Here is a 576,716-nt window from a genome sequence, read left to right on the forward strand (position 1 = left end):
ACATAGCTTCCTACAGTTTTCTCACTTTCCTTTGTGCTTGCCAAACACTAACTTCACGAACTGCTACCACTTTGTCCCTTTCTAAGACTTCCACTTTAGTTTGTAGTTCCCTGTTATTCTGATTAAGTGCCTCTTCTGCAGCCCAGGTATACCGCTTTACTTCTCAGTTCAGTTGTAGTAGTCGTGTGTTATTCAATACGTCCTTCTCCAAACCTCACCTATGAGCACGAGTACCTATTACTACTCTCCCCCTTTAATTCTTTGCTGCTCCAAAGCTGCTTATACTAACTGCACTAAATGTATACATAACCTAAAAAATATCAATTTATTTTTCCTATGCCTTAATCCATACTGGTTCTTCATCACTGTTTATTTCATAGCTCCTTTTTTCCTCTTCTGATAGCTTTCGCCTCACTCTCCCTTTGTGGTTCACATTCCTATCCCTGGAATAACTTCCGTACTCCCTCGAAAAGCTCTCAGCCGCCCTACACGCACAATTATCGGTCTCCTCGACAACTGAATCTTGACATTTATTGGTGACGTAGTGTCTACCACTTGGTATGGCCCCTGATACTTTGCAAAAAGCTTCTTCATCTTTTCCTTAGGTGTATATGAAGTTGACAGCATTACCTGCTGACCAACCTTATACTGTGGCATTCTTGCTGTACAGCCCACTGCTTCTTCCTTTTTCTCTAGAGTTCATGTATTTGCCATTTCTACTGTATTCCAAGTTTCCGTTATCGCTCTGGCAAATTGCTTAACATACTCTCTAGGCTTCCCTTTCTTTGCTTTCAATATGTCAAATGGTGATGTCATTTTACGACCATATGCTATTTCATATAGCCATAATCCTGGATTTGCATGCTGCTTTAAGTCAGAGACAATGTACTTCAAATAGACATCCTGGTTGGTTTGATGTGGGTCACTGTAGTATCTAAGCATCTTCCTGATCGTCCTGTGCACTCTTTCACTTTTTCCATTGGCTTGTCGATGGAGAGAGCTCGTTCTTAACTTCTTCACATTCAGTAACTTACACAGGTTCCTGAATACATCTGTCATGGAGTTCGTTGCCTGGTTTGTTGTTATTGGCCGGCCACGGTGGCTGAGCGGTTCTAGGCGCTTCAGTCCGGAACCGCGCGCCTGCTACGGTCGCAGGTTCGAATCCTGCCTCGGGCATGGATGTATGTGATGTCCTTAGGTTTAAGTAGTTTCTAAGTCTAGGGGACTGATGACCTCAGATGTTGAGTCCCATAGTGCTTAGAGCCATTTGAACCATTTTGTTGTTACTGTTTCCCGCAATACAAAATTCAGTATCCTGTTATTCAAAAGACCTTCTGCCACTGTTTCTGCCCGCTATTTTGACACTGCGACCGTTTCTAAGTATCGTGAAAAATATCCAGCGACCTGTCTTTCCAACTATTACCCCTCTGCATACGATTTCGTAGCATCCAGTCTTACTGGGACGGACTGTAGGTGGGCCTGAAGCTATTTCTGCCTCATCCTCTACTTCTAAAACTGTTACTCACCGAGCGAGCGGCTCCCTTGTGACTCACGGCAGGCTGCCCAGTCTCGAGGTCGAACAGCGGACCCCATACTGCACTCTGGGATGTCGCTCTGGGTGTCACAGGCTCATGGTTTAGGCTGTGATACTGATACGAGAGTCACTTAGTATGTGAATCGGAATGGCTGAGAACTTAAACGCTTAAGGCACGGACTCTAGACTCTCCCATAGTTGCAATTGAGTAAAGGCTTCCATCATCCTCTAGCGTACTGCAAAGTCGATATCTACATCTACATCTAAATGGATAATCTGAAAATGACATTTAAGTGCCTGGTAGAGGGTTCTTCGAATCACCTTCACAATTCTCTATTATTCCAACCTCGTACTGGCGTGGAAAGAATAAACACATATATCTTTCCTTACGAGCTCTGATTTCCCTTAGTTTATCGTGGTGATCGTTCCGCCCTATGTAGGTTGGCGTCAACAAAATATTTTCACATTCAGAGGAGGAAGTTGGTGATTGGAATTTCGTCAGAAGATTCCGTCGCAACGAAAAACGCCTTTCTTTTAATAATTTCCAGTCCAAATCCTGTATCATTTCTGTGTCAGTCTCTCCCATATTTCGCGATAGTACAAAACGTGCTGCTTTTCTTTGAACTTTTTCGATGTACTCCGTCAGTCCTATCTGATAAGGATCCCACACCGCGCAGCAGTATTCTAAAAGAGGACGGACAAGCGTAGTGTAGGCAGTCTCCTTAGTAGGTCTGTGTCGAGCCAATAAAACGCAGCCTTTGGTTAGCCTTCCCCACAACATTTTCTATGCGTTCTTTCCAACTTAAGTTGTTCGTAATTGTAATACTTAGGTATTTAGTTGAATTTACGGCTTTTATATTAGACTGATTCATCGTGTAACCGAAGTTTAACGAGTTCCTTTTAGCACTCATGTGGATGACCTCACACTTTTCGTTATTTAGGGTCAACTGCCACTTTTTGCACCATTCAGATATTTTTTTCTAAATCGTTTTGCAGTTTGTTTTGATCTTCTGATGACTTTATTAGTCGATAAACGACAGTGTCATCTGCAAACAACCGAAGACGCCTGCTCAGATTGTCTCTCAAATCCTTTATATAGATAAGGAACAGCAAAGGGCCTATAACACTACCTTGGAGAATGCCTGAAATCATTTCTGTTTTATTCGATGACTTTCCGTTAATTGCTACGAACTGTGACCTCACTGACAGGAAATCGCAAATCCAGTCACATAACTGAGGCGATAGTCCATAAGCATGCAATTTCACTACGAGCCGCTTGTGTGGTACAGTGTCAAAACCCTTCCGGAAATCCAGAAATACGGAATCGATTTGAAATCCCTTGTCAATAGCACTCAACACTTCATGCAAATAAAGAGCTAGTTGTGTTTCACAAGAACGATGTTTTCCAAACCCATGTTGACTGTTTGTCAATAGACCGTTTTCTTCGAGGTAATTCATAATGTTCAAACACAACATATGTTCTAGAATCCTGCTGCATATCGATGATAATGATATGGGCCTGTAATTAAATGGATTTCTCCTATTACCTTTCTTGAATATTGGTGTGACCTCTGCAACTTTCCAGTCTTTGGGTACGGATCTTTCGTCGAGTGAATGTTTGTATATGATTATTAACTATGGAGACAATGTATAAGAATACTCTGAAAGAAACCTAATTGGTATACAGTCTGGACCAGAAGACTTGATTTTATTAAGTGATTTAAGTTGCTTCACTACTCCGAGGATATTTACTTCTACATTACTCATTTTGGAGCTATTCTTGTTTCGAATTCTGGAATATTTACTTCGTCTTCTTTTGTGAAGGCATTTCGGAAGGCTGTGTTTAGTAACTCTCTTTTTACAGCACTGTCTTCGATAGTAACTCCATTGCTATCGTGCAGAGAAGGCATTGATTGTGTCTTGCCGCTAAAATACTTCACATACGACCAGAATCTCTTTGGATTTTCTGCCAGGTTTCGAGACAAAGTTTCGTTGTCGAAACTGTTAGAAGTATCTCTCATTGAAGTCCGCGCCAAATTTCGAGCTTCTGGTAAAGATCGCCAACCTTGGGGATTTTGCGTCTGTTTAAATTCGGAATGTTTGTTTTGTTGTTTCTGCAGCAATGTTTTGACCCATTTTGTCTACCAAGGAGGATCAGCTCCGTCGTTTGTTAATTTATTTGGTGTATATCTCTCAATTGCTGCCGATACTATTTCTTATTTCTTTGAATTGAATCTACATCTGGTCTGCACTTATATTATTAATTTGAAAGGAGTGGAAGGCGTCAAGTGAATTTTTATCTGTTTTTTTGAGTAGGTATATTTTTCGTTTATTTTCGGAAGAATTCGGGGTTACAATTTTCAGTCTCACTACAACAGCCCTGTGTTCACCGATCCCTATATCCGTTTGATGCTCATTGTTAACTAAGTATTATTTGTTGTTAAGAGGTCAAGTGTGTTTTCAGAACCGACGGTTGCTATACGGCGCCCAGATGGCTCTGCTTCACAACGTCACTTGGCCGAGTTTTGCTTTACAATGCATTACGCTCCCACCTGCGACTGTCTCTGTCGCAGCTCTGACGTATTTTGTACCGAATACAGTCGATACGCTACAGGAAGTACATAGTTCACTTGTGGGAATTACACAGTAACTGAAGGTCAAGCTATTAATTTTAAAAAAATTACATACCGTTGTAGCAAAGCTAACATTTCTGTCATGTAAGCAACCTAGAAGTATTAACAAAAATTTTAGGCAGAGGATAGTAGCTGACATATCTGTTCCATAAATGAGTTCAGCACGATTGGCAGTTCTGTCTGAATTGTCCTGTTTAACTTTCAAGCTGGAGTCAATACATGGTTGACCAACGTCGTTGCTCACTGGAGTCCAGATTGAAACATAAATGACGAGGGTACAGTTTTATAAAGGAAAGTCAAAACTTATTCGGACTTTTGATGACACACTCCATTTACTTCAAAAATACAATTTGATTTACACATTACTTTTCAGTACGTGTAGTCTTCTTTCTTTGAAATGCATTTGGTCCAACCGTCCACAAGCTTGTGTATGTCTGCCAAACTGGTTTGCTGTGGTTGTGAAGCCACTGGTTTGCAGTTGGTTGTGAAGCCAGTGATGCACCACTTCTAGCACCTGCGTGTCTGAAGAAAATTGGTGACCTCGCAAAGATTCTTTCAGCGGCCCAAATGAATAGGTCTGATGGAGAATGATCTCGGCTACAGTGTATATTCCAGTGGTTCGAAACACAATTTCTGGATTGTGTCAAGGGTGAGGCGTGCCATGTGAGGATGAGCATTACTGTGTAACAGTAAAACTTACCATCACAAAATACCTCATCCTTTATTGCGAATTGCTGGTTTAACCCTACACTGCATGTTGTTGCCATTTTGCAACGCTAATTTTCGTTACGTTTTTCGGGCGTACTTCTTGTTGCTAGATGGCAACACTATGCATATTGTATACATTGGAGTCTATTCTAAGAATTTAGTTGATCGTTTCCTTCACAGATGGCAGCACAGTCTTGAATTGAGGAGAAATGAAACGAAGAGCGCTCCAGTGAATTTTACTCACTGTTGAGCATTAAATTACGTAAATTAATTATAAAGTGACACAACTTCTGTCAAGTAAAAAAAAAATTATCACGTTACAGAGATCCAATAAGAGTAGAAAACATGTTAAACACTAATTTTTTCCTTAAAAGTAAGTTTCTGTGTAAAGAAAGTTACGCGTTGCCGTTTGGCAACACTATGTATTCAGTCATAGCATTGTCGCGCACTTACTTAGAAAGCTTGCACGCAGCACTGACGCTGACGCTGCAATTTCAGTGAATTGATGCTCTTTCTTCTATACAATTAGGTACCATGAATTCTGAAAGAGTTTATTTTGTGGATGGCGATGGACGATTAAAGGAGTTGACAGAAGAAATTTGGTTTTTAATACCAGTTCCGAGTGAAAGTGAAGATGACAGTGGTGATAAATATGAAATATGTGACACCAGCAATAATTTCTTAAAACACACAGTGAAACTGTTAATCTTATTGAATCCAGTGTGACTTCAAATGATTCTGATTGTGCTGGGCAGTCAATCAATGCAGACACCTCGGTAATTGCAGCAGGGACTACAACTGCAAGTACGAGAGGCGGTTCTGCTGCAATATCTGCACAAGGTGAGAACATTACATCGTAGATAAAGAAAACACGAGATGTGTTGGGGAAGAAAGGAGAGATGAAGTATGTAGAGCAACCTTTTCTTGGAAAAGAAGCTTTACCAGATGAGCTCCATATGACTTCTTTTCGTAGTTTTTCAATTAAAATATTTTAGAGTTGATTTCACGCGAATCTACGCCTTATAGGACCCAGATGAATTTCTCGAAGCCCAGCAATGTTACTGTAGAATATATTAAAAAGTTTTTAGGTGTTTGTATCCTCTCTTCTGTTGTAACACTGAAGAATGTGAGCATGTATTGGAATAACGTTGTGGGCCCATCACTTGTACAGGACAACATTACTGTCAATAAATTTGAGCAAGTGGGGCGCTTCTTACACGTTCAAGACAATTTAGCAAATACTAATGGAGAAGACAAGCTCAGAAAGATAAGACCTATTTTTACGCACATGAATGAAAAATTTGGTTCAGTTCCAATGGAGGAGTCATTAACTGTAGACGAACAGATGTGTGTTACCAAAGCCAAGCATCACCTCAAAATGTACATGCCAGATAAACACCATAAATGTAGCTGTAAACTGTTTTTACTTTGTGGCGTATCTGGGTATGCTTACAAAATAGAGATTTATACAGGACATGAACATGAATGGGACAAGAATGATGCAGAGCCGGATTTTGGTGCCAACAGCAATGTGGTTGTTAGATTATGCCGGAATGTACCAGAGAATCTAAATGACAAAATTTACTGTGCTAATTGTTACACATCAATACCGCTAATGCTTTATTTAAAGGGAAGAAGCATTTTATTTCTAGGAACTGTTAGCAGAAATAGAGTTCACAATAAGAAACTCCCAGACGACAAATCCCTGATTAAAGAGAAAAGGGGTAAAATACTTGAGTTTATTGGAAATTATGAAGAAACACAGATATCAAATGTACTCTGGAAGTACAACAAGGCAGTCATGTTGTTATCCACGTTTGTAGGAAGTGACCCTGTAAGCAATGTAAAGACATATGATACAACTAGTAAGGAACATATTGTTGTATCTTGTCCAAAAATTGTGCAAATTTGTAACAAGTATATGGGGTGGAGTGGATCTTCTAGACAGCCTCATTGACAGATACAGAATCATAATGTGTAGTAAGAAGTGGTAGTCTCGAATATTTTACCATCTTGTTGATGTAGCCACAATCAACAGCATCCCATCTGCAACCGAGCTAAGGAGCTCCAATTAGCGAATTTTAGGACTGAACTGGCTGAAACTTTGTTCAAAATTAGTTTCAGGTCTACACCAAAGAGAGGAACGCCAACTTTTATAGAGAAACCACCAGCAAATAAGAAGACAGCTTCACACCATCCATCTAAAAATTTCAGATTCGATCAGGTTGGACACTGGACTGTTTATTTAGATAAAAAACAGATGTGCAAAAGTGAAAATTGCCAAGGTTACACAATTATTAAATGTGAAAAATGTAACGTGGAGCTATCTCCTAACAAGAAAGGTAACTGCTTCACTAAATATCACGTACTGTGATTTTAAAGTTTTCAGATTTACTTGACAGAACTATCCTGCTTTAAATTCCACTGAGATCAATAATATGAAATTCAAATTCAAAATCAAATTTCTTATAAGACATCACAGTCGCTGTTGACTGTACAAAATATTTATTGTTACTATTCCAATTTCGGCCTTATGGCCATTTTCAAGTAAACTGCAAAATTTACATTCTGTCAGAATATAAAACTATCTGACATGAGTACATGTCGCCGTCAAAATACATCTTTTTGATTGTGAGCGTCCCACAAGATCCTATGAGTACGACACTTATTACATCGTAATATGTTGTTAAATATATACTGAACTGTCGATGTAACCATCGTTCTAATAATCTATCACACATACAAGTTCAGGTGCACTGACAGCATGTGGAGCTAAGTCAGTTGGCGTGAAAATACATTTACATTAAACGCTCCACATGTTGTCACAGCACCTGAACTTGTACGTGTGATAGACTATTAGAACGATGGTTACATCGACAGTTCAGTATATATTTAACAACATATTACTATGTAATAAGTGTCGTACTCATAGGATCTTGTGGGACGCTCACATTCAAAAAGATGTATTTTGATGGCGACATGTACTCATGTCAGACAGTTTTATATTCTGACAGAATGTAACTTTTGCAGGTTACTTGAAAATGGCCATAAGGCAGAAATTGCAATAGTAACAATAAATAGTTTATACAGTCAACGGCGACTATGATGCCTTTTAAGAAATATTATATGACTGTGAATCCTAACCATAAGAAGTTAATCTTATAAAATCATTGTTCCATAAAATGTATTTGTTACTTAATTTTCCTGTTTGATTTGCTGTTGTAAGAGTTTTGGCAACTGGGGACTGCGTTATGTCTAAACACATGATGTTGCCAAATGGCAACGAGCAATAAATAATGACTTTCACATTGTTAAATGAGTTATAAAATTTTTTCAATAGTTTTCCGATTCATTGGTGAATATTTTCTACCATATATATATTTTTTGCGCTAAAATAAAAATTCATGTAGTGTACGGTTAAAATTGTTGATCAACAATGCACAGTAATAGACTGTGTCGAAGGTTTTTCCCCTTCCCCATGTAATATTCCTTTTGCATCTCAAAAAACGTTTTGCATTAATTTGCTGCTGATGTTGCAGACTAGAATTTTTTCTTCACTGGTGATTCTGGGTTCTTCCACTCCATACTCTAGCATTTTGATAGTGGCTCATAGTGATGAGCACACGTTTCATCATGCATAGCTGTTATTTCCAAAAATGGCTCGACCTCCTGCTATAAAGGTCGAGTAAGTATTGACTGACCTCAAGATGCCTAAGTTTGTGTTCTTCAGTGAGCTGTCACGGCGTCCATGACAAACAAACTTATGGAAGCCAAGTTCATCACGGATGATGGTAATGGCAGAACAATGACTGATATTCAGTGTAGACGCTATGCCATCGATAGTAATACGCCTGTTCGTCAAAACTGTCAATTGAGCTTGCTCCATTTTGTCGGCCCTTGTGGATCTTGACAGGCGTCCTTTTTCCTGTTTGTGAGCCATTTTTTTTCCAACTACATTCGAACTTCTCGACCCACTTGGAAGAACTTGACCAAGGCAATGTACTGGCCCTGTACTGTGTTAACAGTCTACCATGAATTACAGCCCCTTTCACTCCTTATGATCAAATAATCGTATATATTTACTAAGATGGTATCTGTTCTTTCGCACATGTCCGAAAGAACAGACACCATCGGTGACCAAGCAGCTCGTTAGATTGAAATTACAATGAAATGTACACCCTTAGCTGCTTACAGGCGTTGACATACGTCAACGGGGACAGATGAAAATGTGTGCCCCGACTGGCATTCGAACCCGGGATCTCCTGCTTACATGACAGACGCTCTATCCATCTGAGCCACCGAGGCCACAGAGGATAGCGCGACTGCAGGGATTTATCTCTGCCACGCCTCCCGCGAAACCCACATTCTCAACGTATTGTCCCGCACTACATTCGTAGTGCCCCCGCCCATTATACTCATTACTCGCAGCGTGTTGCCGATTCCCGTAAGAGTTCGGGCACTGTTTGTGCATTCGCACAGGAGAAGAAGATGGTCAAGTGGCCGGTGAGCCTTAATTATATATTTATATATACTATATGTGGGTTTCGCGGGATTCGTGCCACAGATAAATCCCTGCAGTCGCGCTATCCCCTGCGCCCTCGGTGGCTCAGATGGATAGAGCGTCTGTCATGTAAGCAGGCGATCCCGGGTTCGAATCCTGGTCGGGGCACACATTTTCATCTGTCCCCGTTGACGTATGTGAACGACTGTAAGCAGCTAAGGGTGTACATTTCATTGTAAATAATCGTATGTCTACTCCTTGCTCTTCGTTTGTGCATATTGCTAATGGAGGGGATATTTTTACGCTGCCACTGCCAGCTCACTTCAGTTGCGATAACGGTCAAGTGAATTGCATGCCACCATAGTAGTACCAATGGTAAGTACGATTTCACAGACTACAGCGAAAGTGTTATTTTTAGGAAGATTTGGATAATTTTGACTTACCGTCGTACATTGTGTCCTTTGCAGAACTGCAGTTCGCTTCGTTTGGAATTACTTGATTGAACTAAGTTTACTGGAAGATGATACAAGTGCCACTCGAAGATAAAAAACGGCCCCTCATTAAAATGTAAAAGTAGAAAAGTAATTTCTGATGCATGTTACTCATTTACGTTTTGTGTATAACTGTTGTTCCTGTTATTAAAATTCTCCCGTTATTGATGTTAATGAGGTAGTTGTAAATTTAACAAGGTTAAATTAATTAATTAATTAATTAATTGTGTTTCATTTTTAAGGGGTAAGATAATGCTTTGCACCACATAGGCTACTTACATAGGCCACTCATTTATTATTCATATAAATTTCTGCAAGGTGGAGCAGTGAAGTTGTACATCTGGTTACAGTTCATAGCACATGAGAGAGCTATCTGATGTAGTCGTTTCATGTAAAAATATTTTATCTGTGTACCTGAGTATCCCACTGCAGCGTTTCTTTAATTTAAGCTTGTTTTTATAGCGTCCGATCAATTCATTTTCAGCAGATATTGTTATAATTCAAATTGTTAAACATCAATTACCTTTTTACATTGCTACCAGTTACAGTTTTCTCTTCAGACAGAATTAAAGCTTCGTCTAAAATAATAATTTCTGGAGAACAAATATGTATCATTTGTGGAAGAGGCACGACAGTAGAAGGCTTTCAGCATTGTGATACCAACAATAAAACATTATATCCTTAGGAAAAACTCATCAAACCTCAGCATCAAATCTTGTCACCTGTGTTCGTGGGACTATACGAGCTTCCGCAACGTAAAGCATGCCATGTGCCTTGAGGGTAGAATAGAACTAATGTTTGTCACGAGGTCCACTGAGACATAATTACAGTCAAAGAATTATGTGTCAAAGGCAGTTGGGAGTTATCACTACAGTCTGTGATTATAGCACTAGCATAGGTTACATTTGGACGCTTCATAAGGTGGAGTTCCCCATCTCAAGAACATCAAGGTTGTGTCTTCTGCTCCGTAACAGAGACAAAACACGAAAACAACTGTTGCAGATGGCCTAAACCAGGTATGGACAAACCGCAGCTCTCACAATTGATATGATGGTGGCACACCGCTCACTGTTCATTCTAGTAAACTTTATTACCTACCTTTCACTCTTGCCAGGAAAGGAGTGGCTCAGCCCTTGTACAACTTTTGAGTCACGCCAATACAGCTGGCACTGCGGCAGAGGAATCCACATTCGATATAATAACTTATTTTACTGGAAATTATTTCTGAAGTGGCACACTTCCACAACAGAGCAGTTCCTGTGACAAGAGCTGCACGTGGGCCTGTGGGGGAACAGCGTTGTTTAGTTGTCAGTGGGTTGGGTATTATAGAGTACATGCTTTGCGTCAGTGAAATTCTTCACTTTATGTCATTAGCCCACTAAACATGTAATATAATAACAAAAGCATAAAAAATAATTGAAATGAATCTTTGTGAAACAAATGACATCGAATTTTCTTCCCTTGCTGCGATCCTCACATAGTCATAGTGAGGAGTTTGTGGCCTGTGGTACTAGCTAATCTGAAAACCCTTGGCGTAAGACATCTACCCTTTAGCAGAATCAAATTACAAAAGAAGGACTCACAAGTATGTGCAGGTAGGTATGGGGGGGCGTTCTCCCTACCCATTCTGTTTAGTTATTGAATAAATACTGGCCTCTGCTGTAACTTTGCAAGGTCTCAGTGCTGCCCTTTGGCTTTGATACACCAAAGCAGCACTTATGTAGCGGCATATGTACCTCACTACAACAATTGGGCACAGAAGCTGAAACTTAATGAGAAACGAAAGGATAAAAATTAACTGTAGGGAATCACTGTTTCCACTGACATCTAGAGTTGCTCATCATTCATACTTTCGAAAAGATGTATGAGACGTAGGTGAAGGGATCCTGTAAGTAACTTATAATTAAAGTGTAACTGAGTTTGGTCAGCCTCAGTTCACTTCACTTTGCAATAACAGAAATGTAAAACCGTATGTGCATAACAAAATGCTATGCTGGCCTTTACAATATCTGGCTTAGGTGATATGATATTCTGAAGTGAATTCTAAAGTGAGCTGCTGAAAAAGTACAATATCGCACCTGAAGATGACTGTCAGTTGTCCAGCTGAAATATCGTGCCATGAAGTTTACGAAGACCGGCTGCAACCCCGAAATCTTTTTGAACAGTTGATTCGCCGGAAAAATTTCAAATTTTACGAGTCTCTTGGTTTTGCACAATAAAATTTAGGTACGTCAGTATACACTTTGTAAAGAGATGTAATGAATTACATATTGTTTTGTTTGCATAAGCCACTTGGAACACCATGTGTTGAACACTAACCACCACAAGCTTAAACTCCATTTTCTTATCTGTGAGGATCATCATAGGTACGGCAGTATACACTCGTAAAGAGATGTAATGAATTACATAGGCGAATGCCTTTCCAAGGGTACTCACAGCTTTCATACGACGGGAAGCCTAATAATATTACAACACCTGTTCATAATTTCATTTTACCAAGTAACTCATAGAAAGATGGCCATTTTAGAAATTTGACTAACAACAATAAAAGCCACGAGAAATGAGCAATCATGTTTCTCTAAAACCTGTAAAGTTTAAACATTAAATTAGATAATAATTCCTCTGTTGTTGCCACATTTTTCAGCAGTTTTTACACAGGAACTGCTGAGTCGGGCGTTCCGAACATGTTCCCTTCTCAAACAGATATCAATTATTAAACAGAGGGGATCACACTCTTCAGTGATCTAAAACACACAGAAGAGCAAGTATGATTGAACATGCCTTGAAATAGAATAAGCAATTAAAGCCTTTTACACTCTAAAATAAAGGAACTCTTTAAACAAAACCCCCTTGGGAAAAGACGGTGAACCTTTTCCTGTAATATAATTTGAAATACAAGTAACGATGCTAGAATGGGAATTAAATCAGATAAAAATCTGACCTTTGACTATGGCTTAATTGAAGAAGATTTTAGCAATAGCTAGACGAAATACTGTAGATAAAAGAAATAAATAAAACTTTCGCCCAATAAGATTTAAGAAGCACCAAGTTTCAAATGAATCGCAGGCTACACAAAATATTTTTCTCTGAAAAGATCCAGTACACTAATCTTAACCAAGAGGAAAATTTTCAACAGAAAATGAAACTTTTATCACACTTTCTCGTAGCGATATCACTCTTCACTTGGTTGTTGGGAGTATTTCTTATGAACTCGGGTGATTTTCACAGGGGAGTTCTTTCATCACCTTTTATTTTCACTGCACTATAACTGGGGATCACCTTTTCACATTCTAGTGGAAAACACTGGGAATTTAACTTTTTGAAGGGGGAAGTGATATTTCTTGACTCGGCGATCCATTGGGTCGTGTCGGGAGTCAGGAAAGTTGATGACTGGTTCAATGACGAATGTGTCAGTTTGTTGGCTGCCTTAATCTCATTCCAATTCATGTTTCAGCACATGAAAATACAGAGAAAAAAATCTGTATTTGGTATTGCTCATTAACTAGTATCTTAATCTAAGGGAGTATGGAGTAAGAATTTGAGACAATAAAAATTACTATACAGACTATGCACATATATATTATATATTATTCATGGTTTATATCTAGGTTCCACATTCTTTCATCAGCAAGCCTGAGTAAAACACATTTCGTCTTGTACAGGTCTTTCCTAAGCAATGTATTTAGCAATATTGCCGTATCAATTTTCATAATTAGGGAAAAGTCATCATATGTGTCCTTTTCATGTAAATATAGTAAACTGGTGCGTAGTTTATTAACCGTTTTATTATTTTTATGTCCATTTTCATCTCAAATCTGGAGCATGCTCGCGACCGTTATGGAGAGGAGTGCTTATTGTTGAGCGCGGGCCGGCGAGCAGTCATTGAATGTTGCCACAGTGCTTCACAGTCACGTGGTTTAACAGCGTTGGCAGTCCGCGTCCTGCACGAGGCAGATAGTTCAGTGGCTACCAATCGTTTTATAACTTGTGCACTTTGTTAAAACGTGGGTACTGGAGCAGCTAGTCAAGGCGACGTGGTCAACCTGGACGGTAAATTGACGGCACCAGCGACGAAGAACAGTCGTCGATGAAAATGACTGCTTTTACCCATTGCAGTGAGTACAATAGCTTGTCTATCCTTTGTCTGATAACCACCGTATCGTCGTTGCAACGTGAGAATACTTATAATGCTACTTCACCCGCGGAATATCAGACGTGTCCATAAGTTTATCTCAGTTTTGATTCATGTCCATACATGTGTCAGATTACGATTTTACACGCACTAATTTATATATGCGTCCATCATTTTGTCATTAAGTGAGTCATACGCAGCAGTCCGTACGTATCCATATAGGTGTCTTTATACCACAGAGTAGCACAGATGATGTTAAAATTACTTATCATAAAAGGATCATTTACAAAATATACATAGCTTTTTTAACTACTGTCCAAGACCTAACGAAAGTAGTGTTTGCTATTATGAATGGTGCTTCTGAAGCACTTTAGATTTTATATGTATTTTAAATCTGATATTTTTCTTCTTATTATTCTGTATCAACCTTTTTTTAGTTTCTTTATTAATTAACTCCGTTACTTCAATAATCAGTAAAATATACCCTCTTTGGTGTGCCGAACAGTTCACGTTCAAAACTTCATCTAATAGAAATCGGGAAAATTATTCATATTTCCTAGGCTGCTTTTGCTCACAGTAAATCAGATTTACATCATGTTTCGGTAAGTAACTACAGATACGCATTAACCAATGAGCCACGACCGTCAGTACACCCAATATACACACATCAAGTGTATTGAACCAATTTTCAAATTTCTTCCCCTACCGGGTAAGGTAGAAAGGTAAGAATGCTAAAGAAGAAAACTACAATAGGATAATGCAAAGAAATGAAAGATACGAAGATAGATAATACGTGAATAATCAGTTTAGCAAATTCATTCTTTGGCTACACCGCTTTTAATGTCATCCACGCCGCATATCTTGACTTCAGTATTAAAATGTCGCACAAATCCGCTTCCAAAGCATCGTCAAATATATCTCAAAATCACGCCATGTTGTCATAGCAGTAGAATATAAGCAGATTATCTCGGCCCTCAACTAGGTATCTTAGTATCGAAGGTTTCTATATGATACTCGTGGCATAGGAATAGTCTGTCTAAGTTTCTCCAATACAGGACCTAATTATCATTATAAATGCACATTTCTTGACCTGGATGTCTCATAGTAGTAAATAAAATGAGGTATTTAAAGAAAACCTTTACGACTTGGTAGAAGGGAGATTTGCCATAACTTAAAACTAAAGCAGGAAGTGGCACTTCGGCACATCCCTTACTCAGTTCAACGAGTGCAACCCTCTATGGCTTAAGAAAAAATTAAGGGAAATCTTATTTTCCAAATACGTACAGTACCTTCTTCAACCACTTCATATCCTTCAAGCTCCATCATTACTTTGCGTCCACCTCACTCAAATGATTACGTCACCTGCATGATATATGTACATGATGTTGACTCACATACCTTCTAAGCAGATCACACTCTTGTTTCAAGTTGCAGCTTAACATAACAAATGATTTTTGAAATGTTTTTCATGGTAATTCTTTAGGTCTACATGGTGGTAAAGTCCTATTACTCGTCCGCTAAATGGATCTGACAACACATAACAACCAATATGTGGCTTCCTGACTATAACAAACGGTCTTTCGTGTAGGTGTTGCCACTTACGATTTTTACGTAAGATGAGAGATGGTTTGAAGTGTGCTTCAGAAGAACACGCTCGTTCAGGCGATACGACAGAACTTTATTGACATGCTTGTCAAATGCCTTTTTTCTTAAATTAGCATGAGTAGTGAGAGAGATCAGGGCTTGTCTTAACTTATTATCTAGATTTACTTCTGGACCTTGTTTCTTGGGGATAGGATCAGTCCATTCATTGCTTTCCTTTTGCCTGGAGATTGGTTCTGAAGGTGTGAAACCGGTCGAAGTGTGTGGAAGGTTATTTATAATCTCTTCAAATGGAGTAACGAAATCGACCCACAGTGTTTACTGGTTCGGTATACAGGTGCGAATAAATCGATTAAATTCTTTGAAGACTCGTACTTTGGGGTCTAAATCTTGAAATTAGAATCTGTCTAATATCATTACGAGCAAGAAACTATCTCCACTCTTTTCCAACGAAGTTTGAAACATTATCAGGCAACATGATTTCCGGCTTACCAAAACGAGGAAAATAACCCGTTTCTGTTCGTCTTATTAAAGATTTTGTACTGGAAGACTTCATCGCGTATAAACGCACGTGCTTAGTGAAGAGGTCTAGCAAAACAGCAAGGTACTTAGCACCTCCTCTTCCTCTCGGAAGTGGACCTGCGTAGTCGAGACTGACTATTTGTTTAGGACGCTCAGTGCAAATAGGATTCAAAGGTATGGCATTCGAAAGATTGAAGGTCTTTGCCTTCTGACAGGTTAAACAAGTGCTTAGCAGTTTATGAATTCTCTTATGCAGATTGGGAACGTAGCAATAGGCAGAAATCTTTCTTTTACACTTCTCAGGGCCATAATGTCCCCAGGATAGGTGTATGTACCATATGAGATATTCAACGCACTCCTCAGGAATACAAACGCATCATTGCTCCGTCAACATAGATGTACGATGAAATAAAACACCATTGTGTGATTTATAAAATTTCGACAAACGATGATTAGGGTTGTCTTGTAGAAGCTATTTGACTCTCTTCCATTTACGGTCGGTTTCTTGCAGAGTACCCATCTGTCGGCTAAGCCGTAGAAAATAACTACGATTCAAGGGATCAAGGAGTATCTTGTGATTGGAAATCTGTTCTACAAGTTCCGTAGGCTCCGGCATACCTTCCGGCATGCGTGTCAATGCATCTGAAACGATGTTCTTCTTGCCTTTCACGTAAACAATTTCGAAATTGTACCCTTGCAGAAACAGGCACAAGTGAGTAAGTCTCGGATGATAGAGCTCACACGAGAGGAGAAAACTAAGAGCTTGATGGTCGGACTATACTTTGATCGGATGACCATAAATGTAATAACTGAAACTTGACTGCCAGCGCACACAACACACCACCGGGCAGAGACGGCGCCACCCGCCGCCAGGAGGCGCCCCGCATCGGAGAAAGAAACACCACTCGGAGGCCCAACGATCGGGAATCGATCGGGAATACCGCCGCCACGGCACACTAAGGACATCACAAACATCCATGCCCGAAGCCGGATTCGAACCTGCAACCGTAGCTGTCGCGCGGTCCCAGACTGAAGAGTCTAGAACTACTCAGCCACTCCAGCCAGCCAAGAAGAAGGGATTATATGCGTTCAAATTGTGCATGAAAGAAACGGATTCAGTCTCTCAATCCTACTGAAACACATTACTGATGTGAACTTTTAGAGTGCTAGTAGCTGTCCAGCACACTATTGTTTAAAAAGTTGTGAAGGTTGTGTAATACAGCACAAAATCTTGAAATGAAAGTGAAAAACAGTTCCTTTTATAAGAGTTTTAGCAGTAATATACCTAAGTTTAAAGACACAAAGGCTGCTGATGAATGTTCATAATTTTCTGAGTTACAAGAACACATTCAATGAGCCAAAATAGGAGAGGATTTAGCATTAAAACGTAAGTTTACAAAGAACTGCTGGGGTCTTGCAACTTAAGACAATCAGAACAGGCAGAAGTACAGAAGAAGATAATTATGAACCACCAGATGACAAAGATGCCGCTTAATCCCATAAGGCAATGTTTTGCACACCATAATTTGTTATTTTCCAGCTGTTTCAGCAGTAGAACATGTTGTGTTCAGTGGATGATATATGAATAACGTGAACTATACTGCCTGGGTAGCAATGAAGTGTTAAATGTCTTTGAAATTTTGTTAAGGAAAGAGGTGCTCCTTTATTTCAGGCTATATTACAAGGAATTAATTTTCAATAAGGATGAATGTATCTGAAGTGGTTGCACCATGAATAACCCAAAGTATTTCACATGGATAAGTGAAACACTTCTGAAGTCTGTACAAGAAGACAAGTTTTTTCAGTCCAGTTGTTACAAATTATAATTTTTATTGACAAAATACATATTTTTAAATATATACTTTATTAATGCAAACTGTGCAGCAAGGGTAGCTGATCTTGACCATTTTTAAGCTGTATTCAGAAAAGCAGTTTCTGCTTTTTTTGGTTGCAGCAAGATGCAAATGATTACAAAGTATACATATATTGCATATGGTAATTACTTTCTTCATTTAACTAATTTATAATTATTTTAAAAATGGGATTGTCTCTTAGAGTTCTTGAGAACATTTCATGATTTCTTGAAAACTATACGTTTTATCCATTTCATAACGTACTTAATGTCCATGTTAGTTGTTCTCAAATCTAAGCATGTCCTCTTCTACTTTCCATGTCACCATGTCCGATAAACATACGCTATTATTTATGAAAAATAACGATGTATTTTATACCAGGAACGCCACATATGTTTGAAACATAGTTTAACACTTAATTTGTTTAATGTAGATTTTTAATTCCAATATAAAGTGATCTAATAGTTTTTTCGGTTTTCCTCTCTTTCAGTTAACAAGAATATGTTCAGGTTTGGGACTAACAGTGTCTCCATAGGAAAGACGGAAGAGAGATTAGGGCGAAAATTCACATGTACCATGAGATTGTTTCCCCTCACTTGTTATAGAGAGATATCAGGATGGGGAATGGATAGTACTGGTTTTATCTAGGCATGCAATTCACAGTGATGTCTAGAGGATACAGTCAGTTGTAGATGCCAGTAGTAACAAAATGATGCCAAATATATCTCTATTTTTGCACTCGGACTTGATTATATAATGTACTGGCAGTGTGCAAGTAAAGTGACTTTTAAGTAGAAACTCGAGATTTCGGACATTTCTTCATTGTCTTCTACCGACCATGAGGATGCTGAAAATCATTGAAAGTTCTAGTTTCTGCAGAAGGGTGATACATTTTGAACGCCAAGAGAATTTAACGAGACAGCGTTAAACTTCTGCAGACAGAATTGGTCATGCATGAATAAAGTGTGTTACCTATCTGCTTCATTGTGATCTATTTAGGCTTGTATGATACGTCTATTGTAATGCTATTGCGCCATGCTGATTTAGCTTATGGTGATTCTTTCTGATTTCCACAGGCAGGTAAAATCGTCATCACACAACTCAGAGCACTAAAGCATTATCTCTCTCCCCCTCCCTCCTTCTCTCTCTCTCTCTCTCTCTCTCTCTCTCTCTCTCTCTCTCTCTCTCTCTCTCCATTAATATCTTCTCACAAGATGTAAGAGTAATCCAGCTTTCAGTTATAAAATATTGTTACTGATTTTCTTTACTTCATCTGCTATGGGCATTGTTTGTGAATGCAGTGTGTCATTACTACCATACAATTAAATAAATTCCCGTAACAGCATTAAAAAATTAGGAAGTTATTTGTTCATTCGTGAAACCTTTGGACACTTTTAGAGCACTGTCCTCAATGACGATATCAAATACATAAAAGTTATCTCAGTGTTGACAACTCCCGCTATCATTTAGTGTTATGTATTAATGTAATGACAGTCATCTAGGCTTTTCTCACATAGTATGAACAGTTAGTCTCCAGCTGGAAAGCTCTGTAGTCCATATCCCTTCATAGTAAACTGTTCTGATTATTGGAACTAACAGTTTCTAGACTGCCAAGCACTTTCTTGATGATTATTTAATGATGGGCACAGATTTTTTCACGTTGCTTATTTAGTCCTGATAAGGGTAGACATAAAAAATACAAGGGTGTTGTTTACATTTCCGTGAAATGTTACACTTTCTTGCGTAAAACTATCTCATTAGATCTTTCCTCATCTCGTTGTTTGCAGCTTAGTATTGCAGTAAATCTCGCTTTTCACCAATAATGCAACATATGTTTTCAGTGCATAAACCATTTATCTCTCTGGTTTAAATTACTGGACTCATCCCTCCACCACTTTTTGTCTATTGAATTTTCTCTTTTTCTCCCACAACTTACGAGTTGTTATGGGTGTTGTTTTCCCTTTGTGGTATTACTCGAACAGAATAAATTTGCAGTACTTTCCAGAAAGAAAATAGTGTCTGAAATTATTTATTAAAATTTAGTGTAACTGTAACTGTATCTTCAGACAGATTTATTTATCCACCTCAAGGAGATGGTTGTACAATGATAACACACACACACACACACACACACACACACACACACACACACACACACACACACAATTGGCAATCCCCATTAAGGATGTGCTAAAACCGTAGCAACTGGACAGGCCTTTTCCAGTCATCTGTGGATACATCTGATAGCCTGTTTTGAGACTCCAGTCCATAGTGAACACGTCGGAGCCTGTGTAGTGAGGACTACACACAAACAAAGCTTCATATCTGAAGTATTGGTCGATCGTTGACAGCATTAAATTCCCTTTTGTTCTGCAGAATGACTGAGTCGGGATATCTGTGCATTTGGGAGTCGGATGTGTGCGATGGACAGTGGGTGACATCAGGCACTTGGCAGCTGGTGATAGACTTCTGACATTTCAGTGTGGCTATCAGGCTCTTGACACTTTACCACATCTGGCACTTGTCTTTCGGGTTCATGTGGCAGCCAAGTGGACACTCGAAGTCCTTGGAAAACTCGGGTTGGTTGCTGAATGGGCCCAGTATGCGAAAGCGGCTCGGTGGGTGAACGTCAGTCAAGATGCTCTGGCGCATCTGCTCAACACGGTACCTGTGAATGGAACGGAGCAGAAAGTCATTATTCTTTCTTGGTGCTTACTTGCTCAAACGAGGGCTAAAAACTAACACTCTTCAACTGAGAGAACTTAAATACTGGCAATAAAATTAAATAAAAAGGTATGACAGCAGTTTATAAAGTACCAGGAATTTATCTCTAACTTTTATTATAAAGAACATCACAGAATTAAATTTATTCATATACAAATACTTTTACAACATGGTGACTCATCATAACAACACAAATAATTAACTTGTCCACAAACTTGCACATGCTACACATGTGAAACACATACACAATGTGATCAAAAGTATACGGACACCCCCACAAACATACCTTTTTCATATTAGGTGCATTGTGCTGCCACCTACTGCCAGGTACTCCATATCAGCGACCTCAGTAGTCATTAGACATCGTGAGAGAGCAGAATGGGGCGCACCGCAGAGTTCATGGACTTTGCGGTGGTCTAGCGGTTCTAGGCGCTCAGTCCAGAACCGCGCGAGTGCTACGGTCGCAGGTTCGAATCCTGACTCGGGCATGGATGTGTGTGATGTCCTTAGGTTAGTTAGGTTTAAGTAGTTCTAAGTTCTAGGGGACTGATGACCACAGATGTTAAGTCCCATAGTGCTCAGAGCCATTTGAACCAAGTTCATGGACTTCAAAATAGTTCAAATGGCTCTGAGCACTACGGGACTGAACATTTGAGGTCATCAGTCCCCTAAAACGTAGAACTACATAAACCTAACTAACCTGAGAACATCACACACATCCATGCCCCAGGCGGAATTCGAACCTGCGACCATATCAGTCGCGCAGTTCCAGACTGAAGCACCTAGAACTGCTCAGCCACACCGGTCGACCTCATGGACTTCGAACGTTGTCAGGTGATTGGGTGTCACTTATGTCATACGTTGGTGTGCTAAATTTCCACACTCCTGAACATCCCTAGGTCTACTGTTTCCGATGTAATAGTGAGGTGCTGTGTGGCTGGTCCCGGCAGAGGTTCGAGTCCTCCCTCGGGCATGGGTGTGTGTGTTTGTCCTTAGGATAATTTAGGTTAAGTAGTGTGTAAGCTTAGGGACTAATGACCTTAGCAGTTAAGTCCCATAAGATTTTTAAAAAAGTAGTGAGGTGGAAACGTGAAGGGACACATACAGGACAAAAGCATACAGGCTGATCTAATCTGTGGACTGACAGAGACCGCTGATAGTTGAAGAGGGTCGTAATTTGTAACAGGAAAACACCTATCCATGCCATTACACAGGAATACCAAACTGCATCAGGACCCACTGCAAGTACTATAACGGTTAGGCTGGAGGTGAGAAAACTTGGATTTCGTGGCCGAGCAGCTGCTCATAAGCCACACATCACGCCGGTAAATGCCAAACGACGCCTCACTTGGTGTAAGGAGCGTAAACATTGGATGATTGAACAATGGAAAAACGTTGTGGAGTGACGAATCACGGTATACAATGTGGTGATCCGATAGCAGTGTTTGGATATGGTGAATGCCCAATGAACGTCATCTGCCAGGGTGTGTAGTGCCAACAGTAAAATTCTGAGGCGGTGGTGTTGTGGTGTGGTCGAGTTTTTCATGAAGGAGGCTTGCACCCCCTGTTGTGGCACTATCACAGCACAGGCCTACATTGATGTTTTAAGCACCTTCCCACTGTTGAAGAGCAATTCGGGGATGGCGACTGCATCATTCATCACGATTGGGCACCTGTTCATAATGTACGGCCTGTGGTGGATTAGTTACACGACAATAACATCTCTGTAATGGACTGGCCTGCACAGAGTCCTGACGTGAATCATATAGAACGCCTTTGGGATGTTTTGGAACGCCGAGTTCGTGCCAGGCCTCACCGACTGACAACTATACCTCTCCTAAGTGCACCACTCTGTGAATATTGGGCTGCCATTCTCCAAGAAACCTTCTAGTGCCTGATTGAACGTATGCCTGCGAGAGTGGAAGCTGTCATCAAGGCTAAGGGTGGGTCATCACCATATTGAATTCCAGCATTACCAATGGAAGGCGCCACAAACCTGTAAGTCATTTTCAGCCAGGTGTCTGGATACTCTTGACCACATAGTGTACATGCAACACACATGCGTTAATACCTACAGACCGACTGTACAAAAATACATCTGCACAAACACACATATACACTGCTAAACGTACGTGAATACATGCATACATACACACATTCACACACACACACACACACACACACACACACACACAAACACACAGTGCACAGATGCACTCACACTGTGTAAATGGATATACTCATACATATGAACTGCAACGCACATACATAGTGTAGAAACATATAAACCACACAATCATATATGTGTTTTTTTGTTCTTCAAATTAAAAACTGGTTGGATGCAGCTCTCTATCTCAGTCTGTCCAGAGCAAACCTTCTTCACCTCTGCATTAGTACTGCGGACTACATCCTCATGACCCTGCTTACTATTTTCGATCATTGGCCTCCTTGCTACATTTGGTTATTTGTAAGTACCTCAAGGACTTCACAACATGACAGTGGAAAATCTACAAGATGTACAAAAAAATGACCAACATTAATCGACAGAGCATCTCTTGAAGCGTCGATATGGAGGAGTTACACTTTGGAGGGAAGCTTGTCACAAGATGTAGATAAGCAGTCTGCTCAATATTGCTGCACTGAAGTAGTTCACACGTGGAGATAGGAAACCCACTGAACAAATTTTAGAAGCAGGCTACTGTTGTGCCGTTGTAGGCAGTTTGTGTCAGTGTATTCAGTGAATTTCAGGCATGTAATGATGTTCGCCATGACACGAATTGTCTCCATACTGAGAACCTGCAGTGTGACTTAAAAACTGGAGAGATGCCCTATCCATTGATGTGTCTCTGTTTTCTGTATGCCCTGCAGTTTTGAAACAGTGTTCTGAAATCCTGAAAGATATTAAGAAGAAACATCTGTTGTATATCTACACTCTTCAAACTATTATGAAGTGCGTGGCAGTGGATACACACTTATTGGACCTTGTATTATAGTTTCAGCCCATTCCATTCACGTATGGAGTATTGTTAAAATGACTGCTTAAATAATTTAATCTTGTCTTTTGTGTCCTTATACGAGTAATATGTAGGTTGTTGTAGTGTATTCCTAGATTCATCAGTTAAAATTGCTTCTTTACTTATTACTATTGTGACTTACTGTTACTTTAGTCATAGGATACTATGAACTCTTATTTTATGAGATTGTTTTCTAAACGTTTGAAGCAAGTGGTAAATCTTTGCATTGCTTTGATATCTTATCAAGACCTGACGAATATTTATGCAGTTTCTAGACAGTTCTACAGCTAAAGGTGTTATCTGTGAAAAGTGTGAGGTTATTACTAATAATGTCTGACATGTCATTGATATACAACATGAACGGCAAAGATTCCAACATAATTTTCTTGAGCATTCCCCAAGTTACTTCTACATCTGATGATTACGCCCCGTCCAGGATAATCTGTTCCTTCTTTACTACCTAGTGAAGCCACTTCAGCCATTTGCAGTGACTCCATTTTCAATTGCTATGAATTGCCAGTACTGTTTCACTACCACAGAAATAGAATGTACTGAGTGAGTGTCAGGGATGGGACCCCTCTACTGACTTGGAGCACCAGGCCTGTGCGACGGACACCCAGAACATCTGTCGTGGAGAGAGGCTGGGCAGCGCGGGCAGCCTCAGTTCTGGCTGGCCGGTGCGGCGCTCCAGGGCGAGGTAGGCGCGGTACGCCTCCTTGATGCCGCCATTGTCTGCGATGTTCTCCCCCTGTGTGATGAGCCCATTCAGCTGCAACGTGACACACCGCTATCAGTCACCATCACTCACCACCATCAGTTGCTTCTGCTTGTAGTCTTCTGCTGTTTACCTATGTACATGATTGCGAAAACAGAGTGAAATGAAGGAGAGTGCATGTTCCGTTGTATCCAATAACATATGTATTGAAGAACACGTTTTTACTGATCTTAATTGTACAGAATTACAGAATGTATAGTGGCCAAATTATGTGGGATTCGTAAAGTAAAATGCCTGAGATGTGAAGTACCCTCATCAGAATGGCGATCAGTCAAATGAGAAAACTGAAATGTCCCAGATAAGATGAATCTTCACAAGCATGTTTAGTATTCAAATGAATCAGAAAAAATTATCATGTGACATCCACTTTCACTGAAATGATTAGTCGAGTGGGGCAGTCAGATAAGATGCATCCTGACTGGCACGTCGATAAGTAAAGTATTAGGTATCGTGCACCTGAATTGGAATAGTAACTATTAAAATGGGGCAGTCAACTATTTCAAATCATACGCATCTGCATCTGCATGTTGACCTGTGAAGTAGGCCAAATAAGGTGTCTCTTCATCAGAGTGGTAATGAATGAAATGGGCCAGTTGATTGCAGCACGGAGTGACCGCGTGGTTTGAGGCGACGGATTGTGTCGTGCCCCTCCCCCCGCCACCTCCCCGCCCCCACCCCCACTGAAGGTTTGAGTCCTCTCTCGGGCATTGGTGTGTGTGTGTGTGTGTGTGTGTGTGTGTGTGTGTGTGTGTGTGTGTGTTGCTCTTAAAATAAGTTATCTTAGGTAATGTGTAAGTCTAGCGACCAGTGACCTCAGTAGTTTGGTCCCTTAGGAATTCACACACATCTGAACATTTTTTTGACCAGTCCACTATAGTATCTGAAATCCATCTTCACTGAAATAATTAGTGAAATGGGAGAGTTCAGTATGGGAGGTGCATTGCATCAGAATGGTAGTTAGCAAATTGGCCTACAGCTGTCACGTTAGATGTGCACCTTCAGAATGTGATAAGTCAAATTAGCTGTATGATGAGAATCTTCATCCAAATTGTGATTACGGAAACAGGAGAAACTAAGGCTTATTGTGTTCCAGAATTGGACCAGTATGGCTACTGTTTTCTTTAAAGAGGAGGGTGAGCAATATTTTCAGAGAAGGAGGCGCTAGGCCGGACCAGCAGGTTTACTCACGTGCATGCCTGTCTGCTTATCAGTGAGATTCCCGTACTGTGAGATGATGCAGCGTGCCTTCTTAAGAAACTTGTCACGAGTCACAGGGTCCCACCAGTCCACCACGTTACCATCCTTGTCATACCGACGACCCTGAAGATGGTTGAAACATTAAAGCTGTGTTAAAAATACTTATAATATAGCCATTTTTTCTAGATTCTTAGCCATCTACATTGTTTCGCCCTCCTTCCCAGTTCCATTCCTGAATGGTGCATGGGAGGAACAGTTGGTAAGCCTTCATATGAGTTGCAGTCTTGCAATTTTTCTTTCATGGTCTTACTGCCAGTTATGCATAGGATGAAGGGACATTTTGGTTGACCCTTATAGGAACATACTGACGTGGTAATTTTGCACAAATGCCACTGGTACTGGATGAGCATCTTTGTTATGTCTTCCTACTTCCTAAACAAATCTGTGACAAAATTCACTGCTCTTCTTTGTATCTTTTCCATTGCCTCTAACTATCTTGTCTGGTACAGGTTCTAGAATGTGAAGCAATGCTAAAGCATTGGTCAAACGAGGGTTTGAATAACTGTCTTTATGGATGGACTACATTTCCTGTGGCCTTCTTCCAATATCTCCCAGTGTCATCCACTGTGGAGTAGCACTAGGAGTAACTTCTTTGATTAATAGTCAAAATGTTTAGGATCCGATTTTGGGTTGCCCTCGTTCCCACACTGATTAAATTTTTAACAATAGTCATGTCGAATAACAGCTGAAGGCTGCCAACAGCTTTGCTAAGGGATGGACAGAGTCTCAAGCTACCCTCTTGCACTTCAGGTGGGAAACTGGTACCAAAACACAGAAGAATCTCTACTGTAAATCAATTCAAATTATATGAGAGACCAATACTAGAAAGACTGCTACCACTCACAGAATAAAAACTCATAGCTCAACAAGCAGGTTTCAGACATTGAAAGGACGACACAAGCCAGATTTTACACCTTAAAGAATGAATTGAGGAAGGATATCAATATAAATTAAACACAAGAGTTGCTCTGATGGTTCTGTCTGTTGATTACCATAGGATTTTGCTGGCCAAGCTGTTCTACAATTCCAAAAATCAGCATTTTACTCAAGCTATTTAGTCAGTTCTCAAGTTGATCAAGAGAAAGGTAGACATAGAAATCAATGTAGTTGTATGCCTTGGGAAGTGAGCTGAAACCAATTTTATTTAAATTGTACAAAAAATACCAACTAATTCCCAGTAATTAAAATTATTTCAATACAACAGTATAGGATGAAGTAAAAAAAATTTTTAATTCTCAGTAAGATTTAGCATTTCCTCCCTATGCACATGATCATGTTCTTCCTGCACAGGATAAAAATGTTTAGTCAGTTTCTGAGAAACTAACACGGACCTTCTCTCTCACATCAATTTGTTACAAACAAAATTCATTGAGACTAAATATTTTAAAAGTATGTGCCTTTTATTCAAGATCTAGATTGACAATATAGGTACTCAGGCAGTTGGAACACACAGACACTCCTAAATATGTAGCAGTATTAGTAGCAAAGCAATGAGGTTTCTCAGAGAAATAGTACATTGGACGTGAATATTGATCATGAACACATGTTATCCTCAATGACCTAAAAGCATGTAGCCATCATGCAGCCATGTTGGATATGTTCAAAATATCCAAATGATCCGAATTGTGTAAATGAAATAGCCAATAAGTATGTGGCCGCAGAGCTGCCATCTTGGCCTTACTAAAAGTATTCAGACGATCTGAATGGTGTAAATGAAACAAATGATCAGTATGTACCCTGGTGATATTTGCGCATGATTGTTTAAAACTCACAGTGCGAAGTGGACACGTGGTGAACAGGGGCATGCTTTGTCATTAGAACCACTGTTTTGTCAAGACACTAAATATTTAAAAAGTAAATGCATTTTATCTAACAAGGGGAGATCAAAACATTGGGTTCACAGATTTACTTTAAGTTTTGTGCGTCTGTAGCAGGCCATTAAAACAACATTGTGTGCAAATAGTAAGGAGCACTGCTCTAGATCGTATTATGTAACTGATGTATATGTGTCACCTGGTAGAGTTCATGGTGGTGAAGTGGTGCTGACACGGTAACTCAGTGTGTTCAGTCAGAGAGATGGCTGCCCTCTGTAATAAACAAAACTGAGTGAATGAGCTTCACCAGGTGTCATGGGACGTCCACAACAAACAAATGCAATAAACATGAAGAAACAAAATGAAATTAAAAAAAAGTGATTAGCATTTGAGCTCTATAAGATGAGCCAGTGTGAGGTGACAGTTCGACTCCTTCCCAAACTTAAATTTTAATTTAGATTTTTTCATCACTGGTCATATTATTTAACGTATATGTTATTTGAGAGGTAATATAATTTTAAAAAAGCCACGTGTATTTGCATGAAGTATTAGTGAATATAATGTTTTCTACTACTTACCATTTTAATTAAATTTAATTATTAGAAGAAACATATTTATAACTATCGACAAGTAAATGAAATGAATTGAGTTTTCCTGAAAATGTATGCCTGTTACGATTTGTGAAGTCCTATATACACTCAGTCTAGTAAGGTAACCAGAACATTGTTACTTCGAGCAGTGGACACGAAGCCAGGTCTCATTTGGCAGTTAACCTGCGTAGTGGTGAGACATTGCTAATGTAGCAACAACGAATAGCGAGACTGCAAATTTTTTGAATATCATGGAACTTAAACTGGAACTTCAAATATGAAGGTTTCAGTGGGAGTCAAACCGTCGCCTCATACACGTTCGTCTTACGAAGCTATGCATTAACCACTTGACCACCATTAACTCCAACAGCCAGCACCTACGCACAGGCACATGCATAATATAATACACCAATAAAACTTCTCTTTTGATTTTCTCTGAATTGCCAGAGTAGTGCACCTTACTATTTGCACGTTATGTTGTTTTACTGGGCGACTAGAGACATACTAAGTTTTAAGCAAATCTGTGATCTCAACGTCGTTGCCTCTCCTTGTAAGATCTAGACTGGCAATATAGATACTCATAATATACTGAAGAACCAAAGAAACGGATACACCTGCCTAATATCGTGTAGGGACCCTGCGAGCACGCAGAAGTGCTGCAACACGGCATGACGTGGACTCGACTAAAGTCTGAAGTAGTGATGGAGGGAATTGACACCATGAATCTTACAGGGTTGTCCATAAATCCTTAAGAATACAAAGGGGTGGAGATCTCTTCTAAACAGCACATTGCAAAGCATCCCAGATATACTCAATAAGGTCCTGGTCTGGAGGGTTTGGTGGCCAGCAGAAGTGTTTAAACTCAGAAGAGCGTTCCTGAACCCACTCTGTAGCAATTATGGATGTGTGGGGTGTCGCATTGTGTCGAATTGTCCGTGTCTGTTGGAATGCACAATGGACATGAATGAATGCAGGTAATCAGACAGGATGCTTATCTATGTGTCACCTGTCACAGTCATATCTAGACATATGAGGCTTGTCATATCACTCCAACTGCAAATGCCCCACACCATTGCAGATCCTCCATCAGCTTGAGCAGTTCCCAGCTGACATGCAGGATCCATGGATCCATGAGGTTGTCTCCCTACCCGTACATGTCCATCTGCTCGATACAATTGGAAACGAGTGTCATCTGACCAGACAAGATGTTTCCAGTCATCAACAATCCAGCGCCAGTGTTGACCAGCCCAGGTGAGGTGTAAAGCTTGTGTCATGCAGTCATCAAGGGTACACGAGTAGGCCTTCAGCTACTAAAGCCCATATCAATGATATTTCTTTGAATCGTTCGCATGCTGACACTTGTTGATGGTCCAGCATTGAAATCTGCAGCAACTTGCGGAAGGGCTGCACTTCTATTAAACTGAACAATTTTCTTCAGTCGTTGTTGGTCCTATTGTTGCAGAAATTATTTCTGGTCACAGTGAGGTCAGACAATTGATGTTTTACCGGATTCCTGATATTCACAGCACACAAGTGAAATGGTTGTGCAGGAAAATCCACACTTCATCATTACCTCGGTGAGCTGTGTCCCATTGCTCGTGTGCTGTATACAACATCACGTTCAAACTCACTTAGTCGTGATAAGCTGCCATTGTAGCAGAAGTAACCGATCTAACGACTGCTCCAGACACTTCTTGTCTTGTATAGGCGTTGTCGAGAGCAGTACGGTATTCTGCCTATTTGCATATCTCTGTATTTGAATTCATATGCCTATACCAGTTTCTTTGGCGCTTCATTGTATACTAGGAGGGCAGCTGGACACACAGACACTCATAAATATTTAGAAATATTAGTAGCAAGGTAATGGGGTTTCTGGGACAAATATGACATCATGCATGCATGTGCACACAAACATCCCCCACTATTGGCGATGATCAAAGTTCTATCTTTGTACCACACTTGGTGCAAGGCGTAATGGACTCTCAAGTTAAATATTTACAAATCTAATTTGACTGTATTGTTGTTCTATAATTGTACAAAAGACATGTTAGCTAAAATATTACTCTGAACAGGCAAGCTAGTGATAGTTGACAGTTCCTCTTACGACTAAATGAGGCTATGTGAGTGGCGGCACCAAAAAGGACTTTCACTACCTGACAAAGCACTATTTTGGGGAGAGGTGGGAAGATAAATCATCATGTTCTAAACCAGAAAAACATAAATGATGCTTTTGACTGGCTAATATAGCCTTTTTCTTATTATTTATATCTTGGGATTATCTGTTTTTATTTTCCATTGATGTAAAAAAAGTGAACTTTTGAGGAAGGCTGCAACATTAGTGATTGGAAATGTGGTGCCAATGGACTCTAAAAAAGTTTACATACTGGATCTCCACAAGTAATTATTAAATAATAGGATGTTTATTCATCGGTGTCTCATTTTCTGACACATTAGCGCAACAGGGTATATTAAAACTGGCTCGTTTTGACGAGATCTTCAATGTAGTGTATCTCTTAAACTGCACAATTTCCTAGTACAAAAGTATTACACCAAAATCCGCCAAATATCTTTATAAACACTGTTCTATTTGCTTCTGTCATATGCTGTCACACAGTGAAACCTACATGACACTTTGACGAAATAACATAATGAACAGTAGTTTTAACATCTGAATTTAATACACGTTCAATGACACAGGGAGTATTCAGTCCACAGACCTCACATGGTGAACCAAGTGAGTCTTAGGCCATTCAAACTTACAGAACATTAACATATGCATGCTCATATGATATAAGACATAACGAGTAATTGTGAAGTAGGCATGAACATCATGGCCCCCAACACACGTTTGTCAATGGAAACATCTCTCTTGTAATGGAAGTGTAATAAATTACACATTTACTGGAGTAAACATGGTCATAGTAAATAAGATTCAACAAGAATTATGCATCAGTCGAAATCGAACTAACTCTAATTTCATAGACATACAGAGTAATCTTCTTAAATAGGAAGACCCACAATAGCTACTTTACATTGAAAGTTGGACCCAGAAAATCACGGCTTTTATTCTGTTAACGCTATGGGTCCTTTGCAGGCAAACTATGCACTGAGATTATACTTGAAATTTCGAGAAGAAGTATAGGGTAGATTCTTGACTGCTCAGAACAAGGTACTATATCACTGACAAATAGACCTTAACTGCACATTATCAACGTTTCACGCAGATAACATGCATGAGGAATGTAAGTACCCCACCCCCCTTTATCCTAATTCAACAGTACAGGTTACCTACGAAAACGCATAGTCCAAGTAAACAACATGTGGTGTATCTGAGTACTACTGTGAAACATCTTATCCTAACATGAAGAAAACAAAACATCTGCTTCCTAACACAAATATGTTCACTACAGCTATGCTAAGCAACAAATCACATCAATGTGTATTAGAAAACTACACTCATTGGTGGTACATGACTCAAGTCACATGTGTTCATTTATCTGTAAAATCATATCATATAAACCTCATATTCTATCTGAATCAGGAAATACTGAGGATCTGGTCATAAATGAAATGCCTATTAGAAAGAACAAAGGAACCAAAAAGTCTTGAGCAGTTTCCCCACTGGAAAAATGGAAAATTGGTGATTACTTTAATTTTGTCCTGATCAGGCAAGGTGCCTTACTGATTACTGATATGGCCATATAACTTATACTAAACTTAAATTTCTGTAAGTTAGAAGTAACTTGTGGTTCCCTAAAAACCTGCAGTACTTTTTGGGCAAGAGTAACATGCCTATGCAGAGCTGTGCTGAATAAACCTGAGTTGACAGACAAACCAAACGGTAGTAATTTAAACTGGTAACTTTTACCAGCGAAAACGAAGACAGAGTATTTTCAGGAGTTCCTCTCCAAAGGAAATTGCCAGCAAGAGGCCCTTACATTGATGCATGAAATTTTAGTAATTGTTCTTCTGACATTTAAATTCTGGTTCAGAGTGGCATAAATATTACTTAATACCTCTAGCATCGAGTACAAATCGTATTTCTTCATGCAGTTTGGTTACTGCTAAAAGTGGACTGGTGTAAGGGCTGTTTGATGGCTCAATAATTTCCCAATGTAAATCCGCTTTGTTTCTCTGGAGGCAGGAGGTCTTTTTGTCCAAGGAATGGAACAGAATGACAGGCTGAAACATTCATGAGGCGCAAGACCAAATTTAAACTTGTAACAGTCAATTGAATCAGGATTTTCCCCAAAAACGTCGCTTAATTTTTAGAAAAACTTGCAGATTGGCTCACTGATGATCATCACTTGTATAACATAATGTGTGCTTGTCTGTACACTTCCATTCAACATCCTGGCAATTACATCGGTAGTTAGTGCACCAGCATTTTACATTTGCAATGATTTACCACATGCATACATTAACCTGTGATCTTGGAATGTTAATCACATTTTGCCTGGACAACTGTATTCCCAGAATTTTAATACTCTATGTTACTTCCTTTTTGGCATTTTGATTGTTTTCTGTCAGTATATTTATTAATTTATTATTCATAATTACAATGTCCAGTCTGACCAGCTAAAATACTCTATAAAACTGACGCTTTTGTGATAATAATAAATGCATGTATTTATTATTTATCCATGGTACTTATTAAAAATACTCAACTGTCTAATTGCACTACAAAACTACAACCAAATCCTTGACGAATCACCCAGGTACTGCTATTACTGGTATTACTGATACCATAGAATCTGCTTTGTACTTGTTCATTTCATAGAATATCTCTGAATTGTAGATAGTTGTTTCTGCTACTGGATCCACTATCATAATACCCCCCTCAACAGTCACTGTCTGGTGGGTTCCTTCAGGATAGGGAATTACGCCAGGAGCATTTCCACCATAAACAGCTATTCCACAATTATTGTAACATCTTAGAATCAACACTCACATCATCCCTTGCATCAACACAGTGTCAAGTCTAGAAAAACCATTTGATTCAGTTGTAAGAAAATGGAATGCCTACAGCTGTCCTTATGATCTCATTTATTGTGTAGCTACCAGTTTTGGTGCTCCAATGCGCCATCTTCCGGCTATCGTTGATGCTGGATGGGTATATATAAGATGCATCTGTGACCAACATAATTCGTTTATGCAGACTATTTGTAACTGTGATGTCATCACTCCAATCATCAACTGCCAAATTTACACTTGTAACAGTCAATCAAATCAGGAATTTCCCCAAAAATGTCGCTTTATCAGCCTTCAGTCAAAAGGACTGACAGACAAAAGATTGATTCAGTGGTTACTGACCAGTGGGCCTATTTCTAGAATTACTAAAACTGCATCATTTTGGGGTAGTGGAGCATGTGTCTGCTAATCTTAGTGGCACTCCTTGCGGAACTTTTCTGATTAATGAAGCTAGACAAACAGCAACCAGTTTGCCAAACACTTGTACCATCTCCTACAACTTATGCTAATATTGATTTCTGGTATGGTCTTATTGTTTTCATGAGCAATCGAAATGGTCTGTTTGCGACTGCTATAATTATGTTCAGCCCAAAACTACTAATTAATAAAAATATTATAGGCAACTCTTATGGAAACTGTAATTAATAAATTTAAAATATATATTGAGTAGCTTATCCTGACACCAACACGATGTTGGACTTACATAAATCTCCACACAGTTTACAGATAAATAATTAAAACTATAGGCAGACAAAATATATTTTACAATCATTTCTTGTTCTTTTACTTCTAGACCAATCACTGTGTGTGTGTTCTAATTTCCCTGTATACAACTAGCAGAACACTGCTAAATAGAAACAATAACTGTTTTGTAAGCTATATGATAGATTACATCACATGTAAGTCTTTGGCACAGAGTACCGTGAGACCTATTGTAAATACTATTTGTCAGCATTTACTACACTTAGGTAGTCTTCCTCAAGATCAAACACAAAATCCGTTCCATAGTTATGAATAAAAGCATCTAGTCTAATAAGACCAAGTTCTTTAGTCAAGTAAGACATAAAGATCTCCCATAGATGCATTTCATGGGACTTGAATTGATAAGATGGTGAGAAATATCTTTGTTCACTGATGGGCTTGTGATACGACTTAGTATATGTATTACTCATCTTTAGACTAAAAATGGAGTTGATCCATGTTAAACAGTCCATACCAACTGTCTTAGCATTGTTCACAATCATATTACTATTTCCTTTGTAGTTTTCTTGCACAGAGAAATTGCAGTTCGATGTTACATAGTCACTCATCACCATTTTGTTAAAATTCAAGCAAAATCTTGCATTATACACAGATCCACAAAGTAATTGTCATCTACACGAAGCTACTGCATATTCCAGGCCGTTAGCCCATTATAATATTCATTTTAGTGTCAGCCAGAACCAATTTATATGGTATAGCCACAGGATTTGTACATTTTCTCGAAAATCTTTCCTGTGCTTCCATGCCATATTTTCCATATGCCTCTTGCCGTCATATTATTTCTTTAATGTAGGAGAAATGGTACTTTCACCTTGACATCATGTCTCACAGAGGTGAAATTGAAGAATTTATGAGAAAGGCAATTATTAAATTTTTATTCTTTAACATAACAGGGCTGCTCTTATATAACTATTATCGGCAGTCCACCTGTTCACAGATTTTAGCCATTCCACTGTTGTCACAAAATTGTTCGATAATGGGTATTAGCAGGTTTAAACTTTTTTTCCTGAGGGGCATGCCATTTTCGGTGTAATTTATGTTACCAGCGTCAATAACAAGATTATACTGGTTCTCCAATAATAAGTACAAAGAGCGGTATTCATCAGTAGGTCTCATCTTCTTCCCCAGTAGCTGACAGATGTTTAATACTTGGAGTGAGGCACGTTGACACTTCCCACTACAGCAAAAGACTGATGATCTGTGGTTATCAAGACCTGTTATATACTCTGAACATATAAGATTTTCACACTTCTGGTCACATGATCATCTCGTCACTTCTAGTTATGCCCTTACATTTTGAAGGCTACTGTGTGCTCTTACCAAGTTAAACACAGTCAAATACTGGTGCATAATGTATGTGTATATGAAATGAATGGAAAAGGAATAATTCGTAGTTTAATAAATATTCACTCTAAATTTCGGCCAGACTATGTGTCTTTGGGTAAAGAGTAACAATATGCATGCAAAACATATGTAGGTTGCTTACTGTAATACGTAAGTTTATAGATTCATGAAATGAAAGAAAAACTTCAATCATGCAAAATAAAACCTCTTGGAATTATTTATCACAATGCATAAGATTTCGAGTATAAAACTCACAGCTGAAACTTAATTGCTCTATAGCAGTAAAAAATTATCTATAGGGAACATATTGACACTACTGGTATAAATTGCAGTTTCAGGGGCACCTGTCAGCTGGAATAGTATGATCTCTTTAGTAAAGTAAAGCAATGTTTTTCCCATGTTCAGGTTGTTTGTATTATTTTTGAGACACTTGTCTTACTTTGGCTAAAGCCTCTGTATTAGGATAAAAAATTATGTTTTACTAGTAATTTACACTATAGAGCAATGGGGACTACATGACACATTGTCTCATACATCACCTTTTTAGAGTAAAATTGTTACAAATTTCCCCATGCTCTGTTCCACTCCCCTCCCCCTGGGCGTTTTATTACTGATATTATTGGATTGCAATTTATTATGTACAAGTTGACTCTTCCAAATGTGCTTTAATAGGACTATGAATGTTTAAATAACGAAACAATAGATATACAAAAGTTCAAAATGTGTTAAACAAGCTGTCCTTGCTTGGATGTTTTCAAAATTACCGAGTGTTTTCACTGGCTTGTGTCCACCATCATATGATAGGTGTGGAGGTAACATCCTTTAGGGTGGATATATACCAGAATTTATGTGTCCACAGTTTAGGGCAGCTATGTGTGATTGAGATGTCACTGGGGCAGCCAGCTTGGATGTTATATTGGATGATAAACTATAATGACAAGAATCCAATGGAAACCCAAGTGAATCACAAATTATACCAATAAGTTTCTAAATAAACACTCTTGCTAACAACAGGCTGATGACCGATCCTAATTGCATAGTAAATTATAGCAATAACATCAACTGGATGATAAACTGGATCCTAAAGAAACACTCTAATCTGCCTCCTCCCGAAATAGGGTAACATACCAACTCAATTAGGGAGTAAAGTATAATAATAAGGATCATAAATTGGGTAATAAATTGGACCATAAATAAACACTCTTTTCAGCCCCCCCCCCCCCCCCCAACCTATAGGATAACAACTCACTCCTATTAAGGTCATAAATTAAGGTGATAAGGATCCCTAAATAAATACCATTATTCGTGCTGTAACTAACAGCATAACAATCCACCATTTCTACATAAGACAATTGGCCTAGACGGGGTGGAAGATAGGGAGATAAGGCTCATAGCCACACAGTCCTCATAGTTCCAACAGGATTAAAGTCTAGAAGGAGTTTGAAGAGCATGTGGCCACAGAACTTCTTGAATGGTACGCACTATAAGAACTTGAGCTAGCATGTGTTCAGCTGGAGCAGAAAATTTGGGGGACCCTCAACAGACTAGGAATAGATGTTGCGCCAGTTAAGACCAATCTACCAAGGTGGGGATTACAAGATGACGACGACATTGTCTATGATGGTGGTGTGGAGCAGGATATGGCCAACATGTGTGCAGTGGGAGCAGAAAAGTTGGGGGATCATCAACAGACTAGGGATAGATGTTGCGCCAGTTAAGACAAATCTACTAATGTGGGGATTACAAGCTGACAACGACATTTTCTATGATTGTGGTGTGGTGCAGGTTATGACATAGAAATTTCATTGCCCTATCAGTTCTTATAAGCGAATCCTCGAGTATCTATAGGTGAGAAACAACACTGCTATTGACTTTGTCCAATACTGTGCCGAAAATTTTGGAACAACTTCCTTGGACGTGATAAAGTAAAAGTAAAGTGTGGTTGCATTTTTATGGCAACTTTAAATGGTGTCATTTCATATTCTTGTAGTTTCAAGCTCGTATTGATGGAACCAGCTTATGTAACCTGCCAGAATACTCGTCTTTCGGTGACTGTTCTGCTCTCAACTTTGTGACGTCAGATCTTTAAACACTACACCAAATAGGCACAAAATATGGAAGAACATGAGCTTTGAACACGTTTGGGTATGGCAATACACCTAACAGCAGTTTTTTTTCGAATTTCATTTAAGTAGTAAGTGTTTCCTGTCGCTTACCGTGTCAAATCTTTCTTTATTGCCTGCCATGGAAGCAATTCGAGGACGATCACTACGAACGTCATCTTGGATGCCAGACAGCACCACCTGGCGCTCTTCGGTACTTACAGGCTCTGAATGTTAGCTCTACGACGTCAGTCTTCTATATCACTATGCAAAACTTCTCAAAAACACTCGGACAGGTAGACGTAGAGTATTTCTTACTGCTCTTGAGTACAAAATATTTCGACCATTTTTGACTGCCTCAGTGAGCAGCATGCAAGTCTGCAGTTGGAAAGTCAGTGCTTCGATACTTGCCAATTGGAACTTCCTCTTCTTCGCTCTTATTTCACTTGTATATAATTAGACTAAAATATTAATTAACAAATGACATTACAAAACTGTCAAAGTTGCGCAGAAGTTTGTTTTTATTGAAATGGCGACCAGCTTCTGAACAAGGTCCATTACCAAGCAATCCATGTAAGTGCTACCATACTGTATGTATGCTGGCCACATTGCATGTGTCAGCAGCTACGTGCAAGGTACTATTTGCATACGACAGTCCAGTACCGCTCGCACAGTAAGCAAGACCAGTGCACAGAGATTATGGTAACACTGTGAATGTTGCTGCCTCATGCAATCCAGCTTACTAAAGTGCGCGTCATTTATGACGGCGGCCGAGTTTAGGCTCGTTCTGCGCATCTGACGTCACAAAACACAGTCAGCCAATGAACAGAGAACGACGTTGCCAGAGCTCGATTGCAGTGCAGAGCACGGACGAGTGTCTTCAGTTTTAGAAACGTTCAGTCATAAATAAAGTAATTGAACAAAAGCAATGTCTTGATAGCAGACTTCCTTTTATAGAAAGTTTGGAAAAAACATTCTTTATACCAATTGCTCCATATTCTATTAATTAATTAAACTAAACAAGCAATAGGCCCCCTAATTCAGGCGATAGTAAGAAAGGTGTTTGTATCATTCTCACTAGCCGCTTTTTCGCAATAAAGATCAACGGTAATTGTTTATTTCCTATTGTACTTCGACGAAACGTGAGTAATTCATAATCATACCAACAGTGTTTGTCGGTATTTTGCGTGATGTTTTAAAGTCCTCTGGGGGATTCATTGAATGACGAGCTGTGTTAGCGTAATGGTTAAAGTGTATGGCTGCTAAGCGGTAGGTTATGAGTCCAAACCTTGATCAATGCTTAATATCTTCTTTATTTTAAAAATAATATTGAAGTGTCTTACTTCATGAATTTTATTCGTTTAAATGTAATTTTTTGAAATTTCTAGTGGCAACTAAAATCGACCATACGGAAAGTATACGCTATGGACTTATACCTCTGTGAACTCTTCAAAATTTCGTGCGATGGTTTACTACATCTAATGCTGCACAATAACTGCGTTGAACATCGAAACAAAATTAAGTCATTTATGGGGGGAAGGTATCAGTCAAGATGGTGTGTAAAAAAATTTTTTGGGCCAAATAGTTTTTGTGAAATCGAACGATAAAGTGTGTCAAAGCAGTCGAAACACCATGTGTCTGCACAGGCGAACAGTGCAATGATGACAAAATCGCGCACATCGCGGAATGCGGGGAGCGCGTCTCTGTAGCAGCGAAAGGGTTAATGCGGCCGTGGTGGCTTTACTTCATAAACTGCGCGCTCCCCCCTAAACGTAAGTTTGCGAACTATACTATGGCGCTGCTCCTCTTGGCGTGTACAACTGGCAACGCAGCAATCTCCCGCGTCTGGGCGGGCATGCGCGAACCGCCAAGATAAACGAATTGAACTATAGTGGTGGGTTGATTAACGAACACTGAATCTGAATGAAAAGTTAAATTTTTGACAACCAGTTGCATGAAAATGTAGACAAAATAAATTAAAATTAGATAGAAAATTGTGGGACATAAAATAGGAAGTACAGGCAATTTTTCTAGAAATTTAACAGTATTATTCACACAGGTATATTTTCCATTCAGTAATAAAGCATCTCGCAGTTTTGTGCCAAATATTAATTTATTATGAATATTATGCTTAAATTTGTTGTTAAACATTTTAGTTTGGTAATAAATGTAGAAGTCAACTGAAAGTAAAATTGCCTCTAGGGAGATCGATTCAGCGACTACATGTAAGGTCGCTGTCCTTCAAATCATGTAAGAAAAAAAAATGAAAAAAAAGAACAAGTCAAAGACTGCCAGTCGCTAAGGCCTCCTTATCGGATGAATTTTAGGTAAAGATTTTCTTCTGAAGTAATTAATTCAGCAACATCAGTGTGTTGCATTCCGATGTTGGCCATATTATATTAGTGCCATGTGGTGATATGATAGAAGTTAACATCACAGCATTCCAACACACCGTGTAAAGACAGTAGATAAAGGTACAGCAGTCAGTTTTATTACATAATTCGTTTCCTTCTTATTTATGAAACTTTTTCTATGGCCTAATTCTACATCTACATCCATACTCTGTAAATCACGGAAAAGTGCATGGGAGAGGGTACTCCGCACTGTACAATATATTTGTCTGTCTTCTGTTCCATTAACACATGGAGTGCAGAAGAATAACTGCTTAAACTCTTCTATCCATGCTGCAGTTATTCTAATCTCGCCTTGAGGATCCCTACAGGAGTGATGTCTACAGAGCTGTGCTAAGTTCGAAGATTGTTGGTTTAATGCTGTTTCTCTGAACTTTGTAAGTAGCGTGTCCCTCTTCAGATTTTTCAATATCTGTGTGAGTCAAACAAACCTGTGACCATTTGTGCCATCCTTCTTTGTATTCATCTGGTATCCGCTGTCAGTCCTATCTGGAACTGGTCTGTACACACCTGAATAATATTCTAGGATGGGTGGCGCAAGTGTCTTACAAGCATCTCCTTTGTAGACATATAGCATTTACCCATCATACTGCCACCGAACTTAAGTCTATCACCTGCTTTACTTACAGCTAAGCGTATATCATTCTGTTTTGTATCCCCATAGATGGTTATATCTAGGTATTTCTGTGAGTTAAATTATTTTATTTTTTATTGTAGTCATGAAGTACCATTTTCCTGTTTTCTGTAAAGTTCACTATTTCACATTTCAAGACATTTCCACAATTATATCCCACATAAGTGTGTAGTATTAAAAGTATGTAAAAAAAAAGTAGGTACCTTGTCATCGAAGCCATGTGTGATCTCGTGGCCAATGATAAAGCCGATGCCACCGTAGTTCATGTACTTGGGGCGGTCAGCACTGAAGAAGGCTCCTTGGAGGATGCCTGCTGGGAACACTGTGGAACCCACACACACACCTCCATCACTACATGTACAGCTGATCTGGGCAGAGTCTCCACCACCAGCATCAAGTAATTACTCACTAAGATTCAACAGCATGCCTATTTCTCTTGTTCAAATGACAAACCTAGATGGTACGAAAGGAACACTAAACATTTGATCAGGTGAAACCATATGAACTTTCTAGTGAGGGAGGTTAACAGAAACACATCCAAACTAGTGGACATGTAGTCACAGACGCTCCCAGTTGGCGTATGGAACCCATAGCTGGGACTTTAGAGAGTTACTGAAACAGACAGAACTTTGTTGATGCTATCACATCATACACCACACATCCACTGCTCGATAACGTCATCCTTCAGACTTCTCCACACATTCTGGTCACCAGCTGTTCACACCCATGACAATGCTTCTTTCCTCATGTCACATCCCACGCTCCCATCAGGCCATCAGCTCAGTCTTTCCCCATGTCTGAGAATCAAGCAGAGAACTCCCTTGCTCCGTTTGCCACGCATTCTGATAGCCACACTTCCTGCCCACATCCGTCAGTATGATCACCACGTCACACCTTCCTATCCAGAGTGTCCCCTGACCCGTCTGTTTGTCTCCCAAGATGTGTACCTTACACATATTTGTAATGAGATCTATGAAGTGATTGAGACGCAAATGAGCATATAGTCCCAGTTGATAGAGAATAAATGCATAAGATTTGAACAATATATTTAAGAAGAATACAATAAAACAATCAGTAATAGTAATATTAATAGTAATAGAATTGTACTTGCAGAAATCTTGCTTGTTAGTTATAAAACGTTTTGTGTGTTTCGTCCTACGAAAAATAAGCATCCTGTAGGGTTTCTGAAAGATTTTCGTAATGTGTTACCTAGATATTGATCAGATAAAGAAAAAGCGTCTTTTATAAAATGTCATCTGAATAGTGAAGAACATAGAAGGGCACCTGAAGTCGCGGTAATCTGCGATTTAATATCAGAATATGAGCCGGTGTTCTTGTCTGATTTTTGTTTAACGATAAGCAGCAACCTGTATTGAGGTATTTCTTGGAAGGGAAGAGCAGTATCCCACAGATAGAGAGCTTAAAAGTGAGTTACTAAGATAAAATATTGTTGTAACGAATTGGATGCTGAGGCAGTTATGGCTTGGTCCTGAGAATAAATTGCCTACACAGGTGTAGCAAATGGTGGTTGCCTAGAAACAGTTTTGAGAGATTTACTAATTTGATGGAAAGTGTTCACAGAGTTTAAAGCAAAGACACTACTGAAAATTTACGTGACTAGATGGGTGCAAACAACAGAAACGACAGGAGTAGAATGCCAAACACATGGAATGTCGATCTTGACTGGGAGCAGATATATTATACAGATGAGAATGTTGAACACCTAGACGGAAGTGACGGGTAAACTCATCTTGAGAGAGTGTGGCCAGGAAACATGGATTATCTCCTGTTGAGGCTGGATAGGAGCAACATTGTGAGCTGGGGGAGGGGGGGAGGGGGCAAGCCACAAGGCACCACACATTTGGAGGACCTAATGGAAGGAACAAAGAGATTGAAAGGAGAATAGAGATGAAGCGGCGAGTTCTTTTAGCTGCAGAAGGGGAGGACGAATAAGGGTTATTGGGAATGGAAATAATCAGACAGCTCAAAATATAGCTTTAAATGAAGGGAAAATCGCTCCTCTAGGGATGCAGGACTGGAATTGGGGTGTTCGATAGATGTATTGATCAAATTGAACAGCTTTCTGAAATTAGCATCAAGAGGGCGTATCACAGGGGTTTTAGAATTGATAGTAGTTGTGTAAAGCAGAACAGCATATATGAAGATATCTGTTGGCTCAAACTGTGGTCTAAATATGATGAAGTGGAAGGACATATGAGACTTGAAGGAAGATTAGAGTTTAAGAGCCTGTCAACAGTACACTTGTTAGAGACACATAGCATGTGCGCAGATTACAAAAGGTTGCAGAAGGGAACTGGCCATACCCTCTCAAAAGGAAATATACCAGCATTTGCACAAAAAGATTTAGAGAAGTGACAGAAAACCTAAATGTGGATGGCTGGATTTGAAATGGTGTTCTCAATGCAAGTCCAACGCACTAATGGATTTATTAATTTTATTGGGAGTATTCAAGGAGTTTAAACCATTGAAGAGCCAAGAAACTACAGCAGATTTAATACACCAGATAAGAGTGTACAATAGAAATGAGAGGCATAGTATGCTAAACACGTGGAGTGTCAGTATTGATAGAATAGCCTGTAGTGTGAGAAGGAAGAGGAGAGAATGAATGTCTGAATAGGAAGAAAAAGTGGAAAACGAGTATGAGTGGAAACGGAAACATAGTATGCAGTTATTTGTTTCTGTTGAAGATGGTGTGTAAGTTAGTTACTCCGAATATAATGGTGATGAGTCAGTCATGGATAAAGTAATACTGGCAAAATATCTGGAAGGGCGTTGCAGTCTGAAACTGTTGGACAGACTGGGAAATCTGTGGAGCATACATAAATGTGAAGAACGAGATTAGATGGATGTAGTCGACTGTGGTACGTGACTGCACGTTAGTGCAAGATCATTAGATGCAGAGTAGGTCCCTCATGGAGGAAGTGAAAGGGAACCACCTATTCACTCAGCTAAGTTGAAATAGGGGTGTTCCCATGAAAGCTTACCTAGACAATGCAAATGTTGTGTGTGGGATATCACAGACATGGTATGAGTCAATGGCTAAGCAGATGAAGTTGCTGACCACACCAGTAACAGCAGTGAATATTGTTGGGATGAAAGGTAAATTGGTGAAACCAATGAAGTGGAAAGTTCCATTGCACGTTTCAATATTAGAAAACAGAATTCAGGTATTACTCGCTCCTCTGCGAACGGTAAAGTTGTTTTTTGGGATAAATGTAAACGCCAAATGGCTTGTGACTCCCATCGGGTAGACCGTCCGCCTGGTGCAAGTCATTCGAAATGATGCCAGTTCGGCGACTTTCATGTCGATGGGGATGAAATGGTGACACAGCACTCAGTCACTGAATGGAGAAAGTCTTCGACCCAGCTGGGAATCGAACCCGGGCCGTTAGGTACGACATTCCATCGCACTAACCACTCAGCTACCAGGGGCGCACGCTTTTGCGGTAGATATCCTCAATAAAATAAAAGGAAAGATTGACTTTGAAACAGAGTGGTGTTTGCTGTCAGTTTAGGGGAGTGTGTTCAGGAATTCCATTTGTTGCCAAGGCTAATAAAAATGTGATAGAACTACACTGTCGTGATGAAGATGCTGCAGGAATATGGCCAAGACCGACAGTGGTGTTGGTTGACTAGGAGGAAATGGTCATAGAGAATGTGGCAAATGTTTAATAATCTGCAATTAAACAGCGGGAAGACGCGATATAGGTTTCTACCAGAAAAAATGCCGTTTCTGATAGGCCAGGACTGGTGAATGGGTTTGAATGTAAATTAGAAGAGAGAGAATATATTCCATCTTTTGTAAAGCTATATTCCAGGCTCGAAACCTACCTGTACCAGGGATAGTAGGATTATTTGGAGACAGGACTCTTAATAATAATTGGCAGGAACTACACCAATATGCTTCTTTCAATAGTTTTAATACTTCTATAGAAAGAAAGATATATCACAAGTCTAATGGAGTGCACAAGGATCAATGTCTATGCTTGATAATATACTAATTAATGATAAAACAAAGAATCTCAAGCAAGATGTAAGTTTTTACAGAGGAAGTGAAGTAGGTAGCGACCATTTCGTTTTAGGCAATACCATAAGGCTATGCTCAGGACAGAGGAAAAGACGATTGGCGATAGCAAGGCGAGTGCCATCTGTTGTGGATCAGAAGCACTTCAACAGAAAACTTTTGATAGTCTACGTGAGTGACATCTTTAAGTGAAAAACTTAAACCAGACTGGAGAGGTTTAAATGTGAAGCAGCATCGATGTGATTCTCAAGATATGATGATTCTTTTTCATTACATACGAATAATAGGATTATTATTTTTCCATGGTATGCTGGAGAAAGAGTTGTTATGGATTGTTGTGCAATAATAATAGCAAAATTTGTACACTGACAGATTTCGTTAAAAACGAAATGTTGTAAATGGAGGTGAAATGCGAGGAATTATGTTACTATACTGAAAGTAAATAGGAATATTTCTATTCTAGACCATTAATTCAGATTACAACTAGCTATTTTTTAGGAAAAGTTTCAACTAAGCTTTAGTGTGTAATATTTATAGGGATGAATGTTCCTATGGTAGAGGGAAACATTAATTTCAAATCTGGACCACATTGCTGTTAGATGGGGCATATCACAACTTTTCAGATAGCTCTGTAGCTTGGCATCTTGTATTCAAGACAGCCAAATTAAGACACCAATATCACCAGACTTGAACTATCCTGGGCAGTGGTAAACTTTACACAATGATTCTGGCCTCCCAGTTTGTAATATGTGGGAGATGCAAAACACAAAAATTGTTAGGGACATATTTTTTCTATCTCTTGATTGTAGCCTTTTCTATTATCTGGCTGCCACTGAAAATTTTTAAAGCAAAAAAGTACTTCTAGTGAAGCAGAGTTCCAGATTTTATTGCTAATTTCACCAATAAATGGCTAACTCACTTTCACTTTTGGATACAGGTTGTAAGCCCCATACTCTTATGAATGTTTCCTTTTAAATATTTAGCATAATAAAACACTCCATAGACATCATGAATGAAGTCTGATTCACGTTCCGTTTCCAATCCAACTATATGGAATCATAATTTCTATTGAAGATAATAACTTTTACTTTTAATTAATAATTGAATGAAAATGCTACTATTTTCAAGAAAATAAAATTGGGTACAAATTGTGAAACATCAAATCAAAGATTTCTAAAGACTGAACAGTGTTATAGATGGGGCAGTTATATTCATTGAACAACAAGACCATTTGTATCCCTCTAACAAATTTTAATTTATTTTCTAATAAACAGTAAAAACAAAGAATTTTTTTTTGCAAGCTCTTTCTTACACCCCAATTTATTTATTTTTAGACCTTCTCCATACCTGAAACTTAACAACTTCAATAAATCTACATGCCTGGCTTCAAGTCTTGTTTTGTCATATCCCAAGAATTCACTGCATATAATCAGATTTTTTTGTTATGTTTTAAATACTTTATTTATGATTTATAATTTTATAGTAATACACTAATAATAGTGTTACTATATAGTTAGTTATATAATAGTATAAATAAAAATATTGTATATTAATTTACTGTTTTAAATTATTTATTAAATTAATTTTATAGGTTGTTAATTTTTCTTAATCAATCATGATTAAAAGTTTATTAATTGTCATTAAATTTGATAAAAATATGTAATTGATACCAAAATAACAGAAAATCATTACAATAAGATTACAATGACTGCACTTAGAAATCATTTGTATGCTATCACACATTAGGTGGTGTGATTAACAGAGCTCAGAAACCTGATCTTCGATGGTGAATTTTCAAGGTCTTTTGAGAACTGTGTCGTACTGCTTCAAGAAACAGATCTCTGGGCACAGACCTTTGAGTCGTCTGTGTGTGGAGCAAAGTGGAAAAGGCCATCATCTAAGTTTTCCTTGGAAGTCATTTTTCAGGACTATGTTGGAATGCATGCAGGTGCGCACGCGTGCGCACGCGCACAATCACACACACAAACAAACACACACATACACACACACAAACACACACACACACACACACACACACACACACACACACACACATATGAACTGGATCTCCCACATCTCACTTCCATCTTCTATCTTGCTTGGTTTGTCTGGGAGAACAAAGAGATAATCAACGCCTTCCCCCTCTGCAATTACCCTCATCATTACAGAATGAGACAAACAAAAAACAAAATTGATGTAATGTGTCATATACTCTCAGCAGTAATAAAAGCAATGAATCTTAGAAGTGTAAACTATATGTCACACAAAAAGTGCCCTTTGGATTGTGCAAATCTTGTATGTTGCAAACAGCACTTTTCAGGTAGCACAGAAGCTACAGTACAGAGTACTCACATATGGAGTTCTCACTGGGGTCGTAGAAGGCGTTTACAGTAGCTGACGCTCCATGGGTGGTCCATGAAGTCTTGTTGATGGGCTGCCGCAGTTGACCAAAGGAGTAGTCCATCAGGAACTTGGTCACGTTGAGCAAGCTCTCCAGGTAGAGGGTTGAGTTGACGTCCAGCTACAATGGAACACTCATGGACCAAACACTCATTAAGACAATAGCAGAGTAGTAGCTTACAGGGAGAGAGGTATGCATGGCGACCAAGGGAAGACTATTGTTCTGTCCGCTTACTGGCTATCTACTGGAAAACCTCTGCATGTGGTACTGGAGGGATTTCTTGTGTGATAGATCAGCCTGGTAGGGTTCTCCACTCGTGTTTGGAAGGGTTATTGCATAGCATGAGACGTCATCAAACTACTGGCTTACAAAATTCTGCAGAGTAAATAGGACAACTGTGATGGCCTGACACTAACTGCCAAGTCATCTGCATTGGAATCCCTGTGCATGTAAGTTTTACAGACTGGTCACAGTTGAATATGGCAATGATCACCAATGGGAGTGGGTAGGCTACTAATAAGGGAGAGACTGGGGATGCGAACGAGTGTCCTGTCCAAACATTTTCTAGTGTGTCCTGGGTGACTATGACTCCCAGACAGAAGTTTTGAAATGTGTTTCACTAACTCAACTCATAAGTCTTTGGACTCAACTACACTAGTCTCAGAGACTGTTGCTGCACGTTGTAGCGAAGCAAGGGGTAGCAGATTTGTTACAAAAGTCAGTAAATTACTCAACGGACAATATTTTTCAGTACAGGTATTTCGTTCATTCCATGCAAGTATCGATTCGTGACGTCATCATCCAGACATGAGTTGACTGTAATCTTAATCCGTTTTAGACAACTAATAGTTACTCTCAGGCGATAAAATTTTATTGATTATGAAATATAAGTTCTTGAAGTTTATTCAGAATGGGAAATGATTAGTTAACAATTGAATGTCATAATTTATCTGTCTAATGTAAAGGTGTTTTGATTTTTGTATGCACAAAAAGAGTGTGAATTTATTTGCAGATTTTACTCTGAGACGAGTGCTAAAAGTGCGCGTGTACAGTCCGCTGACCTGTGCGGTGAATTATTTTGTGACTTTGACCCGAATGGAGACAAATCCAGTTTACTTTAGGCTTTGCGTGAATTAGACACATCACGTTACGACAAAAGAGTCGTTTAGCCCATTAGGGAAAACTGAAACCTGCGCGCTCGATTTGAAATACGTTACACGCTAGTGCGTGATCGAGCTGTCAAGTAAATTGCGTACAATAGTTGGAAACGCGCCTGGACTTAATGCCCAATGTTGGAAATTAATTTTGAGACAAGAGCTGATTTTGATAAAAATGAACCGAAAGTTCATTCAAAATATGAAGGTTCTGTTTTAATTGAGACACATATCACCTTATTGATTACATTGGCTAGCAGCATTGTAGTGTTGCTTCATTGATTCATTAGATTTGCGAAGTAGTCGGTCCCATTACACACACAAAATTTTACACGGAATTTGCTGATCGCACTAGAGTATGAAAGTGTCTTTCTTTCCAGAAATGCCAATAAACCGGCAGATTCAAAAGTTAAGGTACTAACTGTTGCTTAACTTCATTGGTATTACATTTTACTGACGAATACTATCCTTATTAAGAAATGAATATTAATTGCGAGTAGATTAACTGGACAGATTATTAGTCGGAAACGAATTCGCACACAACAGATTGTACCACGCCCTTACTGAACTTGTATCTTGTCCCTTCACAAGAGATCTCAAGAAGCCGCGATAGACAAGAATAAACAAGAAGAATAAAGAAGAGGCACAGGTATAACTTCCATATTAGAATATATGGCATTAACATTCAAGATGTGGGGATTATGAGTCTGTAATCATGGGCACCCAAAATGTTTGGTATTTCCAGCTTTTCTCAGTTACACTAGTCTCACAGTATTTCCACACAGCATACGGAAAACTTAGGAAGTGTGCTTGCTAGTTCTTCTTTGTCCATTGGTGTGTGCTATCCACTTGTTAGGTCAGCAGGAAAAGCCAAAAACTGCCATTGGAAAGAGTTTCGAGAGAGGAGTTTGTCAATAAAGGAGCGCAGATTTGGATTTTCAAGAGTAGCAGTGGTGGTTAGAATAACAAACTGGGAAAGCTGCAGAGATTTGAGCTCGGTGGCAGAATATGAGTTGTTAATGCTGACAGCTGACGTTTCAGTTGGATACTGAGGAATGCATATTGCCAGCCATAATATGGTGGTCACACTTCAAGGCCCTCGAACACCAGATCAGTCAAGACTTGTTGCTACTGAGTCGTGGCTTCAGACATTCTCATTTACATCTGGACCAACATTAAGATGCAAAGAGATGCAAAGTGTCTGTATGTGATGGAGAGGTGAAGTTACTAAAATATGGTATTGGAATTCCACCTCCTGAAAGCAACTACTATTTACATTGGTTTTGTTATGTTCCAAATAAGTTTTGTCTCAGTTTTGTCATCCTCAGAGGATACTGTCTGTTTAAGAATATGATCTTTTCCCCAGCGGTGGTTAGCATGTCCAAAAACAGGTATTACTATTAATATTCCGATGGTGATGGGACTGGAGAAACGATACCTGTTATGCTCTGTTGTTACTGTTGTAAACCTGTAGAGTTTTGGCTGTTTGGCTCTATGCCGATATGTGCCAAATCTAAAACATAAAAAACCACTCCGTTTTCAGGCCACGAGTGGCCGACGGGGGCCATCCGACCGCCATGTCATCCTCAGGGGAGGATGCGGATAGGAGGGGCGTGGGGTCAGCACACCGCTCTCCCGGTCGTTATGATGGTATTATTGACCGAAGCCGCTACTATTCGGTCGAGTAGCTCCTAAATTGGCATCACGAGGCCGAGTGCACCCCGAAAAATGGCAACAGTGCATGGCAGCTGGATGGTCACCCATCCAAGTCTGGGCCACGTTCAACAGCGCTTAACTTCAGTGATCTCACGGGAACCGGTGTATCCACTGCGGCAAGGCCGTTGCCAAATCTAAAACATGATGTTGGTTTATTAAGAGACTGTTATTACAACCATGTAATGCGGTACGTGGAAACTATGATCTTCTGGAATAAATTCAACGAGACGGCACTCATTACTTCGTGATGATGCCCTGAGTGTGTGGTCAGACGCATGAAACAGCTAAAAAATACGTTTTTTGTCTGCCTTGGCTGTCCAGAGTACACTCTTATAAAGAAGCGTTGCCATATATCTAGGCTCTGATTATATATCAGTCAGAACAGAAACTCCACTATGGCCTGACACGAAGGTGAGGCTATAGGAGAACGTGTGTGAGGAGAAAAACACATGTGGCAAGAGCGTGTTGTAAATTTTGCACACGTTATTTTACTGTAATTTTTTCCCATAGTCACTGAAGTGTAATTGTAGGTGGTGAATATTGCACAAGGGTAGTTCTCTTGATAAATAAAAAAATATGCTATTGCTAAGGATTTTTCAAATGTATATTGCCGGCAGCCAAGCAGCCTATTAAACTTGCAGCAATCATCACTGCAATGAACGAGACTGCTATCAATGGACCTACAACCATGTCACGTCTTCTGCGTAAGGGACGCGTCTACAGAAGAGGCAAGGTGAGTGGAAAGAACGCTGGCATGTGAGGCTGAAGTGTACACGTCCACCTACAACGCCTGCGTGAAACACAATGAGGTGACAGATGTAATGGGACAGTCATACGCAAATTTAAGGACTGCGGTAGTATCGCCCACACAAGGTATAAAAGAGGCAGTGAAGTGGCGGAGTTGTCACCTGTGCTCAGGTGGTTCATGCGACTACGTAATTATGGCCACGCGACGGCAATTAACAGACTCTGAACGCGGAATGGTAGTGGCAGCTACATGATTGGCGTATTACATTCGGACATCGTTAGGGAATTCAGGGTTAAAGAGATTCAAAATGTCAATAGCGTGGTGAGAATAGCAAATTTTAGGCATTATCTCTCACCACAGATAACACAGTAACTGATGACCTTCACTTAACAGGCGAGAGCAACTGCGTTAGAATAGAGTTATCAGTGTTAACAGACAAGCAACAGTGCATGAAGTAACAGCAGAAATCAGTGTGGGACGTATGACGGAACATAATCGTTGGGACGTTGGCACCGGCCGCGGTGGCCGAGCGGTTCTAGGTGCTTCAGTCCAGAACCGCGCGACTGCTATGGTCGCAGGTTCAAAGCCTGCCTCTGACATGGATGTGTGTGATGTCTTTAGGTTACTTAGGTTTAAGTAGTTCTAAGTTCTAGGGGACCTATGAAATCAGACGTTAAGTCCCATAGTGCTCAGAGTCATTTGAACCATTCTTTTGGCGTTGGCGAAATTTGGCGACCAACGCGAATACGTTTCGTAACATCTTGACATCAATTGCAGCTTGGCTCGTGACCATATTGCTTGGACTAGACTACTGGAAAACTGGCCTGCTCATATGAATCTTGGTTTTAGTCAGTAAGATCTCATGACAGGGTTGAGGTGTAGTGCAGACACCATGAAGCCATGCACCCAAGTTGTCTGCAAGTCAATGTGCAAGCTGGTGGTTCCACAGTGGTGTGGGCCGTCTTTCCACGGAATGAACTGGGTCCTTTGGTCCATTGGTTATGTATGGTTACTTGGAGACCACTTGGAGCCAATCGTGGACTTCATGTTCCCAAACAACGATGTCATGTGACTGCGCCACAATTGTTCACAAGTGGTTTGAAGAGCATTCTGAACAGTTCGAACGAATGGCTTGGCCACGCAGATCTCCCAGCACGAATCCCCTCGAACATTTATGAGACATAATCGAGAGACCTCTTCGTGCACAAAATACTGCATCTGAAACACTTCTGCAGTTGTGGACAGCTATAGAGGCAGGATGGCTCACTGTTTCTGCAAGGGACTTCCACCGATCTGTTGAGTCCACGCTACGTTGAACTGCTGCACTGCGCCAGGAAAAGGGAGGTCCGACAAGATGTTAGGAGGCACGCTTGACATTTGTCACTTCATTGTGTTTCGCTGCTACTATCAACCCACTTGATAACGTTTTCCGCACTCATGACGAACAGAAATCGGGTATGCTGTGATAACGAAACCCCATTTCGACTTAAAGATATCTGACGATTTTGATCCCCCACTGGAAGGTGGAAAGCTGCAATAGATTTGTAAGAACTGAGAACTGTATGAATAGAACTGCCCTGTCATACACATGTCCCCAAATGGTTAGCAATTAAGTTTCACTGCAGACACCTGTATACACAGACCAAAAATTCACCAAATCCGTGTGGTGTGTTTTGTACAAGACAACGCCATCTGTCCTTTGCAAGACTACTAATTGGCAGCTACTATTCTCATATGGTTAAGTGACCACCCCACAATCAGTGCCACACGAAATGTAACGGAAACATCACATAATCCATTTCTTAGTTTCAAAGTTTCAAATGGAAGACGATCATCCATGTCTTACACAGAGTAGTATATCCTGCACCTATCCTATGGCACTTTATCAACGTTCCAAACAGCTGCTTCTTTTAACGTTATTGATCAGAGCAGTTTTAATGATGAACTGATGGGTGCATAACTCATTAATGTTGAACCAGATGTTCTGATGTTCAGATGTGAGTGAAATCTTATGGGACTTAACTGCTAAGGTCATCAGTCCCTTAACTTACACAGTACTTAACCTAAATTATCCAGGGACAAACACACATACCCATGCCCAAGGGAGGACTCGAACGTTCGCCAGGACCAGCTGCGCAGTCCATGACTGCATCGCCTCAGACCACTCGGCTAATCCCGCGTGGCAAACTTGAACCCTGTTCCTTAAACCACGTTTGCCCAAATCGATCGAATAATTTTTTTTTTTTTTTTGTTAATGATGAGACCTTCACAGATAATGCAGCTGCCTGATATAAATGTATTTATTACTTCTTCTTCTTCTTCTTCTGCATGAATCCAGTAACTTTGGCCCATGTAGGACATTTACTTAGAAGAGTGGTCTTTTGTATGAAGGTCTTCTTCCTATCTTCCTGGTACTTTTTCAGTTACTCGTCCTAATTCTGTTACCACCTGCACAGACTTGCTAACTAATAAGTTTCACTGTGAAACACCGATGTTCCATATTACATTTACGTCTACACTAATCAGCCAGAACATTATGCCCACCGATCAACTATCGATATAAATCCACCCAGGTGATATCAGTGTCACATGGCAAGGATTGACTGCTACTCGCACACACATATGATGCATATAGTATCAGTGAGCTTGCTGTCAGTGAGTAGAATGGGGAAGGCATGCGATCTGTCTGAGTTTGACCAAGGCTAGGCATGAGTATTTTGGAAACTGCACGACTTGTCGGGTATTCGAGGAGTGCTGTGGTGAGTGACTTCAACAAGTGGCGAAAGCGAGGTGAAACCACGTCCAGACATCCCGGGACTGGGCCGCCACTCCTCATTACAGATGTCGGACGTCGCAGGCTGGGCAGACTGGTAAAACAGGACAGGCGGCGAACTGTGGCGGAACTAACATCAGACTTTAATTCTGTGTAGAGTGCAAGTGTGTCTGAACACACAGTGGGACTCCAGAGGCCATGAACCGTTTGCATGTAAATATTAACATTACGGCATCGGCAGCTACGACTGAAATGGGCACGTGACCATTCGCACTGGACGTTGGCACAGTGGCAGAGCACTGCACGGTGTAATCAACCCCTTCTTCATCATACCGATGGGAGGGCGCGAATCCGTCGTCTTCCAGGGGAACAGCTCCTTGTGACCTGCAATGCAGGATGGAGACAATCTGGTGGCGGCACCATTATGCTCTGGGGAGCATTCACATGGGTCCTGAATGAGATTTTCACTCTGCAGCGGAGTGTGCGCCGATATGAAACTTCCTGGCAGACTAAAGCTGTGTCCCGGAACGAGACTCGAACTCGGGACCTTTGCCTTTCGCCAGCAAGTGCTCTACCATCTGAGCTACTCAAGCACGACTCACGCCTCGTTCCCACAGATTTATTTCTGCCAGTACCTCGTCTCCTACCTTCCAAATCTCCTACCTTCCAAACTTTACAGAAGCTCTCCTGCGAACCATGCAGAACTAATGTGTGTGTGTCGTGCTTGGGTAGCTCTGTTGGTAGAGCACTTGCCCGCGAAAGGCAAAGGTCCCGAGTTTGAGTCTCGGTCCGACACACAATTTTAATCTGCCAGGAAGTTTCATTCACATGGGTATCCATAGGTTCGGTGGAGCTCATGCAAGGCGCTACGATGGCCAAGTAGTATCGTACACTGGTTGCAGGCTATGTACACCCTTTCACGACGATCATGTTTATCGACGTCAATGGCATTTTTCAACAAGACAATGCGAATGTCACAAGGCCAGGAGTGTGAAGGAATGGTTATAGAAACACAATGGTGAGGTCCAGTTGTAGTGCTAGCCCCCAAAGTCGCCTGATATGAACCCAGTTGAACGCATCTGTGATGCGGTTGAACATGGCGTCAGAGCTCTTCGCCCGCCTCCCCGGAATCTGCTGGAGTCAGGTGACTTGATTGTGCAGATGTGGTGCCCGCTCCCTCCAGCGACACACCAAGCCCTCACTGCTTCCATGCCACGACGCGTCACAGCTGTTATCTGTGTAAAGGTGGACGTACGGGCTATTAGGTGGGTAATAATAATGTTCTGGCTGATGAGTGTACATCTAGATGATCACACTTTAATTTAAAATTAAGTGCCTGGCAGAGGGTTCATTGAAGCTCCTTCAAGATATTTTTCTACTATTCCACTGTTGAACAGCATACGGGAGAAACAAACTCTCAAATCTTTCTGTGCGAGCTCTGATTCCTCCTTTCCTATTGTGATGATCACTTCTCTGTGTGTGTGAGTGCCAACAAAATATTTTCACATATCGAGCAGAGAGTTGGTGATCGGAATTTGATGAGAAGATCCTGCTCCAATGATAAACACCTTTGTTTTAATGATTGCCTCCCCAGTTCGCGTATCATGTTCATGGCACTTCCTCCCCTATTTCGCGACCTACTCTTCTTCGAACTTTTTCAGTGTCCTCCGTCAAACCTATCTGATGCGGATCCCACAACAGACAGTAATACTCCAGAAGAGGGTGGACAAGCATAAAGCAAGCAATCTCTTTAGTATACCTTTTACATTTCGTATGTGTTCTGCCAATTTAATCAGAAGTTGGTTGCGAGGAACGGTGTCAAAGCCTTCAGGAAATCTAAAAATATGGAATCAGTTTAACATTCCCTATCGACAACACTCATTACTTTGTGAGGATAAAGGTCTGGTTGTGTTTCAAAAGAGCGATATTTTCCAAATCTGCGCTGGCTGTTTGTCAATAAATCGTTTCATTCGAGGTGATTCATAATGCTTTAACGCAGTATATGTTCCAAAATTGTACTGCAAATCGACGTTAGTGATACAGGTTTGTAATTCAGCGGATTATTCCTATTTCCATCCTTGGGTACTGGTGTGACCTGTGCAATTTTCCGGTCTTTAAGTATGGATCTTCCGACGAGCGAGCAGTTAGACATGTTTGCTAAGTATGAAGCGATAATATCAGCATGCCTCGAAAGGAACCTGACTGGCATACAATCTGGACAAAAGGCCTTGCTTCTGTTGAGTAATTTCTGCTGCTTTATTAGAATATCTACTTCTACAACAATTCATACTGGCAACCCGGTTTTCCGTAAAAATATTACTTATACATTTGTTTTAAAAAATTGAATTTTATATTTGTAATGGTGTGTGCATGTCTGAAACCTACTGCAAGCAATCACCTTAACCATAGCCAAGTCTCAGAGTAGAAAAAATGTATCTTTGTATATATAGTTATTCTATGAGATATTAATTTTTTATGTCATGTACAGGTATTTCAGATTTTAACATTTGAAAGAAACACCAGAATAATGTGCAAAATCTTTGTTATTATAGTGTATATCGTATTTAGGTTTCGTCTGTAGCATGAAACAGAAGGGGTAAGCGATTATTTGTAGTATCTATTTCTTTATTCACATTTGTTCCATCATTACACTATAATTATGAAATGTGTGCGGTTGGAATCGGCATGTTCAAATAACAACAAAGTAATATGGTAAGTACCTGACGGTTGAGGCTTCAGGGAGTTGTTTCTAATAAAGTCTAGAATTGTGAGCAAAAGCGCATCTTTTTCCTTTACATTTTAAGAATGTGAAGTAGTCATGGCCTAACGGTAACTATTGTTGTTGCTGTTGTTGTTGTGGTCTTCAGTCCAGAAACTGATTTGATGCAGCTCTCCACGCTACTCTATCCTGTGGAAGCTTCTTCATCTCCCAGTACCTACTGCAACCTACATCCTTCTGAATCTGCTTAGTGTATTCATCTCTTGGTCTCCCTCTACGATTTTTACCCTCCACGCTGCCCTCCAATATTAAACTGGTGATCCCTTGATGCCTCAGAATATTCCCAACCAACCGATCCCTTCTTCTACTCAAGTTGTGCCACAAATTTGTCTTCTCTCCAATTCTATTCAATACCTCCTCATTAGTTATGTGATCTACCCATCTAATCTTCATCATTCTTTTGTAGCACAACATTTCGAGAGCTTCTATTCTCTTCTTGTCTAAATTATTTATCGTTCACGTTTGACTTCCATACATGGCTACACTCCATACAAATACTTTCAGAAAAGACTTCCTGACACTCAAATCTATACTCAAAGTTAACAAACTTCTCTTCTTCAGAAACGCTTTCCTTGCCATTGCCAGTCTATATTTTATATCCTGTCTACTTCGACCATCATGAGTTATTATGCTCCTCAAATAGCAAAACTCCTTTACTACTTTAAGTGTCTCATTTCCTAATCTAATTCTGTCAGCATCACCATTCTTAATTCGACTACATTGCATTATCCTAGTTCTGCTTTTGTTGATGTTCATCTTATATCCTCCTTTCAAGACACTTTACATTCCGTTCAACTGTTCTTCCAAGTCGTTTGCTGTCTGTGACAGAATTACAATGTCATCGGCGAACCTCAAAGTTTTTATTTCTTCTCCATGGATTTTAATTCCTACTCCGAATTTTTCTTTTGTTTCCTTTACTGCTTGCTTAATATATAGACTGAATAACATCGCTTTCCTTTCATGGCCCTCGACTCTTATGACTGCCATCTGGTTTCTGTACAAATTGTAAATAGCCTTTCGCTTCCTGTATTTTACCCCTGCCACCTTCAGAATTTGAAAGAGAATATTCTGGTCAACATTGTCAAAAGATTCTTCCAAATCCACAAACGCTAGATATGAACGTTTGCCTTTCCCAAATCTATTTTCTAAGATAAGTCGTAGGGTCAATATTGCCTTACATGTTCCAACATTTCTACGGAATCCAAACTGATCTTCCCCGAGGTCAGCTTCTGCCAGTTTCTCCATTCATCTGTAAAGAATTCGTGTTTGTATTTTGCAGCCATGGCTTATTAAACTAATAGTTCGGTAATTTTCACATCTGTAAACACCAGCTTTCTTTAGGATTGGAATTATTATATTCCTCTTGAAGTCTGAGGGTATTTCGCCTGTCTCATGCATCTTGCTCATTAGATGGTAGAGTTTCGTCAGGACTGGCTCTCCCATGGCTGTCAGTAGTTCTAATGGAATTTTGTCTACTCCTGTGGACTTGTTTCGACTTAGGTCTTTCAGTGCTCTGTCAAACTCTTCACACAGTATCACATCTCCTAATTCATCTTCATCTACCTTCTCTTGCATTTCTATAATGTCCTCAACAATATCCCCCTTATATAGACCTTCTATATACTCCTTCCACTTTTCTGCTTTCCCTTCGTTGTTTAGAACTGGGTTCCTATCTGAGCTCTTGATATTCATGCAATTTTTGTCCCTTTTCTCCAAAGGTCTTTTTAATTTTCCTCTAAGCAATATCTATCTCACCCCTAGTAATATGAGCCTCTAAATCCTTACATTTGTCCTCTAGGCATCCCTGATTAAAAATTTTGCACTTCCTGTAGATCTCATTTTTGAGACGTTTGTATTCCCTTTTGCCTGCTTCATTTACTGCATTTTTATATTTTCTCCTTTCATCAATTAAATTCAATATTTCTTCTGTCACCCAAGAATTTCTACTAGCCCTCGTATTTTTACCTACTTGATCCTCTGCTGCCTTCACTACTTCATCCTTCAAAGCTACCCATTCTTCTTCCACTGTATTTCTTTCCCCCATTCCTGTCAATTGTTCCCTTATGCTCTCCCTGAAACTCTGTACAACCTCTGGTTTAGTCAGTTCATCCAGGTCCCATCTCCTTAAATTCCCACCTTTTTGCAGTTTCTTTAGTTTTAATCTACAGCTCATAACCAATAAATTGTGGTCAGAGTCCACATGTCTTACAATTTAAAACCTGGATCCTAAATCTCTGTCTTACCATTATATAATCTATCTGAAACCTTTTCGTATCTCCAGGCTTCTTCCATGTATACAATCTTCTTTTATGATTCTTGAACCACGTGTTAGCTATGATTAACTTATGCTCTGCGCAAAATTCTACCAGGTGGCTTGCTCTTTCATTCCTTACTCCTGTTCGGTATTCACCTACTACGTTTCCTTCTCTTCCCTTTCCTACTATCTAGTTCCAGTCACCCATGACTACTAAATTTTCGTCTCCCTTCACTATCTGAATAATTTCTTTTATCTCATCATACATTTCATCAATCTCTTCTTCATCTGCGGAGCTAGTTGGCATATAAACTTGTACTACTGTGGTAGGCGTGGGCTTCGTATCTATCTTGGCCACAATTATGCGTTCACTATGCTGTTTGTAGTAGCTTACCCGCATTCCAATTTTCCTATTCATTACTAAACCTACTGCTGCATTACCCCAATTTGATGTTGTATTTATAACCCTGTATTCACCTGACCAGATGTCTTGTTCCTCCTGCCACCGAAGTTCACTAATTCCCACCATATCTAACTTTAACCTATCCATTTCCCTTTTTAAATTTTCTGACCTATCTGCCCGGTTAAGGGATCTGACATCCCACGCTCTGATCCGTATAACGCCAGTTTTCTTTCTCCTGATAACAACGTCCTCCTGAGTAGTCCCGCGCAGAGATTTGAATGGGGGACTATTTTACCTCCGGAATATTTTACCCAAGAGGACGCCATCATCATTTAACCATACAGTATAAGCTGCATGCCCTCGGGAAAAATTACAGCTGTAGTTTCCCCTTGCTTTCTGCCGTTCGCAGTACCAGCACAGCAAGGCCGTTTTGGTTAGTGTTACAAGGCCAGATCAGTCTTTCATCCAGACTGTTGCCCCTACAACTATTGAAAAGGCTACTGCCCCTCTTCTAACTATTATGCGCAAAATTAACTTAAAAACATCTTTCCAGACAAGATCTTTAGATTTGAATATACTCGCTTTTTTGAATAAAGGAGAAAAATGACTGGCACACAAAATTACCTCTCAGTAGACATTTTGTTCTTACTGGGAAGAAAAATGTTGCGAAGACCGGGATGTAGACAACATCACGCCATGAATCTGGTCTCCTGTGAGACAAATGTCACAGGAAACTTCAGAGAACAGTGGCAGAGTGGAAATATACAAGAGCTAGAATTGCACCTCAAAGCTGGCAACTGAACAACGTTTTGAAACACTGGAGCTGAAAGAATATCAGCATTGAGGCGAATAAAGAAAACAAATTAACTGTCACGCATTAAGCAGACATAAAATATAGCGAAAACACGATAAAATATTGAATGTGAGTTAATAACAAAAATATCATAGTGCAACATGAAAGAAATATAAAAAATATTTGTTAGTTATAACTGTAACTAGTGACAAAAGCAGTAGCTGTAGTAGTAAAAAATATTGCAGATGACTACAATTTTTTTCTCTTCACTAAGTTTGTGACAACTTTTACTTAATGTTGGAGAAGTGCAGACGTACACAGTACTCTACTATTCACATTAAACACTTCAAGAGTTTTCTAAGTGGGTTTATAATCTCATACGTAGAAATTTATGGAGGATAATGATCCAATTCAGTTTCACGAAGAAAACATATTCATTCATCATCTTCTTAACAAAGTAACTGGATCGCTTTTCTTTTCTTTGTGTGATTAGTTTGGATTACTCCCTGCCACAAGATGCTATGTAGTATATGATCTACTAACACTGCTGCAAAACGTCTCTGAAACTGTGTATTGAAAAGATTTTATGAAAAGTGTCACCTACGTCGACAGATATTTCCAGTATCACTAGAGTCAACGATCATGGATGTTTACAAAAGACAATACAGGAAAAGGTGACCATTTCGCTTTCTACTCTGTTCTTGTGACGGTTTCATCACGGAGATTTTGGTGCAACATAATTTTTTATATAAATGCAGAAACATATTGTTCTTTAGAGCTAATGAATAGACGAATATGGCCATGGAACGCTGATTACGATTTGTATCTAAACTTTCATCAATGAAAATATGAAATTCACAGATTCTGTTTAGTTACCCAATGTCACTGTGGCAAAGCATTACGTACTTACTGCATTAAGTATTTACGAACGGAATGAAGCGTCAGAATTAAAGTATGCATTGACTTACTCAGAAGAATCATGAACCCATACACATTACACAATGAATAAATATTGTTACTGTGTGACGGACTCACACTTCCATCTACGAGTTTGTTCGGGTGGCCATCGTCAGCAGCAAAAGACAAATAACTGTTTTCTGAACAAAAACAGCCTTTTCTTGCTGCACTGTATTTTATTTCTCTCGGACGCGTTTCGTCTTTTTCACTTAAAGGCACCATCAGTGAGATCTAGATTGATACACTTTTGTTTTGATATGTGTTATTTGTAGATTATGAAACATAAGAAACGAGACGTGAACCGCTGTATAATGTACAAATAACACGTATCAAAACAAATTTGTGTTATTCTATATCCCATGGATGATGCCTTAAAGTGAAAAAGGCGAAACGCTTCTGGGAGAAATAAAAACATACAGTGCAGCAAGAAAAGGTGGGTTTTATTTACAAAACAAAGACCTCCACGTGCTTCTACATGAGAGTACTCTGCAATTCACAATTGAGTCCATTGCAGTTGGTTCATCTAACCACCTTCAAACTATTTCGCTTCCATGCCATTCTTGAGGAACACAAGGGAAAAACTAACATTTAAATCATTCCGTGTGAGCTCTAAATACGCTTATATTATTGTGAGGGTCATTTCTCTTTATGTAGGTGGGCGGCAAGAAAATATTTTCCCATTCCTAGGTGAAATTTGGTGGTCTCGCCACAATGAAAGGTGCCTTTGTTTTAAAGAGTGCAGGCCAAACCTCTTGTTTCATAAACGTGACATCGTCTCTCTTATTTCGCGATAAAACAAAAGGGGTTTCCCTTATTTGAAATTTCTAATGTCTTCTATCAATCGTACCTCGTACCCTACAGAAATACGTAAGTATGTTTACTAGATCTACTGCATTTTCTAATTATTCTGTCTATAAAATGCAGTGTTTGGTTCGCTTTCCCGAAAACATTATCCATGTTATCATTCCGATTTAAGTTATTCGTAATTGTAAACCCTCGATATTTATCTGATTTCACAGTCTTTACATTTGTGTGATTTATCATGTAAGCATAATTTACTGGTCTTCTTATAGTACTTGTTTGGATGACCTCACACGTTATATTATTTGGCATCAGCAGTCTCTTTTCGCACCATACAGATATATTATCTAAATCATTTTGCAATTGCGATTGATCTTACGATGACTTTATGCGACAGTAAATTACAGTCTAGGCGTAGTACTTTTGTCTAGTAATCAAAACATCCTGGGTCCCAGGTAGGATCCTAGCCACTGCTTGAACTTAGAATGAAAATCATCAGCATTGGCAGCCAAAGACTCCCAGTATGAGAAGTCACATCTTGCCCTTGGGCAGGGAAACTGCCCCTAAAAGGCAAAAGAATCCGGAATGATCAACGGCATGAAGATGAAGAAGGTAGCGGAAATCACTGCGTGAAAGACACGCAATGTGTATCCACAAGACTTGAGAGGCCTGTAATTGGAACAGTGGGACGATGGTCTCTCCGTATGCAAAAGATTCCAGATTAGTCACCCCTTTGGATCTCTGGAAGAGGATTACCGAAGACGAGGTGACCATGGGGAAAAGATTGAAGAACCAATAACTGAGTTGAACGTCACAGGGGAGCTAGAAAATCCGAAGAGGGAAATTCCAAGGCTCAGTCCAGGTATTGTGGGTTTCGGTGAAGGGCAACAAAAAGGAGAGAAGGATTTGCCGTCAGATGAGTACAGGACAATATCATATCAACAGCAGCAGAAAATAGTCTAATGGGGGCTTCGTTATGAATAGGAAGGAAACAAAGTTTTTCGCGACGACACTTATATATAAAACATTGTCGGTATGACACAGGCAGACTGTGAATAGTTCGCTGATAGGGTTGTTCTCATCAGCATCGATAGCAATCCAACACTGACAACAATAGCTCAGGTGTACATGCCAACATCACAAGCAGAAGATGAAGAGATATAGAACCTGTATGAGTATATGGTAATTCGGTATGTAAGGGAAGAAGAAAATCTATTGGCCATGGGAGACTGGAATCCAGTTGAAGGCCCAGAAGCGAGGGAAGGAGTTAAGGTAAAATATGGGTTTGCAGTAGGAATGAGTGAGGGGAAGGATTAATTGAATTCTGCAAGAAATAGCTAGGAATAGCGAATAATCTGTTCAAGAATCACAAGAGGAGGAGATTCATATGGAAAAGGCTAGGAATATTGGAAGACTTCAGTTAGCTTGGATGATGATCAAGCAGACATTTCCAAATCAGATACTAGAATGTAAGGAGCAGATATAGACTCAGATCACAATTTAATACTGATTAAAAGTGGGCTAAAGTGTGAGTAGTCTAAAGTTTAAAGAGACTGCTCAGAAAGAATCAGTAAGCAAAGAGAGGTACTGAAGTACTAAAGAGTGAGGAGACAGGCTGGAAATTCTCTGAGGTGACAATAAATAGCCCTGTAGGCATTTTCGTTGAAGAGGAATGGACATTTCTAAAAAGGGCAATCACACAAGCTGAAAAGAAAAAATATAGATACAAGGAAGGTCACTGTGAACAAAGCATGGGTAACGGAAGAAATACCTCAGTTCATCGTCGAAAGGAGTGACAAAAATGTTCAGCGAAATGCAGGAATACAGAAATAGAACTCATGTAGGAAGTGAAGGGAAGCTAAGACGGAATGGCTACATGAAAAATATGAAGAAATCGAAAAATATATGATTGTCGGATGGCCTGACTTAGGATACAGAAAAATCAACAGAGCATAGAGTCATGTTAAAAGCAAGAACGGTAATGTTAAGGGTGCAGTGACAATTACACTTATAAATGTAGAGTTAAGAAAGGATAGGAGGAAAGAGTACGCTGAAAGCCTCTATGAGAGGGAAGACTTGTCTGACGACGTCATAGTAGATGAAACAGGAGTCGATAGGGAAGAGAAAGGTGTTCCAGCATTAGAATCAGATTCTAAAAGTCCTTTTTAGAACTTAAGAGCAAATAACGCAGAAGAAATAGATAAATTCGATCGGAATTTCTACAATCATCGTGTGAAATGGCACCAAAACGACTATTCGTGTTGGTGTGCTAAGACTGGCGATGTACCATCAGACATTAGGAAAAACATCATCCACAGAATTGCAAAGATAGCAAGGGCCGACAGGTGCGAGAATTATCGGACAGTTAGCTTGACAGCTCATGCATCCCAGTTACCGACAGGAGTAGTATACCGATGAAGGGGAAATGAAAATGAAAATCTGTTAAATGATGATCAATTGGCCTTTAGGAAAGAAAAATGCAACAGAGGGTCACTTCCGACGTTACGGCTGATAACGGAAGCAAAACTGAAGAAAAATCAAATTCATAGTATATGTCGACCTGGAAAAAGCGTTCTACAATATAAAATGGTGCAAGATATTCGAAATGCGGAGAGAAAGAGGGGTAAGCTATAGGGAGAGACTATATGTACAAGAACCAATAGGGAACAATAGGACTGGAATACTGGTGCTCAGAAAATTGATTCATGTAACGTATATTGAAAACACAAATTAGACACTACGGTGGAAGGGGGGGGGGGGGGAGTGGGGTGTTCGTTGTAGCTGACAGAAATGTTGTCTCTATTGAGGTAGAATTTGAATGTGACAGTGAAGTTACCTGGTGACGTATAACACGCCTAAGCGAAATCAGGTGAATTATTGGATGTTTTTACCAACCACCTGATTCCGCTGTGACAGCTCAAGAGTCATTTATAGAAATTCAACGGTTAATAGCGCGAAAATACCCAGATCATGCAATGGCAGTTGGAGGCGACTTTAGCCAACCGATTATAGAGTGGGGCGTCTACGGATTCACTGCAGAGGGTTACAGGAAGACATTCGTGCAAAAGTGCTTTTGAACAGGTTTTCCGAAAACTGTCTTGAGCAACTAGTTTGAGAGCCCACACACAATGGAGATACCTTGGACCCTGGTAGCCACAAAGAGACCTGACCGTAGACGGTGTCAGTACAGTGATCATGACCTCGTTATAGCAACTACCGTTACTAAGGTTAATAAGTCAACCGAGAAGGCTACAGGAGAGTATTTCTGCTAGACAGAGCGGACAAGAGGTCGCTAACGTCCCACTTAGGGAAAGAGCTGACATCATTTATTTCCAGTATGAGTAGACGAAGAGGATTTAAAAGCAAAGTTTAGGCGGATTGTAAATCGTGTTCTGGAGAAATATGTGCCTAGTTAGTGGATTAAAGATGGAAAAGACCTCTGTGGTCTGACAACGAAATTCAGGAAATTCTGAAAGAGTACTTGCACTCTAGATTCAAAAGAGAACACACAAATGATGACAGGCAAGAGTTATAAAGTCAATGCGCGAAGTATGCAACAACTACCAACTTCATGTCGTAGCAAACGATCTTGCCGAGAACTCGAGAAAATTGTGGCTCTCTGTAAAGTCGCTAAGCTGGTCTGATGCATCCTTCCTGTCTCTCGTTCACGAGTCTTCTGTGGCAGTTGAAGACAGCTAAAGGAATTCAGAAGTTTTAAACATAGCGTTTAAGAAGCCATTCACGCAGGAGAATCGTACAGACGTACCGTCGGTTGACCATCGGACTGCCGTAGGAAGGACATAGCAATACGCATCCCTGCCGCAGGGAAACAACTGAAACATTTGAAAGTAAATAAGATTCCAGGTCCGGATGGAATACCAGTTCGGTTATACCGTGAGTTCTCTACGGCAATGGCAAGTCATCGCCACGGCAAAGTTCCAAGCGACTGGTGAAAAGCGGAGGTTACTCCTGTATACAAGAAAGCTTAAGGAACGGATCCGTAAAATTACAGACCACTGTCCTTAACGTTAGTCTGCTGCACAATTCTTGAATATATTCTTAGTTCGAAAATAATAAATTTTATTGAGATGGGAAAGCTTCTCTCCACGAATCAATACGGTTTCAGAAAGCATCACTCGTGTAAAGCTCACTTTGCCCTTTTCTCGCATGAGGTCCTGAAAACCACTGAAGAGCAAGAGGGAAATTCCATGTTTCTAGGATACAAGATGACTTACGCAAAATTTCTAGTTGGTGCGATGAATGGCACCTAGCTCTAAACGTAGGAAAATGTAAGTTAGTGTGGATGAGTACAAAAAACAATCCCTTGATGTTCGGATACAGCATTAGTAGTGTCATGCTTGACACAGTCACACAGTCACATCTATTAAATATCTAGGCGCAACGTTGCTAAGCGATGTGAGGTGGAACAAGCTAGTAAGGATTGTAGTATGAAAGACAAATGCTCGACTTATTTTATTGGGAGAATTTTAGGAAGGCGTGGTTAATCTGTAAAATAACTCGCATACAGAGCAAGAGTGCGAGCCATTCTTGAGTACTGACAGAGCATTTAGGATCCGCAGCACATCGGCTTAAAGGAAGAAATCGAAGCAATTCAGAGGCGGGCTGTTAGATTTGTTACCAGTAAGTCCGAACAACATGCAAGTATAATGGAAATGCTTCGCGAACTCAAATGAGATCCTTGGAGGGAAGGAGACGTTCTTTTCCAGGAACACTTCTGAGAAAATTTGAAGGACTGGCATTGATAAAAGATAGACGACGGCATTTGAAGCTCACTGCAGACCGATCCCACTGCTAGTAACGTACATTCCGCATGAGGACCACGAAGATTTGAGAGATTAGAGCCAGTATGGAGGCGCATAGACAGTCGTTTCTTCCTCGCTCTGTTTACGATTTTTTGAAACAGCAAGTAAGTGACTAATAGTGCTAGAGGATACCCTCCATCACGCACTGAACCACTGCATGCGGACTATGTATGTAGATGTAGAAAATGTGTGTAAGAGAGGGATGTAGTCTTTCGTCTCTACAGTTCAATCTATGTATCGAAGGAACAATTACGGGATTAAAAGTAAGGCTCAAGGGTAGGATTAAAATTAAAAGTGAAACGATATCAGTGATAACATTCGCTAATAAGATTGCTGTCCTGAGTGGAAGTGAAGAAGAATTACAGGATATGTTGAGTGGAATAAACAGTCTAATTGGTATAGGATATGGACTGAGAGTAAACCGAAGAAAGATGAAAGTCATGAGTAGTAACATAAATGAGAACAGTGAGAAACGTAACATTAGAATTGTCGATTACGATGTAAATGAAGTTAAGGATTTCTGCTATCTAGGCAGCAAAATGAACAATGATTGACAGAGGACATAAAAAGCTGACTATCATTGAAACAAAGGGCATTCATCGGCAAGAATGGTCTACTAATATCAAACATAGGTCTTAATTTGAGGAAGAAATTTCTGAGAATGTACGTTTGGAGTACAGCAGTGTATGATAGTGAAAGATCGGTAGTGAAATATTGGCTGTGGAAAAACCGGAACAGAAGAGAACAAAAGCATTTGTGGTGTCGAAAATTAGGTAAATTGATAGGGTAATGAATGGGGAGGTTCTCCGCAGAATGGGTGGAATATATGCAAAACACCGACAGGAGGACAGGACAGGATGATGGAATATCTGGTACTAGAGGGAGATTCAGTGGGTAAACACTATAGAGGAAGACAGAGCTTGGAATACATGCAGCAAATAATTGAAAACGTAGCTTGGAAGTGCTACTCTGAGATGAAGAGCTTGGCACAAGAGATCGATTCGAGGCGAGCAGCATCAAATCAGTCAGAAGAATGATGTCTAAAAATTGTCTGCTTTGTTTGTCTCCTAATTCTTTTAGATGGATCAGGAACTGCAGACGGCGTATAGCACTGTCTTGGGGAACACCAGATACCATTTCAGTTTTACACGACACCATTCCATCCGTTACTGTGAACTGTGAGCTGTGTGACAGGAAATAACGATTCCAGCCATACAACTGAGACGGTACTTTATAGGCATGCAATCTGATAAAAAGTCCCTTTTGTGGAATGGTTTGAAAAGCTTTCCGGAAATGCAGAACACTGGAATAAACTTGAGATCCTGTGTCGATAGCACTCATTACGTCATGCTAATAAAGAGGTAGTTGTGTAGGACAAGAACGATCTTTTCTACGTTAATATTGACTATTTGCCAAGTCATCGTTTTCTCTGATGTAATTCATAATGTTCGAACACAGTATACGTTCCAAAATCATACTGCAAATAGATGTCAGTGGTATAAGTCTATAATTCAGCGGATTACTCCTATGTGCTTTCTTCAGTACTAGTGTAACCTGGGCCACTTTCCAGTTTTTAGGGACAGTTGTTTCGTTGAGTGGGTAGTTGTATGTGATTGCTAACTATGAGCTTTTGCATCAGTGTTCTTTGAAGGGAACCTAACTGACATCGTATCTGGACTAGAAGGCTTCTCTCTATTAAGTGACAAGCTGAGTAGCTGGCATTGCTCCAGTATGAATTTATACCACTCTTCGACCATCTCCTGCTTGCCCCTTTCTCTGTCCAGCTCCTCCTCTCCCCTCTTCCTGATCATCTCCTACACCCTCTCTTTCTGTCCATGCCCTCCTGCCCCTCTCTCTGCCAATCTCCTACCCCCTTTCTCTGTCCATTTCCTCTTATCTCCTCTATGTGTTCATCTGCTCCATACCCAGTTTCTGTCCATGTCGTCCTGCCCCTCTTTCTGTCCTACTTCCCCCTTTCTCTGTCCATCTCCTCCTCTCCTCTCTTTCTCCTACACCCCCACATTCTGTCCACGTCCTTCTGCCCCTCTCTCTGCCCATCTCCTGGTTCCCCCTTTCTCTGTCCATCTCCTGTATTCCCCTCTTTCTGTTCATCTCCTACACCTCCACTTTCTGTCCATGTCCTGCCCTTCTCTCTCTCTTTCTCTCTCTCTCTCTCTCTCTCTCTCTCTCTCTCCATCTGCTCATCCCCCTGACTATTCATCTCCTCCACCCCTTCTGTTCAGCTGATCCTTCCCCCTATGTCCATCTCCTACTCTCCCTCTAATTCATCTCCTCTTCCTCCCTCACACTGTCCATCTCCTCCTCGCCTCTTTCTCCTTTCATCTCGTCCTCTCACCTTCTCAGCCCATCTTGTACTCTTTGCTTTATGTCCCCCTATGTCCATCTCCTACTCTCCCTCTAATTCCTCTTCCTCCCTCACACTGTCCATCTCCTCCTCGCCTCTTTCTCCTTTCATCTCGTCCTCTCCCCTTCTCAGCCCATCTTGTACTCTTTGCTTTATGTCCATTTCCCTTTCTTCTCTTTCCATCTCCTTTTTCCCCTATCTGTGTCCATATCCTCTATCCCCCTCTCCTCCTCACCTTTCTCTTTCCATGTTATCATCCCCATACCAATAGGAGGTTGTGGTTTCTAAACTCCACAATAATCCTTTCCAGATAGTGATATGGGCATCAAATTCGCTTCAAACTGATGCAAGGGCTTAGAAGATGCTTTTCATCCTTGGTGTAGCCTGCATATGCGCATGTCACACATATTTGTACGCATATTTAAATGGTATATTTAGCGACATTCACCCTGCAGTTTCGTTCTCATGCAGATCAGTGTTTATGATGTCATATTTCCTAACTATGTGTTGTACAATGATATAAGTGTACATATATACATACATACTTATATACATACATGCATACACACACTCTTATAATATGTATGAGAGCCAGCTGCTTCGCTGCAATTTTCTCATATAGCAGCTATTCTTGATTCAAATTCTGGAATATTTACTTTGTCAGTGAATGAGTTGATAATCAAGCTTGGTAAACCCACTTTCGTGCACTAAAATGCAGGCCAGTGTTAACTACGCTAACATACAGGGCATCATCATACAGATGTGTAATGTGTGTCAGCGCTCCACTTGTGACAATATCAGAATTTGAGCCGTCACAGCCGCCCCTATCTGTGAATACGACTGTGGTGCCACCCTGGGGAGTTCTACAACTTTCTATGCCTGGTAGTATGCACAAAATAAGCAACATTGCGAGAACATGGCGCCAAATAAAGGTCTATGATTGGTTGGCAGCCGGCCCCAGTCACTTGACATCCTGAAGTTTCAGTCACATCCCCCATGTATACTCCATGGTCATGACACCCTTCGCATACGTCATAAACAGTTATCACTACACATTTACAGGTCAGCTGAAAAAGGTTAGTACAAACACATATCGCTGCTTGGGATATATCGGTAACAATTATAGAGAATGTGAAAGATATTTCAAAGTTTCGATCATTGCCCAAGTACAGTGAAAAAGTTGTTGTTGTAAGTAAACACTGTGGGTCATATACACAAGGCATTGAGTGTATTAGAGTTTTTTCAACTATCGATATGGTGACACAGTGCAGAGAAGATTTTGTCAGCACATCCAAATGCCAACAACATTCTCAGGCAGAATCGGCAGTTTGAAGGAACAAGATGTTTGAGCACAGCAGAAAGAACTAGACAGCCAGATGTATCAGCAAAAACCTTGGGAGGATTCGCCTTTCGTTCTAACCTAGTCCATGAAAATGATGCATGGAGCCGGTAAGGAGGAAGAAATGCCACACCAAGCACTTGGCGTATCCTCAAAACGAAGCTTAAAATGAATCTTCACATAATTAAAATAATTCAACGCTATTTCAGCTATGGCGAAAGAAAATCTTTCTGCACATCTACTTTTTAGTGATGAGGCAAACTTCCACAGAATCAAAAGGTTAACGTCTACAAGATTCGAATATGATTTGCAGAAAAGCCTTCATGCATGACTGAACATCAATACTGGGTGTCTATTGGTCGTGGAAAAGACAAGGAATTCGCCCCCTCCACTTATCCTTCCCCATCAGATCAAGATCACCCCAGCCCTCTTCCACCCCAAGGTCAGTTTTGGGACAATCACAGAATTTTCTCCATCTCCTCCTGTACCAAGGGCCGTATGGGACAAAGAATGGATCCTCCCCACTCATCCTCCCATCCCTATGACCATCGCAATGCAAGATGGCTCATTTGTGCTAAGCTGTCGGGAAATTCAAAAAACTCATAAATGACCCACCTGTGGATGTAGTACTATTGGGCACTATGCTTTATTATTATAAACAGTCACAGCGGCCAAGCAGGCATGCGTGTAATATTTTAAACATGAAGCAGGGAAGTTTTTAATTTATTGCTGTAGCAAGGATGTTTTATCTAAACAATTTTGTATTTAAACATCGTTGCTGTAAGACAATCGCGAGCTGGTACAGAGGGATCAGAATAAAACAAGCATTGCTGAACAAACAAGATGTGTAGACAATACTGAGGTTCCACTTACCGGCAATGCACATGTTTACATATTGATTTGTCATGACTTACCTCCTCATAGAAGTGGTCCAGCTTGCTGTCATCCAGCAACTCATCAGGATAGGCGATGTGGGCGACCATGGACTTGGCCTTCTCTAGTGCCTTCTTCCTAAACATTGAATCACACCACATTATATTACACACTGATCAGCAAGAACAGTATGACCACCGACCTACTATCAATATAAACCCGTCCTGGCGATAGCAGTGTCACCTGGCGAGGAATGACTGCGAGTCAGACACATTCATCGTGTATGTAGTATCAGTGAGCGTGTGGTATGTGTGTAGAATAGCAAAGGTGCACGATCTATCTGAGTGTGATGGCCCAGAGGCTTGAGATGAGAATTTCGGAAACTACATTACTTGTAAGGAGTTCGAGAAATGGTGTGGCGAGCGTCTTCAGCAGATGGCGAAACCAAGGTGAAGCCACTTCGCAGACACCTCTCATTACGGACGTTGGTCATCGTAGGAACTGTGGTGAGGAACTGTGGCAGAACTAACATCAGTCTTAGATGCTCGGAAAAGTACAAGTGCGCCTGAACACAGAGTGCACCCAGCAGCCGACGACCCCAGCATGTGTAAATTTGACATCACGACATTGGCAACTATGACTGAAATGGGCATGTGACCATCGGCACTGGACATTGACACAGTGGCAGAACATTACACGGACTGATGAATCCCTGTACCTTCTTCATTATGCGGGACCCATCATCTTCGAGGGGAACAACTCCTTGGCACCTGTACTGTGGCTGGCAGTGGCTCCATTATGTTCTGTTCTAGTCAATCAGTGAACACTGTCAGGATCTGTTAGAACCCTGTACGAGTAGGTGACATCAGAAGTGAAGAAATAAATCATTTGAGAAAGGGGGAAAATGGACCTTATCGACTTACCTTCATCTGCATACATACTAAGCAGTCTGTAATACGGTGCGTGGTGGAGGGTACCTTGTATGAGTTCTAGTCACCCCTTTCCTGTTTTCCTGTCAAGTAGAGTAAGAGGAAACTGAATGTTTCTGTACGAACCCTGATTTCTCTTAACTTATCCCTGTCGTTCCTATTAGAGATGTACACTCTGTGAGTAAAAAAAGAAAATGACGCACCATGAAGGATTTATCCAAACAGGATGGAATTGGTAGACGTTCTGTACATGTACAGACAAAGAAATGATTAAAGAAAAACGAGATAATTTATTCAAGAGAGTATCATAAACTGAGGAGTTCAATAATGACTCAGTCTAGCTCTGGCTTTTATGCAACCAGTTATTCGGATTAACATTGATTGATTGAGTTGTTGGATGTCCTCCTGAGGGATTTCGTGCGAAATTCTGTCCAATTGGTGCGTTAGATCGTCAAAACCTGGCTGGAGGAGCCTACACATAATGGTCCAAGTGTTATCAGTTGGGATAGATCCGGCGACTTTCCTGGCCAAGGTATGGTTTGGCATGCACGAAGATTGGCAGTAGAAACTCTCGTCATGAGCAAGAAACGCATTACATGGCTGAAATGTAAGCCCAGGATGGCTTGCCATGAAGGGGAACATTATGGGGGACAGAAATAGTCGACATACCGCTGAGCTGTAAGGGCGACGTGGATGATAATCAAAGCGGTCCTGCTACGAAAAGAAATGACACACCCGACCATCACTCCGTGTTGTCCGGCCAATTGGACAGAATTTCGCACAATATCCCTCAGGAGGGCATCCAACAACTCAACCCATCAGTGCTACACCGAATATCTGGTTGCATAAGAACCAGAAGTAGACAACGCATTATTGAATTGTTCAGCAATACTAAAAGTAGCAATAAATGACATCCACTTAAAAAAAAAATAATAAAAAAAAAAACAGAATTCAGCAAAAATATCTCCGAAATTGGCGGAAAACAAAACCCAAATTCGCAAAACATAAGACCAAATTTCGAAAAAAATTAAAACCAAATTTAATTGTTTAATTAAGAACTACATTGCTGAAACTGGAAAGGTTTGTGTGATGAATGCCTTGATCTAATGGTTCCAAATTGATACTTCTGCTATTTGCATACCAGCAGGATGTGTGGATCAAAATTTTATCCTTGTGCGAGCTTATTTTCAGTACGAGAGAGAGTTGTACCTCGCTGTACTTTTCATATTCGCCTCTAGAAGTTTAACATACTTTCTTATTTCATTTTTAATTCACGTCATTTACTTTTTATTTGCTGTAGGCCTTTTCTGAAATTACACTCGCTTCTGAAAGTGGCGGTCAGGTCGAAGCCAACGTGTCTATGTATGACCTGGTGCAATATTATGAGAAGCATCCACTTTCTAGACCCATACCACTCAAACTCCTGCAAGCATGGTGTGTTGAGCTCGTTGGATATATTGTATTGGTGCATGAGTTCATAGCGTTTTTCGATAAGTACTGCAGATACACGTAACAGAGACTTTAGCTATCGATAATTTATTCTCATTCACTATTTACACTCTGACGACGTTGCGTTATCGTTCGATTCCGCGACTGTAGAAATCACGTCTCAAGACGAACACATTGTCGAGCTATGTTTGGAGTTCATTTTCATCCAGAAAGAAAGTTCCTTGAAGATAGCTGGAAAGAGAGCGGAAAATGTGAAAATCTGAGGTCGCAAGATCAGGTGAATAAAGTGGGTGCTGAATGACTTCCCAGCCCAATTCCTTTATAGTGTTTTTTGTCAGTCTAGCAACTAGCCGGAGAGTGTTATCTTCGAATAGCCTCACTTCACGCACTCTTCCTGGTCATTGTTCTTGGACTGCATCTGCAAGGTGTCTCGGTTGCTGACAATAAAAATTGCAGCACTGAAGTTTACACCTTAGGGAAGCAATTCATAGTACGTCACACTGTCGCTGTTCTACTACATGCATAACACTATCTTTTACGGATGCGCACAGGCCTTTGTATATTGTTTGACCTCAGTCATTCCATTCTTTTGCTTATGTTACCAAAAAGACACAATTACATACCACCAGAAATGATACAGGACAGAAATGGTCAGTGTTGTCAGTAGAGGAGCAAGACAGATTCAGAGCCATCTTGTGGGTTGCCTACATCAGGGGTAGATATGCACACAGGAGCGAACCTATGTTCTCCATTGATTGACAGGTACGTAACATACTGTTCTGTTAAGTGCTTTTCCATATCACCACACTTAACCTATTGTTCCCCCAACCCCTCTGACTCGATTCCTCTCTCACAAAGGGAGTGATTGGCCATTTTGTTATCGCAGGTTGCCTACATCAGGGGTGAACCTACTGTTCTCCTTTGATTGACAGGTACTAAACCTATTGTTCTGTTAAGTGCTTTTCCATGTCACCCCCATATCCTTTTGATTGACAGCAACTTAACCTATTGCTCCCCCCACCCCACCCCACCATCTCCCCCACAACCCCGTTTCCCTCACAGCTACAGGTACACTTTCAGGTCTGAGTTATTAGAATAGGCCCTCTTTCACACTTATCAATTTGATTGAGTACTTGATAAAATTGTTCAATTAGTTAACCTCTCCAGTGGGAAAGGGCCGCACTCCCCCCCCCCCCCCCCCCGCCACGCCTCCCTGGCGGGAAGTTCAAATTCCATCAGGGCAACGCAACCTCTACTAACCTAATAGCATGGTGGTAAGAAAAGGCACCTCCTCTAACCTAAGTCACCTGACCGCCACCCCTTCCTAGGAATTGGCGGGAAAAAGACTCAGTTGATTTATCATTTGGAGGGTATTCGATTGTAGTGTATGGAATACTGGTCAAACAATTTAGACATTGTGTGGAAAATTGTTTATTTAAACAACTTAGCACATTCAAGGCATTGTATGGAATATATGGAAATTGGTGGAGAGGAAAGATCTCATAACAGGAAATTCAAGAGTATATTATTTATTTATAAAAGAAAGTCAATTCGTGGGGGTTGGATTTCCCTTGCTCGTCATTCCCTGCTGTCTGGAAACACGTAGGTCTTGTAAGAAGTAATTGCATGCAGCAAACATGATGCATAACCAAATGTTTGGCACTGTACTCTCGGTGTCTTAACCTAATGTTTGGGCCTTTGTCAGCGCTTAAACTATTGTGCTGTTAAGTGATTTTCCATGTCACACCCATTTCCTTAAAATATTCTACTGCCATTGATATAAAATTAAGTAATTAGTTATGTCCTCCCACCATTTCCTGGTACACTTGTCGAATTTCACATCTTTGCTACACACCCCTTCAAATATTATACGGCGTTTTACTTAAAAATATGCAAATTAACCTAATGTTCTGCACTTAACCTACTGTTGTGCTCCATGTTGCCCACTCATGCCCTCCCTCCCATTCACTACTGTACTGCTAACACCACATTGATATAAAAATTTACGCAAATTAATTAAATTGGTATTCTTCACATGTATGGGGTAGTTTTTCTTAATTCACAGCTTTATAAATCAAGGTACGACATTACCTCTGAATGATGTGGTTTTTTCTATTTGGACAAATGCCAAGACAGTGATCACTGGAGTGTATATTATGAGACCAGCTCTCCAGTTACTCGAAGCCCACAATGCAACCTCGTTCTAAGATCAGTGGATTTTGAAAGTGATTCGCCTAAGGGACATAGTATGTAAGCGGTATTTGCGATCCCCTCACCCCACCCCAACTAGATATTTCTATAGTACATTTAATGTATTGTGACTCGATTCCATATCAGGGCTCTGCGATATATCCACTGAGTTATAGGCGATGACTGATTGAGAAGGAATACAAGCAGTAGTAATAGATGATGTGCTGATTGAAGTCATAAGAAAATGTACACGAGCTTTTCAGATATCTAGTGTTACACTATCTGCTACAAATGATGTCCATTATTCGGAATCAAGTCTTTCCATTCACCCACACACCTGCGTCGGATCACACCAACAGGTGAACCATATATCTGGCACTCTCATATCTCAAAACGGGACGTTGTTCTCGAATATGTTTGCTACAGTAAAATTCCAACGTTGTTTTAGTCACCCCGTACGCATTTTGCAACTGTTCCCATTTCTACAGCTTGGTACATGTGATATTTCCAATTTAAGTCGGAACTGGGCAGAAGTCAGAGAAAGAAATATCCACCACCCTCTGCAACCCATGTAGAAACAGAACTACCTGAGTTAGTGCAACAGGACCATGTTTTAACCATTCGGTGGAAATGCATTCAATGTGGTACATCTTAAACTAGATACAGATACTACAGTTTGAAGCAAATCTGTGTCCATTCAAATCCATCAGCCCAACATACTATCATTATTATTCTGGACCATCCAACATAGAAAAATAACGAACTATAAAAGTTCCACTAACTTGATCAGATATAGAACTCACCTAGATGCCATTGCTCACACGATGACACTTGGCTGCGATGTGGATCTGGTGCAGAGAGAGAGTTGTCACAATGCTTCTCAGACTGGTATTCCTCCTAGCATTCCTAACGTGACATCCAGTCCATCGTCGAATTTACCTATCAAACTGCTACTGTTGCTTTTGCAGGACGATCCTATTAAATATGAAGATTTTGATCCATTGCTGTGGTCAGTTTAAGGTTTCATCACCCATAATGTAGGATTTTGACCTTATCCCACAGACTATACTGTAACTCACAAGAGGCGCACCCTGTGACCCTGTGTTTTTGTTTGAAACATTGTTTTCTAACACGTTTTGTACACTGCCTTGCATTTGTTTGTCTCCCACGACTATGAGGTATGTCTCAGCTCCTAAACGGACGACTTAAATTGGAACGATCAGATGTGCTAAGCTGTAGAAAAGGGAGCAATTGCAAGATGCATGGGGGGTGACTAAAACCATGTTGGAATTTTACTGTAGCTAACATACTCGAGAGTGTTGTCTTTGTTCGAGATATGAGAGTGCCAGAAATATGATTCACCTGTGGGTGTGATTTGACACAGGTATGTGGCTGAATGGAAAGACTTGATTCCAAATAATGGGCATCATTTCTAGCAGATAGTGTAACACTAGAGATCTGAAAAAAAGCTTGTATACATTTTCTTACGACGTCAATCAGTACATCATCTACAACTACTGATTTTATTCTTTCTCAATCAGTCATGGCCTATAATTCAGTTGATATATCCTAGAACCTCTGATACGGTATCGAGTCAGAATACATTACATGTACTATAGAAATATCTAGCTGGGATGGAGTGAGGGAGTCGCAAATACCACTTACATGCCACGTCCCTTAGGCGAATCACTTTCAAAATTCAGTGATTTTGTAATGAGATTGCATCACGGACTTCGAGTAACTGGAATGCTGATACTATACAGCCCAGACACCACCGTTTTGGCATTTGTCCAGTTAGAAAAACCACCTCATTCAGAGGTAATGTCGTACCTCGATTTATAAAGCCTGTGTGCACCTGTAGAATCATGACCACTTGTAACAGTAACATACAGTAGTTGTAGGGATCAAGCTTTTTTAATATGTGGCTGATTGCGTCTCTATTTCTAGGACATGGTGGTACCACTTAACCCATGGTTAATTTTCTCTCAGTATTATTTTGTATCGCCAGCGATCGGTTATTGACGAATCATTATACTAAGTAGTAAGGGGTGTGTGATATGTTTGCATTTGAGCATCAGGCTTATAAAGTATGTGTTTGTGTTCCAACATGTGTAAAGGAAATGACTGTGTTCAGTTGTAAGGAAGGTTTGGATTTGACGTGGAGTACTGTGATAGCATGGGAAGAGTATGTCGATTCATAAGAATGGAACTGATATTTCTATTTTCAGAGCCACAGCCATCAACAGAGTGTATTTCCGATACTTCGCTCACTGTCGAATGTTGTTCAAATGAGACCCACAATTGTAACATTTGGTTGTAAGTACAGAAATAAAATATATATGTGACCTATTTCTTAGGATAAACATTCAACCTTTATGTGCTCAGCTTGCACCGCTGGTGACCTGTGCGGGTGTGATTCACATTTCCTCTTAGCAGCAGGAGCTGTCAGACTGGTGATGCCTGTTGGAGTGTAGGGATGTAGAAGAATTAACTGTGTTCTCCCCTAGACGACCAAATAGCGAACTAATACTTTGTATATGTTGGATAGCTTTTCGTGATTGCGTGGAAATTTGAGAAGATTGAATATGGACGTGCATTTGTGCTGGATCGTTATTCCCGCCCATGTAATTTGTTCGGTTGACTGCTTCTGCACATTTAGCCCCTTTATTTGGTTCAGAGAAGATCGACTGTGGTGTGTGCATCTAGCATGTGGAAGACACATTTGCCGGTTCTCTAGATATAAGAAACACTTTAGCTGACCTTGTAAATTATGGGGATGATTTGGAATCTACTACATCACCGACATCAGTATTCGAGAGTGGAAATATCAGTTTTCTCTATTTGTTTCGAGTTGCTGAGGAAATGTCTTCATGGACATAACAAGTTTCTAGTTAGTCAGTGGTTTACAGCTCTCCCCACCTAGCTAAAGTTTTGGATTTGAGAGAACTAATTTCCAGTCTATACCTTGGGAATTATGTTGTGATAGCGATCATTAGGATGCTCCCTAGAGTTTCATATCGAAAAATACCGCGAAAATGGTATAATGTTATGGCAAACTATGCCAAAAATTACATGTGTTCCTGTAATTGCTGAGTCTGGAGATGTGTGTAGAAAAGCGAGCAGGCGAGGAAGCAGGTTCGAAGTAGAAACAGTAACGTATTTGTGCCCTGGGAAAACGATCCCGAATTTGTAGAACAGTTCTGAGGGCGACTTTGGTCCACTGTGGGAGCTCTGGTCGTGCGTTGGGGGTGGATGACTTGTGATCGTTGGCTGCAGTAAAATTCTAGTGGTGAGAGGATTATATATATCGTACTGCCCGTGTTTGCGGTATATGTACGAATAATGTAAAAGGGATGATTTTGTTTGGCGCAGGATACGAATTATATGTTTACTACATCAACAGGGCACGCGGTGACATATTGCAAGGTTGGAGATCGGTTTCGCCTGCTAATATTCAAGCTCCTGTCCTTGGTGGGAGAGCAGTGTATCCGAGCAAGAGTCTTTCCATATTTGATGTTACATAGGGTACGCAGTGATATGTTGATGAGTTGCAGGTCTGTTTCACGTTCTAATATTCAAGCTCCTGTCCTTGGTGGGAGAGCAGTGTAACCAAGTAAGAGTCTTCCTGTATTTGACGATATGTATGGTAGTTTTTAAGATTTAATTGCCAGTGCAATATTGCGATCTGCGTAAGAAAACCACTGAAAGTCTTGTCAGCAGCAAAAAGGAAAAGGCGGATGGTGTTTCGATACCGGCGGCATCAGTAATTCGGTGGGTAAATTCGATAAGAGCCAATCATAATGCTCGATTCATTCACATGCTTTGTGCTGGGATATAGGAGTGTCTACCTAGCGGAGGGAGCGTTTGTGTGTGTTGAAAGCAGGAAGGGTAACACGCGATGGACGGGGTACCACATTAGATCCATGAGGAAGACTGCATTCGATGTTATTCTCCGCTATTTTCGTAAACATGTTCTGTTAGGGCAAGAATTTCCGTGCTTACAAGCTGAGACTTCCATAAAGCGAGCGTTAACTGTTTCTGGGACACTATACAATTTCCACGAGGTCGACTCGATTCTCATTTTTACATAGTCATCTGACATCAGTATAAGATTGAGAACCTTGTTAGATGCGCTTGCGAGGGTTTGCAGCTACGGGCGTGGACTTCGTGGTGTTGCTCCAGTCACGCTGTGTAGTTAAGAACTGTTAGACACGTCTCTCATGTTGCGCGAGGAACAATGCACCCTGTGCTATTCTGGGAAGCATTGGAACATCTCTCTTGGTGCTCCACCACCCCACAGCTATGCGTCATCTCGAATGGCACCAGTGTGAGCGCGCCTAGGAGTTCTGTGACGTCAGTATAATACTGGAAGAATTCTAACTGTATACACAAAAATGAACCCCACTTTCACCTGCAGCGGTGAGGGCTCGTGGTGGCTTGCGTCCGGCGATGGCTCTCGGCAACGGCGGCGGTTGCGGTGGGGGCGGCGGCGGCGGCGTCGGGTGTCGAGTGCCAGGATGTGTGTTTTATTAGCAATCTTTTCTTTAAGCTATATTCCATCGGTTTCACGGACCAATAGGATGCTGCAAATTAAGAAATACTACCCCACACATGCGACGAATATCAATTCAATTAATTTCCATAAATTTTTTATATCCATGTGGTACTAGCTGTACAGTAGTGAATGGGAGGGAGAGCGTGAGTGAGAGACATGGAATAGAACTGCAGGTTAAGTGCCGAACACTAGGTTAATTTGCATAATTTTTTATGTAAAACGCAGTACAAAAGCTTAAGAGGGTGTGTGGCAAAGAAGAATACGCAAGAAATGGAGTTCGAAAATATGTGAAGTTCGAAAAGCATACCAGAAAATGGTGGGAGGACATAACTAATTACTAAATTTGGTACCAATGGCGGTAGAATATTTTAAGGAAATGAGTGTGACATGGAGAACCACTTAACAGAACAATGATTCTTCTTAAAAAGTGAAAACAGTTTCCTTGTCATGCTATGTCCAATAGCATTATGACCATACAAAGCGCATACTATATGTTCCTGGCTGCTGTCACCCCTCTGTTGAACTCAAACTTAACAATATGTCAGAACTGTTCCGATTTCTCCAGTTAGTTCTCTATTTTGTATGGTCCACAGCTCCACTCACTATTTCCAAATGATAAAATGACAATCTGTAAACTCAAATAGCAACAATGAACTACAAAAAAATGTCCATCGGTAAATAAACGCATACTATGATAAACCTCCCCATTTTTTCTTGGATCATCAGTCTTCTGACTGATTTGAAGTGGCTTGTCATGAATTTCTCTCCTGTGCCAAATTCTTCATCTCAAAGTAGCACTTGCAACTTACGTGCTTAGTTGTTTGCTGGATGTATTCCAATGTCAGACTTCCTCTACAGTTTATGCCATCTACGGCTCCTTCTAGTACCATGGAAGTCAGTCCCTGATGTCTTAACAGATGTCCTGTCATCCTGTCCTTTTCGTCAGTGTTTCTCACATAATCCTTTCCTCTCTGATTCCTCAGTCCTTACCGCATCGGTGCACCTAACTTTCAAAATTCGTCTGTATCACTACATCGTAAATTGCTTCAGTTCTTTCCTGTTCCTGTTTTCTCACAGTCCATGTTTCACTACCATGCAATGTTATGCTCCAAACGTACATTCTCAGAAATTTCTTCCGCAAATTAAGGCCTACGTTTGATACTATAGGCTTTTCTTGGCCAGGAGTGTCCCTTTGCCAGTGCTAGTCTGCTTTTGGTGTCCTCCTGACTCCATCTGTCATTGGTTGTTTTACTGCCTAGGTAGCAGAATTCCTTAACTTCATCTCCTTCGTGACCATTAATCCAGGGAAGTTTCTCGCTGTTCTCATTTTTTCTATTTCTCATCACTTTTTCCTTTCTTCGATTTAGTCTCAGTCCATATTCTGTACTTATTAGACTGTCTATTCCATTCAGCAGATCATATATTCTTCTTCACTTTCACTCAAGACAGCAATGTCATCAGCAAATCGTGTCATCCACACCCTTTCACCTTGAATTTTAATTCCACTCCAGCGCCCTTCTTTTAGTTCCATTATTGCTTCATCGATGTACAGGTTGAACAGTAGGGGCGAAAGACTACATCCCTGTCTTACACCCTTTTTAATCCAAGCGCTTCGTTCTTCGTCGTCCACTCTTATTATTCCCTCTTCGTTCTTCTACATATTGTATATTACCTGTCTCTCCCTACAGCTTACCATTTTTCTCAGAATTTCGAACATCTTGTACTGTTTCACATTGTCTAACGCGTTTTCTGGGTCGACAAATCCTATGAACGTGACTTGATTTGTCTTTAGTCTTGCTTCCACTATCAAGCGCAACGTCAGAATTCCTCTCTGGTGACTTTACCTTTCCTGAAGCTAAACTGATCGTCATCCAACACATCCTCAATTTTCTATTCCATTCTTCTGTATATTAGTGTTACGAGAAAATTTGGATGCATGAGCTGTTAAGCTGATTGTGCGATAGTTCGCGAACTCGTCAGCTCTTGCAGTCTTCAGAACTGTGTGGATGATATTTTTCGAAACTCAGACGGTATATTGCCAGCCTCATACCTTCTACACATCAACGTGAATAGTCGTTTTGTTGCCACTTCTCTCAGTGATTTTAGAAATTGTGATGGAATGTTATCGATCCCTTCCACCATATTTGATCTTAAGTCCTCCAAAACTCTCTTAAATTGTGATTCTAATACTGGATCCCCTATCACTTCTAAATCGACTTCTGTTTCTTCTTCTGTCACATCAGACAAATCTTTCCCACATAAAGGCCTTAAATGTACTCTTTCCATCTACCCGCTTTCTCCTCTGCATTTAACAATGGAATTCCAGTTGCACTCTTAATGTTACCTCACTTGTTTTTGGTTTCACCGATGGCTGTTTTGACTTTCCTACATGCTGAGTCAGTCCTTCCGACTATCATTTCTTTTTCGATATCTTCACATTTCTCATGCAGCTATTTCGCCTTAGACACCCTGCACTTCCTGTTTATTTCATTCCTGAGCGACTTGTATTTCTTTTATTCCTGAATATCCCTGAACATTTTTCTACTTCCTTCTTTCATCGATCTGCTGAAGTACTACTTCTGTTACCCATGGTTTCTTTGCAGTTACCTTCTTTGTACCTATGTTTTTCTTTCCAGCTTTTGTGATCGCCCTTTTTAGAGAGGTGCATTCCTCTTCAACTGTACTCCTACTAGTCTATTCTTTATTGTTGTATCCACAGCCTTAGAAAACTTCAAGCATATCTTGTCATTCCTTAGTACTTCCGTATCCCACTTCTTTGCGTACTGGTTCTTCCTGACTAATGTCTTAAACGTCAGCCTACTCTCCATCAGTAATGTGTTGGGATCTGAGTCTATATCTGCCCCTGGGTACGCCTTACCATCTGGTATCTGATTTCAGAATCTCTGTCTGAGCAAGATATAATCCAACTGAAATCTTCCCCTATCACCCTGCCTTTTCCAAGTATGCCTTCTCCTCTTGTGGTTATTGAACAGATTAATCGCAATTACTAGCTGAATTTTATTACAAAACTCATTAGTCTTTCTCCTCTCTCTTTCCTTGACCCAAGTCCATATTCTCCTGTAACCTTGCTTCTACTCCTTGCCCTACAACTGCATTCCACTCTCTCATGAGTATTAGATTTTGATGTTCCTTTGCGTATTGCATTACCCTTTCAATACCCCCATATACTTTCTGTGTCTCTTCATCTTCAGCTTGCGACGTCGGCACTTATACCTGAACTTTGTTGCCGATATTGATTTGCTGTCGATTGTGATAAGAACAACCGTATCACTGAACTGTTCACAGTAACGCACTCTCTGCCCTACCTTCCAATTCATAACGTACCCTGCTCCTGTGATACCATTTTCTGCTGCTGTTCATATTCCCCTATACTTATTTGACCAGGAATCCTTGTCTTCTTTCCATTTCACTTCACTGATCTATTAAAGACTGAGGCTTTGCATTTCCCTTTTCAGATTTTCTTGTTTCCATACCACATTCAAGCTTCTGACATTCTATGCCCCGAGTCATAGAACTTTATCCTTTCATTTATTGTTCAATATTTTCCTCATGCTCACCTCCCCCTTGGCAGTTCGCTCCTTGAGATACGAATGGGGGACTATTCCGGAATCTTTTGCCAATGGAGAGATCATCATGACACTTTTTCAATCACAGGCCACATGTCCTGTGGATACACGTTATGTCTACTTAATGCAGTGGTTTCTATTGCCTTCTACACTCTCATGCAGTTGATCATTGCTGATTCTTTCGCCTTTAGGGGCAGTTTCTCATTCCACTGGCAAGAGAGTGCCCTGAACCTCTGCCCGCTCCTCAGCACACTGAACATGAACATGAACAGGAAAAATAAGCACACTACGAACTTATGATCCAACGTAATAAAAACAAGACTGATTTGGAAATAGCTAAAGGGAGGCTGAATATTCAGCAATATGTAGCAAGAATGGTAAGTCCTAATATAATACCTTTAATGACCAGGATTCCAAATGGCATACACCAGCAGGAAAATGCCACAATCCACTCAGCAAGTTACTTCACAGCTATCTTGAAGAAAGTGTGGATCCTTCATCGACCTGTCTGGCCCCATGACTAATCACCCGTAGAGCATATCTGGGATGCGGTGAGAAGACATATATCTTCACACCAGTCTCCAGCCAGCTACCTTCATGAACTGACAGAGCATATATATTTTCAGCAGGACATTAAATTCCTCTAGATAATATTGTGAGGCTGTTTCCTTCCATGCCAATGTGAATGAAAGAGAGTACTTATGATTGTGGGGGTTACACATCATAGCAATACTGATGAGGGAATGGAATGGAAGCTGAATCATTTAATACCTATTATGTGATGAACATCTTCACGATGTTTGATAAATATGAGAGTGGTGTTTCATGGAGTAACACTACCCATTTTAATTTTCTTATGGGATATTAATGAAAATAGTTAGGGCTCTTTGCAGACACTAAGGGTGAGACATACTTGGTGCCCTCGTCCATCCAGTCCACCTCTTGCAGCATGTGGAGGAACTCCTGGCGGATGTCGTCCACCATCTCGAGCGCCGCGTTCTTGGCCTCCTTGTCGAAGAACCTGCGCACATAGATGGAGCCCACAGCCAGCGGCATGCTGGAACATGAGAAATGTCGCTCATATTAACCGCTCCACATGTCACACACAAACATGACCCGGGAAGAATTCAAGGAAACAACAGTGGAACATACACATAGGTGTGGATTTTATTACAAATGTATGCCCAGAATACAGCTGTATTAAAATTCCCAGAATTTTGTATAGGAATCAGATTCCTGTTCTAGGACTTGAAGGATGTGAAAGACAAGCAGTAATTAAGAGGGAGTGAGTCAGGGTTTTAGCTTCTCCATGATGTTATTCAGTCTGTACATTGACCAACTGATAGAGGTAGCAAAGGAGAAACTTGGAAATTGAAGCTCAAGAAGAAACAAAAATTTCTTGGTTGAACACTGATGCAGTAATTCTATGAGAGATGGAAAAATACTTACAAGACCATGTGAAAGGAATGTATGGTGGTTATACACTGATCAGCCGGAACATTATGATGACCAGCCTACAATGGATATAAGCCTGTCCAGGCGACACCAGTGTCACCTGGGGAGGAATGGCTGCTAGTGAGACAAACACACGACGCATGTACTATCAGTGAGCGTGTTGTCCATGTGTAGAATGCGTGGGGAAAGCATTCAATCTATCTGAATTTGACGACGGGCAGATTTTAATGGCCCAGGGGCTCGGCACAAGCATTTTGGAATTTTCGCGCCTTGTCGGATCTTCACAGAGCACTGTGGTGAATACCTTCAATATATGGCGAAACCAAGGTGAAAGCACATGCAGACATCGTAGGGTTGTGCAGCCACACTTCCCTATATAGATGTTGGACATCATAGGCTAAGTATACCAGTAAAACAAGACAGGCAGCGAACTGTGCCCCAACCAAGGTCAGACTTTAATGCTGGGCAGAGTACAACTGTGTCTGAACACAGAGTGCACCGAACACTCGTAACAATGGGCCTCCACAGTCAACAACAAGTGCTTTGAGCAAATGCTAAGATCATGACACTAATAACTACGAATGAAATGGGCTTATGACCGTTGACACTGAACGTTGGCGCAGTGTCAGAGCATTGTATGGACTGATGAATCTCGATACCTTTCTCATCAAGATGATTGAAGGGTGCGAATCCGTCGGCTCCCAGTGGACAGCTCCTTGACACTTGTACTAATGGGCGGAAACAAGTTAGTGGTAGCTCTATTATACTATGGGGAACATTCACGTGGGCATCCATGGGTCCAGTGGGGCTCGTTCAAGGCACTGTGACAACCAAAGGGCATCGTACACTGGCCAGACCACATGTAGCCCTTCGTCGCGATCATGGTTCCCAACGGCAGTGGCATTTTTCAACAAGATAAAGCACAAGGTCACAAGGCAAGGACTGTGATAGAGTGGATCGAGGAAAACAGTAGCAATTCTCAACTGATGTGCTGCTTCCCAACACACCAAATTTGAATCCGATCGAACACATCTGGGATGTCACTGAATTTGGCGTCAGAGGCCATCGTCCGCCTAACCAGCATTTACGGGAATTAGGTGACTTGTGCAGAATTTGGTGCTAACTTCCTTCAGTGACCTATCAAGACCTCATTTCTTCCATACCATGATGCACTGCTGCTGTTACCCATGCCAAAGGTGGACATACCAGCTATTAAGTAGGTGGTCAAAATGTTCTGACTGATCAGTGTAAGATAAATATTAATAAAAGTAAAACAGGTTCATGGAGAGTACTCAAACCATCAAATGCTCAGAGAATTATATAGAAAATGTGACAAAGCTGTAGACGAGTTTTGCCACTTAGGGAGGAAAGTAACTGATAATTGCTGAAGTAGAGAGAGTGTAAAGTGCAGACTGGCAATAGCATGAATAGCATTTTGGAAAACAGAAATATAAGTTCAAGAGGTAGAAAATCTTTTCTGAAGATTTCTGCCTAGAGTGTAGCCTTCTACATAAAGGAAACATGGATAATGTGCAGTTGAGACTGTAAGAAATTAGAACCTTTTGGAATGTGTTGCTACAGAAAAATGTTGAGAATCAGGGGATTCATCAAATAATTAATGAGGAAGTACTGTATAAAACTGAGGAAAAAAGGAAATTTTTGGCACAAACTGACTAAAGGTGGTACACAGATGGGAGAATACTTCCTGATGCATCAAGGAATCATCAGTTTGGTAATGGAAGGAAATGTGAGGGAAAGTAAATATTGGAAAGGCAGACGAAGGCTCAGATAAAGTAAGCAGGCTCAGAAGGGGCTGAAAAAGTTTTGCATAGATGATCAGTATAGTATGGGTAGCACAGTGTGGAGCATCAAAGCTGTCTCTGAACTATAGACCACTATCACAACAATAACAAAAACCACAATAACAATAACAACATGTTATGTACTGAAGGTGGAGGAGTAGAAAGGAAAGGAAAGGAAAGGAAAGGAAAGGAGCTGTTGATATCAGCCACGTAAGGACTTTATGCAGAATCAGCGGTAACGAGGGAAAATGTACGTCAGACCGAAACACAAGGCGCCACGCATTCATATATGATTGATTCGCCTCGATGGGTAGTGAATCCACCACCTTCAGTGTGGATGCATAATTACATTCAGTCTCTGGCGGGAATCTCAAAGTAGCGAGCATGGAAGTTGTGGACAGGGACTGTGGGCAAGTGGTGATGGCTGGGAATGTGAGTAGGCAAATTGGTGTTCCGAGACAGTCAACACAATTGTGATAGGCACAATGTCCATATGGCACTGTGGTTAATGCAACTGCCACGTAAGCAGCAGATCCCAGGTTCTAATTCCGGTTGGTCGCACATTTTCTCTTGTCACCGCTGATTCAGCATAAAGTCTCGATGCAGCTGACATAAATAGTCCCTCCCCTTTGCTATCCTTTCTCCCCTCCCCCCCCCCCCCCTTCATGGTTCACCTTCAATTTACATAACATGTATCACATATGCGGATTCCACGTGGCGTCTGTACTTTTGGACATGTCTAAAAGGACGGATACCAAGTATTCATAAACAACAACAAAAACAAGAAATAAAACCATGGAGCTGCAACTCTGGTACGAAACAGTATCGACGAAGGTAAATAAAACCAATGTAGCTGTGAATTTGGTGATCTACTGACAGGGGCTTTATCATGTGCCATAAAATAAGCACAGCTGTACCTGCGTGTGTTGATGCAGTTGTATCAAACTCACCCAGTAGCGACGATTTCGACGCACTCCCTCGAGCGAGGTTGCCGCTCTTTCTTGCCGGTCAGGGCGTAGTTGTAGTCGAGCTGGCGCTCGCGCATCTCCTCCGTCATGAACCTCACCCGGGCCTCAGCCGCCCGCCACATGACGTAGTTGGCGATCACCCTGTGGGACAGAAACGTCTGTAGTGACGTGCATGCACTCTGTGCGGGCTGCTCCTGTCAGCCTACAACCACAGCCCCACTTACACTGATGAGACGAAACATCATGACCTCCTACTTAATAGCTTGTTTGTCCATCTTTGGAACGAACTACATCACCGATTCTGCTTTTAAGGGTCTGAAAGTTCGTTGGTAGGTTTGTGGAGGTATGTGGCATTAGATCTCTGCGCTTAGATCATGTAATTCCAGGTGATGGCACCCGATAGTGAGTCAGACGGGTTTCATGGTATTTACATCAGGCGAATTTGGTCGCCGAAACATCAACGTGAGTTCACTGTAATGCTCATCAAACGACTGTAGCACGGTTCTGGCTCCAAGACACGGACAATTATACTGCAGGAAGATGAGATCGCCGCTGGGGAAGACATCGTGTATGAAGGGTGCAGGCGGTCCACAGTGTGTCTTCGATTACTACCACAAGTCCCACGGAAGCATAATACTGCTCCCACCAGCCTGCATCCATATCGTGCTGCGCGTTGCCAGCCACCGTTCACATCGAACGTGTGGAGACGACCAGCGACCTAGTGTAGCAAAAATGTGTTTCACCCAAAGAGCCGACACGTTTCCACTGATCGACCGTCGAATCCTGGTAGTCTCATGCCCACTGCAATCGTAACTGACGATGTTGTCAGGTCAACATGTGAAAACCTGTAGTTATCTGGTGTTGAGCTCCATGTTCAACAACATATGATGAACAAGTGCTCTAAAACATTTACATGTGCACCAGCATTGTGCTCTTTAGGCAGAGGCGCCGCAAACCCAACTCCCCCCCCCCCCCCCCTCCCACTCTGTACAAAGTCGTGGACGTCCAGCCAATCAGCGACTAGTCGCAGTTTCACTGTCCTTCTACCTTTTCTTGTAGATGCTCACGACAACAGCATGTGAACATTCAACGAGCTTCGCCGTTTTGGGATACTCGTTTACATGCTCAGTGTAATAATAATCTGCTGTCTCAATTGATTTCTGCATCTGCAACCCATACCTTCGCTAGGGTGATCCCCCATTTGTGTCTCCTCTGTTCACACCGTTTTATTACCATGTCACGTGGCTGCAACAAGACCAGACGGCGTCGAACGTCACGGTAGGCAGTGGTCATAATGTTTTGAGTGAGCTGTGTACACTATGTGATCAAAAGTATCCGGACATACGTTTTCCATATTATGTGCATCGTGCTGCCACCTACTGCCAGGTACTCCATATCAGCGACCTCATTAATCATCAGACCATGAGAGAGCAGATTAAGCCGCCCTGCAGAACTCACGGACTTCCAACGTGGTCAGCTGATTGGGTGTCACTTGCGTCGTATGGCTGTAGGCAAGATTTACACACCCCTAAGTGTCCCTATGTCCACTGTTTCCGACGTGGAAACGTCAAGGGACAGGCACAGCACAAAAGCGTACAGGAGGACCTCGTCTGTTGACTGACAGAGACTACAGACACTTGAAGAGAGTCGTAATGTGTAATAGGCATACATCTATCCAGACAATCACACAGGAATTCCAAACTACATCAGGATCCACTGCAGGTACTATGAAAGTTAGGCAGGAGGTGAGAAAGCTCGGATTTGGTGGTCGAGTGGCTGCTTATAAGCCACAAATCGTGCCGGTAAATACCAAATGGCGCCTCGTTTGGTGAAAGGAGCGTAAAACTTTGACGATAGAACAATGGAAAAAAGTTGTGTGGAGTGACGAACCACGGTACGCAATGTGGCGATCCGATGGCAGGATGTGGGTCTGGCGAATGCCCAGTGCGTAGTGCCAGGCGGTGATGTTATGGTGTGGTCGTGTTTTTCATGGAGGGGACTTCCACCCCTCGTTGTTTTGCGTAGCACTATCACAGCACAGGCCTACATTGATGTTTTAAGCTCCTTCTTGCTTCCCACTGTCGAAGAGCAGTTCGGGGATGGCGATTGCATCTTTCAACACGATCGAGCACCTGTTCATAATGCACGGCCTGTGGCGGAGTGGTTACACGACAATAACATCCCTGTAACGGACGGACCTGCACAGGGTCCTGACCTGAAGCCTATAAAACACCTGTGGAATGTTTTGGAACGCCGACTTTGGTGCAGGCCTCACCGACCGGCATCTATACTTCTCCTCAGTGCAGCATTCCGGGAAGAATGGGCTGCCATTCGCCAAGAAACGTTCCAGCACCTGATTGAACGTTTGCCTGAGACAGTGGAAACTGCCATTAAGGCTAAGGGTAGGGCAACACCATATTGAATTCCAGCATTAGCGGTGGTGGGCGTCACGAGCTTGTAAGTCATTTTCAGCTAGGTGTCCGGATATTTTAGATCACATAATGTATGTCCTCATAGTTTTTCATGGTGACATACCTGAAAAAAAGTCTTCTCGATTTTCAAGCCGTGACAATTCAAATGCAACACTATAGCTTTCGACAACTGTGTCAGCCGTCGTCATCAGGAGGGAAAAAAATATTTTGCTTGTATGGAGGTGGGAGCGTCTGTTACATTCCTTGTGCCGCCTGACGTAACTTGGTTCGTCCTTGGGTCTGGATTTGCAACGAGTTTCTCAATTCCCTTCCACACAGGTACATCATGACGGCCCTCTCTCGAAGTTTCCAGAGGCTGCTATCGCGCCGAAACGAAACACTGCCAGCTCTGGCAGTCAGTGGCCTTTTTCTTATTACTGATAACGATTCCAGAGACAGGTGTCGATGCCCGAACATTTTATTTGCAGTGACATGACTTGAACAAACGCACTGCAACATATACAGTCGTCGCACTGCTGTGAAATGTGTTATCACTTGACAATTTATATCGACATATTACAGATATACAAGAAATGTAATCCCACTTGCGAATATGGAGAACCATCAGCTGTTTAATGGACTCACGACAATGAAATGTTATGCCGCACCGGGACTTGATCCTGGATTTCCCGCCTATCGCGGGCCAATACAGCACCACTCACGGAGAGACGCAAACTTCCACGTGACATCCGCTATATATCTTCCAGTGCAGGGAAAATATTTTACTTGAAGGTCACTTGCCCTGTGTCTGCGCATAAATACGATGTTCCATTGCCTGTGTTGTTCCGAATTACGATACAATGTTCCTTCGGACGTGCATACGCATTGCGCGTTGGTTCTTCTTATAGAAATATGGAAACCATTAAGTCAGCGTATTATGGTTACTTTCATGCAATTATGGCATTTGGAATTATATTTTGGGGAAATCAGCCACTGGCTAAAAAAGTACTGTGTGTACAAAAAAGAGCCATATGGATCATGTGCAGAGTCCATCCTAGAGACACATGCAGGAATCTTTTTAAGAACCTTGAAGTACTCACATCCACTGCGCAATATATATTCTCTTTGATGTGCTTCATAAGGAAAGAATAATCCATCTTTAAGCTGAATAGTGCACATCACAGTCACAATACTAGAAGGAAACACGATATCCACTATGAACAGCCAAATCTAAATACGGTGCAGGAAGGAGTCCATTTCAGTGGCTGTAAGATTTTTAATGCCCTCCCTTCAAGAATTAAGTGTTTGGTAGATGATGATCTCTTGTTTAAAAAAACCTTAAGGCAGATCCTATTGCAAGGATCATTTTATACAATAGAAGAGTTCCTGAACTACAGTGTTTAACATTTCTTGTATTGTAAATTGCAAATGTATGCCCAAATTTGTATTTGTAATACCGAATATTTTTATTGTAAACATATATTTTACAATATTTATTTCTCTGTAACACTTATTATTTTGTAATCTTTATCTATCTCTAAAATGTATTTTTTTGTAGTGGGATATAAGTTACTGATTTTGTTTTGTAATCTCTATCTCTAAAATGTATTTTTTGTAGTGGGACCTAAGTTACTGTCTACTGTTTTTGTTTTGTTTTATGTATTACCATAAATTCTGGCCAAAAGCTTGTAAAATTGACACGTTTCATATCCTGTGATAGTGTCACAACATCGATCACCGGAACAAGAGATAAATAAATAGATAAATAAATACATGCTGGGCAAGCAAATTTCAAGTACAGCGTCTGACCTGTACGAGAACTTACGTGAGGGATGTAAGAGGCGCAGGGCTGACGACAGGTGGAGGTCTGGGTCTGGCCAGGAGTCGTGCACGCACAGCGAAACTGTGAGGCGGCCGACGGCGATAAGCGGGAAATCCGGGTTCGAGGCCCAGTCCGTCGATTACACAGCTGATGGTTGTCCAGATTCCCAACCGCGAATACATTTCTTGTATTTCATAACGTCTGCAGTCGCGGCAGTGGCCGTGGCCTCAGACACGCATGCATGTCCAAAGGAACTTTGCACCGTAATTAGGAACAACACACGCACTGCAGAATCGTGTGACGGATTTCCTCTGTTTCTCTTTGTTTCAATACCACTATACAAAAATAATTGTTTGACAATAAATGTGTTACATGTGAGGAAGAAAAGACACATGTACTGGGTGATCAAAAAGTCAGTATAAATTTGAAAACTGAATAAATCACGGAATAATGTAGATGGAGACGTACAAATTGACACACATGCTTGGAATGACATGGGGTTTTGTTAGAACCAAAAAAATACAAAAGTTCAAAAAATGTCCGACAGATGGCGCTTCATCTGATCAGAATAGCAATAATTATTATAACAAAGTAAGACAAAGCAAAGATGATGTTCTTTACAGGGAATGCTCAATATGTCCACCATCATTCCTTAATAATAGCTGTAGTCGAGGAATAATGTTGTGAACAGCACAGTAAAGCATGTCTGGAGTTATGATAAGGCATTGGCGTCGGATGTTGTCTTTCAGCATCCCTAGAGATGTCGGTCGATCACGATACACTTGCGACTTCAGGTAACCCCAAAGCCAATAATCGCAAGGACTGAGGTCTGGGGACCTGGGAGGCCAAGCATGACGAAAGTGGCGGCTGAGCACACGATCATCACCAAACGACGAGCGCAAGAGATCTTTCACGCGTCTAGCAATATGGGGTGGAGCGCCATCCTGCATAAACATCGTACGTTCTAGCAGGTGTTTATCAGCCAGGCTGGGGATGATGCGATTCTGTAACATATCGGCGTACCTCTCACCCGTCACGGTAGTAGTTACAAAACCAGAATCACGCATTTCCTCGAAGAAAAAAGGCCGCATAACGGTAGATGTGGTAAATCCAACCCATACCGTGACTTTCTCGTCGTGCAATGCAGTTTCCATGACAGTTCTAGGATTTTCGGTAGCCCTAATTCTGCAGTTGTGGGCGTTGACAGACCCGCGGAGCGTGAAATGAGCTTCGTCGGTTCACAACACGTTACTAAACCAATCGTCATCTTCCGCCATCTTTTGAAACGCCCAAACCGCAAATGTTCTCCACTTCAATGATTCTCTCTCTCATTACAGCTCATTTGTACACGATTGTCATGTGCAGTCACTGACGTTTTGCTGTCCAGCGCCATCTGTCGGACATTTTGTCAACTTTTTTTTTTTGTTCCTTACAAGATAATAAATGACAGAATCATCTCCAAACAATCTAACAAGGCTGCTCAGATGATCTTCCACGAGTATGTCATTTATGTAGTTTAGGAGCTGCAGAGGGCCTCTAAGACTTGCTTGAGGAACGATTGATATTACTTCCGTTTTACTTAATGACATTCCGTCAGGTACTACAAACTGTGAGTTTTCTGACAGGAAGTCACGAGCACAACTGACGCGATACTCAATACGCAAGGAGTCTGATTGGAAGTTGCTTGTGAGGGACGGTGCCAAAAACGTTCTGGAAATCGGAAAATATGGAATCGATTTGACATCCTCTATCGATAGCTTTCATTACTCCATGAGAATTTCTGAATCCATGCTGCCTATTTTTCTATAAGTCTTCTTCGAAGCGATTAATAATATTCAAACACAATATATGTTCCAAAATTCTACTGCAAATTGACGTTAATGATATGGGCCTCCTTTCTCGGGTATCTACGTGAGTTGTGCCACTTCCCAGTCTCTGGGTATGGATCTTTCAGCAAGCGAGTGGTTGGATATGATTCCTAGGTAGGAACTATTCTATCAGCGTACTCATAAATAAACATGACTGGTATACAATCTGGACTGGTGGACTTGCCTTTAATAAGCAATTTAAGCTGCTTCACTACACCGAGGATATCTACTTCTAAGTTATTCGTATTGGCAGTTTTTCTACATTCGAATTCTCTCATATTTACATTGCCCTCTTTGGTGATGGAGTTTCAGAAAACTGTGTTTAGTAACTCTGCTTTAGTGGCACTGCCATCAGTAACACAAGACTAGTTCCTTCTACATCTTCAACATGAGTATTCTGTGATCACTCCCATCTACTAAGGTGAGAACAGCTATGTTCACAGGGCCGCACTCATACTTTGTCCCTCACATACTCGATCGCATCTCACCTGGTCCAAGAAATCGTCCTATTCCACAGAAAACGCCAGAAATTTTCTGTAACAGTGGGAGAAACGTAAGCACTAACATTCCCGCAGTTTGGCAGTTCTACAAGTTGTAACTGCCAATGAGAGGCTCCACTTGGTTATGGCACACGTGGAAGAAACTTGTGGACTCCCTTCCTCACCAAATTCACGCCATTGTGAAGGCTAGAGGCGCTGTTTGATGGTGTTGGCGCCGTGTTCCCTGGAGGGTTGTGAGGAGCCTCTGTTCCTTTTGACTGACACATTAAGGCAAGGAGGGTTCTGTATTGCAGAATCTGAAGAGTGTGGGCATAGCAGTATGTGAGGGTAAGGCACCGTCCGATGTTGAGCGCAAGATGTTCACCACCGAATCTGGGACCACGGTGCTGGTTCATCTGAAGAACTGCTGTATATATCAGCCACCAAGTTCTCGACTATCTATCCCACCAAACTACACCTTCTCAACAGCAGTAATATGTACATGGTATATCATGGAAGAGAAAATAACACAGATGCACTCGATTTTCAAAATATTGATAGGTAATTGTTTGCGAAAATAAAATTGACAGTTATAATTCACAAAATATTAGACAGTGGGAGAACAAGATATGTTAATATTAGATTTCTAAAAAAAAAAAAAAAAAAAAAAAAAAAAAAAAAAAAAAAAAAAAAACACTATTGTCATTCCTTGTTTTATTTGCAAGAATTTTTAGCTCAGCTAGTCATCGATGATCGGAGAGCCTTTACAAAAGAGAATGACAGAATAATACAGTCGTTTCAGAGAGAGTTCTTTGTAGGTTCGAAAAACTATGCTCCTTTTGAAGTGTACGTTAGGTACAAATGTATTTATTACACAGAACTATTTCTGCTGCAGTGTAAAAACCATTAAAAATATATTATTCATAATGTACACAGTTAGCCTACAAAATATTACTCAGTCCCGTTCCAATTTATTTAATGCACATACAGCATCGAAATCTAGATTGTCTAATAGTGAAGTTTTAAATGTCTACTAAAAATTGAAATGGACTCTTGTTTGTAATAGACAATGCTGTAAAAATAGTGGAGGATGAGAAAACGTGATTTAGATTCGTATATTTTCCCAGTATAAATTTTGAAAGTTCCCTATGAAAATTTTTATACGATAACATTAATATTTCTACATATTGCTAATTTCTGCTTTTATTCCTCAGTAATATACTGAAATAATAAGGTAATTTTCAAATACTTGTTTGTAAAAGAAGAAATGATTACTTTGTGTGAGAGACAACACAGGTCTGTATAGTACCACTTTTGTGAAAAATACAGAGATGTGTGCGCATATACATGATGCGTAACTTTGACCTTGTAGTCATTAAAATTATTCCAGAGTTATGCTTATGTACACAAGTGTCCTTGACTTTCTCAGAAATTATATTTGATTTCGCAGAGATCTATAATTATACTGTACTTGCATGGTGCAACAGCGTTTAGCATTTACAGTTTGCCATTTACCGCTTAGCATTTAGCATTTACCGTTTATCAATTGGCATTTACTGTTTATGATGTCTCACAGGCAAACTGCAAAACTGTTTGACACTGCAGATAGAGTGTATTACAAATGGCTAAAATATTTTATAAGTGAGTCAATCTGTGACACGGTTCCAACCGGTGAGACCTATTTCCTATCGATTTCTTTTCTCTGCATAGTTAAGTAATTGTTGTAAACATGATAACAGTTTTTATGCACTATTTTCAACCAAAAACCTACGAATTCAATTACGAACAACTTAAATTGGAAGGAACGCATAGAAAAAGTTGTAGGCAAGGCAAACCAAAGACAACGTTTCATTGCCAGGACACTTAGACAATGCAACAGGTCTACTAAGTAGCCTGCCTACACAACGCTTATCCGTCCCCTTTTGGAGTACCGCTGCACAGTGCCGGGTCCTTACCAGGTAGGATTAACGGAGTACTTCGAGAAAGTTCAGAGAAGAGCAGCACGTTTTGTATTATAGCGAAATCGGGAAGAGAGTGTCTGTAACATGATACAGGATTTGGAGTGGACAGCATTAAAACAGAGGCGTTATTCATTGCAGCAGAATCTTCCCACGAAATTTCAGTCGCCAACTTTCTCCTCTGACTGTGAAAATATTTTGTTGACACCGGCCTACATAGGGAAAAACGATCATCATAAAAAAAGTAGGGAAATCAGAGTTCGCACGGAAAGATGTAGCTGCTCGTATCTTCTGGAATAACAGAGAATTATTGTGAAAGTGGTTCGATGAACCCTCAGCTAGGCACTTAAATGAGATCTGCAAATTTCCCATGTAGATGCAGATATAGACCTGAACTCTAAAATTATACGATCTGTTACGACTGATACACGTGCTTCGAAATGTAAAGTCTGTCAACCTAGTCCAGCCTATGGGACACACACACACACACACACACACACACACACACACACATATATATATATATATATATATATATATATATATATATATATATATATATAGGGTGGTCCATTGATCATGAACGTGCCAAATATCTCACGAAATAAGCGTCAAACGAAAAAACTACAAAGAACGAAACTCGTCTATCTTGAAGGGGCAAACCAGATGGCGTTATGGTTGGCCCGCCGCTAGATGGCGCTGCCATACGTCAAATGCATTTTTTAAATAGAAACCCCCATTATTATTACATATTCGTGTAGTACGTAAAGAAATATGAATGGACCACTTTTTCGCTTTGTGATAGATGGCGCTGTAATAGTCACAAAAAATATGGCTCACAATTTGAGACGAACAGTTCGTAACAAGTAGGTTTTTAAATTAAAATACAGAACGTACGTACGTTTGAACATTTTATTTCGGTTGTTCCAATGTTATACATGTACCTTCGTGAATATCATTTCTGAGAACGCATGCTGTTACAGCGTGATAACCTGTAAATACCACATTAATGCAATAAATGCTCAAAATTATGTCCGTCAAGTTCAATGCATTTGGCAACACGTGTAACGACATTCCTCTCAACAGCGAGTAGTTCGCCTTCCATAATGTTCGCACATGCATTGACAATGTGCTGACGCATGTTGTCAGGCGTTGTCGGTGCATCACAATAGCAAGTATCCTTCAACTTTCACCACAGAAAGAAATCCGGGGACGTCAGATCCGGTGAACGTGCGGGCCATGGCATGGTGCTTCGACGACCAATCCACCTATCATGAAATATAGTATTCAATACCGCTTGAACCGGCCGCGAGCTATGTGCCGGACATCCATCATGTTGGAAGTACATCGTCATTCTGCCATCCAGTGAAACATCTTGTAGTAACATCGGTAGAGCATTACGTAGGAAATCAGCACACACTATACCATTTAGATTGCCATCGATAAGATGGGGGCCAGTTATCCTTCCTCCAGCCGGCCGCGGTGGCCGTGCGGTTCTCGGCGCTTCAGTCCGGAACCGCGTGACTGCTACGGTCGCAGGTTTGAATCCTGTCTCGGGCATGGATGTGTGTGATGTGCTTAGGTTAGTTAGGTTTAACTAGTTCTAAGTTCTAGGGGACTGATGACCTAAGTTGTTAAGTCCCATAGCGCTCAGAGCCATTTGAACCATTTTTATCCTTCCTCCCATAATGCCGCACCATACATTAACCCGCCAAGGTCGCTGATGTTCCACTTGTCGCAGCCATCGTGGATTTTCCGTTGCCCAATAGTGCATATCATGCGGTTTACGTTACCGCTGTTGGTGAATGACGGTTCGTCGCTAAATAGAACGCGTGCAAAAAATCTGTCATCGTCCCGTAATTTCTCTTGTGCCCAGTGGCAGAACTGTACACGACGTTCAAAGACGTCGCCATGCAATTCCTGGTGCATAGAAATATGATACGAGTTCAATCGATGTTGATGTAGCATTATCAACAGTGACGTTTTTGAGATTCCCGATTCTCGCGCAGTTTGCTGCTACTGATGTGCGAATTATCCGCGACAGCAGCTGAAACACCTACTTGCGCATCATCATTTGTTGCAGGTCGTGGTTGACGTTTGACATGTGGCTGAACACTTCCTGATTCCTTAAATTACGTAACTATCCGGCGAACGGTCCGGACACTTGGATGATGTCGTCCAGGATACCGAGCAGCATACATAACACACGCCTGTTGGGCATTTTGATCACAACAGCCATACATCAACACGATATCGACCTTTTCCGCAATTGTTAAACCTGAACGGTCCATTTTAACACGGGTAATGTTGTTGTTGTTGTTGTTGTTGTCTTCAGTCCTGAGACTGGCTTGATGCAGCTCTCCATGCTACTCTATCCTGTGCAAGCTTCTTCATCTCCCAGTACCTACTGCAACCTACATCCTTCTGAATCTGCTTAGTGTATTCATCTCTTGGTCTCCCCCTACGATTTTTACCCTCCACGCTGCCCTCCAATACTAAATTGGTGATCCCTTGATGCCTCAGAACATGTCCTACCAACCGATCCCTTCTTCTGGTCAAGTTGTGCCACAAACTCCTCTCCTCCCCAATCCTATTCAGTACCTCCTCATTAGTTATGTGATCTACCCATCTAATCTTCAGCATTCTTCTGTAGCACCACATTTCGAAAGCTTCTATTCTCTTCTTGTCCAAACTATTTACCGTCCATGTTTCACTTCCATACATGGCTACACTCCATACAGTTTCAGAAATGACTTCCTGACACTTAAATCTATACTCGATGTTAACAAATTTCTCTTCTTCAGAAACGCTTTCCTTGCCATTGCCAGTCTACATTTTATATCCTCTCTACTTCGACCATCATCAGTTATTTTGCTCCCCAAATAGCAAAATTCCTTTACTACTTTAAGTGTCTCATTTCCTAATCTAATACCCTCAACATCACCCGACTTAATTCGACTACATTCCATTGTCCTCGTTTCGCTTTTGTTGATGTTCATCTTATATCCTCCCTTCAAGACACCATCCATTCCGTTCAACTGCTCTTCCAAGTCCTTTGCTGTCTCTGACAGAATTACAATGTCATCGGCGAACCTCATACGGGTAATGTATCACGAAGTAAATACCGTCCGCACTGGAGGAATGTTACGTAACACCAGGTACTTATACGTTTGTGACTGTTACAGGGCCATGTATCACGAAGTGAAAAGAGTGGTGCAACTAAAACACTCATATTTCTTTACGTACTACAAGAATACGGTATGTAATAAAAAATCGGGGTTCCTATTTAAAAAAGACGCAGTTGATATCCGTCTGAGGTATGGCAGAGCCATCTAGCGGGCCAACCATAGCGCCATCTGGTTTCCCCCTTCAAGCTAGACATGTTCCATTGTTTGTAGTTGTTTTCGTTTGACGCTTATATATAACAAATAAATCTCGTTTGCTAAACCCTAGTCACTCGTTTTTTTTATTTCTATGTCAGTCCTGTGAACCAGTAATTGTTCGCAGCTTTGTGTTCCATCAGTATTACACTTGTCTTTTCTACAAGAAGAGAAGCACTTGCAGATTAAAACTGCTGAGACGTGGCCGCCCACACTCAACTACCGCCAGTGGAGCAGCAGTGCGGCGTGGCGTGACTCGCGGCGCGCGGCCAGCAGCCGACTCGCTAGCGCCGGCCGGCTGAGGAGCCGGTGCAGCTGCTGTTTGTGCACGCGGCGAGGGAGGAAAGGGGCTCGGCAAGGGTGGCGCCAAGCGGCACCGCAAGGTGTTGCGCGGCAACATCCAGGGCATCACGAAGCCCGCCATCCGCCGCCTGGCTCGCAGGGGCGGCGTGAAGCGCATCTCTGGTCTGATCTACGAGGAGACGCGCGGAGTGCTGAAGGTGTTCCCGGAGAACGCGGTGACGTGCACTGAGCACGCCAAGCGCAACACTGTGACGGCCACGGACGTGGTGTACGCCCTGAAGAGGCAGGGGCGCACCCTGTACGGTTTCGGCGGTTAGGCGCACAGCAGGCCGGTGTGCTGTGTTGGCCTTCCCGCGGCCGTGCTTGTGGGAGAGACGCTTACAACCTGCCCACTCTTGCCTGTCAGCCAAGCAGGCAAGCTGTCGCACATTACCAGCAGAGCGGGCACACTACTTAACTCCCAGCCATGTCAGGCTACGCCCAACACAAGCAGGCTACAGTAGTCATGCTTGTCTGCCCGTCTTCTCGCTATGCTACACTACGTAGCACTTTATTCTGTACGCTTTCACTGTATTGTTACGAGTGGGGTTAGGAAGTTGATGAAAAGCCTTTGTCACCCGCGTATCACAAGACGAGGTTCAATGAAATTCATTTTGGGTCCTTGTAGGCTAGGAAATAGTGGATTTTATTTGCCCCTTTTTTCCTTTTCGGCGTATTTCATTTTCATTTATTTCGATAGGGTCTGGTTTATTTGCAACTTCTCTTTCTCGACTAGTACTGGCTATTCTCAATTAGAACCACCATCAGGTCAACTGTAATATGTGTTTTCTGTAGTAACAGAACCATCTCCGAAAGTCCAGATCCCTTGGACTTACGAACATGAAGATGTCTATTATACTGCAGACCCAACTAAAGTAAGGTTTGGAACTCTAGTTTCTATAACCACGGTTATAACAATTCAATGACTTTTCGAGATGTGTGTTATGGGTTCGTAGAATTCCTCTAAATGACCAAAATAGTTCATTGTAAAGTCCACACATATTAAGTTAATCTAAAATGTACATGTGTGCAAGAAAAAGCTTTTCTTTCAAACTAAACTTTCTTCGCATTACGTTACATGCAACTAGCATGGGGTTTTCAACATCCAATGAACCATATTTTTTGCCTATTTCAATCAGCGTTTGCCCTAAATCAGGAAAGTCTATATGCTGCCGAATTGACTGAATTCGTTAGCACGTATTTCCACACACTTGTCAGCCACTAAGTCTTTGTCCTCTTTCAAAATATTTATGGAATGAGGAAACCGCAGGTCAGATTTACAGACATGTCGTAACACGCCCAAACGTCCGGAATGAGTGTTCTATAACATGGTACTCAATTTGCATTGCGAGCCAACTACCGATTTATTTGAAGCTGCCTCATAAACACACGAAACCTTCTGCCATGCTGGCCTTGGGCTTTGTTTGCTGACTGGTATAATTCCCAAACTTTTAATTTCTCCTCAGTCTTCTTTTTGTTGGTTTGTGCATTTTGCTGCTCCAACCTTTATGAAATGAGCTGCAGTGAAACTACCTATGCAAACGTATGCCTGGCTAGTCACGTTGGATTGACAGCGCCACCTGTTGTGAGGTGCAACAGGCTGAAAGTGTCCCGTGAAGCTTGCCAGGCTTCCGGAAACCCGTGTCAGTCCGCTTTTACCACAGTAATTCAGTACACATGTACTCTTATCTGCGTTGCGGCAGGTTGAGCTGCTTTAATGGTTGCGGCAGAGATAGGGGCAGGCAGGCTGGAAGGAGAATTTGTACGCCTCTGCCAGCAGCATACTGACACACGGCGGCCTGCAAGCGGCTGTCGCCACTTGTCCACACCGCGCCCCAGTCAGCTGACGGCTGGACTTGGTGCGTTTTGCTGTGTGGGGAAGTTGTGGGGCAGCGGCCTGCACAGGTGCTCCTACCGTGGAAGGGCGCTCTCCCTCCACATTCAGTTCAAAGAAAGACATGAACATTCCTCTCCTGTTCCTACTGTAAATGTTTAAACAATACTCGGATTTAAACTTAGGGCCATATGACTGACTATAGATGGTTGCTTGACAATTCACATAGTACACCAGATGTTTAAATACAGGTGTTAAAATTACGAAAACAGAAAAGTGAGTGAGAAATCCAGTAGTCCGTTGTAGCTGCATTTATTTCTTTAAGTCTATTAGAGAGCCACACAACTGGTTTCTAATCGAAATAACTAAATACAGCTACAGTGGATTCCCGGACTTTTCATTCAGTTTTATATTTTTAACAGTTTTAACACCTGAACTTAAACAGTTGTTGTACTGCACGCACTGTCGACCAGTGATGTATAACCGTGTCAGCTGTGGCTGTGAGCACCCAGATCACCCTACGTGAATCCCGTCGAACGCTTATGGGAAGTGATCGAGAGAATAGTCCGTACTCAACATTCTGCACTGGCAGCGGTTTCGCAACTACGGACGGCTATAGAGGCAGCATGGCTCAATATTTCTGCAGCGGACTTCCAACCATTTCTTGAGTCCATACCACGCCCAGCTGCTGCACTATGCCGGGTGAAAGCCGCCCCTACACGATATTGGGAGGTACCCCGTGACTTGTGTCACCCCAGTGTATTTTGTTGCAGTAAGTATTCTCGCCATGACACCCTTTACATTCTTTGTGTGCGCCATATTTTGGCAGCAGGGAAATCCGCTGCGGGTTCAGAGACTCTCGCCCCTTGCTGCGCCAAAGTAACTCCGACACAGACATTAGACCTTCTTTCGTAGCTTGTAGGTGTGGTCGGGAAGAATACAGTCAGTAGGACGTTAAAGGGAGAATAAGGACTTAGAACTAGGAGTGAGAGAGGTGAAACGCTGACTCAGTCCTGCAATAAATTTTAGCTACTAACAGCTAATATTCAGGAACCCTAGAACAACTTATGAGCGACCCAGTATAAGATTGCATGCTCACAGTGCTGTTGTGCAGGTGGAAGTGCCATCACTGGTCGGTCTTGAGGAATTTCAGTAAGACTCTGACACAACTCTCATTTGGTGTAAAGAGTGGCAGTTCTCTTTAAACGCTGATAAATGCAATGCCCTCTAGTGTTCCACATTTATGCAGACGATTTAGGACGTAATCTGAGCAGCCGTCTTAGGTTCTACGCAGATGGTGCTGTCGTTTATCGCCTAGTAAAGTCATCAAAACAAATTGCAAAACGATTTATAGCTGATACCTGTATTGTGCGGAAATTGGCAGTTGATATTAAATAATGGAAAATTTGTGAACATCCACATGAGCAATCCATTATACTTCGGTTACACAATAAATCAGTCACATCTAAAAGCTGTAAATTCAAGTAAATGTCTAGCAACTACAATTACGAACAACTTTAATTTGGAAGAACACATGGAAAATATTGGGAAAAGGTAAACCAAAGACTACTAAAGAGAGTGCCTGCACTACACTCGTCCGTCCTCTTTTGGAGTACTTCAGCGCAATGTGGGATCCTTTCCAGATAACACTAGCGGAGTTCATCGACAAAGTTCAGAGAAGATGATGATGATGTTTGGTTTGTGGGGCGCTCAACTGCGTGGTTATCAGCGCCTGTACAAAGTCTCAACCTTTGCTCAGTCCAACCTCGCCACTTTCATGAATGATGATCAAATCGTGAGGACAACACAAACACCCAGTCATCTCGAGGCAGGTGAAAATCCCTGACCCCACTAAGAATCGAACCCGGGACCCCGTGCTCGGGAAGCGAGAACGCGACCGCGACACCACGGCCTGCGGACTTCAAAGAAGAGCAGCGCGGTTTTAGGGCAGAGAGTGTCACTGACATGATATAGGATTTGAGGTGGACATCATTAAAATAAAGGCGTTTGTTGCGGCAGGATCTTGTCACGAAATTTCAATCACCATCTTTCTCCTCAGAGTGCGAAAATATGTTGTTGACGCCTACCTACATAGGGAAAAACTATTATTGTAATAAAATAAGGCAAATCAGAGCTCGAACAGAGTGATATATGTGTACGTTTTTTTACGCGCGCAGGTCGAGATTGGAATAATAGAGCAGTTTTGTGAAGCTGGTTCGATGAATCCCCTGCCAGGCATTTAAGTGTAATTTCCAGTGTCCACGTAAGCGTAGTTGTAGACGTACGACAGAAAGGAAACCCCGACAATAGCCGGTTAAAGGATTTACAATGCTGGTCACACTTAGCAAATGTGGCAATCACGTAAAATCAATGTTGGGAAAGGCGAGTGTAACACTTGGATTTCTTGGAATGCAAAGCGTCTGTGCTAGAAATCGCATACAAGAAAGACCACAGCGCGACAAGTTCTAGAATATTGTTTCACTTTTAGAGTCCTTATCGAGTGGGCACGATAACAAACATGGAGCAATAACTACTTAGAATAGCGCATGCGAATGAGTGACATAACTTCCTGGAGATTTTAAGAGGGAGTCTTCAGAGGCCAGACAATGCAGTACTCATGAGCTGCTGTTGGGTAAATTTAGAAAACCCGGATTGGACAAAGGCTGTCATGCTCCCACCATCATATATCTCATGTAGGTTTCATGAGAGTAAGCCAAGAGAGACCAGGGTGCATACAGATTCATTAAGACAGCCATTCTTCTATCGCCCAGTACACAAATGGATTAGAAAACTGGTAATACACATATTGTTTGCCCTCCGCGATGCACTCTACAGTGGCTTGCCGAGCACCTACTTAGATGTAGAGGTGGAACTCAGGCAGTGCACTGACATCCTGGCTGTGACGTACCTCTTGGGGGTGTGGCCGAGCAGCTGTAAGAGGCGCTCGATGTACGACGGCGCCAGAACGACGACCGCCTCGCTGCTGGAGACGGTGACCTGTGGCGGCAGCAGCGCCTGCAGGAACTCCAGCCACGGCACCGACGGGTACGCCCGCTGCAGCTTCTCCACGGTGGGCGGTTCGTACGGCTGCGTCACGTTGCCCCTCTTCTCTCTTGTCAGCGAGATCTGTAAACCGATGGCGGCCGCGTCACGATCACTGCGCTCGTGTCCAGTCTCCTCTATCAGACTTTAGGAAGTTGCAATACATCCAACAAGAAATTGTTTACGAACTGTGGACTGATATGGAAAAAATTGCCGCAAGATAGGAAATGAAGAGGATGGCACCTACATAATTTAAGACAACCACTGATTGTGGAGAATGGCTAAGGGAGCATTAAACAAGAGAGGGGAACAACGGAAGGTGAACTGGTAACTTTAAAAAATGTAACAGTGAAATCAGCAGAGGATCAAAGAGACAAAAACGCAGGGCCCAGTAGAGGTATTGAACCTAATTGATAAAACGAGAAAATACAAAAAAAAAAATGCAGCAAACGCAGCACGCGAAAGAGAATATAGGGGCCTATAAAAGTGACCGACATAATGAGCAAAATGACTGATCGTGAGTGGCTAGAGGACAGAAACAAAACTGTAGAAGCGTGCATAAGTAGGGACAGGTAGATGTCACCTAGAGGAAAATCAAAAGATCCTTGGAGAAAAGGGAAGCAAATGTATGAATATGTAGAACTCAGATGGCAAGGCAGTATGAAGCAAAGAAAGGAAAAATGGACAGATTGAAGGGATGTATAAACGTAATGAATTCGAAGAAAATATTATAGAGAGGGAAGCGAGTGTAGATGAAGGTGATTTGGGAAATATAGCTTAGATGGCAACTCAGTACAAAGCAAAGAAAGGAAAGTTCAAAGGTTGAAGAAATATCTAGAACGGCAATACAATGGAAATGGAAACAGTGTCATAGAAGGGAAAAAGGACACAGATGAATGTGAATGGGAGATGTGATATTCGAGAAATATTCGACAGATCACTTAGACATAAGTCTGAACGAGGGCCCTGAAGTAGACGAGATTTCTTCAGAACACTAAATCATTAAGAGAATCAGTCATCACAAAACAATTCCATCTCATTGAGAAGATATTTATGAGTACATCAGGGTAGATACCTTCAGACTTCATGCCGAATTTAAGAATCAAAATTCCAAAAATGGCATATGCTCACAGCTATGAGTATCACTAAACCAATAATCAGCCATGGCTGCAACAATGAATTACTTAGAGTGAAAGGAATACTGCCAGAAGTCAACCTGTTACAGCTCAGTTTGGCTTTCGGATCAATTTAGGAAAGCAGGAGGCGGTAATGAGCCAATGGTTCATCTTGAAAGCTATTTAGAAGAAAAAAAAGAAGAAAAAACTTTATTTATGGGATTTCTAGTTTTAGGGAAAGCTTTTGACATTATTGACTGGAATATACTCGTTGAAACTGTGAGGACAGTCGCACATGGAAACCAAATAGTCATTATAAGAGTCTAAGGGTGTGGAAGGGAAGCAATGGTTTAAAAGAGAGCGAAACAATTTCGTAGTCAGCCAGAGATGGCTAATGTTTTGTAAGATCACTTGAACTGAATCAATAATATGGACAAAATATTAGTCGCGCCCATAAAAAAGCACACTGTCCACTTTTACATGCTATAGACAGTGTAAAACTGGTGCCATGCAGTCATGTGACCCTCCACTGAAGACTTCATTCATTGTAGTGACGCAAGAAGATCCTAACCAACAGTGATCTGAGACAACGCCACCTAGGAACAAGGCCTCACAGCGCGACTCGTGACGTCACGACTAGGGGTCCGAAATACCGAGCGTCTTGTTAGGCTCTACGCCACGCATATGAAAACATTAAACAGTTTCCTGGTAGACTACTCACTGTTTTATACACAAATCTGTAAACAAACGCTAATCACTCTCACAGGAGAATTACATTGTTCAAATTTCGTAAACTACAGCTCCAAAGGTGAAAATACTTTTTAATTTCCGTCACTCGCGTTTTGAAAATGCGAATTTCTAATTCTATAACTCTGACAGCACTATTTTCACCGTGTAAGTCACCTTGCATAATTTAATTGAAAATGAGGTACCGCAATTGGAAAGACTGACAATCAATCGAAGCAGGTACTCTGGGACTTGTATCTATGTCAAATTCTAGTTTCGTATGACAGATACCTCATTTGGCAGTCATCTACAGTTTTATACTTACGAAAACATTACCGTACAGAAACTTGTGTAAACTTCACTGAACCTTTTACATACTACTTAGTTTAAGAGATTTGCCAGTAGAAGACTAGGTAGTGTTAAGTTATTAGGTATTATAAATTGACATGGGAATCACACATTAGAATCATTACAAACTCTGACAAACTTGCCCACTGTAAGCCATTGTTTATCAGCTTGAAAATATTGATTGTTATAAATTTGCACATTTTCACTGTTCTACTGTATACAAAGACTAACTTAACAGAATACCAGCTTAGGCAGGATTTACACTCTCATGGAACTGAGGTTTAACTGAAGAATGGGACACCACCCATCAGCTTCATGTAATGACATATCTTAAGATCCTGTTATTACTTTTTACTGTACAAACTGATCCATTTATATTCACCCATCCACATACTGATCCCCATCTTTTAATTAAAATACTTGTCATTTGATACACTGATCATTGGCAATGGGTATTACAGCATTGTAAAAATTTAAAATGTCATCTATAGTGCCATTTGTGAAAGCAGATGAGTGGTATCCCAATCTTCAGTAATGCCAGAACTAGAAATAGTGTGCATCTTCACATACCTTACTGCAGATTATCTAAATCATAGAACAGCAATGTAGTGAGTATGAAGCTGTTTAACAGACTGCCTCTAGAATGGGTAGAAGCTTTATTTGATTTATTCAAGCACAAGTAGTACATTTGGTTATCAGTAAATCCTCCCTACTCACTTGAATGTATGAGTGTAAATATCACAGTGATAACTGCTCGGTGAGTGTACCATAATTTCCTTAATGATTTCAATTTAAGATGCACTACACAAATCGTTTTAGCTTGAATATTTTACTTTATGGAAAATCTGTTGTAACATTGTTTTTTAATTTGTGTAAAGTAATTTTTGTATACATGCTGTATACTTTTTAAACATTTGTAATTTGACTGTCTATTGCTGCAATAGCTAAATGGCAATTAAATTCTTTTACTATTCACTATTTAATGTTGTCCCAGAGGAAAAAAAGCACTGCTATTCCAAACTCCAAAAACATTATCAATTTCTCTCAAATGAAGAATGGCTTAAGTTATGTATTGTCCTCCCCCCTCCCCGAAATATCGGTTGTATTGACAGACTGGACCTGTTCTGCAGATTAATATTTACTTATGATGATGGCAGACTAGCATGCTAATACTAGCAATGAATTGTTCTCCTTGTGAGAATAATTAATTTACTGACTGGACAAAAATATATACAAAAACTTGTCAACCACAGAGCAGGAGCAGCATTAATTATATATTTACTGATGAACAGAAAAGACTATTCCCCTAATTCTATGAGATTGGGGTTTCACAGAGAATTTGTTGTAACAAATTAATCTGTAGCAAAGCCTCATGTTAACGGCTGCACCATTTCGAAGAGAGCAGAAGGGGTCCAATACATAACATTTACCAACAAGATGTATGGGATACTGTGCATGAAATAAAAACAGAAAATAGAAATAAACATTTATTTCACATCATCTTCCCAAGCCCCAAACAGTATAATTTAACATTTTTTCAATCTTTTGTACACAGTTACATTTTTAACAGTAGTTACATCATTTCTCCTCTTGGTGTAATTGTTTAGCAAAATATTTGCAAAGCAAAACAGTATGCAATTCATGACTGAATCAATTGAGTGTTTATTTTTAAAGTGAAACCCATAAAAAAGATTGCTGGGAATGTTGTGGGATGCTACCTTCACAAGTACATTTCTCTGATTTGCCTGTTCTAAAAATAAAATTTCCTGGTCTTTCAGAATTTTCTGCAGAGTTAAATAGACATATGTCACACACACTACTACATCATCTGCAGGATATGCCAACCCTCCTCTGTCTTTTACCATAATCAAATCATCACCACCCTGCTTCATTTCATCTGTAGTAAGGAATACCTTACAGTATTCACAATGGTTTTTCTTAATAGCTTGGTGTGAGCAGTAACCTGCTATGTAATGCAACAGTGGCCAAGTATTCTCATCTATTCCATCAACATCATTTTCATCTACCGCTACATTTAAAAATTCTGGTATTGATGTTTCTTTTAATCCCTGAATTTGAGTATGAGTAGAAAAAATATCAGTGGTCTTAATAACAACATCCCCAACTACTTTCGACCGAAGCACAAGGGAAAACATAGATTGTGTACCTTAGTTTTTGTTCAGTTTCAAAAACTTGTCTTAGAGAAACATGATAATTTCCCCCACATAGCTGGCGGTATTTGCCGAACCTGTCTTCTAAACTATCTGTCTGTACTTTTCCTAACAGCAAATATGATCTGTTTTTCTCAGAAAGCCAGTAGTCACTGAAGTCTATCAAAGCAGCAGTTGTGTGTTTCAAAGCGCTATGTGTCTGTCGAGTAAGTTTTCTTTCATCACTACACTCTTCCCAAGAACATAATCATGAGATGAAGCACTGTAAGAATTCTTGTATGTGATGGGATTTACTAGTCACAGGTTCTTGGAAAATATTTCTTAACCTCTGTCCCTTGAGTAGTGTTTTTACATTTACAATATCCCACCAACGATTTATTATTTTTATGAATGTTGCAGTACTTTCCCAGTTGCTAATTGCTTTCTTTGAACCAAATGTGCCCAAAGCAACAACTGTCGTATCACTGAAAATACGCAACACTAACTTGACATTTTGGCGCTCAATTGAGTTAGGAAATAGAGACTTCAAAGTTAAGGAACTGCCATATTGCAATAGTTCATCTTTTTCTATCAAGTGCAATTCTTTCAGTGCTCCAACAGAAGACAAACCTCCCTTCAAACTGTCACTGAAGTCAGGAAAACACAAGATCTGCTCCTTTTGGTTAAACCAGTTATTGCGGATACACTTCAAAATATGGACAGTGTCCACAAAATAATACAATGGGCGATTTGGAGAAGACTGTACAGGGTGATCATACTTTATTTTCACATCTGGAGGAGTAGAAAACTTAGACATTGCTTTCTTATTAATTGCATTATTGTCTGCTACTATACCAACCACCTCAAATCCAACTGCTTCTAATTTAACAATGACTGCTTTAATGTAAGAGAACAGAACATCACCCTGAATAGTATGAACTGGCAGAATAGATACCACATCCTTGTAAGGTGATTCCATGCTCTGAACCATAAAAACATAGGCGCTGGTTGCACACAAAAATTTTTCAGTGTTAAAGGCACATCCTACAACATTTCCAGCTTTGTAATCAAGCTGAGACTTCAGATGAATTTCATCCATCAACAGGAGCACAGTTTTATCATCTGAGGATAAAGTACCTACTTTATTTGTGATGTAGCTCATAAACTGATGACCCTGTTGCTCAATGACAGGATTTGTTGAGAGTTTACTACAAAGCCTTGAAAGGGTGTTAGGACTAGGCATAGAAAAACTGTCAGTGTTCCTCAAAAATTTGTAAGCATGTGGGCTTATAGAATGTACTAATGACCACATTATCATAGAGTTAGTATCATACCTAAATTGAGTTGAACTTCTGCACTTCAAAAATGAAATCTGTTCCTTCAAAAATGTAATTTTAGTTTCGTTTCCTGGCAACTTTTCTAATAAATTTTGCAATAACTGGTCAATTAAAGACAAAATGTTATCTACAGGAGCCTCAGAACTATTATACAGAAGATAAATGTTCTTAAGAACATCACTTACCACCTGTATGTTGTTTACTTTCATGGGAAATTTCGTGTTTCCAATACATTTCACTTCAATATCATTATTGAAGACACTGAGTAATAAACCATTGCTTATAACTACGTGGCAAAAAATTCTTGGGTAAGGACTATGCTTTAGTAACACTAGTCTCACACTGTCAGATTTGTTTATCACTACCCAGTCACTGTGCTTTTCACATTCACTCAACTTTGTTTTCATTTGTTCTAAACTATCGAACGATATCGCATCAATCATTTTCGCATGTGTGTCCACACTTTCTTGGATAGCAATTTGAAGAGCACGATTTTCTAAACGCCCCCTACGAATTTCTGGGTCCTCTCGTACTGCAGTTTGATGACTCGACAAGTAAGATGGGCATCCAGGCAACTTCGATGGGATAGCATCTGAAAAAATTAATAATAAAGTATGAAACCGATCTCACAGCATATAAGTGAAATAAAGATAGTTCTTATGCCACTGTACTTTACTAAGAGCGTGTTTCGTAACTCACCTTTTCTCAAGCGTCGACGATCCAACGGTGCTGTCAAGAGTATACCAGTTTTCGGGTCATACATGCTGGTACTGCTTAAAATGTCGTCCTTGTTGAAATGCAGTTCACATATCTAAAAACAAGCATACAGTTCTCTTTAAATCATATAACGAAAATTAATGAGGTATGAGATTATAAATATGTTCTTCTGTTTACTGTATTTTGTTCAGCTGTACTACATTTCAAGTAACTACGACACACTAACCAAACAAATACACTGATACTTACAACAGAGTGCTTACTCGGTGTCCAGTCCTGTCTGTGAACAGCCGATAACCATTTTCGTCTTAAATTCTCGTCAGATGGAAAATAAAATACACTGACTTTAGGTCCATTATCGTAATTGCCCCTGCAATTCGGCATACAACACCTTCGGGGCATCGTAACTGAGTATAGAGCAAATAACCACTCACGAACAGCACAAAGTACAACATGGAAACGCTACGAATCACGTGTGTCGGTAGTCGGTTCCTAGCTTCTCAGACCCCTACCCGTGACGTCACAGGCTCCTTAGACTCACGATGTGAGGCCTTGTTCCTAGGTGGCGTTGTCTGAGACGGGTCTTGCGCCTTTTCAATGAAAACTCGTTGACAACATGAACTGCTGTTAACGGACTCAGGACCATCTAAATTAGTTTCCAAGTGGAGTCTGGAAGACTTCTTTAATGTTATGAGCATTTAAACTACTGGTAAACGTAAACAGTTAAGACTGTAATGATTTATGTGCATATAGGAGTAACTTACACATTATCTGTGACAAATTGAAACATGGAAGTAGTTTGTAAGAAATTACTGGTAGTCTTCCCCGGTTTTCTGCCGAATCCTAAAGTTAAGGGGACCCAGACGCGAGCGAAATTCCTATGGTCGACCACACTAATGTTGGTGCACTTTTCTCAAAGACTATTTGTTCAAATCCAACCCAATTTGAAACTTACATACTAATGATGGTACTCTATTATCAAAAACTATTTGTTCAAATCAAACCAAATTTGAAACTTGGATAAGTTGTCAAATTTTCTTCAGGTTGTATTGCTTATATGACAGTAACATTGTTATCAGAGTTGAAATTGCAAAGCATACGTCCTAAACAATTAACATTTACTCGTAACGTCCCAGATGCGGTCTCTCAGACCGCTAGCGTTTATTGTTACTCCGTTCCTAATGCATAGTCGTGGGGTACGAGATTACAGCAGCGTCCAGTTGTTGTTTCCCGAAGCTGTCGTGGTTTCCTTTGTCAGTAGCCACTTGAATGCGACGTGGACTACACTATTACTGCTTCTTTCGTGCTAGCGGTCTCTGAGACTGCACCTTTGCGTTATGGGTTCAGTAGCCATATCTTCGTCTACTGTTCGTGTTTAACGGATCCTGACTTTGAAGATACTGTTTTAAAATGGTTTGAGGACAGTTTAGCAAGTAATGTTGAACCAGACAGCGACAATGAGTTTGCAAGTGAACGGAACAGAGTATAGCAACAATGGGAAAGTGAAGACGAATTTGTTTTGCCTCCTGTGAATTCCTTTAATAACACAAATGATCGAAGTACGAAGACAGAAGTGTGGAGACTGAATCTTTAGCTAGAGGTTCTGCTATAAATACATTAGGTAGAAAAAAATATCGTTACTCGTCGAAGCCTCTTCTAACGATGGCAAACGGCATTATTTTTCCGCATGCTTGACGTTAGTGGGCTGAATGCGTTTACCCTTCACAATTCCTATAAAGAAAATACTCAGATGAACAGCTTTAATTTTTGAAACAGTTCTTAAACTGTATGGTGACACCAAAGATAAAAAGCGAGTTGACGAGTATCACATACCCCGTCAATTTCGTGCATCCTTTAGGGTGTAGCAGAGAGGAGAAGTTGTTGTAGAATGATTTGCAGAAAACGCAAAACGTACTCCACCAGCGACCCAAGAAAGACGAGACAGACACCTTATGTTTGCAGTTGCTGCAAGAAGCTACAAACTTTTCCAGCGAGTGCAAAGAAAGTCTATGAGAGGAATACTAAACACCTAAAAGGAACTAATGCAATTTGTATTTTTTGAATCATTTGTAGGAGTTCCTTATGTTTTTGTTTCTACATCTACAATAAGCAATGAAAATATAGCAATACGTAAAATCGAGTGCCGGGTATCTGAATTTTTATGGCATTAATATCAAGTAATATTATGTTCATTTTGTACAGTTTTCTGTTTAAACGTGTTTCTTTTGTAAAAATTAACTTAAATATTTTTTTGAATATATTTTGGTTAATACAGCCTTTAACATAAAACCAGAATTGTTCCACTGAAACAGTCCTATCGGGGGAACATGTGCAACTGAGCATTATAGCAAAGCTTTAAAATATCGCTTCAGTTGAAAGGTTCTTTTTATTTAGAACACGACCGGTTTCGAGCTCTTATGCGCTCATCATCAGGTGTTATAACCTTTTGCTGCGACCCCAATCGCTGCGGTGGACGTGTACAGGACGCGGTGTCTCATCTTGCTCTGCGCTCGTTGGTGATACGCCGCATCCTGTACACGTCCACCGCTGCGCTCGGGGGTCACATCCCAAAGTTATAACACCTGATGATGGGCATGTAAGAGCACGAAACCGCCTGTGTTCTAAATAAAAAGAACCTTACAGCTGAAACTGTATTTTCAAGCTCTGTTCCACTGAATTAGGAGGATGAAATTTTTATGGTTATTTAAATATAGCGGTCGTCAGACCGCACCTGGGACAATGTGTGACAAAAAAAAGAACTGGGAAGCTAAGAGCTTAAAAAAAAATAAGACACTTGCCAAACCTTTTACATGATTGCTATAATTCTAGTATAATTTCATGAAAAAGATGTAATTAATCTCTGTAACAAGTTTCATTAACACAGATATAGTAGTTTCGCAGAAAGTTGTACCTAAAGTTACAAATTTCATGCTTTCAGGAAAAAGCATTTATGTAATCTTTTCAACCTACATTCAAAGTTAAAACTTGCCAGGTTCATAGCTGTCAGCGTTGTGCGTTTGTGTATCCTGCAGCTTACGTTTGGAATCCATCTTTCGAATTTTGGCCTCTTCTCTTACCTGTACTATACCTTCCTCAGCTGGTCAGTTGACAGTAGCGCATTCATCACGTTCACCCCAGGTTCTGTACCTACATCACTGAAAAGTTTCAGCCTGCTGGCTAATCCATCACTGGAACACAACGCTATATTCATGAAGCCAGTTTTTATGGGTTTTACGCCCACAGAAATTTTTTTGGGCAAACGTTTGCATTCACAGTTATTGAAGCTTTCGTTGGGATTCTGACTTCTTGCATGTATGTGTCTAGCAAGCAAGTATTTATTGGCTAAGTCTTAGCTAAGTCTAGAGATAGATTTTATAACGTCTGCGACTGACAGTGGAAGGGGATGGTTATCTCTATACAGGGCGAACATCAATAAAACTGACAAACTGCAAGGTAGATTCCTGACTGGACGCACAGGAAAAAAGGTCCTATGAACATGTGTCCAGAAAAGCATCGTTCCCGTGGTAGGTGACAACTACAAACACAATAACCTTGTTTCCTAAAATCAAGCGCTGTTTCAAATCACTACGGCGTGTGAAACGAAAGCACTACGCTGAAATGATATTCAGCTGGCTGTCGCTTACATACGCTTAGCAGCAGGTTCACCAACTTGAAAAGCAGTGGTCAAGTAATAAATGGGGTGAAAACAAAGAAAGGCCGCTGCAGCCTGAATAAACGCAGAACAATTCACACCAGGTAGAAGGGGTTTTGTAGTTGCTAAGAGAATGCTCTTTCTTCTTATGCATCAGATGTATGAACACCACACGTAATCTGGTTTTGAAAGGACTGGGGTGTAAACAAAGTTAAAAGAATTCTTTATTTCGATGCATCTTCGCTTCCGGGTTCCTTTAACGTGACTAGATATTTTGGTGATCCACTCGTCGTCCTTCTCAGGACAGTCGATGCTGCAGCTGAGTCCCACTGAAAACTGATGCAAACGTTGGAGACTGTCTTCCCATAGACTCTCAAGCACCTCAGGTCTACACGGCACGTGCGACACCCACCACAGACGCTGCCACTTGGAACTGGGCATAACAGAAAACCACCACCAGTGACTGCCCTCAAACACCAGGTCTGGCCACACTGAGGAACAATATGTTTTGGATGCAATAACGGCGCGGTTACGTTTGGTTGTCATACGGAAAGCGTCCATTCATCCTGTGGTGAATTTCTTCTTCTGCAATCTGGTCCACAGGCCTTACCTGTTGAAAACGAATGATGTTCCTCTACTGGAAGAAGCTGTAGTAGAACCAGTAGCTTTATACAAATCCAATGGGTGCAACATATGTTCTCCCATATCAAGTTATCTGAGCGATTAATTGAACGGTAGTTCAATTCGGTGTATCTGGAATTGTTTGATATGCAAACACCGTCAAGCCCATACTGCTCTTCAGTTCTATTTTCAACATTCGCATGTAATCCCAGCTTATGGCATCGCACTAAATCTAATGCGAAAAAGAATAACAAAACGGATTATCTGTGACAGAGAGATTGCTCACATACTACACAATTTGACCGCTACCAACGTTCAACTTGTGGTTACGGCTTGTATATCCTGCCACGCCGATTTTGATTATTCAAAAGTCATAGTTTACAAATTAAAACCGGAATTTCACGTATTCTTTTTTCTCACATGTTCGCATACACTTAGCGGAACTCCACGGTCAAACGTTAATCATTATTCTGCAGAGTTCTCACATTTATTCAGAGCTCCTTACATCCGCATCCGAACATGATGGTGGCTAAGCTTCAAACTGCACTCTTTAGGCTTCACGAAGCAACTCTTTAGTCCATGCATTATGGGTGAACGTACTGTCCTCTTACTGGCTGATATACATCATTAGCCATCCCGATATTATTATTAATCAGCACAATCCCAGGTCTGTTACCTTTCATCAGTCATAATTTAAAAGCTTTAATGAACGATTTCCTAATCGGTCAAATTTAGAAAATTCACATTTATGAAAATAAGTCCCACGTTAAATAACAGAATTATCATAAAATGTTGACTTTCTCGTGATTATGACTCACCTACTCAGTACACTGTTCTCATGCTAAAGTGTACTCAGTTAATAGACATAACATGTTTATTAATATGAATGACGGAACGAAAGTAAGATAATAAATGATTATTATCTTACTTTCCATTCGCACCGTCATTCATATTAATAAGAAAATAAAATTCTCAATAATTAATGAAAGTCTCAATAGTCACAATAGCTCAGTTCTGTTTTCATAATATCTTTTAACTACGTATTATCTTATACAGAGGGTTCCAGAGTAATGTAGACACTCTATAATAGTTAATATCTTTGGAAGAAAATGACATATCGTTGCACTTTTGCATAGGCCATATGTAACATTGACAGCGCATGTTCCTTCTTCTTCCGTGTTAACGCTTGAAACCAACATCTAAGTCACGTGACTAGGGGCAGAAACCCGAGTTCCTTTCATTACGCGGTCCGTGAATTGGGGCTGACAGTTACAGTTTCTCCGATTTATAGGTGAGATAAAGCATTGATTTTGACAGTTGATGGAACTGTAATACTACTCTCACACTTGTAGTAGTCCAGTAAACATAGCTTCTCCGAAATTTCTGACAATAAAGCAGTGGTTAGCATTTTTAAATGTGGTCAAGTTGAAACATATTGACAATTCTTCTAACAAGCGGCAGAATGACTGTTCTTTAGTGAGTACTTGTTCTTTTTTTTCACTGTGAATTGTTGTAGTTTGCAGCTTCAACAGAAGACAAAATAAAAATTTAGAGTGCAGCATTAGTTTTATAACGATCCTGCAACAATATGTGTGAAATGGTTTAGTAAGCGTTTGTGAGAAAGGAAATTCTTTGAAGTGCATAATGTGAGGTATTACACAAGTAGCGGGCAAGGCGAACTCTACATTGCGGTTTATTGGTAAAATCCTGAATCGATGCAGTCCTTCAACAAAGGAAACTGCTTACAATACGTTAGTTCGTCCAGTCTTAGAGTATTGTTCGTCTGTATGGGACGCTTACCAGTTGGATCAGACTGAGAAGGTCCAAAGAAGAGCGGCAAGATTTGTGACTGGTACATTTAGCCATCGCGAGAGTGTTACAAATCTCACAGAAAGTTTGAAGTGGGACACACTTGCAGATAGACGACGCGCTAAACGGAAGGGGCTGCTCACTAAATTATGTAGAGCATATATTGTTACCACCAACTTTCAAATGGCGCAATGATCACCATTCAATGATAAGGGAAATTAGAGCTCTTACTGAGGCGTTCTGACAGTCGTTTTTCCCTCGCGCGATCCGCGAGTGGTACAGAGGGGGGAAAATATGACTTGGGCGCGAACTGTGCATTCCGCCACACACCGCTTGGTGGCTATCGGAGTATATATGTAGATGTAGATGTAGTTATGCAAAATAAGCACGTATGTTTTCTGAATTTTGCTTAACTTGCATAACTGAGATTTTCGTCACTTTACCTAATCTGTAGGATATTAAACAACTATCTAACCTGAGCATTTGTGAAGGTCTTCACTTCTGCACCTAGTAAAAAGCACAGCATTTGATCTGTAACAAAAATATGGTAAATTGTGCACCATAAATGCTTAATGACTTGCTCGGCTTCGTGCCCCGAGTCACGTGACTGACAATTTTGTATCAGTAAAATGACATCATGCACAGTCTATGGTATCTGTGGTCTATGCACTTGTGCGTGGTAGCGTGAGCCATTGTTTTCTCAACAGGTCTTGTCGCTCGTTATCCAGCAAATGACAGTGCAGCCATGAATGAAGTAAGGCATGAATGCGTGGTGTTTGTTCTTTAGAACGTGTCCGAAAGAACACACACCACGCATTCATATGAGAAGCCTAGCTGGGCAATGGATCCAACTTCTGCAGTGCAGATGCACAAATACGTCAGACCTCCTGTGGGAATCCCCGACTAACGAACGGGACTGTAGTGGAGAGGGAGGGACTGCCGATAGGTGGCGCTCGGGGGGAGTGTGGGTGGGCCGTGAGGCGAACGGAGACAGTCCGTGCAGGTGCGAGCGGTAACGCTGTCTCCCGGACGGCGCAGTGGTTACCGCACCTGCCTAGTAGGCAGGAGATCCTGGGATCGAATCCCGTACACATTTTCGCTCGTCGCCGCTGACTCCGCTTAATGTCCCGCTGCAGCTGACAGCGAGTGATCGCCCCTTCTTTTGTCTTCTTATGGTTCAAATGGCTCTGAGCACTATGGGACTCAACTGCTGAGGTTATTAGTCCCATAGAACTTAGAACTAGTTAAACCTAACTAACCTAAGGACAGCACAAACATCCATGCCCGAGGCAGGATTCGAACCTGCGACCGTAGCGGTCTTGCGGTTCCAGACTGCAGCGCCTTTAACCGCATATCCGTGTGATGCGCAACGGAAGGGATCAGGGCACGTTTGATAAACTGCAAGAAAATTGGCTATAGTTAATTTATACGGGACAGACTATAGCCATAAGGTCACGAACGAAAAGTATCTCAGGAATTGTGTGCGTGAGAAAAAGTAGCGCTCAGTATTAAATTCTATTACATGCCGAATAAACGATAATAGGATCTGTTGACTATACGAAAGGACGTTAAACTGAATGTAAGAACGGAATTTGGCACTTAGCTTTGAGAAAGTAAAAGCGAACAAAGTTTGAATGACTGTATCGAAGTGTAGTAATGGACCATAGTCCTTGCTGTAATTCGTTTGAGTGACGAACTATAAAAAGCAGGGACATTTCAGTTGCCGTAATTGCTGAGAGCAGTTCTAGGATCAAACCTCCTTTTCCCTGCACACAAAACGCATTCATCATGATCATTTAATTAATATAAGTGTTGTTAATAAAAAACTGAAGTGATTCCCTCAGTAGCGTGTGTACTAGTCAATGATAATCATAGCCAAGCTGCAAATTGTATCTCTGGATGACGGAAGGGTCGATTCTAAAATATGACGAAGCGTAAATTGTGACTTAAAAGCTGTTTTATATTTCATCTCCAATCGGACAGAAATAACACAGAATGAAAAGCAGTGACGGTAAGCAGTAACGGCGGAAATAGGAAGTTAAAATAATAACTGATATCCAAAGACGTTATTAACTACCTTGTATCCAGTAACGCAGTAACAAATGAAGTGTGATCGACTGTGCAACATGTCAACATTAATTTTTATTATTAAAACCTGAAATTTAGTCGCCGTTACAGTGAAGATGTTTGTGGCTGTCAATCTGACACGTGGTATAACGAAAAGTTGGGCATATACAGCAGATAACAAGATCAACACCTTACTTCAGAGAAGTCGACGACAGCAGATCGACGGAGTGCGGCTACAACGTACAACGGCGATGACGTAAAAGTCACACCCAAACCTCCAGGTGACAGCCACATCGGTACCAAACGTTGTATGTCGATGGAGTATCAACCAGTACTTCGATGTGGATGTACTTCATAGTACGTGCTGTCCTCCAGCACAACATGCGTGAACGATAATTAAAAGTGACACCAGGACGACGGAGGACAGAAAAAGCGCTTCTGTGAATAATTGCTTTGTAGATCTCGCGCGGGAGAGTGCGTAGAGGGTGAGGTCCTGCATTCAAACCCCACTGATGACAATTTTCTTTACTGTTTAAGCTTGAAATTGTTGTGTGGGAGACCATTTTCCTGAAATGTAAAAGGACTTTTCGGAGTTTGTAGCAATGTTCTTTTGGCAGTCTGCTTTCGCTTCATTGACTGAACGTAGGAAACCTGTAGAGCACATTTGTGATGTGATGTGATGTTCCGTCGGACATGTGCGACAGAAGCGACACCACTGGTGATGAAGCAGCTCGTGCATTTGTAGTTTCACAGAAGAAACATAAATAATCGGAACATGAGGGTAAAGAAACAATTTCACCACACGTGCGGAACTATTAATAGTCCCGTATAACACTTTGAAGCAGAATGCAATAAAAAATAATTGTTGTCATCTTTTGGGTATGAATCCAGGAATCTTGGTACGAGGATCTAACGCTCTACCAACTTCCCCACAAAAGATACACACATTAGTCACTCACAGTTATGCTTTCCTGTGCTCTGGTAGTTCTGGTGTCACTTTTAATTAACGTTTACGCCCGTTCTACTGGACGACAGCACACAGTACGGAGTTCTGGTTGATACTCTGTAGACATACAACGTTTGGTATCGATCACAGTGTCTGAAATCTGGAGGTTTAGGTCTCAGCCACAAACACATACAACAGTATATCGTATTCGGGATAAATTTGAAGCTGACGGTACTGTTCAGGAAAGGTCTCGTCGACCAACAACATCCACAAGTCCAGCCTCCAGCGCTGCTGTGATGCAACACACTACTAGATCACCTCAGAAACCTGTGAAGCAGGGCGTACACGGAAGAGGCGTAAGCCGATCAAGCGTACGACCAATTCTGAAGGCTGCAAAGTGGAAAGTGTACTTCCAAGATCGCTGCACGCTATGAATGGGGACGACCAGGATTGAAGGATGGTGTAGTGAGAGTGGTTTGAAGGCATGACCCGCGAGGATGACCGATTTGCAGGGATGGCTATGTAACCTGACGAGCTGTAATTTGAGCTGAATGGTACTGTAAACCACCACAGCTGCGTGTGCTGGGCTCCTGAAAATCCTCATGTTCACTTGGACAAACATGTACATCTACTGTGTGTTACTGTGTGGTGTAGTCTCTCATCATATTGCCTGATTGACCCATTCTTCTTCGAAGTTACCGTAACTGGTGGATCTCCATATGCTGCAAACATCCGTTTTACCTATAACCCGCGACATGTTTGGAAATGAAAGATTTTACCCACAACAAGATAGCGCTCGTCTCACTACCACAGAGATGTAAGAGCCTACTTTGATGAAAATCTTCCTGGACGATGCAGAGGTCGAATAGGAGCTGCTGACTGCCCACCACGGTCTCCAGACCTCACACCTCGTGACTTCCACTTATGGAGGACCTTGAAAAATAAAGTTTATCAACACCAAGTCAGCTACACTGAACGAGCTACGAGAAACCACCGAGGTACCCTTTGTGGGCACTGACAGCCGTAGTTCGGCCAACAGTTCAACGGCATCGGCGATGTTTGGCTGCTGCTGGAGTCACTTTGGACACGCAAAACGACTTTCCCCCTGTGGAAGAATTTTAACGGTATGTCACTTTGTTCCGTTAATAATGACTGCCAAAGAGTGTGTACATTTTTCTTGATCCCTCTACAGTCAATAAGATGCTGGCAGCTTTTGGCCACAGTAGTAACTACTTGCAGACAGCCACTGGATCAGACTGCATCTGTCTGGCCATAACCATGACTCTTTGTATCTACCTGTTCAGTTCCGTCTGTTACTTACGTAGGCGCTAAGCAAGGTGCTACCCTCGATGCCAGAAAGAACGCCCTTCTAAGAGGAAAACCCTTGTCTCTATTAAACAAGTTGCCTGCCAAACAAGGAGCAATTTCTCTCCTATAAAGACTGTTCTAGAAATCAGACATATCAGCGACTATCAGGGTCTCGTTAAATTTAACCACATGCTCCTTGGTGGTCCGAGGATAGTCTCCGACTGCAGTACATCGTTGGCACCAGTCTTCTACCAGGGACGGCGTCACAGGCCCAGACGCAGGGGCGTCGTATATGGTATGATGCCTACATAGGGCAATAGTTACTAACCTTGCCGTCAGTTTTCAGTGTGACTCGGTAACAACAGCGTCTTTCCTGGCGGATAGTAGGAGAGCCAAAACATCGGATCATGTCGATTTTAAGATCTGGTAGCATACTCAAGGAGGCTGGCAAGGAGTTAGTGTGTTTAAGTGAAAGTGCAGTGTGATGGACCACTAATCAGAAAGTCTGATGTTCGGAGCATAGTTCTGAAACAGACGCTGCAGAAGTCGATTTGATCATAGGAAGATGGGAGGTCACCATAGTGGGTCGACTGGGGCATGGAGATAGGCAAGGCTTCAGCAGAGTGCTGACCGGCTTAAGCGGCAAAAGAGGGCCATACACACCAGCTGTGCACAGACTTCGGCTAGCCTGGCGGCCAAACCACGAGTTATTAAGGCTGTTAATCTTTGTTGCTACATTAATTTGAGGGGTCTTTGCCTCAGAGATGATGGTGTTACTTTGCATAGAGCAAGTGTTCCACCACCATCTTAGCAAATGCGCGAGTAAACTGAAAGGTGATTTGGAGGACTACTAAAAGAAGAGTCGGGATGGTTCATAGGTCGATTTCTATAACTTGAGATGTTTAATAAACATATTTACATTCGCTAAAATGGTATGGAACAATAATTACTGAAACATTTTCCAGTGTTATTGCTAGGTTTACAAATTCCATGTCCTTGCGAACTTTCCTATGAAAAATATTGTGCATAAGCACTTCAGAACAGTTAGGGAACAAATTGTGGCCAGCACGCAACTCTCAATTCCTAGAAGATGCCGACAAGAATGCGGATTTGACTTATCTGTAGGACTGTGACTATTTACAACAGTACAAGTCAACATTACCAATTTTTACATAACTAAACTTAAATTATGTAAAATACTACTGGGTGACTGTATACAGCCCATTTTCTTTGGAGTGGATGTTAGTTACAAACCACAGTAGTCCATGGTTGCTATATTGTGTTCCTATGTTAACTGGGCTCATCTCGTTCTTAGAAGTTGAGTCACCTTCCTATATCGTTAGCATCGTCACACTCTGTGAACAGGCTAACCTTCATTACGGCTGTGAACCTAAAATACTATGAGTAGTAATGCTATGCTAATTCCACAACACTTTCTTTACATTGTGACATTTTGGCATGTTACATTGGGACAGTCTGCCATATTTCGTTAACAACATGTGACCAAAGTCAATGACTTACTGATGTCATCAGTGATATCATCATCCCGATCAGTGGGAAGCCAGTTCTCTCCCTTTCTCCCCCTTTTAGCAGCAACCAATCATAGGGCAGTACTGAAAATAAACAATCAATCAAGATTCCAAGATGGAGGAAATAGGATAACTGTGTAAGTGGGAAATTAAACACCCTCTCCCCTCCCCCATCTCCAACCAATCACAGTGCAGTAATTATTGTCTTCAACCAGTCATTGACCAGTATGAGAAATTAAAGCACCAATCAATAATTGAAGTTCATGTAACTAAGCCAATGGTGTTAACAGAAATCAAAAACCCTCTCCTCCTCCCCCTCTGTTCCTTATCAGCAGCCATTCATAGCACAGAATTATAACGAATAACCACTGAAAAAATACAAGGTCGTGGAATTTATCCAACTGTGCTGAGGAATAACTAAAACTCCTTCCCTTAGTCCTCAGCCTTGTATCCTATCAATTAGACCATAGCATTAAAATGATGTGCCAGATAGGCAGAAAAAATTACATAACCTCAACTTGAAGGTCAAAGATAGTTATGTACTCACACAAACTCTGTATTTCAAACACAATATATTAAAATGGCACCTAAAAATCGTTCCACATTCAAAGATGTATATTATTTATAGAAAATAGTGCACACACACGCTGAATAATGTAACTACCTCCCTCCCTTCACCATTTATCATAGCCTAGCATTGATACCATTAAAATTAAAGAGCCAGTTGTCCACCTCTGGGTTATGCTCAAAAGCTTCCCAATTATTTGAATTATTTACAAGAAACAACATAACTCTCTCTCTTTTCTTCTCCTATACGAGTCAATTACAACTTAGCCTCATATCACCTGTGCTCAAAAGCATCCAAATGACATCAATTATTCATCAAAAAACAGATCACAGACCTACCTCTCCTCTCCTCCTATCAGAGTCTAGTATTTTAGTCATTATTAAAATGAAAGAGCCAATTATAATCTGTCTCTATATGGCCAAAAGTTTTCCAAATACTTATCAAAAAATATGTCAAAGTATCTGAACTGTGTAACATGAGAAACTACATTTGCATTGCTGACTTAAAAAAACAGTTTAGGGATTGGTTCACGAGTAACATCACTAAATTTCATTCCAAGCTATATATCACACATTTTGGAATACTGGAAAGAGTATTTAACATACACTCTAAAAATAATTAAGAATCAAAAATTACAAAATGTAATTAACCAATTAGTAATGCATAGTTATCGAAAATGAGTTTTCTTTAAATGACATTCTGAAAACCCTCAAAACGCAAAATAAAAGCAACTGCTGTTTCATGTCACAGTTGCTTACTGTCACCAACAGGTGACACCATTAGTAAAAACGTTAATTGTTTGATCTTTGTGCCATGAGAAACTTACTATCACCAGGAGATGTCGGAACTGGTAAAAATTTCAAGGTTCGATCTATGCTACACATGTGGTATATGACACAAAAGGGCATCAAATTCATTATTATCCTCATCTATGGTACTTGTCAAATGCCACAAGATTCCTAAATGTCTGCAAAAATACGTATGCAGTGCAAAAAATTTCAATGTTTGTGTCGAATGTTGTAATTTTAATTTCCACATCACACACAGTCAGGATATTAGGAACTATCTATGATTGTGAACTGTTAAGTAAGCAGCCCGCATCTCGTGGTCGTGCGGTAGCGTTCTCGCTTCCCACGCCCGGGTTCCCGGGTTCGATTCCCGGCGGGGTCAGGGATTTTCTCTGCCTCGTGATGGTTGGGTGTTGTGTGCTGTCCTTAGGTTAGTTAGGTTTAAGTAGTTCTAAGTTCTAGGGGACTAATAACCACAGCAGTTGAGTCCCATAGTGCTCAGAGCCATTTGCACCATTTGTTAAGTAAGCACTCCAACGCAATTTCCATGCCTAAACAATTTCAAATAAGAGCTGAGCATTTTCTGCAACTATGACAGTTGTCGAGTATCAAAATACTCTTTCCAAGTCCAAACTGTCTGCAAAAGTACGTCTACAATTGAAATCGTTCCCATGTTCACATCAAGTATCATACCGTTATTTTCCACATACACACATAGCTATCAAATGAGTGCCTAAAACATGATTGTCTATAATGTTATTTCTGTTCTAGAATAATTACAAAAAACAGTTGACTTTTTAGAGACGGCCAAAATGAGGTCGGTATTGTAAAACTAACCTAACCAGGCTTATAACTGCAAAAAAATACGTGTTAGCTAAAATACATCGCTAAGCGCTCAAGCATACGAAGAAACAGACAGTCTGAATGTAATTAGCTCGCCTATTTTTGACGTAAGCCTCAGTACACCCTTAGATTAAATAGTTTCACTTCTAAATTGTTCTCAAGCACCGGTTAAAGATGAATAAATACAGCACATCTTAAGCATAATGTAATCAATCACTATTATCACTTTTATTACAAGTAAATCAGGTCTACTAGAGGTTATATACAAAACAACTTCTGACAAAGATTGCAATATTTAGAAATCAGAAATATGGTGCTAAGTTCTCTAAAAGGTTTCCTTTAATCAAAAATTAAATAACACCTTCTTGCAATAAAGGATGTGACTCACGCAACATACTGTAAAGACGAACGGAAAGAATGTTAGGAAGAAGGAGTCTGGTTTTTGGAAGGAAGACCTTACATCCCGTCGATTTGAGAAGGGAAGAAGGTGTTTTATTATGACATATCACTTGAACTGCAGACCGACATATATATATATATATATATATATATATACACACACACTCATGAGATAAGCAGATACAGTCACTGAGAGATGTGACATCTTCAGAGACGAAGACAGGGTCGATAACCCGAAAATAAAATTTTTTAATAGAAATTGTCTATTATTTATGGTGTTATATCTGAAATTCCTCACGTTTCTCAAGCAAAATGAAGCTTCAAATTAAACACTGCAGCACGTAATCGTCTGTATTACTTATTAAAGTGCACACACCTTGCGTGCTTATCGTAATATGCAAGAGCTCTACGAAAATTCGAGCATAATTAATTTGTATTTTATGTAAGAGTTCTCACCCTTTGCCAGCACAGTGTAGCTTCGAAGTAAATATTCCAACATTTAAACTCTCTGCATAGAGCTTGCGTGTTGGCGGTACTGACAGAAATTATTAGGTTAAGCAGCACCCGTTTTCGACGAAAGTTCGACAGGCTCAGCGCATTTCTAAATTTGTAATAGTTGGTTCCATATTAGCACTACTGCATAACTATCTTGCTGCTTAAAATGCATCAATATTGTTCTCACGTCTATATGCACATTAAATACACACTACCACACTTTGTACGCAAAGATGTCGTCTAGTAACTAGATGCGACGGTGTGTATGTGACGTATTACGACAGAGAAAGGAGCCTGTGACCAATGGAGATGCCGCCACTGATTACCCCACAGTCTTAACACAACACACTCATGCCATATTAATACACGCCTTATCACTGAGGTTCCAACCATGGAAACGCATTGTGGAAATAAAAAAATTGGTAACAGTAAACTTGTTGTTTATTCCTAGTTTCCTTCCTTGTGCCAATAAGTGTCTGTCCAATTTCTGACGGATGTCCATTTCTCTTTAGTTGAACTAGTTACTGTAATATTCATTATCACAGTATCTGCAGCATCAAAAAACTTAAAACATACATCGTCGTTTGTCCACTTCAGTCTACTCTTCCTCGTTATTAAATTTTGAACTGAATCTGCGTCTCCTCCTGGGTACGCCATGCACTGCTATATCTAGTTTAGGAGTTTCTCTCTCACCATGACGTAACCCAGCTGTTATCTTTCCGTGTCTCCAGGTAATTCCATATATATCTCCCCCACTTGTGAATCCTGAACAAGTCATTTGCTATTACTATCAGAAATACAGGAGTAGGAACATAACGACTATTCACGTTGGCGTGTACAATATATGAGACTGGCGAAATACCACCAGACTTTCGGAAAAACATCTGCCACACAATTAAGAAGATATTAACACCCACCAAGTGCGAGAATTACCGCACAGTCCCCGTAACACATCATGTTTCCAAGTTGCTGACGAGAATAGTATAGAGAAGAATGGAAAAGAAAATTTAAGATCTGTTAGATGATTATCAGTTGGGCTTTATGAGAGGTAAAGGCACGAGAGAGGCAGTTTTGACGTCGTGTTTGATAATGGAAGCAAGAACGAAAAAAAAAAAAAAATCAAGACACGTTCGTAGAATATGTTGACCTGAAAAAGGCCTTCAGCAATGCAAAATGGTGCAAGATGTTCGAAATTCTGAGAAAAAGGGAAGAAAACTATGGAGAACGATGAGTAGTATGCAGTATGTATAAGAACCTAGAGGGAACCGTAACAGTGGGAGACAAGGAAGGTAGTGCTCGCATTAAAAATAGTGTAAGACGTTGGTGACCCCGACCTCCCCATGAACGATAGATCTTGCCCTTGTTGGTTGGTTTGCGTGCATCAGCGATAAAGATAGATGTACTGTAGGCGCAACCACATTGAAGGGGTAACTGTTGAGAGGTCAGGCAAACATGTGGTTCCTGAAGAGAGGCAGCAGCTTTTTCAGTGATTGCAGGGGCAACAGCCAGCATGAGTGACTACCCTGGCCTTATAACATGAACCAAAATGGCCTTGCTATGCTGGTACTGCAAACGGCTGAAGCAAGAGAACACTACAAACATAATATTTCCCGAGCACATCAGCTCTCCTGTATGGTTAGATGATGACGGCATTACCTTTAGTACAATATTTTGGAGGTAAATTAGTCTCCTCATTCGGAACACCAGGACTACACAGGAGGACGTTGTCACAAAGAGAACCAAAACTGGCATTGTACAGATCGAAGTGTGGAATATTGGATCGTTTAATTTTGTACGTAGATTATAAAATTTAGCCAGGGAAATGGGTCAGTTGACGGTAGATTTAGTGGGCATTAGTGAAGTTTGGTGGCAAGAGGAACAGGACGTCTGGTCAGGCGAATACAGAGCTATAAATACAAAATCAAATAGGGGTGGTGCAGCAATGCCCTTAATAATGAATGAAAAATAAGAATGCTGGTAAGCTACTATGAACTGCATAGTGAACGCATTATTGTAGCCAAAAAAGACACAAAGCTCACAACTGCCATGATAGTGCTAGCTTATATTCCAACTAGCTCCGTAAGTGATGAAGAGATTGAAGAAATGTACCATCAGACAAAATAAATTATTCAAATAGTTAAGGGAGATGAAAATTTAACTGTGATGAAGGATTGAAATTCGATAGAAGCGAAAGGAAGAGAAGGAAAAGTAATAGGATGGTGGAAAGAGGAAACCACCTTCTAGAATTTTGCACAGAACATAATTTAATCATCGCTAACACTTGGTTTAAGATTAATGGAAGAAAGCTGTATGTGTGGAAGAGACCTGAGACACTGGAAGGTTTCAGACTCAATTGTGATGCTAAGACAGATATTTCACAACTGGATTTTAAATTGTAAGATATTTCCGGGGGCAGATGTGGACTGTGACCACAATATGGGCCTATTGGTCATGAACTCTAAATTAAAACTAAAGAAATTGAAAAAAGATAGAAAATTAACGATATGGGACCTGGATAAGTTTAAAGAACCAAAGGTTGTTCGGAGTTTTAGAGGGAGCTTTAGGGAACGATTGAGTGGAAGAGGGGAAAGGAATACAATGGAAGGCGAATAGGCAGTTTTGAGGGGCGAAATAGTAATTAATTAATGAAAGGAGAAAATACAAAAATGCAGCAAATGAAGGTGGCGAAAGGAAATACAAACGTCTAAAAGATAAGATTGAAAGGAAGTGCAAAATGGCTAAGCAGGAACGGCTAGAGGAGAAAACTAAGGATTTATAAGCACATATCATTAGCGGAAAGAGAGATACTGTCTACAAGAAAATTAAAGAGGCCTTTGAAGAAAAGAGAAGCAGTGGTATGAATATCAAGATCTCAGATGGAAAACCAGTCCTAAGCAAAGAAGGGTAAGCTGAAAGGTGGAATGAGTATATAGAGGGTATACACATGCGGGATGAACTTGCAGGCAATTTTGTGGAAACGTAAGAGGACGTAAATAAAGGTGAGATGGAAGTTATGATATTGCGAAAAGAATTTGACGGAGCACTGAAAGTCGTAAGTCGAAACAAGGCTCCAGCAGTAGACGACATTCCGTCAGACCTACTGACAGCCTTAGGAAACCCAACCATGTAGTGTGCAAGTTTCATTGAGACAGGCGCAATACTCTCACACTTCTAAAAAAGAATGTATTATTCCAATTCCAACAAAGCTCTTGCTAATAGGTGTGAATAGTATAGAACTATTAGTTTAATATGTCATGGTTGCAAAATACTAACACGACTTCTTTATAGAAGGATGCCAAAACTGGTAGAAACAAAAAAGACCGCATTGAGATCATTTGAGATACTAAAGAAATGTAGGAACACGCGAGGCAATACTTACCCTTCGACCTACCTTAGAAGATAGGTTACTGAAAGGAAAATGTACGTTTATATCATTTGTAGACGTAGAGAAAGCTTTTGACAATGTTGACTTGAACACTATCTTTGAAATTCTGTAGGCAGCAGAGGTACAATCCAGGGAGCGATGGGCTGTTTAGAACTTTTACAGAAACCACACAGCAGGTACGTCGAGGGCATGAAAGTGAAGCAGTGATTGAGAAGGGAGTGAGACAGGGAGACCTCTTCTGAACAGCACGTTACAAAGCATCCCAGATACACTCAATAATTTTCATGTCTGTGGAGTTTGGTGGCCAGCGGAAGTGTTTAAACTCATAAAAGTGTTCATGGAGCCATTCTGTAGCAATTCTGGACGTGTGGAGTGCCGCATTGTCCTGCTGGAATTGCCCACGTCCATCGGAATGCACAATGGACATGAATGGATGCAGGTGATCAGACAGGATGCTATCGTACTGTCACCTGTCAGAGTCGTAACTGGAGTCCTATATCACTCCAACTACACACGCCCTACACCATGCTGACATGCAGGGTCCACAGATTCATGAGGTTGTCGCCATACCCGTTAACGTCCATCCGCTCAATACAATTTGAAACGAGACTCGTCCACCCAGGCAACATTTTTCCATTCTTCAACAGCCCATTATCGGTGTTCACGGGCCAGGCGAGGCGTAAAGCTTTGTGTTGTGCAGTCATCAAGGGCACATGAGTGGGCCTTCGGCTCCAAAAGTCCATATCGATGATGTTTCGTCGAATGGTGCGCACGGAGACACTTGTTGATGGCCCAGCATTGAAATCTGTAGTATTTTGCGCTAAGATTGCACTTCTGTCTTCAGTCGTCATTGGTCCCGTTCTTGCAGAATCTTTTTCTGGCCTCAGAAATGTCGGAGATTTGATGTTTTGCCGGGTTCCTGATATTCACAGTACACTCGTGAAATGGTCGTACGGGAAAATACCCAGTTCATTGCTACCTCAGAGATGCTGGGACCCATTGGTCACACACCGACTATAAGACCACGTTCAAACTCAATTAAATCTTGTTAAGGGGCTCCGGAAAGGCTCAAAATCATGAAAAGTTCAATTTTTACTTTTTTGCGTTTTCTGAATCTGCAGACTATTACCTTTTAATAGATATACAATTTATTCAATTCCGAAGACTACAATTATTTTTAATTTTTTTTGGAAATGTGTTCAACATGGGCGTGACCCACTGTGGCGCTGTTAAACTGCTGTCAAATGGTGTTATTATTAACGTCCGTGTTCATCAGGTACATTTTAGTGATGTGAGATAAAGTATGTGTTGTGGCTAACCTGTGATGGTTCAATATATATCGCTGGTGTGATTGTCGATTGTTTCATGTTTATTTACTCTGTCGTTATCTCGAAAATATTCGTAATTAATTCAGTTTCTTGAGTCTCTGTTTTGTTGAAGTATAATAATGAGTAAAAGTAAAGTTATTAGAAATCCTCTGAAGGCTTTTAAGAAAAGGAGAAATGTTGGAAAGTCAAAGGTATGTGTTATTACTGTAAACAATAAAGACGATAACCAAGTGAGTGAACCTAACCTCTCAAGTACACCTGCCCATAGCAGTCAAAGTGGGAAAGAAATACTTCACAGAAGAAGCTTGGTTCAATGAGTGAAAACTATGAATGTTTTATGGGCGAATCGGATGTGAATGAAATATTTGATATGTCGGTTCTCAAAGGAATTTTTTCAAACTGTGTAAGATGTATTCATTGTAGTGAAGTTGGTCTGAAACTCTCCATAATAAAGCATGTAGGAATTGCTAGTGAAATACAACTGAAATGTGATAAGTGTTCATACATGACCACCTTTTGGAACAGTGTTGCAGTAACTGCAACTGAAGAAAATGGTAGCAAAATCTACGAACACAACATTAGATTTGTTTATTCCTTGCGTTCAATTGGTAAGGGTGCTACTGCAGGTGCAATTTTCTGTGGCATCATGAATCTTCCAAATCCCCCAACCAAGTTTACGACCTATAATAAATTAATAGGGTCTAAAGTAGAAGATGTCTGTATAGAATCTATGAAGAACGCTGTGGAAGAGGCAGTAATGGAAAATAATGGTAACAGAGATTTGATTGCAGCATTCGATGGTACCTGGCATAAACGGGGACACACATCTCTTCATGGTGTAGTATCTGCCACCAGTATGTATACAGGGAAAGTTTTAGATGTAGCAGTAATGTCAAAGTATTGTAGATGTTCACAAAAATATAAAGGTACACATGAAAATAATTGTGGAGGAATGGAAGTGGCTGGTGTTGCCAGTATATTCCAGCGTTCTGAGGCGTGTGATAAAGTGCGATATGTTAATTACCTTGGTGACGGTGATTCTAAAAGTTTCAAATATGTTCAAGGACTGAAGCCCTATGGTGATGATGTTGTAGTGCAGAAATTTGAGTGTATTGGACACGTACAGAAGCGAATGGGAACAAGACTTCGGCGACTGAAAGCTTCGTACAAAAAACAAAAACTCAGTGATGGTAAAGGGTTGGATGGGAAGGGAAGGTTAACCGACAGTGTAATTGACAAGATACAGAACTATTATGGAATGGCTGTTAGGCAAAATACACAAAGTGTCGACGAAATGAAGAAGGCTGTTTGGGCTCTTTTTTTTCATACTTCTTCAACCAATGAAAATTCCCAACATAGCTTGTGTCCCAAAGAAGAAGACAGTTGGTGTAAATATAACAAAGAATTGCTAACTGGTGAAGTTTACACTCATAAGCATAGTCTGCCTCATGTAATAATGTAAGTGATAAAACCTATTTTCAGAGACTTAGCAGCACCTGAACTGTTGAAAAAGTGTATTCGCGGAAAAACTCAAAACCCCAATGAAAGTGTAAATAGTGTTATATGGTCGAGAATCCCCAAGACTGTATTTGTTGGAATAGAAACACTTCACTTTGGTGTGTATGATGCTGTTGCGACTTTCAATGATGGCAACATTGTAAGGTGCAAGGTATTTAGAAATATGGGAATGAAGATAGGTTCTAACATGGTACGAGCGATGCTTGCTTTAGACAAGGAACACCTTCGGGCTGCAGATAGGGCTGTAAAGAGTCTAGAAATACAAGCAAGAGTAAACAGGAGGAGGAACAAGAGGAAGCTGGAGGAGTAGTTTGCAGAGGATGAAGATAATCCATCCTATGGACCTGGAATGCACTAGAAAGTTAATCCAATCTTTGTCGCTCGATTCCCAAAACTTTTGTTTTCTCATACTAATTACATGTTTTCTAAGGATTTTCCAAACATATTTGTTTCAAACTTTCAGTAAATGTTACACAGTACCTTCTGCATAATTTAACACAGCCTTTTTCCAAAAAACTGTATATTTTTGAATATATAAATAAAAAATTGCAAAAAAATGTTGTGAATTTTCATTACAATTGAAAAAAAATCATCTTTAATAACTGAACTAAAATTTTGTAAAATCCCTGTGGTAAGTTGTAGCCCATATTCCAATAAATAATCTGTAAAAAGTTCAACTTCCTACCTCAAATACTTTGTGAGCAAAGATGTAATTTATAAGCGTTATTTTAACATTGCAAGTATAGGGCATTCCGGAGCCCCTTAACATGCCATTGTAACAGCATTAGCCGATCTAACAACTGCATCAGATACTTGTTGTCTTATATAGGCGTTGCCAACTGCAGCGACGTATTCTGCCTGTTTACTTTGTATTTGAATACACATGCCTATACCAGTTCCTTTAGTGCTTCGGTTTCTATACGGCGCTCAAATTCAGTATCTACGTTTCTACAACAAAGAATGACATGGCTGGAGGTTCACATGTAAGGACTCAACTTACGATGTTACTATATTTTTCAAACATATTATATTCCAACTTTGAAGTTTATGACAACTCTTAGAACCATTGTTATATCGAGGATTAAGCGAGAGTTGGCACGACAGTGATGGAAACTGTACTCTCCTCACTCACCGTACCATATACTCACTATGGCCAGATGTCTCTCGAACTCGAGGGACTGCCTGAGCTCACGCTGTGCGCGCACTCTGTCACCACCCAGCAGAACTGCTAGGTCCACCTGGTACTTGTAATACGCATCCACCTGTTTGTTTGGGGGAGGCCTCAGAAGGAACTCGTGACTTAGTCCTGGCGATGCCCGGTCCAGCTGCAGAAAAGTAAGGGAAGTATTAGCTCCTGTCACAGATACAGAAAGAAGGGGAATAGTGGGAGAGAGAAGGTGACAGAGATCGAGAAGGAGTGAACGAAAGATCCAGAGAGAGAAAGAGTGACAGACGCTGACAGAAAACTATAAAGCAAGTGTACAGTGAGAAAGGTACAAAATGTGAGAGGGACAGAGAGGGTGATCAAGCAAGGGACAGAGAGGCCATGTGAGAGAAAGTAAAGAGCAGTATTAAACTGAGAGAGACGAGACAGGCTGAGTCAGAGCAAGAAACAAAGAAGGGGGACGAGAGGGAGAGAGTGAGAGAGAGGGAAGGTGAAAGACTGTGAAAACAAGCAGGAGAGTAGCAGACAGTGAGAGACAAAAAGAGATGGTGAGTGAAAGAGAGACAGAGAAAAAATAAAAAGAAAGAGAGAAACTGAGAATAAGAAAATACAAGATAGTGAGAGGGAGGGAGAGATCTAAAGATTTGAGTAAAGAAAGTAACATAGGAAGAGCAATAGACAAAAGACAGAGAGGAAAAGGATGAATTAGACATAGTGAGCAAGATGACGAGGGAGGAGGAAACGCAGACCGTGACGAAAAGAAGGAGGCAAAGGGAAAATGAGAGAGGGGAAGAGACTGAGAGGGCGAGTGAAAGATACATAGGGTTATAAAGTGAGGGTGGGGGGGGGGGGGGTTAATGTACAAATTCTGGGTCAGACACAGAGTGTGCTAAAAAAAGAGAAGAGGGATGTTTAGAGAAAGGAAATCAGAGAGATGGAAAGACAGAAGAAAAATTAGATAGAGAGTGAGGAGGTGAGGATGAGAGGCATAAGCTGAGAGAAGACGTCACACACACACACACACACACACACACACACACATACACACACGCACACACAGTGACATGAAAGAAAGAGGAGTGAAAAACATACTGTGTGAGAGAGAGCAAAGACCGAGAGGGAAAGAGTGAGGTTGACAGACAGTGAAGAAAGGGAAAAGAGGAAGGTGAAGCCAGAAAATGGCAGAAAGAGCTAGATAGAAAGACGAGAATTGTGAGATAAGGAAAGAGATAAAGTATAGCTCCGAGAATCAATGAATGAATAATAGAGTCAGAGGGAGAGTTAGGGGAAGGAAGATAAGGAAAGATGGGATATGTAAAGAGACACTGAAGTAGGTGAGAAACACAAGGGTGGGCTGCAATGAAACACACACACACAAATACACACGCGTGAGAGAGAGAGAGAGAGAGAGAGAGAGAGAGAGAGAGAGAGAATAAGGGGGAGGGGGAGTAATGCAAAGAAAAAGAAATACAGAGAGGAAGAATGGCACTGATGGAATGTCCTGAACTATTTCTATTTGGTTTCAGTTCCTTATTTAATTTACCTCAGTACTGAATTTGTCTTTTCTCTTAATTAAGGTTTTTTGCTTTGTTCCTTATAACTACTGATTCTGTATTATTTATAGAAAAATTATTATGTGTGCACCATTAAAAGTAATTTTTTACTCAAAGAAACCTTTTTCCCTTATAGTTGTGTTGAATTATCAGATTTGCAATGTGTAGCAGCATGGGCAGTTTGAAATTTTTAATGCTTGAAAATTCATCCTTTCAGTTTTACTGTCTGAGTGTTTATGTTGGATTTTTTTCTAATTAAGCTGAAGAGTTTATAATTTATTTCACAATCACAGTCCAATAGTATTTCCTTCAACTACAGCAACTAACTGTAGGCATGCATTCACCACTATTACGCAAATTGCAAGACAATTCATGTACTGTATATTTATATTGAATGTATCTGAAAAACTGAAGCAGCCATTACACTCAGTTTAAGTTAAGAAAGTATGTAACACCACAACACACACACACACACACACACACACACACACACACATATATACACTCCTGGAAATTGAAATAAGAACACCGTGAATTCATTGTCCCAGGAAGGGGAAACTTTATTGACACATTCCTGGGGTCAGATACATCACATGATCACACTGACAGAACCACAGGCACATAGACACAGGCAACAGAGCATGCACAATGTCGGCACTAGTACAGTGTATATCCACCTTTCGCAGCAATGCAGGCTGCTATTCTCCCATGGAGACGATCGTAGAGATGCTGGATGTAGTCCTGTGAAACGGCTTGCCATGCCATTTCCACCTGGCGCCTCAGTTGGACCAGCGTTCGTGCTGGACGTGCAGACCGCGTGAGACGACGCTTCATCCAGTCCCAAACATGCTCAATGGGGGACAGATCCGGAGATCTTGCTGGCCAGGGTAGTTGACTTACACCTTCTAGAGCACGTTGGGTGGCACAGGATACATGCGGACGTGCATTGTCCTGTTGGAACAGCATGTTCCCTTGCCGGTCTAGGAATGGTAGAACGATGGGTTCGATGACGGTTTGGATGTACCGTGCACTATTCAGTGTGCCCTCGACGATCACCAGTGGTGTACGGCCAGTGTAGGAGATCGCTCCCCACACCATGATGCCGGGTGTTGGCCCTGTGTGCCTCGGTCGTATGCAGTCCTGATTGTGGCGCTCACCTGCACGGCGCCAAACACGCATACGACCATCATTGGCACCAAGGCAGAAGCGACTCTCATCGCTGAAGACGACACGTCTCCATTCGTCCCTCCATTCACGCCTGTCGCGACACCACTGGAGGCGGGCTGCACGATGTTGGGGCGTGAGCGGAAGACGGCCTAACGGTGTGCGGGACCGTAGCCCAGGTTCATGGAGACGGTTGCGAATGGTCCTCGCCGATACCCCAGGAGCAACAGTGTCCCTAATTTGCTGGGAAGTGGCGGTGCGGTCCCCTACGGCCATGCGCAGGATCCTACGGTCTTGGCGTGCATCCGTGCGTCGCTGCGGTCCGGTCCCAGGTCGACGGGCACGTGCACCTTCCGCCGACCACTGGCGACAACATCGATGTACTGTGGAGACCTCACGCCGCACGTGTTGAGCAATTCGGCGGTACGTCCACCCGGCCTCCCGCATGCCCACTATACGCCCTCGCTCAAAGTCCGTCAACTGCACATACGGTTCACGTCCACGCTGTCGCGGCATGCTACCAGTGTTAAAGACTGCGATGGAGCTCCGTATGCCACGGCAAACTGGCTGACACTGACGGCGGCGGTGCACAAATGCTGCGCAGCTAGCGCCATTCGACGGCCAACACCGCGGTTCCTGGTGTGTCCGCTGTGCCGTGCGTGTGATCATTGCTTGTACAGCCCTCTCGCAGTGTCCGGAGCAAGTATGGTGGGTCTGACACACCGGTGTCAATGTGTTCTTTTTTCCATTTCCAGGAGTATATATATATATATATATATATATATATATATATATATATATATATATATATATATATATAGTTGGTTTTATTAATGTTCACGCTAAATCCAACAAACTGTAGGGACGTATTCCTGACGAAAAGGAGGAAAAAAGTCCTATTCAAAAAACCAATGTGGATGATGCACTTTCGTTTCTTGATTTACATATATCAGGATGATCAAAGCGTCCTTCCTGACCTAAAAGGTATTGGCAGTAGCTTCGATTCAGTGCATAAGCCTTGCCCATATAACTCACATGATTAGAATCGTGAATCTTATAGTTGGTTTCGTCTCCTACAAGAAAGACAGTTTATTATCTACTAGACAGGTTGTCAGGCATCCTATTTCTGTGTAACCATCTCTAGACACCGACAGATGACCTGCTAGGCAGGTTGTCGGGCAACACAATTCTATGTACCCATCTCTAGACACTGATTCTCAGGACTTCAGTACTCACGTAAATGCAGCGCTGCGTTGAGTTGCGGTGGTCGGTCTCCACCGAGAACTTGATGAAGTAGTCGGTGCTGAATCCGGCCCTGCGGAAGCGGTAGACGCTCTGCCGCCAGTCGAAGCCCGCCTCTTGCCAGGAGTCGCCCTCCACGGCGGGCCAGCCGCCCAGCTCCTGCAGCACCCTCTGGAGCGGCCCCACGCCGCGGGACTCGATCTGTGCTGAGGGCCCCCACAGGGGGATCTTCAGCTAACCGGATTCCCAGTGCTTGGACGCACTCCTGCCCCGGATCACACATCGGAACTTAGCTACTGGGCACCATCCGGGCAATTTCACTTCCATGAGGGAACATTGGACGACTAGGACGAGGATATGGTAGGCTGATACCAGAGACTGTAATTACCGAGTAACATCAATGACTGTGTCAGGAAACGGGCAATATTCATACAAGAGCTCATTTTACTCTTACTCTGCAGCACCACACGCAGTAAATTGCCATGGCAAGAAGGTGTTTGTAGTATACCTCTAAAGACAGTTTCCAAAGTATCTGGAAGAAGTGTTCCACTGTATCTAGGAAAGATATTCCAAGTTGCTGCAAAGGAAGGCTGTCATGGTATCCATATGTAGCATTCCAAATGCACCCATGTAAACACCCTCCCCCCCCCCCAAAAAAAAGAGAGTTGTTGCCATATGTAGCTTTCTTGGTATATGGAGGTCCTGATATTTTTAACGCTTTAAAATTCATCCTTTCGATTTTACTGTCTGAGTGTTTATATTGTCAGCTCAAGGACATGTTATCTGGAGCTGGTGTTCTGATTGATCACATAAGGAAAGCTCTCATGATATCTAAAAAAAGTGTTGAAAGTAACTTCAGCGAGATTGCTGACATGTTTAATTGAAGTGCTGAAGTGTGCTTTGACAAAAGTTTCGGTAGTATACACAGGAGGTCTTCCAAGTTTCACTCATGCATGACTGGAATGATATCTGGAACAGGTGTTCCAAGTGGCCCCCAAGCTTTCCATGCATCTACATTTCAGCCTCAGGGTGTATGTGAGGGTAGCCAGCAGTCTCCTGGAGGACCATTAATACAGAGAACAGACAGAGAATATCTCACGGTAGGAGATATTATGTCATAGTAAGTAACATACTGAGTGTGCGAGTCTTTTTTTAGTACATCTAGAGCTAGAGGCTGTGGGGACACAACAGATTTTTAGGAAGCATCCTGAAGTGCGAAGCAATATATGCAAAACACTTTGTGGTGTTCTCCTTTCGCGTGTGTTTGTATGGCGTGTGGCGACTTGGTGGAAACACTTCGCGGTGGATCTGTCAGTATAATGTGGTCCAAGTTACCTTTTACTATTCTCCATCAAACACAGTCGCCTGTTTATTTCGTCCTCGTGGTCCGGCTACGCCGTATCACGGCTGTGGGCGAACTTATTCTTCTCGACTTAATCTCCAGACAGGGTGATGCTGTAAGACAGTGTCTCACAAACTGCAGCTACTCAATGACGAGCACGTCTTCAGCGACAATGAGCTGCATTGTTTCAACTATTCACATCAATTGTGAACATAGATCCAGTTGTCGGCAACTCACAGCTTCAATTACGTCATGACCACACCGAACTGAACCTAAGTTCTAAGATTTAGTCTTCATTTGTCTTGAGCATTTGCACTGTAATACGTCTGTTTTCTCTAGGGTCTCCATCGGTAACACTGGAATTCAGTAAGGTGTTGGCCCACCCTTAGCTTTGATGACAGCTTCCGCTCTCGCAGACATACGTTCATTCAGGTGCTGGAAAGTTTCTTGGGGAATGGCAGCCTATTCTTCATGGAGTGCTGCACTGAGGAGAGGTATCGATGTCCGTCGGTGAGGCCAGGCTCGGCGTTGCAAAACATCCCAAAGGTGTTTTATAGAATTCAGGTCAGGACTCTGTACAGGCCAGTCCATTACAAGGACGTTATTGTCGTGTAATCACTCCGTCACAGGCCATGCATTATGAACAGGTGCTCGATCGTGTTGAAAGATGCAGTCGCAATCCCCAAATTGCTCGTCAACAATGGGAAGCAAAAAGGTGCTTAAAAGATCAAGACAGGTCTGCGCTGCATAGTGCCACGCAAAACAACAAGGGGTGCAAGACCCCTCCATAAAAAACACGACCACACCATAACACTACCACCACCCAACTTTCCGAACTTTACTGTTGGCACTACACACGCTGGCAATGACGTTCGCCAGGCATTCGCCATACCCACCCCCTGCCATCGGATCGCCACATTCGTGATTCGTCATTCCACAAAACGTTTTTCCAATGTACAATCGTCCAATGTTTGCTCTCCTTTCACCAAGCGAGGCGTCGTTTGGTATTTTTCGGCGTGATGTGTCGCGTATGAGCAGCCGCTCAACCATGAAATCTCGCCTACAGACGTATGACACAAGAGACACCCAATCACCTGACCACGTTCGAAGCTCAGTTCCACAGAGCTTCCCATTCTGCTCTCTCACGATGTCTAATGACTACTGAGGTCGCTGACATGGAGTACCTGGCAGTAGGTGGCAGCACAATGCACTTAATACGAAAAACGTGTGTTTGGGGTACTTTTCCACCTAGTGTAGGTTATGCTTACGAATAACCCATGTTACACTACACTGATCTTTAACTGTCGTCACGGTTGGTACAGTTAACTGACAGGTAAAAAGGTACGTAGCTTGTAGGTACAGTGCGGCGAATGACCCAAGATTCCAGTCACCAGTAACGAAGCGACCTGACGGGTCCTTGTAAGGCCAACACACAGATCTGTGGGTTGTAAGCCTCGCATTTTGAAAAGCAGCTGCACATTTCGTGCCGCATATTCACGCATGTGACAACAGTCACTTTTCTGTCTCAAAACATCTGCAGTTAGCTGTCTGTCTGCTGGTGTAGTACATCACTGCGGGGAAACTGCACGGTTTGTCTTGACGGGTTGTTTGAGCCTTTACTGGAGCCTGCCAACAGCTGGACGGTATAATTCGTTGCACGAGGCCTCGAGCCGCCAGACAGGGACACACTCGTCTTCCCGCCACCGCGATGACTGCCGTGCTGATGAGCGTCGTGCGATGAGAGGAGAAAAGACTGCCCGGCCGCAACACTTTACAGTCCAAGTACAGAGTATTGTGCATGCCCGAGTTCACAAGTGTCACTGTTCAGAACTGTAGAGGCCTTTGGAGCTTCAGCTTGGTGTTTACATCGTCAAACAGAAGCAATATTACAGTTTGGCTACAGTATACGTCGAGACTCATAGCAGTTTAACTCGTCATATCATTTCTTTGGAAAATCATTATTCACGCACGTAGACATGGTTGAAATATAAGAACCCCATGTCGGTAGGATTACTACAACGGCGAGTGTTTCACGCCTTTTCATTGGCTTAGTGGATAGACGGCACCATAGCTCAGCGCGTTCGGTCACAGGTTTAGCTGCCCTGCCTAGTAATAATTAAAAAAAAAAAAAACAGAAAAACAAAGAAACGGAGTGCATGGATAAACGATGAACTTGAACGGGTGTCTTGTGACGTCCGCCCCACACAAATGCAAAGAACAGTAACGAACAAAATGAGATCAAGTAAATAAATAAATGAATGAAAAGTGAATAGGTTAACAGTTTACGAACATAAAAGACGAGCGCTCCAACCTTACTGTAGTCAGTTGTCTTTTCCCTTATTTTAAATCTTAATTCGCTGCAAATTGTGCAGTTGTAGGCTTTTCTAAGATCCAAATTGTTTCAGAAGATTCAGATGGCTCTAAGCACTATGGGACTTAACATCTGTGGTCATCAGTCCCCTAGAACTCAGAACTACTTAAACCTAACTAACCTAAGGACATCACACACATCCATGCCCGAGGCAGGATTCGAACCTGCGACCGTAGCAGTAGCGCGGTTCCGGACTGCGCGCCTAGAACCGCTAGACCACCGCGGCCGGCTCAGACGATTCCATTTCATAGTAGGCTAATTTGTAAATAGACCAATGTTCATAGTAAAAATATTGAAAATGGATGTACTTATTTCTATTTTCTTCGACCACCACCTGGTGTCTATGTAGTTTTCAGCTAAGAGAAACATATCAGCCGATTGGCGTACGTTATAGGTCTGCTTCAAAATGGCTGATTTGGATGTTCGCGAGCGAAAAATTGCTCTCTTTGAAAACGATGTTGGTTCATCTGGGGTAGGACGTCGTTATCGTGTTTGATGCTTCCACAGCAGGGAAATGGATTATATTTAGAGATAACGGTGCGGCAGCGAGACGCCCAATACCCAGAAGGTCACGAGTCTCTACATGGAGACAGGATGAAGAATTGGTCAGGGCGGCCCACATTGCTGCTTTGTCAGTCAACTGGGAACTAGGGAGAGGCTCACATTTCCTGGCCCTATCGAGAACTGCTCTCATAAGATTAAAGGATCGTGCAAACAGGTCCTGCAGTATTTGTATCAAAGAACCTTTGTCCGGCGAACAGGTAGTGGATAGACTACAGTTCGTAGGAAGATGTCGATTGGGGGAAAGTCATTTTTTCTGATGAGTGCACAACTGATCCTCTAGCAGAGGTCCCTCTATTGATCACTGCACAGATGGGCAACCACGTGAAACGCGCTTCAAGGCCGCACGCGCTAGAAGTGGACGCGTAAGTGTGAAATGTGGGGTCTGCACGTCTTGTATGGGTGCACCACGAGAGAGCTGCTGCTGTCGTAAGAAATCGCACCCCAGACCATAGCAGCTAGTGTAGGTCCAGTGTGTCTGGCGAGCAGACAGACTGGTTGCAGGCCCTAAGTAGCGCACGGGACCATCGGCACCGAGGGAAAGCAGCATAAAACACAGCATACCTCCAGTCCACCCTCCAACGAGTCCAATGAATTTGCAGATGGCCGTGGTGTGGGGTCAGTGGAATGCCCCCAACAGGGCGTCGGGCTCGGAGTTGTCCTCGAAGAACTCAATTTGTAGCAGTTCGTTATCTCACTGTGGTGTAAAACGCTGTTCGAATGCCGTTGCTGTAGGATGCTCCAGAGCCATACGCTAAACACTACGGTCCTCCCTGTCGGTAGTGCCACGTGGCCCTCCAGAGGCCAGTCTGTGCACTCTCGCCACTACTGCTGCCAGCAATCGTCTACAGTGGCCACATTTCTGCCGGGTCTTTCTGCAGTAGCGTAGAAGTAACATCAAGATTCTGGTAGCCCCACTACACGACGCCGTTCAAGTTCGGTTACCTGTTGATCATGGCTTATTCATCGTCTCAAAGGCATTCTTGACTGACATTTAATCACGACTGTTACAGCGAGTATAAAAAGAAAACCTGATTTGTGTCCCCGCAGTGGCGCTACTAACGCCACTCTTACTCGGCTGGCGCGAAATCTCGATAGGCGTCACCTCTGAGATGTAGAGACACGCCTGTAAACTTTCGTTTGTCTCGTACAACTCTTCCTTGGTATGGGGATTTTCCTTTCTGTCGTTGTAGTATATGTACATTGACTTGTGATAGTGAAATGGACTCACTCATCTGACCTCGTTCTGTAACATCGTGAGATCGCTGCCGCCTTTGAACAGTTACGCTGTATCTACGTGACAGGACATTACGTGGCTTTTCTAATAATTGGCAATTATGTTTCTGTCTGTGATACATTTTGCAGTGGCGACTACCGTGAGGAATCTTGGGTGTTTGTTTTCGCTTTGAGTATGCTGATCAGTATCTAATCGTTCTTCAGTCACCCAAGTTTTAGCTTACCTCATTGTTCTTTCACTCGTAAAACCATGTTTGAGGCATCAGTTCTAATATGTGGCTATTTGCTTTTGTCCATTGTCTCCCACGGTAATGCAGAGGCGTATGGTCTATTGAATTGTATTTACACATGAAATATGTTATCTCGCGCCACAACATTGGTGATTATATTGCGTTTCAGCATAACTGTGATTTTTATAAGCGGGTTTTAACCCTACTCCTGGTTTTTGTTTAAATTAACCTTCTATTATTTTCACACTTGCACGTGTGTTCACTCGAGACCCACATTCTGCAAACAACCTCATTCATTTAAATTGTATTTAAAGATGTAATGAGGTAGCCACCCCTCAGAGAAGATTCCAGATTTATTAAATAAAATTTTTAGCTATACAGATGGCTGTGTCAGTGTTGAATTTCGAGATATGTACTAGCGTGTGAGGAAGAAAGCGTAGGAGAGCGAATGAGTTCGGTACTTCCTTATCACCCGGCCAAGCTCAAGCTGAATCACTTAACTTGCGCATGACCATTCAGACAAAGCATTATGCAACTGTCTAAAACATAATGAAATAGTTTAATAATGACACAATGCTTTGTCACATGATGTAAACCCATAATTATGTCATACATTTTGACTTTTAACATGATATGTTGATTACTTTCCACAGATATCCACTATCTACGAATTTTCAAAAGCCGACTGTATGAAAAGATCACGATTGACCGTCGTCAGTCGTCTGCGGTGTATCTGGCTGAGCTTCATGATGCGCCGCAACTGTCCGCAGCTGTGTTCGCTAAGCCTCGAGTGGTGATGAAGACGACAGACTTGAGTGTTTATCCATCGAATTACACCGCAGAGCCAAATAAACTGGTACACCTGTCAGGTATAGTGTAGGGTCCGCGAGCGCACGCAGAAGTGCCACTACACGACGTGGCATGGACTCGACTAATGTGTGAAGTAGTGCTGGAGGGAACTGACACGATTCATCTTGCAAGGCTGTCCATAAATTCGCAAGAGTACGAGGGGATGAAGATCTCTTCGGAACAGCACGTTGCATCTGACATATGCTCAACAATGTTCAGGTCTGGGGAGATTGGTGGCCAGCAGAAGAATTTAAACTCAGAACAGAGTTCATGGAGCCACTCTGTAGCAATCCTGGACGTGCGGGGTGTCGCATTGTCCTATTGGAATTGACCAAGTCCGTCTGAATGCACAATGGACACGAATGGATGCAGATGATCAGACAGGACGCTTACCTACGTGTCACATGTCAGAGTCAGGTACAGACGTATCAGGGGTCCCATATCACTACGAGAACGCACGCCTCACACCATTACAAAGCCTCTACCGCCTTGAACAGTCCACTGCTGACATACAGGGACCATGGATTCATGAGGGTGTCTTCACACCCGTACATGTCCTTACGCTCGGTACAATTTGAAACGAGACTCGTTATACCAGGCAACACGTCTCCAGTCATCAACCATCCAATTTCGGTGTTCACGAGCCCAGGTGAGGAGTAAAGCTTTGTGTCGTGCAGTCATCAAGGGTACACGAGTGGACCTTCGGCTCCAAAAGCCAATATCGATGATGTTTCGGTAAATGGTTCGTACGCTGACATTTGTTGATAGGGCAGAACTGAATGATTCTCTTCAGGCGTTGTTGGTCTTGTTCCTGCAGGATCTTTCCCGGCCCTGGTGATGTCGGAGATCTGATGTTTTGCATCATTCCTGTTATTCACGGTACACTCATCGCTACCACGGAGATGCTGTTTCCCACCGCTCGTGCGCTGACTGTAACACCTCCTTCAACCTCACTCAAATCTTTATAATCTGCTACTATAGCAGCAGTAACCGGTCTTACAACTGCGCCAGGGGGCGAGGAACCTAGCGTGGACACAAATTCGAGTACCCCAGCGGGTGGACGAGTGCGTCGGCGCTGCCAACAGAAACTGAGTCACATTCCTTTCGGAAGTCGAGAAATACTGTATCCACCTGCCTGCCTTTATTCTAAGCTTTCAGTATATCATATGAGAAAAACGCAGGTTGAGTTTCACATGATCGATATCTTCGGAATCTAGGCTCGGTTACACGAGTACGTCATTCTATTCGAGATGTCTCATTATATTTGAGCTCAGAATATGTTCTGAGATTCTACAACAAATCGACATCAAGGATACTGGACGGTAGTTTTGTGGATCACTTCTACTGACCTTCTTGTAGACTGGTGTGACCTGTGCTTTTCTCCCAGAACTGGGCACGGTGTTTTGTTGAAGGAATCTATGATAGTTTGTTGTCAAAACAGGGTGTAACTCAGCCGCAAATTCAATATAGAATCTGACAGCCATTGCGTCGGGCTCTGGAGCTGTGTTCAGTTTTAACGATTTCCGCTGTACTATCATCATCATCGTTTGTGGTGGTCAGACACAGAGCACTGACAGCTTGTGGTCTTCCAGTATCTGCCAATTCAGAAGTGAGGAGTCCTCCAAGCAAATGATTTACATGCAGTAAGCTTGGTGAACATATTTTAACTTGTTGTTTTTTGAGTGTTGATATGGAGTGCAGGTGAAGCAAGTGTTGCTCGGAACAGAAGTGATGCAAAAGAAGCATGTTATGTAGCAAGTGTCTACCCTCAGCATGGATAGTAACTTTTTTTATGATAACGGGTTTTAGATAGCAATCACGATGCACTGAGGACTGCTTCCTGCTTCATAAAGAAAGTTTGTTAGAAATGAAGAGTATCAACTATTTGACTCGTCGATTTATGGTTCCATAAAATACTTAGAGGTACTCTATATCATTTACCTTCCGTCATTTTAAAAGTAAAAGTGTTCAAACCAAATTATTTTTCATTCTGAAGTTTCATTAGGCGCTTGTGGAAATGTGAGAGCTGGGGAACTGGCAGATCGAAGGGTAGAGAGTGGGACAATACCTAATATCTGACTGCGCTTATGGGTAATCGTCTCAGGAATGTTGGAGCCACTGATGTAGGTAATGAATCAGCTCAGCGTATCTTTGAATTTGGATTTGTAAAGTTCGAATTGATGTAGTGGTACTGTAACACTTTTCTAGTGTTATCTGATGTCTTGTGACGTGATCTGATGAAGCAAGGAATCTGGTGTGTTTCCCAGCATTTATTAACATTGAATATACTGTGGGAAGAAATTTTCATCTGTGATTTCTAATTTGTGGAGATAATTTTTTCCATTTTTTTGTTTTTGTTTGTTTATTTGCTGGACAGCTACGATAGGACAAGATTTAATTTGCGTGGAACCTCATTGTAAATTCTGAATTGCTTCTGGACAAGTTCAGTGGTTTTGACGCTTTACAACTAAGTGAATTAATTCATTTTATTTCGTATTGTCAGTGATGTGTGATTACTCACATTGGCTATTCTGGCTTTCTTTTAGGATTACCTTGCCAGGGGCCTGATTAACAATATCATTTGACATACATGAATTTCTTTGACATACAATCCATTTTAAATTCTACTTTGATCTGTTGTGTCAAGTGACGGATGGCTGAAATGTTTCTTGGTAGTGCTGCTGTGACTTGAATATTAGATGGTCGCACTTTAATGTTTCAGTATATGTCTTGACTCCTCTATGAATATGCAATATACACTCCTGGAAATTGAAATAAGAACACCGTGAATTCATTGTCCCAGGAAGGGGAAACTTTATTGACACATTCCTGGGGTCAGATACATCACACGATCACACTGACAGAACCACAGGCACATAGACACAGGCAACAGAGCATGCACAATGTCGGCACTAGTACAGTGTTTATCCACCTTTCGCAGCAATGCAGGCTGCTATTCTCCCATGGAGACGTTCGTAGAGATGCTGGATGTAGTCCTGTGGAACTGCTTGCCATGCCATTTCCACCTGGCGCCTCAGTTGGATCAGCGTTCGTGCTGGACGTGCAGACCGCGTGAGACGACGCTTCATCCAGTCCCAAACGTGCTCAATGGGCGACAGATCCGGAGATCTTGCTGGCCAGGGTAGTTGACTTACACCTTCTAGAGCACGTTGGGTGGCACGGGATACATGCGGACGTGCATTGTCCTGTTAGAACAGCAAGTTCCCTTGCCGGTCTAGGAATGGTAGAACGATGGATTCGATGACGGTTTGGATGTACCGTGCACTATTCAGTGTCCCCTCGACGATCACCAGTGGTGTACGGCCAGTGTAGGAGATCGCTCCCCACACCATGATGCCGGGTGTTGGCCCTGTGTGCCTCGGTCGTATGCAGTCCTGATTGTGGCGCTCACCTGCACGGCGCCAAACACGCATACGACCATCATTGGCACCAAGGCAGAAGCGACTCTCATCGCTGAAGACGACACGTCTCCATTCGTCCCTCCATTCACGCCTGTCGCGACACCACTGGAGGCGGGCTGCACGATGTTGGGGCGTGAGCGGAAGACGGCCTAACGGTGTGCGGGACCGTAGCCCAGCTTCATGGAGACGGTTGCGAATGGTCCTCGCCGATACCCCAGGAGCAACAGTGTCCCTAATTTGTTGGGAAGTGGCGGTGCGGTCCCCTACAGCACTGCGTAGGATCCTACGGTCTTGGCGTGCATCCGTGCGTCGCTGCGGTCCGGTCCCAGGTCGACGGGAACGTGCACCTTCCGCCGACCACTGGCGACAACATCGATGTACTGTGGAGACCTCACGCCCCACGTGTTGAGCAATTCGGCGGTACGTCCACCCGGCCTCCCGCATGCCCACTATACGCCCTCGCTCAAAGTCCGTCAACTGCACATACGGTTCACGTCCACGCTGTCGCGGCATGCTACCAGTGTTAAAGACTGCGATGGAGCTCCGTATGCCACGGCAAACTGGCTGACACTGACGGCGGCGGTGCACAAATGCTGCGCAGCTAGCGCCATTCGACGGCCAACACCGCGGTTCCTGGTGTGTCCGCTGTGCCGTGCGTGTGATCATTGCTTGTACAGCCCTCTCGCAGTGTCCGGAGCAAGTATGGTGGGTCTGACACACCGGTGTCAATGTGTTCTTTTTTCCATTTCCAGGAGTGTATGTACTCTAGCACATCTGCAACATTCAGTTGCAGCTCCGGTATTAGGAGTTATATTGGAATTACATCACAGAAAGTTCTTGTACTTTTGAAAAGAGTGTGTGTCAACTAGTTGACAGTTATCATCATCTGTTTGACTACTATAAAATAGCACAAGTGAATTACAAGTTCAGTCAGTTAGTTCAGTAGGTAAAAATTTTTGTTTAGTGGCTAGGGGGAGTATGAAGACATGGTATTACACTTTTTTAATGAGCTGACGTTTAGTGGTAATATTTGAATAAAGTAAGATTTTTGTGTGTATTCACGTTCTCTCGACTGGATGTGTTAAAAAAGAGGCGTTTTCACATATGTTTGCTATAGTGTGGATCCTGTCTGGTATTGTCTGCAATCTGAAAGTTGAATTTGCATATATCTTCTATGTGGACGTTGACCTACAATTGAAGCGAGACTGCATGGCAGATGTTTGGGAATACCCTATGCATTGACCTGAAGACCAAGCAGTACGCATTAAGCAAGAGGTGAGAAATGAACATGAGTCAGGGTTCTTTATAGTAAGAAAACAAATTAATGTAAGAAAGGCAGACTAAACTAAAGGAGGTAGTTTTAGGTGATTAGTCAGTTCGACTAAATTTAAAAGAGTGAGAGAATGTAAGGAAAGTCATGAGCAATTCATATGTACTATAAAAATCTGAGTATCTATGTAGGATCCACATCTCCTCCTTAACCACTGACCAGATTTCGGCCTATCTTATATCTGGAAAGATCCTTTATGGCGACAAAAATCACCTACCTATGAAATGTGTGAATATCAGACTATATTCATTCAGTACTTGAGAATGGCTAAGAGGAGCCTACTAGCACCAAAAACAGGTCTTACGGTGCGGACAAAATTAGTGAGAGTGTACCTTCGCAGCAAAGCATTATGTGGTAGTGGAACAAGGACTGTGGGAAAGCCAAAAAAGAAGAGCATCAAAGCATTTGAGATGTGGTGTTACGTTGAAAATTAGGTGGGCTGATAGGATAAGGAATGAGGAGGTTCTCCAGAGAATCAGCGAGAGAAGGAATATACGGAAAACGCCAACAAGAAGGGACAGGGTGGTAGGACATCTGTTAAGACATCAGGGAAGAAGTAGCACGGTACTGGAGGGAGACTTGTAGTAGTTAAAAACTGTAGAGAAAAACAGAGATTAGAATACACCCAGCAAATAATTGAGGACATAAATTTCAATTGCTACTGTTGGCACAGGAGAGGAATTCGAGACGGGTCACATTAAACCACTGAGAAGACTGATGACTCAGAAGAAAAGAAAACTTGAGAATAAGAACACTTAGGTATTTCGATCAAATTTTTCTCAGAATTTCAAACTATTGGGCTACGTTATCTCACTCACAACCCCACAAGACGTTGAAAGGGAAAAGAAATTGCATCCTTTACCACAGTTCCACTGTTCATACAGTAAAACCGCGGCATCAAGCATTACGTTGTGATTTATTACTTCTTTACCATAAACTGTATTCACGAAACATTTTTCAGGCAATATTTACTTACGCCGTTGAATGTGCTTACGAAATTATGCTATTGTGACAAAGATAGTTCGGAGATACAACGTAAGAAATATTGAGGTGGATGAAAATGAAACCGCAGGCTGAAACTCACTAGTAAAACTGTGTGTGAAATTTGCTGATTGTATGTGAAATATGAGCGACATGAGCGTACGCTGCCAAAGCTGCGGGTAGGAAGCTCCTCCTAAATCCCTGGACCAATTCCAACCGAACATGGACACACATTACTTACTATGTGGAGAGAAATAGTTTACAGGTAAGAACGAACTACCTCCTTTTGAGGGAGGGACAATAACGTTGAGGCAGAAGGGGGAGAAGAAGAGATGGACATACAGGGAGAGGAAAGGAGATGATGGACACAGAAAAGGGAGAGGAGGAGCTGGGCAGAGTGAGGATGTGTGGGAAATGAGTGATAGGTAGGAGGAAGAGGTGGACAGAGAGAGGTGAGAGCAGACGATGGGCAGAGAAAGGAAAGAGGAGGAGATGGACTTAGAAGGTCGTGAGGGGCAGATGAAGAAAGAGATTCGCTTACAGGGTTAGAGGAGGAGATGGACAGAGGATAAAGAGCAGATGGACAGAGGTGGTATGAGCATATGGACCGTGAGAAGGAGAGGATGAGGTAGATGGGCAGAGGGACAAGATAGTGGACAGAGAGTGCCGAAGGATTACATACTTACCTGGAAAACTCCGAGCACTCAGCTAATCGTTAAAGAAAATTTCTCTTGATGTTTGTGTTTGATGATGACATTTCACTGTAAATTACACTCTTCTCAAACAGAAACCAGTGCTTTTGGAAATATATATACTGACAGAAAAAAATCGCAGCACCCAATAACGATTAATATAGATTAACGGGAGTGCGGGATTTCACTCGTTCACTTGCTAAGGTTACATTGCAAGATGACAGGTTACCGTGCTCGGACCTGTCCACAAAAAACTCCTTTGTAACAGTTTTTTGTGTCATTGTGGTAGCAACTGCTGCTGAAATTGTTAGTGTAGATGCAGTACGATGCGCCAGAGATATACTCTGAACACGAAGTTCTTCTTCCTTGGTAGTGCCACATGGCAATCCGGAGCACGGTTTTCTTGCGAATGTACATTCTCGTGACCATCGCTACCAGAAGTCATGTACACTGGCGACATTCCTGCCAAGTCTTCCTGCAATGTCACAGAAGGAACATCCAGCTCCTCGTAGCCCTCTTGCACGACCTCATTTTAACTCAGTGATGTGTTGATCATGGCGTCTTTGTCATCTTAAAAACTTTTTTGACTAACATCAACTGACCTCGTCCAGTCTCAAAGGTAAGTAACTCTCACGGCCGTGAGAGGATGCAAACTGTTTTGCATCCTGCTAGTGATACTACTAGACCCACTGTCATGCGACTATTGCGAAATTTGAACAGATGCATTTTTCAGATGTAGAAACACGACTATCAACTCCTTCCTGGTGCTGCGATATTTTTCCAGCAGTGTATTTCAGCCGTGGTTAACTTATATGCAAGGGACGACCAGAAACTGAGTTGAAAAAGCCTTATATCTCGTACAGCCAATGATGCCAACTCATAGTAAATACGGCAGCTTGTTTTTCGACATTATCTCCATCCACATCGGTTTAGGGGATTGTCATTTCATGGGATGACTTTTCATCCTCCTAGGTGCTCCTTCAAATACGGAAAAAGGCGAAAGTTGCTTGACGCGAGCTGTGTCAAAATTGGTAGAAGCCGTGCTTGGGTCGCCTACAGCGGTCCTCGCCGGTGACATTTCCTCTACTGGCCGCAGACTTCCGAGATCTTTCCACTGACGAGAAATAACAATCTTTCCGTAAACCCCTACCCGCTGCCACTGGATCTCAGACGCGTAAAATGTTTCGGCCACAGTTATCGAATAACTGAGCGGATTCTTCACCCGGCCAGTTTTCCAAACGAGTTGCCATTCGTGTTTACCTAAAACTTGCGCTGTATGTGGCAGGTGGCTGAAACTCTGCACAGTTGTCAACAGCACGTATCAGAATTACCTTGCACTACTAATTTCTCTACAGGTACATCGACCTCGTAACCTCAGTGTGAGTAGCCAGTGTAGCAAATAGTAGAGGGTGACTCAAAAAACGGCAAATTTTGGAATGGAGGGTAATGCATCAACACAGTTCACAATTAGTTTAGACATATTTATTTATGTCGATTTACAGTGCAGAGAATTCCATGCAACTTGTAGCATTGGAACTTTAAATTCACTTTCAGTGTGTACTGAACAGTCGAAGGATACAACTGTTGACAGACTGTGTGACGTCGAAGAGAGCACTTTGGGCTTCTTGCGAAAGCATTTCGCACAGCCTCAATATTGTCTCCCATATGTATTTGGAGTACCCCTGCAGATTGCTTCTTCAATGTAGAATCCGTGGCTTCAGAATACGGACACAGGTGCTGACTTCATGCCCCAAAAAAACACGATTACGCTGACAGGTGTTAAAATGACGCCTCCATACATACATTCGTGTAATAGGATTTTGCCATAATAGCGTGCTGCACCTAGTTCCACTGTTCCATTTCTACTCTTTACTGTGAGCAGCATTCTACACCGACCAGCCAGAACATTGTGACCAGCTACCTGACAGCCGGTATGTCCGCCTATGGCGCGGGTAACAGCTGAGATGCGTCGTGGCATGGAAGCTATGACGCCTAGGTGGATCGCTGAAGGGAGTTTGTAACACATCAGCACACACTAGTCACATAATTCCCGTAAGTTCCGGGGAGGTGACGATGAACTCTGACGCCACGTTCAGTCACCTCCCACATGTGTTCAATGGGGTTCATAGCTGGCGAGTTGGAGACCAGCACATCAACTGGATCTCGTAACCGTGTTCGCTAAACTACTCCAATACACATCTTGCTTTGTGACGTGGCACATTGTCTTGTTGAAAAATGCCATTGTTGTCGGGAAACATGATTGTCATAAAGGGATGTACATGGGCTGCAACCAGTGTACTTGGTGCCTTACCAGAGCTCCACTGGACACATGGATGCCCACATGAATGCTACAGAAGCATAATGAGGACGCTGCCAGATTCTCTCCATCACGAAGTACGGGTGTCAAGGAGCTGTTGGCCTGGAAGACGACGGAATCGTCCCATCCCATCGGCATGATAAAGAACGTATGTGAACTCATCAGACCGTACAGTGCTCTGCCACTGCGCCAACGTCCAGTGCTGATGGTGACGCGCCCATTTGTGTCTTAGTTGCCGATGTCGTGGTGTTATCACTGGTACATGCACAGGTCTTCGGCTGCAGAGGCCCATTGTTAGGAGCGTTCGGTGCACTGTGTGTTAAGACACAGCTGTACTATGGTCATAATGTTCTGGCTGATCAATGTATGCGTCATTCGGCGGCCACCTACCTTGCAGCACTGCCGCAACACATTCGAAAATTTGCCATTCTTTTGAGTAACACTGTATGTGGGAGACATAACAGTGCTCGAGGCTAGCATTAGATAGCATTTTGTAGGGTCTGGGGACGAGTGCTCACACTCATTCAGACTTGTAACCTTGAAAGACGACCGCCATACCTGAGTAGCAAGTACTACTTGCGGAATGTACACAACTTGCAGTCTGGTGGTAAGTAACTTCCGCGAGGGGCTGGGAGACCAGTGCTAGCTCATGTTCAAACCTAAAAGGTCACCCTCGTAGGAGAGTAGTGTAGTGTAACGTGGGTTATTAGTGAGAATGACCAACGTTCCACTGCAGACGCTCACGCTGGCGGAGAATGGACGTGTCTTTTATCAACAATTTATGGACTGGCAAAAACTCACTGTGCATCTATCCCGATGTGCAGTCCATGCAGATGCGGCCCCTGCAGTGGCGTAACACAGCAGGGCAAGGCGCGCTAGCACCTGCTGGAGATGCACGTTTATGCCTTGGTGACGTCACTTGAAGTTGTCATGAACACCTTAGAGTAGACAGACATACTGCAATATAAACACTCAAGACAAATAAAGAATGTAAATCTTAGATCACAAGTTGAATTCGGTGTATTTGTATGCTGCATGATGTATTTGAAACTCTGAGTTATTTATTGGATCTGTCTTCACAACTGATATAAATAGTTGAAGCAATACAGCAGATTGTCGTTGAAGACCTGTTCATCATTTAGTAGCTAGAAATAGCGAGACGCTCTCTTACAGGATCACCCAGCCAGGAGAAGAAGTCGAGAAGAATAACTTTACACTTGGCCGTGGTATAGAGTAGCCAGACCGCTAGAACAAAACAGACAGGCGACTGTATTTGAAGAACAGCAGTGGAAGGTAACTTGGACCACATCAGACTGACAGATCCGCTACGCAGTGTTCGCTGATCATGGTGTTACAGGCAAGTAGCCGTACTCACACGCGAAATGGAAACATTGCAGCAGCAAGCGCAGGTTACTGACCCTCAGCGCTCTCGCTCAGGTAGCAGGTGTCTCCTGCCAGAGTCTGGAGCACGAGTACTCACGCTTGTTCATGCAGGCCCTGTAGAAGTCGCGCGCCAGCTGCAGGCTCCGTGGGACGACAGCTTCGGTCAGCTCCTCTTCTATGGCGTTGCGCAGCTTCTCCAGCAGGTGGTCGGTGAGAGCTGAGATGGTGTCCACCGACGACTTGTCATCCGGGATGTTGGTGGTGCGCACGTAGTTGCCACACGCGTACTGGTAGAAGTCATCACAGGGGTCCGCCGACGGGTCCAGTTTGCTCAGCACCTCAGACGCTGTCCGGGCAAACACCACACCAGAAATCACTCACTGACCTTGCAGGCAGAACTCCTGGCTGGAGCAGTAATAGTTCTAAAGATGGCCATTTCCCTGAGGGGAAACATACCACATGTAAATATTACACTATTTAATAATTAGTGAAGTGTCTTTATGCCTGTTCTACATTGTATCAAAATACTCACTGGTACTTTATATGTCTATATCGTAACAACAGGTAAGGCCTTAATTTTCACTGCTAGTCCTGTTCATGGAAGATTATCATTTGACAGCTGGCTTTGTCTGTGGAGATTGCTTGGACACACACCAAAAAAGTTTCTGTGGCATGTACGAGGGAGTGATGAAAGGTAATGCCTTGAATTTCTTACATGAAAACCGTTAAAGCCTTTTAAATTAAACAAACGTTACTGACATTCTACATCTCTGTCCTTCATGTCTGCATATTTGAAGCCCTCTGTCGCTAGAGGTCTCCAAGCCGTAGCGTGCGACATGGCGGTGTGTGATATAACTACGCAGGTGCGTGAGAAACAGGGTGCAGCAATCGATTTCCGAATTCTAGCAGCTCGTTCACACGTGCAACGCTCTCTCCTTCAGGTCGTCCACACGTGCAGCACCCTCTCCTTCAGATAGTCAGTGTCAGACCACATACGAGCACTGCGACACCTTGGATCGACTGTCATTGGTCGTTCTCCATACAATCCTGTCTTGGCTCAATCTGATTTTCATATGCTTCCAAAATGTAAAGTGAATGTCCTAGGATTTTATTTTGATAGTTATGAAGTGATGCAAGCAGACGTGAGGTTGTGGCTCTGTCAACAAAATCAAACATTCTACAGTGACAGAATCAACAGACTGGTCTCTCATTGGGAGAGATGTGTTCATCGGGAGGGTGACTATGCTGAGAGATAAATATGTAGCAGTAAAGAATAAAGGGGCTGAATGCTAATAACGTTTGCCTTTTAGGGTTTTCACACGAGAAATTCAAAGCATTGCTTCCAACACGCACTTGTAATTCTGTATATAATTTTGTGATGTAATGCTGTCTTTCTGTATCTGTCACACACACACACACACACACACACACACACACACACAGAGCTTCCTGTCCTTGACACAAACACAAGCTTTCTCTGCCTCTGTCTGTCACCCCCGCCCCCTGCACACACACACACACACATCAAATTTCCCTTCGTTCTGTCACAATGTCACTCTCACATGCTCTTTCTCCTCACAAACGTTGCATCTACTATGTGATGAGGTCACTTTTGTCGCCAGGTACTTTCCTGTTTTTTTTTTTTCTGGGCACATTTACATCTGTAGGTAGATGCTGAAGAGAGCACAAGTACTAACCTGCTTGGATGCATCCCTGTGTCAGGCAGAGGTCCTCCTGGCTCTGATTGGTGGATTGGGATACTGGCACCTGACTGGCTCCTGCAAACATGTTCCTTCTGTACTGAAACCCAAGTGCCATCAGCAGCTACTAACGACAACAGGCTAGCTAGTGCAAGCGTTAGCAAAGCTTAATGCCGCAAGCTGTAAACCACAAGCTGGGTACAGGCAGCGATGCACAGGCTGCTGGCAGTCTCTGGTCCGACCACAAGACTGTAACGTCAGCTCTCAGAAGCAGGCAGATGCAACAGCTGCAAGGGACTGCAAACGTGGAAGTGCCGCGTAATCACACACAGGCTCAGTCCCTAAGTAGGAAGCAAGGTTAGGTTTTACTGGAGAATCGAATTGTGGTGTAAAGAACAGTTTTGGGATGACATTGAGTAGCTCCAAGCAAATGGAACACGGTGTTTTATTCTTAATGGAGATATCTTCAGATGTGAAAGTAGCTTTGGGCATACTGAAAGGGAGTGCTTTGGGACCATTATTGTTCACACTACATGTAAATAACCTAGTGAATACCGTTGGAGAGTCCATGGTGCTCTCTGCAGATGATGAGACTGCAGATAGAGAAATTTTAGCTGTCTAAAATTGGAAAGGAACTGAGGAAGGCCTGCAGAGGATCGATGGTTGGAGCAGAGATTGGCACTTGACACTGAACATCAACAGATATAATTTATTGCATATAAATACGATGAAAATCCGTTGTTGTATGGCTACACGATTGCTGAACAATCACTAGAAGCAGTTCCATCCATTAAGCATGCAGGAATGTGTGTATGGTGTAATTTAAAGTGCAACGACCCTCCCAGTCTAATCAGGTAGAGATTGGAGATGAAGCTTGAATTTGGGAGCCATGGGGAAGGAGGTCAGCCACGCCCTTTCTCAGGAGGCATCCTGGTATTGAGCTTAAACGATTTTGTGACACTGTAGAAAACCTAATTGTAGAGGGGAGGAAGAGAATCTGAACCAGCATGCGATTCATGGCTTAGCTCAGTTTCCAGTTCACAGAAATGTGGTGGTGTGGGATTTTACAAAGCTACTAACATGGCAGCTGCTCATAACGGCTTCATCTCAGGAATTCACCAGTCAGTGCATCCTCATTCCACAATAGCAGAGAGTGCAAGGAAACCTTGGTAACACAGCCATACAGTAAATTGTAAATAAGGCAGCAACTTCCCTGTCAAACAGCACAGAGAGCCAATACTGCAAACCATTGGTAACACAGGGATCGCAGCCAATTGCAAGCATGCCAGAAATTCCAGTGTCCGTGCATAGCCATTCCACAGCACCACACTGAAGCAAAATTGCAAACATTTGTGCACACAGTGATTGTAGTTGATAGCTTGTAACCCAGCGATTCTGTTCACAGTGCATATTCATTTCACAGCAGCATGAAGAGACAATTACTTTTGAATACATTACGGGAGTGGCAGTGATCAATGTCTTACAAATATCTACTATTAAAAACAGTCTTGATCACAATTTATTTGTCAAAGTGACTAGTTTCGACCACTACTGTGGTCATCTTCAGACCTACAAGTTCTATACAAACCTTTAATTAGAGGGCTACATACATTAAAGAAAATACATAAAGTTATAAAGCTATAAACCGATGAATTACCATTGAGTAGGAAACTCTTTCTGTTGGAGAATCACTACTGGAGAAACCAGTGCACGTCTTTCTATACATAATGGAGTCTCTGCCTACTTCTGACGGCATGATGTCATTACTAACCAATGAGTTATAAGTCAAATAACAATTTAAAATTTCTTAGTTAAAAGAACATTGTCAAGAATTAAAAATAAATACACACAAAACTTAGCTTATTAAACAGCTATTGTCAATTAAGAAGAGTTAAAAATATTTGAATATGTAGGATAAATGAACTTCGGTTTGGCAGTACATGGGTTGCCCTCTCAATGCCTGTTAGTGAACTATTTGGAACCACTGGTTGCCATGGTGAAGTTGGACGCCGTTCCAAAGATGAGGCAGCAGGCTTCTTTCCACTGAAGTTTTTGCAAAGTCGATAGGCGAACTAGTGGTTGCCATGGAGAGGACAAACGCCAGTGCAAAGATGTGTCAGCAGGCTTCTTTCTAACGAAGTTGTAGCGAAAGTGGAATGGCGAAGACTGTCACGTCAGACGATGTATTATTGAGCAGCAACATGTCTTTATTGAAACGATTTTCAATGAGTAGGCTGTAATAATCTTTAGCTTAAATGTATACTACATGCTGCACAAATACGATACTAAGTAGTTGTCCATATATATGAAACATTGTCTATGAAGTTCGACTTTACAACAACTTCAGTGTAAAGAAGCCTGCTGCCTCATCTTTGGAACGGCGCCCAACTTCACCATGGCAACCAGTGGTTCAAAATAGTTCACTAACAGGCCTTGAGAGGGCAACCCATGTACTGCCAAACCGAAGTTCATTTATCCTACATATTCAAATATTTTTAACGCTTCTTAATTGACAATAGCTGTTTAATAAGCTAAGTTTTGTGTGTATTTATTTTTAATTCTTGACAATGTTCTTTTAACTAAGAAATTTTAAATTGTTATTCGACTCATAACTCATTGGTTAGTAATGACATCATGCCGTCAGAAGTGGGCGGAGCCTCCATTATATATAGTAAGACGTGCACTGGTTTCTCCAGTAGTGATTCTCCAACAGAAAGAGGTTCCTACTCAATGGTAATTCATCGTTTTATAGCTTTATAACTTTATGTATTTTCTTTAATGTATGTAGCTCTCTAATTAAAGCTTTGTATACAACTTGTAGGTCTGAAGATGACCACAGTAGTGGTCGAAACCGGTCACTTTGATAAATAAATCATGATCAAGACTGTTTTTAATAGTAAATGAAGAGACAATGTTGCAAATATTTCTGGACACAGGGATTATCAGCCAACTGCAAACAAATCAGCAAATCCGTTGTTGGTGCATATCCATTTCACAATACCACACATGCATTAGTGCACACTCCTCCTAGTACGCACACTAATTTCACAGCAGCAAAGAGAGGCAATATTGCAGACACTTGCATGCAGCTGCAAGTCAGTCACTGCATCAGAAGTACACAAAGCAGACACAGAAGCAATATTGCTGTGTGTTGTTAACGCGTCGGTTGCATGCAGTCATATAGGTGCTTGAATATTTGTTTGTCAGTGTGCAGTCAATTCAGACAGACTTTGTGGTGTAGCTGTAGGAAACGTGTGTTGTTGCAGTAGCTGCAAGATGTTGCACGTCTTTTCAGACGCCAACGTGGAGACAGATGCAGACAGTGTAGCAAATTATTGCGCACATTCATAACCGCACAACCTTCCCAGCTTCTAACAGGGTTTTCATTCATCAAGAAGTGTCAACAAGAAAAGGTGACCATTTTGCAGTAGTTGTGTTCAGAGCTTTCCAGAAGAGTAAAAACTGAACTGATTCTATACAGAATCGGATAACCTATTGAACCGATTATGTAAAGAGTTAGTGATTGTAGTAAATCTAAGAAGCATAGGAAGCAAATGTGTTAAACAAGTATGATGATGTCCAGCCAAATTAGAACTTTCATAGGTTAGGGATAAACTTTTACTCTCAATGTTCTGCCTCAGAGACGCCCTCCCAGATAACAAACAAAGCATCTGCCGATGGTAGGAGAATGGAGTAGATAAATGGACTCAAAATTTTTAAGGAAAACTGGTCATTGAGAATTTGCAGAGTACTTGAATTATATTGCCAGATGCGGATTCTGACCCTAATTTTTCCAAATAGTAGTTCCACATGTTAGCCACTAAGGCGACTAGTCGGCTTTAACCCATGATGCAATGACATTCTGGTCAATGACGTTGTCCACATGTGCCATCATCCACACTCTGTAAAGCAAAGGGAAGTTCCTGGAGGAGGGTCCTTCCAATAGCGTTTCTTGCTCTTGCATACACATGCAGAGCCTGGTGTTACAGCACAGGGGTAGGAAATTAAAATTTTTTATTACAACTCATAAAAATTACCACAGGAAAATTAAGTCATACCACAGGCAGAGGCGGAATCAGGAAGTACGCCAGTATGTCCCAAATGGGTTAGGTAGTCAACATGTTATCACACCATATGCTCAGTGGGAATACGCATACAGCAGGAAAGAAGACTACGAAAGAAAACTAAATGCAGTAAGACGAGCATATTCGCTAGGTCGTGATTCCATGATTATGATACTGTAGTGGATCTGTGTCCTATAAACTACAGCACAGTCTATGAATTAGCCGACAATGCACTTGAGACGATGGTGTCCAGCTGGTGTACCTCTGGCTGCCCGCCACCTTCCGTCTACTGATGGAGAAACTGGCTGTCTCCTCACAACACCACACCACAGGTCCTCTTTGGATCCACATACCTCTTCAACACAGAGGCATCTAAGGCTGTTCAAACGTACCAGGTGTTAGGGAGGGGATCAACCGATCACACGACTACTGACGGGGGTACATCGCGGATTGGTCATCAAGAATCATCGTAGAATTCAGAGTGTGATGGAGAATACTTCAGCAGCCGAAGCAAGGTCACTTCACGCTGGGCGACGACTTTCCCTATTCGCCATCAACCTGCCGTGGCGCCAGGCTCTCTAATACCTTCTCCTGAGCGAGCAACCACTTCGCTAACTGGACAGACGTCAGTTAGAATCCACGACGGAGCTGAATGAGGGGCAGCCGAGGCTAGCGCAGAGAAACAACTACTTGTAAAAACTGGGAACTCTAATAATATTTTATTAGCATAGAAGGTGCACCACAGATTTCCAACAGCTGACCTGACTTCACACACAAGTGCCTGTGCTCGGCCTCTGTGCAGTGGGAAGAATTACTGATAAACACCTCTGTGCACGCTGTGTGTGCTTCATTAGTCTAATCTTTTCTTTGGGCTCCCTATGTGTATGATAAATAAAGCTGGTTCTGGCCACTGTCAGTGCACTTTTGTTGGGTAGTTGGCGTCGATCTTCGAGTGTCTGCAGTAAAGGTGATTCAACATGTCATTGTCTGTCTTACTTTGATTAAAGATACCCGTGACCGTTTTTGCGACTCTTTTTTGTATATGTTCGATAGCCCCATTATGCGATCTTTGCTGTGGTAATTATTAAGAAAGATCACACAAGAGTTTGATAGTTTTCTACTATAGTTTTTCTGAAAACGAAGGAAGATTAAAGTTCATCATACCACTGACACCATGGTGATTACAGATAGTGCTCAAGGTAGGATTGTTTCAAAGAGCGGAAACAACAACAGTCATGTTCGTTCAAAGGAACCAACGTGGCATTTACTTGGAGCGATTTAGGTACATGACGGAAAACATAAACCAGGATGGCTGGACTTCAACTGCCATCCTACCGAATGCGAGACCATTGTGTTAACAACTGTGCCACCTTGTTAGTGGCATTTTTTCTAGGATGTTGGTTGTGGTGTAGAAGAGTTGTAGGGGAGCCTCCTGTCAGGGTTAAGTTTGAAAGACCCAGTTTCGCAGTGACTTTGCACGTGCAACAAATTTGATTGTGTGATGCTGTTGTGGTTTGCAGTCTGAAGAGTTGTTCAGTGCAACTTTGCACGATATCTCATCCCGAGAGTCTCCTCATTTTAACTCCTACATTTCTCACCATTACCAGACTGTATATTCTTTGGTGACAACCAACTTTTCCCTTCTTCCAGTCATGTCATGCCATTAATTTCTTTTCCCCACATTTCAATTCAATACCTTCTAATTAGCTACTCGATTTACCTAACTAATTTTCGACATTCTTTCACAGCATCGTATCTTTCTGAGTGATCTCTTTATCACCACATTTCTCTTCCATATATTGGTAATATCCCGATAAATACATTCCTAAAATATTTCCTCACATTTAAATTTGTGTCACTTGTTAACAAATATATCTTTTTCTAAAAGCGCTTTTCTAGCTATAGCCTGTCTATATTTTACATCCTCTCTACTCTCTACTTTGGCTATTATCAGTTATTTTATGGTCATAGTAGCGAAACTCCTCTGCTACTTTTTGTAACTCATTTTCTGCTCTTATTTCTTCGGCATGCCTTATTCAGTTCGACTTCATTTCGAATTAGGGTACTTCATCTACATCTGCAGCTGTACCTGCATTTAGGTGTAGATTTTTAGTTATGGCATATTTTTTATACATACTAAATTTTTCCCGGTGAATCATTTATGCTGTTTTGATGACTTCAAAAGTTAAAGTAAGTTGGTGGTATCATAGGTTTGATTTTTCCAAATTGACAATACGTGTATGGAGATGTGATATTTTAATGAAATTTTTTATGGTTCTTATACAGTTTAAGGGTATTTGCCAGAAGATTTATAGATTGTGAAGTTCTGGACAACAGATATGAGAACCAAAGTGGGGAATGGGTCCTCATAACTCTAGCCAGAGGATGTCGTGACAGAGAATTCGCTATCGTACTCCTGTGTTAAGACCACCACCAGCAGCAGCAGCAGCAGCAGCTAAGGCACACGCAGAGGTTTATTTAGGTTTGTTTTAGTTTTGTGGCCATACTGGGCTGGTGCTGCCACTTGGCAAAGAGGACGCCCAGCGAGACGGCGAGAGCGATGGCTGCCAGCAGCGTGGTCGCAGCCACCAGCGTCAGCCTGCGCTCCATGGGGGTGCAGTCGCGGCAGCACGTGGGCCCCCTGCAACAGGCAGAGGAACTCAGTCAGCACCGTGGCGCAACACGACCGCCTGCCTTAGTTTACCACCGAAATGGAAGATGGCTGTGGAATATCCTTCTTGGATGTTTTGGTCACGTGTAGGGTTGTAACAGTAAAGACTAAACTGTTTTGAGGGAATTGCCCAAAACTGGAACCCCATTTTGTTTATGACATAAAGATATTAATAATTTTTTTTAAAGTGTGTAATACTAACTTTACTATGTTACGCACCATTTACATTTATCCCATAGAAAATATAATTAAAATTTACTATGAAAATTATTTTCAAGAACCTTAGAACGTTTGCAAAAAATGAGCAAATTAACACTAAACAAAATCAGAAATATGTATTAAAGGACAGGAAATGTAATCTAGTTTCACAGTATGTGGTATAACAATTACAGCGTTTAGTTTTAAAAATGATACAGAATGTATTAAGAAAAGGTATAGAAATTGCATATGAGCACTGAGTCGTTTAGCGACAAAAAATGCAGATGTGTACGTCCTTTTCAGCTCCATCACAGTCCACATAGTTTGACAGCGAGCACTTAACGCACATGACCGAAATTTAACCCTTAGGTTCCTACGAAAATTTCCTGTCCAAAAACGTACGATAACCATTTTCTTTGGAGGAAGATACAAGTGGGAGAGGATTGAGTTCAGATGTCCCAGAGGACATGTTGTTTTCATTTCCAGTGTTCGAATTTTTTGTATTTTTCCAGAAACTTGGACGCTTTTTTATGGACTTGTCTTGAAAGTACTTCTGCTGATCCGTCTCTGGCCATGAGTACCTTAGCGTGCTTGCTGTTCAACTGCCTTGGCTTGTTTAGCTATTCTTAGCTCCCACCAAGTTGACTTAATAAGGTAGTAAGGTAGTTGCGATGACTATGGAGCCGCAAGGCTTTGCTCTCGTATTCAGGATACTTTTTTTGATTTTTGGAATGGGAATGCTGTTAAGTTGGGTTATCTTACAAGATTTGGAACCCAGAGGATCTTTTAGGTATGTGGTTTGGTAGGTGAGTAGGCATCATTTCAATCTGCTCATTTTTATCTTAATACTTATTGTCCTCTACATAACAAGGACCTGTAAACGACTGAGGTAGGTAATCTGAAAATAGTCGTAAATGAGTTACGTGTAGTTGGCATCTCACATGTCCACGTTTCCAGCTCCCTATAGCTGAAAGAACCTCTTGCCTGAGACTGTGAGATCATTTGGAACTGGCTACTGAAATCATTTAACTGAGGTTTCAAGAAGGAACTCATATATTCTAGTCTCCTTTGCATCACACTAACGTAGTGCTAATATTTCAGTAGAAATGTCTCCTTTCTTCAGCTTCTATCATAATTTAGAATCAGAATTATGTTTACAATTATATAAATTCTATCGGTTCGGCTAATGCAAATTAATGTAGCTCGCCTAAAATTGGGAAGTTTAGTGTTCCACCCACCATGTGGTTTTTGAATATGGGCAGCACATTACAATTTGCTAAACCAGAATGGACGAGGCAAATAATCGTCTAATGTTCACATGGAATTTCAGTTTTATGCAATGTGAACGAAGTGTGGTCACAGTTTCCTCTTGTGATAACTTCAAGTTTCTCCACACATCATGCGGCCACAACCAACAGACACCAACATGCTGCCTGACTGCAACACACAGCTCTTCTATGCACTGCTGTGTCTGCTTGTATACGTCCCCCAGTGCAAATGGCGAATGAAACACCCATTATAGTTCAGTAACACTTCACCACCAATCACGTCCATTTCTGCTTGTTGCATGCACAAAAATAATCAGCTCTTAAAATAACATCAATTGCCAGCTTCAGCACAATTAGAAAATTCACAGAAAATCTCTCACCCTGAGACAAAAATTCGATACACACCTGTGTCTCAGCTTCAAAACTGCTTCCAAAGATAGCCCGCTTCACCTTAGTCCACTGTAAGCCATGAAGCTACACTTTCACACTTCTAAAATGCACCTCACTGAACACAAATCCAGAGCCATACATATCAAGAACAGACGAAAAAATAAGTCCATTAACATCTACTTTAAACACTGGACTCACCAAAGAATTTACATGTTCCTGTCTCTCTCCAAGCAAATGCAACATCTTCAAAATTCCACACACTCAATTGTTCATAGCTAGTATCCATTATATTTTCAGTATACAATCAGTTGCTGACTGAAATTGTCAGTCATATGTCGGTGGGCTCTGTGTACATGCATTGTTCCTTGGATCAACTGATTGCACCTCCATAATCTGCAATCCTGAATCTCTGTCATACCTATAAACGTCTCTGTTATTACCTCTGCTACGTATGTAGTTACCAAAATGTCTACCATTCCAGTTGTTTCTGTCTTTTCCATAATCACTATTCACACTGCAGTCCCGTATTTCATCCCAATGTCTTCATCTGCCTTTGCCTTACCTGTCATGCTGGGAATCAGATAACTCATGATCGTAATTTCTACTCCATTGTGACCAAGGCTATAGATAAATAAACTGATTGTTGTTCCTACCACACTTTATCGTCACTGTCACACTCCAACTCCTGTAACACACTTTGGAAGCCCTCCAAGTCATCATCCACAAGACCAGGAAGAATAATTTGTCATAAATGTTAAAGGAGTTTCAGAAGACAAATTCGAATCAATTCAGCAGGACCATAAGGATAGTATGAGGTATGCCTGGAAAATGATTTGGAAGAAAACTCATAAAAAGACTTTTTCCAACCAAAATTTATTTTGAGAAGAAAGAGCTTTTCTTAAACTATTTTTCTACATAGCTGCCACATTTCTTCAGACATCTATCATAGCGGGAAACTAACTTTTCTATCCCTTCCTCATAGAAAGATACTGCCAGTGAAGAAGGTGATCCAGCTGCTCCCACCAGAACTGTTGAATAATTTCGTAAATGAGACCAGCAGAATAGAGGCGTGCGCTGTCATGAGGTAACACAATTCATTGACTGTGCTTTACATGCCTTTTGTTTTTAATTGCATGCCAAAGTTTTCTCCATGTTCCACGGTATCTTATCCATTAACAGAGGAATGATTTGGAAAACTAAATGCTGCGCCTGACCTGTCAAGTGTGCAAAGAACTAAATGGTCCAATCAAAGTAAAACATTCAGATATGTAATACGTGGGGCAAATGTTCCAAAAGCGAATAGCAGTCCTTGTGGTAAAGATCGGCAAAAGAGCAGAAGCTTAATGTATTCAAGGGTGAAGAACAAGTGAAAACAGTAGATGATTACAATAGCACAGAAAGTGTGAAAAAGGTAATAACAAGAATAGGAGGAGAACAGTATTACAAGAGAAATAAAGAATCATACAGAAGTACGTCAATGTTGCTAAAGAAGGGGCATGGCAGAGCTTCTTGTGACAGTAGAATGCATCAAATGGACAAGTTTAGGAATGTGGTCAAGTGTATAACAGTTTCAGAGAGTAGGGGAAAGAGAAGGACAAAAGACTAAACAAAGGAGGAACAGATCTGATAATAGTTCTACCTAGTGCAAATAAAACAAAATATTAGGGGAGATGTAGGGTGTGTAACAGAGGAGCATGGTGATGGAGAAATAATTATAGTCTCAGACAATGAAAACTGCAAATAAAGATGAAACTTTTGAAGATAATAATCATAGTTCTGAAATGATTCAGGTGTAAAGCCACGACAATTACAGTATTTATCAGGTTAAAGCTGGATTGTACAGCAAATTGTGCAATGTGCAGACACAAAAAGTGACGACCCTGTACACACTACTAATGAAACAGTAATCTCCACAAGTATGAATAAACGAAGCAAAGAATTTCAGAAACTATCAGATGTAGAGAACAAACAGATTACCAAATCAGAAACAGGTGAAGATATGACAATTCAGCATAAGCAGAAAGCAAGTAAGGAGGCAAAATGTAGACAAGACCTCCAGATAAGATAAAACGGCAGTTAAATATCTTGGAGTTAACTGGCAGTAGAAAAGCATTTTTTTAGAGAAGATAATGAGAATAAGTCTTTAGTAAGCCTAACACGGACAACAATAAAAAGGCAGTTAAATATCTTGGAGTTAACTGGCAGTAGAAAAGCATTTTTTTAGAGAAGATAATGAGAATAAGTCTTTAGTAAGCCTAACACAGACAACAATATCATTAAATGACTACAAGAATAATTTACAAGTTTTTCTTGACCCAGGTATGCAAATTAGCCTGATGTCAAATGCATGTTTTGAAACAATAAGGAACTAAGCAGGAATAGTAGCGATACCTGTTGTAGGTATTAACTAGTTGGCGCAACTGGAAAAGTAGGGGAAACTATCAAGAAACAGTTTATAACAGATTCTGAAATACATTGTAAATGGCTTAGCGATGAATTCTTAGTTATACCAGAGTTAAGTACTGAATCAAAACTGGTGTTTTGCAGACGATACTTGTATCATAATACATCCCATAAGATAAAAACCAACAGATGATTTGGTAAATAAAATTCTGAAAATTCTGATAATGGACTCTCCCTAAATTCAAAAGCAAGGACACCACATTTAAGTTCTGTGCAAGAAATACAGTCATAACAATAACTTATGTGGTGCATGATCAGGAGTCAGTAAGTGGGATAGAAAGCTCCAAATTTTTGAGTGTACATGTTGATGAAAACTTGAACTGGAAGAAAATGTTACTGAGCTTCTCAAACAATTACGTTCAGCTACTTTTGCTCTTCATGTAATTTTTAATCTTAGAAACAAACCCATCAACCTTCTGACATATTTTGCATATTTCCCCCCTCCCCAATAATGTACAGAATAATTTTCTGGGGTAATTCATACTTAGAAAGAAAGTATTGATTGCACAAAAGCGAACAGTAAACAATAGAGGGAAATAAGACATTTATTGACCACTGTTAAAGCTGTCAGTGGCTCTGAAAGGACTTCAATATGCACCAATAAAATCTTTTGATCATTTTCCCAGGAACATAAAATGTCTGAAAGGCAGCAAAGCAGATTTTAAATCTAATTTAAAATCAGTTCTCCTGAACTACTCATTCTATTCCACTGACCAATTTCTAACTAAAAACTGGTAGCTGCAAGAAAATTAAGTTCTTCAGTAGAGCTGATAACAATAATAATGATAATATATTCCTAAATGTCAACACTAATCATGCGTATTCTAAGCTGACTCAGTCTACATTACTTTGATAAAAGAATCGTTCAAATGGTCCATAAAGCATGTAACTAACAAACGAAGTGATTTTTGGGGTAGAGTGGTTAGTGAAGCATAATAAAAAAGCAATAAAATGTGTAGTGAATGACAAGTTACTCCAAATAGCTTTTGAGGAGCTAAGTGGAAGATACTTAAATCAGAGTTATTCATTACGAATAAAGTACACTAGGACAAAAGACCGCTTAGGTCATGGTTCACAGCAGTACAATGAAAGAGTCATTGATGATCATGAAAACAAAATAAATGAGCAAACGAAAATAGTGGAGGAGATTAATGATTTGGTAGTAACACAAAAGCAAGATTTACATCAGGTGTTAATGGCAATGAACGAGCATTTTCTGATACATATAGATTAGTAAAAGGATTTGAACACAAGGTAGATGCCAAAGAATACGAACCAGTTTTCATTCATCCGTTTCCAATTTCTATTTCGAAGAAGAAAGAAGTACAAAAATAAAGTGATAAGATGATGGAATGAGGCACAGTAGAGCAAAGCTGTGGTCTGTAGAATAATCCCTTGAGAACAGTGAGTAAGAAATATGGAGTAGTTCAGGTTTTAATAGACGCTCATACATTGAACAAAATAGTAAAATGTGAAACTGACCGTCCAATGAATTTAAACAACTGTTACAAAAATTTTATGATTTATGGTGTACAGCTAGGTCGGACTGAATGACAGAATATTGGCAGATGTCATCAGTACCTGAATCACAAAAGTATTTGCATTTTTATTTGTAGGAAAATGCTAGCAGTACAGCATTAGAATTAAACACATAACTACCAGTATTTATCACAACAGCTGATAAAATAGTGGGTGCAGAAGTAAGTTCGTAAATTATAATGTGTGTAGACAATGTGTTAATAGCCCATAAGAAAGGATATTATGTCTGTAGGGCATGACTGAAAGAATTCACATAAAATAGATGCAATAAAATATTGTCCAATAGCGAAGTCCAAAAAACAATTGAAAGCTCATCTCCTCATAATGAGATTTTATTTTAAAGATGTGAAAGGGCAAGCACTTAACGATTCTCATATGAATAACTTATTGAAATCGAATAGAGCATTTGTCAGGACGTCAAAATGACAATCTGAATTCAAAAAGATAAGAGAAGGTCTTGCCAAATAAATAATATTATATCTTACCGATTTGAATAAACCTTTTCATAGGGGAATTGAAAGTCCAGATTTAGGTCTAAGAATTACATTCTCAGGTGGAAGGAAGAAGATGACCATGTGAAATATTCCCTTAGAAAAATTATAAATGACTGTGCTTACACTGACACAATATTTTTAGCGCAACACAATCTGACTTTCAATTATCCCTACAAAAGAATGGCCCTGACTAACAATAACCTATACCTTTCATGAATCACTTACCTTACAAAAATCTTCATTACTCGAACTACTGCAATACAGCGAGCGCCACTACTGCCAGCTAAATAAAAGATTCAAACTTCTGAAGGAACTAACTACTGATAGGCATAGTTAGCAAATGAAAGATTTTGAAACAGAATAAACAATGTATTTACCTTAATAGTGTTCAAAAGTCATAATATATATATCAGTTCATGATATCCAGTATTACAAATTTACTCTGATGGACACACGTCCAGATCATCCGCTCTCAAAACTCCGCCATCTCTCTCCCCACATCCACCACTGCTGGCAGCTCACCTCCAACTGCGCAATTCTACGCGCTGTTAACAGTCAACTGCCCAACACTACAATAGCAAATTCCAACAATGCAAACCAGCCACAGACTGCACACAGCACAGCCAGTGATTTTCATACAGAGCGCTAGGTGAGGTTACCAACATAAAAACCTAAACAGCCTACTTACACATGTTGTCCATAAAGCATTTGCTTTCGTAAATCGGATGTAAGGTAAATATGAAAGTCATTATACCATTTCCGAAAAAGAAGAGTCAACAATAGTTAAGAGATGTAAACACTTCTGGAATTATTTGTGAGGGCACAAAACCGTACTTCACATACACAACAGAACTTTAACGTTTCTCAAAAATTATTTGCTGTTCCATCGACTAATCCAATAGGGGCTACACTCACAGCAATTTGAGATGGAAATAAAATATTGAAGAACAAATGCATTCCTGAGGGCATACGTTATCCTTTTGAGATATTCGAAGAAAATAAGGGATATGTACAATGGAAAAGCATTGCTTTTACATTTAAGGAGTTTTATATACACATCTAATATTATTTATTGATGGTTACTTGCAGATGAATATGAGGAAAGAGACCTAAAAGTAGACTATGACTTATAGTTGAAAATTTTATTTCAGTGCTATACACTTCCGTACATTAGTGTAGTCTGGTTTCTTCCAGAGAAACCAATAACTTATTGTAAATAAAGGTGTAGGGTTCATCTGACGAAAGTAGGAAGCCATTAGGGCTGTGAACAATCAAGCTTTTCCCCTTGCCGTTCCGTTCCTGGAACGCCATTTTTACAGGAAGGCCTTGTCACTTCCGTTTATGGAGCTCCCAGTCTTTGGAACGAGGTGTACAGCAGATGGGTTGAAGTAAAGGACATAGCCAGCTAACAGTGGTTCACTGAGACCGTTTTCTTTTCATGATTTTTATATTTTCTGCTAACATGCAGTTCATGGAGAAGACGACAGTAATTAGCACATCTGTAGTAATAAATCTTGTCATGAAAACAGCAGCCGTGCATGCAAGATATTTCCAGAGAAATTTATGGTGTTGCGAAACTTGCATCATCTTGCTTGTAGAATGGTTTCAGAAGTTAGACATTATGGCGTGTATGATCTAGTTGAATAACATGTGACACTGAGGATGCTGTGGAAGCAATTATACACCATGTTCACACCTGCACTGCTTGTGAAAGGGCAAGCTACTGATAATTCGTAAAGCAAAATCAGACTCGAGTTAAACATAAAGTATGGTGGTAGTGTCTTTGAATTAACACAGCAACAGTTGAGCCTCGAGAAGGGTTTCCTTGTGATGTCAGCTACATCCTGTTTAGTCTGCCTAAATTCTGTCATAAGAATTATTATTTGTCAAATGGGAAAATAACTGCATATTAGGTAATATTTTACGTAAGTGATTTCTCAATAATTACGTAAATTCAGTATGACAACAGTATCGAACTTCATTTTTGCATGCAAAACTTCGTAAAATGACTGTCGACAAGGATGTCTTGTAAGTTCTGTTCTGGTACTAAAAGCAAACGATATACACACCACAAAAAAAGTTTTGCATCACCCCAGTTCCCAGAACTCCTGAAGATAGACTGTGGATATTGTATCACAGACACAGTCCCTTTGACTGTTCAGAGATGTCACTAAACCCGCCCAAAGATATAAACAACCATGCATGAGCAGCGCCTATTAGACGGGGGGGGGGGGGGTCAGACAGTCGATCAGTTCCAGTCATACCACCAGGAAAGAGGTACATGGCTCGTGTTGTCTGTAGTTCAAACATGTCTAGACGGTCAATAGCGCGGTTCGATCGAATCTGCATTGTTACTTTGTCAGGAAGGACTCTCAACAAGGGAAGTGTCCAGGCGTCTCGGAGTGAACCAAAGCGATGTTGTTCGGACATGGAGGAGATACAGAGAGACAGGAACTGTCGACGACATGCCTCACTCAGGCCGCCCAAGGACTACTACTGCAGTGGATGACCGCTACCTACGGATTATGGCTCGGAGGAACCCTGACAGCAGCGCCACCGTGTTAAATAATGCTTTTCGTGCAGCCACAGGACCTCGTGTTACGATTCAAGCTATGTGCAATAGGCTGCATGATGCGCAACTTCACTCCCAACGTCCATGGCGAGGTCCATGTTTGCACCATACAGCGCAGTACAGGTGGGGCCAACAACATGCTGAATGGACCGCTCAGGATTGGCATCACGTTCCCTTTACCGATGAGTGTCGCATATGCCTTCAACCAGGCAATCGCCGGAGACGTGTTTGGAGGCAACCTGGTCAGGCTAAACGCCTTAGACACACTGTCCAGCGAATGCAGCATGGTGGAGGTTCCCTGCTGTTTTGGGGTGGCATTATGTCGGGCCGACGTACGCCGCTGGTGGTCAAGCAAGGTGCCGTAACGGCTGTACTATACGTGAGTGCCATCCTCCGACCGATAGTGCGACAATATCGGCAGCATATTGGCGAGGCATTCGTCTGGACGGACGACAGTTCGCGCCCTCGTCGTGCACATCTTCTGAGTGAGTTCCTTCAGGATAACGACATCGCTCGACTAGTGGCCAGCATGTTCTCCTGACATGAACCCTATCGGACACGCCTGGGATAGACTGAAAAGGACTGTTTGTGGACGACGTGACCCACCAACCACTCTGAGGGATCAACGCCGAATCGCCATTGAAGAGTGGGATAATCTGGACCAACTGTGCCTTGATGAACTTGTGGATAGTATGCCACGACGAATACAGGCATGCATCAGTGCAAGACGACGTGCTACTGGGTATTAGAGGTACCGGTGTGTACAGCAATCTGGACCTCCACCGCCGAAGATCTCGCTGTATTGTGATACGACATGCTATGTGTGGTTTTCATGAGCAATAAAAAGGGCGGAAATGATGTTTCTGTTGATCTATATTCCAATTTTCTGTACAGGCTTCGGAACACTCGGAAACGAGGTGATGCTAAACTGTTTTTGGTGGGTGTACATGTTTCAGTTCAATAGAGTGAAGTACAGTGACGTGTGGTAGAAGAATGCTGCATGGAGAGGCATGGCATTGCACTTTGGCACACTTAAGACCAATCTTGCATTTCCCCCATGATATATGTTTCATATATTGAACTCTTAGAAAGATATGCGCCACAAACTTAACATATTTTTGAAAAATCGGTTTCGTTTAAATTTTTGACGTCCTATCTCAAACCCGGAAAAGGGAGAAAAGGGGGGGCGCCACTATTGAGCTTTTGCCCCAGTCCGAAAAAGATCGTGGGTCTGGGGTTGGCATTTGGACAACGCTAAGCACGCAGTGAAGTGCGGTTCACTGTGCTTTGCAGACTACAGACGTGTTTATAGTTGTACGACGGGACTTTGAGGGTTAAGTTTACATTATAATGGCAGGCCAAGTAACTTCCACTGAATTCTGCGCTATACTTAAAAGTTATACAAACGCTTGACACCATTTCTGAACGCAATCGCCAAGTCTGTGTAGACAGCGGTCGGTGCGCTCTACGCATCGTTCAGTTGCTCGATGGCAAAGACCCGCCCCTTGCTGAGCCGCACACTGAGGCCGTGCGGTGCGTCCCCAGCCGGCGCGCCACTCCACCCACAGCTGTCCCAGCAGCGGCAGAGACGGGTCTGCAGGGGGACCGCCCGCTACACGTGTCCTCGCTCGCCCCTGACAGCGCGCCACACCTGTTGCGCAGTGGTCCCAGCAGGGGGCCGCCCAGCAAGCGGATTTCCGTGATCTTCGTATCCGTAGTGCAAGAAGTGCAGAACTGAAACATCAGTCTTCCCGTGCTGTTCGATGCAATTCTCAAAAATTCGCAAGAAAATCGGTTTTGAATCTCTCCAAGCTACAGTAACTCTCTAAAATTAAGGCTCTTTTCGCAGTGGACCGCCTGCCTGATTCGGTAGCGTTTAACAATGACAATCGCGTCTTCAGTGGATCGCTGCTTCGAATCTTGCTATGGAACTATTTTTCCATTTCATTTTTTGTTCCATTTGAATCCCTAAATCTTTTAAATATAAAATGCATCAAATATACGCTAATTAACACCTATTTAACCATCCTTTTTCATAAAAAAGATGCGCATATTCTTCTTTCTTATTACATACCAGACACAAAACTGTAGATTTCACTGGAAATATAAATCATTAATCATAGATCCTTTATAAAAGATTATTAATAATTTTGTAACGCGTTTTAAAATTTAAACCATCTTTATTAACAATGTGATGAAATATCGATAATTAGGAATTACGATTAGATAACTTAAACAGCATATGTTTGATAAATTTTACACGTAAATGATGTGGATATTCCAATTCAACGAAGAAAAAGGAACGAAAAGAAAAAGGACCGTGGCGATATTCGATCACTCAATTTCTGTTTTCAATGGCACTGAGTGATCAACACGGGGTACCGCTAAAACCCCCTAATTTTAGTGAAATACAGGGCGTTTCAAAAAGAAAGAGCAGATTTCAAACATTTATTTCTCAAAAACTACAAATGATAGAAACACAATTCCAACGGTCCTTCACTCAATATGAGTACCAAATGTTACACAACAAATATCAAAACTGTACCTCAATATGAGCACCATTTGTTACACGACAAATATCAAACCGGTATCTCATTTCTTGCCACACACGACGCAACTGGTCTTTAGTTACCGAATTCACGGCCGCAACAATTCGATGTCGTACCTCTTGAAGAGTAGCGGGCATAGGTGGGACATAAACACAGTCCTTTATGTACCCCCACAAATAAAAATCGCAGGGAGTAAGGTCTGGTGACCTGGGAGGCCACAGACGATGACATTGATCTTGTGCTCCTGCTCTTCCAATCCACCGTCCTGGAATGGTGTTATTTAGGTACCGTCGTACAGGTTCAGAGAAGTGTGGTGGGGCGCCATCTTGCATGAAGATGAAGTGATTTGAATCTTCCTGAAGTTGAGGAAATAGCCAGTTTTCTAACATGTCCAGGTAAATGGTTCCTGTGATAGTTTTCTCCATGAAAAAGAAAGGTCCATAAACTTTGTTTACCGAAATTGCACAAAAGACGTTAACCTTTGGTGAGTCTCTTTCATGTTGAATAACGTCCCTCGGAGTTTCACTCGCCCAAATTCGTACGTTATGCCGATTAACTTTACCAGAAATGTGAAACGTTGATTCATCTGAAAAAATTAATCGTTCGGCAAAATTGTCCTCTTCCATGTCCTGTAGAATTGCAGTTGAAAATTCGAACCTTTTGTTGTGGTCGTCAGGACGCAATGCTTGCAATAACTGCAGTTTGTACGGCTTCATGTGCAGACGGTTACTCAGAACGCGCCATACCGTTGTTTTAGACATGTTTAGTTCGTGACTTGCCCGTGCCGTGGATTTTCTAGGGCTCCTTTCGTAAGCTGCACGGACACGCTCGACATTTTCATCCGATGTGCGTGGACGACCCGTGCTTTTTCGCTTGCAGATGCAACCATCTTCTACGAATCTGTGATGCCACTCATAAATTTGCTTATGACGAGGCGGCTGTTTGTTGAATTGACGGCGGAATGCACGTTGCACACCAACAATGGACTCTAACTTTGCAAATTGCAGCACACAAAATGATCGTTCCTGTGGTGTCGTCGCCATTTTCCTACAAACAAACGCCAGCGCCACTGCGGATTTGCATGGAACTTCTGCGCGGACCATTGAAAAATTTTGAACCTTTCTCTGACAAGAAACGTTTGAATTGTGTTTCTATCATTTGTAGTTTTTGAGAAATAAATGTTTGAAATCTGCTCTTTCTTTTTGAAACGCCCTGTACTACTCCTCGAAAAATTTCAAAATCGATTTTCTCGAGCGTTTTTACAATTGTATTGAACCGCTTTCGCACATGGATATTTGAGTTCTTAACTTCACATATGACGAATACAAAAAATTAGAAAATTCCGATTACCAGGTAGTATCTTTGTTAGTGTGGGTCGACATGCGTAACCTACTTCCTGAGGTCCCTCTCGTATCTTAGTATCTAAATGTACTCGCATGGTAGCAGAAACAGAAATGGCGCTAGAGATCCAGATGTTAAGTACTCTAAAGTTGAATCACTATATTTAGGAATTTTTTATATATAACCACTACAGTCTGCTAAAAAATGTTGTTATTCTGCGGCTACTTCGACATTACCGTCACTATCTGGCAGAGTTCTTTTTCTTTTTAGATTTTTCCATTTTGTTGTCTGAGCAGAGCTCATACACCTATCATCACACGTATCAGATATAACACACCATCACAAACGTAAAATCGCAGTAGAGTCATAGTACAAGTTGACCTCCTCTTCTAGCAAAAACATATATAAAAGGTGATGTCCTCTCAAGTCTCTCTGCAAACAGGAACCGATGGCGACCAGATAGTGTAGGAGGCGGCTCGTGGCGTTGTAGCAGATGTGACAGGCATCCTGTCCTACACCGGTTTCGCACAATGTACGAATGTGGTTTGAAAAGTTCTCAGAACGGAATACAAAAAAAGTACTTACATCACTGAAACTTTTTTTTATTTTTCAATGTAGTGGCCTTGTAGATTAATGAACTTGGTCCAACGATGTTCCTGTGCCATGATCCCACCTCGAAAATGACTTTCTTCCAGACATGCAAAATGGTTGTCAATTCCAGCTATCAAGTCTTCGTTTGAAGTGAATCTATGTCCACCAAGAAAAATTTTAGGTTTTGGGAAGTCTGACGGAGTCATATGATGTGAATTAGGCGGGTGTGGCAGCAGTTCATACTTACTTTGAGTAATTTTGCCATGGCGGCGACATATGTGTGTGGGCGCTCATTGTCTTCATGGAAGATTGCGAGGTGCCTGGGCTACCAGCGTATTTAACACTAAATTCTTCTAACGCGAACTGACTGTAATCGACCCTGCAAGTGGAGTAGAAAAGAGTTTGGCACCTGCAATAATTTCATTTGATAGACATTAATTAAATAAAGGAAAGTTTCAGTAACGTACTGAGAAATGAAAGGGTTGCTCTACCGATTAACAGAATGAAAGTTCTGTCGAAAATAACAATTTGATTTATTATGACTAAACTCAAAATCATAAACAAAACACATGAAACATTTACAATACGTCATAATGGATCAAATTGGATATTCAAATAAATGCTGTGAAGGTGAAGTTGTCCACAAACTAGATTGTGACATTTATGACGAAGTGGTATGTGAAGCCAATCCCTTGCAACTCAAATCTTAAGAGAAACACACAACCAACCCAACATTAATTGATGCTACAGTAGTTAGAACTCAGACAATGAACACCCAAGACAGAACAAAGAAAAAGATGAACAGGCGCGCTCTGCTGAGCTCTGATTATCACAGTGCAAATTCCCCAATCTGCCGGTGCTGCGGACATACATTACCAAGCTGTCTTCTTAACTGCAAGGACACGATCTGGCGTACCCGAAGCGACGGCTGGTTGCTTCGACGTCCCGTCGTGATGGTGATAATGTCGCGAGTATAGCCCAAAACAAATTGTCCTGGTCTGGTTGCTCCAGACTAAAGACTGCCTATCAATACAAATGCGCCTCTGAGGGAGACGAAGAAGGCTCGCTACACAATCACTGACGGTACGGTGATTGATTTTAACAAGCAAAGTCACGCAGTAACTCCGATACAGTCAACTTTGGGCAAAACTGCCCAAGACAGACAACAGAGGCCGCTTGTACGCGGAACGCTCAATTGCCAACTGTACTCGGAAAGTTACGTTGAAGTCGAAACTTCAGCAACTTTGTTAAACAGTTACAATCAAATAAGAGTAGGCTGTCCAGAGCAGTGAGAGCTCAGTCTTGTAACCTACTCTGACCAAAGGCGAGAGCCGACCCCCACAAGAGCACCCGTACAAACCGAAAACAGAACATTCCCGCCCCCACGACAGTGGCCGTGGTTAAATGTTCCAATCAGCAACTCGAAAACCGGCGGAAAATTCCACTCTATTGCCGAAGCACTACGATTCCACCAATGGAGATTCTTGGCGCCAATTTCTGCGCCGAGTTTGCTACATCACGGAGCTATGCCCTGAGCAAGCCAATCACAGTTACGATTTTGCAGAAAACGCGGGAATTTGCCCGCCAAGACTGCTTGGGAACACAAGTCATTCCCACGCCTCACTGGTAGCCCGCCAGAAAGTGTTTTCGCTAAGTTTCTGCGAAGTAACGGAATCTCTAGCCCAGCCGCTCCTTCAGGCCCCTGTGGGCGTGTCTCCACCGTTATTATGACAATGTCAGCGTCTGGAAAGCATTCACTCGACTCCCTCACACCCATCGGCTTAACCCTTTCAAGGTCAGCAGAGCCTGCCTGTCACTGAACCACCCAGGTGACGAGAGACGCTATGTGGGAAGTCTGCATGTGAAGGAATAGCAACATTTCACCGCATGCAATTAGAGAGGAAAATCGAATTACTCGAAGTAAGATAGAAATATGAGAGGGTGCTTCTGCCACCTCTCAAGACGACTTTCTTCCTTTCTAGACCTGGCGTTTTTTCGCCCATTTTTTGTTGCAATTTGTCCAGGAGATAAGCATAGGAGGTCAGTATTCTTCAGGAATTGTTTGCCCAGTGGCGAGATAATCTACACCCATGCTCATAAATTAAGGACAATGCTGATACATGGTGAAACAACCCTCTGGTGGGCGGTTTGCGGGTTTAAATCACCTCGGGGTATGACCGTGCCATGCATCTGACCTGCGGTCGTCGCACGGTGGCGCTGGCAGCAGTCCACATATGCAGAGGTGTGTTGGTGCATGTTAGAGTACAGTGCAGCGAGCAAGTGTGCAGACGTTTTCAGACATGATAATGGTGACTGTGTGTTGAAAATGGCTCAAAGAACAGATATTGATGACGTAATGAGGGGCAGAATACTAGGGCGATTGGAGGCTGATCAAACAAAGCAGATTGTAGCACGGGCTTTCCGTGTGCCACAAAGAGTGACCTCAAGATTATGGCAACGATTCCAGCAGACAGGAAACGTGTCCAGGGCTACAGTGCGGGACGTCCACTGTGTACAAAACTGCAAGAAGACTGATGTCTCTTCATCACTGCCCACAGATGGCCATGGAGTACTGCAGATAGCCTTGCTCGGAACCTTACCGCAGCCAGTGGAACAGTTGTCTCCAGACACACAGTCTACAGACGACTGAACAGACACGGTTTATTCGGCTGGAAACCTGCAAGGTACATTCCACTGACCCATGGTCACAGGAGACCCGTAAAGCCCAGTCAAGAACACAATACATGGTCATTGGAACAGTGGTCTCAGCTTATGTTCACAGATGAGTCCAGGTATAGTCTGAACAGTGATTTCCGCTAGGTTTTCATCTAGCGTGAACCAGGAACCAGAAACCAACCCCTTAATGTCCTTGAAAGGGACCAGTATGGAGGGCGTCGTTTGATGGTGTGGGGTGGGATTTTGAATGGTGCACGTACATACCTGCATGTCTTTGACAGAGGAACTGTAACAAGTCCTGTGTATCGGGACGTCATTTTGCACCAGTATGTCCGTCTTTTCAAGGGTGCCGTGGGTCCCACCTTCTTCCTGATAGATGATACCGCACGGCCCTACTGAGCTGCCTGAGTTGCCATCGTGGAGGAATACCTTGAAACAGAAGATATCGGGCGAATGGAGTGGCCTGCCTGTTCTCCAGACCTAAACGCCATCGAGCACGTCTCGGATTCTCTCGGTCGACGTATCGCTGCTCGTCTTCAAACCCCTACGACACTTCAGGAGCTGCGACAGGCACTGTTGCAAGAATGGGAGGCTATACCCCAGCAGCTACTCGACCACCTGATGCAGAGTATGCCAAACCATCGTGCGACCTGTGTACGTGTGCCTGGTGATCATATCCCATACTAATGTTGGGGTACATGCGCAGGAAACCATGGCGTTTTGTAGCACATGTGTTTCGGGACGGTTTTCTCAACCTATCACCAATACCGTGGGCTTACAGATCTGTGTCGTGTGTGTTCCCTATGTGACTCAGCTATTAGCGACAGTTTTGTGTAGTGCCACGTTGTGTGGCACCACATTCTCCTATTATCCTTAATTTATGAGCATGAGTGTACAAACAGAATCCCCTTCGCATACCAGAACACTGATGCCATGACCTTTCCCGCCGAACGAATTGTCTTTGCCTTCTTTGGTAGCGGAAAATCAGCATGTTTCCATTGCTTTGACTGTTGTTTTGTCTCTGAAGTATAGCAATGCACCCAAGTTTCATCTAAGGTCACAAATCGGCGCAAAAAATCTTGTTCATTTCTCCTAAAATGGGCCAAACATTAATTCGACATGTCAATTCTCATGCGTTTTTGGTATAGTATCAAGAGTCGCGGCATCTAATTTGCAGATAGTTTTTTCATTAGTAATTCTTCAGTTAAAATGTGATATACCCTTTAAGATGACATCTCAAGCGTGAGAAATTTTACACACTTTCAATAGGCGATCCTCCGTGACCATTTTGTGCACTTTTGCAATGATTTCTGGAGTAGTGACACATCTTGGCCGACCACTGCGCGGATCATCATCTAAGCTCTCCCGACCAAATTTGAATTCATTTGTCCACTTGGCGACAGTTGAATGTGAAGGAGCATTGTCCCTCAGTGTAATATGGAAATCAGCACGATTGTCCTTTCCTTTCATACCTTTCTTTACGAAGTACTTAATCACTGATCGAATCTCGATTCTTTTCCATCTTCGCAAATCAGTACGCGGTAAAAACAACAGAGTCACGTCATTGGCACAGCTCTCTTCCAAGAGCATTGACGAGGCACGTGTTTACAGGCAATAGTCCAACGAATATCACGTCAACAATTCGTTGCGACAGCGCTCACTTCTCGTGATAATTCCGAGAACTTTTAAAACCACCCTCGTAGAAGCTTTCTTAACAGCGATGGTTCAATATTAACTTTCTGGAGCTGCGATGTCTCTCATGCTGGAAGTTCGGAATCAACACCGAGTTCTTTACTAGCATAATTGTTAACTTCGTAATTGGAGGTTTCATGCCGTTTTGTGCTCAGTTTTCCTGATCGTTGATTTACTAACGTTTAAAGAAAGTGTAGCTGGTAATTCCACACGACTGCCCATTCAGTCAGAGACGGCTGCCTTGGGTGTCTTCTCTTTCAGCGGCAAGTACGTCTCAGTGCTAATACCAGCACATGGTAACTTCCTGCTTACTAGTTGTGATCTGCAGTATCAGATTCATGGCGCCATTTGCTATGGGGCAGTTGAATCTTCCGCTTTTGAGGTTTCTTAATAGTTCCAGCGCTCGTCTTGAATCAGAAAGGATGAAGAACTCGAAACGCCGCTCGGGGTAGCCGAGAGCTCTAAGGCGTCTTGTCACGGTCTGCGCGGCTCCTCCCGTCGGAGGTTCCAGTCCTCCCTCGGGCATGGGTGTGTGTGTCGTCTTTAGCCTAAGTTAGTTTAAGTTAGATTGTGCGTAAGCTTAGGGACCCATGACTTCAGTAGTTTGGTTCCATAAGACCTTACCACAAAAAACTCGAAACCCAAGAGCTTCCAAAAGGATAGCCAGAAGCTAGTCTCTCATAATCGCGAGTTCTTTAGGCAGCTTGAATTTCATTCCAGTATGACAACTGCTCTCGCAACAAGTACGACCATATAAATCTTCATTCTTCGAACAATATCTATAAGATGAGTCTGGCACTGTTGTGTTCGGACAGGTACTTCGTCAAAATGAAATTATTCGAATAATCACAGCCAAAGTGTATACCACATGGCTACTATATTAATGCGTATTCAATAACTGTTTACACGTGTGAATGTAGAAGGTCCCGCTCAGAACACAATAATTCTAAATAATAATGTTTTAAATTTGTTGACCCGTTATACGCACAATACAAAAATTCAAAGTCTGGCAAACAGTGTCTTTAATTTCTAAACGAAACGCAAACCAAAATGTCTTTCATAAAAGCTATGCAGCATAACATAAAGACGATTATATTCATCCATGCTTCATGAGGGCGGACTCTATCGACATCTACGTAAATAATCCGCAAGCCGCAGTAAGGTGGACGGTGGAGAATACCATGTACCAATACTAGTCATTATTTTCCTGTTCCACTCGCAAACAGACGAAGGAGAAAACGTCTGTCTACGTGCCTCCGTACGAGCCCGGATTTCTCGTCTCTTGTCTTCGTGGTCCTGAGGCAGAATGTACGCTGGCGGTGGCAGAATCGCTCTGCAGACAGCTTCAAATGTCGGTCCCCTAAATGTTCTCAGTAGTGTTCCTCCAGAAGAACTTCGCCTTTCCATATCATCTGACTAATACTTGTATGTCGTTTGAAACTACTGGTAACAACTCTACCAGCCCGTCTCTGAATTGCTTCGATGTCTTCCTTTGATCCAACGTGGTGCAGATCCGAAAACTCGAGCAGTGCTCCAGAATAGGTCGCAGTAGTGTCGTATAAGCAGCCGCTTTTGCAGATAAAGCACACTTTCCTTAAAATCTCCCAATAAACCAAGGTCGACGATTCGGCTTCTCTTCCACAATCCTCGCGTCGTCAGTTCCATTTCACGTAGCTCTGCGAAGTTTCGTCTTGATATTTAATCGACCTGAGTGTGTCAATGAGCGCCGTACTAATACTGTATTCGAACGTTGTGGGTTTGTTTCTCCTACACGTCTGCGTTAACTTAACATTTTTCTACATTTACAGCTATCTGTCATTCATTACGACAGCTGGAACTGTCTGTAAGTCATCTTGTATTCCCCTAGAGTGACTCAATGACGGCACGTCACCGCATACTACAGCATCATCAGCAAACAGGCGAGTGTTGGTGCCCACCCTGTCCTCCAGGCCACTTACGTGTATAAAGAACAACAGCGGTCGTGTCGCACTTCCCTCGGCCACTCCTGACGACACCCACGTCTCTGATGAACACTCGCCGTAGAGGACAACGTACTCATATAGTTAGTTAAGAAATCTTCCAGTCACTCAGATACCCTGGACCTTATCCCGTATGCCCGTACCTTCGTTAACAGTCTGCAATATGGAACGGTGTCAAATGATTTTCGGAAATCTAGGAATGTAGAGTCTGACTGTCTCCCTTCCCCCATGATTCGGAGGATATTATGTCAGAAGATGGGAAGCTAAGTTTCTCATGAGCGATGGTTTCTAAACTGCTGCTGATTCGTGGACATAAGCTTCTCGTCCTCAAGGAAATTAATTGTGTAAGAACTGAGAAAATGTTCAATAATTCTGAAGCAGACTGATATTACAGATATTGTTCCGTAATTTTGTGGGTCTACTCTTTTACCCATCTTGTAGGGAGTGAACATTAATAAGATGGACAAACTGCAGGGACGAATTCCTGACTGGAAACGAGGGGAAAAAAATCCTATGAACATATGTCTGGAAACGCATCGTTGGCACAGTAGATGGCGCTGACGAGTGAAAGTGCCCCTCACCACGTACCGTGTCTTCGTTGTGCGTTGCAGGCTGTGTGATTGACGCAGCGTAATGTAAGCAGCAGAATGGTCCAGTATTCATGTCGGGAAGAGGCCAAGATAGTGTTTCTGTACGGCCAACGAGGCGGTAACGGCCGAGAGGCAGCACGGCTATCCCAAAACAAGTACCTCCACAGACACCAACCATCTCTCACGACATTCCAAGTGCTTTTTGGGCGCTTATGAGGTCCAGAGTCCTTACAGATAGATGAACGTGCAGAGAGGCGGCGGGCTGTGCGTACACCAGATCTGGTGGACCAGGTTCTACGGGATATTGAGACGAACCCCAGTACAGGCTCCAGGCAAGTGGCCCACCAACGTGGTGTAAGCCAGAGTACGATTATGTGCATCCTGCGTGAAAACCGCTACTATCTCTGTCACCTGCAAGCGTATGGAGGCCACTTTGAACATGTGTTGTGACGTGGATGCGATGCAGCTCTGATCTGTGTTCTGGGCAGTTTGTTGTCCTTGAAAGTGCACTGACCATTTCCAGACACATGTTCATACGATCTTTTTCCTTCCATTTCAGGTCAGAAATGCGTCTCTGCAGCTTTTCTGTTTCACTACTGTTCATCCTGTATATAGGAGCCACTCGCGGCTCTCGCAGGTCCTTCCTTGGGACTTTTGGCACTGGGCGAGAGACTCGCGATGAATGCGAGGAGAGTAGCGCCCAACGCTGCAGGGTCCTTTTTGTAATACCGAACTGAGGTTCCATCCGAAAAAGCAACTCTTTTGGTGTCAAATCCTTCCGTTATTTCTCTACACCAGGGATGCTTATTAATATGTCCTCCGTACATAGGTGATTGCGATGGTCAAACGACGACATGTTTGTACGATTCTCATGCGTGAACTATTCATTAAATGCGAAATTTAAAACTTCAGCTTTCCTTTTGCTATCTTCTAGACTTTTGTTGTTGTTGTTGTTGTTATTGTTGTTTCCGTGGTCTGCACTCCAAAGACTGGAATGATGCAGCTCTTCACTATATCCCACAAAGGACTCTTCATCTGAGAATAACTGCTGTAGCCTATATCCATTTGAAACTGCTTACGATATTCATTGTTTGTCTCAATGTTTGCTGCTCACACTACACCCCTCCCTCATTGAGAGACAGTTATTCATGTGTCATCATGTGGCCTGCCCTGTTCAAATGATTCCACTCGAATGCTCCCTCATTACTTACTCGATCTATCCGAATAATTATTTATTATTCCATGAACCGGTTTTCGAACCTTTTCAGGTTCATCTTCAGATGGTTTCCGGAAGTCACATCACTATTTCTAGCATAATTCTGGGTGCTGGCTCTCTGACAAGAAGATGGAACACGCTTTATTGTATTGCCATGACTGTTGTTTATCTGGCGCTATGGATGTAAATTCAGTTTTTTACGTACTGCGACAATATGGGCGGCGTTTTTCGTTAGTGTCCATGTGTGTGCCTCAGTTTTGATGCCAGTTGGAATATCACTTCCCACACTTTTACACAATTTATATTGATTTGCACTGTGACAGCGAAACTTTGCCAGCATCCAGCGTGTTCTATACGACTGTTGCATGCAACAAAGATCTTGACAAAAAGATATGGCACAGGCCTACTTTGCTCAGAGATGTAATTTGTGCTCGTTTTCTTGTATTAAAATCGATACAAGGGCAAATATTTTAATCTGACTGACAAAATAAAATATATAATGAAATGAATTACTACAAGAACAAACTTCAAGTGATATGATGTCGTATTTATATTCGTATATTGACGTATAATACAGTCAGTTTAGGAGCAAGTATTTTAATCAAGATTGGCATTGACATGTTAATGCCAATCTTGATTAAAATATTTCCTCATCAACTGACTGTATTATACGTTAATATACGAATAGAAGTACGACATCAGATCACTTAAACTTTGACATTGGCATGTCTGTTAACACGTCAGTTCTGGTAACAATGGTGTTGGAACAACAGAAAGCGTTTTTGTTGTACGTTCTGCGCAGTGCGGGTCAGTAATAACTGTTCAGCCTGGCTTCCGGACTAATTATGGTGTAGATCCTGTAATATTAGTAATTCTCGCCTCACAAACATTAATATACGCTCAATAGTAAATGCCTGATGGCCTAAAGTTATCGAACAATTGTAAAGTAAAAGAAATGAACCATCGCATAGCAGCGACAGAGTCTATTATTCTTTATCTTTGCCGTTCTTGCGCGGTGCCTGTAAATCTCTATGTACATGTATCGATTAATGGTATAAAAAAGAATTCTGTTGTTTCAAGACAAATGAGGCTTTTGGTGCCTCACCTTTTACTGTTTGTATTCTATGAAAGGCGGACGCGGACTTGCTGCGTTCCGCAACTGTATTTTATATTCTATGTGAAAATATTGAGTGAATATGCTAAATGTTATTTTTTTTTCAATCAGAAAACATGTAGTTTCTTGTAACTGATTACGAACAGACAGCATCAAGAGCACATTTTTACTGTTATGTATAAAGTATTTAACCACAATGGTCATCTATTGTAATTTAATATGAAAAGGTACGTAGCATTAAACAAAAGGTGTGTTACAGATAAGTGTGCTTATTTTAGTAAGTTAACCTTGATGATTTCCATCTCCTCATTTACTTGAATTATAATTATTTTGTGTTACTTCATCACCAGAAATTACGATCACGCTGATGGGCCGAACGCAGCATGAGGCAGAAGGAACATTATCGTTTTCCTATTATTTCTGAACCAACTTTTTTGTGTAGTGTTGCAGTTCTTTTAAAGTTTATAAATCTTCTGGTCCCTTAGTGTTGATCCGGGTATGACTACATCGCGACTATAAAAATGCACAGAAATGTTAATGTTTCTTCCGAACGATCTCAAATATATATATCAATATGCTGCTCTTATTCAGGTATTTAATGCTCAACGTATGTTATTATAATAGTGTAATCAATCCCTGATTCTGTTGCCAAGTGGCCCACCAAAATATTCACTTTTCCGACATTTTAAAAATATATATATATATATATAAAATAACAATTCTTTTTCTTTTCGTCCCCAAAGAGCAACGCCACACTTGGCGCCCGAACAGGGACTTGATCAAAAATCATTTCATGTAGGTGTTTAAAAATTTTTCAGTGCTTGTTCTAATAATAGTTTCATTTTTTTATGTGGATGTAATTCAACCAAGGAAGAGAAGTGGGAAAACCTTTTAATTAATTCAGAAGAACAATTGATGAAATTACCAAATAACGCGAGTGTGCAGCCGTATCACCATCAAGACAGCCATAGTAAGTCAAATTTTTATACGCAGTAGCCAAGCTTTCGTAGTGACGTAGCATCTCTCGAGCTGACCAGAACGTAAACCTGTCTTTCCTTGCCTTGAAACAGCTTTATTTCAATTTGCCCATAGTCCATTCTTATGTAGTTAAATTCAATGAAAGTGTACCATTGTTGTCAGTGTATAAAAAAAAATTACGATATGGCGGATAACTACGCTCAAAACTGGTAAAACGTGTGATATTTCATTTGTTTGTAATTAGTAGGAACCATCTTGTCTTCTTGGCGTACATGAACGTCAGTTGTTACCCAGAGTTAAAATTTCATCTTAGGTCCCAGTAAGCCATAGCACTACGTGACAGACAAACGACTGACGGCAGTGACAAACAATATCTGTAGCATTTTGACATTCATGAACATGGCTGACGGTAAACAGCGGACACAAACAAAAGCAGACGACAGCGGTGATGCGAATGGACCTCACTATCCATTACGATCGCGCGCGATAGGTACACGAGCGGAGGCAGGACAGCCTCGACCGAAGTTTTAGAAGCCGGTCCTAGTGTGCAAACTATTCCCGCTTTTGAAAAAAATGACGTGGCCGCAATGATCGAAGCACTAATGAAACGCAAGTTCGAAAGTCAAAGACAGAGAGAAGCGCAAAGACAGGAGCGTGAAAAGCAGGAAAAATTAGATGAAAAGGCCAGCGAAGAAAAAGAGAAGGCCGAAAGACGGCATAATAAAAATCAGGTCCTTACAAATTTGTGCAATTCAGTAAAAGCAGACATAAATTCAGTAAAAACGGATCTGCAAACGGAGATGAATGACCTAAATACACGGTTAAATTCGGTAAAGGCCGAACTAAAGGCAGACATAACAGCTGATTTAAATACCCTGTTGGGTAATGTCCAAAGCCAAATCAGTAGTCAGATCACGACCATGAGGCTAGAAATTGACACACAAGTAGAGTAAAAAATAGAGCATATTTCAAAACGGTTAGATGAAAAAATCAAAGCAGCCAAGGGAGAGATAAATTCAAAAGTCATGGAATATCAAAAACAAGCTGCGACCTTAAAAGAAGATTATACTGCAATCTCTGATGAGGTCAAGGGAGTTAAAACCGCAGTAGACACGATCGAGAATGTTGTTGATGATCTTTCCAAACAGACTGAGACTCTTAATGTAGAGGATCAAATAAAGAATACTGTTAAGGCACATGCTGAAGCATTGTCCGACCACTACCAAGAGTGGACTAAAAACAAAGACGGATTCATAGAAAACAAGGTCAAGAACAAACTCAGGGAAACTGTCAAAAACGTGACCTTTGAAATATTGGCAGCCCCTGGAAAGCAGGAGACACAGTGATGTCAGAATTAGGCCAGATAAGACGAACGTTAGCTCAAGATTTACCTGAATGGCGTCAACAGATAGTTGATGAAGTTCGTACACTAATATGTCAAGTTGAAAATTCCCCACCTCCCGTGTCAGGAGAGTGGAATAATTCACCACGATGTAATGAACAACAGCAGGTACATTACCGTTCACCATTCAATAACGCTCAAACTCATAGTTCTATAGAAGCGCAATTTAACCAGAGTACCAGCCTACGGCTGAAAGCAAGGGGAAACTACAGCCGTAATTTTTCCCGAGGACATACAGCTTTACTGTATGATTAAATGATGATGGCGTCCTCTTGGGTAAAATATTCCGGAGGTAAAATAGTCCCCCATTCGGATCTCCGGGCGGGGACTACTCAAGAGGACGTCGTTATCAGGAGAAAGAAAACTGGCGTTCTACGGATCGGAGCGTGGAATGTCAGATCCCTTAATCGGGCAGGTAGGTTAGAAAATTTAAAAAGGGAAATGGAGAGGTTAAAGTTAGATATAGTGGGATTTAGTGAAGTTCGGTGGCAGGAGGAACAAGACTTTTGGTCTGGTGATTACAGGGTTATAAATACAAAATCAAATAGGGGTAATGCAGGAGTAGGTTTAATAATGAATAAAAAAATTGGAGTGCGGGTTAGCTACTACAAACAACATAGTGAACGCATTATTGTGGCCAAGATAGACACAAAGCCCATGCATACTACAGTAGTACAAGTTTATATGCCAACTAGCTCTGCAGATGATGAAGAAATAGATGAAATGTATGACGAGATAAAAGAAATTATTCAGATGGTGAAGGGAGACGAAAATTTAACAGTCATGGGTGACTGGAATTCGTCAGTAGGAAAAGAGAGAGAAGGAAACATAGTAGGTGAATATGGATTGGGGGAAGAAATGAAAGAGGAAGCCGCCTTGTAGAATTTTGCACAGAGCATAACTTAATCATAGCTAACACTTGGTTCAAGTATCATAAAAGAAGGTTGTATACCTGGAAGAATCCTGGAGATACTAAAAGGTATCAGATAGATTATATAATGGTAAGACAGAGATTTAGGAACCAGGTTTTAAATTGTAAGACATTTCCAGGGGCAGAAGAGGATTCTGACCACAATCTATTGGTTATGAACTGCAGATTGAAACTGAAGAAACTGCAAAAAGGTGGGAATTTAAGGAGAAGGGACCTGGATAAACTGAAGGAACCAGAGGTTGTAGAGAGTTTCAGGGAGAGCATAAGGGAACAATTGACAGGAATGGGGAAAAGAAATACAGTAGAAGAAGAATGGGTAGCTCTGAGGGATGAAGTAGTGAAGGCAGCAGACGATCAAGTAGGTAAAAGGACGAGGGCTAGTAGAAATCCTTGGGTAACAGAAGAAATATTGAATTTAATTGATGAAAGGAGAAAATATAAAAATGCAGTAAATTAAGCAGGCAAAAAGGAATACATACGTCTCAAAAATGAGATCGACAGGAAGTGCAAAATGGCTAAGCAGGGATGGCTAGAGGACAAATGTAAGGATGTAGAGGCTTGTCTCATTAGGGGTAAGATGGATACTGCCTACCGGAAAATTAAAGAGACCTTTGGAGAGAAGAGAACCACTTGTATGAACATCAAGAGCTCAGATGGCAACCCAGTTCTAAGCAAAGAAGGGAAGGCAGAAAGGTGGAAGGAGTATATAGAGGGTTAGCACAAGGGCGATGTGCTTGAGGACAATATTATGGAAATGGAAGAGGATGTAGATGAAGATGAAATGGGAGATAAGATACTGCGTGAAGAGTTTGACAGAGCACTGAAAGACCTGAGTCGAAACAAAGCCCCGGGAGTAGACAACATTCCATTAGAACTACTGATGGCCTTGGGAGAGCCAGTCATAACAAAACTCTACCATCTGGTGAGCAAGATGTATGAGACAGGCGAAATACCCTCAGACTTCAAGAAGAACATAATAATTCCAATCCCAAAGAAAGCAGGTGTTGACAGATGTGAAAATTACCGAACTATCAGTTTAATAAGTCACAGCTGCAAAATACTAACGCGAATTCTTTACAGACGAATAGAAAAACTGGTAGAAGTGGACCTCGGGGAAGAGCAGTTTGGATTCCGTAGAAATGTTGGAACACGTGAGGCAATACTAACCTTACGACTTATCTTAGAAGAAAGATTAAGAAAAGGCAAATGTACATTTCTAGCATTTGTAGACTTAGAGAAAGCTTTTGACAATGTTAACTGGAATACTCTCTTTCAAATTCTGAAGGTGGCAGGGGTAAAATACATGGAGCGAAAGGCTATTATAATTTGTACAGAAACCAGATGGCAGTTATAAGAGTCGAGGGCATGAAAGGGAAGCAGTGGTTGGGAAAGGAGTGAGACAGGGTTGTAGCCTCTCCCCGATGTTATTCAATTATTGAGCAAGCAGTAAAGGAAACAAAAGAAAAGTTCGGAGTAGGTATTAAAATTCATGGAGAAGAAGTAAAAACTTTGAGGTTCGCCGATGGCATTGTAATTCTGTCAGAGACAGCAAAGGACTTGGAAGAGCAGTTGAACAGAATGGACAGTGTCTTGAAAGGAGGATATAAGATGAACATCAACAAAAGCAAAACGAGGATAATGGAATGTAGTCTAATTAAATTGGGTGATGCTGACGGAATTAGATTAGGAAATGAGACACTTAAAGTAGTAAAGGAGTTTTGCTATTTAGGGAGTAAAATAACTGATGATGGTCGAAGTAGAGAGGATATAAAATGTAGACTGGCAATGGGAAGGAAATCGTTTCTGAAGAAGAGAAATTTGTTAACATCGAGTATAGATTTAAGTGTCAGGAAGTCGTTTCTGAAGGTATTTGTATGGAGTGTAGCCATGTATGGAAGTGAAACATGGACGATAACTAGTTTGGACAAGAAGAGAATAGAAGCTTTCGAAATGTGGTGCTACAGAAGACTGCTGAAGATAAGGTGGGTAGATTACGTAACTAATGAGGAGGTATTGAGTAGGATTGGGGAGAAGAGAAGTTTGTGGCACAACTTGACTAGAAGAAGGGATCGGTTGGTAGGACATGTTCTGAGGCATCAAGGAATCACAAATTTAGCATTGGAGGGCAGCGTGGAGGGTAAAAATCGTAGAGGGAGACCAAGAGATGAATACACTAAGCAGATTCAGAAGAATGTAGGTTGCTGTAAGTACTGGGAGATGAAGAAGCTTGCACAGGATAGGGTAGCATGGAGAGCTGCATCAAACCAGTCTCAGGACTGAAGACCACAACAACAACAACCAGCCCACCCACTTTTGTCAGTTTGATGCAGGAGGAAAACGTGATCAAACATCGTATTTTTCCGACCTTTCACCCACAGAAAAGAGAAATTCATCCTATAGTGTTCCTCCGAAATTTTTCACGAATTTTCCCGAATAGCTGGAGTGACCGCCAGCGAATTCAATTCGTTAGTGGATTTATCGTAGGCGATGCTGCCTTATGGGGAACCGGAATGGTCGACTCTTGTAAAAGTTACAAAGAGTTTGAACAGATGTTTTTAGCTAAATTCTGGAGTTCTGGTGTGCAGCAGCGACTGAGAAAAGAGGTTTACAACGCCGAAGTGTTTAACAGTAAGCGCGGTAGTTTGAGAAGATATTTTGAAAAGTATTTAGCGAAAATCAAGTTCTGGGATTCGCCGATCACTGCCAAAGACGTTATTATGATTCTAAAAACTAAGCTACCGATTGCGATCAGAGAAAAGTTAGTAAACGTGTCTGAGGACGATACGGACACTTTCCTATCTGTGTTAGACTCGTTAGATCTGATTTACGAGGACGTTAGAGTTGATGTTGGCAACCCCCATTTCAGTGCAGGCGGCCAGCACAATACAGAATACGCAGGCAACAATGGTGGCCGAGCGAAAGCGCGTCACAGCGACGGCCAGTACCAACCCCACAACGGTTTCAAAAATAAACACCCTACGTACTCAAACAGTAAATACAAAAATAAGTACAATAACGGCCAGAGATACAATCCAGTATATAATTCGCCACCACCTCAGTACGGAAATGCACATTATAATACACAGCCCCAGAAATATGGAAACACGCAACCGATCAACGGTAATTATCAAAACGATCAGTCTTACGATTCAAATCATCAGTGGAAAGGAAACAAATGGCATAATCAAGGTGGAGACCAACGTACACCTTTCAGTAACGGTTACAATCAACACAAGCGACAGCAAAATTCCTTTCAGCCACAAAATATACACTTCACGCAACAAGCGAACGGACCTTCGGGAAGTCTGAAGCCTAAACGCCAGCATAATATGCAAATTTATTATGCACAAGCGAATACAAAAGGACAACAAGATCCATTTCCAACCGAGTTCGTACCACAAAACCAACACCAGTTCCAGACGGAAGAAACTTTAAGAAATATAAATCAGCAGGAAAGTAAGCGTCGAGCGGAAAATTAAAAGCAGTACCTTTGAGCCACCTAGAGGATGCTGCAGGTTTGAATGGGGGCACCCTGTCCCTTAGTCCACACGAAATTAAAGCAATTAGGTATGACAAAGAGACAAACTTACGGGATGATCTAGTAGCAGACACTGAGACGAAAGACAATGATGACGTATGGGACGAACAAATTCAAGCTTCCATAAGAGTATCAATTGCCAACATACCAGTAACAGCCATTGTAGATACAGGAGCTAATATAAATGTCTTATCTTTATTTAAGCAAATATCCTCTGTATGCAAAGTTTTATCACTTCCAATTCAAGGTTGCACCGTTTCGGGAGCAATTGGTCCACTAACACAACGTGTAAATCTTCAGACTCAGCTTCAAATCCAGATAGAGTCTATTTCAGTAACGTGCATTTTTCTTATTGTTAAAAACCTGAGTATGGAATTCTTGAGGCAGACGAAAGCTAAAATTGACATCTGTACTCTAGTAGCGAGCCAGCAACAAGTAACTGTAAATTTGTTAAGGAGTAAGGTGAAGACAAACTTTGGGGTGCTTCAAATAGCAGTACGGCCATGGACTAAAAGACAACAGTACAGTCAGACAGAAGACATGACAGATCTTGAAAGTGTTAATGACGATGAGTATAAAGACCTAATTCCCGGTCAGAATTAATTATACGGTAAAGCTAGTGAGTCCACTGAATTATCCAAACAACAGAAGAATTTTACAATTTGTTAACAGATTACGTTCAAGTATTTTCTGAGAAACCTGGACTAATAAAAGGCTTTGAATATCGAATGGATGTCCTGCCCGATTCAACCTACTGTAGAACAAGCTATTCCATTCCATATGCGAGACGCGAAGCTGTCAAGTGCGAGATCAGGAAAATGCTACGCTGGAATGTGATAGAAGTGTCTCATTCACCTTATTCGAGTCCTTTATTGTCTGTACTAAAATCAGACGGTAGCGTAAGGCTAGTCCTAGATGCAAGATTAATCAATAAAATTATAGTACCCGTAAGAACGAGACCAGAGGCTCTTGAAGAGCATCTGCAGAAGTTTCATGGAATTAAGTATTTGAGCACCCTTGATTTGAAAAGCAGTTGCTGGCAAGTAAAACTTGCGCAGGAGTCTAGGAAGTACACTGCGTTTATATTTGCAGGTAGATCTTACCATTTAAAAGTTGTACCGTTTGGACTAAATGTGAGTTCCGGAATTTTTATTTCTGCCCTTGACTATGTACTAGGTCCTGAACTTTTAGATGAGGTAACAGTCTATGTGGATGACGTTCTTGTAGCATCGAAAAATTGGGAAGATCATGTGGCCCTTCTGCAAAAGGTATTTCAACGATTCAGAGTATGGTGTTACAGCAAATCCTAAGAAATCCAAGTTTGGAAAAAGTGAAATTGAATTTTTAGGACACATCATCACCCCTGAAGGAATTAAACCTGACCCGGAAAAATTGACTGCTATAAAAAACTTTCCAACCCCTGTTACAAAAAGGCAACTGAAAGGATTTATCGGTCTTACGTCATTTTTCAGGCGTTTTGTTCCCAATCAGGTATTGAACAATCCCGCTCTTCACATTGGAATTGGACGCCTGAATGCCAAGACGGATTTCAGAAAATTAAAGACAGTCTGGTTAACAGTAACATTCTCCATCATCCTCAGATGGAGAAGGAATTCTGCATTACTGCAGACGCTTCCTTTGTGGGTATCGGCGCTTGTCTTTTCCAGATTCAATTAGTAAATGGACACGTGCAAATCCAAGTGACCAGCTTTGCGAGTCGAGTGTTATCCGAGTGTGAAAAGCCTTATCCGGTTACGGAGTTGGAGGCACTCGCCGTAGTATGGGCTTTTAGGCGATTTAACTATTATATCTATGGAAGAAAAATTAAAGTCTATTCAGACCATCAAGCCTTATCATTCCTCCTTTCATGCAAGTTGCAACATCCCCATCTTACTCGATGGTGCTTATTCCTGTAGGAATATGACTTTGACATTATATATATAAAAGGTAAAGATAATGTTATAGCAGACGCACTTTCTCGCTCACCTGAGGGCTTACCAGAAACCAGCGAACTGGTGGAGCAAATGTCTAATTATAAAATTTTGTTAATGAAAGATCCAATTCTCAGAAAGTATTTTCTTCAGTTATGTAGGCAGATTCAGACTCTTCAAAATACAGATCCAAAATGGAAAAAGGTTAGACAAATTCTTCACGAATATCCAGCCCGCAAGTTGTCCAAGTTTTATAAAGTTCATAACCAAGTGCTATTTCATAAGACGTCTGAGTCATCTGAGAGATGGTGTGTTTGCATCCCTCGAAATTTCATTGAACATCTTCTGTGGTACACTCACATTTCATGGGGTCACTACGGACCAGAAAAATGTAACAGGAAAATCTCGACTTACTGTTATGTTCCGAATCTACATCAGAGAATCCATAAATTATTGAGAAACTGTGTCATCTGTCAAAAGGCAAAATCCTTAAACATTTCCACTTCAATCCCACTAAATCCAATAATTGCTGAAAGACCAAACCAGCTTCTTAGTGTTGATCTGGCAGGTCCACTACCCACCGGTAGGGGAGGCACTAAATACTTAGTAGCAATCCTGGACAATTTTTCTAAGCACATAAGACTGTACGCAGTGAAATCTTCTTGTGCAAGTCCGATAATTCGTCGCATTGAAAATGATTATTTCCCACGATTCGGGGTTCCAGAATCAATCTTGTCCGATAATGCTTCAAATGTCACATCACGCCCGTGGCGTGCATTTCTTGATCGCCATGGAATCAAACAAATTTTGATATCCCTGTTTCGACCGCAATCGAATCCGACAGAAAGAATCTTTAAAGAATTTAACAGATTTATAAGGACGTACATTCCGAATAAGCAATCTAAGTGGGTAGACTTCGTAACACCTTTCGAACAGATTATAACCACCTTCCTTATCTGTCGACCGGATTCACGCCCCATGAGTTAATGTCAAGATCAAAAGAAAGGAATGAATGGATAGACCCCCTTCCAAAGTTACAAGACAACGAATTGGACCTAGACGCAAAAATCAGGCAAGCCCTCATGTCATTGACAACGTATGCTAACCTCCGAAAAAAGGCATTTGATAAGTAGGTAAACAGAGTTATAGATTTCAAAGAAGGAGAAAAGGTATTAGTCAGGACTCACTTTAAGCCATCCCTGTTGTTAAAGAAGAATCGTATGTGGCAACACATTTATGAAGGTCCCTTTGTGATAATGAGGAAACCACACATTGGTAGCTATTTGTTATCTGACTCTGCCACGAATAAAATCCACCATCACGATTTAAGAAAATTTTATAACGCCAGGAATTAAGTTAATTGAAGCTGTAAGAAAATTCTAAGGTATTGGAGATCAGGATTAACCAATGAGTAACAAGAACTGAACTGAACTGACTACAGACGTTAACCGGTGCTAAAAGGAAACCTTATGTATTAAAACAACATGTCTGGAAAATAAAATACAGAATAAGTTGTAGACAAGTATTTACATGAGTAATCTTCATGTAAACAGGAGGACATGTCCTAGAGGCGATTTTCAATTTTAGTTATAAGTTATTATGTAAGAAAAATGATGTACTCGAGAGGTATTAATTAGCCCTGAGGTACTAAAATGAGGAAAGAGGAAGGAGCGAATAATGCACTTCTCTCACTAAATAGTAATTTGAGAATGAGCAGGAAGGAGCGAATAATGCACTTCTCTCGCTAAATAGTAATATGAAAATGATGATTATATGTGCTTAGTATTAGTAACTGAAATTTAATTGAGGACAAATTAATGACCTGTTTTAAAAGGAAATACTTAAACGTCCAGACAAAAGAGGAAAGTTGTGTGAAAAGATTCGATTCCATGAAGTTACTCCCTATTTTCAAATGTGACGTAAATAAGGCACCACCTGTTAGCGCAAAACAGTCGGTAGATTTAACTCGTAAGTTCCAGCACAGTGCTGTGCCAGCGATAAAATAAAATCTCTTTGAAGTAAACAGGTACCTAGGATTAAGCATGAACAGATTGATAACACAGTGCAATTGTTCTAAAAAGGCCTGACGTTAACCTTAAGTAAAAGCGTGATGGAGTAAAAATGAAGTTTATTATATAACGCAAAGTAAGGTGAGTCCAGTCTATAAATAAGCTGAGTAAAAGAACATATGAGTAACATGGTTTATTATGGCAACAACACAGTACTATTGAGCATTAGCGATACTGCAAATTCACAAGCTAGCAGCAAATAGAATAAGAATCTCGCCCAAGCTTCACAGGTCGCGACAGCAGCGAAAAACAACACTCTAGTCAGAGGCTTATATATACAAATGATAATTAATACCCAAATGGGTAATGCATAAACTTGACTTAGTCTAAGAAATGAACAAAGAGTGGTAAGCAATCTGCAGCAAGATACATATTAGATATACATACTTGAAGCGATAGATTTTATTTTAAGTGCGTACTGCAATATTTATTGTTGTCTCTGTGATTATGTGATTATTGAACCCCTTTCCTTAGTGCAAATCCTTTAAGATCCTTGATCCTATCCACTCCCCAGGATCAACTTGTAAAGATGCACCTGTGCTTGGGAAGTGAGGCACTACGTATAAAAATTGAGTAGGTTCCCGACGCGCATATTGCTTTTGTAAAGCGCAATGTAAATTAAATTTTCGACCTCGTTGAGGAGTAATTTAAATTCTGTCGACGATCCGCGAGTAGGCCCGCTTTTCCCACCTTTTTTTTCGACTGTTTGTATTTCTACACGAAATCCATAGGCGGATTTGCTATTTTCAAATCTGTCCTCGAACTTTCTTTAAAGACAAACACATACGAGAGAAACATTGACATAAATGAAGCTCCCCTCACAAGTCACTAAATAAGATGAGCATTAAAGAAAATGTATTGAGCCTACAAAATGAATAAGCAAGCGTGATAAAAATTACTATGAATGAAATTAATTTGTAAAGGAGATTGGAATGAATTTGGTCAAAGAAAATGGACTTATAATAGCTTACCTGTGACCGTAGGCATAAATTAAAAAGAAGATTAATTAAGAAAAAATTGTTCTGATTCAAAGTGGTCAATTAGATTATTTCTCGATTTAAATGAACTCTTGTAAATATTAGTATGTAAATCAACTTGTAAACACCGTGTGATGTTATGAAGCGAGAATTTCTTTTAATACACCGTTCACGCAGACGCTCACAACAGTGCAAGTGAAGTTTTAAAGTTCTACTGCACCATATGTGTAAAAAAATTCATTGGTGTGTGCAGTGTGTAATAATCAGTGTCATTCCACACATGCAGTTGTAGCGGTAGCTACCACTCACCTGTGAATCCGTAACTGGATAGTGGACAGGAAGTGATGTGAGGCAGTTTCGGTGGCAGAAGCTCCCTCCAGCAATCTAAACAGCACAAAGCCACGATCCGCCGAACAAAAGCGACGCACGGCACCTCAAGCGCGAAATCAACGCTCTGCAAGAAAGCTCCGGTCACGTGCGCGCGCACAGACTGAATTTCAAGATTGCTCGCAACAGTGGAGGCGGACCGCCACCATGTGACGAAATAATGTAAACGTTCAACCGCCAACAGCAGTTGCTGTGCGCTATATTCTGTAGCAAAAACATTCACATCCAGTAATGAATACATTTTTGTGTGTATCATAAACCTTCTGAGAGACTCTAAGATAGAGAAGTTAGCGTAATTAGTATAATGACTGATTGTACACAGAGATAAGTCACAAGTTCACCTCTGAACACTGTTGAAAAGTAAATTTTAACGAGAGGTCACGATACGAATGAAAATAAGCACACGAAAATACGTCAAAAGATCCGATCCTTCCTATATCCCATCCAACATGTATATAAAATTAGTTTTATAAGCTATTCTAATATAAGATATTTTTTCTGTTTCATATGTGAAATTACTCAGAGAGCCACACTCGAGCCCTGAAAGTGAAAGATATGGAATTCCTTGTCGAAGCCATCACCAGTGGCCGCTCTACAATCCAAGTCTATCATAAATAGTGTATGTGCGACGAAAATAAATGTATAATTAAGTGCGGCAACGGACAAGGCAATCAATCGACAAGACGATGACAATATAATGAATACAGTCAAAACAGAATGTTGTGTACCAGTTGTGATCGTCAAATTACTTTTGCAACGATGAAAAATGAAGTGTGACTCTATTTCCTTATAAATTTTGTAAATATGTGTACTTATAGCCTTAATTTTAAGAATCATCAAGAAAGACTGAATCCATGCAAACACTGATAGAAACACAGAACAAATTCACAATGATCCACCGTCAGTAATTACAAATTGAAACGTTTATTCTTTTATTATGGAATGAATGTGAAATGAAACTTTTAATAACCTGTATGTTACACCCGAAAATTACAAATATTCCAATGGGCATGAGGATGAAAATAATACCTTCGCTATTTCTTCCCTCCTCATGGGAGGCAGTGTAATATTAGTAATTTTCGCCTCACAAACATTAATATACGCTCAATAGTAAATGCCTGATGGCCTAAACTTATCGAACAATTGTAAAGTAAAAGAAATGAACCATCGCATAGCAGCGACAGTCTATTATTCTTTATCTTTGCCGTTCTTGCGCGGTGCCTGTAAATCTCTATGTACATGTATCGATTAATGGTATAAAAAAGAATTCTGTTGTTTCAAGACAAATTAGGTTTTTGGCGCCTCACCTTTTACTGTTTGTATTCTATGAAAGGCGGACGCGGACTTGCTGCGTTCCGCAACTGTATTTTATATTCTATGTGAAAATATTGAGTGAATATGCTAAATGTTACTTTTTTTCAATCAGAAAACATGTAGTTTCTTATAACTGATTACGAACAGACAGCATCAAGAGCACATTTTTACTGTTATGTATAAAGTATTTAACCACAATAGTCATCTATTGTAATTTAATATGAAAAGGTACGTAGCATTAAAAAAAAGGTGTGTTACAGATAACTGTGCTTATTTTAGTAAATTAACCTTGATGATTTCCATCTCCTCATTTACTTGAATTATAATTATTTTGTGTTACTTCATCACCAGAAATTACGATCACGCTGATGGGCCGAACGCAGCATGAGGCAGAAGGAAAATTATCGTTTTCCTATTATTTCTGAACCACCTTTTTTGTGTAGTGTTGCATTTCTTTTAAAGTCTATAAATCTTCTGGTCCCTTAGTGTTGATCCAGGTATGACTACATCGCGACTATAAAAATGCACAGAAATGTTAATGTTTCTTCCGAACGATCTCAAATATATATATATATCAATATGCTGCTCTTATTCAGTTATTTAATGCTCAACGTATGTTATTATAATTGTGTGATCAATCCCTGATTCTGTTGCCAAGTGGCCCACCAAAATATTCACTTTTTCGACATTTTTCAAAAAAAAAAAAAGTAACAATTCTTTTTCTTTTCGTCCCCAAAGAGCAACACTACAATCCTCCTACAGTACAGAGCATTAGGTGATGGCCTGAATAATTCCGAGAAACAGGTTGTATGTGTAAAGGCAAATCACTAGGCCGTCGCCGAGTGTCTGATACAGACGTCGAACGCATACGGCATAGTTTCACAAGGAGTCCGCAAAAACTTTCTTTTCCCACGATTTCATTTACCAACAGCATGAGGACCGTCACACTGGCATCTGGAAGCGCAGGAACTTTTAAATCAAAGGATTACTCAACGATGGATCGGTCGCACTGGACCAGATGATTCAGCTTTAGATTCCTGGCCTCTAAAGTCGTGTTACTGTTTCTTGTGGTAGTTCGTAGAAGACTCTGTTTATGTGCCTCCGCTGTCAACAACAATGAATGAGCTGAGACATCGCATAACAGCAGCTGTGGAAGCTGTAACTCAAGACATGCTCGCTGCAGTGTGGGAACAATTTGAATTCCGCATTGACATGTGCCGTGCATCTCAAAGGGGGGCATAGTGAACACCTATAAAAGGTATGGAAAAAAGTTTTCGAGTTTCGTGTTCATCAAAAAAAATTCATTGTAGGCGTTTATTAGTTCCAGAAATATAAATGTGCCAAATCGGATGATTCTTTTTGATACACCCTGTACACTTCCTAACGACTGGAAAGCTAACGTTCACGAATCAGCACGGTTTCAGAAATAATTGCTTTTGTGGAACACAGCTTGCCCTTTCATCAAATGACACACTGGGAACTGTGGATGAAGGGCAACAGGCACATTCCAAGTTCCTAGATTTCTGAAAAGCATTTAACACGCTACCCCTCTAGAGGCTGTTATCGAAGATAGGAAAATACAGAATTTAATGAACAAAGTAAGAGCGTATGGACTATCAGACCAATTGTGTGATTGGATTGAAGAGTTCCTAGATAACAGAATGCAGCATGTCATTCTCAATGGAGAGAAGTCTTCCGAAGTAAGATTGATTTCAGGTGTGCCACAGGGGAATGTCGTAGGACCGTTACTATTCACAATATACATAACTGACCTTGTGGATAACATCGGAAGTTCACTGAGGCTTTTTGCGGATGATGCTGTAGTATATCGAGAGGTTGTAACAATCGAAAGTTATACTGAAATGCAGGAGGATCTGCAGCGAATTGACGCATGGTGCAGGGAATGGCAACTGAATCTCAATGTAGACAAATGTAATCTGCTGCGAATACATAGAATGAAAGATCGTTTATCATTTAGCTACAATATAGCAGGTGAGCAACTGGAAGCAGTTAATTCCATAAATTATCTGGGAGTAGGCATTAGGAGTGATTCAAAATGGAATGATCATATAAAGTTGATCGTCGGTAAAGCAGATGCCAGACTGAGATTCATTCGAAGAATCCTAAGGAAATGCAATCCGAAAACAAAGGAAGTAGGTTACAGTACACTTATTCGCCAACTGCTTGAATACTGCTGAATCGTGTGGGACCCATACCAGATAGGGTTGATGGAAGAGATAGATAAGATCCAACGGAGAGCAGCACGCTTCGTTACAGGATCATTTAGTAATCGCGAAAGCGTTACGGAGATGTCAGATAAATTCCAGTGGAAGACTCTGCAGGAGTGACGCTCAGTAGCTCGGTACTGGCTTTTGTTGAAGTTTCGAGAACATACCTTCACCGAGGAGTCAAGCAGTATATTGCTCCCTTCTACGGATATCTCGCGAAGAGATCATCAGGCTAAGATCAGAGAGATTAGAGCCCACACAGAGGCGTACCGACAATCTTTCTTTCCACGAACAATACGATACTGGAATAGTACGGAGAACCGATATAGGTACTCAAAGTACCCTCCGCCACACACCTTCAGGTGTCTTGCGGGGTATGGATGTAGATGTAGATGTAGATAGGTTAGCATATATGTGAGTGACTCGTAGACTTCTTAAATAATAACGTAACATATTGTCCTCGACAGCGAGTGTTCAGCAGAGACATGGGTATCGTCAGGAGTGCCCGAGGGCAGTGTGACAGGACCGAAAATATTCTCTGTATACGTAAACGATCTGGCGGGCAGAGTGGACAGCAGTCTGTGGCTGTTTGCTGATGACGCTGTGGCATACGAGAAGCTGTCGTTGTTGAGTCATGTACCACAGTGAGCCTGGCCGGCTCCAACCTCAGCGTTCAGCTAGAGTCTGCCGACTGTGTTTCAGGACGCTGGTTTGTAACCTCTCCCCCTACTAATCGGTTTTAATGCGATAGTACACTGCTGGAAAAAAATAGTACGCTTGTGAAGACAACGTCGATTTTGATCCAATGACGGCATATCACTCCTGTGGGATAGCAGATGTACTGATAACGGTTTCAACGTATTCCGCCAACAGCTAGCACCATCCGTGTCTCTACCCTTCAATAGGGAATGCTCACAGCCAGAAGGCTCAGTGTGGCGCAAACACGTGAAGCAAGCAGGAAATCGTGGCACAGAGATGCACTCGTGCTTCCTACAGCCAACTGAGCCACTCTGAAAGTGGTCAAACTGTGGCCTTTCCAGTGGCGGGACGGTCGTCTCACAAGATTGCCGCTGAAGTTGGGCGTGGTGCGTCAGTTGTGCAGAGACGATGGTATCAGTCCCGGTCAAGTGAACATTCGCACACTGGTAGACGGGGTTATGGACGTCCAGGCAGCACAGATGCCCGCCAAGGTCGCCGTAGTGTAAGGGCGGCAGTGTCAGATGGCACAGCTGTAACAGCCAAGGTAAGAGGACTTGTGAGCCCGGACATGTCAACACGAACTGTTGAGAACTGGTTACCGGCAGTGTGACTATGGGCTCAGACACCTCTAACCTGTCTCTTACTCACATGACAGCACCAGTGTGCGCGGCTCGACCAGTACCGTCAGAGGATCACCTGGAACGTGGAATGGCGCGCTGTGGTCTTCAGCGATGAAAGCAGACTCTGCTCCACGTAAGTATTGGTCGTTTGCACACACGACGAAGAGCTGGCGAGCGCTGTCTCGTGAGTGCTTTAGTCTTTGACACACTGACCCTACCCCTCACCTTATATATGATGTTGTTAGACCCGTACTTTTGCTGTTACTGCAACACGAAGGTGATTTGTTGTTCCAGCAGGATAACGTTCACCCACACACTGCTCGTGAAACTCAACGAGCTCTGCAAGACGTGCAGCCACTTCCCTGGCCAACCCAATCTCCAGACTTGTTTCCAGTCGAGCACGTGTGGGATACGATGGGACGAGAAGTGACTCGCGCAACTCGTCAGCCCACAACTGTTATGGAACAAAGTGAAGAGCTGGAACAGGCATGGCATGACGTATCCTATGACAGTATTTCCCATCTGTACAGTCAACGTGATGCCAGAGTAACTTTCATACAGTTTTATGCACAGTGTGTTATTTTTCGAGCTCCTGCATTGCCGCCCGTTGAGGCTACACCACGTACTCATACGGGTGTTGCAGTACGGGTCGCTCCCTGGTACCTCAGAACAGCTTGTGCTATTGATCTGCAAACGTAATCATTTCATGTGCTGCATATTGTAACGGGACATTCTCCTCCAATGTTGCTTTTCCTCAACAGTGGTTGTCGATGCCAGCGCTGTTTTTCCAATTTTGGACAGATCAATGCTGTCTCGGTTGCTTTCCTCGAAAACTTTCATACAGTTTTACGCACAGTATGTTATATCTCGAGCTAAAATTTATGAAAAGCAGTTATTTTATAAAATATTTTAGCTTCGACGTTATAATCGATAAGTATTAGTTCTGAATGTACGGTTAAAATTGCCTTTTTTTTAGAATCATTTGAAACTACGAATTATTGGCACTCTTAAGATTTCTATTATTAGTTACGCATTCCTGTACTGTTTGCTATGTTCGTTTCTGGCTTCAGTTATTGAATAATAATCTAAATTAATAATGTAACGGAAACTAGCAGAAATTCATTTGTTAAGAAAAATTGTGAACCCTTTCGAATATCATTATTTCCGCAGTGTGATTGTCGTAAGCTTACCCCTGATGTGATCGGACGGTCTTTTGTGTGAAAAATGTAATTTAGCCTCAGTTAATGTGAAAAAACAAAATACTATACGCTATAGTAAAATGTGAGAAAATATATTTACGTATAAAAAGCTGCAAAACATTCTTCAAATTTATTTTAGTTCAAACCAAACATGAGGACATGATGTGAGATTTTCAGCTCCAAGAATCAGACCCCTAGACAAGAACAACTGGAGCTATTTCAACATCACAAGATAAGTAAACTTGAAAGTTAATTGTAATCTTCACTTCTCTTAAATCTTCATAAAATACTTTGCTTATTAATAAGTTAGACTGGACATTGTTTAATGTGTACAACAGATGCAATTAGGAAGGAGGGAGGAGATTACAATATGCACTCTTGCAAGGGAATGGGAACCTCTAAAACAATGTATTAAGTTTCTATCGGCTGTGTACGACCGTCATTGTGCATGCCAAATGAATCTGAATTTGGACAAGGCTCTCGTCTGCGAAGAAAATTTGACCGCATAATGGAGAGATGTGTGCCACAGGTTATTCTAACGAGCCATTTTCTACTTATTTGCAGTTGGCTGAATATTTAAACAACGCATATCTGACATGTACGAGGGCAGCTCAATAAGTAATGCAACACTTTTTTTTCTGAAACAGGGGTTGTTTTATTCAGCATTGAAATACACCAGGTTATTCCCCAATCTTTTAGCTACACATCACTATTTTTCAACGTAATCTCCATTCAATGCTACGGCCTTACACCACCTTGAAATGAGGGCCTGTATGCCTGCACGGTACCATTCCACTGGTCGATGTCGGAGCCAACATCGTACTGCATCAATAACTTCATCATCCGCGTAGTGCCTCCCACGGATTGCGTCCTTCATTGGGCCAAACATATGGAAATCCGATGGTGCGAGATCGGGGCTGTAGGGTGCATGAGGAAGAACAGTCCACTGAAGTTTTGTGAGCTCCTCTCGGGTGCGAAGACTTGTGTGAGGTCTTGCGTTGTCATGAAGAAGGAGAAGTTCGTTCAGATTTTTGTGCCTACGAACACGCTGAAGTCGTTTCTTCAATTTCTGAAGAGTAGCACAATACACTTCAGAGTTGATCGTTTGACCATGGGGAAGGACATCGAACAGAATAACCCCTTCAGCGTCCCAGAAGACTGTAACCATGACTTTACCGGCTGAGGGTATGGCTTTAAACTTTTTCTTGGTAGGGGAGTGGGTGTGGCGCCACTCCATTGATTGCCGTTTTGTTTCAGGTTCGAAGTGATGAACCCATGTTTCATCGACTGTAACAATCTTTGACAAGAAATTGTCACCCTCAGCCACATGACGAGCAAGCAATTCCGCACAGATGGTTCTCCTTTGCTCTTTATGGTGTTCGGTTAGACAACGAGGGACCCAGCAGGAACAAACCTTTGAATATCCCAACTGGTGAACAATTGTGACAGCACTACCAACAGAGATGTCAAGTTGAGCACTGAGTTGTATGATGGTGATCCGTCGATCATCTCGAACGAGTGTGTTCGCACGCCGCGCCATTGCAGGAGTCACAGCTATGCACGGCCGGCCCGCACGCGGGAGATCAGACAGTCTTGCTTGACCTTGCGGAGATGATGACACACGCTTTGCCCAGCGACTCACCGTGCATTTGTCCACTGCCAGATCACCGTAGACATTCTGCAAGCGCCTATGAATATCTGAGATGCCCTGTTTTTCCGCCAAAAGAAACTCGATCACTGCCCGTTGTTTGCAACGCACATCCGTTACAGACGCCATTTTAATAGCTCCGTACAGCGCTGCCACCTGTCGGAAGTCAATGAAACTATACGAGACGAAGCGGGAATGTTTGAAAATATTCCACAAGAAATTTCCGGTTTTTTCAACCAAAATTGGCCGAGAAAAAAAATGTGTTGCATTACTTATTGAACTGCCCTCGTAAAATACGAAGCAAAAAGATGCTCTACATGACTCAAAGAGTCCACAACAAATCTATTGAAGCAATGCACAACTTAATTAATACAGTTGAGAGCCCAGTTGGACACTGTCTCTCCTATATCTAATCAATAATTCGGACAGCAATGAATACGTAACCGTTTATGTGTATGTGTAGCAATAGAAGGTTAGCACACGTTCCTGACAACACACCATGTTACGAAATAATAATAAATCAGGAAAGCAATTGTCTTATCCAGTTAATACTCAGATGTGTTATTTGGAAAGGGTATTTAAACTCGTCAATGAAAAGTAAATGAATGAGTGGAGGTAGCTCTTTTGTTAGGACAGTAATTTACGTAATCTAAGATTAACGTTTATTTGCGAGCACTCGGTTCCTGGACATGGCAAGCTGCGTACTTTGAATAGATTGTAATTACTATGAAATTTTACTGGCTCAAATAAGCAACTGTTGGTATCCAACACATTGAGAACGCCGAAATACGAATCAAGACAGAACACAATAGTATTGTTGCTACAGACCCGGAAATGAAATACGTGAACTAAATCTACTCTTTTCTTTGAACTAACACTGCCAGAAGTACTTTAATTTTAAGTAACATTTACTTTGTCTCCATTCAAGTAGCAAGAACGTCAGTGCCTCTGAATATTATTGAGCAACACTGTAAACTTATTGAAGGTTCATTATAAATGTTTGTTAGTTATAGTCTAAGCATAGAAAAAAAAACTGGAAATGATAGTCTTTTGTTACTTATGTTTTGACAATGTAAATAACGACACTCGGGTATTCAGTCATTGGAAACGGATGGGACAATGACTAAGGACAATGATAAGATCAGGTACCTACAATTATTATGTACAGCAGTTATTTATTAAAACAAAATTCATTGAGAATGTCACTTGGTAATACCTCAGAAAGTTTATCCTACACCTTGTTTAAACTCTAGGATGCCATCTTTTAGGTAACAACTCAATACGAATTTTCTTACATGTTTTTAGCTCCAGTAATGATACAGGGATATACTAATTCATACTCACTCCACAGTTAACGTAACACTGGAATCTGCTTCACCTCTATAAAGCGTTTCGTAACTATTAACTCGATAAAAGGAAAAAAAGAAAAAAAGAAGTTAACTCTCAAAAACTCGCCCACAAGTCGGCTAACGATTTCCAAGGTTCCTGCCTTTCCCTCTTCACAGGTATTGCCCTTCGTCTCCACCCTCTCCCATCCTTGTCCTGGCCGCGTTCGACAAGTCACAAATGTTTTGCACTGATGTTGTTATGGCACGTGTCTAGGTAAATATTTATTTAAAAAGCCAAAAAAATTATCGACAGGGGTGGTGAGCAGACTGGTCTTTTTTTTTCTTTTTGCCCACACCCAAAGTCTTCGAGGGGCGTTTAGTAAGTAACAGAAAACATTTTTTCCCTCTGACAGTTTCGGTTGAAAAACTAGGAGATTTAAGTTTCTTTCATTTACGTCTATGGTCACAAATTTTCTGTTAACAGATTACCGGTTTCGGTCTATAATGACCATCATCAGATCTGAAGCAAAAAATGGGAAAAACATAAATACACTCGCAAATTGTCTACAGATTAAAAACAATAAATAGAAAATAATGAAAAGTACTACTGACATATATGCATTTGTACGCTTTAAGTATGAAGAGGCATACCTGTTTTATAAAAACAATGTCCTAATGTACTGCAGTCATAGTGGCATCGACAAATGTTAAATGCAGCATCAGCACCAGCATCATTGTAACATCGTAAGCACGAATCATGTTGTCAGTAGCACTACTGTTCAAAACAAGCTGCCGTACAGTAGCCACAAGATGTTTGTGCTGTAAGTTCACCAGATGTCGTTAATGTCGGCATACACTTGTTTTCTATAATTAATTGAACAGCGAAAATAAAGGGAGATACAATACTTGAAGTTTTTAATGAGCTTATAACGTATAAAAGGCATTAAAGTAGTTAAAAGCAATGAAATAGAAAACGACAAAATTAAGATTGTTAAAAAGAGGAAGAGTTAAGAAACAGTGGTTGACAATGCTGCAGTGCCAATATTGTAGATAATGACATAAGTAATAAACACCTTTGATAGTGCACAGGATAATATTAAAAACCAGAAAACAAATCGCTAAAGAAGCCACAATGACGGAAAACATAGTGCTGCACATAATCAGCGCCCTCTGTTATGGCTAACGCCAGAATTCCGCAAAGGCGGGAAGTGGTTGAAGAAAAGTGACCGCCAGAGGGCCCCTCCTACCCTGCAGCTCTCCGTTGCAAGAAAAGAGTGATAAAATTCCGTAACTGGGAAATTTGTTATGGGACGTCGTGGAATATTTTCATCCCACTCCCTGTAGTTTCACGATGTTCTGCTACGTAGCAGGGCTCGCTTCCCGTAGCCTACAAGTTGCCTTCCGTAACGGAGGTGTGGCCAAACAGAAAGCTCTCATTAACCTCCTTTTGGCTGAAAACCAGAGCATCGCAGATGTTGACAGGTTGTGGGACGGCGGGTTGAACAGTAATACTAATAATTGGTCATAGGATGAAATTGGAATTGTTGTAAATATTGTTCGCCGTCTTTTACGAGAGCCTGGCAACTATTTCTCTGGCTAGCCAGAAAGTGATGGAGAACATACTAACCATAGTTCCCAGTCTGCAAGTCCACATTCGTGTCCAGCCCATTGAAAGAATTGTTTACATCCTCTATTTGCTCAGCGGTATCACGACAATGACTATATATATGAAGACTTTGAGCTCTAATTGATACATGTATGTGGTAAAGTTTCACACGCACAACATTGTTACATTCATTATGTTCATACTGACAGTACGTCTCTCTATCCTAAATAGCACTATGAGCAGTACAGAGGCGACCTCTACGGTAACTTCCTACTAAATTGGCTTTCGCCCTAACTACTGATAATCAAAATAAATGGTCGCCACAAAAGTGGAAAATAATTCTTGTTACCACTTGCCACGCAGATCTGTTAACATTACACTAATAGTGACTTCCAGTAAGTCTAAGCGATCCAGGACAGTTTACAGTCCTGGCGAATTTACTTTCTATTACTATTGAAAATAAGCGTTTTGTAGCAGCCCGTCTCTGACGTCATCCAAGGCAGCTCGCACTCCGGCGTTTGATTGGCGCAGATCTTATGGTGGCTGGATGCGAAGTGAAACCTAGATTCCGGCTGTAACTATATACGTGGCGCAGCGGACGGCCAAGGGAACACTTACTGTTATCCGCTCTATTCATACAGTAGCAGTCTTTAAACGGCCGCTTTCTCGGATACATATTATTTAATAACAATGTTATGAATCAATTTAGAATCTTCATAGTTTTTGCATGCATGTGGGTAAGTTGATCAAAATCGCAGAAAAAGTTTTAGCTCGCTTGGATTAAAACTTTGCCCTCTAGAATTTTTTGAACAGACCTGACAATAGAACATGACCTCTAAACTACGGCTTTAAGAGACCTTGCATTGGTTGTTATTAACATCAAGGTCCTAAGATTTTTTATAGCTCTATTATTTAATAGGTTTCATCACATTCTGTAACCAAAACTTTCTAGTATTAATATAACAGATACTTAATCTACTACAAACAAAGACGTTTTTCTTCCAAATTTAGTTTTCAGTAAATTAGTTGAAAACTATTAGAGGTAGCTTAATGGGGTTGCGTAGTTATTATTTAATGTTGGACTGAAGCGTCATAAAAATTTTCACATTTCTAAGTCTAATATTTAGCGCCTTCAGTTTTCCTTAAAACGATGTATTTAGGTAAAATATTGACCTAATCATTCTTAGGTATGGCGCAATACTTCGCACAGACGCGTTATGGTGATGTGGCGCTGCTAGCAGTGAACTATGGTGGGTCCCGGTACACTCGCTCGCCTGTGTATATCTCAAATATTGCGCCGCTTGTTTCGCCTCGGAGAATGCCTGCGGAGACCTGGCATCGAACAAAGGCAAGGTGAGTCGCTGGGCGAGGCATCTGTCGTCATCGCAACCGAGGTCGCGCATACCTGCCCGACATCCCACGTGCTGACCAGACGCAAACAGCTGTGACCCCACCAAACTGAAGAAACGACTCGAGTGTGTTCGTCGCCACAAAAGTGCAAACCAACTTCCCCTCCTCTATGACAATGCAAGGCTCCACAGAAGACTGCGCACCCGGGACGAGATACGCAACTTTTCGGACTGTTGTTCCGCATAGACGCTAAAGTCCGTGTGCCAAAATTTGTGATGTCCATCTGTTTGGCCCAATGAAGGACGCACTCTTCGGGAAGTAGGACGTGGATGATGGGGAATTTATTGAGGCAACAAGACGTCGGCTCTGACACCGACCAGTCGAAATGCACCATGCTAACCATATAGGCTCTCCCAGTGAGATGGTATAAGGCCGTTTCACTGCACGGAGATTATGTTGAGAAGTACGCTTTTGTAGGCAGAAGTGTGCGAAATAATACGGTATACTGGTTACTTGAATAAAATCGGCCTGTTCCCAGAAAAAAATTATTGCATTACTTATTGAAGGTATTGCGTATGATTCGTCTTTAACGTCGATGTTGCAATGTTTCATACGTAAGCATCGATACTGAAACATCGATGTTAATTTCTAAATACCTATAATTATTGAGCATCCCTCGTAGTGACACAGAACCACTACCTCGACTACAAAAACTAAACTGGCCTAGTTCTTCCTAGTATTATCAAGTACCCCTCCCCCCCCCCCCCCCCCAATATTTGATTTAGACTTCAGACTCTCCCTACGACCTCGTGCTGGGATGGCAGCAGGTGAAGGAAGGTCTGAGCCTTTACCTCAAGGTAAACCTGTTACGTCCGCTGTATAAGAAGCATACAGCACTAGCAACAGCACGGACTGGATGCTGTGGCCTAATGGAAGAGAGTGTTTCTCGTTTTATGCTCGTTAGAGACGAGCTTCTCATTCAGACTGAAGAAGGGAGTGGGGCGTCGTTTTCGAGTTTCCAAGGTCTGGTTTTAATGCTACTGTGACGCAACAGCCACACACTGCCAGGAGCATCTTGAGCGGGAACATGGTACCATACAATTCCCGCCACCGTTGCTATAAGAAGGCACGCGGCGTCATTTTCTCCAATAAACAATCGTGGAGCGCTGAGCCAAAGTTCATGGCCGGCCTCAATTGCGGCGAGGTGAAGGATAACTTTGAACACAGGCATCTGCGGGTTCCGAGTCTAAACAAACACCTGCTGGCCTGGCGGAGCGTTTGTCCCGTCGATGTGACAGTCGTTACAGACCCATCGGTGGCTCACTTTGGCAGAGTTTGGCTGAAATGCATTAGACTTCACTGAAGAACAACCAGTATTGTATTGACAGTCGTCGTCGTCGTCGTAATCATCAACACCGCTGCCACCATCGCCACCGTAATAAAAATGTTCTCCGTCACCATAGTCATCTCTAGAACACTACTACCAGTACTACTACTACTACTACTACTAATAATAATAATAATAATAATAATAATAATAATAATCAGGTGCAGGATTAAAATTCAGGATGAAAGGATATCGATCATAAGTTTCGCTGATGACATTGCTATCCTGAGTGAAAGTGAAGAAGAATTACAGGCTCTGCTGAACGCGATGAACAGTCTAATGGGTACAGAATACGTTCTGAGAGAAAACCGAAGTAAGGCGAAAGTACAATGTACAAGAAGTTAGGGAATAATCCACGACGGACAGAGCAAGGGAATCACAAAAAGGAGACTAGCAGCCTAAGAAAAAAGGCATTCCTAGGAAAGATAAGTCTACTACTATCAAACATTGGCCTTAATTTGAGGAACAGATTTCTGAGAATGTACGCTTGGAGCACAGTATTGTATGGCAGTGAAACATGGACTGTGGCGATACAGGAACAAAAGAGAATCGAACATTTGAGATGTGTTGCTACAGACGAATGTTGAAAATTAGGTGGACTGATGAGGTAAGCAATGAGGAGGTTCTGCTCTTAATCGGAGAGGAAAGGAATATGTGGACAACACTCAGAAGAAGAAGGGACAGGATGATAGGATACCTTTGAAGACACAAAGGAATACATTCCATGGTACTAGAGGATCAGAACCGCAGGGGAATACAGAGATTGGAACACATCCAGTTAATAAATGGCTCCTAAATGGCTCTGAGCACTATGGGACTTAACATCTGAGGTCATCAGTCCCCTAGAACTAGTCGGTTGGAAACTTTCCACATGTCAGCACGTTGTAGGTGTCGCCACCGGCACCAACCTTGTGTGAATGCTCTGAAAAGCTAATCATTTGCATATCACAGCATCTTCTTCCCGTTGGTTAAATTTGGCGTCTGTAGCACGTCATCTTCGTGGTGTAGCAATTTTAATGGCCAGTACTGTATGTTTACAAGAACCACAGGGAGTAATAAAGAGTCGACGACCAAGTAGGGTGTAAGACAAGGATGCAGTTTTTCCCCCTGGCGTTCAATCTGTACATCGAGGAAGCAATGATCTGAATAATAGAAGGACTCAGGAATGGGATTAAAATTTAAGGTGAAAAGATATCAATGTCACTGTAAGCTGATGACATTGCTTTCCTGAGTTAAAGTGAAGAAGAATTACAGGATATGCTGAATGGAATGAACAGACTAAGGAGTACAGAACAATTCTTTTAAGACATCATGGAATGACTGCCATGGTGTTAAAGGGAGCTGTAGAGTGCGAAAGCTGTAGACAAAGACAGAGATTGGAATAGATGCAGCAAATAATTGAGGACGTAAGCTAAAAGTGCTACACTGAGAGGAAGAGATTGGCAATGAAGAGGAATTCATGGCGGGCCGCATGAAACTAATAAGAAGACTGATGACGCAAAATAAATTATATATATATATATATATATATATATATATATATATATATATATGTGTGTGTGTGTGTGTGTGTGTGTGTGTGTGTGTGTGTATGTGTCACTGGAGAGGAAGAAGACTGATGACCCAAAACAATTACATATACATGTATATATATTTGTGCGATAGTGTAATATGTAGGAACATATATCTGTTTCAAATCTAGTTCTTACGGATACTTCAGTGACGGGTGATAAGTCGACTTGTGCCTGCGCTTTGAAATTTCATTTCTTCAAGAGGTCATATTAGTTCGCCTGAACGCTTCTGCAACAAGTGTTGCAAACCTGTTATGAAAAAGCACCAGTCGACACTTTTAGATTTACATGGACAAGCATCAGCTGTGCAAAAGAGTAACGACAATGAAAATCTGGCCTTACCCGGACTCGAACCCGGATTTCCCACTTTTCGCGGGTCGTCGCCTTACCATTCGGTATCACAGCACGCTGTACACACAGACCCAAACTTGCGTATGTCGTCAACGATGTGTCTCCAGCCACATACGGAAGATTGCGTCTTGTACTCCTGAGTACTGCTCGAGAGTGAGGCGTTCACAACCAGTTCATATTTAAGGAAGACATCGAACCAAATCACAGGCTTGCTGTTAGATTTGTCACCGATAGGTTCGATCAACAGACAAGTGTTACAGAGTTGCTTCGGCAACGCGTCTTGGAGTGTGCTCGGATAGCCTAATTGTGCCGGCACGGTAGCTCAGCGTGTTCGGTTAGAGGGTTTGCTACCCTCTGTAGCAAAAAAGTGACTAAAAGTAAACGAAGAACCTAAACGACTCTCAGCGGTCGGCCACCCCCAACAAATTCAGCGAACAATATAGAAAGAAGAAAAAAACAAAGAACATGGTAAAACGACCCCTCGCGCAATGTGGGAAATCCGGGTTCGACTCCAGGTAACCACATTAATTTTCATTGTCGTCAGTTCATTGTAAAGCTAATGGTTGTTAGTATTCGTAACTGCAAATACATTTCACGTATTTCATAACGACTGCTGTCACCGCAGTACCTGTTCCTTCGAACATGCTTGCATGTCCGAAGGAACATTACATCATAATTCCGAAGAACAAAGGGGCTCCAGTATCGCATCGTTTCAGACTTTGTCCGAGAAATGTACTTTGTATTCTTCGACGTGAAGGATGGGGATCAGGAGAAGTCAACGACCCAGCAGCTAATCTGTTCAAGTCGTGAGGATGCACTCCGTATGCAGTCCAACCAAACAAATACATACACACGTTTACACATATACCCCGCAGGTGACCTCATGGAGTTTGGCGTGGGGTATCTTGTACTACCAGTGGTCATTCTCTTTCCTGATCCGCCCGCAAAAGGAGCAAGGGAAAAACGACTGTCTATACGCCCCCATTCGAGCCCTAATTTCTCTCATCTTAGTGGTCCTTACGCCAAATGTTCGCCAGCAGCAGTAGATTCGTTCTGCAGACTGCTTCAAGTGTCGCTTGTCTAAACGTTCTCATTAGTGCCTCGCGGATAGACCGTAGCCTTCCCTGCAGGGATTCCTATTAGAGTTCCCGAAGCCTCTCTGTAACACTTGTCTGTTGATTGAACCTATCGGTGACAAATCTAGCAAGACGCCTGTGTGAACTGGTTGGGGACGCCACACTCTCGGGTAGTAACTCAAGAGCCGGTTGCACTTGTGTTCCAATTGCTGTCTCCTTTCCAGATCAACCACACTCCCCTAAAATTGTCCCAATAGACCGAGTTCGAACATCCGTCTGCCCTACTACAATACCCACATGCTCGTTGCATTTCATATCGCTCTGCAACGTTACGCTCAGATACTTAAACCACTAGTAATACTGTATCCGAGCATTACAGGTTGCTCTTCATCCCCATTAACTTACATTTTTCCACATTTAACGCTAACCGCAATTCATCACACAACTGGAAATTTTGCCCAAGTCGTCTTGTATCTTCCTCCAGTCAGTCAGCCTCGACACCTTACGGTACACCACGGAATCATCAGCGAACTACCACAGATTGCTGCCCACCCTGTCAGACAAATGATTTATGTATATAAATAATAACAGCGGTCCTATCGCACTTCCCTGGGGCACACATGACAATAGCCATGCCTGTGATGAAGACTCGCTGTCGGGGACAACTTAACGTGTTCTGTTAGTTAAAAAGTCTTCGAGCCACTCACATATCTGTGGACTTACTCCATTAGCTCGTGCCGTCGTTAACAGCCTGCAGTGGGCCACAATGGAAAAAGCTTTTTGGAGATTACAAACAGAGAATCTGCCTGTTGCAGTTCATCCGTAGTCCGTAGTATATCACGTGAGAAAACGACAAACTGCGTTTGCACAAGCGATGCTTTCTAAAACCATGCTGATGTGTGGACGTAAGCTGTTCCTTCTCAAGGAGATTCAGTGTTTTTGTACTGAGAATATGTTCAAGGATTCTGCAGCAAACCGATACTAAGGATATTGTAATTTTTCGGGTCCATTATTTTACCTTTCTTATACACAACAGTCAGCAGCGCATTTTTCCAGGTGCTTCGGTCTTTGCAATGGCCGAGAGATACCCGTTACCCCCAAGGTCAGTTAATGGCCAATGGCGTAGAGTTCCGAGGTTCATCCTTGGGCTGGCGACTTATTTGCTTTCAACTCTGCCAGTTGTTTCTCTCCGCCAGGGATGCCTATTACTATGCCCTTTTTACGAAGGCGTGTGCGATGGTCAAACGACGATATCTTTGTACTAATCCTGTTTGAATGATTTCATCAATGCCAAATCTAAAACTTCCGTTTTTCCTTCGCTATTGCCGCACCACACTCGTTGGAGGGTGACTGGATAGAACCATTCGGCCCCCTAAGCAGTGTAGGCCATAATGTTCTCGGGCTCTCGGCGAGATCTTTCGTTGAAGTACGACGGTGGAAGCTGTTGTACGCTTCGCGCATCGCTATTCTTACAGACGCAAGAATTCCTTATAACTTTGGCCCGTCGTCATCTGCGAATTCTTTTTTTTTTTTTAACCAAGACTGCAACAACAATGTGAAATCTGACCGTTTTGGGATTCCAGTGGCATGGAGTGAGTCTTGAAATTACAGTGATTACTATTAATTCTGCTCTTGGAACATATGAGGACACAACTTTAAACGGAAAACTGAATCTTTTACTCTGTACGTCTGCCATGTGTAGACACGACGGCGCATGAGGCGCATGACGGACCTGATGAAGATTATAAATTCCATGACTGCCGCGTGCCGCAGGTGTTTTCACAACTTGAACGGTATAATTTGGTCACAGGTCTGTCATTTGTATAAACCACTACGCTACAGGAAAAGAAATTGTTGGCCTTTTGAACTTTTCTTCTTCTTCGTTCAGAAATTAAAAAAAAAATCCTTCCTAACATTTCTGATTAGGATGACCTTTTGTACATCTCCAATGTTCCTGGTTTGACGCATAGGTTTGGAATTTGGAATTCAGCACGAAGCTGGAGACTCTTCATTAAATCTTCAAAAAGAATTCTCAAGGCTGATCTCTGCACTAAAAGCTTCCATACCAGTTGGATATTCAATATATTTGAAAGAGAAACACGATATTGTAGGCTTGAAGCCGGAGAAGCTTAATAACAAAGGATTTTAGTGCATCATTTCTGGGAATCCGAAAGTATTCTCCTTGACCATTGGTGAAAGGGTGGCCATAGTCCGTACCCCTACTTCCTATGCGAAAGGGACAGCAGTGCAAAACACAGATACTGGTCTCAGCAAGCCTTACCAACTACAATGCATACGCTGGATGCAAAACTGTAATATTCCATTCTTTGGAGGACTGAAAGAAAAGTTCACCTCTATTTTACATAAAACTTGGTTTTATGAAATTATTAAAGTCCTAGAGTCTTATCGTAGATGGGGTCGGCTACAACTGACGTATGAACCACAATACGATGGCTATGGTATGAGTGGCACATTACACCACCCTGTTGTTCAATGGGCATGACTGATCGGAGCTTCTCAGGGGTCACGGTCAGACTGGCCTGCGTAAGGCGTGCCGTTAATTCAGCCGCCTTCGCAGTCAGCGCACTGAACACAACACCTTCCAGATAACCCCTCGGCCAGAAGCCACGCGGAATGAGACCAGGTGATCTGGATGGCCAGGCTGTAGGGGAATGACGGCTGGTAATTCTGCGAGCACTCCCGGAATGCCTCTGCAGCAGCCGCTACACAGGCTGTGCGATGTGCAGAGCAGCGCCATCTTGCATAACAGTGATCCCACCCACACATCCACGCTGTTGGAGGTTTGGAACGACGTTGGCGCGCGAAAGACGCTCACAGCGTTTACCAGTGACGGTACAGGTAACGGGACCCGCTGGACTCGAAAAAAATATGACCCTACGATAAACGGTGCCGCCAACCCGCACCACACAGTCACCTTTGCAGAATCAAAGGTTGATTTGCATGAGGATTTTCCGTTGCCCATATTCTGCAGTTCTGGGTATGGACACGTCTGTGGAGATGGAAGTGGGCTTCGTCTGTCCGCAGAATGTTCCGAGGCCAGTCGTTGTCCACTTGCATGTGAGCTGGAAATTCCATAGCGAACGTTTGTCATGCTGGTGGGTCATCAGAAAGCAACTCCTCAACACGGGTAATGTTGTGTGGGCAGCAGTCCAGGATGTCTCGTAGGAATTTATGCACCGTGGTCGCGGGCATATCCAAAGTTTGGGCAATCCCCTCGCACTGTATGTTCGTGCACCACCGTTCGATCCCTCCTGCAAAGTTGTCGCCACATTTTTGACAGACATCGGATCATCTGGCTTCCTCGCTTCGGACGCTGTACTTAAAAAAAAAACCTGTCTTTTTGAATTTTGTAATCGTTTTCCCCAGAACCTTTGTAACGTCTATGCAACAAATATGTGACGTTCCTACAACAAATATTACCTATGTTCGTCTGTGAAAATAGACTCGATAAGCAACCTGAGCTATCAGTAAACCGAATCTGACCTGCGTCACACTGTGTGAGTGTTGTTTGAGTGTCTGTTTCACTGTCATTTAAGCCCTCAACAGAATCGCTACACACGAAAAACTTAAAACCAACATTTGTATAAGCTATCTTACTGCGGTTTTGAATATGAAAAATTACAGGAGCAAATGAACCTTTAACAATGAATACCTACGCTGTCAGACTGGAGTTTTTGTACAAGAATTTACAAGTCATACAGAATCTGGCTTGTGCAACGGAATTTACTGGATTACAGTACATGACACTTTGAGGCGTGTAAGTGTCTCTGTTTTGGCCCTAAGTTTTGCACTCACCCATTTAGATGACTGCCTTTTTCCATGTGGTTTACAGCAATTGACAGCAGCATGCAGCAGCAGCGACTAAAGCTTATCGTTACTAAGAATGAATTTAATAAAAAGGAGTTTGTTTGGGTCCTGTTAACTGGTAAATAACCTGTGAGAAGGAATTTAATAAATTAAGTATGTTTAAAACTTCAGAAATAATGGACAATGCCATAGGTATCAATCACGGCTGAGTGTCAGATTAACAAATTATTTCAATTTCAAAGTTACATTAACATTGAATAACCACAGCATATTATTTAGATGTGGAGAATAATTATAATTATTTGGAGCATACGGAGGCTTCTTTAACTGACAAGCAAAACATTGTACTAATGCAAACTCCGACTGACAATCGCAGGCCAAACCCTGCAATTGCTTTTGCACTATGCTTGCGAATTTTACCTTGAATTCCATCCTCAGGCGTAGTTAAGCCATCTAGATCTCTCCTGGCCATATAAATGAAATCACACCTTGTGTGTGGCAAAATCTGCCATCACCGGCGTGAGGGCAGCGTGACACGTCTTCTGTTTCCGAGCTCTCGACGGACGCTACTGAAAGTTTACTCTCGCAGACAGACTTGGAATCGCGCTCCCATTTTTCGCCCTCAGATTGTTACTATCGATGTGTGAGTACTTAGACAGTACAAAGAATAGCGTTAAGTTGGTTATATTGTTTTCAGTGTAATGGAGAGTTCTGACACACTTCTTACACCTTAGCAGACAACAGAGCAATACCTCTACTTGTACTTCCGTGTCTGGAACTTCTGCGGGCCTGTTCGCGCGCTGCCACCGTTCTTATAGAAGAGCTTCATCGCCATCTTGCGATCCTTCATGGAGACAGTCACGCAGGGCGTCTCGGACACGAATTGAGGAACAGCCGTGCGCCGCGCATCCGTTGGCATGTGTTCTCTTGACGCTTATAGCTTCGTCTACTCGCCAAACTTTTATTTCTTTTTTTTTTCTTTTTTTTCCCACAATGTTTCCCCTGCGTGAATAATATGCTGTTCAAATTTGACGCCATTCTGAGCAGTGATTCTCTTTCTGCAGCTTTTTCATACTGGAACATTAATTATGAGCACCCTACACATAGCACTCCGTCTTCAGTCCACAAGTGGCCCATCGGGACATCCGACCGCCGTGTAATCCTCAGTTGAGGATGCAGATAGGAGGAGCGTGTGGTCAGCACACCGCTCTCCCGGTTATTATGACGCTTTTCATTGACCGGAGCCGCTACTACTCTGTCGAGTAGCCCCTCACTGGGCATCACGAGGCTGAGTGCTCCCCGACAAATGGTGACAGCGCATGGCGGCTGGATGGTCACCCATCCATGTGCCGGCCACGGTGCTTAACTTTGGTGATCTCACTGGAACCGGTGTATCCACTGCTGCAAGGCCGTTGCCTCCCTTACACATAGGGTTACTATATTTTAAAGTTCAAACACTGGGGGAATTCAGATAATGTGGTTTATTTCACATATTTTCATTTCTTTAGCCCTTTTTTTTTAAAAAAAAAAAGTAAATCTGTCCATCAGATAACTTCGTCACAGTACTTAACACATGTTACATTTTCCATGTTGTACAGTCCAGTCAGCAACAACTTTACATTTACAACAGTGACTTACTCTGCTTACCTCAACAATTCAATACATTCATTCAGCAAGTTCCGCAGTTCATCATACAGAACTCCAGTGTTCCTAAAGCACATAGTGCATCAAATAGTTCAGAGTCATTAAATAACAATAATAACACTTCTGAAAAATAAGAGCTTTTTTCCACTGCTTTCCACTTTGATTCTCTTTCCAGAGTTAACCAATGAAATACATACCACTGTACTGGGGTATCCGGTTAGCACAAAGATGTAGTTTATATTCTAATAGTTGTACATTCAACTGCCAGCTACCTTAAGTGAATTTCTGTGATCAGATTCAGTAACAATATGCTTCACTTTTAAAAGGACAAAACGTTTTCTGCCCTTTTATGGGAACTGGAGGCAGTGCTCTGTGTAACAGAGTAGAGTTCTACAGCAGTTTTGTTCTCATCTTGTACTGTGTGCAAACAGTAACTAGCCTTCTGGCAGTGGAGTTTCCAGAAAAGAACCTAGTAGTTACAAGACAGTTTCGTTTAGATAGGAAACAGCTTTTTAGAGCAGTATTTCTCTGCAGTATCCTCTCAATTGCAGATGCAAATGACAACCGGCTGGCGACTGTTGTCATCAGTGTTTTCTGCTGCTGATAAAAGTGGGACCCGAGTTCGTACTGACTGACTCAAAGCATCTCCATTGTACTGCCGTCCTCTTTCACTTTCTCGAGTGTATCGTGCAGGACGCGATTCGGCGCTCGCGTTCCTAACAGCGCAACATCTTGCCCGACACCATCAGGCACATGTCGTCTGGGGAAATCAACACCTCGGTGTGGACTACCGCATGAAATTCAAGTTTACGGTTCGCTATTGATGTACACACTTGATGCAGAATGACTTCAGCAATACTGTCCTCGCATTTTTCCCACAAACGAACCGGACCCGATGGAAAACGCGTTGAAATGATGGTGGTAGAAAGTGTTTGAATTTGTTGCGTGGTGGACAAAATAACAGCATCAGCGACTGTGTGAACCCTGTGAATGTCATCCTCGAGCAACCGTGAACACTGACAGTCGTCTCGATACGCTGCGCACTACTCACCATTGAGAGTTAATAAAGATTCAAATGAAGTCGATCCACCAACATTCAAATGGTTCAAATGGCTCTAAGCAGTATGGGACTTAACATCGGAGGTCACCAGTCCTCTAGACTTAGAACTACTTAAACCTAACTAACCTAAGGACAGCACACACATCCATGTCCGAGGCAGGATTCGAACCTGCAACCGCAGCAGCCTCGTGGTTCCGGACTGAACGCCTAGAACAGCTCGGCCACAGCGGTCCACCATCATTAAACATTAAAAAACCGTAGGTAAATATATTCGTCATTGCTCGGAACAACTGTGTAAATGCGTTCCAATGCATCAGTTGAGTATACACTGATGAACCAATGCATTATGACCATCTGTTTTATAGCTTGTTTGTCCATCTTGGGCACGAAGTACATCACTTATTCTGCGTATCAGGGAGCCGACACTTTGTTGGTACGTTTGTGGAGACACGTGGCGTTAGATTTCTACGCACAGTTCACGTAATTCGAGTAAATAACGGGACGGCGATCTGTACACGCCGTGATGGCGCCCTACAGCGACCAACATGGGTTCTATAGGACTCACATCAGGCGAATTTGGCCGCCGAGACATCAACGTGAGTTCATTTCAATGCTCCTCAAGGCAGTGTACCACGGTTCTGGCTTCCAGACACGGACAGTTACACTGAAGCGCCAAAGAAACCAGGCATTGGTATTCAAATAGAGAGATAGGTAAACAGCCAGGTTACGGCGTTGCAGTCGGCAACGCTTATATAAGACAACAAGTGTCTGGCGCTGCTGTTAGATCGGTTACTGCTGCTACAATGGCAGGTTACCTAGATAAGGGAGATAAACTTGGTGTTAACTCGGGGCACAAGCGATGCGACACAGACTCTCTGAGGTAGCGATGAAGCGGGGATTTTCCCGTACGACCATTTCAAGAGTGTATCGTGAATATCAGGAATCTGGTAAGACTTCAGATCTCCAACATCACTGCGCCCGGAAAAAGGTCCTGCAAGAACGGAACCAACGACGGCTGAAGAGAGTCGTTCAACGTGACAGAAGTGCAAACCTTCCGCAAATTGCTGCAGATTTCAGTGCTGCGCCATCAACAACTGTCAGCGTAGTAACCATTCAACGACACACGCCCCAGTTACCTGCCCTGGAAGTTGGCGCACTTTTCCGGCAGTGTACCTTCCATGTCGTGTTGATGCTGTCCGACACGGCGCGTAGTTCGACAGCCTCTTGTATTGTACTGTGCATGTATTTTGGTATGTCTACCTTCGTTCAAGTGTTTCCTTCGGCCTTGGGTGTTTTCTGAAGACGTAGTGCTGTCTGTCTCTTCACCCTTGCCTGAAACTATTCCATCGTTGTACCGGTGATCGGCGCATTGGTTAGTCGGTCGGTCGGCGCTTAAGCTGCCCCTAGCTTGAGATGTCATCGTGCTACGTGAGTACAAGTCTTGGCTGCCTGTCTCACCTTACCTTATGTTACCTTCCCAGGCCGACCCTTGGAACACTTGCGGAGAACCGCTTGTCCTGATTCATTAGATTGTGATGTTTGTTTTCAGGATATTTGTAATTTTCTAATTATTGTTGGTGTGGCCTTCAGCCGAGCAATAATGTCGCTTCTTTCGTCATAAGGCCTTCAGCTGATTTCCAGTAAGTTTTTTTTTTTTTTTTTAAGCAAACTTGTTCTAAAGGCAAGCTATTTATTTTAAAGGTGCTATTTGGAATTGTTTTTCTGACTTCCAGTTCAGGCGTTCAGCCATTTGTGATTTGAGGTTGTGTGTGACCATCAGCCGAACAATAGTTTCACTTCTTTCGTAGTAGCCGTGCTACAATAACTTTTTTTAAAGCAAAGTATTTTTAAAGCAAACTTGTTTTAAAAGAAAAGAATTTATTGAAATTTGTGATATTTGGAATTGTTCTTCTGACTTCTGATTCAGGCCTTCAGCTGTTTGTGTTTTGAAGTTGTTTGTGGCTTTCAGCCGAGTAATAATTTCACTTCTTTTATAATAAGGCTTTCATTAGTGTTACAGTTTGTCGTAAAACGAAGTATTTATCTTAATACGAGCTATTTGGAATTGTTCTCCTGACTCCTAATTCAGGCCTTTCAGCCGTCATACAGTCAACTGTGTGTTCTTTTAAAGAGAGTGTTTTAAAATTTTAATTTCTTTAAATAAAGTTTACTATTTGTTGTGCAACCGAGAGTAACTGATTACGGCACCGTCCACAATCGTAACCTTGTCCTGCCCCACCCTGAGATCCCAGTTCTCGTCATCAACATGGGCTTTTGCAGCTGAAGGCCCACTCATGTACCGTTGATGACTGTACGACACAAACATTTACGCCTCGCCTGGGCCCGTCAACACCACATTGGACTGTTGATGACTGGAAACTTGTTGCCTGGTCGGACGTGTTTCGTTTCAAATTGTATCGAGCAGAACGAAGTGTACGGGTGTGGAGACAATCTGATGGATGGATATGGACAGCCCTGCCGGATTCATGCTGTCAGTTCCCCCCAGCAGTACTTCAGACATTAGTCGAGTCCATGCCACATCGTGTGCTGCACTTCTGCGTGCCCGCGAGGCATCTAGATGATTTTAGGCAGGTGTACTAGTTTTCTTGGCTCTTCATTGTATATTGCTGAAAGATGACATCGCCGCTGGGGATGACTTAAAGCATGATGGGATGCAGGTTGTTCGCAGTTGTCAGCGTGTCTTCGATTGTTACCACAGGTCCCATCCAAGCTGAGGAGAGTGTTTTCCACAGCATAATATTGCTCCCACTAGGCTGCGTCCGTGGCGCGCTGCACGTTTCGACGTTTCGAGACGCCGTTCACCTCGATAACGGCGTTTGTGGAGACGAACATCGACTTAGTGTAGCAGAAATGTTATTTACGTTTCCGTTGGTCAACGGTCGAATGCCGACGGTTCCATGCCCACAGCAGTCGTAATTGATGATGTCGTCAGGTCAACATGTGAACGTGTAGGGGCAGTCTGCTGCGGAGCTCCATGTTCGACAACGTACTATGAACGGTGCGCTCCGAAAAACTTGTGCGTGCACCAGTACAGTGCTCTTTCGGCAGAGATGCCACAGATCACCTTCTGCCCTACTTTACAGAGCGGACAAGCCTCCGAACCCCGCGTTCGTTGAAGAGTCGTGGTCGTCCAACCGTTTGGCGCCTAGCCGTAGTCTCACTGTCCCTCTACGTTTTTCTGTAGGAGCTCACGACAGTAGCACGTGAACATTCCACCAACTTTGCCGCTTTCGAGTTAGTCGTTCACAGGCTCTGCCTAATAATACTCTGCCCTTTGTTCAAGTCGCTTACCCCAGTGGATTACCCCATTTGCAGCCCACCATACCTTCACTAGGGTGATCCCTCGTCCGTGTCTCCTCCGCTTACTTACATCTACATCTACATCTATACTCCGCGAGCCACCTTACGGTGTGTGGCGGAGGGTACTTATTGTACCACTATCTGATCCCCCCTTCCCTGTGCCATTCACGAATTGTGCGTGGGAAGAACGACTGCTTGTAAGTCTCCGTATTTGCTCTAATTTCTCGGATCTTTTCGTTGTGATCATTACGCGAGATATATGTGGGCGGTAGTAATATGTTGCCCATCTCTTCCCGGAATGTGCTCTCTCGTAATTTCGATAATAAACCTCTCCGTATTGCGTAACGCCTTTCTTGAAGTGTCCGCCACTGGAGCTTGTTCAGCATCTCCGTAACGCTCTCGCGCTGACTAAATGTCCCCATGACGAATCGCGCTGCTTTTCGCTGGATCATGTCTATCTCTTCTATTAATCCAACCTGGTAAGGGTCCCATACTGATGAGCAATACTCAAGAATCGGACGAACAAGCGTTTTGTAAGCTACTTCTTTCGTCGATGAGTCACATTTTCTTAGAATTCTTCCTATGAATCTCAACCTGGCGCCTGCTTTTCCCACTATTTGTTTTATGTGATCATTCCACTTCAGATCGCTCCGGATAGTAACTCCCAAGTATTTTACGGTCGTTACCGCTTCCAATGATTTACCACCTATGGCATAATCGTACTGGAATGGATTTCTGCCCCTATGTATGCGCATTATATTACATTTATCTACGTTTAGGGAAAGCTGCCAGCTGTCGCACCATGCATTAATCCTCTGCAGGTCCTCCTGGAGTACGTACGAGTCTTCTGATGTTGCTACTTTCTTGTAGACAACCGTGTCATCTGCAAATAGCCTCACGGAGCTACCGATGTTGTCAACTAAGTCATTTATGTATATTGTAAACAATAAAGGTCCTATCACGCTTCCCTGCGGTACTCCCGAAATTACCTCTACATCTGCAGATTTTGAACCGTTAAGAATGACATGTTGTGTTCTTTCTTCTAGGAAATCCTGAATCCAATCACAAACCTGGTCCGATATTCCGTAAGCTCGTATTTTTTTCACTAAACGTAAGTGCGGAACCGTATCAAATGCCTTCCTAAAGTCCAGGAATACGGCATCAGTCTGCTCGCCAGTGTCTACGGCACTGTGAATTTCTTGGGCAAATAGGGCGAGCTGAGTTTCACATGATCTCTGTTTGCGGAATCCATGTTGGTTATGATGAAGGAGATTTGTATTATCTAAGAACGTCATAATACGAGAACACAAAACATGTTCCATTATTCTACAACAGATTGACGTAAGCGAAATAGGCCTATAATTATTCGCATCTGATTTATGACCCTTCTTGAAAATGGGAACGACCTGCGCTTTCTTCCAGTCGCTAGGTACTTTACGTTCTTCCAGCGATCTACGATAAATTGCTGATAGAAAGGAGGCAAGTTCTTTAGCATAATCACTGTAGAATCTTAAGGGTATCTCGTTTGGTCCGGATGCTTTTCCGCTACTAAGTGATAGCAGTTGTTTTTCAATTCCGATATCGTTTATTTCAATATTTTCCATTTTGGCGTCCGTGCGACGGCTGAAGTCAGGGACCGTGTTACGATTTTCCGCAGTGAAACAGTTTCGGAACACTGAATTCAGTATTTCTGCCTTTCTTCGGTCGTCCTCTGTTTCGGTGCCATCGTGGTCAACGAGTGACTGAATAGGGGATTTAGATCCGCTTACCGATTTTACATATGACCAAAACTTTTTAGGGCTCTTGTTTAGATTGTTTGCCAATGTTTTATGTTCGAATTCGTTGAATGCTTCTCTCATTGCTCTCTTTACGCTCTTTTTCGCTTCGTTCAGCTTTTCCTTATCAGCTATGATTCGACTACTCTTAAACCTATGATGAAGCTTTCTTTGTTTCCGTAGTACCTTTCGTACATGATTGTTATACCACGGTGGATCTTTCCCCTCGCTTTGGACCTTAGTCGGTACGAACTTATCTAAGGCGTACTGGACGATGTTTCTGAATTTTTTCCATTTTTGTTCCACATCCTCTTCCTCAGAAATGAACGTTTGATGGTGGTCACTCAGATATTCTGCGATTTGTGCCCTATCACTCTTGTTAAGCAAATATATTTTCCTTCCTTTCTTGGCATTTCTTATTACACTTGTAGTCATTGATGCAACCACTGACTTATGATCACTGATACCCTCTTCTACATTCACGGAGTCGAAAAGTTCCGGTCTATTTGTTGCTATGAGGTCTAAAACGTTAGCTTCACGAGTTGGTTCTCTAACTATCTGCTCAAAGTAATTCTCGGACAAGGCAGTCAGGATAATGTCACAAGAGTCTCTGTCCCTGGCTCCAGTTCTGATTGTGTGACTATCCCATTCTATACCTGGTAGATTGAAGTCTCCCCCTATTACAATAGTATGATCACGAAACTTCTTCACGACGTTCTGCAGGTTCTCTCTGAGGCGCTCAACTACTACGGTTGCTGATGCAGGTGGTCTATAGAAGCATCCGACTATCATATCTGACCCACCTTTGATACTTAACTTAACCCAGATTATTTCACATTCGCATTCGCTAATAACTTCACTGGATATTATTGAATTCTTTACTGCTATAAATACTCCTCCACCATTGGCGTTTATCCTATCCTTGCGGTATATATTCCATTCTGTGTCTAGGATTTCGTTACTGTTCACTTCCGGTTTTAACCAACTTTCCGTTCCTAATACTATATGCGCACTATTTCCTTCAATAAGAGATAGTAATTCAGGAACCTTGCCCTGGATACTCCTGCAGTTTACCAATATTACGTTAACTTTTCCTGTTTTTGGTCTCTGAGGACGGACGTTCTTTATCAACGATGATAATGTCCTCTCTGGTAAGCCGTCAGGTATTTTATCGTTTCGCCCAAGGGGGGGTCCCTCTAACCTAAAAAACCCCCGTGTGCACGCCACACGTACTCTGCTACCCTCGTAGCTGCTTCCGGTGTGTAGTGCACGCCTGACCTGTCTAGGGGGGCACTACAGTTCTCCACCCAATAACGGAGGTCGATGAATTTGCAACCATTATAGTCGCAGAGTCGTCTGAGCCTCTGGTTTAGACCCTCCACACGGCTCCAAACCAGAGGACCGCGATCGACTCTGGGCACTATGCTGCAGATATTAAGCTCAGCTTGCACTCCGCGTGCGATGCTGGTTGTCTTCACCAAATCAGCCAGCCGCCGGAAGGAACCGAGGATGGCCTCAGAACCCAAGCGGCAGGCGTCATTCGTTCCGACATGTGCTACTATTTGCAGCCGGTCACACCCAGTGCGTTCAATAGCTGCCGGGAGGGCCTCCTCCACATTACGGACGAGACCCCCCGGCAAGCACACCGAGTGCACACTGGCATTCTTCCCCGACCTACCCGCTATTTTCCTGAGGGGCTCCATAACCCGCCTAACGTTGGAGCTCCCTATAACTAATAGGCCCGCCCTCTGTGACTGTCGGGACCTTGCCGGAGAATCGGCCACTGGCCCAACAGGCGAGGCATCCTGTGGTGGCTCGGAAACGATGTCATCACCACTAGGAAGCACCCCGTACCTGTTGGAAAGGGGTAAGGCAGCTGCCACGCGGCCAGATCCCACCTTTGCCTTTCGGCCAGGCACGCGCGAGCCCACCACTGTCCGCCATTCACCCTGGAGTGATGGCTGACCGGTAAGATGCTCACTGCCGGAAGACGCAGCGACATCAGGGGTTCCATGTGATTCCAAGGCCACCGAAGTAGGCATAGGTCTCACCACAGTTGCCCCAACGCCACTACGAGCCGACGCCTGCGCCTCGAGCTCGATGAGCCTAACAGACAAAGCCTCCACCTGCCCCCGAAGAGTGGCCAATTCTCCTTGCGTCCGCTCACAACAACCACAGTCCCTACACATGACTATGTTTACCCTACTCTATACGGTGACAAATTCCCAAGATAATCTTCTGATGAGCTACTCTGATAATCAAGAAACACTCACTGAAATACGAGACGCGAAAACTACGCTAGGTTTTCCCAGAAAAACTATTTAAAAGCTAAGCGCAGCAAATAAGTACTGTCGATACCACGTCACGTGCCTGCAGCGCTACCAGGCGGCATCCAGAGTCGCGGTGGGCAGTGGGTGTAATGTTTTGGCTTCTCAGTTTACATTCACCTATCCAGGAACAGGCTTTCCGTGTGTCATACGTTCAACTTCTGTCTTTATGATAATGCGCTCCACTTGAAATACCTCGGCATTCCGTGTAAAGCGAAGTTCTCGCTTATGGATCACGTGCGCATGCCAAGGGGAAGCTGATCAAAGTTGTCGCTGGTGGTCTTTCAGCTCTCTGCGCTGCGTTTGCTTCCGTCAAATAGACTCGTTGCCCATTCTCCAGGTGCACAACAAAATGGACCACGTGGGATGATTTTCGCAAATGGAGATTGAAAGATCCTCCACCCCGTCTCATTGCTGCTGACACATCTTCCTATCCGGTATTGCGAAACTTAATCGTTGGCATCAGAAGCCGATATACCAAATACAGCGATGACGCTTCCTCCCGTAACGTAGTTGCAAACGTACTTGATACACCCGATACTACTCAACATTCCAGTGCGCTTTGGATGTTTTGGGAAGCAGCGAAGAATACGGAATAGTCCAGCGGTTGCCCAGTACAACGTCTTGGTTTTTTGTCTTTCGACGTTATCGATACGCCGTCATCCTGTGTGGAGCGACGACGGTACAGGAGGTGGCCGCCACTGCCTGTGGGTTTGTGAGACCCAGACAAGCATGCGGATAAAGTTTACGGCATTTGTTTTGTACCAAACTCCTGGTCGTGATCGCCACACGGTCCATGAGCCATATTCGTCGCCACCACTTCGTACGACTCTGGACCTGTTTCGGGATCAGGAATTTCTGCGCAGACGACGGCTCCAGCACGCGCGACTAGTCTTCCCGGCAAGGCAGTGGAGCGGACGCGAAATACTTATCATCTGACTTTAAGAAAACTATTTGGTGAAAAAATATGGTTATTTCGCATCTTACAGCTTGATATCTTCGCTCGATATAGATCTCAATTAATTTTCGTTATTCGTCATCGTTACTGTGCTGAAATTCAGTACATGGGTGCGCGAAATGTTTAAGAATTTGCAGAGGTAAAATCACATTGCGTAGATTTTCCATATATTTCATTTAAGGCCATACATTATTATGTATGAAATGTAACCAATATATCTAAATTGTACTTAAAGTTGAGGCCGGAATATGTATTTTCATTCTTGACATATTGGTTGTTACATCCGCGGACGGGTCGCTCGCAGCGCGTCCGAACTTTTCCTGCGCTTCGGGAATCAAGTGGTCGTAAAAATCGTCGTGAAGTGTCAAAAATTTCATCTGTTCAAGGCCTAGCTGTTTTGCACATAACAGGAAACATTGGTGCGGTATTTAAATGTCAATACGGCTTCCTTCGAATCATGTACGTTAGGAAGGCAAACGAGGAGTCACTAAGATCATGCTTCCTGACAAGATATCGAAACGACGATTTTTGGAAGTGACAGCACGCAGAAAGGACTATTTTATCGTATGATTGACACTCGATTTGCTTCCGTAAACGCATCAGCAGAGCGAAAACAAGATCCCCTATAAATTGCACCATGAGGTTTTGTCCTAATTTTCATAGCTAAACAAAGAGAGAGAAACAGGAAAACGTGGGGCCTAGTTTTGCATGAAAGTATTTAACTGCTTGAAAGTAATCAGGGTAATCAACGAAAACTTAATTAATGAGTTGAGAAAAAATTGAAATGTTTCACGACAAGTTGCTGCCAAACTAAGTAAATGAAGTGTCAAAAATTTCATCTGTTCAAGGCCTAGCTGTTTTGCACATAACAGGAAACATTGGTGCGGTATTTAAATGTCAATACGGCTTCCTTCGAATCATGTACGTTAGGAAGGCAAACGAGGAGTCACTAAGATCATGCTTCCTGACAAGCTCGAAAATAAAAAAATGAAAGAAGTCGGTCAAATATTTTATGAAATGATTTTTGAAAAAGAAATAAGCAGATCAGAGAAACGTTCTATGTGCCTTGGAAATATGCTCGAAATATTGAACAGAAAATGAGGTGCACCAAACGTTTCCCTAATATTTTTTATTTCATACTTATAGACAAATCATTACACAAAACGTCCGAGTTTCTTTACGAAAATTTAGTATGCTCTACTTTTACAGGCTACTTAGAATAATTGAAACGCTTGGCGTTAGCACTGACTGCTGATGAATTACGTTCGCAACATCAAATATCTGTAAAATTTCATGGTTCATTGTAATTTATTAGGAAACTCATGTGTGCGATATACTGGGACAGGTGTGTTTACACTTAAAGATTAAGTTATTTGGCAAAACCTCGAATATATACTCAGCGATGCAGTGTAAATAGTATACATAAAACTCAGTATACAGAACTATAACTGAGTCAGTTAAAATGTACAAAGAACCCACTATCGAACGGAGGACCTTCTCGACACACGTAACCACAAATTCTAACACTACCACTACACCACGGCTGGATATGCAGGTTATCGGTCTGTGTGTTTATGTGTGTATTTAGGTTAGTTAGTCATGTAGTCAGTCATTCTTCCTCATTTATTGGCTGTTAAAGTTCTTGATCATGTAAAAAAACATTTGCATTTAATTTATTGATGAGATAGTCGAATGCTCCTCTGCTCATTCACGTGTATTCGAAGAATTTGTCTGGTGATCTTCGTAGTTGATGATATTTATGAAATTCTCCATTGAGATTCCTCCCTTTATAAATTTCATGCACAGCATTCCTTTTCGCTTTATTTTCTTAACTGAATATAAGCCTGTAGCCTTAACCTCCAGCTACAGTACTCTACAGTTTAGGGGCGACGTTTTACAGAGACAGCTGGCTGGCTCTCAGAAGCCATCTTGTCCGCTCGCACGCAGGACAGCCGGCCTCTTCCCCGATGCTGCTGCCGGCCAGACTGTGGCCGAGCGGGTCTAGGCGCTACAGTCTGGAGCCGCGCGACCGCTACGGTCGCAGGTTCGAATCCTGCCTCGGGCATGGATGTGTGTGATGTCCTTAGGTTAGTTAGGTTTAAGTAGTTCTAAGTTCTAGGGGACAGATGACCTCAGCAGTTAAGTCCCATAGTGCTCAGAGCCATTTGAACCCGATGCTGCTGCCTGTCGCTGGAGTGTCGCGCATCCACAAGTCGCTCGCTGCCGGTCGCTTCTGTCGCTCACGTAGAACACGGCCCAAGTCGAAAATCGTCGATGTGAAGCGTCACGAGGATAATCAAGCTTTCTTATTTGTGTGGGTACGTTTTCCATCAAATACCGCATCACTTGAGAATTTAAAACTGCAGGCCGAAGTCCAGAATCATCTTTAGAAATACATGGTATCGATCTTGGAACCCATGGAGACTGTGGTCTTGGCGGTGGCGTTTATACGCTTACACAAGTGGAAGACAGGGTTTCAATGGCGTCGACTTGCAAGTTATCATTTCAGTCACTTGCCGGGAAATCTGCAATATTATAAAAATAAATTTTGTCTTTTGTTTTCAAGTAATTCAGTGCTCTGAAATTTCGAGGACGAGAAAATCGTGGGGTAGTACTAGGTGGCACAAAATATACTGGTACAATTTACAAAAAAGTACTGAAGTTCTTACCTGAAATTTAATACAGCGATATGAATTAATTGTTCGATGTATAATTAGTGAGTATTTTAAGGAAGACAAAGATAATGAAGAGTGGCGACCGCACTCATACAGGTATGCTATTTTTTTTTTTTAGTACGGTGGGCAACTCAACAGGCCTACTGCCGTCTCTGCATATTGGCTAGTTTTCACTAAGTGGGACCTCTCAGGATGTGGGTGCTGCGATGTTTGCGTACGTCTGGTTACAGTTATCCATTAATACGCGCTCATCTGGAGATAGATTGGGACGAAAGTTGAATGAAGGGTAGCGGTTTGAAGGGCAGAGGAAAAATGTGCCAAGGCAAGAGCCAAGGGAAAAAATCCTCTGCAGTAGTTGGGTGGGGTTGTAAGAGGAGTAGCGGATTTCATGCTGCCTGCGACAGGTCATGCAAGGGCAGGCTTTGTTAGTAGTGGGTATCATGCAGGCGCGTACCTCTGACGTCGTGGAGCCATGTCATTCGCCGGCTGCAGCTGGGTGGCGATGTTGGCTTCTCGGTCAGCACCAGCATACCTGTAACGTATGGACTCATTACGGTTTAGTGTCCGATAGATCATGTATCATATCCACAGTGTAGGGCAGTGTTTGCGATTTGTTTGTGCGTTAGGCTAAGCGCAAACTGAGACGTGTACAGCGCGTATGCCGTGACACGACACTACAGCGAGACACGCGCGTGCCGCACGTGTCGTGCTGGTGCTTCTCATATTGAGACGCGTACACAGACTTTCCACGTACCGGTTAGCGACGCCCTGTACTCACAGAATAGAAGCGCGCGCACACAGTAATCTTCCTTTTGCAGAAATTATTCGGTAAAAATATTTGATTTTTGCATTACTTGTGGCACTATGTGTGACCTTCCTGGCAAAGTGCCGATGTCTCGCTAATGGTCATACTTTTTGTGATGTACACATTTTAGTAAGACACTAACCAAAATTCGAAAAGTTGAAAAATAGAGGTCGCTATAATTTTGCATTTTGTCCCGTATTTCACCACATGTGTGCGAAATTTAGCCAACACACTGAATTTTTCTTTAGACTTGGGAGGAGCTGTCTATCTCTCTCCAATTTCGAGAAAATGGATCGAATGTAGCGCGTTCACTCCCGATCTCACGCCTGCGAGAATAAAATATTCACAACATCCCTCATATCTCCTAAGCCGCTCGAGACATGGAGACGAGATTTTGGCAAATGATAGCACATAACGAGATGAGTATTTTGCCAATTGGTAAACAAACAGAACTTTCTTATCTATGGAGATATGTCGGAAGTTATACTTCCTATTTTATGTTTTCTTTCTTAACAGTTATCGACAGCTGGAGAAACAACAGTTTTCTAATATGCAAATAAACACGAAATTTCTTCTCTTATGTCAGTGTAAACCGACACGATGAGGTTTTTCGTAAGCCACTGATCTTTCTGGTCGCAAATTACTTGTTTAATGGGACACTCTGTTTCAGAATTCTGACGCAATAGCTGCTGCAGGATGAGTTACTGCAAATTGTAGTGTGTTTTGGGACAAGAAGTACAATTACACCTGTTAACAAGAGAAATGTGAGCGTTACTCATAAATGATGATGCTTCTTCGAATGAGAGAAGGTTAACAATTCACACAAAAATAAATCACCAGTTCTGTTGGAAGTTTGGTTGAATCCCCATAACCCATCGTATTTTTAACACTGCACGACCGGACTAGAAACCTACCAAAGGATTTTATTACTTCTGTTCATCTGAGCGGTGTTAAAATAATGGCGAGCGCACCCTTCAGGCAGAATGACAGCACATGCCAGATGTCGGTTACTCACCTACGGCTTGCCAAACTGACAACGCGTGATTCGAGAGTAAAATAGTTGTTATTGACAAAAGTAAGCAATGGATCCGTCGCACAATACAATGGTCAGTGTATCGTCAGCAGCTGAGAATACAGCTTGCGACAGAAATGCGGAGGCTAGCCAGGTGTGTCTTATGAGCGGGAGTCCACATCGTTCGAAAAACATTGTCATTAAAGTAGATCTACCTTTGTCAGCAATACATTTCAACACATTAAATATATTAAAATACCACACTGTTTCAGGATACTCATTTTTTCGGAATAATTTCGACCACCTCTTCATTTGTGTAGCCTGTTGTATAATTAGTTTATTAATACTGATAGTGTGATGTCGATATGTATGTAGTAAAATGTCTGTTATCACATCCGAGTCCAAGTAATGACAGTGGAACTTATGTTCTTCAGATCTTGGACGTCTTTTACCAGGAGCACAAAGGGATCATACCTGAGGAAATTACGCCTTTTCGACATTTTGTAACAGATCATAGACATATCAGCATAGCAGGGAGCAAGTAGATAACCTTGTTTTATTTTCCTGCCTTGCTTCTAGATCACATGATTTTATAATATTCCTTAGTTCCTTACTCGCTACCATTACGATTAATCATCTGTCCCTTCTTACGATCTGAAAACATTGTGGAGGCAGAAGATATAGTCCCAGTGGCTAATGGCACATCAGTTACTGAACTGTGCATCGTTCATAACAATTAATAGACAACACGAAAAAATTGACAGATATATGCAACTGAAAATTATTATGTACTAACGAAAAGAGATGGAGCGCTTAAACGGCGAAAAACGAAACACTACTCAGTGACAATAAAATTCAATATACTGCAACGCTGTACTTTTTGGATGGGCAATACTTCCACTGCCCATATACGCCACGCCGAAGTGAGCACATGGCAGGAGTGCCAGCCCACGCCCCGCCACACCCCTCCCTCAACGCTCGCGTGGCGCGCGGCGCGAGAAACTCTGCCGCGACCACAACGCCGCGCGACCTGGGCCAGACGCGCGTCGCGTCCCAGTCGCGTCGCGTCCCAGTTTTCGCGCTCCCATCTGAACCTGTGTAGCCACAAAAATGCTCGCCGCGCCACACGCGCTGTACGCGTCTCAATTAGCGCCTAGCGTGTGCAAGCTTGTCGGCTTCCCTGCTGTAGCCTGTTGGTCGGCTTTGAAAGAAGCTGGCGTATTCAGTCAATGTTTTGGCTGGGGCTTTCCAACGTTGCCGCTCTTGAGTGTATGTTAGCTCGTCATCGAAGAGCTCACTGTTCGTAGACGTTTCACCAAAAGAAGAACTAGCTCCTGCCGCAAACGTACAATACCCTGTGTGGAGGTCCCTCAATCGCCTTAGAGTGGGCGTCCCCCGATGCAAGACCAACCTGAAGAAGTAGGGAATCCTTCCAGCGACCACTGACACCTTTTGCGACTACGGGGCTGAAGAAGATAGCAGCCATCTATTTGTATGCCCCCTCCTGGATAACCCGCGACCAATACAAGATGTTTACGAAGGAAATGACATAGCTATCGCTACTGCTATTTTTTGGAAATGCTGACTGGACACGGAAATGAAATGAGTGATAGGTGGTTATACCCTAGCTAGGAGTGTCTTTGGCGGCTTATACTTCCTCCTATGGTTGTGATCTTAGTTTCCAGAGCAAGGATGAAAGGATTGTTCGAGTGTCCAGAGCTCCTGTATAGTCGTGTGGCGACTCATTGAACATCTCCTTGAGGGTTCCAAGGCGGTATTCAGTACGAATATCCACGGTGCGCGTGTAGGGTGGAGCGTTGCTAATGATGCATAGCAGCTTGTTCTGTATGATCTGCGGGCGTGTAGGAGCTGCGTATCTCCAGACTGGAGCTGCGTACGTCACCAGAGGCCTGATCAGTGTCAGTATCGACCTCGACACATATGCGAGGCCGACCAGGGCTCATGTAGTGGCAAAGCGGCTCGACTGGGATTTGAGGGACCCGGGTTCAGTCCCTGGACCAGCCACCACGTTTGGGTTTTCCGTGGTGTCCTCTAACTTTTTACGCAGATGGCGGAATGAGTCATAGAAACGGCTGCCCACGCACCCTTGCCTTCAAGCAAACTAATAATTTTGGCTGTCGACCGGACATGAAAGTTCCTTTCTTCACTTTCTGTTGTTCGATTTGCGTGCACTGGACAGCGCTTATTTATTATACTCCATTATCACTTTTAACAGTCGGCATTTGAGCTGGGTGGTAACGTACTCGCCTCCCATGCAAGCGAGCCCAGGTTCGATTCCCGGGCGGGTAAGATATTTTCTCTGTTCATGCTGTCTTCCTCATCCTTTTATCCTCATTACCGGCGCACAAGTAGCCCAGTGTAGCGTCGACTGAAATAAGACTTTGCACTTGGCTGCCGAACTTCCCCAGATGGGGCCTACCGGCCAACGATGCCATACGCTCATTTCCATTTATCACTTTTAACAACTGCAAGAAATTACGTCCGAGCACTAATAAGACCATGTTTCACTCTCTAAAATGGCGTTGTACGCTGAAGTGGGGCGGGTAGGATTTTTGTTCGGAACATAAATCGTTATACAAGTTCTAAGGGCATTTTAATGAACATCTTACAATAGGTGATACATATCTTAAACAGCATTGGTGTAAATTTTAATGGCTCTAGGCTTTCAAATTCAAAATATAAAAAATAATAAGTTAATAAATGTAAAGTATAAAAATCAGTCCCTGTTTACGTACCATTTTCTCAAAAAGTGCAGAAGTTATTTTGATGAAACTCTGCATGTGGTTTTTTATGGTAACTTCTGAGAAGTGTGGAAAGAAATGTGTGTTTAGCTCTTTATTTCATCTGCTATGATGTATGTTATTTGATAAAGAAATTATTTGAAAATTTTATACTGTCCTCTTCTCAGAAACGTATGAATTTCGTTATTAGGCATTATAACACTCAGTGCAGCGAATACGCTAACTTCTAAGCTATAAAGTGTACTGCTAACTCTTTTAATTCAGTTAAAAGCTTTTAGGCAGAAGGCTTTTGTCGCTTTGGAGATTACGTTATGAATTTGAATAATTTTAAGAACGCCCTCATACACAAAGAGAACTGTGGTTTAAGGCTTCAATCGTAGAGTACACAAACGTAAACAACAACAAGAAACAGATATATCCATAGCAAGTATTATATGCACGTGCAAAATTGGCAGAGTTAGTCACGGGAGATGCAAGTGGCAGAGGTACAATAGCCAACCCTCTTGGCGGAGGCGGGGGAGGGGGAGAGGGAGGTGCAAGGGAGAACGTAGAAGCACAAATGATTGGGAATTTCTTGCTCAGCACTGCCAACTCCAGCTGACAGGCGAGCGTTACGCATGAACTGCTACGGTATAAACTTGTCGGGAACATGTAGTTGTAAATGTTCATTGCAGGGCCAAACACCTTCAAGTATGGTTCTCTTTTGTAGTGGGGAATGTGAAATTGAAAAATGGCTGCTAGTGATCGCGGATGCCGGTAACTATCAGAAACAGAAGGTAGGTGACCTCAAGTGCTCCAAATGGGACTGACATGCAGAGCCGGTTGGCAGGGGATTTCGCAACCCCGCGCGATGATTTCAGTCGCCCCTTCTCCTCACACGCGAAGACACAACTTTACAGTATTTTAATCTCATTGTCATTCCTGAAATGTATCTTACTTTAACATATGGATGGTAGGCAACTAAAATGTCGGAACTCCACCCGTCAGTGAAAACTCGTATTTCCAGTAATCAGTAACTCTATAATCAAAGAGAGATTTGCAGCTGCACGGATTTCTTTCATCTGTCAACAGCTATACTTTCACTACACACTCACTTACACTAAAGAGCCAGAGAAACTGATACACCTGCCTAATATCGTGAAGGGTTCCAGAGAGCACGCATAAGTGCCGCAACATGACGTCTTACGGGCTAGACTAATGTCTGAAGTAGTGCTGAAGGGAACTGACACCATGACTCCTGCAGGACTGTCCATAAATCCGTAAGGGTACGATGGGATGGTGATCTCTTCTGAACAGCAAGTCGCAAGGCATCCCAGATACGCTCAGTAATGTTCGTGTCTGCTGAATTTGGTGGCCGGCGGAAGTGTTTAAACGCGGAAGGGTATTTCTGGAGCCGCTCTTGAGCAATTCCGGACGTGTAAGGTGTCGCATTGTCCTATTGGAATTGACCAACTCCGTCGGAATGCACAATAGACATGAATGGATGCAGGTGATCAGACAGGATGTTTACGTATGTATCATCTCACAGAGTCGTATCTAGACGTATCAGGGGTCTCATATCACTCCAACTGCACACGTCCCACACCATTACTGAGCCTCCACCAGCTTGAACAGTTCCCTGCTGACGTGCAGGGCCCATGAATTGATGAGGTTGTATGTACAACTGTATACGTCCATCCGCTCGATACAATTTGAAAGGAGACTCGTCCGAGCAGGCTGCATGTTTCCAGTCATCAACAGTCCAATGTCGGTGTCGATGGACCCAGTCGAGGCGTAAAACTTTGTGTCGCGCAGTCACCAAGGGTACACGAGTGGGCCTTCGGCTACGGAACCCATATCGATGATGTTTCGTTGAATGGTTCGCACGCTGACGTTGTTGATGGCCCGTCATTGAAATCTGAAGCAATTTTTGGAAGGATTGCACTTTGGTCACGCTGAACGATTCTCTTCAGACATCATTCGTCCCGTTCTTGCAGGTTCTTTTTCCGGCCGCAGGGCTGTCGAAGATTTAATGTTTTACCGGACTCGTGAAATGGTCGTACGGGAAAATCACTATTTCATCCCTATCTCGAAGATGCTGTGTCCCATCGCTCGTGTGCCGGCCATAACACCACGTTCAAACTCACTTGATAGTGTACCATTGTAGCAGCAGTAAGCGATCTGACAACTGTGCCATACACTTGTTGTCTTATATAGGCGTTGCCGACTGCAACGCCGTATTCTGTCTGTTTACATAGATATGTATTTCAGTACGCGTGCCTGTACCAGTTTCTTTGCCCCTTCAGTGTATGCAGAAACTTTGTGGATCACTTCATATTATTTTTTAAGGTACGGTTTTTGCTTCACCAGTAAAATATAACAAAAAAAAGATTCAAATGGCTCTGAGCACTATGGGACTTAACATCTGAGGTCATCAGTCCCCTACAACTTAGAACTACTTAAACCTAACTAATCTAAGGACATCACACACATCCATGCTCGAGGCAGGATTCGAACCGCTCGGCCACACCAGTCGGCTTAACAAATTGGAGTTAAGAGGTTTTCACTGACCGTCGTATCTCATGGCGTTACTCTGACAACTTTTATGAATACGTTCCAGTACATGAAACGGAAGTGAAACATTTTTAGTATAACGCGTTTCGAGTTATCCAAAATTATACATACAGGTAAAGGGATCTCTCCTGAGAAAAAGTGAAACGAGGCACTGATGAACCGAAACATTAAGAGCACCTGCTTAATAGCGTGTTTGTCCGTCTCTGGAACGAAATACATGACTTATTCTGCCTATCAGGGATCTGACAGTTTGTTGGTAGGTTTATGGAGGTAGGCCTATGTGGCATTACACGTCTACGCACAGGTCACGTAATTCGCGTAAATAACGGGCCGCCCATCTGCGAACGCGGCGATCCCGCCCTATAGCGACCTATATGGGTGTCATAGGATTCACATCAGCCGAATGTGGTCGCTGAGACATCAACGCAGTTTCACTATAACGCTCCTCAAACCACTGTACCACGGTTCTGGCTCCGAGACACGGACAATTATATTGCTGAAAGACGACATCGCCGTCAGGGAGGACATCAGGCACGAAGGGATGCTGGTGGTTCGCAGCTGTCAGCGTGTCTTCGACTACTGCCTCAGGCCCTCCCACGTCTCCCGCGACATAGCACTGCTCCCCACCAGCCTGCTTCCCTGGCGCGCTGCACGTTTCGGGCCGCCGATGACGGCGTTTGTGGAGACGACCAGCGACCTGGTGTAGGAAAAATGTGATTCACCCGGAGAACCGACACGCTGCCATTGACCGAGGGTCGAATCCCGACGGTTCCGTGCCCACTGCAATCGTAATGGACGATGCCGTTGAGTCAACATATTAACATGTAGGGGTGGCATGTTGCGCAGCTCCACCCTCCACAATGTACGATGAACGGTGTGCTCTGAAACACTTGTGCGTGCACCAGCACTGTGACCTATCGACAGAGATGCCACACATCAGCGTCTGTCCTGCTGTGCAGAGCAGACAAGCCTCCGGACTGCACAGTGTGTGAAGAGTCGTGGACGTTCAATCGTTTAGCGCCTGATGATAATTTCGTTGTCCTTCTACCTCAGGACTGCGGCACGAGAACATTCGACTAGCTTCGCCGTTTTCGAGATACTCGTTCACAGGCTCCTCCTAATAATAATATGCCCTTTGCTGAATGAACAATGTGCTTCATGACGATTACTCATTACGTGTGAAATCCACGAGTGCGTTTCCTTCCAGTTAGTGCGATACACACGTGACATTTTTAATTCTCTTTCTTGGTGAGTTTTCTTGTACAGTATACTCACCAGCAACACTCACCTGTAACTCTTTGGAAAATATTTCACTACCTAACTGGTACACGTTGCCGCCCAGAACACAAGTACAACCACTGACCGACAGTGAAAGCGGAACACCTCGGCTCGCATCGAGAAGTATCTGGCCGACGCAGCGCCGAACGGAAATCATGCGTGGGTGGTGGTAAGTTCCTATGGGAAATGCTGACGTCATCGGTCCCTAGGCTTACACACTACTTAATCTAACTTAAACTGAGTTACACTAAGGACAACACACACACACCCAAGCCCGAGGGAGGACTCGAACCTCCGATGGGAGGATGCGCGCGAACCGTGTCAAAGCGCCCTCGACCACGCTGCTACCCCGCGCGGAAATCATGATCGCTACGTTTACATGTGACACATCTTTCGAAAGACGAAAACCGAATTTCGGAAGCCGTTTTTCGCTACCGTGTTTACATGTTAAGTTCCGAAGCGGTTGTGCTAGCCCAGTTAAATATGGCGCCTGAAAAACAGCTGTTACAGTCTGATATAGTAAACACAATCGCTATTTCTCATCACTTAGACGAGGTGTAAACAGTTTCGTACTAATATTTCTACATATCCTTCACTGTACATTAAGCCACTCCATCCATATTAGCCGAAAGTTTTTAATAACGAGACGAAACCCGACAGTCCAAGCACGTTAAAAACCGGTTGTGTTTACATGGGAGGGTAAATCGATTGCGGAATTGGAAAACTCGCAACTAGAAGCGGATTTCCAGATTCGATCTTCGAAGTGTTTACACGATCACCCAGAAGGATATTTGGAAATCGGTTTACGAAATCCGGTTTTGGGGGCCTCATGTAAAGAGGGCGCTTGCTGAGCCTAAATTCATCAAGCGGAGGGTGGGAGGAAAAAAAAGGAAATAAAATGACCAAGAGCATCAAAGCAATAATTATCTCATTTAAAAGATTCCGGAAATACGGGATACATAGTGTAAAACACGTGAGCCAGGATTTTCGTCCAATTTAAATGAATATACGGGATTTCCCGGAATATACGGGATAGTTGGCAGTTCTAGTTCGTACGGTCCACTTGTAGCATTCAGTGAATGTATTAGTACCTTCTGGGCAGAGTCTGACAACATTTTGAACACACCTTTTGCGAAATGACCACGATGGGACAATCCGAAAAATTAGTGTTAATGCGGATATTTACCAACAATGGAACAGGGGAGGGGGAGCAGTGAGTGGTACGAGAAATAGCCTCCGTCACATACGGAAAGGTGGATTCCGTAGCATCCGATCTGCCATGTCGATTTTCAAGAAATTTCGGCCATAAGTGTGAACGAAGTTGAGTTGCGAATCTGATAAATGTACTCAGCATCTGTACTATCGATATAATTACAGTCTTTGTTAAGTCTGCGTTTTGAGACCAAAGATGTTAGAGTAAGTCAGAGAGTAGCACTGAGCAGTGTGTGTGTGTGTGTGTGTGTGTGTGTGTGTGTGTGTGTGTGTGTTGGACAGTCTGGCACTGAACTCTGTTTGAAAAGGACGGAAGCTGCCCTGGATTATTTAAGAAGGGTTTTGTAATAATGCGTTTTGAGGAATACCGAAGATTTTGAGCTAATATTAATGAAACAATAACAGGAACTTTTAAGGTAATCCAGTTTTGTTTTATATTTGTAACTGTGTAGTTTCTTATTGTTAGAACGTTGCGTGTGGTTGTGGTATGCTGTAGGAATTTTGTAATTAAGCACATGGCCTCGTCTTATAACTGAAACAAGTGCCAAGGAAAGTAATTTTACACTGGGACATTGTTAAAATAGGCCTATGCTTTGATAACTCGTATAGTTGTGAGTGCTTTATGAAAAGGCGTATTGTTATGGCTTAATGAAGCGTTTATCAGTCGTTAAGTTTAATTCCTTATTTCTCATTCTTTACCTTTATCAATGTGTTTGCATTCTCGCACTGCACATCGCGAGTTGCGTGTTGCAGAAGCATGTTTATAAAAAGTGGTAAGATACCGCCTTGCATTGCACATCGCAAGTACGGTAAATGAAATTTGGTTTTTGACAGTCACATCATGATTATTTATGGCGAAAGGGTGCAGAGCAGACAAACGTTCCGTGCGTAAAGGTAGGCCAACAAATTTAATTATCATTACAGTTCATCCACTGTAAGGTAGAGTGATTGTCGGAATGTGTGTGTGAAAATATCAGTATCAGGTCAGTGGTTTGATATTAATAAAAGATTTGAGGAGAGTGCAATCTTGTGGGTTTTCAAGCAGTTTTATCAGAAAGACAGATGCGTTAAATTTTATGTCCATTTGCTGTTTAATTAGAATAATAGTTCTGAAGATAAAGATTAACAACATTCAGGGTCAACATTTTAATCTGAGACATTTGTTTTGCAGTCAAATAGCACATGTAAGTTTCATTGAAAACGGATTGCTGTTTCGCAGGCGAATCGTTTGATGTACTAGCCAGTTGGGATTTCGCATCGTATAGCGTGAGATTCATATATTTCCTTCAAAATTTAATTTTAACACAGTTCTGTTACCCTGCATGGAGCTTTTCACCTTACGATGTCAGAAGAAGTTTTATACAGGATGAAGAGACATTCGCGCACTCGGAATTCGCAGCGCGATTCCTCACATACTGCCAATACAAAAATGTCTCTCAAAAAATTACGCACTGCGCATATTTCGTGCAGTAAATGTGCGTTATAGGTCGGCAATCTGACAACACTGTAATCGCGTGAACCGTAACTATCTCTGTCAGCAAATGGCAGTATTGCTGTGAAGTTGGTCCACTGGATAGAGTTCTGGGTAGAGCATGCAGAAGGTCAAGGGTTCGATTCTGTGTTGTGGACCTTTTTTTTTTTTTTTTTTTGAGTTGCTGAAAGCAGTCTGCTTGGTACGGTATCTGGCGTCTTAATCGTCATACAGCGATTACAGTGTGTCTTCTACAAAATATTTGCAGTTACGTATTACGAACGCATAGGTGGAAATACAATCGTTTTCATTCGCCAACTTATAAAGAAATCTTTTGCTTATCGTAGACGCGAATTGCTTCGCACGGCTGCATCAACTAGATTCCAAACCCGTTTTCTGTGTACCATCCCCCAATGGTCCATCGATTAATACCAGATATTATACGTGCCGCACTCAAGTCCATTACAATCCGTTAGAGCCTTACGCCACCAGAAGGGCTAGGAACGTGGTTTTCAAATAATTTCGATGGGACCATTAGGGGAGAGTACAAAGAAAACAAGTTTGGAATGTGGCAATTGCAGTGGTGTGAAAGAATTCGCGTCCACGACGTGCAACAGACTTCTCAGACTTCTTTAAAAGCTGGCCAATGAAAGTCATTGTACTTCCATCTCTGTGTTCGCACTACATAACCTCAATATTTTTTTTTTTTTTTTTTTTTTTTTTTTTTTTTTTTTTTTTTTTTTTTTTGTACAAGACCCACAGTGATCGCTGTGTGACGATTAAGGCGTCAGATATAGTGCCACGCAGACTACTTTTAGCAAATAAAAACAAATATGCGTCGACGCAGAGTCGAACCCTCGCCCTCCTGTATGTCATCCAAAAACGGGCCACTGCTCCAACTGCGTAGCAGTGCTCTCTGTATTCTGACACAGGCAGGCAGTTACGGTACATGTGATTATAGAGTTGCCAGTCTTTAACGTCCATTTACTGCTCGAAATAAAAACAGGACGAAATTTTTGTGAGAGACATTTTCGTATTGCGAGTATGTGAGGAATCGCGCTGCGAAGTCCGAGCCTGCGAATTTTTCTTCACCCTGTATATTCGTCAGTTCAGAAGTTCCACATTAAACTTTCACACGTACGCACGTGTTGTGGCAGAGCACGCGTTCGCTGCGCCTCGGCTCTGCCTTCACTCGTGTGGGAGGCCAGGGACAGGGCTTCCCGCGGCCGCGGCAGCCGGTGTTTTCGCCGCCTCTGCAGAGGTCAGCCGCTGACCTCTGACCCCGGACACGTTCAGCCGTGTGTCGTCATCCTCCATTCCCTCCTGTCTTTTCGCTTCTCCGCGCCGTATCATCAGACACGCTGGAGTCGAGATTTTACGTCTAGACGAGACACCTAAGCATTGCGGCTGCACACGGTATATCCAGGAGAGCTAAACTGAAACTTAAAAGAGACCTACATTGGTAGGCATGCGTATTCAAGTACGTTAACTCCTAAGGGACCAGACTGCTGTGGTCGTCGGCCCCTAGACTTACACATTACTTAAACTTACTTATCCGAAGAACAACACAGACAATCATGCCCGAGGGAGGACTCGAACCTCCGGCGGTAGGGGCCGCGAAATCCGTGACATATCTCCTCAAACCGCGCGGCCCTGCGTATTCAAATACAGAGATATGTAAACAGGCAGAAAACGGCGCTGAAGTCGGCAACGCCCGTATAAGACAACAAGTGTCTGGCACAGTTGTTACATCGGTTACTGCTGTTACAATGGCAGGTTACCAAGATTTAAGTGAGTTTGAACGTCGTGTTACAGACGGCGCACGAGCGGTGCGACACAGTATGTCCGAGGTACCGATAAAGTGGGGATTTCCCAGTACGACCATTTCACGAGTGTACTGTGACTTTCAGGAATCCGGTAAATCATCAAATTTCCGACATCGCTGCGGCTGGAAGAAGATCCTGCGAGAACGGAACCAACGACTGAAGACTAGTAACGTGTCAGAATTGCAATCATTCCTCAAATTACCGCACATTTCAGTGCTGGGCCGTCAACAAGTGTCAGCGTGCGGACCATTCAACGAAATCTCATCGATATGAGCTTTCGGAGTCGAAGGCCCACTCGTGTGCCCTTGATGACTGCACGACACAAAGTTTTACACCTCGCGTGGTCCTATCAACACCGACATTTGACTGTTGATGACTGGAAACATATTGCTTGGTCGGACGAGTCTCGTTTCAAAGGTATATCGAGCGGATTGACGAGTACAGATATGGAGACCGCCCAAAAAAATCCATGGATCCTGCCTGTCGACAGGGGACTGTGCAACCTGGTGGCGGCTCTGTGATGGTGTGAGGTGTCTGCAGTTCGAGTGATATGGGGGACCTGATGCGTTTAGATACGACTCTGACAGGTGACACACACGTAAGCATCCTTTCTGATCACCTGCATGCATTCATGTCCATTGTGCATTCCGACGGTCTTGGGCAATTCCAGCAGCACAATGGGACACCCCGCACGTCCGGAATTGCTACAGAGTGGCTCCACGAACACTCTTCCGAGTTTAAACACTTCCGCCGGCCACCAAACTCCCCAGACATGAACATTATTGAGCATATCTGGGATGCCTTGCGACGAGCTGTTCAGAAGAGATCTCCACCCCTTCGTACTCTACGGATTTATGGACAGCCCTGCAGGATTCACGGTGTCAATTACCTCCAGCACTACTTCAGACAGTTGTCAAGTCCACGCCACGTCGTGTTGCAGCACTTCTGCGTGCTCGCTGGTGCCCTACACGATATTAGGCAGGTGTACCAGTTTCTTTGGCTCTGCAGTGTTTTTAGTCAGTCACATTTTCCATGGAGCATTTGGACTATTGTCTTACCGAAATGATGTGGAACGACTCACTTTACACGTTATGTATGTGGCTGTGCGCAGCAGCAGTCTGAGCAGCAGTTGGCACCACAGTGACACAACGATGTGTTACAAATCAGGGTGGACGCCTGTAGTGTTGTCTGATGAAAGCTGGTTGGTACTTCCTCATAGTCAGTGGTGACCGAGTTGGCTACAAGGAGACCAGCTGCGGTCCTACAAATGGTTCTAAATGGTTCAAATGGCTCTGAGCACTATGGGACTTAACATCTGAGGTCATCAGTCCTCTAGAACTTAGAACTCCTTAAACCTAACTAACCTAAGGACATCACACACATCCGTACCCGAGGCAGGATTCGAACCTGCGACCGTAGCGGTCGCGCGGTTCCAGACTGTAGCGCCTAGAACCGCTCGGCCACAACGGCCGGCTGAGGTCCTGCAACCAACCTGTCTGCGTGCTAGACACAATGGACCCACACCTGGAGTTGACCTGTGACCCTGCTGTGTTAATCACTTAAATATGTTCCGTACAAAAATATATTCCAGAAATTGCATCACTCTACATTAACTATTTTTTGGTGTCGCGATATTATTTATCTATCAGTGTAATAAAGTATTACCTAGAAGGTCCTTAGGAAAGTGCGACGCATGCTAAAGGAGATCGCTTACAGGAAGGCATTCCGATCAGTTCTAGAGCACTGCTCCAGTGACTGGAGTGCTTATCAGGTGGGAGGTTTCCCAAACTTCGTTCTGTATAACACCGGCGAAAAGCGAATCTACATCTACATTTATACTCCGCAAGCTACCCAACGGTGTGTGGCGGAGGGCACTTTACGTGACACTGTCATTACCTCCCTTTCCTGTTCCAGTCGCGTATGGTTCGCGAGAAGAACGACTGCCAGAAAGCCTCCGTGCGCGCTCGAATCTCTCTAATTTTACATTCGTGATCTCCTCGGGAGGTATAAGTAGGGGAAAGCAATATATTCGATACCTCATCCAGAAACGCACCCTCTCGAAACCTGGACAGCAAGCTACACCGAGATGCAGAGCGCCTCTCTTGCAGAGTCTGCCACTCGAGTTTGCTAAACATCTCCGTAACGCTATCACGGTTACCAAATAACCCTGTGACGAAACGTGCCTCTCTTCTTTGGATGTTCTCTATCTCCTCTGTCAACCCGACCTGGTACGGATCCCACACTGATGAGCAATACTCAAGTATAGGTCGAAGGAGTGTTTTGTAAGCCACCTCCTTTGTTGATGCACTACATTTTCTAAGGACTCTCCCAATGAATCTCAACCTGGTACCCGCCTTACCAACAATTAATTTTATATGATCATTTCACTTCAAATCGTTCTGCAAGCATACTCTCAGATATTTCACAGAAGTAACTGCTACCAGTGTTTGTTCCGCTATCATATAATCATACAATATAGGATCCTTCTTTCTATGTATTCGCAAGACATTACATTTGTCTATGTTAAGGGTCAGTAGCCACTCCCTGCACCAAGTGCCTATCCGCTGCAGATCTTCCTGCATTTCGCTGCAATTTTCTAATGCTGCAACTTCTCTGTATACTACAGCATCATCCGCGAAAAGCCGCATGGAACTTTCGACACTATCTCCTAGGTCATTTATATAAATTGTGAAAAGCAATGGTCCCATAACACTCCCCTGTGGGACGCAAGAGGTTACTTTAACGTCTGTAGACGTCTCTCCATTGAGAACAACATGCTGTGTTCTGTTTGCTAAAAACTCTTCAATCCAGCCACACAGCTGGTCTGATATTGCTTAGGCTCTTACTTTGTTTATCAGGCGACAGTGCGGAACTGTATCGAACGCCTTCCGGTAGTCAAGGAAACTGGCATCTACCTGGGAGCCTGTATCTAATATTTTCTGGGTCTCATTAACAAATAAAGCGAGTTGGGTCTCACACGATCGGTTTTTCCGGATTCCATGTCGATTCCTACAGAGTAGATTCTGGGTTTCCAGAAACGACATGACACGCGAGCGAAAAACATGTTCTAAAATTCTACAACAGATCGACGTGAGAGATATAGGTCTATAGTTTTGCGCATCTGCTCGACGACTCTTCTTGAAGACTGGGACTACCTGTGTTCTTTTCCAATCATTTGGAACCTCTCGTTCCTCTAGAGACTTGCGGTACACGGCTGTTAGCGGGGGGGCAAGTTCTTTCGCGTACTCTGTGTAGAATCGAATTGGTATCCCGTCAGGTCCAGTGGACTTTCCTCTGTTGAGTGATTCCAGTTGCTTTTCTGTTCCTTGGACACTTATTTCGATGTCAGCCATTTTTTTCGTTCGTGCGAGGATTTATAGAAGGAACTGCAGTGCGGTCTTCCTCTGTGAAACATCTTTGGAAAAAGGTGTTTAGTATTTCAGCTTTACGTCTGTCATCCACTGTTTCAATGCCATCATCATCCCGGAGTGTCTGGATATGCTGTTTCGAGCCACTTACTGATTTAACGTAAGACTAGAACTTCCTAGGATTTTCTGTCAAGTCGGTACAAAGAATTTTACTTTCGAATTCACTGAACGCTTCACGCATAGCCCTCCTTACGCTAACTTTGACATTGTTTAGCTTCTGTTTGTCTGAGAGGTTTTGGCAGCGTTAAAACTTGCAGTGAAGCTCTCTTTGCTTTCGCAGTAGTTTCCGAACTCTGTTGTTGAAGCACGGTGGGTTTTTCCCGTTCCTCACAGTTTTACTCGGCACGTACCTGTCTAAAACGCATTTTACGATGGCCTTGAATTTTTTCCATAAACACTCAACATTGTCAGTGTCGGAACAGAAATTTTAGTTTTGATCTGTTGGGTAGTCGGAAATCTGCCTCCTATTACTCGTTCTCTGCCAAAAAAACTATTAGCAGCACGGCGGTTTTTTCGACATTTTGTCGAAAATAATTATTTTTTAAAATTTTATTATGGTTTCTCTGTTACTAGTTATGATTTAAAATTGAAGTAATCACTGAATAATATAACTTTTTCTCATTTTTTCAAAATACTAACCTTCAAAATAAACAGTGTCTTCCATCAAAGTACCCAGATTCTCGAAGTGTTTTGACCTGAAGTACTAAGAATAAATAACAACACAGAACTGTCATTCTCCTGGCTGAACAGAAGTTCATTTTCATTGATTCTACTAAATAAATCTGCGGACATAACGTAGAGAAGGACAGTCGAATATAGAACAACTCTAAGGGTTCCGCGCCTCACTCTCTAGAAACGGAAATCTTAAAGTATCAGTTTGTTGTCCGTTTCTCTTTTTGTTCAGCTGTTAAGAACCCTTTTTCTTCGGGAACAAGTACAAGTATCAAGTTCAGATTAAAGTCACAGGTTAAGGTGTACGGTCTGTTGGCTGTCTAAAAATTGAAACCTACTAAGTTAATACAATCCAAAGATACGGCCATTTATGTGACATAGAATGACGAGCCAAAACGTTACGACCAGCTGCTTAACAGCTTGTTTTTCCGCCTTTGGAACGAAATACTCGTACATCACCGATTCAGCGTACCAGGAATCCGAAAGTTTGTTGGTAGGTTTGTCGAGGTGTGTGGCATTAGATGTCTACGCACAGGTCACGTAATTCGCGTAAATAACGGGCCGCTGATCTGTGTGTGCGGCGATGGCGCCAGGTAACCACCGAGACGGCTTCCATACGATTTACAGCAGGCGAGTTTGGTCGCCGAGACATCAACATGAGTTCACCGTAATGCTCCTCAAACCACTGTACGACGTCTGTAGCTCCGAGACATGGACAGTCTGCTGAAAGATGATATCGCCGTCACGAAAACATCAAGCTTGAAGGGTTTGCAGTTGTCAGCTTGTCTTCCATTATTAGCGCAGGTACTATGGAAGCGGAGAGTAATGTCACCCACAGCATTATACTGTTCCCACCAGTCTTAGTCCGTAGCGCGCTGCACCTTTTGAGCCGCCGTTCACCTCGACGACGGTGTTTGTGGAGACGACCATCGACTTTGAAAGGTCTCTGTTGGATTCCTTTCATGTTTAATTTCTTAAATCTATTGTCATTTACGGCATAAATTCCTCTTCTAAATTTACTGTGGCGTTTCTGACTTTCTGGGAGGAGACTGAGTAGTGGAACGTGTTACTTTTACACGTAAACAAGAACGATCTGTCACACTACTACACTTTAAAACACAGTTTATATGTAATTCATGTCACACAGTCTCATACGGAACCTACATCCGCTTTCTTTTATACACTGTGTATGATAAGATACTGTCATCCCCCTTCCCTTCTGTGTGAGAGGATGAATGAGCAAATGTATTTGTAGTTACATGCTTGAGGGTAGCAGACAAGCCTGTCTGCTAGAGAACAGTAGGACCAACGTTGGAACAGGTAGCTACGCTTTCTAAAAGCAAAGAGGTTTCTATCCTTAGTATGGTCCTGTCCGTCCGTTGTCATGTTGGTATAGGAAGCTGCCCCTCTGGCCACTTCCGTTTTGTATTTGGGAAGCACGCTCGGTAGGAGGGCAGTGCAGTCTGTCCGTGACGAGCGTCTGAAGTGGTGAGATCTCCGGCTAAGCGCGTGTCTCCCAAGTCCGTAGGACAATGGATTTCTTAAGGTCAGCCTAACTGAAAATTTAATCACCTTTATTTCAGGTTTAGCTCTAAAATATCTAATGTTATCTTAAATTGCAGCGCAGTGTAATTCTCGTGTGAAGCAGTTAATTCTATAAATTATCTGGGAGTACGCATTAGGAGTGATTTAAAATGGAATGATCATATAAAGTTGATCGTCGGTACAGCGGATGCCAGACTGAGATTCATGGGAAGAATCCTAAGGAAATGCAATCCGAAAACAAAGGAAATAGGTTACAGTACGCTTGTTCGCCCACTGCTTGAATGCTGCTCAGCAGTGTGGGATCCGTACCAGATAAGGAGGAGGAGGATGTTAGCGTTTAACGTACCGTCGACAGCGAGGTCATTAGAGACGGAGCGCAAGCTCGGGTTAGGGAAGGATAGGGAAGGAAATCGGCCGTGCCCTTCCAAAGGAACCATCCCGGCATTTGCATGAAACGATTTAGGGAAATCACGGGAAACCTAAATCAGGATGGCTGGAGATGGGATTGAACCGTCGTCCTCCCGAATGCGAGTCCAGTGTGCTAACCACTGCGCCACCTCACTCGGTCGTACCAGATAGGATTGATAGAAGAGAGAGAGAAGATCCAACGGAGAGCAGCGCGCTTCGTCACAGGATCATTTCGTAATTGCGAAAGCGTTACGTAGATGATAGATAAACTCCAGTGGAAGACTCTGCAGGAGAGACGCTCAGTAGCTCGGTACGGGCTTTTGTTGCAGTTTCGAGATCATACCTTCACCGAGGAGTTAAGCAGTATATTGCTCTCTCCTACGTATATCTCGCGAAGAGACGGTGAGGATAAAATCAGAGAGATTAGAGCCCACCGAGAATCCTTCTTTCCACGACCAATACGAGAATGAAATAGAAGGGAGAACCGATAGAGGTACTCAAGGTACCCTCATCCACACACCGTCAGGTGGCTATCGGAGTATGGATGTCGATGTATATATTTAGCTTAGCGAGTGACTTCTGCCGGCTTAGTATGTATTTTATTGTTGCTATATTTCAAGTAAAATCAGTTGCTCATTGCTTAAAGGAAATTGAATTCAATCTTTCAACAATCAAAAGTAAATTGCTTGCCCTATTCTAAATTTTGTATTACTTTACACTGAGGTTACCGAAAGTATTTTTTTTTTTACATAACGAAGTTTTAGTAACATTTATTTAGGCAGTAACTCCATTCAACCCTTTAAGTGCTATGGACGTGTCAACGCGCGCGCCTTTGTACCTGTCCCTGTGTGCTCTGAAGGACTGTTGGCGCGCGTAAACACGTTCAGAGCACACAGGGACAGGTACAAAGGCGCGCGCGTTGACACGTCCATAGCACTTAAAGGGTTAATATTACTTTCAAAATTTAGTATTTCAAAACAAGTACTGGAAACTCAGAGGTTTCTGGTTCACGTATTTTCTCGTCAACTGTTGAGGTGTGGAAAAGTGTGAAAAACTTTTGTTGCCATGCCAGTGATTATTTGCTTGATTTTCTTTGCCATTACATTCCTTAAGATTCTGGAGATTCAGTCCCCAAACGGGCTGGCGAACATTTAAGTATTCCCTTTTCAGCTAATCAGTGTTTTCTTTGTATTATCAATAATTTTTGTAGTACTGTAAATATTATGTTCCACCCTTTTCCCCCATGTATGGTTCGTGAGTGATTCCAGTATATTCCACCCATTTCAAAGGTATCATCAGTATTTAGATTAGGTTTAGAATAGATTCTTCCTTCAGAAGGGCCTGTTGTGCACTTTCTCTCCAACTTTTATTTTCCTTTGGCATCGATAGCCTTACTGTAAAATGTCATTAGGCATACGTGATCACGGTCAGTTATATCACAATCCAGTAGGCCGATTACGAAGTGTGAGGTTACACACTTCACAAGGTGGGGACTGTACCCACTATCACAGCAACACAGAGCGAGGCAGCAGACCGGCCCAGATGTATCCAGAATGAACAAATATATCGAGGTATGGTTTTCGCCAAGTTATAACGGAGAGCGTACCGAATTTCTTGACGTTTTTAAGTAATTTTCTCGTTCACAGTCGCCGAATTACGCCACCGACTTTGTTTATTTCCGATGGAATTATATATTAAATACTTTTTCTCTGTCATTTAACAGAAGCTTCTAAGAGAACTTCAACGACTTAACAAGTATGGGCCTTTATCAAATAGTATAAGTTAACAGTACCTCAAAGTACTGGCTACCAGGAGAAGAGGTTCCACGAACGTCTGCTCTATTAAAGCAAACATAAGCAAAATTGTAACTTAGCCACGATTCACTTGTTTATTATCACGGCCCTCATACCAAGTGCTGAAAATGTTGACCTAGACCATTGTTACACAATGTAAAGCGATAACGGAGAAACAATACTGCACGTCGAATTTCATCTGGAGCTAGCGGCAGCCACATGTGCGCGTTATAATGCATTTGTTGCCTTTAGGAGTAGTCTTTGTTTGCTAATAGACACTTTGTTTTAATTTTCGTCAAAGGTAAAAGTACAGAGGTGTCAAGTCTTGTGAGTGTACGGACCATTTTGCGTTGCCTGTACGCCTGTTCCGAAGCTCTCCAGGTCATTACATGTGTGGGATGGGAGGAACTGCCTTATGTCTGGTGCAGTGTGATGTCTTCCAGTAGCTGAGGCAGCAGCGTATCTGAGGAGCTCGAGATACTTGAGTGTACTTCAAAAGTTCATTATTCACAGTATTGTGAATGGCTATGATGTCGGGTCTGGGCGGGGTACGGTCAAATGGGGGGGGGGTGCCCCAGGGGTCAGTGTTTGTTCCCTATTTATGTAAATGATATGACCTCTAGTATTATGGGTAACACTGAAATATTTCTGTTTGCTGATGACACTAGTTTGTTAGTAAACGATGTTGTGTGCAACATTGGCTCGGTTTCAAATAGTGCAGTTCATGACATAACTTCATGGTTTTAGAAAATAAACTAAAGCTAAATCGCAGTAAGACTCAGTTTTTATAGTTTCTAACACACAATTCAACGAAACCTGACGTTTTAATTTCACAGAATGGGAATATTAATTGAATAGTTCAAATTTCTAGGTGTTCAGATAGGTAGTAAACTGTTGTGGAAAGCCCACGTTCAAGATCTTGTTCAAAGACTTGAATGCTGCCATTTTTACTATTCGAACGGTATCTGAAGTAAGTGATCGTTCGACATAGAAATTTGTCTACTTTGCTTATTTTCATTCGCTTATGTCGTAAGGTATTATATTTTTGGGTACCTCTTTCCATCCTAAAAGGACATTTTCGGCGGTTTGTGCAAGAAGTTGTGTAAGTTCACGAACCTCTTGTCGACGCCTGTTCACGAGTCTGTGTATTTTGGCATTGCCTTCTCAATATATGTATTCCTTACTGTCATATCTCGTTAACAGTATCAGCATAGTCCCCAGAACAAGCAGTTTTTAGTCAGTTAATACGCGGCAGAAATCAAACCTGCATTTGGATCGGACTTCCTTAACTCTTGTGCAGAAAGGTGTACAGTATACTGCTGCATCCATTTTCAGTAGCTACCACAAGGATTCAAAAATCTTAGCAGTAATCTACGCGCTTTCAAATCGAAACTGAAGAGTTTCCACATCGGTCACTCCTTCTGTCGATAATGTCCTTGAAAAATTAAGCTGATTCTTGTTGTATTGTTGATTGTGTTTACTTAAACTTACGGCTTCACTTTCTTCTGGTTCATAAACATTTTATTTTTATCTCTTATTACTGTTATGTTGTAATTTCCTGTATTGATAAGTCCCATTACTTTGGAAATTTGCTCCTCAATTTGGCCCTGCGGAACTTGTGTAAATAAAAATAAAACAGGGACCAGTGATTCGAGTCTTGACAAGACACGCACCAATCGTTAATAGGCCAAGAGCGTTGTTTTCATCCACTCTACATCTACATTTATACTCCGCAAGCCACCAAACGGTGTGTGGCGGAGGGCACTTTACGTGCCGCTGTCATTACCTCCCTTTCCTGTTCCAGTCGCGTATGGTTCACGGGAAGAACGACTGCCGGAAAGCCTCCGTGCGCGCTCGAATCTCTCTAATTCTACATTCGTGATCTCCTTGGGAGGTATAAGTAGGGGGAAGCAATATATTCGATACCTCATCCAGAAACGCACCCTTCACGAAACCTGGACAGCAAGCTACACCGCAATGCAGAGCGCCTCTCTTGCAGAGTCTGCCACTTGAGTTTGCTAAATATCTCCGTAACGCTATCACGCTTACCAAATAACCCTCTGACGAAACGTGCCGCTCTTCTTTGGATCTTCTCTATCTCCTCCGTCAACCCGACCCGGTACGCATCCCACACTGATGTGCAATACTCGAGTATAGGTCGAGCGAGTGTTTTGTAAGCCATCTCCTTTGTTGATGGACTACATTTTCTAAGGACTCTCCCAATGAATCTCAACCTGGTACCCGCCTTACCAACAATTAATGTTATATGAATTACTTTTGAATGCATTACGGGAACAGCAGTGATCAATGTCTTATAAATAATTACTATTAAAAACAGTCTTGATCACGATTTATTTAACAAGGTGACCGGTTTCGACCACTACTGTGGTCATCTTCAGACCATTGAGTAGGAACCTCTTTCTTCAACAGAAAGAGGTTCCTACTCAATAGTCTGAAGATGACCACAGTAGTGGTCGAAACCGGTCTCCTTGTTAAATAAATCGTGATCAAGACTGTTTTTAATAGTAATTAATGTTATATGATCATTCCACTTCAAATCGTTCCGTACACATACTCCCAGACATTTCACAGAAGTAACTGCTACAAGTGTTTGTTCCGCTATCATATAATCATACAATAAAGGATCCTTCTTTCTATGTATTCGCAATACATTACATTTGTCTATGTTAAGGGTCAGTTGCCACTCCCTGCACCAAGTGCCTATCCGCTGCAGATCTTCCTGCATTTCGCTGCAATTTTCTAATGCTGCAACTTCTCTGTATACTACAGCATCATCCGCGAAAAGCCACATAGAACTTCCGACACTATCTACTAGGTCATTTATATATATTGTGAAAAGCAATGGTCCCGTAACGCTCCCCTGTGGCACGCCAGAGGTTACTATAACGTCTGTAGACGTCTCTCCATTGAGAAAAACATGCTGTGTTCTGTTTGCTAAGAACTGTTCAATCCAGCCACATAGCTGGTCTGATATTGCGTAGGCTCTTACTTTGTTTATCAGGCGACAGTGCGGAACTGTATCGAACGCCTTCCGGAAGTCAAGGAAAATGGCATCTACCTGGGAGCCTGTATCTAATATTTTTTGGGTCTCATGAACAAATAAAGCGAGTTGGGTCTCTCACGACCGCTGTTTCCGGAATCCATGTTGATTCCTACAGAGTAGATTCTGGGTTTCCATAAATGACATGATACGCGACTCTTTGGGTCGTCGTGGATTTTCAGGTAACGATTAGTTCATAATGCGAAGATTGACATGGTTTGTAAACAATGTTTCATTCTTAAACAAAGTTTTGCACGGATATATCGCACCACTTCGCACATTCCGTAGATGACTTTCGGACAGCTGTAACAAATTTTGGAAGTCATTGCCGTAAATGTGGAGACGCAGCGGAGGGTGAAGAGGAATGAAATGCGACGGAATGTGGTGTTCCCAGAACACTCGTTTGGTTGATCGCCTCTTAGTGACATTTGCATCGTGTATGTTACTGCTCTAAAATGGTGGTCTTATTTCTTTCATGAGTTGATCTTCTTTTACCCATGGTGTATTTCACTGTCCACACTCCGTTTCTAGAACTTTTTTCAATGTTTCCAAAGACAGACTGCAGATGCTTGTCACGATATGGGTACCCTTCATCATAGGACCGCACCGCTGCTCTATTTAGCTTTACGACATTCGCCATGAATGGAATTCGCTTTTTCGACTGTCGTATACATATTTAATGTCTCAGTAGCTTTACGAACAAGTTATGTAACTGCTACTGCAGCAGAACACAAACTGGTGTCGGTCAGCCTCAGTTGCCGGTTCTCTAAATTTTCTCAACCGCGTTGCTCGAAAAGAACGTCTCCTGTCCTCCAAGAATTCACAATTGAGTTCCCAAAACATCTCCGTCAACAATACCATGTTGTTCGAAACCAGCGATAACAAATCTGGCAGCCCGCCTCTGAATTGCTTCGACGTCTTCCTCGAGTCCGGCCTGGTACGGATCCCAAACACTCGAGCAGTACTCAAGAATAGGTGTCACCAGCGTCCTATACGCGGTCTTCTTCACAGGTGAACCACTCTTCCTAAAACTCTGCCAATAAACGGACGTCGGCCACTCGCCTTCCTTACCACGGTTCTCACATGCTCATTCTATTGCACATCGCTTTGCTACCGTAAGCCCAGATATTTAAACGAGTTGACTGTCTCAATTAGATAAATGGTAATACTGTATCCGAACATTACAGGTTTGTTCTTCCTACTCATTCGCATTATTTTACATTTTTCCACATTTAGAGCCAGCAGCAATTCATGGCACCAACTGTAAATTTTCTCTAAGTCGCCTTGTACCTTCCTACAGTGACGCAACTTCGACATCTTACCGTGCACCACGGCATCGTGACCAAACAACCGTAGATTGCTGCCCACCCTGTCCGCCAAATCATTTGTGTACACAGAGAACGACAGTGGTCCGGCACACTTTCCTGAGGCACTCCTGACGATATCCTTTTGTCTGAGGAGCGCTAGCCGTCAAGGACAACATACCTGGCAATATAACATAAGAAGTCTGCGAGCCACAGACACACACACACTCTCTCATATCTTCTTCAACAGCCTGCAGCGGAACACTGTGGCAAATGCTTTGTGTAAGTCTAGACATATGGAGTCTGCCTGTTGCCCTTCATCCACAGTTCTCAGTATACCCTGCATATCATGTGGAAAAAGGGCAAGGTGAGCTTCGCACGAACGATGCTTTCTAAAACCGTGCTGATTCGTGGACATTAATTTCTCTGTCCCGAGAAAGTCTGATAATGTCGAACTGAGAACATGGTCAAAGGATCCTGCGGCAGACGGAAGTTAAGGAATTTTGCGGGTCTGTTCTTTTACCCTTCTTATCTACTGGAGTCACCTGCGCTTTTTTCCAGACACTGGGGACTTTGTGCTGGGGGGAGAGATTCACGATAAATGCAAGCTAGGTAAGGATCTAATGCCGTAGAGTACTCTTCGTGAAACTGAACTGCCATTCCATCCGGACCTGGTGATTTATTTGCTTTCAGATCTTTCAGTTGTTTCTCTACGGTAGGGATGCACATTGCTATGTTGTCCACGCGGGAGTCTGTTCGATAGTCAAATGACGGTATGTTTGCACGATTCTCCTGTTTCAACGATTCTTAAACGCAAAATTTAAACCTTCGGCTTTCGTTTGCATATCTTCAACTGCCGCACCAGACTGGTCAACAAAGGACTGAATGGAAGCCATAGACCAGCTCTCCCTCTGTTTCCACAATTAGAAACAACTATAACATCATACGTTGCAAGTTTGCAACTACAGACAATGGAAATGTTGCCTTGGCATAATGTTTGCAGATAAGGGCATTCTTAGAGTTAGTTGGATTTTGAGTTTTGCTCTGAACAGATTTCTTTATTACATCAGGATTTGCTAGGACACTAGATGTGAATTTGACAGCATTCATTACACATTCGAGAATGCATTTCTTTGTCGCTATAGGAGTTGTTATTCCACAGGCAGCTGTGAGTGGGGGCGTGACCGGGGAACATCGAACAACACAGATCGGTTCTACATTAACACATCAGCATATCTACCAAGTAGTACTTGTGTTAGTAACTACACATTAAATACAACCACCCGATATGTAGTACACTCTATGCCAATTTTTCCGCCTGCTTAGCTAGATGGTTTCGGGCCTGGGTTCGATTCCCGGCCGGGTTGAACATTATCTCCGTTCGGGGACTGGGTGTCGTGTTGTCCTCATCATCATTCCATCCTCATCACCGGCGCACAAGTTACCCAATGTGGCGTCGACTGAGATAAGCTTTCCTCTTCGCGGCCGAACTTCCCCGAGTGAGGCCTCCCGGCCAACGATGCCATACGCTCATTTACATTTTCTTTTATGCCAGTTTAATGTCTGTTGCCTTTTTAGTGACCAGCCATGTTATTAGGGAGAGACGAAGGCCATGCAACAAGACTGCAATAGCTGCGAAACATCACAAGATGAATTGACTCCGTATCGTGGAAAAGAAAAAAAAAAAAAAAAAAAAAAAAAAGAAGCTAATTACGTAAGGACGGCTTGTGGGATGAGGTTTGGTTTAAAGTGTTTATTTTTTTTCCTAATTTATTGTCCAACCACGCAACAAGGGTATGCAAACTACTGAGATAAATCCGAGAATGGTCGTAGACCTGTAATCGGCTATATGATGCTCTGCTGTGATTGTGGGGATGCTACAAAAAACGAAAATGGAATAACCTGAGCTGTTATTACAGATGGTTTCGTTCGTTTTCGTAAATGTGTAAGCCATTTGTCATAGCATTAAAGAAGAGAAAATAACTAAGATAAGTTAGGGACTGACGTCATTCTTCGAGTAAGACGAGGGTGATTACGAATGGTCGAAGTTCTGAGTTGCCTTGGCAGGCGCTTTAGAAGGCCGGCGACCACGCGACCTTCCTCAGATCAGACGTACCGCGGCTCCGTTGCTGAAATACAACCTTTTCATTACTTTGGCTCTGGGTTACAAGGACCATACAGCCAACTATTTTTATAAAGTGCCAAAGAAAAACAGCAAAAAAGCAGAATAGCACAAAATGGCGAAGTTAGCATATGAATACACTCTTAAAGTAAAATAAAAGCGATATTAGACGAAAACCAGACAACCAGCGGCAGTGATGACAATGACATCTGAACAGAATTACAAATAGAACTACATAATAACGTTATGACAAACACACATTTGCTCTTATAGAAAAAACAAAACATTGAAGGACAAACACCGTACATCACATAATAAGCAGTAGAATAGCTGAAGAACAGAGTTGCAAATAACATCATATAACACAATACGAGAATTACAGCATACAGATAGACATAATTAAAATAAAAGAAAAATTCAGAAAGACAAACACAATACAACCAACGGTATGTACAGAAGTGGCAGTAGAACAGTGACATAAAATGCGCAAGAGGGGTGCAATGAAAATGTAATGTACAAATAAAGGTTTTGACGCAAATTAAAATTACGCACCCGATTACGAACCGCGCCGATGCCATTTGAAAATGAAGGTCTCGGCACCTCATAAATTAAATTGGGATGCTGGTAGTTTTCAGACAGGCTGTGAGCAAGCTATACTTCTGTTTACCGAAACTGCGGAGTAGAACAGGAACACTGGTAGGGAGGAGGCAACCTCTTGCAAACAGTTTCTTATGCAGGGTGCGGCGCGGAAACTTCCTTACTTGGCACGCGCGGCACAGAGCAGCTATTAGGCATTGTTGCGTGGGTTTCAGTGCAACCAACAGTGCGACACTTAACGATTTTTTTAAGGTTCGTTTAGTAGCGACCATGCTGTGTGCAAGAGAGGTACGCGCGTTGGCCGTTGCGGCCTACTTTTCGAATGGACGTTCGATCATCAGAACTCAGAGTGTATTAATGCATCAACATATCTACCAAATTTCGCTGCCATACGATACTTACAGCCCACATCGACCTCCATAAGTATCTGCTCTTTAATTATTTACATTTTAGCACATGCACATAGCATGTAGGAGTGATGCCCTCTATGTTCTGTATATAAGGGATGATCATGCTGTGAGTTTGACATTCAGATATCGCATTTGAATTTTGTTACTTTGTGAGAATATCGCGTCTGTACCTCATACAAGGAGAAGAAACCTCTGCCAGCACATGTCAGAATTGGACAGTGTCAGCATAGAGGCCTGCTGGAGACCACCGTCTATCGTTCCACCACACTGTCGGTCACGTTGGTCGGGATTACGTGACTGTCATATGAAGAGTCTCTGCACCATCACCTAACAACTCAGTAGCTGCACTCGACTAGCGCCAGAGAGGGCGCTGAAGTGTTCGTTCAGCCATGCAGGGTCGTCCCATCTAACTGAATAAAACAATTAAAAATATAAATTTCTTTAAAATTTTACTAGTCACGCCCAAATATTGTACGTGTTGAAAGATTATGATTACTTTTATTTACTTATAACAATGAAATCTTACATAAAGCTGGAATCCAATCTTGCTGTACCTTTTCTCGTAAACTGTTATCAAGAAAATCTTCTTTCGTATGAAATGCTAATGAGACAAAACATTTTAATATAACATAATTTATGTTAATAAATGTCTTTGATAAAGTAAGTCCGCTCCAAGCCAAAGTTCTCTGTGATTTCGGCTTGTGAGATTTGTATAAGGTCACTGAAAAAAATTTACTGTGCTGCCTATCAGGAAAATCATCGAACTTCTTTAACGCAATGTCGAAAATTGTGGATTTCTTTCTCAGATATGCAGTGTGGTTAAATGTTAGTGAAGCCGATTCAAAACTATACCGTAAGAACGTCGTTTGTAACGTATTCCACTCGTCTGACAGTATTTTTGAAATTAAGTTGTGCCTGAGATTGCGTAACTAGTATACACAAGTTAGAATAGCACTTTACTGTCCAATTATATTCTCAATATACATTTAAATTAATTCAGGAATGAGCAGCAATCAGAATGAATTTAGCAAAGGCATATGATGCGAATAAAAGAGTTTACTTTGTTTCGTCACTTACAAATCAGTTCTGAAAAACTTGTGATGTAGTTTGTAGTACGTCTCTACAATTTAGTTTCTCCTAGCTCTTAAATAATGTTAGCCACCGCGCTTCAACATACACCATTATTAGTTATACGTAACCAAGAAACCATAAAAACCACTTAAAAACTCTTAAATTTAAGCAAAGTGCCGTCATAGCTGTCACGTCACACACCTTGAGCCGAGCACAAATGTCTTTTTCTTAATTTTTTATTTTGTTTTTATCAACCGATTTTGGCTCACCTTCACGAAATACAGCGCTGATATAGGCAGTAACATGATGAAACTGTTGTAAACAGTCTTTCGCGAAGATGACTAATTTAGGGATGATCGACGATCATCGCTATTAAAAAAAAAATCTGTGGTGGGAGCTTTAACATCAGTGTTTCACTATCGACACTGAATCTTGAAAAAGTCGTAACGTTGATGTCAAAGTCAAATTATCGACATTCAGGGTTGGAAAAAAAAAATAAAATAAAAGGACAAATCTTTTTTTCTGAACATATCTCCTAACGACATAGAAACAGCGATTAGCACGACCAAGTGGTAAGCTAAGAGAAGAACTACACTTCAGATTACAAGGGGCGATCGCAAACTTCCCGACTGAGCGCATTGCTGCGCCCTGTATCCAACGCTGCGCGACTCCGATGCGGGGATCGACGGCGATTCAGCTCCCCTAACTATATCGTTTTATGCAACCCGCAATGTTATGTCTGGCCTTCAAAACTCACGAGCGAGATTTTCATATCCTCTCGCTCGCTTCGCACGTAACTATTAGTCCTACAGAAAAAAAATGAATTGAATCTTTTTTGAAGAAGATGTAATATAGATAAATTTTGTACTGGGATACGTTTTCGCTGGAGGTTTTCGAGCTACTGAACAAAAACTTACAAATTTGACATTCAAACGTACCTCCATCCCCACTCTCATCCCTCACCAGTCGGAATTTCTAGTGTGTTGTTCGTAGCACTACCTCCAATCAATGTAGAAAAATTTATACCACACGAAGTATTCTCGACACTCGATCTATTTTGGTCTCTGTTGATCAGGTTATTACTCCACCTGCATAGTCGGAGACGTAGTGAACATTATTAATCTAAGCGTACCCGTGAGAGTTATGAAATGAAACGGCTTTTCTAAATGTTACGATAAACTAATTACATTGACAACTCGACCCAAACATAAGCATTACAAGTACAGTAACTTCGCAGTCAGAAAGCCTGGCGAGTATAATAGTATAGTTATTTATTTGATGATGTTAAAATTCACAAGGGCCCGCCGCGGTGGCCGAGCGGTTCTAGGCGCTTCACTCCGGAACCCCGCTGCTGCTACGGTCGCAGGTTCAAATCCTGCCTCTGGTATCGATGTGTGTGATGTCCTTAGGTTAGTTAGGTTTAAGTAGTTCTAAGTTCTAGGGGACTGATGACCTCAGACGTTAAATCCCATAGTGCTCAGAGCCATTTGAACCATCTGAAAGTTCACAGAATTTTTTGGTACAATTTATACAATCTATAAGTTCTCGGCTAAGCCGATGGAGTATTAAGACCAGTCACTAAACGCCAAAGAAATCTAACGTGGGATATAGTTTATGCAGTCACAAATATTTGTACAGTTCTCGGAAGGAGTGTCATTAACAGCGTACTAGAAATCCTGACGGACTGAATGTTGGAGTGGGGGTGACTTTGAAAGTGAATTTTGTACGTTTTTCTTCAATATTTCGAGAACTACGGCCTCTAGCGAGAAAGCATACCGGCAGAAAATTTAACCGACACTGTCCCTTTTGAATGATAAATTCCAATGCGCTTATGTCACCATTTGGAAGATCATTTGAAACCTCTTTCTAATATAATACAATTCGCCCATATGTGTCATTAAACAAAGCTAGAAATTGAATCTTCACTCATGTTGCAGTCTGCTGATGGATTCAGCCACAAAGCAAAATGTAAATGTCTTGTGACTAGGGCCTCCGACGCCACTTCGGCGACTTGCGCGTCGAAACCACAAGGTAGCATTTTTTTAAGCTCTTAAAGTGTACTGTAACAGGGATGTACCTTCTTATCTGCTTCTCGTATTATTTTGTATTCCAGTGAGGCTTCCATAAAGATTGACAAGGTTTAGAGGCGTGCAAGTCATTTTTTTGCTTGTAAGTCTCTATGACTCCGATCTAATGTTTGCCTGTATTTAGGGCGTGTTGTAGAAGGTGAAGTAGTATTTTTAACCACTTTGGAACCCTCAACATTTCTAGTTTCTCGGCACTTGATTTGACTGGAATACTTTAATTCTACAGCACCAAAATATTTTGTCAGTAGGTGTGTCTTACGTCTTTTACTGCATTCCCTCAACTCTACGAACGACTTTGATGGCTACCAATTCGATTCTTAGAACACGTACTGTTATTGGTACTTTGCAGCCACTTACGGTTATTTTTTAAGAAAGTACTCTCAGGCTTATGTGACGCAAGCCATCGTTTCTTTAATTCTGACTTTTTATATAACACAGTTTGTGTTTAAAACCTTTTATTCCTTCCTCACGGAAGGTACGATCTCATACTACATAATTTTTCATAAAGCCCAATCTTTTTACAAACTCTTTAGCAGAACATCTCTTTTCCTGTCATAATTTGGCTTCCGAAGGGCCTAGAATAAAAACCAATACGATTTCAGAACTCATTCTGGAGACGACTTTTCTGTAGGTGACTACATGTATACTCTGCAAATCACATTTTACTGCCTGGCACTACTTTCTCCATTATTCCATCGTCGAGCAGCGAGCGGAAAAAACAAACACAGTATGAACTCTGATTTCCTTTATTTTATAACGATGATCGTGTCTCCCTATGTCGGTCGGTACCAACAAAGTATTTTCGCATTCGGAGGACAAAGTTGGTGACTGAAATTTCGTGATAAGATCCCGCCGTAACGAGAAGCGCCTCTGTTTTAACGATGTACACCCCAAATCCTGTATCACATCAGTGCCACTCTCTCGCCTATTTCTCGATAATACAAAAGTGCTCCCCTTCTTTGAACTTTCTCTATGTATTCCGTTAATCGCGTCTGGTAAGGATTCAACACCTCGCAGCGCTACTCCAAAAGAAAACGAACAGTCGAAGTTCAGACAGCTCCTTTAGTAGATCTGTTGCATCTTCAATCGCATAAAATCAAACTGCGGTATTCAGCGGCTATTTTAAAAAAAAACTTCCACCAGAGAAATGACTTTTCTATCACTCTATACTAAAAAATATTCAGGAAAAAAAGCTGATCTATTACAAAAAAAAGATTACTATAAAAGTACTAAATAGTATGAATGAAAATAATTATAAATGACAATACATATCTGGATGTTCGAAATCCATATGCTTTTCACCACATTTCAAGTAAAAATACACTTTAGCACATTCAGAAACGCAGAGTGAATTCAAGGCAGTAGAGGAGCTTCAGACGTACTGCAAGCGCGACGTAAGTACAGACTGGCTGTATCGCGTATCAGTACAGAATGAGCAAGCAACACACCGCCTCAGCAGTGCCGCTTCTATCACACAACAGCAGGAAGCCACGCATTCTGGGAATTACTCACATTTCAAAAGCGGACTTCTGACCAGCTTTTAGGGCAAAATACCCCCTCGTGCGTCGGTGCCATACGGGACCAAGCAGTTCCGGCTTTGCCCGGCGCCGTCGTCAGCTGGTGTTCAAGTCGCCGCTAGAACCGATTACGACTAAAAGACGGATTGTTTTCCTTCGAAAAATTGCCTCTAAAATTCAGGTGCTTCTTATACTATAAATTATTCCAGCGTTTGGTTTAAAATTCCCGGCAGTCTTAAAACTAGCCATATATTCGACGCCCCGGGAAACTTATCTCTACCTTTAACACTGGGTCAACTGCCATCAGCAGTACACACCATGCGACGAACACGAGTTGCCGGGGTTCACCAGCTTGTTAACTCTGTCTGCCTCCCGCCCCGCCATCACAAACCCAGAACACACTGTCTAGCCTATGGTGCGTCATTGCAGTCTACGCTGACAGTGAACTTGAACTGAAAGTGAATTGTGTTCTCAGTAACAGTACAATGTTTTTATTAGTAGGTAGTTTCGCTCATGGCAGGAAATAAACGATATTCTTATGATGTGCGCTATAGACTTAAAGTAACAGCGTATGCAGAAGAACATGGAAACACAGCAGCTGAGCAGCATTTCGGCCCTCCACCATCCACCAACAGAAAAAACTATTCGCGATTGGCGGTCTAGTAAGGAAGAATAGCAAAAAAAGGAGGAAGACTAAATGTGCAAATAGAGAACTGAATGCAAAATGGCCAAAACTAGAAGAGGACATACTGAAATCGACTCAAGGACACCGTCAAAATGGCACTGTAATTAATACGAAAATCATTCAAATACACGCTCGTAAGTTAGTGCTATAGTGGAACTTAACTGACTTTAAAGGCGGAGTAACACAGGTTTATGAAGCGCCATGAACCTCGCTTGCGAGCCAAAACCAAACAATCTCAAACAACGCCACAACAGTATGAAGAGAAAATATTATCTTTCCATGTCGTTTTTATTCCATATCGAAATAAGACCCGTGTGCAACTAAGCCGAATAGCAAATATGGGTGAAACGCCTGTGACATTTGATGTGCCGAGTAACAGAACTGTTACCATGAAAGGAGCTAAAACTGTAACCATAAAAACAAGTGGACATTTAAAAAATGCACTGCACTGTTGTCCTTTCACGCTGCGCTGACGGTACTAAAATTAGTCCAATGATCATTTTCTAGCGCAAAATAATGCCAAAACCTTCTGAAATGCGGTCAGGTATTGTTGCTCACGTACATGACAAGGACTGGATGGACAAGGCTGCTATGAAATAATGGATTATCAGAGTGTAGAAGAATGGTTCAAATGGCTCTGAGCACTATGGGACTCAACTTCTGAGGTCATTAGTCCCCTAGAACTTAGAACTAGTTAAACCTAAGGACATCACAAACATCCATGCCCGAGGCAGGATTCGAACCTGCGACCGTAGCGGTCTTGCGGTTCCAGACTGCAGCGCCTTTAACCGCACGGCCACTTCGGCCGGCTAGTGTAGAAGAAAGGTGCTTTATTGAAGTAGAGTTCTCTTCTTGTGCTAGATCAGTTTAGTAGTCATATGAAACAATATTTGAAAGAGAAATTGAAACAGTGAGATACACAGCTTGCTGTTATTCCGGGAGAACTTACTTCGCAATTGCAGCTCTTGCTGTGTCGATAAATGAACTATTTAAAGTTTGTATGAGAGAGGAATGGAACAGATGGATAATGGATGAAATCCAACTGAATTCACGCAGAAGGGAGCTTTAAAACGACCTACAATCAAAGAAGTGCGTCAGTGGATAAAACAGTCATGGTCTAGAGTGAGAGAAGACATTTTTGTTAAACATTTCAAGAAGAGCGGCTCTCGATGGCAGTGAGGGCCGACTTATACAAGGTGATTCACGAAGATATGCAAATATTTTAATATGTTATTCTACAAGTAAATCTAAAGAAAAAAAGTTCATATAAACATAGGCCTGCAAATGTTTCATTACGGAGTTACGGCTAATAAAAGGTTTTGCCTGCAGTTTAGCAACTTCGCTATTATGAAGCCATCGCAAAACTTTGCGAGGTTAAAGTAAAGCACAATTTCCATTTATTTTGTTGTTATTGATCTGGTGAATCTAATACAAAGTGTCCCATACGTGTATCTGCAGTAGTTTTCCAGAACATGCAGAGATTATTTACTTTCCATTAACAATGTAGAAGCGTTTATGTCATTGTTGGCGAACGCTAGTCAGTTGTTTCAGTCGTTTCCTAACCTTGAAACGAGTTAGTTTGCTGCATTGTTCAGTGAAAGAATATAATAACAACAGTGTGTTTCAGTGAAACCACACAGTAACTGTTGTAATTTGTATATTATTTATGAAATTAGGATGTCTTTCAAATTTGCGACATAGGAATACGTCGATATGATGTATATTTATGGCAAATGCGATGGTAATGCTACGGCTGTAGTTTGAAGATTACCCAACTCGGAAGATTCGGAATGCACGAACCATTAGCGCATTAGTGGAGTATTACGAACGCGAGACAGGTGCTCTACCTAGCGTCCATAATCACTACGAGCACTCGATACGTGAAGACGATGATGAGGATATTGTGGATACTATTCAACGTAACCCGAGTACCAGTAGACGATGTATCTCTCAACGATTAGGCATTTCACAATCTCAGGTATGGCCCTACGACTTATCTTAGAAGCTATATCAAGGAAAGGCAAACCTACGTTTCTAGCATTTGTAGACTTAGAGAAAGCTTTTGACAATGATGACTGGAATACTCTCTTTCAAATTCTGAAGGTGGCAGGGGTAAAATACAGGGAGCGAAAGGCTATTTACAATTTGTACAGAAACCAGATGGCAGTTATAAGAGTCGAGGGGCATGAAAGGGTAGCAGTGGTGGGGAAGGGAGTGAGACAGGGCTGTAGCCTCTCCCCGATGTTATTCAATCTGTATATTGAACAAGCAGTAAAGGAAACAAAAGAAAAATTTGGAGTAGGAATCAAAATCCATGGAGAAGAAATAAAAACTTTGAGGTTCGCCGATGACATTGTAATTCCGTCAGAGACAGCAATGGACTTGGAAGAGCAGTTGAACGGAATGGACAATGTCTTGAAGGGAGGATATAAGATGAACATCAACAAAAGCAAAACGAAGATAATGGAATGTAGTCGAATTAAGTCGGGTGATGCTGAGGGGATTAGATTAGGAAAGAGACACTTAAAGTAGGAAAGGAGTTTTGCTGTTTGGGGAGAAAAATAACTGATGATGGTCGAGGTAGAGAGGATATAAAATGTAGACTGGCTATGGCAAGGAAATCGTTTCTGAAGAAGAGAAATTTGTTAACATCGAGTATAGATTGAAGTGTCAGGAAGTCGTTCCTGAAAGTATTTGTATGGAGCGTAGCCATGTATATAAGTGAAACATGGACGATAACTAGTTTGGACAAGAAGAGAATAGAAGCTTTCGAAATGTGGTGCTACAGAAGAATGCTGAAGATTAGATGGGTAGATCACGTAACTACCGAGGAGGTATTGAATAGAATAGGTGAAGAGTTTGTGGCACAACATTGACTAGAAGAAGGGATCGGTTGGTAGGACATGTTCTGAGGCATCAAGGGATCACCAATTTAGTAATGGAGGGCAGCGTGGAGGGTAAAAATCGTAGAGGGAGACCAAGAGACGAATACACTAAACAGATTCAGAAGGATGTAGGTTGCAGTAGGTACTGGGAGATGAAGAAGCTTGCACAGGATAGAGTAGCATGGAGAGCTGCATAAAACCAGTCTCAGGACTGAAGACCACAACAACATGGTATGGCGTACAGTGAGGTACAATAATCTGTATCCTTACCATGAACAAAAAGTGTATCATTTAATCAACACACACTTTATTGAACCATTCATTTTCCGAGGAAAGGCGAGACGTACTTACAGTTCCTTCAAGAATAAATGCCCCACTTGCTCGAAGATGTTCCACTTGCTACGCGATTGCAAATGTATTTTCAACACGACGGCGCAGCTCCACACTTCACCGTTACTATACATTTAAATGAACATTTCCCCCAGAAATGGATTGTTCGTGGTGCTACATGTCTATGGCCACCCAGATCGCTCGATTTGACACCAGTGGTTTTTTGTGTATGGGGATGGATGGAAGACAGTTTATGAGAACAGAGTCAGTACGCGTGAGGCATTACTTGCTCGAATTATGAATGCAGTTGACGAAATTAAGAACAACCTCGTGAAACGGAAACGAGCAACAAAATCTGTTCATACACGTGCAGCTAAATGCATTGAACTCGGTGGAGACATTTTTGAATATTTATTGTGAGTGTATTGTGAATTTGTATGTACACTGTGCAACTTCCTTGACACTGAGCTTTGTTTTTTACGGTTTAACAGGAATTCATGTGCCTATGGCATTAATAAAAGCAGATTATCTGACACATTCATACCGTTTCAGTTAATGTTATTTCCATCATTTTTCCAAAATTAAGTTCTCTGCAACTTCTGTTGAAAAGTTTGTGCAATTGTCTGGAATTTAAAAATCGAATTGGGCCAAGTAGTTAATCAATCAAAAATTTTACGAAATTACTTATTTGCTTCTCTGGATGTTCTGGAAAATTACTGCAGATACACGACTGGGACATGTTTTATTAAATTCATCAGGTCAATAACAACCAAATAAATGGAAATCATGCTTTACTTTAACCTTGCAAAGTTTAGCGATGGCTTCATATTAGCGAAGTTGCTAAATTTCCGGCAAAATCTTTTTTTTTTTTTTTTTTTGCTGTAACTCCGTAACTAAACATTTACGGACCTATCTTTATATGAACCCTTTTGCTTAGTTTTACTTGTAGAATAACACATTAAAATATTTGCATATCTTCGTGAATCACCCAGTATATGAAGAGGCCAACGATGACGATGACCTGGCCGGCGTGGCCATGCGGTTCTAAGCGCTTCAGTTTGGAACCGCTACGGTCGCAGGTTCGAATCCTGCCTCGGGCATGGATGTGTGTGATGTCCTTAGGTTAGTTAGGTTTAAGTAGTTCTAAGTTCTAGAGGACTGATGACCTCAGCTGTGAAGTCCCATTAGTGCTCAGAGCCATTTGAATTTGAACCTTGACTTCAACAGAAACAATTTCCCTCAATGGAAACGTCACGTACACATTTGCGACTGTTCAATCTTTACATAATGCACAAGTGCCGCCACTTGTCCTGTATCGCTATAAAAGCATCAACAAGTGCATGTGCTACTGATCGTAACCGCCAGAATACATCGAAGCTGATTCTTAATTGTATTCCACTGTGTAATTGAAGAATATTATTGTTCTTTTGCATGGGAATTATTGAATGATTAATTTATGTATTGCAAAATTAATTAATTTTGTCCACGTAATGAAGCTGGGTGTATAAAGTATATTATGATAAAGGATACATATATTTATAAACAGCTTGCTTCTATAATGATTAAAAAATTATTTATGAGCATTAGAAAATAAATAAAAAATATCCTGCCTGGTGAAGAAAATTCAGGTCCGAAAGGGAGAAATAGAAACAGACACAAGTGTTTAAGGCATTATTATACGGTTGGAGGCTGTTGAATATAATGTAGGGCCAGCAGTATATAGAAACCAAATAGCGGATTCATGGCACTTATGTTGCACACTAAGAAATATGGTAAAATAACAGATAAAAATAACAGGAGAGGAGATAAGTCACTACAAAAAAAGAGGGTACTCACTTTACAACGGTCTGCGTCGTGTTGTTGGACATCGTGGGCGGAGAAAACTAAATTAAGATCGATGCTCTACTCCGAGCTCTGGCCAGTTAATAATTTCGCAACATGTGCCACTTTCCACGTTGTGTCACAGTTTGTCGGCTTTTCGGGTCAGAAGGTCGGAGCGTCAGTTAATACAACGCACGAAGCAACAACGAACGATTCGTACTATCGCCGTCAAAGCTCTTCAATACGTGTGTCAGAGACGTGTCTGCGCGACACGGCAGCAAAGATGATGCCAATCACTGCAGGCAGCCACCTGTTGCTTCCGACGGCGACTGCCGGGCGCAGAGATGGGAAGGCGCAGACCAGCAATGTTCGTAACGGGCGGCGACAGACAGCCAATGGCGTTGTGCCGAGAGCGGGCCGTGAAATGAGGGAATCGACGTAGCGGCGAAGGAATGGGCAGCGGGAGGGGAAGTGTAGCCAGTTTATCTCCTTCCCGGCTATGTCTGCGGTATTTCATTGGCGTGTTCGTAGTTAAAGATAATTAATCCATACTGGAGGGATTTCTAACTTCTTAGTTTCTCGTGGGAGGTATATCACGTTGTATGTAAAGCCCTCTAGTGGTTAAGTTCTTAAGATCGATGCACGCCTAAATAACATCCTGGCGCCCGACCCAACAGAGGGCGCTGATCATTGATCTGTCCTTTTTTCAGCTGTCATATAGACATTTTATCTTTCGTAGACAATTTATAGGTTGCTACAGGCAATGTAATACGTATATTAATTGTTGACCCTAAATTCACCATAAAAAGGATCGGTCTTATTCTATTCATATATTTCCTTCTAATAATTTTATACAGGTAACTGTATTCGTCTTTTAATGTATCACAATTTAGTTTCTATGATCAGTTATCAATTTTAAAAGTCTGCTACATGTATTTTACATAATGTGTTTTTATCCGATTATGTTTTTTGCATAAATGATGACTACATCTAAACTGACAGTAGTGACATCTACGGATGATGTAGACAAACAGATTTCTGGTAGCTACTGTACTTCAGTAGCCAGTTGCAATAATGACTGTGTGGACGATGCGGCCTGTTCTACACCTTATTTTAGATCTATATGACGATGCTATGCTGATTGTATTTATATGTTTTGACGATGCCATTATGGTCTTATCACTTTAGGACATGGTGTAAAAAAGGTACGCTTTACCGTATTTTCTGTACATCTCCCTGGGTGTGTGATAGTATATTGTGATACGTAGCTGGCTGGGGTGGCAAAAGCGGTTCTAGGCGCTACAGTCTGGAACCGCGTGACCGCTACGGTCGCAGGTTCGAATCCTGCCTCGGGCATGGATGTGTGTGATGTCCTTAGGTTAGTTAGGTTTAAGTAGTTCTAGCCTTTTGAACCAACACACAAATTAACTGGCCCGTGCCCATATACATTACTTAACTGAATGTATGAAGTTTGTGAAGCAACGGCGAAGATTGGTGGCAGGCGACATGGGGGCTAACTGTACGAACTGAACGCCTCTTGATTTACGAATGCCCTATAAAATCTCGTCTTGGCGTCGAATTTTCAACGTATTAGAGCCATTCCATTATGCCACGAATACCAAATAATAGCCAGATCCACATCCGAGGCAAATCCCTTATAATGCAGCTTCCAACTGCCTCTCTTAGCACCGTCGAAGTGTACCGTGCTAAGGCTAGCCACGTACTGCGTATCGTTCACACAAAGGAGCCGCCCAGTTCGACCGCCAAGCCCACCTTTTACATCGCGCCATGCCACTTTCGTTGCGGAGGGACTTCCCTACAGCGTTTACTTGTTACAGATACAATTTCCTTAAGTATGAACCAGCTTTTAACAAATATTTTCTTTTCATGAACATATCCATATTATAATAATTTATCATTTCAACATATTCTTTTGCTTTTTTCATATACACATTACAAAACCCTAATTTTGTCACAATAGAGGAAGGAGTTTAAACAACACAGAATACAGATTTCATAAATTGCAAATACACAGTTACATAAAATAAATCTACTCCTAATCGATGTAAGTGTTACAAGCTGCTGTTACAGCCTGAGGCAGACAGTTGTTTACTGACTTCGTTACTACTGTTACTACTATATGTTAATTTTCACTGCTGGCAACATCATCGAAGTAGCAGTTGTCGCATGCTAGCTGTACTGTACGCATGTTTTACTGCAAATGAACCATGTAAACATGAAAGCCCCCAGAATGCGATTTCACGAAATGTCGCTTTCGTGTGTCATTTCTACCACTGTACCTGATCGGTGCGCAGGGCGGAGGGTGGTATTCTTGAGTTTTCGATGTTTAGATAGTGGAGATTTTAACGCGTGACAGAGAATGTAACATCAGTGTTACGAATGCGAAAGCTTCTGCTTCCATTTTCCACTCTTAACAGCTAAAGACACAGATTATTTTTTCTTTGTGGCTTTGTGTACATCTATGGCAAAGTACCTTTCGAATTATATGAAGATCGTTGGCCTCCTTGTACAATTACTATTAAAAAGTAGTACTTCAGTTTTCGAGTTCACGTGTTAATTATAGAAGAGATCCTACCAGGCTTTGTCTTTTATCCTCTCTTATCCTCACTATTTCATCTTTTAAAGCTACCCATTCACGTTCTGCTGTATTCCTTTTCCCTGTTCTAGTCAATCGTTGACTGACGCTCCCTTGAACCTCTCAACAGCCTCTGGTTCGTTTAACTTATCCAGGTCCCATCTCCTTAAATTTCTACCTTTTTCCAATTTCTTCAGTTTTAATCTATAGTTCATAACCAATCAATTGTGGTCAGAGTCCACATCTGCCCCTTGAAATGTCTTAAAATTTAAAATCTGGTTGTTAAATATCTGTCTTACCTTTATATAATCAATCCTAAACCATCCGGTGTCTCCAGGTGTCTTCCATGTGTACAATCTTCTTTTATGATTCTTAAACCAAGTGTTAGCTATAATTAAATTATGCTCTGTGCAAAACTCTACCAGGCGGCTTCCTTTTTAATTCCTTGCCCCCAGTACATATTCATCTACTATTTTTCATTCTCTTCCTTTTCCCACTACGGTACCGAATTCCAGTCCGCCATCACAATTAAAATTTCGTCTCCTTTAACTACCTGAATAATTTCTTTTACCTCATCATACATTTCTTCAGTTTCATCATCTACAGAGCTAGTCTGTGATAAGCTGTGGCTCCGTACCTATATTGGCTACAATAATGTTCTCACTATGCTTTCCATAGTAGCTTACCCACATTCATATTTTCTTATTCATTATAGACCAACTCCTGCATTATCTCTATTTGAGTTTGTATTTATAACCCTGTATTCAGCTGACTAGAAGTCCTGTTTCTCACACCACTGAATTTCACGAAAGCCCAGTATATCTAACTTTAAACTATCAATTTACCCTTCTAAATTTTCTGACCTACCTGCCCAATTAAGGGACTAGCATTCCACACTCTGATCCATGGAATACCACTTTTGTTTAAGTAGTCACCAAGCCAGAGATCTGAATGGAGGACTATTTTACCTTCGGAATATTTTATCCAAGAGGGCGCCATCATCATTTAACCATCCAGTAGAGCTGCATGCACTCAGGAAAAATTACGGCTATGGTTCCCCCTTGCTTCCAGCCATTTGCAAGGCGGTTGATGTTACAAGGCCACGTCAGTCAATGGTCCAGACTACTGAAAAGCCCGCGCTGCCCCTCTTCAGGAACCACAAGGTGGCCTCTCAATATATACCCCTCCGTTGTGGCTGTACCTACGATAGAGCTATCTGTATCACTGAGGCACAGAATCCACATCAGCAACGGAAAGGCACATGGTTCATTAAAAACTAAAAAACAAAAACTAAATTTGTTAATTCTTACTGAACTATGTTAACAACATACTCTTTGAAGAGCTACTGATGTGTAAGTATGGTGTAGAAGCGGGAAACGCCTTTTAGCCCACTCTTAGCAAAATAAACGCACTTTCAATAATGTGTGCGACCGACTTCATGACCCCCCACAAAAAGTTTAAAAATGCAAATTTAGCTCATTGCTTCTTTTTAAAGAAATGTTGATGCGTTAAGTCATATCCCGATCGTGGAAATATTGAATACAACAGTCAGTGGGAAAAGTGACATCTGTAAAGAGACTATAATTTTGGGTTCAATTTTGAAGTATATATGGAATTTTTATAGAAGAATTCATTAAAACGGTAAATAATAATTTTACAAATTATAAAATATAAAATATAAAATATCTGACTAGACTACAATATTCTCAAGATGTTGGTATAAAATAAGCCCCGCACTCATCTTGGTAGGAGCAAGTGCAACAGAAATTGTATGGACACAAGTGAAGAACTGAGTGGCTGTCGAGAACGTTACTTTTAAGCTCGGGGATGTATGGAAGACGGCTGAGGAAAGATTTTCCTCTGTGAGTGAGCTAAAATGGCAAGCAGTTTGAAGTCATATGTAAGATGTCGGAAAGAAAAGTAAAATGCAAATGAACGTATGGCTTCAGTGGCCGAGAGTTCCCAGGTAGGAAGTTCGGCTGCCAAGTGCAAGTCTTACTGAGTACGACGCCACATGGGGCGACTTGCGCGTCGACAATGGGGATGAAATGATGTTGAGGGCAGCACAACACCCAGTCCCTGTGGGGAGAAAATCTCCCACCCCAGCCGGGAATCGAACCCGCGCAGCCTGTGTGTGGTATTCGAACGCGCTGACAATTCAGCCATTGGGGCGGACCGGAAAGAAAGGTACTGAGCATGAATAATTAACAGACGAAATAGGAGAAATTGTTGTTGACTTTTACGCTAGCGATTCCAGCGACACCAATGACGAGAATCGATTTCGATCCTTATTTTTTGACGGCAGCGATTCAATGAAAGCCAGTAAATAATGCTGTACACGTTTTTCATGTAATCAGTGTCGCTTGTGCGAGGTTAAAACTACATTTTCTCCCTTTCTTAGTCTGATGAGAGTTCCTTCTTGCCGGGTGTGCTTGGAGTGTTATTTTCGTTTTATTGATCCGTTGTTTAGGTGATGATGTTTTAGTTTCAGTCTCTAGTCAGACATTACAGACTTTGAAAATTTGTACACTCACGTTCAGAAAAAACGGAGCACCCTCAACGACTAGAGACAGAACGCCCACACTCACGGAACATGTACATTAATATGTTCTGCAGAAACGATTAGCATTTCAGTGACTTCGGTTCAGCATGTTTCCTGTTGCCTATTAGGCACAAGGTCCACCATAGACTCTGATAACTTGTTCCATGTGTTATGGCATCAATGCGTGTAAGGCGCCAATGGCGTAGTGTGGTACAGCCACCCACGCTGCATTCACCTCATCCAATAGTTCACCTGTTGTGGTCGGCACTGGGTCACAGCACTGCCCCACATCCCTCACATTTTACATTGGTGACAAGTCTGGTTGGCTGCCGTGCCAGGGTAAAAGCCTGACATCCAGTCACACCGATAAGGCATGTGTTCATGTAGCAACATGTGGTCATGCATTGTACTGCTGAGAAATGGCGTCCGAGGTGTTGTGCGGAAAGGGTATGGCTACAGGTCGCAGGATGTCATTCTCGTGGGTCACAATGGTCACAGTGCCCTGGACAGGCACCAACTGTGATCTGTGGTTGTAGCCAACAGCACGCAACAGCACACAACAGCACCCAACAGCATAAAGCCTCGAACTGGTGCTGTACGTCTTGTGCAAATGCAGTCACTGTGATGCCGCTCCTCCAGTCTGCGACAAACTAAAAAGTTACCTTTATTTTCAAAGACACAGAACCTGGATTCCCCCAAAAACACTATCTCATACGATCCCTGTCCCTAGTGACGTCGTTCCATACACCATTGCCGTATGACATGTTTCTGCACAATCGTCAAAGGTAGGTTGACAACTGGACGACGAGCACGTAATCCATGCCGTAATAAACGGCGACGGACTGCCACCCCTGATAGTGTACGATGCGTTCCACAGTTGCGCCAGACCCGAGGAGGACGCAGATCTGTCCTACAATGCCATTCGGATGAAATGTCGATCTTCTCGAGAGGTTGGTGTGGGTGGTGCGTCCTGACCCATCTCGTCGTGATCATCGGCCTTCCGTGGACCACTCTGCACCCACCCGCTACACTGCCGAAACGCTTCGTCCCACGGGAGCAGCAATTTCCGGGATGGATGCATCACATTGTCTCAAGACAGTAATGCGCCCTCTTTGAAGCTCATTGATTTGACAGTACGGTTCACGCATACATCTCAGAGGAATCCTGCACGTTTGCTCAGGTCACTCTGATCCATTACCTTCGGTTTATAACAACAAAGAGAGCCGCAGGTGCGTTTTACTGGTAGGTGATGTTGTGCCGCTGTACCGATGTTGACCCGCGGGCCGACATGGTGCAAATGCTAATTATTTCTGCAGAAAATACGAATGTGAATGTCCTGTGAATACGAACGTTCTATCTCCAGTCGTTCAAGGTGTTCTGTCTTTTCTGAACCGAGTGTATACTTGGCGAAATTGCTCGTATGGACATAAGGTGTTAGTATGATCATCTGCAGACTCGGTTGCTGTAGCTTAGGAGTTGAGCAAGGTTACTATGTGAGGACTTGAGCTGTAGAACTTACCTCGGCTATCGCGCTTTGCTCGTCCGCAAGGCAGCCACTACCATTACCTTCGTACCCTCTCATTCCACGCCGTCTGCAGAGATAGGAGCCAAGTAATTCCGTACGCACTTCAGAGCTGACGGGCCACTGATTTACGTACGCGGTGATGGCGCCCGATAGTGATCAAAATGGTTGCTATAGGATCTACATCAGGCGAATTTAGTCGCCTAGACATCAACATGAGTTCACTACAATGCTCCTCAAACCACTGTAGCACGCTTATGGCTCTGAGACATGGACAGTTACACTGCTGAAAGATGACATCGCAGTCGGGGAAGACATTGAGCGTGAAGGGATGCAGGTGGTTCGCAGCTGTCAGCGAGTCTTCGATTACTACCACTGGCCCCATGCATGCGCAGGAGAATGTCTCTCACGGTATATTGCTGCTCCCACCAGCCTGCACGTTTCGAGGCGCCGTTCGCTTCGATGACGGCGTTTCTGGACACGACGAGCGACCCAGTGTAGCAAAAACGTGATTCGCTCACAGCAGTTTCCACTGATCGACGAGCGAATCCAGATGGCCCCATGCCTACTGCGACCGTACTTGACGATGACGTTGGGTAAAAATGTGTGGTGTGCTGCAGAATTTCAGGTTCGACAATGTCGGATGAACGGTGTGCTCCGAAACACTTGTCCGTGCACCAGCTCCGTGCTCTATCGGTAGAGATGCCAAAGATCACCATCTGTCCTACTTCACAGAACAGAGAAGCCTCCGAACCCCACACTGTGTGAAGAGTCGTGGTCGTCCAACAATTTACCGCCTAGTGGTAGTTTCACTGTCCTTCTGCCTTTCCTCACGACAGTAGCATGTGAATATTCGAGCAGCTTCGCCGCTTTCGAGATACTTGTTCACAATCTCTGAGCCGCTTATCTCAATGGATTTCTCCATTTGCAGCCCATGTCTTCGCTAGGGTGATACCCTGTCCATTTCTGCTCTGCTTACATACTCTTGTTATCGCGTAACGTGCCCGCAAGGCCACAAGGCGGCCTCCAACATCACAGTGGGCAGCGGTCATAGTGTTTTGGCCCATCACCATACAGAGATATTAAGCAGAACAGTGATAGCGGTAGTGCTACGAGGGTGGCCAAAGCTAGTTTCATAGACAGTTTTAAGAAGTACAAGCAATTGAAACATTTGTGAGATGACAATTTGAACATAATATATGTAAAAGTGACCAATACACGTTTACAGATCTGTTTTTTGAAGTCAATAAAGGAAGGGAATGATTCACTGTCAACGTTACGAGGAGGTAATTGGCCCGGTGTGATTCGTGACGGAACTAGGAAAGCCATTTCGGCTCCACCCAGGTGAGCCCTACGTATCCCTGGCCGAAATACTTGGCTGGCCTACTGGTAATAAATTATATACTGAAACCCTCTTCATGAATCTGTCTATCAGAGAGAACAATATTATTTCTGCGGCAGTTCCTGAGATTAGTCTTGACGTACAAACAGAAAAAAAATGTGATTGTCGACTTTGAATACATAATCTGAAGCGTTAGCCTGATTTTGTACTAGATGTATTTCTGTATCTGATTTCACATAAGAACAGAGTATTCACACTATTCTATTATTCTTTTGTGCGAGAGAATTAGTCAGTTTTCAGTGTAAAAAGTTATTTTTCATTATATAAAATAATGTTTTGACTGCTCATTATGGGGAATCAGGCGATCATTTCCTTGAACATAAGTTTCTGAATAATAGGTTATGATTCAAATGGTTCAAATGGCTCTGAGCACTATGGTACTCAACCCTAGAACTTAGAACTAGTTAAACCTAACTAACCTAAGGACATCACAAACATCCATGCCCGAGGCAGGATTCGAACCTGCGACCGTAGCGGTCTTGCGGTTCCAGACTGCAGCGCCTTTAACCGCACGGCCACTTCGGCCGGCATAATAGGTTATGCTTTCACGGTATTCTGTAAGTAACTTTACTGTTACTGAACTCAGAAACTGGAACTCCTGTGTTAGCTTTATACAGGGTCTTTCGAAATTATTCATTCTAATTAATACAGGCGACAGAAAACATCAAAACAATCACACTGACAGAAAAACTTACAACATCCAAAGATAATAAATTTAAATTAATGAAATTTCGTCTAGTTAACATATTTATGTGGATGAGATTGAAAAACCACTGCAAATGAGAAATGTTGGTACACTAATAACCTCCAGAATGCTAAATGCAACGTGCAGACGTGCTGGCATTGTGTAGTACAGGTGCCAGATGCCAATTTGCGGGAAGGAGTTCCATGCCTGCTGCACTTGGGCGGTCAACAGAGGGGCGGTCAGTGCTGTTTCTGGATGACACTGGAGCTGTCGTCCGATCATGCCCCACATGTGTTCCATTGCAGGTAGATCTGATGATCGAGCTGGGCCAGGGGCAAGTCGACACTCTGTGCAGCATGCTGGGCTAAAACAGCGACATGTGGACTAGCGTTATCCTGTTGGAAAACACCCCCTAAAATGGTGTCGAATCGCCAGGTTGGCGCTAATGACCATAGAAGTTTTGCGACCTCAAACCAAAACAAAAAAAAAAAGAATCGCCAGGTCAATGTACAGATTTGCTATCGGGTTGCGTGGGATAACCACGAGAGTGCTCTTACGAGATCACACACCAGACCATAAATCCACGTGTAGGCCGAGTGAGTCTAGCACGCAGACAAGTTCGTTGCAGGCCCTGACCTGCTCTTCCAGCTAACATGCGGCCATCACTGGTATAGAGACAGAACCAGCTTTCATCACAGAGCACAACAGACCTCCATCCTGTGCTAAAAGCAGCTTTCACTTGACACCGCTGTAGCCACTTACGGCGGTGGTTTGGAGTCAGTGGATTGTACGCTACAGGACCTCTGGCTCGGAGCACTCCTTGAAGTAACCGATTTGTACCAGTTCGCTGTGTCCCTGTGGTGCCAGCTGCTGCTAAAATTGCTGCTGTTGTTGCAGTACGATGTGCCAGAGCCATACGCTTAACGCGATGCTCTTCCCTCTCAGTGGTGCCATGACGCCATCTGGAGCTTGGTCTTCTAGCGACCCTACATTCTTGTCACCACCGCTGCTAGCAATCATCTGCAGTGGCTACATTCCTGCTAAATCTTTCTGCAGTATCACAGAAGGAGCATCCAGCTTCTTCCAGCCGTGTTATGCGACCTCGTTCATACTCAGTGAGGGGTTGATAATGATTTCGTTATCGTCTTAAAGGCATTCTTGACTGGAATCAGCTCACCACGTCCAGTATCAAAGGTCACTAATGCTCTCAAAACTTACAGCGAGTATGTAAAGCAAAACTGACATGCATGCTCATAGTAGTGCCACTAGGGCCCCTCTTACGCGACTGGCGTGAAATTTGAATATACCTCATCTTTCAGACGTAGAAACACGTCCAACAACTTTCGTTTATGTGGCACAACTCCTTCTCGATGTTATCTTTTTTTTACGTCAGCGTATATTTCGATAAGGAACGTATTGTATCTGAAGTTATCTTGCACTGTTACCGAACGTTTTGTTAGTTGTGGTGACGTAATCTGTTGTGTCAATGTCGCTGAATGGGAAAGTCAAAGTTGTTTCATTAACCACAATTACAATCTTTGGCACATGTGGATTCACTAGGTAGTTGACTAAGAGCTCATCAACAGCTATGTGGTGTTATGTGTTGACCTGCGTTCTTGGTGATAGGTTGAACGAACCATACATTCTCACATTTCACCTCATCGGACGGAGATATCCCATTTTCGTGAAAAAAATGTGGCCAGAATTGCTTGGAGGATGTACCTCTGAATGTTAGGTGAAAGATGTGTCAGCCCATTTCCGCATCCCTGTGAGGAATCGTCTGGGAGCCACCTTCGAGAATCCGTGGATTGACTCAGGAGGTCCTGTGGCCTGGCCTCCCAGGTCACCTGACCTCACGAGTCTCGATTCCTTCCTGTGTGGACACAGGAAGCACCTGGTGTTGCAAAACCTCGTCACTAGGACTGCTGTCACTGCAGATACCGTTGTGGATGTGCCAGGCACCTTCATATGGAGACGACAGTCTGTGATGTGATGTTGTACTGTGCCCTTACAGGCCAACGATTGAGCATTCGAGCAGTTCCTGTCAGTGTCACTGCTGTAAATAGCTTGCTAAACTGTCGTCTGTGTAAATCATCCCTAGCATGTGAAACTGCCATCAGGGATGATCTGTACCATAACTAAATGTATTTGTTTTGATGTTCTCTTCCTATTGTTATAATATGAACTTTACAATAAAGTTACCGTTGTTTGTATTTAGCTCCAAAGAATAATCACTTGTGCTGAAATTCTCATTGTTCTACACGTCTCTTCAAAAATATAGTAGGATTGTGTAGGGTGAAAGTGGAGGGGAAAAAAAAGAACGGGACTATATGTGGAATCATTGGAGATGAGTGAAAATGGGTGCCAGAGTAGGATTAGAACCTGAAATCTCCTGCATACGAGGCATTTGCGTTAACCACTGCGTCTTCCACACATAGTGTTCATCGAACTTGTTCGGATTATCCCGAAACCCCTCCTGGCCAGCCCACATTCCCAGCCACCGCCACCGATCGGCAGTCACCGTCCATACTCGCTACGGTGGGATTTCGGTGGGAGGTCGAATGAAATTGTGCGTGTGCACTGAAGGTGGTGGGTTCAAGACACATCGAGACGAATCAATTTTGTGAACACGTGGTGTTCATTCTTTTGAACATGTCCGAAAGAACAGACATCACACGATCATATAATACACCAGAATGTTTTCCACACTAGACTGCAATACCCTCTGCTATTTCCCTCCAGAGCACATTGCAAATTTCATTCAGCTGAGGACGAGAAGGTGATGACAGATGCATGTTAAATGGCACTTTCAGTTTAGCCAAAGTTTTGTTTTCCTCAAGCCACGAAATAGTCTTTGCAAATTTCTCGTGAACACATTCTGTGACCAGAATAGGTAGCTGGTGTTTAAAGTCTTTGAGTAACCTCTCTGTGAAGCACTGTTCTGGTGGCATGTTTCACCTCTGACGAGTTTAACACGCTTTCGGTCAATCAGAGTAGTGGGCAGTTAAGTTGCGTCGTGCAGCTGAGAGAGTTTAAAATCATACTCTGCTCTGGGCGGCAAGGCAGGATATTGAAGCAATTTACTTTACTAAGGTTTTGTTATTACATTCAGAGGGAATCATCCCTCTGCACTGTCTGTGGCTACAAGTTGATCACGTCTGCACTCTGAAATTTGAAAAGTTTTTTGTGAGTGATTTACACACTGTTTGACGTTCAGTCGTAACACCTGTGCCCGCCATTTACCAGATGTATGTTCTGTTGTAACTGCGTTGTACTGTGATTACTTCTTTTTCTTAATTCAGAAGTCTGATTATGGTTCAAATGGCTCTGAGCAATATGGGACTTAACATCTGAGGTCATCAGACCCCTAGAACTTAGAACTACTTAACCCTAACTAACCTAAGGACATCACACACATCCATGCCTGAGGCAGAATTCGAACCTGCGGTCGTAGCGGTCGCGCGGTTCCAGACTGAAGCGCCTAGAACCGCTCGGCCACACGGGCCGGCAAGTCTGATTACGTTACAAAATTGGTTATTGGGGCATGAACATTTATATACTAAATCATAGTATGAACAAATCAGGTTCTAGTTTACTTTGTACGTTAGTAGTCCAGTTCTTAACTCAGTAGGCAAATTACGAAATAGTGGGGTCTGATAAGTTGTGGGGAAACGAAATGCAACGACCGCAAAGTCCCAGTTGTACGTAAAGCAGGTCGGTGGCAGACATGTTTCATGTAAATGACAGTTAAGTGCTAACAGTCTACAATGAATGCACCGGTACGATACATCATAGAATATTGATAAAGTGTGTGGGGCCCTATAGAATACGACTGACGGAAGACAGTGAACGGATAGAAAGAAAGGGTGCACGAATCGCGGCGTGTTTGTTCGATGCATGCGAGAGAGTCACGAAGGTGGTGAAAGAACTGCACTGGGAGGCGCTTCAAGAAAGATGCATGCTACACCATGGAAACGCATTTAGTAAATTTCTGGAACTAATTTTAAGTGATGGACCTAGGAGTATATTCCAGCAGTCTATCGAACGGGAAAAGCCCTATTAACTGATAGAAAAGGACCGACCCTCCGCCGTGCACTTTGCACTGGTTTGCAGGGTAATGATGTGGAGGCAGATGTGGTCAGCAACCCTGTCTCACTCGCTTCACAACCACTGCCCCTCGAACCCTGTAACTGCCGCCTGACTTTTGTACAAGTTGTAAACGGCCTCTCCGCCTCCTTATTTCACCCCTGCTGTACGCAGCACTTTACAGCGTATTGCAGGTCAATACTGTCAAAAACTTTCGAGAGGTCCCCAACGCTGGAGTCGATTTTTTGGAGTCATCAATGACGACAAGCGAAGGTCAGTAGAGATTCGTGCGTTTGTGGAAAGATCTATTTGCGAAGCATACAACAACTACCAACGTCATACATGATCTGGCAGAGAACCCGACTAAATTCTGCACGTATATGAAATTACTAAGCGTGTATAAGGCTTTCATTTAGTCCGTTGTTGACCACACTCGCGTCGCAACTGCAGGTAGCAGAAAGAAAGCCGAAGTTTTAAATTTCATCTTCCAGAAATAGTTCACACAGGAGAATCACACAAGCGTACCATCATTTGACTATCGAACAGGCTCGCATATGGGCGACATAGTAATAAGCTTAGCTGGCGTAGAGAAACAACTGAAAGACATGAAAGCAAATAAATCACAAGGTCCGGATGGAACCGCATTTCGGCTTTACAAAGACTACTCTACGGATGGGTCCCTTACCTAGCTTGCATTTATCCTGAATGTCTAGCCCAGCAATAAGTAGCAAGCGACTGGAGTAAACAGCAGGTAACTCTCTCTACATCTACATCTACTTCCATACTCTGCAAGCCACCTAAGGTGTGTGGCGGAGGGTACCCTGAGTACCTCTATCGGTTCTCCCTTCTATTCCATTCTCGTATTGTTCGTGGAAAGAAGGATTGTCCGTATGCTTCTGTGTGGGCTCTAATCTCTCTGATTTTATCCTCATGGTCTCTTCGCGAGATATACGTAGGAGGGAGCAATATACCGCTTGACTCTTCGGTGAAGGTATGTTCTCGAAACTTTAACAAAAGCCCGTACCGAGCTATTGAGCGTCTCTCCTGCAGTCTTCCACTGGAGTTTATCTATCATCTCCGTAACGCTTTCGCGATTACTAAATGATCCTGTAACGAAGCGCGCTGCTCTCCGTTGGATCCTCTCTATCTCTTCTATCAACCCTATCTGGTACGGATCCCACACTGCTGAGCAGTATTCAAGCAGTGGGCGAACAAGCGTACTGTAACTCTGGTGTGTAAGGGTAAAAGAACGGACTAGCAAAACTACAGACTAATATCCCTAACTTCTCTTCGCTGTAGAATCCTTGAGTATATTCACAGTAAGAATATAATAAACTATCTTGAGACTGAGCAGCTTATGTTCAAGAATCAGCATGGTTTTAGGAAGCATCACTCTTACGAATCTCAGCTTGCCCTTTTCTTACATGTTACACTGAGAACTATGGATGAAGGGTAACAGGTGCGTTCGATATTTCCAGATTTCCGGAAAGCATTTGACATGCTGCCCCATTGCAGGCTGTTAATGAAGGTGCGAGCATGTGGAATAAGTTTATAAATAAGTGGGGGCTCGAAGACTTCTTAAGTAATAGAGCCCAGTGTGATGTTCTCGACGGTGAGTGTTCATCGGATACACGCGTGTCCAGGGGAAGTGTGATAGGACCGCTGTTGCTCTCTGTATACGTAAGTCATATGGATGACAGCGTGGGCAGCAGTCTGTGGTCGTTTGCTGAAGATGCCGTGGTATGCGATAAGACGTGTAAGTTGAGTCACTGTAGGAAGGTACAAGAGGACTTAGCCAAAATTTCCAGCAGGTGTGAGGAATGGCAGCTACACCTAAATATGAAATAGTGGAATTTAATTCGGGTGGGTAGGAAGCTCAAACCTGTAATGTTCGGATACAGTATTGCTAGTGTCCTGCTTGACACAGTCAAGTCGTTTATATATCTGCGTGTAACGTTGTAAAGCAATGAGGGGGAAGGAGCATGTGAGAACTATGACAGGGAAGGCGAATGGTCGACTTCGGTTTATTGGATTAGGAGAATTTTAGGAAAGAGTGGTTCACTTATAAAGGAAACCACATATAGGATGCTGGTGCGACCATATAGGATGCTGGTGCGACATATCCTTGACACTGAAGGAAGACAAGGAAGCAATTCAGAGGCGGGCTGCTAGATCAGTTACTGGTAGGTTCGAGCAACACATATGTGTCACTGAGACGCTTCGGCAACTCAAATGGGAATCCCTGAAGGGAATGCGACTTTCTTTTCGAGAAACACTATTGAGAAAATTTAGTGGACCGGCATTTGAAGCTGACTACCGAACGATTCTACTGCTGGCAACATAAATTGTGCGTAAGGACCACTAAGATAAGATACGAGAAATTAGTGCTCATAGGGAGTATATAGACAGTCGTTTTCCCCTCGCACTCTTTGCGAGTGGAACAGGAAAGGAAATGACAAGTAGTGGTGTAGAGTACCCTCCACCACGCGCCGTACTGTAGCTTGCGGAATATCTATGTAGATGTAGACGAAGATCAATACGGTGATGTAAGTTAAGATCCCACATATCAATCTCTGCCGCCATTCATCCTGACGGACTCTCGTTCGCGAGTAATCGAAGATAGAAGTTCGGAATTTCCCGTGAAAGTCTTTAACTTTTGAAAAAAAGGTACACGTAATACACTGGTTTAGCAGCGTAACAGTTAAGGTACAGGCCTTGTGTGCAGAAGGCTGTGGTGTTGAATGTTGTTGGACAATGTGAAATTTTCATTCTTCGTTCTTTATCGAAATGATTTTAATCATTTTTGTTGAACTGACTGGGTTAAATGTATTTCTTTGTTTCGATTCCTTTGTCACAGCATTTGAATCAACACGTCAACTTTTTAAAATCGTCTCATTGTTTCATGCTTTTTCCACATGAGATCTTTGTGCCTGTGAATTCAATTATTTTTATTTATGTATCATAATATTTAAACATTTTAAAACTGACGATGTATTCGGTAAAACACACAGACCAAATACTCTGTTTACTTTGATTGTGCAAGTGCGTGAGAAACGTATTTTTCGTTATAAGATGTACATTTTTTGTCAATGGCCGTGCCGCAGTGGCAGCAGCCGTTGCCTTCAAATCACCGACCTTAAGTGCTGTCGGGCTGGGCTAGAACTAGGATGGGTGACCATCCGTTCTGCCGAGCGCTGTTCGCCAGTGGGGCGCACTCAGCCCTTGTGAGCCAAACTAAGCAGTTACTTGATCGAGAAGTAGCGGCTCCCGTTCCGTAAACTGACATACGGCCGGGAGAGCGGTGTGCTGACCACATGCCCCTCCATATCCGCATCCAGTGACGCTTGTGGGCTGAGGATGACACGGCGGCCTGTCGGAACCTTTGGGTATTCATGGCCAGCTCGGGCGGAGTTTAGTTTCTTGTATATTTTTTGTATGGTTAACGTCATAAAACATACAAAACAGTAATTATTGCACGATGGACAAAATACAGCACATGAAATTGTAAATAAAACGAAATTTTAGCAAAATGAGGAACAGGAATAATGAATGCAATAGCATGGACAAAAATATAGGATGCTAAAATGGAAGAAATTTATTCGAAGTTACTACATATCAATAATTAAAACCACATGAACATAGATTTCAAGTGGAGAAAGCATAGGAAGAAAAAAAAATGAGAGACATTTGAAAAAATGTATATTGACTAAAATAATGTGACAAGGGAACAGACACAAAAAATGCATTCAACCTAAGCGCCTGTCAAGACATGAATGAAGGAGCTCTTGCACATGAGTCCTGTACCGTGACAGTTACGCTGCGCAATCAGTCTACTACAAGTACCTCTGTATATGGACTACGTTCTGCAGCAGCCTCAAGATCCAAAGTTTTCTAGGCTAGGCACTCTGCGGGCATGTATCAGGAGGAATGTGAGTGTAGACAAGTCTACATAGGAAAAACTGGCAGGCTAGTAACAATCCACATACGCGAGTAGGAGCCCACATCCGACTTTGGTAGCTTAACAGTCTGCAGTGGCCCAGAATCAGACAGACTTCGGTAAGGAAACAAAACTTAGCGAAAACTCTGTACTGGCCAAGCATCTGGGGATGGTGAAACGAGAGATGAGGGAAGCGGCGGAAATGTTGAAACACTACCCTACCGGCTGCTGCTTCTCTCGCGTGGAGTTTATGGTCCGCACAGTTATTTTTTTGTATTTTTGTCCTTTAATCGAATATTTGTGTTGTTCGAAGATTACAACAGTTTCTAAGTTTTTCTCGCCAATTGAGGCCATAGAAGCATGATTTTTCCAAATGTACATCTTACCAAAAAGAGATTCCGGTAGCTGGAATCCAAGGTTTTTTTAAATCATGCCTTTTGGGTTCTTGTGGCGTGTTTCCACAGAAACTTTCATTGCCTGACACATATTTTTTTGTATCTACCTGAGAAGTTAAATATCAATTTTCATAGATCTAGCCGTAAAATTTTTTTAATATAACAAAATACTTTCATAAAGTTTTCATCCCTCATTTCACTCCCTTTGGGGCTTAATTTCCAAAAACAGTGAAACAACTGTTTTTTAATTTCTAACAGAGAAGCCAAATACAAATTTTTACAGATTAAGTTTTGAAAATTTTTCACAATAAAAGACTTTATACGCTATTTCACACATGAGTTAAATTTCCTAGAATACATTGAAAGACGTGGCTAACGATTCAAATACCTGTTTTCAATGATGTGGCTTTCAATATCGCTCAGTTAATAATTTTTTTGTGTTTTATTTCCACTTGAGCCTCTACGGACTGCGTGGTAACATGCAATTTCATTTTTGTTCCTTGATAATTTTTTTGTGTTTTATTTCCACTTGAGCCTCTACGGACTGCGTGGTAACATGCAATTTCATTTTAGTGTCTAGGTCTTGTTCTTGTTCCATCTTTGACTTCCTACCAGTTTCTTCTGAGCACACCAATAAGTGCCTGTTTATGCTCTTCTCACAGAAGTCTTCTCCGTCTTTGGACGTTGATGCCATTTTAAAACCTTGGTAGTTGTTCACCAACCTTCTAAATTTGTTCCTGTCAGGAATTTCTCTCTCTGAGATACCAATCTGCCTAAGATCTTTTTTATTTATTATTTTATTTTATTTATTATTTTATATATTATATTATTTATTTATTTAAAAAAATTTCACACGATATTTTATCTCCTTAGTAGTTGAATTTCCAAAAATTCTGAAACATAATTTTTTTTATTTGTAACTGAGAAACCAAATGCTTATTTTCGTAGATCTATCTTCAAAATTGCATTAATAGGTACATATTTTCAGAAAGTCTTTCATCCTCTACTTCATCCCTCAAGAGTGGAATTTCGAACAATCCCTTCTTAAAAGGTGCTACAGTATCGGATTCACACCCTCTCCTAAATTTCAGGTTTCTACCCTTAGTGGTTTGGACTGGCCGACGAAGAGTCAGTGAGTCAGTGAGTCAGTCAGTTTGAACATTGCCCATCATATACAGAGATTCTGACAACGCGAATAGAGAGGATGGCAGCCGTCAGAGGTGTACGCAACAGCAGAAACCCACTCCCTCCACTGCAGTAACCTGCTACAAGGTCGTTGGCACTCCTTCCGCCTCAAGAGGCGAGTTGTATCGACAGTTCGTAAAATTGTGACGTAATGCCATTGTCAGTGAGCACTCATAACAAACCGCAACTGACTCTGCAGTGATAGTTTTCTACAACATGACATACCACAGTACCCGGAAAACTTAATGCCAGACGACTCTGCCCATGGAAGCCTACGCAGTAATATCCCGTTATTTGTTTGCTGTCACACTTAATTACCGTGACACTACCAATATCCTGGCAAAGACAATGCCCTGATGTAAACATTTACTACTACTAAGTTAGTTTTTCTGTTTTACGACAAGGAACCACCGCTGTACCGCCTCATTTTCAACGTTCAAAATGGGTCTCGATAATAACACAGGCATAATTGGTTAAAGAAAAAAAGAGGTATATTATCAACAATAAAAAAATCTTCGTTACTGAAACAGTGCTTTTACATAAGTTGCAATTCATACCAGTTGGCTTACAAATACCACTGCATACAAGCAGCTCTGAACTCCTGTCATTCGTGGAAGACAGATATCTACATGAATACACATGCGACCTGTCTCGCATCCAATGCTGTGTGTCACATTTCTGATGGCATCTGTGTGGTTCAGCGTTTGGCCAGAGACTGGACATAATGCCATACCAACAAAAATCTGCCAATATTCAGTGTAGTGTCTGACAGTTCTGCGAAATTTTATTTACCAAAGCAAAATAGCATTAGCTGTTCCCCAAATTCAGTGGATCATGTGTTAAACTCTTTTGATATGATGAAATATGGATAGACCACATGATTCAAACGTTGTGGTTTCAAACCAGTAAACTTATCGACCACACTGTCGCTGTTTCGCGGGAAGACTCATGTGAAGTTTTAAACTAGGATCAGTAACACTGTGCAGAAAACTGAAATCTGTGCAGTTAGCAATTACGTCGTATTAGAGGTCAGGTGACACATCATGCTTACACTGGAACACTTTAAATGCGTCACATAATCAGTGCTGTCTACAAGTAGCGAAGGAATTGATGATATCGCTTGATATCTGCGTGTCTCATTAACCAACATCCCCAGAAAGCATAACGATATTTTCACTCCATTCACGCAGTGTCAATTTTCGCTGTGGTCAAAGTATTTCCAAAGCTTCGTGAATGGACACAAGACGTCGTTGGGGTGTCCAGCATTACCATTGTAATCCATGCAAGGTAACGCCCTTGGACTTACCTCGATATTACCGGACCTAATTTTTAGCAAAAAACTTCATGAACCACTCTTACCATTGAAATATTTAGTGCTAAAACTATAACGTGATATGAAATGGAACGATGCCACCACTAGGGACTTCAAATGGACGACTTGGATTTGTTGTGAGGGTGTTTGTTGGTAAAGGAAATCAGACACTATTGCGACCAATTCTGGAGTAATCTTCAATTTTTGGACTCCTTATTAAGGAGGCATGACAACAGACATCAAGAGAAATCAGGAGACATAATAGAAAGTCAGTAAAGCCCATACTAAAGTGGAACAGAATACTCGAAGAACTTAGTTGGAAATCTACTGTAATCCGAAAAATATGTTGGGTAAATTGGACGATCTGGCATTGGAAAAAGCATGAGCAGCAGTTATACTGCCCCCATTGTCTATGTCATTTAGGCTCCATAAGAAGAAGGCAGGAGAGATTTAGGTGTATACTAAGGTGTGCCAGCAGACTATTCAGTGTCACTGCGTATGTAAAGGAATCAGGATGGGAGGTGTCCACTGCTAGTGCTAGCTACCTCCGGCCATACAGCTGACTGTGACGGCTGGACGACGTACAAAGCTGTAGAAACCTGCAAACAGCACACTTCTACCTTTGATGATGCTTGTCCCAGACAGCAAAGAAGCAGGAAAGCAAAACAAGAGAACAGCCTCCATGCAACTCACGCTGAAAGTGATTGGCAGTCTATAAACTGCTATAACCAATAAGCAGAACAGTCTATTATGTAGCAAATGGAAAAGTCGTAATGATAGTGGAGTTTTCAACTTGCAGATTAATTCTTGATAATATGCAAAAAAGCCTCAAAGCACCTGCCGTTAAAGGAGCCCATCACATTAACTAGGGAAGTAATTATCGACAATGTGGTATTTTTTTTTTTTACTGGTATGGTCATTGAGGAAAATGGTGTATAAGAAGCTCAAGGTTTCATGAATGAAGCTCTATCCATTTAATTATTTTTAATGGTGTTATGGGTATATATTTGGTTGTATGGCACTAATGGTGCAACTAGTTCCGGAGCAATACCCAAAGAAGATGAAAATAATTCTCTTGGAGTTATAAAATGATCACACTGTGGAGAAACTCAAGCTTTCAGAGATTTGCGTCATCCTCACTGTCAGAAGACCGTGGTGAAGAAATTGAAGAAATATGTGAAGGCTCAAATTTCTACTTAAAAATCACTTTACTTCTAGACTGTCAGCGTTTGATATAGTTAAGTATGATAGCAAAAATAGAGACAGAACTGGCATCATTTCGTTACTGCTGATTTCTACAGCTGTGTACTGTATTCCTCTAAACGCCACTGTGGAATGTATGACTGAGAATAGCGCCAGCACTAGTCGCGAGGGAAAGTACTCTCGTGGTACGCCTTACTGTGCCCTTTATTCTGATTTCAGAAGCATAACTTCTTTTGACGTATGGAATCATGCCTTCTGGATAAGGAGGCCAAAGACTGGAGCGGTACTCCAGAAATAGTCGCTATGGCATCTTATTTTCTCTACTTTACCAACTCACAACACACTCCTACAACCGTCTCAGAAAATCGGAGTTTTCTGTTTAACCTTCACACTGCTGATATCCAGTGTTCGTCCCACTTCATATTACTAATCTTTTCAAACCCTTATATACAATTCACTACAGCCGTAGTGACAAGCGACACTTTATGAATGGCGTGTACTCTTGGTTACGCCTTCTGTGGATGGTCCTTAATGAGTGTGGCAGACATGAAATGATGTCATAAATTCCTTCAATACTTACCTACAGCGCTGATTATACAGGGTGGTCCATTGATCGTGACCGGGCCAAATATCTCACGAAATAAGCATCAAACGAAAAAACTACAAAGAACGAAACTTGTCTAACTTGCAGGGGGAAACCAGATGGCGCTATGTTTGGCCCGCTAGATGGCGCTGCCATAGGTCAAACGGTTATCAACTGCGTTTTTTTTAATACAAACCCCATTTTTATTACATATTCGTGTAGTACGTAAAGAAATACGAATGTTTTAGTTGGACCACTTTTTTCGCTTTGTGATATATGGTGCTGTAATAGTCACGAACATATGGCTCACTATTTTAGACGGACAGTTAGTAACAGGTAGGTTTTTTAAAATTAAAATACAGAACGGAGGTACGTTTGAACATTTTATTTCGGTTGTTACAATGTGATACCTTTGTGAACTTATCATTTCTGAGAACGCATGCTGTTACAGCGTGTTTACCTGTAAATGCCACATTGATGCAATAAATGCTCAAAATGATGTCCGTCAACCTCAGTGCGTTTGGCAATACGTGTAACGACATTCCTTTTAACAGCAAGTAGTTCGCCTTCCGTAATGTTCGTACATCCATTGACAATGCGCTGACGCATGTCGTCAGGCGTTGTCAGTGGATCACGATAGCAAATGTCCTTCAACTTTCCCCACAGAAAGAAATCAGGGGACGTCAAATCCGGTGAACGTGCGGGCCATGGTATGGTGCTTCGACGACCAACCCACCTGTCATGAAATATGCTATTCAATACCGCTTCAGCCGGCCGTGGTGGCCGAGCGATTCTAGACGCTACAGTCTGAACCGCGCGACCGCTATGGTCGCAGGTTCGAATACTGCCTCGGGCATGGATGTGTGTGATGTCCTTAGGTTAGTTAGGTTTAAATAGTTCTAAGTTATAGGGGACTGATGACCTCAGAAGTTAAGTCCCATAGTGCTCAGAACCAACCAATACCGCTTCAACCGCACGCGAGCTATGTTCCGGACATCCGTCATGTTGGAAGTACATCGCCATTCTGTCACGCAGTGAAACATCTTGTAGTAATATCAGTAGAATATTACGGAGGAAATCAGCATGCATTGCACCATTTAGATTGCCATCTATAAAATGGAGGCCAATTATCTTTCCTTCCATAATGCCGCACCATACATTAACCCGCCAAGGTCGGTGATGTTCCACTTGACGCAGCCATCGTGGATTTTCCGTTGCCCAGTAGTGCATTTTATGGCGGTTTACGTTACCGCTGTTGGTGAATAACGCTTCGTCGCTAAATAGAACGAGTGCAAAAAATCTGTCATCGTCCCGTAGTTTCTCTTGTGCCCAGTGGCAGAACTGTAGACGACGTTCAACGTTGTCCCCATGCAATTCCTGGTGCATAGAAATATGGTACGGGTGCAATCGATGTTGATGTAGAATTCTCAACACCGACGTTTTTGAGATTCCCGATTCTCGCGCAGTTTGTCTGCTGCTGATGTGCGGATTAGCCGCGACAGCATCTAAAACACCTACTTGGGCATCATCATTTGCTGCAGGTCGCGGTTGACGTTTCACATGCGGCTGAACACTTCCTGTTTCCTTAAATAATGTAACTATCCGGCGAACGGTCCGGACACTTGGATGATGTCGTCCAGGACACAGAGCAGCATACATAGCACACGCCCGTTGGGTATTTTGATCACAATAGCCGTACATCAACACGATATCGGCCTTTTCCGCAATTGGTAAAAGGTCCATTTTAACACTGGTAATGTATCATGAAGCAAATATCGTCCGCACTGGCGGAATGTTACGTGATACCACGTACTTATACGTTAGTGACTATTACAGCGCCATCTGTCACAAAGCAAAAAAAGTGAGTCAATTTTCGATGCCTGTTTGTCTTCTTCGCATCTTTGGCGGATGGCTATTTAACTGCAGCGCGCTCGCTCTGCTGGGGCTTGAGCTGGGTATCAGCTGTGTGAGGGACAGCGACGTGTGGTGCTGGCGAGTGGCCGAGTCGGTACGACGAAGGAGCGTGGGCAGCGGCTGCGGCGTGTTTCGCCGTATGGATGCAGATCCGCTGCCGATGGTGATTGGGATTTCCTGGAGATTTTAAGGACAGATTTCCTTCGCGTCTGTTACATGTTGCTGGTGTCATCGAATTGTTTCTTGGTGGGTTCTGTTCACGTTAATTGAATACCCGAGTGTAGTGAAAACTATCTTGGTAGTTTCAGTTATTTTTCACTGTACTTGGTCTGGGCGCCTGATATGTTGATGGTATTTAAGGAATATGAAGCCATGCTTAATGCATAGCTAGAGGTCATGCCAAATAGTATGGAAGTCTGTGCCTGATGTTCAACAGCGGGCCGAAATAATTTTCCTAGTTCTTGTTCCTATGTTATTATTTTATTTCTTTGTTCTAGAGAATTAGCTAATCAAATTTTAAGAGCCGTTACTGGGAAAGTGCTCATCTAGGTTAGTCAGACTTGGGTTTATTACTGCCGTGTATAATTAAGGGTTTATTTATAACCAACTGGGCAGATATGTTTGTCTATCCGATGCGCCAGAATGTTTTCTGCCTCTGATGTGTTTATGTTTCAGATAATTGGCAGTGGGCAATGTAAGCAAACTCCGTGTAGCCTGAGCTTGAGATAGCTCCATTTTACCTTCTCGTCCATGAATATCCTCTATCTGGTGGCACCTTTCGGTCTGCTCACGTCCAACACTAATTTTCAATGTGAAAATTGTAATGCCTCCATGCTAAGACTATTTAATATCCTATTATTATATTCTGGCCATGAAATGTATGTGAACCTCGTACCTGTGAGTAATACTAAAGAGGAGCTTAGTCAAGTGCATTAGTCTGATAATACCTTTCATTTGTTAACTGCTTACAATCAATCATTGGAAGCAAGTTTAGAATTTGATATGGGTTGTGTGAAAGCCAGTTCCTATGTAAGTCATGAAGCATTCAGTCTTGTCAGTTAATGGTGGTTTGATGAAGATTCTTTCAATTAGTGAAAATTGCTGTCACCTCCATGCTAAGACTATTTAATATGTTATTATTATATGTTGGCCATGAAATGTGTGTGAACCTAGTACCTGTGAGTAATACTAAAGAGAAGCCTAGTTGAGTGCATTAATCTGATAATACTTTTAATTTGTTACAATTGATTAAAATCAGTCCATGGAAGCAGCCTTAGAATTTGATATGGAAGCCAGTTCCTATGTAAGTCATGAAGCATTGAGTTATGTAAGTTAAATTTTATTAATAGGATTTTATGAGCATTGCTTTAATTAGTGAAAATTGTTTGAGTAAATTTTGAGAAATCTGGGTCTGTGACATTTAAATGCATTAATGTTCCCATCTGAGTATTGCTGCCGGTCCTGTAGGCCAGGAGTCTTTTATTATAATCATGCTTCTCTTGGTTTCATTAACAGCATGTGTTTGTAATAAAGAAGTCTTTGGAAACTAAAAACTGGTTATGTGTTTAATTTTGATGAGTCGAAAGGAACGATGCATCAGTGATGCCATTCGTGGAACACATTTTGAGGACGATGAGGAGGTGATTCACACATTGAAGCCCTGGCTCCACCACCAGGACAAGGATTCGTCCCAAAAGGGCATAAACGCCCTTGTTTCGCGCTGGAGGAACGCCATGGAACGGGATGGAGATTACGTGAAAAAATAGGGTGTGTAATAAGACATCATTTTTTCGTGTGTGTAATTCTCATTATGTTCAATAAAGAATTGTGGAAGAAAAAAAATGTGCTACATTATTTTCTGGCCAACCCTCATACTTGTTGTCATTTTCATATCAAGTAAATCATGCATGGCTAAAACTCAGAACTGATTGTAAATGAATGTATTTATAAGCCAACTGTTGTGTGTCACACCAAACGTGTAGCACAGCACATCATTAGTGGTGTAATTTTTTCCATAGTGGCGTTACTTCATCAAATGAATGTGCAGTGTTCGTATCATAGAAAACGGTAGTTAAAATAATTGAATAACACTTATTGATTCACTCAAAACAAGGCCAGGATACCAGCATGTAAATTAGCAGACATATGCAGTTCGAAAGTAGATTGAGAATATGATGAAACCATAGCATCTGGACGGTCTCCTTCCAATGCTCTGCAGAAACGTCTGACGGTCTGTTTCAAGAATACAGACTCGCAGTTGACGACTTAGGGCCATCAGAGTGAAGGCTGCACAGAAACAGAGTCACCGAGTGCATGAGGTGGCCTTTTTCTCTGGAGTTAGGCGTGTGTGGCTGGAAGACGCAGCGAGCAGTCCGCATTGGGCTTCCAACAGTTCGGCGTCCCTGCTGGATTATCTACCACACCTCGCACTTCTACATCGGGTTTATGCAGGAGCCGAGAGGACAGGCGGGGTCTTTGGCGAACTCGGGCCTGTTGCTGAGTGGGCCGAGCACACGGAAGCGGTCCAGCGTGTGACCTCCAGAAGTAATCAACTGGCGCATGTGCTCTGTGCGGTACCTGTGAGCGGAACAAAGAGGAAACTGTCACTTAATTTCATTGCCTATTGTTTGCATCCTTCAAGTTAGGGCTACAGACTACCACTCATCAACTCAGAGAAGTGACTCCTGAAGTACTGGAAAAAAACTTATTAAAAATACGGATTGAATAATAACTTGTATTAGAAATATATTTACAGAATGAAATGATTACCTCTGAATGAGGAGGAAATTTGTAGATGTGCTGTACATGTAAAGCCAAAGAAATGGTAACAACTTTAGAAAAATTTGGTGTCTTATTCAAAGAAAAGAGCTTCACAAATTGAGCAAGTCCATAGTGCGTTTATCTACTTTTGGCCCTTATAAGAGCAGTTATTCGATTTCCTGTTGATTGGCAGAGTCATTGGATGGCTTCTGAAGGATATCGTGGCAAAGTCTGTCCAATTAGAGCGTTAGATCATCAAAATGCCCAGATGGTTATACGGCCCTGTCAGTAATGCTCAAAACTCTGGCGATTGAGCATATATCTGACGACCTTGCTGGCCAAGAAAGCGTTTAGCAAGCATGAAGTCAAGCAGTAGAAACTCTCGCCGTGTGTCTTCCTGAAATGTAAGCCTAGGATGGCTTGCCATGAAGAACAACCAAATGGGGTGTAAAATATCATCGACTTGCCACTGCGCTGTATGCGTGTGGCAGATGACAAGCAAAGGGGTCCTGGTAGGAAAAGAAATGGCACCTCAGACTGTCATAACCGGATGTCAGGCTGTATGGTTGATGACATTCAGAGTGGCATCAAACCTCTGTGCAGGGTGTCTCCAGACACGTCTTCAGCTTGCAATCTCATTGACTGCAGTGGAAATGTCTTTAGTCATGAGTTTCGCATCGAAATGAGTCCCAATGACCAGTGGGTTGTGTCTGGAGATGCCTCAGACAGCAGTGGGATACCAACATGAATGTCATCAATCATACAGCCTGACAATGAGGTCTGGGGTGCCATTTCTTTCAATAGCAGGATACCGTCGGATACAATCCATCGACGTTTACAGCACCGCGGTATGTCGACGACATTACATGCCCCATTTTCTGACCCTTCCTTGTAAGTGATCTTTGGCTTACACTTCATCAAGATAACGCCCGCCCACACACGGCGAATGTTTCTGCTTTTTGTCTTTTTGCTTGCCAACCCTAACGTGGCCAGCGAGGCCTCTCCCCAACTGAGAACGTTTGGAACATTATGGGTAGGGCCCTTCAACCATTATGGCATTTTGACAATGTAACGCACTAGCCGGACAGAATTTGGCACGATACTCTTCAGGATGACATGCAACAACTCTGTCCATCAATTTCATACTGAATAACATCCTTTATAAGGGCCAGCAGTGGACGAATGCATTATTGACTTGTTCAATATGTGAAGCTCTTTCTCTTGAACCTATCATCCAATTTCTCTGAAATTGCAATAATTTTTTTTCTATGCAAGAACATCACATCTTCCGATGACCGTCTCATTCGGATAATTCCTTCATAGTGCTTCGGTTTTATTTTTTTCTCTTAGAATTTACAATTTTTTTTAAACCCATTTACTCTGCATAGTAAGACAGCTAGTTCACTTGTCTACGAACTTGCAGATGGCATACATACATAACACAAGCATAAATTAACACTGCTCATTCCTATGCATTCGCAGAGAGAAAATTGCATATTTCACAAACATACATACACTCTGATAAACTTACATAAACACCACGCAAGCGTACATACCCACAGCACACACACACATGTTGTATGGGTGTTCAGTCTCAGGACAGATTTGCTGCAGCTCGCCACGGCACTCTGTCCTGTGAAGCCTCTCCTCGCCTGCATAACTGCTGCAGCCTACACCTACCTGAAGCAGCTAACTATAGTCGATCCATGGTCTCCCTCTTACCACCCGCACTGCTACAACATTTGGAGTTATTCATAAGTACCTCTAAGAGATTACTGTAGGAAAACTGCAAGACAGACAGGAAAATGACACATATCTGTGGATAGAGCAGCTTTTCGAAATTTTGATTGGTAGGAGGCACCATGGCGTGGTTGCACTAGAGAACAGAACATGTACACCAATGGTCCACTTCTTGCTGTGGTACTGAATTATTCAGAACCTGCGGACAGACAACACGACAAAGAGATTTCCAAAACAGGGTGCTGTCGCCCTTCCCATGAAATTCGTCTCAGCCACTTCTCTGAATTTCAGGCTGATACTGATATTTTCTGCATTCTAAATCATGCCCTTACTGAGCACCTGCAGTGCGTAAGCACACTGTAAATGACACGTATCTATTTCCAGTACATCTTGTGGTATTCGTGCTGAAGTTTTGTAAAATGCAGGAGGAACATACAAGGGGTACTCGGAAAGTAAGATCCAATCAGCCGCGAAATGGTAACAACTGTGAACATAAAAAATGTTTTACTTGTAATAGTTATCTACAAGTTCCAGCTACTTATGTACGTAGTCGCCCTCCGACTTCAGCATGGCTGTGGCGTTGTACCAGATTTTCAGTAGAAGGCAACCACCAGCAACTTCTGCCAATTGTCTGCGGTGGTCTATAGCTTACTGTCTGTGGCAAAATGTTGTCATCATAGCCAGCAGTTCATGTGAGCGAAGATGAAACTCAGAGGGAGCCAATTACGGGCTGTATTGTGAACGATCAAACACTTCCTACTCACTCTTTCCCGTTTCATTTACATATGAAATGTGGGAAGAATGGCAGCTTAAATGGTTGTGTGCACACTGCAATTAATGTAATCCTGTCTCCCATGCACTTATGGGAGTGACACATTGGGGGTTTGAAATACACTGCCGGAGAAAAAAGTACACCTGGAAAGACGACATCAAATTTCTTTTGATGACAGCATATGCCATACAGCCTATAGTAGAAGCACTGATAAAGTTTTCAACGTCGTCTGCCGACAGATGGAGTAGTAGCATAGCTACACAACTCGTCTGTGGCTACCCCGTAATAGGAAATGCTCACAGGCAGAAGACTCACTGTAGTGCAGATGTGTGACGCAAATAGGCAGCCATGCCAGGCATATGCAAGCGTGCTCCCCACAGCCAGCTGAGCGAGTTTGAAAGGGGTAATGGTGGCCTTCCGATTAGTGGATGGTTCTATCAAAGAATTGCCACACAAGCTGGACGTGCTGCGTCAGTTGTGCAGCGGTGCTGGTATCAGTGGTCACGTGAACATTCTCACACCCATAGGCGAGGTTCTGGATATCCGCACAGCAAAGACACTGCATTATAAGGGCAGCAGCGGAAGATCTTACAGCTACCACAACACAGATTAGAGGACTTGTAAGCCCCGACGCACGAGCACAAACATTTGGCAAACCAGTTATTAGCAGTGGGACTACACACAGGCACATGTCTAGCCTGTCTTCCACTCATGCCACAGCACTGACATGCATGCTTCCACTGGTGCCGTCAGAGAATCACTTGGGAGATGGGATGGCGCGCCGCGGTCTTCAACGGTGAAAAGAGATTCTGCCAGCATGCAAGTGATGATTGTTCGCATGTACAATGTAAACGTGATGAGTACTATCTCACAGTGTGCTTTCTTCCAAAATGGACATCTGCATTACCATTAGTCTTACTCAGCCTACATAACATCTGCAAGCCTGACCTAGATGCTTCACCAGCTGAGATAATATGTAGAGAAGTTCTATGGTTACCTGGTGATTTCATCGACCCACGTGCAAGTCACTATTGATATCTCAAATGAATCACATTTCATTACTCACTTAACGAGAACAAATATCACAAACCCATCCTCGTCAGGCATCGCGCCATGGAGCTCCACAAATCTTTGTGCATTGAGATTTGCAATTCTGTGCACATACAATGTTGAACAGAGATGGGGTGAAACCTTCACCGACGCCTCTTATACTGGAAGAATATTGGACATTCTCATTAATGGCCAGTCTAACACTGTCTAATTCGATAGAGTGAAACCAGCTTTCGTTTAGCAAGGAATATCACAACTAAATGCTCAAGGCGACCAGCTGCAGCCTACACCTGAAATTCAGTAACTTCCAGCAGAACTACCACTAGCTCAACCACAATTTGTTATGTACAGGATGTTTGTGATTGTTCTATATAAAACACTGTCTCGGGATACAGCATTATGTTTCACATCTCTTCTCATTCTACAAGAACTCAGCATATGTATTAAGTTCATGTCTCGAAACAGACTGTGACACATTTGTCATTTGTTAGTTTTTTGGCCTTCTGATAATTTTATTTAAGATCTGCTTGTATCTTTTAAAATAAACATCAGATTCTGGAGTTGTTTTGGTTTGCTTGGCTATGTAATAGAGAGCTCCCATATCCATTTAATTACATTGTAAATAAAAGTATTTGTGTTATCTTTACGTTGAAGTTCTGAACAGTAGTTATCAATGATTCAATATAATTTTTGGTCATATTATTTATGCAACATGATTTCCAAATCCTGTTATGAACCCTTTTGTGCTATTTTTGTGTAGTAAAGTGCTGAGAAGTGAAGCGACATACCAAAACATAGATATTTATTTGTTAATGAAAACATACACATACAAAAACATCAATCAGTATTTATAATGGAATAAATAGAGTCTGTTTATCGCATCCACTATGTTTTTCCTTCACACAATTCATAATGTCATAAGCAACCGAATTTTCTCTGTCACTAGAGCTGTGTATTTCATTTAAAATGTTATTTAATGAAAATTGCTTCATCAACTTATGTAGATGTCAGCTTTATTCTGTTATTATAAAACCTAAATAATTTTTCGCTTCCAGATGTCTCTTCCCACTGTGGAAGAAAACTCGATGGAAAAAATACTCAAGTCGCCATAGAACAGTTATAGTTTGTATGTTGGTAGAGCTATAGACTGTGTCAATATCGCTGACAGCGCTCTGCAGCCTCAGCAAGAGAGTCTGTGGTTGGACACACTAGCAGTTAGTGAGTGGACAGAGAAGTGTACGGACATGTTTTTCTTAGTGGAGACTGTGTTGGTACGACATGCATTGTAAAATGGGGATGGATGTTCGTAATGTTTGGATAGTGGACTTATTGACAACTATATAATTTTCGGAACTGGATGTCAGATAAATAAGGTAAAATTTTCTAAACACATTGTTTGGTCTACAACAAAATCTTTTTTTTTTTTTTTGCTAACCCTGGGACTCCTAGTAGTTAGAGTCTGTCGTAGTTACAATCTTTTTATTTAGCTGACTGTAGTTGCTGCTTACTGTAATTGCTGTAGTTCATGTTATGAAGATCTTCTGTGAGGCAAGTGACTTGCATAAAAAAGGGTTTGTGATTGAAATGAGTTTAGGCTACTAACAGAGTTGGAGGTAATTTCATATTTCTTTCATTTCATACTTTTTGGAATTTTGTTATTGTTAGGGTTTCTTGCAATTCAGGGCCCTTCTTTTTTGTTAATTATTGGAAGTCATGTTGTCACTGTATAGCAGTCAGATTGCGTTGGGCTTGTATATTGTGGGTGATAAACGAGTAGGTTAAGCTTGAGTTGTCTTTGTCAGGGAGAATTCTGTAGGTCAATGTTTAAATAATAAACGTAATTAAAGACGTTGTTTCAAGTCTACCAAGATAACAAAGCACAATAATAAAATTAAGTTGAAGATGGGACAAAGCACAAAATCCATGAATACTGAAAAACTGAGTGTTGTGAAAATAGGTTAACTTCCAATGTTAGCACCCACCCCGCTGTCAAAATTGTATCCTCAGGAAATCACGACGTGACGTGAAATGACGTGACGGTTCGTTAATGGCCTGTGTGAATGCTGCTGTCTGAGATGCATTGTAGACATGACATGATGGCCAGTACGAACATCAAGACCGTTCCAACAGCCAAACATGGAAAGTGATGTATTTCGCAGAAGTTAGCACATCCAGTATGTATTATCTTGAAACAGATTTTTGGAGCTTTGCAACATGTGTTTGTTATTGCTTTCATCAAGACTTCAGCATGCTGCACTGAACTGCAGTAACAACTCTGGAAAAGACTTCAGGCTATTCTCATATCCAAGAGACAAAAACCGGTAAGAAAATTGATTGCAAGATTGAGAGAGAAATGGAAATCTACTACTGTCAGGGTAAATAAGTTGTTTGGTTAAAATGATTGTAGCTATAATATGCTATTCTTCTATAGAATATAAATGTATATGCTTTATTTATGCTTCATTCTGAGGAGTCTGCCGGCTGGGGTGGCCGAGCAGTTCTAGGCGCTACAGTCTGGAACCATGCGAACGCTAGGGTCGCAGGTTCGAATCCTGCCTCAGGCATGGATGTGTGTGATGTGCTTAGGTTAGTTAGTTTCACGTAGTTCTAAGTTCTAGGGACTGATGACCTCAGAAGTTAACTCCCATATTGCTCAAAGCCACTTGAACCATTTTTTTAGGAGTCTTCATTAGTAATGGATAGAGATGACAGATGTTGGGCCATTGGAATGTCCAATACCACTCATCTATTTTGACCTGTGACATAATGATGTTGTTTTATGTGACCTCTTGTTACGACCACACCCATAGTATAAGGAATTGTTAATTTGTTATGACACCTAATTAATATTTTGTACAAGGCTGTAGGTAAAATCTCAAAAGTACAATTATTCCAACAACTGTGTGACATGAAAGGGTACACAGTTGTGCTGCATGCAAATTAATAATATCATGAAGAATGTTGGAAGGTTTCTTCAAATCTATCAGCTTAAAACTTTGAGTTGTTAGGTAATGGAGTTCTTCAACGTTATTTTCGGCCACTGAAGAGTTCAATTATGGAACTTACAAAATATGAGAACAGACGTGCTACAGAATTGGAGACGCTATTGTAAATTTGCAACTGCAAAACAAGAAGCTGAAATAGAAGGTAAGGATGTACATTAATGTCACTGTTGACATTAAGAAAAGTAATAGATCAAACCTGTTTCTACTAAACTCGCTCTTTATTATTAACCATAAATATCATTAGGGCTTAAATGTATTGGAAAGTAAGTATAAGAATCTGTGCCATGAAAAGGCTTCTGTAAAGTGTTCATTTATCAAATTTATACAATATTATTACATAATACTTTTGCAGAATGTTTTAGACCACACCTTAGCTACATTCCTTAAAAGATTACGCTGTAGGCAAGATTGAATGAGAGTATACTAACAGTCTTCTTTGTGGGTCGATACATTGAGAAAGATTTCCAAGTGCAATCAGTCAGTACTGTCCTCTTTGGCCAACTTATTCACTTGTTGATACCACCTCAGCTCTATCTGTACGCTCCTTGTTTGCACAGAAATGTCACTGCATGTAAATTACTCATCAGCAAAAGCTTTGATCTGTGCTGTTGATCTGTGTCCAGTCTGTGCAAAGTCTGGCAGGGTTTGGAGTCATGCAGATGGCACACAGACAAGTCTCAGCAGGTAAACGGTATCTCAGATCAGTTATTGCTTTGGCGAGGGTGGTGTCAATTTTGGGCCAGTATTGTAATGAGCAGCATTCAGTATGAGTGATCTCTCTGAAAAATGGCAGATTTGCTCCCAAGAATTTGTAACAGAGTTTATAGAACTTTACATGTCGTTACCATCTGTTTGTAAAATTGAAAGTTGGGAGCATACTGAGAGAAACAAAAAACGTGCAGTATATCAGGGATTGGTTACAAAACTAAGGGAAGTTGAGCCAAACGTTACTTGTGATATGGTTGTAAAGAAAATTAATAATGTGCATAAAAAAGTGCAGCAGACATGTTGTTCAGTTAGCCATCAACGTCAAACATTGACTCATCAGAATAAACAGTAAGTGAAATAATGTTGTGGACATTATAAACATACTCATTTTAATCAATGTGACGTATTTGCATACATATAAAACGTTATACAGATAAGTCCAATAAAAACGCACATCAGTATGTAAAATACACCATATTTCAAAGATATTATCAGCATTTGAATAATGATTCAATGGGTTTGGCTGCAAAATATCCAACAAATTTTTTCAAATGGACTTAAGCTCTAACAAATAGTTTCTGTTGTTCCCTATCTGTAACCCTACTAGCCGATTTTTATCCTGGGATATAGACTCTTCCAGATACTCTGGTGTAATGTGAATAGAAGCACACTCAAGCCACAAGAAATTGTGCAGAATACATCACATAATCACAATATCATTCATGTGGCCTGGTTTCAAAACGATTTATATGCGCAATATCCTAAATCTTTCAGACAGAATCCCAAATGCATTTTCCACAGCTCTGCGAGCCCCTGATAAATAGTAGTTGAAAACCCGTCTGTCTTCTGGAAAATTCTTCTGGCTGATTGGTTTCATAAAATTCGTTTGTGATGAAAACAAGCTGAAGATCATCACTACTTTCAGGTTTTGAAATTTTCAGCATATTATTTTGTAGCCTTCTGTAGAATTCTGCATACTTTCGGGACACATCCGTCAGAAATAGATCATCAACTCCAAAATCAACCATTATTAACTGGTAGTTAGCATTGACTATACCAAACATAACTAATATATTATGTCCTTTGTTCTTTTAAAAGAATGATCTGTTGTTTGGTGGAGAAATAATCCATACATGCTTTCCACCTATTGTCCCCAGACCATATAGAAGATTCCGTATTCTTCAAATTTCCTCAGAGTTTGGAAATTAAAAATGAAAACATAAACATATTTCAGTTGACAATCAAAAATCGTAATAGAATGTATCTCCTACTACTGAACTTATTCCTTAAACTGTACATAATTTTAAAATATTAGTGCTGAATAAGTCTTGTACTTCACATCGTTTCACTTGTTGCAGGACATGGAAGATACTCAACAACCAACTAACAAAACAGTTAACAAACACGATGAACCAGAGTTTTTGTTAAAAGATAGTGTTTTAGATGGGGACAATCTTCAGTGTCAACCATAAACACACCTACACCAAAATGTACATGTAGAAGAGAAAAAAGAAGACCCTCTATCAATAGTGTGCAACAAATTAAATACACTGGATAATGTAGATGCTACAGGTGCTATGGGGACAGTGTATGCTGATAAGCTTAGACAACTGGATCAAATGCAAAGAATTTTCACCGAAGGGCCTATCAGTGAAGTTTTCTATGAGGCACAATAGCAAAATCTTAATGGAAATAGTATACTACTGACGAAAGGTACAAATCCTGTGCATGAGAGTTCTGTAACATATATTTTTAGGCCTTCAATCGGAAGGAGATACATAAAACTTTTTTCCTTGTATAAATTTGTAAATAAACTTGACTGTGCTACTTTCATTGCACAATATTAAGACACTTAATCACACCAAAAATTTTAAAAAATAATAAGGATATGTGATTAACTTCTGTTTTCGCCTTCAAATATTGCTGCATTAATAGTGCGTATATAGCATGACATGTTTCTGGAATTATGTGAGTTAATAATGGTGATGACACTGCAGCAGAAAATTTAAGATCACCATAGCTTCTGGCAGTAGCTAGAAATCTCAGTGTTGCTAAAAGTCTCTCTTGATTTTCTTATTATGCTGTAATGTTTATACGTATGGTGCAACATGTTACAAAAAATTAAAACGTTTCGTCATCCATTCTTAAATAGTTGGGCCAGACATCTCTTTAAAATTTAGCTTCTTGAAAAGATTAACATACGAGTGTGACACATGGTTTAGAAGCCAGTGCTTTGTTCACTTTTTACACTGTGATTTCTGTCTTTTTCAATTTCCGAAATAATAGCTATAGGCAGCAAAATTGCTTTATAAGCAGAGTTACTCAATTTGGCCGTAACCTCTGCACTGTTGCCTGATAAATTCAACACTGAGCACAACTGTACCTACAGTCGGAAGGTGTAAATGCAATGCAAAAGGTGCAGACAGTGATTGCGAATCTAGTCTGCACACACAAATTGGAAGGTACAATCCAGCAATGTCACATTTGATGGTTGGCCTTTCTTTGTGCCCAAATTTGATTCATCCTTTCAGAATGAAGTCTCTCTCTTTTATCAGACCACAGTGTTCCAATCCGTTTCCTAATTTCCCTCTGACCAACTTTCCAATCAAGCGTCTTTTGTCTTAATGTTTTCCTATCCAAAAAGTCTGCCTGAGCTGTACCAGCTGCTTTAAGATCCTCCTTAATAGCAGCAGTCCATTTGATTGGCTCAGTTTTGGCCTTACTTCTGTTTTCGTAGAATTCTTCCATTTTTTTTCAACCTAGTGGTTACCATTCTTTTAATGTGCCCATAAAATTTAAGTCTCCGTTTTCTCATGTCATCATGTATGTCTGTGTATTCTTCTATTTCCTTATTACTTCTCAGTCTGTAAGTTTCTCCATCAGTAATTTTGGGACCTAATATTTTCCTTTCTTTTTTTCTTTCTTTTGAATTTCTTCAATGTCCCTCTTCCTATTTAAAATAAAAGTTTGTGCTCCATAAAGACATTCAGTTTTCATTACAGTGTTCTAATGTCTAAGTTTACTGAATTTAGAAAGTGATTTTTTATTATAAATGTTTTGTGTTAATCTGAATGCAGTTGCCATCTTTTGACAGTGAGCGTCATTTGCAGCTTTTCCCACGCCGTTTTCTTGCATGATTTCCCCCAAGTATTTAAACTGAGATACCCTTTTTATTTTTCCATATTTCGTGTTCAAAAACTTTGGTGCTTGTTTGTTGCATGTCATGTATGCTACTTTTTCCTGAGACTACTTTAAGAATTTAAATTTGTTTTCGACCTGCGGTAAAATCCCTAGTTAAAATTACCAGATCATCTGCAAAGGCGAGTAATTTACTCTAGTATCACTTACATCTAACTTGATTGATTGGTTTATATTTGAATCGACTTTTGCTCTCGCCATTCTGTAATCACCTGTTCCAAAACACAGTTAAACAGTAATTGGGAGAGTCCATCTCCCTGCCTAACACCAGTTTTTATTTCAAATGGTTCAAAAATCTCTCCCATGAACTTAACATTAGATCTAGTGTCGGTTACCGTTTTCTTAATCAGTGTTAGAGTTTTATTGTCTAGCCCTTGTTCCTTTAAAATTTGGGAGAGAGATTCACATTCAACTGTTTTAAAATCCACAACTGTACATACAATATTGTTACTAGAAATCTTTTGGTGTCTGAGGATTAGTTTTAAAGCAATAATTTGTTCCAGACAGGCTCTGTTTGATCTAAAACCTGCGTGGTATTCACCAATTTTAGATTCTAGCTATTCTTGGGCATGATCGTGTAAACACTGCGAGATAATTTTGTATGTGACTCGGAGAAGAGAGATTTCTCAGTAATTACTCGTATTAACATCGGTTCTATCCCCTTTTTTATGCAATGGATGAATTAGGGCAGTTTTCCACTTCTCAGGTATTATCTCAGTTTGCCAGATGTCATATTAGTTGAGTGGTCTCTTTCACAGTGTAAGGGCCACCTGATTTTTGCAATTCTGCGATTATACCATCTTCTCCAGATGCTTTATTGTTTTTAAGTCTCTTAATTTGTTTAGTTATTTCGATTTTGTCAGATGCTTTAGAGTTATGGTTGATGTTATTAGTTTGCTGTGGTTGGAATTTATTCGCTGGTTCTGGACAGTTCAATAGTTTTTCAAAATAATTAGCAAGTACCTTACAATTTTCCTGGTTACTAAGAGCCAAACTGCTGTTTTCATTTTTGAAGCAAAGACTCTGATATTGGTAACCTGTTACTTTTCTTTTGAATGCTTCATGAAAGTTTCTTGAATTATTATTTAGGAAATCTTTTACGATTTCCAAAAGTTGCACATTTTCGTAGTTTCTTTTAGTCTGTTGGATTAATTTACGTTTCTTTTCTCACAGTTAGAAAGGTGTTGCGTTTTTTTCGGTTTTGTTACTATTACAATTTTTTAATGCCTCATGCCTATACTTAACTGCTGCTTCACAATCTGCATTCCACCAAGGGTGTTATTGTTTCTTTCGAAGGAAGTGGAATTAAATTTTGTGCTGTTTTGATGAACTTTTCTTTTAGACTTTTCCAATTGTTGGATCGTTTTTTGTCAAGTTCACTTGTTAGACTTGGGTTATTTTAGCGGCTTCAAATTTTGGGATAACATTTTTTGCTTTGGAGAGTTTCTGAGGCTGCAGTTTTACTTTTATTCACATTAAATGATGGTCAGAATCAATATTAGCCCCTTTCCTAACTTTGACATTAAATATTTCTTTGTAGTTAGGGTAGAAATTGCTACATGATCTATTTGAAATTCCCCAATAAATGTATTAGGTGCCCACAAGGTTTTTGTTTAGAAGGGTTCTTTTTAATATGTGTTGACATGATTTTAAGGTTAAAAGGTTTGCATGTTTCAACAAGTCTCGGGTCATTTTGGTTTGCCCATTTATGCACAGGAAATCCACCCACCATCTTCTTATATTTTTTCTCTTTACCCAACTGAGCATTAAAATCGTCCATTAAAATTTTAGCGTAGTTTGAGGGAGTTTTCGAGATGATGCTTTCTAATGTTTCCCAAACTTCATCAGGTTTTTTACAGCCATCCTCATTGACTGGCATGTGGGCATTAATTAAAGTGATGTTTTATTTGCACATTTAAGAGAAATTGTCATTAGTGTATTATTAATGGGTTTCATCTCCGTTGTTGAGTTTAAAATATTTTTGGAGACTGCAAAAGCAACTCCCAGCTGTGTTGCATTATTAAGTATTCTTTTATCAGTTTTAGTTTTAAAAAGACGATAATTGCCGAAATCCATGGTGTTATTGTGCATCGTGTTTCTTGAAGTGTCAAAAATTGAACCTTCTGTTCTTTTAATGTATCTCCCAACTTATGAAGTCTACCTGGCTGTAAAAGTGTTTGTATGTTACATGTTTCAATAAATGTATTTGTTTTCGTTTTAAGTTGGCCAGAAGACTCAGACTTCCTCTGCTGAATCACACTGCATTTTAACCTGGCTGCCCCAGAATCCCAGAGACCATTTGCACCAGCAATACTGGCGGTGGATTGCCCACCTGGGCTGATACTTTGATTATCAAAATGCCCCATGATGATTGTACTTGGAATCAGGTGGGGTTAAGTAGACTCATTGAGTGAACTCAGAATGTTAAGACTAGAAGGGTTAGTTCCAGAATACGAATTTCTGCTGCACCACTGGTGAACAGACGCTGGCCATTTCACCGCTTTCTACAAGACAAATGCATAGTGGATTTAGTTTTGTTTTGTTTTGCCTTGGTTTGGGACTGCTTATTTTGTATTCGCAGCTGTCCACCATATCTGATGGAATATTCACTTCCACCACCTGTCCAATATCGTAGGCAAGTATGGACTCTTAGACTTTTAGTTACAAATTCTTGAAGCCTGGAAATTATATTTTGCCGATATCACACGAGACTTTGATTTAAGTTCGGCAGCAGTGGTACCAAGTATAGAATGAATGGACATCATTATGAAAATATGGAATCATGTAAACTTTACACAACCGCAAAATAAAGTTGTAAGTTTGTCTTTAGTGTTTGAAGTGTAGTTTTGTTCTACTCAGATTTTGTGCTGCAAATGGTTAAAGTTCCTGTGAAGTCGGAGCATCGCTTGGGTGATGGCTAATATTTATGAAGCTCTTCAACGAGTGTAACGAAATGAAATATGTAATTTTTTCCCGTGGTTACTCAACATGCCAAATACTTTTTCATGATTTATTTTCAGGTGTGAAGTTGGATAGCCAAGCTGTACAGTTTCTCTTTGAGTCTGAAGGTTTATCAAGCAATTTCATGTGTGATGCCATTGTAACACAAAAAAATGCATGCAGAGGCTGTTGCACTCATGGTTCAAAAGGGAATGCACAAATAATGACAAGCAAAGATTAGTAGAGATTTGTGTGTCGGTGAAAACGTCTATACATGAGGCTATATAACAGCTACCACCATCATACGTTAGAAAAAGATGTGGCAGAGAATCTGAGGAAATTGTGGTCGTATGTAAAATCGCTAAGCAAGTGTAAGGCCTCCATTTAGTCCCTTGTTGACCAGTCTGGTGCAGCTATTGAAGGTAGCAAAACAAGAGCCAAAGTTTTAAACGTCACACTCAAGAAATCGTTCACACAGAAGTATCATATAAATATTCTGTCATTTGACCAAGAGATTGACTCCCATATGGGCTAACATAATAATAAGCATCCCTGGTGTAGAGAAACAGCCTCTTTTTACAATTTCTTAGGAATTCCTGTTCACTAGTGATCTTATAATAACATTATCTACTGTTATTTAGCATGTGCTGTCACAAGCTGTCTTCAATTCACTTTTAAGCTATTAGGAGTTTGAGAGTTTAATGCTTCCTCGTCTAGAGGCAGATGTGATGTAAGTTCCTGGGCTTCCTTTCCTCTTTGCCACTATCCAGAATTCTGCTCCTACCTAGTTTCTATCATCCTCCTTATTACTGTCCTCCTCATTATGAACCTTATCTGTACATTCAGCCTTATTTTCTCTTTGTGTGGCTGTAGTGGTTATTGTTCTACCCTTCACATTGGTTGGTCTTTTGGCCTTTCTGCAACTAATTTTCGTTTTTATGGACTTTTCATTTCTTACAAAGATATTGAGTATTTGTATTATCTGTCTGATCAAGGAGATTATGATTTACAATTTCATTCCCAAGTGGTGTTTCATCTTCAACTGTTGATCCAGTATCCATTCCAGTTATCATTATTCTCTGTTTCTATATGAAATTTAGTAACTGATTACTCAGTGGTTTAGAATCCATGTTTTGTTCTTCGAATCTCCCCCTCCAAGAATATCTGATGTACCTTTCAGTCTTTATGCTGTCAGCTGCACAGTTTCTTTCTGTTTACACACAGTCTGTAGTTTCACTCACTTGCTGTTTTTGCAAATCTCGTTCAGAAGGCCTGTTTCTCCACAGAGGGGCAAACAGCAAACTAGAATGTGTCTCTAATAAAATTTTGCATTGCACACACAGTTCTGACATTCTGTAACTGTAAATCACAGTGATTGATTGAAAACTAACATGCACCCTCTTTTTTTGTAACTAACTGTTCACTGAATTTATCATTTACACCAGCAGGTGATGCACTGTCTGCTTTCCTCTTGGACCTGTTTTAAATCTAGTTTTTCTATCATCCAGCCATTTATAATACATTGACTAATTCCTTCCACATTCTGACAGAATTACTGTAAAGTCTTCTATTACTCCTACAGGCCTCCATTTCCTTGGGTTCTAATTTTTCTTTTTTTTTTTTTTTTTTTTTTTTTTTTTTTTTTTTTTTTTTTTTTTTTTTTTTTCCTGCCATATGTTGTGACAGCTTGTTACTTTCCTCTCTTAATTCTGTTTCAATTAAGAACACATTGTTGGACATCTTCATTTCCTTAGTTCATCCTTTTATTTCTTTCTATGGTTTAGCTCCGTGACATGAGTCTATTAGCCTTTGCATCCATATTATCCCTAATTAATACCTCACTATCAAGAGTTACATGTGCACTTTCAACTTTTAATTTAAGTGGTTACATTACTGGTGAATAGTTGTGCCATCTCCTTTCTGTTATCCTCCCTAACTCTTGCAAGCAATATTACCCAGTGGATATATATGCATTTGAAGTCTAATGTTTTTGTCCTGGTAATCCTTGTGGTAACCTGCAGTTTGTCATCAAAGATTTTAATTAATGATTCAAGTTTTCTAGATGCATGATTAATTCCAAGAGCTCAGAAATTTCTTTTTATTTTTACTGAGAGGTTGCACCTCCTCTCTCTCTCTCTCTCTCTCTCTCTCTCTCTCTCTCTCTCTCTCTCTCTGTCTGTCTCGGTCTCTGTCTCCATTTGGATAACTTTCTTTGTCAGTCATATTTCATATTGTATGAATGAAACAGGAAAGATATTTGCAGTAGCCACCAGAAAGATCGCGGGGGGCGCACATCAGCACGGCGCGTCATGGACAGTAGTTGCTGCAAGTAGAGTCCCGTCCACCAGAGGACACGCGAGTATTCGGACGCGACCTCTGCTGGCGTAACAACAACAACAACAACAACTCAGGCAGCATGGGCTGTCCCCAGGGAGTTAACATCGAGCATGCGTAGGGAACAGTCCAGGTCCCGGTCTACGCCAAGTGAAGTGCGACGTAAACGTGAACAGTGTTAGCACACAATTGGCGACGAGTAGGGTCGTTATTTCGAGTGTTACGTCGTTGTTCCGGTTTCGCAGCTTCTCCACGGCATGGAGGATTTAGTGCGGGTTTTGGTTGAGCAGCAGACGGAGCTCATGGCCACCATGAAACAAGTGCTTCCGGCGATGCTCTCCACGCAGTCTGCTCCAGCGCTGTTCCCTTCTCCCTTTCCCCCGTATGACGAGACGGCGGAGGATTGGGACGCATATGAACATCGCCTTCAGCAGCATTTCCAGGCGTTTCATGTTGCCGATGCCTAGGTATGTCGTGCTCTCTTCTTGTCTTGGATATCTCCCTCGTTGTATCAAGTTTTGCGGCAGCTAGCGCCGTTGCAGGAACCCTCGTCCCTGTCTTTTGACGCACTGTGTTCATTGCTGTCTTCATATTATCGCCGCCGCACCCATGTTGTGGCGGCTAGAATCGAGATCAATGCAAGAAACAGCCCCATCAGTCTTACCGGGCGTGGGCCGCTACCCTGCACGGCCTTAGTCGCAAGTGTCATTTTGTCAAGGCGCAGTCGCGAGAGTCGTATGCCCACGTTACGGTACGCGACGTCATTGTTCGTTCGGCCCCTGATAGGGAGGTCTGGCAACGGGCACTGCAGTTAGAAGACCCTTCCCTCGAGGAAGTCCTGTCCACTGTTCAATCGTATGAAGTCTCTCACGCCGCAGGTCAACAGCTGGAAGCGTGGTGCGACGTCACGGCGGTTCAGGGCGGCGCGGCCGCGTCCACTATGTCAGGGCTGGACGACGTGCGAGCGGTACAATCCGGCCGTTACGGCCGCTCCTGCATGCCACGTAAACAGAATTCTGGCCGCCGGCCCATGTTGCCGTCCTGTGCGTCGTACTATATACATCATGATAGGTCAGAGTGCCCCCAGCGTTGGGCCCTTTGTCGCAAATGTAATAAAAAAGGTCACATTGCGAAAGTTTGCCGCTCAGCCTCAAAAGAATCGAAGGAGACACGTACAGAGGACATGGACGTTGACATTCAGGAAGTTTCATCGGGCCAGGCTCCCGACGCATCGGCACGCAAACTCTTTATCGAGGTGTCGGTTCTGTCGCGCCGGTTACAACTGCAAGTAGATACGGGCGCGGCAGTTTCGTTGTTGAATGCACAAACTTATTCCGACCTTGGATCGCCCCCGTTGGCGCCAGTTTACCGGCGTCTACGCGGTTATGGTAAACAGTTCATTCCCCTACTGGGTCAATTCACTACCGACGTGCCTTACAAATCAGTCACTCGGCCTATTACTTTTATTGTTGTCAGTGACGCGAGCTCCGCTAACCTTTTTGGCCTGGATGCCTTTCAAGCTTTCGGGTTTTCTATCGCTGACACCATACAGTTGGTCTCCAAAGACGTTCCCTATCAATCATTGGAATCTTTGATCTCAGACTTTCCAGATATCTTTGAGGAGGGCCTGGGGCGTGTTTCAGATTTTGAAGCTCACGTAATGTTGAAGGCGTCGGCTTGCCTGCGTTTTCTCCGTGCAAGGCAGATCCCCTTGGCTCTCCGCCCTCAGGTAAAGGAAGAGCTAGACCAGCTGACAGCCCTAGGGGTCGTTCTTCCCATTTCTTCTAGTGAGTGGGCTTCGCCCCTCGTTATGGTAAGGAAGCCCTCGGGAAAATTACGTCTTTGTGGCGATTTCAAGGCCACCATTAATTCCCAATTGGTGGTGGACACCTATCCTTTGCCTCGTGCTGATGAATTGTTCTCCGACGTGGCAGGAGGCCAATATTTTTCGAAAATCGATCTTTCGGAGGCTTATCATCAGATACCACTTGATGAGGACTCCAAACGGCTGGCGGTCGTCAACACCCCATTTGGCCTTTACCAATATCAGTGGTTGGCCTTCGGAATATCCAGTGCCCCGGCGATATTCCAGCGTTATCTTGAGCACATCACGTCGACAATCCCTCATTGTATTAATTACCTGGATGACATAATTGTCACAGGATGCAGCACGAAGGAACACTTGCACAACCTTCGCACCCTCTTTCCTAAATTCAGGTCTGTGGGCTTGCGTTGCAACCTGCATAAGTCAAACTTCTTCCAACCATCCATTGAGTATGTGGGCTACACCATCTCTCAGCACGGCGTCCGGCCACTAGGAAGTTTGGGCCAAGGTATCGTCGACCTTCCTCGGCCCGCTTCGCTGAAAGAGTTACAAGCTTTTTTAGGCAAGATAGCCTATTACCACTGGTTCATTCCCAGGGCTTCCACCATAGCCCGCCCCCTGTACTGCCTTCTGCGCAAGGATGTTCCTTTTGATTGGTCGCCTGCATGCGAGTGAGCGTTCACCTCGTTGAAGGGCCTCCTCACGTCAGCGCCTTGTTTGGCTACTTTTGACCCCCATAAGCCGTTGGTCCTGGCTACAGATGCTTCGCAGTATGGGGTGGGGGCGGTCCTGGCCCATCGCAACACAGATGGTTCCGAGCAACAACTTGCGTTTGTGTCTAAAACTCTTAGTCCCACGCAGGCCCATTACTCCCAGGTGGAAAAGGAGGCTTTGGCCATTGTCTACGCTGTTACCAAGTTTCACCCTTTCTTGTCTGGCACGAAGTTTCAGTGAATCACTGACCATAAGCCATTAATATCGTTATTTGGCCCCGCCTCTCAGATTCCGGATAGGGTGGCCCACAGACTACAGCACTGGGCCTTGTTCCTCTCTAAGTACCATTATGACATTCATTTTCGCCCTACCGGACAGCATGCCAATGCCGACGCTCTTTCCTGTCTTTCGGTGGGCCCGGTTCCTAAGTTCGATCGAGAAGAGATTATGTGTTTTCATTTGGATGTGGCTTCCCGCCAAGCGGTTGATGGCTTCCCGATCACTAGTTCTAGAGTCGCCAGGGAAACGGCAGCTGACCCGGTTCTCTGGCAAGTAGTTTGCCTCATTCAGCAGGGGTGGTCATCCCACCCTCCAGGCCGGGCCTCGGACCCTCTTCGTAATTATTTTATTCTACGAGACCGCCTCTTGGTCTTGGAAGGAGTTCTCCTTCTCGCTACCGATGATACAGCTCCTTGCGTGGTTGTTCCTGCCAGTATACGAAGAGAGGTCCTCACGTTATTACATGCGGGGCACTGGGGTGTTTCCTGTACTAAAACCTTGGCTCGCAGACATGTGTACTGGCCCGGTATTGACAGAGAAATTGAGCACTTGGTGGCCGCCTGTTCCCAGTGTGTGAGCCAACAGGCATCTCCCAGGGCAGCGTTCTCTTCTTCCTGGCTGCCGGCAACCCAAGCATGGGAACATGTTCACATTGATTTTGCGGGCCCGTTTCTCAATGGCTTTTGGCTCATTGTCATTGATGCTTATTCCCGTTTCCCATATGTGGTTCGCTGCTCCTCAACCACTTCAGAAGTTGCAATCCAGGCACTAGCAAAAATCTTTTCTGTGGAAGGTCTGCCAATCACCCTGGTCTCGGACAATGGATCGCAGTTTATTTCCCAGACCTTCCAGGATTTTTGTAAGCGCTTCGGTATTCGGCATGTTTGCTCTCCCCCCTTCCATCCACAATCAAATGGGGAAACCGAGTGCATGGTGCGCACATTTAAGATGCAGATGAAAAGGTATGTGCACGAATTTCCTGCAGAGGAGGCATTGACGTTTTTCCTGACGGTATACCGGACTACCCCAATGGGCGAGCGCAGCCCCGCAGAGCTCCTCCATGGGTGCCAACCTAGGACTCTGCTGCACCTCCTCTGGCCTGGTCCTCGCCAGTCTTCGCAAAATGGAGTACCTGGCTTTCCACTGGGGTCGGTCTGGGCACGTGGGTTTGGTCGCAATCCATGTTGGATACCGGTGGTGGTCCTGCGCCGAAATGGCCGCCGGCTCTATACCTTGCAGGCAGGGGCCGGGTGGTACATCGTCACCAAAATCAGCTATGTCCACGTTTGGGCACCCACCCTCCGACCTCTCGGACACCGGCTTCCCCATTGCCGGCACCCGTGTTGGTTTCTCAGGGGACGTTACCGCCTCTCCCCGTTGTGACTCTGCCGCACTGCGATGGTTCTCAGCCTTGGCAGCCTCCAGTAGCTCCAGCACCAGCATCGCCATCGTTCGAGATGCCCCAGTGAGAGCCGGCCCCCCTCGCAGGCCTGGTTTCTCAGGAGGCTGGTTCACCTGTGGTCGTCCCTTCCCCATAGTCCCCGCCACTAGGTCTTGCCCCTCCCAAGGTGGCACAGGATCCGGAGCTCGACAGCTTGTCGCCCGTTCTGTCCCAGGCTCCGGTGATGGGACGACGGGGGCCTCTTCGTGTGGGTCACTTCCAGCTGTATTCGAAGGTTCCGGCTCGGGGATTGGCAGATCCCCTCGACTCCGGCCTTCCAATGGATGTGGAGGTCGTCGCTCCTGCCCGACGCTCCACCTTCCGATGCAGTGGATCATGGTGGCTTCACCCGCCGAAGGAGGAGGAGTGCAGTAGCCACCAGAAAGATCGCGGGAGGCGCACATCAGCACGGCACGTCATGGACAGTAGTTGCCGCAAGTAGAGTCCCGTCCGCCAGAGGGCACTCGAGTATTCGGACGCAACCTCTGCCGGCGTAACAACAACAACAACAACTCAGGCAGCACGGGCAGTGCCCAGGGAGTTAACATCGAGCATGCGTAGGGAACAGTCCAGGTCCCGGTCTACGCCAAGTGAAATGCAACGTAAATGTGAACAGTGTTAGTACAATATTGACTGGTTTTGTTTACCTGGGTGTGGAGTTACACTCAGTTTCCATACTTGCATGTATGCATATGCACCTTCACCACAACATGCTTGCTCAGAGAGAGGAGTTTGGTAGTTTGGTGTTTCTTTGAGTCGTGGAGTTGTCTGTAATTAAGAGAATATGGAAGGAGAAGATTAGAACGGAAAAAAGAAGGAAATACTGTGTGGGATAAGTAATGAGGGAGGGGCATAGTTTCTCTGACTTGGCTACACAGGAAAACTACTGTTCATATTGAAATTACAAAAATTTAAAAAGCAAATGAGACCTATTATATCTTATGGAACTGCAGCCTGCCTTTGAATGGTTGCCTTTCTCATTCACATCATTCAATGCCACTGTAAAATAAATAAATAAATACATAATCTGTGATATAAAGTTAATAGACACTACAGTGGATAAATAAAACAAAGGAGTAATTAGGACTTTAAATCTGTCGACATTCTGGGATGGGAATCATGGATCAATAAGACACCTACAGTTCAGTAAGAAGAGAGTATTTCATAGTTAATTTTTATGTAAAAAGTTATATTTATCATATGTAAAATACCATTATATTCCCCACAAATGGAAAAAAAGCATTAGAAAAATTATTAATAATTATTATTTTATACCTTGGGCCACAGAGAGAAGAAACTAATCATACAAGCCAGCACTGCACAGCACATAAAATACTATGGCCAAGGTCTCTATGCTCATTAAATCATTCAATATATTCAGATGAACTATCATCACTGCCAACATTCATTGCTTTCGATATTATATGTTTTGGGATAGGTTCTCCCTTTAGCAGTGCTGCATATATATCATTTACAGCCTGATTTTCTGTTGAGGTATGAATAAACTTTGCATCTTTCTTTTTGACAGTTTTGTCATCTTTTGTCTTCTGTTGATGAACATATTGCAGAACTTCCCCACTGAAAAGTAAGAAAATGAATATAACAATAGTTATGTGCCGGACAAAAACTTTTGTAACATAATAATATATATTGCTTCATGTTTGTTTTAAGCAGTATTTCAAAGATAAAGCTTAAAAAATTAAATAAAATTAAATTAAAGTTCCGTAAAATACAATACTTTATGTGAACAATTTTTTTGTGATCCTTATTGACCATACCTCCCAAATAACAGAGGAAAGATTCAGTAGGACACAAAAATCACAAAACGCATTGTAAATGTGAAGGAACCTGGAAAGCTATTTTATTAACAGTAAGTACTTGACAGGTTTGTACTTTTTCTCAATGGACTATTCTAAAATAACTATAGATTAAGAAACTCCATGTTAGCTCAATTCATTTTTCAATACATCACCAGTCCTGTTCTGCTAAGTGCAGTCTTTCCTACAGTGTTAGAAATATATACAGCTGTTGATGTAAGGCTGAATCTCTACTGGAACTTTGTTACTCTGTAGCATAGTAAAATATGATGAATATGTCAGGTGTGAATGGAAAGTTTTAACAATGGGCTTATAATTGTACAATGGTGGTACTTACATGCTACTGTGATGCATCTCCTTCAAAGCCCCCTTTTGACTGAACAAACCGACTCCAATGGTGTTTCCAATTTTGGAAACATTCCTGGAAATTTCTTTCCTGAAGTCTGTTAAAGATGCTCTCCATATTTTCCTGGATGTCTTCAATTGAGTCAAATCCCTTCCATTTTAGTGAAATTTTCAGTTTAGGAAACAGGTAGAAGTCTGCAGGAGCCAAATCATGGTAATTTGGCAGTTGTGGAAGCATAGGAATTTTGAATTTGGTCAAAAATTCAATGATGGAGAAGGCACGATGAGCTGGAGCGTTGTCATGGTGTAGCACCCAACTCCTGGCTTTCCACAATGCAGGTCTTTTCTTCTGCACCTTCTTGTACAAATGGTCAAGGACACATTTGTAGTATTCCTGGTTAATTGTCTGTCCTCCAGGGGTGGATTCATGATGCATAATACCGGCAGAACTGGAAAACATCACCAACATTGTCTTCACCCTTGAAACTCTTTGCCTTTACATATGTCTGCTTGTGTCTGTATATGTGCGGATGGATACATATGTGTGTGTGTGTGTGTGTGTGTGTGTGTGTGTGTCCCTTTTTCCGCATAAGGTAAGTATTTCCACTTCCGGGATTAGAATGACTCCGTACCCTCTCCCTTAAAACCCACTTCTTTTCGTCTTTCCCTCTTTCCTGATGAAGCAACTGTGGGTTGTGAAAGCTTGAAATTTGTGTGTGTGTTTGTGTGTTCTTTATTGTGTCTGTCTACCAGTGCCTTCTCATTTGGTAAGTCACAGCATCTTTGTTTTTTACTGTAGATTTTTTTATGCATAACATAATGCAGACAAAATGATTAAGTGAACAGTTGTGTATGTAGGAATTTGTAACACCACACTGTTTTTCTTTGCATTCATGAATGATATACACAAGTTGGACAAAAAATAGTAACAACTGTTTGATATTGTGAAGGACTACCTTTAGAATACAGTGCGGCCTGTCACCCTAAACTGCAATTTGTGTAAGACTTGTCATTGACTTTCATTTCATTCCCCCAAAGAAACTTTTCCAGATCACTGAGAGATGCTGAAGTATTGCAACACCATTTGCTGTTTTGCAAATACAGATCACAGGATAATGGAATGTAGTCAAATTAAATCGGGTGATGCTGAGGGAATTAGATTATGAAATGAGACACTTAAAGTAGTAAAGGAGTTTTGCTATTTAGGGAGTAAAATAACTGATGATGGTCGAAGTAGAGAGGATATAAAATGTAGACTGGCAATGGCAAGGAAAGCGTTTCTGAAGAAGAGAAATTTGTTAACATCGAGTATAGATTTAAGTGTCAGGAAGTCGTTTCTGAAAGTATTTGTATGGAGTGTAGCCATGTATGGAAGTGAAACATGGAGGATAACTAGTTTGGACAAGAAGAGAATAGAAGCTTTCAAAATGTGGTGCTACAGAAAAATGCTGAAGATAAGGTGGTGTAAAGGATGAGCCAGACAATAAGGGATTTTACTTTATTATATGAGCACCCAAACGGTAACTTCATTTTTTCATTGCGGCCAAGCCACGGCCGGCAGTGTTAGCTGCCTGTAAATTCTTTCGTCCCACGGTCTAGTAACAGGAAGTCAGCACCGACGAAGGGCACCTTGTTCACGCGCCTCTCTCATGTGCTGACGAGGTAACGCCACCCCAGGCGTCGCTTAGCAGGCAACGCTCTGGAAAGTTCCATGCCGCCCGCACGGTTTTCTCGGTTCTGACCAATCAGGGCGGAGGAAGCCGCGTGGTGCGTCGAATATACCCGGCCGCCCGTCGCCGGGCTCGCTCTCTTGTATTCTTGCTCACCCGCGAGTCGGATGCGCGTCCTGTAGCACTGCACATCTCCCGCTTCTCCCGGTGCTACGGCACTGTGGACTTAGTTTTGGCAGACGACCACTTTCGGTAGCTTCGCGAACAATATTCGCCAAATTGTAAGCTCTGGCTCACCCTCACCTCCCTAGGCTTATGTAGCCCCTTTCATCATGCTTTAGCCAATAAATGGCCTTTCTCTAAAATTTACACTATTATCCCATAACGCCCACCGCCTGCCCATACCCGCCATCCTGTACAGTGGGTAGATCGCGTAACTAATGAGGAGGTATTGAATAGGATTGGGGAGAAAAGAAGTTTGTGGCACAACTTGACTAGAAGAAGGGATCTGTTGGTAGGACATGTTTTGAGGCATCAAGGGATCACAAATTTAGCATTGGAGGGCAGCATGGAGGGTAAAAATCGTAGAGGGAGACCAAGAGATGAATACACTAAGCAGATTCAGAAGGATGTAGGTAGCAGTAGGTACTGGGAGATGAAGAAGCTTGCACAGGATACAGTAGTATGGAGAGCTGCATCAAACCAGTCTCAGGACTGAAGACCACCACAACAACATGTGGATGATATTTTGACTAGAGCAGTGAGCCATGTGACGAAATGTAGGACAGGGACGCAAGCCAGAGATTGAGGTATTTAGTGCATTGGGAGCTGCACAGATAATGTGGGCTAGAATGGTCAGGGGCCACACACATTTTAATTCCATGGTAGAATCATGCCTATACGATTGTTCAGAAGCTAATCTTCAGTTTATAAGTTTTTGAGCTGTCAACATAGTGCAATTTATGGTGACTGTGATGTAGTGAACTGTTCACTGCCCACAACTACTATGCTAAAACTATTTTAGACTTGACTGGACCATTGTGTGTAGGACCATCATTCATAGAAAAGAAATTTTCCATGAATAAAGCAACAATATAATTCTAACATGTGCTAAATATGCATATCCCAAATTTCTGATTTCATTGCTTATTTTACTCTTATATATTGGTATTTCACTGACGGACCTCACAGGTCACATTAATAATCATTAATCGCTTACGTAAGGACATAAAGCAACCATGTGGTGCAATGAAACCGCTTTGTAGACGAGTCATTTAACGGGTTGTATATTCACCCTCTACTGGACTGCTAGTACCAGTAGTTACTGCTAACCAAAGGAATCATTGCAATTAGGTAGGCTCATCAGGGAATGGACTGTTTCCTTTCCACTTAACAAGTATTTTGCGATTGAGTGTCCAGGAAGTGTATAGGCCTGAGAACAGTTAGTGTGGGGGCCCAGACCTACACACAGTGCACATCAGTAACAGTTTGGCACTGCAATCATTGAGCATATGTGAACATTAATACACCAGCATGCAGCACCATAAGAGACTCTGCAGTCTGTGCCTACTTTGTGCCACAACTTTTTGTGGGACAGTCTGTTTCACCCTTTTGAGATACTGCTGGTCCATGTGAATTTCGCAGAGCTGCTGTGTTTGTGCTACCACCAGTCCACATGGCAGTTGTGGCGAGACACCACTGACCATACCAGCACTGCTAAGTGTTTCTGTTCTCGCTTGCTGTGCCACACACAGATGTGCTGTGACTGTCTCCACACCGTTGCCCTGCCATCCCTATGACGCTTGAGTTCACATGTCACAGTAATAGTCAATGTTGTAGCAGCTACAATTTAAGTATAAGCATCAGTAGCATTATACATCTTGTGTTGCTAGTCGTCAGCTGTGACTGATGAGATGCAGAAACTTTCAAGTGATTGTGGACCAGAGGGTATCAGGAGTGATAGTAGTAGCCTTAGTTTTCCAAAGGAGAGTGCTTGGGTGCGAGGACAAGAACTCACTAAGTTACTGAATGCAGTGAGTGAGAAATTAGATGAAAGTTTAGATTCAGAATTGGAAAATATAAAATCTGAACAAGATGCAAGTATAAAATCTGAAGTTGGAGGTTTAAAAACTGAACTTGGAGATACCGTAAGTAATATACCAGCTGGGCAGGCAGTTATGATGATAGGGCGTCCCATAGAGGTTGGTAGTATTATAGAGCCACTCAGGGGTGAAAACAGTACCACACAATAGATTTCTTGCCTACGTGCAAAGATAGCTTTATAAAAGTGATGAGTGAGGAGGTAAAAGTGCAGTTTGTAAAGGGAAAGCTGGAGGGACCAGCTCAGACTTGGGCTAACCAACAAGCTGAGGAATTTGTAGACTTTAAGGAATTTGAAGCAATGTTCTTGCATAAACATTGGGGGTAGGCCAAGCAATTAAGGCTGGACAATTACTTCTTAAATGGCCCAAATTACAGAAATGGTAGAGATACTATGAGAGAACTCTATGTGAAGGAACCAATGGTGGATACATAAAAACCTAAGGAGGGGGCACTTAAGGTATCTTGATCTACCTTTACCTTTACCGTAGTAAAAAATTAATCAAGTCACATGCAAAGTTTAAGAAAGTTTTATTTAAACTAATTATACACATATACAATATGATGCCATCTTATGCTATAAAAAAGTTACAATTATGGTTCTCTTCCTTAAATGATGATGAAATCTATGTGTCTACTCTTCCTGGCAAATTGGTTAATTCCATTGCCAATAGGACAACCAAAGTCAGGGTGAATGTTCAACAGAGCTAAGCTATTAAGCTGATCGTCCTTCACTGTCAACTTCAGCCATGTCTTTGTACGTCGCAATGTTGAAAAACTTCTTTCTACTGTAGCAACAGATGCACATAGCCAAGCAAATATTTTGCACAGCATGTGCAAAGTAGGATAGTCAGAGTTAGGACAGACAGACAATGCTTGCATAACAGAGGCATGATCATTAAGGGAATTTATGCTCATTTGCTTGTATTGAAGAACCTCTCTCATTATTCTCTTTTTCTTCACAAAGAGTGACTCTTCTTCAAAGAATGGTAGTTCAGTGAAGCACTGATTCAGTTTACGTGCCAGATCATTACCATTATGTTTCAGTAGTCGTGAGGGCAAAGGTATACTGAATTTTAAATGATAATTATTTTCTTCAGCAAAACGTTCTCTCATGTCAGACATAACACGGTTCAATGTTGGCATAAAAACAGTTCTCTTCCAATATGTCATAGCATCATTATGATTGCAGTTTTCCCTGTGTCTTTGTCTGGCTGTAAGATGAGGAACACTCATCTCTACATCTAACTCTTCCATAACTGCCTTCACCTCTTCAACAATACAAGCAAAGTGGCTATTAGCATTAGCGCTCATGCCCCCCCCCCCCCCCAAAAAAAAACCTACTCCCTCCCTGTATGTATCCATCACTGGAGGGAACTCTGCAAACTAATACATTTAGATAGTGTTAGGGGCACTAACAGAAATATCAACACTAAAAGGAAGGCTGCCAGAAAACTTGCAATGAGATCTAACACTCAGTCCTACTGATTCAGTGCAATAGTTTTTGAATTTTGTGGAGAACATGCTCAGGCCACTGTGTTCTAAACCCAAACTGGTAGAACACAAGGAAGGTAGAAATCAGAATAAGGGTAACAATTATGGAAATAATTTCAATGGCAATGTGAACAGATGGTCAAGTACTAGGAATGAGCATAGTGACAATGACAAGTAATGGAGAAACAGGCAGGAGGGAGCAGAAAGAACCTATTTGTTCTCTGAAATATGAATGAGTTGAGGCTGTATGCTGACAGGTGATATAGTAGTGATAAATGGAGACACTAGTGTTCCAGTATATTAGTTGTATATGTGAAACTGGTTAAGTATATTGAAGATTGTGTAAACTAACCTATTGTTGTGTGTATACTTGTAAGAGATTTTGTAGAATTTAAGGTCTATGTTGAGTAAATGTAGGGTTAGTTAGTGAGCAATAATATTGGGATGTAGGAAGAAAGCTCATGGGGACAATAGGTTGTGTCTGAATATGGCAAGAAAAGTTGCGTCTGGAGCTTGCAGCAGGTGCATGGGAGTGATGCCAGTTGTGAGCTGGCAAAGAAAGGTCTCGGCAAGGGAAAATATCTGTAATTTGAAAAAATACTAGTGATATAATTGTAATTATATATCATATGCAATGAACTGTTACTTCATGTCTGCTGGGTGGAATAGTATATAACATACCTGTTTAAGAAAAATGTTTATGAATTATAAAGTCTATGATTGTGATCAGGTTCTGAGATTGATCCATAAGGAATCTGCATTCATTTGATATTTGTATGTGCATCAAGTTCTTTCACTTGTGATCCGATACAGTAAACACATGGTAAACCAGGGAGGGTTTCAATAACTTGATCACTGGGAAGCCATAGGGTTAAGTTACGGGCAACTTTTGATTTTGGTCATTTGTTTGATGCTTGTCAGCACAATGGCTTCACTGAAGAGGAGTACATTGCATTGGTGGCTGTACTTTAATGTGAGAGAGGTGGTCTGCTGACGCGAGATGGAGCTGGGACTCAAGGAGGAGGTCCTTACTGTGGCACCAACTGGAAGACTGCAATGAGGGCATGACCAGTGAAGTGGTGTATAATGACATGAAGAACTGAAGATAGACAATTCCATTTAAACTGATTTGATTGATATCCATAGAGACTAAAGATAACTTACAGTTTAGATGTATATTGCTTACACATCTCTTATTTCAATGCCAAATTTTTCACCACATGAAGTACCTAGTCAGGTTTTGGATCAGTTTTATTTGTACTCACATTTGTTTCTTATTTATATATACAGTTGCAGTACAGGGTGGAAGTCTTGGTGCTACTTCATGTAGCCATCACTGAGGTAATGAATTTGTGAAGTGGGAGTATGTAACGTAACAGGTGAAACTGTCCACCTAAAGCAGTCATCCTCAAGCACACAAAGTTATTAGCCTTTGCATGGGTAATTTGTACTGACATTTCATTTTCTATGTTTATTTAACAATACATTTATGTATTAATAATTTTAGAAGGGTTTGAATAACATGATGCAAAATGGGCAAGAAAGAATGAAGTAGTCATTTTGACAAATGACTGCCGTTCTGGTTAATGAAATATATTAAAATAAAAATAACTGCAATGAGAAAATATAATGGTATGTGGTAGAATAAGTGTGAACAAAACTGTGTAATGTATTTCATTTAAGTATTTGCATAGGGTGAAAAATGTTTCTAAATGAATGATGGTAAAATATATGGATGTTAATTTGAATAGAGCAGTGGGCCATGTGACAAAATGCAGGACAGAGATGCAAGGAGAGATCATGGTATTTGGTGTGTCGAGAAGCACACAGTTAATGTGGGCTGGAATGGCTAAAGGCCATACACATTTTAATACCACGGTATGCATGCACAGAAGATATATAAATCACTATTGGATCACAGCGGTTTCTTATGGTCTCATATCTCCAATACCTATGTGGCCAACTATGCTGGTAAAGTTTGAGAATTTGTGCACAGCTTTCCAGAAGAACATATTATGTTGGGCAAAACAGTGATGGAAAAATTCATTGTACTTTTGCAGTTCAACAAAATTAATAAAATGTAATTTCCTTTTACACAAGAATAAGGATTTTCAGCTGGCTCAGGCATCTGAAATGGAAGGCTAAATGGGAGACAATCAAGAAAAAATGCCTGTGTTTCAGTTAGTATCTACAGATTAAACATTCTACCTTAATGTTGTTTAATGAAAGATCAATGTTATTTGTTAACCTGTATCATGTACCTTGTATGAATGATTAATATGGTAAAAGTGGTATTTGTGTTGATTGGCAATTACCCTGCAGTTCCAAAGAGACTGGTACACCTGCCTAATGTCATGTAGGGCCCCTGTGAGCATGCAGAAGTGATGCAAAATGACATGGCATGAACTCAACTATTATCTGAAGTAGTGCTGGAGGGTGCTGACACCATGAATCCTGCAGGGCTGTCCATAAATCCGTAAGAGTACGAGCAGGTGGAGATCTCTTCTGAACAGCATGTTTCAAGGCATCCAAGATATGCTCAATTATATTCATATCTGGGGAGTTTGATGGCTAGCGGAAGTGTTTAAACTCAGAACAGTGTTCCTGATTCCACTCTGTAGCAATTGCCCAAGTCTGTTGGACTGCACAATGAACATGAATGGATGCAGATGATCAGACAGGATTCTTACATATGTGTCACCTGTCAGAGTTGTATTTAGACATATAAGTGGTCCCACATCACTCTTAACTGCACATGCCCCACACCATTACAGAGCCACCAGCTTGAAGAGTCCCCTGCTGACATGCAGGGTCCATGGATTGATTCATGAGGTTATCTCCATATCTGTAAACATCCTTCCATTTGATACTATTCGAAAAGAGACTTGTGGGACCAGATAACATGTTTCCAGTCATCAATGGTCCAATGCCTGTGTTGACAGGCCTAGGTGAAGCATTAAGCTTTGTGTCGTACAATCATCAAGGAGTACATGAGTGGGCATTTGTCTCTGAACACCCATACTGATGATGACTCATTGAAACGTTCACACGCTGACACTTACTCATGCCCCAGCATTGAAATCTGCAGCAATTTGCAGAATGGTTGCACTTCTGTCATGCTGAACAATTCTCTTCAGTCATCATTGGTCCCGTTCTTGCAGAATCTTTTTCCAGCCACAGTGACTTTGGAGATTTGATGTTTTACCAGATTCCTGACATTCACGGTACACTCATGAAATGGTCATGTGGGGAAAATCCCCACTTCATCATTACTTTGGACATGCTGTGTCCCATCGTTTGTGTGCCAACTATAACACCATGCTCAAATTCACTTACATCTTAATAACCTGCCATTGTAGCTGCAATAAATTATCTAACAACTGCCCCAGACACTTGCTGTCTTATATAGGCATTGCCAACTGCAGTGCTGTATTCTGCCTGTTTACATCTCTCTATATTTGTATATGCATGTCTATACCAGTTTCTTTGGAGCTGCAGTGTATTTTAAATGGTAAAAATCCATAACTTATAGACAATAAAGTCAACTGTGCAACATTCTGCTAATCTGGCCTGTCTCATCCTGTCTGTAGCTGTATTGTTATACCTCACTTTTAGCTTGGCCAGTTCCAACAATGGTTGAGAGAAACACAGCATATGGCCAGAAAAAACACTATGGTTATCGCTTAGCAAACTCCAATCTATGGTACTGCTGTGACACCAGTGACATCAAGCGGCACTGACCAACAACAGCGTATTAGCCATGGCTGCTTGTTTGTTAAATGTCTAAGTATATTGGATTTCATATATCTTATAGGCATCTTTCCTTCCATGTGACAGCAGAATGTTTTGGAAAACATATGAACATCCAAATTATTACAGATGTTCTACAATGTTTCACAATGGCAAGAAGTCTGGATTTTAAACTTCTGGGGCTTGAAATGTCAACAGGATCTACTGCAGAGAACAATGAAAATGTATACTTATGGAGCACGTGTTTTCATTTCCTGGGAGCCCAGCACTGCTGAAGCTGCTTCTTTGGATTCATCTATTTTGGTAATGGAGAGCTATCATGAAGGTACAGTTTATACAGTTGCTATCATACTGTTTTCATTCAAACTACTTTTCTAGATGACTGTTATGCTCAGGAGTCACTTTCACAGCAGTGATTGCCATATGAGAAGTGAAAAACCACTGCTTCAGTTAGGAAATTTAGTAAGTGTTCCTCTACTAGGTCGCCTGCCTCCATAGCAGGGTGGTCAGCATGGCTGACTGTTGACAAACTGCCTATTGGCTTCTGTCTTGGGTTCTTCGGCCAATGTTCAACCTAATGATTTTACAGATGTTTTGCCAGCACGAGTGGCTGGCATTGTCAAAGCTTCACCCTCCATTGCTGGTGGAGTCCACCACTGGCAATGGAGGGTGAAGCTTTGACAATGCCAGCCACTCATGCTGGAGAGATGTCAGTAAAATCATTAGATGAACATTGGCCGAAGAACCTGAGACAGAAGCCAATAGGCAGTTTGTCAACAAGTGGCCACAAAAGCCTTAACAATTTTGTATGGCTGACCGTGATTCAGTGGAACCTCAGTTCAATTCCCTGTACTGCCAGGGATTTTCCTTGGTGGGAGGGCTGGTATGGGGTGCACTCAGCCTCCTGAGACCAACTGAGGAGCTACTCAACTGATTAGTAGTGGTTCCAAGCTCAAGACGCCCATCAATGACCAAGTTAGCAGTGTGCTGACCACATGTTTCTCTGTACCGCATCAAATGCCATTGGCAGAGGATGACATGGCAGTTGGTTGGGCCCAGTTGTCTCATCAAGGCCAGGAGGAGGAACTTTACATTTACCACTGCCAGGTTCAGCAAGCAAAATTCTCTCATGAGCTGTGCATATATACACAACATTTGATATAGTAGCTCTATATGTTTCTGTGATCTTTAGTGTGAAGTCCTGTTTGATGCAACTTTTCATGCTAGTCTATCCTGTGCAGGTCTTTTCTTCACTAACTTAACTGCAGCACCCTGAATCAACTTGAAGCAGCTTACTGTATTCAACCCTTAGTCTCCTTGTTCTGTTGTTAACTCCACCCCCCCCCCCCCCCCCAGGAAGACCAAAACTGAAAAATTAATTATTCCTTGATGCATCAGGGGGTGTCCTATAAACCCATCCCTTCTGTTATCCAAGTTCTAGCAAAAATGTTTCTCACCATCCAGTTCACCAGCTTTTCATTAGTTATCTGATCCATCTATATAATCTTCTGTAGCAACTCATATCAAAAGCACTTATTTCCTTCTTACCTCAACTGTTTATTGTTAATGTGTCACTTCTGTACAAAGTTGCACTTGACAGAAGTACTCCAGAAATGGCTTCTTAACACTTAAATGTAATTCAATAGTAACAAATTTGCCTTTTTTTGAAACAACTTTCATGCTACTGCCAAAATGCATTTATTTTCTCTACTCTAGCTATTGTCAGTTATTTTGCTTCCCAAATAGCAAAACTCATCTATTACTGTCTCACTTCCTAAACTAATACCATCACCATCGTCTGATTTAATTTGTCTATGTAGCATTACCCTTGTTTTGCTTTTGATGGTACTCATCCCAGTAGTCCTTTCAAAGACAGTGTTCATTCCCTTCCACAGCTCCTCAGAGCCCTTTGTTGTCTCTGGCTGAATTACAAAGTCATAAAGTGAACTTCAAAGTTCTTATTTCTTCTCGACATTCTTTACTGCTTGTCACTGTACCAAATGAATCAAGTTAAGGAAGGGTTCAACTCTGTGTCACTCATTCTCAACTACTGTTTGTAAGTGAACTCTGGTTTCTGTAAAGTCTATAAGTAAGGTTTCTTGTCCCTGTATTTTGTCCCTGCTACTTGCAGAATTTCAAAGGCTTTATTCCAGTATAGAATGCCAAAAGCTGCTTCTAAATCTACAAATGCTGTAAATGTAGGTTTGCTTTTCTTTAGTGTGTCTTCAATGATAAGTTTTGGGTTCACCATAGTCTTGCTTGTTCCTGCATTTCAAAACTCAAACTAATCTTACCCGAATATGATTTCTATTACTCTTTCCATGTTTCTGTCAATAAATCATAACATATTAAACTAAATATTCACTTCTGTCAGCAACCACCTCTTTGGAAATGGTATATTCTTCTTGCATACTGATGGTTATTTCACCTGCCTCTTTATGTCTTGCATATCAGGCAAAATAGTTTTGTCATGGTATGGCTTTGCCATTTTGAAGTCTCTGTCAATTTCATGTCCATATTCCAGGTTGCCTGATTCACTAGGTGATATATTGCCACATCTTGCACATTAAATTCCATGCCCCATGTGTTTTCTAAGGGCCTTATCTTTTTGGATATTTGGTACTCTGCTGCCTTCAGCATACCACCTCTCCATCACATTTGAAACTCTCAACAACTACTAGTTATTTCAATTTATCCTAGTCCTGTCTTTCTGTAGTTTTTTCAGTTTTAATATACAGTTCATAGAGAATAAAGTATGATCAGATTGTACAGCTGTCCCTGGAAATGTTTTGCAAAACAAACTATATATATATTTAAAAACAAAGATGATGTGACTTGCAATACGAAAGCGCTGGCAGGTCGATAGAAACACAAACAGACACATACATACACACAAAATTCAAGCTTTTGCAACAAACTGTTGCCTCATCAGGAAAGAGGGAAGGAGAGGGAAAGACGAAAGGAAGTGGGTTATAAGGGAGAGGGTAAGGAGTCATTCCAATCCCAGGAGTGGAAAGACTTACCTTAGGGGGAAAAAAGGACGGGTATACACTCGCACACACACACATATCCATCCACACATACGTGCCTTTACAAATGTCTGCTTGCGTCTGTGTATGTGCGGATGGATATGAGTGTGTGTGCGAGTGTATACCTGTCCTTTTTTCCCCCTAAGGTAAGTCTTTCCACTCCCGGGATTGGAATGACTCCTTACCCTCTCCCTTGAAACCCACATCCTTTCGTCTTTCCCTCTCATTCCCTCTTTTCTGATGAGGCAACAGTTTGTTGCGAAAGCTTGAATTTTGTGTGTATGTTTTTGTTTGTTCGTGTGTCTATCGACGTGCCAGCGCTTTCGTTTGGTAAGTCACATCATCTTTGTTTTTAGGTATATTTTTCCCATGTGGAATGTTTCCCTCTATTAATTCATATCATTAATTTGAACCCAACAATTACGTTTGTTATTGTCACTGTTGCATTTCGAAATCTTTTCTGTCGTCTTATTTTCTGTTTTTGTTTTTGCCAGTAGTTTCACTTTGTATTGACCTTCTCCTTTTTACCGTAATCTACTATACAATTTTATACCGCCTATATATACTCAATAATATGTCACCCACTTCCAAACCATAACCAAAAATTTTTTTTCCGCTTTCAACACTACCGCTGCCATTAAATCCACCGTTTCTAGTCCACAAACAGTTCCTTTCACCTATTAAACAACCATTTCGTCTAGTTCTGATAACTTTCGCTTTATTTCCATTTCCGTTTTTCCTACATCACTGATAATTTTTAGCCGCTTCCCACAGGTTTTAACGTCATTATTTCTTCGCCAGACAATTGTTAGCCTCATTTTCATAATCTGCCACCACAAAACCACTCTTTTTAATACATTTACACGCCGTTTTTTCGAAATTTTCCCGAATCTCTCCATCCTTTAACGTGTTTTGGCGGCAACACAACCACCTAACCTTTGTGCACATCGTTGTCTACCAACCCAAGTTCACCACAGGATCAACATAGCCCAGCTTTATCCAACACTTTTTCGCCTTTTTTCACAACGGATCTCCAGGTACTTTCTCCAGTTATTTTCATTTCCATTTCAACTTCATGTTACACTTTCCACCTTCTAATACCATGTCACCCTCACAACACCCCCACAACGACACCATTAAGTTTTATTTACATTCCCTCCGCAAACACGCCTTCACCCTAGCCAGATTACGCTCGCATATTTTATTTTCTCAGGCTTGTCTGACATTTGGCATTACCCCCAAAGGCCTCACACTTAAAGTTCCCATCTCTGGCTGCAACCCTTCTTTCCATCAGTCCCTATACCAGTTCCAAACTGAACAATCCATTGCCCTCACCCACCTAATCCTTCACCTACACATCAACTCAGCCAATGAACACACCCGTCAACTCCTATTCTTAACAAAAGTCCTCAATCTTTCCTCTCCTGCATCCACACTGGCTGTTCAGAGCATCCTCCTACAGGCCTACCGCAAATTAGAACAGCATGCCACCCTTCACCTCAAAAAACTATCCAATCTCCTGGTTTCCCACCTCCGGAAAGGCAACTCACTCACCCTTCACAACCTTTCCAGCAAACCTCAACCTCCTCTCATTGCACACAAACCCAGTCTCTCCCATCTACTCAACCTCCCACTTCCAGCTCCACTCCCTCCAAAACCTCAAAATAAAAGCCCAAACTCTTTGCCTTTACAAATGTCTGCTTGTGTCTGTGTATGTGCGGATGGATATGAGTGTGTGTGCGAGTGTATACCTGTCCTTTTTTCCCCCTAAGGTAAGTCTTTCCGCTCCCGGGATTGGAATGACTCCTTACCCTCTCCCTTAAAACCCACATCCTTTCGACTTTCCCTCTCCTTCCCTCTTTCCTGATGAGGCAACAGTTTGTTGCGAAAGCTTGAATTTTGTGTGTATGTTTTTGTTTGTTTGTGTGTCTATCGACGTGCCAGCGCTTTCGTTTGGTAAGTCACATCATCTTTGTTTTTAGGTATATTTTTCCCATGTGGAATGTTTCCCTCTATTTTTTATATATATATATATATATATATATATATATATATATATATATATATATATATATATATATATATATATATATATATATATATATATATTAATAGAGGGAAACATTCCACATGGGAAAAATATACCTATATAAAATCAACCTGAAATCTTCTTTTGTCTTTAGGCATCTCCATCAAGTGAAACCTCTTTCATCAATCTTAAACGAAGTGATTGATTAAACTGTAGTCTGCGAAAAATTCTGCCAGGTGGCTTTCTATTTCATTCTTTTCCCCCAGTCCACATTCACTTCCTTTCTTTCTCTGGTACCCCGGCTGCTAGATGGAAGTGCCTTAATCTATAATTGCTGCTGACACCACTATAACACTGGCTGCAGAGACCCACCCTTTCTGCCAGCCTATCAGCACCCGTGGTTGCCACTTGTGATTTCACGGCACTACTGGGCTGATCTCACTACACATCACTGTGGTGTTCTGGATTCACTACATCTTAGGCTTTCGATCTTAGTTTACTCGCTGCACTGTTATTCCACTGTGCCTCCTCCATTGTTTGTCTTTTTGATGTTGTTGTCCACCACCTTACTCTCTGGTGGCTCACAGCCTCCACAGGTTCTCGAGTCATTCCAGGTCTTGCCTGATTCCAGTCACTATAATAGGCAATGAGGTCAAAGGTTAGTGGTGTCCCATGAATGCAAAGCTTATACAGCTCGTAGAACAGCAATAGCTCTTACTACTGCAGCAGTTACAACAGCAGTTTTAGCAACAAAAGCAAACTGATTTACTCCATCAGGGAATTTAGGATTAACTACAGATTCAGGGTTCCCACCCCATCCAGGCTGCTGTCACTTGTCAGGCATAGAGCCACCCACCTGCATTTCCACCGTTCAACAAAGCCAAAGAGGACCGTGACATATGCTTGCAGCAGCTGAGAAAAAACCTTTTCCACTTTTTGGGTTTTGCATGATACTCTTCATGTCTTGGGATTCTCCAGAGACTTTTATCTTATTAAAGAAGTTGGCTTGACTCTTGAAACCTGTCACACTCTTGTTTGAGGAGATGTGCTTGTTGCCATTAAAGTATTATTCACAGTGATTCAACATGCTTGTGTAACGTCCTGAGTTCCATCAATACCACAAACGAGCTGCTCAGTTGCACCGATCATGAGTGACGGATATGCAAGGACCGAGTTGACAGTCTGATTTCACTTGTACAAACCTGGCTTGCCAAACTTCATATGAAGAGGCTTTTATTCAAGCTATAGTGGTCCAATTCGCTCTAAATCCCGAAGTATGCACTGCAGCCCTGTAACTAGACAAATCTTTCCTGGACAGTATTTTGAAAATCACGCACTATTTTGAGAGCGCACATGAAGAAAATGAATGCTTCATGGCTCAACCTCAGATAGCAGTGGTCTAGTCACTGCCTCAGGGGTGGAATTCTCATAAGTCTTTCTCCTGAAGGTGGTGCCATGATTCATTGATATCAGACTCGTCAAGGACCTCTGAACAGACTGTCATGTCTCACTGGTGTAAGCAGCAGGATCTCCCATCATGGTTGCTTCATAGAAAACCCATGAGTGGACTGTCTGGGTCTCTGGGCACACTGTGCCCATTGTAGGAAAGATGGGCATCTTCGAACTGTTTGCCCCCACATGCATCAAGGGATGGTGCCTGAACTTTGGACAGTTGTTTCTCAGAGCAATCCTCCTGCCACAAAGGTGTTTCTCAATCTCACAGTTGCAAACCAGGATGTCTGTTTCCAGGTTGACAAAGGAGTTACAATCACTTTGATTAACCCTCAAATGTATGATGCTACTGACTTTCTACCTTGTCCCCAAAGCTTACAGGAGCTGCAGCCCTTTTTTGGAAGGTGTATTATTATTATTATTATTATTATTATTATTATATTATTATTAAGTTCCTTCCACAAGTGGCCCACATTATGCATCCCCTCCTCCAAATGCAAAGGAGGGGTGTCCAGTTCAGGTGAACAGCTGATTATTGCACACTTTCACACAGCTAAAGCATATGTTGCATTCTGTGCCTTCCCTTATGTCCTATTCTCCCTCAAGTCCATTTGTTTTTGCTGTTGATGCTTTTCCCTATGTCATTAACGGATTGCTGGTGCATAGGAATGACAGTACTGAGCAACCACTTGCCTATGCAACCAAGATTCTGACACCCAATCAAGAGAACTACTCCAAATCTAAAATGAAGCTTTGGCGATCATCTCGGACATTGAGAAATGCCATGTTTACCAATTCAGAACCAAGTTTGCCCTCATCATGGATAAAAAACTCTTTGGGCCCTGCTGTTGGCTCCTGGAAAGGACAGCACAATAGCTCCAGCATGGCACTACACACAAATGGCAGTGCTCTCTCTCCTCTCCCCTTGTGGAGCTGTGAGGAAGCAAGCTGGGATATTTTTAATTCCCCTCTTTTTTGCCATCTGCCACTTAAATTCATTTTTTTTCATTTTTGAACTAATTACCATTAACATACGTGAATATTATCTGCATTTCCATAGAAGAGAAAGGTTGGCCATCAGTTTCACAGAATATAACACCAGATCAAATTTTATGCTTAGTTTTATGTATGTAATTCATTTTATAATTTATTTCAACTATTCCCAGTTAGTATCTTTCAATATAAGGCAAAATGAGTAATTGTTTCGTAACTTAAATTCTATTGTTGACATATAAACAATTATGAATTCTATACTAGTTATAAACATTTGGAAGATGAAACACTAGTAATCTTGAAGTATCTGTTTGGCTATGTTTGAAAACATGTTAGCAAAGCCAGCCCTTAATTAATTCCAAAGTAATTAACAGTTTTGTCCAAAGTATTGTTCACATAACTATATGTGTTAATTTCATGATTTAAACAAATAATTTGGCCTAACTCTTGCAGTAGAAGAAACTGTTAAAAAGGTGGAATTTTTCAATGTATTCAGTTAATTTAATGAGTTAAGTTTTAATTATAATTTCTGTAAATGTAACTTAAAACAATGTGTAGTTTCAGCACTTATTATTGTGATGATATATAAGGACCCAATTTTTGGTCATGAGACAGTCAGTCCACGGCTGAGTTTCAGATGAGGAACCTGTGTTGGTTAGAATGACAACAATGCCTCAACTTAAGAGTGAAATAAGTTTTACACCAATAGGCCGTGTGTTAAACCAATGACAGTTTCTGCTCCATATGTACCTTTCTCCTCTTCAAGAACTATGAACTTTGTGGTTAGGTTTTATACTGCTCATAGATGTTCAACAGTAAACTATTGTAGCAGTATGTGGATGTTTTCCTGCTAACTGTTAATGAGGCTTATCAAAAGTTATAACTATAGTGCACTGGAAATATAACTGTGTGTTATTAGGGGATTGTGAAAAGTGAAATCAAAGTATTATGAAATGAAAATGTGCACCTGTTGGCTACATTATTTACAGTAGTCAGTGTCCAGCTTACAAACCCTAGTTTTCAGCCAGTGTAGCAATGTAGTATGTTGACACCGAGGACAGCAAACAAAGAAATAAAAAACAGGTGGAACCGCTACAAAGCGTGAGGGGGCTAGGTCAGATGTGTCAGGTGTAACAGTTGTGGATGCTCTCCCCTACTGCTGAAAATTGTGGAGCTCCACTGAATCACCTACTGATGACCTCACCAGCCGTGCCCAGCAACTAATTGTACTTTTGTCAACAGCAGATGCTCCATAGACTTTGCACAAGCATTGGGGAAAATTCCCCACAGTTTCCCTCTCTGCAGTGAGAAATTCAATGACGGCACCAAATTTGTTTTTCTGGTGAAAACATCCTCCTAAGTACAGTATTTACCACTCAGAGATTCAAATGGGAACTGCTTTATCTGTGGAGTACTTTACATTTGAAGATGAAATCATCATTAGAACTGCATCTCCTTAGGAAGTATAACAGTTATATTTTTACGTTGTTCCAGCCATTAGCAGTACCATCATGGCAAGGTCATACACCAAAAAACTAAAAAATCCAGACTGTGGCCATTTTAATTACTGAGAACGGTCTTTGTCAATAAAATGGTTTTCAGTGGATGGGAGCAAGATTTTACATATTTTTAGGTATTTGCTAATACGGGAATACATGTTTCCTGCTGAATTTCCAGTATCGTTAGGTGATGATTGTTTTAGTAAAATTATGCAATGCTTTAATGCTGTCTGGACTTATGGAAATTCTGGGATGGTACAGAGGCTGACATTTTTTTTTATTATCACCATCTTTACGTCACGGAGTTGGCTTTACAACCTGTTCCAGAAATTATCCTGTCCTTGGGCATCTACATCCAAGGCTGGTTCCTACCAGTTATGCATTTTTCCCCTGGCTTTGTTTCCAATGCTGTGCAGGGACAGTTTAGTGACACCACTGCCACCTCAGTGCCTCGGAGTTCCCACGATTTTCATTCTAGGTTTACTCCCCAAGGCTCTTTCACTTTCTCCACAGTGGGGGCTATTACCTGCCACCGTTGAGACCTTTTTTCATAGTATCTAATCCTTCAGGAAATTCTTCATTATAAAACAAAAAAAAACAAAAGAAAAATAAAAGCTTGAAACTTCAATGGCACTGATTCTGGATGTCTGAGCAATGTCCACAATTTTTTTTATTGTGCTAAATACTTCTGTTATCAATAAATATTGCACGTGTATGCTGCACAACTGTGATTCACATTCCCTCCTCATTTCTACTGGAAGTTATAGACCAAATACAGCCTTACATTCATGCTCTCATGGAGGTGAACCTCACAGTTTGTTCAACCAAAATTACAAGTCCCACTCTCACTGTAAACCACTACCCTTAACAGAATAATTAGATAGGTTTATTTTTAATCCACCTTTGCACATAATCAGCTATACATCATATAGAAGTTGTGATCACATTATACCTGCTAGCACAATTATCAGTCTGCAGTAAAGAAATCTGTTATCTGGAATGTGGAGTGCGATGGGGAAGTCTCAGGTGTCTTGAAACAACTCCCAGGAAGTAATTGTGCATGTGGTGTTTCTTCTCCAATGTTATAACTACCACCACCACTTGAATCTATAAAAACAGTTCACACCTGGAAATGAAAAAAACAATAATATTATAATGATATTTATACTAACTTGAAGCTAGTTATTTCATAAAATGTGTCTTTCACTCTAACAGTAAAAAGTAAATGACTGAAAACAACAGATTGGAAAAATCGAGGTTTTTGACATGAACTTACATTTCTCAGACAGTAATACCTCAAAAAAATTTTATTGTGTCGATCTTTTGAATAGAGGAGATCATTTTTGGAGGTTCTTGTAAATTGACACACTGTTTTAAATTAATTTTATGAGAACAAATTAAGCAAATATTGTAAGCAATAACATTAAAATGCACTGAAGAAGAAAAGTCTGAGAAATTTGAATGAGAATACTGTGAAAGGACTGTTGAACTGTAGTGTACCTAATGTATTTAATAAACTCTGCTTCAATTTAGAAATTGCCGAAGACATTATAAACATGTGAATAAATTACTGCTGCTTTTATCTTCTGTGCTAGAATCTTCACAAATCCAATTGTTGCAATGCAATTATACAAAAGCTAAATGCAAAGCATTAATATACATAGCAAAGAGTTTGCCTTTACATATGTCTGCTTGTGTCTGTATATGTGCAGATAGATATGTGTGTGTGTGTGTGTGTGTGTGTGTGTGTGTGTGTGTGTGTGTGTGTGTGTGTGTGTGTGTGTGTGTGTGTGTGTGCGCACGCGTCAGTGTATACCTGTCCCTTTTTCCCCCTAAGCTAAGTCTTTCTGCTCTCCGCTCCTGGGACTGGAATGACTCGTTACCCTCTCCCTTAAAACCCACATCATTTCGTCTTTCCGTCTCCTTCCCTCTTTCCTGATGAAGCAACCGTGGGTTGCGAAAGCTTGAAATTTGTGTGTGTGTGTGTGTGTGTGTGTTTGTTATTGTCTTTGTCTCTATCAACATGCCAACACTTCCGTTCGGTAAGATACAGCATCTTTGTTTTTAGATATATTTTCCCATGTGGAATGTTGCCCTCTATGATGATGTGACTTACCATACGAAAGCGCTGGCAGGTCGATAGAAACACAGACAGACGCATACATACACACAAAATTCAAGCTTTCGCAACAAGCTGTTGCCTCATCAGGAAAGAGGGAAGGAGAGGGAAAGACGAAAGGAAGTGGGTTTTAAGGGAGAGGGTAAGGAGTCATTCCAATCCCGGGAGCAGAAAGACTTACCTTAAGGGGAAAAAAGCCCAAACTCTTTGTCTTTAAATATGTCTGCTTGTGTCTGTATATGTGTGGATGGATATGTGTGTGTGTGTGTGCGAGTGTATACCCGTCCTTTTTTCCCCCTAAGGTAAGTCTTTCCGCTCCCGGGATTGGAATGACTCCTTACCCTCTCCCTTAAAACCCAGTTCCTTTCGTCTTTCCCTCTCCTTCCCTCTTTCCTGATGAGGCAACAGTTTGTTGCGAAAGCTTGAATTTTGTGTGTATGTATGTGTCTGTTTGTGTTTCTATCGACCTGCCAACGCTTTCGTATGGTAAGTAACATCATCTTTGTTTTAAATATATTTTTCCCGCCTGGAATGTTTCCCTCTTAAACATTCCACGTGGGAAAAATATATCTAAAAACAAAGATGATGTGACTTACCAAACGAAGCGCTGGCAGGTCGATAGACACACAAACTAACACACACAAACACACAAAATTCAAGCTTTCACAACAAACTGTTGCCTCATCAGGAAAGAGGGAAGGAGAGGGAAAGACGAAAGGAAGTGGGTTTTAAGGGAGAGGGTAAGGAGTCATTCCAATCCCGGGAGCGGGAAGACTTACCTTAGGGGGAAAAAAGGACGGGTATACACTCGCGCACACACACACATATCCATCCACACATATACAGACTAGCTATATCCTTTCTTTCAGGAGTGCTAGTTCTGCAAAGTTTGCAGGAGAGCTTCTGTAAAGTTTGGAAGGTAGGAGATGAGATACTGGCAAAAGTAAAGCTGTGAGTACCGGGCGTGAGTCGTGCTTCGGTAGCTCAGATGGTAGAGCACTTGCCCGCGAAAGGCAAAGGTCACGAGTTCGAGTCTGGGTCGGGCACACAGTTTTAATCTGCCAGGAAGTTTCATATCAGCGCACACTCCACTGTAGAGTGAAAATCTCATTCTGAATTATTACATTACCTCCATACCCATCCCAATTCATCCCATAGCCTAACACTTCTCATTTTGAGCTTAGAACTCCAGTAAGTGTATGCACTGGTGGAAGATATCCACAGAACCTCATTGTGGTGCTACCAGAACCAGCTCCAGTCACAATTATCTCATTAGCCACAGTTGCAGTCGTAATTTTTTACTATAAAATCTGATAGTGTAGCAGATTAATTATCTGTGCTTTGGAAATGCAACACAACTCAGGAATTTCATGACATTTTCAGCTGAGGAATTCATAAAGGTGTACAAATTTTTATAGCCCTATCTTCTATCTGTAATATTTTAGATTACATTGAGTATTGATCATGCTCTGTTGGGAGGTGACGGGCCTTAATTCAGAACCTATTATCTTTTATATCAGAAATATTTATTGAAACACAGGGATGGTACTTACGCCTTACGCATCTTTACAGCAATATTACTCTGTATTACAATTAAAATACCTACACTCCTAAATGAATGGCAATTTTTTTTTTTTTTTTTTTTTTTTTGAACATGCATTTTGCCTCTTTGATTTATGAAGCCTCTCCACTGGCCATAATATATGTTTCTTTTTAAACATAAAATAAATGTACTATTTAGTAGTTACAAATGTTACTTATGTCTTATTTTTCAGATTAGTAAAACCTTTTGTAGCACCAAATTTTTAATATTAAATTATCGTTTGGTGTTATGATTTCCAGCATTGTTAGTCCACATATGTAGTTCATAAATAAAAGAAGGAAACCGTGTATGGCACAAAAACAAAGTGACACTCATTTACTGTAGTTGCATAGATAGACCATAATACCATGAATTTTGAAGCAACTAAGGGACTATGGAAATTGGAGAAAATGGCGATAAAATCCACTGCTTTAGTCTTATCCAAATTGAGAAAGTTCTAAGATATTACAAGAAGAACTAGACAGATATTATAGTCACTAGTCAAATTGTTGATGAGCTTCTGACTGGTGTTGCTTATGCCATCTGCTTGGCGGTACATGACTAGAAACACTGTGAGAAGACATACGGTCTCCACTATGCAGGCAAAACAGATAATCTGAAGGAGAACCAACACATGTTCGATAACTCAGTTATTAAAAATTCATGTTATAAATAGACTTAAAAAATTTCTGGAGAATAAACCAAGCTGTACCATGGTAACAATTGTTGTCTTGTGTTCTAAAGACTGTCTTAATAGACACTTTGTATGTTACAATAAGGAAGCAGCAAGATAATTATAAATAGTTGCTTCTTGGTTATCAGGAATTTTGCATGTTTTTACTATGTGCTGCCTGTATTACACACTGTGCGGTATGTGGGAAGTGAAATGACAAATGAGAGAACGTGGCTTCCAAAAACTTCTGACTAGATCTGCTGTGCTACGGAACTATCATAAACTTTCAATTCAATGAGGTTCAGAGTTATAGCCAATTCTCCATGTAAAACATACATCACTACTAATTACTGAACAATGGACAATAATATTTATGAAAAGGATATGTTGCTACTCACCACAAAGACAAGAAGCTGACTTGCAGACAGGCACAATGAAGTTAAGCTTTCAGACAAGTGCTTCTTCTGAAACAGAACACACACACACACACAACACATGCACACATGCTTTCATGCAAGCACATCTCACACACACGTTGCACTGTCTCTCACTGCTGGGGTCCAGCTCCAAACTCTTCCTGCATCTGACAAATGCAGCACTCTTGGGAGGATTGTGGGGGAAAGGAGGAGACATGGGGTGGGGAGTGGGAGGGATATCAGGATAGCAGTGGGAATAAGATGATGATGTGCTTGTGAGAACATGCAGGGTCATGGTGGGGACAGGATGGGCTGCTAGGTGAAGAGTCAAGAGGTTGTGTTGGAGGGGAGGGGGAAACGGAGAGGATAGAGGAGACAGAGAGAAAAGGAAAAAGACTATATATGCACTGGTGGTATGTGTAGTGCTGGAATAGGAGCAGCAAAGGGAATAGGCAAGGGCAGGACAACGACAAGCAAAGGTTGAGGACAGTGAGGTTACAAGAATAATGAATATGATGTAGAGAGATTTCCTACAAACCCAGTTCTGAAAAGCTGGTGTTGGTGGGAAGGATCCAGATGGCACAGGCTGTGAAGCTGTCACTGATGAGTAGATCTGATGTGAACAGAGGTACTGATGTAACCAGTCTTAAGTTGGAGGTCAACATTGAGGAAGGCGGTTAGTTGGGATGAGGGTGACCACGTGAAGTGAATGGGGAAGAATGTGTTGATCTTCTGGAGGAACATGAATAAAGTGTACTCATCCCCCATCCAGATTACAAAGATGTCATCAGTCAAATTGAACTACATGAGGAGTCAGGGATTCTGGGTGATTATGAAGGATTTCTCTAGATGGCCCATGAACAGTTTGGTACAGGATGGTGTTATGTAGGTGCCACTGCTCTACCATAGATTTAATTATATATGATGCCTTCAAATAAGAAACAATTGTGGGTGAGGATACAGTTGGTCATAGTGACCATGAAGGAGGCTGCAGAACTCTTATCTATTACAGATGAGTAACGTTGTGTCTGTAGTGAATAAAGGTTTCTTGAAATTACTGCAACAGTCACCTTTTGTTTTGTTCTTCAGTTTCTTTATTACTCCATTACCGGTTTAGAACTGCCTAGCGAGTCATCAACAGATGGTAGATATATTAATTTTCTGCAGCAGGATGGACATTATATAGGGCAATTAGTATCTGTTGGGTGGATGTAGGTGTTTTGTAAAGCATGTGGAATGTGTTACTTATGCTAAGTGTGTAAAGTGCAGTACAATTATTGTCGCTGTAAAACATTCTGTATGTTTTCAAGAATACTGTGTACATCAACATCCAACAAATTGATGATAATCATTTTACATGACTCCCACACTACTGCAGACAGTTAATACATGTGCTACCTGATGATGAATCATTAGGCGGTTCAAAACTGGTAATGGCATAATTAAAAAAAAATTAAAGAACAAAACAAAAGGCAACTGGCTGCAGTAATTTCAAGATTCCTTTAAGGAGGTTGTAGGTTGGGAGTCACTCGGGCATTGGGAAAGGTAGTATTCAAAAGCAGTAAGGCCTCCCCTCTGCCGATCCCCAGTTTCCCCAGCACAGCCTTTCGAGTCTGCACCCAGCAGCCCATCCTGTTCCCACCACACCCCTGCATGCTCTCACGAGCAGCACAACACCCTCCCCCTCTCCTGCTCCGTTATCTCTCCCACCACCATCTGCATGCATGCCTCCTTTTACCCTCACAACACACCCCAGACTGCTGCATACAAGACACAGGGTCATTTTACAGTCAGGTCCCAGAAGATGGAAACAGTAGCCAAGTGTGAGCGAGTTGTGTAGCGACATGCCTGTGCCATCAGCTATTCCACACACTTTGAATTCCCAACTGAATATTATCACATCTTTTACTTCCTCAATGCTTTCATCTGTGGTTGTAGTCTCAGAGGTCTTGTGTCTGTATCATCTCTGAGGAAAGAGTAATCATGCTGATTTCATGTATGATGATACTGTGTATCATAACCCTATCTGATAGACAAAGGAATAATGCATTGCACTTTTATGTCCAAGTACTCACATGTTTGAAAAAGAATTTTGAAACAACATTCTCCTTATGCCCTTTTTTTGATTCTCGATTGTATTACACAATGTGGACAAAAACCCGGCAATAAAACTAGAGGAACCATAATTTTCACAAAGAGCATATGTTTGTAACTCACCCTGTATCATCTGGTGAATTATCGAGGAGCAATAACCTAGAGTGGGGTAGAGAAGGAGTAGAAGGGTATGGCTGCAAGAATAGGAATTTGTGCTGCTCGATGGAGTGTGCAGGGACTAAAGGTGGAAGGCATGGCTGACAGATGCAGCATTGGGAGGCTGTGGGGTGAGAGAAAGGAGGGAGTGATGGGGAGTGGAAAGGAGTGAAGCAGAGAAGGGGAAAAGATTGATGGATGCACCAGCACAGAACAGTGCAGAGTGAGGGTGAGGGGGTCGAATTCTGAAGTGGTGACAGGACAGAGGGGATGGAGCAGTTGGGTGGAGGGTGTGGCCACAGTAGTTTTCTGTAGGCTGAGGTCACGGTGTCTTCGGGAATGGGGAATGTGCTGTAAGGGTAACTTCCATCAGAGCAGTTCAGAAAAGCCTGTGGTGGAGGGGTGGATTCAGGTGTCCAGGGTTGTGAAGCAGTCATTGAAATGAACTATGTTAGGCACAGTTACATGTTGTGATAAGAGGATGGTCTACTTTGCTTTTGGCCACAGTTTTGCGGTGCCGATCATCCTGGTGTACGGATGGTTGGTAGTCATACCAGTGTAAAAAGCTGTGCGATGATAGAAGCAGACCTGGTAGATGACATGCCTGCTTTCACAGTTGGCTCAGCCTCTGATGGAGTGGGACTGGAATAGGAATTGCTGTGTTGAAGGACCGTGCAGGTCTTGCATCTGGACCATCCACAGGGATATCATCCCAGTGGCAAGGGGTTGGGATTGGGCATAGCATTGGTAAACTAGGACATTGTGAGGGTTGGATGAGTGATGGATCACCACTTAGGAGGGGCTAGAAGCATATTGAGTAGGATGTCCCTCATTTAGGAGCACAATGATAGATAATCAAAGCTTTTACAAAGGATGTGGTTCACTTGTTTCCGTCTGGGGTAGTATTGGGTGACAAAGAGCATCACTTTGTAGCTGGTTCTTGTGGATGGCGGGAGGATTGGGGTCTGTGGGGTTATGGCATTGGAAAATATGTTTGCAGACTAGGTCTGGGGGAAAGTGGTTGTCTGTGATGGCCTTTGAGAGACCTTCAACATACTGGGCATGGGAGCTCCCATCACTGCAGGTACACCATCCCTCAAGTGGCCAGGCTGTAAGGGAGGGATTTTTAGGTGTGGAAGTAATGACAGCTATCAAAATGCAGGTATTGCTGGTGGTTGGGGCGATTAATGTGGATAGAGGTGTGGATGTCGCCATCAGTGAGGAGGGGATCAATGTCCAGGAAGGTAGCACACTCGGTTGAGTAGGACCAAGTGAAGTGGATAGGAGAGGTGTTGAGGTTGTAGAGCAATGAGGATATGGTGTCTTGCCCCTGACTCCAGATTGTGAAGACATCATCCATTAACCTCTAACAGACCAGGGGTTTGGGGTTTCATATTCTCTATTCTTGAAATCATCCCAGCCTAAACCTACGGTAAGCTATTGCCCTCACACACTATCCAAATCTCCCCTCACCTTCACTATGGGCTGCTCTCTGAGGTGAACCCATTGGTCTTTTCTGCTTCTATGCTCATCTTTTCTCCTTCCTGCTTAACAATACTGCCCCCCCCCCCCCCCACCACCACCCTCCCCCACAGACTACTAATGCTGTGCCTGGCAGTCCTGTTCTGCACCTGTTGTTTCTGGATGCTCCACCAAGCAGAGCTGATTCCTCTTCCTCAAGAGTACCCTCCTATTTGTTCCCCGCCCAGCTTCAGATTGTTGCTCCCATTCAATGTGTTTCAGTTCCATTCTGGCTGAAGTGGTTGGAGATAGCAGTCAAGTGTGTGAGAGGTGGATTTGCTTGTGTGAATGTGTGTAAATTTTTGTTTTTCTTTTCTGAAGATAACTTTGGCCGAAAGCTTATTTGTAGCAATCTTTAATTGTGCTTGTTTGCAACGCATCATGTCATCCTTATGGTGGGTACTAATCTATCTTTTTTACAACATTGTTGATATTCCAACCTCGACCTTCTAATGTTTAGTTATGCAACATCGTTTGAAGTACATCATGAGAGGCAGGTAAGTTTGTATTTGTTTAAATCAAAAGAACTCTCACTCATCATACAGTTAATTTGCTTCTTATGTTCATGTTTAAAATACTGCACCAACAACCATTTCTGCAAGGCAACTAATCAGTATGATTAGTGAAATGTAATTTCATGTATTACCTGTTGCAAAATCAAACCAATGTCACAAGCTACAGAGCAGAATGAAATTACTTATTACTACTATTCTGAGTGCCTCTACAGGAAGTTTATGGAAGACATTCAGACTGTACAAACAGCAGTACCATCAGCCTCATTGCTTTTGAATAAAATCTTCAAATACAGGGATTGCACACAAATATGGAAATACTACATGAAATGCAAGCCTGAACATAAATTTCGATGGTAGCCAAGCCTGCAGTTTGACCACAAACTGCTCTTTGCAAAGCTCCACTCTTGGTCAGAACAGTGTTCTGTGTAGTTGTACTTGCATTATGCATGAGCTCAGTGCATTCGAACATGGCAAATTAGTGGTGCTCATATGGTGGGTGCTTCTGTAACCAAGATAGCCAAAGAGTTTGGTGTTTCAGGATGCACTGTATTGAAGATTCACACCACAAACCAGGAAAGTAGGAAAACATCATCTGCTGTCACAATGCTGATGAAAAGTGTGTGTTGAGGGATCACGATGGACCATCATCAAAGGGGGTTGTGATGAAAAATAGGATAATGACAGCTGCAAAATGCCATTCCTGAGTTGAATGTCACACTTGGAACAACATAAAGGAAGCTCCATAGGCTGGGAACCGAAGGGCAAGCTGGTAATCCAAAACCAGAAATCAGTAATACAGATCAGTTTACAATCCAAGAGTGAAACATGGCAGAAGTTCCATGATAATCTGGCAGCCATATTGTGGTTTCCACAGGCCCCACAGTTACTCTGCAAGGTCACATTAATGCCAAGGATTGTGAGATCATATTGGCTGATCAGGTCCATGCCATGATTCTGGGATTTGTTCCCTAATGGTGGTGATGTGTTCCAAGACAATAGGGCCTTCTGTTCACAAAGCTAGTGTCAGCTAGGACTGATTTTGTGAGCATGAGGAGAAATTGCAGCTTCTCAACTACCCGCCACAATCACCAGATCTCAATATGAGCCTTTCTAGTGTACTTCAGTGAAAAGGGTGTGTGATCACTACCAACCTCAATCATTGTTACCTCAACTTGCCATTATTTTGCTGGTAGAATGGTATAAAATTCCCTTGAAAGCCATACAGGACCTGCATTTATCCATACTGAGACAATTGGAAGCTATTTTGAATGCCAATGATTTTTCTACACTGTATTAGGCATGGTAGTATTTTGTGTTTTTGGTGTTCCTGTATGCCTGAAAGAGACTGACAATCATTTCTTTCCTGATTTAATGCATGATTCCAGTTCAAGTTAAACACTTTACATAACTCACTCAGCTCGAACGAAAGTCTTTTATAAATCTTTACAAGTTAGGGGGCAGCACCAGCATAAAACACTCTGGAGATTGCACATGTATTTTTGCTGTCCCACCCAAAGCCTGGCTTGAGCACTGAATGGGTCATACATTAAATTTTGTGTCATTGGTCATGTGCCACACAATGGAAATAACTGTTGGTTCCATATAATAAACCAGAACTACAACTACATATAAACATCAAAAAACAACTGCACTAAAAGAGTATGTCACACTGTGCAAAATATATGTGCTAGTGTTTAAGAAACGAAGCCTGAAAGGGAATCTGTAGAACATATGTGATGTACCAACTGATATGAAAACATTTTAGTACCCAATACACAGTTTTCTTTTTACTAAAATTAGCCTCAGTCTTCGAGCATCTCAGAGTACCTGTCTGGGTGATTTAAGGTAAACCACCACATAAATCTTGTCACAGGGAGGGCAGAGAGCAGAATTCATGTGTATTATAAGAATGCTAAAGATGTTTAATTCACCTATGAATGAGATCACTTACAAAATCCTTGCCAATCGATTCATGAATACTGTTTGTCAAATACAGCACTTTAAAAATTGTTTTAGTGGTACACGTAGAAAAGATTTGAAACAGAGCTGCACACTTCATCACACATATGCTTAGCTGGTGTGAGTTCATTGCAAAAATGCTGCAAAAACTGGAGTGGGAGATGGCACAAGACAGACTATGTGCAGCAGAGAGCATTTTTTCTTACAAAATTCTGAGAGGTCCTATTTCTGGAGGAGTCCAGATAAATACTATTTCCTCCAACATACATCTCACATAATGACTACAATGCAACAACTACAGAAATCTTTCTTCCATGTACAATGGAGGGATAGAGTGGTGGAGGGGATGGGGTGGGGTATGGTATGGTACTGGTACACTACAAACTCTCTGCCAAACTTAATACAGAGGAAGAACAGATGTAGACGTACATATGGAGGTAGATGTAGATGGTTAAATTAACACATTGAGGGACAGGGGTTACTGCAGTACATTCATTAGGTTTAACTGAAAGAGCACAACATTGCAGTTTGCTAGTAAGGAAAACAGAAAGACAGAAAACAGGAAATTGTACAAAACAGTTGTACAATCTAGGACACAAACTTCCATCTTCTGTCCTGTATCAATAAAGTTTCAAAATTGTGAAAAGTAGTCTGAAAGTGCATCAAAATCAATATTTAAAAGGTATTCCACAGTCAATTTCTCCTCGATCAGTAGAGGCTACCTTGCAAAAAGGTAACTGATGATCAATTCTATGACAAGTGCAGGTAGTTGTTTTGTAAGTATGAGGCCCTCAGAGCTTTCTGTGTGATGGCCAATAAGCATAAATACATCATCATCATGAACATCTTCTAACAAGACATCAAATTGTTTATCTTAGATTATACAACTGATCCAAATTAGAGCCTTAAGATCAAATTATACATCTCCAAATGTTTCGTACACAAAAATTTACTAAGACCATCACATATTTTTACTGTAAACAATATCTGTATATAACGCTGACTATAATGAGCCAGGTCACAGAAGAAGAGATCACCCTTCACCTTGTATCATATGTGATGAAATCTGGCACAGCAAGTAACAGAAATCAACCAAACTATCTGATACAATGGTTGTATGGAAGCGTATAAGTGCAAGACGAAGGAAGGAAAGAATTTAACATCCCATTGACATTAAGGTCAATACGGATAGGTCAGAATCTCTGACTCCTTCAAGGATGGGGAATGAAATAGGCCACGCTCTTTCAAGGAAGTATCTCACCATTTGCCTTGAGTGAATTATGAAATCACAGGAGATCTAAACCTGCATGGCCCCTGTACCAACTTGCTCCTCAGCATAAATAAATGAAAGAGAGAATAATCCACCTGACTGCCTACAAAAATGAAGTTGTATTGTAGGCATAGATGTTCATAAAGGTGGACATACAAATAAATACTAACATAAGTAAGAGTGCTTTGAACCACAGACTTGGAGAAATTAGACACAGCAAGATGACAGGTGGGTGAAGATGTACTTAAAAACAAAAGGAAAAATCACTATTTGAGTGTATTACTGAAATGAATGTTTTTTAAGGGAATGGATTACAATGGTCTCAATAAAACTCATATGATAAATCTAAAACATTTATTATGAAAGCATGCAGACACCAAGTTCTTAAACATAACACCCTGCTATTTTCATCAAATACATCCAAATTTTTTTGTTATTTTGTGATAGTGTTTTGTCTATTTTGGCCAGTTTCTTCCTCTGCTTCAGGGTATGTGGGGGTCTTCTGAGAAAATCTGCAATATTGATTAAACAATAATGTCACTTAAAAAGGAAAGGCTCGATTATGAGAAACAGCCACAAAAGCTGTAAACAGCAGACAAATATATTATAAAAAGGATAAACAAAGAGGACATCAATGCCTGTCATCAACTGTCCCATTTCTTATTAAAACAAATTCATTATATCTTTCCTGTCAATAATTTCTAGACTGTCATAATACTTTAAATAATTTATTCTACTCTAACAGGTGAACAAGGAAAATCATAGCTAATAAAATTAAGCAGTTTTTGTTACTGAATGAGATTAGATGATGAAGATGTAAAAGTAGAATGGAATCTATAGTATGAAGGGACAGAAGAATGCAAGAAGGATCTTTGTACTGGTACAAACAGGAGCAGCATTAAACTTATTCCTTACCACATTGTAGACACCATCAATAAATGTAAAAAAAAATCTGCCAAATATGCTTTATGGAGGAATTCCAATAATATTACTATATTTCCTCCACCTTCAGTACCACTCCCATCCAGCACCCCAAACAGTTTTCAGACTCGGAACACAAATATGGGCACAATTCTTTGGCAGATCATCTAGCTGGACTCTAGTAGTAGTAGATAATGTGAACCAATGAGAGCAGTTGCACTACCAGGAGAAAGAAGCTACTGTCACAGTGGCACCACTAACCAAATGTTCCTAGGTAAAACCTGACTTCATAGACAATACTGACCCAGCATCCTCATCATAACTGATAAGGCTACATACTATGGGTGGCACCTATAACAGAAATGAGATTCCATACAAGGAAGTTTCTGAGGAGATCCCACTGGGCTGCCTTCTTGCAGGACCTGAATGTTTGTGGTCTAATTACCCTGACGACATTTCGGTGGATACAAACATCCAGGATCAGCATGATGTTGAAACTACAGAAACCATGCACTCATCAAAGCAGTCAACACCAGGATGTTTCCAGCCAGCGACCTCCATAGCGTGGAGAGGTTTGGTATTCAGCAATACTATTGATTGCTACTCTGAATCAGAGATGCTGTTGAACTGGAGATGGCTATCAACATAAGCACATGAATGTACACCAACTTCCGGTAGACAGCTTTATGTGACCTGCTACACCTCACACATGTGAAGCTGTCACCAAGTAATAGCCTTTGTAAATCCTAATACTTTGAAATCTGCCACTCTGCTCTTCTTCTTGTCAGTCCATGTAAACCACGATTTTCACCTGATGTCTTCTATGGACTATATTGTGCTTGCCACTTTCATATTTTGGCTGTCTACATGAACTTTCTTCAATACCTAGTTGGCTGATATGACAATCTGTAAAAATGCATGTGAATTAATAAACTTCAGATTAAAGAGAGAGAGACAGAGAGAGAGAGAGAGAGAGAGAGAGAGAGAGAGAGAGAGAGAGAGAGAGAGAGAGAGTGAGTGAGGTGGGGGGGGGGGGATTACTATAAAATATTATATAAAAACATATCTAAACGTGAGTCAGATGTCAATAAATAGGGTGGTAGAGAAAGAGAGAAGATTGTAAGTTACTGAGAACCATGGCAGTGACAGAATTTGGGTATGAAAAGCCACAAGGAAAAGCCAGTATCATATTTTCTGGGCCTCGTACTCGAAATTAATATAATAATGTCCAATGTTTGATTTAAAATTCCTGCTGTCTTAAGAATGACCATATATTCAATGCTGTAGGAAACCTCCCTCTATCTGGCAGGATTGGATTCAACTGACAGCAACAGTGCACCAATGCAAAGAACATGAGTTTTAGGGTCAAGTGTGGGCACAAAGTACCCTGCAACAACTGCAGGTGAGGTACCAAGATCTTGTCATGATACCTGACAGCAGTTAATCCTTGCCAATTAACCCATACAATTTCATGAAGAGGGGTTTGAATGGTAAACATAATCCCTGCCCACTCCATTAGGGATTCTCCTCAATATTGGTCTCTTTCTACAATGTTTGGGTGCGAAAATCATGTTCCATGTTCCCTCCAGACTGGAATTCGACAGTAGGGAAAGGAAGAGAAGGAAACATAGTAGGTGAATATGGAATGGGGGTAAGGAATGAAAGAGGAAGCCGCCTCATAGAATTGTGCACAAAGCTTAACTTAATCATAGCTAACATTTGGTTCATGAATCATAAAAGAAGGTTGTATACATGGAAGAATCCTGGAGATACTAGAAGGTATCAGATAGATTATATAATGGTAAGGCAGAGCTTTAGGAACCAGGTTTTAAATTGTAAGACATTTCCAGGGGCAGATGTGGACACTGACCACAATCTATTTGTTATGAACTGTAGATTAAAACTGAAGAACTGTAAAAAGGTGGGAATTTAAGGAGATGGGACCTGGATAAACTGACTAAACCAGAGGTTGTACAGAGTTTCAGGGAGAGCATAAGGGAACAATTGACAGGAATGGGGGAAAGAAATACAGTAGAAGAAGAATGGGTAGCGCTGAGGGATGAAGTAATGAAGGCAACAGAGGATAAAGTAGGTAAAAAGATGAGGGCTAGTAGAAATCCTTGGGTAACAGAAGAAATATTGAATTTAATTGCTGAAAGGACAAAATATAGAAACACAGTAAATAAAGCCGGCAAAAAGGAATACAAATGTCTCAAAAATGAGATTGACACGAAGTGCAAAATGGCTAAGCAGGGATGGCTAGAGGACAAATGTAAGGATGTAGAGGCTTATCTCACTAGGGGTAAGATAGATACTGCCTACAGCAAAATTGAGAGACCTTTGGAGAAAAGAGAACCACTTGTATGAACATCAAGAGCTCAGATGGAAACCCAGTTCTAAGCAAAAAATGGGAAAGCAGAAAGGTGGAAGGAGAATATAGAGGGTCTATACAAGGGTGATGTACTTGAGGACAATATTATGGAAATGGAAGACAATTTAGATGAAGATGAAATGGGAGATATGATACTGCGTGAAGAGTTTGACAGAGCCCTGAAAGACCTGAGTCGAAACAAGGCCCTGGGAGTAGACAACATTTCATTAGACCTACTGAAGGCCTTGGGAGAGCCAGTCCTGATAAAACTCTACAATCTGCTGAGCAAGATGTATGAGGCAGGTGAAATAACCTCAGACTTCAAGAAGAATATAATAATTCCAATCCCAAAGAAAGCAGGTGTTGACAGATGTGAAAATTACCGAACTATCAGTTTAATAAGTCACAGCTGTGTATTGAGCAAGCAGTAAAGGAAACAAAAGAAAAATTCGGAGTAGGTATTAAAGTCCATGGAGAAAAAATAAAAACATTGAGGTTTGCCGATGACATTGTAATTCTGTCAAACACAGCAAAGGACTTGGAAGAGCAGTTGAATGGAATGGACAGTGTCTTGAAAGGAGGATGTAAGATGAACATCAACAAAAGCAAAATGACGATAATGGAATGTAGTCGAACTAAGTCGGGTGATGCTGAGGGAATTAGACTAGGAAATGAGACACGTAAATTAGTAAAGGAGTTTTGCTATTTGGGGAACAAAATAACTGATGATGGTCAGAGTAGAGAGGATATAAAATGTAGACTGGAAATGGCAAGGAAAGCGTTTCTGAAGAAGAGAAATTTGTTAACATCGAGTATTGACTTAAGTTTCCGGAAGTCGTTTCTGAAAGTATTTGTATGGAGCGTAGCCATGTATATAAGTGAAACATGGACAATAAATAGTTTGAACAAGAAGAGAATAGAAGCTTTCGAAATGTGGTGCTACAGAAGAATGCTGAAGATTAAATAGGGTAGATCACATAACTAATGAGGAGGCATTGAATAGAATTGGGGAGAAGAGGAGCTTGTGGTACAACTTGACTAGAAGAAGGGATCGCTTGGTAGGACATGTTCTGAGGTATCAAGGGAGCACAAATTTAGCGTTGGAGGGCAGTGTGGAGGGTAAAAATCGTAGGGGGAGACCGAGAGAGTAATACACTAAGCAGATTCAGAAGGATGTAGTTGCAGTAAGTACTGGGAGATGAAGAAGCTTGCACAGGATTGAGTAGCATGGAGAGCTGCATCAAACCAGTCTCAGGACTGAAGACAACAACAACAACAACAACAACAACAGCATACTAAGGCGCTACTATTGTGCTCTCGCAGCCAAATCACAGTCCTCTCTCCTGAAGTCACATATGGTCAGCCCTGCCCTGGTCTTTGGGATACAGTTTTGGTTTCTATAAACTGTCAGCAAATCTGAGAAATGACAGAACGATTCACATTACACTATTGGTCCAAATCAGTTAGCTGCTGTCCTGTTTCTGTTCTTTCCATGGCCCACCACTGCAGAGTGTCTGGTAAACATCTTCTCTGCACCATCTGTGACTGTGTACAAAGCGATTGTGGCTGTTGGGCTACCTGGCAGACACTACCTTTTCTCATAGGTGCCCTGACATCACCGTTGGCATGTTTGTCAGTTGATCAGAATGCCATCTTATATGCAGAACACGATCGTACCGACATCTGTTTGACAGTTTGTATGATTATATTGTGAACTGGACACAGGTTGGAGAAATAACAGTTTGTTGCTTTAACTTTTGACACCAGTGTATGTCTTACATTCTTTAAGTTGGGATACTGAAACAATAATCTTACCAGTAAATTCATTGCTCATATCACTTGTTTTCATATTTTCAGTTTTCTTGGTGGTGCAATTACTATTTTCATCATTGGTGGATTCTTTACTAATTTTGCCTAGTACTGGGACTGCAGTATTTGGCTTTAATTTTCCATAACTTATTTTATTACTCGATTGGATACTACGAGAAACTTCATTCTTATCAACAACATCATTCTTGTTCTTATACATTATGTCATTAGAAGACAGTTATTGCCATCTAAAGAATCACTATGCACATCTTTGTCTGAGCCAGGTACAGATGGCTGTCATTCTTTTTTAGTTTTCTTTACATTTCTGTCAACTAATTCTTTCTTTTGTTTTGAGTTGACTGCATTTCTTATCCTTTTTGGTGGTACTACCTCTGGATTGTTCAACATCTCACATTTTTTCTTGTCACCTACACTTTGTACTCTGTTGCTTTTCATAGCCTGTAAAAATAATTAAATAATTAAAAAATGCAAATCAATTGAATTAAAACGTAAATCAGTCATCTACATTACATCACCACAAATAATGACACATATAAAACATTTTAAAATAAATAAAAAATACAGACAAGAAAAGCTTTTAGTTCAATAATTTTTAATCACTATGGGTGATGACAATCTACTATCACACAGATGGGGTGTTCAGCAGCATACAGATACATAATAGCTACAGACATTACTAATGCTGGAGCAATCAAAAATGATGACCGGCCATCACACACAGCCCCAATTTCTGTTTGAAAGGTTCTCTGCCTGCTTCTACCCTTTTGTTCCATTCACTTTTTGCTTATTCATCCCATCAGATCCCACTGATATTCTAGTTGGAAGATACATTCAGACTTTTTACATGTGTATAAACAGGAAATACATTTCTCCACACCCTGCATGTCCACACTCTTGCACCAAGCATGTAACAGTCATGCATAAGATCATGTATTGCCCTTTGCATGATTACAAATATTCACAGAGACCTGGAAGATCACTTTAAAAAACTATAAGATCATTCAGTCATTTGATAAACTGATGCACTAGATAAATGAAATGAAATGTGAAGGCACAGTGATGTGGCAGGCTATTCATCCAGTAGAAATGTCATCGGTTATTTGAGAGATGAAAGAGGAATGAAGAGGTGGGAGAGTATCATGGTGAATTAATAACCACTACAGCCAATACATCCATTTTGTCGCATTCATATCCTAACAAGTGGGTACAGAGTGTAAATCTCTTTTCAAGCTACTTTTATTATTTTAGGACTTCTTGTCATCAAACTCCATGTTATTTTGCTAATTAATGTACTATGCAGCATGTAATCCATTACAAGAGTGAAAAACTTTGTGCATGTCCACATTTTGTTATGATTGTCAGCCAATGACATGCTTCTCCTTCCAGGAATCATTTTCTTGATTCAAAACTTTATATTATTCATAATATATAAAAACAATCTGTGAGTGTTCATGTTTCCCCCGACTGCTACATTGTTGTCGCTTCATTAGTTTTCCTATAGTTTCCTGCTTCACCTGACATAATTTTAAGTTTCTTTGTGACTACATAATTTGAATGTTTACTGGGTGGGACTGAATAATTTTTTAAGTGGGTGTTCTTTACGGTAGCTCCGAAATGCTATATATTTACAATACAAGACTTCATGTCAACACTCTCTCTTTATAGATCAAAAGTACATAATGTCTTAACAATTCATGAAGTTTTGGGCTGACTCATGTTGCAGATACTTGCTGTTTAGTAAAACAGTAACCTTACAGTTAACATAATATGTAATTAATTAATTTGGATCAGAATGGAATTTAAGTTTGTAGCATTCTTGAAACGTTCTTTTTGAACATGATAACATCATAGATAAACATAAGTGAGAACATAATTATCAACAGAATATTCACCTACAACAGTCTGACAATATGGGTTATAGTTAAAGTAGTAATTTAGCCAAAGATGTTAAAGCATTTTCATCCAGACAAAATTCTTATTACTGTTTTTTTGATAGGGAGGGGAAAATGTGTGCATCTGAGGTTCAACATCAACAGGGATGCAGGAAAATATGGAATACACATTCTTACAGGGTTAGGAATTCCCATCAGAGAGCCTGACTCCAGGCATATTCCAACTGGTAATTCCACCTGAATGTACGAACAGTGTTTCCTCGGGAGAGAACTGGAAGGTACAGGAAAAGTTCAAAGCGGAGCCACTTGGAGCTGGTGATCAGCCAAGGCTACACATTGGAAATTATACCAAATGCAAAAACTGTCAACATACAGTGCACACCACTGGTCTGACAGATGTAACTAGCCTAATGACAGAAACGAGGAAGAGTGTCACACTCAGCATGGAGCCCTGAAGGACACTGTTCTCTTAAACCTGTGGGCTGCTGAGTGACATACCAACCCTGACAGGAACAAACCCACAAAAAATCAATATAGAGCACCAAAAGCCCCAGTTATGGACAGTAAGTAAAATGTGATGGTTCCAAGTGGTGTCATACACCTTACGTATGTAAAAAGAAGACTGCAATGAGGTGTTGGCTTAAAAAAAAAGAAAAGCCTTTCGGACTGATGTTTCCCATCTAATCAAATGGTCATTTGTGAATTGTTCTTTCCAGAAACTAAACAGACAGCCCCACAATGGAAAACCCAACATAATCATCGTGCTACAATCTTTTCAACCTATTTGCAGAGCATGTTGGTGAGGCTAACTGGCCAGTAGATGTTGATGGATGTGGGGTTTTGTTTGGTTAGAATTGGGAAGTTCTCAGTCAGTGAAAGGTTGTTATATAATTCAGAGTGGTGAGGGTGAACAATAGGAATATATATTCAACTTTCTCATTATGTAGTTAAGGTAGTTGGGTAAGAAGAGATCACAGATGCTGATACAGAATGGGTTGCAAGGTGTTCAGCAAGAACTGACACCAGTTGTTAATCATTGGAGGCCCAGAAGACTATGGAGCTTGGTCTGTACACACAATTAAGACATACATTCCCAAGGGGCAGATATGGTGCTCCCAGCATTCCTCCTTACTGTCCTTAATTAGACTGTGAGGCTTGTGTGCAGTCACTTCAAACTGATGAGTGTGGTCTCTGAATGATGTCACTTCAGACACGCAGTGCCCATAAATGATCCTGAATTGTTGCTGCAGTGTCTTTGGTCAACCACTGCACTGCCTGTTGTCAGTAAAGGCCTGTAGAAATGGGAATAACAGTTCTTAAAAACCAGACGATTGGTTAGGACACGTCACTTAGAACATCATTGATGCTATCTGACAGAGAGGGCATGAAGTGGTAGCAGAAGTAGTTGACCGTTCGAAGAGCTCAAAATGGTACATGATCTGTTATGCTGACAAAGAAGTATCAGGAACATTGGAAAGTGGTCACTACCATAAAAATCATTGTGTAGTGACCACTGAAGTGAACCCATGAGATTTGGGGAGAAGTCTGGACTAGAGCTATTCAATTAGAAGGCCCCTACCAGACAACGTGGTACTTCCCTATGAAGGAAGAGGAGGTGGTGGTGGTGGTGGTGGTGGTGGTGGTGGTGGTGGTGGTGGTGGTGGTGTGGAGAAAAATGGGAGGGGGAGGGAGAGGGGTTTGCATTTGTGTTGCTGTTGCATCCAGTGTGGATGCAAACAGGTACAAGCATTATGGTTGAGTGGTGCAAAATGCACAAACAAAGGTAGGGAGGGATTGGTCAGTGGTCAGACATTGGAGAGTTGTTGTGGTAGATGCACATGTGTGAACACAAGAGAGAGCCATTCTGTGTAATGGTCTCTATAGCACTTATTTAAATGTTAGTGGTGTCGAGACTGAAGATAGCTGGGTTGGATCATAGGAAAAATTGTCTCAGTTATGTAAATAGTTGAATTTCAGGAATGTCTGACTGAACTGATGGTAAATTGGCATGCTCCTGACCAATGTTTAACAGTGTAGAAATGCACAGAGGAGTGCATTAACAATGGCTACCAGTATAGAGACATGAAGACATCATCCTGCCATCATGGCATCTCAACTTGTAACAAAAGAAGGCAAGTTATGAGACTTTAGTTGATAATTTTTATAATCTGAAAATTATTTCAAATCTATGCAGAATACCACCAGTCGATAATTTCAATTTGTGATCAATTTAGTAGAAATATGGAACTAGTTATTGGAATTCTTGTAAAGTTATTTTGCCTTAAGCAGCATTCCTCTTTTCTAAAGTAAATTGAATTTTAATATCAGTATTAGTATTCAAGTTTATTTGTAGCACAGTATAAAGAAAAAACTTGTCATCTTATCCAGTGTCACATTATGATGTTGTGTGCTCCTTTAGAGCAACAGTATTAGTGCAAAGACTACATGGTCACCTGTTTATAGGTCATTTGTTTAAAATTATCTGTCACTGAACTACAAAAGTTCTTGCAAAGAATTATTTAAAGTAAAAATCAATTCAGTTCATTTCAGTCAACAATATTATTCCATTAGTAGCAAGTGTCCTAAGAATATTAGAATTTCAGTTCTGAGTTTGCAGAGAAAAAAATTTCATTCTTACAGGTAACTTTTCAGTCAGACAAGTCAGTGAAGTCATCTAAAGTTGTTAAAATTAATTCAAACAGGGAACAAAAAATCCTCTAGAGCTGGGAACCAATCTTCATTGAATTAGTTAGTTCTCCACACGGGATAACTCTTGGTAAGTGATCAATGCTCTCGTCAGAATTTGCTTAGGCGGTCTGCTGTTATGGCCGCCAACTGGGATTCTAAATCAATAGGAAGTGTGACTGTGTATGAAATGTAACGCAGTGTTTTACCTAGGATTGTTTATTGTTTAGCAAATGTGTTTGATAACAGGTGAACATTGTGTGTAGTGTTTCACTAATGCTAAACTGAGTGAAGTGACAGCATAATAGCTTGTAGAAAATACAGAATAGGGCAGGCAGCCAGCAGTTATATGAACAAATGCCACGTGACCAGTCATGGCACCAAAAAATTTCCAAAAACGCTGGTGTAGAATTAGTATATGGCTGCCAATTCCAGCAAAGTTACCACAGTAAAATTTGAATTATTCACTAAATTTTGTTAATGTGAGTGATAAAGTTGAGTGGTGACATTAGGGGTAAAGAGAGTCAGTTGTACTTGAGATTACAGGGACTGAAACTGAACAAACATCTCTTACATTGTAGATGGAAGTGACATCAGAATAACTATTCACAAGCAATGTGATTTGGGTTTGTCATTCAGGTTTCAACTCCTCACACCCCAAATTTAATTATATTACCAAATAATTTTTATATTGTTGCACCTGTCGACTGCGTGACAGGATTTTTGAAATTTGTGCATTTCTGCAGTAAAATGGAAATTTACATAACCTTCAGTTTTGCAATTTTAGCATTGTAAAACAGGTACCAAAATTGGTAAGTCCATGCGATAACCTGTATAATAATGGGAAACCTAACATTTAGAATAATTAAGCAGTTTGTACTTCACTGCGTGAAAATTTTAGACAGGCACAAATGAGAGCAGCACAAGATGATGTCAGGTCCTAATGTACCAGACAAGGCATTGCCTTTCGATCACAAGACATCAGAAGACAGTGTAAGACAGAACAACAATTTAGAAGACAGTTCTTGCATGCTGTTACTGGCAGTGAAAACAGATTTTTTTGTTAGTAGATGTAATTATACATGTGGATTAGACAACCCATTAAGAAGATTTACGCTGATTATAAAAATGGAACAGTACTTTGGTCAAGTAAAAATTAAAACTGAACCGTATGTGATGGTGGAGGGGATGCAAATGGATATCAGTGTTGATTTAGTGATTTGTTAAACCATATAGTGATTCAAATAGCGATATGGCTACATGTATTACCACCAATATGAACAATGTGGGTGTCAGTTTCAAAAACAATGCAAAGCAGCTGGAAACTAACATGAACACTACTATGATGCAGTTAGAGTGTAAAATAAATACTAGCCTGGATACAAAATTGGCACAAAATGAAACATAGATGACAAAACTGTAAGACAAAATTTATATTCAAGTGAAAACCAAGTATATCAAAACAGGGCCCGTGATATCAAAACAGGGCCCATGATATCCAATTTGGACTGGAAGCTTTCAGGCAAGATTGACACAAATTTTGCGATTTTGACTGCATAAAGCCAATGCATCACTGACGTAAGCTAACTGGTAAACAATATGAAGGCTGATGTAACTAAAATTCAGACAAAAATTGCCAATATCAAAGAAAGATTTGATTTGGAAACTTAGAGAGTAGAAGGAAAGGTAGAACCTCTTATAGAAGGACAGCTGCAAGTTATTGAACCCACATTTAGGACTCAAATTTCAGACGAAACACAAGCCAGACTGGAAGCATTATGCAACACAATGAAGAGTGTACTAGTGGACATGGGTTCTTGCATTCAACAGCAAGAATCCACAACAATTCATACTGAGATGGAATTGGTACATTTGCAGGTACAGAATCAGACACCGAGTAGTTACATACCATTTGTAACAAAGAATTCTGGAATTTTAAGTAGAGAGAGTAAGTTTGGCCCTCAGGAAAAACAGGGAGGTTGTCATCCTACCGACTTCATCAAAAACTGTATGTGTTACCCACAATTTCAGACAAAGAAAGGATAAATTTAGTAATTAATTTGTTAGCAGGAAATGCTAAGTGATGGGGACTGAATTTTGATGTGGAGAATTTGCCATTCTCTGAATTTTTGAGAGTAGGTTTCTGGAAGAGTTTTAGTCTGTCCAGAAACAAGACCAATTGTGGTGAGAGTTTATCATTGCCAGAATGCCAAAACATGGATGCGGATCCATGAAGGAATATTGTGAATCACAGTTTAAGAGCTTGGAGTATTTAAAAAGCAGAAGGTCTGAATCTGAGATAGCTTGAGAACTCAAGAAGAAGCTGCCAGATGATTGCAAGCCATACGTAGGATGTAACAATCATAATGTTGAAGACTTTCTGGAAAAGTGCAGAGTGAAAATATAGAGTGCAAAACTTGCAACCAAAGAGGATTCTGGAACCACAATGTCCCTGAACGAACTAATAGCAATCAGTCACAAACAAATATGATGAGAGGAACAGTTAGAGAAGGCTGAGGAGGTTATCACCAGTAAGGGGAAACTTAACTGGTAACAGGGTGCAAGACGAACTGGAAAATTAAGATCTGCATAGATATTAGTTAACAAGTTGATGAATTGCGGTGAGGATAAATCGTGAAGGAAGAGGAAGGCAGTAAGGGGAAGGATGATGCTGACATGCATGCATATTAAGAGATTATCTCTTTCGCTCAATACGCTCAACAGCTGGAGAATCAGCCTGCTAAGAATCCGGCAACTCCCATAGAAGAGACTAATTCTGACCCAAACCTGCAAATAATAGAGAGTCATGTCAATTTCAATAGGTAATAGTGATAGCAGTCATGCATAACCAAGAAAACAAGAGATGTGACAGCAAAAAAGGTGAGATATCTGAAACTTTTGGAATTTATACAACTGACAGTACTATCGTAGACATCCTACATAGATTAGTCATTTTGCCTGACAAACAAGTCGATGGAATTGATTTAAACCTGTGCAAACTGTTCAGAGAACAGATGGGGCCAGAAGAACAAAAAATAGGTCAAAATCAGCATCATAAGACAGCATCTTTTAAGACTAGCAAGATATGTATGATTCTGATGAATTGTAAATAGAGAAAGATGAACAACTGGAAGAAATATACACTCTAACAGTAAAATTTGTAGTGTCAAATTGAGCTAAAGAAAATAAAACCAAAATCTATCAGGAAAACAATGAAGATGTAGTAAGCGCGGAAATTTCCATAACCATGGCGAATGGGCATAACGAAAATGACACTCTGGAAGAGGATGCAGTCTCAGAATTTGTAGGCGTTCAGCTATGAGAGAAAGCAGAGCAGGATGGTTGAAATGGAGAATGAAACCTCCAGATAATACTTTCACTATAAAGATGTGTCAGATATCATGGCAAGACCTTGCAGTTGAAAGGATTTATTATGGGAAAATGAAGAAGACTGGAGGGAGGACACTAGGGTGCAAAACCATCATTCCCATTAAAGTACATGGACAGGAAATGTTTGTACTTTTGGATACAGGAGTGCAAATAACTACTGTTTCAAATACTTTTTTTGAAATAACCAGGCACAAACTGGAAATTGAAAATATGCCAGTGGCAGGTGTTAAGGTTACAGGTACCACAGGAGACAGTAGCAAACTTATAAAGTACCTAGTACTATTAGACTTTCAGATATAGAGAGATATAGATGTGGGCTGAGCTGGCGACCCTTCGCTCACAGCTTCAGGATGCGTTGGCTCCCATCACACAGCTTCAGGCTGCTGCCAAGGGGTGTCACTGTAGGGGATCAGCCACGGGGATGTGAGGGATGTCAAGCATGTCCCACGTGTCCCCTGATTGGTCCACTGCTGTGACACACCCCCACCCCCACCCCCAGGTACTGCCTGCACTGAGGTTGACCCCTCACCCGTGGTCGAGTGAGAGATCATTCCAAAGTCTGGCAGGCAGTGAAAAACTCTCCATGGGGCCGATTGTAGGGCCTCCCTGGTTCATTTGATGAACAGGTTTCGGGTGTTATCTGTGGCTGACGATGTCTCTGAGCCAGTTGTAGTCGTTCACCCAATTCCAGAGGAAGCTTCTTGGCCCACAAGGTCTGGGCATTCACAGAGGGTGGGTTTGCTGGTAGTTGGGAGCACCAATGTTAGGCGCATAATGGGGACCCTTACGAACATGGCTGCCAAGGAGGGGAAGGAAGCCAGTGTGCACTCCATGTGCATTCCGGGGGGAGTCATTCCAGATGTGGAAAGGGTGCTTCTGGATGCCATGAAGAGTATAGAGTGCAGCCAACTGCAGGTGGTGGCTCATGTCGGTACCAATGATGTGTGTCACTTTGGATCAGAGCAGATTCTGTCTGGTTTCGGGTGGCTAGCGGAAATGGTAAAGACTGCCAGTCTTACTTCCAAGATTCAGGCAGAGCTCACGATCTGCAGCATCATCAATAGAACTGACTGTGGTACTTTGATGCAGAGCCGAGTGGAGGATCTGAATGAGAGGCTCAGGTGGTTCTGTGGCCATGTGGGCTTGACTTGCGCCATTGAGTGGTGGCTTTCCAGGTTCCGCTTAATAGGTCAGGAGTCCACTACACACAGGAAGCAGCTACATGGGTAGTGGGGGCTGTGTGGAAGGGACTGGGCGGTTTTTTAGGTTAGATGGTCTCAGGGAACCACAGAAGGGGCATCTGTCAGAAAGTGGGCAGGTAAAACACAGTAAGGTAGTTGTAGAAATGATTGGTATTGTAGTTGTAAATTGTCGTAGCTGTGTTGGGAAAGAACCAGAGCTCTAAGCCCTAATAGAAAGCACTGAAGCTCAAATAGTTGTAGGAACAGAGAGCTGGCTAAAGCCGGAAATAAGTTCAGCCAAAATTTTTTCAAATGATCTGACAGTGTTCAGAAAGGATAGATTAAATACAGTTGGTGGTGGAGTATTTATTGCTGTCAGAGGTAGTTTGCCTTGTAGCAAAATTGAAGTAGATAGTTCATGTGAAATGGTATGGGTAGAGGTTATACCTGACAATCAGACTAAACTATTAACTGGATCGTTTCACCGACCCCCTGACTCAGAAGACATAGTTGCTGAAAAGTTCAAAGAAAACTTGAGTCTCATTTCAAATAAGTACCCCGCTCATACAATTATAGTCGGTGGTGTCTTCAATCTACCCTCAATATGCTGCAAAAATTATACGTTTAAAGCCAGCTGCAGGCATAAAACATCATCCGAAATTGAAATTGTACTGAATGCTTTCTCAGAAAATTATTTTGAACAATTAGTTCATGAGCCCACTCCAAGCGTAAATGGTTGTGAAAGCATACTTGACCTTTCAGCAATAAATAATCCTGGACAAATAGTGAGTGTTGTGATGAATACAGGGATTAGTGACCACAAGGCAGTTGCTGCTAGGCTGAATACCGTAACACCTACAACCATCAAAAAGAAATGCAAAGTATATCTATTTAAAAAAGCTGATACAAATGCTCTTAACACCTTTTTAAGAGACAGCCTTCACTCCTTCCAATCTGATCACGTAAGAGTATAAAAGTTGTGGAATGTTTTCAAAGAGATAGTATCAACAGCAACTGAGAGATATATACCATATAAATTAATAAATGATGGTACTGATCCCCCATGGTACACAAAACGGGTCAGATTGTTGTTGCAGAAGCTACGAAAAAAGCATGCCAAATTTCAAAGAATGCAAAATCCCAAAGATTGGCAAAGTCTTACAGAAGTTCGAAATATGGCATGTACATCAATGCAAGATGCTTCTAATAATTTCTACAACAAAATTCTGTCTTGAAATTTGGCCAAAAACACAAAGAAATTCTGGTCATATGTAAAGCACACCAGTGGCAAGACACAATCAATACCTTCACTGTGCGATAACAATGGTGAAGTCACTGATGACAGTGCCACTAAAGGAGAGTTATTAAACATGGTTTTCCGAAACTCCTTCATCAAAGACGATGAAGTAAATATTCCTGAATGCCAATCAAGAACAACTCCCAAGATGAGAAACATAGAAGTAGATATCCTAGGTGTAACAAAGCAGCTTAAATCACTTAATAAAGGCAAGGGCTCCAGTCCAGATTGTATACCAGTCAGTTTCTTCTCAGAGTATGCAGATAAAATACCTCCATATATAGCAGTTATATACAACCACTCACTCACAGAAATATATGTACCTAAAGACTGGAAAATTGCTCAAGTCACACCAATACCCAAAAAGGGAAGGAGAAGTAATCCACTGAATTACAGGCCTGTATCAGTAATGTTGATTTGCAGTAGGGTTTTAGAACATATAATGTTTTCAAACATTATGAAGTACCTCGAAGAAAATGATTTATTGACATATAGTCAGCATGGATTCAGAAAATATCGTTCTTCTGAAACACAACTAGCTCTTTATACTCATGAAGTAATAAGTGCTATCGACAGGGGATGTCAAATTTATTCCATATTTTTAGATTTCCAGGAGGCTTTTGACACCATTCCTCACAAGCGTCTTCTAATCAAACTGCGGGCCTAAGAAGTATCGCCTCAGTTGTGCGACTGGATTCATGATTTCCTGTCAGAAAGGTCACAGTTCATAGTAATAGATGGAAAGTCATTGAGTAAAACAGAAGAAATATCTGGTGTTTCCCAAGGAAGTGTTATAGACCCTCTATTGTTCCTGATCTATATTAACGACATAGGAGACAATCTGAGTAGCCGTCTTAGATTGTTTGCAGATGATGCTGTCATTTAATATCTTGTAAAGTCATCAGATGATCAAAATGACTTACAAAATGATTTAGATAAGACATATGTATGGTGCAAAAAGTGGCAATTGACCCTGAATGAAGAAAAGTGTGAAGTTATTCACATGAATACTAAAATAAATCAGCTAAATTTCGATTATGCGATAAGTCACACAAATCTGAGGGCTGTAAATTCAACTAAATACTTAGGGCTTACAATTACAAATAACCTAAATTGGAACGATCACATAGATAATATTGTGGGTGGAGCCAACTAAAGACTGCGATTCATTGGCAGAACTCTTAGAAGGTGCAACAGGTCTACTAAAGAGACTGCTTCCACCACGCGTGTCCGCCGTATTTTGGAATATTGCTGTGCGGTGTGGGATCCGCATCAGGTGGGACTGAGGGATGGCATGGAGAAAGTTCAAAGAAGGGAAGCTCGTTTTGTATTATCATGAAATAGGGGAGATAGTGTCACAGACATGATACGTGACTTGGAGTGGCAATCATTAAAACAAAGGCGTTTTTTGTTGTGACGGGCTCTTCTCATGAAATTTCAATCACCAGTTTTCTCCTCTGATTGCGAAAACATTCTGTTGGCACTCACCTACATAGAGAGAAATGATCATTGCAATAAAATAAGAGAAATCAGGGCTTGCACGGAAAAATTTAAGTGCTCGTTTTTCCCACGTGCCTTTCGAGACTGGAATGGTAGAGAGACAGCATGAAGGTGGTTCGTTGAACCCTCTGCCAGGCACTTTATTGTGAATAGCAGAATGATCACATAGATGTAGATGTAGATATAGTTATGTATTTCTTGTGGTAACAGAATTAAGTGCCAAAATCATCCTAGGGATTGACTGGTTGATAAACTGAGCTCAAAAAACTATCATATATCATGCAGGACGGAGGTAGTTGGACATTCTGTTTGAATCAACCAGGGTGTTAGAAGGGAACCAGCTGAATTGTTTAGTGCATACAGTTGAAGGGAATTTTGGTTTAGGACTAAGGTATGAGTGGTACCCAATACAGAAGATGTTAGACAATGAAGGGAAGAGCCCAATTTACAACAAGCAGTGAATCATGCGGACAGGTTGTCTATTACACAATGAGAGAAATTATTCCAAGTGTTACAGGACAGTAAAGAAGTGTTTTCTGACAGGCCAGAAAAGGTAGCTAGATATGATAATTATACAGAAGTTATTGAGACTGAAACTTCTTTCAAGTTACCATACAATATTCCATTAGTTAAAAAGGATGCAGTACAAAAGGAAATGGTTGCATGCTCGAATGGGGATAATAGAAAGAAGCAACAACCATTATAACAATCCCTTAGTAAATGTTGGGAAAAAGGATAGTATCATGCATGTTGTAATAGATGCACGTATGTTATACAGAACTGTCAAGAAAGAGACAAAACACCCTGAGAATATGGAAGATCTTTTGCAAGGACTTAGTGGGGTAAAATTTATTTCAAGTTTCGATAAGGTGAAAGGGTATTGGGAGGTGGCATTGAATGCAAAATTGTCAAAGTATATAGCTTTCCTTCTTGCTTGGAAATGTTATCAGACTATGGTGGTTTCAGTCAGGCTGAATACTTCAATTTTTGTACTCATATATGCACTTGACAAGATCTTGGGCTGCAAACTCAGATCACAAATAACAATATACATAGATGACTTAATGATTGTGATCAGGACTTGCTAGGAACATCCCACAGGTATCCAGAGCTCTAATTAGGAGAGAAATGACCCTGAGATTACAAAAGTATGATTTTGTTAGAAACAGAGATAAAATTTCTGGGGCATATAGTTACAGCCCAAGGTATAGAAAAATATCCAGAGAAAATAAGAGCCATTCAAAATTGTTCAGTGCTCAGGACTTGCAAGAAGCTGAAGGCAGTCATTGAATCATGCTCTTTCTATTGTAAATATGTGCTCAATCAAATATCTAACAGTCCACACCCGTATAGTCTACTGAATAAAAGTGGTGCATTCGTAAGGGCTGACAAATATGTTGCAGCATTTAAGAAGCTGAAAGTAAGTTTAGCTGATTATATTAAGTTGTGGTATCCAGACTCCAGTGAACCATACAATTTGGCTATGGACAGTTAGACTGTGGCTTGTGGGTGTCAGTTTTTCAGATGATAGAAGCCACAGGAGGAAATACTCATTGGCAAACTGCTTTTGCAGGCCGAACCCTGAGCAAATACGAGTGTAACTATATGGTGTCCGAAAAAGAGTCCCTTGCCATAGTCTAGGGTTCTTGTGGGGGAACAAAACCATTATCCACACTGATCATAGAGCTTGACTCTCCTGAAGTACTGTCAATTGCTGCATAGCACACTGGCTTCATGGTCTCTGTTTTTACAGTAATTCAACACGGAAATCAGATACATCAAGGGTGCAGAGCATACTGTACCTGATGACCCATCACAAATACCAGAGTGTAGTGGAACATCTCAAAAGGTGAGGTATAATGATGTGGCTAGTGAAATAAATTATTTAAAAAATTTAGAGGGAAAGTAAAGAGGATGTGTCAGAATGCCGATGAGATGCTGAAGTATGTAAAGGTCGAATTTGATGATGTAGATGCTGGGGACATAGGCTCCTATGTAATTTATGAAGCAATATAACACAACAAGAAGATAAGTTGTCTGGGAATATTGTGAGTGGTCTCACAGCACATAGAAGTGACAATTGATTATTTTCACCTAGCATTTGGTCACTATGGGACAAAGAAATGTAAAACAAAAAAAGTTGGAGTGTCTAATGTTCAACAACATGGGGCCATCGAATTATGCAAAGGGTAAAATCATGTGATCATTAAAGTCAAAAGTGATAAATGCAACTAGTTGAAGGCCAATGTAGACAATAAAATCCAAGTAAGTACTAGAAATTGGGGCCTTGGACACTTTCGATCCACTCCCCAAGATAACGGAAGATTTTGTTTGTGGCAGTAGCTCTATTTTCCAAATATATTAAATCATATCAAATAAGGAAGGCTACGTCAAACAACTGAACAATATCTTTCACCAGGGTTTTAATTATCTATCATCATTCCCTGAAATGAGGGATATCCTACCTGAGATAGTGCCCACACCTCCTAAAGGGGCTTTCCATCGCTGACCCAACCTCCACAACATCCTAATCCATCCCTATCCCACCCCAACTCCAACCCCTTCCCCTTCTCTGACCCCTCCAGACTTCTGCTTGCATCCCACGTGATAGTTGCATTCTGGTCCAAGATACTGAAGTTGCCAGTTGTATGTGCATGAAGTGTGCCTGCTTGTGCATGTGAATGGTGAAGGCTGTGGCTGAAAGCTTTATGTAAGTGGCTTGTAACTGTGCCTGTCTGCAACTTGATGCATCCTCTTTACGGTAAGTGGCAATATGTCTTTTCCTACATTGTTCATATATAATTATAAAAGTTAGTGGAAAGAATTATCTTAAGTTAAAAAGATTCAGAGCAGTTTCAGTCAACAGTAGTATTGCATTGCTAACAAGTGTGTTAGGAGTATTAAAATTTCAGTTCACTTTTCCATCTTGTATCTGAGTTTACATAGAAACGAAATTTCATTCACGCAGGTAGCTTTTCAATCAAACAAGTCAGTAAAGCCATCTAAAGTTTCCTACAATTAATCCAAGTTTGAAACATGCAAAACTGCACAATAAACCTGAAAAAGTGGTTTGGTGTGGGGCGGCAGAGGGGTGAAGTGGACTGCGGTAGTTGTCATGGGGTTGTGGACCACTGCCACTGCGGAGAGGACAAAGCCTCTCTGTTGTTTATAGGCCCCCTGTTAACATACAATACAATATAACACAATACATTACAACACAAGGTAGGAGGTAGGAGGTGCTATTGTGTAAAAAAAGTAGGGCAGTATTCTCCCTAAGATTGAACCCCCAATCAAAGCTGTGCTTCAATGAAAAAGTTTGATTTGCAATTTATTTTGTGCTTTATCCAAATTAAGTATTTTCTGAAGGAGCGCATGACAAAAAATTTATTATTTAGTAACTGTGTTAGATAAAGTGTGAATATTATGAGTAGTATTTTGCTAATGCTCAACTGAGTGAAATGACAGCAAAATACATTGTAGAACTCATGGAGCTGGGCCTGGTTTTTATGAACGAGTGGCGCATGACTGACCATGACAGCAAAAAATCACTGAATGTGCAGGTGTAGAAATAGTGTGTGGCTGCTAATTCTAACAAAGTTACCACAGTAATATTTCAAATATTAACTAAATTTTATCAATGCTAACAATAAACAAAGTCAACTGATGAGGTTAGGGGTAAAGAGAGCCAGTTGTACTTGACATTACAGGAACTGTAATTAAATAAACATCACTTATATTGTAGACAGAAGCGACACCAAAATAACAACACAGGAGCAATGTAAGTTTGGTTCATCATTCAGGGTACAACTCTACACTGCAAATTTAATTATATTACCAAATAATTTTTGTACCATTGCAAGGTGACAGTAATATCTATTGCGCTTCCACTGCATTATCACATTAACAGGTTTTTGGCTGGTGTTGAGTTATTGGTCTTTTCTTCAGCCAGGTGAGGGGAGTTCAGGTTCCAGCAGATGGCACAGCCAGAATGATAAGAGGGGATAGCCTAACATCCCCATGGTTTAATTTACTTGCAGAACTACCAGAATTTGACATCAAAAGTGTAAAAATGCCTGGTAATGCTGACTACCTCACCACTGTGAAACTGGATGTAAACAATACAATTTTTTTCCAAGGTTCAAGGTTCAAAATACAAGAGGCAATCTTTGACATACAGTTTCTGCATTTTGTGTTCTGTAATTAGGGTAGTACACTTCAAGGATCGAGAAGAGTGATCATTTCTGCAACTGTCAGAAAAAGCAGATAGCGCACATGATGAGTTTTTGTGGAGTGGCCAACCAGTCTCATACATACACTGGGAGAACACATGCCCAAAAGCATTGGCAGTTACAGCTTCGCACTGGTGTGGGAAATACAGCTTTACATCCCAGCAGTAAACCATGATTGTGGTCTTCTCTCGAAGTGATTACTCCTCAAAAGTGAGGAAAAGAGCTCAGTAGCAACCTCGTTATCAGGCAGGCCTTGACATACTCAACACATTAAATGGATCCCATGCTTCTCCAAGTGTTCACATAATTCCTTTGCAGTGTTAAGTTTTGGTGAAAAATTATACCTTGTAACATGTTTAGGCTCTTGTGGAATATTACACTAGCAGCTACATCACCAAGTATTTTTTACAAGAACCAAAGCCCATGACTGGGTACGATTCATCATTTTGATTAAGATTTGTAATTTACTAAAGGAAGGGATTTCACCAAACAGATTTCCAATATTCACTAAAGAGAACACTGGTTTAGTATGGAGAGAAGATCCTCCATCTGTTGGGGTGCAAACCAGGAATTGAGGGGAGTAAGTTTCTGTAAGCCACTCAGTTTTGTTTTGCTCTCACAATGTGTCATATCCAATGCATGTTTAATGTTCATGATCCACTCACTCTACAGAATATCTTATCACAATATGATGTGCAACACTTCAAAGGTGGTTTATGATTTTTCACATGAATTCATAATTGGGCAACAAAATTTCACTCTTGATGGTGCTCCATCTACTTTCTGCTCATACAGCTTTCAAAAAAATATTATGGAACTGACAATGTTTCATAGACTAAACTTTGAAATACTGTTAAAACATTCACTGAAATGGATAAGTACAGCTGATCTTCCGTACCTCCTCTAATGGTTATTACATTAATAAAATGCTGGAAAACCCATTCTGTATTTCATTACCGGTTATACGACCAATATTCGAACCATCATCAAGTGTGTGAAAATCTTTATATATGAAAGTAATTAAAAAAGAACATTAAAAACAGAAGGTATAATCAAACCTAATAGCAATAATATTATTTGTTGTGCTCAGTACAAATACGATTCCATAATTTTCATGAGAAATATCCGAGTATGGCATAGTTTCAAGGGGAAAAAATGAAATAAGAGCGTACTTACGGGCAAAGCATTAGAGCCTTGACCATTACATAGTTTCTCTGGTACATTGCTATTTTTCTCTTTGCTATTGTCTGCCACACGGTTTATGACTGATGAAGGAGTCTCACCTACACAAAGTACATTCTGTATAAGCACATACATACAATAGTTTAACCATGAACACAAACAGGTGAAACAAGTTATATTAACATGGTCAAATGTTTTAAGTACTTTCTTTTAACATTTGAATTGTTCATTCGTAAGTCAATGAGGGACTGAAGCTTTGTAATGGAATCTACAGTTGTGAAACATGAAACATAGTATTTTGCTGCTGTGAGCCATTAAATTGATATGAGTCTCAAAATCTTCTGTGTAAGAATTAGTACTTTAAGAAATTTCCTTCGGCATTTGGAGGTTGTGAGAGTATAGAACTGAGCAGAATCAAATGGAACTTTCATGATACTGTAATTGAAAACTACAGAAAAACGTTATTTATATGTACGAGGGTCACTCAAAAACGAAATGCACACTATTTTTTTTTTTTAATCCATCTTTTATTCTACATGTTTGAAAGTTTTACAGTGTGTAGATACATCTTTTAGGAACAATATTTTCATTTCTCCACATAATTTCCATCCCTCTCAACTGCCTTATGCCATTTTGGAACCAGTGCCTGTATACCTCCAGGGTAAAATTATGGACCAACCTGTTGGAGCCAATGTTTGGCAGCGTGCACAAGGGAGTCATCATCTTCAAACCTTGTTCCATGAAGAGAGTCTTTCAGTTTCCCAAAGAGATGATAATCACATGGAGACAGGTCAGGACTGTAAGGCGGGTGCTTCAGTATTGTCCATCTGAGTTTTTTGATCGCTTCCATGGTTTCTTGACTGACATGTGGCCATGCATTGTTGTGCAACAGCAAAACATCCTGCTTTTGCCGATGTGGTCCAACACAATTCAGTTGAGCTTGAAGTTTCTTCAGTGTTGTCACATATGCATCAGAATTTATGGTGGTTCCACTTGGCATGATGCCCACAAGCAAGAGTCCTTCGGAATCGAAAAACACCATAGCCATAACTTTTCCAGCAGAAGGTGAGGTTTAGAATTTTTTTTTCATGAGTGAATTTGCATGATGCCACTCCATTGACTGCCTCTTCACCTCTGGTGAAAAGTGATGGCGCCATGTTTCATCATCTCTCACAATTCTTCCAAGAAATTCATTCTCGAATTGTTGCAAAACTTTGCTGCATACCGTTTTTCTTGTTTCGCTGTGAGCCACTGTCAACATCCTGGGAACCCACCTGGCACAAACCTTTTTCAACGCCGACATTTTCAGTATTCTGCAAACACTTCCTTCCCCTATCCCAACGTAGCATGACAATTCGTTCACTGTGATGCATCTGTCAGCAGTCACCAATTCATTAACTCTCTGCTCATTGTCTGGAGTGTGTGCAGTACAAGGCCTGCTGCTGTGAGGACAATCCTCAATACTGCCATGCCCACTTTCATCATGTAACCTGCTTGCCTGTTACTGCAATCGACAGCAGCATCTCCATACACCTTTTTCAACCTCTTGTGGATGTTTCCCACTGTCTCATTTTCACAGCACAGGAATTCTATGACAGCGCGTTGCTTCTGACGAACGTCAAGTGTAGCAGCCACCTTGAAGACATGCTGTGATGGTGGCACTCACAGAAAGAGGTTGAACTAAGTTTGAAAACAAATGGGAAGAATGTATCTACACACTGTAAAACTTCCACACATGTAGAATGAAAACTGTATATTTACAAAAATAATGTGCATTTCTCTTGGAGTGACCCTCGTAGATTATAATCTTCATACACTGCCAGAAAAATAATGCAACAGCCTCAGGAACTGGCACAAGGGAGTAATCAGCATACACTGAAGGATCGTAGTGTTTGTGATTAATTTGACACGCACTTTGGTAGTCAGATGGTGCTCAAGATGTCTGTCTTTGTACCCTCTGTTTTGACTCTGTAGGCACCAATTGTGCTGATTGAGGTGAATTGTGTCTGGAACATTCATTCTAGTGTACAATCACACCACAGCAATGAGTACATACTCCTGTTGAACAGCTTCAGCCATTTGCACAGAGTCAAACTGTGGCCCTGGAGGAGGATGGACGGATGTATTGGCAGGTTGCTGTACATGTTGAGCACAGTTTTTTTTTTTTTTTTTTTTTTTTTGGTTGGTAGTGGGTTGCTGCTTTCAACAGCGCCCTGTGGAAAATTCCCACACCTGCAGGTCAGGTTCAGGACATTCGCACAGTACAGACATAAGTCAAAATTGACAAACTGTGCGAGCAGTGATGGCCGAACAAACATCATCCAGGGGTGAAATCCAGGTGAAGGACCATTGGAAACCATCTGCTCACAGCAGGATTAAGATTGTAAGTGATGTGAATTTAAGTGGTGTTTATGAAATGAGTGGAGCCCTGAGCTATACCCAGAATGCTAAAAGAGCCACACACAAATGGAAATGCTATCTGACATTAAAATCAAAGTAAAAGATTGAGTTGCCACCAACTCTAGCCACATGACAAGCAAGAGGTTCGACTGAGTTGGAAAATTTATTAATTTTGTCATAAGAAAAAAACTCATAAAAGAACATTCATTGTAATGTCACTCATAAAAAAGTGGGATGTAATTATTAATATGATACAGGGATTGTTCACATGGAACAAATATTAAAATAAAGTAAAAAGTGTGTGAACATTGTGAATAAGAGCAGCTTGCAGCAACATTCATGAAAACAAGATCTATTCTAAAAAACTGGTTTTAAATACAAAGGGAACACTTATTATTGGACCTGTGCACAATGAAATGCTATGGTGGGCTGACAAGGAAACTACAAGGTAAATGGCATAGGTAAAGGAGATGTAACATCAGTACACTGGACTTGAAACAAAATTGTTTTTTTCTTAAAACATTGATAGAAGACATCTATATAACTGCTGTTGCCTGGTAACTATGTATGAATGCTTGTGAAATGCTATATGATTCACAACAGAATCACTTAATTTAGAATGATGGTCTTAATAAGAGGGAGACGGGAAAGGTTTAATACTCACATTCACACCCACATTCACTCAAAGAACAGCAAGGATGGCCCCAAAATCAACATGCAATGAGGCTACGAGGTTTGTTCCACTGTGTTGAGAAATGTTTAAATAAAAGAGTAAATCTAAATATCACAGTTGCATTTAAAGTTGAACCTCGATTTGGAGAAACAGCCTCAATGAGGGCCACCCGTACATGCTTACACACTTAACATGAGATCACAAACCACAAATACAATTGAATAATCTGGACAGGACATATTTAATATTCCTCTAGGACAGAGGCAGGGGGCCACAGGAAAGTTAGGCTCACAGTTAACTCATGTGGACATGTGGTTTGCGGAGACACAATTTCTATGTACTGTGGCCAAATTTTAGCAACATTAAACTACACAGCCACAAACAATTAACATTTACAGAGGTCACATTGGAATAGGCAAAGGGTAATGGTAGAGGGCCAACAAACTCTTGTATTAACCCATGTGGATGGTTTCCAATGGACATATAGTAATGAAACAAAGAAAATTCACAAACTCAGAAAAGATTAGAGTGTATGCACACACAGTCGGAGGCACACAAGCATTCACACTGAACCGAGGGCGTGCTCCCTATGTGAGATCGCTTCAACATATGCAGCACCTTTGTGCTACGTTCTTCTTATGGATCAATGTTGTCATTAGGAATCAAACTGAAAGTCTGGAAAAGCCTCACATTCCTTGCTGCAATCTAGCAAAACAATCTTTATAAGACAAAATGTGAGGCCATAAGCTGCACAAGATGCAGCTTCAGTGAGACTGAATTACATAAAAACTCCCCTCTCACTATGAGACAAAGTGCCGCGTGGTTAAATGAACTCACCCTTCTCTGAAGAGACCTCGGCTGCAGACCTTTGGAGAGCTGCAAGCAGACTACCCATCTGACACTAAAACTTCTTCCTCACAAACCTGTGGCCAGGAAATCCCAGAGATGAGGCTTCCACCACCAACACAACACTAGTAACTCTCACACAAGGGGAAAAAAACCTCTTTACCTACCTGAAAACTACAAGGGTTGGCCATTCTGTACGACCACTGCTGAGTCCTTGCAGCAGACTAAACCAGCATACAGCAAAATGAAACACACCCACATCCATTCACTCACATATGCCAGAGAGTTTTGGAATAGGAGAATGAGGGATAAACATATTATGGAATCTTAGTCGTGAGTCTGGTTACATATAAAAACATGGAAGTCTTGTAATGGCATTATAGACACATTTGCAAGTATGAAAAGAACCAACATAACAGCCATATGATGCTTGCAAATCACAGGATAGGAATTGGCTAGATTGAATCATAGCTCAGTCTTCTCTGGTATGAAATTTAGCAACAAGAACACCCGAATTGTCCTGTAGGATGCAAAGTGCACTGGAAATAAAATAAAATGATAGGAAAGAGGACTATAAGATCCTTTCAAGATCACACGTGCATCTGACCAGGCGCCATGACATCAACAAGCACAGTTAGACTGGTGTTGTGAAAGAGTTGAGTGGAGAGTGCAATGGCATTCTGTTGTCTTCAGCGTTGAGAGTTAAGTTCTGTCTATATGTGAGCAATTGACCTACATGTGTATTGCACAGGTTTGGTGAGCTGCATGTGCCAGAGTGCATTCACCTTTGGCACACAGTTATCATCCCAGGCTTTGTGGTGTGGGGGAACCATTAGTTACAACCTGTGGTCACATTTGGTGTTTCTGCTGGGTAAAGTACCAAATGCCTATACTGCAACGCAACATGCTTTTTGTAGTGTACAACAAGATACCTGTCCAGTAAGATTACCAAATCTGCAATGGAACGCATATAGGACCTGATGAAGTGGGAACTTACTCATTACCCAGAGCCTGCAAGAAAAATTCCTGAATTGCAACAGAAGGCTGTGATCAGTTTTATTTCAAGCCTTATCATGTCAATAAGTCATAGTCGCCAGCCAAGTAACATATCACTTTTATAATAAAAATTGTATGCAATATGTTACACTGTATTACCACCAGCCACAGGTGCTGCTACATTTACAAATTTTTTGTGTATAATATATATTTGTTAAAATAATAGAACTGTATTTATAATTTTAAAATATCGGTCTTATTTTTAAAATGTCTGAGGCTGTTATTAATACAACATGAAAATATTTTAATTTAACTTTTCAATATTTGGAATGTTTTAAAAGCATAGAAGTCGGGAGCAATGAGGCAGCAATCGGTAGGCTGCTAGTATCTGCGACAGTGCCTCTGCTGCTATCAAGATATTTTGAAGTTATGAATACAGTTTTACACTTTACACAATTATGTACTGCACCACTGCTTGTTAAATTTAGAACAAGTTAAAAGTTGTTAAAACAGTTATTGTAAAATACACACATTACAAAATGTTTGGTGTCACCTCGGTTTTGTGAGTTCTGGAACCTGTACAGAAAATTGGAATAGAAGTCAGCATAAACATCATTTCCACCCTTTTTATTGCTCATGGAAACTGCACATTGCATGTTGTACCACCATACAGCGAGACCTTCAGAAGTCATGGACCAGACTGCTGTACACACCGGAACCTCTAATAATCAGTAGCATGTCTTCTTGCACTGATGCACGCTTGTTTTCATTGTGGGATACTCTCCACAAGTTCATCAAGGCACTGTTCATCCAGATTGTCCCACTCCCCAATGGCGATTTGGCATAGATCCCTTAGAGTGGTTGGTGAGTCACTTTGTCCATAAACAGCCTTTTTCAATCTATCCCAGGCATGTTCGATAGGGTTCATGTCTGGAGAACATGCTGGCCACTCTAGTCAAGCGATGTCATTATCCTGAAGGAAGTCAATCACAAGATGTGCCCACTGGGGGTGTGAATTGTCATCTATCAAGACAAATGCCTCGCCAATATGCTACTGATATGGTTACACTATCTGTCAGAGGATGGCATTCACATATCATACACCTGTTACCCCGCCTTCCATGACCTCCACATTATGCCACCCCAAAACATCAGGGAACCTCCACCTTGCTGCACTTGCTGGACAGTGTGTCGAAGGCGTTCAGCCTGACTGGGTTGCCTCCCAACACATTTCTGGCAACTGTTTGGTTGAAGGCATATGCGACACTCATTGGTGAAGAGAATGTGATTCCAATCCTGAGTGGTCCATTCGACATGTTGTTGGGCACATCCGTACCATGCTGCAAGGTGTCGTGGTTGCAAAGATGGACCTCGTTATGGATGTCATGAGTGAAGTTGCACATCACACAGCCCATTGCGCACAGTTTGAGCCATAACAAGATGTCCTGCGCTGCACAAAAAGCATTATTTAACATGGTGGTGTTGCTGTCAGGGTTCCTCCAAGCCATAATCCGTAGGTAGTGATGATCCGCTGCAGTAGTAGCCCTTGGGTGGCATGAGCGAGGCATATCATTGACAGTTCCTGTCTCTCTGTATCTTCTCCATGTCCGAACAACATTGGATGGTTCACTTCGAGACACCTGGACACTTCCCTTGTTGAGAGCCCTTCCTGGCACAACAAAGTAACAATGCAGATGTGATCAAACTGTGGTATTGACCATTTAGGCATGGTTGAACTACAGATAACATGAACTGTGTACCTCCTTCCTGGTGGAATGACAGGAACTGATCAGCTGTCTGACCCCCCCTGTCTAATAAGTGCTGCTCATGCATGGTTGTTTAGATCTTTGGGTGGGCTTAGTGAAGTCTCTGAACAGTCAAATGGGCTGTGTCTGTGATGCAATATCCACAGTCAATGTCTATCTTCAGGAGTTCTCAGAACTGGGTTGATGCAAAACTTTTTTTGATGTGTGTATATAAATCCGTCAACACCTCAGCTGGTGGTAATGCAATGTAATGTTACATATAACATTTTTATTTTTCGTTTTGGATTACAGATGTAATGTCACAACCACATCTGATGAAAATTGGAATAGGTTTACAACGAAGATTTGTAAAGTTTATTGGGGTATATAAATATGAAACTATGAGTTACTATTTGCTGTATGTGAAGGCATATCAGTAATGAGGTGTGATTACAATGTGCATGAACATATAGTAAACAAGTGAGGATGAGTATCTAGTTCTCCTAAACACATTTGTTATGTTGATGTGGTGTATGAACAAGTCTTTCAAATGTTCTACTGGAATTATGTTACAATTAAATACAAAAGATGCAGAGTTGTCATAACTGAGGTATTGCACTACTGAGATCTGTGCATACAGAGAGCTTGAAAACTACTTTTATTTTAACTTTTTGTATCTTTTATATTTTTCTGTTCCACAATGGGTGCTCTTATCAGACACATTCACTCCCCTTCAACTGACCTGCCTATAGTGGTATTCATTATTACAGTGTCAGCTGTTTCGGATAACTTCAAAAGCACATAATCATTACTCAGTAACAGTGATTCATCTAAATGACTCCCTTATACTACAGTCTATTCTTCATCATTATTAAACTGTGATCTGACTTTATATCTGCTCCTAGATAAGCCTTACAAACCATTATCTGATATTGGAATCTGTCTAACCACACAATAATCCAACAAGAATTTTCTGATGCTCCAGGTCTTTTCCAAGTACCCCTCCTCCTCTCGTGAATTTTGAACAGTGTATTTTCTACTAATAGCTAAATTTTATAGCAGAACTGAATTAATCTTTCTCTCCTGTAACTGTTTTCTATTGCTTCCCCTACTACAGACATCAGTCACCCATGATTATGTATATTTATATAAATCTCTCTCTTTCTCTTCTTAGTTGGACCTGATTTGCTTTCAGTTCTGATGATAGAAAACATATTGCTGAACTTTTCACAGTAGCTCTCCCTTCCCCACCTTTCTATTCATGAGTTATTCACCTAACCAGAAATGCCCACCTTCTTTCCATTTCACTTCTCTGACCCACATTATATCTACACTGATCCTTTGCATTTTCTTTTTCAGATTTCCTAACTTTCCTGCCACATTTAGACTTCAGACACTCCATACCGCAATTCATAGAATATTACCCTTTTGTTGACTCTTCAATCTTTTTCTAATGATCACTCCCCCTTGCCAGATCCGAATGGGGAATTACTCCAGAAACTTCTATCAATGGAGAGACCACGACTGTTTTATTACAAGCCACATGTCTTGTGGATACGCAATGACAGCCAGTCAAAATAATAGCAAAAATTACCTTAATTTAAATTGACTTTATAGCATAGAAAGGAGTGAATAATTCAACAAAAAAATCATTCACTACCCAATGATATTAAATGCGTGACATACAACAAAGTTAAATCTGAAAGTAAGCTGAAGAAGTTCTTTTCTGGAAATTCCTTCCATTCTTTAGAAGACTTTTCGTTTACAGGGGTACAATTATTGAACTACATGAAATGAGATTGTCATAACTTCTGAACAGTTTGCTTTAGGATGTTCAGACTGTATGATTGGCCAAGGAGCACAAATGGACTATTATGCACTGTATGGTGTGTTTTAGTAATAAAGCACACTTTCATTTGGACAGGTTTGTCAATAAACAAAATTGGAACATTTGGGAGACAGAGTATCTGCATTTCATGGTCAAGAAGCCTCTTCACCCTCAATGGGTGACTGTGTGGTGTGCAGTGTCCTGTCACAGAATAATCAGTGCAATATTCCTTGATGGCAAATTTACTACTGAACACTTCGTGAAGGTTTTGGAAGATGATGTCATCCCCAATATTCAAAATGACAATGGTTTCCATAAGATGTGGGTCTTGCAAGATGTAGCTCGACCCCACTGAAGCAGGAGAGTGTTTGATGTCCTGGAGGACCACTCAGGGAACCACATATTCTCTGGATCTGAACATATGCAACTCCTTTTTCTGGGGTTATATTGAAGACAAGGTGTATAACAATAACTCAAAAACCATTGCTGAGCTGAGAACAGCTGTCCAGGTCATCAGCAGCCTTGTTCTGACACTTCAGTGGGGCATGCGGAATTTCGTTATTCATCTGCACCACATCATCGCCAATGATGGCAGGCATATCGAACATGTCATAACATAAATCTGAATATATGAATTGATGTTTACATGATCAATGATGTGTGTGCATGCCATAGTTTGTACCCCCACTTTTTTTCTTTCTTCTCCCCCATATAGTTCATTATTTGTCACCCTGTAGAAACTAGTAGCATATTTAGTGCAAAAGCTTTACATACACACTTGTTTTATCAAAATAAATATTGTATCCTATTATGTGAATTCCTTTGTAAATGGCCAGCATGCAATCAAAGTTAAATATCAATTAAGTCAGTATCCTGTAAACTACCTCAGTTCCTTATCATTATGATATATCATCCAAAGTGACTCCGGGAGCATGTAACTCATAACATTAATTTCTTTGGTATTTCTCTCAATTACAATGGATCGAACCTATCACATTTTATTCCAGTTACATTTGTTTCCTCCCTAGAGTCATATTTAATGTTTTCTTCTTCTTCTTCTTCTTCTTCTTCTTCAACATGAGCTTCAAAGGACAAACATTTTACCTTAACTTCTACTCCTAAATATCCAACAGTTATTTAATCCAAAAACTGTACACTCTATTTTATTAATTTCGATCATGTCTGTGAAATACACAGGTACGGGTCTTAACTGTTAATTCTGCCATTTAGCTTTGTAAAATTAAACAGTAGATGCCAAAATTAGCTTAAAAAATTAATTACCTTCAATGCTGTCAGCACAGACAATCCACATATCTAAAACTTTATGCCAAAAGCGTGGCATTCCACATTTGAACTTAGATGCAATTTGTGCAGGCAGACCTGCAAAAAATGTAACAAAAATATACTACACCTGTATCTGGATTGTAAAAATAATTCCACTTACTAAGTTTCAGCACACATTGAGAAGAAAAGAAATAAAAGGTGACACAATGCTTTGGATGCAGGGTTCCTTCTCTTGTAATACAGCTTCCATTTATGCAAATTTCCATTTCATCATTAGATTTATGACTACGAGTTCACCTGCTCTGCAGTACGCCCCTTTCTTACAGCCTTTGTCCTTCAGTCTTGCTGTATTTATCTTTATCTCTATGTTTATTTTCCTTAGATTTTTCTTTATGCCATTATTTCCCTCTTGTTGTAAATCACTCTGCATTATGTTGTTTCATACCTCCATATTTTGGTTTAATTAAAATGACTCAACGGAAAACAAAAATGCCCAACCATTATAATTGAAGAGTGAGATTAAGTTGAAATTGTTCACACTAATAATGGTAATATTAAAACAGAGAAAAGAAAAGATTGAATAGGGCTGAGACAGGTGGTACACAGATACAGCACCAGACTTTACTCTGTCAGCAAGGACTTGACATTACAGTCACACTCTGAAGGTGAGGGTTCTTCTTTGTCTCCATAAAACACTCAAGCAAATCTATTCATGGCTGGCTTTCTAATGACTTTCCTACCGAAAAGTCGCATGCCAACTGAGACTGAGAGAGACAGAGTGCTGGGGCTGGGTATGGGCGTGGGGGGTGGGGGGTGGGGAGGGGGGGGATTGTTATATTGTTATGTATACATGTGGTCTTATGCACAAATACATGAAAGATTTCAATTTAGATTCATATCACACGCTAAGAAGAGAAATAACTAACAGACATCAAAATGTATATATCCATAACAGACTGATCACTCAGGAGGAAAAGGGATGGATGATAATCTCTGTCCCAAACATGCTGCTATTAGCTCAGGCTACAGATGGGCAAACATGTTCATCTTTCAGAAACATTCATTTTTACTCATTCACTATTACTTTATCTAACTGTGTATGCTATATGGATTTCACACAGCTCATTTCTATATGAACGGTAGGCCAGCCTGCGAAAAGGAGAAAGGGCGGGGTAATAGAATTTCTTAGAAAGCCTCACATTAGTTGGGTGAAGTGATGAGCCAGTGACCACAGCCCAAGTATAGAGAGCTCAGAGCAGGCTGAATGGAAATAGGGATTATGGAACCTTTTTATGACAGAGCGCAGACCACCGCAGCCATCCATCACTTTTGAGCAAAAATTAATGTCGTAACAAGTACAATGTTTTAATTTTTTTTTCATTTACAGGAAATTACATATATTTGTTTGAGCATTACTAACATGAAATAATTGGAAGTAAGCTGTCATCTCTCAAACCAACATTAATAGTTTCCTTTAACAATTTTTGGGTGTATCAAAGTGTTGTACTAACTGGATGGGAAGTGAATATTTATTTGGAAAAATTGTGACTTCTGACACAGGAGCTGAGAAACTGAGTAAAAAATTACAAACTTTGTATCAACAATGGTGGCAACTACATCAATATGCTGGAAAAGAAATAAAACTTTTATTTCCAAAACCTTGAAAACATAGCACAGAGAGAGAGAGAGAGACAGAGAGAGAGAGAGAGAGAGAGAGAGAGAGAGAGGGAGAGAAATACAAAATTCAAAAAGTCAGTAAATTATGTGTTAATGTACTTAAAATTATAATAATGCATGGAAAGTACTGGTTAATAATAACGAATTATTTAGAAATAAAGGAACGATTCACTGAAAGGCAGAAGTGCTGCATTGTTGACACACACACACACACACACACACACACACACACACACACACAAACATACATGCACATTCCTTGCTCCCTAAAATCAATGAAAACAGAACAAAAGAGGGATGACTGAGGGAGCTGGCAATGGAGTACGAACAAGGGTTCTCCAGGCCCAGCAAGCAATGGAAGATGTCCTAATGCCAACCACTTTGAATTCGCAGTAGTTTAAACTGTTCTACTTGAGAATAAAATCCACTTTCAAAGAGGAAACGAAGTACGACTTCAACAGTCTGTGAGCCATTCATCAAGATTAGAGGCAAGAAATCTGGAAGACCACACTTAACATGGAAAGCCAAAAGGAACAGGCCTCCCACCAAGACATGAACTACTATTTGTACAGCTCAACAACCATGATGTGGGGGTGGCTCATTACCGTATCTACTCGAATCTAAGCCGCACTTGATTCTAAGCCACACCTGAAAAATGAGACTCGAAATCAAGGAAAAAAATTTTTCCCGAATCTAAGCCGCACCTGAAATTTGAGACTCGAAAATCAAGGGGAGAGAAAAGTTTTAGGTCGCACCTCCAAATCGAAACAAAGTTCGCCTAGTTGTAATATGAGACACAATTTAGGTCGAATGAATGACGATACAGCTGCAGTAGTTTGGTTCGAGTCGTAAGCTTAGCAGTTACGATTTACCAGGTAGCCATTGCTACACGTCACGCGCTCCCTCCGTATTTATACGGATATCCTTCCTTTTTCACGTGCTTCGTCTGGTTTGAATTGACTGCTTATTTTTCTTTGATCTGATAAGTGCCGTTCTCTTTGTTATAGGTGTTTACGTCACTCTAAGCTGAAAATGCATTACTGTACTGTGTCATGCATTGTTTGTCGCATTCTGATAGTGCGTGTTTACGGCCTGTAGCCGCTCGCGGAGTGGCTTGCTTTTGTGCGCGCTACCGCCGCTTACAAATAAAAAATTGAGAGGAGTCGTCTCATTAGCGAAACATTTGTTGTTACTTACACTACTTCTTTCTTTGATAATGATCAACAAGAACCAAATAATAGACTGCGTATGATAGATGATGTTCTGAACAAAATTTTAGCGAAAATTTTTCTCCGTTTGAAAATCTTTGGAGGCGCCTCTTTAGTTCATTACATTCTGCACAGAAATTAGAGTCATCTTAGATTTAAAAATCTAGTCAGTTGCCGTGCTTCATTTCTGACTGTATCACTATCAGGCATAAGAATAATACGAATATAAACATGACATGACATGTATATTCTTCCGCGTTTGCTGTTGTCTCACTCTAGTTTCGTAATTTATTAGGCAGACAGGATTTAAATGAGATAGTAGCAAACACGAAACAGTACATGGCAAAATGTTTATATTCGTATTAATCTTATGGCGAAGAGAATACTACATGTGATTCACAATTCATAAAAGCTCCTATTAGCAACCATCTCTTCTCGCAGGTAGGAAAAAATTCAGAACGTAGAGTTGGCCATATTGACAAACATTCCAAACAGTCTTGCCAGTCGGATTTTCGTAGTACATTGAAATGCTGCTACATTCGAAGATCAACAATACAGAATTTGTATTTACTTCGTTGGATAATGTACCAAAACGCAGTGGTCGAAATTCTGGGCGGAGGAAAAAGGCTCGTCTTCCACTTTTTTTTTATTTATTTACTGACGCAGAGATTTTGGTACCAGTATTTATCTTTGTGCCTACAAAGCATGCCTGTGTGGCGCTACATATATTCGACGGCAGAAGTTAGTTGTGGCGGCACCCACCAACATTTTTCAGAACTCCCGCTTGCTTTGCACTCGATTCTAAGCCGCAGGCGGTTTTTTGGATTACAAAAACCGGAAAAAAAGTGCGGCTTAGATTCGAGTAAATACGGTATGTAACATAAATGTATCAATTAATTTGACACTGTCAATGACTAGTTGACATAAGATGGAGGACTCACTCTGGGAGGAATGGAAGTAGTAATGGTAGTGTAAAATTTATTACAGGGGGCAGTAGCCCAGCAGATGATGAGTAAGGAAAGGTCTTATTTGCACCCACAAATTCACACCCTGTGATCACCAAAGCAAATGTTGGACAATAATCACTTCTCTAGCCTTCCGTTTGATCAGTGGATTCTCTGGGATGCTCTCAAGATTTTGGACCTAGAGAAAGGCAACTGGGTGGGCACTACAACCACCATCTTTCTCTAAAGATAAGTGAAAATTAATGTGGATGAGGAGCTCATGAGGTTACAGCATGGTATTCAATGTGCCATTATGCTGCAGATCATGAAATAAATAATCTGGTGTGTTAGATTTTTGCCTCACAGACAGGAACGTGGCTGATGAGATGTGTTACTGCTACATGCCACAAGCTGAAAAAAGCAGCCACCATACTGATTGGTGTTAAATATCATATTTGGTGCGTTTTATTTCTCATTGAGTACATGGTACGAATATAAGTTGTTTCGAAGAACCAGCAAATAGAAGATGCCCTCAAAACCTATTGTTTTAGTTACCATTTGTTATAATACAATGACAGGAAACTCAATATTCATAGATAATGGCTTCTTGTTGCTTATATTTGAAGTGTTATAAAATGTATAAAAATGTATCGTTTCAATGCTATGGCACAATGACTGCCCACCAAAAGCACATCTTCTTGGTACACTTTCCATATTAAATATGAATTAATGACGTTTGTAGGTACAGTTCTTAATCTGTGTATATCATTAACAGTGAGCCAGTAGCTATGATGATACTGTAGCTCATGTGCCGATATTCGTGAGAGGATATAGCACATTCCTGGCCAGCTCTACCTTCCTTCAATGACATGGTTCGATACACAGTTTGTCATAAGTACTCTTCATATACAAAATATGTAATATTCATATCAAAGGAAAGACAGTATCAAATCATAATATCAAAAACGTGTTTATTCATGATATGTACAGTTTGATGTTAGAAATAGTGTGTACTGTGCATTGGGTTTGAAAACGCCAGAGCAACAGTGGCAGACTTGCTGTGACAGGGTATGGTGTTGTTAAATGCTGTTCATCATATGCACAAAGCTTATAGCCATGTCACGCAGTCAGATGTTGTTGGGATAGTGGCCTTTAATTATCATTAAAGAAGATATTGTGTTGTAGAAAGAAAAAAAGATGATAGACTTTGTATGATCTTAATTCATGTATTAGTTGTGGCCTAGTTGTGTTAACAGTATTAAGTAGCACACATACATGTGAGCAACCTGAGTTTCTGTTATTACATTGGCGATACAGATGTGTTATGGAAAATGAATAAAATTTAAAACCTTTATTGAGAAGTTATTTGTCGCAAGAGTGTTTGTGCAAGATGCTCATCATGTTACATCCTACCCAGATCATGTCACTGAACAGAACCAAAATCATAAATTGAGTGAGGCTGAGAAAAAGGGAAGTAGACTGTCTTCGAGATGGATGATTTTTAGTGAAATGGCTTTGGATGTTGGAGGCAGTATTAGTAGCCGTGATCAATTTAGAAAGGCTAGTACATGCTGTTTAAGTGATATACAGTTTTCAAAAGTGAAAAGGTGCCATAACATTTCACAATGGTGTAATGTTAGCTCAAAGACATGAGTTACACAGCTGCACTTATGAATGATTAGTTGCGTGTGCTAATATCACTGGTTGCCTTAACAACAAATGACAATAACTATATGATGAACTGCAAAAAATACATTACTGCTAGCAATTATGAGCAGATTTATTTATCACTGTTACACAATTAATGCCTAATAAACAATAATCTGTTAGGATAAAGCATTTCTTTGGCAGAGGCAACAGTGATATTGACCCAACAAATACAGGTGGAACTGTTTTCAACATCTCAAAGTTAATGCCTGAACATGGTAACCACCTCTCTCTCTCTCTCTCTCTCTCTCTCTCTCTCTCTCTCTCTCTCTCTCTCTCTCTCTCTCTCACTCTCTCTCTCTCTCTTTCTTTTTTTATGTGGACATGTGGGGGATAACTAAATGGTGAGGTTGTCAGTCCCGTGATCCAAAAGTTATTTACCTAAGATACAGTGTCTGTTAAAAGTGGGTGGATACAGTGACAGGAGTGAAACTATAAAAAAGGATGAATTTACAACAAATGCAGTGGAAAGCATAAAAGGGTAGGCCAAATGTAAAAACTGGATACACAGAGGTATAAAAGAGCGGTATCTGCATAGAGGAGTGGCCATGAGTCCAAGCCTAGAAAACACAAAGAGAGGCTCCAACCACAACCACCTTGCCCCTGCTCCAGGAGGAAAGCAAAACTTATAACTGAAAGTTAAACCACTTTTAGGTAGGAAACTGAGGAACAGTTCAACCATATGTGAATCGCCTGCTAATACTGAAGACAAAGAATCTAGAAGACTAAACTCAGTACGGCCAAAAGAAGGGGACATTCCACCAATATATAGAATACAGTCAGTCTGGCTCCACAGACACATTGTGGGGGGTTGGGGGGTGGCTTGTTACACAAGAGAAAAAAGTGGATGTGCCTAGTATGACTGATGCATGGACAACATAAGACAGTGGACTCCTTCCGAGAGGAGCAGAAGGAAGAGTGCCAAACTTCAGTAGTCTCCTTGACTGTGGCAGTGCACCGGATGTCATTTCACTTTTTGGCAAAGAAAGATTTGATGAGTATCATCTTATATGCACCTGACACCATGAAAGGGAATGGGTGGTAAGTATCTGCCTTCTAGCCAAACAGTCTACCAGTTCATTGCCTGGGATGCCCAACAAGACTTGGGACCCAGAGAAAGACAACGGAACAGGTGGCAGGGCCAAGGGCAGAGAGGAGTTCATGGATAGCAGAGACCAAAGGGTGAGGTAGCCTGCAAGCTGCTCACTGAGTCAGCACATATTAAAACACTGTGATAGGAAGCCTGAGTAATGAAATGGAGAGCCCTCTTAATTGCTAGCAGCTCGTCTGTGAACACACTACATGATCCCAGCAGCAAATGGTGTTCCATGCTAGTAGGAGGCATAAAAGTTATCCCACCTTATCTATCATTTTAGAACCATCAGTATAGAGGATGGCAGCAATCTGGAATTCTTCAAGGATGGAACATAGATAGATCAATCCTAATTGTGTTCGAGGCGTCATAAAGGAAGGGGGGGGGGGGGGGAGGGAGGAATTCACAGGGCACATTCCAATGCACGGAGATGGAGATTTTCCAATGAGTGGAGAGGAGGGAAGTGATTGGTTGGTTGGCTGGCTTAAAAGACTGGGGAAGGGATTAAACTGCTAGGTCATCGGTCCCTTGTTCTGAATAACACAGTGCCACAAGGGTGAGAATAAAACAAGTGAGACTGACAACACAAAATGGAGAGAAAGGGAAAACCACAAGAGCTACAGAAGGGCAACAAACACTTAAATGCACAAAGGGGAGAAGAAAACCACAGAAACGCAAGAAACAGGTGGAAGAGATTAAAACGACAAAACAGATTACCATGGCTGGCTGACCTTAAGGATAAAAAGGAGAAGCCAGCCACTGTGCAACACATTAAAACCTCCAGCCTAAAAGCACTAGGAAGGAGAACACAGAGGGACAAAGGACATGCGCTAAAACTTAGATCAAGTGTAAAAGTAAATCAGCTGAAGAGGCATTGTCAGATAAAATTAGTGGCAACGAGACCGGTAATCAAAGATTTCGTCACAGGGCAGTCTAAGTGGGGCAGTACACCAGAATTTGGGCCACTGTCAACTGGGCACTGCATCAACACTGAGGCGGGTCTTCATGGTACAGGAGATAGCTGCAGGTCACTCAAGCGTGGCCATTGTGGATCTGGTATAGAACCATGAGAGGCCTACATGGAGGACTGCCACACATTAGTAGTCTCCTTACTGGCACGCCGTTTGTTGTGCATACTGAGACTATGCCATTCTGTCTCCCAAAGCCGAAAAACCTGGCAGTATAAAAACAAACACTGGTCAGTTATTGGAATGCCAATCTACATAAGCAGTTTCCGTGTAGCCAGTTTGGCCAGCCTGTCAGCAAGTTCATTGCCTCGGATTCCAATGTGTCCTGGGGTCTGCACAAACACCACTGAATGAACGGACCACTCCAGGGCATAGATGGACTCCTGGATGGTCACTACCAAAGGATGATGCGGGTAGCACTGGTTGATGATAGTTTGTAGGCTGCTCAAGGAGACAGTACACAGAAGAAACGACTCCCCAGGGCATGAATGGATGTGCTCGACAGCATGAGATATAGCCACCAGCTCTGCAGTGAAAACACTGCAGCCATCAGGCAAGGAATGCTGTTCAATATGTCCTCCATGGACATACATAAAGCTGATATGACCATCAGCCATCGAGCTGTCAGTGTAAACCACTTCATGGCCTCAGTATATGTGAAGAATTGAGAGGAAATGACACCAGAGCACTGTGGGGTGAACTGAGTCCTTTGGGCCACATGAAAGGTCCAGACAAAGCCACAGCCTAGGTGTACACCATGTGGTGTACGTGAATGGACCTCAAGTATAGGTGGTAAAGGCAAGGACTCTAGTTCAGATAGAAGGAATAATGTGTGAAATGTAACTGGTGAGCAGTTGTGCACACCTGACCTGCAATGGAAGGGCTCCAGCCTCCGCCAGGATGCTTGTCACCGAACTCGTCCTAAAAGCTCCTGTCACTAGTCAAACGCCACAGTGTGCACTGGGGCAAGTAAATGCAATGCTGAGGGCACCGCTGAACCATAAACCAGACTCCCATAGCCAAGGTTGGATTGAACAAGGGCTCTGTAGAGCTGCAGCAGCGTAGCGCGATCTGCACTCCAATTGGTGTTGCTCAGGTAGCAGAGGGCATTGAGGTGCTGCCAGCACTTTCGCTTAAGCTGATGAATGTGAGGAAGCCAAGTCAATAAGGCATCAAAAACCAGTCCTAAGAATCGATATGTCTCTACTACAGTGAGGGAATCATCTGTAAGGTGAAGTTCTGGTTCAGGATGAACGGTATGACACTGACAGAAGTCCATAACACATGACTTTGCAACCAAAAACTGGAAGCCATGGGCTAGACCCCATGACTGTGCCTTGTGGATGGCTCCCTGTAGGTGCCACTCAGCAAAACCAGTACTGGTCGAGCAGTACGAAATGCAGAAGTCATTTGCATACAGAGAGGGTGAGACGGATGGCTCTGCAGCTGCTGCTAGACCGTTAATAGCCACTAAAACTAGAGATAAACTCAATACACAGCCCTGCAGGACCCCATTCTCCTGGATATGAGGGGAACTATGGGAGTCACCAACTTGGATATGAAAATTGGAAGCGACAGGAAATTCTGGATAAGAATCAGGAGTGGGCCTCGGAGACCCCACTCGTATAATATGGCCAAGGATATGACGTCGCCAGGTGGCACCTGTATTGATGAGGCAGAAGTCGAGTTGTGACAGTAAATTTTGGACATCTCTGCCTTGGCAAATAAGCACAGTGCCACCCCACAAGGATTTATGAGTGTCAAAATCTCCCAAAAGTAGGAAAGGTTGAGGGAGTTGATCAATCAGTGCAGCCAGTGCATTCAGGGGTACTGCACCATATGGAGGACAATATACACTGCAGACAGTTATTTCCTGCATCGTACTTATTCTGACAGCCACAGCTTCAACAGGGGTTTGAAGGGGCACAGTTTCACAACAGACTGAGTTCAGGACATAGACACAAACTTCACCTGACAGTCTATTATAGTCACTAAAGTTCTTGTAATATCCCTATAGCTGTGGAGGGCAGGGATCTGCATTTCCAGGAACCAGGTTTCCTTAAGGGCAATGCAGAAAATAGGTGTAAAGCTTAATAGTTGCCATAGCTCAGTCAGATGGTGGAAAAAACCGCCACAATTCCTCCAGACAATGACATTAACATGAGGCTGGGAAGGCATGTAGCGCGCAAGGAGGCAGTTATGACTCAGGGTCATCTGCTGCCACTGACTGAGTATTTGTAACCATTTCTATGCTGGATGAGGCATCAGTGAGATCCAGGTCTGCAGGTGATGCTAAGATCTCCACTGCATCCTCAGATGCAGAATTGATAGGGAGTGGTGGTGTCGAGGCCACCAGATGGTCCTGTTTTTTATCAGACTACTTCTTAGTTTGATTGCTCTCTTGCTTCTCTTTGGGGACCTGCTGGGAAGATTTCTCTGAAGCAGCTTCAGGCACGGAGGAAGACCGTGAACCTCTTCGTCCAGCAGCTTTTGGCTCCTTGAGCCACTGGCGAGTGTCTACCATGGCATTAGTGGAGACCTTGGGAGAGAGGGCCCCAAGGGACCCCTTCCACATGAGAGGAGCCAGAGGAGGCTTTTGCTTCTCCAGCAGGGGGGAGGGGACCAATGTTCCCTGCATTTGGGGATGCCTTACTCCCAAAGTAGGTGCTTTAGGAGCAATGGAGGAAGATTTGCCCCCTACCACCAAGGGGGCAGATGTATTCTGGTGGCCCAGAGGGCCCACTGTTCATGGCACAGAGTGAGGAACCATTGGCACTTGGGACGGTGATTGTGACATAGCTGCAGGATATGTTAACGTCAACCGAATGGGGTGTAATATTTCAAATTTACATTTAGTCTCTGTGTAAGTAAATTGGTCCAGGGTCTTGTACTCCATGATTCTCTGCTCCTTTTGGAGTACTGGGTAGTCTGGTGAGCAGCAGGAATGGTGCTATCCACAGTTGATGCAAGTGGGAGGTGGCGCACATGGAGTATCTGGGTGCAGTGGATGTCCGCAGTCTCAACATGTGGCACTGGAATTGCAGTGGGAAGACATGTGCCTGAACTTCCAGCTCTTAAAGCACCACATAGGGAGAGGGACATACAGTTTAACATCAGAGCAGTAAACCATCAACTTGACCTTTGCAGGTAATGAATCACCACCAAAGTCCAAGATGAAGGAACACGTAGCAACTCTGTCTTTGAGTCCTATGTAAACACGCCAGATGAAATGAACACCCCGCTGTTACAGAGCTCGTCATCAGACTGCAAGAGGACACTGAGATGGAAACTGATCCCCTGGACCATGTTGAGGCTTTTATAGGGAGTGACAGAAACAGGAATATCACTTACAAACGAGTAACACCCGGGACTGGGCTGGTGATGCTGTCTGAAACAAGACTGCACTGTTTTGTGTCTTGGACAACGCTGTCACTTCCCCAAACTTATCCTCAATGTGTTCAATGAAAACCTGAGGCTTTGTAGGTAGAAAGGAGTCCCCATCAGTTCTGCTACATACTAAAAACCAAAGCTAATATGGCTCTCTCTGTTCTGTAGCCCTACATTCCTTCCATGGTGTAGTATTGTGTTCAATCTTATCCTTCTTAGAGAATGCTGGTGCCATATGGTCACCAGCAAGAGATAGTTTAGTCCGCTCCATTGCAGGTCATTCGCCCTGATGCCACCCACTCTGATCAGGGGTTCTCCCCGCGAGTGTCATCCAGCCACAGCAAAGGCCAACTAACATGATGGCCGTTGCTGGGAGTCCTGATGCCCCAGGAAGACAGGTATCTACTTTTTGGCATACATGGGGAGTTAGCGGCTCAGTCATCAGCAGTGTGATCCCTGTGTTGTCAGGGGGCTACCACCAAATGGGTACATGATGACCCAACCACAATGGACTGGCTACCATGCTGGATATTGAGCGCAGAGAAATCCAATATTGTCATGGGGGCAAAAGAGGACAGGAGGCAATGGAAGAAGATGACATACCCCAGAAAGTGTCCTTGCCCAAATAGCTGAATTGCAGTGGAGACGCAAAGCCATGATGAGAGATTCAGGAGATTGAATCTAAGGGCATTATGGATAAGTCGTGCACCACATAAGATGTCCTGCCCCATATGGCCCACATTTTCATAGAATTTCGAAAGTGACAGGTCAAACCATAGAATGGGACCTGAACTCGTAGGACCAAAAAGTGTGAGACTCCTTTTAGTTGCCTCTTATGCCAGGCAGGAATAACTTGGGCCTATTCTAACCCCCAGTCCCACAGGTGGAGAGGGAAGTGAGACACATTCCAACCAGCAGTCCCACCTGAGTTTGGGTATCTTGGGAGACATCCCCCATTTGCAAAGATGATGGGGTATATAGGATGGTCAGGGAACCGTCAAAATGGTGATAAGAGACTGTCGACGAGACTACTGTGAAAGGCACTGATAGCTAGACACACCATATAATGATGAACAACAGGATCATGTAGTTTCAAAGTGGAAGGAGCTGCTGAGCCATAAACCACACAAGCATAATCTAGTCTGGACAAAACCAGAGCACAGTAAAGATGGAAAAGAGTAGCACAAACTGCAACACACAATGTGTCCACCACAAGACAGAGCGCATTAAACTTCCGCACGCAAGTAATCTTCAGGTGGTGAATATAGGGCAGCCATGTCAGCTTTTTATCAAAAGTAAGGCCCAATAAATGAGACTGTGCTCCAACATCTAGGTGCTGGTTCCCTAAATAAAGTTCTGGATCAATGTGCACTGTGGGTCAACAGCAAAAATGCATAACCCGCATTTTGGAAAGAGGAAACTGGAAGCCATGGGAGAGGGCCTATGTGGATGCCCATCAGATGGTGCCTTGGAGCAGGCATTCAGCAGATGCTACCAAGTGGGAGCTGCAAAAATTGTTGATGTATAATGCCAGGGTAACCTGATGGCCAACAAAGGTTACAAGCATGTTGCTGGCAATGAGGAAGAGTGTTGGTTGGTTGGTTGTTTTGGGGGAAGAGACCAAACAGCGAGGTCATCGGTCTCATCGGATTAGGGAAGGATGGGGAAGGAAGTCGGCCATGCCCTTTGAAAGGAACCATCCCAGCATTGGCCTGGAGCGATTTAGGGAAATCACGGAAAACCTAAATCAGGATGGCCGGACGCGGGATTGAACCGTCGTCCTCCCGAATACGAGTCCAGTGTGCTACCACTGCGCCACCTCGCTCAGTGAGGAAGAGTGTGACACTTAAAACACAACCCTGTGAGATATCATTCTTCTGGATCCGAGGGGTGAATGCCGACTCAAACACTGAAGAGCCAGTGGGATAAAAACTTGCAAATAAAAACTAGAATGGGGCATGAAAGCCCACGTTATGGAGGGTAACTAAAATGTTATGGCACAAAGCCGTGTTGTATGCCTTATGTAGGTACCATGACAGTGAGTTGGCTGTTAGTACAAGCCTGTTGGATTGCTGCTCCCAATCTGAGTGAATGGTCAGTTGTTGAGCATCCTTCCCAGAACTCACACTGATACAGTGATAAAAGGCCCTGAGATTCAAGTACCCAATATAATCTGAAGCTAACCAACCTCTCAAGCAGATTAAAAAGTACATTGGCCCGCATAATCGAGCGGTAGTTGTCAAGAGACGTTTGGTTCTTCCCGGGCTTAAGGACGCGGATAACTATGCTGTCTTACCATTTCAAGGGGAAGGCACCAGTGAGCCAAATGCAATTAAGACCCTGATGGTTGTCTCTGGGTAACATCCAAGTGTTGCATCATCTGGTTGTGGATGGCATCTGGGCCTGGGGCTGTGTCATGTGTAGCGGTAAGAGCCTGCAAGAACCCATTCAGTGAAGGCCTCATTGTAGAATTCAGCTTGGTGAGGGTTGAAACTGAGGGGGTTTCATTAGCTTGGCATTTCTCCTGGAGAAACATAGCAAGATAGGAATAGGATGCTGATGGTATTGCAAAGTGTGTTGTGAAATGTCCTGCAAGGACTGAGGGAGAAAACATAATGCTTCAAGCATTTTTCTTCTTACTTTGCTTAAAAAGGTAGCAAGCCTTAGCATGGAGACGTTTCAAAGCAATAAGGTTGGTCTGTGAACAGTGACATTTAAATCGTTGCAGGGCCTACTGGCCATCCTCGATAGAGACTGCTACCTCCTTGATCCATGATGGTATCTGTCAATGACAAGGACCTGTAGATAGGGGGATAGAAGTGCCAGTGGCATGAAGAATAGTTGCAGAAATGTCTCACACAACCGCATCAATGCAATCCAACAGAGAGGTGTCAAAGCGCATTGCAGACATATATATAAATGCCAATTGGCTCTGCGGAATGCCCAACATGGGGGCCTGTCTGCTGGGCAGCGGCAGGGGAATGATACAATCACCAGAAAGCGATCACTGTCACAAAGACCATCATGGGTGACCAATGTAGGGAAGCAATCAGAGCAGGGAAGGAGATTGTGGGATCGATAGCAGAAAAGGTGCCACGAGTGACACTGAAGTGGGTGGGGGAACTGTCAATGAGGACAAAAGTCAAAGTTTGTAACATGTTATTCAATCAGAAGATCCCTACCCATTGAAATGCCACTCCCTCAAAGGGTGTGGCACATACCGAAATCCCTGAGGAGGAGATAAGGAGGTGGGAGTTGCTGTATCAAGGGAGGCAGTCAACAAAAGGAAGCGGTGTATGTGGAGGGATGTAGACACTGCAAATGGTGATTGCTGGGGTCATTTGCACTCATGCCACTATTGCTTCTTGGTTAGTACAAATGGGGATCCAGTCACTAATGACATCGGTGTGAACCAAAGTGCAGACCTCTCCAGACGCTATCCCATGGTCGGCATGGTTTAGACAGAATGCCCGATACCCATGAAAAGTTGGAGAGTGGTCATCAAGAAAGTGCATTTCTTGACACGAAAAGATACAATGCAAAGCAAGAGGAAATAAGCTGTATTTCTGGTAGGTGACAGTAATATCTTTGGCAGTTACACTTGTTTATTGTGTGGCTAGAGACCAGTTTAGACATAAAGAAGCCGAGAAGAGGTCATGTCACCGGGTCAGTGGTCATCACCTACGAGAGCGGGGTGACACCCATAAATATCAGACTCAAGATGCAAAGGGGGAGATGGCACCTCATGGGGCACCGGGAAGGGGAGGCATAGTCTTCTTCTTCTTCTCCTCCTCCTCCTCCTCCTCCTCCTCCTCCTCCTGGAGGTTGATGAGGGCAGGCCACAGATGGATAGCAGGCGCCCCCAAGGTCTGGAACAAAAAGAGAGTGGGCGACCTTGGGGTATACAAATGGTGCACCCCATAGCTGAGTTGTGGTAGCAGGCCTATGACTGGAGAGACACAGGGGTGGGTCCCAAGGGAGGGGGTGAGGGGGGCATCACTGGCAGGTGCCAAAGAACAGGGCACTTATTCATCCAGGGAGGGTGAACGGCAACCAGAGGAGAGGGCATGGGAACCACAGGGGAGGTGGAGATGAGAGGGGGATGAAGCTGGGTAAGGAAGTGGCAGGAGGGGGAAAGGATGTATCAGAGGCAAAAATTGAAGAAATCAACACTGGCTGGAGTTGGCCATATTTTTGGCAAGCCTCAGAATAAGATGGACAATCCAGGGACTTACCCTCTTGGATTTTCTTTCTTTCTTGTAAATTGAGCAACCTGGTGAGCATGGAGAGTGGCAGCCATGACAATTTACAACACACGTGGCAGAACACAGGGTCTTCCCTCATGGAGTGGGTGGCTACAGTCACCACGCAGAGGGTCCGCTGTACAGTGGGAAGTCATATGCCCAAAACTCAAGCACTGAAAGTTCCTCATGGGTGGCAGGATGTACAGTTCCACATCTCAGTGGTAAAACACAATCTTAATTTTCTCTGTGAGTGTATCTCCCTAGAAAGCCTAACAAAAGTGCCAATGTTGGTGTGGTTGTCTTTACGACACTTCTCCACATGTCAAACAAAGTGAACACTGCACTGCTCCAGATTAGCCCAGAGCTACTCATAAGTTTGCAGGATGAGATCCCTATAGTCACATCCTGGATCATATGCAGAGATTGGTGACGAATAATAGACACTGGGAAATGACTTAGGCAACCACAAGCAAAAAGAGCTGCAGACTGGGCAGCAGAAGAAGCTTTGGTCAACAGGAAGCCTGACCACTTCTTACTGTGAGACTCCACATTGCCAAACTTGTCCTCTATATTCTCCAAAGAAAACAACAGGTTTATGGTGGTGAATGTGAATCCTAATACAGACCAGGTAGTGGGGAAAGTATTTAATCCAAAGACTTTGAGTCTGGCCCTCCTCCCAAAGTGCAGCCAAGGAAGGGAAAGCTGCAGGATCATATGAAGCAGCATTCAAGGATCCCCTACCACTAAATGTGATGGTCTTTGAAGAATGGCCAGATTTCTGCAGCTTGATATGATTCGTACACCAAGCATCCACCTGACACCACCCACTCCGATCAGGGGCTCTCCCCGTGGGCACCACCCAGACACAGCAAGGGCTGCCTGGCAGGACAGTTGTCGCTGAGAGTTCCGATGCTCCAGGATGACAAGCAACCACTTCTTGGCATACATGGGGAGGTAACAACTCATGCATCAGTAGTGTGATTCTTGTACTGTCAGGGGGCTAGGCAGATGAGCACATAACAGCCCCCCACATGGACTGGCTACACATGCTGGTGACCTAGTGGGGCAGTGGGGGTTATGGTGGGGAAGCAGAGTGGAAGGCAGGAACGGAGATGAATCCACATCATAGACACTATAGAGGGAGATCTTCCCCAAATGGCTCACACTAAAGACAGAAAATTTAGAAGTGGAGGTCAAACACCAAGGGTATACCAAAAACGCCGAAAAGTATGAAAGAGAATAGGCAAGAGGAACAAAATCACAAGGAATGCAGGGTAACAGGTGAATAGTCAGGTCAATATATATAAATACTCCAAGAGAGGGGAATGAGGGAGCAGAGAGGAGGAGCATGGTGAACGAAATGCAACCCAGGAAGGAAGAATGGGCCCTAGGGGGCAACATGCATGAAATCACAAAAGAACTGTGAGCCCCTGGGGAGATGGGGGAGGGGGCACAGAATAACCTTATTAGTTAGAGTGAAGACTAGTAAGCTCCTAAGAGCATTGAAAGAACTGAATTGATCAACACATAACATCAGACTTGTTAATATCATTGCAAACATATTGTTATCAATAAATTGCAAAGTCAGGCCAACTGACAGACACAGTGCAGAAATATTACACGCACATCGACCCGCTGCACACAGCTGATAGCACCGTGGGCTATGAGCTGTGAAAAGAAAGGTAGCAGGTTCACATCCACTTGCTTCTATTCGTTTCTTTCCTAAATGATTAAAGTAGAAATACTATCTCAAAAGTTGATGTTATTTATTATAACCAATGTATCTGAGGCAATTCTTGTTGCAAAGGCCAACAACTAGACTGTTTCCCCAGTGGCCAGAAACCTTGACCAGCCAGCCAGACTATGCCAGAAAGTAAAAACAAGTTACACACTAGAAGTTTTTACTGTTATGAAACATCTTGTAAAATATGGGTTTAGAGACTGGCTTATGTTTTTATCTTATTGGTAAATATCTTTTTCAATGATGGTGTGCAACTTTGATAAAATCTCATCTTCCATTCACATGAAATTACAAAACAAGTCTTGAACTTGAAATCTGTGCAATAATGTATGTTATTTCTGAGTGCTGGTAGTCAATGCAACATTGAGAATACTGACATTAGACACTATACCATAAGTGTATTACATTTAAAACTGAAAATGGGATGGAAATCCAATTAAGTTAACAAATAACAATATCTCAGATTGTTGGACAGCATTATGTATTGTTCCAATGCCAGAAATTCAATGTTCAAGCCACTGATGAGTCCAGAACCTTCATTATGATTTTCTCTACTCTTCTTTGACAATCACTAACACAGTTGACACAGCTATTTTATGTGCCTCTATTCTTTTAAGGTAACGATGTGCATTGCGAATCAAATAAAGGTAATAATGGGTGCACAAGAGTGCTGAGAGCACAAACCATGTTAACCAGGTCATCCCGTGTGCTGAGGTCACATGTCCTGTCCACACCCACGTCAATGTTTGCTCCCATGGGAGGTTGGATTAAGGTCTAATAGAGAATGTTGTGAATAGCACACATCACAGGGTGACAAAAGTAGCATCAATCAACAGCCTGGAGACTGCTCACTGAGTTACTATAAATTAAACTGCAGTTGAGGGTGGTCTGTTTGACACAATGTAGGGCTCTATTAATGGCTGTCACAACTGCCATAAGAACATTAGATCATTGCAAGCAGAAGAGAAAGTGTGCTGACACCCGGTGTGTTAACACATGTAGTGTAGGGCAGATGGCAAGCCCGTAAACTACAAGCAGAACTGTCACTTCAGTTGACATGATTCTGCCATATTGGAAGGTGTGTGTGTCGGTAGTGTCTATGCTAATTTTGCGAGTTTGTTTGAAATGTTGTGAGTGCACATCACAGAGTTGAAGGCTACAGTGGCAAAGTGGTGTTAAGAGTTTTAGTTATTCATTTTTGAAGAAGAAGAAGAAGAAGAAGAAGAATGAAAAATGCCTATGTGCATTGTTCCAGTGCGCAGATCAGGCAACAGAGAAAGTAAGGGTAAGCATTTTTTTAGACCTCCAAAAAATGTAGCATAGTTTTCTAAATGAGCGACAGCAATAATTCAGAAAGATAGAGATCTGACTCACAGTTGTTTTGTGTGTGATTCACATTTCAGTGAGGAACTTCTCACAAAAGCAGACTTGTTTGTCATCAATGGTAAACAAGTTAAAATTCCAAGACAAAAGTGGTCTCTAAAATGAGGAGCAGTTCCTTATTTATTTCCCAATTTACCAAAATATCTATCGGAAGTATTGCACAACAGAAATCACCAGTAAAACACTCACAAGAAAGAAGCTGTAGCAAAGGAAAAATGTTGAATAAGTTATGATCTCAGTGTTTCTTCTGTCAAGGGAAGTTTGCAGAACCAAACGGTACCAGACACAGCAGTAATTTCATTAAAAAGAACATTAAAGTATAAGAAGCTGGAAGTTGTGCAATTATATATTAAATTATGAATAGCGAATGCTGAAATAAATCTTCTGCTGAAGCACCCATCAGACAAAAAGCATATGACAATTCAGTCACATCTCTTAGATCATTCTAAACTAAGCAAGAAACAGAAAATCATAGTAGACACAAAATACAAAAAAGCCTGTTGGAAAACAATAAGAAAATGTGGATGATAACAGAGTTTCTTCTGGACAGTGTGCTCTTAAAAATTAAGTCACCCAAAGGATATAGACATTGTTTGAAGCAAGGATTGTTGCCACTTCCTTCCAAAACACCATCTGAAAAATTTAGAAACGGGTCTCAGATGTTCATATGGAATCAATATGCCTGCTACGGAAACAATTAAGAATTATTCTCAGGAAGGATGAGATGAAAACAAACACATAGGTGTGCTGATTTTTGATGAAGTTAAGCTCCAAGAAGAAGCGCATTTTAATAGCACTTTGTTCAGTGTTGATGGGTTCATCAATATAGGGGAATATACTCCAGAAGACTCCTATGAATAAACTTGTAAATCATGTTCTGCTGTTTTTATGTTTGTAGCTCTACTGCATAACTGGATCCATCCTGTTGCTGTGTATGCTACTTGCAATGCAACTACTGATGACTTCATCTCACAGAAATTGATTCAAGAGCAAGACAGAACAAGAATTACTGCATTCACTCCTGATGGCAGTCAGCCAAATAAATAGGTCTGGCAGTGTCTAGGAATTAGTGACATAAAAAATAGTTACCTGCTCTGTATCAAATCCTGTTGAAGAAACAAGAAGAAGTTGGGCAGTTTCAGATGATGGGATAAGATGAATAAGGACCCATGACAGTACATCTCATGGAAGGTAAGTAAAACGTGATGGTGCCAAGCAGTGTCATATGCCTCATGCAATAAGTGGTTGGATTTTAGAAAAATGCCTGCCAGATGGCTGTTTTGAAACCAACCAGATGGTCAGTTGTGTATCCTGTCCAAAAAACCACACTGACAGGCAACAAAAGGCTCTGCGATTTGAGATTCCATCGTATTTGCCAGGTTACCATTCTCTCAAACAGTTTCTGAGCCTGTTGGTGAGGTTAATCAGACACTAGCTGTCAATAGACTTGGGGTTTCGTCTGGTTTAAGGATTGGGATGATGATAGTATCTTCCCACTGTGAAGGGACTTGCACTGTGAAGTGTCTTCCCACTGTGAAGGGACTTGCACTGTGAAGGGAGAACACCTTCTAGCCAAATACAGTTGAAGGCCATGAGTAGACAGCATTTTTGAGTGTCATCCACATGGTGAATTGTCTGATGATGTTGCTTTAGCAGTCCAAGGAGCATCTTTTGAACATATTGAAGAGAAGCTCTCCCATGCTCTAGAAATTCTAAGTGGCTATTACCAAGACAACCAGCTGAAGCCATATCCAGCAAAAACACAGATTTGTGCATTCCATCTTAGATATAGACATGCAGCAAGGAAATTGCATTTGTTCTGGGAAGGTAAGTAATTAGAACACTGCTTCACCCCCAAATATCTTGGAGTAACTCTTAATCAAGCACTTGCCTACAGAATACATTGCCTGAACACCAAATGGAAGGTATCTGCAAAGGCCTCATGGAGTGGCCGCGCGGTTAGAGGCACCATGTCACTAATAGTGCGGTCCCTCCCGCCAGAGGTTTGAGTCCTCCCTCAGGTATGGGTGTGAGTGTTGTCCTTAGCGTTAATTTAGTGTAAGTAGTGTGCAAATATAGGGACTGATGACCTCAGCACTTTGGTCCCTTAGGAGTTCAACACATTTGAACATTTGCATCTGCAAGGAACAACATTCTCTGGAAATTATTGGGTACAACCTGGGGGATGCATCCTTGCGTCTTAAGAACTTCTGCTGTAGCTCTTTGCTATTCAGCTGCAGAATACGCTTGCCCTGTCTGGTGCAGATCTAGTCATGCTAAACAAGTATATATCGCATTGAATGAAACCTGCAGACTCAGTACGGGATGATTGAGATCTACAACACTTGATAAAGTTTATGGTCTAGCAGGCACCCCACCTCCAGGTGTCCATCATGAATGTGCATACAGACTGGAAACATCTAAGGCACTGAATGCGAAGACCCACCCAGCAGTACCAAGGCTCAAGTCAAGAAAAAGCTTTCTCCATTCAACTGAAAGCCTCACTGAACTACCTTCGAACTTCAGAATCAACTCATGGTGTTCCAGAATCAGCCACCTTGCAGGGTGGATGATCCCAACCGAAAGCCTCCAATCAGGTCACGAACAAAGCTGGTCAATATGGAAGACCCTAAACAGGCTGCATTCTGGAGTTGGAAGAACAAAGACCAACTTGAAAAAGTGAGGATTTGCATACAACTCCACAGCATGTGAATGTGGTGAAGAACAGACAATGAGTCATCATCTTTTCTGCAGCCTATTCCCAACGTCATGCGTGACACAGAATTTCATCTACGTCACCGAGGATGCATGGGAGGTTGCTACATACTGATCACAAAACATTAAATTGTAATTGTAATGCTTATAGTACCATGGTTGAGAACATTTTATATAACTTGTAAGCTATAGAGTGAGTTTCTGACATGATTAAATAAAAAAAATTGTCTGATCAGTGCTTGGGGCTGTATGATGAGTCAAGAGCCTGAAGCACTTCTCAGACAATATAAGGTTCATTAGATAACCAGCATGACAGATAGTGTAAGACAGAAAGATATCCAATGTAAGCATTCACAAGGTAGCCACATAAAAAGAGGTCACAGATGCTGTTGGAAAGTAAGTCACATGGTTTTCAACAAGGACTGAAGCATTGGAAAAAGTAACACCATAAAGAAAGAGTCTGCAAACACGTGTTGATATTTGACAGGCCTGGTGACTATGAAGCTTGACTCACACCTAGGATTAAGAGGCATATGTTCCCAATAACAAAATGTAGGGCTCCAGCATTCCTTCTCACTGTGTTTACTTGCATAGTGAGCCACAGATGAAGAGCCAATTGCAAGTAAAGAAGGTGGTCAGTGAAGAAAGTCGCTTTACACATTTAAAGGCCCTTCAATGATCCTGAAAAGCTGTTGCAACATCTTTGGTCTACAATGACACCATTCAGTGAAAGAGGGGGGGGGGGGCTGTATAATGTGGAACAGCATTTCCTGTGGTGTAGGTGATCACACCCACACCGGGGACGTTCGACACCACGTCATCAATGCAAACTGACAGAGAGAAGGTGAAGGTAACAGTAGAGGTACACAAATACCATTTGACCCTCTGAAGAGCTCAACAGGTTAATCAGTCCATCACGTGGTGACAAGGGAGTGAGAGGACCTTCGTAAAGTGCTTACTGTCACAAAGATTGTTACATATCAACTATTGCAGTGATGCCACAAGACAGAGAAGAGATCCTAAGGTTGACAGCCAAAAGGAGCCACAGGTAGTTCTGAAATAAGTAGCAGTACCATCACTGACAAGACATAGACCGAGATAAGAAATAAGCCGGAAAGTCCTTACCAGATTAAGCAGTACTTCTCCATACAGGGGTGGTGCACACTGAAATCCCCAAAAGAAAGTTGGGGGCAAGGGTGTACAGGTTGGGGGGGGGGGGGGGGAAGGGGGCAGGAATGTCAGATGAATTTGGTCATTTCAAGGTAAGTCCCCTGCCTAGAGGCTAATATACATTACAAATTTTGAATGCTGGTGTCATTTGCATAGCTTCCAACAAGGTGAAGAGGGGTATCCACTCACTGTGATGACAACTGTGTGAGCCAATGTGCAATACCTCCAGATCTCCTGGCATCAGTATGGTTCTGAATGGTTCTGACAGAATGCATGGTAACCTCAAAGAGTTTGGTGAGGTAATATGTGACTTGTTGTTCTAGCAGAGTAATACAGATTGCAGAACAAGAGGAGATTACGTGTTGCCATTCTGGCAAGTGACTGTAATATCCTTTGCAGTTCAATTAGATCATCATGATGACAGTGTCCTGTTTATGGGTGAATTGGCCAGGAGATGAGGACATCACCCAGGATCACTGTCTGTCTCCAGCGGGGGTTGAACATCACTGGGCATTGATTCTGTATCCAATAGCAAGGAGGTACCCAATGCCTCTGGGATCACCAAAGTATGTTTCTCCTGATATTTCTTTTTTGTCTCTTACACAACTTTTGGCCACTGAGATCCTTGTGAGGGTTTATTTGCTGAGTTTGAAATTTGTGTTCATATTTTGTACATTTGTTCCCCAAAAAAGAATGCCAAAGCTAACAATTGAGTGTACATATAAATAATATGTAACTAAAAGAACTGCATGTTACACATTGATGATAGGATTCTAAGGGCATTCGCTCTGTGTTGTAGGATTGGGAAAAGAATGGACAGTCCTGGGACCCACATGGTGTGGCTCTCCAATCCACTGGTTAGTGTCGGGACACTGATTTGTGGATTTCTGGTGAGAGAGTTTCCTAAAGGGAGTATTTTCACTGATGAATGGCAGAGGAGGAAGTTACTTCTTTTGCTGGGTGGGAGGAGTGTTTCTCAAAATTGACGGTGCTGCAAGAACCATGAGAAGGAAGGGCCTATCTCTCGTATGGTCAAGTTTATCTGTGTGCTACCGGATGTCTTGATGTCTATGAAATAAATACTCCTGTAACTACCGACAACTTGCTCACAGTAGTGACAAGGGTCAATATCATCACTGAGATTGAACTGAGGCCATCATACTTTTCCAGGGCTTCTAAATATGAGGCTATCTGTGAGCTTTAGTTCTTCACTTTTGTGTTTGTTGACTAAGTTACCACACTTCTGCAACTGAGGAAGGTAGTCGTCCCCAAAACTGACACAGACAGGGTAGTGATCTCGCAATAAATTTTCATAATGTGGATGACCACAATCTGCCCAAATAGGATCACATGTACACTGGGAAGACATCGGCCCCAAGTGCCACCCTTCAAAAATGTTGAATGTGGGATGGGAATCCATCTTCACTTTGCATCAGTAACACCAATTTTTTTTTTTACCTTTCCTGAAAGTGAATCCCTCACAAAAGTCAGGAAAATGTGCTGGTGTTTGCTTTGTTTTGGTGGGCCTCAACATGCACGATAAACAAAGTGAATCCCTCATCTCGCCAAATGTTCATGCACTCCTTCATCTGTATGAAGGGTTAGTTCCCAGTGAAAAATTAATTCTTGTACCATTTTGATGTTCTTATATAGCGTGATGGTAACATGTACATAACCAACTTGTTTACAAGAAAAGAATGCCCAGGAATGGGTAGCATTTACCATCTTAATTAAGATTTAATCACACAGCAGTTTGCAAAGGGAAGAGAGTTTGGCAGTAACTTTTTCAATAATCTCCACAAAAAACACTGATTTAATAGAGAGAAAGTATAATCCATCTGTTCAGATGCAAACCAGAAACATAGGGGAATAACTGTTGACAAATCGCTAGGTTATGTTTTCCTCCCATGGTGTAGCCCAGGAGGAAAAGTTTCTAGGGTCACAATAACAAGCATTGAATTGCATTCTGTCCAAAAAGTCTGCAGAGGATTCAGGGCCACCAGCTGACAATTTTGGTCATTACATGACTCCAGACATCCACCACAATTCCACCTACTCTGAACGAAGGCTCTCACAATGCATGCCACTCTGTCAGAGCAAAGGCCACCTGGCACAATGGTCAGTGCGCAGAGTCTCAATACCCCAAAATGGCAGGCATCTTCTACTTTGTGTAAGTGGGAGGTGAAGGCTTGGGTATCAGTAGTGTGATCCATGTGTGGTCAGGAGGGCTACCACCATATGGATACTTGATGACACTCCACACCCCCCACACCCCCACCCCTTCCCATCCGGACTAGCTACGTTGCTGGATGGTGGGCAACCTATCCCACGTGACACCATGGCCAGGTTAACAGAAGAGTTTCTGTGTTAGAATATAAGTCAGAGAAAATATATAGTCAGAGTAAAACTTCACCACAGGTAATGAAAAGGTCCTGCAATGGTTTGTGGGTCAACGCTCATCACACATATACACATAAAAGAATTGTGAGATACCTGGGTGCAAGACTCTTCTGTGTGGTAGGGTTCATTTATAAAGAATTCTTTTAAAGCAGTCTGTCTGAATGAGGTATTTAGCCTCTCACACCTGTAATCAAAGGAATTATACCATTTTTGACCATGCTCTCCCTTACATTTTCAGTTGTCAGTTCAGCTGATGTATCTTTTCCCCTCCTGTTACAGTTTTGTCTTGTTTATTTGTGTCTCCCAATAGCAGCAATGTGCACAGCTTCAATGTGAGCACCAACCAATGTCAGTAGAAATTCAGTGCTCCCCTGACTGCTCTGTTCATCCAAGATTGGCCCACATTTGTGTGAGAGTTGTGACACCTACCTTATTCCAGTCACTTCTGATATTATCTCAGCTTGAAGGCCACAAGTCTTTGCCTATTGTTCTTGAACCTCATGTCTTGTACAAAAAAACCTACATATCCGTGTGAAGAGTATCACTAGAAATCCCTTCTCCTATCCCACTGCAGTTGTGTCATTACAAGGCAATTCATGGTCACCACCCACTCACCAATACCAAACTATTAACTAAATTAAATTACAAAGATATGTGTCTACATAATGGGTCTGGTACAGCTGTGTTGACAACTGCTGACACACAAAGAGAAGTGTGGCCTACTTGTCACAATGTAATCAAGCCTGCTTTAATTTCTATAGATAAATAGGAAGTACTACAACACAGTCTTTTAAATAAAATGGGAGTGCCAAAGATATACCAAGACAAACTTCATCCCACATTTATTGTAAATTAATTTATATCAGAGTCTGTGTTTTCCCACCTTATGAACTTTCCAGTTTTAATGAATAATACTATATGAAAAGTGATACTTTTGTGATATGAACATGAAGTGTCATTCATACACTTGTTCACTTCATAATGTGGATGAAATTAATGGTTAAACTCCAACTACAGAGCAGCACAAAATGACAGTGTCTCATCTGCAACCAAAACTACTTATTCCATTCTATTAATTAGTATACTTAAGGTCAGAAGTGCTTTACTCTTTTTTTGACGTGTAGCTGATGCATCCACAATACCACAAAATCACTTCCTTGAAGAATATGTTTTCAATAAACAATAAAGTAACTAACTCTTTTTAAGAGATAAGAAGGAAAATTCTTACTATCAAGTTGTTCAAGTGATCAGACTGTGGAGAAAACAATTTATGATGAAGAGAAAGTTACAGTAAGATAATGTTACAAATGAAGTTTTGGAGTATCAACTATGCAAAAATAAAAGTAAGAGGACACACTGGATCACTAAAACTAAATACTAGTGCAAAGGTCATAAACAAGAATAATTATATAGTAAATTTTTTCTGAATTTATCACAAAAAGTAATAAGGTAAAACCTCTCAGATACCATGAGATAGATCATAACAATGGTTCACAATAATATCTGATGAATTAATCAGTAAATGAAATGACTAGCAATCTATGATGATATACAGTAAGGAAATATAATTTGCGAGACAATGCTAATTATTTACAGTACTGTAAAGTTGTTGCAAATGAGTTGCACTAGACACTGCAAGTAGTTTTATAGAGCTATACCCAGCAAAAGAAGTAACTTTCTCCTCTGCCATCACCAGTGAAAGTACTCTGTTTAGGAAAATCTCTCACCACAAATCAGAAAAGAGCCATAAGAATAATAACCAAAAATACTAGTTGAGGTCATTGTAAAGATCTGTTCAAAACACTGGGGATTTTAACTGATCCATGTGAACACATTTACCAGTCAGTTATACATATCAAAAATAACATTGGTAATTACTGCACAAACAGCTCTGTTCATGACCATGCAACAAGAGATAGACTCAACTTACGTTTACCAAGAAAAAATAAACATAAAACTCAAAACAGAATTTTCTACCAAGGAATAAAACTGTACAATAAATCACCAAAAGAGATTAAGGAAATTGCAGAAATACACTTATTTAAAAAGGCAGCTAAAAGTGCCTGTTATGCAATACATTTTATACATTGAAGGATTACTTAGATAAAACAGAGTAGGGGTTTCATAAAAAAAACGTTGTAGAAATAAATAATAATAATAATAATGATTAAAAACACCCAAAATTCCACATAACACCTTCAATTTACGTTTTTTTCCTTTCTAGAAATACTTACCCCCAAGCTATGCATAGCACAATACTAACACCTCTTCCTCTTTCTGAGCTCAACATCTCACTCATCATGGAGGGATGCTGACTCAGTTTCTCAGGATAGCATACGGGAAGTTGTGGTACAGAAAATGGCCCAGAGATCACCAGTGTGTGTGTGTGTGTGTGTGTGTGTGTGTGTGTGTGTGTGGTGAGGGAAGTGTTATGAAACAATGTGTGTATTCTGTGTGCAGTGAGTGATAGTGAAATATGAGTGAACAGTGTGGTATTACTTTATTTAATACGTTATTTGTAAAAAAAAAGTATTGTATACCAGGTGTAAATCTAATGATTATGTCTAACTAGGAGTCAGTAAATGAATTTTTAGTAAAACACCCTTTCTACACATTAGAAGAGTACCATACTTATATGAAGAACAACAAATGCTTTGTGAAATTATGTGAATAGAAATAAGTAAACACCTTATTGTAATTTTGTTGTAAATTAATGATGTGTGTGTGTGTGTGTGTGTGTGTGTGTGTGTGTGTGGTGAGGGAAGTGTTATGAAACAATGTGTATATCCTGTGTGCAGTGAGTGATAGTGAAATATGAGTGAACAGTGTGGTATTACTTTATTTAATACGTTATTTGTAAAAAAAAAAAGTATTGTATACCAGGTGTAAATCTAATGATTATGTCTAACTAGGAGTCTGTAAATGAATTTTTAGTAAAACACCCTTTCTACACATTAGAAGAATACCATACTTACATGAAGAACAACAAATGCTTTGTGAAATTATGTGAATAGAAATAAGTAAACACCTTATTGTAATTTTGTTGTAAATTAATGACGTATTCTGAAGAATGTGTCTTGTGTATTGTACAAATAACTTTAATCATTACTGTTTCTTTGTACATGTGCAGTGTACCATTTGATGTTGAATAAAGCTATTATTATTATTATTATTATTATTATTATTATTATTATTAAATATACATGTATATGAATTCGCTTATTTTAAATTGGTCTAAACTTGTAAATACTTTGACATGTCCTATAGACTTGTAAAAAGAGATCTACGGATGAATAAAACTTCTACTACTACTACTACCACCACCACCACCACTACTACAACCCAGGTGTGAATCTCTTTGCCCAAAGCAAAACAAATGCCATGGATGTCTTTCTTTGAGGCTCCAAAAATATGGAAATGCAGAAAAGTAATGCAGAAGTCTGCACTTGCATTACATTACATTACATCTACCAAAATAACAAAATCAAACAAAATTTAAGAGTAAAATATAGGGTAACACAAAAGTCTGTTAACATTTGAAAATGCACTAATACACAGAATAAAGAAGGTAGAGAGGTAAAACTAGATACACATCTGAAATGACATGGAGTTTTATTGAAGTCCATAATGAGTGCAAAAACCAGCCAACAAGTCAGTGACACTGGGAGCTCAATGGCATGATGAGGAAGTCACAATGTGGTGTCAAATTACCACATCACTCATGATTGGGCTTTTTTTCTTTGAGGAAATGCATAGTACTGCTTTTCAAATTGTCAGCATGGCGCGTGTGAAGTATGTTGATATGTTACAGGATCGCACCATCCTTAGCCTGGCTGATAAACACCTGCTGGAAGGTATGACTTTTATGCAGGATGGCGCTGCAGCCCACATTGTTACATGTGTGACAGTACTCTTATGCACATCATTAGGTGAGGACTGTTTGCTGAGTTGATACTTCCATCATGTTTGGCCTCAATCCATGTGATTATTGGTTGTAGGTTTACCTGAAGTCAGAAGTCTACAGTGATCATCTGACATTATGGATGCTAAAAAGATGACATCTGATGGCAATTTCTCATCATATCTATTGACATGCTGTACAATGCTGTTCACAACATTGTCCCTTGACTGCAGGTGTTATTGATGAATGACATCTGACATGCTGAGCATTTCATACGCAAAGAACATCATCTTGCTAAAAATCAATTTTTATGTTAATTTTTGTTTTTGTATCCTATGAAGTGCCATCTGTTGGTCTTTCGAGAACTTGTTTCTGGTTTCATAAACCCCATGTCATTTAAAGCATGTGTGTCAATTTTTACCTCACTACCTTCATTAATTGGTAAAATATTGAATTTTCAAATGTTATCAGGCTTTTGGGTCAGCCTCTACACTTTAGGGCAAGAAAAATGATACACAACGTAATAGTTATGTAAACTGTTCACAAATTGATATTTATGCAGGTATTGACAGATGGTTGGTTGGTTGACTGGGAGAGGGGACTAAACAGTGATATAATCGGTCCCACAATCTAAGGTGGTAGCAAAAAAACCAAGGGAGAAACAACACAAACAGCACAGTCCAGTCAAGGGGAAGGAGAAACGGGCTAACAAAGGTAGAAGGAACGTTGGGGCAGCAGGGAGAGGAAAAAACAGGGGAGAGTAGGGTGATCCAGAAATGCTACGCCGCCCATTGGGGCACCAGCACCTCCATCGATCTGTCCCGAACTGCACATTATATGCCACGATCACAACATTATGGGGACAACACCAGAGGAAGAAGACACATGAAAATGGGAAAAAATTGCACAAAAGTAGCGGAAATGGTGGAAAGAATCTAGCTGGTGTGGAGGCAAGGCCATGGCCTCCATAACCAACGCCAACACTAAGGGACTCCAATTCCAGACAAAAATTCAAGAACTTAAACCTGAGAGGACAAAGCACTTTCGCAAAGAAAACTGAGGACAGACTTAAGCATCCAAGGATTGGCTGCTGGCACCTGGCAGTGGCATATTTAGTGCACAGGACCAAAAGGCATGGGGAATGCCATGTAGTGGGAGTTTCATCAATTGAGCAAAGTTTATTACAAAAAAAAAAAAAAAAAAAAAAAAAAAAAAAAAAAAAAAAAAAAACTGTAAACTTTGGTGGTTGACAGGTGGATGTATGACGCTGCAATGAAATTTCGCCACACAGGTGGCAAGGTTAGTAAACTGGGGATATGTTGATACCAAGACATACAGTCATTGCACATTCCATTCAGTGTACTCAGTTTGACAGTAGCTATGCCTTACAGAATGCCATGTGAACAATATACACAGATGACAGCACATAGTTGGATTCAAAAAAGACAGTTGGAGTAGCCAGCAAATCACTCACAATGAATGCAAGTGATGCCAATATTCGACTATGTTGGCAGGAATGGGTTAACCGTGGCTGAACACAGCATTGGGATGGAAACAGTTGACCTAGAGAGACAACAGAATGTGAGGACTCACCAATCATCTCAGAGGCACTCAGACCCCTGACTCAACATCACTATTAATCTGACAAGCAACTGATGCTTCAGTGACCACAAGGACCATTAATAGGTGGATCTCAGAAAGGGGTCTGAGCTCTCAATGTCACTTGTGCTGATCACCACTGATCTCTGTACAACAACAAACCTGTCTGCAGTGGTTTCGAGCATATGCAGCCTGGAATCTCACTGACTGGAGTAGAATTGTGTTCAATGATGAATCCAACTTTGAATTGAACCCCAATGACTGGCAAAGATGTATCTGGAGATGCCCTGGACAGTGGTGGGACACCAACCCAAATGTCACCTGTCATATGGCTAGACAACCAAGAGTCATTGTCTGATGTGCCATTTCATTTCACAGCAGGACCTGTTAGGTTGTCATCTGGGGATTTTGTTGCCCTTGATGGGACACCTTCCTGGCCTTACATTTCAACAAGATAATCCCTTCTCACAGGAAGAGTCTCTATTGCTTGTCTTTGTAATTACCAAACCCTACTTTGGCTAGCACGGTCACCAGATCTCTCACCAACTGAGAACCTTGGGAGCATTACGGGCAGAGCCCCCAACTAGCTTTATATTTTGGTGAACCAATGCAGCAGCTGGACAGAATTTGGCACTATGCCCCTCTGGAGCCTCCCCTCATGAACCATGGACCTTGCCAATGATGCGGAGGCTTGCGTGCCTCAGCAATACAGATAGCCGTACCATAGGTGCAACCACAACGGAGGAGTATCTGTTGAGAGGCCAGACAAATGCGTGGTTCCTGAAGAGGGGCAGCAGCCTGTCAGTAGTTGCAGGAGCAACAGTCTGGATGATTGACTGATCTGGCCTTGTAACACTGACGAAAACAGCCTTGCTGTGCTGGTACTGCGAACGGCTGAAAGCGAGGGGAAACTACAGCCGTAATTTTTCACGAGGGCATGCAGCTTTACTGTATGGTTAAATGATGATGGCGCCCTGTAGGGTATAATATTCCAGAGGTAAAATAGTCCCCCATTCAGATTTCTGGGCGGGGAATGCTCAGGTGGATGTTGTTATCAGGAGAAAGAAAACTGGCATTCTACGGTTCGGAGCGTGGAATGTCCGATCTCTTAATCAGGCAGGCAGGTTAGAAAATTTAAAAAGGGAAATGGATAGGTTAAAGTTAGATATAGATTAGTGAAGTTTGGTGGCAGGAGCAACAAGACTTCTGGTCAGGTGAATACAGGGTTTTAATACAAAATGAAATAGGTGTAATGTAGGAGTAAGTTTAATAATGAATAACATAATAGGAATGCAGGTAAGCTATTACAAACAGCATAGTGAACGCATTATTGTGGCCAAGATAGATACAAAGCCCACGCCTACCACAGTAGTACAAGTTTCTATGTCAACTAGCTCTGCAGATGATGAAGAGATTGATGAAATGTATGATGAGATAAAAGAAATTATTCAGATAGTAAAGGGAGACGAAAATTTAATAGTCATGGGTGACTGGAATTCGACAGTAGGGAAAGGAAGAGATGGAAACATAGTATGTGAATATGGAATGAAAGAGGAAGCCGCCTCATACAAGTGTGCACAAAGCATAACTTAATCATAGCTAACACTTGGTTCAAGAATCATAAAAGAAGGTTGTATACATGGAAGAATCCTGGAGATACTAGAAGGTATCAGATAGATTATATAATGGTAAGACAGAGATTTAGGAACCACATTTGAAATTGTAAGACATTTCCAGGGGCGGATGTAGACTCTGACCACAATCTATTGGTTATGAACTGTAGATTAAAACTGAAGAAACTGCTAAAAGCTGGGAACTTAAGAAGATGGGACCTGGATAAACTGACAGAAGCAGAGGTTGCAGAGAGTTTCAGTCAGCGCATTAGGGAATGATTGACAAGAATGGAGGAAAGAAATACAGTAGAAGAAGAATGGGTAGCTTTGAGAGAGGAAATAGTGAAGGCAGCAGAGGATCAAGTAGGTAAAAATGCGAGGGCTAATAGAAATCCTTCGGTAACAGAAGAGATATTGAATTTAATTGATGAAAGGAGAAAATACAAAAATGCAGTAAATGAAGTAGGCAAAAAGGAATACAAATGTCACAAAAATGAGATCAATAGGAAGTCCAAAATGGCTAAGCAGGGATGGCTAGAGGACAAAGAGCATATATGAATAGAAGTAAGATAGATACTGCCTACAGGAAAATTAAAGAGACCTTTGGAGAAAAGAGAACCACTTGCATGAATATCAAGAGCTCAGATGGAAACCCAGTTCTAAGAAAAGAAGAGAAAGCAGAAAGGTGGAAGGAGTATACAGAGGGTCTATACAAGGGTGATGTTCTTGAGGACAATATTATGGAAATGGAAGAGGATGTAGATGAAGACATCTACATCTACATTTATATTCTGCAAGCCACCCAACATTGTGTGGCGGAGGGCAATTTACATGCCACTGTCATTACCTCCCTTTTCTGTTCCAGTCGCGTATGGTTCGCGGGAAGAACGACTGTCTGAAAGCCTCCGTGCGTGCTCGAATCTCTCTAATTTTACATTCGTGATCTCCTCGGGAGGTATAAGTAGGGGGAAGAATATATTCAATACCTCATCCAGAAACGCACCCTCTAAAAACCTGGCAAGCAAGCTACACCGCAATGCAGTGTCTGCCACTTGAGTTTGCTAAACTTCTCCGTAATGGTATCACGGTCACCAAATAACCCTGTGACGAAACGCGCCGCTGTTCTTTGGATCTTCTCTATCTCCTCCGTCAACTCGATTTGGCACAGATCCCACACTGTTGAGCAATACTCAAGTATAGGTCGAATGAGTGTTTTGTAAGCCACCTCCTTTGTTGATGGACTACATTTTCTAAGGACTCTCCCAATGAATCTCAACCTGGTACCTGCCTTGCCAACAATTAATTTTATATGATCATTCCACTTCAAATCGTTCCGCACGCATACTCCCAGATATTGTACAGAAGTAACTGCTACCAGTGTTTGTTCCACTATCATATAATCATACAATAAAGGATCCTTCTTTCTATGTATTCACAATACATTACATTTGTCTATGTTAAGGGTCAGTTGCCACTCCCTGCACCAAGTGCCTATCTGCTGCAGATCTTCCTGCATTTCGCTACAATTTTCTAATGCTGCAACTTCTCTGTATACTACAGCATCATCCGCGAAAAGCCGAAAGACGAAATGGGAGATATGATACTGTGTGAAGGGTTTGACAGAGCACTAAAAGACCTAAGCCGAAACAAGGCCCCGGGAGTAGACAACATTCCATTAGAACTACTGACAGCCTTGGGAGAGCCAGCCCTGACAAAACTCATCCATCTGGTGAGCAAGATGTGAGAGAAAGCTGAAATTCCCTCAGACTTCAAGATGAATATAATAATTCCAATCCCAAAGAAAGCAGGTGTTGACCGATGTGAAAATTACCAAATTATCAGTTTAATAATCCACGGCTGCAAAATACTAACACAAAGTCTTTACAGACGAATGGAAAAACGGGTAGAGGCCAACCTCAGGGAAGATCAGTTTGGATTCCGTAGAAATGTTGGAAAATGTGAGGCAATACTGACCCTACGGCTTATCATAGAAAATAGATTTAAGGAAAGGGAAACCTACATTTCTAGCATCTGTAGACTTAAAGAAAGCTTTTGACGATGGTCACTGGAATATTCTCTTTCAAATTTTGAAGGTGGCAGGGATAAAATACAGGGAGTGAAAGGCTATTTACAATTTGTACAGAAACCAGATGGCAGTTATAAGAGTCAAGGGGCATGAAAGAGAAGCAGGGGTTGGGAAGGGAGTGAGACAGGTTTGTAGCCTATCCTTGATGTTATTCAATCTGTGTATTGAGCAAGCAGTAAAGGAAACAAAAGAAAATTTTGGAGTAGGAACTAAAATCCATGGAGAAGAAATGAAAACTTTGAGGTTTGCCGATGACATTGTAATTCTGTCAGAGACAGCAAAGGGCCTGGAAGAGCAGCTGAACGGAACTGACAGTGTCTTGAAAGGAGGATATAAGATGAGCATCAACAAAAGCAAAACAAGGATAATGGAATGTGGTCGAATTAAATCAGGTGATGCTGCGGGAATTAGATTAGGAAATGAGGAGCTTAAGGTAGTAAATGAGTTTTGCTATTTGGGGAGCAAAATAGCTGATGGTAGAGTAGAGAGGTCAAAATAGAGAGGATATAAAATGTAGACTGGCAATGGAAAGGATAGCGTTTATGAAAAAGAGAAATTTGTTAAATATCAAGTATAGATTTAAGTGTCAGGAAGTCGTTTCTGAAAGTATTTGTATGGAGTGTAGCCATGTAAGGAAGTGAAACGTGGATGATAAATAGTTGAGACGAGAAGAGAATAGATGCATTCAAAATGTGGTGCTACAGAAGAATGCTGAAGATTGGATGGGTAGATCACATAACTAATGAGGAGATATTGAATATAATTGGGGAGAAGAGAAATTTGTGGCACAACATGACTACTAGGAGGTATCACTTGTAGGACATATTCTGAGGCATCAAGCGATCACCAATTTAGTACTGGAGGGCAGCGTGGAGGGTAAAAATCGTAGAGGGAGACCAAGAGATGAATACACTAAACAGATTCAGAAGGATGTAGGTTGCAGTAGGTACTGGGAGATGAAGAAGATTGCAAAGGATAGAGTAGCATGGAGAGCTGCATCAAACCAGTCGCTGGGGTGAAGACCACAACAACAATGACAACAACAACAACAACAACACCCCATCTGGACGACATCCAACAATTCTATCAATCAGTGCCAACCCAAATAGCTGCTTGCATAAGGGCCACAGGTGGAACTCCTTGTTACTGACTTGCTCAGTTTGTGAAGCTCTTTCTCTTGAATAAATTATCCAATTTTTTCTGAAATTGTACTCATTTATTCATCTGTACATGTATATCACATCTATCAATTTCCATCCAATTAGGATAATTCTTTCATAGTGCATTGTTTCTTCCTGTCTTAGAGTGTACTTCATAGATACTTAATAGTTACAAAACTATGTTTGAAAATCTGATCACTTTCAAATTCCCCACTTCACAATATGCAGATTGTGGAAACAACGAGCTCTGACCTGTATGTTCTGCAGGAGCCCCTAACATCTCCACAACGTTGACAGTGAGGCAGATCCATTAAGCACTCGTCAACCCTCCTAATCTATCAGTTCCTTACAGCTGTTGTTGTAGTTGGGTAAAAATGGTACATGATGTCACAATTACAAGAGCATTTGTTGACAGCATGTCCTTTGCTTTGTGTATGTACCATGAAGCCAGAGATTTAAACTGATATGAACTTTACAATTTTATATTACATCCAACTCTGCCTGCTGTATGTGAAGCTGAGTCAGTCACATGTCTAAGAAATAGAACAGGACACAAAATTAAACGGTATGTGACATTATGAGATTTGCCCTGTGACTGCTCCACACTGGGATCCTAAACAAAAATTTATTTACTAATTCTCCTCTACAATCCTTAGAAGCCTGTAATAGAAATTGTGAAACACACTGTATACCTGTCTTGCAAGTGCAGTCAGAATGCCTAACTTGTGGGAGGGGCCTCTAAAGATGGCTATAGGTGAAAACTACACATTTCTTTCACTGCCTACCGTTTCACAATCAATACTGTTTTCACTGGCAATGAGTTACCACACAAACTCATGCTATGTGCCATTAATAACATTACGTAAAACAAGATACAGACTTGTTTCTCTCACAAACTGGCAATTATGCAAGTAGCAAATGCAGTTGAATTTAGCTGTTTGAGGGGCTCGCTAATATGTTTCGTCCACTGCAAATAGGCAACAACAAGCTCAACCAAAATGTAGAGCATTTTAGCCTATTCACTGGCTCCTATTAATGTTCTTCATTAATTACTGCTGTCAGGTCTCTTTGTTGCATATAAGTGAATATTATGTTTTTCATTTGTTTTCTTTTCAAAGCTAAGACACGTCATTTAACATTCTTAACAACTTCACCTGCTTCTGTCTCTACAACATGGTTAATTGTAACTGCTGTGCCACACACCAAAAGAACTTACTCTGCTTGATGAATGTGATGGTGAGTCACCTGTATGAGAAAGAGAAGAGGACGCAAAATTAAACTGTATGTGACTTTCTGTGATTCGCCCCATGACAATTATTTTTTCTCATTCTAGTATCTGCTTTTTTTTATTAAATATGTGCAAACATATTATTCATCACTGATTCTTTCCTCCAAAAATAGTGTGTTGATCGACATCATCAAATGTCCTGGACAGATGATACAAAATATTAATAGGTGATATTGCCAAGAGTTGTGCCACAGGCAGTGTGAAGTTATAGCTAGCATCCCCGCTAGCCTTCTGCAGATCACCAATTCCAATCCAATTACCACTAAATATTTGTTATGTAGTATTCGTAATTTCTACAAGGTTCTTGAAATATATTGTGTTTGTTATGTTCACATATCCTGAAATAGTTTATGTTTGTATAAACAACAGCACTCTCCGTATCAGTGTGTTGGTATTTATAGATGACCGTGCTTTCTGATTTGGACTCAAGTGTGATTTTTGCATGACCCTGTTTGGTGGAGATGTTGGTTATTTCAAATCATCTGTATCTTCTGGCTCCAATTAGACAACATAAAAGGTGTTGTCTTGATGAACAAATTAACAGTAAGTGAACAGCACATCAGACGTCCAGTGCCTACTGGAGACAATGGTCAGGACCCAACAAAATGGCTGAAAGGATTCAACTAATGTTTGTCATTCATATACCTTCATGTGGGTGACATAGCCCAACTACAATTCAAGAACAACAAAGAGCAGTTCATTGGTTGGGACAAATTCCAGGCCTAACTGAAGAAAACATTCCATAATAATCAGCAGCAGGTCCACTTAGTGGAAAAATAATTGAAGAATGGGGCCCAATTCATGAGGAAATGACAATCATTCATAAAAAATATTTTGCCTTTATGCCACATAGTGAAAGCGAATATGACAGAAGCTAACAAAACAGATGACGTATTGAGCTTTTCTGGTAAAGGATGTCACAACAATCAACAATTTCATCTAATGTTACCAGTGCATGAAGAAAACGCACAAGAGAAGACTCGAACGAAAGAAGTATGATCGGCATCTGAATGTGGCCCCCATGGCAGTTGTGGAAGCCCATCATGACCTCACCTCTCTGACACACCAGGTAATGATACATACAGCAGTTTATGGTACCCAGGAATGTTGCACAAAGTGCACAAGAGATAGCAGCTATGACCATGAACCCCATATTTCAAAAAAAGAATGTTGACAAAGAGATGTACCAATCCTTAGCCCCAATCTCGGGCACTAGTTGAATGCACCATGAAGAATGGACTCTACCAACTTGGATTATGGCATATCCTTCAAATGACAACCCAGCATTTCTACAATCTCGATTACAACCAACTCCTTTGCCAAGTACAATGCCCTGTAGAAGAGACATATGGTGGTCAGAGGACAACACATTGGTATGTCTTCACTGTGGGCACCCTGGAGTCATTGTACGCTAGTGCAGAGAAATAAGACTAGCATGTGATGATTATTGTGCCTTGATACGTCAAGTATCAAAAGAGTTCTATTCACACTAGTCAACTGCAGATGATTAGATTCGACTTGTGAGATGATGCCAGTTGTTGTACACTGGGAAAAGTCACCCATCAGATGCTGATAGCCATTCCCTTTTGCCGTACACACATACCAGCCACTCACCTAGAATGTGATCTCATAAAAGCTAAGTGAGGCAACCATCTATGGAGGTGAGGCTGTCACAGACAAAAATCCTCCTTGGTTGGCAATCATCACGATGTAAGGAAACCACAGCGACATAGTCACTAATGACCAACCTGTCTGGGCACTGTTCGACTCCAAGGCATCTTTTTCTGCAATGTTGAATGCTTGTTATCACCAGCAACAGAGGACAATATTTCATGATACAAAAGCAATTGTGCTGATGGTTGCAAGTGGGAAATACATCCACATGATGTACTGCAAGAATAACTATCATTTAAGAACAACAGCCCTTTGAATTTTTTTGTTTTAACATAACGTAATGACAATGTTGTTTTCAGATAGGAATTCTTGCAGATATGACACGCAGTCAGACTGTGCAAAATCAAAGCTCCACATACACAAAGCTATTCCAACAAGGTCTGGGTGGTTATTTGCAACTGAAGATGACATCCCATTGTCATCAAACTGATAAGCTCCATTCATCAGTCGAGATACTCAGTCAAACTGTGAAGCTCTTGTCAACTACAGAAAGATACTCAGGCCCAAAAAATAAATCTGCATTCATCACTAATTGTCACAAGCAAATACAGTTGTTCCCTAAATGTAATTGCATTGGAACAGCTAAACTAGACCAGAGTTGGCAGCTGAATGCCATTCGTGGAGAATTGTGCTCTGCTACCACTACAGATCATGAAGTGGACGATGTTATTATCAGACAGCTAATAAGATCTGGACTGATGAAGGAATAAAGACTGTATGTGTAGCCATTCCGTGCCAATTTTTGGGTGCTTTCAAACTTGAGTGCAGAAGTGAGAGATCAAGTGGACCATATCAAAATGGGGCAGAATCCATAAATTAGCTAGCACGTGTATGAGATCACTGTCTGAATGACACACAACTCATGAGGAAATGGAGAAAGTGCCACAAGACGTCAGTATTGAACTTTGAGGTAGCACTTTATCCTTCCTGTGGTTCTCATGAGGGGCGAGGATGGCATGTGGTGTTACTGTATCGACTATTGACAACTGAAAAAAAATCCCAAAAAATTATATAAACCCATTGCTGCATACTGATACTGCTTGAAAGTAGCAAAGTATTTTTTTAACGATGATCATGCAGACAGGCTGCTGGCAAAATTGAGATTGACGAGGCTGATAGTGAAAAGACTACCTTCATAATTCTTGATGGCCCCTCTGAGTTTGAAGACATGTCACTTGCACTGTGTTTACGTTTGTGTTTGACCTGCAGGCCTCCACCTGAGTCTGAAGAAGTGCCTCTTCATCACCCAAAAAATAAAAATCTTGGGGCACCAAGTGAATGGCAACTGAGTCCATCCTGATCCCAGTGTTTCATAAAGGACCTGTGTGGCAAGGCATGTCCCTTGCCAGAACTGCTACACAGATACACTACATTTTCCTGCAATGATGTGGGAGGAAGACATTTCCTTGCCATTAAGGAGATGCTAACATCTACATTGGTAACATTGTATGACAAAAATATTGAGGCAAACACTAGCAGTACAGGATAGGATTAGTTGAAAAGCAGATTCAAGATGGTACTCTTCAAGTCCCAGATGAACTACTGTCCCAGTCCCAGATGAACTACTCTCCCACTCCAAATGATGTGACCAACAATGGAAGCATGTGTCACAGTTACCTCTGGAGCATCTAGTACTAATACTGCCTGCAATAGCAACATTCCACCACACTGGAATCTACCTCTTTGGGAGGTTCCTGAAATCGAAACGGGAATCTCTGGACTATAGTCCACATTGCCTGCCTCACCCACTACACCAAAACTGAGCAGACTAGCAAAGCTTTAGAAATTCCAATGCTCCTCATACAAGACATCATTTTGAAGCACAGAGCATCTCCAGTCATGATGTCTAACCATAAAATGTTTCCCAGTTAGTACTAGTATCAAAGTAATTTCATGTTGCAATATCACCCACAGGATGGCAACTGATTACCACCAAAAACAGAATGGACATGCAGAATTTTGTGTTGGCAGAAGAGCCAACACCGTGTTATGAGTGGAGGCCAAAATGCACGCATTTTAGCTCATGCAGGCTGGCATGAGGAGGGAAGAACTATACTGACATGAGGTCTGGAACATGACAAGGAATGAGAATTCAGAAAGCGGATGTAATTAGTTTGATACTTAACTTTAATCCATTAATGATGAACGTCACTCTTGATGGTACATGATTCACAATATTATCTGTTCAGAAAACATTCTTGAAGATAGTAATTATAGTAACTGAATATGGCGCCTTGGTAGGTCATAGAAAATGACATAGCTGAATGCTATGCTAAACTATCGTCTCTGCAAATGAGAGCGTATGTAGACAGTGAACCATCGCTAACTAAGTTGGCTGTACAACTGGGGCGAGTGCTAGGGAGTCTCTCTAGACTAGACCTGCCGTGTGGCAGCACTCGGTCTGCAATCACTGATAGTGGCAACATGTGGGTCCGACGTATACTAATGGACCAAGGCCGATTTAAAGGCTACCACCTAGCAAGTGTGGTGTCTGGCGGTGACACCACACAGAACACTTTAATAAGACATTGGCAGATACAGTCGAACAAAGATTGGGATACTTATTGCCCATCATGACATCTGCATATGACCAAGCAATGCAAGGTTTCACACTATTCTTTCTGCTCCACGGTCACAAAGCTGAAGTTACAACAGATACATTGTTATAGTTTTAACCGGCTGATACTCAGGAAGACTATGTGAGACACGTCATCACCAGGACTGAAGAAGCTGAACAGCTGGCTCACATATGGATCCTGTAAGCCCAGGAGAAGGACCAAGAGCTGCATAATGCGAAAGTGCAGCTATCAGAAAAGTTAGTAAAATGCTAATGTGGTTCATATTGTAACCTTCACCTCTTCTAAGAAATCACAAACAAAGTAGAGGGTTACGATCCCTCACCAAGAAGTCAAAAGTACAGAGATCTCATCAATGTCGTCCTTATGAAGCCCTGCTACACTCCTGAGGCAAAGACTGACACTGGGGCTTCTCTTTCAAGGACACTGAAAGCCCACAGATGACTGTGAAGCTTCTTATCATTTTCTTTTATTTATTTATTTGGCCTCCAATGTGAGTAAACTACTTAGAAATTAAGAGTTAAAAGAAAAATCGGAATTTTCTTAACTTGGATGTGAACGTATTTCATTAAAACAACTAAACATTGTTTTGACGGAGGGGCTACCTTTCATGGTCATTGAAGGAAACAGAATGTGACAACAAATCATGACATGAAGATCTTTGAATTGCTGCCAAATGGAAGACCACTGACAAGATCTAGATCCAGGATGTTGTAGTCAGCTCCATTGAGAAGTTCTGAAATGGGCTGGCATCTGTTTCATCACAACAGGGAGCAATGACAGAAGCTGCAGTGCAAGGAAGTGCAGTACCAATCAGCAACACTGGCTGGCATGCTGCAGATTATCAGTTCAAATCCAATCACCAGCAAATATTTCTTATTTACTATATATCATTTCTGGAAGGTTCTCGAAGTTTATCATGTTCATAACGTTTTCAAACTCTGGAATATATGATGGTTACATAAAGAGCAACACTCTCCATTCAGGATCCAATTCTGTACTCTCTAAATGTTGCTGTCTGTAATAAATGTACTTTAAGTGTTAAGTGTTGTACTTCACTGATGATCCTGCATTGTGTTTTGGACTCAACTGTGGTTATGTCAACACTTATTTTTTTATTTAATGTTTGTAATATATGTGATGAAGTCAAGAAAGATCTGGGCATTTCAGTGTGGATGGAGACAGGCAACATTCACCTAAATGTGCCGGTCCATGCAGATTGAGAACTTCTCACACCTTTGGTTGCCACCCCAGCTACCATCTTGGATTACATGGACATACGACAGCTGCTGCCACAATAGACATAAGTCAGACCACTGCAGCAAATATAATGCACACCGACATTCAAAGGCATCCCCGCAACTACCGGTACACAAGATAGCTTCAAGGGGTAGCCCGATCACCGACTGCTGGCACCTGGTTCACTGTGTTATGTGCAGAGGTCTCAAGGCTTTCTACTGTCACTCCACCGTATTCTTGCTAGTGTCACATTGTAACACAGTAAAGTGTATCTTTCTGTTCCTAGTTAGAACAGTAGCTTGAGCGATTCCTCTACTGAATTAATATCATATGTACGTCTCTTTGTGGTCCTCTTCATTTATTTGACTATCCTAATCAGACTTGGGCTTCAGGGTTTTACTTACACCAGACCAGTGCTTACTTATTTCTTTTTTCGAAAAGTATCATATTAACAAGTACAAAGCAGAAGAATGGGTAGCTTGGAGAAATAAATGAATCAGGTGAAAGGGAATACAAACATCTAAAAAACAAGATCAACAGGAAATGTAAAATGGTTAAGCAGGAATGGCAAGAGGACAAATGTAAGGCTGTGGAAGCATATATCACTACGGCTAAGATAGATACTACCAACAGGAAAAATAAAGATACCTTTGGAGAAAAGAGAACCTCCTGTATGAATATCAAGAGCTCAGATGGAAAACCAGCCCTAATCAAAGAAAGGAAAGCAAAAAGATGGAAGGAGTATACAGAGGGTCTATGCAAGGGACATGAACTTGAGTTCAATGTTATGGAAACAGAAGATGACACAGAGGAAGATGAAAAGGGAGATATGATACTGCATGACAAATTTGACAAAGCTCTGAAAGACTTAAATCCAAACAAGACCCTGGGAGTACACAGCATTCCATTAGAGCTACAGATTGCCTTGAGAGAGCCATCCATGACAAAACTTTTCCATCTGGTGAGCAAGATCTATGAGACAGGAAAAATACTCCAAGAAGAATTTAGTAATCCCAATTCCAAAGAAAGCAGGTGCTGACAGGTGCAAAAATTACCAAACTATCAGTTTAATAAGTCACTGCTGCAAAATACTGACACAAACCCTTTACAGACAAATGGAAAAACTGGTAGAAGAAACCCTTATGGAAGATCAGTTACGATTTTAGAGAAATGTAGGGACACACAAGACAATACTGACCTTACGGCTTCTCATTTAAGATAAGTTAAGGAAAGGCAAACCTACGTTTCTGGCATTTGTAGACTTAGAGAAAGCTTTCGACAGTGTTGACTGGAATAGTCTCTTTGAAATTCTAAAGGTGGCAGGGAGAAAATACAATGAGCAAAAGGCTACTTACAATTTGTACAGAAACCAGATGGCAGTTATAAGAGTCAAGGGGCATGAAAGGGAAGCATTGGCTGAGAAGGGAGAGAGACATGGTTGTAGCCTGTATACAATGTTATTCAATCTGTATATTGAGCAAGCAGCAAAGAAGATGAAAGAAAATTTTGGAATAGGAATAGTGAGAAGAAATAGAAACTATGAAGTTTGCCAATGTCCAATGTCAATTCTGTCAGAGACTGCAAAGGACTTGGAAGGGCGTCTGAACAGAATGGACAGTATCTTCAAAGGAGGACATAAGATAAACATGAACAAAAGCAAAATGGGGATAATGGAGTTTAGTGAAATTAAATCAAGTGATACTTAGAGAATTAGATTAGGAATGATACACTTAAAGTAGCAAATGAGTTGTGCTATTTTGGAACCAAAATGACTGATGATGTTCAAAGTAAGGAGGATATAGAATGTAGAGTAGCAATGGCAAGAAAAGCAGTCTGAAGAACAGAAATCTATTGACATCAATCATAGATTTAAGAGTCAGGAGGTCCTCTCTGAAAGTATTTGTAAGGAGAGTAGCCGTGCATGGAAGTAAAACATGGGTGATAAACAGTTGAAAAGTGGTGCTACTTCAGAAGAATGCTAAAGATTAGATGGGTAGATCACGTACTGAATGAAATTAGGGAGAAGAGAAATTTTTGGTATATCCTAAAGAAGGGATCGGTTGGCAAGACACATTCTGAGGCATCAAGGGATCACCAATTAGTACTGGAGGGAAGAAAAAGAAAGAGAGAGAGAGAGAGAGAGAGAGAGAGAGAGAGAGAGAGAGAGAGAGAGAGTGTGTGTGTGTGTGTGTGTGTGTGTGTGTGTGTGTGTGTGTGTGTGTGTGTGCGTGTGCACATGCGAGGGGACTAAAAATCATTGAGAGAGACCAAGAGGTGACTACACTAAGCAGATTCAGAGGGATGTAGGTTGATGAAGAGATGTAGGTTAATGACGAGATGAAGAGGCTTGCACAGGATACAGTGGCATGGCGAGCTGCATCAAACCAGACTTTGGACTGAAGACCACAACAACAACAACAAAGAAGGTAGATCTGAAAAGTCCTAGATGCTAAATGTCCAATGTCTTCTTTAGCACTTGCATATACATAGTGTCTACTTGTTCCTGTTTCAGGGGTTAACAAATTATTTTTAATCTTTGATGTCAAATATTGACAGTATACAAATTCTTGAATAATTGGGTGAAAGCAAACAGGATGGGAAAGAGATAGGAAGGAAATACTGACTTCCAGCCACATAGGCCATTGCAGCTATGCAATGGTAAGAGTTGAAAATTTGTGCACACCCTGACTTGAACCCTGATGCTCCGCTTCTCTAGAACAGTTGCCTTCACCGCTTTGGTCATCTGGACATTCTTTCCACCAGACCCAAATTCCTAACTTCCCACTCACCACATAGCAACAACCACCACCCACTACCCTCCTACTTGCAGATTTCTGATTCGCATTGGATTTCTTCAAATGTTGGTTATGCATTTGAACCAAAACTTTTTCCACATTACTTTTTAAATACTAGCATCTGTATACTTCATGCAACCCTAGCATACTATCGGACTCCTTTTTGTGGAGACATTAAGAGCATGATCACATTAATTACATTGTGGACTGCACATCATCACAATTATGTGTGATCTTTCTGAACAGTGAAACTAGTCAGAAAAATGGCTTCAAGTAAGAATAAAACCAAGCATTTGCAAAGATGCAGCCTGCTCATGTTATATTGTATACCTGGATCTATGGGCATAAGTTAAATAAAAATAAATAAATAACATGTACATTTCATGTCCTACCAACCGGTCCCTTCTTCTTGTCAAGTTGAGCCACAAACTACTCTTCTCCCCAATTCTATTCAATACCTCCTCATTAGTTATGTGATCTACCCATCTAGTTTTCAGCATTCTTCTGTAGCACCACATTTTGAAAGCTTCTATTCTCTTCTTGTCCACACTATTTATCGTCCATGTTTCACTTCCATACATGGCTACACTCCATACAAATACTTTCAGAAACGACTTCCTCACACTTAAATCTATACCCGATGTCAACAAATTTCTCTTTTTCAGAAATGCTTTCCTTGCCATTGCCGGTCTACATTTTATATCCTCTCTACTTCGACTGTGTTCTGAGGCGTCAAGGGATTACAAATTTAGCATTGGAGGGCAGCGTGGAGAGTAAAAATTGTAGAGGGAGACCAAGAGATGAATACACTAAGCAGATTCAGAAGGATGTAGGTTGCAGTAAGTACTGGGAGATGAAGAAGCTTGCACAGGATAGAGTAGCATGGAGAGCTGCATCAAACCAGTCTCAGGACTGAAGACAACAACAACAACAACAACAACATTAAAAATGGTCTTCCTCAGATGTATCTATACCTGACTCCTTTGAAGCAGAGTTTTCTTCCATTCAAGACGGGCAGCCACTCCTCCAGCAATATTTCATTACCCTGAAATAGAATGGGTCTGTGTAAAAGTTATATGACAAAAAATGTAAATTTACAAAACTCATGCAACATTAAACATTTGCCATTTGAGAATGAAAGCCTAATATCTTCCCAAAGACATTAGAGACTAAGTAACAGCATAGTAGGAGGATCATGAAAAGTGACTAATGCATCTCAGATTGATTTACGGAAACATCAGAAAATCTTAAAGTGAATGTCACATGGACTTTGTATCTTGTTTCAGTTTGCTGTTCCAGTGGGTAAAGAAGACTCAATGAATCAGCATGCATTCACAAATTTTACATGGGAACCATAGGTGAGCACAATCATAAGGTGTCATTACTCATTTCACAGGCAATTAAAAAACATTGCTACCCACTGACTGGATATTTGAGCACAGCCTACATGGTTGTCAGATGTCCTATGGTTTTTTATTTCTTTTATTTATTTATTTATTGTTCTGTGGGACGAAATTAAGGAAAAGTCTCCATGGTCATGGAACGAGTCAATATATGAAATTATAACACGGTAGTAGAAACAGATAAAATGAAATATAAGAAACGTATTCAGGCAACAATTCATAAGTTTAAATAAAGAAAATCAACAATGTAACACTGGAATCAGCTCTTCCAGGACCTCCTCAACAGAATAGAAGGAGTGAGCCATGGAGGAAACTCTTCAGTTTAGACTTAAAAGCGTTTGGGCTACTGCTAAGATGTTTGAGTTCTTGTGGTAGCTTATTGAAAATGGATGCAGCAGAATAGTGCACTCCTTTCTGCACAAGAGCATTCCACACGCAGATTTGATTTTCTGCCTAGTATTAAGCTGCTAACTCTTGGGAATAAGCTAATATTGCTAACAACAAACGACATTAAAGAAAATATATACTGTGATGGCAGTGTCAGAATTCCCAGACTATTGAATAGGGGTTGACAAGAGGTTCTCTAACTCACACCACATATAGCTGGAACAGCCCATTTTTGAGCCAAAAATACCCTTTTTGAATCAGAAGAATTACCTCAAACAATAATACCAAATGACATAAGCGTATGAAAAATATGCGAAGTAGACTACTTTTCGTGTTGAACTGTCACTTATTTCAGATACTGTTCTAATGGTAAATAAAGCAGCATTTAGTTTCTGAACAAGATCCTTTCTACAACAGCTTACTATCTATCCAAACGCCTAGGTACTTGAACTGTTCCATCTCGTTTATAATATGCCCATTCTGTCTGATCAAAATATCGGTTCTTGTTGAATTGTGAGTTAGAAACTGTGAAATTGAGTCTTACTGTGATTTAGCATCAAATTATTTTCCACATTATGTACAGCCACGGACTTATTTCATGAACTACATTATTTGATAATGTTTCAATATTACACACCAGATCCTTCACTACCAAGCTGGTGTCATCAGCAAACAGAAATATTTTTGAATCACCTGTAATACTAGGAGGCATATTATTTATATAAATAAGAAACAGCAGTGGCCCCAGCACCAACCCTTGGGGAATGCCCCACTTAACAGTGCCCTATTGGGACTGAACACCACTACCACTCTCAAAATTGTGGAGAATTACTTCTGCTTTCTGTTCTTAAAGTAAGAGGCGAACCAATTGTAAACTACTCCCCTTACTTCATAATGGTCCAACTTCTGCAGTAATATTTTGTGGTCAACAGTCAAAAGCCTACGTTAAATCAAAGAAAACACCCAGCGTTTGCAACCTTTTATTTAATCCATCCAAACCTCACAGAGAAAAGAGAATCTTGCATTTTCAGTTGTTAAACCATTTTTAAAACCAAACTGTACATTTGACAGCAAATTACATGAATTTAAATGCTCCAGTAACCTTGTATATACAACCTTCTCGATAACTTTAGCAAACGCTGATGGCATAGAAATAGGTCTATAATTGTCAACATTATCCCTGTCTCACTTTTTATAAAGTGGCTTCACTACATAGTACTTTCATCAGTCAGGAAACTGACCACTCCTAAAGGAAAAGTTTATAGATATGGCTAAGTACTGGGCTGACATACATAGAACAATACTTCAGTATTCAGCTAGATACCCCATCATATCCATGAGAGTTCATCTTTAGTGATTTAATTATTAACTCAATCTCTCTCTTGTCAGTATCATGGAGGAGCATTTCAGGTAACAGTCTCGGAACACTTTTTTCTACGAGCGCTATATGATTCCCTGTTGGGACTAGGTTTCAATTTAGTTCACCTGCTATATACAGAAAGTGATTATTAAATACTGTACATATATGCGACTTATCAGTAACACAGACATTCCCACTATGCACTGATTCTATATCCTCGACCTGTCACTGCAGACCAGGTCAATTGTTAGACTCAAAAGTGATGGGAATTTCTTCCCATTTGCTGAGGAAATGAGAACAGCTACATTAACATTCCCCTAGCTTCTCCCTTTTCTACACCAACTGTGAGAGTCTTGTCATTTGTGTTCTGTTCGATGAAGATTCAGTATCATAAAGTGTCATCAGAGATCAGCCACCGACACCCCCCCCCCCCCAAAAAAAGGATGAAAATTAATCCATCTCCACTGCACCCCCTCTAATTGTGTGTGTGTGTGTGTGTGTGTGTGTTTGTGTGTGTCTGTCTGTGTGTGTGTGTGTGTGTGTGTGTGTGTGTGTGTGTGTGTGTGTGTGTGTGTGTGTGTGTGAGAGAGAGAGAGAGAGAGAGAGAGAGAGAGAGAGAGAGAGATATTTCATGATACTTCTTTTTTCCCCTTTTTCAGACATGTTGTAGCAGCAGCAGCACCTATGTGAGTTATCTTTTGGCTTTGAGTCTACATTACTGCAGCAGCATCCCACAATAGGCCTATCTGAAATACTGGTTCAGGAGATGCCGCTGTACAAGTTTCTTCAACCCACTGAGTCACAGTTAAATGGTCCCAGTTTACTACTACTCTTCGCCTTTACGCATAATTTCATTGTCGGTAGATCCAAATGTGCAAATACAAGCAGACTGTGACTACCATGTAGTAAAGCAAACTGAGAATGTTATACACAGTGCTAAAGTGCAGTTTGCACACACGGAGTGGGATAAGCTGTTGTTCAATGCCATACACCGATGTTCATATGATGACGGAGTATTACCCATCTTACTCTCCCCCAGACATTGGCTTCTCTGGTGTGAAGCTACCCATCATATGAATGCACAGGGATGCAGTACTCAAGGTAACACCTGGTTACTCTTCCATTTATTGACATCGTTCAAGACTTATTAACTCACTGGCCTATGCGGTGCATTACAGATTGTGTTTGACAGACTGAACTAGTGGCAACCATATGACAAAGCTGCATTCAGTGAGCCTGTGTGTTATCTATATGTACATAATGTACATGTAGATGACTTAACAGTGTGTAAACTCATGTGTCCATGCAGTGCAAAACTGACTGCTATCATGCCCACACATATTAAATCCATATACCGAATTTACAGATGGCATATAAGTTTTTTATTGGACCTGTCTGTCTGAACACTCTAGAGACCAAATTCAGGATGAGTAAGCAACAATTTGGAGCCAAATTCAGGATGAGTAAGGAACAATTTGGAAACTACAGCACAGCTGTTGATGCAGTGGGGTAAAAGTGTTTTAAGAAAAAAAAGAAAAGGAAAAAAGGACGATGATTTGCTGCACACAATGTAATACAATGAATAATATTATCATCTTACAAAACTCTTTTCTTTTTTTTCCCCCTACCCAATCCTGTAACTTAATGTGATTTAAGCATTTATAAAGGCATGCAGTCACTTTAGTTCCACAAGTAAGGCGTTCGTTCCTTCAACACAAGTTCATACAGAAAGAGTGTCATTACCATCCTTCCACCAACTTGCTAAGCTTTAACAACTGGACTTTTCTGCATTTTTATGCCAAAAACAAAGCTCACATATATTAAACACTTTTTTGTGTTTTAAAGTTGCATATGCTGCTGCTAATGTTACATATTTACAGCAGTTGATAAACAGTTCACCTGTTTGCGTAACAACTCACAAAGCATGAAAATGTCTCAATGGGTAGTATTACTCCTTGCCCCAAGATGACCACCAAGTAAGTATTAGTGGCAATAATTAGTCAGAATGATGTCAGTTGAGACAAAGTCATCACAGCCACCTCACATGATAATTATACTCTTTAATTCTAATTATAGTTAAGTAATGGCAGGAAAATGGATCAGTGTGGGAATGAAGATGAATCACGAGTTCTACTCTTGCAAAAACCTGAGTACTGTGATAGGAGACTCATATTATCATACCAACTGAACCACCACAATTATCATGTTCATTTTCATGCTCCTGAATGCATGATGAGTCTGCACCTCTCACCATATGAGGGTATATCCATAACCACCACTCAACCGAACACATTCTGATATGAGAAGAGCACCTGATCCCACTCTTCATCAGTCCCATCCCTATGTGACCACTGAAGGGAACAGACATGCTGCAAATGCACTCCTGAGTCTCTGAGCTGTGACTTAACAATGCATGTGCAAATGTGTGTGGCACCCTATGGCCAATACGAACTACTACTATGTATTGAACATGTATCTTCTGTGGGCTCAAAACTTCATCATTTGCATGTTTTGTTCACATTTTCCGTACTAAGCAAAAAAGCAGTAGAGCATCAATTATCGAAAAGTTGGCAACTGAACAATCACTTACCCAAAATGTTATTTGCCCATGTGAAGACATTCTTGAAAAAATTAAAGACTGGGTGGGAGTCAATGGTACATATGCAGGGCACTAAATCATTCAAGACAGTGAAATTGTAAACCTCGTTACTGAAAGTTCACACTTCCAGCATCTCATCAATTAGTAACCTGGAAAATGAAACATTTACATGTTTAGATTCTGCCTTGTGAAAGTTTCAAGCTCAAAATGAAAGTGAGCAATATCATATACCTGACCTGCTCGTAAGCAGCTAAGCTTGTGTAGAGAGATCACAATTAAAGATTTTTGTGTTAATTCTACACATATGTACTGCACATGTAAAATGGACACACATTACATACTTTTTGTTTACTAGGCTGTAGAACATACATTCCTACTGCAACTGCCTACGCAATAATAATAATTCATTTCATTAAGCATGTAAGTAGTTTTTATTGTTAAATTTTTAAATAAAAGTATACAGTTCAATCAACCACATAAATCGGTCTTCTGTACACATACAGACAGATGTGTGGCACCATGTGGACACTATATGCTGCACAAAAATAGAATATGCAATTCCTACATATGCTACGACTTTTTCCCTGTTCTTCTTGCAGGTTATTTGTGCTTTCCTAAGAATTTGCATGGAATACACATTGAAATAGTATGTGTATGCATTTAAGAGACTGCAACCATCACTGGTGCACAGTCTTCAGTGGCATTTTCCCTGAATAATCACATCTACTAACCGTTAAGTGTGCCCTACAAATAAAACTGTTGGACAAGTGTGTTTGAATTTCTTTGCACCATATTTTAGCAAAGGAGTGACCAAACAAAAATTAGACCAACATGGGGTTTTAAAATAAGTGTATCAAGACTGTACTTAACATCTCAGTGTCATTGCTGATAACATTTGCACTATACGGAGGCCCCAGCACTGTCAAACAGCACAGACACTGACTGTAAGCACCTTTCCAAGTGTCACAACAGTGGACTGACACATCGGACCACCGTGCCACAAAGGGTGACAGCCGAGTCTGTGGCGCTTGCTGAGATAGCAATGTCAAGTCAGCAATACTAACCCATTCAGTGACAGTTGGGTGAGTTGTGTTTGCCCAGAAAGTGACAGTTGAGCAAGCAGGGCTTGCTCAGAAAGTGACAATCGAGTCAGTGTGCTTCCTCAGACAGTGACAGTCAAGTGAGTGGTGCTTTCCGAGTCAGCAACAACTGGCGAGGTGACAAAATTGCTGCCTGAAACACAGACACTGTAATTGCCACGAAATGCTAGATGGTGTGGTCTAGTGTCCAAAGAACACGAATGTTAGGGGCTCTGTAAAGGTGGCATGGGTTAAGCCACAAATGCACATTTTTAACACTACTGGAAAGGGACTAATCGAGGATGACTATGTCCCCAAGCCAGAAAAACTCAGCAACAGACTCCATTCTGAAACTGGCTCAGAATTTAAGGCAGAACATGTCTTACCTATGCTGATGACTGCTTGAATTGTAAACTGTATCCCTTTACCTTCCCACTCATAACACTTGATGCCAAGGTCCTTCAGACGAGAACAGATGACTGCAACAGGAACTCCAAAGGGTGTCAGACCCACCTGATTGAGGTACTTAAAGAAAATACACAAAATGAGATAGAAAAGTAGGAATTAATTGTGATGAACCATGAATCAGAGATTGAGACAAATGAACTCTTAGACAAAATAGACAAACAGGTGCAAGCCCCCATGACACCTGCAGTCACCATTACTAGTGAACCAAAAACTAAAGAGCTACAAGTATAGAGCAGGCAAAAGCTAAACAGGCAACAACCATGTTCCTCAAATCAACAACTAACCAGGAGATGAAAGCAATTAGACAATGATAAAAAATGTCCTAGAAAGAAAAATTATACACCAGCTCGATTAGAGCAACCACAATAGCACTCACAGTAGAAACCGCTATACAGAACGCATATTTATTGAAAAAGTCAAAGACAAACTCCATCATTGGTGAAAGATCCAGAAAATGAAAACCACCTGTAGCCATCTACTACATACTACTGATGGAGAACCCTTAGAAAGCCTCTTTGAACAACGAAATTTCCTGAATAACACCTCATGTGAGGAGTTTGACAGGGTCATGAAAATTAGATTCCAGCAGGATCAACCACCAGGTATACAGATTAAAGAATACATTGCTGTTAATCAGTGGTTTAACTGCCGTGACCTTGGCCACAGCACTAAGGAGGTGAGAGGTAACATGCACAAAATATGGACAATCAGTTCACAAATGCACAGAGTGCAGCTCAAGCAAGACCATTGTCTGCATATCCTGCAAAAACAGATGCCATACCTGTAAAAGGGCTACAGCAGGGGACTGCCAAACATACAAACAACTACACCTCAACTACTGTCGATTAGAAAATATTGATTATGACAGTTAAATTCAACTAAATAAGAGACGTGAATGCAGTAAAGGATACCTCAACCACCAAGAGAAGCTACTGGAGAGCAATATCCTGACAGAGGCAAAAAGGCCTCCTAACATATAACTTCATAGATGATGAACAGATTCCCTCTCACACAAGTATGCTAACACTATAGGGCAGTTACATCAATACACCAGAATATACATATGAAATGACTATTGGAGGATATGTTCTCCACAAGGTAGCCAAGAAAATCAAAAAACAAATGTATAACTGCATGGATTTTCAGGCATCACTCATACAACATAAAGAGGAGTTTGAGAACAAACTGATGATTACCTCACAAAAGAAAGCACAGAAAGCAGACTGTATAACAAAACAAACCAACCAGACAACTGGAGGACAACAAACAAACCATCACACTGATTACACCAAACCATGAATAAGCATATGGAACTCGTAAAAGTGAATATTACATTAAGCCAGTGAAATTCTGTTTCTGGAGGCATTCTTAACCCAGGCAATGAGATAAAAAAATGCTCACCTGCATTACAGGAAGCACTCTTCCCACACTTCCAACCCATGGGTTTATGTCAAAACATGCCAAAGCCACGTTCAAGGAAGACATATGGTTGTGTTCTGACTAATTATGGCTGTTGTGGAGGTTCAACATACATTCATGAGTGCAGCTACATTCATCTGTACATACCATGTCATTTATAAAATGTTCCTAATCTTTCATGTGGTGCAAAAGCCATTCACAAAACTGTATTTTTCGAATATGGTCTTATGCTGGTGTTGAGTTAATGTGTAATTACACGGATGCTGTTCTTCATCACGCAACTTCAACAACCAGTCTTTGAGATAACTGGAACTGCCTTGAATTATTACAAGTAATTTTCCGAGGTGATGGTTTAATGAATCATGACCTCTGTGGAGTACGTCTGGTCCTTGGATGACCTGTGTCATTACTTGTGGAAGAAGATTACCACGGTGTTGCTCCAGGTGACAAAAAACATTTTTATCAGGATAGCGCCTTTGATGGCATACATATGAGTAGCAGTAGCAGCAAGAACCTCTTTCAGTTATCAGATCCATCAGCACCAAAAGCATATTGATATATTCATCATTTGTGTACTCCACTGGGAAGCTGCCTGACATGAACTTGACAAGACATTATGATTGAGCACTGAGTGATTAGTAGACACGTGTAGCATGAACTGTAGTGGATCCCACTGTCATGTGATGTCCAAGATTATAAAAGGGTCTTATGTGACTCACCCTGTATGTATTATGACAATCCCAACAAAATAACACAATGGAAATGACTGCTCAAAATATCAACCACTGCAGGGAATACAGCTCACATGAATGAAATCATTTCAGATCCTCGAGAAAGATGCGTTGTTGAACAATTATTATGGAGACAACAGTAACTCCACAAACCAGTGTGTGAAACATTCTCGTGTGGACATGCTGATATATGGCAGGCAGATCTCATAGATATTAGGGCTTGCTGATTTATGGCAGGTAGATCTCATAGATATTATGGCTGTTGATAAAATATCAGCAATATCTTTTTCACCAATATATTGATATCAAAATGGCAATAATATTAAGTGCCAATATTTTTATTTTATATTAAATTTTTTTGTATTTTTGGTAAATATTTGAAACTGTTCTTTTGAAATTGTAGTAAAACATAATTTTACTTTCACTGTGTGAAGGAGTTTTACTTATTTTTAAGCTTTCATCACGTCCAGTCTTTCTCTTTGACCTTGTGAAGCAATTTGGTGGCACAAAGAAGTAGTCCAGTTCCACTCAGGGGTGACAGTGTGAATGGAATAACAAGACTACCAATGCGAAGAAACAGCACACCAGTTGGGTTAAAAAACAATTTATAATGCAACTTTTGTGCTATTTCTACACAGCAGCATTATTAAAAAAAAGTAAGTGTAGGCTTCCACAGCCATTATCATTGTCAATGAAACAGCTCAGGGGCTGTTGAAATAAAACAGGTGTCAGCATTGTTAAAATAAAATAGGAGTTACCTCAGCGCAAGCCCTGAGGAAGACCACTTACAACAGTGGTCTAAACTTTGGACAATTTTACATATTTACAATGCTGTAAATACCCCTAAAGAAATTTATTGACAGTTGCTGAAAAAGATGAACAAAAATCTAAACAACGAGATTGGTCTATGTGGTAGGGCAAGAGGTGTGAGGGGGAATGCTGCTGTAATCGGCTAACAACAGAAACTGCAATGTTTAACTTCACCACACAATTTTGACATTACTACTGCTAGGTCGCTGACATTTGCAGAAATGAAAAAAAAACAGGGTGCAGAAATAAAATAAAATTAAAAAAAAACATGGAAATCGACATGAAGTTGTTTGGACAGATCTGATATGTGACGAAACCGAATGATGTACCCATCGAACACCTTTTATTTACATGCCACTTACATGCAGTTACCATTGTTAGCAAAGTGATTATCATCAAGCACGAATGTGCATAACTTTCCTCTCAATTCTTGCTGTAAGAGAGACAAGCAGGCTGCTAGCTTGTTGATGAACAGAACATCTAACAATAAATCACTACAGTACTTAAAAATATAGCTCTAAAACGGGCCATACATTTACAATGTACAGCTGATATTTTTATAGGCCAATGTTTTTTTCATCGATATATGAATAATTTTTTTGATAACGAGAGTCTTCTAAATAACGATATATCAGATTCACAATATTTTTATTAATATTGACAGTCCTAATAGATGTCACATGATATGCATGAGCAAATAAAGAATTTTCATATATTTTAATGGTTATAGATACATATTCCAAATTTCCCTGGGCTCTCCCTGGGAAAGCAAAGAGTGGAACAGATGTTGCATGGGTGTTTGAACAATTGCTGTGGAGAGGGATCAATTGTTGCCCAGGCAATCTTCAAATCGACCATGCAAGTTGTGATGTACCTTTCTCATTTCTTGTTTTCATGTTTTCGATTTCTTCAAAGGCAAAGAGAAGCAGTGAAGTGTTAGCCCAGCATAGAGCCTGTGCCTACCATAATGTATTTTTGATTGTCAAGTGTTAAAAAACAAAAGATGTTTTTGTTGTTTCTTGGTAAAAGGAAGGACTCGCTCTCTGTTAATGAATGAAGGTAGACGCATATTATTTTAGAGTGTAATCTGCCATTTTGGGTGTGAGAATAAGTAAAAAGTCTGTATTTTTTATGTGCATCAAAGGACAAATACAATATTATTTTACTAACTGAAACATTATATGAGTTAAATGATTAATGGGAAATCTCATATAAAGATGTGAAACAAATACTAACAAAGAGATAGAGGGGCTGGCCAGTAGTTACCTCAGCTCAGTACAGCTGATAGATACCGTTTTGTGTATCTATGATTAATGGAAAAATCTCATATAAAGATGTGAAACAAATACTAAGAAAGAGATAGAGGGGCTGGCCAGTACTTACCTCAGATCAGTACAGCCGATAGATACCGTTTTGTGTATCTATCAGCTGTACTGAGCTAAGTACTGGCCAGCCCCTCTATCTCTTTGTTAGTATCTGTTTCACATTATATGAGTTATTATTCCAAGTGGTACTGTAATATATAAAAATCCAAGAAGCCCACCTGTGTACTTTGGAGTTACAATGAAGATCCGATTACAATGTTGTAGACACGGTCAAGATTTCTTAGGTGGATACGGTGATCACACGTAGTATTATTAATTGGTAAGCATAAATCTACAACAATAGGAAGAGTACTTTGTCAATGCAGAACTAATATGAACCCATTAAAGGCATAGCCCAGCTTATTGTGCTTGTCTAAATGCCGAAGAATTAATCTCATTATTTCGATACATATTAACATTTATATTATTGTATCATATATTTTTATTATATTATAAGGTGAATCTTACAGTATGTATTTCAAGGAATGGAGTACACTACTACTCAACATTCTCCCATCTGAAACTGTGTACTATGGAACATTTGTACAAAACGATAAAAACCACAAATTTATGTGTTTTAATCTTTGTGGTTCTAGATATTCTCCCACAAATAATTTGGCAGTATAAGCATACTAAAAATCACTGATAAAAATAAAATTATCGATGTTTAGGATAATGGGATTCTAAATCTATATTACTCTACGAAGACAAGTCATCGTTTAATATTGTTATCAAAAATCTTGGAAAGTTTTAGACCAATTTCTACATGATAGTATAAAGTTTGAATGGACATAATATATACTCTAATACAAATTCTGACAGACATATGCTACATGTATATATAAAGGGGAAACGGTGTTAACAAAAATTTCAACGAGTTCTTGAACGATTTACTTCAAACATCTACACGATACTCTACTAAATGTTCAGACAGATATATGGTAGCGAAGTATTTGAACCATTAGATAAACTTTTTCTCTCATATATATGTATTCTTTTCCTCTATATATAACTTCAAATAAAAACTGTATACACAGTAATGTGCTTTTCTTTTCTTTTCTTTCCTTGCAGTTGATTTGTGCAGAATACAGGTAAGTTGTATTTATGGCTACTCAGCTTATGATTAGAATATTACCACGCAACTGCATTGTCTGAAACTTTGTAATTCACAGATTAAAACCATATGAATTACTGTCACTGAAGCTACTATCTTCACAGATCCAGCAGCTGGAGATGTGTCTCTCATACCCTGCATACCAACAAACCCAACCGATTTACCCATTCATTTTAAGTGACTTCAGTTTCCAATCAAAGTTTCATTTACAATAACAATAAACAAGGCTCAAGGTCAAGGTCAAGTAAGAGTAGACAGACAGAGGGGGGGGATTGTTGAAGACAGAGGCAAGAGGGAGATGGACAGAGAGTGGGGAGGAGGGTATGGAGTGAGAGAGGGGAGGACATGATGGATAGAGAGAGGAGAAGGAGGTGATGGACAGAGAGGAAGAGGATGAGGAGGAGATGGGCAAAGAGACGGGGGAGGAGGGGATCACAATGTAATCCAATTCCCATACATATTTAGCAACTGTGAAGCACTGGTGGGTTCCCTAGTATGGTACACAAATGTGTTAAAATGGTGGATCAATGCAAGCAAAAATTTAATGCCCCTGATTCGGAACATATTTCAAAATATAAGATGGTGTTTGAGAAATCTTATCAACTGAACTGGTCAACAGAGATATTTACAGTTTCCAAAGTGCAACGAACAAACACAAGAACTTACATCTTAAAGGACAGTGAAGGTGAAGATATTTCTGTTAGGTTTTTACACAGAAGAATTTCAGAGAAGCTCTAAACCAGATGTGGTTCTCATAGAACATGTCACAGGACATCAGGGGAACAGGGCTTCAGTTAAATGTGTTGGCTTCTAAAATTCATTAAAAAATTTCATAGGGTGTTCATGCAGAATATGATACCAAGGGCAAAGTGGAAATCTAAAGAATGCTGGACTGTAAACCTACATGTTGCAGGGGCATTTCGTATTCAATTTGCTGCATACGTAAAAAACGGAATAAAATCTACTAGTCTGACTCATTCAGTGATTTAAATCCATCACAAGAATTGTGCCACAATTTTACCAACAACCACATGTTCTACAGTGTTTGATGCCATCAAGACTCTGATACATATCTCATTTGATATTCCTGCCTATGGCCCTCTTGATAACCGTACATGTGTCAGTTGATTAGATGTGATGTCATACCTTCTGACTTTAAAAGAATGGTCATAACTATTAAGCAAATATTTTATTAGCAAATTTTACTACATCATCTGTGTGCTTTAATAGTTTAGTTCCTTGAGTTTCTGTGCGTAAATTTAATATCTAATAGCCTCTGTTCTTGCATTTTCATTTGCGTCAGAAAGTAAACTGATTTTGTGACATATTACTAGTTCCTAATTGGGGCGAATTATTTAGTTTCACCTGAGTGCTTCGGTAGTTAGGTTTTCGAATATCTGCGTATTATTAGACACAGTTCCTGTGTTTTCATCAGGGTCTACAGTAGAGTTGCGCAGCACATGCCGATAGTCCATTTATCTGATAGTTTACTTTTCCATGGTCTTTTGTATGGACCACCCAATTCAGATGATACAGTTGAAGAAAGGTTCAAAGAGAACTTGTGTTTGATTTCAAAGATGTACCCAACTCATACGATAATAGTTGGTGGGGACTTTAATTTATCCTCGATATGTTGGTGAAAGTACATGTTTAATTCTGGAGATACACATAAAATATCATCCAAAATTGTGCTAAGTGCATTCTCTGAAAATTATTTCGAGCAATTATTTCATGAGTCCACACGAATAGTAAACGGTCGTGAAAACACACTTGACCTCTTAGCAACAAATAATCCTGAGTTAATAATGAGCATCAAACCGATTCAGGGATTAGTGAGCACATGGTTGTCATAGCGAGATTGAATATTGTAATCCCCAAATGCTCGAAAAATAAGTGAAAAATATACCTACTCAAAAAAGCAGATAAAAATTTACTTGACACCTCCCTGAGACACAATCTCCACACATTCCAATTAATAATAAAAGTGTAGACCAGATGTGGCTTAAATTCAAAGAAATAGTATTGGCAGCAATTTAGATATTTATAACAAATAAATTAACAATGGAGCTGATCCTCCTTGGTACACAAAATGGATTAGAACACTGTTGCAGAAACAAACATGTCAAATTTAAACAGATGTGAAATCCATAAGATTGGTGATATTTTATAGAAGCTTGAATTTTAGTGCCAACTTGAATGCGAGATGCTTATAACAGTTTCCACAATGAAACTTTGTCTCAAAACCTGGCAAAAAATCTAAAGAGATTCTGGTCATATGTGAAGTATGCTAGTGGCAAGAAACAATCAATGCCTTCTCTGTGCAATAGCAATGGAGATACTATCAAAGACAGTGCTGCCAAAGTAGAGTTACTAAACACAGCCTTCTGAAATGCCTTCACAAAAGAAGACGAAGTAAATATTCCAGAATTCTAATCAAGAAAAGCTGCCAACATGAGTAACATAGAAGTAAATATCCTCTGAGTAGTGAAGCAACTTAAATCACCTAATGAAAGCTAGTCTTCTGGTCCAGACTGTATACCCATTAGGTTCTTTTCAGAGTAAGTTGATGCATTAGCTCCATACTTAACAGTCATATACAACCATTTGCTTGACGGAAGATCCGTACCCAAGGACTGGAAAGTCGCACAGATCACATCAATATTCAAGAAAGGTAGTAGGAGTAATCAACTTAATTACAGGCTCATACTGTTAGCATTGATATGCAGCAGGTTTTTGGAAGTTCAAAGAAAGGCAGTACGTTTTGTATTATCATGAAATATGGGAGACAGTGTCACAGAAATGATACAGGATTTGGGATGGACATCATTAAAAGAAAGGCATTTTTCATTTTGATAGAATCTTCTCATGAAATTCCAATCACCAATTTTCTCCTCCAAATGTGAAAATATTTTGTTAACACTGACCTACATAGGGAGGAATGATCACCACAATAAAATAAGGGAAATCAGAGCTTGTATGTAAAGATATAGGTGTTCATTCTTTCAACGCGCTATACAAGATTGGAATAATAGAGAATTGTGAAGGTGGTTTGATAAACCCTCTGCAGGCACTTAGATGTGATTTGCAGAGTACCGATGTAGATGTAGAAATTACTTTCCACCAACAGATCTAGGCAAGGGTCCTGGAGTATTGCACTGATCAATCTTGAGACATACAACCGATTTCCTACTATCCACAAGGCAAACAATAAACTACATCTAGGAGTTGGTAAAGTTGTGGAAATATGCCCGGCTCATATGATATTGATGATTTAAATGGATGTATAAAAAATTCATCTGTAAAAGAGTGCAAGTTACATGCAAATGTTAATATGTGTAAAATGAAAATAAAAATGGCAAAACAAACAGATTTTAGCCATGAGGGTTCCATAAGGCCACTATAAGCCTTCTCAAGGATTCACATTTTGGAGAAGAATTCAGATAAATTTTAAGGATCAGAACAACCTGTGGATGTACAAGCAGTTAGCATGATTAGTGTCAAGCACACCATCGCAATGAATCTGTGTTTTCACTACAAAGGCCCAGGATACAAAAATGTCGAGATGTGCCAAGCAAACTGATACACCTGCCAGTGACTTGGCAGGCACCAGACCATCCCAATTTGAATACTGTTGACCAGGACAAGAATACAGTTGATTTTTTACAAGAGACAACTGCCATACTACTTCACTTTAAACAGCATGGTACAAAAGGGATGCACACAACCTTCAGTACAACACATCATTTCAGAAGCTCAATGTTGTAACATGGGAGAATTACAGGTTCCTTAAACTGATAGGATTGGAACCACATAGTGATGTCACTCAATATAATGGCTCCAGTTTGTGAATAATTCGCTAGGAATATTTCTCTCATAAGCCTTTTGCTTCATCAACATTTAATAATAATGATGGAATAAGAATTCTCATTCTACACACATGATGGTTTAACAATTGCGAGCAACAGTTTCCTATACTTGGAAGGGAAATTTTAGAAGAAAGACGGAGGCCCTATACCAGCTTCCAGCTAACATGTAATATTTTTGCCTTTATCTGTCAAGAAATAAGATACTAACAGGATGGCATTGAGGTTGACCATCAAAACACATGTTTCTGTGTCAACTTTGGACTTGAGCAGGATGGTACAAACACAGATGAATAAGTCTCTGCTTTAGAGTATGTATCCCACCAAAAATGTTTATGGGGCGTGTTTAGGATACAACACACATCATGAACGCTAAGCAAGAACTAATTCTGGTTTGAAGTACAACAGATAACTCAATATAAGAGCCTAAGCCTAAAGAGAATAAAAGCTCATCAGATAAATTGGTATAGGAAATGCCTCATATTCCTGTGACAGGGGAAATGCCTCATATTCCTGTGACAGATAAAGAACACTTGAATTTTTTATGGGTATTGAAATCAGAAGTTTAATTACCAAGAAGTTTATGTTCATAGGAACTGTTTGAATATTCAGTTCTACAGCAGTTCAACTAGAACTGCAATCATTCATTATACTGGCTCTCCAGACGGGATGGGATGTCTGAAAAAGCATTCGAGTGTGTTCAACAATTGTAAACTAACCAAAGCCAAAGTGTACTTAATTCTGAATTCTACCTATTTGATAATTTACAATTTGACTACGGTACTAACACTCATGGCCTTCTCTCTGACATGTGTACAAGATTTCACTCCAATTAGACACATCGTTCAAAGAAAAATGAAAGTGAAATCAGGACTAAGAGACATAGTGTTGAATTTTAATCATCAGATAATTTCCCCAGGTACCGCAGATCCACAGCATTTCACAATGACACCTTCAAGTGTGAACATCGTTGCTGACACACAGGGTTTCTACAAGGAACAAGAAAAATTTGTATTTAAAGATATCATCTTTACTGTATTCACAAATGTTGGACGTGTAATAATGACATTCTCTGCAAGTGTGACACCATCCAATTGTTCAGAAAAGTAATGCATGCCAAGACAAAAAATCACATCGAGGTCAGCACATTGTCACCACAGGAAATACTGGAACATCCCAGGAATTGCTTACAATGATATAATGACATCCGTCCAAATCTTTGTACACAAAGACAATGTCATTTACATCAAAGTTAATGAAAAGGTGTTGTGGATATGTAATTATAAGAATGCTTCAGTTAGCAACTGGGAGTAGCATCCATCTGTCAAACAGGTGTATGAATTTGAGTGACCAACAAACAATATTTTCTTTTTCAAATAAGCTTCATATTTAATCAGTTCAATATCCTTCTAAATCCTCCTCCACCAACAGGTTTCAACATGTGTGCAGACAGGGAATTATTCAGAGTAAGTATTTATTTTCATCCAGAAACATTTAGGTTTACCATCCAAAATAGTACAGTTTTAGATGTGGCTTCTACATGTCTTTGGAATCAGCAACAGTCTCCTGTTGCCTCTTTCCAACACACTATCCAACCCATTCTGAATGCAAAATTCTATGTATTTATTGCACAAACTGAGGTGCACACCTCATATTTAAAGTTCACTTTTTTCTTCATCACTGCACTCCTGCTGGATAAAAACCACCCAACATTTATGTTTCAGCCCTTTAGATAATAATGTAACACTGGACAGTGCATACAGACACAGCTGTGTCCTATGCACTCGAAGGAAGAACTCTAATAATGAATTCAAGATATCCAGACACTGTCGCCTCCAGTACAATATCGATGTGTGTGTGTGTTTGTGTGTGTGTGTGTGTGTGTGTGTGTGTGTGTGTGTGTATGTGTTGGGAGGGGGGGAGTGCAAGCTGGTTATCTACTGGGGGATAAAGCTCACTCTCTCTCCTCCATTCCACTCACTGACTCGAAACTAAAAGGACTGTAGGAAAAACATTGCCATCAATTAGGTCTCAAAAACAAAGAAAGCAGGCAAGGCCTGTTGATGCAAAGGAGCTGGATTGCCTAAAAGGCTGTAAGGAATTACTGAATATATCAACACAGAGTGCAAAGCAGATGGCAGTCCTCCAGGGCTCTTACTACAGTGAGAGTCTTTCCCTCCACATTTGCGATAAACACTAACATAAAGCTTAACAGAACTTCAAACTGGGATAAAATCCACTTTCTCTAATGAGTCTTAGAATTCATCCATTACTCGCTTCACCGTGTCAGTATTTCATCAATATATGGGCCAATGTGAGGAGGGGTACCCAGATGGATCCTCTTGCCATAAGAGAAAATCATTACCGAGCCTTGTATGTGTGATCGACAGACTGCATTAAGTGGCAAAATTCTTTCCTCAAAGTTCAGTAGTGGTTTTCTTTCTTCATTCTGATTTTACTGGGGGTAGTAAAGTTTTATCAATCAAACTATCTTCCTGTTATGATTAGATGCATTTCTTGGTTTATTAGGTCAGTACCAGGTATGCTAATGCCTAGTAATTCACTCACAGTTGTTTCCTCGGCAAGACGAGCTGTGAGCTGCTTACGAGCATAGGAGTGTGCCTCGGTGAGCACATGAAAGTGATGGCATCACCCAATGGAGGAGGTCAATAGTAGATCCTGAACACTGACAGGCATTGCCTTGCATAGTGATGGCTAACAGATTGAAGACAGCTCTATGAGTCACAGACCAACAGGGACTTTTTGGCTACAATGTGTTATAGGGCTTTGGTGACAATTGCCTGCTCAGCAGTGAACGCACTTGGCAGAGACCAGAGTTTGTTATTACTACTGTACACAAACACACACTCAACTCTACAATAGTTCTATAGCCATCTGTGTACATGGTTTCTGAATTAATATACCCATGAAAGATTAAAACAAACAGTCACCTAAAGACATTAAGGTGTGTGTTCCCTTCAGGTCCACAGAGCAGGTCAAGGTGTATGTTTGAGCTAGCTATGCACTACAGAGTAGTTCGAGGAAAGGATCTGTGCATACAGTTGATTGGAGGTATCTAAAGACAATTCCTCAATGTTTCCCAGTTGTTCTACTACCCCAGAGACATTTCACTTAAAGTCTAGACTTCTGATTGCCAGATGCAGATGGCATGGTTCACCAGGTGCCTACCCAATCATTATTACATAATTAAATAGAAGTTCCTGATTCTTAACTTGCAATAGCAGTAGCATGCTTCTGCCAGAAGGCCTTCAATGGGACCTGTGCAAAAGGCTCGTTGCCAGCCTCGTACCACTACTGTGGACAGAATCTAGTAAAATACCAATGGTGTTGCAAATCCGTATGTTATACATCCTTAATCTAAATGGGATAAGATGAAGGATTTCTAGAATTTTGAGGGAACTGTAACGATACAGTCACCCTACCACAAGGTTCCATTACGGAATATTAGAGCAATCTTAGAGTGTTGAATTTTTATAGATAGTAATTTTATTTGGCACCCATGTGATAACCATTTTAGTTTCTCATCAAAAACGCCTCAGGTGTGAAACAGCTCCACCACTTCTTCTACCTGATTATTTAAGATACATTTAGGATGTGGATACCTAATTCAGATACTATAGAGCTGTATCTACATCTACATAGAACCTCTGGAAGCCATCATATGGTGTGTGGCAGAAGATACCCCACGCCACTACTAGTCTTTTCCCTTCGTGTTCCACTCACAATATATGTCTCCGTACAAGTCCTGTTTCTTGTATCATATCTTTGTGCTCCTAACATACAATGTATGTTGGCAACAGTTGAATCATTCAATAGTCAGCTTCACATGCAAGTTCTCTAAATTTTCTCACTAGTGTTTTTCAGACAGAATGTTGCATTCCCTTCAGAGATTCCGATTTCAGTTCTCGAATATCTCTGTAACACTTATGTATTGCTTGAACCTACCAGTAACACATCTAACAGCCCCTCCTGTGAACTGCTTCAATGTCTTCCTTCCATACAACACGGTGTCTGCCCCTGGTAGCTGAGTGGTCAGCATGACGGAATGTCATACCTAACAGCCCCATTGACATACAAGTCGCCGAAGTGGTGTCAACTCGAAAGACTTGCACCAGGCGAACAGTCTACCTGACAGGAGGCTCTAGCGACATGGCATTTACATTTTATCTGACATGGTATGGATCCCCAACACTCTAGTAGTACTCAAGAATAGGTTGCACCTGTGTCTTATATGCAGTCACCTTTACAGGTGAACCACTCTTTCCTAAAATTCTTCCAATAAGCGAAAGTTGACCATTCGCCTTCTCTACCACAATTCTTGCATGTTCATTCCATTTCAGATCACTTTGCAATGTTAGGCCCCGATATTTAAATGACTTGGCTGTAGCAAGCAGGACACTAGTAATACTGTAACTCAACATTTCAGGTTTGTTCTTTCCATTCATCTGCATTTGGCCATCATTCATTACACCAACCAGAAATATTGACTAAGCCATCTAGTATCTTCCTACAGTAACTCAACTTTGAGGAAAACATACTGTGTTCTTTTACTTACGAAATCTTCAAGCCACTCACACATCTGTGAACTTATTCCATGTGCTCATACCTATGGCAACAGCTTGCAATGCAGCAATGTACCAAATCTAGAAATATGGAATCTGTCTGTTGCCCTCCATCTACAGATCACAGTACGTCATGTGACAAAAGGACAAGCTCAGTTTTTCATAAGCAATCCTTTCTAAACCCATGCTGATTCTTGGACATAAGCTTCTCAGGCTCAAGAAAGTTTAATATGCTCAAACTTAGAATATGTTCATGGATTCAGCAACAATACGAAGTTAGGGATATTAGTCGGTAATTTTTTGTGTCTGTTCCTTTACTCTTCTTATTTGCTAGCATCACCTGTGCTCTTCTCCAGTCACTTGGGACTTTGTGACGAGCAAGAGATTCACGATAAATGCAGGCTAGGTAGAGGCCCAATACCATAGAATACTCTTTGTAAAACCAGATTGGGATTCCATCCAGACATGGTGATTTATCTTCTTTCAAACCTCCCAGCTGTTTCTCTATGCCAGAGATGCTTATTACTTTGTCATCTTATGAGAGTCAGTCTGATGCTCAAATTAGTGTATCTTTGCACGATTCCCCTGTGTGAATGATTTCTTGAACGCAAAATTTAAAACTTTGGCTTTCATTTTGCTATCTTCAACTGCCATGCTGGACTGGTCAACAAGGGACTGAATTAAAGACTTACATATGACTAGAATTTTCTCAGGTACTCTGCCAGAGCTATTGCTGAGGTGTGACTGTGATAGTCGTTGTGTGCTTCACACAAAGATCTTTTCACAGATGCATTAATCTCTACTAACCTTCACTTGCCATCATTTGGGCATTTTCTTTTGAAGTGAGAGTGCAACAGCTTTTGTTTCCTCAGCATCTACAAAATTTTCGTTTTTAAACCATGGAGGTTCCTTTCCATCCTTCATCCACTTTCTATGCAGTTAACTCTCCAGACCATGATTTACAATATGCTTAAATTTTGCCCATAATTCCTCTATATCCACCTTACTCAAACTAAGTTTTGTCAATTCACTCTCTAAGTGAGATGCTAACAACTGCTTTCCTGCTCTATCTAGCAGAAATTCTTTCCTAGCCTTCTTTCCTGATTTATTAACTTTAGAAACCATAGTTGCTATAATGATATCAATATTGCTAATCCCTGTTTGTATACTGACATTGTCAATAAGATCCATCCTATTTATAGCTACAAGATCTAAAATATTTCCAGTGTGTGTGGGCTGCTGAGTTAGCTGCTCAAGATAGATTTCAGAAATCATGTTCAAAAGTATTTCACATGACTGGCAGTCTATACCACCCCAGTGAATCCATAGGAATCCCAATCTATACTCAGTACAATAAACTCGCCTCCAACTAGTCTTGCACGAAGTCAGTATTTATGTGCTACTGACGAGATTTTCTTTGAATGACTATAGAACTGTCACAGCGGAATTGGATGGCTCGTAGGAACATCCAACAATTAACATGGTTTCACCTACAACTGTTATATGGAAACAGATAACATCACTGTCACACTCAGCTTCAACCTCAATAGAGGCAATATTTTTGTCAACTGCAACGAACAATCCCCCACCTATGGCCTCCAATCTGCCTTTGCGATATACGTTCCATGACTTGCTAAATATCTCACCTTGGGTTTCAGCCAGCTCTCGATCCATGAATAATTTGAGCATAAGAACTTTCCCGGAGAGCAGTAAATATGAGAACTGTATTCAAACACTTCGACAGTTTGCTGATATTGTGACAGTTGAAGTGTCTTTATTCTGAAGGGCGTCTGGCTTCCTCTGCTGCATATTGACTGCGAGTGGTCATAAGAGCACCTCAAAGTAACATCTAGCCTCAAAAAACCTTCATGTGCACTCCACAAGTAATCTGCTACCTGAGTAGCTGCTTATTTTGTGTAATGCACCCCTGACCCATCAAGGGGAGTTCTACAAATCCTGACAAGATAATGCAGGTCTAGAAATCTGCAGCCAAGACCATCACAGAGTTGACCAAGACTTGGTTGAGACCTTCCACTTGGCTGAAAACCAAAGGATCCCGATCAACTCTGGGAACAATACTGCAAAGTGCGACCTCTGCTTGTACCCCACACACGAGGCCAGCAGTCTTCACTACCTCTGCCAGTCACTGTGAATTTCTTGGGCAAATAGGGCGAGCTGAGTTTCACATGATCTCTGTTTGCGGAATCCATGTTGGTTATGATGAAGGAGATTTGTATTATCTAAGAACGTCATAATACGAGAACACAAAACATGTTCCATTATTCTACAACAGATTGACGTAAGCGTAATAGGCCTATAATTATTCGCATCTGATTTATGACCCTTCTTGAAAATGGGAACGACCTGCGCTTTCTTCCAGTCGCTAGGTACTTTACGTTCTTCCAGCGATCTACAATAAATTGCTGATAGAAAGGGGGCAAGTTCTTTAGCATAATCACTGTAGAATCTTAAGGGTATCTCGTCTGGTCCGGATGCTTTTCCGCTACGAAGTGATAGCAGTTGTTTTTCAATTCCGATATCGTTTATTTCAATATTTTCCATTTTGGCGTCCATGCGACGGCTGAAGTCAGGGACCGTGTTACGATTTTCCGCAGTGAAACAGTTTCGGAACACTGAATTCAGTATTTCTGCCTTTCTTCGGTCGTCCTCTGTTTCGGTGCCATCGTGGTCAACGAGTGACTGAATAGGGGATTTAGATCCGCTTACCGATTTTACATATGACCAAAACTTTTTAGGGTTCTTGTTTAGATTGTTTGCCAATGTTTTATGTTCGAATTCGTTGAATGCTTCTCTCATTGCTCTCTTTACACTCTTTTTCGCTTCGTTCAGCTTTTCCTTATCAGCTATGATTCGACTACTCTTAAACCTATGATGAAGCTTTCTTTGTTTCCGTAGTACCTTTCGTACATGATTGTTATACCACGGTGGATCTTTCCCCTCGCTTTGGACCTTAGTCGGTACGAACTTATCTAAGGCGTACTGGACGATGTTTCTGAATTTTTTCCATTTTTGTTCCACATGTAATGGGTTGAAGGTGTTGATCTACGTAGGCAGAGATACGTTCTGTGGGGGCTTGGTAACTAGCTACAATGGGGCGGCCGGGATGATTGGGTTTGTGAATTTTAGGAAGAAGGTAGAAGGTAGGGGTGCGGGGTGTCGGTGGGGTCAGGCGGTTGATGGAGTCAGGTGAAAGGTTTTGTAGGGGGCCTAAGGTTCTGAGGATTCCTTGAAGCTCTCTGGCTGCAACCCTTCTTCCCATCAGTCCCTATACCAGTTCCAAACTGAACAATCCATTGCCCTCACCCACCTAATCGTTCACCTACACATCGACTCAGCCAATGAACACACCCGTCAACTCCTATTCTTAATAAAAGTCCTCAATCTTTCCTCTCCCACATCCACACCAGCTGTTCAGAGCATCCTCCTACAGGCCAACCGCAAATTAGAACAGCATGCCATCCTCCACCTCAAAAAACTATCCAATCTCCTGGTTACCCACCTACGGAAAGGCAACTCACTCACCCTTCACAATCTTTCCAGGAAATCTCAACCTCCCCTCATTGCACACAAACCCAGTCTCTCCCATCTACTCAATGTCCCACTTCCAGCTCCACTCCCTCCAAAACCTCAAAATTCCAATCAACACAATCTGAAACCACAACACCCCAATTCAGTAGTTAACCTTTCCTCCAAACCTCTCTCCCAATCCGAAACCTCTGTCCTATCCAAAGACCTCACCTTCAGCCCCACTCCCAGATTCAACCAAACAACCGTCGTCAAAGATTTACTGTCCTATACTCGTACTCTCTGCTGGAAATATCATTTTGCCATGAACAGAAATGATCCTAATCCTACTCCAATTGATCCAACTCCCCAAGACACTATCCAAATTGAACCCTGCCTGGAACAGTTCCGTCCTCCGTCACAGCGGGACCCACCTCCTCTTCCTCAAAATTACCCTCTCCAAACCTTCCAGGAATTTCTGACTTCCAGCCTTGCCTCTCAATCATTCTTAAAAAACCTTAATCCTACTCCCAACATCACCGCTGCTGAAGCTCAGGCTATCCGTGATCTGAAGGCTGACTGATCCATCGTCATTCTTCTGGCAGACAAGGGTTCCACGACCGTGGTACTTGATCGTCGGGAGTATGTGGGTGAGGAACTGCGTCAGCTTTCAGACAACACCACATACAAAGTTTGCCAAGGTAATCCCATTCCTGATGTCTAGGCGGAGCTTCAAGGAATCCTCAGAACCTTAGGCCCCCTACAAAACCTTTCACCTGACTCCATCAACCGCCTGACCCCACCGACACCCCACACCCCTACCTTCTACCTTCTTCCTAAAATTCACAAACCCAATCATCCCGGCCGCCCCATTGTAGCTAGTTACCAAGCCCCCACAGAACGTATCTCTGCCTACATAGATCAACACCTTCAACCCATTACATGTAGTCTCTCATCCTTCATCAAAGACACCAACCACTTTCTCGAATGCCTGGAATCCTTACCCAATCTGTTACCCTCGGACACCATCCTTGTTACCACTGATGCCACTTCCTTACACACAAATATTCCGCATGTCCACGGCCTCACTGCGATGGAGCACTTCCTTTCACGCCAATCACCTGCCACCTTACCTAAAACCTCTTTCCTCATTACCTTAGCCAGCTTCATCCTGACCCACAACTTCATCACTTTTGAAGGCCAGCCATACCAGCAATTAAAGGGAACAGCCATGGGTACCAGGATGGCCCCCTCATACGCCAACCTACTCATGGGTCACTTACAGTAAGCCTTCTTGGTTACCCAGGCCTGCCAACCCAAAGTTTGGTACAGATTTATTGATGACATCTTCATGATCTGGATTCACAGTGAAGAAGAACTCCAGAATTTCCTCTCCAACCTCAACTCCTTTGGTTCCATCAGATTCACCTGGTCCTACTCCAAAACCCATGCCACTTTCCTTGACGTTGACCTCCATCTGTCCAATGGCCAGCTTCACACGTCCGTCCACATCAAACCCACCAATAAGCAATAGTACCTCCATTATGACAGCTGCCACCCATTCCACATCAAACGCTCCCTTCCCTACAGCCTAGATCTTTGTGGCAAACAAATCTGCTCCAGTCCGGAATCCCTGAAGCATTACACCAACAACCTGAGAACAGCTTTCGCATCCTGCAACTACCCTCCCGACCTGGTACAGAAGCAAATAACCAGAGCCTCATCCCCTCAAACCCAGAACCTCCCACAGAAGAACCACAAAAGTGCCCCACTTGTGACAGGATACTTTCCGGGACTGGATCAGACTCTGAATGTGGCTCTCCAGCAGGGATACGACTTCCTCAGATCCTGCCCTGAAATGAGATCCATCCTTCATGAAATCCTCCCCACTCCACCAAGAGTGTCTTTCCGCCATCCACCTAACCTTCGTAACCTCTTAGTTCATCCCTATGAAATCCCCAAACTACCTTCCCTACCCTCTGGCTCCTACCCCTGTAACCGCCCCCGGTGTAAAACCTGTCCAATGCACCCTCCCACCACCACCTACTCCAGTCCTGTAACCCGGAAGGTGTACACGATCAAAGGCAGAGCCACGTGTGAAAGCACCCACGTGATTTACCAACTGACCTGCCTACACTTTGAAGCTTTCTATGTGGGAATGACTAGCAACAAACTGTCCCTTCACATGAATGGACACAGTCAGACAGTGTTTGTTGGTAATGAGGATCACCCTGTGGCTAAACATGCCTTGGTGCACGGCCATCACATCTTGGCAGTGTTACACCATCCGAGTTATCTGGATACTTCCCACTAACACCAACCTGTCAGAACTCCGGAGATGGGAACATGCCCTTCAGTATACCCTCACTTCCCGTTATCCGTCAGGCCTCAACCTCCGCTAATTTCAAGTTGCCGCCGCTGATACCTCACCTGTCTTTCAACAACTTCTTTGCCTCTGTACGTCCGTCTCGACTGACATCTCTGCCCAAACTCTTTGCCTTTACAAATGTCTGCTTGTGTCTGTGTATGTGCGGATTGATATGTGTGTGTGTGCGAGTGTATACCTGTCCTTTTTTCCCCCTAAGGTAAGTCTTTCCGCTCCCGGGATTGGAATGACTCCTTACCTTCTCCCTTAAAGCACACATCCTTTCATCTTTCTCTCTCCTTCCCTCTTTCCTGATGAAGCAATTGTCAGTTGCAAAAGCTTGAATTTTGTGTGTATGTTTGTGTTTGTTTGTGTGTCTATCGACCTGGCAGCGCTTTTGTTTGGTAAGTCACATCATCTTTGTTTTTAGATATATTTTTCCCACATGGAATGTTTCCATCTATTATATTCATATCATTAATTTGAACCCAACAATTACATTTGTAGTATTAGTAATTTACACCAATTTAAAATGTTGCTTTGACTTTGACTATATTGTGTCTCACCAATACATAGAATGAAGGTAACATATTTCTGGTTATCTGTATTCGAATTCACCAAAGCAACTTTGAAATTTACACTAATTTAAAGTATTGTGGTGTTATTGTTTACGTTGGGCCTTACCAGTATATCGAATGAAGGAAACATGTTGGATTAAAAACTAAGGTACCATCATAATTTGCACACAATACCAACTAGAGGCACATGGAAGGAATAAAATTGTTATTGTAGTTATGGAGTAATTAGCAATTAAAGTTATGATATTTCAAGTCATCGAGAGACAGCTATTTTTATGTTTTTTAAGTCAGAAGTTGTTCATTCTCCAAACAGAAACATGACACAATGCTTTTTCAGACAGAATCAAACATGTTCATGTTTTAATTGGTGTTAGTTACTATAACTGTAACAATGACTATATAGAAATGTAAAATTTTACTTGTACAAAATTTAATTCCTTCCTGTCTTTGTATAAAATTATTCACTGTTATTCTATGTAATTTTCTAGTGATTTGGGAAGATGTATGTAAAAATTTTAATTGTTAAATACGCAAAATTCAATGTGTAACAATAACAGTAATCGTTTAAAATCATATAAATAGAAGCGATTTGTATGCCACCAGAGGTTAGTCCTATGTCAGTCTTAAGTCTGCCTTGGACAGAATTTTTGTATTGACAGCATGTAGTCAGACTTTGTATGTTTGCCGTCCAACATCTAGCATACAAAATAAAATTCTTTGTGTACAAGAAGTACTGAACTTACTTACTTCATTACATGATTCCCATGTGGCAATGCAGTAACATCAAGTTGAACCTAGGGCAGCATCTAGAAAAAGCACTCTGGATTACACAAGATATGTATTTATTTTTTTATTTTATTTTATTTTATTTTTTTTTTTTTGTGGAGGATATCCGTAATAAGATGTGGCATATTGACCATGCATCAAGGGATCACAAATTTAGCATTGGAGGGCAGCATGGAGGGTAAAAATCGTAGAGGGAGACCAAGAAATCAATACACTTAGCAGATTCAGAAGGATGTAGGTTGCAGTAGATACTGAGAGATGAAAAAGCTTGCACAGGATAGAGTAGCATGGAGAGGTGCATCAAACCAGTCTGAGGACTGAAGACCACAACAACAACAACAACAACATATTGACCATTGTTTTTCTTGTGTTTAGCAATGATACACATTACAAACTTCAGCACAAAAACATTTTCGCCACATTATATTACAACTGAATGAAACACATAGTAAAACAAGAGCCCCACGGTGCTTCTGAAAAATTCTTCTACTGTTGATAGATAATCAATGGAAAGTCTTGTGTCTGCTAGGATAAAATTTAGTAAACAGAGTTGATGAACATGTATTTATGCACTGAAGTTTTAACTCTGTGAGAATCCATTATACTTCCATGTCTCATCTTTGGGAAAATTGCTTGTACTTCTGAGATATCCATGACAACTGGTAGTGACCGTACATGTTGGATGCTAAATCCCCTAATCCGGCTTGTTCAAGTTTGAACAGACGCTTTCTATGCAGACCATATGTCACTGGTTTTGAGGAACTTCACATTCATTCTTGTCATGTGTCATAATTAAGCACAGTCTATGAGTGAGACAGAACTATGTTGAATAATTTTGTGGAATACCTATTCATGAATAAATCTTCAAAAAGGTAACAACTTCCTCAGTAAGACAAAATCTTTATATGCTCTAATGTCAAAATGGTGATGTACACAGGCGAAACAATACACCACAGTAATACACACAGCATATGATTTATTATTTTAAAACAAAATTACCTTGGAAACTATGTTGACATCATCTTTAGTAAAATTGCTGTGTGTGTGTGTGTGTGTGTGTGTGTGTGTGTGTGTGTGTGTGTGTGTGTGTGTGTGTGTGTGTGTGTGTTGGGAGGGGGGCGGGGAGGGGTGGGGGAGGGGGGGAGTGGTGGGGGAGGGGGGGGGGGAGGGGTTGTGTTTGTAGTTCACTCAAACATTACACAGCCCCAAGTGCTGTGACTGACCCCATCATAAGTTTACAGGATTCAGACACAATGGTGAGGAATCAAGGCATAGATCTCTGACACAAGAGCCAGTGATAATTTTATCATTGGTAAGAGAACCCAAAACTATTTTACAGAGCTGAATACTGTTAATGTGGCAAAGTTCGGCCCATACTAGTGAAGATGAAGTGTGAACTCTTGCTAAGCTGTTCCTAACATTTCTTTTTTCCTTTCTTATTAAAAATCAATCCCACACTTAGTAAGGTTTTCCTTGGAAGAATGACATTTGAACCATTGAAGTGCCCATCTCCATGCTTTGATGGCTGCAGCAATCAGTTCTAGCCACCACGCCACAAGTTTCTGATGACACTTCCCAAAGAAGCACTTGTAGTGTGTGAGATTTATTCTCACTTTTTCTTACACAATATCGTCAATTCCCTTCAACTGATTAAATTCAAACACTATTTTGGTGCCAAAAATTGACCAATCAGCTTTTCTGAGAGCCAGTCACTGACGGAGTGATAATTGTGACTGTTAAATAAGGGAGTGACGGTTGGGATAAAATTTGTGACCGCTAGGGTATCTTTGCTGAAATGAATTTTAACTCTAGTATTGGGTGGGCAATGATCAAGTTGTGTAATTAATTTTTCTATTGTTTGACCACTTTAGATTTATTTGTATCATCCCATTTCTTTGTGGTATATTAGTTCAATTTATCTATACCACAAGAATTGCTCAAATAAAATATGTCAACCTAAACCAACTTTATTGTTGGTTTATCATTGTTTCTTTACCTTTAGCTTTAGCTTGTTTTGCCTCTTGTTTAGCTGAAGCTAGTCCTCATCGTCAATTACAAGGAATGACAGTTTCTGTCAGTTTTATCAAACTGAGACTCTATGAGTACTTCCATCACCTTTTTGCACTTTGATACCCTTTCCCTATGGTGAGTTGTGAAATTATGCTCAAACGCTAGCAATGTAGTCAGCCATTCAGTTGATAAATATGTGGAACCATTAGAAATCACAGTAATTCACTCTTCATTTGAGATTTATTTGCACGAGACAAACAATTTACTCTTTTACCACCCACTGAACTGTCAACCTTCTTGCATTTGAAGGCAAGGCCAGGTACTGTGTGCCACATCTTCACTGAGACATGATGAACCATTGAAATCAATATTAAGGGCATAGTTCTCATCACTCCTACTTTTGCAATTATTACTGATTAATTGCTGCCTAGTTTTACAAATAACCTTAAGTAAAATATTTGTATTCTGCTTTGGACTTTCTGCTAAGAAACTTACATTAAGGGCAGTTTCTCCCATGTACACAATTATTTGAGGAGACTGAAGTATCCTTGGCTCTGCCCCTCAGTATTCAACGAAGGATGAGGAACATGAGTGTAGTGAATGAAATGATCTTCATTAGAACTAGAGCAGATTTGTTTCAAACCTTCACTGAGGTATCTGCTCTTACTTTCAATAAATTGAATTTTTACAGTCAAATAAGCTACATTTACTTACAAAATACTTTACTTTATGATTGCCCTCAGCTTAAGTGGGACAGAAAAGCACCCAGTATATTACAATAACTAGTAAGCTCTTAGGGAGTAATACGCACTTCGAAAAAAAGGTGTCACGAAATTTTTACCCAAAAGAACTAATGTTGTGTAGGTCAACAGCACACCATTTATAAACTATGGAAACTTGCTGCCATGCATTTCGATTGACTGTGGGATTGCCCTGTTGCCAGTGCTCTGGAGAATGCATAACTGTGAATGCTTTGCCTGCCAGAGATCACAACGTATCCAAGGCATCCCACACACTTGATGGTACTGTGCCAGCTTTCCACTCTGGGTGCCTCGGGGCAAATCCACCAAGGTCCCAACACATCCATTGCAGTTTCACGATAAGACGTTCTGGGAACAAACCCATCAACAGCTGTTAGTTCATATACAGAGAGCCTTTTACAAATTGTGTCGGCACTGAAAAGAGTCTTTTTTGTAGCTAGGACACTGTTTACCAAAGCAGGTGCTCAAACTGGCGACCCTCTGAAGTGACACAAGCTTGGTAACATCGAACAGTGTTTTGCTGAACTCTTTCAAAGATTCTAGGCATTGCCCTGATGTGATTGGTGGCATGCTGAATGTGATACATTAATTCCTCTTCATTGGCTCTGAGCACTATGGGACTTAACATCTGTGGTCATCAGTCCCCTCCTCTTCATTTGTTGGTGGTTTATATCCAGGTGGGTGAACTAGAACCTTGAAGAATCCCCATAGGAAAAAGTCTGATGGCGTGAGATCTGGTCGTCAGGGCCATGTCCTACAAGCACCTCTGCCATTGAACTGGTCATCGAAGAGTTCATTTAAATATCCGCGCACAGCACGACTGTTACGTGCAGATGCCCCATCATGCTCCAACCACATGCGTAGTCAGATGTCCAGGAGAACGTCTTTCAGCAGGCTGGGTAGAGCTTCTTACTAAAAATCAAGGCAATTGGCCCCAGTAAGTTGAGGAGGTAGACAAACCGGCCAAATCAGATGGTCGCACACAATGACTACCTAAATGTTAAATGAAAATCGTTCCTGGTTCCCCTGGGCGCATGTGACATGAGGATTTCCCCTTGCCCAGTAATGAACATTTTGAGTGTTGTAAAGGCCATCTTGACAGAAGGTGCACTCGTCGGTAAACAACACAACGGCGGGGAAGTCAGGACCTCATGCAACACTTCACAGAAACCACCGGAAAAACCCTAGCCTGTGGTCATAGTCCGCGACAGGATTTAGGTCTTTGACAGGGTGGAAACTAAATGGATGCTGGCCGTAGTTACTCAGAACCTCCCAGAGTAACTGATGAGTGACCCCCAAGTTGTGTCCAACCACTCGAGGACTTGTCGTAGGTGCTTCCTTGAAGTGCTTGAGAACAGTCTCTTCAAATGCAGCATCCTATCATGTTCGAGGTCTTCCAGCATCATCACGATATCCCACTAATGAGTATGTTTCACTAAGTTGCTGGTTAATTGCTGTTAACATCTGGGGGTGTGGGTGGCGTCTTGCTGCATACCATTCCTCACACAACTGTTGAGCTTCATGCGCATTACCACTGGCTAGTCCATAGACAAAACTCATATCTCATTGTTCCTCAAATCAATACTGTGCTGCCATGCTTACTGCATGACTAAATCACAGGTGATGTTTGTGTGCTCTGAAGCGAAGCTTATGTGTGAATGCCTCTGATGTGAGCTGGAGACAAACAACAAGACCAATTCGATGTGTGTGTATCACATGGTGGCAGTGACGGGGCAAGGGATGTTTGTATGTGTGAACCGACAACCATAGCACTGCCCGTCAACCGATGAACAGCAACAGGGCAAACCCACAGCCAACTGGAAAATGTGGTGCCAAGTTTCCACAGTTTAAAAAGGATGCGTTGTTGACCTACACAACATTAGTAATTTTGGTTCCTATTGGCATCAGCTATCTAGGGTTAAAATTTTGTGACACAATTTTTCTCCAGCCTGCTGAAATTATCAAGAAACTGCTTACTAGACAATGGACTTATTTTGCCTGAGTCATGATCATGGCAAAGAAGTCAAAACAAGATCTGAGGGATCATCATATGGACAATCTTCTGGGAGAGTATGCCAAACAGTGAGAATAGCTGCATAGTTACTTTTACAAGGCACTGTGAAATATATGCTGAAGAAAACAAAGGTTTATTAGTGAACTACTAAATGACGTACATTAAACTCAAGATATCCCAGAGATGAGAAGACTAACCTGAAATGTGTGTGCAGAATCATTTTGAAAACCAGGTTAATATTTTAAGAAGATTATATGCTACAAAATAAAATTTTTCAAATGTAATATCAATATCAATGCTCCTCCCCCTCCTCCTCCTCCTCCTCCTCCTCCTACTCCTCCTTCACCACCACCACTGATTAAACTTACCACCAATGTCTGAGGCATATTAGTTCTTCTCATGACAACTGATTGCTTCTTATTTCCATACTGATTATCATTGATTTTTGCCTTTTGTCAATTTGTGTCCAAGTCAACAATGCCATTATCTTCATCACTTGAGTCTTCACTATCACTAATGACATCAAAACTTCTTTCAGCTGCCATAAAATGATTCTTTGTAGTTGTAGCTGTGTTGCTACATTCTGGTTTATTTCTTTTGGGGATTACACAATTACAATTAGTTCTTTCTTCTTCTAAACGTGGCTGATTTCCAGTACTTTTAGTATCACATTTTTCATTTATAGCATTATTAAAACCACGTCCATGAACTGTATCTGTGAACTTATTGTTGGCAGGTAAGGGTGAAAATGCAGAATTCCTCTTTTGAGTTTTGTTTCTGAATTCCTCACAACTACTTTCTTGTGATGATTGTCCAGGGACTTTTGGGAGGAGGAACAGCTGTCTAAAATAGCTGCATTGTCATTTCCCTTCCACTGAAAATCTTGTGGTTCTCCTGATTATCAGACAGAAAACAAAAAAAAGATTAAAACTGAAGTGATTATAATGAAGTAGTCATCTAGGGCATGAATGTAAAACAATCAAAAAGAAATAAAATAATTAATTATTGGAATTATCATATCATTTGCAATGTGATATAAATATTTATGTACAAGAATTAAATGAATAACAAGCAAACCTGTGAAACTAAAACTCTTAACTGGTAACTAAGTCAGTTAAATGAGTTTAAAATGAACTAACACAACACAAAATCCGGCGGAAAAAGAAAGAAAGCTTTTTTCAGAATCTACATAAAGATAACCACTAACCATGTAGGTAAGGTACTGAATAGACAACATGCACATACAATGAGACTGGAAATGATGTTGTGTTTTTGGACAATGTTCTTCTTGGCTTTCAATGTTCTCCTTCTAAGCTGATGAAAAAAACAGACCCATCGACTCAAACGTGCACAGCTACGTTGACCCAATTGATTACATAGCCCTAAGGCAGCAGCCCAATGGTGTGAGGAGTTCTGTTGGATGGAGAGGGTGGGAGGAGTAGTGAGGATGAAAGGCACTGGGAGGAAAAGGCAACAATGGAAAGAGATAGGTATGCAGAAATAGAAGACCCACCCATGAGCAGATGCCACAGGTTGTGCAATAACCAAGAAGTCAAGCCTGTTGCACTCAGCAACATGTTCTGCTACTGGATAGTCAATTTTGTTGTTTGTTATAGTTTTAGATTGGTTATTATTCAAGTGTCATGTTTACATAAAAATCTGTACCAAAGTCACAGCTGAGTTGGTATACAATATGACTGCTTTCACAGATGACCCTGTCTCTGATAGGGTAGGATATGACTGTTGGGGTGGGATATTCTACAGCTACACTCTGTGGACCACTGTGAAGAGCACTGTACTATATAAGCTTTTTCCTATTCCATTCCCACATGGAGCACAGGAGGAATGATTGTTCACAAGCCTCTGTGTGTGCTGCAATAAATTTAATCTTGTCATGACAATACCTATGGGAGCAATCTGTAGGAGTTTGTAGTATATTTGAAAGAGTCAAAATTGATAACAATTCTAGAAACTTTGTTAGAAGACTTTCTCAGGACTCTAAGGCTGCCAGTTCAGTTCTTTCAAAATCCATAACTTTCTTCTGTGGATCAAACAAACCTGTGACCATTCATAAAACAAGCCTGTGACCATTCATACTGCCCTTCTCTGTATGCATTCAATATCCCCTACTAGTCCTAATTGGTCAGGGTCCCACACAAGCAATATTCTAAGATGGGTCACACGATTGATTTTTAATCTATATCCTTTGTAAACTAATTGCATTTTCCTACTATTCTACCAAAAAACTGAAGTTTGCTACCTGCTTTACCTACGACTGACCTTATGTCATTTTCCCTTTCATGTCCTACCAAGTGTTACACTCGGGCATTTGTGTGAGTTTACCAATTTCAACTATGATTCACTGATATTATGTTCATCTGATACCATGTTACTTTATAATTTTTATTTTGTGAAGTCCACAATTTTACATTTCCGAACATTTGAAGAAAGTTGTCAATCATTACACCACTCTGAAATCTTATCATGGCCTCAGTGAATATTTTTGCAGTTTCCTTCAAACTGTATTTCATTGTAGATAACTGCATCATTGAAAAAAGTTGAGTTTCTATTAATATTGTCGGCAAGGTCATAAATATGCAACGTGGACAGCAAGGGACCCAACACACTTCCCTGGGGTACATCCAAAGTTACTTCAGTTCTATATTTGTCAATAGTTCTCTATCCAAGATAACATGCTGCATCCTTCTTACTAAGAATCTCTTCAATCCAGTCACAAATTTTGCCTGGTACACCACACGATAGTACTTTTGTCGAGAAATGTAGGTGTGATATTGAATCAAATGCTTTCTGGAGATCAAGAAATACTGTACCTTTGATGGCTTTTAGAACGTTGCATGAGAAAAGCATGTGTGAGAAAAGCATGTGCTGATTTTCACATGATTATGTTTTCTAAATTCATTCTAATTAGCATGGAGGAGGTTGTTCTGTTCAACAGCTCTTATACGTGGGTTCAGAATATGTTGTAAGTTTCTGCTACAAATCAATGTTCAGGATACTGGACAGTAATTTTGTGGATCACTTCTGCTAACTTTCTTATAGACAAGTGTAACCTGTGCTTTCTTCCAGCTACTGGGTATGGTTTTTTGTCTGAGAGAACTTCTATAGGTTGTAGTAACAGAGGGACTAACTCAGATGAAAATTGGGCAGAATTTCAAAGGTACTCAACCGAGCCCTGGAGCTTTGTTCAAATTTAATGATTTCAGCTGTTTCTCAATGTCACTGAAACTAATACCATTTCACTCATCTCTTCTGTGGTATAAAGATTTAACTGGTTCAATACTCCTGTGTTTGCTTTTGTAACTGAATATTTGAAAACAGAGTTAAGAATTTTTGCTTTTGCATTACTACTCTCAATTTCAGTTCTCGTCTAGTCTGCAAGTGATTGGATGCTAACTTTTGTGCTACTAAAAGCCCTTACCTACGAGTATATTCCATATTTCATTTAGCATTTCTATCTGCAGCCCTATGGTTTCTTTTACACATATTATCCAGTAGTCTGTTTCCTTAAAAGATTCTTTACAGTGACTGTATACGATAGAGGATTTCTTACATCATGAACTGTTATACTGGGTATATAACCTTCCAATGTACAGTCAACTATTCTTTTAAACTTGAGCCACAATTCCTCTACATGTCCCTGTACTATGCTGAAAGGTTCCAGTTCCTCACTGAGATATGATACTACTGCCTCTCTGTCTACTGAACATATAGGAAAAGATAGATTGCTACGTATCGTAAAAATGACATGTTAAGTTGCAGACAGTCACAATTAAAAGATATGTAAATTAAAGGGGTATCACTGCTGTTAGCTGCAGTGAAACATTAAGCAGAATCAGTGGTGATATTCATCATTTCAGAGCACTATTAAACGAAGGCAGATGCTGAGCTAAAAATGTGGTTAAGTTGTTTTAGTCTAGAGTAACAATGGGAGCATTCCACAGCAACTGGTTCAGTGGAGTGGTTCAAGGATTAGGGCCATATGTGGATATGCAACAGGAGATATACTTGTAGACTAGGTTTGCAATGGAGTGACTGTGAAGGTTCTGCCAGCATACCACAGGGGGCGCATTGCCTGTCACTCCAGGTATGATAACAACATGTGGTCATGTTCTATGGCAGGGGATGGCTGCTAACAGAATAAAGTACTGTTGATGGTTTGCAGTCTCAATGACAGAGGTTCTCATAGAGCCATCGGAGAGATGGAGATTGTTGTCCAGTACAGTGGCACGCCAAGTTAAAGAGGACCGTGTGAACGGAAGAGGAGAGAAAGTCTGGATGCTGTGGAAGAATGAGGATATAGTGTCTTGCCCAGATCAGATCAGATCAGATCATAATGATATCATCAACAAAGACAGACATGACAAGGGCATAGGATTTTTGGGTGGCTAGTAAGGCTTCCTTTAATGGCCCATAAACAGACTGGTATGTTTTAGACTGGTAGCATTTTAACTTTTCTGTGGTTTCCTTAAATTACACTGACTGACCACATTAAGGGGTGCTGTCAAAGAGTGGTACATGCTTCAGTGGCAACTTCTCAACTACCAAAAGTACTACATGTCAAAGCATGTCAACGATGATCTGAGCATTTTATAAGTAACACAGTATCGAGTGTTACCGAGTGGCAGATTTTGATTTCACAGGTATGTGCTTTTGAACAAAGGGGCTTTACACTGAAGTGACAAAAGTAATGGGATAGCAATATGCACAAATACAGATGGCAGTAGCGTTGTGTACAAAAGGTATAAACGGACAGTGCACTGGTGAAGCTGCCACTTGAACTCAGATGATTTATGTCAAAAGGTGTCCAATGAGATCAGGGCTGCAGGAGATGAATTAACAGACTTTAGATGTGGAGTGGTAGTTGGAGCTAGACACACGGGATACTCCATTTTGGAAATAATTACATAATTCAATTTTCTGAAATCCACAGTGTCGAGACTGTGCTGAGAATACAGAATTTCAGGCATTACCTCTCAATGAGCACAATGCACTGGCCAACGGCCTTCACTTAACAATTGAGAGCAGTGATGTTTGAACAGAGCTGTCAGTGCCAACAGACTAGTGACACTGTGAGAAATTACCACAGAAATGAATGTGGGATGTACGATAAACATACGCATTAGGACGGTATAGCAAAATTTGGCATTAATGGACTCTCACAGCAGATGACCAACACGAATGCCTTTGCTAACGTCACAAAATGTGGCTTGTGAAGACACTGGTTAGACCCTAAATGACTTGAAAACTGTGGCATAATCAGACGAGGCCCAATTTCAGTTGGTACAAACTGGTGGCAGGATTCGAGTGTGGTGCGGACCCCATGAAGATGTGGACCTGAGTCATCAATGAGGCACTGTGCAAGCTGGTAGTGGCTCCATAATGGTGTGGGCTGTGTTTACATGGAATGGACTGGGCCCTCTGGCCCAACTGAATTGATCATTGGCTGGAAACGGTTATGTTCGGCTATTTGGAGAACATTTGCAGCCATTAATGGACTTCATGTTCTCAAACAACAATGAAATTTTTATGGATGGCAATTCACCATCTCAATGGGCCACAATCATTCTGTACAATTCGAGTAAACAATCTGGCCACACAGAGTACCCAACACGAATCCCATTGAACATTTATGGGACATAATGGAGAGGTCAGTTCATGCACAAAATCCTGCACCGGCAAAATGTTCACAATTATGGATGCCTATAGCAGCAGCATACTTCAATATTTCTGCAGAGGACTTCGAATGACTTCTCGAGTCTGTGCCACATTGAGCTACTGCATTACACCAGGCAAAAGGTGGTCTGACACAATATTAGAAGGTCTCCTAAGTCTTTTCTCACCTCAGTGTATTTTGGTTATTGTGCTGTTTCTGTTCACCCTAATCTTCCATCCTACAACTCTTTATTTACACAATCCCTTCAAGAACAAGTTTCATAAACAAGGCATAAAGTAATATGTACCCAACCATTTTCTCTTTTCTAGTTATAAAGTTCTTCACTAGTCATATTTCTTGCTGACTCACTGCTGGACTTAGTTCCTTATTCAATCAGTCTCCTGATTTTCAATAAACTCCCTTAGAACACCAAAATTTACAGGCTGTAATAATTTTTTTCTGATTTTCCATCATACATGCTATGCTCTAAACAGACTTTCATTAATCTTTGTCTGATCTCTGCATATGGGGAAGCGTTTAAATGGTGTTCCATTTTTATCTTATGGGACCAAATTGCTTAGGTCGTCGGTCCCTATGATGTTCCATAATTCTACATAATTTGATCAGTAATATATATCCACAATTTGGTATGCCTGTCTAACAATCATCCTGAAACATTAAGCAAGAAGAGTTGAAAGAATTACCATCCTATCTCATAATTGATCTTTGGACAGCTGAGTAAAGGACTGAAGTGGCTGTGGGACAATGAATGAGACAACACTTTTAGCCATGCTTTGATTATGTCAATCTTTCAATCTGATTCAAACAGAATACTTTCCATCATATATATCATACGAAAACATCTTCAAAGATTTTTTGATATCTGTTGGGCACACTGTGAGAAAAATGAGAAATGTTTTGTCATACCAATATGCAAATATACTAAGACAATGAAGAGTCAAGGTAAAACCACATCCTTAGGTAACAAACAAAATATCTAGAGATACAGGTCCAATTGCAGTCTGGACACTTGTTAAATATATTGAAAGAACACTTGCCGAGTAGTTTGTAACTCGAGTCATATGACTGAAAGGTGGAAAGCTTTTCTAGAAATATTCATTTTCCTATAGCTGCCCTTACAATATTCATAGACTCAAAAATATTTATAAGTAAAATCGTAGTATTAACAGACAACCTGTTTCATTAATATAATCAGTATATAATATAAAAGGAAATGTGAGTTGTAACACAGTTTTATACAAAGAACAGTCAAGGGCAAGATGCAGAATTTCAACCAATTGTTCAATGTTCAGTTAACGAGGGTATTTGAGATACAGGACAAAGTTGATTGGGGGAAAACCAGCCAATCTCCAGAAAACACAGAACAGAAAAATCTGGGTGGCTGGACGGTGATTTGCACCACCTCATTCAGCAATTCCAGTGCACAAAATACTGTGAAATGGCGAATAATGCTATCAAACAAGCTAAAACCATGCATCACATGAGAGAACAGCAAACTCACTGAATAAAATTATAACTTTAACGTATGTCAAGAAATAACTATTACAACAGAAATAGGGCATTCAGGGTATTAGTATAGGGAAAGTGAAAATTTATGCAATCCAGAAAACATTTCATAACCACTATTTTTCATTACTTTGCAAGTAAAATCAAGCTTTTACTGACAAACATGTAGAACTTTTGAAATATTGTTTTCTGAGTCAGTTGCATCACACGCAGCAACAACAACCAAAGAAACAAACAGAGGAAACTGAATCAATTATTGAAACAAGTAAAGACTCATACATAAATTTGAAAGAGAGTATTCCAGTTAACATTGTCAAAAGCTTTCTCTAAATCTAAAAATGCTAGAAATGTAGGTTTTCCTTTCCTTAATCTTTCTTCTAAGATGTGTCGTAAGGTCAGTATTGCCTCATGTGTTCCAATATTTCTATGGAATCCATACTGATCTTCCCTGATGTCGGCTTCTACCAGTTTTTCCATTCGTCAGTAAATAATTAGTGTTAGTATTTTGCAGCTGTGACTTATTAAACTGATAGTTCACTAATTTTCACATCTGTCAACACCTGCTTTCTTTGGGATTGGAATTATTATATTCTTCTTGAAGTCTGAGGGTACTTCGCCTGTCTCATACATCTTCCTCACCAGATGGTAGAGTTTTGTCAGGACTGGCTCTCCCGAGGCCGTCAGTAGTTCTAATGGAATGTTGTCTACTCCCGGGGCCTTGTTTCGGCTCAGGTCTTTCAGTGCTCTATCAAAATCTTCACGCAGTATCGTATCTCCCATTTCATCCTCATCTACGTTCTCTTCCATTTCTATAATATTGTCCTCAAGTACATCGCCCTTGTATAGACCTTCTATATACTCCTTCCATCTTTCTGCTTCCACTTCTTTGGTTAAAACTGGGTTTCCATCTGAGCTCTTGATATTCATACAAGTGGTTCTCTTTTCTCCAAAGGTCTCTTTAATTTTCCTGTAGGCAGTATCTATCTTACCCCTAGTGAGATAAGCCTCTACATCATTACATTTATCCTCTGGCCATCCCTGCTTAGCGGTTTTGCACTTCCTGTCGATCTCATTTTTGAGACGTTTGTATTCATTTTTGCCTGCTTCATTTACTGCATTTTTATATTTTCTCCCTTCATCAATTAAATTCAATATTTCTTTTGTTACCCAAGTGTTTCTACTAGCCCTCGTGTTTTTACCTATTTGATCCTCTGTTGCCTTCACTATTTCATCCCTCAAAGCTACCCATTCTTCTTCTACTGTATTTCTTCATCCCCTTTCCTGTCAATTGTTCTCTTATGCTCTCCCTGAAACTCTGTACAACCTCTGGTTCTCTCAGTTTATCCAGGTCCCATCTCCTTAAATTCCCACATTTTAGCAGTTTCTTCAGTTTTAATCTACAGTTCATAACGAATAGATTGTGGTCAGAGTCCACACCTGCCCCTGGAAATGTCTTACAGTTTAAAACCTGGTTCCTAAATCTCTGTATTACCATTATATAATCTATCAGATACCTTTTAGTATCTCCGGGATTCTTCCATGTATACAACCTCCTTTTATGATTCTTGAACCAAGTGTTAGCTATGATTAAGTTATGCTCTGTGCAAAATTCTACCAGACAGCTTCCTATTTCATTTCTTCCCCCCAATCCATATTCACCTACTATGTTTCCTTCTCTCCCTTTTCCTACTCTCAAATTCCAGTCACCCATGACTATTAAATTTTCGTCTCCCTTCACTACCTGTATAATTTCTTTTATCTCATCATACATTTCATCAATTTCTTCATCATCTGCAGAGCTAGTTGGCATATAAACTTGTACTACTGTAGTAGGCATGGGCTTTGTGTTTATCTTGGCCACAATAATCCGTTCACTATGCTGTTTGTAGTAGCTTACCTGCACGCCTATTTTTTTATTCATTATTAAACCGACCCCTGCATTACCTCTATTCGATTTTGTATTTATAACCCTGTATTCACCTGACCAAAAGTCTTGTTCCTCCTGCCAGCGAACTTCACTAATTCCTACTATATCTAACCTTTACCTATCCATTTCCCTTTTTAAAATTTCTAACCTACCTGCTCAATTAAGGGATCTGACATTCCACGCTCCGATCCGTAGAACACCAGTTTTCTTTCTCCTGATAACAACGTCCTCTTGAGTAGTCCCCGCCCAGTGATCCGAATGGGGGACTATTTTACCTCCAGAATATTTTACCCAAGAGGACGCCATCATCATTTAACCATACAGTAAAGCTGCATGCCCTCGGGAAAAATTGTGGCTGTAGTTTCCACTTGCTTTCAGCCGTTTGCAGTGCCAGCACAGCAAGGCCGTTTTGGTTATTGTTACAAGGCCAGATCAGTCAATCACCAGACTGTTGCCCCTGCAACTACTGAAAAGGCTGCTGCCCCTCTTCAGGAACCACACATTTGTCTGGCCTCTCAACAGATACCCCTCCATTGTGATTGCACCTACGGTACGGCCATCTGTATCGCTGAGGCACGCAAGCCTCCCCACCAACGGCAAGGTCCATGGTTCATGGGGGGGGGGGGGGGGGATGTAAAACTGTAATAATGAAAATAATCATTTTTTGAATATATATTGTAGTCTTTCCTTCTCATCCCGTCCAGTAAGTCTTCCCTGACCTGAGGTTCTGGCTGATTTTTCTGTACTCTATCTCTTTTCCTAAACCTCACCAGTTCTTTTTCCTTCAGCCCTCTGCCTAACGCTTGCCTACATAATACCTTTCTTATGTGTGTTCCCCTGCTGCCATCAGTAACAAGATTTTTTATCTATCCATTTATATTATGTATAATTATAAGTATCAGTACATAACACAACAATACTGTAATGCCTTCAGTAAATTTTGTGCATCACTGAATTAAAAGCAGCTCCACTATAGCTGTACGCAAGGCAAGCGGTCAAGCTGAGAGGGGTGACATGTAATTTCACAAGTGAGCCTGTCTGTACACTGTGGTGAAAGGCCACACAACAACAAACCAGCCTGCATAGTATTTCCACAGCACTGAGACACTGAGATGTCGATATGTATGTGCCTGGGAACAAGGCAATGGCACAATGAGAGTGTTATTAATTGCCATAAATACTCTCTCTTTGTAATACAATTATGCAGTCTGGCAGCACCTTCCACGACATCAGTTTGGTGCAATTCTCCATCTCACAGGCCAGCCAGCAGCTGATACCAATCTGGGCAGCCACCTCCACCAGACCAACTCACAGTTTTATGTCTGCACCTGTAGACTTGGAATGACACAACAGATGAGCCACCCCTAGGCTCTGAGCTCCAATGCATCACCAGACTTCTGCCTTGGAGGGCAGCAGTTCACAACCACGGAGGTATAAAAGCGATCATTACACATTAGGGTGAGTTTCTAAACCAGTAGCAGTGGCTGCCTATGAGAATTCAGTGGTTTATGCAACATTGGCACTGCTCACTAAGGGTCACATAATGCTAACTTAGCCATGCACTGCCAAGTGAGGTAAACAGTGTCAACAACATGAGACAAGGATATCAAACAGCCATCTTGCCCCCGCAACCCTCCGACATCAATGGCAATGCCAGTAGACCACACACCTGAAGAGGGTAAATCTGGGAGCATCACAGCACTTTGACATTGCAGCTCATGGTTAAATAAAATAAGTCATATCTTGCAGCAGAGTTTTCCTAGTCGATCCTGGCAAGCACTATCATTTGCAGGTCCTATGTGCAATATGATTCAGGTGTTATCATTTACTGGACTTTAGAATGTTTGTTGGGGGGGAGGGGGGAGGGAAGAATGATTTCATAGTTTGAAGGGATAATGCAATATCATTAAAAATGGAGTAACACATCTCAGTGCACGTAATTGATCACTTGGCTTCATGAATTGTGTGTGTGTGTGTGTGTGTGTGTGTGTGTGTGTGTGTGTGTGTGTGTAAGTAGTAAGTTGAGGGCATTAAGTATTTATTTTCTTTCAACAACCATTTGTTCATGTGAACAACACTACATGCTCGCATCACACAGAATATTACAGATTTATGTGGCAAACTGATCAGTTGTTTCTTTTGTATCTAACACAAAGATAATAAAACCAACTCCAGCAAAGAGGTAAAAGAAAATGTGGGACACTATGGGATTATTATCTGTATGGTCATCATAAATAGTTCTGGGGCTAATGCTTGGATAAAATTCAATAAGTTAAAATACAGCCATCATCCCTGTTCCTCAAACTCATGAACATTGACGTTGACTGTCGATATTGTAGCACAGACACAGTCCCTTTGACTGTTCAGAGATGTCACTAAACCCACCCAAAGATGTAAACAACCATGCATGAGCAGTGCCTATTAGATGGAGGAGGCCCGACAGCCGATCAGTTCCAGACATTCCACCACGAAGGAGGTACATGGCTCGTGCTGTCTGTAGTTCAACCATGCCTAGACAGTCAATACCACAGTTTGATCATGTCTGCATTGTTACTTTGTGCCAGGAAGGGCTCTCGACAAGGGAAGTGTCCAGGGGTCTTGGAGTGAACCAAAGTGATGTTGTTCGGACATGGAGGAGATACAGAGAGACAGGAACTGTGGACGACATTCCTCGCTCAGGCTCCCCAGGGGCTATTACTGCAATGGATGACTGCTACCAAATGATTATGGCTCTGAGGAACCCTGACAGCAATGCCACCATGTTGAATAATGCTTTTCAGGCAGCCACAGGATGTCATGTTACGACTCAAACACTGTGCAATAGGCTGCATGATGTGCAGCATTCACTCCCAACATCTATGGCGAAGTCCATCATTGCAACCACAACACCATGCAGAACAGTACATATGGGCCCAACAACATGCTGAATGGACCGTTCAAAATTGGCATCACCTTCTCTTCACCGACGAGTGTTGCATATGCCTTTAACCAGTCAATCACCGGAGACGTGTTTGGAGGCAGCCCAGTCAGTCTGAACACCTTAGACACACTGTCCAGCAAGTGCAGCAAGGTGGAGGTTCCCTGCTGAGTTTGGGTGGCATTATGTGGGGCTGATGAACGCTGCTGGTGGTCATGGAAGGTGCTGTAATGACTGTACGATACATGAATGGCATCCTCTGACTGATAGCGCAACCGTATTGGCAGCATATTGGTAAGGCATTCATCTTCCAGGACAACAAATCACTGTATGGTGGTATAACATGCAATGTGTAGTTTTCATATGCAATAAAAAGGGCAGAAATGATGTTTATCTTGATCTCTATTCCAATTTTCTGTACAGGTTCCAGAACTCTTAGAACCGAAGTGACGCAAAACTTTTTTTGATGTTTGTAATTCCTAAATTAAATTATAAAAAATAAAACTGAACGAATTCCTAAATAAATATATCCAATGTTCTGTTCTCTCTCTCTGTTCATGCTTGTATGACATTGCACTTCATAACATCATTACATCGCAAGTCAAAGCCAACACCTGATACAGTATGTTCAAGCGACCCAAAGCAACACGTATACATGCACTCTACCTGCACTACACATTAACCGTGATTCTGTATTATCATGTGTATATTTTTTTAGTTACAAACTAGTCTGCAATGCTTCAATGGATGTGGCACTACAATCCTGCAGACAAAGAGAACATTGCAGTGGAAAATAAGACAACTTGAAAATCGGAGAGAAGATGAAGTGAAACTATTTTGGTGAAATGTAGACTATAACAAATACTGCATTCCAGAAATGATCACTGGTCTTGAAAAAGTGCTTGTGTTAACTCTGATACAGATCATTTTTAAAAGGTTTGTTCTGTATCTTTGCTAACTTACCCTAACTGCAGTAGACCGTTCTCATACATGAAATGTGAATGTTGATTGTGAAAGAACTTTTCAGCAATAATATTTGGCATACAAGGTGAGGAGAAGTGACTGAACAGTTCTTGATCAACTGAAGGAATCTAGTGCCTGTATTCAATCTTGCAATGGAGAAGGTGCAGGATAGGGTTCACTGATTTGGCTCAAATTTTTTGAGTAGAAGCATGTGGATGTTCCTTACAGGTGCCTAAAATATCAAAGGATATTCCTCTCATACTACCATGCCCTTGACCAATATGAAGAAAGTCAATGATTTTGCTGATGCTTGTCCAAAATGGAAATTCCTGTTATTAAAAATAACATAGTTGCATTCAACAGCTATGAAACATACAAAGGGTTTCAGGGTGCAATGGGCTGCTATGAACAGCTGATGAAGAGAACATTACAACAATGGGCAATAGCAATGCAAGGAGAGGGAAAAAGTTTAACAGTGGGAATCAAACCAAAGAGAGAGAGAGAGAGAGAGAGAGAGAGAGAGAGAGAGAGAGAGAGAGAGACCGACCACATACCTCTTCATAATGATCTTGTTTGTTAGGTTCAGTGTATAATGTCATATCTTCATTATTTACTATGAAATTATCATTCATAATTTCAGTAACCTGCTCTGCAATTGCTTGACCCCTAGCTATTTCTATAGGACTCACATAGGCAGAAAGATTGTTGGTGATCACACATTTTTCTTCATAAATTGAGAAAGTGTCATGAAAAGTTGTAGTTTTGATGTTTCCACCCATAACATCACTGGTAGAAGATTCTTGTTGGGTTTCCATTTTCCATTAAAATAATAACTTTTTATGAAAATCACTGCAAAAACAACACAAGACAGCATTCATAACTGTAGAGACCATTACAAAAATGTCAGGCAACAGATACAGCAACAACAAACTACACGGGATTTGAAACAGCTGCCAGAACCATGTGCTCTGACCCATAGAAGAGAAACAAACAGCAAGGGTAAAGTGAGGATATGACAACAGAATATTGCTACTGAAGGACAGTTGAAATCACAAACCATCAGAAATGTATCATTTAAAATAATTATTCTTTAAATATATTAATTAATTAAAGTAATCATAACTAAATTTAATATATCAAACAAGGAAACTTCAGGTCAGAATATCAACAATGTAGGAAAAGATAGATTGCTACTTATTGTAAAGGTGAAACATTGTGTTGCAGACAGGTACAATTAAAAGACACTTACACATAAGCTTTCAGACACCATCTTCATCAGAAAAAGATGAAGGGTATGGGTGAAAGTATAGTGCAAGTGTACTGTTACATTTAAAGCATTAATTTTAAACAATGAACACTCCAGGCTGAAATATCAACAATATAATGAAAGGACAGAATGCTATTTACTGTAAAGATGACGCATTAAGTTGCAAACAGGCATAACTACATGACATTTACTCATTAGCTTTCAACAACAGTCCACACACACACACACACACACACACACACACACACACACACACACAAAAGTAGGCACACCTGATGCCCACATCTTGACTGACATCCATGGCAGCTCCGGCCAGAATGCAACTGTCACATAGAAGAGAGAAGCAGCAGTCCGGAGGGGGCAGAGAAAGGGAAGTGAAAGAGATAGCAGTGTATATGTGGGAGGAGAGATAAGCCCGTCTGGCAGGCAATGCAGGGGACTAGGCTGGTGACAAGTGTTGCTTTGGGAGGCTGTGAGGCAGGGAGTTGGGTGGAAACATGGAGTAAAAAGGGAGAGAAGTGGGGAATGGGAGAGATGGGTGGGTGTGTTGGCAGAGGGTGCCAAACAAATAGGTTGGGAGACAAGAATAGGGATGAGGTGACAGAATAGAGGAGGTGAAAACTGTTAGATGGAGGGTTTGGGAACAGTATGTTGCCACAGGGTTAGGTCGGAATAACTTCAGGTGCAGAGAATGTGTTGTAAGGTTCTGTGCTCTTCAGAAAAGCTGGTGGTGGAGGGGAGGATCCAGATAGCTTGGGTTGTGAAGCAGCCATGAAACTCAAGCACGTTATGTTCAGCTGCGTGTTGTGCCACAGAGAGCTCTACTTTGCTCTTGGCCACAATTTGGCGGTGGCCATTCATCCTGGCAGACAGCTGGTTGGCAACTACAACAATATAAAAAGCTCTGCAACAATCACAGCAGAGCTGGTATATGACGGTGGCTGCTGTCACAGCTAGGCAGCCTCTGAAGGGATACGATAAGCCTGTGACAGGACTACAATAGGAAGTGCTGGTTGAGGGACTGGGCAGCTCTTGCACCTGAGCCTCCCACAGGGATGTGATTGGGATTGAAAGTGGTACAGGAAAGGACTATAATGCTGAGGAGGTTGGGTGTGTGATGGGACACTACTTTCAATGAGGTTTGAAGTATCTTGGGTTGGATGTACATCATTAATCACTAATTTTATGTATATAAATGAACTGTTTAAACATATTTACATTTTACAATTAATAGATTAACATTGTGAGGTCCTTTGATATAGCTTATGTTGATATCCCCCTCACCCATCCACCCACCCCCAAAATACAAAATATAGTAGTCCCCTTAGTGTTATTTGAGAGGAATAGGCAATGTGCCATTACCAGATTTCACCATCTTCCTTCATTTTCAGACTCATCCATGATAATGAGGGGAATAGGCAATGTGCCATTACCAGATTTCACCATCTTCCTTCATTTTCAGACTCATACATGATAATGCAAGGCATAAACACAAATAATACAGCACAACAAAGAAACCAAAAGAATCCTAGACTAATGCAGGTTAAAATTTCAGTTTGAATAAGTGACTATATTAGTTACAAGATACAACTAGTTTTCAAAGAAAAAAGAAGATAAAATTACAAAGTCTTCTCCTCTGCCGCCCCCCCCCCCCCATCTTCCTCCCACTGTCAGAGCCTTTTAACCATACATTGTATTTGTAAAATATGGTACAAACAGATGAAGCATGTTTCTTTGCTATGATAAGTCTGTACATGTTATCTGTCTTTACTGGAGATAGCACCTCTCTTTTCTTCATCAAATAAGTACAAAAAGAGATCATGTTTCTTCCAAGCACAGGTTAGTACTTGATTCACAAAGAGGCTTAACATACCTGCTTTTAAAAACATGATCCACTTTCTTCTTAACAGTTCCTAGTCTTTAGGGAATCCACAAGCAAATCTGTTTTTAATGAAGTGTGGTAAATCTGGAACAGAAGCCAGAGTGGAAATGTCAATGAATGTTTTTCAGATATTTTTATATAAAAAAACTGATTAATGTACTAATGGCAAAAATTCTGACAATTTCTTTCACTGAAATCAAACATATCGGATTATTACAAATTAAAAACAGTATAAGTTGTGGGAATACAACACTTCTGCATGAAAAGCTTAAAGCAAACAGAAAAAAGGCAAATAAGAATGTCACAAAAAGAGCTTACCAGTTATACTAGTTTAGTTCAGAGCTAGGTACCATCAGTTTGATTAAAAGTTGCTAACAAGGGGCTCTTGAGGCTTGGGGCAGTCAGGGCAGGAATACTCACATTAGTTGGTTGGTTGGATTTCATCACAATTTCAAGGGTTACATGGTGCTTTTGTGCCTGAAGAATTTTCTCATAGATTTTACAGATGTGAGGCAGCAGAGGGAGTGGGGCTGAAGGGGGGGGGGGGGGGAGTCAGGAGCTTCCAGGATTATTAACTGGCTTTCCTTGTTTTAAGATTGCTATTGCCCTCGACTGGTTCCAGATGTTAATGTGTTGGTTGAAGATGAAGCAATTTACAACGAGTTCTAGCACCCATTGTTATATTTTAGCTCCAAAACACTTAATTTGTTGTACTAGAATATCATATAAGTCTTTGAGCCTTCTTCACTTTGCTCCTGTTAAATGCCTTGTTTGGCTCTTCTGTACTGAAGGAGTTCCAAGTATTAGTATTTCTTCTTCTTCTTCTTCTTCATTGTTCCCATATATGTTGAAGTATAATTTGGAGGATTTCAGCCTAGGTGTGCCGTTTTCCAGGAGAGCCTGGCTATTTGGCTGGCAGTGGTAGGAACATCCTCCTGTAGAGTATGAAGTGTTGCAGTTGAGACATCTCAAAGATTCAATTGCTCTTCCCATTTACAGTTCCTCCATTGCCTTTCTAATACAACTTGCTGTTTTGGCAATCTGTACTGAGTTGATTAACAGTTAGCTAGTACTATCTGTATGCACAAAGGGGTTAGCTTTAACTAGTTATACATATCTTTATAGTTTGTGTTCCATTTCTCATGATAAACCCTTGAGCTAATTGCACCTACAGCCTCTTGGAATGGACTGTCTTAGAACTTTGTTGCTGGTGTTATTTCAGTACTATTTTATCTATTATGCTCTGGAACATCTTCTGGTTTGCTTTTTGGATTTTATACCTGCGTGAAAATCCGACATTTGCAGATGAACATGTACATTACTTGAAAAATATTTTTCCTGTTTTGGTTGTTTGATATAGATGTGCAACATGTTTTATGCTCCAAGTTGTAATCTCTTCAACATCTTGGATTTTTAAATGACACAGGGAGTTCGACACTGTCAATCAGTTGTAAGTGGTTTGTTTCAATCCACTGAATAATGACCTCCCCATTGTTATAATCTTTGGAGTGGCCCCTTAAGTTTCCGTAACTGCTCAAGCCAGAACTAATGGCAGACAAAATTAACTGAATGTTAAGTCGTTGATGTTGTTACCAGAGAAATACATACCTGCTTCATTTTCAATAATATCTTAAGTAAATCTTCCAGAGATCTGCAAAAGGTATGACCCTACAAGCCATCAAGTTTCTATTCTGATAGGTTCTTGAGGACAGAGCTATCTCTATACATTCCCATTTTATAAACTCCATACAACACTGTTTAATGTATACACGATTATTTCTAGCTGTTATGAAAAGAATGCTTAGTGCCTACATTTGAGGCTGTGGCATAAATGTTCAGCTCGAATTTTCAATGGTCATTGTATGAGAAATTCCACTTTTGTGCAGGATTAGAAAATACAAGATAAAAGTACTTTTCTGAAACTCTTCAGCTGATACTGCACTGATAGTGGTGACTTACTACTGTATACTCTATTCTAGAAAAGTATACACAGCAGACTATTTCAATTTCTTTTCCTTTGCCAACTGCTGATACAGGAACAATCGGATTGACAAATTCACACAAATAGATGATGTATCTACAGGGTTTGCTCAATTATCAAGATAAAATAGGAGAAGGCAAAGAAAACATGGACCACAGTATACATATTTACTTTTTGCTACACTTTGTTCATCATATGAACAAACTTGAGGCAAACAAATACAAACGTGATGATTAGTCTGCAGCCATAGAACATGTACACTGGTGTTCTTACTCCCTTGGAAGCAGGTCCTACTTATGTATTAGATATCTTATTGCTAGGTTACTGTAAATGAAACTTCAAGATCTTCTATTGTATTAACAGCCATCAACATAAAAGAATGGCTTGAAAAGTTCTTGGAACAGAAAAGAAAAAAGTACTTATATCACCGGAACTATTTTTATTTTTCAATGTGCTCTTTTTGTAGATTAATGCACTTGGTCCAGCAATGTTCCAGTGCCTTTATCCCCTCTCAAAAATGAGTTTCCTCAGGCCTGCAAAATAGATGTCAACTCTGGCTATCAGTTCTTCATTTGAAGTGAAACTTCGTGCTCCAAGAAAAATTTTCACTTTTGGGAAGACATGGAAGTCTGATGAAGCAATATCAGGTGAATAAGGCAGGTGTGGCAACAATTCATACTTCAGTTCATGTGATTTTGCCCTGACAATGGCACGTGTGCGGGCACGCATTGTCTTGATGGAAGATGACTTTCCCTTACTAAACGTAGCCTTTTTTGCAAAATTTTTATTGCAATTTGCCCAGGAGGTTAGCATAGTATTCTCCAGTAGTTGTTTGCTCAGTGGGTAGATAATCTACAAACAGAATTCCCCTTCCCGGTGAACCGATAGTCTTTGCTTTCTTTGGTGGTGGAGAATCAACATGTTTTCACTGCTTTGACTGTTGTTTTGTCTCTGGGGTATAGTAGTGCACCAGAGTCTCATCTGTGGTCACAAACCAGTGCAAGAAATCTTTTTCATTTCTGATAAAACAGGCCAAACATTCTTCCAATATGTCCATTCTCATGCATTTTTGATCCAGCACCAAGAGTCGCGGCACCCATCTTGCAGATAATTTTTTCATTTCTAATTATTCAATTAAAATGTGATACACCCTTTCAGATGACATTTTGCAAGCACGAGAAATTTCACACACTTTCAATCGGCGATCCTCGATGACCATTTTGTGCACTTTTGGAATGATTTCTGGAGTAGTGACACATCTTGGATGACCACTTCGCAGATCATCATCTAAGCTCTCCTGACAAAATTTAAATTCATTTGTCCACAGTTTAATATAAAGGAGCAGAGGCTGCCCCCCACCCACCCTCCTGCCCCCCACCATGTATTCTGGATTTCAGCATGAATGTTGTTTCCTTTCATACCTTTCTTTATGAAATACTTAATCACTACTTAAATCTTGATTTTTTTCTATCTTCACAAATCACTACGTGGGAACAACAACAAAGCCGCATCACTGCCACAGCTCTCTTCCGAAAAAACTGATGTGGCATGTGTTTACATGCAACAGTACAATGAATATCATGTAAACAACTCATTGGGCTAGCGGTGACCTCTCGTAATGATTCTGAAAAATTTGCACGCCACCCTCATATTTCTTAAATACAACTCAGCTGCGTAGTTTATATTGCAAAAATTGTGTACCACCACAGTCTCTGTACACACTAGTTGTACTCTAATTGTCATACTGCTAATACACACATCAAAAAAAGTTTTGCATCACCTTGGTTCTGAGAATTATGGAACCAGCACAGAAAATTGGAATAGAGATCAACATAAACATCATTTCCGCCACTTTTATTGCTCATGAAAACCACATGTTGCTTATTGTATCATCATACAGCGAGACCTTCAGAGGTGGTGGTCCTGACTGCTGTACACATTGGTACCTCTAACACCCAGTAGCACGTCCTCTTGCATTGATGCATGCCTGTATTCATCATTGCATACTATCCACAAATTCATCAAGGCACTGTTGGTCCAGATTATCCCTCCCCTCAACAGCGATTCGGCATAGATCCCTCAGAGTAGTTGGTGGGTCATGTTGTCCATAAATCCTGCGTCTTGTTCAATAGGGTTCATGTCTGAAGAACATGCTGACCACTCTAGTCGAGCAGTGTCATTATCCTGAAGGAAGTCATTCACAAGATGTGCACAATAGGGGCGTAAATTGTCATCCATGAAGATGAATTCCTTGCCAATAAGCTGCTAATATGGTTGCACTATGGGTCGGAGGATGGCATTCACGTATCATACAGTCATTATGGCGTCTTCCATGACCACCAGCGGAGTACATCGGCCACACATAATGTCACCCCAAAACTTCAGGGACCTCCACCTTGCTGAACTTGCTGGACAATATGTCTAAGGCATTCAACCTGATCGGATTGCCTCAAAACAGGTCTCCAACAGCTGTCTCGCTGAAAGCATATGCAACATTCAATGGTGAAAAGAACGTAACGACAATCCTGAGCGGTCCATTCGGCATGCTGTACCGCGATGCATGGTGTCATGGTTGCAAAAATGGACCTTGCCATGGACGTTGAGACTGAAGTTGCGCATCATGCAGCCTATGGCGCACAGTTTGAGTCATAACATGACATCCTGTGGGTGCAAGAAAGGCATTATTCAACATGGTGGTGTTGCTGTCAGGGTTCCTCCAAGCCATAAACCATAGGTAGCGGTCAACCACTGCAGGAGTAGCCCTTGGGTGGCCTGAGCGAGGCATGTCATTGACAATTATCTCTGTATCTTCTCCATGTTCGATCAACATCACTGTGGTTCATTCCAAGATGCCTGGACACTTCCCTTGTTGAGAGCCCTTCTTGGCACACAGTAACAATTTGGATGTGATCGAACCGTGTTATTGACTGTCTAGGTATGGCTGAACTACAAACAACACGAGTCATGTACCTCATTTCTGGTGGAATGATTGGAACTGATGGGCTGTCGGACCCCCTCCATTTAATAGGTGCTGCTCAGGCACAGTTGTTTACATCTTTGAGCAGGTTTAGTGACATCTCTGAATAGTGAAGGGACTGTGTCTGTGGTACAATATCCACAGTCAACGTCTATCTTCAGGAGTTCTGGCAACCGGGGTGATGCAAAACTTTTTTTGGTGTTTGTATATACAGTGAAAATTGCTCATGCAATTTCCTGCTCCATACTAAACTAGACAAACAGAACACCTTTAAAAAGTGGCCAAAAACTGGTTGTTCTTAACACTTTTCACAAGTTCAGAGAGGAAACTGGCTTTGAAGTTTTCTGAGGGATTTCATTTACAGAAGTTAAGGCATATTTGTGAATGAACTGCATGGCTGAATCGCTAGCCTTAAAGAATTGTGGCTGGATGTTGTATTGATCACTGGTTTGAAGCTTGCTCTAGTCTTTCTCTTTTCACTGACCCCCCCTCCCCCCAATTTAACTTGATTACATAGATTAATTAAATATAGAATTCTCCTAGATCATTTACATATAAAATTCATCAAATGTATGATATTTAACACTCATCTAATCATCATTTCCCTTCTTTTCTTCTTGTTTCTAACTACACATATTCCAGTTTTCATTGCAAATATAAAACTGTAATTATTATATTTTGCATAAAACTTGCTATTAAAGAGTTGTTTAAATTAAGAACACACTAAAATTAAATTTTTGGGACAATAACGAAAAATCAAATTCTCTTTATTGGGACTAGATCCACCATTTTACATTACACATGTGATCTCAACAAGCCAGAGTGATAAGCTTTGTTAGAAATACGAAAAACAATAGTTTTCATGACACTGTGCATATCATACAACTGCTGCATTTTTATAGCTGCTACCATACCACTGCAATCTAAACAGAATTGAGTTAAAGGTTATTTTGTGAGAAATAACATGAAATTTAAGCTCCCAGATGTACTGGAGTAAATGTACGAAGCTTTGTCATATGTCAATGCTGAATGCTGGCAGGATGCAGAAAAGCATGCACAAAAAATGGAGGAAAAAAGTGATGCTTGAATGGCTTCATGGTTTCTCTTGTTAAATGCCTTGTTATCAACATAGCTAATAACAGTTCCTAAACTGTACACTATTTTAACTATACGGTGAAATCCCTGCAATACACTTTTACATTACACGTAGCTGGTGCAGAAAAATTGCCCTGTGTTTAAGTTGTACATCACTATGTTAGCTACTGTCAATATTATGTTATGTTTTCCGTATTGTCTTGTAAGAAGCATACTGTCAGAGTTTTGCTGTGCATTATTTCATTCTATTCAAAAATTAAATGACATTCAAAGCCATATTTTTTGTCTGCTCATCTGCTTTTACATCATAACTGCCAATGTTCACATCACTACTGGTTACTTGGGCCAGCTAATTGGCCAGTGCTGTCCAAGTTTAATGTGCTGGTAAAACTGTTGTCTTGTATTATTGTTGAGTCAGTGTGCGAGTGATACAGCATAAAACACACCTTCAAGATATTAGAATGACTGGTACTTAACCAAATCAGTGCCACCCTCAAAGTGAAGTCTATCTCACAACAACCAGGCTTCCATGCTGCCAAATCATGCAGTATTCAAATCTCGAATTTAACCCAGCACATCGAGGATGGTTTTGAGAGTTGTGAGATTACTGAAGTCGCTTTTGTTGATCTAACAGCTGCATATCACACTGTGAATCATAGGAAACTGTTAAAGAAAGAATATGACCCTACTAAGGACTACCAACTAACATCCCTTATTAGCACTTTCCTCCAGAACAGAATATTCCAAGTTTCATTACAGGATAAGAGGAGTAGATGGTGAACACAGAAGAACGGTCTCCCCCAAGGCAGTGTGCATGCTCCAGCACTGTACAATATCTACACAAATGCTCAGCCACTACCAGCGAGTACTAGGCTCTTCATCTACGCCTATAAAACAGCAGTAGCTGTTCAGTGGATAACCTTTAAATAAGTAGAGGGAAAACTGTCTCTAGCAATGGATGAACTCTCCAAGTACTACGATGACAACCACCTGAAGCTCAATCCCAGTAAAACTCAAGTGAGCGTCTTCCACTTATGAAACAGCAAAGCGCAGCAAAAGGTGAACATCACATTATGAGGAGCAACTGAAACATTGCCTAACACCAGTCTATCTAGCTGTCACACTGGAAAGGGCTCTAATGTACAGGCAGCAGTGTCTAAATGTGGAACAAGAAGTCTTTGCTCGCAATGGGATACTTAAGAAGCTGATTGGCAGCAGCTGGTGAGCCAACCTGCCTGCACCTCCTAAGGGCTTCTGCACTTGTGCTCTGTGTATCAGCTGTCGAGTATGCTGCTCCTGTGTGGAAGGCTTCAGCTCATGCTGAGCAAGTTGATATTGCGGTCAATGATACTGCAAGGATCATCTCAAGATGCTTGAAGCCAACAACAGTGCTTAAATTGTATCCGATTGTTGGAATAGCCCCACCCAACATCTGGAGGGTCGCTGCTGCAGACAATGAGAGAACACAGCAGGAAATGACCACCGACATCCTATGTACGGTCATCAGGCAGCAAGATCATGCTTTAAATCTTGCAAGAGTTTCATTCCTAGGACTGTGCCACTGGAGGAAGCACCAGAGGCAATTCATCTTGCAACATGGAAGAGCTCACTGCCTGTAGAGGTATCACCAAAAGAAGAACTAGCTCCTGGTGCAAACCTACAATATCCTGTATGGAGGTCCCTCAACCAACTAAGAGTGGACATCCCCTGATGCAAGACCAACCTGAAGAAATGGGGAACCCTTCCAGTGAGCACAGACACCTCTTGCAACTGCGGTGCTGAAGAAGATCCAAGCCTCCTCCTGGGCAACCTATGCACAGTACAAGATATTTAGGAAGGAAATGACAAAGCTATCACAGCTGTGGTTTTTTGGAAATGCTGACCGGACATGGCAATGAATGAATGAGCATAAAATATATACTTCTTATAGTACTTCACTGTAATCGAGACAGCTTGGCTTCCATTGCATGTGAAATGCAATCCCACGAGATTCTAGCATGTATGGAAGTATATATAATGTGATGTTTACATCAGGTTTATTCTTACGATATTCAGAGGTCCTATCATGAAGTACTGGTTCCCACCATCAACAGAGCTATTAATTCAAATGTTATTGTTGAGTCCCAGTTTACATCTTTTGTGAGTCAGGAGAATAGAGAGGGTGGGGGGAGGAGAAACGAGAGACACACAGAGAATCTACACATTTGTAAAGTGGAATCTGTGATTTGATTTCATTAAAAGAGCTTTGTGTTGCAGTTTTATCCATAAACCTAAGAATGTGTTGCATAGGTTGGAGAAACCACAGAAAGCCAATCTCCATCAGAATTACACAAACAATTTGTGTTTGACACAATCATATGCTAATGTCACGTGTGCATAAACTGGTGTGAAGACTGGTTATTTTCAGGTGTCACATACATGTTTGTCATTGGTAAATCCCACCCAATATCTAGTAGAGAGGGGCCTGACAATCATGTCATATCGCTGAAACCAGTAGCCTATAAAATAAATTGGAGATAAAATTCCAGCTGACTGGGTTTTCGATATTTTTTTACATACATATGGGCTGTTGTCGTAAAATTCAGCAAAGCAGAAATGCAGGCACACAAACTGCTCAAATCATGTCCAGCTGTCACCCAGAAAGTGTTAAGCAATATAATGTTAAATTTTTATCAACATTCCACACCTGAAGTTGATTAAAGCTGATCACAGTTATTAATTATAAAATGATGAAACTTTGTCAAAGAATTTGTACCTAATAATAAATTAAGAGATTTGCTGCATCAGCTGCGGAAATGTAAACAGAGTATATTACACTCTTTCGTTTTTGTAAAATGTTTCATTATGGCCCACAGTTTACTAACTGTACTAGTCATTTATAAAACACTATTACAAAACAACATATTTCCATCACCACAATTCAAATAAGGAAACAATAATATGTCCATTACAGTAATGAAAATCCCAGAGTCATTTTCCCTGTATTTTAGTTATTGCTCTTACAAGGTGTAATGTGATGATATTGCCTAAGGGCATACTATTACCAAGTGATGGCCAGTCCGTCACCAGTGGAGGTATTGCACAATGCCCATGCATGTGCCCTGCAAACAGAGTAGTCTCTACGAACAGTGGTAGCCAAGTTTCACAGCAGCAGTCAGTATGAGTGGGACAGGTGGCTACTGTTTATAGCACTTGCTTGCAGTGATCACCTTACACACACACAAAATGCCATGAAAGACACTACTTTTAGACCAGTCTTTGCAGGTGTAAGAACAGGTGTACATTTAAACTGGTGATATAGTAACACAGACCTACTTATCAGTACTATGACTTGCATCCAAATATCCAATACAAGTAACAACATGCAACAACCTTCCTCAAAGTGTAACAGACATTCCATACCCCGCTGCTGCTGCTACTACTACTACTACTACTACTACTATTCTTGTATCATACTGGAAGAGACAAACATCATTAACCAAAGTTCATTATCCTTCTGCCTAGAAGTGAACAACAGCTTATAACATAGATACAAACATAGAAACAAGCAACATACTGATATAAGCAGCTGCTGATGGCGAGTATGAACACAATATGAAAACAAGTGCCTGCTGCAATTTGCTTATAAAGAAAAAGGCTCCAGTATATGATGCGGCAGATGCCACGGCATGTGTGCAAAACACACGGCCCACTGAAGACGGCCTCTGGTGGCCAGTCCACGCAGATGCCATTGATGGAATATTCAAAGTATAGCATGCCAGGGGCCTGGTGCCACAGCATGTACCCAAGTACCATATCCAGAGTTCTAGCAGCCCTCCTCCATGAGGAGAGAGCATTCCAATGATGTGGACATGAGGGCAACTCCCATAATATCCACGGCCTCTGTGACAGACACCATAAACGATGAGTGTGGCATGGAAGGAGATTAAGGGCTGGAATCAGAGAGTACAGGTGCCGAAATGGTACGGCTGCGGACACATGTGGTGTCTGCTCCCCTGTGAAGTCCCATAAGAGAGGAAGGGTAACACAGGTATCGGTACCATCTCAATGTCCAGTTCTCGACACGATGGAACTGTGCCTACAGTGAAGGTGCTGGCATCTCATTTGGGGGCACCAGTGTCAAAGGGCCTGAAGGCACTGGCCCTGCTGGCACCAATGGCAGTAAAGCACTGCAGAAAGGCCCGGCAGCAGGCATCAGGGCAGCTGGACCCTGGAGAAAAAGCAGGAGGTGGCAACCTCCACATGGAGGGAGGGTTCACACTTACACCAGGGATGCTCTATGAGGCTAGGACAGGTGCTGATGGCAGAGGCAGCAGGTACTGTTAAGCAGTACTGGTAGTGGTGCCACACTGTCAGCCTGCCACTGGTGTGCACGATATAGTGGCAGTAGCCTCAGCAGCTGTGGACTGTGGCCAGAATCCTTTTTGGTCTGTGGCCAAACACCAAAGCCCAGTCCGTGGAACCAGTAGTATAGCACAGAGAGAGCTGTGCCTTTGGGTTTTGGCTGAGTGGCATGAGCAGATGCTATAGGGTGCATTCCTGGCAACCATGGACCATCTCGGTTGGAATCCAATCCCTGTAGGAACTTGAGAAGCATCTCAAGGTCTTGTCTATGTTGGAGGCCACCATGAGGTACTTTTTCATTTGCACATTGGAATGTGTGGACAAGACATCCCATCTCACCATTACACCACACTGTGGACTATCACCTGTCAAGCACTTTCGAGACAGCCTGAATCATAGCTGCGGCTGATGTCTGAGGGCAGTGAATAACATATGGAAATTTATAAAAAGCATGGACAACCAAAAACCTGGAAAAATTTAGGATGGGTCTCATGAAACCAATATGGACACATTCTCACATACTCTGCAGCACAAACAACAAAGAGAGTGTCACTCACAGCGCTTTCTGTTGTGTAGCATCAAGATGTACAATGTCAGCATCAATTCCCCATCAAAACACAATGTCCCCGATGTAGGAGCTGAAGCACATTCTGCTGTAAGGCAGCCAGAATCACAACCGTAGACAACAACTCATCTGTAACTAAGACACAATCATCAAACACTGAAAGGTTGTGACATAAGGCAAAAGAGTTATGTAAAGAATCAGAAGTTGTACCCAGAGGCCTGTCCGGCCAGCTGTGCTGAATGAGGTGAACAACTTGATGCAAGACCGTATCGGCAGTGCCAACAGCTGCAACCCAGGAGCCTGTAATAGTACATCCTTTCACTGTACATTGCACCTCAATATCAAAGTGAAAACAAAGGAGTTCACCGTAGTAAAAAGTAGGATCTAGACCCCGTGGAAGGTAAAACAGCACATCGGTGTCAGTTTGTTGCACAGTAGGCCAAAAATGAATTTCATACTCTTAGTGACTCAGAAACGAGACCCACCACTGGAGGCAATGTGCTGCTTTGTTGGGCAACAAAGCAGAAGGGTTAAACAATGAAACCAAGGGCTTGTTGTCAGTGAAGAGGAAGAACTTAGACCCATACAACACAATATGAAACTTTTTGAGTGCATAGAGTGCAAGTGCTTCCTTCTCAACTCAGAAGTTGCACTGCTGAGAGAAGTTGAATATTTATGGCAAATTAGCTATCGGACATTCGGAACCATCCTCACCTTGAAGTGTAAGAAGTCTGTAATGGAGGTGCCCATAGCCAAAATGTCATCATAGCGCATATAGTGTTCTGCCACTGCACCTCAACTCCATGCCATGGTCTAGGTCACAAATGTCAGTTTGTTACCAATTATGATCACAATTCCTATGTCAATTGTATGGTCCTTGGCACCATCACTCAGTTGGCTCTCGAAACAGAGATTCCAAATGTAATGTAGATTTCAAAAGCGTGAACACACGCTCCCAGGTCAGTGTCCACTGATAACAAAGGTTCTTGTGAAGAGAGACAAGAATTCAGAACACAGAGAGTCTAACTGCCAGTACGGAACATGTTTGGGAACAAGGTACACCTTATGTGAAATGGAAAAATCAAAGGTACTGAAAGCATCTAGACCAAACAAATGTGCAGTACCAGCATCCACTACCAAAAATCGAGGAACAAATCGCAGACAATACATAGTGGGAGCCATAAATAGCCCAAAAGTGGAATGTACTGCTCGTTTTAGGTTGCCAAATGTCAAGTAACTGGAGACCACACTGGAGACACAATTAACGTCCACCTTCATCTCCACAGGAGGGGGCTAGGAATCATACACAGACACTAGATGCCCTTTTATCATTCATTTGTTGCCAAGTCAGCAAGTGCTTAAGGAAAATGGCCTTACCATGTTGCACAAAAAAAAAAGTGCGAGATAGGAGAACGAGGTGCTGCCATTGCTGTGGTGGTGGTCGTTTGGCATGTCACTGTGCAGTGTGGCATGGAGGCTGCATTTGTAGAGCTGTCACATCATCCTCCCTGAGAACTGACCAACACCCAACAACCAGGAACAGGAGCCACCACAGCGATGTCACACTGAGTCTCAATCTGATAACTAGCAGCACAAGATATGTAGGTTCGAACTTAAACAGTGGCAACACTGCTGTGGAATCACTATGCAATGGAATCTACTATTGTCACTGATAGCACACATTGTTGACATACCTACCTTACCTTCAACCAAACGGACTCGTCTGTACCACGTCACCGGCATGCGCACAAACAAGAGAAACACAGTCATTTCTGAGTGAGCAGTCTAATGTAACGGTGCCACTATGTTTTTGAAACAGGAACAATGGAGTTGGATCAAGATTGAATGTGCCAGAGGTTGTACAGTACGACAGTGTCATCAAGGTCCCCAAGAGGCATGTGGTGAATCGGCATACAGAACAGTGGCACATTGGGTAAAAGCCTTCAACGCAGGTCGGCAAACTGTGGCAGACATGCATCGGGCAGGTCGTCCTAGCATCTCTGGAGAAGAAGTGCATGCTGTTGCAATGTTAGTGGACAGTGATTGGTGCCATACGATTCATGAGCTCACCCATGAAACCGGATTAGCATATATGACTGTGCTTTGGATCCTGAAGGAACGCCTTTGCATGTGAAAAATTGCAGCATGATGGGTTCAACATGACTTGATGGAAATGCAGAAATGGATGCACTAAGACACAGCTCAGATGCACTTGGAGCACTATGAGTGTGAAGGAGAGGCTTTTTTACACCATATCATAACACTGGATGAGACATGGACCACATCGTATGAGCCAAAACTGAAACAACAATCCAGCGAATGGTATCATTATAAGTCACAGCGAAATTTGAAAGTGCATCAGAGCCCAGTATGGTGAAAGTTATGGTGAATCTTGTGTACAACTGTGATGGCGTTAGCATAATGCATTATGTTATTCCATGGTAGACCGTCAATGCACAGCATTACTGTTCGTTTTTGAAGCATCTCCTGTGACTAGCTTTGTGAAAGAAGCGGCGACACTTTCTGGGCAACCCACCCATCATTTTGCGAGTCAATGTATGGGCACATACGGCAAAAGCTGTGGCTGCTCTGTTCGGTTGATGGGACTGGGAAGTACTGTACGATCCACCATACTTCCTGGACTTAAGGCTTTTTTGTTGTATCCACGGACCCAAACAACCAACTCGCACACGCGCGTCCTGACCGTGACATCGCTGGCCACATTTCCTGTCTCAGCCATCGGTGCCTCATGGCATTAGCGCTGGCAGAAGAGGTCACGCCATGGCTGAGCTTGGGTCCACAGCACCCTCTGCCTTTTGCATATAAGGAGGAGCACTGGCCCCGAGATGGACAGTCTAGTGTCGATTGTCTATTGCTAGCCTTTCGTGGAGTTTATAGCAGAGCCATTGCAGTGTGATATTTGCTATTGTATTCGACTAGGCTCAGTACACTGATTACTCTTGGATATTACTTGGACTTGTATTGCTGGTGTACGTTTCGTCAGAAATAAAGATAAGTTATCTCTCCAGTCTAGCTGCCGCAATTCTTGTCATTAATTATTTTTCGGCCAACAGACATAGCTACATCCTGGTCACTAGTCACGCTTTATACAATTTGTGGTGGCTGCCCCAAAAGTACCGCTGAGGACCTTGGGTTTGGGAACTGACACAAAACTTGTGACTTTGATTTGATTCCAAAGATGAAGGAACCACTTTGTGGCATTCACTTGAGAACTGTTCCAGAGTATGACAGGCAGTAGACCACTCCATTCACACCATCAGCAGAACACGCTCTGCTAATGGTATACTATGCCTTCCACATCCCTGGCAACAGGTTCTACAGAATGCTGGTGACTGTTTGAAGGACAGTAACAGGTGCTAACGTGTAACTCTTTTGTATCGGTTGTGAATAAATAGTTGCCACCATTTAAGTTCCAACCCTTGTACCTTGAAAGATTGAACAATATTTAATACTTCACTCAAAGATGGGTTTTCAGGTTGTAGTGCACACTGACGCACCTCCTTTTCATGAGGCAACCAAATGATTGTGCCATTATCCATAGAACCGGCATAGGAATCGTGATGAGAATTGGTAACAAACTGACATTTGTGAATTAGATCGTGGTGTGGAGTTCTGCCACCTCAGCCCTGTAGGTCTGGGGGGCAATGTCAGAACTCTACACGCAATGAAACATGTACATTTAATGGTGATAATTTGACAACTTAAACACTTCATCAAATCAAAGTGATGCAAGTTCCTTGAGTGTGGCTAACTGTTAGGTGCATCCATTGGTGCTCTTCATTTTGAGAAATATAGGTGGTGCTCTTTCTTTGTCACACATTAAAAATTCCAATTTATCCAGAATTTTTTGTATTCTAAATCTTTCAGGACTGCTTAGTAGAAGAAATTCACATTTTTCACTGAAAAGAACATTGGAGGGTGTGATTTTCATTAAACTGAACAATGGTGAGTCCAGGTGAGAATACCAACAACTATGAAAAGGATACATTGCTACTCAATGTGTCATCTTTATGGTGAGTAACACCCTTACACCTTTCATTAAAATCAGTGTTTAAGTTGTAAAAGTGAATTATCATTTACTGTGGATGCTTTGTTGGCATACTACTATATACTGAGTCCAGCATGTATTGTATAATGTAGTGTTCTGTAATTTATATGACAGCTGGAAAGTTTTGTGTTGCAATCATTCTCTTAGAAAACTTTTGTCGTGGATGAAATAATCTTCCTGCAGATGTTTCCTGACTCATTACATAGCCAATATATTTCCATTGTTGCCAATGTATAATACTGCTTGTAATCCTCTCAAGTCATAGTACAAGTTGATAGTGTGGCATCACAGTCCAGATGGGTGGAGGGGATAAACAAACAGTTGTAATGTTTGTATTTACAATGTTAAGAGTTGGCATACACATGAAAAAAGAAATGAGACGTAATAATAAACCCAAGCCATGTTTCTGCAAACACTCTATTAACTTTTGGCAGCCACTGTAATGCGAATTTTTAGTTCAGTGACTACAGTAAGAAATTTCTGATAATGGTCATCAATAGGTATTTGCTTATAAGACTAATAGAGTGTGTTTTAAATCTTGAAATAGTCACAAACATAATGCAAGCAAATTGCTAGTACGTGGAAAAAATGCAGAAAGAAAAATGAAATTTTGCTGCCACTGTTGCAATACCAACCATTGATATTCTAAGTAGGATTTCATGAATAACAATTCATGAAATCCTACTTAACATGCACAAAAAAGGAAAGGACAAATGGCTTTCACTGCAATTATAAAGCAAAATTTTCTCTCTGCATCTTTTCCACATACTAGTAAATTACTTGCACTCTGGTGGTGACCATTTCAAGATTTAAAACATGCTCCATTGATTTTGTGAGCAAATACCCATTTATCACAATTACAAGAAATTCCTTGTTGTTGTCATTGAACTTAAAATTCACATTACATGGCTGCCAAAAGTTAAGAGAGTGACTGCAGAAATACTGCTCAGATTTATTATTACATCTCATTTCTTTCCACATATATAGGCAAACACTAACATCGTAAATGCAAACATTACAAGTATTTGTTTAAACCCCATGCCCCCATGGACTGTGATGCTACACTATCAACTTGTACTATGACTAAACAGGATTACAAGCAGTATCACACATCACCAACAACAGAAATCTACTGGTTATTTAGTTGGTCAGGGAACATCTACAGAAAGATTGTTCATTCATGACAAAAGTTTCCTAAGAAAATAAATGGAACACAAAACTTGCCACCCGTAATATCCTTTATAGAACAGTGCATTATACAATACATGTTGGACTCAGTATATAGTAGCATGGCAACAAAGCACGATCATCACACTCACATCATCACATCCATAGCAAATGGTAATTCAGTTTTACAAATGAAACACTCAATTTAATGAAAAGGATAAGAGTGCTACTCACCATAAAGATAACACATTGAGTAGCAATCTGTCCTCCTCATAACTGCTCATATCACAACTTGGACTCTCCTTTGTTCAGTTTAATGAAATGTACATCCTCCAATGGCTATTCTGTCAAAAATTGTGAAACTTTGTACTAACTCCTGCATCTGTACATCATTCTTTTCCTGTTCCTTTCCCCAGTCCCAGCCTGCCTTCTCCTCCTGGTGTAGAAACAACTAAAAACACCAAAACCTAAATTTTCAACATTTCCTTTTCCATTAATGTGTGTCAGATATACACCACTCATTCTGGATTCAAAATTTGTTGAACCCTTCTTCTCCCTGAAGTGGTGTTAATATTAAATTTTGACAATATTTTGAATTAAATTATAGACTATACAACAAAAAGGGTATAATAAAAACTAGTTTGTGAAAAAACTGATTGCTTCTATGTCAAATGATTTGGTGCAACCTCATAATGACACCACACATCCAATTTTTCCATGGAAACAAAGGATACCCACAGGCAAGATAAAATGCTGTATATGTCGAACTATTTTCAAGGCCACCCTCACAGTTCAGAAATCCCATGAAATCAACAAATTCAGAGAAGAATAAATCCTCAGTATAAATATGGTACAACACCTCTACCACATTCCTTTCATTTTGTCAGTGCACAATAATGCTGTGCTATATGATATTAACTAGCTTAGTGCCCACTGCTTCACTTGTGTAGACTGTATGGCCTGCAGAGATCAAATTTTTATGTTGTTCACAAATTGCAACAGCTTTTACACTTTTCACACTAATTAAGGCCTCATAAGCGTGGCCTTTTCTGAATGTACTTCTGCCCAAAAAGCAATTCTGGTAGCTAGAGACCAAATTTTTCATTAACCATGCCTTTGGCATTCTTAATGAGATATTTCTATAGCAACTTTCATTCCCTAACAAATATTTCTTTATATCTAACCAAAGAGTGAAATACCAATTTTCGTAAATTTAGCTTTAATATTTTTTTTAATGTAATGAAATATTTTCTTCAAATTTTTTGCCCCTATTGTACTCTCTTAGACGCTGAATTTCCAGAAACACTGAAACCTATATTATTATTATTATTATTATTATTACTATTATTATTATTTCTAACTGAGAAGTCAAATACCAATTGTTGTGGATAAAGCCTTAAAAATCATTTAGCAGTTTTTTAGTAACTATTTAATTTTCAAAAACTTTTCACCCACTATTATACCCCCTTAGTTGTTGAATTAACAAAAATGCTGAAACACATATTTTTATTTCCTGAAAGAAACCAAATACCACTTTTCGCAGTTCTAGCTTCAAAATTACCTTCACAGCAACATATTTTCAAAAAGCCTTTTACCCCCAGTTTCACCCCCTTAGGAGTGATAATTTCAAACAATCCTTTCTTAAATGATGCCTACAGTGTAAAATCCACACCCTCTCCAAACTTCAAGTTTCTACCCTTAGCAGTTTCACTCCCTTATGGGCTTAATTTCCAAAAATGTGAAACATGTATTTTTAATCTCTAACCAAAAAACCAAACACCAAATTTCAAAGATTTACCTTTAAAAATGCTATTGCAATGAAATATTTTCATAAATGTTTCCCCCCTCCCCTCCCCACTGTATTTCACCACCTTAGGGGCTGAATTTCCAAACACAGTGATTTGCATATCTTTTATTTCTAACAGAGAAACTTAATAAAAATTTCGTGCATTTAGCTTCAAAAACACTTGCACAGTGAAATGTTTCCAAATACAGCAAAACACTTTTTTTAAAATTTCCAACTAAGAAGCCAAATTTAGATATTCACCGATTTAGCTTTGAAAATTATTTCATAATAAAATGTCCATAAAAAATATCATCTGCTTTTTCACCCCATAGAGGTTCAACTTCCAAAAACACTGAAACAAATATTTCTTTTATTTGTATCTGAGAAGTCAAAATGCCAATGTTCATAGATGTAGCTTTAAAAATACTTCAATAGTTCCTTAATAATGATACACTTTATATAATGTACCACCTGCATTTATAATCCATTCACATTCTACATAGTAGAAAATGTGTCCCTTGGAACAATTCAAACAGATTCAGTTTGTACCAAATATTTAGAAAATAAACTATTTTCTCCATAACAGTGTAATAAAAATATGGCAGGACATGCCACAGTCTTCATCAATGAAATTTTTCAATTTGCATAAAGAATTTCGACTGGCCACAGTATGGGAATCCATTCATTTTATTATTGGTTCAGTCTGAACGATACTACTCCTATAAAGATAAAGAAGATGAACAACAAAATGATTGCATGCATATTGCAACAAATATAAAATTAACTGTGTATAGATATCGATTACAAAACCAACAATTAATGCACCACTACATGAAAGTTATTTTTAAAATTCCTCACATTTTGCAAATCACTGATCTAGTTTAGCAGCAGTATTTTATCCAAACAAAGTTAACCGTATTTTCTGCTTGTTAAATGTCACAAGAGCAGGGATCTTGCATTAATGAATAGTAATTTTACCAGTCAAAAGGTACTCCACTTTTATTATTTCACAAAACATATTTCCAAACATATCTGCAGGACCTCACACTATATGTGGGGCCTATAAAAGTGGCAAACAGTATGTATTTCTGCAATGAGATTTGTTGCGCAAACTGTTCGTATCACTGTAATTCTCTGAACATCAAATCTTTAGACAATAATCATCATTATCTTCATCAAGAAAGCAACTGACTGTCAAAGAAGTAACAGGATTGCACAAATATAAGTTTAGTTGTGCCCACTAGGACCAGAGATTACACTAGTGTCAGCAATGAAATGTAGCTTTCTGCATCTGTTTTCATCACAACATTTAACATGGGATACGCTGTTAGACATTGTCATGTTTGCCCAAGTATTTTTCCCAGAGTCAGCAAAACCATCCCTCCTCATTCTATGAGGGTCACTCCAAAATAAATGTACACTATTTTTGTAAAAATAGTTTTCATTCTGCATGTGTGAAAGTTTTACAGTGTGTAGTTACATCCTTCCCACTTGTTTTCAAACTTAGTTCAACCTGTTCCCATGAGTGGCGCCCTCACAGCATGTCTACAAGGTGGCTGCTACACTTGACGTTTGTCAGAAGCAACATGCTGTCATAGAATTCCTGTGCTGTGAAAACGAGACAGTGGGAAACATCCACAAGAGGTTGAAAAAGGTGTATGGAGATTCTGCTGTTGATCACAGTTAGTCGGTGGGCAAGCAGGTTATGTGATGAAAGCGGGCACGGCAATATTGATGATTGTCCTCGCAGCGGCAGGCCTCGTACTGCACACACTCCATGATCACAAAACTCGGACAGACAACACTGAAACACCTGCATTACAGTCCTGACTTGGCTCCATGTGACTATCATCTCTTTGGGAAACTGAAAGACTCTCTTCATGGAACAAGGTTTGAAGATGATGAATGCCTTGTGCACACTGCCAAACAGTGGCTCCAACAGGTTGGTCCATAATTTTACTGTGCGGGTATACAGGTGCTGGTTCCAAAACAGCATAAGGCAGTCGAGAGGGATGGAAATTGTGTGGAGAAATGAAAATATTGTTCCTAAAGGATGTATCTACACACTGTAAAACTTTCAAACATGTAGAATAAAAGATGGATTTAAAAAGAGAGAGAGAGAGAGAGAGAGAGAGGGAGAGGAGGGGGGATCATTATCTGCAAACTGTTCATCTACTGTACACAGTATACAATGCAGTAAAATGTGTTTATAACCATCCACAATTAGCATTTTGTAAGCACAATAAGGTAACCATACCCAAACCACAAGAAATACCTCCATAATGTAACACCACTGCCTTGGTACTTCACTGTCGAGACTACACAGGATGGCACCTAAAGTTCTCCGGAATTCACCAAATACCAAACCCAAACCTTTCCATCAAACTGCCACAGGGTATCGTGTGGTTCATCATTCCAAATCACTTATTCCCAATCATCCAGTGTCCAGTGATTTTGGCCTTCACACCACTTCAGGTGTCGCTTAACACTGACCATAGAAATTTGATGCTTGTGAGGAGTTGTTCAACCATGGCACAGCATTTCTTTTGAGCTCCATACAAACAGTCACTGTGATAGCTCCACTGCTAACAATCTGAAATCCCCAAGTGATTCCCTTCACAGACTTCATGTAATTTTTTACAGTCTCCCTCCCGCAATGGTCAATTGTCCCTATCTATCTCAACATGAGGTCTACCTGGATCGGTTTACTGTGATTGTTCCTTTACATTTACATTTCACAATCACATCATCAACAGCTGACTTGGGCAGAGCTTTAGAAGGGTTGAAATGTTGCTGATGGATTTGTTACTCAAGTGACAACCAATCAGTAATGCATGTCAAAGTTGCGACATTAAGCTCTCCTGACAGTTAATCCTTCTCTACTGACAACGAGATACTCCTTGCCTCCTTTTATACTCGTTGTTCCGCCTCTTGTGATATCTAGTGGTCAATTCCACGTTACATATAAGTGTTCTGGTACTTCTGGCCAGATAGTGTACGTCTAGCTTGTGTCCACACAGTCGTTAAGTATCACTCAAAAGTTATCACTTACTGCAACTTCGTGCATTTGAAGTACAGAATAACACTTCTTTTGAAGTAACAATCAAAGACAGAACTACACTGTATCTTAACCTCATCACCCAGACACTAACAGCATTTTGATTCATTACTGATGCACGAAAAAATGTAATTCATTGCAAGATGGACCATTTGAGTACAGAAAAGGAGAGCATGACACTTTATGCAAAAATTCAGGCCATTTCTGTGACCTTAGCAAATTTAGTTGATTAACTTTTGAACTGTTCAGTTGTTGTACCTGAATTAGAACTTTCAACAACACAATAAAAAAGTTGAAAATTCCATATCAACAGAAGTAGATTCAAGAAATCCTTAAACATATTAAAACAAAGTATGTTCTGAATACTCAATAACAGCAGAAACACTGAAATTATCAAAATCAAATATTTTCAAATTTTAACAGTTGTTCTCTGAGAAGATCTGGAAACTGGCAAACATGCAGAAAAATGGCAAATAGCTCTAATCCAAACCCTTCATTTAAAAAAAATATAAATAAATAAGGTGTTGATAACTACAGAGAAATATTGATTTCATCTATTCTATAATGAAACTGTAAATAAACTTTTGAAACAAAATTAAGAGAACATTTTTCTAAACAATTCCCAGAATATCAGGGTGACTTCAGAAAGGGAAGATTAAATCAGAAATCTACTCTAGATATAAGATCAATAATTTCTCACAGCATTTTATGCACAAAACTATATACTTTAATTTGCTGACTTACCAAACATCTGACCCTGTAGATAGAGTAACACAGGATAAAAATATCACAGAATTTGAAGTGATGGCAAAATTAGTAAACATTATCTGTGAAACGCAACTAATAATTAGTCATTTTCATAATTAAGGTATTTTCCAGATTTTTCAAGTCAAATCTTTCTCAAGTTTACTTTTTCACTACATTTGGCTCCAGAGTGTCCTTTTTTTACAGAGGTATATATTGACAATTCTTAGAATACCTATAATTATTTATTTTTAGAAGTATAAATCAGAGAGGAATTGGGGACAGATCACATCAAAAATTAACAGATGAGAAATAAAACATTTTTAAAATATTAAATATTGTATTTTCATTTAAAGGCAACAGAAAATATCAAATAAAAATTACAAATTCTGTTTTTACAAATACAGATACATTATTAGTTACTGATTAAAACTGATTAAAGGGAACAAACTCTAAAAATACATCATAATAAAATGAATATAACACTTCATTACATTTTGTATTTCTGCCAAAATCTCTGGTGCTTTGCTCAACATAATTGCTCCTTTTGTTTCAAATTCTTTGATTTCAGCTTGCTTTCACTTGTTTGGTAATCATTCTTTCTTTTCTTATTCACTTTTCTTCTAATTTTTTAGGTCCTCTTTGCACAAAGAATGCGCATGCGAAAATAGCATACAAGACTTTTGTCAATATCACCATTTCCATAATAATTTTCTTTATGAACCAAGAAGCAATGCTATACTTTCCCCTTTCAGGTGGTCTCTTATGTAGCTCAGCAACTTTCTTCTTCAAATGTGGAATATGTTGTTTAAGTGCTCTCTTCATGACTTACAACATTTCCAACCCATCTTATAGAACAAAATTTGAAAGGGAGCTTGGAAAACCATGTAATATTTGAGAAGGTTGTCCTCCTTGAAGGAAAATACTTCATAAAGTACAGAACCACCCTAAGAAATTCAAGAACATTCCAGCCACTTTCATTATGAGCAGTTTTCAAAGGTTCATTCACTACATGAGGTGAGCAAGTGCAACACTGAAACATTTGTGTTTGATTATCTTCTTCATTTAACAGAAATGCTTCAAAATCATGCAACATATTTAAGTTCACATCCACAGAAATTTGGATTATATTCTTAGGTGACAAATTCAAACCATTCAGATCCTCCAGGAAACCTGACTGTAAATCAGAAGGTGTGGCAAAATTTAAAAACACAGATGTTACATATCTTGTGGATATAGACCGATATTGTTCATCCCTGAAACAAACCACCAAATCCGTCTGTGCCTTTTGCACAACTTCGCTTAAACTCTCGTCATTTGACACACAAAAGAATCAAACTTCCCTGACTTTGTTAGGTAGGAGTTTCAGGAAATGAGAGCCAAGTACACAAGTAATTATATGTGACAAACTAAACTTGCGTAACTGTAATTTTTTTGTAATCATGCTGCCAGAAAACATAATTTGGAATATGTCTGTTGTGTTTCCAGAACTTCTCACTGAAGAATGAGACATGACTTTATTCATAGACCATATAATCTCAGATTTTACTATCTCATCAATAACTAAAAAATGTCTCAATGAGTTTGTTTAGGAACCCTCTTCAACTGAAGTTCTAGATATTGTAGTAAGAGCAAATGATTGTAATTTGTCACTACCATTTAAATTCCTTTCAGAAGAAACTTGTGACTGACCTGGCACTGTTTGTACAATATCTCAAGACAACTTGTTTTGTTGCCTTGAAAATAATGAATCAACCAATGTTGAATGTCTCTTTCCTCTTGCATGTGTTTTTACATTTGAAATGCCACTGGTACTAATGTCTAAGTCACATTTGCACAAAATGGTCGACAGATGGCAAGTTATAATCTGCAAGTAGTACTAATATGGTGAGGGAAACATTTTAGTTAGCAAGAAAACAATTTTACTCTGATTGCCCTTAACATCTTTAAAATGAGATTACAATTACAACAGTTTTATACTAGTAATTACAAATTTCTAAGGAAGTGTCTTTCCAAAAAAGATGCAGAATAAAGATATTTAAACAGAAGCGGGAGTGGACAGAATTACAGAAATAGCTGATAATCCTCCAGCACCACATGGGATGGCAGCACTGTCATGGGTGGAAATACAATTTATATGTCATTTCCACTAGGTGTATATGTGGTGTCACGTATAGCTCAATGAAGTCAGACCTTCACATTTCTCAATTTCCTCTTGTGGTTGCAAACTGTAGTAGCAGAGGCTTTGCTAACATGGCTTGCACAGATGGACTCTTAAGTTTCCTACACATAATGAAGACCTAAGAGATCTGGAGAATCTTTATATGTTGTTGTTGTTGTTGTTGTTGTTTTGTGGTCTTCAGTCCAGAGACTGCAGCTCTCCATGCTACTCTATCCTGTGCAAGCTGCTTCATCTCTAAGTATCTAATGCAACCTACATCCTTCTGAATCTGTTTAATGTATTAATCTTGTGGCCTCCCTCTACAATTTTTACCCTCCACATTGCACCCCAGTACTAAATTAAATTGGTGATCCCTTGATGGCTCAGAACATGCCCTACCAACTAATCCCTCCTTCTAGTCAACTTACGCCACAAATTCCTCTTCTCCCCAATTCTATTCAGTGCCTCCTCATTAGTTACATGATCTACCCATCTAATCTTCAGTATTCTTCTGTAGCACCACATTTAGAAGCTTCTATTCTCTTTTTGTCTAAACTATTTATCATCCAGATTTCACTTGCATACATGGCTACACTCCACACAAATACATTCAAAAAAGACTACCGGACACTTAAATCGATACTAGATGTTAACAAATTTCTCTTCTTCAGAAATGTTTTGCTTGCCATTGCCTGTCTACATTTTATATCCTATCTACTTTGACCATTGTCAGTTATTTTTCTCCCCAAATAGCAAAACTCATTTACTTCTTTAAGCTAATCATTTCCCAGTCTAATTCCCTCAGCATTACCTGATTTAATTCGACTACATTCCATTATCGTCATTTTGCTTTTGTTGATGTTAATCTTTATATCCTCCTTTCAAGACAACGTCTGTTGCGTTCAACTGCTCTTCCAGGTCCTTTGCTGTCTCTGACAGAATTATAATGTCATCGGCTAACCTCAAAGTTTTTATTTCTTCTCCATGGATTTTAATTCCTACGCCAAAATTTTCTTTTGTTTCCTTTACTGCTTGCTCAATATACAGATTGAATAACATTGGGGATAGTCTACAACCCTCTCTAGGGTAACTGGTAGGGTCAGTATTGCCTCACGTGTTCCAAGATTTCTACAGAATCCAAATTGATCTTCCCCAAGATCTGCTTCTACCAGTTTTTACATTCGTCTGTAAGAAATTTGTGTTATTATTTTGCAGCTGTGACTTATTAAACTGATAGTTCAGTAATTTTCAGATCTGTAAACACCTGCTTTCTTTGGAATTTGAATTATTATATTCTTCTTGAAGTCTGAGGTTATTTCACCTATCTCATACATCTTGCTCTCCAGCTGGTACAGTTTTGTCAGGGCTGGCTCTCCCAAGGCCATCAGTAGTTCTGATCGAATGTTGTCTACCCCCGGGGCTTTGTTTTGACTTAGGTCTTCCAGTGCTCTGTCAAACTATTCACGCAGTGTCATATCTCCCATTTCATCTTCATCTATATCCTCTTCCATTTCCATAATATTGTCATCAAGTAAATCGCCCTTGTATAGACCCTCTATATACTCCTTCCACCTTTCTGTTTCCCTCTTTTGCTTGGAACTGATTTTCCATCTGAGCTCTTGATATTCATACAGTTGGTACTCTTTTCTCCAAAGGTCTCTCAAATTTCCTTGTAGGCAGAATCTATGTTACTCCTAGTGATGTATGCCTCTACATCCTTACATCTGTCCTTTAGCCATCCCTGCTTAGCGATTTTGAACTTCCTGTCAATCTCATTTTGGAGATATTTGTATTCCTTTTTGATTCCTTCATTTACTGCATTTTTGTTTTCTCCTTTCATCAGTTAAATTCAATATCTCTTCTGTTACAATAGGATTTCTACTAGCCCTCATATTTTTACCTACTTGATCCTCTGCTGCCTTCACTACTTCATCCCTCACAGCTACCCATTCTTCTTCCACTGTATTTCTTTCCCCCGTTCTTGTCATTCATTCCCTAATACTCTCTCTAAAACTATCAACAACTCCTGGTTCTTTCAATTTATCCAGGTTCCATCTCCTTAAATTCTGACCTTTTGCAGTTTCTTCAGTTTTAATCTACAGTTCATAACCAATAGATTGTTGTCAGAGTCCACATCTGCACCTGGAAATGTCTTACAATTTAAAACCTGGTTCCTATATCTCTGTCTTACCATTACATAATCTATCTGAAACCTTCCAGTGTCTCCACGCCTCTTCCATGTATATAACCTTCTTTTATGATTCTTAAACCAAGTGTTAGCTATAATTAAGTTACGCTCTGTGCAAAACTCTACCAGGCAGTTTCCTCTTTCATTCCATTCCTTAGCCCCATTCCATATTCACCTACTACTTTTCCTTTTCTTTCTTTTCCAACTATCGAATTCCAGTCCCTCATGACTATTAATTTTTTATCTCCCTTCACTATCTGAATAATCTCTTTTATCTCGTCATACATTTCTTCAATCTCATCGTCATCTGCGGAGTTAGTGGTCATACAAACTTGTACTAGTGTGGTAAGTGTGGGCTTCGTGTCTGTCTTGGTTACAATAATGCTTTCACTATGCTTTTTGTAGTAGCTTACCCATGCTCCTATTTTTTTACTCATTATTTAACGGGTTCCTGCATTACCCCTATTTGATTTCGTATTTATAACCCTGTATTCACTTGACCAGAAGTCTTGTTCCTCCTGCCACTGTACTTCATGAATACCCTTTATTTCTAACTTTAACGCATCCATTCTCCTTTTTAAATTTTATAACCTACTTATCCGATTAAGGGATCTGACATTCCACACTCTGATCCATAGGACACCAGTTTTGTTTCTCCTGATAACGACGTCCTCCTGAGTAGTCCCAGCCCGGAGATCCAAATGGGAGACTATTTCACCTCCAGAATATTTTACCCAAGAGGACACCATCATCATTTAACCATACAATAAAGCTGCATGCCCTCGGGAAAAATTACAGCTGTTGTTTCCCCTTGCTTTCAGCCTTTTGCAATACCAGCACAGCAAGGTCGTTTCGGTTAATGTCACAAAGCCAGATCAGTCCAGACTGTTGCCCCTGCAACTACTGAAAAGGCTGCTGTCCCTCTTCAGGAACCACATGCTTGTCTAGCCTCTCAACAGATACCCCTCCATTGTGGTTGCAACTACGGTATGACTATATGTATCACTGAGGCATGCAAGCCTCCCCACCTAAGATACAAGTTACACTTCACCACTTGATTGTCATCCTTCATTATCTGGCACAGTTCACAAGTTCTGATAACTGTTAAGACTTTCTTACTTATATTCTTAAGGGGACATGCTCGTGAAAATGGCCAAAAATTTGAAAAAGAAAAAAATTCTTGGTCTATAGAAAAGAGCATTTCATGCTGGTTTCAAAAATGTGTAGTTTATGGGCATTATCATTTTACGTTCGTTCTTAAATTGTGGTTGAACGTAATGTTGCACAGTGGTCATCCCCATCTGCCAGTTTGAAGTGCATCAGAATACGTGATGCATTATTTTGTTCCGTTTTTTTGCATCATTAGTTAGGGATCGTTAACACACGTGTATTCTAGAAGGCACTGACTCCCAGAAGCAAAATACAGGCTTGTCTAATAGGCTATGGTTCGAATGCTTACATTAGTGGTTTTATAGTTATTGTGTGTAGTTTTGTTTCTTTGTGTGTGTTTCCTGTGCTACAAATGGCGAGAGTAAAGAAATTCAGCCTCAAATGAAATTTTTGCGGCAACCTGTTCCAAACACAACCAAACTACACATCAGTTGCTTCAAAAGTCACCCACGGAAACTGTGTCTACAGGCAGTGCTTCTAGATGTAAACTTTCACTTTCTGAAAGTAATAGGAACAAGCCTAGTAGTATTGTAAGCAGCAATAATGACGGAAATGTTATTGTGAACCCAAATAACCTGCCAAGACTTTTGAAGAGTGCTGTGAAATGTAAGTACTTTACAGAAGCTCTCCTGCGAACCTTGCAAAACTAGCACACCTGAAAGAAAGGATACTGCAGAGCCTCCGGCTGTGGCTAAGCCATGTCTCCGCAGTATCCTTTCTTTCAGAAGTGCTAGTTCTGCAAGGTTCGCAGGAGAGCTTCTGTAAAGTTTGGAAGGTAGGAGATGAGATACTGGCAGAAGTAAAGCTGTGATGACCGGGCGCGAGACGTGCTTCGGTAGCTCAGATGGTAGAGCACTTGTCCGTGAAAGGCAAAGGTCCCGAGTTCGAGTCTCGGTCGGGCACACAGTTTTAATATGCCAGGAAGTTTCATATCAGCCCACACTCCACTGCAGAGTGAAAATCTCATTCTGGAAATATTCAGCTTGCTTATGCAATGCCATGTGTTGGAAGGAGAAAGAGAGCTGCCCAGACTTTTTGTACAGTGATGGATTTGCCTCCACCTCCACTGAGGCTTCACAGATACAATAAATTAATACATAATGCTTGATGTGGTGTAAGTCTACATCCAATGAAAAGAGCAGCAGAAGAAGCAGTAGCCTTGTCAGAAAATACAGACATTGTAGCAGCATTTAATGGATCTTGGCAAAAGTGAGGTAATACTTTTCCGAATGGGGTTGTAACTGGCACATTTATTGAAACTGGTAAATACTAGATTATGAATGTCTAACAGAGCACTGCCAGGGTTGTTCAAGTAAATTTATTGGCACACACATTTGTGTAAAGAACTTTGATGACACTAGTGGAAACAAGTAAAACGAAAGGAGTTCTAAACATTTTTAGAAGATCAGAGGTCGGTCATGTTGTGAGGTATGTTGGCTATCTTGGGAATGGCAACTGTGAAGGACACACTACTGTTGTTAATGACATACCATATGGGAACACTATGATAGGAAAGCTTGAATGTGTTGGGCATGTACAAAAAAGAGTGGGAGCTTGGCTGAGAAAATTATGTAAAGACTTCAGTGGAAAGAAACTGTCAGACGGAAAACACATTGGTGGTCCAGGTCATCTTACACAAAGTGAAACTGATTCTTTGACTCAATATTATAGACTAGCAATAATGTAGGAGATTTGGAGAACGTGAGACGAGCTGTTCGGGCAACATGGTTTCACAGAGTATCAACAGATGAAACAGCATGGTTTGTGTCCAAAAGGGGAAGATTCATGGTGCAAATACTGGTTGAGCAATGCTACAGGCATACAATAGAACCACAAGCATTCCTTACCACTTTCTGTAATGGAGACAATTAGGCCTAATATATATATCTGCTTGTGTCTGTGTATGTGCGGATGGATATGTGTGTGTGTGTGTGTGCGAGTGTATACCTGTCCTTTTTTCCCCCAAGGTATGTCTTTCCGCTCCCAGGATTGGAATGACTCCTTACCCTCTCCCTTAAAACCCACATCCTTTCTTCTTTCCCTCTCCTTTCCTCTTTCCTGATGAAGCAACAGTTTGTTGCGAAAGCTTGAATTTCGTGTGTATGTTTGCGTGTCTGTCGACCTGCCAGCACTTTCGTTCGGTAAGTCACATCATCTCTGAGATCTGACAAATAAAAATCTACTTAGGTAATGTATGCATGGTCTCTCTCAGAATGCAAATGAAAGCTTCAACAGCTGGGAAGGAGAGGGAAAGACAAAAGGATGAAGGTTTTACGAGAGAGGCTAAGGAGTCAGTCCAATCCTGGGAGTGGAAAGACTTACCTTGGGAAAAAGTGGGACAGGTATGCACTCGCGCACACACAGCCACATATCCATCCGCACATATACATACACAAGCAGACATATGTAAAGGCAAAGAGCTTGGGCAGAGATGTCAGTCGAGGTGGAAGTACAGAGGTAAAGATGTTGTTGAGTGACAAGTGATGTACGAGGGGCAGCAACTTGAAATTAGCGGAGGTTGAGGCCAGGTGGGTAACAGGTAGAGACGATATATTGAAGGGCAAGTTCCCATCTCTGGAGTTCTGATAGGTTGGAGTCAGTGGGAAGTATTCAGATAACATGGACGGTGTAACACTGTCCCAAGATGTGCTGGACGTGCACCAAGGCATGTTTAGCCACAGGGTGATCCTCATTACCAACAAACACTGTCTGCCTGTGTCCATTCATGCGAATGGACAGTTTGTTGTTAGGCATTCCCACATAGAAAGGTTCACAGTGTAGACAGGTCAGTTGGTAAATCACGTGGGTGCTTTCACACGTGGCTCTGCCTTTGATCGTGTACACCTTCCGGGTTACAGGACGGGACTAGGTGGTGGTGGGAGGGTGCATGGGACAGGTTTTACACTGGGTGCGGCTACAAGGGTAGGACCCAGAGGGTAGAGAAGGTGGTTTGGGGATTTCATAGGGATGAACCAAGAGGTTACAAAAGGACGGCGGAAAGACACTTTTGGTTGAGTGGGAAGGATTTCATGAAGGATGGATCTCATTTCAGGGCAGGATTTGAGGAAGTTGTATCCCAGCTGGAGAGCCACATTCAGAGTCTGATCCAGCCCTGGAAAGTATACTGTCACAAGTGGGGCACTTTTGGGGTTCTTCTGTGGGAGGTTCTGAGTTGGGGATGAGGAAGTGGCTCTGGTTATTTGCTTCTGTACCAGGTCAGGAGGGTAGTTGCGGGATGCAAAAGCTGTTTTCAGATTGTTGGTGTAATGGTTCAGGGATTCGGAATTGGTGCAGATTCGTTTGCCACAAGGACCTAAGCTGTAGGGAAGGGACCGTTTGATATGGAATGGGTGGCAGCTGTCATAATGGAGGTACTGTTGCTTGTTGGTGGGTTTGATGTGGACGGATATGTGAAGCTGGCCATTGGACAGATGGAGGTCAACGTCCAGGAAAGTGGCATGGGCTTTGGAGTAGGACCAGGTGAATCTGATGAAACCAAAGGAGTTGAGGTTGGAGATGAAATTCTGCAGTTCTTCTTCACTGTGAGTCCAGATCATGAAGATATCAACAATAAATCTGTACCAAACTTTGGGTTGGCAGGCCTGGGTAACCAAGAAGGCTTCCTCTAAGTGACCCACAAATAGGTTGGCGTACGAGGAGGCCATCCTGGTACCCATGGCTGTTCCCTTTAATTGTTGGTATATCTGACCTTCAAAAGTGAAGAAGTTGTGAGTTAGGATGAAGCTGGCTAAGGTAATGAGGAATGAGGTTTTAGGTAGGGTGGCAGGTGATCGGCATAAAAGGAAGTGCTCCATCACAGCGAGGCCCTGGATGTGGGGGATATTTGTGTATAAGGACGTGGCATCAATGATTACAAGGATGGTTTCCGGGGGTAACAGATTGGGTAAGGGTTCTAGGCGTTCGAGAAAGTGGTTGGTGTCTTTGATGAAGGATGGGAGACTGCATGTAATGGGTTGAAGGTGTTGATCTACGGAGGCAGAGATACATTCTGTGGGGGCTTGGTAACCAGCTACAATGGGGCGGCTGGTATGTTTGTGTCTGTGAATTTTAGGAAGTAGGTAGAAGGTGTGGGTGTGGGGTTGGTGGGAATAGGAGGTTGATGGAGTCAGATAAAAGGTTTTGTAGGGGGCCTAAGGTTCTGAGGGTTCCGCCTTGACATCAGAAATGGGATTACCTTGGCAAACTTTGTATGTAGTGTTGTCTGAAAGCTGACGCAGTCCCTTAGCCATATACTCCCAACGATCAAGTACCACGGTCATTGAACCCTTGTCAGCCGGAAGAATGATGATGGATTGGTCAGCTTTCAGATCACAGATAGCCTGGGCTTCAGCTGTGGTGATGTTGGGAGTAGGATTAAGGTTTTTCAAGAAATATTGAGGGGCAAGGATGAAAGTGAGAAATTCCCTGAAGGTTTGGAGAGGGTGATTTTGAGGAAGAGGAGGTGGGTCCCACTGTGATGGAGGACAGAACTGTTCCAGGTAGGGTTCAATTTGGATAGTGTCTTGGGGAGTTGGATCATTGGGAGTGGGATTAGGATTATTTTTTATCATGGCAAAGTGACATTTCCAGAAGAGACTATGAGTGTAGGACAGTAAATCTTTGACGAGGGCTGTTTGGTTGAATCTGGGAGTGGGGCTGAAGGTGAGGCCTTTGAATAGGACAGAGGTTTCGGATTGGGAGAGAGGTTTGGAGGAAAGGTTAACTACTGAATTGGGGTGTTGTGGTTCCAGATTGTGTTGACTAGAATTTAGAGGTTTTGGGGGGGACTGGAGCTGGAAGTGGGAGATTGAGTAGATGGGAGAGACTGGGTCTGTGTGCAATGAGAGGAGGTTGAGGTTTGTTGGAAAGGTTGTGGAGGGTGAGTGAGTTGCCTTTCCGGAGGTGAGAAACCATGAGATTGGATAGTTTTTTTGAGGTGGGTGGTGGCATGCTGTTGTAATTTGCACTTGGCCAGTAGGAAGATGCTCTGAACAGCCAGTGTGGATGTGGGAGAGGAAAGATTGAGGATTTTGATTAGGGATGGGAGTTGATGGGTGTGTTCATTGGCTGAGTTGATGTGTAGGTGAAGGATTAGGCGGGTAAGGGCTATGGATTGTTCAGTTTGGAACTGGTATGGGGACTGATGGAAAGAAGGCTTACAGCCAGAGATGGAAACTTTAAGTGTGAGGCCTTTGGGGGTAATGCCAAATGTCAGACAAGCCTGAGCGGATAAAATATGGGAGCCTAATCTGGCTAGGGTGAAGGCATGTTTGTGGAGGGAATGTAAATAAAACTTAATGGGGTCATTGTGGGGATGTTGTGAGGGTGACATGATATTAGAAATTGGAAAGTGTAACATGAGGCTAAAGTGAAAATAAAAATATATGGGGAGACATAAAGGTGAAGTAGAAAGCAACTGGAGTTCTGGTGTGAAAAAAGTCGAAAAAGTGTTCATTTAAGCTGAGCTATGTTGATCCTGTGGTGAACTTAGATTGGTAAACAACGATGTGTACAAAGGTTAGGTAGTTGTGTTGCCTCCAAAACACGTTAAAGGGTGGAGAAAAACGGGAAAATTTCGAAAAAACTGCGTGTAAATGTATTGAATGGACTGGTTATGTGGTGGTAGATTATGAAAATGAGGCTAACAATTGTCTGACGAAGAAATAATATCATCAAAACCTGTGGGAAGCCGCTAAAAAATGATCGGTTATGTGGGAAAAACGGGAATGGAAATAAAGCGAAAGTTGTTAGAACTAGCTGAAATGGTTGTTTAATAGGTGAAAGGAACTGAAGCTGTGAAATAATATTCCCAAGGTTACACAAGAAATGTTTGTAAACTGGGAACGGTGGATTTTATAGCAGCGGTAGTGTTGGAAGCGTTAAAAATTTTTTGGTTATGGTTTGGAAGTAAATTACGTATTATTGAGTATATATAGGCAGGAAAAATTGTATGGTGGATTACGGGAAAAAGGAAAGGTGAATACAAAGTGAAACTACTTGCACAAACAAAAAGAGAAAGTAAGATGACAGGAAAGATTTCGAAATGCAACAGTGACAAGTTCCCTTTTCCCCCCTAAGGTAAGTCTTTCCGCCCCCCTGATTGGAATGACTCCCTACCCTCTCCCTTAAAATCCACATCCTCTCCTTCTCTCTTTCCTGATAAAGCAACCGTGGGTTGCGAAAGCTTGATATTTGTGTGTGTTTTTGTGCATTTTTTATCGTGTCTATCTATCAGCGCTTTCCCGTTTGGTAAGTCACAGCATATATATAAAAGATGATGTGACTTACCAAACGAAAGTGCTGGCAGGTTGATACACACACAAACAAACACAACAATCGACCTGCCAGCACTTTCGTTTGATAAGTCACATCATCATAGTTTTTAGATATATTTTTCCCATGTGGAATGTTTCCCTCTATTATAACTATATATATATATATATATATATATATATATATATATATATATATATATATATATATATATATATATATGCAATGAACACATTACTGCACTGAAATTGTGTAGAAATTATAGTATGACACACACAAATCAGTTAGTTCTGAGAAATTCATCAATGGAGTAGAAGGATTTGGCCACTAATAAATCCTTTAGGCTTCTCTCAAGCCTCAAACTGAATTTCATTGGGTGTTAAGCTTTTTATGGCTGCTGGCAAGTTATTGAAAATGTGTGTTCCTGAATAATGTCCACAAATATTTCATTAGCTGATGTTTCTAAGACTACACTTGACTTGCTATTCATTGCAATGTTTGTATCATCAGCAAACAAAATGAACTTGGCAAAATGGAACAGTGTGGGACCCCACATGTAATTAGTTCCCAGCTGGATGATGCCTGATAGCTTGATACATGTCTCTTTCCTAATAACACCCTTTGTTTCCTGCCAGAGATATAAGATTTGAACCATTTTGCAGCATTTCCTGTTACACTGTAATATTCTAATTTACTTAAAAGGATATTGTGACTTACACAGTCAAATGCCTTTCACAGATCACAAACTATACCAGTTGCCTGCAATTTTTTGTCTAATGAATTAAGCACATTTTCACTGTAAGTGTAGATAGCCTTCTCAATATCAGAACCCTTTAGAAATCCAAACTGTGACTTTGACAGTATATTATTTGAGATAAGATGGTTATAAAGCTGGTTGTACATTACTTTTTCTAAAATTTTTGAGAACGCTGGCAACAGTGAAATTGGACGGAAATTTGATGCTATTTCTTCATCTCCCTTCTTAAACAGTGGCTTAACTTCAGCATATTTTAATCATTCAGAAAATATTCCACTGATAAACGACTGGTTACACAGATAGCTTAATATGTTACTGAGCTCAGAAACACATTCTTTAATTAACTTTGTTGATATTTCATCATACCCACTGGATGTTTTTGATTTTAAAGATTTTATGAAGGACATTATTTCTGCTGGGGTAGTGAGGGTCAAATTCATATTATGGAAGTTACTTGAAATGTCTGGTCTGAGGTATTCCATAGCAGCATCCACCGAACCTGACAACCCCATCTTTTCAGTGACAGTTATAAAATGTTTGTTAAAAAGTTCTGCAACATTATACACATCTGTCACCAATGTATCATTTACTCTTAATGCTATTTGTTCCTCTTCATGTCTTCATGTCTGTAACTGAAGCAGAACAGCTGCAGAAACTGAGACCAAGGAGTCAAGGATAAAGAAAAGAATGAAGAGAAAGAGTATGGAGGATAAGGAAAAGGAGAACAACTGGAGTATGCAGCTGAAATGTTCTAAATGAGCATAGTGGTAAGTTAATAAATCTGTAAATCTTCTCTTGCATTTTACAGAAAACTTGAATTTTCTTCATTCAGGTACACTTTTCTCCTAAATGACTGAAGTTAAACTCACAAAAATTGGCACAGATATTTAGAATGACCTCCTCTACCTCCCTTGCCTACTATTTTCTGAAAAAATTTTGACATGATGATGATGATGATGATGATGGTGATATTTGAGCTACATTTTTAAATATTTTTGCTGTAGTAGAATAAATGACTTGTCTTTTTCACAGATCAGCATCAGGGAAGGACATTGACGGCATAAAACAATTATGTGAATGTTGTCTTGCACTCAGACTCTTTTTTCCAAGCTGTGTCAATCAGTGATTCCAAAGAAAACCGTTCCACAGTGAAATAGTGCTCCATGTTTTATACTATTATAAATACTGTTGTCAGTAATAAAATATAATAAATATCACAATGATGTTTTGAGAAATGTTTTGACTAATCACGGTAATTGTGTATAAGAATTTTGAGCTATTTCCCATTTATCGATCAGATGCACTATAAGGGTGAAGATAATGCCGCCTGTTCATGTGCATGTCCCTTTAAAGTAACAAAATTTGATAATATACTTTATACACTTCCTCACGCCAAAATGTCCATAACTATGGTGAACAAACTTCATAAGGACTAATTCAACTGTGTGAGATATACACAATCTCCACTATCCGAACAGTGCATGTTTGTGATTAGTCTGTTCAGATATATTATCATCCAAGGCTAATCCCTGTTTGAGCATTAAGCATGTATCTTTTAAGTATGGCTTATGCAGTAGCCACCATAAAGATCGCGGGAGGCACACATCGGCACGGCGCGTCACGGACGGTAGTTGCCGCAAGTAGAGACCCGTCCACCAGAGGGCACGCGAGTATTCGGACGCGACCTCTGCCTGCGGAACAACAACAACAACTGAGGCAGCACGGGCCATGCCCAGTCGTTTAACATCGGGCATGCCTAGGGCACAGTCCTGGTCTACGCTAAGTGAAGTGTGACGTAATACGTGAACAGTGTTACTACACAATTGGCGACGAGTAGGGTCGTTCTTTAGCGTGTTGTGTCATTGTTCTGGTTTTGCGGCTTATCCACGGCATGGAGGATTTAGTGCGGGTTTTGGTTGAGCAGCAGACAGAGCTCATGGCCACCATGAAACAAGTGCTTCCGGCGTTGCTCTCCATGCAGTCTGCTCCAGCGCCGTTCCCTCCTCCCTTTCCCCCGTATGACGAGACGGTGGAGGATTTGGACGCATATGAACATCGCCTTTGGCAGCATTTCCAGGCGTTTCATGTTGCAGATGCGGAGGTATATCGTGCTCTCTTCTTGTCTTGGATATCTCCCTCGCTGTATCAAGTTCTGCGGCAGCTAGTGCTGTTGCAGGAACCCTTGTCCTTGTCTTTTGACGCATTGTGTTCATTGCTGTCTTCATTTTATCGCCGCTGCACGCATGTTGTGGCGAGTTCTATCGATGCAAGAAGCAGCCCCATCAGTCTTACTGGGCGTGGGCCGCTACCCTGCACGGTCTTAGTGGCAAGTGTCATTTTGTCACGGAGCAGTCGCGAGAGTCGTATGCCCACGTTATGGTACGCGACGTCATTGTTCGTTCGGCCCTGATAGGGAGGTCCGGCAACGGGCCCTGCAGTTCTAACTTCCCTTGAGGAAGTCCTGTCCATTGCTCAATCGTATTAAGTCTCTCACGCCGCCGGTCAACAGTTGGAAGCGTGGTGTGATGTCGCGGCGGTTCAGGGTGGCGCGTCCGCGTCCACTGTGTCCGGGGTGGACGACGTGCGAGCGGTACAATCCGGCCGTTACGGCTGCTCCCGCACGGCGTGTAAACAGAATTCCGGCTGCCGGCCCTGTTGCCGTCCTGTGCGTCGTGCTATATACATCATGATCGGTCAGAGTGCCCCCGGCGTTGGGCTGTATGTCACAAATGTAATAAAAAAGGTCACATTGCTGAAGTTTGCCGCTCAGCCTCGAAAGAATCGAAGGAAGCAGGTACAGAGGACATGGACGTTGACATTCAGGAAGTTTCATCGGGCCAGGCTCCAGATGCATCGGCACGCAAACTCTTTATCGGTTCAGTCACGCCGGTTACAACTGCAAGTAGATACGGGCACGGCAGTTTGAATGCACAAACTTATTTGACCTTGGATCGCCTCCATTGGCGCCAGTTTACCGGCATCTATGCAGTTATGGTAAACAGTTCATTCCCCTACTGGGTCAATTCACTACCGACGTGGCTTACAAATCAGTCACTCGGCCTATTACTTTTATTGTTGTCAGTGATGCGAGCTCCGCTAACCTTTTTGGCCTGGATGCCTTTCAAGCTTTCGGTTTTTCTATCGCTGACACCATACAGTTGGTCTCCGAAGACGTTCCCTATCAATCATTGGAATCTTTGATCTCAGACTTTCCAGATATCTTTGAGGAGGGCCTGGGGCGTGTTTCAGATTTTGAAGCTCACTTAACGTTGAAGGCGTCGGCTCGCCCGCATTTTCTACGCGCGAGGCAGATCCCCTTGGCTCTCCGCCGGCAGGTAAAGGAAGAGCTAGACCGGCTGACAGCCCTAGGGGTCGTTCTTCCCATTTCTCCTAGTGAGTGGGCTTCGCCCCTCGTTATTGTCAGGAAGCCCTCGGGAAAATTACGTCTTTGTGGCGATCTCAAGGCCACCATTAATTCCCAATTGGTGGTGGACACCTATCCTTTGCCTCGTGCTGATAAATTGTTCTCTGCCATGGCGGGAGGCCAATATTTTTCGAAAATCGATCTTTCGAATGCTTATCATCAGATACCACTTGATGAGGACTTCAAACGGCTGGCGGTCGTCAACACCCTCTTTGGCCTTTACCAATACCAGTGGTTGGCCTTCGGAATATCCAGTGCCCCAGCGATATTCCAGCGTTATCTTGAGCACATCACGTCGACAATCCCTCATTGTATTAATTACCTGGATGACATAATTGTCACAGGCCGCAGCACTAAGGAACACTTGCACAACCTTCGCACCCTCTTTCTCAAATTCAGGTCTGTGGGCTTGCGTTGCAACCTGCGTAAGTCAAACTTCTTCCAACCATCCATTGACTATGTGGGCTACACCATCTCTCGGCACGGCGTACAGCCACTAGGAAGTTTGGTCCAAGGTATCGTCGACCTTCCTCAGCCCACTTCACTGAAAGAGTCACAAGCTTTTTTAGGCAAGATAGCCTATTACCACCGGTTCATTCCCAGGGCTTCCATCATAGCCCGTCCCCTGTACTGCCTTCTGCACAATGGTGTTCCTTTTGATTGGTCGCCTGCATGCAAGCAAGCGTTCACCTCGTTGAACGGCCTCCTCACGTCAGGGCCTTGTTTGGCTACGCTTGACCCCCATAAGCCGTTAGTCCTGGCTACAGATGCTTCGCAGTATGGCGTGGGGGCGGTCCTGGCCCATCGCAACACAGATAGTTCTGAGCAACCACTTGCATTTGCGTCTAAAACTCTTAGTCCCGTGCAGGCCCATTACTCCCAGGTGGAAAAAGAGGCTTTGGCCATTGTCTACGCTGTTACCAAGTTTCACCCTTTGTTGTATGGCACGAAGTTTCAGTTAATCACTGACCATAAGCCGTTAATATCGTTATTTGGCCCCGCCTCTCAGATTCTGGATAGGGCGGCCCACAGACTACAGCACTGGGCCTTGTTCCTCTCTAAGCACCATTACGACATTCATTTTCGCCCTACCGGACAGCATGCCAATGCCGACACTCTTTCCCCTCTTCCAGTGGGCCCGGATCCTAAGTTCGATTGAGAGGAGATTATGTGTTTTCATTTGGATGTGGTGTCCTGCCAAGCGGTTGATGGCTTCCCGATCACTAGTTCTCGAGTTGCCAGGGAAATGGCAGCTGACCCAGTTCTCCAGCAAGTAGTTCACCTCATTCAGCAGAGGTGGTCATCCCGCCCTCCAGGCCGGGCCTCGGACCCTCTTCGTAATTATTTTATTCTACGAGACCGCCTCTGTCTTGGACAAAGTTCTGCTTCTGGCTACTGATGATACAGCTCCTCACGTGGTTGTTCCTGGAAGTTTACGGAGGGAGGTCCTCACGTTGTTACATGAGGGGCACTGGGGTGTTTCCCGTACTAAAACCTTGGCTCGCAGACATGTGTACTGGCACAGTATTGACAGAGAAATTGAGCACTTGGTGGCTGCCTGTTCCCAGTGTGCGAGCCACCAGGCATCTCCCAGGGCAGCATTCTCTTCATGGCCGCCGGCAACCCAAGCATGGGAACGTGTTCACGTCGATTTTGCGGGCCCGTTTCTCAATGGCTTTTGGCTCATTGTCATTGATGCTTATTCCCAATTCCCATTTGTGGTTTGCTGCTCCTCAACCGCTTCAGAAGTTGCAATACAGGCACTAGCAAAAGTGTTTTCTGTGGAAGGTCTGCCAGTCATCCTGGTCTCGGACAATGGACCGCAGTTTATTTCACAGACCTTCCAGGATTTTTGTAGGCGCTTCAGTATTCGGCACGTTTTCTCCTTGTAGCTGCGGCATGGCATATATTGGTCAAACTATCAGGACCGTGGAGGACAGCTGTACTGAGCATAAACGGCACACACGATTACAGCAGCCAAATAGATCTGCTATTGCCGAACATTGCTTGGATACTGGTCACTCCATGTTATATAATAACACCGAGATATTGGCATGCACGTCCAGCTATTGGGACAGTGTGATTCGGGAGGCAGTTGAGATTAAATTAGCGAGCAACCTTGTTAACAGGGATGGAGGTTTCTGTTTAAACTCTGTTTGGAATCCGGCTCTCTCCCTTGTCAAGAAACAGAGGGACAGACTCAATGCGACCTCACCTGCGAATCCATAGTCTCACTATCGATAGCTCTGACTTTGGCCATCTTTGGTGGCACTAGTGTTCAGTGTGTGTGTGTTATCTTTCCTGCTTGGGTCCGAGAACCGAGGTATTAAATTTGCATGTACGTTGCCTGTCCGTTGCAGTTTGCCTTGAAAATGGCGGGGTGTTCTCCCGCCGAAATATCGGCGGTCGCTGAAAGTGTTACCTGGCTGAATTCCCGGAAGTTATTTGGAAATACAAAGAGTGTTCACCCATAACCAAAGTGTAAAAACCGCCAGACTGATACTTACAGCAAATATGATAAAACTCAGGCAAACATCCAGGACCTGGATGTGTTACACAAGTCAACAAACCTGCAGGTTTCTAAGGCCAAGTACAACGAAGCCACGAAAATCTTTAAGAAAGAGCTTTCAAATCTAAGAAAACAGATATACAGCAGTGAAATAGCTCAATCAGACAATATAGCCAAGACCTCATGGAGAATTGTAAATCAATTTCACAAAGCCACACCGAAGTCAGAACTGAAATTGTAAATATAAGACATGAAGGAAACACTATTAAAGATCATAATAAAGCCTGCAACGTTTTCAATAAATACTTTATATCTGCAGCTGTTAGTCCAGTTAATAACACAATTGTGAGTAGTGAGGTAAAGCTCTGCCCCTTTGAAGAGCCACCTTTTGAATTCAAACAAGTAAGTGAAAAAGAAATAGGCAGGATAATAAATAACCTAAAGAATAAGTTCTCATCTGGATGGGATGGTTTGAGTAGTATCTTGATTAAAAAATGTAATAAGGAATTTGTTAAAATAATCACCCACCTGGTGAACTGCAGTATTAGAGAACATACATTTCCAAATGTATTGAAATGGAGCACAGTTAAACCAGTGCATAAAAAAGGATCAAAGGAAGAGGTTTCAAATTTCAGGCCCATTTCATTAATACCTGTCTTCAGCAAAGTATTTGAAGTTGTGCTGCTGACACAACTTAGTGACTATTTCTTGAAAAATAAGTTCCTAACAGAGACAATATGGATTCCGAAAAGATCATAGTACTATCACAGCAATTATGGAATTTCTTCACAAACGTATGGTGCCCTTGATCAAGGAATGCAAACAGCTGGCATATTTCTAGACCTTACTAAAGCCTTTGACTCGGTAAACCATGAGTTACTTTTAAGTAAACTTGAGTCATACAATGTAAATGCTGCATCCATGCAATTGCTGGCTACATATTTATTTAACCGCAAGCAGCAAAATTCGGAGTAGGTATAAAAGTCCATGGAGAAGCAATAGAAACGTTGAGGTTCACCGATGACATTGAAATTCTGTCAGAGACAGCAAAGGACTTGGAAGAGCAGTTGAACGGAATGGACAGTGTCATGAAAGGAGGATATAAGATGAACATCAACAAAAGCAAAATGATGATAGTGGAATGTAGTCGAATTAAGTCGGGTGATGCTGAGGGAATTAGATTGGGAAATGAGACACTTAAAGTAATAAAGGAGTTTTGCTATTTGGGGAGCAAAATAACTGATGATGGTTTAAGTAGAGAGGATATAAAATGGAGACTGTCAATGGCAAGGAAAGCGTTTCTGAAGAAGAGAAATTTGTTAACATCGAGTATAGATTTAAGTGTCAGGAAGTCGTTTCTGAAAGTATTTGCATGGAGTGTAGCCATGTATGGAAGTGAAACATGGACAATAAATAGTTTGGACAAGAAGAGAATAGAAGCTTTTGAAATGTGGTGCTACAGAAGAATGCTGATGATTAGATGAGTAGATCACATAACTAATGAGGAGGTATTGAATAGAATTGGGGAGAAGAGGAGTTTGTGGCACAACTTGACAAGAAGAAGGGGCAGGTTGGTAGGACATGTTCTGAGGCATCAAGGGATCAAAAATTTAGCATTGGAGGGCAGCGTGGAGGGTAAAAATCGTAGAGGGAGACCAAGAGATGACTACACTAAGCAGATTCAGAAGGATGCAGGTTGCAGTAAGTACTGGGAGATGAAGAACCTTGCACAGGATAGAGTAGCATGGAGAGCTGCATCAAACCAGTCTCAGGACTGAAGACAACAACAACAACAACAACAGTGTGCAAAGCTGGCTTACAAAATCAGATCATTAATTTCCAGTTCAAATATGAGACAGCCACACAAGGAGTACCCTAGGGCTCAATTTTGGGCCCTTTTCTTTTCCTAGTGAACATAAAAGATATAGAGCAACTCCCAATTGGTAACCTATGCAGACGATACCTCACTGTTATTTCTTGGTAAACAAAATGATGAGTTAACGTTGGTAGCAACTGAGGGACTACGTCAAATAACTACTTATGTCTAAGATCAAGGTTGAAAGTTAATATCAGTAAATCTCAGTTATTGCCATTTAAACTTACAAACTCACACCAATCCTCTATCAGTAACATAGGTGGAATTGAAGTAGTGGACACAGAAGGCAGCAGATTTCTAGGTATTCACCTAGATGAAAATCTAAGATGGGTAAACCATATCAAATTTTTATGCAATAAAATCAGCAGTTCATTACATCTAATCAGACAGTTATCAAAAGTAGTCCCACATCAGACATTAAAACAATTTATTATGGAACCATTTTTGCACAGATTAATTACGGGATAGAGATATGGGGTTGTGCTGCAGACATACATATCAACAGAATATTAACGCAACAGAAAGGAGCAATCAGAATTATCCATGGATTAGGGTATAGAGATTCATGCAGGAAAATCTTTGTTCATCATAAATACCTCACAGTCTACTCACTGTATATTTACAAAATAATTATATTTTTTGTGACACATCAAAACAAAGCAACAAAGTGCTCTGATATGCATGCCTATTATACAAGAAATAAAGAATGCTACAACAGACAAAGAACAAAATTAAAAACAACAGACCATAATCCATGCATTAGTGGTCAAATATGGTATAACAGATTACCAAGCTCTATAAGGTGCCACAAAGGGAACTTATTCAAAGTGAAACTGAAATATTTCTTGATTGACAAGTGTTTATATTCTTTAAGTGAATATTAAACTAAAATAAATTATTGTATATATATAAACAAAGATGATGTGACTTACCGAACGAAAGTGCTGGCAGGTCGATAGACGCAAACATACACACGAAGTTCAAGCTTTCGCTACAAACTGTTGCTTCGTCAGGAAGGAGGGAAGGAGAGGGAAAGACGAAAGGATGTGGGTTTTAAGGGAGAGGGTAAGGAGTCATTCCAATCCCGGGAGCAGAAAGACTTACCTTGGGGGAAAATAGGACGGGTATACACTCACGAGCACACACACACACACACACACACACATATCCATCCGCACATACACAGACACAAGCAGACATATTCAAAGAAAAAAAAGAGTTTGGGCAGAGATGTCAGTCGAGGCGGAAGTGCAGAGGCAAAGATGTTGTTGAATGACAGGTGAGGTATGAGTGACGGCAACTTGAAATTAGTGGAGATTGAGGCCTGCTGGGTAACGGGAAGAGACGATATATTGAAGAGCAAGTTCCCATCTCTGGAGTTCGGATAGGTTGGTGTTAGTGGGAAGTATCCAGATATCCCGGACGGTGTAACACTGTGCCAAGATGTGCTGGCCGTGCACCAAGGCATGTTTAGCCACAGGGGGATCCTCATTACCAACAAACACTGTCTGCCTGTGTCCATTCATGCGAATAAGCAGTTTGTTGCTGGTCACTCCCACATAGAAAGTGTCACAGTGTAGGCAGGTCAGCTAGTAAATCACGTGGGTGCTTTCAAACGTGGCTCTGCCTTTGATCGTGTACACCTTCCGGGTTACAGGACTGGAGTAGGTGGTGGTGGGAGGGTGCATGGGACAGGTTTTACACCAGGAGCGGTTACAAGGGTAGGAGCCAGAGGGTAGGGAAGGTGGTTTGAGGATTTCATAGGGATGAAATAACAGGTTACGAAGGTTAGGTGGACGGTGGAAAGACACTCTTGGTGGAGTGGGGAAGATTTCATGAAGGATGGATTTCATTTCAGGGCAGGATTTGAGGAAGTCGTATCTCTGCTGGAGAGCCACATTCAGAGTCTGGTCCAGTCCCGGAAAGTATCCCGTCACAAGTAGGGCACTTTTGTGGTTCTTCTGTGAAAGGTTCTGGGTTGTCAGGTTGCACGGCCAGCACATCTTGGCACAGTGTTACAATGTCCGGGTTTTCTGGATACTTCCCACTAACACCAACCTATCCGAACTCCGGAGATGGGAACTTGCTCTTCAATATATCCTCTCTTCCCGTTACCCACCAGGCCTCAATCTCCGCTAATTTCAAGTTGCCGCCACTCATACCTCACCTCTCATTCAACAACATCTTTGCCTCTGCACTTCCGCCTCGACTGACATCTCTGCCCAAACTCTTTGTCTTTGAATATGTCTGCTTGTGTCTGTATATGTGTGGATGGATATGTGCATGTGTGCAAGTGTATACCCGTCCTTTTTCCCCCTAAGGGATGTCTTTCCGCTCCCGGGATTGGAATGACTCCTTACCCTCTCCCTTAAAACCCACATCCTTTCGTCTTTCCATCTCCATCACTCTTTCCTGACGAAGCAACCGTCGGTTGCAAAAGCTATAATTTTGTGTGTATGTTTGTGTTTGTTTGTGTGTCTGTCGACCTGCCAGCACTTTCGTTTGGTAAGTCACATCATCTTTGTTTTTAGATATATTTTTCCCACGTGGAATGTTTCCCTCTATTATATTCATATCATTAATTTGAACCCAACAATTACGTTTGTTATTGTCACTGTTGCATTTCGAAATCTTTTCTTTTGTCTTATTTTCTCTTTCTGTTTTTGCCAGTAGTTTCACATTGTATTCACCTTCTCCTTTTTACCGTAATCTATTATACAATTTTATCCCGCCTATATATACTCAATAATACGTAACCCACTTCCAAACCATAACCAAAAAATGTTTTTCCGCTTTCAACACTATTGCTGCTATAAAATCCACCGTTTCTAGTTCACAAACAGTTCCTTTCACCTGAATGAGATTTTCACTCTGCAGCGGAGTGTGCGCTGATATGAAACTTCCTGGCAGATTAAAACTGTGTGCCCGACCGAGACTCGAACTCGGGACCTTTGCCTTTCGCGGGCAAGTGCTCTACCAACTGAACTACCGAAGCACGACTCACGTCCGGTACTCACAGCTTTACTTCTGCCAGTACCTCGTCTCCTACCTTCCAAACTTTACAGAAGCTCTCCTGCGAACCTTGCAGAACTAGCACTCCTGAAAGAAAGGATATTGCGGAGACATGGCTTAGCCACAGCCTGGGGGATGTTTCCAGAATGAGATTTTCACTCTGCAGCGGAGTGTGCGCTGATATGAAACTTCCTGGCAGATTAAAACTGTGTGCCCGACCGAGACTCGAACTCGGGACCTTTGCCTTTCGCGGGCAAGTGCTCTACCAACTGAGCTACCGAAGCACGACTCACGTCCGGTACTCACAGCTTTACTTCTGCCAGTACCTCGTCTCCTACCTTCCAAACTTTACAGAAGCTCTCCTGCGAACCTTGCAGAACTAGCACTCCTGAAAGAAAGGATATTGCGGAGACATGGCTTAGCCACAGCCTGGGGGATGTTTCCAGAATGAGATTTTCACTCTGCAGCGGAGTGTGCGCTGATATGAAACTTCCTGGCAGATTAAAACTGTGTGCCCGACCGAGACTCGAACTCGGGACCTTTGCCTTTCGCGGGCAAGTGCTCTACCAACTGAGCAAGGTTCGCAGGAGAGCTTCTGTAAAGTTTGGAAGGTAGGAGACGAGGTACTGGCAGAAGTAAAGCTGTGAGTACCGGACGTGAGTCGTGCTTCGGTAGCTCAGTTGGTAGAGCACTTGCCCGCGAAAGGCAAAGGTCCCGAGTTCGAGTCTCGGTCGGGCACACAGTTTTAATCTGCCAGGAAGTTTCATATCAGCGCACACTCCGCTGCAGAGTGAAAATCTCATTCTGGAAACATCCCCCAGGCTGTGGCTAAGCCATGTCTCCGCAATATCCTTTCTTTCAGGAGTGCTAGTTCTGCAAGGTTCGCAGGAGAGCTTCTGTAAAGTTTGGAAGGTAGGAGACGAGGTACTGGCAGAAGTAAAGCTGTGAGTACCGGACGTGAGTCGTGCTTCGGTAGCTCAGTTGGTAGAGCACTTGCCCGCGAAAGGCAAAGGTCCCGAGTTCGAGTCTCGGTCGGGCACACAGTTTTAATCTGCCAGGAAGTTTCAGTTCCTTTCACCTATTAAACAACCATTTCGGCTAGTTCTAATAACTTTCGCTTTATTTCCATTTCCGTTTTTCCCACATCACTGATAATTTTTAGCCGCTTCCCACAGGTTTTAACGTCATTATTTCGTCATCAGACAAGTGTTAGCCTCATTTTCATAATCTGCCACCACAAAACCACTCCTTTTAATACATTTACACGCAGTTTTTTCGAAATTTTCACGAATTTCTCTGTCCTTTAACGTGTTTGGCGGCAACACAACCACCTAACATTTGTCCACATCGTTGTCTACCAACCCACGTCCAACATAGCCCAGCTGTTACCAACACTTTTTCGCCTTTTTTCACACCAGATCCCCAGTTACTTTCCAGTTCACTTTTATCTCTCCCCATATATTTTATTTTAATTTGCATTTCAGCCCCATGTTTCACTTTCCACCTTCTAATAACATGTCACTCTCACAACACCCCTACAACAACCCCATTAAGTTTTATTTACATTCCCTCCGCAAACATGCCTTCGCCCTAGCCAGATTACGCTCCCATATTCTATTTTCTCAGGCTTGTCTGACATTTGGCATTACCCCCAAAGGCCTCGCACTTAAAGTTCCCATCTCTCGCTGCAACCCTTGTTTCCATCAGTCCCTATACCAGTTCCAAACTGAACAATCCATTGCCCTCACCCACCTAATCCTTCACCTACACATCAACTCAGCCAATGAACACACCCGTCAACTCCTATCCTTAATAAAAGCTATCAATCTTTCCTCTCCCGCATCCACAATGGCTGTTCAGAGAATCCTCCTACAGGCCAACCACAAATTAGAACAGCACCTCAAAATACTATCCAATCTGCTGGTTTCCCAACTCCGGAAAGGCAACTCACTCACCCGTCACAACCTTTCAAGCAAACCTCAACCTCCCCTCATTGCACACAAACCCAGTCTCTCCCATCTACTCAATCTCCCACTTCCAGCTCCACTCCCTCCAAAACCTCAAAATTCCAATCAACACAATCTGGAACCACAACACCCTAATTCAGTAGTTAACCCTTCCTCCGAACCTCTCTCCCAATCCGAAACCTCTGTCCTATCAAAACGCCTCACCTTCAGCCCCACTCCCAGATTCAACCAAACAGCCCTCGTCAAAGATTTACTGTCCTACACTCGTACTCTCTGCTGGAAATATCACTTTGCCACGAAGAAAAATGATCCTAATCCTACTCCTAATGATCCAACATCCCAAGACTCTATCCAAATTGAACCCTGCCTGGAACAGTTCTGTCCTCCATCCTCAAAATCACCCTCTCCAAACTTTCCAGGAATTTCTGACTTCCAGCTTTGCCTCTCAATCCTTCTTAAAAAACCTTAATCCTACTCCCAACATCACCACTGCTGAAGCCCAGGCTATCCGTGATCTGAGGACTGACCGATCCCTCGTCATTCTTCCAGCGGACAAGGGTTCCACAACCGTGGTACTTGATCGTCGGGAGTATGTGGGTGAGGGACTGCGTCAGCTTTCAGACAACACCACATACAAAGTTTGCCAAGGTAATCCCATTCCCGATGTCCAGGAGGAGCTTCAAGGAATCCTCAGAACCTTAGGTCCCCTGCAAAACCTTTCACCTGACTCCAACAACCTACTGACCCCACCGACACCCCACACCCCTACCTTTTACCTTCTTCCTAAAATTCACAAACCCAATCATCCCAGCCGCCCCATTGTAGCTGGTTACCAACCCCCCACAGAACGTATCTCTGCCTACATAGATCAACACCTTCAACCCATTACATGCAGTCTCCCACCCTTCATGAAAGACACCAACCACTTTCTGGAACGCCTGGAATCCTTACCCAATCTGTTGCCCCCAGAAACCATCCTTGTAACCATTGATGCTGCTTCCTTACACACAAATATTCCGCACACCCGGCGCCTCACTGCGATGGAGCACTTCCTTTCACGCCGATCACCTGCCACCCTACCTAAAACCTCTTTCCTCATTACCTTAGCCAGCTTCATCCTGACCCACAACTTCATCACTTTTGAAGGCCAGCCATACCAGTAATTAAAGGGAACAGCCATGGGTACCAGGATGGCCCCCTCGTACGCCAACCTATTCATGGGTCACTTAGAGGAAGCCTTCTTGGTTACTCAAGCCTGCAAACCCAAAGTTTGGTACAGATTTATTGATGACATCTTCATGATCTGGACTCACAGTGAAGAAGAACTCCAGAATTTCCTCTCCAACCTCAACTCCTTTGGTTCCATCAGATTCACCTGGTCCTACTCCAAATCCCATGCCAATTTCCTTGATGTTGACCTCCTCCTGTCCAATGGCCAGCTTCACACGTCCGTCCACATCAAACCCACCAACAAGCAACAGTACCTCCATTATGACAGCTGCCACCCATTCCACATCAAACGGTCCCTTCCCTACAGCCTAGGTCTTTGTGGCAAATGAGTCTGCTCCAGTCCGGAATCCCTGAACCATTACACCAACAACCTGACAACAGCTTTCGCATCCCGCAACTACCCTCCCGACCTGGTACAGAAGTAAATAACCAGAGCCACTTCCTCATCCTCTCAAACCCAGAACCTCCCACAGAAGAGCCACAAAAGTGCCCCACTTGTGACAGGATACTTTCAGGGACTGGACCAGACTCTGAATGTGGCTCTCCAGCAGGGATACAACTTCCTCAAATCCTGCCCTGAAATGAGATCCATCCTTCATTAAATCCTCCCCACTCCACCAAGAGTGTCTTTCCGCCGTCCACCTAACCTTCGTAACCTGTTAGTTCATCCCTATGAAATACCCAAACCACCTTTCCTACGTTCTGGCTCCTACCCTTGTAACTGCCCTGGTGTAAAACCTGTCCCATGCACCCTCCCACCACCACCTACTCCAGTTCTGTAACCCGGAAGGTGTACACAATCAAAGGCAGAGCCACGTGTGAAAGCACCCACGTGATTTACCAACTGACCTGTCTACACTGTGACGCTTTCTATGTGGGAATGACCAGCAACACACTGTCCATCCGCATGAATGGACGCAGGCAGACAGTGTTTGTTGGTAATGAGGATCACCCTGTGGCTAAACATGCCTTGGTGCACGGCCAGCACATCTTGGCACAATGTTACACCGTCTGCGTTATCTGGATACTTCCCACTAACACCAACCTATCCGAACTCCGGAGATGGGAACTTGCTCTTCAATATATCCTCTCTTCCCGTTATCCACCAGACCTCAATCTCCGCTAATTTCAAGTTGCCGCCACTCATACCTCACCTGTCATTCAACAACATCTTTGCCTCTGCACTTCCGCCTCGACTGACATCTCTGCCCAAACTCTTTTTCTTTGAATATGTCTGCTTGTGTCTGTATATGTGTGGATGGATATGTGCGTGTGTGCGAGTGTATACCCGTCATTTTTTCCCCCTAAGGTAAGTCTTTCCGCTCCCGGGATTGGAATGACTCCTTACCCTCTCCCTTAAAACCCACAGCCTTTCGTCTTTCCCTCTCCTTCCCTCTTTCCTGATGAGGCAACAGTTTGTTGCGAAAGCTTGAATTTTGTGTGTATGTTTTTGTTTGTTTGTGTGTCTATCGACGTGCCAGCACTTTCGTTTGGTAAGTCACAACATCTTTGTTTCAGATATATTTTTCCCACGTGGTATGTTTCCCTATATATATATATATATATATATATATATATATATATATATACACTCCTGGAAATTGAAATAAGAACACCGTGAATTCATTGTCCCAGGAAGGGGAAACTTTATTGACACATTCCTGGGGTCAGATACATCACATGATCACACTGACAGAACCACAGGCACATAGACACAGGCAACAGAGCATGCACAATGTCGGCACTAGTACAGTGTATATCCACCTTTCGCAGCAATGCAGGCTGCTATTCTCCCATGGAGACGATCGTAGAGATGCTGGATGTAGTCCTGTGGAACGGCTTGCCATGCCATTTCCACCTGGCGCCTCAGTTGGACCAGTGTTCGTGCTGGACGTGCAGACCGCGTGAGACGACGCTTCATCCAGTCCCAAACATGCTCAATGGGGGACACATCCGGAGATCTTGCTGGCCAGGGTAGTTGACTTACACCTTCTAGAGCACGTTGGGTGGCACGGGATACATGCGGACGTGCATTGTCCTGTTGGAACAGCAAGTTCCCTTGCCGGTCTAGGAATGGTAGAATGATGGGTTCGATGACGGTTTGGATGTACCGTGCACTATTCAGTGTCCCCTCAACGATCACCAGTGGTGTACGGCCAGTGTAGGAGATCGCTCCCCACACCATGATGCCGGGTGTTGGCCCTGTGTGCCTCGGTCGTATGCAGTCCTGATTGTGGCGCTCACCTGCACGGCGCCAAACACGCATACGACCATCATTGGCACCAAGGCAGAAGCGACTCTCATCGCTGAAGACGACATGTCTCCATTCATCCCTCCATTCACGCCTGTCGCGACACCACTGGAGGCGGGCTGCACGATGTTGGGGCGTGAGCGGAAGACGGCCTAACGGTGTGCGGGACCGTAGCCCAGCTTCATGGAGACGGTTGCGAATGGTCCTCGCCGATACCCCAGGAGCAACAGTGTCCCTAATTTGCTGGGAAGTGGCGGTGCGGTCCCCTACGGCACTGCGTAGGATCCTACGGTCTTGGCGTGCATCCGTGCGTCGCTGCGGTCCGGTCCCAGGTCGACGGGCACGTGCAGCTTCCGCCGACCACTGGCGACAACATCGATGTACTGTGGAGACCTCACGCCCCACGTGTTGAGCAATTCGGCGGTACGTCCACCCGGCCTCCCGCATGCCCACTATACGCCCTTGCTCAAAGTCCGTCAACTGCACATACGGTTCACGTCCACACTGTCGCGGCATGCTACCAGTGTTAAAGACTGCGATGGAGCTCCGTATGCCACGGCAAACTGGCTGACACTGACGGCGGCGGTGCACAAATGCTGCGCAGCTAGCGCCATTCGACGGCCAACACCGCGGTTCCTGGTGTGTCCGCTGTGCCGTGCGTGTGATCATTGCTTGTACAGCCCTCTCGCAGTGCCCGGAGCAAGTATGGTGGGTCTGACACACCGGTGTCAATGTGTTCTTTTTTCCATTTCCAGGAGTGTGTATATATATATATATATATATATATATATATATATATATATATATATATATATATTATTATTATTGGTGTTTTGCCCTTAAAGAGCGCATTTGGACTAAACTACATGGCCAGTTCCTTTTGCTGCCTTCCTTGCTGCCCAAACTTCCCTCATTCGCTCGCTGTGTTTCTGTTTCCGGTCCTCTGTCCATGCTTCTTGTCGGCTTCGTGTCTTCGGCTTCATCTTGATTGCCTTTTTGGTTGCCCATATTTCTTTCATCTTCTGGCTGTGATCTTGCTTTCGTTCTTCGGTCCATTTTATGCCTGTTCGTTTGTCGCATTGTATCTCATGTAGTTTACTTTTCTTAATGATGTTTCTGAACTTTATTCTGTCGTTTATTGTGTCTGCTGTTATGTTGAGCTGGTTCAGGTCGTTTTCTACCTCTGCCACCCATTTGTTGTTTCTAGTGGTTACCCAGTCAAAGATCTGTTTGGTCAGCCTGTGTGATGGCATTCTGTATAGGTGTCCATAGAATTGTAGTCTGCGTTTTCTAATCTTTTCTGTGATTGTCTCCGTATGTTTGTACAGTTCCTCTGTAGGTTTCTTGATCCATATTCCATTGTTGTTAGTTGCGCCAAATATTTTCCTAAGTATTTTCCGTTCTACTTTTTCTAATTGTCTGATACGTGTATGCCCTCGGATTAGTGTGGTCTCTGCTGCATATAGTGCCTCGGGGAGCACCACCGTGTCGTAATGGCGTAATTTGGCTTTTTGTGAGATAGACTTCTTGTTGTAATGATTCCACACTACTTTGTATGCCTTGTCCAGTTTAGTCTTTCTTTCTTCATTTGAGTCTCTGTTATGTCCACTCATTTGTAGTGTTTCACCGAGGTATTTGAAGTTTGCTGTTTTGTAAATCGTGCCATACTTTGTGTTCAGAGATGAGAGTTTCTTTGTGCTCATAAACTGTGTCTTTTCGTAAGAGATCTGTAGTCCAGTTTTGGAAGCGATTTCGTGCAGTTTTTCAATAGCGTCTTTTGTTTCCTTTATACCTTTCGTGACAATTGCCAAATCGTCTGCAAAAGCCAGGCATTTAATCTGTAGGTTTCCTAAGGTTATCCCCTGTTGTGATGTTTCCCATTCTTTTATGACCTTATCTAACACCAGATTGAAAAGGAGAGGTGAGAGGCCATCGCCTTGTCGGACACCTGTGCGAATTTCGAAGGGCTCTGATAGTTCCCCACAGAACTTTACTTTGGAGGTCGTGTTGGTTAAAGTTTGCTCTATGATAGCCCGTGTTTTGTTGTCTACTTTGTATTCTGCTAGAATTTTGAAGAGAGTTTTCCGGTCGATAGAGTCGTACGCCTTTTTGAAGTCAACAAAGGTAATGATCAGGTTCTGTTTGTGTTGTAAAATCATTTTCAGGTTCCAAATTTGTTCCGCACAAGACCGCCCTTTACGGAAGCCTGCTTGGTATTCCCCAATCAAGTGGTCGGTTTGGTATTCTAGTCTGTTCAGTAAAGCTTTAGGGAGGATCTTGTATGTGACCGGTAGTAGGGATGTTCCTCTGTAGTTGTTCGGGTTAGTCTTGTCACCTTTTTTGTGTAGTGGGTGTATCAGGGCAGTTTTCCAGTCGTCAGGAATTTTCATGGTCTTCCAGATGTCTTCCAAGATCCTGTGGATGTCTTTGGTGAGTTCTGGGTCTTGTAACTTCCAGATTTCCGCGATGATGCCATCTTCTCCTGGTGCTCTACGATTCTTGAGTGACTTTATTATTTCTTTAACTTCTTCTAGAGTTGGAGGTTCACTATCTGGATTGTATGTGCTCGTTTCTGTCATCATTTCTTCCATGGGGGGGTCCGTGTTGAGCAGTTTTTCAAAGTACTTTGCCAGAATGTCACAATTGTTTTTAGTATTGGTTTCTAGGGTTCCATCCGGTCTTCTGAAGCACAAGTTGGGTGGTTGATGTCCAGTCATATTTTCTCTGAACGTTCTGTAGAAGTTTCTTGTATTGTTCTTCATGAAGTCCGATTCGATCTCTGTCAGTCGCCGTTTGTCATACTCTCGTTTTTCACTGCGAATGATTTTGCTTGATTGCTTCTGTGTTTTCAAGAAGTTCATCCAATTCTCTTGGGATTTATGGCAACTATATTTTTTCCATGCACTGATTCGTTGGTCAATAGCTTGGTCACATGTGTGGTTCCACCAACGGTGTTTCCGTGTTCGTGGTGCTTGTGCTAGTTTCATGGCCTCTCGGATTCTTCGTGAAAGTTGTGTCCAGTCTGTCGTTTTCTCCATTTTAATTTTGTGTAATATTTGTGTCTGGTTTAAAGTAACGTATTCTGGATCTGGTCTAACAATTTTGTTCTTCTGGAGCTTTTTCTTGGGCAAAAGACGAATCCTGATCTGTAGTAGGTGGTGGTCTGAGTCGAAGTAGCCTTTACGGGTGTCTATGTTCAAAATTTCTTTTTGTGAGTCTTTCTGCACTATTACGTGGTCGATTTGTAGTTCTTGCTTTCCGCTGGGGAATTTCCATGTGGTAAGTTTTCGTGTTGGTTTCTTGAATTTTGTTGGCATAATGGCGAGGTCGTGGCTTTTGCAAAAGTCTATCAGATGTTTTCTGTTTTTGTTGGTGTCCTTGTGTGGAGTATGTTTTCCTGTGATATGTCTGTATATCTTTTCTTTTCCGAGTTTGGCGTTGAAGTCTCCCAGTATTATTTTGACTCTATGTGCAGGAATTTTTCTGATAGTTTCTTCCATTGTCGTCCAGAAGTCATCAATTTCGTCAGGGTTTTTCCTGTTGTAGTCATTAGTTGGTGCATGTGCGTTGATTATTGTGTAGGATTTATTGGCTGATTTCACTGTGATGGTGCTGATTCTTTCGTTTGGTGACGAAAAGTCGATTATGCTGTCCGTGATGGACTTGTGTACTGCAAATCCTGTGCCAAAAAGCCTTAGGTTTTTCAGTTGTCTCGATGGTTTTCCTTTGTATATTCTGAAATTCTCCGTGTTGAAATGGTCTTCGTCTGTGAATCGTGTTTCTTGCAGTGCACATATTTTGATTTGAAATTTTTCGAGAGTGTCTGTCAGTTGTTTCATCTTTCCTGTCTTCATCAGTGTGTTCACGTTGAGTGTGCTGATGTAGTGTTTGCGTTTGGTCTTGAGGGAGTTTGAGAAGCTCCGATTCTTCTCATGATGTCCGTGAGCCCCCGGAAATATATATATATATAAACAAAGATGATGTGACTTACAAAACAAAAGCACTGGCACGTCGATAGACACACAAACAAACACAAAGATACACACAAAATTCAAGCTTTCACAACAAACTTATCAGGAAAGAGGGAAGGAGAGGGAAAGACTAAAGGATGTGGGTTTTAAGGGAGAGGGTAAGGAGTCATTCCAATCCCGGGAGCAGAAAGACTTACCTCAGGGGGAAAAAAGGACGGGTATACACTCGCACACACACAGATATCCATCCACACATATATTGACACAAGCAGACATATTTAAAGAAAAAGAGTTTGGGCAGAGATGTCAGTAGAGGCGGAAGTGCAGAGGCAAAGATGTTGTTGAATGACAGGTGAGGTATGAGTGGCGGCAACTTGAAATTAGTGGAGATTGAGGTCTGGTGGATAACGGGAAGAGAGGATATATTGAAGAGCAAGTTCCCATCTCCAGAGTTCGGATAGGTTGGTGTTCGTGGGAAGTATCCAGATAACGCAGACGGTGTAACACTGTGCCAAGATGTGCTGGCCGTGCACCAAGGCATGTTTAGCCACAGGGTGATCCTCATTACCAACAAACACTGTCTGCCTGTGTCCATTCATGCGAATGGACAGTTTGTTGCTGGTCATTCCTAGATAGAATGCGTCACAGTGTAGGCAGGTCAGTTGGTAAATCACGTGGGTGCTTTCACACGTGGCTCTGCCTTGATCGTGTACACCTCCCGGGTTACAGGACTGGAGTAGGTGGTGGTGGGAGGGTGCATGGGACAGGTTTTACACCAGGGGTGGTTACAAGGGTAGGAGCCAGAGGGTAGGGAAGGTCGTTTGAGGATTTCATAGGGATGAACTAAGAAGTTACGAAGGTTAGGTGGACGGTGGAAAGACACTCTTGGTGGAGTGGGGAGGATTTCATGAAGGATGGATCTCATATATATATATATAGTTGTGTAAAATCTGAATATTTGTAATAGGTACAATTTAACACCCAATATTGTGCCTTATTAGGTACAATGGTCCATTTGTATCATGTATATGAAATCACATATGTATATATGACTGTACTAAACTTGTAAAAAAAATGCTATGACGTTTGCAAAAGACACCAGTTGCTGTCTCCATGCAAAAAAATACAATAAATAGAAAATAAAAAAATAAAAGTAGAACCCTGCTAACCCAAAAAAGGACTTCAGTTGCTTTGTGTGCTTACATTCTGAGCAATCTTTAATTGCTCATGTCCTAAAAATTTTAGCTCTTCCCAATCAAAGTATGATACTGAAAGCTTGAATGTAATACCTTTCACAAAAAACATTTCCAAAGTTTCTGTTAATAAATCACAATATCTTCTCACATTTCAGATACTAAAAGTACATCATTTACATAAATGATTAAGTGTTGTAGTAACTCCTTTCCCAAGTCAGCAGCTAAAACTCAAATACTCAGATGTTCAATCCAAATGGCAGTACTTCAAACTGAAATGACTTACCTCCACATAAAAAAGCTGCAATTTCTTAAATTCCTCATCCACTTTCACCTGCCACAATCCAGCAGTCAGATTCATTGAGCTAAAGTCTTTGGCTTGCTCAAACTTAGCTAAGATTTCATTTATACTAATAGGTATCTCTCTCTTGGTTTATATATGCATATTTAAAATGCAATCACAGAGCCACAAACGTACTCCACCAGGGGCCTTGTGCACCAAAAGTAGTGGTTCTATAATACCATCATTAATCCTTTTGTCAATCTCCTCTTGTACAGTGGGACGTATGCTTAAAGGTATTGGACACAGTTGAAAAAGAAGAAGAAGAAGGTGTTTCATCCTTTATCTTGAAACTACAAATGTAATCTCCAAGTACGCCTCGTTTATCTCAAAATATCTTCTCATATTTTAATAATATATTGTACAGATCTTACTATTGTGACTGGTTCAATACATCACTCACAAGCTTTAATCTTAATCTGTGCCTTTATCACACCTTTAGGACTGATTGGATCCTCCAAACTTACTGTCTTTCTTGTAGAAATGAAGCATATTGCATTATCTCCCATGTCTGCTATGTTCCTATTTTTAAACAGTATTTCATAAACCATGTTGCTATAGCTATGTGTCAATTTCTTAGTTGCAGATTCTAAGCTTACATTATATGTAACTACCCAGTTGATCCCAAACAACATTCGCATGTTAATAACATTAGGTACTACTAAACATGTTTGCATAAATGGAAACTTGTTTACCAGTATTCTTAGAGGCAGACCTACTTCTTGTTTGATTTGTTTGGCTTTAGCCCCTGTAACACCAATAACATATACTCCACTTACTGCAAGTATAGGATATACTATTCTATGTTTCAATAGCTCAAATGATTAATGAATAATCCTTCAACAAGGGTTTATTAATTTCGCCATGATCTTTCTGTTCCTCCTCCAGTAACCATTTCTTTACTGGTAAGTTTTGGTAAACACAACTAATTTTTCTATGTATGTGCCTGATCTTACATAGATATGTGGGTTGGAACTTTAATAGTGGCAACTTTTTACTTACAGCTCGTACAAAATAGATACATGTTTCAAAGTTTTACTGACCTTCAAAGTAGTCACCATCATTGTGTATAACCCACTGCCAGCGATGTGGAAGTTGTAGCATACTCTTAGCAGTGCCAGTTGTGATGACAGTTTGAGCAGCATGGTCTATTGCCCAACAAATTTGTAGCAGTTCTGAAGCGAATGTCGTGAAGTGTTTCCTTCAGTTTAGAAATCGAGTTGATTTCACGAGAGCTTAGGTCAGAGGTGGTATAGCCCTTAGCAGACCCATCAGTCAAACAAATCAGTAACAGGTTACAATGAAAGTGCTTGAGCATTGTCCTACAAAATGATGGTCTCGTCCTGCAGAAAGTGTCATCACTTCTGTCTCTATGCTGTTCATTTCTTGAACACTACCTACGACCAGCTTAGAGATAGAAGTGATGACACTTTCTGCAGGACCTGACCATCATTTTGTAGGACAATGCTCAAGCATGTACAGTGCAAGCTGTTACTGATTTGTTTGACTATTGGGGCTGGTAAGGACTATACCACCTACTGCACTCCTCTGACTTAAGCCCTTGTGAGTTCAACTCGATTTCTAAACTGAAAGAAACACTTCACGGAATTCGCTTGAGAACTGCCACAAATTCGTTGGGCAGCAGACCACTCTGCTCAAACTGTCATCACAACTGGCACTGCTAAGAGTATTCTACAACTTCCACATCACTGGCAACGGGTTATACACAATGCTCGTGACTACTTTGAAGGTCAGTAAAACTTTGAAACACATATCTATTTTGTATAAGCTGTAAATAAATAGTTGGCATTATTAACGTTCCAATCCTCGTACATCCTGGGTTTTGGCTTTTCGACCAGGACACTGCCCATCTTCCTCAAATAATGTGGATCATGACTGTGTATATCATCGAAATATTGTTTTATCATCATCCCTTTTAGTTTTACTAAGTGTTTCTGTATTTACATTTCTCAGCCTGTTATTCAGTTGTTTATGTTTACCCCAAGATAATTTGTTACCTGACAAAAGTTTGCCTTTTTCTTTACCTGAAATTCTGAATTAGGTCTACTATTGCCGTGATTTGTGTCTTCTGGATTTTGGTTTCTTTTTGCATCGTTCATGGTATCTAAACCTCCTATAAAAGAGAGTAATTCATTTACCGTTAACCACCTGTACACAAAATTTCTTTAGGTACGTAGTAAATTAAAGATGTAAGTAGTATCTTCACTACATTCTCGAGTGGGTAGTATACAGGCTTCGATCGGATAAGGTGACACTCTGCATACTTTTTAAAATTGCCCCATGAACTGTTATAATATTTTAGGTCCAGTAATTGTAATGTTAGTTTTTCCTGTATATTTTCGTTTAAATATTTCCTGAAAAAAAAATCCGAGATGTAAACTCCTCTGAGTGTCCATTTCCTCACTCTGTTGCATCCCCTACCAAGTAAGTCAATGCAGAATCAATGTTCTTACAATCCTCCTACTTTTGTTGTAAGGTCCTAGAAAACACTATCAAGAAATAAGTAGAATGTACTCTCATGTCAGAAAAAAGCAGAACAGCTTGAACGACTAGAGATAGGACATTGATATTCACAGGCATGTACATTAGTATGTTCTGCAGAAATGATTAGCATTTCAGTCACCTCGTTTCAGCATGTCTCCTGTTGCCTAGCAGGCACAGGGTCAGCCACGGGCACTGACAACGCATTCCACGCATGATGGCATCAATGCATATATGATGTGAATGGAGTCTTGTTGTATAGGCATCCATGCTCCATTGACATGGTTCCAAAGTTCATCTATGGTGGTCGACACTGGGTCACAGCACTGCACCCGTCATTTCACCACATCCCACACATTTTCGATTGGTGGCAAAGTCTCGAGATCTTGTGGGCCACGGCAAAAGGCTGACACCAAGAAGGTACAAGTTCGTGCAGCAAGATCTTGCTGAAAAATGGAATCTGGGGTGTTATTCAGAAAGGGCAAAGCTATGAGTCACAGGAAGCCATTCGCATGGGTCACACTGGTCACAGTGCCATGGACTAGGAGCAAATGTGATTTGTAGTTGTACCCAATAGCACCCCACATTGTGCTTTTCCATCATTTGATGCTTGCCTAAATTTGGTGCTGTGTGTCTTTTGCAAATGTAGTCACTGTGATGCCGCTCCCTGTCTGCAGTGAACCAAAATGTGGCCATCATTTTCAAACAAACAGAACTTGGATTCATCTGAAAACACTATCTGATGCTATTCCTGTACCCAGCGACATCATTCCATACACCACTGAGGTCTAGCATGTTTAAGCCGCATGCACATTTTATCGGCAGGTGGTGGTGTGCCATGATATTGATGTTGACCTTCAACCCGCGGGCCGACGTGATACAAATGCTAATCATGTCTGCAGAACATACTAATATACATGTCCTGTGAATATGAATGTCCTATCTCTAGTCATTCAAGGTGTTCTGTTTCTTTCTGAACATGAGTTTACACTGCCACCTGGTTTAAATTTCGCAAAATGTTTCTACATATTCAAGTTACTTCCTAATTACACTGTAGGAAATACTGCAACCAGCCACAAATATTTTTAAATGATTTTATTAAACCATTACTAGTTACAGAGCTAAGCCTAACATCAGATGGCAGCACTGACTTCTTTGCAAGTTTTACATTTGTGTCCTACATTATAACAAGGTATTTCGTTGCACTGTTTACAAAAGGCTTTACATTTGTTTCCTAAAATATATCAAAGTTTTTATGATTAAACAGTTTTATGCTCATATATGCTCTATACATAGCACTTACTTCACAAAAAGCCCTCCTTTATATACTATAAGACAGTGGTTTGATTTTCTTTTACAGTCAATGTTGACCAATGAAGTGAGCTAAATACATGATGGCAAACACATTTGTTTACATTGGCAGCTGATATAGTGTGCCAAAGACTGAGATATGTGAACAGATATGGCACACTTCTAGAGCTACTGCAAAGGTACTTTTAATGGTACAGATAATTCCATACAGTAATACATTTAATTATTAAGGTTTCAAAGATGCTGGTAATGGCCAATGAAGAATTTTCTCTCTGCCAATTAATTATTATTGCTATCATTTCAAATTATAGGAGCTGTATGAAATTTTGGAGATATACTGGATTTCTTTCTCTTCCATTCTAGTAAAGGAAATATCACTAAGTTGTCTTTGATGCTTTTTTTCTGTGTTTCCACATTGGGCCATGTGACTAGCAAAAGTTGACTTATTTAGGTTGTTGAGCCTAAGAGCATCTATGTGTTCACAGTATTATACATTAAACCTCTTACCAGTTTGGCTAATGTTAAAGTTCGGGCACAGATAACAATTTAGTTTATAAATGCCAGACCTATGCTGTACTTCAGTTTTTAAATTTAAGTTGTGAACAATTTTGTCTTTCATTTTATTGTTTGTGGAAAAACTAATTTTGATATTTTATTACATGGAATAAGTTCGCAATATGATATGATGCTTTACCAATGAATGAAAAGCAGATATATTTCACAGAATTCTGAGGAGCTATTTGAGCTAAATTGCTGTTTTATTTGGATTTACAGCTATTTTTGTCCCTGTATTTCTTTTTAATTCTGTTGTGAAGTTTAGTGATAGTGTCAGAGCTGTAACCATCATTATGGGTGATTAGTTTGATCGTTTTTAGTTCTTGTAGCTTATCTTCAGTGTCCAAATGGATTTTTTTTCCCATTCTGTTGAGTGTTACCCTATAATACACCATTTTATGTTGCTCAGGGTGACCTGATTAGCTGCTGTTGTGGTATCCAATGTAGTGGGTTTTCCATATATTTTAAACTTATATTTACCATTGTATTTAATAATTTTTTTATCCAAGAAATTTATGCCATTATCAGTTTCATGCTCAACAGTAAATTTTAGGTTTCGGTGGGATTTGTTAACCTCTCTTGAAAACTGATTAATTTCATCTACCATTCTATCAAATAAGATAAGTGTGTCATCCACATAGTGTCTGTAATATATGACTTTTTTCTTTATTGTCATATTGGCATTGAAAAAGAGGTTTCTAAATGATTTATGCAAATATTGGCTAGCGGACTAGCTAGGCACCTGCCTATTGCAAGGCCATCTTCTTGTTCATAGAAATTGTTATTAAAGCTGAACTAGTTTTGAGGCAGCACTAAGATTATAAGTTTGACTAGATCATAAATTTCTGGTATACTGATCTTTTTTATGTTTAATCTTGTTATTTTTTATTACTGAGATCGTTTCTTTTGCCGGTACTTTTGTAAACAAGTTAACTATATCAAAGAATCTGAATGTGGCTATGTGTGGTGTGGGGATGTCTTTGACGTTTCCTGAAATCTCATGGCTATCATTTTCACTAAAAATTATCTTCAAATGTAGAGGCCTTGGTGATGATCTCATTAAGTTTTTTTTTTTATTTTTTAGTAAGGGCTCTTGAGGTCACAATCAGACATATAGGACAATGTTCTTTGTGAGTCTATGATTGTGATCAAAGTCCTGAGGCTGGAGGGTACATTATTGTGCATTCAGATTTTTCAATAATTTTAGGTTTTGCTCAGTATTAATTTCTTTTATGTTATGTTCCTGAAAAAATCTAGTGTTTGTTTAGGTAATCGTCTTCATACGTTATCATTGCAGAGCTTTGTTCTCACTGAGATTTTTTATTTATTTTTCTGAGATCAGTTGAGTCTTGTGAAAATTTGCATTGCGTCTTGTTTGTGTCTGTGTGTTCCTGGATTAACTCGTTTATTTATTACCTACTGCATTTTTACTGCAATTATTTACCTTAGCTATCTCACATGCAATTTTGGTTTCAACAATTGCTTCTTTAATGCTAATTTTTACTTGTTTTAGTAGTAATGTTATGTTTTGGGGCCTTGCTTAGCAGATTTTTTTCAAAATTAATGAAACTAATAGTTCTGAAGTTGATACCTCTATCAAAGAAACAATCTTCATCAGATGATGGGTTTTTGTATGACTTCTTGCTTGAAATTAGGGCTTTTAATTTTCTCTTATGTCTTTGCGGTATGATATGATGTTTTGTCCTAACGAAAACATCAGTTTCATCAACAATGCATATGAAATGCACAGGAAACAGCAAGTTATTTCATTCTAAACGAAGCACATATATCTGCCTGTTCAGAAGCTCTTTCTGTTTGTACTGAGCTCTCATTTCACTATGTAACCAACACAGTTCACACTTTACATTTGCTAGATACGCAGTTTTACTGACGTTCTTGACGTTCACTTTGATATATTTTGGAATGACTCTTTCGGCAAGACACTTTTTGTTAAATGCTACAGTAAGTATTACTTTCATTAGCTGAAGCTTGCACTTTTCACAAATCATGCACAGTTCTCCTTACCTAGTGGCATAGTAACAAAATTATTTTATCCACCTTGGTGAGAGAACACCGCAGCTGTTATCGTAAATTATACTGTGGGAGTAGCACTGACTTTTTTGGAAGTTTTACATTTGTGACCTGAAGTATAACAATGTTTCTGTGATTATTGTGATTACTTATATATGTTCCATAAATTGTACTTTAGTATTTTAAACAAAGTGATTGTGGCTAATAATGGGCACAATCAGAATATGATCGATTACTTGTTCAGAAAACTTTCCAAAACTGTTCAACTTTGAGCAACAACCTTCCCACTGATAGCAAAGAAGCTAAAAACTTTATTTCCATTCTTTTCTTGGGTAATATACCGTATAGGACAAAACGTCTTCTAAGGAAAAAATATAACTGTAACGTCTCCTTCTCTACAGATAACAGTTTAAAAAGATATCTTGTACATTCAGTAGAGATTGCCAGTGATTGGTTTTACAAACTAACCTGTAATAACTGTCCTTCATATTATGTTGGTCAAACAGGCAGAACTGTGAAAACAAGGTATAAAGAACACCTATCAGGTAAAAAAGGAGCGAATATACATAGCTCTACTTTTGCTAAACACCTCTTGATAGCCGGTCATATGCCTAAACAGTTAGAAGACACTGTTATCCTACACAGAGAAGTCAAAGGGCGTAGATTAGATCTGCGGGAAGAGTTACAAATTTTCAAACATCTAGAGCTCAAGGACGGTAATATACTGAACGACCAGTTGAACCTTGCTTGTAGACAATTTTTTGAAGGCTTTAAACCTGTACTGTTTATGGTATAACATTAATGCTGGTAACGTTAGTGGTCTATCTCCTCAGGAAGCTATGATGCACCTTCAATGCTTTAAGCTCACTACCCTATATGTAATGTGGTTTTCTCACAATGTATGGTTGCCACTACATCGGCCCTTATGTGATTTTGTCTGGCTTTAAAATGTTGGTTCCCTGCAAATGTGTATTAACTGTATTGTATACCAGGATTCCTAATTCTGTCTTAAGAGCCATTATTGTCAATTTTAAAGTTCTGACACATATATCGTTTGTGGGCTTCACTAATATAGTAATGTAATTTTTATATTTTGGCTGTATATGCCACTGTGCGTAATTCTCTTGGCATAAGCACCACATGCCTTTTTGATGTATAACTACATTAATTGTACCAATGCTCCCATACTGTTATAACGGGAGTGTTAAACGCCTTCCTTCTTTTCATTGTTATTTTATCTAAGGATGTTATTAATACTGATAATTTACAAGTTGCCTCTGTACGTCAATTGGCACATGGTTCGCGCCATGAGCGCCACCTGCCCTGGTCACAGAGCAACTGCGCTCGCCTATTAGACTCAGACGGTTGGGAGCTCTGCAAGATCCATATACTAATTTATATTTACATGACAAACCCTAATTCTAGGGCCATATTTCAATTTTGACAAATGAATCTATACCGACATTTGTAAAAACGGTGATGGTACATTAGTCCTTACTAATGTAAAATTGTAAGTACCAGTTGTCGTTCTCATATTTCTGTAATGCAAGAGCTCTCTAATTTGTGTTAAAATCTATACTTGACTTAAGTTTCATACTTTTCTAATGTAAGCTATGATGTTCATTGTCCTTAGGCCACCTTCTGAAGAAGACAAATTTATATTTGTCAAAACCTAGGTAAAGAATTCTTTATCCTTTGCAACTGATCGGCTGTTTATAGTTTTATCAATTGTACTTTACATATTATAAGATGAAGGTCTGATCACATTTTTACAATCCATGTTGAACAATGCTGATGTAAACAAATGTATCCACCATCTTGTATTTAGTTCATTGACCAACATGAAATGTAAAAGAAAATCAAACCTCTGCCTTATAATATGTAACAGAGAGCTCTTCATGAAGTAAACACAATATATAGAACATATATACATGTAAATTTATGCAATCATAAAAACTTTGAAATATTTTAGAACACAAATGTAAAACCTCTCATAAATTAAGCAATCACTAAAACTATGTTCTATTTTAGGACACAAATGTAAAACTTCTAAAGAAGTCAATGCTACACACCTGATGATGGGCTCAGGCCTGAAATTAGTGCTGGCACAATTTTAAAAAAATCTTGTGGCTGGTTGAAGTATTTCTCCCAAAGTGTAATTTATGAAACCAGATGTGGTGTTCTCTAGCCAAAAGTGGATAAAATACTACCTAATTGAAATACTTCCAATAATGTGCTGGTGGCATAGGATTTTCTCAGGCACTGATTTTCTTTCTATTGTGGTTTTTGCTAACTCATCCCACATCATTTGAATTCCATGTTGTGTTGAGTAGCCTCATTCCCCAGAAAGTTTGATATTATCCAAGTTCTTTGCCTTTTCTCAAAATTTCTGTTCTAGTAATTCTTCACCTTTTTCCTCCAAACTGGTAAGTGTATCTCGTGAACAAATTGGTTCACCATTTTCACACCACTGTTCTAATAATTTGATGTGGCCTTGTGCCTCTGAGATTGGACCCTTTACATATTCGCAAACCTTCTCAGTCAAATCACGTACATGCTCTCCAATGATGTGTAATTCTTTAATACGAAGATGTATTTCACACCTCACCAAATCACACTGCCATAAAATTTCAGTGTGTATCTCCTCTGTTAATGCTGACAGTTTTTCATCTAATTTATTACCTAGTCTCATCTCAAGGTATGATTTCAGAATCTCACAAGTTTCCCGAATCTATTTCTTTAGCTCTTCTACTAATTTTGCATTACTATTTTCTGGCTTAGTTGTACTCCCTTGTTTTTGAAGCATTTCACTATTAAGGTGATTGCCTTGAGCCATAATATTATGTTTTACTATTACAACTTCACAAGAAAAACTGCTATCTTCATTCCCTGTCCATCAGGGGTTATTTTTCTAGTCATTCACTTTCTGTGGGTCTGTAAAGTCATGGTGCAGTTATGAACGCTTGTTGTGGCTAACAGAAGCCAAATGAAAGATTGGAACTTGCACTGCACTGGACAGTATAGCAAAGAGTTTCTGTAGTATGATGTTCAATGATGTGTGTGTACGTAAGTCATGAAGCAACCCAACAAACTGGTTACCAGCAGCGGCTGATCAGGCCATGTCAGTCGAGATGTTGATGATACAAAGAAAAGTTTAGTGTACTTCGTAGCTTGCTTAATCCAAATCCGTGAACGATGTTCAACTTGAATATCATCACATGTACAACAAAGAGCCACCACTTATAAAAAACCATTAATTGGTGGGATACCCAGTTAAAGGAGACTGGGTTGATGAACCATGTTCTGGTAGGCATTCACTACGCCCTGAGTCCGTAGAAGCTGTACAAGTTAGCTAACTAATGAGAACCAAAAAAATCTGGTGTGTCTAGCAATGATAATTAGACCTAAAAAAAAGATCAGTTCATAAGGTCTGAAAAAAAAAGATCATCTTTTTAGGGTTACAAATTGTGGTTGTTGCACAATATCAAACTGACTGATAGGTCCAAATGATTGAAGTTAATTACAGAATGCTTGATGAGATCGGTTATGATGAAAAATTTATGAAGGAGATTGTGTACAGCAATGAGGCACATTCCATGTCTGTCATATTCATCACTGTTCATCAGAATATGGGCTTCAGAAAATCCTTGTGCCTACGCTGAACACAAGGTCAACACACGGTGTGCCCTGATGCGTAAGTTTTAGGCCAATATTTCTACATGGAGCAGACTATGATGTCAACAACTACCTTGACATGTTGCATTGAATGCAGTGGCAGTGCCACAATTTCCAGAAGGTATCGTGTTTGAACATAATGGCGCTCCTCCACACTACATCAACAATGTTCGCAAATTTTTGGATACAGAATTTTCCCCCACAATGAATAGGAAGGGGTGGTTGTAACTCATGACCACCATGATCCTGGAGCTAATATCATTAGAATTTTACTTTTGGGGTTATGTGAAGCAATGTGTGTACAGTGAATGTAACAACATTAATCACAGAATCGCAGATGCTATTCGCTCTGTTACACCAGATGCCCATACACGTGTGGTAAGAGCTAGAATATATCATTTAGATGTATGTGGTGCAACAAATGGAAGCCACATAGAACTGCACCAAACATGTATGCACACTTGGAAAGTTCGTCTTTCACTTTCATCTCGTATCACATTTCTACCTCATTTCACTACATTTCTGTGACCAATTAAAACTACACTATGACTTTACAGACACACTGTATCTTCTATTTACCAAATTTAATATCACTTTTCCATTATAGTACTCCCTGCACAAAGTCACTTCATTTAATGTGTAGCAAACATCAACAATTAATTTCTTTACTCTATTCACCAAAACAATCAAATTTACCTTAAAATATATTAACCACAGCCCACCCTAAGATAAGAACTGTGTGCTGGTGATGAGTTGCGTGCTGGTGTGCTGCAGACCCATCACATCAAGCAGCTGTCACAGGCCGCTGTTGTACTGTGGCTGGCAACCAAAAACTGTGTGGTGCCGTAGGCTGCATGCCAAGTCGAGAGGCAGACACAATGTTTGTAGACTGCCATCCTGTCACCATTCTTCTTCACAGAACTCACCACAACATCTTCCTTATCGTAACACCAACTGTATAAGGATTGTAGACCTTTTTCTTTTGTCTCACATTTACAATCCTTAGTGATGGACTTTTGTTACTATGATCAACTGTGCTCTTCTGTTTAACCTTTATTAGCACCCTTCTTTTACCTCCCAAATTCTTGGCAATTTGTTCTCCCCTATTTCTTTACCAATTCTTCTTATCTGTTTATACTACGTGTCTACAGCTAGATGTTCCATTGTTGATGTCAGTTGCCCTTGGCAACTGTACTTCTCCTTGAATATAAAAGGAAAATCTTTTTAAATTGATGTTCTTTTTTGATTTTCCACTCTCGTACTACCATATTTCCTTTCTCCTGGCCTATATTGTCAACATATGCAACTTGGTTTGGGTCTCAGTTTGTCCTCAGACTGGATGTGTGTGTATCATGTTCACACACAGGGAGGTTCACACACAAGGGCTATAGAAGTTTCTTTACTCCTTGAATTCCATATATGCTCACACAACAAAACTTCTCTGAATATACAGTCACCTATATTATTTATTACAGGATCCACAGCTGGTCCTGCTATTCACTTCCAGCTTCTCTTCTTCTTTGTGCCTTGATGGGGACCCCTACTTCGACAATTTAAGAAATACACTGAAAGAGAGGTCAATTCTGATCTAGCACCTCAAACACCTGTTGTTGTTGTTGTTGTTGTTGTTGTTGTTGTGGTCTTCAGTCCTGAGACTGGTTTGATGCAGCTCTCCATGCTACTCTATCCTGTGCAAGCTTCTTCATCTCCCAGTACCTACTGCAACCTACATCCTTCTGAATCTGCTTAGTGTATTCATCTCTTGGTCTCCCTCTATGATTTTTACCCTCCATGCTGCCCTCCAATGCTAAATTTGTGAGCCCTTGATGCCTCAAAACATGTCCTACCAACCGATCCCTTCTTCTAGTCAAACTGAGCCACCAACTTCTCTTCTCCCCAATCAAACACCTCTTCCACTTAAAACATATATTCTCTCATCTGTTAAGAATACAACTTGGTCATATCACATCATCCAGTCTTGCAGACCTCAATTTAAATATTTGCCTCCACCTCAAGTACTTGTTCCATACCAAGATCAACAACAAGAAGAACAAGAACAAGTGGAGAAGATATCAAAGATACATTTTTACGTTTTTAATTCAAGTCTTATGTCTTCTCCATGAACATTTCTCATGACACTTTCCACTTGTGGCTGCACAGAACAACATACGCCCACTACAGCAGATGGAGACATGCACTGACTATCCACTTCCACCAGACGGGCAGTTCTGCACAAACAGAAAGCCTAGCGGCAGTCTACAGCTCTCAATCATTCTCCCTTAATTTAAAACTTTTCTCTTTATTCGCATGGATATTTTCATCTCTTGCAGAGCCTAAGAGATGTACATTGGCATTTTCCATTCTTAATGACACATAACACTAACAGTAGCACTATCTCCATTTGCCTACATGTTCTTTTTTATTATTTCTTTTTTTGTGCCATTATTAATTGCAACTGGGAAAGAGATCAGTACATGTCAAGCATGTCTGACAAACATATCACTAACAAAACATTTCATTGAGACCTGTAAAGATAAACCAGGCAGCACGAAATGGCTAACATGTACTAATATTTTTCCCAGTTGCATTTGGTAATGGCTCAAAAGCCTAAATTTGGTAAATAATAAAAAAAAACACACAGGCAGATGGTGGCAGTGTCATCATTTTAAAACTTTATTATGACTTTGGTACAAGAGTTGAAAACTGAACAACAATAAGCTGTTTGAGTGTTCCAAGAAGAACCAAAAGTAACAGAAGTGGTTTGTTTGCAAAGTACTTTCACTTTGAAGAAAACGGTCGCTTACTCCTTTTGTTACAGTGTAAATATTGTAACCTTTGCATTCTACAAACAATTAATGCTGAATATCACCACTGCAGAAACAAACAAATTGCTACTTACTATAAAGAAGACACATTAACTTGCATATTAATTATGCCTGTCTGCAACTTAACGTGTCCCCTTTACAGTGAGTAGCAATCTACCTTTTCCTAAATTGTTGATATTCCTACCTGGAGTTTCCATTCTTTAATTAGTTCCAAATGGAATACAAGAACTTATATGCCACAAGTCATCAAAGAAATCAGGAAAAACCACAGAATAACAGCCAGAAATATGTTAATAATTGTGGCATTTCAGCCATGAAATTGATAATTCAATACTTTTTACATCACCAAACGTTGTTAATATCAAATATGCAAGACCAAAGGGAATTAAAAATACCATCAAGTTGCTAAAAGCAGCAACAATTTTTCATTACAGTGTTTCTAGCAGATTAGTAAAATCTTGTGAAAGTTTGATACAATTAACCTTGAGCCGTATTCATAATCAGTCCTTAACTCAAACAAAATTTGCTAAATACTTTTGAGTTTCACATGTAGCAGCCACCATATACCCTTATGAATGAAAACCTAGCAGAACTAAAAACAACCAAAATAATCCTGCTGGTATATTTTGTGACCTTACTGATGCCTTTTACGTAACTAAATGGTTCAAGTTTGTGGAACAAATCTGCAAATTTACTTCACAATGAACTGCTAACTGCATGTTCAAGAATGGTTCAAATGGCTCTAAGCATTATGGGACTTGACATCTGTGGTTATCAGCCCCCTAGAACTTAGAACTACTTAAACCTAACTAACCTAAGGACATCACACACATCCACACCTGAGGCAGGATTCGAACCTGCGACCGTAGCAGCTGCGTGGTTCCGGACTGAAGCGCCTAGAAACGCTCGGCCACCGCGGGCGGCCTATATGTTCTAAGGCGAGTTTTCGGCTTCAAAGGACCTGATGACAAGTCATATACTACTTACTTACAAAAAAGAGAAATATGAAGTCAGTTAAATATCAATGTAATCTACATTTTGAACATGACAAAAGGCAGTCATTGTAAGCAACATGTGAGAAACAAGTGAAATTTCAAACATGCTTACTTGTTCTCCACAGATCTCTGAATGCAGAGATCAAGTTCATCTGTTAAAACACACCACCATCACTTTCTGGAAATAGAGGAAAGATAAGTCTTAATTATTGCATAAAGTATATCATTGATCTAAGTTTTATTTATACAGTGATCATTTCTTACTCGTGCAATTAGTTGCACAACCAAGTCTCTTTTCTTTGCTGCACTAAATGGATGGAATAATTGTACTGAGATAATCAGAGTTGGTTTAAGGCCAAAGTGACTCAAGTGACCATTTGCAGCACTGTTGGTGCTGGTCATGCAAAATTTGTAAGCAAGGTGTCTCATAATAAGGAGCAAAAATAATCAGTTTCTATGCTCACTAGATTTCGATTTATTTTTAAAGGTCTTACCAAGCTATGGTAAGTAATGTACGAGGCAAGGAGTGAAAGGAAGAGGGGTGATACAAGGTGAGGAGGGGAGGGGGGTGCTAAATGTTATGCCACTTGCGTGGGAAAATGTTTTTGAAATAGCACTGGAGATAACACATATGAATAAACAATATTGGAGCATTATTTTACAATGTTTTCAGTGCAGTGCTCCCCCCCCCCCACTTTTTCACTAGCACACAATATTTTGTATAAATGAATTTTCTTACTGGAATACAACAAATTGAAAAAAAAAAAAAATGTTATTTCTTCTTCTTAAAACATTCAAACAAAAAAATGGTCTATTTTTAACGCACTCCTTTACTTTTATCTTGTACACTCAGGGTGGCTACACAAACATGCTATTTACAGAACTTTTTTTTTTTTTTTTTTTTTTTATAACTATGACATCCCTCGGATATTGACTGTAACCTGCATAAGACTGAGAGCTTCATAAAAAACAGATGGTGTTCTTCCAAGTTCTCACCAGTTACTAAACTGCTGAACCGGTGATAGTATGAAGCATGAAGGCTTTCTACATCTACATTGATACTCCGCAAGCCACCCAACGGTGTGTGGCGGAGGGCACTTTACGTGCCACTGTCATTACCTCCCTTTCCTGTTCCAGTCGCGTATAGTTCGCGGGAAGAACGACTGTCTGAAAGCCTCCGTGCGTGCTCTAATCTCTCTAATTTTACATTCGTGATCTCCTCGGGAGGTATAAGTAGGGGGAAGCAATATATTCGATACCTCATCCAGAAACGCACCCTCTCGAAACCTGGACAGCAAGCTACACCGCGATGCAGAGCGCCTCTCTTGCAGAGTCTGCCACTTGAGTTTATTAAACATCTCCGTAACGCTATCACGGTTACCAAATAACCCGGTGACGAAACGCGCCGCTCTTCTTTGGATCTTTTCTATCTCCTCCGTCAACCCGACCTGGTACGGATCCCACACTGATGAGCAATACTCAAGTATAGGTCGAACGAGTGTTTTGTAAGCCACCTCCTTTGTTGATGGACTACATTTTCTAAGCACTCTCCCAATGAATCTCAACCTGGTACCCGCCTTACCAACAATTAATTTTATATGATCATTCCACTTCAAATCGTTCCGTACGCATACTCCCAGATATTTTACAGAAGTAACTGCTACCAGTGTTTGTTCCGCTATCATATAATCATACAATAAAGGATCCTTCTTTCTATGTATTCGCAATACATTACATTTGTCTATGTTAAGGGTCAGTTGCCACTCCCTGCACCAAGTGCCTATTCGCTGCAGATCTTCCTGTATTTCGCTACAATTTTCTAATGCAGCAACTTCTCTGTATACTACAGCATCATCCGCGAAAAGCCGCATGGAACTTCTGACACTATCTACTAAGTCATTTATATATATTGTGAAAAGCAATGGTCCCATAACACTCCCCTGTGGCACGCCAGAGGTTACTTTAACGTCTGTAGACGTCTCTCCATTGATAACAACATGCTGTGTTCTGTTTGCTAAAAACTCTTCAATCCAGCCACACAGCTGGTCTGATATTCCGTAGGCTCTTACTTTGTTTATCAGGCGACAGTGCGGAACTGTATCGAACGCCTTCCGGAAGTCAAGAAAAATAGCATCTACCTGGGAGCCTGTATCTAATATTTTCTGGGTCTCATGAACAAATAAGGCGAGTTGGGTCTCACACGATCGTTGTTTCCGGAATCCATGTTGATTCCTACATAGTAGATTCTGGGTTTCCAGAAATGACATGATACGCGAGCAAAAAACATGTTCTAAAATTCTACAAGAGATCGACGTAAGAGATATAGGTCTATAGTTTTGCGCATCTGCTCGACGACCCTTCTTGAAGACTGGGACTATCTGTGCTCTTTTCCAATCATTTGGAACCCTCCGTTCCTCTAGAGACTTGCGGTACACGGTTGTTAGAAGGGGGGCAAGTTCTTTCGCGTACTCTGTGTAGAATCGAATTGGTATCCCGTCAGGTCCAGTGGACTTTCCTCTATTGAGTGATTCCAGTTGCTTTTCTATTCCTTGGACACTTATTTCGATGTCAGCCATTTTTTCGTTTGTGCGAGGATTTAGAGAAGGAACTGCAGTGCGGTCTTCCTCTGTGAAACAGCTTTGGAAAAAGGTGTTTAGTATTTCAGCTTTACGCGTGTCATCCTCTGTTTCAATGCCATCATCATCCCGTAGTGTCTGGATATGCTGTTTCGAGCCACTTACTGATTTAACGTAAGACCAGAACTTTCTAGGATTTTCTGCTACAACTGTGGGGAATGTGCCAAAAAAAAAAAAAAAAACATAGCTACAATTAAATTGCAAAATAAGTAAGTCTATTTTATAGCAAATTGTTTGCCTTTTAAGCAAACTTAGTCTAAATCAATCACAATCGCACACACATTGATGTATGAATAGCCACATAAAGCAACAAAATTACTATCCTAGCAGCTGTCCTGTTTTGGAAACCATTAACACGCTATCTCAATAAAAGCGATTTTCCTTGTGGCAATCAGCATAGGATGGTTTTTGAAAGTAATGATAAAATAATCTGGTATTTGTGATCAAACAATTTGGTATGTGGAACATCAGCTCCTACAGAAACTGTGTACCTCTTTTTACAGAAAACACCACAATTGCAACCACAAAAGTAATGGGGTAAATTTTGTCTTGGTGCCATCTTACAAGATTCGAGAGTGGGTCAAGAGGCAGGAAACTGCTTGATAAACAGGAAGAAAATAACATGTAAGGCCTAAGATGTAACTTCCAAATGCTTCAGGATAATGTGTCAGAATTAGTTACATTTTATATGAACAATGAATAACATGGGAAGGCTATATTGCTATTCATCATAAAGAGGCAGCATTGAGTTACATTTTTTACAAACAATGAATAACATTAATATGGGAAGAATATATTGCTATTCATCACATAGAGGCTGTGTTGAGCCACAGAGAGGCAAAATGAGAAGCCTGCTAAAATATTAAAGCTTAAGTCCTTCTGCATTAAAACAAACACACACACACACACACACACACACACACACACACACACACACACACATATTCACCCTAGCATAGCTCGCACACACATGACCACTGCCTCAGAGCACTAGAGTTCAACTGCGACTGTGACTGCATGTGCGTCTGATGAAACAGCAATCTGCTCGGATGGGCGGTGTATGAAGACATAGGTTGTGGAAGGGAGAGGGTGGAGTATCAGGTTACGGGTGGGGGATGATGCTGGTGCTGCCTGTGAGACTATCCAAGTGGGTTGCTAGGAGCAGCATCAAGAGACTGTGCTGGAAGAGTGTGGAAATGGGGAGGAGGAAAGGGAGGGTACAGAAGAGGGAAAGAACTTCTAGGTGCATTGGCAAGATAGGTATTGCAGTGGGAGCTGGGAAGGGTGTAGGCAGGTGGAAGAATGGAAGGTGGAGGCGAGGGGGGATTTATGAACAATGGATATGTTGCAGGAAGATTTCCCTGCTTGTTAGCCTGTTAGTAGTCATGCCCATGTAGAATGCGGCACAGTGGTTGTAACTAAGTTTGTAGATCTCACAGCTGCTTACACAGGTGGTCCTGCCTTGGATGGGGTAAGAGAGGCCAGTGATATGATTGTAGTAGGTGGTAACAGAAGGATGTATGGGACAGGTCTTGCATCTGAATCTATTGCATAGGTATGAGGCATGTACAAAGGAGTTGGGAACTGGGGCAGACTAGGGATGGACAAGTATATTTCATATGTTGGGTGGGTGGTGGAATATCACTGTGGGAGGGATGGGGAGGATATTTGTCATTTCAGTTTTGACTGTCTCCCAACCTGTCCTGAAATATCCTCACTACTGTCTTCCCCAACCCTCCCATAATGATATCTTGTTGCCCACCAGTCCTAGACAATACTCTTATCCATCACTACTCCTCTCTTGCTCCTAGCCCCTTGCCTCAAGGCTTATATCCCTGCAACAGACCCAGAAGCCATATCTATTCCAGTCCTATCACTGGCATCCCCTATATGATCAAAGACAGCACCACCTGTGAAAACAGCCATATGATCTACCAACTAAGCGGTAACATCTGTGGCACATTCTATGTGGGCACAACCACTAACAAGCTATCTGTTTGCATGAAAAAGCTACTTTGAAAAGGGGAGAAAGGGATAATGTGACCAATTTTAGACCTATTTCTATGCCAACAGTGTTCGCTTAAGCTATTGAAAAGGCTGTGTATGTAAGGATAATTGATCATTTTATTTCACATAATTTGCTATAAAATGTCCAGATCAGTTTTAGAAGTGGTTTAACAACTGAAAATGCTATATTCTCTTTTCTCTGTGAGGTACTGGATGGATTAAACAAATGGTTTCGAGCACTAGCCATCTTTTTTTAATCAACTAAGGTGTTCAATTGTGTTGATCACAAAATATTGATACAAAAGTTAGACCATTACGGAATACAGGTAGTAGCTCACAGTTGGTTCACTTCTTCCCCAACTCCTACGCTACTATCCCTCCCACTCCTCAACCTGTGCCGCCTCCTTTTACCTGTCACTTACTTCAGCAGTTGTTGCTCATGTCAAACACAGTCACAGTCGGGCCTTAATAGCCACAGACAGTAGCTGTGTGTGTGTGTGTGTGTGTGTGTGTGTGTGTGTGTGAGAGAGAGAGAGAGAGAGAGAGAGAGAGAGAGAGAGAGAGAGAGAGAGAGAGAGTTCTACTTCTGAGGAAGGACTTTGTCGGAGATTGTGCATACTTCCAGTGTCCTTTTCATTGTGCCGGCCCACAACTCGATGACTCTTCTACGTGACGAGTAGAAATCTATCTTCTATATTATTGTTCTTACATCCTGGACCTTCCATTGATCAATCAATAATATTTGTAACTATACAAGCTCTCAGGTAATGTAGTTACCATTAACAAAAAGTTATATCAAATGAGTATGTGAAGCAACTACCAGACCACATTAAATGAAACAACTGAACACATACACTTGACAGCACAAAAAGTTCCCCACCCCTCAGAATTCTAAGCCTTGTCATATGCATGATTTGACAACACAGGATGCAGACACTGTAAGATGTAGACATTGTCTTTCACTTGAGTTGTTAGAGTGTTGTACCACTCGTGGTCTAGTGGTAAATGTCATGCAATGTAGATGCAAAGTTGTATGCTCCAGTCTATTCATTCCTTTATTTTTTAACTGCAGTTTGACTGCCTGCTAAAAGTGTGATCCTGATGAAACCTCAAAGGTAATCTGCTTCACTTTCTAACCAAACAGTAATAACAAAAGAGCCTTTGGCTGCATCAAGATCACAACAGTTTATGCTTAAACGTTTCCTCACCCTACATAACCACTGCAACCCAGCTGCTCACCACCAGGCATCTGACACTGGTTGTAGTCCGAACAGATGAATGTGGTGCATCTGCATTTGGAGTACATTTATGCTCTCACACTGATAAGCATGAAATTATTTATTAGCATAGTTGGATTTTCTGCAGTAATTAACTTTAGTAAACCAAGTGAACATGGAGCTATACAAAAGGTATGAGTGTATTTACCAACTGTCATTTTCTAATTTAAAATTCTAGTATTTGACTTGCAGTTATGAATTGGATTTTTCATAATTTGATCTTTTTAACATTGTTTATGCATTATAAACTAAGTAGCACGAGGAAGATATCTAATATATGTGACATACTGTTTGCTGTGGGTTTAACAGAGGGGTGAATGCACCTTGAAGCATTTGTGTGAAGTGTGGAACGATATTACGAAAACCACATCAGAAAAGCATTTTCTTGTTTATTGCATTCTGGCATGAATGAATTTCCACATTCATGAAGTTTCAATAATTGACATATGTGATGAACTGTTACCATTTAACTTTCGTGCAACATTTGCATTCAACTGCCAAAGTTAAGAAGTCAATAGCAGAAGTACGACATGCCACAATTAACAGCAACAAAAATCAAACTGGTGTCTATTACCGCATTTTGGTTTCAGTGTCATCAGTTCACTCATAGAGCTTCCCTATGCCATAGCTATCAACATTGAGAAGATGCTGTTATAAAAGACATGGCAAATATGGAACCTCCTTCACCTGTCAGTTAACCCCAAAATGAAAAATATGTCTGAAGTGTTAGACCCTTTCCTCTTGCATCTATTTCATAACACTTAAACAATATTCATAAGATTCAACTACACACAATCCAGTTCATAACTACACATCAAATATTGGAAGTTCAAATAAGAAAATGGCAACTGATAAATATATCTAAAAACAAAGATGATGTGACTTACCAAACGAAAGCGCTGGCATGTCGATAGACACACAAACAAACACAAACATACACACAAAATTCAAGCTTTCACAACAAACTGTTGCCTCATCAGGAAAGAGGGAAGGAGAGGGAAAGACGAAAGGATGTGGGTTTTAAGAGAGAGGGTAAGGAGTCATTCCAATCCCGGGAGCGGAAAGACTTACCTTAGGGGGAAAAAAGGACAGGTATACACTCGCACACACACACATATCCATCCACACATATACAGACACAAGCAGACATCTCCCGCTCCTGGGATTGGAATGACTCCTTACCCTCTCCCTTAAAACCCACATCCTTTCGTCTTTCCCTCTCCTTCCCTCTTTCCTGATGAGGCAACAGTTTGTTGCGAAAGCTTGAATTTTGTGTGTATGTTTGTGTTTGTTTGTGTGTCTATGGACGTGCCAGCGCTTTCGTTTGGTAAGTCACATCATCTTTGTTTTTAGATATATTTTTCCCACGTGGAATGTTTCCCTCTATTAATTCATATCATTAATTTGAACGCAACTGATAAATATATTCACAATAACCTACACATGTGTAACTGCATGGTGTCCACCCCATTTATCAAAGTTATTTCATGCGGAGAATCAAACTACACAAAGAAACAATTTAAATGCGAGAGCAGCAAGGTGCCAAAAATACGTCGCAATGAGCTCAACTGGTCAGATGGTGGCTGGCATCAAGAGACCAGTGGCAGATGGCTGGTTGCTGCTCTATGGAAAGAAAACTCTTGACTAAAATCTATTCCAATCTTGATGCAGCCATGAGCTCTTGCACAGAAGATTAGAAAGTGAAGCAAATTATCCCTGAGTTTCTATCAGACTGATACATTAAGTACACAGCCGAAATGTGGTTAAAAAATAAAAGAATGAGAAGACTTAAACTCTCAACTATGACTCTACATTGCGCGGCATTTACTATCAGATACAACACTGTAACAGCTCGAGTGGAAGACAACATTTCCTCCAGACACATACACATACTATAGTGTTGCCAGATTGTGCAGACAGCCAGACTTAGAATTCTTAGAGGACAACTAATTTTTGTGCAGTCAAATGTAAACAATAGGTTTATCTGGGCTTGCCCAACTTATACAATACAGTATTACAGAAAAAGTATTCAGTATTATATTTACAGACTGCAAGAATGAAAGACGTAAGCAAGATATAGACAACATTTTAAAAACCCAATATGTCTGATAATGTTAGTAATCTTCCAAGGTGTTGAGATGCCTCAGATCACCAGTTATTTTGGCAACAGAGAATGTTGCTGTCTTCAGCTGATTTCTGTGGGATGGACTGTTACACAACTGAGTTCACTGGGTAAAAATTTAGCTGTCTATTGTGTTGAAACTAAATGAAACAGCACGCATCTGCAGGATATATGCAACAAGGAGTGGGAACCAGCTGTTGACTGAAAACTACCTCAGTATGAAAACCATCTTGAAATACAAACTGTGGTTGGTTAAGTATCCCATAATGAAGGAAAGAAAAAAAAGTTCTTGTCCTGGCAGAGTGTTGACAATGATATGAAGAAAAGTTTGTTTTAGTTATGCTGAATAAAATATGTGTGAATAGTTCTATGTTCTAGATTTGACCAATTTCTTTTTACATGGTGAGTTAATTGTGAGCAAGTTTTACCATGTATTCATACTATTGATTCACCTCAATAGGTAATTAATTCCCTACCTTCAGTGTGGATGTACACTTACATTCAACCTCCAGTGTGAATATAAAATCAGCGAGAAAGTACGACATGGACAGGGACTGCTGATAGGTGCCACTGGGTGGCTGTGAGAGTCTGCTGGGGAGAACGATGAGATAGTCTGCGTTTTTGCAATAAACGCTGTGTCCAGGTGGCATTGCGGTTAATGTGACTGCCTAGTAACCAGAAGATCATGGGTTTGAGTCCCTCTACAGCACGCATTTTCACTCATCGCTGCTGACTCTGTGTAAAGTCTCGATGCAGCTAATATCATTAGTCCCTTCCCTTTCTCTGCCTTCCTCTCCCTCCAACTACAATTGCTGTCATAGCTGCGGATTCATTGTCGTGTGTGTTCTTCCAGAAATGTCCAAAACAATAGACACCATGCTCATATAATAACTGAAAGTACTTCCTGAGGCTTTACTACTTCGGAAAAACCAGAAGAAGAAGAAAATGAACGTTATATTTTTAGGTAATGCCTGCTGAAATGGTTATCAGGGGATGACACACAATCCCCATGTGTGACATTTTCTTTATTTTACACTGACAGTACCATATTAAGTGGTGTTGGACATTATGACATATTTTTTGTTTTAGGAGATTTCCTTCTGGCGGCACACAGTCCACCTGGTTTCACTTTGAATGATCCTCTGTTTATGTGGTTTGTTCTTCTTCAGTATTCTAGTGAGACAGTACTTAATCTTAACATCTACATTTGTCAAACCATTGGTCATACTTGCATAACCAGTTGATATTATCATTCACAGGCTCAGTAGTTGTAGCTGACAAGCTATGGAAGAAATACATTTGTGCAGATGCTTCAGCTGTTGATCTGCACTTCCCCCAACATGCTGTGGTTGTCCACAACAAAGTCTCCATAACTATTGTTGTCCTCCCCAACCATGCCATCTGCACAGCAGCTATGGTCTAGGTTATTTTGTGTGCACTGAGCAAGACTTCAGGAAGTATTGTAAACTATTAGAACAGAGGTGACTGACTTGTTTATCCAATGAACCTTCAGTACCCTCAAAACCACCATAAGGGTGACTCTTCAAATTATGGACCAATTTCATACACTTTCCTGCTTAAGGGAGTACCAAGATCATTGTGAAATGTAGAAGAGACCATTCTCACCTAGGGGAAGAATGCAGTTTTCAACATGTGATTTGATCACATAGTGTAAATATTTGAACAAACTATCTGTTGAGGATATAAATCATACATAAGCTTCAGCATATACACATGTAAGAAATAAGCATTTCAATCTAGGCTCAATGCTTCAATGAGGAGTATTCAAAGGAACATTAATTGCTGTGTAACAAATGAAAAGTATACAAACAGCTTTAAGGTATCACAAACAATGTCTGAAATTTATTGAATTATCCTGTGAGATGCAGTAGTCTTCTTACACTGTCAAAATGTAAGCTTATGACAAAGCAAGCTGGGATCTTCTTACTTCCTCTTGTTTTGTTATCTGCCTCCTTAAATTCATTTTTTTTAAATTTTTGACTAATTACCATCAAAATATGTAAGTATAATTTGCAATTTCATAAAAGAGAAAGGTTGGCCATCAGTTTTAAAGAACATACCACCAGATCTAAATTTGTGCTCCGTTTTATGTATGTAATTGATTTTCTAATTTATTTTGACAATTTATTGTTAATATCTTTTGTTATAGGATGAAATCAGTAATTGTTTTGTGGCTTAGATTCTGTTGCTGACTTACAAACAAATATAAATTCTGTACTAATTATACACATTTGGAAAAAGAATCACTAGAATTCTTGAAGTATTTATTTGGCTCTATTTGAAAATATATTAACAAATCCAGCCCTTCATTAATTCCAAAGTAATTAACAGGTTTGTAAAAAGTATTGTTTCTATATCTATATCTGTTAATTTCATCATTTAAACAAATAATTCGGCTTAACCCCTGTGTAGAACAAACTGTTAAAAAGAATCAATTTTTCAACGTATTCAGTTAATTTAATGATTTATGTTTTAATTGTAACTTCTGCAACTTAAACACTGAACAATGTGTAGTTTCAGTGCCTATTACTGAGATGATGTATAAAGGCCCAATTTTTGGTCCCGAGACAATCAGTCCACGGGCGATTTTCAGATGAGAAACCTGTGCTGGTTAGGTCAACAACAATGCATCAACGTAATTGTGAAATACGTGTAATAGGTCATGTGTTAAAACAATGACAGTGTTTATTCAATATGTAGCATATTATTCTGCAATAACTGTGTGATCAGGTTTTTACTGCTCATAGGTGTTCAATAGTAAACTACGGTAGCAGTATGCTGATGTTTGCCTGAATACTATTAATGAGGTTCATCGAAAGTTAAACAATAGTGCACTGGCCATATTAACTGTGTTTATTGGCAGGTCATGAACAGTGAAAGTAAAGAACTAGGAATGCAACTGTGCACCTGTTGGCTACATTATTTACAGTAGTCAGTGTTGAAATTCCACTCCCCATTTTTCAGTCAGTAACACAATGCAATATGTTGACACCAAGGACCATCAACAAACAAATAAAGCAGGTGAACATCATGTATGGTTCCCTTCTGGGTCATGATTATTGTAATTGGGCACAATAAACTAGGACTCATGAACTATGAACACTAACTCAAGAACAGTTTACAATACAGTGATTATAACGAAGGAAGTGCAACAGCAAATCAGCGAATGGGTTTCATGGCCACAGTATGACAGCAGCCAATCAGCTAGTGGGTTCTATGTAAGCAGCCATTGAGTACAGGAGCAGCAAATCAGCACGCACATAGACGCAGCTGTGCAGATGATGAATCAAGATGATGATTACTGCTGCTGCAACTGCAGCAGCAGCAGCAGCCGCAGAAGACGAGTGAATAAGAATAAGGTAATTTCATAAAAAAAGTCATTTTATATTAAATTATGCATAATGAGTGGCCTTAACGAACAAGACAGTGTGATGAGAGAGAAGGGACAATGGGGAACTGGTTCTGTAAAGGACATGCACGTAACTTTGAATGATGGGGACGAAAGCCCTATTGTAGATGAAACGATAAAAGCGTCATGTACACTGTATGGTGATGGAAGTGAAATGGATGAAAACAGTACTGAAGTGGATGAAATCATTAAGATTAAGGGGGAGTAGTGAAAGTCAGCGAGGGCAACAGGTTAGGGCAGATGGAAAATTGGAATGAATGTTAAAAGAAATTATGAGTAGTATGTGAACGAAAGAAGACATTATTAAGGTGGAAAAGAAAACTCATAGCATTAGAACTGACATGGTTAGCTTCAAGGATGAATTGGAGAAATAAACTAAAAAGGAGATTAAGGTAGTCAGTTCTAATCTTTCAGAATTAAATAAGAAGGTTGAGGCAGTAGCTAACGATTGTGATGAAAAGATAAAGAAAGTAGCACATAACACTAATGAGAAATTAACATTAATGAGTAGTAAATGTGTAGAAGACAGAAAGAAGCTTTGTGATGACTATAGTAGGAGGGTGCAGGCTTCCAAAAAACAGCGTAAAGATGAAGTCAAAGCTGCCAGGAAATTTTGTGCTGAAAACAGGGTTAAACTTGAACCAAATCAATCAGATTAAAAATGATTTAGAAACAGAAGTGGAAACCAAGTGTGCAGTAGTGGTAGAGGAAAAACTGGTAAAAGTAAATAATAATGTAGATTCCAAATTTGCTGATATGGAAAAAAAGATGGAAGAAATAAATCTAAAATATAGAATATGTAGTGCCCCAAACAGAACTTCATTTGTTAGTTGTAACAAATTTAATAGTTTTGAACCATATGTTCAAGTGCATCCATAGGATCTCATTAGAAAATTTAATAATTTGCTTGAAACATGCAATCACAAGGAGAAAATGTCATTTGTGAAAGATTTTTTTAAAGGGGTAGCTCATTAGAAAATTTAATAATTTGCTTGAAACATGCAATCACAAGGAGAAAATGTCATTTGTGAAAGACTTTTTTAAAGGGGTAGCTCACGGGTGGGCAGCTCAGGTAGCTGATAGTTGTACTTCAGGCATAGTCCATAACAATACAGGCAGGGTAGGAAAAAATGTTACCTTCATAGTCTCAGATGTTATTGAATTTAGTTTATATTTCTGCTCCAAGATACAGCCCTCCAAAAATGACACTGTGCATACCATTTTGAAGATGTGACTTTTTGATAAAATTTTAAAATGCTGTATCTCTGGAACATCTCTAGATATTTTATTGATTTTTTTAATTGAAAGCTAATTGCTTTATGATTACAAAGAAATCCTCCATTTGGACTTATCTGACAAAGTTCTTTTACTATAGCATTCTGAACTTTTTTTTATTCAATTGATGGAATTTTTTTTTCAGAAATTCCAATCTGTAAAATTTTGATTTTTTTCTGTTGATTATTTTACATTCCCTGAAAAGGGGAGCCTCCACTTTTCAGTTGAACGGGTTTCACAAACAATTGAAATTTTTGCCATACATAAAGCATGTTTTATTATCACATTATTACATAACAAGATCATAAAAATCAAAAACTACCCTTATTTAACAAAATTTTAGTAGTTTGAAAGATGAGTAAGAGACACATTTTTCAAGCATTTTAAATGATTCCAAAATGTATGTGAAAGGTCCAAAGACTAAAAAGTTTCAATTTATATAACTTATGTGTACTCTGTTTTGTACTGAAATTAGCCAGTTAATGACCTAAAAATGTGTTCCAGTGCTTCAGTATCTTCCTTTAATATATAGTGATGCTTTCCTGTTGAACCAATAGGAACTGGAGCACTTGAGAACATTGTGAACAGAAGGTGAGCACTGATGGCATTGTTGCTGTCCTTCAGCTGGACACTTACATCCAGCAACTGGTCCATGTGGTAGCATAAATTTCACTACAATTTCGTTTAACTCATAACTAGTGTCTATAAATCTCTGCAATCCCAGTTACACACACATGCCACAAACATCCCCCTTCTCAGGTTGTGAACCTGAATATTATCCTACTGTTTCTGAGGTGTTTGCTGAATGAATGAAATGTCTTCTTTCTTGCTCTTTAAAGTGAGTCCAAAAATGTGTCTTCTGAATTTCTTTCACAGGAGTAATTTTTTTGGACCATTCTTCTTTTTTCTGCTCACGGAATTCTTCGATTTCCTCCTTGGACAAAAGAATGAGGGCTGCGGATGTGTAAGATTTCACAACTCTCATAAAATCCTAAGCATTCTGTATCGCAGCTATATTTGGAATGTAAAGATTATGTTTTGGAGCATGGTTCTTCGTCAGGCCTCCTACAACATCACAAGGCCCCTTCCCATGACCAGTAGCACTGTGTACCCAATCAGTTGGCAATAGTGACTTACTCAATTCAAACAACTGGTAACAATTTTTAAAATGATTAGGAGCACCATCAGAAATAATAACGATCTTGTCTGCCCCTGTTTGCAGTTGAAGATTTCTCTGCACTGCTAGCAAAGCATGTGCTGAGTCATGTCCTGTGTCATCACTTATAGCTGCAACACTTGTGGTCTTGTTTTGAAAATATGTCCCTCCTGTAAAAATTGAAATGTGGTCATTACACCAATGGTACCCTTGTTTTATGTTACAGACTACTAATGAGTTCACACTCCTAACAGAGGCGTCATATGTCATATGCCGGTAAGTTCTTCAAAGTTACCACACAAAGTTCAAAATTCATACTGTACACACATAAATAGACATCTCTAGGTGGGTTGGAACTACCCACTTAAGTCATAGTGCATAAAATTTAGATCTTCTGATATGTGAAGTTGTATTGTTGACCTTATAAATTGCAAAAGTTTCTTTAATACTGTAAGTCATGTACCTCTACACTTTCACAACTTTTTGACCTTCACCTGTTAGTGTTATAGTGTCTTTTTTGTTGGCACTCTGACCAGAAGAGTCCCATTTATCTTCCAGATAAAATGACTGCACTATAAGAACCTGAGCTGCTTCTACAGGATGACCATAATAGGGATCTGGTCTTCCAAAGATTCCTTTTACAGACTTCACATTTCTTGATTTGTCTACCATGTACTTTGATACTGATGGAAAGTCGTTCAAATTTGTTTTCTTTAAAAATGTCTCTGGAATAATAGTTAAAACTTGCGCCTTTTCACTGTAGGATGAACAGTATACAACAGCTGAATTGTTATTTGTGAAAAATTCCTGGCTAGAGGTGCAAGAGGGCTTTGATTCATTTTCTTCTGAATTTCTACTTTCGAGAATATGGTCAGTTTTGCTGTAGTGTATTCATCCATAGCTTTAATAATTTTTCTGCAATTTCTTGATGCATAGAGCTGCTGATTCGACTTCACTGACCACGGTTTCTTAACAGGACAAACATCTACCTCTGTAGTTGACTGATTCAGGGTATTTAAAAATTTCACCTTTACTGATGCAAAATTTGCATCATCTGCACCATGGGAGGCTTCACATTGTTCAGATACTATCATTGTTGTTATTCTGTCAAAACATTTATAACACAAAAAGTCATCGCTGGAAACATCTTTACTTTGAAACAGAGTCTTCAAATGAGAACACTTATTCCCAACCTGAACAAAGTCTGCTTTTTCTGTTTGTCTTATATTTCACTCTTTTATGAATATCCAAATAGTCAGCACACTTCACTCTCCTGTGGGCCCAGTCAGAAGACATTTCAAACAGTCAATTTCAAAAAACACGCTGCAACTGTGTTGACTGGCAAATTCCTCATGAAAACACAGAATGCACTGGATGGTCTCAGATTTCTTAGAAGCCTCTTCAGTAAACAAATTAGCACTGAACAACTACAATACAGAAACCTGCAATGAACACCCACAACAAAGATACTGACAAGAAACTACCACCAAGTGTAAGAAATATCTTCAACAATGAAAGTGAAAAGAAGTAAATGCAAAAAAGAAAGTGATAAAAAATAACTGCAACAAAGACAATAAAAATAAACATTGTAACAAAGAAATTAGTAAGAAACAACTTCAGTGGAGTCATATATTACCCATGAAAGTTGAAAAAAAAAAAAGATTTTTTTTAAATAAAACCTGTCCAACTTAAAAGTGGAAGCTATCCTTTACAGAGAGTACTACATAGTACTAATCAACCAAAAAAATCTAACTTTTCTGGATTAGCATTTCGAAAAAAAAAATCCGAAAATTATTAAAAAAAATAAAATTCAAAAGGTGACAGTAAAAGAACTTTGGCAGATATGTCCAAATGGAGGATATCATTGTAATCATAAAGCAATTATCTTTTAAATTAAAAAAACTCTTAAAATATCTAGAATGGTTACAGAGATAAAGCATTTCAAAAATTTTTCCTAAATTCGCATCTTCAAAATGGTGTTCGCAGTCTCATCTTCGGAGGCCTGTATCTCGAGGCAGGAATTTTTTTTGGAGAAAACAAAAAATTATGGGTTTTTTACTGACTCCTGAATTTTAACAGATGCTAAATTCAATAACATCTGAACCTATGAAGCGATACAGATCATGCCTTCATGGCACAGCTTTGAAAAACCAATTCTAGATGAATATTGGTCTAAAGAGAAGCAGCAGAGAATTTTGAGTGAATTTTGTGGAGGAGAGAGATTTGCCTCTAGGAAGGGTACTATGAAAGGATTCTGTCAGCTTTGGATAAAAAAACTGAAATATTTGGACAAAGAGCTAGCTAGTGGGTTTAGAAACTAAGTTGCCTCAGAAAGTTAGAGAATTGCTCGTACCTGCCCCTACAGGTAATATTAGTGATATCTGAGTCATATTGATAAAGTGGAGAGGATGAAGCCCTCAGTGGAAGATCGTAGGAGGAATTTTGATGGCAATAATCAATTAGGGAGAGAATTTCAGGTAAATAGGATGAAGAGGACTAATTACAGTAGAAATTCAAGGAATGGATGGGTGGAAGATAGCCAGAATGGACACAGAAATAGTAGGAGAAATTCAAATAAAAGAAATGGAGCAGATTATTTTAATTCTGGATCAAACCATTTAAACTAGATAATGCTCCAGTTTTGGCTCGCACTAGAGCAGGTAGTGATGGAGAACCATGTGTATATAAATGTGCTGTAATCACAGGTAAGGGTAATGTAAATGATAGTAGTAAGATGAGTGTAATTTCTAATTCTAGTGAGATGTTGAATGATGGTGTGGGTAGCAATGTTTATCCCATAAAAGTAGAGGAGGAATGTACTATAATAAAATCAAGTGATGAAACACAGTAAGTTGCTATTGCCCAGGATGTCCAAAGTGTCCAGACAGATGGTAAATTTTTAAGAGAACATAAGGAATTCAGGTGTATTGCTTTATGGTCTAATACTGGAAACAATAATCAACTAATAAGCAAAGTATTTGATAACAATCAAAGTGACAGAGGGTCTGATTCTGACTAGCTGTAATGATGATAGCAGTGACGAATTCAGTAGTGACGAGGATGAGGTATTTAAATTTATAATTGATAATGATGACAATGTGTTACATAAAGAAAGAATAAAGGAAGATAATATTAGGTGTAATGAAGAGTTGGGGTTTGAGAGTGGTAATGAGGAAGAGAACCATGCTATTTGTCATTTGACTGTGTCTGGTAATTAATTTGGTAATCTGGATTATAGTCTTTCCAGGCAAAGGATTAATGAGGATTTGTTGTATGAAGAAGATCAAATGGTAAGTAAAAAGGAAGTGTGGCACCCTGTAACAAAAGCAAGTGATGGTAAGTGTTTACTGGACAATGGTAGCGATTTGAACGGCATCTCACAGGCATTTTTTGAAGCTATTAAGAACACAGAGGGTATAGTGGTGATGCATGTTTCTGGAATAAGAATTATTGGTGCTACTGGTAAGCTACCAAAGTGTGCTAAACAAGAGGTATTATTAAGTGTGAAATATGTGTAATAGGTCATATGATAAAACAATGACAGTGTTTATTCAATATGTAGCATATTATTCTGCAATAACTGTGTGACCAGTTTTCTACTGCTAATAGATGTTCGACAGTAAACTATGGTACCAGTATGCTGATGTTTGCCTGAGAACTATTAACGAGGCTTATCGAAAGTTAAACAATAGCGCACTGGCCATCTTAACTGTGTATATTGTGGGGTTGTGAACAGTTAAAGTAAAGAACTGGGCACGCAACTGTGCACCTGTCGGCTACATTATTTACAGTAGTCAGTGTTGAAATTCCACCGCCCATTTTTCAGCCAGTATCACAACACAGTACGTCAACACTGAGGACCATCAGTGAAGAAATAAAGTAGGCAAACATCGCAAGCTGACACATTCATTTCCAGCTGGTACAAACCCATTCAAAAAAATATGCTTGTTCTTCACTTCACTAGATTAGATTGCCTTAGATACACTGTTCAATGTATAGATCAATAGTGAGCAGGTCCTAATGGATGTAAAGTATGTCAGAACACAAAGAAACAAGCAAAAACAACTTTCAAACCAGCCCATGATTGATTAGAAATTCACTTAGAATACCACTCCAAAAGAACCACCACGCTTTGTAGCCTACTGGATCCCTTTAATAGAGCCTGCTCTTTATGTACCAGCTGTTTGTTATTATCAGTACTAGTTATATATGTGTTGTCGCGTAACAAGACAGCCACTCCACTCTGAAGTAGCCGAAAGGCACGCGCTAAGCTCACGCAGGATGGCGTGAGGTCTGAAACAGGATACGTAATGAATGCTATAAAGAAAAGTACGTAGCTTCTGGAATACTCAACTTTAATCCATCCTTTGGTACATCACTATTGACGATACAAGTGAGACTCTATAGTTTCAGACAATATACTGCTAATGGCACCTTGCTAGGTCGTAGCCATTGACTTAGCTGAAGGCTATTCTAACTATCTGCTCTGCAAATGAGCGAGGCTTCGTCAGTGTGCATCGCTAGCTACATCGTCCGTACAACTGGGGCAAGTGCTAGTACGTCTCTCTAGACCTGCCGTGTGGTGGCGCTCGGTCTGCTATCACTGAAAGTGGCGACACGCGGGTCCGACATGTACTAATGGACCGCGGCCGATTTAAAGCTACCACCTAGCAAGTGTGGTGTCTGGCGGTGACACCACATTCCTCCCCCGCAAATTGGCGAACGGTCGTGTTATAAGGCTTCCGCCCGCTGTGGGGAGGACCCCATGTTGACGTATGCGATGAGGTGGGGAGCCTAACAACAGGCGAGGCTACGCCACCCGCACCCGGCCATTCGGTCCGAGGGGAGCTAGGAAACGCCTGAAAACCTAGTCCAGGGTGCACGTCAACATGTGGTGTATGTGCCCTTAGAGATATAGGAGGGGCCGTAGGGTCGACTTCCATTGCGTCAGGGCACCCGACGGGCGAAGACGACATCTGGTCTGGAGCGGGCAAGAGTTCCATGGCGGAGGACATCTGGTCACAGGAAGCGATCGGCGGCGCGTGACCCAGGGAGGTGCCAGGCGGTTGCAGCGACGTGTCCACTGCGGGCGGCGGTGGCGGGAGAACAGGCAGCAGTGGCGGCGCGTCGCCATGGGGCAAAATGGAAGGCAGCGTCGGTAACACCTGGGCATGAGGCGAGCCAGTAGATGGGTCCCCAGGGCACTGACCAGACGGCACCATCGCTGAAAGCAGACGGGGAGCGGCAGAACCCGTGCGACAACAGAGGCGCAGCTGATTGAGATGCCGACGCACCTCACCAGAGGCCCCCAAAACCAAATACATAGCACGGCCAAGGCAGCGAAGAATGCGCCCTGCGAGCCAACGCTGTGAACCGCGATAGTTGCGATAGAATACAATGTCGCCAGGAGCAAAAGCAGGAGTCTGCCGCTGCACAGGAACCTGATGCGGCGGATGCAGCAAGGACATCAAGGTTCGATGAGGATGACCATGGAGCAACTCAGCCGGCGAGCGACCATCTCGGGGCTGAGAGCGATACGAAGACAAAAAGAGCAACAACGCGTCCACCTGAGAATGTGACGCTTTCAACTTCAACATCTGTGACTTGAAAGTCCGGACCAATCTTTCAGCGGCACCGTTTGACTGAGGCGAAAACGGCGCGGATGCCAGATGTTGAATACCATTGGCCCTGCAGAATGACTGAAATTCTGCGGACATGAAATGTGGGCCATTGTCGGAAACAATAGTCTGTGAAAGACCTTCAATGCAAAAAATAGCGGATAAGGCTTGGATGGTGGCAGAAGACGTCGTGGAAGACATCCGGACAACAAAAGGAAAATTACTGAAAGAATCGACCACAACCAACCATCAAGCATTCCAGAATGGACCAGCAAAATCGATGTGTAAACGTTGCCAAGGGGTAGTGGCTGGCGGCCATGCAAAGAATTTCCGCGGCGGTGCGGATTGTTGTTCGGCACACGCTATGCAAGAAGAGCACATATTCGCAATCGCAGCATCGATTCCGAACCAAGTACAGTGCAGACGAGCAAGTTGTTTCGTTCGCACTATACCCCAATGTCCTTGGTGGAGAAGCCGTAAGACAGAGGACTGTAACGAACGTGGGACCACAACTCTGGACTGATCATTATCAGAATGCAACAACAAAACACCATGTCGTACAAAAAGTCACTCCTTGTGAGCAAAAAATCGGCGAACCAACGGATCCTCGATCCGTGACTTTGGCAAGGGCCATTGCGTAGCAACAAAACGCAGAACGGGAGCAAGGACAGGGTCAGCAGCTGTGGCTGCAGCTACACGACGAAAATCAATCGGAAACGATTCGACCACGTCATCGATTTCCGCATCAAGGAACATGCAAGCAAGTTCGGAAGAATCGAATGCTTTATCCTCAGCAACAGGCAAACGGGACAACGCATCAGCGTTGCCGTGCTTAGCAGTGGACCGATACAAGATATCGTAGCGGTACTGCGAGAGGAAAATAGACCAGCAAATGAATTTCTGCGCTGTACGTGGAGGTACAGACTTGTTCAGATGAAAAAGCGATGTCAAAGGTTTGTGGTCCGTGATGATGGTAAAGTGACGACCATACAAGAAATCATGGAACTTTGTAACACCAAACACGAGAGCCACAGCTTCTTTCTCTATCTGTGAATAATTTCTTTGCGCAGATGAGAGCAATTTGGACGCAAAAGCAATAGGGCGATCATGCGATATATCTTTGTGCGCAAGCACAGCACCGATCCCGAAATCCGATGCATCTACCATCAACAAAAGGGGTTTCTGGGGATCGAATGGCGTAAGGCAAGTATTGGAAAGCAACGCCGATTGCAACTGGCGAAAGGCGCGTTCGCATTCCGTCGTCCAGACGAACGGAACACCTGTACGGCGTAAGCGATGAAGCGGAGCTGAAAGAGAAGAGGCATTGCGCACATTCAATCACACCATGTGATCCCAAATCGTGTAATGTTCTTGGTACCTCATCACGCAATGCGTGGGGAACATTGCGCACTCTGAAAAATTTCGGTTGCGCGTTTACTTTCAGTTCCAAATGTGCTTCATAGTTCTTAGCGCAACCAAGGCCCGGTGCATAAATGTCCGCAAATTCTTCACATAGACGAGAAACACTGGCGGAAGGCACATTCTCGTTCACTGATAGGACCTGATTGACTATTGACATGTTAAACAATTGAAATAAATCTAAACCAAACAAGTTTACCGTAGTAGAAGAATGAAGAACGTAAAATGACACCAGTTTTGTTTGTCCCTTGCATGTTGCAAGAAGGCTGCACTGTCCTAACACAGGGATAGGCTGTCCTGAATAACTAGTGAGCTGAACATTTGCGGCACGCAACGGCGGTTTGCCCAGTTGTTTGTACGTGTCATGATTGATCAATGAAACTGCAGCTCCGGTATCGAGCTGGAATGGTATCACTTTGCCTTCAAAGTCCAAGTCTACAAAAAGTTTATTGTCCTGCTGACGACAAGAGCGACGTTCTCGCGCAATTTGAACCGATACTGGTACAGAAGCGCTTTCGACCGGACGAGATTTCCGTCGACGTCGACACACACGTTTTGTGGGACGAACACAGTCACTGGTAGAGAAAGTGGCACTGGGCGGAGTGGAATTAACTACATGAATGTCCATGGGCGAAGGTTCACGAGCCTGATTATTCTTGGTTCGATTCCGGCGCGAAGCAAAGAGCCTGGAATGGTTGTGATTGTCTGTTCTGAGCGTTTTCTGGCAAACACTTTGAACATGTCCTTTCTTATGACAGTAAAAGCAAATAGCTTGGCGTGACGGGCAATGTTCACGCGAATGTCTAGTCACACACCACGGGCATGATTTCACTGCATTTGCTCACTTACACGGCACACGTGGAAAGCTAAGCGGCAGCTGCGTGGACGAGCGCGAGGGCTGTTTATCGTTCCGTGCAGCGCGCCCGGCGGGCCGGTTAATGTGACACACGGCTGGCGAAGTTTAAAATGATTCCTGTGCAAAGTCAAGTGTGTCTTGCCTATCTAATATGTCTATCACTTGTTGAAGGGAGGGATTAACTAGTTTCAAAATCTGTTCCCGTATACGAACATCAGAAACGTTCTGCGCAATTGCATCACGTACCATTGTATCTGAATAAGGGAGTCCACATTCACACTCAAAAGCACAATCCCTAGTAAGGCCTTGCAATGTTGCAACCCACTCCCTATTAGTCTGACCGGCCGTACGTTTTGTACGAAAGAACGTATACCTTTTTGCAACGACATTGACTGTTTCTTTGAAATAGGCATCTAACGCCGACAAAATTTCTTCGTAGGACAGAGTCGCTACGTCACGCCGGGGAAACAATTTCACTATCACACGGTAGGTGGACACACCTACACAGGCCAATAAAAAAGGCTGCCGCTCGTTACCTTGAATTCTGTAGACGGCGAGATGGAATCCAAATTGGCGTGACCACTCCATCCAGCTTTCCACGTCCGCTTGAAAATTACGGAATGGGGGTGCAACTGCGTGTTGTGGCTGCGGTAGCGATGAAGCGGCGGCGGCCACATCGTTTTGCAGTGCACGTTGACCCTGGACGAGCTGTCCAAGGGCATCCAATAAGGCCTGTGTCTGCTGATTCTGCAAGCGATAAAATTCGGACAGTACATCTGGAGATTGTGGCGAAGCCATGACACAAGCAAATGTAAGCAAAGCAAGTATAAAGAAGAAGACCGCTTTTACTCTCGTCACCAACTGTTGTGGCGTAACAAGACAGCCACGCCACTCTGAAGTAGCCGAAAGGCACGCGCTAAGCTCACGCAGGATGGCGTGAGGTCTGAAACAGGATACGTAATGAATGCTATAAAGAAAAGTACGTAGCTTCTGGAATACATAACTTTAATCCATCCTTTGGTACATCGCTATTGACGATACAAGTGAGACTCTATAGTTTCAGACAATATACTGCTAATGGCACCTTGCTAGGTCGTAGCCATTGACTTAGCTGAAGGCTATTCTAACTATCTGTTCTGCAAATGAGCGAGGCTTCGTCAGTGTGCATTGCTAGCTACATCGTCCGTACAACTGGGGCGAGTGCTAGTACGTCTCTCTAGACCTGCCGTGTGTAGGCGCTCGGTCTGCTATCACTGAAAGTGGCGACACGCGGGTCCGACATGTACTAATGGACCACGGCTGATTGAAAGCTACCACCTAGCAAGTGTGGTGTCTGGCGGTGACACCACAGTATGTGTGTGTGAAATGTGTTCCAGAACGACTGGGATATACTAATAAAATCTTCTAGGTTTCCAGAGCAGGACAAACAAGAGTTAAAACTCAAGTTTTCAAAGATAATCACCATCTTCTTCATCTGGGGATGTGTACATATGACATCTAAAGCATTCAGTGTGAGCGTAGGCCATGTTACACAGAGCAGACACAATGTCGTATTCAGCAGTACTGCCCGGAGCACGTCAGCTCGGGGGCAGAGAGACAAATTGGCAGTCACCGAGCGCAGTTTGGAAGAAAGCTGCATGTTGTATTCTGAATGAGCAAGAGTGCTTTGTAATGCAATGTAGTTTGGGACAGCATGATAAAGGAATCCATCAAATTTAGGGCTAATAACGGCCTCAGAAACAGAGATGGTGGCTATTAACAAAGTTCTGCTTTGGACCTGTTACTGGCCATAACACACTGTGAGCACTCAGAGCTGAGAGATATCTGTACAATGTGCTAGTTGGTATCTGACTGAACAAGCTGGGATTGAAGTACACTCCCTCATCTGCTCCAATCTGTGCTGGGTCAAGGGCAAGGACACCTCAACTCGCTGCAGTACCTGTATAAGATCAAGCAAGATGACATTTCAACACTTTACCATAAGACGATGGTAGCGACACTCATCGAACTGTCGCATCTGGAAACCCGAGAACTTTATATTAGTTCAACATGCAAGAAAGATGACGATGTTTTACATATACATATTGGCACCAATGACATTTCTTTGGTTTTACTATTTTGTCATGTATTTGGTATAATATGTGGTTCTTTAATACAGGATGTCACAATCCCTTCGGGTCAAAATAATACCAACAGTAAAGGACACTAAAATGAGTATTTGGAGAAAAGAAACAAATGGTTGGAAGTGTGTATTTCAGGTAGTATAAGGTCTTGAATGTACAACATTTTTGATGTAAATGTGTGTAAACTGCTTATGCTTAGTAGTAAAGCAACTGCCTTCAAACTGACAACCATAACACTATCTTGAAAAATAATACACTATTGCCTACACTCTCTTCACAGAGGAGTTGACTGATTGTAAAAGGTATAACATTTCTCATTACAACAAACTAAAGACGTGCATTTAATGTATGATGTTGCAGCATGCAGTGCCCAGAAAGACATACAAATGTAGCGAGAAAAGATTCATAGTACATATCTTGTCAACTGGAAAAAAATTATCATCACAGACAGAAAATTACAAGAAATTGGATTATTCATGCCACAGACAGTCGGCAAATGTTCTCAACGAAGATTTGTTTATAGAGTAGAATTTGAAGAGATGGTGTTGGATCCTGTGACAGGACATTAATCAAGAATTAGGGTCATTCCATTTAAAATGTATCAGATTTAAAGATGGTCCTCACTTGACCATTTCTGAATCCAGTGGCTTTTTTGGAGTAGGTTCAACAATGTCTTGGATGAACATGTACAAAGTTTCAGCTTGATATTTCTTTTCGTTCCAGTTCTTCAGCTTCTCATAGACAGGGGTCTCAGTTTCCACAACCTACATGCATGCCAGAACATTAACTGGATAACATTCATGAAAGGTGCTCTTAGCTTATAAGATCCTGCTTTTCTATACTAAACAATATTTTGTGCTGAATAAGAATACATTACTAATTACATGGAGAGCTACACCAAACCAGTCTCAGGACTGAAGACCACAACAACAACTAATTACATCTTTAAATACAGAGTTGGCCAGAAAAATGTATACACACTTTAAGGAACTATGGTTACTGTACATGTTCAAAATGTTCACCGTTGGCGGCTACGCACATAACAGAATGATGAGCAGTCGCCGCAACTACATCAGCCAATGTTGCAGTGGAGATCGCTGCACATGTTGCTGTAATCTCCTGGAAAAGTACCTCCAGCATGTGTGGCTTTCTTTGATAGACGTTACCTTTCACACTTCCCCACAAGTAAAAGTCCATAGATGTTAGATCTGACGACCGTGGAGGGAACTTCATGGGCCTCTTCATCCAATACAATGCCCCGGAAAATTGTCATCCAGGAAAGCTCATGCGGCTAGGTGGTGCACCATCCTGTTGGTAGAAGACCTCTTCATCAGCTCTATGAAGTGCAGGTATATCTGGCAAAATTGATGTGCATAACATTCCCAGGTACACTTCACCAGTGACAGTAGCATCAAAGAAAAAGGGTCCTACAAAGATCCTAGATGATAGTCCACACCGCACATGAAACCCTAGTAGATTCTCTGCTTTATCCACTTAAACATGCAGATTTTCTGGTGCCCAGTACACACTGTTATGCCGATTCATGGTTCCCTTAAGTTTAAATTGTGCCACATCACTCCACACTACCTTCATCACAAATTGTTCGTCATCAGTTACCAATTGCTGATAGGTTTCAAAAAATTGCATTCAGTGATCAGGATCATCATTAATCATCTGCAGTAATTGTGGAGTGTCAACTTTCCATTTTGCAACTTTCAGAATTCAATGTACACTTGTACTGCTAACCCCCACTTCACGTGCACATTGCGTAGCAGACTTCTGTGGAGAATTAACAAACGCCAACGAAGCAGGACTTGTAGCTATATGCTGTCTTCCCGATCTTCCTTTGTGAATATCACAATTTGTTCCATGCAATTAAAACTTGACAATGATGCTTTTAATTGCTAGGTGGGTTGGTGGTTCTGTTTCCAACTACCGCCTCCACTGATGTTGCACTTCAAACTTGAAAACCAATTTCACAATAAATCTTCATTGCTCGAATGTCATGTGTGTTTTATCAATACTGAGATGAATGTGCTAACATCTGTTGAGCCAAAGAACATACTACAACACACTCATAACTCAAATGGAACAACAATATTGATATCGCGATAGAGCCTGACAAAAGAGTGTATAGATTTTTCTGGCAGACTCTGTACATGTGTTGACAGCTGTAAAACTTCAAAAATAGTAGAAAATTCACTTTGCATCTACGAGAGTCCCTCTTTAATCAGCCATAATTCAAAATTTAATGGGCGGATTCAGCCAAGAATTGGTAATATGATGCACAACCATGCTGTCTTCTTGTGCCTTTCTGCAATAGCCTCAGTTCCTCTCAAAGAAAATATATGCACTTGCCAGTTTAATGAAAATATTTTGGGTGCCAAATTTTGGATAATTATGGAGGTCTATATCTCAGCTGTATGTTCTTTGATCTTTTTTTGTCTTGCTGTCCCTGCAAAGTGCAGAACAATTCCAACATTTCTGGTTAGACATTTGTCCTAGTTTGTACTAGCATTTTTGTGTTTTACATTTAGGAATCTTAAGTTTTTGAAGTCACGTTACTGTTTTAAGCAATAAAATAACTCTTTTAATTCTAACAAATACAGTTTTCAGATATAAATACTAAATTGTCTGCAAAATAATAAAGAAAACTAATGCATTTCAATATTTTCTGCAATTCTTTCCTTGGGAACATAAATCATTCCAGTTGACTTCAAGTCTGGCATAATGAGCTAGGTTCCCTGTAGTTTGTACACTGAAACTCTTCCTGCAGCACATCTCGTACGTTACCACTTTCACTAACAACTGAAACACACACCTCTCGTTCTTTCTACTGCTTCCAACATACTTCCTCATACATGTCACTGTCATCTATAAGATTAATTAGCCTGGGATCACTGGCTTTAACTTACAATTAATAGAATTTTGTGCCACTCTCTTTTCTTTGCCTGTACTACAAGCCAATGCTTTGATAGTATTTGGGAAATTTGGAAATTCATCACTTAAACATTTAATAAGAAACTCCATATTTGCATGGTACCTTCAGGTACAGATATTATGTGGCATTTTAGATGTCAGTAAAACATTAGTGGGTATAGGATCAAAAAATTATGTTTTTTCACCACAGCTGTAAAATGTGGAAATTCAGATTTAAAAAGTTCATATGCTTCCATTACTGTTGTCAACATTATTCACTGCTGCACCTTATACTTTTTTTGGTAATTGTACCTCTATGAACCAAACAATCTCTCTTTCCTGAAAGATTTCTTGAGAAAAAATTTTGGACTTTTGAAATAAGTCCTTTAGTATAAATTTTATGCCCATGCAGTGGTATTTCCATTCCGGAAGAAGAAGAAGCACCTTCAGTTTCTGGTTACTGTGAAAACAGCTTCTTCACCACAGCACTTCTTTTATTGGGGCTCTTAGGCAATGCTTCTTTGTCCACTGACTGCCTTTCCTAGTGAACTTGCTGGCTTGTAGGGTTGAACTAATGAGTTACCGGACTGTTCTTTCGTCCTCATTCTAAAGCTTTGTTTTTGTTCTCTCTTTTGCTTTCTTTAATTTATGAAGTGCTAGATTGTCATTCACTGTTTTTCGTATCATTTGGTTTCTTTTCTTATCATGCTTCTTTTTCTTTGCTAGAAGTAGCTGACATGCATCCTCATTGTTCAACTTTTCTCTGAACTTTTGGACTCTAGTCTTTGATGCCATTACTGCTATGTATTGTAATTTGAAATTTAGTTAAAAATATCTATTATTATGTTATTTGGCAAAATAAATGCCCAAAACATGTACCTTCATTCTAAAACAATATTCTTCTTAACCCATTTTCTGACAAAGCTTCAAACATTGGAGAGAATACAGTGCGTAAAGTCCCACCCATAAAATGCAAATGTTATTCTTAACATACTTTAATTTTACCAGCTGAATCCTACACGCAAACTAGCTTGCTTACACAGTGTTCTCTTGTACAACTTAATGATGTTCGGTGTTACGGGTGGGACAATTCATATTGAAATTAAAATTAATTAATTTTGAAACAATACTCACATCAAATGAACTTCTAATGCACAAATATACTTCTTTTTGACTTGGTTTTTAAGAATCTCTCTTGTGCTCTCAAGAATGGCCCACTGGACTACAAACGGGGTTGCAATAATACACTGTTCTAGTGTTTTGTTCAGCAGAGAAAAGGAAATAACGGATGGTCAAATTTGTGTGTTCTACAATTAATGTTTTGTAAAGGGCTAATTACAGTACAAAATATGTACTTTCAGCTTTAATTTGCCCAGTTTTGAAACTTATATTTCAATAAATATATTTTCAATGAAGTGTCCCTGTTTTTCTGGACCTGTTCAGCAGTCTTTCAGCTTCAGCAGCTGACCCTTGTCTGCTTACAGCTGTAAAACCTTGTTCAAAGTTGTAGGTTTTCATAAAGAGTGTATATGCTCAAATGCAGCATTAATGAGTAAATAGAAAGTAAAATGAGAGAAAACAGCTTTTAAGCCACAAAAATACAAGTGTAGTTATGTACAATCAACTTCAAGCAATAAGCAGCAATAAAACAAATGAAAATCCAGAGAGACAGAACTTTAAACACACTGTATGACTGGAATAATGTCTTTGCACTTCAGACTAAATAAATTGCAAATGCCGTCTCATTTAGATTCTGAACAAGTATATTGCCTTCCTGATGCTATTAATGGTGCTTTTGTTTTTAAATATGTGATGATCCGGAATCCATTAAGTACCTTAGGTAGATGGGCTATGGAAGGAACGGATGTGGCCACTGGGATGCAAAAAGCTGATAAGCGCTGGAATTTCTTCACTGACCTTAAACGCTTTGACTTTGAATACTACAAAATCATTCTAACCTCTGTTTCCCCTAATATTGTTTACAACAATGGGCTTGAACTGTTGATTTTCTCTTATCCTAGCAACTCTGTGGACTTCAGCAAACCTTTCTTGATCAAATTCAATTTCTTTAATTTCTTTCTCTGTAACGTAAGACAAGATGATGCTTGAAATGTTGTCCTTGAATTTAAATAGATCAAGACTACAGTGTAATCCATCACTTTGTTAAAGTAATGTATTGCACAGGGTATTTAGGACTGATGAATGATGACCATCAACTACTGGAGCACATTTATTTAAAGTAGTTTGGATAGTGGGACATTCATGTTGACTACTGGGTTTTTCTGCATGTGTATATTGACTGAATGGTGAGGTAGACTATGTTGTTACTGAACAGAGCAACACTGGAAGTGGCTTCCATTTGGCCACACTTGCTGTTCTTAATGTTTTCTCTGTGCAGCAGATCCCTGCTTCAGATATGTGCCAGGCTCCTAGGATGAAGACACATGTGACAATGCATCAGACATTCACAAAACCAAGAAATGCTATGGACTGTAACTTGGTTTGTTGCAAATGATGTTGAAATATACTAGCCAAGCAAACAGAACAGCTTGATATCTTTCCTGTGCGTAAAAAGCTATAATGTTATATGTGGTTTACAGAAGAAGAAAATTCTCTCATGTAGTAGTGTCCACAGTAGTAGTCTGTTGTTGAGTCTTCAGCACTCAGCAGCATGCCAAAAAGGAGACAAAGTCAGTAATACAAGGCATACAGGGTACAGCTGGACACTGATTTGGAGATGAGGCGGTGAGATGGGGGGAGATCAGAGAAAATTGTCATGTAGGTACCCAGGAAAAATTTCGTTTGTGGTGAATGCCTCACAGAATGGCGAATCTGCAAAAATTTGTTAAGATACTTGAAAGAAATTAGTATTTTTGTCATAATGAGTTCCAGTAGAAAAGGACACTGTCCATGAAAATGTGGTCAACTGTGAAGGTTACTCAATGCAGCAATCATTAATAATACTTTATTCAAGAAAAGTTTATGAAGAATTGAGCTGTTGAGAAGAAAACTTTATAGACTTCTCAGTGATACAGAAAGAAAAGAAGGAATTTAGTTGTCAATACAAGAATATTAAATTACTCAACAATAATTACAACACAGAATAAAATACATGTCTACAATCCAGAAGATCGAGAATTCGAGCCGGTGGCTGTTTTCTAGTCTTCAGTTCCTTGTCATCACATGCCAGTTAACTGCAGTTATATTGGCGGCATATCAAACACCAGAGTTGGCCACTGCTGCAGCAATTTCTATTGTAGCCTTCCCACCATGACAGTCCCACTTCGCACTGGCAGTTCGCCGTGCCTAGAGCCACTGAAAGTCATAAGTGAGCTGTATTTGAATCAAAATAACATGCCTTCAAATGGTACTATGTGTTGTGAGAAATTTGAAGTCAGTGGCTGGCCAAAAAGTTGTGTGTTATTGGGCTTAAAATACTGAGTCAACAGACAACTCATTAGCGTTTTTACATTAATAAATTTTAGGCAACACAATGGTGGAAGACCGACTGAGGATTTAAGTGCAAAAGTAGATATCACAAATGGTAGCCTCCAACAGCATATTCAGGAATCTCACGAAGAGGTAAAAAAAAGGAGATAAATACAAAAATAACTAACTTGCTAACATTTTACCCACTTTACAAGAGTAGTTAAGTACTAAGATAAACGAACTATGTGATCTTGTAAGAAATGCTGGTTTTGAACAATTAAAGGAGGTAGGTCAGAATGTAAAACATATATGAAAGAATTAACTAAACAAATGTTTACAAGAGCAAATGAACAATTCTTAAGAAACGCAAATGTGGTTACATGTGTTAGAGCAGGGTAAAAATTTGGACATAACAGCTTTACCAGGCTCCACTTTCAGAACTTTGGAGGCATGAGTAAGTGAATTAATTACTCAAAAGGTACAAGAAACAACAGATTTATCAGTCAGTACACTATGGTTCACAGTTGATTTAGGAGAAACAGAAGAGGAACTAGGTAAGCTCTGGGATGGTCTTAATAAAACCAGAGATAAATTAAGTAAATGGAGATTTTATGAAAGCAATCCCCTTTCACCAGAACTATTGGAAGAATTAAATTTAGATGGAGAAGATTTAAGATTTATTTACACTCTCAACCTAGGAGGTGGTGCTAGTATTTCATCTGGAGGGCATCATAAAACACTACTGACACAATGTCTCTCACATGGCCTGGTGTACTATTATTTAGTTAATAAGAGTATACAAAGATTTTATTTACACTGGTATTAATTATAGCCACACTACTTATTTATTTATCTGTTATTTAAAAATACCAGGTGACAAGAAAAGTGGAACTCAGAATATTGGGGACAGATTAACAAACTATGCAAGGAAGAGATTGCACCAATAATAATCAAGACCCTCTTTAACGGAAAAGGAGGCCTCTACAATATCGACACTGTAAAGAAGAATATTACATAAAAATGAAGTACTAGGCTAGACGAACAACTGTTTGTCACATTCTGGGATTCTTATATACCCTACAGATATTGCAAGTATCTTCAGATTTCGTACAAACAGTAGCTCGAGTAGCATTTACTGGTCTCAAATAGATTACTAATTGGTATGAAGATCATTAGGCCACTTGCTGTACTTGATGTTTTCCCTGTGCAGCAGATTCCCACCTCAGAGTTGTGACAGGCTCCTTGGAAGAAGACATTCTTGACAGTGCTTAAAAAAGTCACGGAACAAAAGAAACATGAGAGTAGGATGTGTTCTAATCTGTAACTCTGTTCATTGCAAATGTTGCCAAATGTGCTTATCAAGCAGACAGAATTATTTGAAGTCTTTCTTGTGTGTAAAAAGCATTACAATATATGTCGTTTACAAAAGAAGAAATTTCTCTCATTTAGTAGGGTGCACAGAAGCAGCCTGCTGTAGAGTTTCTAGCACTCAGCAAAAATGAAAAGTCAGTGATATGAGGCATACACGGTATACCCAGATGTCAAT

General features: G+C 41.2%; 1 protein-coding gene across 3 annotated transcripts; it reads right to left on the minus strand.

The window, feature by feature from the left end:
• Window positions 1–17,933: 17,933 nt before the first annotated feature.
• Window positions 17,934–270,487, minus strand: LOC124719898 (neprilysin-2-like). 3 transcript variants are annotated; one of them, XM_047245084.1, is made up of 15 exons: window positions 270,112–270,487; window positions 162,428–162,561; window positions 155,854–155,934; window positions 154,254–154,502; window positions 137,437–137,648; window positions 133,467–133,643; window positions 104,536–104,753; window positions 87,516–87,674; window positions 84,222–84,365; window positions 70,640–70,736; window positions 46,772–46,940; window positions 40,578–40,696; window positions 25,678–25,809; window positions 24,302–24,483; window positions 17,934–20,644 (listed from the first exon to the last, which is right to left on the minus strand). In XM_047245084.1, exons 1-15 carry the CDS (start codon window positions 270,141–270,143, stop codon window positions 20,482–20,484), a joined length of 2,268 nt encoding a protein of 755 aa, XP_047101040.1. In that variant the 5' UTR covers window positions 270,144–270,487; the 3' UTR covers window positions 17,934–20,481. The 3 variants fall into 3 exon arrangements, with proteins under 3 accessions (XP_047101040.1, XP_047101041.1, XP_047101042.1); XM_047245085.1 differs by lacking the exon at window positions 270,112–270,487 and adding an exon at window positions 231,896–231,967; XM_047245086.1 differs by lacking the exon at window positions 25,678–25,809.
• Window positions 270,488–576,716: the final 306,229 nt, after the last annotated feature.

The sequence above is a fragment of the Schistocerca piceifrons genome, chromosome 11, assembly GCF_021461385.2.
Source record: "Schistocerca piceifrons isolate TAMUIC-IGC-003096 chromosome 11, iqSchPice1.1, whole genome shotgun sequence".
NCBI lineage: Eukaryota > Metazoa > Arthropoda > Insecta > Orthoptera > Acrididae > Schistocerca > Schistocerca piceifrons.

What these genes read in the sequence shown, in the direction of transcription:
- LOC124719898 (XM_047245084.1), bottom strand. Translation starts at nt 270,143, where the DNA reads ATGTCCAACAACACGACGCAGACCGTTGTAAA. An exon ending in ACAGGGATGCATCCAAGCAG is followed by an intron (nt 154,503 to 155,853) that starts GTTAGTACTTGT and finishes TTGCCCGGACAG; the next exon opens with CGTCTGAGGTGCTGAGCAAA. An exon ending in TGGATGGACGAGGGCACCAA is followed by an intron (nt 70,737 to 84,221) that starts GTATGTCTCACC and finishes TTCAATGTTTAG; the next exon opens with GAAGAAGGCACTAGAGAAGG.